Raw genomic sequence first — 487,587 nt, forward strand, 5'->3', positions numbered from 1 at the left:
AATGCGATCGTGTCGAGGTTTTGTTTTGTTTTCCATAGTATTGATTTTGACTTATTTGCTCGCAATAACGACGGCTAAAAGCACAAAACGTATACCATAATTGATTATGATTCGCTTGGTATAAAGCCAATTACAATTAAAATTTAAAAAAAACATATGTGTAACGAATAACCAGAGAAAATTTGCTTTATTTGAAAATTTGGACTACGTTGCTAAAATCCACCGATAAGTAGGTAATCACAATCAGCCAACTAGTGTTAAAAGAATGACTTTTTTTTCTTTCTCTCTCTCGGCTGAATAATGCCACGAGGTACATCCGGGGAAAATTTTCCGAGTAGAATTTGCCACACTTGTTGAGCTACTCTCCGCACGGTAAAGGCCCGGAATGACTTGTGACATCTTCGCTTAAACCCGGGAGTTAAGCGATGTCTGTGTGTCTGTGCCTGTATGTGTTGCCTTTCAGGCCTCGCTACCGTGGAGTGGAGGCTATAAAAATCACGCGGCAACCCGGCTCACATTTTCTATTTATTCATCTGGCTCAGCTGCACACGATGTAATTTCCCATTTGTTTGCCGTCCCGCATGAAGGATCATCGTGTTAAACTATTTAAATTAATAAAGGATGAAATTGAAACTCCCGTGGTGTGTCGTGTGAAATTTTCCTAACGTCGTTTACATTTGCATAGCAGCAGTCCTCACGTGGGGCTACCCCCGTTGGGGTAGTCAAAATTAGTGCTGGTATTTGATAGATTTCCCCGGTCGGTTTGTTTGTTCAGCGGCTTGTTAGATTGTGCTGTGAAAGATCATTACTAGTCTCGTTACTTGCGATGAGAAGAGTTTCGTCCTGCTTCCCATCAGTTTGGACCGACTACCAACCACCCTACTGCACCTGAGCAATGGCTTTTGTACCTGAATTTCTGATCCGCTTGCTGAGCTCCAATTCACTCAATTGCCACTTGACACGACCGATGCAAACCATCCGCCACCATGCCGTTACTCCTAATCTGCCTCACCGCGTTCCGTCTAGCAAGCTCTGGGCCGCTGCACGACACGTTCCCAGAATAAGCTTCGGTTCAGGATATCTGCTTGTGGACATGTGTAGGTATAATAACATATTCTCCGGTGACCTGCTCCTCATCCATTGTCTCATCTAAGGCCAGGGAACACAGCAGCAACTCGATACCGTTTCCACCAGCCAGGTCCACAGTCGAGTCCAGTCCAGTTCAGTGCGTGAGTGCGGAGAGATAGCTGGGACGTGCAAAGGTCGCATAATGGCAGTTGTAAATCGTAATTATGCTGTGGTTTCGTTCCGTGATTTACTCGGTGCTGCCGGTGCGTGTGCCGGTCGTTGTCTGCAACGAATTAACTCCCTCGATGCGATAACCCCGACCCACTGCTGGGGCGATTGGAATCCGTTTCGAGCAGATTTTTCCCCTCAGTAAAGCTCTGTGTCCTGTCCGTATTCGAGGTTGATAAATCAGTGGCCAATTGAGAGGTACATGGCAAGACAGGTGCTAGCGGTGGTTATCGCGTATTGCGTACAATTGTTGTAGCATAAAGTTATGTGGTAACGCTTCGAAGAACCGCCGCTTGGAGGGAGGGAGGAGGAATTCAAACATGGTTTTGAAACTTAAAGGAGCTTTGTTTTTGGCATGAATACGTCTTACTTTACTATGGGGCACCGTTTCAAAATTCGTGGTAGAATGTGTAGAACTTAATCGTGAATAGCTCGAGTTATACTCAACGAAACAACATAATTCTTTCTTAATTGTATCAGAAATATGATTAGCAAATTTATGATAAAAATTTCAACAGTGTGAGATTGCCACAAAAAAACTCAAAAATAAAGTTTTCTCTATTCTATTTTTTTTCGAAACAATGAGGAATACTCATCACGCTTACTTGCCTTTCTCGTACCCGCGACGACGGTTTTCGAGGTAGTTACACGAGCAAAATTCCGATTCTAGACATGAGTCATGATTTGGGGAAAAGAGTGTATTTTCATGTTTTGATAATACACCATGAATGAAAATTCGCTGAAATTCAAGCGTAACGTTCCTCACATTGATGGGTATAACTTCAGGTGTGTCTCTGCTACAAAGATGATCTTCTTTGCAACATAAATTCAGGCGGTATGATTTAGAATATTGAGATTTCAAAAAACGTTTTTGCCTTTCTCATATAGAAAGGCTATGCAATCACTGTGAAAATCGACTTTTTAACCGAGGCTCGGAGGGCCGAATGTTATATACCATTCGACTCAGCTCGACGAACTGAGCAAATGTCTGTGTGTGTGTATGTGTCCGTGTGTGTGTGTGTGTGTGTAACAAAAATATGCACTCACTTTTCTCAGAGATGGCTGAACCGATTTTCACAAACAAGGATTCAAATGAAAGGTCCCATAGTCCCATAGCCTGCTATTGAATTTCATTCCGATCCGACTTCTGGTTCCGGAGATATAGGATGATATGAACCAAAAAAGTGAAAAAAATATGCACTCACTTTTTTCAGAGATGGCTGAACCGATTTTCACAAACTAAGATTCATATAAAAGGTATTATGGTCCCATAGCTTGCTATTGAACTTCATTTGAATGTAACTTCCGGTTCCGAAGTTATATGGTAATATGTGAAAATTTGAGAAAAAGTTTACACTCAATTATCTCTGGAACAACTAAACCGATTTTTGCAAACTAAGATTCAAATGAAAGGTCTTATAATATCCTAAAAATTTGTGGAACATTTTATCAGGATCCGACTTCCGGTTTCGGAACTAAAGCGTGATAAGTGGAAAATTACCAATTTTATTAGTATTTTTCCACGAACGATGGTTAAAAACAGGTACAAATCCCATAAAACTGTCTGATAAATTCTTCTAGTTTGCAGAGCTTGTTAGTTTGTGGGCATGAAAACTTAATTCGGCACTATTGATCTCCTCTTTTCCTGTTCCGAGAGCACCGAAAGTGGAGAAGAAAAACTCCTAAAACTGAATTCACTTCGATTTCTCTGCGATGCTTGAACCGATTTTGACAAATCTTGATTTGAATTAAAGTTCATATTATTTTTAAACCTACTGTGAAATTTCATCCGGATCCGACCTCCGGTTCCGCAGTTGCAAGGCGATCAGTGTCAAAGTTTTCAAATCGCCATATAGAGTGACAATATGTACAACACCGAAAGAAGAAGAAAACACAAAACGAACAAGGCGTGCTTTGTTCTATTTCGTGCACGTTGTGTAGTGATGCCAATATAATTAATGATAATAAAAATAATAATAATAATAATAATAATAATAATAATAATAATAATAATAATAATAATAATAATAATAATAATAATAATAATAATAATAATAATAATAATAATAATAATAATAATAATAATAATAATAATAATAATAATAATAATAAAAATAATAATAATAATAAAAAATAATAATCCTATTACATGTTTTATACTGTTTAGCTTGACTTACATATGCAGAAGTAACAGAAACGCAGGTTCGTTTCGTTTGTTAGATTTCGTTTAATTGGTTTAATCGAAATAGAGTATGAGAAAGTAAGTATAGGTTTAACTACGTTCAAAACTGTTCCAATTTGTAGGTCATATTTGTTGGTAGTGAACGAACCAACTTCGGCTATTCCGGTTATCTGAATCCGGTCTCGGAAGAATTGGAAATAGTGATCAAAACCTGCAAAAAGGATCCCACTTACTTTTCTTGGAGATGGCCAATCGATTTTCACAAACTTATAGGTTCAAAAGAAAAGTCTTACAGTTTCATACAGAATTCCTTAATTTGTTGTGGATACTACTTTCGGTTCCGGAACTACAGCGTAAACAGGTATTATACAGTTTGTTAGATTAGGTTCGAACAAAGTTTCCTATTTCTATTCAATAAAGAGTTGTTTTTGTGAATTTCACGGTTATATTTATGATGTAATGAGTCATATGAGAAAGGCATCATTACACCACTAGGTGGATTAAAATAGGTTTTCTAAGCAGTTTTGCGTTAAGTGCTCCAACTTTAATTTCGCATTTGAGAATTTACTTAAATAAAATGCGCGAAAAAAAAACGGGTGAATAAAAACCAAACTTCGTATCGAAATCTTACACATTCTTTTATTATAAACCAAGGAATGACATTTCTTGTTTTTAAAAAGTTTGAAACACCGTTTTATTAGGAATATTTAGTTGGAACAAATTAGTTTGCCTTGTTATATCTATGGAACAAACTAAACAAAGTGGATAAACAGGACCATTTTTCTAAGTTTCATTGCATGGTGTTCCAAATTATCCTAGCTATAACAGTAAATTCAAAAATATATTCACACTTGAAGCTGAAGATTCAAAGTGATGTCCTGGTAGAAAACTGGAGTTACGAATTTCGAATGAAATGCATTCCTCAAGTAATGCATTTTCAGATCATGATTAATTTTCATTGGAGAAGACTTATTGCTCATGATTCGATCATAAAATCATGATTAGATTAGATTAGATGTCGTTTATTTTACCCCGGTTTTACCTATTTAGTCGTTAATCGGAGCCAAAAAAAATCATAATGACTTTATGAGAATTCAAAATTATTGGTTTCATGATTTTTTAATCAGTAACGGATTTCTTTCCGTGTGGGTACATATGATCTCATTCGCATTTCGAACGTCGTGGTGAGAGGTTGCTTTCAACCAGCAAGCCTTTCAACTGAATGTTGGATCAAATTTAGAAATGATTTATGATATTGAGCTCAGAACCTGGATTTTGCGATTCTGCCTTCTATAAGTAGTCAGAGTTAGAGTAATAAAAGTGAAACTGTTGTATAATTTTGAATCTTTAGTTTTATATTCTTTAAAATTATTCTCAACAAAGTCAACTCGGAAGATGTTATGCTTTAAAAACTGATTTTAAGGGGGTTGTCATAGAAAGTGCTTCATATAACCGAAACATTGCAATCCAGACTTATGATGCTTTCGACAAAGTCAATCATTTTTAGTAGTTCTTCAACTTTGTAAAAAAAAACTATTCTTCTATCTCTTCAGGAAAAAAAGTTATATTTATAGATTTTGTCATAGCAACAGTTTTTAATACAATCAGATTACTCTTTTTACTTTTCAATTCAATTATGTCTAAAATTAACTGTTTGACGAACCCTTCAAGATTTTTTTCATTTGGCCAACAAAAAAACACTTACTAAAATTTTTAATAACTGTTTCACGCCAATCAGTATTTACAGAAGTTCGGTTATTGGAAGATAATTTTACCATATGGACAGTACGAATTTTACCGTACTCAGCGACTATTCAGATTTACCGTATAAATTGCATATCTATTTAAACAATTCTGTAGTGAAAATTTGGGTAAAACTGATCGTCCGTTAAAAACTTGCATTATTTTTGTAACATAAAAATCATGTACTGAAATATCGATCATTTCTGTTCATAACCGACCGTTTCCGTCAAAAAAATACCGAACAAAGGAATTAAATCTTAGTGTGTACAGAATCTTGATGTCGATTATTTCATGTCGGGTTTTCCTATTTCAAAGTGTTGTACGGGATTCGTTTCTGGCATTCAGAAGGGCTAAATTGTGGAATTGTCTACGATATTAAACACTGATCGGAACATTTTCACGAACGCGATGTTTAGCTGCCAGCTTTATTTATGCTCATTTGGTGCGAATCTCACACTGCGAAAAGTGCACAAAGCTAATTCAACCATTTTTGATTTGCACTAAACTGATGTTTTTTTCCTTTCGAAGTAATCTTAGTATTTCTTTAGATAACATTTTGAGACATTCGATGGGCTGATTTTGTTGAATGTTCCTCATAGTTGTCCAAGTTTCGTTTCCTTGTTCTCCAATACAAACCAGGCCCGGTGAAACATGTTTAGCCCAGGTGGGTAATTTATCGTACCGGGGGAAACGACCCACTACTACATAGAATCAGAAGTTTCGTGCCTAGCAAAGAAAAAGTCGATTTTTTAGCGTGAAAACCTTTCTATTCTTCAGTTTAATTACATCTAGAGCGATACACTTGACCCATAGGTCCTCCAACATTTTGATGCCCTTTGAAAAAAAAAAGATTGGTCTAGGCCTTCAAAATAGGCTTTCGTTTCCTGCAATGACCATAGCATTCGACGAAAATTTCTTTCCTTGGGGCCACCTTCTCACACGGAGAACCCTTCGATCATAAAATTGCGATATCGCAGTTTTTGATTTTTGCGATAGTTGATTTAACTAATTTCTTTTTGATTCAACCAAAATGGTTTTTGATTTGCATATATTCAAATAGTTGAAAAATATGTTGTTTTGAATGCTGTCAAATGCCGGAGACAGTTGAAAGCAAAACAATAATCGCAATGCAAAATCAACAACTTTTTTAGTTGAAATCTGTTCGCGTCGCTTCAAAATGTCAATGAAAACAACATCGATGGTTAAAGCGTTTGGTTCATTCGATTTGAGAATTTTATGATAACAAGTGTTTATCTAACAGCGGTGTTGTGATAAAGTTAACCTTGTTTAGGATGAAAAAGATTTGGTGACAAATTAGAAAATGTTAATGAATGATCATCTCGTAATCTTTCAGGTATGCGCAAAAATTTTATGCTTCAAATTCGATCATTATTTACTTCCAGCTGTTTGATACCGATGATGATGTTCATGCATTAGCAATAAAACGCTTTTTGACATGAATTTAGTTTATAAAAGTAACAGGAGCGAAGGGTTTCGAACGCACAGAACGCGCTGCGATTGAATGGCGCGTTTGAATTGCCGTCGCAAAATTCCAATTCCCAGCGGTTGAAGCACCCAAGCTCATATAAATTGACTAAAATTATCAGTGCATAACTTTAGTTCAACCGTTTGAAGGCATCATTTTAGGTAAATTTAATAATTTCGCTAATTTACTCGCCCCTCCGGGCACTTTTGCTGATTAAAAACGTTCTTCTACATCAATCATTTCCGATCGAAGTATTTTTTTAGAATTTAGATCTTTACTGATCTCAAAACAAACAAGCAAATAAAACTGATTTTTTTTTTCAACTAACAGAATTTTGTTTCAATAACAACACCAGTTATTTCAACTAAAATATTTGTTGAAATTGAAAGGTATGTGTCCTCACTAATTGACAGCATTTTTTTTTTCAAACAGTTGAACTAGTTGTTACAACCATCGTTTCTGCTAATCGAAAAACAAAAATGACAGTTTAGTTAAAACAACAATCGATTAGTTGTACCAAATTTTAACCAATCGAATTCAGAAAATCAACTAATATTCTGGTTGAAATGGGATCGCGGGTGGTTCCGTGCAGGTTTCAAAATAAATAATAGTCACTGGGGGCTAGGTCTGGAGAACCGCAAATCATTCAATTTCACCGTTGCTTCTATGCATGAATGCGCTGGTGCGTCTTTTTCCATAGCTTGATGGAAACTAGAACTCGTCTGATACGATCATCTGTTATTCAAACTGTAGTGGATGGAAATTTGATATTGCGGCATCTAAAGGCATGTTCTCAACGGAAATATACACAATTTACGCGTCTTTGCTGTGAGAAGCCCGGGACTTTTCATTCCATGTAGAATATTGAAGTATTCCTCAATTCTAATGGACACGATATTTATCTCTTAAAAGTGCAACGTCGATTTTTTTTAATAATATTTTGTTTCGATATTACTTTGCTTGAAACGCGTAAATTTGAAATTTGAAGCGTTTTCCATCTTTTGTTTTAAAACAAAATTGCGCATTTAAGGTTTAAATACGACATAAAACTATTGTGGGGTTGTTCAAACTATTGACGTCGGACTACCCAACTAGTTCCAAAATCACTGACAATAATTGTTTTAAATATTAAGAAAGCAATCTTTTGTGTTCCGTATAAACTTGTTTGTATCCGCGATTTTTCGAAATTCATTCTTTGAGAAGTTTGGTTACCCTGACCGTTTAATTTGATGGGGTTGATGATGGAAGATGCTGAACTCGTTCATCCAGTACTCCATGATCAAAGATCATCCTGCATATCCTCGAATACAAAGAAACAGCCGATTTTCGATCAAAATGTGTCTCGTGCGAATCGAACGGCGCATAAAAACCCATAAACAGACCTTCAGACGACATGTGTCAAATTTTCAAGTCAATCGCTCTACAATCACTAAACTCACCGACAGATAAATGACATATTCATTTATGAAAAAATGGAAATAACGAATTCGGTTTTCCATTTTTTCATAATTCGTAATAATTCGAAAAGTGTGAACCGCACTTGAGTTTAAAAAAACAACGTTTTTGGTATTCTGGTTTTAGACGGGGTCAAATGAAGCAACAACACAGCTGTCCAGCAATGTTTAGTCGCAATAAAAATTATTCCTTGCGTTGGTATGAAACTGCGGACGAAACATGGATCCATCATTTTTCTCCGGAGTCATATCACTGTTCAGACGGAGAGATCCGTCGGAAAACGCAACAAGTAGCTGGAACAATCATGGCGTCAGATTTAAATTGCTCGAGGTATAATTAACATCGACTATCTTGAAGAGGAAAGTACCATCAAAAGTGATTATTATACTGAGTTATGGATACGGTTGAAGCGCGAAATCCAAAAAAGAATACGTCATACGAAGAAGTGAATTCACCTCTTAACAAGCCAACGCACCATGCCACAAGTCAATGAAAACAATCGAACGAATTGGGCTTCGATCTAGAGTTGCCACATTTAAATCTGTATTTTTAACAGAAAAATCTGTATCAGAGGATAAACAATCTGTATATCAAAATGATAAGAAATTGCAACACAACGTAAGAAAAAAGTCATTGGAACCAAATTGAACCATTGGTGTCAAATTTAAAGAAATCAGAACTTTTCTTCGTCTGACTTTTATAATGTTGTAGCAGAAAATACGTTGGATGCGATTTTTGTATTTGAGCGTCTCGGAATAATGATTTGATAAAACGTATTGAAAATCTAATCTGAAACTAACAGTTACTATATTTTCACTTTAGAGTATTAGTAGGTCATTGTCATTTTTTCCTTTTTAATCAAAGGCCATCTTGTATCACTTGTAAGAAGAAATTTCAGAGAGCATAGAGAACTACTCTATAATAATTACAAGAAAAATTGAACCTAGAAAAACCGTCATTAACAGATTGAATTATTAGTAGTTTACCATCCTTGGTATACTTTTTCTTTCATTTTTATTCCCTTTTAATACTACCTCAAAATCAGATAACGGTTTTACAACTTAAAAAACAATGTAAATTCTTATTATATTTTAACATGATCATTTTTGAATTCTTAACCAGCACAATAGAAAATCTGTAAAATCTGTATTTCTGATCAAAAACCTGTAATCTGCATATACAGAATCTTGGTTCAAAATTTATCTGAAAAATCTGTAAAATACAGATTTATCTAGAGTAAGGGCTCCCTATTTCATCTGAACTCCTATTTCCATCTCATCCCTTCACCTCATTACTTTGAACATGAATAATATCTTACAACGTACCTTAACCACACTGTGAAATGTTTTAAAATTAATAATTAAGCTATTTTCTTCGGTGATCGTTTTTTTTTTTTTCATTTAAAACCAACTCACTTTTCGATTCAGGACAGATTTTTGTCTCAAGATTTACAGTTCGTCATGTTTCTGAATATCTACTGAACGATTCTTTTCAAAACATGATCACTATTTCGCACAATTACACTACTATTGAATGCTGGATGACTTCATAATTAGTAATGTTCACTTGCCACTTGTTTAATTAACGATTAAAAACTTCAAAAACTACCCGACAAGCAATAAAAACCTTTAAAAATATACGATGAAAGTTTTTCACTTAGTTCACTTGATTGCGCTTTGTTTTCATCTTATTTGGTTTCGCAAAGTTGCCAGGTTTTTGTTTTTCTTCCTCAAATTATCATCAACAAGTATGTTTTCCAAGGAATGTGAATCTATTCTCCATGTGGAGCAAGGCGAATTAGGCAGAAATATGAAAAAATCATAGTGATTTAAGTGGTTAAATCAGGGTTTTCAGGTAACGTCCTTACAAATGAGATGAAATAGGGAACCCTTCCTCTATATGTGGCAACCCTGCGCCGATGTGCTTTTTCACCCACCACATTCTCAAAAGGATATTTCACGAAAAAACGCCGCAACTGAAGCCTAATTTAAGTCCATGAACAAATCATTCTAAAAGTACATACATATGGTATCGAAAAGTTGGAAAAGTTCTAGAACGATTGCCTGACCACTGTTTGTATGGTTTTATTTTCTGCATTTTGAATTTGCACTCCGGTACAGAAAACAAAGACGTAGTCCGACGTCAAAAGATTTTAATTGATTTTATTAATGTGAAAGATGAGACGTGACAAGGTTCATTTGAGCAAACGGAAATTTTGTAGTAACTTAACCTTCATGTGGTAGGAATACCACAGCAGTCGAGCTTAAACATCTCTTCAATGCAAATCACTCGAGTCTCTGATATGTAATTACCGATCTTAAAATGCTCGACATTTCAGGTGAATAACCTTTGAAAAATTTGGGTGGGTAGTACTACCCACCTCTTTCACCGGCCCTGATACAAACGACCAGCAGCTGGATGACGCAATCGCTCTTGTTTGAAGTGAAACTCACACTGCAAACATGCAGATATGTACACAAAAGAACTAGTTATTGTTTATCCACCATTGACTGAGGCACCAGTTGAATAATGCCGGGTATAGTTCCACTGTCTTGACGTATATGGCAGCCTGCGCACTCGATTTGTCTCCATTCGATAATCCATCGTAAACTGAAGCTACACGGAACCCCTCGCGATCGTGAAACAACCAAAATAGTAGTTGTTTTTCTGAATTAGATCGGTTAACATTTGGTACCACTAATCGATTGTTGTTTTTTTTAAACTGTCCTTTTTGTTTTTCGATCAACAGAAACGATGATTGAAATAACAAAATTTTTGGTTGAAAAAAAGATGTTGTCACTTAGTCAAGACACACACCTTTCAATTTCAATAAAGATTTTAGTTACAACAACCGACCTTGTTTTTGATTTAACAGTTATGTGAGTTGAAAAACAAATCGGTTTTAGTTGTTTTAGATATTAGGATTAGTTATTTCAACTTAAGCATAATTATTGATTTTGAATGACAATAAAATATTCCTTATTGATATACGTTCTGATTTTTAAATGAAAATTCGGTATGCTAAGATATGTAAAAAATATGTAATATTTAATATAAATAATATACTGTCTTTTAGTAGTGCTGAGGTCAACGAAACTTTCTAATTGTGACCACTATATTACTTACGAAGAAAATGTCGAATCGAATGCATTTTTAGTTTTGAGCCATTGCAACTTACATTTTCAATTTAATCACTTTGTTCATACAATTTTTGTACATGACTTGAAGATAACATGGTTTTCATTCATTAACATGCATTTCACGATGGAGAATCAAGTTGATTTTAGGACCAAAATGCAAACGCATACAGTACACTGGGTTCTAAAGGGTGATTTTTTAAGAGCTTGAGAACTTTTTTAAACAATAAAACGCATAAAATTTGCAAAATCTCATCGGTTCTTTATTTTAAACGTTAGATTGGTACATGACATTTACTTTTTGAAGATAATTTCATTTAAATGTTGACCGCGGCTGCGTCTTAGGTGGTCCATTCGGAAAGTCCAATTTTGGGCAACTTTTTCGAGCATTTCGGCCGGAATAGCCCGAATTTCTTCGGAAATGTTGTCTTCCAAAGCTGGAATAGTTACTGGCTTATTTCTGTAGACTTTAGACTTGACGTAGCCCCACAAAAAATAGTCTAAAGGCGTCAAATCGCATGATCCAAGGCCAAGGCCAACTTACCGGTCCATTTCTTGAGATGAATTGTTCTCCGAAGTTTTCCCTCAAAATGGCCATAGAATCGCGAGCTGTGTGGCATGTAGCGCCATCTTGTTGAAACCACATGTCAACCAAGTTCAGTTCTTCCATTTTTGGCAACAAAAAGTTTGTTAGCATCGAACGATAGCGATCGCCATTCACTGTAACGTTGCGTCCAACAGCATCTTTGGAAAAATACGGTCCAATGATTCCACCAGCGTACAAACCACACCAAACAGTGCATTTTTCGGGATGCATGGGCAGTTCTTGAACGGCTTCTGGTTGCTCTTCACTCCAAATGCGGCAATTTTGCTTATTTACGTAGCCATTCAACCAGAAATGAGCCTCATCGCTGAACAAAATTTGTCGATAAAAAAGCGGATTTTCCGAATGGACCACCTAAGACGCAGCCGCGGTCAACATTTAAATGAAATTATCTTCAAAAAGTAAATGTCATGTACCAATCTAACGTTTAAAATAAAGAACCGATGAGATTTTGCAAATTTTATGCGTTTTATTGTTTAAAAAAGTTCTCAAGCTCTTAAAAAATCACCCTGTAGTTTTGGTTAAACACGTTTTGTTAATTGCAATATCTTTAACGGCTATCAGTTCTGTGCATAGCACTACTTTATATCAATCGTTTCTTCTTGTAACACCAGAGCAGTAAAGATGTAGATAATTTATCATCACATTAATATTCTGACATCTAGTGTTATGATAAACATTAATTTACTATCATTCAAAAGTTACTCTTCACGTGTTTTACAAACGTATAATAAGAGAATTTCGTTTGTATGAAAATGCTTAAGAAACGCATTTGAATTTCAACTAAAGTAATGGTTGATTTTCCATTGCGATTTTTGTTTTGCTTTGCGCTGTTTTTGACATTAGACAGCATTAAAAACAACATATTTTTCAACTATTTCAATATGTGCAAATCAAATAGTAAATTGGTTGAATCAACTAATTATTAGTTAAAACTGCAACTGCAAAAATCAAAAATTGCGAGATCGTAATTTTTTGATTGGAGAGTTTTCCGTGTAGTAAACGTCCAACAGTCTATTTATAGATTCGTTTGATTTTGATGTTTCGTGTTTGAACTTATTTTTTCACTATTTAAGATATATTGACGTAACAAACGTGTAATTAACAACAATCTTACGGGTTCTCCCATTCGTTTTTTGAAAGAATTACAGAAAATACTCAAACAAGGAAAATTGTTACTAAGAAATCAAATCTGGAGTATTTTCGTTATACTTTCGTGTTGTGACATTTTGAAAATGCACCCAGTTGAACATAGTAAAGAATACATAGTCCTACGTCAAAATAGTTAGTAAATGGTGGCTTGGATGTGGTTAGTTCGTTTTGGTATGCAAGAGGTATTGAATTGTTCATCACACAGTAAAATTTGAGATTTGTTTCTACGATAAAAATGATCTGATTGCAGAAAACAACTTTCCATAATCAATTGGTCTGAAACATCGTCTGACTAATTAACAATAAATTTAAGAACCAAATTAAACTTCCCCAGCTCTCAGCCGAGCATTTTCGTACTTGTACAGGTTGATTACCAATTGGCTTAAAGAGTGTTACATGACGTTGTTGGTAGCGTTACCTAACCTGTTAGAAAATAATCACCATTCACCCACTGTATCTAACCCACTGGAAAGTCATCGGTACAAACAAGACCATAATCAGCCAGGGTCGGTAGGTTGCAAAAGGAAACATTCCACCTGCCAGCAAGACAAAGCTAAAAACACAATCACAAAACATCTTCACAATACTGAAGCCCGGATGGGACACACATGCGATCGTGGTGGCATGAAGTTAACATAATTTGGAACTATGCACAGATAACGGGAGCGTCATATACTTACACATATGTTGCATGCTTTAGGAAGAAAAGCGAGTCTCACACCAGCAGCAGCTTGTTTCGTGTACGGTTTCGGTTATGTCGTTACCTTCAACAGACACCTGCATAGAATCCGACGATGAAGCTCTTACATTGAGGTGAACATCGCCGCAGAAATTCCAGAAACCCTTCCGCTACTGCAGCAGTTTTGCGTTCAGCATCATTTTTCCTCTCATGCCAGATGTAGCATGTTTTTCCCAGTACCGCAAAAATCTTTGAGCAAACTTATCAACAACCATTGGGAGCAATTTTGCACTGGTTCGGTGGTCGGGCTGTTGGAATGGAAGGTACAGGTCCAGAAGCTGATCCAGGAGTTGTCCTCGTTAAAATTTTCCACTATGATCCCTTTTCAGCTAGCTACTCATTCTTCAGCGGCGCTTGGGAGAAGACATTTTCTCCGTCAAGTTTTTGCCCTCCCCACGCTTTCAAGGTTCTACAAGCGAAACACACCACCACTGACAACTAGCGGGACAGTGGCGAACATACATTCCTAATGAAAACAAACGAGCACTAAGGTTGAACAGAGCAGCCAAGAAACTGTAATCCGTTTCTTAATAGAATCTCAGCTTTCCCGTCGCGTGGGACGTTCGACGATGAGCCGCGAGCAACAATCCTTGCGGTGGCTTGTCTATCTAACAATTACCGTTGTCCTTCTCGTTACCCGGCAGGAGTATCGGCTGGAGTTCGTAACCCTTTAAGCCTCATTACGGTGATAGATAAAGTTTCGAAGCTCAAAGTCTCGGTATTATATTCTCGCAACTATACAGTTGACTTCAAGAGGAAATCCACTTTCGAGTTCAACAGGCTAAAGATTGATTGAGAGAGAATTTGTTTAGTCACCAATTAACAAGTTGAAAATTGGGAATAGTTTTCACATCTGATGAACGGAAATTGTAACTCATATGATGGTTTGAAATTGTTATCTCTCATTACTCTGTTATTTCGTAGTCGGAAGTCAAATTCGGAAAGAATCCATTCGGATTGTAAAATTTTCACTTGCACTCTTGTCATGGAACAAAAAAGCTCCGAACTAGACGGACCTGTTGGCAATTCTTCCTGTTTCTCCCAAACAGCGCTTGTTGAATTAACCCAAGAAGCAAATGTACAGTTTGCTAAGTGAGAGCGTGTGTTAATTTGTCGACTTACTTTACTATGCGGTGCATTTTCAAAATTTACCCTTTGAGAGAGTGATAAGTTTTTGATCGTGAATATCTCTTGTTGTATCTAACGAATCAACATAATTTTTGCTACATGCCACCGGAAATATGATCACAATTTTATGATAAAATTTTCAGTTGTGTGACATAATCTCAAATAATTCAAAATTAAACATTTCTGAAATGTTTGGTATAAACGAGTATCAAAGAGGATAATTCATGAGGCGCGTTTGGCTTTCTCGCATTTTCAAAGCTCATAGCTGAGTGATCTGTGAAAGGATTTATATAATCTAACTACCAATAGAATCGAAATTTTTCAACTTAAACGTGTATAGCAAAAGCATTGAAGTATTTCAATAGTACACTATTGAAAAACCTGTCTCATTTGACCCATGCTAACACCAGCCAATCAGAACGCGTTCTGAGGAAGAGAACAAAATATCTGCTGCTGTACAACAAATCGTTCGAGAAAATGTTCCGAACAGTGCTTAATATCGTAGTGAGTTCCACAATTTGGTCCTTCTGAAAGGCAGGAATGAATCCCGTACAGCATCCGGATAGTTTCTTTCAATGAAATGCAAATCCGAAATGAAATAATCGAAATTTAAATTCTATATGCTTCTATTTTTATAGCCGTTAGGACTGCCCATTAGTGAAAAAGCTACAAACGAAATCAGGTAAAAACAAATCTCTCAACAAAAATTGGATCAGTTTGGATTCTATCGTCACTGCGAGCAGATGTATTTTGTGTCGTTTCGCTTCCGACAAGAGCGATTACGTCACAGCGGACAGTCATTTGCATTGGTGAAAAAACAACGGTGGAGAGCATTACACAAAATCAGCTGTTCTAATGGCTCTAAAAGTTTTCTAAAGAACTATTAGGATTTGTTGTTCGCAAATCGAATGGGAATATCCTCAGTTTAGTGCAAATCTAGAACAGTTTGGTTACATTTGTGCACTTTTCGCTGTGTGAAATTCACAGTAATCGAGATCAAGTGAAACCTTCTTTGTTTTTGCGAAAGATGTGGAAAAGGGGAATGCTTGCATAATTCATACAATTGATCAACTAATTGATATTCGGAAGTGTTAAGGAACATGTAAGTGGTTTTCGTATTCACGACATCCAGTTATGTCTCTGACATTACCCACCCGCCTTTTTTTTGCCGTGAATACTTGAATACTTGACTTATTTTACTTAGTAAAGTTTTCATAGGATACAAGCACTGACGAATCTACCCATGCAGCATCAATCACAGTAACCCATGAGTCAGCACACACAATATTTGACAGCTCCATCAGTCGAACTCTAACCGTGATGGCAAAAACAGTGAAGCAACTCCATTCAGAAGTTTTAGCGTTCAAAGAACGGCAATCCACCGCATCGAAAATGGACATCGTGCGGAACTTTGTGTCTTGTCTTGTCTTGTCTTGTCTTGTCTTGTCTTGTCTTGTCTTGTCTTGTCTTGTCTTGTCTTGTCTTGTCTTGTCTTGTCTTGTCTTGTCTTGTCTTGTCTTGTCTTGTCTTGTCTTGTCTTGTCTTGTCTTGTCTTGTCTTGTCTTGTCTTGTCTTGTCTTGTCTTGTCTTGTCTTGTCTTGTCTTGTCTTGTCTTGTCTTGTCTTGTCTTGTCTTGTCTTGTCTTGTCTTGTCTTGTCTTGTCTTGTCTTGTCTTGTCTTGTCTTGTCTTGTCTTGTCTTGTCTTGTCTTGTCTTGTCTTGTCTTGTCTTGTCTTGTCTTGTCTTGTCTTGTCTTGTCTTGTCTTGTCTTGTCTTGTCTTGTCTTGTCTTGTCTTGTCTTGTCTTGTCTTGTCTTGTCTTGTCTTGTCTTGTCTTGTCTTGTCTTGTCTTGTCTTGTCTTGTCTTGTCTTGTCTTGTCTTGTCTTGTCTTGTCTTGTCTTGTCTTGTCTTGTCTTGTCTTGTCTTGTCTTGTCTTGTCTTGTCTTGTCTTGTCTTGTCTTGTCTTGTCTTGTCTTGTCTTGTCTTGTCTTGTCTTGTCTTGTCTTGTCTTGTCTTGTCTTGTCTTGTCTTGTCTTGTCTTGTCTTGTCTTGTCTTGTCTTGTCTTGTCTTGTCTTGTCTTGTCTTGTCTTGTCTTGTCTTGTCTTGTCTTGTCTTGTCTTGTCTTGTCTTGTCTTGTCTTGTCTTGTCTTGTCTTGTCTTGTCTTGTCTTGTCTTGTCTTGTCTTGTCTTGTCTTGTCTTGTCTTGTCTTGTCTTGTCTTGTCTTGTCTTGTCTTGTCTTGTCTTGTCTTGTCTTGTCTTGTCTTGTCTTGTCTTGTCTTGTCTTGTCTTGTCTTGTCTTGTCTTGTCTTGTCTTGTCTTGTCTTGTCTTGTCTTGTCTTGTCTTGTCTTGTCTTGTCTTGTCTTGTCTTGTCTTGTCTTGTCTTGTCTTGTCTTGTCTTGTCTTGTCTTGTCTTGTCTTGTCTTGTCTTGTCTTGTCTTGTCTTGTCTTGTCTTGTCTTGTCTTGTCTTGTCTTGTCTTGTCTTGTCTTGTCTTGTCTTGTCTTGTCTTGTCTTGTCTTGTGTTGTCTTGTCTTGTCTTGTGTTGTCTTGTCTTGTCTTGTCTTGTCTTGTCTTGTCTTGTCTTGTCTTGTCTTGTCTTGTCTTGTCTTGTCTTGTCTTGTCTTGTCTTGTCTTGTCTTGTCTTGTCTTGTCTTGTCTTGTCTTGTCTTGTCTTGTCTTGTCTTGTCTTGTCTTGTCTTGTCTTGTCTTGTCTTGTCTTGTCTTGTCTTGTCTTGTCTTGTCTTGTCTTGTCTTGTCTTGTCTTGTCTTGTCTTGTCTTGTCTTGTCTTGTCTTGTCTTGTCTTGTCTTGTCTTGTCTTGTCTTGTCTTGTCTTGTCTTGTCTTGTCTTGTCTTGTCTTGTCTTGTCTTGTCTTGTCTTGTCTTGTCTTGTCTTGTCTTGTCTTGTCTTGTCTTGTCTTGTCTTGTCTTGTCTTGTCTTGTCTTGTCTTGTCTTGTCTTGTCTTGTCTTGTCTTGTCTTGTCTTGTCTTGTCTTGTCTTGTCTTGTCTTGTCTTGTCTTGTCTTGTCTTGTCTTGTCTTGTCTTGTCTTGTCTTGTCTTGTCTTGTCTTGTCTTGTCTTGTCTTGTCTTGTCTTGTCTTGTCTTGTCTTGTCTTGTCTTGTCTTGTCTTGTCTTGTCTTGTCTTGTCTTGTCTTGTCTTGTCTTGTCTTGTCTTGTCTTGTCTTGTCTTGTCTTGTCTTGTCTTGTCTTGTCTTGTCTTGTCTTGTCTTGTCTTGTCTTGTCTTGTCTTGTCTTGTCTTGTCTTGTCTTGTCTTGTCTTGTCTTGTCTTGTCTTGTCTTGTCTTGTCTTGTCTTGTCTTGTCTTGTCTTGTCTTGTCTTGTCTTGTCTTGTCTTGTCTTGTCTTGTCTTGTCTTGTCTTAATCACAAAGACGAAGACGCGGTGTTCTGGTTGGATCTAGCGTCGACCCACTACTCGAATCGATCGTTGGAGGAGATGGAGTGTGTGAATGCGTCTCATCGAGAAATTCTGGGGCAAACTGAAGCATAAGATCGATTCCAACAAGTGAAAACTAAGGAATTGATAAGTAAAACGAAAAAAGAACTCTAAAACAATGTTTTTGTTAACTGACTGAAATCTTTGTGCTTTCGAGACTATTTAATTTCTCCTGGCTCACTGAACTCCCTGGAATCTCAACGTTCTCTGATCTCTCAAGGCTCTTTGGACTCTAAAGGTTCCCTTAACTGTCAGAGCTGTCTGGATTATCTTAACTCTGAATTCTCTAGAGTCTCTTAACTATTTAGGGTTCCTAGACTCAATAAATTCGCTTTACCCTCAGAACTCTACAGAATTTTGTAACTGTTGACGTTAAGACCCGTATGGATAGTTCGGGCTTTTTTAAACTCTGGACTATCTGAAATTTTTGGAATCGCTTAACTTTCCAGACTTTCGGGACTTTCGGAACTAATTTCGTAATTTCACCCCAGAAACTGGATTTTCTAGACTCTCGGTAGTCTCAAGAGCTTTTAGCACTCCCTGGACTTTGAACAAGCTGGAGTTTCTAGAATACCTGTACTCTTTTAACTTTTCAGACATCTTAGACTCTCTGCACACCGTCTAAACTCTCGGATCGCTCTTAGGCTCTTTTAGCTCCGGAATCTCTGAACTATCTGGACTTTCTATACTCTTCAAATTCGATGGACTCTCTGAAATGTTGAAACTCCCGGGATGATCTGGTCTATGGACTCTCGATACTCTCTGGACTTTCTGAGCTATGTAGATTTTATGATCACAGACAGACACTTTGGACTATCTGGAACCGAAACCTCTGGATTCGCTGAAATTCCCAAACATTCAGAACTTTATGGACTGCCTAAACTCTCTGCATCCAGGATTAACTAGACTTTCCAGACTTTCTGGACGAGATGAACTTTATAGATTGTCTGGACTCATTTGACTTTTTAAACTCTGGATACCATAATAACTCTCAGAATGCTCTCAGGCTTTCAAAAATCTAAGTATACCTTAACTGTATAAACTATCTGGACGCTTTTAGATCCGGAATCTCTGAGCTATCTGGGCTTACTATACTCTTCAAACTCGTTGAACCCTTTGAATTCTCTGAAATATCAAAACCCCCTGGATGATCTGGCCTGTGGGCTCTCGAAACTCTCTGGACTTTCTGAACTATGAAGATTTTCTGACTGCTATGGGCCCTTTGGACTATCTAAAATCTTTGGTCTCGCTGAAATTTCCAAATTTTTGAACTTTATGGACTGTCTAAACTCTTTGGACTCCGGACAAGCTAGACTTTCCAGACATTCTGGACGAGGTGAACTTTCTAGACTGTCTGGACTCGTTGAACTTTTTGAAATCTCTTGAATCTTTGGACCGTCAGGACTCCAGATTCACAGGACTTTCTGGACTCTACAGTGTTACAGAAATCTCTGGACTTCCTGAACTTTGGCCAAACAATACTTTCTAGTATCACTTGACTCTCTGTACTCCGTCAAGACTCTGAACTCTTTTATGCTCAGTTTTTTCTTGAATGTATGAATTATCTGTACGCTCTCAGCTCGGGAGTCTCTGAACTGTCTGGGCTGTAACTATTCGCTGGATTCACTGAACTCTATGGAATTTTGAAACTCCCGGTTTATCTGGTCTCTAGGCTTCCTGAAATCTCTGGACTATGTTGAGGTTATGACCCCTATGGACTCTGGACTATTCGGACTATCTGATCTCTACGGATTCGCTGAATTTCCTAAATTGTTGAGACTTTATAGACACGTTGAAATTTAGACTAGCTGGACTATGGACGAGGTGAACTTTCTAGACTCTCTGGACTCTGGACTTTTGGAACTTTCTGGACTCTGGACTTTTGGAATTCTCTGGACTCTGGACTCTATCAAAACTCACTTAACTTTTCTAGGCTTCATTTAGGGGTTAGCCAAATTTTGTGCTAGGGCACATAACCGTTTTTATTATTTTTACGTTTCGTCTTTGACTCATCAGTGCAGAGCAGTTCAAATTGAACTGCTTAGTGCTAAACTCGGCAGTTCAATTTGAACCGCTAAGCAGACGTAAAGTTTCTGCTACTTACAGAACACTTTTTGTTTTGCAACGAAGTGCAATGTCTTTTCTGACGTGCCGAACGAAAACGTGTTTTCGACTATTTCTGGCCGATGCAGGTATGGTCATTTAGGGGTTAGCCAAATTTTGTGCTAGGGCACATAACCGTTTTTATTATTTTTACGTTTCGTCTTTGACTCATCAGTGCAGAGCAGTTCAAATTGAACTGCTTAATGCTAAACTCGGCAGTTCAATTTGAATCGCTAAGCAGACGTAAAGTTTCTGCTACTTACAGAACACTTTTTGTTTTGCAACGAAGTGCAATGTCTTTTCTGACGTGCCGAACGAAAACGTGTTTTCGACTATTTCTGGCCGATGCAGGTATGGTCATTTAGGGGTTAGCCAAATTTTGTGCTAGGGCACATAACCGTTTTTAGTATTTTTACGTTTCGTCTTTGACTCATCAGTGCAGAGCAGTTCAAATTGAACTGCTTAGTGCTAAACTCGGCAGTTCAATTTGAACCGCTAAGCAGACGTAAAGTTTCTGCTACTTACAGAACACTTTTTGTTTTGCAACGAAGTGCAATGTCTTTTCTGACGTGCCGAACGAAAACGTGTTTTCGACTATTTCTGGCCGATGCAGGTATGGTCATTTAGGGGTTAGCCAAATTTTGTGCTAGGGCACATAACCGTTTTTATTATTTTTACGTTTCGTCTTTGACTCATCAGTGCAGAGCAGTTCAAATTGAACTGCTTAGTGCTAAACTCGGCAGTTCAATTTGAACCGCTAAGCAGACGTAAAGTTTCTGCTACTTACAGAACACTTTTTGTTTTGCAACGAAGTGCAATGTCTTTTCTGACGTGCCGAACGAAAACGTGTTTTCGACTATTTCTGGCCGATACAGGTATGGTCATTTAGGGGTTAGCCAAATTTTGTGCTAGGGCACATAACCGTTTTTATTATTTTTACGTTTCGTCTTTGACTCATCAGTGCAGAGCAGTTCAAATTGAACTGCTTAGTGCTAAACTCGGCAGTTCAATTTGAACCGCTAAGCAGACGTAAAGTTTCTGCTACTTACAGAACACTTTTTGTTTTGCAACGAAGTGCAATGTCTTTTCTGACGTGCCGAACGAAAACGTGTTTTCGACTATTTCTGGCCGATGCAGGTATGGTCATTTAGGGGTTAGCCAAATTTTGTGCTAGGGCACATAACCGTTTTTATTATTTTTCTAGGCTTGATATTCTCTTGACTGTATGATTTATCTGAACTCTCTAAGCTGTCTGAACTGTCTGGGCTGTAACTATTCGCTGGACTCATTGAGCTCTATGGAATTTCAAAACTCCGGTTTATCTGGTATCTAGGCTTCCTAAACTATCTGGATTATGTTGACGGTATGACCCCTATGGATTCTGGACTATTTGGACTATCTGATCTATTTAGACTCGTTGAACTTCCTGAATTGTTGAGACTTTCTGGACACCTCAAAATCTAGACTTTCTGGACACCTTAAAATCTAGACTTGCTGGACTATGGATGAATTTTCTAGACTCTCTGGACTCTGGACTTTCGGAACTCTCTGGAGTCTGAACTCCATCAAAACTCCCTTAACTCTTCTAGGCTTGATATTCTCTTGACTGTATGAATTATCTGAACACTCGGAGCTCTGGAGTCTCTGAACTGTCTGGGCTGCAACTATTCGCTGGACTCACTGAACTCTATGGAATTTCGAAACACCGTTTTATCTGGTCTTAAGACTTCCAAAAATCTCTGGACTGGATGTTGACGTTATGGCCCCTATGCACTCTGGACTATTTCTACTATCTGACCTCTTTGGACTCGCTGAACTTCCCAAATTGTTGCGATTTCCTGGACACTCTAAACTCTCTGAACTCTTCTAAACTTGCTGGACTCTGGACGAGGCGAGCTTTCTAGACTCTCTGGGCTCTAGACTTTTGGAACTTATGGACTGTCTAGAGTCTCAGAAACTCTCTGGACTTTGGACAAATAGGAATTTCTAGAATCACCCGACTCTCGGGACTCCATCAAGACCCTCTTAATTCTTCCAGGCTCAGTATTTCCTTAACTGTATGAACTATTTGAACGCTCTCAACACTTGAGTCTCTGAACTGTCTGGGCTGCAACTATTCGCTGGACTCTTTGTACTGTATAGATTTTCGAAACTCCCAGTTTATCTGGTCTCTAGGCTTCCACAACTGTCTGGACTGTGTTGACTTTATGACCCCTATAGATTCTGGGCTATTTGGACTATCTGATCTTTTTGAACTCGTTGAACTTCCTAAATTTTTGAGGCTTTCTGGACACCTTAAAATCTAGACTTGCTGGACTATGGACGAAGTGAACTTTCAAGATTCTCTGGACTCTGGACTTTTGGAACTCTCTGGACTCTCTAGAGTTTCAGAGACTCTCTGGGCTTTGGGCAAATTGGCATTTCTAGAACCACGTGACTGGACTGTTTTTACTCCCGGGGCATCTTGGGCTCTCTGAATTTTCAGGTCTTTCTGGACTATCGGCTCTATCTGAACTAGCCGGACTTCGTCTCTTTGGACTTTATTCCGGACTGTCAGACTGGACGCAGGAAGCTGAACGTGAAGCGCTAAACGTACACTCTATGGGAACAGAGTCGAGTGCTCGCATTATTCATTCCGAGTGATGACTGTTGAAGTTTTCTATAACTTGGTGCTTGGTATGATAGACAGTTTTACAGACACCAACATGTTATCATAAATTGATGAAAATATTCGAGAATAAATTTTGATCAGCATTAGTTTAAATGAAGGTTCAGATTGTTCATGAGTCTTATGACATAAATTGGGAAAAATCTTTCGAAATTTTTAGTATAAAATAAACATAATTCCAAAAATGTTTACTGGGTCTGCGACAGACTAAAATCTAACTAGAGACAGATCATTGATACGTGATAAATGCGCATTGTTTTGTCTGAGTGAAGTAATTTCATCTCCGAAACGCAATTTTTCTGAGCTCAATAGCTAATGTGCAGACTAGTGCAAGATTCTCGATGAGCATGTTCCAAATTCCCTTTAGTTTCGAAAGTTATCCTAGTTGTAGACTCCAATATATGTCATGTTAAATTAAACTTATCATGTTAATTCTGAAAAGCGTTGGTGAATCATGGATGTTAGAAAAATTCGTCCACGAACCTTCGTTATGTGATGAAACTGAAATGAGAGCCAAAATATCATAGTAAATGTCAAAACCTTCCATTTCTAAACATACCCGAACGCAAGGAATGTCAGTGCTTCAAAAGGTTCATTTATTTGGCAAGCGATTCGTCATTGAAATCAATTCATACTCTTTCCGTTGCTCCTGGAACCTCGAACTAAAACTGGAACGATCCGAATGAATTTTAGACAACTTACGTCGTATCATTGTGTCATATAATTAGAAATTGTTCTTTTGATTTGTGAAAGCAGTAAAAATATAGGGATCGATCACCGATCACCGAAAAGATATAGAGGAAATTATGCACTTATTTATCCCGGAAATTTCCATATAAATTCAACGTCATAAAACTCGTCCAGTTGCAGACATCAGAACCGAAGATCTGAAACTATCAAAGGAAAGGATGAATTGCGCATAAATTAATCTGTGTAACATAATTTTCCACCCGGCAAAATCCATCAACATTTTACCTGATACGGAAAAGAAATCGTTTGAAACTGTTGCTTCCGGTTGACTGCCAGGGAGCTAATAAATTACTAGATTGCCAATTTAATGGAATAAATTATTCCCTCTTATGTTCACCGGGCGTAACGACAATGGCAAATTCTCGACTTGCTTCGAAGTTATTAATTATTAACTAGAGAATGTTCACTCAACCGGCGAACATTGGACTCGCCAGCTAGGGAAAGCAGCTCGAATCGATTCTATTCATCAAGTTTGATCTGCTGCTTGTTACAAAACAATTCCGACAATTTTGCAACTGTCTTCCATCGAAAAGTAATTTCATTTTAACTCGTACTTCGACAAAGTTAGTCTCCGTAAGAAACACGCATCGTAATGCAATATCTTTCCGCAATAATACTCAACTCCTTGGAAGCTGCAACTATTCAAAGGTAACAAACTTTGCCGTATTGTTTATACCCTGCATCATCGAAGAATAAACAACCACCCATCCAGGCGGGTAGCGTGCGGAGGTCGGTTCGAGCCGGTTGAGGGGTCATTCATAAAATACATTGTGTTGTTTGCTCGATTGCTCACTTGAATCAGTTTCACATTCCAAGTAGTAATGAATCCAACTGCAGGTAAAATTTCGAAAACCTTTCAACGAGACCAAGAAAGTGTTGTAGTCTATGAACAACCCCTGTTAATAATATTGTGCTTCAGGGCCACGAATGAAGTATGCGCTAAGGAACAAAGTAGGTCTTCCGTGATATCAGATGCAATTCTGGCACAATGGAACAATAACAGATGGTTGGTTAGTGATGAAAAAACTACATAACATGATATGATGGCTTGTTGGAAATGTGCTATGTTTTCCAGTAGACGGATTTAAAAATCAAGTGAAATGAGCATACAGCTTCACAGGTGATCTCTCAGAAATTTCTTCTGCTACCTTTGGAAATGTAAAAAAAGCTACTTTAAGCAGCTACTTCAGAAAGAATTCTTGATCTTGGTTCGCCAGAATGTGAATCGCTTTTGCATATAAGTGAACAAAAAAAACTGATTAGGCAAGCAATTTTAGACTACGGATAAAATAAACCAAATATCCTTTACTAACGAGCGTATGAGCTCGAAATTTTCCAAGTAAGTGAGCCTGAAAACAAAATACATTCATCAAAGCACACAAAGGCGTTTCACAGTTTTTGACCATTTTTTCGACAACTCGTGAAATGCAAATTTGTCAGATCTTTTTTCGTCTGCAGTGATAGTATTACCTGGCAACTCTGGTGATATGCAGCACGTGGACAGTTTGACAGCTCGGTTCGACAATCGGACCGATTCCGACTGACAAATTTCGCTGGGTTAAATCATTGAAAACCAGCGCAAGTTGAACTTAACTGTTGAGCTTTCAGAATGCACCCAATGTTTGCAGTATATGTACAAACTTTGTGCATTCTACACATTGGCTTTAAAAAAATTTACAATACACAAAAATGTGGGAAACGTTAAAAAAAATCAATTATTATGAAAGATTATCATTCGCAAACAATCTAAGCGCTTAAACTAGATCAAGGTTCTAATTGGTCACATGAATAAGTTTCTAGTTCAGTGCATCGACCATCATCTTTATTTTTGTTGTTACTAAAGCTTGCTTCATTTAGAATTGGAACAAACTTTTGCTCATATTGTGGCGCTCCTGGTGGACGGATTTGAAATCTGTCGGACCGTGATTTGGCCAGAAAATTCGGTGCTGCTCATAGTACCGTTAGGAGAACTCGATTCCGGGAAGGAATCAAGTCGTATCGAGCTAGCAAACAGCCAAATCGCATGAAAAAACGGAAACTATATGACCAGGTGTTGACCAATTTCGACGGGTGTCTTCTAATGGACGATGAAACCTATGTCAAGGCTGACTTCGGGCAAATCCCAGGTCAAAAATTTTACTTGGCAACGGCTCGGGGGGATGTTCCAGCCAAATTTGAATTTGTTTTTGCCGACAAATTTGCAAGAAAATTTATAATTTGACAGGGTATTTGCAGCTGTGGCAAAAAAACGAAAATTTTCGTTACAAATATGACAATGACATCGGAACTATACCAAAATAAGTGTCTCCAAAAACGAATTTTGTCGCTCATTCGATCCCACGACCGTCCCGTAATGTTTTAGCCAGATTTGGCAAGCTGTCATTACAGCAAAGTCGTTCAAGAATGGTATACAGAGAAAGGGGTGTAGTTTGTTCCGAGAAAACTGCCCCAGTTCCGCCCTACTGAGAAATTCTGCACAATCATGAAGAGGAGACTCAAGGCAAAGGGAAAGGTTGTCAAAGACATCAATCAGATGACGACCTGGTGGAATAAGATAGCTAAAACGATGGACGAGAATTCCTTCGAAACCGTGACGAATAATTTTATCCGTATTTTTTCTCAAAAGTATGAAGAAAACGCTACATTTGTATAAAAAAAGATCTTGAATTCAATAATAAATAACTGAAATACAGGCAGTTGTCTTTGTTTCAGTTCTATCTGAAGCAAGCTTTATGGGAACCTTTTAATTGTTACCTTTTTAATGTAATTCTGTTCGATCGAGTCTTGCATACAAACCATATTTTTTAAATTTCCACTAAAATTTTACCAGGCGACTCCACATGGTTTTCAATTATGGAGGCACATGGTTTGTCACTAGTCATCGGTTAAAACCGCAACTATTTAAGAACCAACTCTCAAAGGAAGATGAATTTTTTGATGTCTTAAGTAAAATCACAACGCACTTGCTACTAGAGTAATGTTTAAGAGGTATATGGTACGATTTAAGAAAAAACAAGCAAAACATTTCAGAACATTGAAGAAATCTTCATTGGAATCAAAAGAACGATTGATATAATGTAATGTTTCATGCAAAAGTTGGCCGCGGCTCCACTTTAGATGGCCCATTCGCAAGGTCAATTTTGTCACACTCTCTTCAAACGGCCGGTATTTTACGAATAATGCCACCAGCCCATAATCTACACCAAACAGTGATTTTTTTTGGATGCATAGGTAGGTCTTGCAATTTCGCTTGTTGACGTATCCATTCCACCAGAAATGAGCTTCGTCGCTGAACATAATTTTTCATTAAAGTGATCTCTTACTCGAACTTTGCCAGCACCTTTCATGGTTAAATTAAAGACCAAACTGTGAAACAAAGTTTCACAATGACAGAAGACATCCACGCGTGATCTGTCAAAAACAGTGTTGCCATCGGTTTTGATGTAATCCATATCAGCCCTGATCAGAATTGCAATTTGTCAGTCACGTCGAACGACTTTGACAGACTGACTAAAATCATCGTCAACTGTAGCCTTCACTGTGAAAGTGACTATCAAATGAGATACTCGATAGTTATATGACCAAGTAGAAGTTCTCTTAGGCTGTGAACCATTTCGCGGTTAATTTTAACTTTTGGTTAAAATCTGACACTCGAGCGGTTAATTTGATGTTGTCAAAAATAACCCTGCTCGAGAGCATGGTTATTTTTGACAGATCGATGGTTATTTCCCGACACTGAAAAAAATCACGCAATGAAAATTCTAATAATAATTCTTTAGTTGAAATTATTTCCAGTGGAAAATAAACCCAAATAACTTTCAAATTTTGAAATGGGACGCAATTTTAGCTAAATTTAACTACTCGACACAAAATAACCACTCAAGTGTCAGATTTCAACCAAAAGTTAAAATTAATCTCGCAATGGTTCACAGCCTTTGTCAAAGACAGGACTCATTTGGTTTTCTCTTTCATTCTTCCATTCCCTAGTGAAATAAACTCGATAAAGCTCATTATTCTTTGCAAAAAGTCATCGGACTTGAAGTTTACTGGAGTAAATGAATATATTTCATTATTTATGCTGTTCGATTATTATTTAGTCACACCGTTATCAAGCAGTGACAGGAGATATGAAGACAATATCAATTGCATCGGCAATCAATGAACGTTCTGACTAGTGAAATATCGAGAGAATTTTAGGTTTGATATACCGGCTCTCAGACGCTCAAAACATGATGATTTGTGGAGCCTAGTTGGCAGCTATCCAGTGACATAAGCTATCCAATCTTCATCGTACAATGTTGCTAGTTGAAAGTGACAGATGTCAGCTCTGGTCCTGAAACAGTAACAGTATGAATGCCAAGGTAAACCAAGGTCAAAAAACGATCATTATTTCTTTGACGGAACTGGACGTCTTGATGAAGACTTTCCACAAACATCAGCAATAGCAGACCTTCTGTATGGTATAAAATTTCAAACGCTCAGGTCGCGCTATCATTAGCCTTGCGGACGTCGTGGCGAGCAGCCGCCTTCATCCAGTAACGGCAGATCATCAGTAATCGCATTCAGTTTCTAAATACTGGATCTGGATTGGGGAATTAAATTTGGGATTGGATTCTAGAACTGAATTCTGAGCTTAATTTTAGGTTTATAATATAGTTTAAGACTTCAGTTCCGGATTAACAAATTCAGAATTTGAAATTATGATTCGGAACAGAATCCTAATTCTTGATAATGAAACAGGTTTTTTGGCTATATTTTGGAACTGAATTTAGTTCTATAATTTAAGTTCGGGACTCGAATCCATAATTCTAATTTAAGGTCTAATCTTCAGAATTCACGAACATGATTCAGAATATGAATTTTAGACTGGATTCTGGAACTAAATGTTAGATCACAACTCCGAACCTGAAACTTACTTTTGAACCAGAATTTCATTCGTTAGGTCAGTTTCAGAATTTAATTTCTAGGTTCAGTTCAAGAATTCATTTCTAGAATTAATAATCTGCATACAGGAACTAAATTCCATACCTGAATTTTGCAACTAAATTCCATTACCAAATTTAAAATTTAGTTCTTGGGTTCAGTTCTGGTTCAAAATTTTGGCCCTGATGTATGACAAAAAGTACTCAGCAGTTGTAAACATCGGATAAATTCTGCGAATCGGTTTTTTTTTTAAACCATTAAAATTTTCCCAAAGGTATACCTTCACTGAGTAAATCTACAAAAATGTATTTGTTCGTGCTATTCAGTTGTATCGTAGAAAATGTTTGTCGACAATAATTATTGCTTTATTATAGATGCAGTTTTACAATCCTGGAAGCAAATCAGTAAAAGTTTCAAAATTCACACTACTAATCTACTAATACGAACGATTATCTATATTCGTAGGTGTGAAAGAAGCATCTCAGTTTTATTCGTATTCACGTCCTCCAGTTATGTCTGTGACATTACTCACCCGCTTTTTCGTTTGATCAGTGTCGCTTTGCGATCGTTTGTTGTTTATTTAGGCAATCATCCTTTATTGACACAATGCCACTAAAATTAAATGTAGAGGCGCTGCTTGTTTAGAGAAGGAACTTTCAGCAAGAGCTGTCAAATTGGTAGGGAAACTTTTAATTACTGCCTCACCTTTTTAACGATTTCTTATTAAAACGGGCAAATTCGTGATGACAATCGTAGTAAATGCGATTCTAATTTATTCTGCGAAAATTAACGTTTATTCAGAAGTTAGCATTATACTTGGTTCAATACCGTTTTTCAAATGCTAGGAAATAACAAATAAAGTATCCAAATGGAACTCAATCGCTAAACATTATAGTACTCGAGAATTCAACATTACACTGGTTTCTGTTTAAAAAAATGTTGGTCCGAGAAAACCTAAACTTACTTAATTTCACACATTTCTGAAGATTTTCCATGTTTATTCGTAGTTTATGTTACACTAAAAAAAAGTAGGGTAAGCCCTATTTCATCGGAGCTCCTTTTTCCATCTCATCCCTTCACTTCATTACTTTGAACATGAATAATATCTTACAACGTACCTGAACCAAACTGTAGAATGTTTTAAAATGATTATTCAAGCTATTGTCACACTTTTCCATTTGAAGAAATGATTTTAAATTCTTCGGTTTTCGTTTTACCTTTTTTTATATACATATATAAAAATAGGTATAGAATTCGCTCAAACTTTCGAAAATTTTTCCGAGGCCCGGAGGGCCCAATGACATATACCAATCGATTCAGCTCGACGAACTGAGCAAATGTCTGAGTGTGTGTGTGTGTATGTGTGTGTGTGTGTCTGTATGTGTGTTGTCAACTAAGAGGTCGAGATCTCAGAAATGGCTGGACCGATTTTGATCAAACTAGTCGCAAATGAAAGGTCTCCCCGTCACCCACAACGCTATTGAATGGTTTTGAGATCGGATGTTTACTTTTTGAGTTATACGAAGTTTTATGTAAAAATTTTCAGTTTTTTGACAGTATCTGTCACAATTGACCTTGAAACCAGAATATGTTTTCAGACTTAGATTCCGCACGATAATACCTATCCAACAAGCCATAGATTGTTAAAATCCGTCCATTTTTAACGGAGATATCGAAATTTTTGTGTAAACGACTTTTTCTCCTATTCCAGCAGTAGAAGTTTTGAGCGCTGTCTGGCAAAGAAATGCTTGGGAACAACTTAAAACACGATTTTTTATACTGTTACATACATTTGGTTTTAAGTACCCAAAAGACTGTGTACAACATGATATTTTGCCTCGGACCGATTTTAGCACGGTTCGTTTTTGGCAACATAATCGTTCGAATATGACATATGTAAACCAGACGAATTTTCGAGTTGAAAGCAATTCCATAATTATATTGATTTAAACGACTTACAGAAATAAATGCTGGAAGAAAATAACAGCCATATACCATTCGAATCAGTTCGTCGAGATCAGCAAATCCGTGTGTGACCAATAATTTCACTCAATTTTTTTCGGAGATGACTCAACCGTGTTCTACAAACTCAGATTCATATGAAAAATCGTATACTCCCAAACAAGACTCCTGAATTATGTTTGGTTCCGACCTCTGGTTCCGGAACTACAGGATGATATGTGAAACGAAATTAAAACTGTGTAACTCATTTTACTCGTAGATGGCTGAACCGATCTAAGATTCAAATGAAATCTAATAATCATCTAAGATTCAAATGAAAAGTTTTAAGATTCTATAAAACATCTTGCTTTTCAGTTAGATCCAACTTCCGGTTTAGATAGATACATGGTGATTAGTATAAAAATGTCTATTTCAAATAAATTAATCAGATTTTTCGGGTTAGCAGATTTGTATAGTCGATACCCAAAAAAACTTATTTCATTTTTGGTTGTACTCAGTTTTCGATTCGGAAGGTATTCAAAAATTTAATTTGCGCTACGATTTCTCAAAGATGTCTGCACTGATTTTTAAACATTTTAAATCAAATGTAAACTACATAGCTATTCAAATAAATTTGTCTGGCTTCGGCTACACCGAATTTTGAATTCCGGTTCCAGTATCGAATCGTTTCTCAAAGCTCAATCGTTTTCTAAAAAAAATCCAAATCGAATTTCAGAAACAAAAGTTCAAATTAAAATAAATCCTATTTTATCCAATTCTGACTTCCGATTCTGGAATTGTAGGATGATGAATTTTTAAAATTCAAGGCGATATAGAAGATAACAATCCCGAAAAGATTCAAAGTTGGACTCAAAAATATTGCAATTTAATCGTCATATGGCCATACGATTGGGTTTGGGTTATGCTGGTTCCTGAATACCGGCTCTGGTAGTACCTTAAATTACCCTAAACTCTAAAGTGGAAATTATTTCGACATATCATGGAATGTTTAATCGATTGTTACACTTTTAGATTCAAATTCGATCCGATTTGCTGTTTCGACATTACAGAGTAATGAGTGATTAAAATCTCAAATTGCCACTTGAATTGACGGACATTAGAATAATGTCATGAAAACTGAAACACCGAAGAATATTCATGCAAAAAACACATGCGGATTGATAAAAAAAAGGTATCATCTCACTGCTAGGTGGATTAAGCACGTTTTTTCATTTAAAATTTCACACTCACGTTTCAATTTAGGACACATTTTCGTCTCAAGATGTACATTTCGTCATGTTTCTGAATATCTACTAATCGATTCATCTCAAAGCATGATCTCTATTTCGCACAATTACACTACTAATGAATGCTGGATGACTTCATAATTAGTAATGTTCACTAGCCACTTGTTTAATAAACAATTAAAAACTTCAAAAATTACCCGACAAGCAATAAAAGTCTTCAAGAATATGAGATGAAAGTTTTTCACTTAGTTCACTTGATTGCGCTTTGTTTTCATCTCATTTGGTTTCGCAAAGTTGCCACGTTTTCTCAGAATGTTACAAAAAAAATTGTTTTCCTTCTTCAAATTATCATCAACAAGTATTTTTTTAATATCCGTGACATTAGTTTAATTATATTGTTGATATTTATATTTCAATAAAACTGTTTCGACTTCGAATATTACCAGAAAGAGCGTGTTAAATACTAATGAAATAACCATTGTGGAAAATCTAGTAGTTCTGGTTTCTTTCCCCTATACGTCACCATAAAACTGTTAAGTGTGTGTGTGTGTTTCATCGGCTGTGCACAGAGCTGCCAGATATTTTTGTAGAAAATATGTATCTACTCTATCAATTTTCACTAATAAAATGAATCAGTTCAAATTTGTTTAAAATTTTAATATAAATGTTTATCAGTGTTCAGCATCAAATGTTTGCACAAAAGATTTCCATTTTAACATGTGATTTGTCCGTTGATTAAGAAAACTTTTCAAAAAGTACTGCAATCAAGTACTAACGGAGAACTCAGAGAGAGAAGTCTAACTTTTTACTTCTCACTTTTTATGAACCTTTACAAATCTGTATTAAATTTAGAAAATCTGTAATCTGATTTAAATCAGTATGCGAACGCAAAAATCTATACAATACAGATAAATCTGTATAAATGGCATCTCTGGTTCTGCATTTTGTTTTTAGAAGGGCTAATGCCTAAATAGTAAACATTCTGTTTTTTTGATTTTGTTGAGTTCTCCAAATTAACTGCCAAGTAAAATTTTAAATTTAAAACGAAAGATCACAAAAACGATCGAAAATATTTCAAACGTCGAAATGATTCCAAACAGTTTCTAAAAATATCGTTTGTTGTCTCATAGTTGGCATTAGGCTCTTTATAAGGAAAATTTTGAAATTTTGATCCTGATAGAGTAACAGTGCAATATTTTGGTTTTGATTGCTGTCGCCATTGCTAATTTATGGAATGAATAGAGGACGATGATATGATGAAATTAGGAGCACAGTAGTGCACATATCAGAAGTGATTTTAACTGATTTTTTTTATTATTATTTAAATTTCTAAGGAATGCGAATCAATTCCTAATGTAGAGCAAGGCGAATTAAGGCCATCGTCCAAGTACCATGCGCGCGGGTGGTTTTAGGAAATTTTCGATGGAAATTTTGAAAAATTTGCCAAAACAAAAAACATACAGACCTTTGAAATACTTTTATTTATCTACAGGGTGAAAATGACTGGAAAGTTATTTTTTCAAATAATTGTGAAAGATTACAGAAAAGCTCATTTTTTCAGTGCTATTTTTGATAAGTTTCGGAAAATCCTCCGAATTTTCCAGCCATTTTCACCCTGTAGATAGATAAAAGTATTTCAAAGGTCTGTATGTTTTTGGTTTTGTCAAATTTTTCAAAATTTCCATCGAAAATTTCCTAAAACCACCCGCGCGCATGGTACTTGGACGATTGCCTTTTAAGCAGAAATATGGAAAAAAGGTAGTGATTTTAGTGGCTTCATCCGGTTTTTAAGGTAACGTCCTTACAAATGAGATGAAATAGAGAGCCCTTACCCTAGTTGAAATCATTTTGAAATCGATTTTCTCCTATTCCGAGTGTACTTTTATTACTGATATCTAATCTTTGGAAACCACTACTGCTGATATGAATTTTTTTTTCGGAAAACCCCTTTTTCTTGGTTCCATTTTTCATAGGCAGGTGTCGCGACAATGTGCCAATAGATATTTCAATGTCAGTGTACCGATTTTTTTTATTCTTTTTTTTCTGAACTTCACAATCAATACACGGATAAAAATCCACATAAAATTGCATCGCGAAACGCGTGATTTTGCGATTTATAATTCGATCTGGTGGTATTTTTCTAGTTTCGGTTGTCTATCAAAAATACATACCGTGAAAGATTAAATGTATGATAAGGTGACGGTATTCCCGGACGTTTACTGTCTGGAATTTCGAATTATCCGGCTACCGAGAATTCGAAATTCCCAGAGCAATTACCAATTACAAGTTTACTAAAAAAAACTGGAATGTGGAAATGCAGAGGATTCCTAAATTATTAGTAGCAACATGCATCGAACTAATAATCCTTCCCTTCCCAAGTAGATCTGCATTCAGATGTGGTGGAATTCGGTATTAATCAGTACATAAAGATCAATAATGTTTACACAATGTGAAACAACATGTTATTCCCAAGCAGCGAATCTCTGAACAAAAAAAAACATTTTGCAAGCTACACATGGGCAGTAATCCTTAACAAAGGCCAATATTTGGTGAGTTAGCCGTCACAGAAAGGTGAATGTCAAGAATTGTTGAAAAACTTTTCACCATCTATTACGAAAAATTCAATCACTGAAACATGTACTCGATATAATGAATACATATTGAATTTGCTTCACTCGATTTCAGCATTTTCTCTTTGAAGCGCCTATGAAAAGAAACTATTTGCTAATAATCTAGATATTAAAATAAAAAGACTTCTTTCATAAATGGCAATTTGACGTTTGTCAATTTATTCCATCGGAAATTTATTACCTCAAACCAATAGATTGGCTCACTATGAATGAATGAATGAACGAATGAAACTCAGATGGTGCGCTGTGAGTCTACCTGGCCAGGGCCGTCTGCCGGCTCAGTTCCACACGCCATACAAACATTCAGGTAGGTATTTCACCTCGGCAAGGCATTTCGCCGTCGTTGTCGTTGCCGTCGTTCTTACGGTTGGTGGACGGAAATTTGCTCAAAGTTATCCACTAACTTTTTCATTAAAACTTAGCTGGTGGCACTTAGGACTCACAACTGACTTCTCGTTCGGCGACGGCGGCCGTTGAGTTTCTTCCGCGCGGAATGTCACAGTCATCGCCTTCATCGGTACCTTTTTCCGATAGAACTTTTCAATTGTTGTGTTTGTTTTCGGAGCGCAATTTCACAGCGACTCGACATCGAATGGGCAGTGCGGATGCTTTAGATTTGAATAAATAATTGAATTGGGGCTCTCCAACTTTCCCATCGAGTGATATGTGCTTATTGACTGTATCAGCACAAAACGGAAACTTTTCTCTCAAATTAGTCACATTGTAAAACGAAAGCAATTACTTACTGAATTTTCCGCTTACTCGATGGCATTGCTAGCACAGCGTAACTTTGCCGATTTCAACTAAAGTTTCCCCTCGATGGAATCAGGACGTTTGTTAGGAATTATAATACCGTATGTAGATGAGTTCTTTCATGGAAACAGAAATGGGCATCATATGCACAAAATAGCTTCCAGCAATAATGTGTAACAGTAGAATGATGGCTTTACCTTTCCCAGTGAGCTAATCTGTACGAGCCTTGTGTGACTGTGGCTGCAAAGAGTAAGTTAGGTCTTTACACAATCTAGAATTTCTGAATTCATTGTGATTGTTGGTTCGGAGGAAACAGTACTGACCATGCAAATAATTCAGAGAAATTCCCTCATGTCGATAAGATTCTCATCTACAATCAAAGCAAAATTAACGAACTGCAACTGCAACTGTGTAGGCTCGTTTTTGAGTGCAAAGACACCAAAGCCGGCTGCCGAGTTAAACGGAATCCTAGGGCGAATATATTTTCTATTAACATAAATTTAATCTATATGAATAACATGAACAAACGGTAACTGGCGTCTCAAGAGTTTATATTACTGAATCCATAACCCATGATTTATTACGGCGAATGACCGGTTTCACAAACCAATCGTGATTATGTTACTATTTACATTGGTTCGTTTGAATTCATTTGAATGTATGTCTTTGTTCAAGATCTCTTTCAAGATTCCAGCACGCATGGTCAGAGTATTTAAAAGTAAAGCTAAAGTTTGTCCTCGATGCCATGCTACATTCCGATCGCCACAGACGACAGCAATGCTATCGCATAGTTTCACATTCTCATTGCGTTCAATTCCCTACTTTAATTGAACCAGCTTTCATTTTCAAATTGAAGCATTCCTGTTTCGACATACTCAGAAGACCTAAAGCGTTCACAAACTCCTCCAGTTTTGATGATTCGATTTTGTACTTCTTCATTAGCGAACCAAGTCTTGTACCCGACGAAAGTATATCAATAGCCCAAATGTACGCAAATTTGAAGCGCTTGCTAAAGTGTTCCGATGTTCACCACTTCACTTCAAATTTGCATGCAGCTTTGTTTATACCCGGTGGATCGAATATCGGCCCGATCGTAGCGCTTCAATCGGCCCGTCATCGGACAATTCTGCACCATTTGAAACAACCGCGTCAACCTGAAAAAGCTGTACGCTTTCATTAGGTATCGCTAAAGCAAAAGACCGAAGCGACACTAAACAAGGCATTTATGAGGCAACGTCTCTCTGGTATGGTGATAGAGAGTATCGGACATATTTGTTTCGATCCTAGAGACTTTAACCTCAAGGTCATTCGCCTCTGAGGGTCAGAAAAACTTTCACAAAAAATTAAAACACATCACGTTTCGTAACGCCTGTAATTTACAAAAAGTAACGCCTGTAACTTACAAAAGGTGACGTTTGGTAACGCCAAAAACTTACTAAAAAGTAATGCATGTAACTCATCATAACGCTTGTAATTTACAAACGAGTAACACTTGTAACACTTCGTAACGTCTACAACTCATAAAAAGTAACGCATGTAACGTTTCGTAACGTCAACATCTCACAAAAAAGTAGCACATGTAACGCTTCGTAACACCTGTAACTTATAAAACAAAGTAACGCTTTGTAATGCTTCGTAATGCCTATATCATACTAAAAAGTTACGCTTCGTAACGTCTAAAAGTTACCAAAAGGTAACGCATATAACGCTTCGTAACACCTATAACTTACAAAAGGTAATGCACGTAACACTTCGTAGCGCCTACAGCAAACAAAAAAATAACGTTTGTAACGCTTCGTACCAACTGTAACTTACTAAAAAGTAACGCATCGTAGCGCTTAAAACTTACAAAAAAAGTATCGCATGTAACGCCTTTAACTTACGAAAATGTAACGCATGTAACGCCTCGTAATGCCTATAACTAACGAAAATAACGCTAATAACGTTTCGTAACGCCTGTAACTCACTAAAAAGTAACGCATGTAACGCTTCGTAATGGCTCTAACTAACGAAAAAGTAACGCTGTGTAACGCCTTTAACATACAAAAATGTAACGCATGTAACGTCTATAGCCCACAAAAAGTAACGCCTGTAACTTACTAAAAAGTAACGCATGTAACGCTTCGTAACGCCTATAGCGCACAAAAAAGTAACGCATGTAACGCTTCGTAACGCTGAAAACTTACAAAAAAGTAACGCATGTAACGCTTCGTAACGCTTATAACTTACACAAATGTAACGCATGTAACGCTTTTTAACGCCTATAAATTACAAAAAAGTGCGGTTTGTAGCGCTTCGTAATGTCTATAGCTTACAAAAAAGCGACGCACTTCGTAACACCTATAACTTCATTAAAAGTGACGCGTCGTAACTCGTTTACCACAAGAATCTAATTCTTATAACGGTTTTAAACATTCATAATTTCCACAAAATAATTCATATGATTTGTAATTCTCAATTTGAAAAAATTTTCGTATGAAACGCTTTCTAGTTTCCCTACGTACCTCTGTGGAGATAACTATCGAGAATGTTCTGTAAAATTTTTGAATCGATTGGTCCAGATTTACTTGACTTATGTTTCCGGCCGTCAAAAATGCAGCACTTTCACGGAAATGCCGCCAAGCCACCATTTTGTTTTTCAATTTTCAAAACTGATCTGTTTTTTTTTGTGCTTAGATATACATATTAAAAAGTGCTTTATACAAAATTCGGATTACTCCATTTTCTGGATCCCAAAATAATTCCCCAAAAAAGTTCTTCTCTTTTTTTTACAGTGGTGTAATCCCTTAAGTAGTGGTTGCATTTTCTCGATTTCATACCAAAAGATACATCAAAATGGAAGTTGGAAAAGTTAGCCCCGTCACTAACACATTCAATTACGACGGCAAGGATCTCTCGCAATGCGAAAATGCAAGTATTGATGTAGAACACATCTTTATTCTAGTATGAGTGTCGTTCCGGAATCAGCTGTTCGAAACAGGGTTGCATTACCTTATGATCAAATAAGAACCGGAATTTTCATTTTAAAATTCCCGCGCTTGTCCAATCGGTAATTTTTTATTCGCTCAACGTTGGCAACACTTTTATACACATTCTGTCAAATTTTGACGCATATCGTACGATTAGTTTTTGTTTGGCGTCTATACAAAGAAGTTGAAAAATTTTCGTGTGGCGATTTCTATAATGGATGGTTTCGGCTCGCCTTCGAAGCGCCATTCGGTCGATTGTTGTGCGGTTTCGACGTCATATTCATAGATCCACACCTCATCACCAGTTATGATGCATTCGATGAATGTGGGGTCACTATCTGCGTTGGAAATCATCTCTTTGGCCACATCAACACGACGCTGTTTTTGAATGAAATTCAGCTTTTTTGGCACCAGCCGAGAAGCGACGCGTTTCAAACCCAAAACATCAGTTAAAATGTGTTCGGCTGATCCATAAGAGATGCCCAACAACACAGCAATCTCTCTAATCGGTACAGAACGATTTTGCAACACGATTTGCTTCGCCGATTCAATGTTTTCTTCAGTAACAGATGTTGTTGGGCGGCCAGGGATCTCATCATGATCCAAGCTTGTACGACCACCTTTGAAGCGTTTATACCACTCGTATGCCTGTGTTTGTCTTAGACACGATTCACCAAAGGCCTTTTCTAACATTTTCAACGTTTCGGAACACTTAAATCCATTTGCAACACAAAGTTTGATGCACTCACATTGTTCTAAATTTTCATCCATTATAAAAATCGCCACACGAAAATTTTTCAACTTCTTTGTATGGACGCCAAACAAAAACTAATCGTACGATATGCGTCAAAACTTGACAGAATGTGTATAAAAGTGTTGCCAACGTTGAGAGAATAAAAGTTTAACGATTGGACAAGCGCGGGAATTTTAAAATGAAAATTTCGGTTCTTGTTTGATCATAAGTTATATAAAAATCCATATTTGTTTGAAAAGTGTTTGGAGTGAGCGCGATTAAAAATCCGGTTTTGATTGGAAGCCGACATGGTATGTTTATGTTAAATTTTTCTATCATGTCTGGCATATATTTTATCATATAGTTTTTGAATATAACGGTTTGTTTACTTATCTTGAACTTACTTCCTATGCTTTTTGTTTTCAAGAAAGAAATAACAATAATAACAATCATAAGATATTATTGTTATTATCATTGTTGGTTTTCCTATATTTTGAATTCGTGCCAGATTTTTCAATACTAGTTATGAGGTGCAAGTGATAAAAGTTCTAGATATATTCCAATAATTTTCCATTTTGTTGATTAGTGTGAATCTGAGTATTGCAGTTATTATTATTATTATTATTATTATTATTATTATTATTATTATTATTATTATTATTATTATTATTATTATTATTATTATTATTATTATTATTATTTTTATTTTATTTTTTATACTTCAATGGTTCCTGGCTAACAACTAATTAAGAAAATAAGTTGATTCATTTAATTGAAAAAAAATTGTTATCAATTTAGTAAACCGATAAATTTTTGCCACTTAAAAAAAGGTGTTCGGTTACCGGCACCCCAAGAAATTTCGCTAAAAATGGAAAAATATAAGTGAAGAGTGTAGTTATCCAAAGTTTTTGATAAAAGTCTTCATTGTCTGATGGTAACTTCGCCTTGGCTCTCTTGGTTGAATATTTGGATGGTGGCGCCTTTGATGTTAATTTGACCGGTCTTCCACGTTTTTTCTTAGCCGAAGCATCTGCTGTATGAGCAGCTAGATGTTTGTCTCGACAGCAGCCTGCATATTACTAAAAAAATTTCATATGTCGAAAAAAAATGGGGTGCCAGTAACCGAAATCGGCAGACATTTTGAAAATGACAAAACAAATCTTTGGTTGCGAAAGTTTTGATAGCATCCGATATTAAATCACGAAATAGATCGATTTCATCTCATTTATATTGGATCCACTTACCTTTTCGATTGATGCTCTTCAATTCATGATACTATAAAAAAAGTCTTCTGACTTTTGTGTTGATTTTCACGAAATTAAAATTTATTTTGAACGCAGCAAAAAGTACAAGCGACTGATTGCTTCGTAATTTGACACAAACAGATCGTGCTGCTATTACACACACATGACATTTGTCGGAATGACGCTATCTGCTTTCTGTCAAAAGTTAGGGCGGGGTGCCGGCAACCGAACACTGCCGTCAACCGCACACCTTCCCCTATTAAAATTACTATTACATTACCAAGGTCGTCAATACATTTCAGAACATGCCATTGCACATGCATTGATATCTTCGAACTCCATACCTAAACCTTGATAAACTAAAATTTGTTTTACCTCCCCTATATTAACAAATTAAGAAGGAATTGTTTCAAGTTTAGAATAAATAGTTTTGGAATAGTAGCTGTTTAATGTAACTAATCTATATTTTAATGTAGGTGCATCATTTCAAATTCTAGTAGTGGAAAAGGGGAAAGCTTGTACAATTCACACAATCGATCAACTAACTGATGTTCGGAAGTGTGAAAGAAGTGTGCTAGTTTTTTTTGTACTCGCGACATCCAGTTATGTCTCTGACATTACCCACCTGCCTTTTATTATTATTTTTATTTATTTCAAATCGGTTTCATCCAGTTTTCATCGGCAGTTGAGTTTTGATCATCACGTAACTCTCAAAACCTCTATCTCACGGTGTGCAGGATCAAAAGCCCCATTATATTTCTCAAACTTTTTTTTCGGGAGTGACCAGGCCCAGGATGTGTGCTTCTGTGGCTTTGTCGATTAACGGACGTACTTTGTGATCCAATGATTCTCGGTTCAATTCTCGACGACCACAATTGACTTTTAAAATCAGCGCCCTGTGCATTAAACCGTTGAACCCAAGGACACAACAGATGCCGAAAGTTAACACCATTATTAGGGTGAGTCTAAAAATTCATACCACTCGTAGTCTAAAATATTTCGCCAACTTACGCGACAATAATCTGCCGACGCTAATCTTCGATCATTTTTTTCACAATCACCTTGATGAAAAGCTGCCAGAGGTTCCAACTCCCGGCTTCTTATCGGCGAGGGGCTGAAACATGGAAAAGAATCTTCATCTTTCTTCCTTTCTTTCTCCAGTGCAGATTACACTCTGCCACATTACGAAAGTGTTTTCAACCTTTGACACCATCCCGGCTGCGACTGAGGAAATTTCGTTAGCTCCTTGTTCCGGCAAATTTCGCGATACGGAGATGAGACCCATTACCGTCACCACGTCGGGGTGAGCTGCGGTATCATCACCATCGTGTTCTGCCTTGATTAAGCGACAAAAGAAAAAGATTTTTCCCCCGGTTTGGAAATGTCCGTCCCATTGAAGTTTCTGTCATTTCCAGCGTACCACCACTACACTCTGGAACACTCTCCTTGCGGGAGAGTGAGAGGGAGAAACAGTTTGTGCGAGTTTTTTTTCGGTCTGCCATCGCGAGAAGCCAAAAAAAATACAAATTTCAAAAATTACATGCAAATTTGCGTAGTTAAATGAACAATGACTATAAAGTGGAAGATTGTCACGATTTCGTCGGTGTCGTCCCTGAGCGCCCTGAGTAAACATCCCGACAAAGAACGAGGGTACACCGCACCGGCAGCACCCAAAACCAACTCCGGTCGGCCCGAACGAGAACTTCCAGAAGGCAGCACACGAGCAGATGCGAAAATGTTATTCGATGTAATGCTAAACGTATGCAATAAGTGTGACGAAATTAGAAAGCACATTGCCATCACAGATCTTGCGGGCGGCAAGAAGCAATCATTTCTCCTGGAAATTACACTGGGAAGAAATGCCAAGCCAAGTTGATTTGTCGATGCTGATTGGGCTATAGACTCAAATAATGGCAATTTATGTTTAGTACCTAGTTCGGTACCGTTATAAGTGAGCGATGAAATGAGTGAGTTGTCCGGGTCAAACTTCGGAGAAGAAACATTTCTCCAAAAACTGACACTAGATTGAATTAAACTGCGCTACGCCTGATTAGCCTACGCCTAGATCCCTACATGCCCGGGGAAGTTTGACTACATTCTGACTACAGCGAACCCAACCTAAAAGTTTGCGATATGCACAGACAACGGACCAGAATTGCGCGAGACTGGCGGACTGGTGGTGGACGGTGGTGATGGTGGCAGAACTTTTCGCGAAAAAGAAATTTGAAGTCACATAAAACTGATATCTTTTCTGTAGTAAACGTTTCGCCCGCGTGTCGCTCGGTTCCACGTACCAGCAGCCTAACCGACACGCCACTTTTAACCGTTTATGAAGAAGAATTGCCCCAACTCTTCCCGAACGGCAGATGCTACCGTTCGCTTCGGTTGGTCGATTTCGCTTTTCTGAACTCGATTTGTGTCCCACTATTCGTGCGTCTGTGCCATCCGTGTTACATCCGTGTTTCTACAACCCCGAAGCTATGGTTCCTCGGAAGGGTGGCGTTACTACTGCTAGTATCGATTGTACCGGATAGGGATGTCACCTCTTCCGAAACCTAATAATTTTTTATGAAAACTCGTCTCTCCAAACGATGCTGACAAAAATGAACCGTTTTTCTTGGGCAAAATAAAACAGTGCCTTAACGACATATTGAATAATAATTATCAAATCAAAAATGCTCCATTCTAGGCAATGAAAGATCCGATATTTTAGCCAAACGTGGTGCTATTGAGGGTGAAATTTATGAGAGACCGATTGCTTTCAACGAATTCTATAGCGCGTCTCGCCAAAGAACACTTGCCAGCTGGCAAGCTTCTTGGAATAAAGATGATCTGGGTCGGTGGATGCACTCAATTATTCCTAAAATATCGACAAAGGCATGGTTCAGGGGACTGGATGTGAGTAGGGACTTCATTCGTGTGATGTCCAGACTCATGTCCAATCACTACACGTTAGATGCACATCTCCTTCGAATTGAACTTTCCGAGACTAATCATTGTGCTTGTGGCGAAGGTTATCGCGATATTGATCATGTCGTTTGGACATGCGTGGAGTATAGTGATGTCAGATCTCAACTAATAAATTCCTTGCGTACTCAAGCTAGACTATCCAATGTCAGAGTTCGCGACATTCTTGCTTGTCGTGACCTTACATGAAACTATTTTATCATTTCATTAGTCAATAGTAGGTCCATTGGAGTTCCAATTTAAGTTTTATTTTATGTTAGACCCCTTTCTCTTCCATGAGTTTAACCAACAGCCAGCTATCTTATATTGAATAAAAGTGATGAACTGAAATAGTTATAAGATCATATACAAAATAAATGTATTTTATTTAATGTTATTTGAAATAGCAACTCGCTTGAGAAAAACAGTGTTTAGATTAACTAATGAATACCATCATACTAATATGATATTCGAAATGTATTGGCTTTAAAGTACTATGTATTGTGGATGCCACGGCGAAGAAAAACTTGTGTATATTTCCTATGAAATAAACGTATTTATGAAAAAAACTCTTCTCTAGAAATATGACGAGTTTCGCGCCAATTCTAATAAAAATGGCAGCTTTCTCTCTGATTTGAATGAAACTTTCTAGACATGTAGACTTTGTGTCAACAAGTCACTTTGAATACTTTGTTTTTCAGAAAATGATCCAATAAATTTTCAACGAGCTTCTGTTGAAAATGAAAAATCTTACAATCCAGTGTTATACTAGTAATTTTCAAAAAATCAGTCAATTTTTTTTAGTAAAAGTCCCAAAGAAAATGTCCAACACTGAAAAATATTTACTTTAAAAATTAAATCGATTTACAAAACAAAATCATTATTGATTTTGATAAAATTTAAGGTGATTAAGTCTATATCAACCATATATTGCAAGATGTGCATATTCAAGAGAAAAAAGTATTTTAAACGAAAACTATTTCTTGTCAAAAATGAATTTTTTATTGAGTGTCTTTTTATTTGAAACTAAACTGAAAGTTAACATACACCCTGTTGCTTGCTGCTCGATATTTGCAGAAAGTAACAGTGCAGAAAAACATTTTATTAGAAAAACCTTTTTCCCTTCAAAACGACCATTTTACTATATATGGAAGATTGGCAGGGAACATACTTAACTACGTTGGGACAAAAGGTAATTCAAATCAAGAACGGTGTTTTTGTTTTGTAATTTGACTTCAAATTTTTAAGATCGATTTATTTCAGTGTAAAATTCGTTTAGTAATTTTTTTTAGTGTTTTTTCATTCGAAAATTAGACTTATTTTGAAAACATCACCGGCACACAAATTTATCCCAAGGTAGGTTATTATGTTCCCTCGCAACCGTTCATGTATTGATGTGGCGACTTGGCGAGCAGTTTCAGGAAGCTAAACCTTGTTTTTGGTCAATTACTGATACTTTTTGCAAATGAGTGGGAGAGTTGGCATCACTGGGACTGCGATGGCTCTCAAAAAAGTATAATTTCAATGTGTTGTTTGATACGTATAGTTAAAAAATTAGTTGAAATAGTTTTTTTGAGTGACAGTGCAGGTGTGTCAAGTGTGAGTTTAGTAGTAAGAGTTCTATTCATTGAATTACATTAATCCGCGAAACTAAAGATGCTCAAGCGGTGGAAACTGAGAATTTACTGAGCCCCAAAATTCAACGATGTTAACCGATCGTAGCGCCGTCTGCATGTCATTGTCGGTGCTGTCGGATTTCTATGGAATGTGTGAAAGTTTACAAATCGATCGTGTCATTCAGACTGAAGGTGTAGGGTTGGTCTGCAGGGGACCCATTCGCGAGTGTTTTTATTTTATTCTTTCAGTGGTCGTGTTTCATCTCGCGTTGCTGACAGCAGAGCGAGCGGGAGAAAAGGGATACTGGTGAGATCGTTCCTTGGAGATATTTTATATTTTTCTTACTTATTATATTTCTCCTGAGTATCGAAAATCAGGTTTTGTTGGGATCATATTGTTTACCAAAACATATCCGGATCTCTTTCCCTTCCTACTAACAAACCACCTATCCCGTGATGCTCGTGGAGATACAGTGGTACCCGCGGTCCCTAGAAATAACGAGTATCGGACTAACATTCCTTCCTTTCCCTCAGTAGCACAGCCTTTGGTCGTAGCCAGCGTCGTTATTGATCATTTAATAGAAAGTTAGGAGTGAGTTGGTATGTACAGTGATAATGATTTGCTTCTCCCAAGCTTCATTTTCCTGGTTCATTGTACATTTCCACTCATTCGGTTTAACAAAAAATATATTTATTTTTGAAAATTGATTTTAAATTTACAAAGTCAATTTTCTCAGTGTAGGATTTAATATGAAAGTTTTTTAGTATTTTCATTAGAAAATTCGACTGATTTTGTGAAAATCAATAGCATAATATAGGCTTTATATTTTTGTCAACTATTTGAATATATACGTTAAAAAAGTAAAGCACATTAAAAAAGACAGTCTAAATCAATTTTTAAAAAACAAAGGATGCAATGTGACATTTTTAGACACAGTCTACATGTTCAGAAAGTTTCACTCAAATCTGAGAAAATTTTGTCAACTGTGATTTAGCACGAAATTCGTCATGATTAGGTCAATTATAAAATTAAAATTGATCAACAAACAACTTTATCCAAAACATGTTCAAGCAAATATGCAAATTTCCATGCATATGGAAATCAACCATCATGTTCTGGAGATGAACGAAGAGGTTCAGGTTCGTTGCGAAGCAATTTTTAATCGGCTCTACTTCATGGAATGTATTCAGAAAATAAGAGAATATGGGATCCTCATGAGCTGAATGATAGACAGCAAAGATAAGTGAAGTTTTGCTTACTTGGCATGAAACAAAAGATTTTCTGCGCCAGATGAACGATCGCAGTAGGCGTGCTGCGATTATGCGTCGGACGTAAAAACATTTCGATTCGTCGAAATTTTTTGAAAATTATTTTTTTCAAAGTTTCATAGAAAATGTAATAAACGATGTTATTGATTGTGATTCTATGCTAAGTAGAAGTGAATTTTAGTTTATTTTCCGTATGGAAACGTGTGATTTGAATTACGAAACCTATGTTATATTTATGTTATGAGAAATGGATTTATTCTGAGAACTCCATGAACAGAAAATCGTAGGTCGATCCTGTCAAACCATCGCCATCAAGAGAACAGAAATCTATTCGTCGAGGATTTGGTGGGATCAAAATGGTACTTCTCAAACCAGAGGAAATTGTGAGTATTGATCGTTATCGACAGCAAATAATGAAAATGAATTAAACATTACTCGAAAACAAAAACGACAAAAATTCTCCCCAAAACATGAGACATCTGAACTCAGAAGAAAACTTTCGCTTCTACTTCCATACTCCCCAGTCTTGGCTCCCTTCAACTACCACTCGTTTTTATCGATGGTCCACGCACTTGCTGAGCACTTTACTAGGTGTGAAGGTGTGGAAAAAAAGCTGTGGATCGCTTCAAAAGATAAATAATGAACTCGACGTGGTATTAGTGAGTTGGTGGAAAGATAAAAAATGCATAGGTTTCGAAGGTAACCATTCAGAATAGAGTATCTTTAATCTATTAATTCCAAACAATATTTATTCCTATTCAAAAAAATTCATCATATTAAATGGCACACCAGGTTAGTTGTACTGATGCAAAGTCATTCAAAGTTAGTTATCTCATACTGCAGAAAATTCAATCAGAAAATAATAATCTGAGATCACTCAAATCAAATCATTACCAAACTGCGGAACCCTACACGACGATACCTCGGAAACTTTAGTCGCGTTCAAGTTAGACGTAATCTTCCAGCTCGTTGCATCCACTTCCGGATGGCTGTAAATGTCCTTTCCTCTTGTTTCATCCACCGGCGCGCTCTAATATTCATTTTCAATATATTTTTTTTTTGTTTTTGAGCTTTATTCTCAACGCTTTTTTTCTCTGGCCAGTACGGTAGCGGGCAGTGGATTCACCGAGAGATGACCCTATTTTTATTCGAGTAATTTTATGAATATGAAATATACGAACAATTGATTTGTGTGCATCTATCCTGGGTGGGTTTATTTTAGACCAATTCAATTTCTGTTCACTCGCCTCCGGTTGGCACTTTTTATATTTCATTGAAAACAGGCAATGTGAGTGGCGCTCAAAATTTAGAAAACTGAGCACCCTGTTGCTTGTAGCAATGACCAGTTGCCATTTTCGCACTGTCATCACATTCATTTTCGCCACCCGAGACATTGTTGGAGCAAGTGTTTGGAATATTTCCTTCACTGTTCGCAGTGACTGGTTTCTTGTTCCGTAGAAATTGTACGAGGATTTGATTAATTTTCCGACTGTTATGGCCGAAGTACCCGGTCACGCACTCAGCGGACTACGGTTTGTGGTCTTCAATTAGTTTCGTGACAACAAGGAATAACGTTCGAGCAATTTCGTTGGTTAGCATTATTAACTTTGTTCAATTTTTCGCAGAGAGGTCAAATCTAATACTAATCTAACCTAATAATCATAGATACTAACGGTTCTTGCGGTGAACATTTTATTTTATTTTCTGCAAGAACTCAGTAAATTCGAACATCGTACGAATCATGCACGAAGCCTAACTTTGCGTTTCAAACACGATTGACTTTTATATTGTGTCTCACCAGAGCAAAAAAGATGAAAAAGATACCCTCTTAGAAAAAAAAAAGTTCAACGGTGGTCCTTCATTTGTCCAATACGTTGGATCATTGGCCCAATGAAAGTCCAATCAATCGTTCAACGGAAGGCCAACACGGGACCTTCGTTTGCCGATTTTGAAACAGACCGTTGAACCGACGACACGACCTGCCACTCGTCTATCGAAACTGTATCGCAAATTTAACTACCCCTCAGTAATTGGTAATGTCAAAACGAAATTGCCTGAAAAACTATTGAAACTGGCAACACAAGTTGATAGATTATTGATTTGAAATAACAGTTACCATAACCTTGGTTGCTGTATATTGGAGACTTGGGAAATGTAAACAAAACAAACTGCCTCGAGTGGAATTATCATTTATGTCGTTTTCGTTTTTAAATTGCACTACACCGGTGTAGCGAAAGCTGCACCTAAACCGTTCGTTTTTACCAATTGCACTACACCAGTGCTACACTTTTTCTGCACCGATACCACTGGTGTAGCACTCATCAAAAGTTTGGTGTAGCTCTGTGCAATGGAATCGTTAATTGTAGTCAATGGTTACTGTTTATGTTTTCGTCATTTTTGTTCGTTTATTCATGCTTCAGTGTAGCACTGCACCGGTGTAGTGCAAATTAAAAACGAAAACGCCATTAGTTTAATCGGATAGAGGTCTTCGTTAAGGTTTGCTGGTTCTCGAACATATTAAAAATGGCTTCCAGACAATTCAATATTCATGGATGTTTGTTAAATAGTTCAACGTAACCATACTTAGATCTATAATGACTATCTGCTATGTAAATGAGTTTTTAAATGATGTTAAGTTTTGCAGTCATTCAATGCGTCATTGCGAAACTTTTTATCAGTCCGATCATCAGAATTTAGTATTGAAAGCATATTTGTTATTTTCTAATGACTTTCTAAAGCAAAACTATTTCAATTCGCCACTTGTTCCAAATCGTTCAACCCTCGTTGCTAATCAGCATACATATGTAAAACAATGAGCTGTCATATTTTGGAAACTCCTCTACTTCTACTCTCAGTGATTTGAGGTTTTCGCAAAGTGCGTGTATACTTTGATGAATATGAAAGGCACTTGAAATTGGCACTTGGCACTTCAAATAATTTGATTATTTGTGTCTCAAACAAAAAACAGACTGTAACTACGGTCTACCGTAAGGCTGCTGGAACTTGTTGAAGTAGTCGAATGTGAAGAGTGTCGGATACAATTTAACAATGAAGTCTCAACTTCCGGGTTGGTTGACAGTATGTTAAGCAAAAGTGATATGTTTCGGAAATTCGACTGGATATTTCTAAAAAGAAAGACCATCATCATGGATGAGTTAGATGACTACACTGCAGATAGAGCTAATGGATAGCTGTGGATGATATAGGATGACGCCTCTGTCGCAACACTACTTCTAGTACCAGATTTGGTTATTGTACTATTGTGGTCGGCGCAAATCTAAAAAGAACGTTGAAACAAAATTTAAATTTATATAAAAGTTTCACAACTTTCTCAAATGATTCGTTTATGTATTATAGCGCTCCTTGTTAATTAGTTCATAGCAACTTAAACAGTGTTGCTCAAGAAGATTATTTCCATGATTATCGAAGGGTCGCTATATTTATGGTAACTGGCGGTAAATCACTCACGAACACTTTTTGTTCAGATTTTTCCTCGGAGTGCCTGGTCGTGTCGTCGGTTGAACCGAATGCCATTTTTTCGTTCAACAAACTCGGCAGACAGAGGTCCATTGTTGAGGCATTTTTATCATGAGAAGTTGGAGTCCCGTTGGACTAGTTTTACTGCAGAATTTCTGAAGTTTTTTTCCACTTAATTGTTTAAACACTACATATTGTTGTAAACGAAAAACTCAACTACAACAAATCTCCTAGAATTTGTGACATTCACTCTGAATCAACGACACTATAATATTCCAGAACGAAATCAGTCTATTCCACATTTGGTGCAACAAAAGTCTACTCCAACTTAATGTAAAAAAATGTAACTCAATAACTTTCAGTAGGAAAAACGAAACCCATTCTGTAGACATATTTTTAGGAAATCAAATAGTAGAAAAAAGTCAAATTGTACGAAATTTAGATGTAATCTTGGACTCCAAACTAACATTTGTGGAACATTGCAATGCAATAATCAATAAAGCAAATAGTATACTGGGCTTTATCAAACGCTTCAGTCATAATTTTCAAGACCCACATACTACAAAATTGCTATATAGTACATATATCAAACTCATTTTGAAATATTACAGCCTAGCATGGAACCCACATGAAATTATTCACGAAGAACGCATCGAATCGATACAAAAGCAATTTCTTTTGTATGCACTTCGTAAATTAAACTGGACAGCATTTCCTCTACCATCATATGAAGCACGCTGCATGCTGATCAATATACAAACACTTAAAGAATGCCGCGGCTTTGCAACGCTTCATTTTATCAGAGACATTATTTCTCAAGGCATTCAATCAATCACCATTGTTTTCGCAATTAAATGTTTATACACCTAGCCGTCAACTACGTTTCAGGAAATTTTTTTTAGAAAGACATACCAGAGCAAATTATGCAAAATACAGTCCAGACAATCGAATAATGTACCATTAACAGTGCGTTGAAACCACCAGTGATACCACTTTTCCCTGAGGTCAAATCCGTAGATTCGGCTTCAAATCTACTTATACTTGTATGCTCTATTGAAACGAACTTTCCGTGCGGAGTTCTTTCGATTGACATTTCATTGATCCCAATAAGGGCAAAACAACTCACTAAATGTGTCTAAAATGTTTAGATTGAAAATTAGTAAATACCAAAATAAACAATAATAAATCAAAATTAACGTAATATTGACATATTGGAATTCTAAGCGATAAAAATAGACTTCAAAAAATGAGTAATTGTTGACGATAGATAAATAAAATCTGTAACAATGATGTGATAATATTCAATTATTTTCCGTAGATATCTAGAGAAATATTGAAAAATCTAAATTTTTTGAAGAAATTATGTCAAATCTAAATCCGCAGATTTTAAATGGTCTATCCGTAGATCCGTAGATCCGTAGGAAGGACAGATATCCGTAGATCTACGGATAGATCCGTAGGGTTGGCATCACTGCTTCACACTCTGACACACACAATGTTTGCTGAGGTTCCGAACGGATAGCATTCAGTTCTTCTTTCGTTTCTCTTCCAAACGAAGCTCAGTTTTATCACCGTTAGTTGATCTCTTGAAGTAACAAAATATCCTTTTCAATAGTGTGAGAGCGGCCTTCAAATGAGGTTTATGTGAACATTCGAATTGGTACAAGATAATAGACAAATCGGATAGCTGAAATATCATTTGCAGAATATACATAAATTAATAGTTTCCTTCTTCAGTTTTCTTTTTAATACTTGACTCCATTGATAATTATATTCATTTGAACTTGCTCACTACCAAGAGCGAAGACAATGAAGCAGCTAGACTACTTGGTACTTGAAACTGAGCAAGTAAAACTTCAAATAACTAAGTACGATTATTCAACTGACGATGAATTCTGCGAGCTTCACCTGAAAGTGGCAGCAAAAGTCAAATGAATTAGTAATGATATGCTGACAGTCAGTGGCCATAAATTTCATTTATTCGATTGAAAATGAAATTTCACCGCACTGGTCATTACAATCAATACTGCGAACATGCGTAGTATGAAAGTGAACATTGTAAACCATTTATAAGTAGTCTACATATGCTTGACGAAATAAATAAATAATAGATAATGTCGACAGGTTTTTAGGTGGACTCGTATGATGCAAATGGTGCAGAATTGTTCGATGACGGTCCGGTTGCGGCGCAACGATCGGACTGATGTCATGCTCATTTGGGCCAATGATCGGCAGCGTTGCCAGGTCATTTTTACAAAGAAAAAACAGTTTTTTTACCACATTTCTCCTGATTCAGTTATAGAGAAATTTTATTTCAAATTTCATTAAAAAGTCATCACGAAACCGTGCAAACTCGGAAAGGAACAAAAAGAAAACGAATTGACAATTCAGTTCAATTCCGACAGATTTCCGAAACAATCGGTTGAAGACGAAATTCATTCGGAAACGGTTGTTGCATTGAATCGGATTTCATACTGAATTCCACATGGAATTCTGAATAAAACTTTTTCGTCCACTCGGATTTGATTCGAAATTTATCCCGAACTGAAAATGTGTGCTGTAGCTGAGGTTCAGTACTCTCCAACATACTATAAACACGCCAACATGTAGATGGATTATTTCCTAATATTTTAAGTCAACAATTCCTGCCAATTTCTCCAATGTGCACACTTTAGAACTGACTTCACATGCAGGCGTTAATATTATAGAAGTCGTTAAATATTCAAAATGACAACTACCGGTGCCAATAAGTGATTTGTAAGTAGCAAATACTTTACGTCTGCTCAGTGATTTATGTTGAATCGTTAGGTGGCCTTAGCAGTTCAACATAAACTGCTGACGCACTGAAACTCCCGGTTGATTATCAATCTTCTTCTATCTTCCGGTTGGCGTTACCTCTGTAAGAGGTAACCCTCGAGATGATACCGATTTGATGGCACAGCAACTTAGGTTATATTGCCAGTTAATTTTCGTTTATAGTCCAATGGGCTTCCTTTTCATTGGACTACAAGTGAAAACCTCGTTGCGTGACAACGTGGAATCGCCAAAGTACGACTGAAAATCCTTTCTTTCCTGCGAAATACTCATTTTTCCACCGCACTAACATGATGCAACGTATTCACTTGTTAAGGGTTTCATCGGAAGTAATAAATCACTTCAGACTCCATGATGGCAGCGAGAGTAACGTTAAGTGAAGCGAAGATTGCCATTCTCGCAGCCTACCTAGGTTTTCTACTATATGTTTTATTTGAATTTTTCTTTTATTTTTCGATCTAGCAGTCGTGACCAAATCTTGCTAAATAGGCCGACAGAAACACAGAAATGATTAAACCATCGTAGAATGATTCAAACCCATTCAATATTCATAACTACTGAAACCGAAGTTTTTCCACCCGGAAGTCCTCATATCAGTGAATTGACAGTCCAAAAATAAAAGCCTATCTTATTTGCTCAGAAGAATACCAAGCCTACCTAACTGCCTAACAACCAAATGTACCGACCATCCAACTATCATTCCTTACCATTGAAACAATGCCAGTAAAACTTGACAAACGCTAAAGGTCAAATACACACACTATTCATCTTGCCATCTCGAGCGGGAATTTACCATAATCCTTCTTCGCCACTCGTCGTCGTCGTCGTCGTCGTCGTCGTTGTCGCCATCGTCCAATGTAACGGTCAGCCAGTAATAATCCCTGTATGCTAATAAGTATGCAGATTTAGCCGCTACCAATTTGCATTCGATAGACTCGATAGAAGGGACTGCAACATTTCCACTTGCAGCGAATGTTTCGAACTCTCTTGTCGTCAACAGGCAGGCAGGCCACGCATGTGGCAGAAGGCATTTCGGAATTGTTCTTCTTTGTCGGACTAGACGCCACCTACCAATCTGAACAGTACTAATCCCCTTTCTAACTTCCCAGATAAATGCTTAGCCTGCAGAACAGGCAAACCTGGGTCCCCCTTTGGCAAGTGTGTCCCAACCTGGTTTGAATATGAACCAATTCCAGGCAATGAATAAACTCATTTTCTACTGGATAACTGCTCAACATGGATGCATAAGATATTGTGCGGCACCGAAATTGAGTTCGTTCTGGAAAAGCTTATTTACTGTGTGCAGCTTGTGCATCAAAGGAAGTTCAGATCCATACACACACACACACACATACACAAAGTGAGCAGGAGCAACTATACAAAATATTTTCAAAGCGTTAGCAAAATATCAACCCCTGTCTAAACTGGTGCTATCCAAATCCGAGACTCATGTGCACCCGGAAAAGCCTTTGAGCTGGCACCTTTTTCTCGGATAGAAAACATCCTCCGATCCAAACCGAATCCTTGCACTGTACGCTGCACTACATACACACTTACCTTGCCAAATTGTCAGCTTAATTTACGTTGGAAGAAGTTTACCCTCATAGAATATTAATGGCATTGGAAGCCGGTAAAAGTTCATTCGCATCACCATTCCTCATAAATCCCGCCTCGTCGACGGAGATTTGTCGTACGTACGCTTCTAGCGGTATGGCCAGCCAGCATCAGAGCACTACCGAGTCACAGTGCTGCCAGATGGTGGCGGTGTTTTGCTACTGTCAGGAATTAATCTTAATTGAACCCCCCGGCAATGCAAAACGGGGAGGAGGTCACTGACAATGGCGAATGTTCCTTTGAATGTTCATTTTTATACCGAACTAACTGAGCAGGTAGTTCAGGAGGTGAGGCCTACGGCGGCATTGTGCAACTCGAAACGAATGGACTTTTTTTATGGTTCGGAATATATAAGATTCAGCCTTGTGGTCAGTCGCCTTTCAAAAGGGTTGTTATTTTTTTGGTACTAGCGCTTGTGCGAAATTGTCGATTCTGCATGGTTCCGGAACTTCGCCGCAGGTCTCCTAAGCTAGCTATACAGGGTGGACCATGTGAATCCTTTTTCATTCATTTGTCCAGGAAATAATTCTAATAAAAAAAATCATTACCCCGAGACTTAAAAATTACGTTGCCTCAAACTTTTGGAATCAACTAGTATCAAGAAGGAAAACTCTCCAAACATACTTTCATTCTCGAACTAACTCGAAAGACGTTTCTGATGCACTCAGATTCATATCAGTTCCGCTGTTCATCTGGACTATTGTAAATAGGCAAATCCATTACCGGACAATGTTTTACTATCGTTAGCCCCACCTTATTGACTGCAAAGTTGGGAAAACGCGACTATTTAAAAAGAACCTGTGCGTTCCACTGGCATCAGTATTGATTAACTCCGCACCGTGTGCAGCTTGAGCAGTCTAACAATTTTGTTGACTAGCGTTTGTCAGACAGTAGCCAATTGAAAAAAAATAATGGAAGTCAGGGGCTTCCTCGAAAATCGTATTCATCTCGTCATCCCCCGACACGAGTTCGCCTAAAAAACAGGTTCGTGACGGAATTTGCTCTATTATGACTATGTATTATTTTTATTAGCGTATTTTTGATAAGAATAAATTATACTTTAATACTACGTGTTTCAAATTTTGGAAACAAATAAGTGAAAACTTGAACAACGCATTCATTCAATCAAGTAATTGAAGCGACTGTTGATATTCGGATGTGTGATGGAAACGTGTCAGTTTGATTTGTATTGAAGTTATCCAGTTATGTCGTTGGCGTTACCCTTCCGCTTTATTTTTATGAAAAGCCGAACAATTACAGTGCATTCAGACGAAAAAAAGTGCACCTTTCAAAGATATTTTTTCCGCTTAATTTTCTCGGAGATGGCTGAATCGATGTCAACTAGCTTGAGCTCATTCAAAAGCTACTATTGGAGCATTGATCTATTTCGAACATCAAAAGGCTGTCACTTTTGATTCTGCCATTATAAGTGGTAAAAGTGACGTAACCGACAAAACTTGTTGTTTTCTTTACTGCTAATTTTTTCAGAGATGACAGAGCTGATTTTTACAAATCTAGGCTCGTTTGAAAGCTACTATTAAATTTTGGATCTAGTTCGGTCGCATGTTTGTCATTTCTGGTTTCGGAGATGTAATGGTATAACTGACGTAACCGACGAAACGCGTCGGTTACGTCAGTTATACCATTACATGGCTGATAAATTTTAACAAAAGTAGTCAGCGGTCAATTTTAACAAAACTAGGCTCATTTGAAAGCTATGATTGAATTGTAGATTTAGTTCTAAGATTAAATGGCTGCCCCTTCTGGGTCCAAACATACAATGGTATAAGTGAAGTAAACGACAAAACGCTCGATTTTCTCGGATATGGTTAACCGATTTTAACAAATCCAGGCTGGTTCGAAAGCTACTATTGAATTATGGACCAAGTTCGAAGATCCATTGGCTGTCTCTTCAGGTTCCGGAAATATAATGGTATACGTAACGTAACCAACAAAACGCGTTGTATTTTTACCGTCCAATTTTCTCAAAGAACTAACCGACTAACCGAACATTTTTCATCGGTTGAATTTTCTCGAGGATGAATTTCAGCAAACTTTTTTGAAACCGAACTATGTCCATCAAATTTGGAAGGGTTAGGGCGAACATTTCCGGTTCGAGACATGTGACGTAACCGACAAATCCCAATGTTTTTCAATGCAACAAAATTTCTCGTTTGAAAGCTACAATTAGGTTATTTAATAAGCTCACAGTACTAATGGCCGAGGATAGAATCTTATAAAGGTTTTCATGAGACTATTTAAATGGCGAGAGAAAGGCATGATCACACCACTAGGTTGTACTCTTGTTGGATTTTGTGTTTATAACTAACAAGTGTTAGAAAAACAGATTTTGAAATACTGCTACGACAAAATCTAGATTATAAACTCCGTTTGTAAATTAATAATTTGGTTTTTAACTGATCATATATTTCATGAATTTTAATATTACATGATATTTTTGCTTCAATTCATAGGATACGCGTATGCAAAAGTAAATGAAAAATATATTTAACATGTACTGAAAAGTGAGCACTATCATTCATAAGAATAAAACATTCCCACAACTTGCATGGACTACTTGAAAACCATTAGCAAAAAAACCGTCGCTTTCCTAGAAATACATGCCTCTTTAATCTTGGCGTGCGTTCAAAGCAAAGCAAAAGAGAGTACAAAAATGGTCGACCACAGAACTGCAAAAGGTCCGTATTAAATCATTATTGACGCTAACTGAATGAAAAGGCTCTATTTAAATACTGCGTCATTTTTCGTTTCCAGTCAATCTGACGGGACTAACGAAAGCAAAATGTTACCCGGAATCAGAAATGCTCTCGGTACAAATTAAATGAATAGTGAGTTTTCTTTTTTATCGATGGATCGAACTCTTCTCCGTGTCAAACAAGTTCGACTGCATTTTCCTTCAATGCGATACTTCTGCTGCTGAGTATTGTCTACTGATTGCAAAACAGATCGGTTAACAAGCCTTAATTTCTATTGAAAATATTCGACCTCGTTTTTCTTTTTCCGACATGAACCAGTTGCTTATTTCGGGACGCAATTTTCACTCAATTGGCATAGATAGCAGGTTTTTAGTTGCACCATCATCACAGAGACACCAAAATTAGACCTTGCGGATAGCAGCGTTACTAAACTAAAGAGATCAAAATTATCACGTATTTTCAATGAAAGAATACAATCCAACAGTCTCATTTTCGTTTTTTTTTTCTTTCTCATTCGTAAATGATCGCATTCAAAACAAACGAAGAGAGGCGAATCATTTTCGTCTCTCACTGCAATAAAAGACAGTCTCAATGTCAACGTCACTCGTTCCCCTACGACAAGACGAAACCAAAATGACGTCCTCGGGGAGAATCAGTCGAAATTCAATTCTCATTGCTTCTTCAATATAATGAAAATCTTTGGATTTTGGCTATAAAGAATGTCTGAAATACGTTAAATCAAAGTAGTTGCTTCCCAGATCATCTTTGAAAACCAAAGCTACTATGAATACGAGTACCAACAAGTAAAAATCATTGTGAACCGTTTTCTGTAATTATCGATTCTCGAAGCTTCGGTTGAATGGCGATACTGCACAGTATACGATTTGCACTGAAAACCAAAAATTACTGAAAGGGAACACAATTTTGAAACAGTTATTCCGCTTTTGTAGTTGACTGGACATCGTTCTCAAAGCTCGCAAACGAAGCTGAAAGTGACATTTATGCTTCGTCATTTTCGTTTTTTGTTATAATTTCCAGATTTATATTATTAAACTGACTTAAATTATGAACACTTTTGAACATGCTCCAACAAGCCGTTTTTGTTTTATTAATTCGAACTGTACTACTGCCAATTTGTATCTAGAAGTTGAACACTCCTTAATATGCCCTAAGAGCAAATTCAGCAGCTGGAAGTTTTATATGGGAGATTTATAACAGAACTAAAACTGGAAAAAAACGTATCCCCAGCAAGTCGTTTTAGTTTTATTTTTTCGAACTGTTCTTCTGTCAAATTTAGAACTGACATGCGCTGCCCTTCTATTTTTTTCTATATTTGAAACACGAAAAGTTCTTTTCATTATCATCACAACAACAGTTAATTTACTTTTCAGAAACAAGCTAAGTATCCGCTTGATCTTTGGGGAACCCAAGGGGAAGTGGTTTTTGTTTTTGTATTTTCTTTTTATCGTAATTATTCTACATTCAATGGATCAAACCGAAAAGGGCAAATTTTCTGGGAACAACGGTGAATGCTCCGGGTCGTCCCTTCCAGGTAAGACATCCTAAAAAAATACCAAAAAGGGTTCGCTTCGCAATCACTATACTCGCCGGGTCCAATGCACAATGCACGAAGAAAGAACTTTTGCGTTTATGTCTTGTTGATACCTTGCTCTCCACTGCAGCCGCCGGTGGAGAGCAAGGTATCAACCCCCCCCCCCCAGGTCGGTGCTGTGGCAGCAGTGACAGGCAATTGCTGAAGCATTGAGAGTGTAGACGACAAAAAAGGGCAAAGGTGGTTTCTATGTACAAGCTGAAAGGATTCCGTTCCGAGATACGCAACTTTCCATCATAGGTCCATACGTACGTACGTGGAAGCTTGGCCTAAGTTGGAGCGCTCAAGCTAATGCCTCCGCTTCCAGTTGTCCCAACAGATCAGCAGAAAGTTTTCCAATGGAGCTCAGCTATGGTTGCGCTTCCTAACAACGCACCAATACTGGAAAAAAAACTGCAGTATGGGTTATTTTTCTTGCATTCATAGCAGAACATCTTATTCTGTGAAAAAATAGCATATGATTGCAGCATTGTTTATTGGACGCTTTCAGTAGAAAATAAAGTAGTTCTTTCAGTAGAAAACAAAAACGCATCAATTATCATCGACTGATGACAGATTGTGCTTCTTCTCGAAGCAAATAAATATACAAAAACTGACTCACACTTGCACGCACACACCTTTGCAGGTTTGATTTTGCTTTCGATTACAGAACGGGTTGACATATCCGTCTCCCATGGGAGCATCCGAAGAGGAGGCGATTGTTTTTTGGTTTCTGGAGAAAAGTCCAACAAGCCGTACCAAAAGTAGCATCGAGTGCGACAGAAAAACAAAGCTAGGATAGGCACATAAATCTAGCTTCCGTGTTTTCGTGTTGTTATGGTGATCTTTCTACTACTATGAGAGATTCACAAGGTCGCGCTAGGCTGACACACGGACTAATGATTTAGACGACAACGGTGTAGATTTCTCTGCTGGTGATATAATCGGTAATCAGAGCAGTTGAAAATTGCGCGATTTGCTACCCTGAGGGTTTTTGATTCAGGAGTTGGCATGGGACAAGCCTGTTGAAGAACAAGTGAATAAAATCACCTCATTAAACAGGTTATGCGAAATCAGTGTAAAGCGGAAAGTATTTGTGACTTTCAGTCTAGATTGACAGGAGAATATTCCCTTTCTCTTCGATTTTACATTTCGTTTTCGAATCTAAATTTACAGTACAACCAAAAAAAACCTACCTTTGAAACAATAACAAATTTGAAAAGATGAAATAAGAAAAGATTTTTAAAAAACAATATATATATTTTTTTTTTGGTAAAACAAGTTTAGAGTGCAGTGTTTACGTGTGCAAATTCATCACAATCTGTCAAATGGTTATCGAGATGGCGTTCAAAAAAGAAATAGAACATTCACGCCAGTCCCACAGGTGGATCGTGGAATAATTTGAGAATTGACAATGCGATCGTATCGCGTATGATAAAATCGTTCAAACTGACAGCGGAAGAATTGCAACTCTGTAATCGCAAGGAGGATGGGAGATTACTTCAAGCACAATCCGAATTTTTAGATTCGGGACGAGACCGAAAAGGTCAAATCGTCCGACTAGTTCACTAACGCTAACACTCTATCCATGCTGTGTTTAACAGTATTGGCATACTGTCGCAAAACTGAAATGTAGAGGCGCTGCTTGTTTAGAGATGATACTTTGAGCAAGAGCTGTCAAATCGGTAGGAAAGTTTCTAATTACTCCATCTTTTCAACGATTTCTTATAAAAATGGGCAAATTCATTTGAAAAATCATAGTAGGAGTTGAAGAAAATGTGTTTACTCTGAGGTGGTAACGTTGATCTTAATTCATTGTGCGAAATCTGCCGTTTATTCAAAATGGAGCATTAAACTTGGTTTGATACCATTTTCCAAATGCCTGGAAATAACAACTAAAGTATCCAAAATAAATAGTACTCGATCGCTATACATTGTAGTACTCGAGAAATCAACATTACACTGGTTTCTGTTAAAAAAATGTTGATCCGAAAAAACCTAACCTTACCCAATTTCCCACATTTCTGAAGATTTTCCATATTTAATCGTAGTTTACACTAAAACAAATAGTAGTAATCTCTTTGAAATCGGTTTTATTCTACTCCGAGTGTACTTTTATTGCTGATATCTATTTGTACTATTGAGTAAACGATAAAAATGTTGCAAATCACTGCTGCCGATATGAAAATTTCCGAAAGAATCCTCCTTTTCTTGGTTCCATTTTCATTGGTTTGTGTCGCTACCGGTAAATCAGCTTTGCGACAATGTGCCAATTAAGTACGAATCAGACGGTCCGTCTCCTTCCGGCACAGTCAACTTCCGTTACCGATACCGTCAACATTAATTACATGCATTCTTATGGAGGCATTCACACACAACGTCACCGTCACGGAACGTCTTGACGGTCGGAACGTGTGAACGTTCCGGTAAAGAAAGTATTGAACTAATTTTGACGGACGCTGCCGTTCCGGTGACGGTGACGGAAGAAGGCGGATCGTCTGAATCGTACATGTAATTTCCATGTAATGTCTGAATCGTAATGTTTGAATCGTACATGTAATTTCCATCCAAATGCTGTATGCACTGAAAATCATTTCTACCTATCTTAGAGGAGAAATCATTCATTGTCGAGCTCTTCTATAAGCTACCCAAAATTAGGTCGTTACCTACTCAAACTTTGAGTTGATGGGTAAAAATGGGTAGCGTGCTTTATTATGGCATAACATCTGTACTAAACTTACAGTTACCTAAATTTTGAGGTCATCACTCGTTACCTAAAATTGGGGAGATGCACATTAGTTGATTTTAGGTAGGTTTTGACCCAAAATTAGGTAGTTGCAGGTAAGAGTGTGCTAAGGATAATAATCGATCCTGAGATACTTTACACACTAAGATTTGATTCCGTTATTTCTTTTTAACTTTCAAACTTTCGTTAAACAATTGGCACCTTGCCGCGAAACTTAATTACCGGTAGTGACACCTGCCAATAAAAAATAGAACCAAGAAAAGGAGGATTCTTTCGAAAATTTTCATATCGGCAGTAGTGATTTGCAACATTTTTTTAGTTTATTCAATAGTACAAATAGATATCAGCAATAAAAGTACACTCGGAGTAGAAGAAAATCGATTTCAAAGTGATTACTACTACTTTTTTAGTGTAAACTACGATTGAACATGGAAAATCCTCTACGATTAAACATGGAAAATCTTCTACGATTAAACATGGAAAACATCGTTTGGGACTTGGATGAATTCCGATTCCTCAAGCCGTTCATATATTTTTTTCTCCTACTCTACTCCGTCGTACGTTGAACAAATACAAATGCAAGTGTCTACCTTGTTTCTAAATATCGCAAATTAAATGAAATCTAACTAGGGTAACGGTATTTCCATTCATCTCAGCTCCAATAGTCATCTCGTATACTCATATAACAGCAGTGTTGCCTAATTTTCCAAATATTTTTTTCTGCTGCATTCTTTGAGTAGAAGAAAACATATTTCTGATTGAAATACGAGTAATCGGAAAAAATAACATGGCGACTCTACTAAATGATTATTGGTACAATAGCCCTAGGATTTTTTTTTAAACGAACAAGTAAAATAGTCTCACCTTCGCCTAGTTATCTGTTTTTTTTTTACCTGGTGAACAAAAAAAGTCGATCTCGCTTTCAGCTTGAAGCTCCATTCCATCCTTTTTTTTCGAAGCCCCGGTCGTGAATCATTTGCAACAACAAAAAAACGAAGAATAATCCACAAACGATGCTTCGACGATGCGAATATTTCCCGGAGCATGACTTTACAGTAATCCTTCCGCGGTGCGGAGCCGGAAATTTTCTTGGAAACGAACGAACGTGTACTTTTACATGCATGCTCCAGCAGGGCCCCCGAATGGGCTCTACGGTAAGCATAATAAACCGTAAAGAATCACGGCATTGCGCCGGTGTTCTTTAGTTTTCTTTCTTCTCGTTGCGGTGAAGAAAACGGATTTCCTAAATGGCTTTCCTTTTATATTTTTGAATTTCATTGCGAATAATTGATTGTGCACGGTATGGCTTGGGCACTGTCGACAACCGGTGCTACGATTCTGTGTTCAGGTGGTTCCCGTTTGAACGAATCTGACAGTAAATGGAGAGTCCTGATTCACAGCGAATTGACATTAATGAAGAAACAAACAGCACTGCTGATTGTCATTGCTTTGATATTCGTTTAATGGAACTAGAGATGAATGTTTTTACTCGCATCATCAAATAACTGTTAAGCCTTGTTTGCGACAAAATCTGGACATATCATCAAATACATCTCATGAAATGAAATACAACGCGTGAAATATTCTACAGATTGATGATTTCATAAAATCAATTTTTTGTAAGTACTTCATGCTTTTAGATCGAAGATGGCGTGGAAAGAAGAGCAAATGCGAAAAGTAATTGTGTGCGGTCACAATGAAAATCAGTATCTGTCAGTAAGTTTCCTTACAAAAATATGCTTGGTTTTGCTGCAAGCACTGTCCATCATGTTCTTAAATCTTCGATGCATGTTTGACAACAGCCAGCAATGCTAGAATCGGACAAAAATGGAGCTAACGTCTTTCTGAGAGTAGCTCTTCTGTTGGTTGGTCGCAGTAAGAGTTTCGCTTCAAACAATAGCGATTGCGTCATCCAGCTGCTGGTCGTTTACATTGGAGAAAAAGAGAACGAAAAGTGGACAACGACGGGTATCATTATGCAAAATCAGCCATTCTGATGGCTCTGAACGTTATCTAAAGAACTACTTAGATTACTTACTACTTACTTACTACAGTTTAAAGCAAATCTAGAATAATGTAATTAGTTTTGTGCTATTTTCGCAGTGCGAAATTCGCACCAAACGAACGCAAATAAAGCTATCATTTGACTGCTTCGCGTTCGAAAAGCCAGGATTGAATCCTGGACAGCATTTTGATAGTTTCTTTTACTTAAATATTGAGATGTATGAAATATTGAAACATATAAGTGATTGTACAACTTGCGTTACGATTATATTTATGTAATGATTTCTTCTAGGTCAAGGCTCAAAATTACAAATTACTTTGACTGGAATACAAACGTAATCATCCGCATCAATACAGTCCCTTTTAAGACTCCAAAGCCACAGAACCCCAAAAGTAACGTAAATAACTTGTTTAGAAAACTGTCTTAAACTGCCGCTCTAGTTCCAGGTCGACCAGAATTAGGTTAAAACCGGGGATAAATAAACGATATAATAATAATAATAATAGTTCCAGGAATACAAACGCAATCTTCTGAAACCGAACGTTCTTCTCAGGACTACAAAATCTTAAACGGTATCAAATCAGTTGATAATCCAAACACATCCCGAACGCAGACTACGTCAAACTCGCGGCTATGCCTCTGACATTACATTCATCTTTTTTTTTGCAAAAAATGGACTCCGGTCACAATGTTGTTGAAACAAATGTTGTGTAGATTCGAGTACAGATATGGTACAGATAAATTTTTGCTCCAAATGCATATATTTGAAAAAAAAAAATACCTGGCAACTCTGGTGATGCTTGCTATCTAGCAGCAACAAAGACATGATTCATGTGACACCGAAGATTTAGCAAACATTTCGCTTATATTTAAAAATTCGCTTATATTTAAGGATTCCACAGTGTCTTAGATTTTTAGCAGAAAAAATATGATATTTTTCGCCATTATTCAATATTTCAATAATATAAAATTGAAAATACGTGGTTTGATACACTCAAATCGAAACGTATCGGAAGGAGTAATGGTATTAGCTGCCCTTACACGTGACAATATTATTGTCAATCCAAAGTATTGTCAATACCGTCAATCCAATTGGCTTGGTACTTTAAGTCCGTGTTTTTCGACAAAATCAAGCGTTTGGAGCTTTAAATATTCCAACTGAATATTGTAACATTGAGAGAAAAGGTCATTGTACATATTTAACTGTTTCCTCTCTGGAGAGAAAGTATTGTAGGATTGATAAGCAGTTTTGATTTTTTGACAATATTTTCGCCAATCCAATGAAGTTTCCACTACACGATCAAAAGTATTGACAATACTCCTTGTATTGACAATAATATTGTCTCGTGCAAGGGCAGCTATTAGTGATTGAAACAAAATGGGCGATCTAACGTTGTGTTTCACAGCTAGAGGCGTACGTGTGCGAGGATGATGATTGAAATTTAACCTGTCAAAATACAGGGTGATTTTTTAAGAGCTTGAGAACTTTTTTAAACAATAAAACGCATAAAATTTGCAAAATCTCATCGGTTCTTTATTTTAAACGTTAGATTGGTACATGACATTTACTTTTTGAAGATAATTTCATTTAAATGTTGACCGCGGCTGCGTCTTAGGTGGTCCATTCGGAAAGTCCAATTTTGGGCAACTTTTTCGAGCATTTCGGCCGGAATAGCCCGAATTTCTTCGGAAATGTTGTCTTCCAAAGCTGGAATAGTTACTGGCTTATTTCTGTAGACTTTAGACTTGACGTAGCCCCACAAAAAATAGTCTAAAGGCGTCAAATCGCATGATCTTGGTGGCCAACTTACCGGTCCATTTCTTGAGATGATTTGTTCTCCGAAGTTTTCCCTCAAAATGGCCATAGAATCGCGAGCTGTGTGGCATGTAGCGCCATCTTGTTGAAACCACATGTCAACCAAGTTCAGTTCTTCCATTTTTGGCAACAAAAAGTTTGTTAGCATCGAACGATAGCGATCGCCATTCACTGTAACGTTGCGTCCAACAGCATCTTTGAAAAAATACGGTCCAATGATTCCACCAGCGTACAAACCACACCAAACAGTGCATTTTTCGGGATGCATGGGCAGTTCTTGAACGGCTTCTGGTTGCTCTTCACTCCAAATGCGGCAATTTTGCTTATTTACGTAGCCATTCAACCAGAAATGAGCCTCATCGCTGAACAAAATTTGTCGATAAAAAAGCGGACTTTCCGAATGGACCACCTAAGACGCAGCCGCGGTCAACATTTAAATGAAATTATCTTCAAAAAGTAAATGTCATGTACCAATCTAACGTTTAAAATAAAGAACCGATGAGATTTTGCAAATTTTATGCGTTTTATTATTTAAAAAAGTTCTCAAGCTCTTAAAAAATCACCCTGTACTAGGGAAAACAAATTTCCACTTGTAAAATCATTTATAACTTGTTTACAACCTTATTTGTTCAAGTGAAAAGTTAATTTTAGTGGGAGAAAAATCGTTTTCTACCTCTTTTTTTTTCGCAGTACCCCAGATTCTATTTTAAACCAATTCAATCGGCTTCCTTAGATGGCGCGGATTAGCTTTGTGTTAGATTGCCAATTGACTGAGCTTCGGAAGTGTTCGAAACCTGACCACATTTCTACATGTATTTTGCAATGCAATTGGCACATTGTTGCAAATGTGATTTACCGGTAGCGACACCTGCCAACGAAAAATGGAACCAAGAAAAGGAGGATTCTTTCGGAAATTTTCCTATTGGCTGATTGGCAACATTTTTTTGTTTATTCAATAGTACAAATAGATACAACAATAAAAGTAAACTCGGAGTAAAAGAAAATCGATTTCAAAGTGATTATTACTACTTTTTTCAGTGTAAACCACGATTAAACATGGAAAATCTTCGGAAATGTGTGAAATTGGGTAAGGTTTTTTCAGATCACCGTTTATTTAAACAGAAACCAGTGTAATGTTGATTTCTCGAGTACTAGAATGAATTGCGATCGAGTACTATTTATTTTGAATACTTTATTTGTTATTTCCGGGCATTTGTAAAATGATATTGAACCAAATTTAATGCTCCATTCTAAATAAACGTTAGTTTTCGTGATATAAATCAGGATCAACCTCCTTCGAGTAAAAACATTTTCTTCCACTGGTACTATGATTTTTCAAATGAATTTACCCGATTTTATAAGAAATCGTTAAAAAGGTGAAGTGATTAAAAATTTTCCTACCGAATTAACAGCTCTTACTGAAAGTATTGTCTTCAAACAAGTAGCGCCTCTACATTTAATTTTGACGTTATTGTGTCAATAAAAGTACGTGGGTTATAATCAGGACCCCAAAATTTGTGGGATGTAACCTGGTTTTATCACGGTAAACTGGATGCACCTAGAAATAAATACTAATGTGGTACAGCGAAAGTTAGTACAAAAATAATCTAGAGTTTGATCAATTTCACTGGAGAATAGGAGCAAATCACCAGCTTGTTAAACTTATGTACCCATAATTGGTTGAAAAGTATCTCAATAATTTTCCTAGATTCTGAGTTTTACCCTTTTATTTGATCTTGGGTGCATTCTACTTAAACTCCAACAAAAGTGCACAAATTCAGAGTCTAGGGAAACTATTAAGATATTTTTTAACCAGATATGGGTAGAAGAGATTAACACGAAAGTTATTTCCTGTCAACTTCACCAAATTTTATATAATTTTACTACTAACTTTCTGAGTACTACAGAAGTATTTTTTTCTAGGTGCATCTATTTTACCGTGTACACGCTGCCAAAAAATTACCTTATTTTAAGTACTTTTCACTTGTAGCAGTCACGTTTGTCATGATTCAAATAAGTCAGCCGCCGCTTGAAATAATTCCCTTCCGTGTAAAAAGTTAAGCATCTCTAATCAGATGAAGAATGAACACCGGCGGCTAATCTACATTTCTTTGCGCATACAAACTTTTTCTCTTCTTTATATAACCGATCGGTCTCACTATATTGCAAAACCAATACGAATGGTTAGGTTTCAGCCTCCGAAGAGTCCTCTTTCGCGTAGTCTTATCAATGTTCGCCAGATAACGATTTGAACGCAAAAAGGGTATTGGCGCGAGATGGTTGGATGCATAAGATTCGAGAGGGAATGAGCTAACGAACCTTAAAACTATTGTCCAAGAAGTTCGGTTTTCGAAAATACGAATCTTACTTCGGTAAAATTACGTACTTCCGGTTAGCTAAGACTGAAATTCGGCATTCTGAGGTTTTTAGGGAAAAGGTCTAATCCATTTTCCATCTAGACCGTGGAAGAGGCTAGAGTGCGTGTTTTTACTTTGTTCCGCGGTGCGTGTTAGGTGTTGCGTTAATATTAGCAGTAGAAAAGTGCGGGAAAAGATCGTGTGCGTTGGAAGAAATTATAACAAAGCCGCGTGACGGCTTTTTATTCCCTACTTTAGACGCTCTTCGGCTCGCCGCACCGTTCTTCATCCAGCGACGCGCTCTAGACCCCACGCTCTGGCTTGGAAATTCTGGCAATCTCCGTCAAAATCGCCAGAAGGGCGAAGTTCGTCATTTTCCGCCCATCAGAGCCACACGTCACAACCAACCGGTGTGCACGTTTTTTGTTGCTGACAGCAGTCCGGCGTTCCGACACTGTCAGCAGTTACCCACGAAGGACGTCCAGCCGTAAACCCGCTCCGACGTCGGCATACCGAAACGCCGTCAGCGCAGAATCATCCGTATCGACGCCAGCATCGTCATCATTCGGTGGAGCGTCGCAATACAGGCAGGTAGCAGCGAAGAAAGCTGTAAGTACGCTATAAATTAAATCCATGCGCATGGTTAAAAGGGGGTAGCCTAGACACCCACCTAAAAGTGAGCTTTAAATCTAGTATTATGGCACCTTAACGAAGATAGCTAGATATCCACCCGCACACAGTTAGGTACCAATTAGTATAGGCAACACCGAGATGGAAACCTAGGTTAGGATTACGAATTGCTAAAGTTAACTCAATAAATATAAAAATGTTTCTGTTCTTTCGATAAATTATGTGTGTATATTATTCAGGAAGATAGTCGCTATAGTTAAACAGATGTTACTGGTTTGAGGAGGTATCTCATGTTTCGCGTCGTAATAATTGTGTAGTTTTTGTGGTTTACTCCGAGTTGGACTACTTGGGAATCTTAGTCCCACCACTCGCGTTTCGGATACAGTTTAGGGTTCTGGGTGGACGATTTCCTCCAGTGATGATACGCGCGAGTTGGTGTTCTTAGGTTATCCCCTAAACTCTTTTATAACGACCCGCCCTGAGGCTGGGTTTCTGGTCGGGCAACCCTAGGCACGACAAGTGGTCCTCGAAAGAGGTGGCGCTTAAACCATTTGTTCGGATAGGTAGAGCGATTAGACAGACGGATATTGGTAGCATCGTCGTGCACGCTACACACTCAATAGAAGGGTTGTGTGCAGGAAGCCAATTTTGGGTAAAATGGGTTTTACTTATTTTTGAGTAAAAGCATCAATAGTACTGATTAGGTAGAAACTACGCAAGCGATATAAAAATCAACTTGGGTAATTTGATTTCAGTTTTCGTTCGATGGTTTGAAAAATAAAACGCAAACAATAAAGTCAACTATGATTACTTTATTTATTTAATAAAGTAATCATAGTTTTTTTTTTTACATATTTCAACAATGTAACTATATCATTGAACTACCAAGGCTGTTCTATTCAGCTGCTGGAACTGCACCGTTGAGCGATCGAACGCATCTCAATATCTTCCATAGCCTGAAATGATATTGCGGTGTAATTATTATTTTAAAAAGAAATTATACAAAGCTACTCACACTGCGATTGATGACAATCATTGAATTATTCTCCCAAAACCGGCAATTTTACAAAATGATTTCACTCACTTCAAATCTGACCGATAGTTTCTGCAATGCAACACACAAAATTTTTTCACCTAACAGCAACTTATTGAAGTAAACTACACTGTTGAGTGAAAACTACTCAACCGATACAGTACTTTTCACCCAACAATTAAAAACATGCTTGATTACTTCATGTTAGGTGAATTTAAGTCAACCGTTGAGTTTTTTTTTGGCAGCGTGTAGGAAATGTCCAGGGATGCCAGGTGCACAGATTAATCTATGTTTCAAAGATTTCAAAAATGTTGCACAGATTTTAAAAATGACAGATTTTCTCAGATTTCTGAAATCGAACACAGACTGGTAATGAACTTCCCAAAGTCTTGAAATTGCTAGGGAAAACAGAGCGTTTAGAAATTAGGAGATCTTTTAGTTTTGTTTTTGCTCACAGAAATGAGTGGCGGCGAAACCTTTTTTTTTTCTTTGCTCACCAAAATGATCTCCACTCAAATAAAAATTCACGTTCGATTCATTTGAAAAATCACGTAAAATGGGTTCAAATGTCCAATTGAATATTTTACGTAACGAAAATGAATGTTAGACGAACATCCCCTAAAATGAATAGAGTCACCACATAAGGTTTACGTCAAACGTCAAACAATCTACGTGAATTTCCAGTGTGGAAAAGTCGATTTTTAAAATGGCGAACAGTGGCCCTCAAAGTGTAAGTAGTGTTAATATTTGAGAGAAATGTTATTTAATTACAATTTTTTACTACATCGACCGGACCATTTCAGTAAGGAAGTTTCCATGTGTTCAACTGGACCGAGTGTCTGCGTGAGTCCGGAAGTTTGCCGGCTCCTGCCGAATGCTTCAAACAGGCCATTGGTCCAGCGAAAAACGAGTTCAAAATCGGTATGAAGCTAGAGACACTGGAACCATGCAATGCGACTTCAACCTGCATCGGTAGTGTTGTGGAAGTTCTCGGATCGCGACTTCGGCTTCGGTTGGGATGGGTTGGATGAAACATGTAACTTTTACTGGATTATGCATTAAACAGCTTTCAAATGCCAGTCCTTTAAAACCTACGTGAAATGTAGGGTGGAAAATATTCACTTAGCTTTTCATGTAACTATAACATGATTATTATTTTGAGTGTCGATATGCTTATGTTGGTAGGGAAAGTGTACACAGATTTTGCAACAGACTGATTTTTGACAGTTCAACTGACGTCGCTCGGAGTCTTCGTTGCGCTGGACTGTCCAGCAAATTGCAGATTGGTGCTGTAGCAACAATACAGTGTAAAAACGAAAGTGCTATTATATTTCAGCACATACGAAAACAAAAAAATGTGCCACTAACTGCACACGACACATTCCGAACTAATCGCGTGAACGATCACTGTCAATGAGAGCGTCAGGGAGTTCATTTGGACTGTCGAAAATGTTATTCGAACGGACAACCGATTAAAGACTGCTGGACCATAGCTTAAAGTTTTCATTTCTTGGTACTCAACGACAAAGTTTTTTTTCCGACTCAGTTTCGATATCGGAGCTAGTGAGAGTGAGAGAGAGACAGCATAAAAAATCCACCACCATACAAATCGTACTTTCGGATTCCTTTGCTTTCCGAAATACGACAAAAACTTGGTACCGAGCATTGACTACAAAGATTTTCTTACACTTCCTGCAATTTGCCTGATACCTGATACCAGCTTTTATATGCGCACCTAACCAACCGAACAACGATCGGAATCCGCGGCGGGCTACCGTCGGAGTAGCGCTCGATGGCGAACCGTGTCTTTCGGTTGAACTTTGTTTAAATAAGAAAATAAAAAGGACGACGGAAATGGTGGAATAGCGCTGCGTTCCATCTCGTGCCTGGCAGGAAAACTGGCTCTCAACTGCTCGAAAGAGCACTGGAAACTATACACACAGTTTGTTTTCGATGATTGAGAAAGCAAAAGCAATTTTTGGAAGAAGAAAAAAGAACGTTAAGCACCACCGAATAAAGAAGCACCCATCCGGCAGTTACCAAATTCCCGCGCAACCAGTCGGCATTAAAGGGATTTCGGTGGAAAGCCAATAAAATTCTATATTTTAAGTTTGAAGCAAGAGGCAATCCACTTATCGGTGCACTACGAGAGGCGACCTTTGTTATTTGATCACCTATTGAATTAAATTTCCTCGTTTGGCCCAGTCGAGCGAAAGGAACAAAGACGGAACCGGCTGCTGAATGGTGGACGCGATACAATGCCCTCTTCAGAATCAACGCCGAGCTGTGAATTTGTTGGCAGTTTCAACCAGTCAAACACTGTAAATATTCGCGAGGAAGACTCCCGGAACTGAAACTTCGGAAGCGAATTCTATGGGCAATCCGACAACGGTAAAGAAATTTGAGCCCAAAACTCTTTCATTTGCCCAATTCAGAACGGTGCGCTTGACCGAATCCACTCGCCCGGTTCTACGTTGGTAGCTAGGTAGCTGGTAATCTTGAAAAGCAGCTGGATAGAGCCAAACAAACAGAATCGAGCACAGTTTGAAAAGCCTAGCCTAGCTGGCTAGCTGTGCCGGGGAAATGATTGGGAACGCTTTTGTGCCATTGTGCTTCCGGCTCGGTTACTTCTGTGTTGTTGCTAGATCTTGCGTTAAATTTGCGCCTGGGCCGAAAGGAATCCGTCCGCAAAATAGGCAACTTCAATTTGATGCGAAAATGAGATCCGAATCGGAATACAGTTTATTGAGCATAATCCTTTCAAAGGGTGATGCATAGTATTCTCTATAGAACGCCAGGTTGCAAATAATGGGTACCTGTCAAGACACGTAGCAGAAAGGAGAAAGAACAAAGTTTGCATTGTTTTCTCTTTGTCTTTTTCTATAGAAAGGTAATAGATTTTTGAAAGTTTGAAAGCTACACACTTTACATCTTAACAGATGCACATAAAAGGAGTGTCGCGATTTACTGACATAAACAATTCAAAGTACACTCTTAGAAAAAATGAAATTTACGCTTGACGTAAATTCAAGTATGCCGTAATTTCTTCGGTGATGACACAATATTACATCTACTAACATGTAAATATAAATTTTGCGTCTGTATCGATGTAAACTTCAGTTTAATTAACTGCGAAGGTAATGATATGACTTATCTTTACATGCTATGTGTTGTGAATGTAAGTGAATCGCGACGCTCCTTTTATGTGCATCTAAGAAGATGCAACATTTTTTAAGTGTGTAGGTAAAGATAAGTCATAGTCTTAGTTATCATTAACTTCACAGTAGATTTAGCTGAAGCTTACATCGATACAGACGCAAAATTTATTTTTACATGTCAGTTGCTGTAATATTGTGTCATCGCCGAAGAAATAACGTCACGCCTATTATTACAGACAAACAGATGAGATAGTTCACGGTCTATATCGCCTAAATAGAGTTTCAAAACATTTGTCAACGAAACGATACGGTTCATTTCAAAGATTTATTGAACAAAGGTTACTAGTTGTAAAGTGTAAAGATGAATGTTTGAAATATGTTCCTCGATTTTGTTTAAGCTTGTTTGTAAACAGTACCGCTGAACTGTCAAGGATGAATGTTTGTTCACTTGTGACGTCACAATAAAAGATCTAATAAAAAGTTTTGCTAGTATCGTCGGTAGTAGTTGAAGATATTGAATATGATCTTTATAAAATCATTAATTGCAATTAAAATTTGTTTTTCAATTCATGGCAATGCAGAAAGTACACGAATACATTTAACAATCACTGAATGAAATCAAAAAGTGTTATATGGGTTATGAGGATTATACAGACAAACAGAACACCATGAGTAAATTATTCTAAAGAATATACTTCCATGAGACTCTAGCTTCACCTATATTGCACTTCGCTAAGTATTTTCTATTGTGCTTGCAGAAAAAAAAATTAGAAACGACTTCTCGCTCGCCTGGTTATGTTCCTCCAGCGTAAGCTTCGCTGCTTCAATGTTATGTAAACAGTGATGCGTTATGTTAATCACTGAAAATTATACTAAATTTCACTACTTTGAAACATTTAATCTAAAACCCATTGATTCATAAACGAGATATTCCTTTGTTATAAGTTCCGATAGTGGAAGTAAGAATATTTGGAAGTATCGTCTTCCAACAAGCAGTGCCTCTACATTTAATTTTGGCGACAATATGCCAATAAAGGCACGTGGTTCATAAACAAGACAACAAAAAATGTAGGATATAACATGGTTCTATCCAGAGATGCCAGATATTTTCATAGAAAATCTGTATTGCTTATAGTACAAAAAATCTGTATTAATCTGTATTCACTAATAAAATGAAATTCTTACAACAAAATGAAGCTAAAAGATGTTATTCCAATTGAAGAATCCAACCAACACTTCTGCGGTCGCAGCGCTGCCCGAGTCGCGAGCTTTGAACTAAGCGATGGTGATAATTTTCAGATTTTGCTTGCGATTCGAACAAAATGCAATTTATTATTTTTTCTTATGAATCGAATACTAACATACAAAAACGTGTGAAAATTTGGTAAAAAAAATCGATCATCAATGATTCAGTAACTTTCCGTGGTATATTTGATTGATATTTATGGAGAAATCGTAACATGAAATACCAAATTCAAAGAAGTGAAGTTGGGTACTGTTTTCATATCTGGGATATTCTTTGTTTTTTTGGGTTGGATTTTGAGATTAATTGATAAATTATGATCAAATGTTTTATGACTAGTCTATTTACTCATGTTTTATCATCTAAATCAAATCTGTATGTGAACTGAAAATTTCAAATTTCATCCTAGATTGTCAAGAGTATAGGACAATTTGAAATCATATGTTTGATGACAACACGTGAATAATCGTTTTTCTTACCCATATTTGTAAGGTTTTGCAATCTGCATTCTTTCAAACTCAAGTAAATTGAAAAAATCGTCAAAAATTTTTCTAAATACATGGGATATGTCAAAACAATCACCATAAAGCTATCTCGTGGTGACCACTCTGATAGGATTGTTCACTAGATTGTGATTGTAGGATGGTAGATTTTCATAGTTTTTTTTAATTTTTTATTCACAACAATTGAATTGTAATTCCATATATTCATCTAGTATGAAATTGTTGACTTCATAATTTGACATGGAATTTTAACACCCAATATGCAACGTCAAGTCGGGTCATACAACTCTCAGTTTGACAGTAAAGTTTCATGATGCCATCACTTCCTTGAATATCAGTTCAAATTGGTTTCAAATTATAAAATAAATGGATTTCACGTCAGATTTACATATTAATTTGTGCTTTGTCCGTTGATTGATAGACTTTTATCTCGTCACAGGAATCAAATACCTTTTTTTCTTTCTTATTTTTTGTGAGATCTGTATAAATCTGTATTAAATTGAGGAAATCTGTATAAAATCTGTACTCTGTATTAAATCTGTATGAGCATGCAAAAATCTGTATAATACAGATAAATCTGTATAAACGGCATCTTTGGTTCTATCAATTGATGAATGGGAAATGACAGCTCAACTGACGTCTCTCGGAATCAGAGTTGCCAGGTTATTTTTTTCAAAAATCTGTCAAAACTCAAAAATTTATCTGGGTTTGTCTAGGTCTACTATATACAAGGAAATTTTTTGCCGGGCTTTATTTTCAGTGAGCAAATAAAAAAAGGTCTCCCCACCTATCGTATAGAGGCCAAAACCGTAAAGATCTAGCAAGATAGGACAAAATCTAGGAAAATGTGGAAAATCTGGGAAAATTTGGAAAATCTGGCAAAAGATCTGGTTAGATTCGACATTCAAGCTTCCTAAAGTTCTTTGCGTCGTCTTACGATCACTGATTATCGCTAGTAAATAGAAAGTACATTCTTCGCTCACATTATTTTTATCCCGATTAATTTTTCGATGGGCTGACTGTAAACTTTTATGTATCAATTCAAATCATTAAACATATTTCTATAATTCAGACTTAAATATAAGAATTTAAGAAATATTTTAACATCCGTTAAAAACTGTTTTTCGCAAGTGGATTTTTCTCAGTTGGCACGACAGAAGAATTATTTTACCCATTCCGAATGGCTAGTCGATCCACTGCTTTGATTCTGAAGCAGTTGCAACATTCCACGGGAAAAGTATTTCCCGCCCGGAAAGTCTATTTTAATTATTCGCTTTAAAATATTCGATCTGCAGTTTGTTTTGCTTACATTTCTCAAAATGCAGTATCCAAGGTAATGGTAACTGTTAATCAAAATCAATAATTTATCAATCTGTGTTGCCAGTTTCACAATTTTTTCAGGGGATTACGTTTTGACATTACCAGTTACTGAAGGGTAATTAAATTTACGATACAGTTTTAATAGACAAGTGGCAGGTCGTATCGTCGGCCAAAGCCTACTAATTCGCCTTTTCAAATACACGAAGCATAGCAATGAGCTCACTTTACTCGGTTCCAGGCTTTGAATTGTTTTTGTTTTGTTGATGACGTTCTTGAGAGAGATTTCAATGGATCAGTTTACAAGAGTACCATAACAAAGTGCTTCAAAATGAACAAACAATCAAGGGCCCCTTGAACGATCTGTGCTACCATCAGGCATTGTTATTTATCAATTTTTCACTCGTCATATCCAACGGTAGTAGCTCTGTGTCGGATCGTATCGAGTACTGCAGCCAAAATGTCAACGCCACTTCTCGGAAGGATACTCACATTCCAGGCACTTTCCACGAACCACCTAACAGGATGTCTACTTATCTATGCAAACAGAACAGCTTACCGTTTTCGATTGCAAACGACACGCTGTATAACGGTTCAAGCAGGCAAACAAATTCTAAATCGAAGGCTCCCCCCGCCATCTTACTCGCTCTACATTTGTATCTGTGTTTAGTGAGGTGAGCGAATCGGCGAAAAGCTGCAGCGCCATACAGATTAGGATCATTGGAATTCAGGTGAACATATGCGCGCGTGCTATTGGTTTATCACTAAAACAGTCAATAAGCGTGCCAAGCAAAAAATTGGTATCTCAATCGAAAGGATTTTACGTCGAACGAAAAACGCAGAAGCACTGGAGAAAGTTGATATGGAATTGAAATTGAAATGAAAATGGTTTCAGTTTCAGTTTTTGGGTGGCACGTCGATTTTTCGAGGATCAGTTTCTGGTCCGCGTTGTGTTGTTTAAATTGGATTGCGATTGCCAACAATTCATGAATGATCAAATGTAAAAAAATGTGTACTGACGATTTACGATATGCAGTGATAATAAAAAAAAGGCATTCCACTACAATCATCAGAGCATCTCTATAGACTAACCCAAGGAATAGATCGTAAGATTAATCAAACTTGTTTCAATATGTAAACATATCAATAAAAGTTAAACATTCCCCTTACTAGCAGTTCGAAACGTAGAAGGCAGTGCTTTAATCTCTGAACGAACCATTACCCATGCCGGAGCGAACCGATATGATAACGAACTGTCAAGTTTGTTCCTTGGAATACTGCAATCTAAGTTTGAGTTGGAATATTGAACCAATTTCCTGCCATTCCCGTCTTTGTATCTGCTCCGTGGCCCGTAAAGAGATAGTAGTGGAGAGCCCATTTCGGAAAAGTACGTGCCTGATTTAAGTTGACACGAGACAAAAAGCCAGAGGCTATACGTTACTGGTGCACACAAACACAAGGATAGAGGAAACAAGCCATGTGCTTCCCGCCTGATGAAAGGCGATGAAAACAGAAACCCTTTCTGCCGTACCGACCGACCAACCGACAGGTCTCAGGTCGTCAGCAGCCAGCGAACCATTTCATCAAATAGAACTTGGCTGCGGTTCTTCCTGCTTGATGAAATTAAACGTGGAAGCCTAAATAAACACTACCTACTCCGTCGCTCGCGCTACTGACGAGAAGAGAACCACATCCGAAGACGAAGGAAAACCTGGAGGCTGTAGAGCACGGTACCCGAAATGAATAATCTGATTTGCATTGCTATCGTTTATAGATTACATCAATGTGCGTGTAAACAAGAAGCTTTCCTTCGCTAGCCAAAACGTCAACATGTGGATCTTCGAGTTTGAGTGGAAAAGGTTGCTCCAGGCAGGGGTGTGATTCCAGTCGAATGCCCGCTCCGTTGCGCTTCCATTCCATCTAGAAAGGGTTTCCAACGAAGTAGGCTTAAAGTGACAGAAATAGAAGTAGACGTTCGGAAAGCAAGCCTGGAATTTAGATGTGGGCCTGTTTTCTTTAAAAATAGAAAGCACTTTAACCGTTATAGTTACAGAGTTGAAGGTACTTGATTGAATCTTGAATAGTAGTCCGGGCTAGTCAATTCTGTCCGAAACGATGTTGTGTTAGGTTGAAAATGGAAAATGTTTTTCTTTTCGATCTATTGAATTATCCGTGATATGAAACGTCTAACCTTGTTTAAACCATTGATATGTAAAAGCAGTTACTTTTATCGTAAATGCGACGGAGGCATGTTGAATTACATGCAAACCATAGAAACAAGTACTGCATATTAAACATTATATACTATGTCCTAAAAACTCGAGATACACTAATAGGCGCACTAGAGTTGAGCTTCTTAATCCACCTAGTGGTGTGATAATGCCTTTCTCTTTTTTCATAAAAGTCTCATGAAAATATATTTCATACTTATATTAAATAATTTCGGATACCAATTTTGACACCAATTGATTCAGATTGATTCGAGTAGTTCACAAAAGCATGCTTCAGTGTTTATGTCACACAGTCAGCATCATTTTTTCAAACTAGTGCTTGACATTTGCGTTACCTATTTGTATGAGAACAGTGATGCTAATCTAAAATAAAAAAAGCCTTCTTAGTCCACTTAGTGAAATTTTCATATATCTTGAAAAATCACCATAGGGGGGAGTACATGATGCCAAAAGGCTTAGAATTGCATGAAACGTCGAGATTTAGTGTCATCTCGAAAAAAATTTTTTTTTGAAAAAATCGACTTTTTGGGACTTAGAAAAAATATGAAAATTTTTCTAAGTCCCAGAAAGTTGATTTTTTCAAAAAAATTTTTTTTTGAGATGACACTAAATTTCGATGTTTTATGCAGTTTTAAGAGTTTTGGCATCAAAAAAAATTTTCGATTTTGGAAATTTCATGTACTCCCCCCTATGGTGCTTTTTCAAGATCGAAAATTGTCAAACCTTTACCACCGGGTAGCACCCCTTAAGCATGTCCGATTTAGGTCAAATTTTACATGAAGGCTTTTTTCGAGGTGCTTAAACTTTTGAGCACTAGAACTTAACGAAAATAGAGATGATCCCAAAATTTTGGCACCCTTATATACATAAGAGCGGTAAAAATCAACGTGTTTTGTCGGTTACGTCACTTATACAATCATATCTCCGGAACCAAAAGTCACAGCCATTTGATCTTCGAACTTGTTCAAATGCACACAATTAATCAACTAGCGACCATCAATATTCGGATGTATGGAAAAGGCGTGTCAGTTTTATTCGTATTCACGTCATCCAGTTATGTCTCGAGCATTACCATCCTGCCTTTTTTCCCCAGAAATTTTGTTCCTCCCGCCGATAAGTTTGTACGCGTTTTTTAAGAGAAATTTGATCTACTTCTTTCATTTCCTGGGGAGGTTTCAATAATTGATTCGTATGTATTGATAATAAAGAACAATGAAATTTACACGACAAGCAAATCAATAGTAACATGGAATAGACATGGGTTGAATCGAAAGTTTTATTGTAAATCATCATCGAACAACTAAATTCGATTGAATGGAATTTTCAAATAATTGAACTGTACCTATCAATTAAAGCTTAGTTTTGCGATTAAATTCTGTACGAAACGTACAGAATTGTAATGTAACTTTATAATTAATTACCTGCCTCAAATATGTGCACGAAAACAGATGTAAATTCACAAAATATTTTGATTTGTATAACACATTTTCATTACATAACAAACATATATGATGCAGGATCTCTATCTTGACCGAACTGACGGAAATTATACTTCTGCTTGGTATCAATATTAGATCTGAAAGTATAATAAAAACCTCATAACTGTCGATTAAATCAATAAGCAATTATTTATTCTTAAATCACTGTGATAAATACCGTCAAAAGGGATTTGGCCTATGTTATTTGTACTAGGTTTTTCAACTGACGCCATATTGCGAGCACAAAATGAACATGACAAAATGAATTCAAGTAAGTGCGTGACACATAAAATATATGTGATAACAGCAATAATTCTGACATATGGTTCATTTCATATTCAATCATGATCCGCTGGTTGTTAATAAGATCACGTAAACTCCGATGACAAAGCCATTTTTGGAATCTACGTGTTTTTTCACATAAGATTAACGTGTGGATTTTTTTGAGTGTACTTCACTTTATCAGCAAACACACGAGTAGAAATGTCTAGAACCAGTGTTGGTGATTGTCGAAAATTTGACAGAAGCTGCTATATTGCTATCTATATTGTATACAACATTTTCAATCCGGTAGAAGATGCTACAAGAACTCGAGTCTCTCAATGCATGAACCGTGAGAGAATTTTTCTACATTTCTTCGTTCTGAGTATTTCATGGCCCTTAAAAAAATTTTTAGTCTGATAATGATCGCCGCTGTGTGGAATTTACCAAGAGAGAATCGCAAGTTGACAATTATCGCAGAAAATCGAGTCGATAATTCAACTTGATGATTCTCATACTAGGTTGCAATATTTCAAAACCCTTATGTGGAGCATTCACATACATTTTCATAGACACAACTTATACAAAGATTATATGCACATAGTTAGAATAAGCGGCATTAGTAAAATGATTCTATCGCAATTATCAACTGCTTGTATAGAATCGGATCGCGAAACGAGGATAAGCGACCGTTTGTTGCTTCAGAGAGGATCCCCACAGCAGCGTGCTAACCTTTGATTCTCAGAAATGTCATCGAGAGAAATTCGCTCTCGCACTGGTGTCGATTCTATGTTAAATGAGCCATGCCGGGTTTATGTTGTTGCGATGATTTCCAACTCTCTTTGATGGCACTGATTCAATCGTTGAAGAGTTGCCAGTGAACGTTCTTTGATACGATAAAAGCCATCCTTGTCTAGAACTACATACTGAAGAATTGTAGTAAACACTACAGTTTGTAGCATGTTCGAAAGTTGTTGTGTAGTAAAGACTCTGCTTTTGACAAGAACGCGATCCATCCATTTACTACCGAAATTCAAGCATGCTACGATTAATTCCTACGGACTACTAAGTAAAATTGATTATCATGTTTCGTAGTTTCAAGCAGCAATATTTTCTATATTAAATCAGATTTTCTTGAACTCGAAATTCAATAAAACAATTCGTTCCATTTGTTGAAAATAGTTAATTTCATAATGAATTATTATATTTTTCAAGCAACCGTATTTATATAACCAAGCTGAATTATTATCATTTGTCACGATTTCAAATGCAAAAAATGTTGCGGCAAGCCAATAGTTGAATATTTTTCTCAGCGTGTAGATTTTGACCACTTGCACTCGAAATTGCATACTATGCGTGTAAAATTGAACGCTACACGCATTGAAAATTTGACGCATATGTTCGCATTTTTATCTGAAATTGGTGTGCCGAATTCGAAGTTAATTGAAGCAAACCGTTTTACGGTAAGCATTTATTTGTCTTCGTACTTTCTAAGCTACCCTGGACACTGAGCAAGCTTGTTAGCAGTTCTGCTGTGACCGAAACACTATACTGCACAAAGATACACGCGGAAAAGTTCCGTCGATTCTTAAAATTCATCACCTCTTCCATTCAATGCAGACATCCGTTTCACATCAGCGGCAGTTTTCGGTGAGTAGCCATCTTCAGAAAAATAAGAAGAAAAAAAACTTTTTACTGACTAGAAAAACTGCCACCCGTCCACTGGAACTTCTGCTGGTTCTGGTGGCTTCCATAAAGAGCCAAAAGTTGTTTCGCTTGTTCGCTTGAAATTCACCGGATTTAGTTTTCGCAGCAGTCATGGCATGGTACGGAGCAACGTTTTCTGTTCGTTCCGGTTCCGTTCTGATCGCGTGCTGCTTGCCCCGTGTATGCGCGTGTAGCGAGCAAACGGAACTATACATCAACGTGGAAGTGTGCCAGCCGTTTTCGGGAGTTTCGGCTTGGCAGTGACCGGATCAGAACAGTGTCTGACCGGAACCGGCGGAAGGGACAGGGGACAGCAAAGTTTCGATGAACGAAAAGTTCATCTCGTCGCGCTCGACTGGGCTTTGTTGTTTTTAAGCAACTCCCAACTCGATTCGCGCCGAAAGAAAAAAAAAACTGTAAACAAGGCACGTTTTCCAGCTGACGATGCGCCCAGTCAGCCTGGAGCAAATCTTTTCCGAATGGCAAGGCGTGATCCGCGCTGGCATCGAGTTAAGTGTAGTTTTTCGCCTGTCTTCCTACTTGGCAGTAACTGCCATCACTTGCAAGTTTGGCAGCTGTCGCCGTTGTTTCCTCCCTTCGAACGTGAAGATGATGCCGGCGAAACTTTGCCTCCCCTCCTGTTGCGCAGCCTCCGCTGATTGCGATGGGAAAACTTTATCAAACTTACAAACATGTTCTCAACCCGTTGGTACCCGGGCAATGATAACCTTCTATCTACGTGGGTTCTAGCGAGGACGAGTGACGAAGATTCGAGCATCCTAATTATGATAGTTGATTCGGGTCGGCGGTGTCTAGAACGAATTTTAATACAGTATTGCAAACGTGACATAACTTCTCAGCCGCTTGTTGAGTTGCCATTTGCCTTTACTGCGTATCGGAATTCTACCCAAGCCCTAAATTAGGACGTGTTAATCAGTGCGAGTGTTTTGCTAGAGGAAATTTATATTTACACACTGGGTGTGATGTAGTACTACTCGATACTCTTCTAACTCTTCTAATACTTTAGATTGATTTATAAGATAAAATTCATGATTTTTTTTTCACGCCCATATAAAATTACTTCCAATCTATTTTTGAACCACTTCACTTGTCTTGACACGCATAAGCCAGCGATCGCACTACAACTAAAATATATTAATTGCCAGCTATTTTTAATTTATAGTCCAATGCACTTTCTTTTCACTGCACGGAGAATCCGCGCAGATCACAAAACTACAATATTGCAATTGTTGTTTCACGCCCTGGTTGTTTCAATTAAAATGTTGTTGATTCAACCAGCATATCTGTTGATTTTGTCATAACCATTCAGGTAAACGTAATTGCTGTATTCAGATGCTGTCACTTGGCGGAGAACAGACAGCAAAACAAAAATCCTCGTCATTTGTATGTATGTATGTATATATGTATGTATGTTTGAAGCCACCATCAGTTCAAGGCATTACCAGTGTATGCGGGTAGACTTACAGTAGATCCGAATTTGATTATCAGATAGCTTTCATATAATTGCTGTTGAGAAGGCCAAAATGGGTTTTGAGGACCCGGCGCCTTCCAGCAAGAACATCCGGCCATATAATAAAGAATTTCGCTGTACCAGCTTAAACCCGCCTGATGGTTTGTTTGTTAGAAGGGTGCGTCTTACTCATTTCAGACCTTCAGGGAAAAACACAAAGCTTCCCCCACGTGACTCAGGTTGGCAATCCACTCCATCATCCAGTCATTCACTTGTGAGATACCCTGATGCACTCCCTGCCCCTCCCCGTTGTCGATATACTTGAGCATAATACATATAATAATATAATATAATAAAATATAATATAATACAGCACAATATAATATATCACATCCTAATTCAATACAAAACAATATAATGTGCCATAATTCATTAAACATAACACAATATATCATAATATAATATAATATAACATAATTTAATGCAATACAGTATACTACCAAGCTAGTACAAACTTTTTTAAAAAGCTGTGTAAAGCATACTAGTGAAAATCCGTTAAAAATCACCGTTGCACACGACTTTGCACGTATGAATATCTGTTGGATATCTGTTCTCTGTGATATAACATAATATAATATAATGCAATGTAATAAAATATAACATAATATAATAAAGCACAATATAATATAACATTACACAATATATTCTAACAATATACTATAACATAATTCAATATAACACAATACATATACATATAATATAATATTATACAATATAATATGATATAATGCAATGCAGTATAATACCATACAACATAATATCTGTATAAAATGTTCAAAACGACGTATGTAACATTGAGAGATTCTCTTTGTTTACTTTCTCTTTTGATTATTACGGCACTCTTAGCAATCCTTCTCTCCAATCATTTACCGATAATAATAACTAAAGCTATCATCTTTTATTCTGCTCTGGAGAAATTACCGAAAAATGCAGGAATATTTCGCAATAATCGAAAGAGAAAGTAAACAAAGAGAATCTCTCATTGTTACATACGTCGTTTTGAACATTTTATACAGATATAACAAAACAGAAGATACTATATGAAATAATATGCTATGATACAATGTATAACAGTTGATGTCGCAGTGTAAGTTATGCTCTTCGCAGGGAATATAATATTTCTTTGTTAATCATAATAATTATTATAATAATAGTATTAATAATAATAATAATAATAAAAATAATAATAATAATAATAATAATAATGATAATAATAATAATAATAATAATTATAATAAAAATAATAATAATAATAATAATAATAACAACAATATATAATACAATGTAATATAATTTAATTCAATATATAACAAATAATGCAACAAACAACAGAACCACATGTGGCAATATACTACCATAAATATTGCACTTTAGGATGAACTGTAAACTAGAAACCATTTCGCACCCTCTCATTCTGCTACTAACGCAGAAGGCGATAGCACCCAGTCGACGTCGTTCTATTGACCAAATGTCATCATAGACGCTCGGGGAGGCATGAGATAGAAACTTGTGAGGACTTAGTTATCTCACCATTTGACGACCTACAAAACAAAAATCCTCGCCATTTCACCAGAAACGTTTCATATTGAACATTTTCAATGGCAAAAATCATTTATGTCAGTTACGTAGTGGCCGTTTCATGTAAGTAAAAGTATGTAGAAGAACATAAGAGCTATGTTAATTGTAAAACTGAATAGGTATTATTACAGTAAAATATGTTTTAATTTCATATGCGAGTAATGTATTTTCGGACAGTTCATTTCACTGTAATTAAAAACGCTTAACGCATAAAAATTTCTGTTAAAGTAAAATGATAATTTTTGTATTTTCTTGAAAGCAATAAGGAGTTTATCTAAAATAAGCTATCCACATACATTTGTGTTGTACGCATGTATTTGTGATGGTTTTTTATGCTCAGATCGCAGCATGCTGTGCGTTTGGCTGTCAGTTTTCGATTCTTTACTTGTTTGTGCGGTTGAAATTCTGCGTTTTCAAAATATTGCGTATTGAAAAGGAAGTGGAAATTAAAGTTCTGGCCACATGGCTAAGTGAGAAGGGTATTACTATGCGAAAATCGGCGAAGCGGTTTGGAATTCATCATGCTAGTGTTGAAAACATAATTAATAAGTTTGGGAAACATTATTCTTAGGATGAGCGACCATGAAGAGGCAGAAAACCAGGTTCTTCCAACCCGAAACTAGACCAGAATGTTGTATCTCTAATCATGAAGAACAAATCAATGTCGTGATTTTGCCAAAACAGCAGGAACGAGTGTCGAAATGGTCCAGCGTATCAAGAGGCGAAATCACCTAAAGACCTACAAGAAGCAAAAAATCTCGGAACAAAGTGTAAAACAGAAGAAGCAAGCAGCAACAAGGGCCCGGAAATTGTATTCGCGTCTTTTGCAAGGTCCGGATGCATGCGTTTTGATGGACGATGAGACTTATGTAAAAGAGGACTCAAAAACCCTTCCAGGTCCACAATACTTTACTGTTGTCGTTGGGGAGGATGTAAGCGATGCGGACAGGTCGATTCAAGTGGAGAAACTCGGACGAAAGGTACTGGTATGGAAAGCAATGTGTTCCTGTAGTTTGAAGTCAACCATTTTTTACACTATGCAGAAATCCATCGATCTGAATGTTTCCAGAAGAGATTGCTGCCTTTATATAAGAAGCATAGTACACCTCCACTGTTTTGGCTGGATTTGGCGTCGGCTCACTATGCCAAAACCACTCTTAATTGGCTTGCGGAAAAGGGTATACATTTCGTTGAGAAAAATATCAATCCACCAAATTGGCCTCAGCTTCGACCCATCGAACGTTACTGGGCAATCGCAAAGAGGGTCTTGAAGAAGACTGGTTAGGCAGCTGGGAACATGCAGGAGTTCAAAAAAATTTGGGCTCAAGCGTCCAAAAAATGCGATGCAACACTAGTCCGGAACTTCATGAAGAGCGTTCGATCAAAAGTTCGAAAACTCGTGAAGCAATAACTTAAATTTCATCCGGTTTTCATTATGCTCAAGTTCAACCGCGTACAATAAAGGATCAATTTTTAGTTTGAATAAAATATCGATTTTTATCATAATTTGAAAGAAAAATTTGTGGATAGCTTATTTTCGATACACTCCTTGTTCTTGAAAACGGAATCTAAAAAGCTCTTCAAGCGAGCCATTCTGCATGTTAAGGAAAAATGTCTTATTGAACTGTGAACATTTTGCTGGTAAATTCCCTCTTGGGAATTATAATCTTTTGATGCATTTCTATATAATCTGTGAGTTTAGTGATAAAGCAATAAGCTGATACTTACTCGTTGTGAGTGAACCCTCATTGAAACGTTTCATTTTTCGTTTAGGGTGCATGTCATTGCTTACTGTTACGTTAGAACACATTAATTTCGATTCAAGAAAACATACATACAAACAAAAACACAAATCGTATTTAGAAATGATCGTATATTGTCAAATCAATTTTTGATTAGTCGATGATCTGTTCGTTTATCTTTAAAAGGTATGCAAATTTCACCATTTTCCTTCTATATCTACTAAATAAATCAACATAAAAAGAGTTTCGCCTTTTTTCGATTTGTTTACTTTTAAGCTTCCTGTGTGAATGATGAAGTTATGCCCTTGCGCATTTTTCGCGAATTGGTTGGTTTTCGTGACTAATTCTGATCGTAGTTTGATCGTCTCATTTACTATTTCCAGTAGTAAAAGGTTCGGAAACCATCAAAAATAAAGAAAACAAATAGTTTCGCCCTTCCTTATTAGCAATTGAAGTATCGCCCTGTTTGTTTGCATGGAACACGGAGGGCGAAACCTACGTAAACAAATGGAATGATAATTTCGCCATCTACAGTTGTTTGTATTACTACACACTTTGAGAATTTCGCAAAATTCGGTATTTATTCACCGAATTTTCAACAGCAAAACGTTCGGTAATCAGTTCGGTAATTGAATTGAATACCGATCGTTCAGTTATTGCTGAATTGTCAAACAACTGCCGTAAACTGTAAACCAAATGGATCTAACGAATCGATCGGTAATTTTTTGTGTTTGCTCACTTTTGGTTAAAATTCTGAATTTGAATAGATTTTCGGATTTCATAAAACAACATATATTTTAAGCTTACGATAAGGTTTTTCGGATTCGGATATTTTTCTTAGAAGCGAGTGAAGAAAATTCGAACCGTCATGACTACAGTGCACTATATATCCACGAAAAAATATTATAAATGTCTAGAAAAAAACGTAACTTCGGAGTATTGTGCAACCTGTCAAGTCCACCAGAAATAACTCTCGAACGAAATGTATTGGCAACAAGTGAACATAGTGATATGAAATGATTTTCTGCCTATAAGTAAACAAAAAGCTTCGAATAGTTCTAATGTTTTAAAAACTTGTACACTTGTACCTCATTCCATTCGACGAACCTTTCAAGATATTTTTCTGTTTGGTTAATAAAAAGACACTTACTGAAAATTTTAATAACAGTTTGACAGTTAGTTTTCACGACAATCAGTATTTACAGAAGTTCGGTTATTGGAAGATTATTTTATCATTCGGACGGTATGGTTTTTACCGTACTCGGCGACTATTCAGATTTACCGTATGAATTGTATATCTATTAACAGAATTGTATATCTATTAACAGAATTCTGTAATGAAAACTTGCGGTAAAAAATGCATCATAGTTGTAAAATAAAGTTCATGTACCGAAATATCGGTAATTTCTATTGATTACCGAAAGTTTTCGTCAAAAGAATTACCGCACAACGGAATCGAATCTTAGTGTGTAACATTGAGATTTTTGTAGAATCTGGATTTTTAGGCAAAATTGTAGGATTTTAAAGCATTTATTTTAAAATTTGGTAAGAGATTGAAACTCGATTTGTTTACTTTTGTAAGATTCGTCCTTCTTTTAAAAACAGCTGAATTGTAATACAATTCCATATTTTTATGCCATTCATATGAACAGTAGAAGAGAATCCGAAGAAATGTGTATGAGACCCCTTCTTTGTTAAACACAAAATTATCCGAACTGTTCATAATTTATTTTTAGGAATAAATTCTTCTCGAGAATTAAAATGACAATTTGTAACACACATTCAGTCTGATTCAAAGCTACCGAAATTTTACTAGAAACTTCAATTTCAAATGAAGTTCTATCGATGGATCAAGTGAACAATTTTAAACTTCACATTCTGAAATTCTATATAACACTTTCGAGTCAAATTCTGAAACGATTTAATTCCAAAGATGCGACATTAGTAAATTTAGAAATGATCAACCCCTCTAATGTTATGATTCGGAAGTAAACGTGAAGGTTATCATTGCCACAACATTTTTCAAACCTCGTTCATCATGAATTAATCCAAATATTGTCTTTTCGGTGTTTTACAGTAACTAAAAAAATAAAATCTACACTTTCTTTTTGCATAGCAGCAGTTTCTAATGGAAATATCGTTCCATTACAATACTAATTGACAATACTAATAAGAAACTAATTTATAGCTTTTCATGAGAAGGATTAATCAACAACCAGAAACTTGGAACTATGCGATTCTAGTACTAGACCAACATCGCTCGAACGGTGAGCTTTTTGGACTCCAAAGAATTCGATTAGTGCTGAAATCATGCAACAAAAAAAAAACGAAATGTCACTGCAATAGCTTTAAAATGAGAAATAAACGTATTTCCATTGAGCGAAAGTAAAAGTCATTCTATCGGTTAGGCCAAAAGCGATAAACAAATTCCGTTAAAGTTCGTATGTTCATGAGTTAATTATCCAAATCATGAATAACTTAACTTCAAATAGAGCTAAACGGAGGATAGACACACAAACATGGGCACAGTATAAACAAAAACAGATTTCAGACTGCAAATTATTGATGCAAAATTGCTCGTTAAAATAATCCATGGGCGTAACGTTAAGCTGACCCTCATCTAAAATTCAAATAGCATACAACGATATCAATATTTAAATAAGCAAAAGTAACAACAAACAAACCTACATTTCGAAATCATTCGCCAGTAACGCCATTGTCGCCCTTCTTCTGTCCCGTACATCCGAACCGAACCTCGTCAGCGACCAAAATAAATGAGCCCACATCATGTAAAACTCCCCATTCACCCGTTCATCATCAACTCGAACTCCCGACTGTAACTAACGCGGACGATTCGGTTCGGGACGAAAGCCAGTGAAACGGGAGGACAAAAAAGCTCTTCAAAACTGGAACAAAACGTAAAATTTATTACAGTTCGTTTATCTTGATCAACTTCATCTCCCGCCTTCGCGCCTGGCTGCTTCCAGTGAATATCCAAGCTGGAATCCTTGCTGGAAAGTTGCTCTTTATTTGTGACCGCACTTCGGAACTGAAGTTGCTGAAGTTAACCCCAAAACGAAACATGAATATTTTCTTAAAACATTAAACAAAAGCTTGCAAAATTAAACAACAAAAAAACTGCACCGGCAGTTAATCAAACCAAGCTTTTTTTGAGGGGAAAAGTCTCCACATTTCTCCTGAAAGCTTGTCTCTTAGATTCCCCTTGAAAAGCTCTATATATGGCATAAGCGTGCAGATGGTCTCGGTTTTGGGGACCGAACTTGCATACGAACGAATCATTCTTTGTTACATACGTTCTATTGCATCCTCCTACCTACTACTTTAGTACAGATTTAACAGAGGTAGTTTGGTCACTTCATATATTTTGGCCCACCTAACAAACTTTATGGATTTAGTCGATGTTAATTAACCCATGTTGCATCAATTTGAAGCTAATCACATTTAATTACCTGTTGCGGAAGGATTTTTCAACGATACTACAACATTTGGTGGATATTTTTACAAAGTGGGCCAAAATAAAATCAATCCTAAAGTGGGCCAAAATACCTCTGTCACCCTACGATGTTCTATGTCAAAATTGACAATATTTGCCACAATTGTCCTCTTAAACAAAATATGTTTTGAGACTAATAGCTATGCAACAAGCCCTAGATTGTTAAAATCCGTTCATTTTTGACGAAAATATCATTTTTTTTTAGTTACACACTTTACCTCCTATTCCTCCACTAGTAGAAGTTTCGAGCGCTGTACTATAAAGCGGTGCTTGGGAGCAAAGTGAAAAAGGATTTTTGCATACTGCTGTATGCAATTGTTTCTAAGCACCAAATAGATTGCAAAAACCATACTTTTTCATGACATTTTGCCTCGTTCCAATTTTAGCATGGTTCGTTTTTGGTAACACAATCGTTTGAACCTTGCATGTCAAATAGGCAGTATTTTTTAATTCAAATTTTCATAATTATATTGCTTTAACCTGCTTACAGCAATAACAAACCATAAGATCTTCGACTTATATACAATTCGAATCAGTTCCACCAGATCAGTAAATGTGTGTGTGTGTGTGTGTGTGTGTGTGTGTGTGTGTGTGTGTGTGTGTGTGTGTGTGTGTGTGTGTGTGTGTGCGTGTGTGTGTGTGTGATAAATGATTTCATAACGGTCCTGAATTTCATTTGAATCCGACTTCTGATTCCGGAACTACAGGATGATATATGTAATGAAATGCAAATAATGCCACTCATTTTGCTCCTAGAAGGAAAAATATACGTAGAAATGTGGTCAGGTTTTAAACACTTACAGCTCAGTGTATTTTGAATCAATTATTAATATTATTTCATTATTTGATTGGAAATATTTCTAAGATTCGATTTGAATGTACCAAGCCATGTATTTTCAATTATAAATGATTAAAATTTTGATTAGTAGCGAGCAGTGTCCTATTTTGTCTGCTAAAAATCTCCGGCATATCGGATTTTGCAGCCATAGACGACGGTTTTGAAGGATTAAGCGATATATCAAAGGGAAAGCATCGCTCTGATTGGTCAATAGATGCAAAAGCGAAGCTGTTGAAAGCACGGGAATCTATAAATAGAAGCAAAATTATAGCTAACGTTTCAGTCCTACGCGTAGAGGTATTGTTGCTAGACAACAAGACAAAAAGTGCCATAAAACGATTTGAAGCTTTAATTCGTATGCTTTGATCTTGTGTCATGCAAGCTCGGATGAAAATCCATGTTATGTCGTTTCGCCTGTGAAATGTGCAACTTTCCCAGGATAAATTTTGAGTGCTTAAGATTATTTTTCTGATTTAGATAATAATTTATTTTTAATCGATAATTAATGAGAGAAAGTTTATCGCTTCGACCGTAATCGCAGAATGGTAGAAACTTTATGCTATAAAAAAAACTGATTGCATACAAAACTTGAACACAAGCTTGGCGAAGAGAAGCTTAAATATTGAAATCCGTATCACAAGTATGTACAAAGATATAATTGCATACATTTGGGATATTGGTGTAATTTCGTCGGCTATAAAGCAAACAATGTTCGGTGTTGGTTCCTAATCAAGATGAATCTAAGCAGACTCTCGTGCAATTTCGGATTCAAAAAAGTGTGACGATTGATTGAACCGATTGATTGTAGATCAATAGAAATTTTGCTTGCCTTGTTACACATCAATGGCTCGAATAACCCCATGGGGCTGATCCTTGTAGTTTTACCTTTTTTCATATATAAAAAATAGGTATAGAATTCGCTCAAACTTTAGAAAAATTTTCCGAGGCCCGGAGGGCCGAATGTAATATACCAATCGATTCAGCTCGACGAACTGAACAAATGTCCGTGTGTGTGTGTTGTGTGTGTATGTATGAATGTGTGTTGTCAACTAAGAGGCTGAGATCTCAGAGATGGCTGGACCGATTTTGATCAAACTAGTCGCAAATGAAAGGTCTCCCCGTCACCCAGAACGCTATTGAATGGTTTTGAGATCGGATGTTTACTTTTTGAGTTATACGAAGTTTTATGTCAAAATTTTTTGACAGTATCTGTCCCACTTGACCTTGAAAACAGAATATGTTTCCATACTTAGATTCCGCACGCTAATAGCTATCCAACAAGCCATAGATTGTTAAAATCCGCCCATTTTCAACGGAGATATCGACATTTTTATGTAAGCGACTTTTCCTCCTATTCCAGCAGTAGGAGTTTTGAGCGCTGTATGACAAAGCAATGCTTGGGAGCAACGTGAAACACGATTTTTTATACTGTTACATACAATTGTTTCTAAGTACCAAAAAGACTGTGTACAGTATTCTTTTTCATGACATTTTGCCTCGGGCCTATTTTAGCACGGTTCGTTTTTGGCAACATAATTGTTCGAATATGACATATGTAAACCAAATGATGGCAGCATTTTCTAATTGAAAGCAATTCCATAATTATGTATATTTAAACTACTTACAGCAATAAATGCTGGAAGAACGTAACAACTATGTACCATTCGAATCAGTTCGTCGAGATCGGCAAATGCGTATGTGACAAATAATTTCACTCAATTTTTTTCGGAGATGACTCAATCGTTTTCTACAAACTCAGATTCACACGAAAAGTCTTATGCTCCTAAACAAGGTAACTGAATTATGTTTGGATCCGATTTCTGGTTCCGGAACTACAGGATGATATGTGAAACGAAATGAAAATTGTGGACCCATTTTTCTCATAGATGGCTGAACAGATCTAAAATTCAAATGAAAAGTTTAAAGAACCTGTAAAACATCTTGCTTTTCAGTCAGATCCAACTTCCGGTTTCGGGGATACAGGGTGATTAGTATAAAAATGTCTATGTTACATAAATTAATCAGGTTTATCGGGTTTGCAGATTTGGATAGTCGATAATTAAATAAACTTATTTCAATTTTCGCTTCGGATTTAATTCGCACTACGATTTCTCAAAGATGTTTATACTGATTTTCAAATTATTTTCAATTTTATCTGACTTCGGCTAAACCGATTTTCGAATTCCGGTTCCAGTATCGAATCGTTTCTTAAAGCTCAATCGTTTCCTAAAAAAGGCCAGATATACAAAGACAAAATTAATTGATATTATCCAATTCTGACTTCCGATTATGGAATTACAGAATGATAAATTTTTAAAATTCAAGCTCTGGAATTACCTTAAATTACCGTAAACTCTAAAGTGGAACTTACTCCGACATATCATGGAATGTTCAATCGATTGTTACACTTTTAGATTCAATGTAATGAGTGATTAAAATCTCAAATTGCCGCTTAAATCGACGGTCATTAAAATAATGTCATGAGAACCAATAATATTCAAGCAAAAAACACATGCCGATTGATAAAAAAAAGGTATCATCTCACTGCTAGGTGGATTGAGCACGTTTTTTAATCAGATCCCACTTCAGGTTCCGGAGATCCAGGGGGATTAGTGTAAAAATGTCAATTTCACATTAATTAATCGGGTTTTTGATTTCGATAGTTAATGATCAAATAAACTTATTTCAACTTTACTGGTATTCGGTTTTCGATCCCGGAAAATACTTAAAAAAAATTATTTGGAACGCACTTTGGTTGATATTCTTTCAAATTTGGATATTTTCAGGATGGGTTTGACAAGCACGTCTTAAAACTAATGTCATATAACATCTACTACATTACGACCGTCCCACTACAAAAGGGCCTAACTGCAAATGACACTTTCTCTTTGTTTACTTTTTCTTTCACGATTTACCGAACTGATTTTATATTTGACGCTTAACTCTTCGCAAAACTTTCTAAGTAAAACTACATGCTTTCGATTTATATTGGAAACTTTAGAGAATTTGTAATAATGGCTCCGGAATAATCAAAAGAGAAAGTAAACAAAGAGAGGCTCTCATTTGCTGTTAGGCCCTTTTGTCGTGGGACTATCGATTAGTTTTAGAATCGTAGATAGTGTTTCACAACTTATTGCATATTTTTCAGATTTGAATCTATTGTTGAGCAAATTAAAAAATTGCATTTTTAATGTCATCGTGATCGGCCGTGTCTCCTACACAACCTCTTATGTATTTATTTTTTGTTCTACATCAGTCTTTCGAGATTAAAAACATTGCTGGCAATTTATTTCTCGAGATTAATATCAATGCTAGTAAATTGGAAAATACCAACTGAGAATTTTTATAATAGTTTCACAGTTAGCACAGATAACAGATACACAGGTTCACGTATGAACAGTGTGTAAAATTTGCTCATTTAGCGTGGCGAACCCTTGCAGATGTCACAACGATCGACACGTGGTACCACCACGATGTGGGTGCAACATTCACCACACGCTAGATTTTTGTTTTGCTTTCGCGGCGAATAGTCGAGTAGATGGTAGTAGTGTTTCCAACGTATAGCAAATTTGAAATTTACACAGAATTTTGAAAACATTTTGTTCGAGCCTTATATCTGTTATCTATGCAGTTAGTTTTAACGACAATCAGCATCAGTAGTTAATTTTTTCCATGCGAACGGGATGTTTTTATCGTATTTGGCGACTCTTTAGCTTTATCGTATCAATTGTATCAATATGTTTACGTTCCGCCTTCTACTCATCAGTGAGTAGCAGTTCAAATTGGACTGCCAAATGCAAAACATTGAAAAGACTCGGAATAAAGTACCGATAGAAGACACGAGCCCCGGGATATTCTGACGCACAGATTTCAACGCTGAATTTTCAATTGTTGATTAAAAATTTTTCCGGAAAAAGTTTTGTTTTGGTCGACGAAAGTTACTTCCCTCTTTCAAAGACGCAGATTTCCGCAAACGATCGATACTATTCAACGGATAGTTCTACTGCGCATCCGAACATAAAATATTAGTTTAAACATAAGTTTGAACAGAAAGTGATGCTGTACATTGTCATTTCCGAGAAAGGTATTTCTGAGCCATGGTTCAAGCCATCTGGTTTGGCAATCAATCAAGATGTTTACCAGAACGAATGTTTGTAGAAAGTTTTGATCCCGTTTTTTTTTTCAAAAACATCGTGCCGATGGACAATACGTGTTTTGGCCGGATAAAGGACTATTCACACATTTCAGTTCCGTGACGGTTCAGTGAAAGTGCCTTCAATGCGCCGTCAGTGTTCTTTTTTTATCGGAACCCTTCCGTTCCGTTCCCGTGCTGTTTCCAATTTCGGCACAGCCAATGCAATGACATATCGACTTCAGTGAAAATAAAAAATATCGGTGACGACGAATTTGTATTTGCCGGACGGACGCTACACTGACGGCGAGCTGCACTGAAAAGGCACGGTGCCTGATAGGTGTGAATGCGCGCATAGAAAACGAATGAAATAATATCAGTATCCGTGCACGGTATCGTGCCGGCACTGAACCGGACCGGATATGTGTGAATAGTCCTTAAAGCGTCATCGCATTGCGCCAAAAAACACAATCGTTCCTGAATACCCATTCGATCCCATTTGTTCCCAAAACCCACAACCCGATAAATCTACCTCAGTGTCGCCTAATCGAAGATTTCTTCGGGGTTTTGAGCTCCTTGGTGTACAAAAATAACTGGAGAGCCACGAATTGCTAACAGTTGATTGGTAGAATCAAGAGATGTATTCGCAAAGTTGACATGAAGGCCGTACAACGCTCCTTTGTTCACTTTTTTTTTCAACAATGAACAATGTATCTTTAATTTCAATAAATCAGACCTTCTCCAAGTATGTTTGTCTTTTTTGACAGCTTGAGAAAGAAATTCCAAAATTGTAGTTGCCACCCGTTACAATCGATGAATTTCTTAAATTTAATGTCCAAAAATATCCTAACAATGATGCAGAACAATCTGTGCAAATGAGAATATCATATTTTTACCAGAACAATGTTGGTTTCGTCTCAAACATACAACTACTCACAAACTTGTTAGAGTAACAATCATGATAAAAGCAAATAAATCCACTGGAGTTGCTCTTCTGGACATAGAAAAATCCTTAGACAGTGTTTGGCACAAAGGTTTAATGTCCAGAGTGTCTGATTTTCAGTTGATCAAAACGATTAAAAATTATTTAACTGATCGTACTCTCCGGATTAGCTATCAGAATTGTAAAGCACAGGTGTTCCTCAAGCATCGAGCGTAGCTCCAATGTAGTATAATATATTCACTTCTGATCTTCCAAATCTACCCGTTGGTTGTCAGTAATCTCTATTCTGTGACGATATAAGTATGCGAGCTACAGTTAAAAATCTATGAGTGATTTGTTGTCACCAACAAAGAAGCCTTAATATTTCCAGTGATTATCTGTCAAAAAAGAAAATTGCACCAAAAACGTAATTAATTAACTTTCCTCATAAGCCCAAATCTTCTTATCTTAAACCAATCAACAATCACAATATAAAATTGAATGGCTTGGAATCGACATGGTCTGACCGACGACACGACCTGCCACTCGTCTATCAAAACTGTATCGTAAATTTAACTACCCCTCAGTAACTTGTAATGTCAAAACGAGTTCGCATGATTTTTTTTTAACTGGCAACCTTGGTCGATAAATTGTTATTTTGGACTAATAGTTACCGATATCCTACCAACGATTCGATTATCGTGTTGTTTACATGTCTTGTACCGTCGAATTGAGCGCAAATCCTTCTCGATAGCTGCTGAATCTAAAGTGCCTTGTTTTCGATAGCTACATTAAGAGTATACGGAAGTGTGATCGTTGTAGAAGAGTTGGAGTTTGATTCCTTTTGTCAGTTTCCGGGCCTTAAACTCGACCTATATTTGATTTTGTGTATGTCTATCAAATTAACATGTAGAAACGCATACTCATACCAGTACTCATAAATCTTATAAATGTGATATTCAATTGGCACCCAGCTCTCCGGTTTAATACACAATAATATAAAGTTATGAAGACCGGTTAACAGCGAAAAAAGACTGAATTTCCAATCATTGATGGAAAATGTAGGCAATGGAAGAATACATCATCTTATTTCCACTGCGCATTGGACTGGCTCCCACAATTTGATTCCAACTAAGTTCCAGGCTCAATCTCCATGATTTGCGTTACCTCTCTAATGACATACGTTTATATGCCAAAAACAGATATACCAAAACTAGGTTCGATTATTAGAAATCAAACTGAAATAAAGATTGCGTAACAACCCTATTCGGTATTTCGATCGAATCGTAATATTTTGGTCGAATACCAAATTTTGTATTCTTTATCGAGTTCGAGATTTGCATAAAAAAGCATCACTCAATCGAAATGCAGAATGAAAATTTTTACATTCGGCCGAACTATTCTAATTCGATCGACATGCAGAATAATAATAATTTCGAATTACATTCAGTTTATTTATCAGAACCAATCCAGACTAGATAAGTATATTAACTATTAGGAAATCTGTGATATATTTTAGTGCAATGTTGCAAATATTCTTCGTGTAACTAATTCATTCACGCATCCTTGCTGTGATTATACTGCCTTCGAATATGCCAGTCTCGAACAACGTTGAACTATTCACTGCTCGAAAGAGAGAAGGGTGCAAAAGGAATAAGCAATAATCGTAGAGAACCCGAATATACTAATGCATTCTTCGCTGCTGGTATACATCGTGCATGTTCATTTTATACATTCGTTTGTCATTCGTTCATTTATTTTATTCTTCGAATTGGTTCGAATAGTGTCACGGCGAAGATCGTTGATTTCCATTCTTCGCGAAGCATTTTTCATCTAATAAAATCATCATATCTCGTTCGCTAGCAGTAATGGGAGAATGCTGGAATATGGTTCATCACATACACATAAGACTATGGTAATAGTGCGGGGGGAAACATCTTAATTTGCATGTTTCAAAGACAGCACGAACGATCATCGCGAATTAGGTTTGGCGATGATCGCTGTATGAATATTCGTTCGATATTCGCGTTAAGTCACTCGGGGGTATGTCCAATGCGAATAACAACTGCAAGGAATAGATATTCGTGCAAGTAACGAAGCAGCGTCGGCTTCGTTCGCGCCCGAATATACGGACAAGTCCGAATCGAACAAAGGCGAAGGAAAGCGAGCGATGATCATAGACATTCGTTGTATTTTTGATATTCGAGCAACATTGTTTTAGTGTACAAATGCAATCGTTCTATCATTAATACAAACACACAACTGACATTTTTTTGTAGAACCGTACCAACAATTGTGAATTTAAATAATAAAGAGAAAGATAATCCCAAGATTATGCCCCATTTAACATGAAGATTTGTTATTACAACGGTCGTTGCAGGTGTTATAACCAAAACCAGAACAGTGTTGCTTGAGAAGACTATTTTTATAATAAACAAGGGGACGCTCAATACTGTGGTAACTGGTAGTGAATCGCTCAAGAACACTTTTTATTGCAATTTTTCTTCGAAGTTTCTGGTCGTGTCGTCGGTCTGACTAAGCAGAATACTTAGGTTCAACGTATGACAAAAAATTCTCTTTCAAGGATGGTGGGATATGGTTACGAAATGTTTCATATTTGACAGCTACATCAGAACGAAAATCCACCAACATTCGGCGCAGCAATCCTTGACCACGAACGAGAGCAAGCAGTAACTGGCATCGACCTCGGAATGTCATAACTATATTGAATGTTTATATCCTCTTTTAAACAGAAATTCTAAAAACTCTATCTCAAGAACAAATTATTAGTTTACAAACAAATTTTCTGTCCAGCCGTACTTCATACAGTACCAATTAGGTCAAGTTGTTTTTCAGGAAGAAATCGGTACGAAGGATTCAGAATGAAATTCTGAAAATTATTTTGAAGCGTCCTCTCTGGTTTAGTACAATTGAGTTACACCGACTAACAAATTTAGAACCATTAGATGTAATGTCATAGAATATTATAACCGAATTCCGACAAAAATCGATGCAATCTTCAACTGAATCGATTCGCACTCTGTATTAGCTAGTAAGTTAGTATATGTATACCTGTTTCGCCATTACACATTTCAAAAAGGTTTACAATTTTTCAGAAGAAAATAATGTCCTAATGGTAATAACCAAATCAGATATATAATAGAGCAGGAAAATCACCACTGAACATCCAACTTATATTTTAACAATTTGAGTTTAATACATATTTCAATAAATAGTACTATTACAAGAAAACACCATCTGTGCAAATCTTTTCAAATGAAATTTCTACAATTTACCTAAATACATTACGGACTGCAGTTAACGTGTAAGAAATGCTGAACCGAAAAAACAACTGTGGCATAGCGAGCTGGTTTGTGTCATGGATAACTAGTATTCTAACCAGCTTAACGTGAAATCAGATTGCACTGCCTCTGCATTTTCAAACCTCAACCTAATAGGATGTGCACCGAAAAATCCGGTTTCAACTTGTGATTAGGGCTTATTGTACAACAGGTTCTTTCAAAAGTTACTTTTCCCAGTTTCGTACGAACAAAAGCGGCAATTCATCAGTTTATCACACATGATCAAAATGTGAAAAAATTCACGTCCGTCAGAACAATTACTGCCAAACGGGTGTTCGGATATGACTAGCAAAATAAAACCACATTTTTGTTTTTCTTACATCACACACACGCTTTTTGCTAAGACTTCATATACTTAATATACTTTTTACACAATATAAATTTAAATAATATACGACTTAAATGTAAACTTTTATCCTATGCTTCAATCACTACTCCTTTCTCGTTATCGTAACACATGAAATCAAACAGAAAAAAAATCATCTAAACAAAACTTATGCCAAAAATTTTGATATAGCAAAAAAAACTTATCAGTCAACATCACTAAGGTACGTAAAATGCAATTTCTCATCCACAAACAGAACTAAGCTGATTTTTACCTACAATCCGAGTTATGGTGTGACGACTCCTAATCAATTCGGTCAATCGACAAACGGTCAACGTTTGCCGCCAGAGGCATTGATGCTTTCACTGTACTTATAAGGAAAAGAAACACTTGATTTTTGCAGTATTGTTTCGAGACTAAAGACAGGAAAAAAGTTTCTGTGAATGTCTTTTGCTCTTGATTTTCAGCGGTTGTATTTAATTTTTTTGGTTTTGTTTTTTTTTTTGTTTTGTTTTTTTTTTTTGCATCTAGAACATTTTCTGAACAACGAACTTGGCTACTGTTGAGGCCTCCTCGTCATGCCACGGCGCATTTTTCATTTCGACAAATCGTTAACGTAATCCTTCTTATTCCTTTCTGCATTTTTTGTTGTATGCCGCATTCACACAAAACACAACACCGGCACAAATTCCGTTCCTTTTACAATCGTGGTTTTGTTGTTTTCAACAGAGGCATAGCTATAAAATATTTTTTTTTTCGTTTTTTTTTTGTTGCTTGCTTTGTGATAATTAATTTAAAAATAATTAGATTAAAAAATATACTAACAATTACATGCTACAAACTATATGCGAATCAGTTGATTTTTTTTTTGCGTATCTTTCGATTTTTAGAAGAAAAGGACTGCTGTTCTGCGGGATAGAAGGGAGGATTTGGGGAGTGGGAAACTGTCGATACGAGGGACAGACACTGGTTAGTCTAGGTTGTCTTGGAAAATAAGTTTGATGTAGCCCGGAGATCCTTGCAGTGGTGTGGCGCAGAATGGACACACCGCCTGGAAACCGTTGGTGCCGTGAGGTATGTCCACATTAGCCCAATATCTGGAAAGAGCGGAAAGAGAGTAGCGTAAGACACGTAAAGTCACGAACCAAAAAAAGATTCTATTTCTTACTTGACGGTTTTCTCCGTTGCCATGTGACCGCACGGATTGAAACAGTAGGTTGGTGGTCCAGAATCGACGTAAAATGCATTTTCCACACCCATACAGAGCGTCACTACCGGACCCAGTTCCAAGCACATCGGACATCGGCGAGCGTTCGATGCCTTGTCCTGTCCCCAACCGTGTTGTCCTGGAAATAATATGACAAAATAAAATGATTTGCCTTGCGAAAGAATCTCCTGTTTCACAACAAACCTTGTACATGGCCACAATTTAAATACACATAAGGCTGATTCACGTGTTCACCTAATGACACTTTTCTAGGAATTACTAAAGTATTGAGGCCGACCGGACACTGCGGACGTCCAGCGTTGATTTCGTCCACTAGCTTTTCAAGATCTTTCTTCGTCTGAAAGTAAAAAAAAACAAACAAAACAAAATGATTCATTGTTCGGGTCTTGCGTTGAGCATTGCTCTGCCATGGGACTGGGACTACGCATAAATGTCCCATATTCCATGGAATTTCCTGGAACGACAGTAAAAGCTACTGAACAATTTCGCATACTCCGATTAAAATGAAACTTTGCACACGTCTCAATGTGACAAACTATTTTTTGTTTTTGTTTTTTGCACGGATGAAGAGATCAAATATATTTTCAGCGTTAGAGCGCAGTGGGCTTACCACACGTTTTTATGGTTTGTAAAAGAGACTCTTATTGTTTCGTAGTAGATTTTTGAACATTTCACATTTTGAATATATCCTAACTCAATCTTTATTGTTATTGATTAGTATTACACTAGAACCATGCGCATTTATAATGGGCTGACATGAGTATTGACTAACATGCTAACAATGCACAGTGGTCCGAAACGGGTAATTAGCTTGACAAAAATATTTTCGCTATCAAATTTTTTTTGTAGTTGGTGTCTTCACAAAAGTTATGTGTATTCAACTGGCGCATCTTTTGATGTAAAATTGGATTCAAATCTGAATTCTATTTTTCTTAATTGAATTTAAAAATTATTGCACTTCACAGTAGAGTTGTAGGAAATTTTGTTTTGAGCAACTTTTCTGAAGAAGCCATTCTTTTATCTCTTCATTTGATCGAGTTACATCAATTTTTCGGAGTAAAAGTAGGGTGGCTCTCAAAAAATCACTTTTTTTGCTCTAACTTCTTTTGTGAATAGTTTTACGAGGAAACTGTCTTCCAAAGATTTGTCGAGCTAATTATTGCGCACAAAAGTTTTGACTGTTTTTTCGTCAAAAACTACTGGTTTCTGATGAGCCCTGTAAGTGTCTTATACATCGTTTTTTTTTCGAAAAATGATAAAGAAGAAAAAATGATAAAAATGATAATGAAGAAAAATGATAAAAATGATAAAGAATAAAAATGATAATTATTTTTTACCCGCTCCTATTTTTTATTGTTTGGCAATGTCCAAATCGCATCTGCAGTTACCAGTTAACATGTTAAAACATGTTTGATGTTCAAAAACACGCTGCATTTTCTATAATGATGCTTTAGAACTTGTTGTTATTGCAACATAAAACCCAATGTTGCATAAATTCGTGTTATTGTTTGATATATAATATTTGCTCACGATATAATGCCACCGAACCCACCGAGCATTTCTCACACCACCACAATACTTCGTAGCAGCAGCGCGCAAGCAATATAGAAAAAAAATGAAAAATTTATGTAAACTTCTTTAAATTTCGGTTAGTTTGGCAAAAGTTGTATAATTTTGAGTGGCATTTTCAGATTCTTTCTGCAATTTTGAAACGAACACTTTTTCAGTTCTAAAACCATCCCCGTAACCAGATCTAGTTTTTGAATAATTGATCAAAAACGCGAAGCGCGAATTCCGCTACATTTCACCGTAAGTTCCTCAAGCGATTGTGTAACGTAGCGATTCGAGGTAGTTTTATGGTTCTACCAGTTGGCGATTTCGGTTGAAGATAAGACAAGACCTGACAACTAACTTCTTATTCATCCTTCATTGTTGGTTTTTTAGTCACCTTAGCCATGCTGAAAAACTTCCAACTGCTGGGTTACGTGTCGGTTTCAATGACGTTATTGAAACTATACTAGTTTTAAGTAAAGTATGTCATTTAAAATTCGAAAATGCCCCGGTATCGTAGAGCTTAAGCACAGTGTGCCTTTAAAATTATATTATAAAATGAAAAAAAAATGTGTCAATTAATTCCGTGCTAAGGCAGATAATCGATAGATAATGGTTGATTTTTAGAACTCCGCCTAGACAATTAAGTAAATGTAAATCTTGACACTCAAACTAATGTAATCTTTGCGTTGAAAATCGTAAACTTAATCTTTTGTTTCAGTCAACGTCACACAGGATTCTTATTATACACAAAAGCTGCATACTATGTTTCGCTTTTTTTTCTCCAGACTGCGCATTCTCAATCCATTCAATTACAAACCTAACTCTAGCAATGAAAATGATTTAAATCTGGAATTTTAAAAATAAGGTGTAAGCAGTAAGAATGTAAAAGCAAATCCGAAGCTATAATAAAACTACTAAAAATTATTATTTGACTTTGAAAAGGAAATATAACGAATTAAAAGTATATATTTTATTCAACGCGTCTTTTATTTCCCTTATACTTAGCAACACTGCCTATGAACCCCGCAGTAACATAAAATTAGAACAAAACCAGCGAAAACGACAATAGTTTGTTATACGGACGGTTCTCTGTTGGAAGATCGTGCTGGTGTCTACTGTCGTGAAATGAGGCTAGAGCAGTCTCATTCACTTGGTAGATACAGTACTGTGTTCCAAGCAGAAAGCTACGCGATTCTGTGTGGAATACAATCGGCACTTCAGCAGATATTCTGTGGTAAACGAATTGATTTTTGTTCCGACAGTCAGGCAGCTGTAAAAGCACTCAGAATCGGATGATAAGTTGGCTAGACCTGGTGCAAGGAATGAATTCGTTGGTCCTGAACCAGCTTTACCAGTTTCAACTAGTTGGATAAAGCACAAGATTCGTTCTTGGACTGCATCCAAACATGCCATTGCACTGCATCCAAACTGGCGCAGCTTGCAAACTTTACCATTTTTACTAGATTTTTGTTCTCCATACTGTATATGCGGAGCTAAAATTAAAGGATATCCTATCGTTTCTCACCGTCCTCTCGTTGTGGTAAGGAGCTATAGTCAGAGGAGTTCATCGTTCTTCCTGAAGTGAATGAATCCTTTCTGTATTGACCTTAATGGGTTTCAGCAGATTGTTTGGTATCCCTTATGGAGGGCCGCATTTACTTCTGCTTATGCATACTGTGAATCGTTCTGCATTCTTCCGATAATGCAGAATGGTGTCACTTTTGTAAAATCTCTAAATCCACTCGGTGGTTGGAGGTTTTATTAACTGTGCATTTTGGCGCCTGTTTCACCGACTTGAGACTAATATTTGAACCTTTCTTTACTACCGGGAAGTCTTCTCAGTTGTGTTTCATCACATCAAGAGTAGTTCAATTGACAGAACGATTTCCCCGGATCGGAGAATTGGAAACAGTCTTTGAAAATTTATGTCGCTAGGCTTCATATTTCGTTACTTTTATTTTATCTGTTATTATTTCAGTATGTTTGCAGTTGGATAATGCATTAAAGCTCAATATTTGATGTGTTACCATGCAAAGTATAGCTTAGGCATATGTCGTTCAAAACTGTGTATTTTTCCTAGGTCCTGACAGTATCATACAATCCACATTGGTTTTCACAACTAATTCCACATCATCCAAAAGAACATCTAACTGTCAGGTATTCAGATATGCTAATCATCTCACTATTAACGAACAAGGATATCGTAAAATCTTGTAATAAAGTCCTTCAGAGAGAATCCAACATGAGCAAAGTATTCCTGAAGATCTTCATCTTTACATATCGTTGAGCGAAATTCTGAGATTGTGTAAACTTCCGACATGCCATATTGCGTTTAAGCTTAAAAGTTTTTGTCTTAATCAAATTGATCGTGTTTCATTTGAAAGCTAACATACGTCGGTAGAGTATACTTATGTCGCTTTCAACCTCATCAAACATCATGCTTAGTGTTTGATTTTCATATTTGCTACTCGGTTGTGAAAAAGGCAACGAAGCAAGGAACGTGTCAAAACATTTGCTAGTCCATCGCGAAAATCCGAACTACTCTCGCGGAAAGTAGCCAAAATTGATAAATGCAGGCAAACTACCCATTACTAATGTAAGAACAGTATTCGGAGAGCGTTTCTAGACCGCCAGGAAGACTGAATTGGAAGGGGTTGAAAACGAACGCCGGATGCCGCTAAATTTTCTAGAAGAGTGACCATCTGTTTCAGGCGGAACCACAACTTCTCCATTCAAAATTTCACAAGCAAGCTGGGAATACTAGCAGGACTGTCGACTTATAAGAACGCGATAACTCAAAATCGTACGATAAAAGTCGATCACGGAAGCTGCTGATGAAGGTTGATTACAGGGTATAGGATTATGAAACCTACATGAGACAGGACAGGATTATTCAACGGCTACTGGAAGCAAGATTCTCAAATAATTTGAGCTAAACTTCAATGGCTTGAAGAGCGACATTTTAATCACAACCGGAATCATCAACCAACACATTTATATATCGGAGTGCCAGAACAAACTTTTGCTTCCTTCCTCAAGCAGTACAACTGCTCCGCTCTGTTCTGGTCGGATTTATCATCTCGCCATTATGGAATGGTATTCCACGAACAACGTCCTATTCAAAGTTCGTCCCAGGACACCGCAGCATCACCCTATAGAAAAAATATTGCGGCATTGTCAAGCGTAAACTTATGAAAAAGCGACAAGTTGTTGTCAGCGAGTTGCATTTTAAGGCAAACAGACCAGATACAGTTTTTCTAATCAGGAAAATTACCAAGGAGACTAACCTTGTTGGAAGTATTCAAACGTAGGGCCCGGATATTCGCATTTGCTAGAAAGAATTTGTTGTGTGAATTTTTTTTCTATACTCTGTATGAAATTAAACTGAAAGTACAGACATGATTCGAATTTTAATAGAAAGTTTAAACTATTTCCACTCATTCTTGTTTGATCAATTTTTGGTCATAACACCCTTTCAAGTTTTTAAATTCTAATAATTCACTATTCACACCATATTTGCAACTAATATTTTGGCTTGATCCCGGGCAGGATTTTGCAATGATTTATAGAAAATTTTTCCACATGTTTATACCAACTTGTCATGACTACATTTGCTTTGAACCTTTCTAAGATAGATTTTTTTAATACACTTTTTGAAACTTATTGCCCACCTGTTGATAACTTGTAGTTTACTGCCCACTAAAAAGAGGCTAGCGCCCACAGGCGGGCGGTAAGAAGGACCAGATGAATTTCGTGATAACTCGAACAAATTTTGGCAGCACTCTCTCAGACTTTAATGAAACTTGCTGTGCATAAAGACTGTGACACAAAAAAATGGCTGTTTACGATTTAGCGCGAAATTCGTCACTGTAACTGTAACTACGTAAATTTTCAAAAGACATGGGCTGAAGCAAACCACAATGTGATGATTTCAATAACTATTTAAAACTATTAATAATTATGGTTTATGGTCAATTTTAAAATTCTTGAAAAAGTGTTTGACTTATTTTTAAGTGTTTAGATATTTTAGAATTCCTACCGCTCCTCTATCGAAACCTTTTTGTCGTGACTTATTTTACTATGGGGCGCCGTTTCAAAGTTTACCCTATGCAAGAGTGATAAGTTTTTGAGCGTGAATATCTCTTGTTGTATCTAACATAACATGTATCAACATAAGGTTTGTTACTTGATATTTTTTTCCAGTTCCAGTATCACGAATTCAGTTCAGTATTGAATCAATTGCGGGACATTCGCAGAGCCAGTTTCCCTTCAAAGAAGAACGATTGCGTCATCCTGTTGCTGGTCGTTTGCATTGGAGCAAAATACAACGAAAGGTGGACAACGATGGGGAACATTATGAAAAATCAGCCCTTCTAATGACTCCAAATGTTATATAAAAAAAACTATAAAGATTGCTTTTTTGCAAATCGAAGATAAAAATCATCATCGCGTTAAATGAAACTGTTCCGAACAGTGTTTAATATCGTAGAGAATTCCACAATTTGGCTCTTCTGAACGCCAGAAATGAATCCCGTACTGCACTTTGATAGTTTCTTTCACTGAAATATGCAAATCCGTAATGAAATAATCGACATCAAAATTATGTATGTTGCTACTGTTTCTTACTCTCATTTGTTTCGCGCTATTTAATTGTGTGGTAGAAAATATTTGGCGCCAATAAATTAATCTTTATTATAAAGGCACCGTTACAGTTCTGGTAACGGAGCAGTAAAAGTTGCGAAATTCACACATTCAACTAACACGAACGATTATCCTTTTTTGATTCGTGTTCACGTCCTCCAGATACGTCTGTGACATTATTCACCCACCTTTTTCTACCAATAACTGTTTACGGGTTTCAACCATTTGAAGAAATTTTCATGTAAAAATACACTCTTCAGTTTTGAGTCAAATTGGTTTCTCCATTCAACGTTTTTAGTAATACCGAAGATGTGTGCAAAGTTTCATCCAAAACGAAGCCAGTCGATCCTAATTTTTCTGCTATTAGTTTCTGGAATTGTTCTACTTGTAACACCTACCGGTGAATGTCGCAACCCTTCGGCTGATCGCCACAGCAGTGTTGCACCGCAGAGATCGATCAGTGTTCCGTCCTGTAGGGCATTTGTCTCCTCGTAAACTGGCTGGCCTTTCTGCTGAGCCGATCGGCATTCCCGTAGACTAAACACATCTCCACCGACGGATGTCTCGCGCCACAAACCACACTCCGCTGTTCCACCGCAGAACTGACCCTTCGGGTGCATAATGAGGACCCCGTTCGTTGTGAGTCCATCGATTTCCACATTGTCCTGCCATTTGGTGGCCTTTTCCTAAAAAAGAAAGAACGATTATTAGTTTGGCGAATGACGCAAATTAAGCGTTCCTATAAATTAATCGATCCTCGGCCGGATGCTATCCGAAAGCGAAAGTTTCCCTCCCGATGCGGATCGGCGGCAGTTGTGCGAACCATCACCCGGCGTCGTCGTAATCGGAATTATTTCTTATGTCACTGCATTTCTTAAAAAGCCAACAGTTACTCATGTCGCACCAAACAACGGCAACAACAACAACAACAACCATAACCATCTGCTGATGTTGGTTGGTTGGCGAAACAAAAAACACACGCGAAAATGGCATTCAAGTGAAAACGAAGTTTACAGTTCGTTGTATTAATTGTGCACAGCGACTGCACCCGCCCGCGTTCGGTCGAGCCGAACCGGATCACGGATTAGATCAGACCGGTGCTTACGTTTCGCGAACTCTACCAGCAGCAATAAGGAAAGAAAACAGCTGCCAGGTTGATCACCGTCCGTTCAGGTTGTGGCGTTTTCCGATGCGAGAACTGTCATTCCGCTTCAAGTTGCCCCGCACCAATCAACTGTCGGGGATGTTGCTGAAAAACTGGTATGGATCGGACGGCCTTCCACGAGGATTGTTATTTTATTGCAGAAGGCTAGTGGCGTAACGAGTGATCGTGAAAATGAACGATAATGTCACCGCAACACTCGATCACAGCTTTCCCTAATTGCTGGTTGGTTGGTTGGTTGGTTATGTCAAAGATGAAAATAAGAAAAAATATGAGATTTACTCTAGAAGAATAAAACATATGAGCTTACTATCGATTTATGCTTCCAAAGTATATCAATAGTACGTGGGAATTCAATAAGAACATTTGTTTATTTTATATCAGTCTTTTCTGAGCTCCATTTGGCTATTGTCAATGTTTAGACAAAGAATTATCAAAATAAAAAAATTTCCGAAGTCTTCAAAACATGTCTGCAGTCTTATCTTTACGATTCGTCTTAAGCTCGTCAGTGCAGTGCAGTTCAATGTGAACTGCTTAGTGCCAACTCAAACAGTTCAACAGGATAACCCCTAAATGACCATACTTGAATCGGCCAGTACGTTTTCGTTCGGCACTTCGGTGCCAAATAAAAAAGCGTTTTGCAAATAGCATTAACTTTACGTCTGCTTAGCATTTCGAGTTGAACTTTTTAAGTTTGCACTGAGCAGTTCAATTTGAACTGCTCTGCACTGACAGGTCTAAGACGGAACGTGAAAAAAAAAAAGGAAAAAAACGGTTATGTACCCTAAGCACAAACTTAGGCTAACCCCAGTGGCGCCTCGTCCTTATGTGCACCTTGTGCACTGCACAACCGGTCAAATTTCCATCCCCATTTACAGCGAACTGTTACATCTGTTGTAATCAGTGCACAACCCGTAAATTTCGCGACGAGACGCCACTGGATAACCAACCCCCAAATGATGTCTGCAGTATTTTACAGTGTTTGCGTAAATTTTATGATTCTAATGATTTTACATTCTAATATCCATTCAAATTATGCTACAGCCCAAAATTTCCATTATCTTTCAAGAGTTTTGAAACCAAGCATAAAATTCTTAGAAATAAATTTTCGTCTAGCTTTGTGACCTACCGTATCATTTAATAAATATAGCGAGCGATGAATGTGACGTGACACCTAGTATTAACAGTGCACTAGAACGATTTGTTTTAGTCATTGTTAAGACGTAGAGCCGTCTTGAGCTAGTTTCAATATGATCAGTATCTAACGGGGAAACAGATTGGAAAACTGACATATGAACACAATGATGTAATGAAAACCGCGAAAATGTTACCGCAAAGACGGGACTCGAACCCGTAGCTAACTCCTAACCGGGGTAATTGTTTTACTACCCTGCATATGAAAACACATGAAGAGAAAGTCCACAACGTCAGAGCACACCAACAAAGCATCCCAGCCAAGGATAATCTCTCTCGTTACAATCTGAAGAACGTGAAGATCCAGAAAACTCTAAAAAATTTGTGCCACAAACGAATAATGTATTGTAATTCTAAATCAATATTTTGTAAATCCCAACCTCCTCACATTCCTTTACTAACTCTAGGGGAGTATGCCGCCACCTTAATACGGTGTTCCTTCTTTTCCTATAACAACAAGACAATCGGCCACGTTAAGCAAAAGCAAATGACCAAAATAAAAATTTTATTATAAAAAAAAAGAGAAAGTCCAATTGATTGGACGAAACTAAGCATGCTTCGCTGTACTTAGCCACCACGGTATTCACTTACGTATCGACGGAAACAAATTCAACAGAGTACACTAGAGAAATTTCCCAATCAGAAATTTGAAAATATAAACTTTTATGAGACAAATTAGGGGTAAAAAAGTATTTGAAGGTGTGTGGGATATACGCATTGCTTTATCGGAGTGGAATAATTACATCTTTGATTACATTTCAAGACATGTGCAAGTTAGTGCATAACGTATGTCTCTCTGTAGCCTGAACATGTCAATCCAGAATAGCTAAACCCGGAAAACCAGATTTCGACATCGAATAAGATTCCTGATAAAAAAAATCGACTATATTTTGAAGTGTTCAGAGAAAACCTAGCATAAAATTTCGAAAGTTGCAGACTATGAACTGAGAAACGTGTTTCAGTTGGCTTATGATATTATTAACTTTTTCTACAGTTACTAAAATTTCTGGAATGTTGTAAAATCTTCCAAAATCCTTGAGCAGATTCTTCAATCAGACTTCAATTTTTGTTAAATAGCATATGAGAATTTCTGGTACTACAGCACATTTTTAGAATTTTTTAAACTGTTGATAATTTTGGTATTTTTTCGCATGTTTTCATAGCATCTTTTTGGTAGTTTTAGGTATTTTTGACATCTTTTAATATTCTTTGATTTTGGCACATTTACGTTGAGAACTGTTGAAAAATTATATTGTAATTTTCGGATTTTTTTTTTTGCTTTTAATAGTAACTCTGATTTTTTAATAATTTCAGGATGATGTAAATAATTCTTTCATGTTTTTAATTTTGTTTAGGTGTCGTCTTCGACTCGTCAGTGCTTAACAATTTATGTTGAACTGATATGCCACCTAGTAGTTATTTTGCATTTGCAGAACACGTTTTGAATCGAAGTCAAAACGTAAACAAAACTAGGAACAATTATGTGCCCTTAGCACAAAATTAGGCTGACCCCTGAATGAAATTTGTTTTTTTTTAATCGTGGTAAAATTGGAAAATTTTGTCTGGCACTATTTTTGGAACTTCTGATTTTTTGCAGTGGAATTGTTTACTATTTTTTGTTTGTTTGTCACATTTTATCATATTTCTAGTATTCGGTATGTCATTTTCGAATTTTTGTTTCTAGAAAAAAACTGGAAAAATTTACTATTTTAAATAATTTTTTCTGATTAATTTAGAATATTATCAACCTAGTATATTGTGAAATTAGTGTTTTTGATACTTATGGAATATTTGGTAAACTTACAGTTTTTTGTTATTTTTGATACTATTTATTATCTTTTTTTTTTTGTTTTACTTTAAAACTCTCATTCTTTTTGTTCGTATTTTTTGACATTACTGACTTTTTGTATTTTATGTTTCTGGATTTTTTGTATTTGCAGAATTTTTGGTTACATGTATCTTTTGCTACTTTATGAAAAAATTTTTTGATGTGGAACACATCTTTATTTTCTATATAGGGGTGCAAATTAGAAACTCAAGGAAAAATACACGTAGAAATGTGGTCAGATTTTAAACACTTACAGCTCAGTATATTTTGTATCAATTATTAATATTATGTCATCATTTGATTGGAAATATTTCTAAGATTCGATTTGAATGTATCAAGCCACGTATTTTTAATTATAAATGATTGAAATATTGATTAGTAGCGAGCAGTGTCGTTTTTTATCTGCTAAAAATCTCCGGCATATCGGATTTCCCTGCCATAGACGACGGTTTCAAAGCAGTAAGCGATATATCAAAGTGAAAGCATCGCTCTGATTGGTCAATCGATGCAAAAGCGAAACTGTTGGAAGCACGCGAATTTATGAATAGAAGCGAAATTATAGTTAACGTTTCAGTCCTACGCGTAGCATGCTAGAGGCTTCTAATTTATATAAGGTGAACTCGATTGATAATGAGAATAAGTTTATCGCTTCAACCGAAATCGCAGAATGGTAGAGAAACTTAACGCTATAAAAAAAAACTGCTTGCATACAAAACTTGAACACAAGCTTGGCGGAAAGCAGCTTCAATATCAAAATCGTATCGCAAGTATGAACAAAGATATAATTGCACACATTTGGGCTATTGGTGTAATTTCGTCGGTTATAAAACAAAGTTCGGTGTTGGTTCCTAATCAAGTTCAAGCTCTAAGGATTCAAAAGTGTGACGATTGATTGAACTGTTTGATTGTAGATCATTAGAAATTTTGGTTGCCTTGTTTCACATCATTGGCTCGAACAACCACAAGGGGCTGACCCTTGTAGTTTTTTTTAAATTTTGTTCATGTTGCAAATATGAATTCGCTGTAATTAAAAAAATTGATATTTGTTATTATTCAGATTTTGATATTTTGAACATTTTTGTTTTAATTCGAAATCCAATGTTTTCAAGTTCCATTTTTGTCGATGGTAAAATTTGAAAATTTTCCAAATCCGCAACCGGTAAACAACGAAATATACTCTTTCAAAAATGACAAGGAATTCAATGATGGCAATAAAAACAAAATTTTCAAACTTACTTGAAATACAAGAAAATAATTCAATAACAATAACAATAATTTTGTTTTTATTGTCATTTTTGAATTAACTGTTATTTTTGAAAGATTTGCTTTTCTAAACTATAAATCTATTTTATAATTTAAATAATAATAATAATTGAATCTAGTTGAATTTAATTTTTTTTTATTATCATTTTCGTCATATTTGTGATTTTCGATTTCAAATTGTCTTTTATATTCTTTAACATTCTTAATATTTTTTATATTAAGTATTTTTGACAAAATTTCTTGATTGATATATTGATATATTATTGATATAATTGTCTTTTTTTGCTGTTAGTCTTAACATTTTAGAATTTACTTAAAATACAAAAAAATGCATCAGCTACGTATATATTTTTTTTTAAATTTAGTATTTCGGCATCACTTATATTTGTGACATTTTTGGTCAATTTTTAGTCTTTTGGAATTCTATAATTGTTATTTTTTTAAATATTGATATAATTGATTTTTTTGTTATGTTTTGAAAATGACTTTTATTTTTGGCGTTTTTTCCAAATTATCGTTCTGCTTAGTATTTTCGGTATTTCAGGTTCTCATTGGTCGGTGTAGTAGTTTCGGAAATATTCTGGTATTTCTATTGCTTCTGAGTATTTGTGATATTTTTTAATTCTAGTCATACAATAGTTTCGACTATTCATTGTTTTTAATTGATTTTCCTTTCTAATATTGGTATGATTGATTTTTTTACTGTTGTTAGTTTCAACATGCTATTTCATGCTATTATTTTCAACAATTTGGTGATTTCTATTTTCTTTTGAATTCTTGACGCTTTTCAAATTAATATTTTTGGCATCTTTTGTAATATTCTACATTCAAAAAAAAAATTTTTTTTTCGTTTAGTTTAAAGAGGTTTTGACTTTCTGACTTTTTTTGATGTGGAACACATCTTTATTTTCTATATAGGGGTGCAAATTAGAAACTCAAGGAAAAATACACGTAGAAATGTGGTCAGATTTTAAACACTTACAGCTCAGTATATTTTGTATCAATTATTAATATTATGTCATCATTTGATTGGAAATATTTCTAAGATTCGATTTGAATGTATCAAGCCACGTATTTTTAATTATAAATGATTGAAATATTGATTAGTAGCGAGCAGTGTCGTTTTTTATCTGCTAAAAATCTCCGGCATATCGGATTTCCCTGCCATAGACGACGGTTTCAAAGCAGTAAGCGATATATCAAAGTGAAAGCATCGCTCTGATTGGTCAATCGATGCAAAAGCGAAACTGTTGGAAGCACGCGAATTTATGAATAGAAGCGAAATTATAGTTAACGTTTCAGTCCTACGCGTAGCATGCTAGAGGCTTCTAATTTATATAAGGTGAACTCGATTGATAATGAGAATAAGTTTATCGCTTCAACCGAAATCGCAGAATGGTAGAGAAACTTAACGCTATAAAAAAAAACTGCTTGCATACAAAACTTGAACACAAGCTTGGCGGAAAGCAGCTTCAATATCAAAATCGTATCGCAAGTATGAACAAAGATATAATTGCACACATTTGGGCTATTGGTGTAATTTCGTCGGTTATAAAACAAAGTTCGGTGTTGGTTCCTAATCAAGTTCAAGCTCTAAGGATTCAAAAGTGTGACGATTGATTGAACTGTTTGATTGTAGATCATTAGAAATTTTGGTTGCCTTGTTTCACATCATTGGCTCGAACAACCACAAGGGGCTGACCCTTGTAGTTTTTTTTAAATTTTGTTCATGTTGCAAATATGAATTCGCTGTAATTAAAAAAATTGATATTTGTTATTATTCAGATTTTGATATTTTGAACATTTTTGTTTTAATTCGAAATCCAATGTTTTCAATTTCCATTTTTGTCGATGGTAAAAATTGAAAATTTTCCAAATCCGCAACCGGTAAACAACGAAATATACTCTTTCAAAAATGACAAGGAATTCAATGATGGCAATAAAAACAAAATTTTCAAACTTACTTGAAATACAAGAAAATAATTCAATAACAATAACAATAATTTTGTTTTTATTGTCATTTTTGAATTAACTGTTATTTTTGAAAGATTTGCTTTTCTAAACTATAAATCTATTTTATAATTTAAATAATAATAATAATTGAATCTAGTTGAATTTAATTTTTTGTTATTATCATTTTCGTCATATTTGTGATTTTCGATTTCAAATTGTCTTTTATATTCTTTAACATTCTTAATATTTTTTATATTAAGTATTTTTGACAAAATTTCTTGATTGATATATTGATATATTATTGATATAATTGTCTTTTTTTGCTGTTAGTCTTAACATTTTAGAATTTACTTAAAATACAAAAAAATGCATCAGCTACGTATATATTTTTTTTTTAATTTAGTATTTCGGCATCACTTATATTTGTGACATTTTTGGTCAATTTTTAGTCTTTTGGAATTCTATAATTGTTATTTTTTTTAATATTGATATAATTGATTTTTTTGTTATGTTTTGAAAATGACTTTTATTTTTGGCGTTTTTTCCAAATTATCGTTCTGCTTAGTATTTTCGGTATTTCAGGTTCTCATTGGTCGGTGTAGTAGTTTCGGAAATATTCTGGTATTTCTATTGCTTCTGAGTATTTGTGATATTTTTTAATTCTAGTCATACAATAGTTTCGACTATTCATTGTTTTTAATTGATTTTCCTTTCTAATATTGGTATGATTGATTTTTTTACTGTTGTTAGTTTCAACATGCTATTTCATGCTATTATTTTCAACAATTTGGTGATTTCTATTTTCTTTTGAATTCTTGACGCTTTTCAAATTAATATTTTTGGCATCTTTTGTAATATTGTACATTCAAAAAAAAAAATTTTTTTTCGTTTAGTTTAAAGAGGTTTTGACTTTCTGACTCTTTATGCGGGTTTGGGAATCGAACCCAGGTGGGCTTCGTGAAAGGCATCGATTCACCCATCACACTATACCCGGTCCCCCTTCAATTTCTGTTATTTGAGGTGTTTTGACATTTTTGGCATGATAGTAAAAGTATTTTTGAGACTTTTGCATTCAAGAAATTTTCGGTTTTCTTTTTGTTATTAATAGTTTCAAAACTTTTTTTTTATATTTTCAGAACTTCCACAATATAAAAAAAAGTATTTGTATATCGGTTTTTATTTTTGTATTTTCGAATTTATTGCCATTTTAAAATTATTTGTCATTTTCTAAACTATTGTCCACGTAAATTTTTGGGATTCTTGGTAGTTTTTGGTGATTTTGACAATTTTACCATGCTCAATATTTTCATTCTCGTCGATTGTAATATTGTGTATATTTTTATTTGCATTAATTTTTCTATTTTTTTTTAAATTCTGGTCGTTTTGAGATTTTGTATTTATGATTTCCTTTTCCAATATTCAATATTTTAAAAATTTGTGGTATTTTGTAACATTTCATGTGATTATGTTTTACGATTTTGGAATTTTCGGGATTTTCATTTCTATTACTCTTTTGAATTCTTCACGTTTTGTAAATTTCGTATTTTTGGTTTCTTTTCAAATTTTGAACTTTTGGAAAATTATCAATTCAGTTTCAGTTATTTTCGGTCTTTTTAAATTCACTACAATTTTTGGCCTTTGTTAGTTTCATTTAATATTTTCAACACTTTAGATTATTTTTGGTTGGTGCAATAATTTCAGAAATTTTCTGGTTTTTTAATTGCTTGGTGTTTTTTTTTAAATTTTTGGTATTATTATTGAGAATTTATTGTTTTCCGATGTTTTCTAGAATACGAATTTATAGGATTTTCGTTATTTTAAGCATTTTTATTTGTATTCATGTTATTTTACAGTTTTTCGAATTTTCGATTTTGTATTTTTTTTTAAGTTTGTGGAACTTTTTTTGATACTATTGGACATTTGAAATAATGACTATTTTTAGCATTTGGTATTTAATAATTTTTGAATTTATTGTCATTTTTTTAACTTTTTTTTACGTCGCTATTTTATTCCTGATAGTTTTAAATTTTTAATTGTGACATTTCACGATTTTTATCATTGTTTGTATTCTTTCAGCATTTTCATTTTTATCATTTCTAATATTCTTAATACTTGCCATGTTTCTTGTTCGCGTTTTTAATTCACTATGTGATTTTGAGATTGAAATTTTAATTTTCATTATTCTATTGAATTCCTTGATATTTTTAGTGCAACATTTTTAGTATTTTAAAGCTGTTAGCATTATAGGGAATTTTCAGTTTCTGTAAGTCTTTTTGGTCTTCTCAACATTGAAACACACAAGAAATTGTGCTTGAAAATCGTCGTGTTTGCATTAGAGAGATAGCAGAGGATCTTGGCTTATTTCATATGGATCGACTCAGATTTGGCCCCCTGTGATTTTTCCCTCTATTGCTGATACTGAAATATCCACTCCGGGGAACGAGCCATGACGCGATCGTGAACGCAAACAGTAATTCGCTGAAGGAACTGAAAAAGGAGCCTATTTTGAAAGCAATAATAAAAAAATGTACTAAAATCTAAAAGAAAATGTTTTTCTATTCAGTCCGGGTCAATTTTGATCAGAAGGTATAGTATTTTTGTTTTTACTCGCTTTAGTATTTTCAAGATAAATATACTGTTTATTTTTTTTATTTTTCTCTGTATTCTTAATATTCGTAGAACATTTTACAATAATGGAAATTTTTGGTATATTTTCAATTGTCTTCTCATATATATTAATATTAAATTAAACTGTATTTTTTAAATAAGTTATTAAGTACACATTATATGTTTAACGATGTTTTTTCTTTATTTCTGTTCTTTTGCTGTCTTTTATATTTATTACATCAATTGAAATTCAGATCATTTCAGTATTTGTGGTTTTCTATTCTATTCTCATCATTCGTGACCCTTATATTTATTTTTTTTTCAAATGGACAGTACATAGAGACGAAGGATAGATAACAAAATCAAAAACATATCTTTTGACAAAACGTAGGAAAGCGAATCGACATGCTTGAAATGTGCTTTTCTTCACATGACTTTTTATATATAGTCTAGAACATGCGATTTTTTGGATTTATGGCTACGGTAAGGGACAGCTTCAAATGATAACTTTTTTTATTTTATTAAGTGAAGTAAAAGGGCTGTTTAATAAAAAATTGATATTTCGTAAATTTTTACTTTGGAAATTTCTGAGTTAGAAGGTTCCCGACCTAGAACAAGCTTTTTTTTATCAAGCAGCTCATGGTCAATATTAAATCATATTTACTATAAACAATTTACATCCTACTGATTTATAATGGTTGAAAGTGCTTGCATGTCACATCAAAAACCAATTTCAAAGTAAAAAGGTTTCAACTGCCCGTCGAATTTACAAAAGTTTTAATATGTTATTTACCCTGTAGCCAAAAAAAATTATACCTCGGCAAGTCATAATGACGAATTAATTACTTTTTATGGACACGACTCACAGCATTATCGATTATGGGATGACAAGTATTTCAAACGCATGAGTGAGGTAATAGATTTACGTGAAAAAAAGTGTACAACCTATTCGATTCCGTTCTCCTAGCACAAGAGTTATAATCAACAGCACACTTACCCCTAAGAAAATATTTCTGCTCGAGTCAAATCCTGCTGCATATATTCTTGCCTTGTGCCCGTCGGTTCGATCCACCAAAATTCGGCAGGCAAATCTCGATATGGTACTTTGTAGGACTTTGGCGTCTTTTTTGTCCCCCGGCAGCGTATCCATCACGACAAAATCTATGGGAGACTCGGACGAACGACCGACCTGTGAAAAAGAGAGAAAGAGAGAGAGAGAGACAACATGAAAACAAATCATTTTAGTTAGCTAGCTCGCTTCGGCTGTCAATTATGTCATAGAACAATTAAAATGGTTTAAAACCGTGCACGATCACAGCTGATTCAGGCCTAGGTCAGTCTCGATTCTGTAGCCGCGTGTATGTATGTATGTATGTATGTATGTATGTGTATGTGTTACTGTGGGAACTGCAGTTGAACCGACGCGCTAGGTAATGACTAACCGCACTGTCGACAAGGTCAATCTGCTGGTTTACACAAAACAATTTAGCGGCACGCAGTCGATTTCATTGTGACATGCAATTATTACATCTCTAGAATGGGTAATTGTTGTCTTGGAATACAGTTGGCTATTTCTCAGCAGGTCATTTAGCATAGGTGCGGAAACCATTCACGAATGTCATAACGTTAATCGGTACCGCCTGGAGCAAGACCCCGAGCCCTCGATTGTTTATTGAGTGGCACCTCCATCATCCGGAACCAGGAAACAGATTGATATCTAAATTTCTGTGTAATACATCATACATTCCCAGATCAACTAAAACATTTGTCGAGTGTAATAAATAATTTTGGAAATAACATAATTTAGTTTTTGTTCATCACATCCACAGTAGTTCAATCGGCAGAATGATTTCCTTGTATCGGAGAGGGCTACGAATTAAGAACTGTCTTTGAAAATTGATGTAGCTATGGTTTCGTATTTCGTTATTTTCAGATTATCGGTGATTTTCCAGTCAGCTTTTTCGTTGAGCTAAACATTGCATGTGTTACCATATGAAGTGCCAATGTATGTATGTATGTATGTAGGCCAAAACGGTGTCTAGGTGCGAGATAGCGTTTTCAAATAATTTGGTATAGGCTGAGACAAGAATAGCTGTCAGTTTCATACAACCCATCAGTTTTCAAACATAATTCCACATCATCCAAAAGAAAAAACAGACTTCCGACCACCCATATCGCGTTTAAAATCCAAAAGTTTGCATTTGAAGCTCAAAAAATTTTCTTTAAATTGAACTGATCGCGTTGCAATTGCAAGTTGACTTAGTTATGGTGCCTACTGGTATCGAAGCAAAAGTAGCAACGTGTAAAATTTTGCTCGTCCATCGCAAAAATCCAAGCTACTCGCTCGAAAAGTAGCATACATTTTTTTATGTGACAAAACTGGAAGCGTTGAAGTCGAACACCGGATGTCGCGAAATTGTCAAAAAGAGTGGCCATCTGTTGTCAGTAGAACCCCAACTTCTCCTTCCAAGATTTCGCTAGCAAACTGGGAGTGCCGTCTACAACCGTGCATCGCATTAAAAAACAAGCAGAACTGTGATAAATCCAAATCGTGCGATAAGCAAATCAAGTCGACCTGCCGCAAAAGCAGCTAATGAAGCTCGATTACGGGGTACAGAATAATGCAACCTACATCAAGACATTCCGATTTAAATAAGCTTCACATACAAGAAATATTCAACTGTTACTGAAAGAGAGATTTTCAAATACCTTGAGCTAAAGAGATATCTTGATGAACGACATTTGAATCACGACCGGGATCATCAACCAAAAAAATGCATGTGCCGGAGCGTCTGGACAAGCTTTTGTTTCTTTTCCTCAAGCAGTCCTAGTGCTCCGTTCTGTCGTCCCAAGCAGTCCGGCTGGAATTATTTTTCCGACATCATGCAAACGCGTATATGCGTATATAAATTATATTATGAAAACTTTACTCTTTAAATATTTAAATCAATAATAAAATTAATAACAAACGACTTTATAACTAAAAATTTTTCATGTAATTATATATACATATTTCCATTCGCATAAAAATTGATCAACATGTTCTGAAACACCCTCCGAAAAAAATTCTGGATACGCGCCCGACATCATGGAAAGGTTATTCCACGAACAGCGTCCTGCTCAATGAAATTAAATCTCCTCTCAAGACGCCAGAGCTACGCGCAATAGAAATATATTGGAACAAGTGCAAACTTCCCAGGTAACCAATAATGGCAAGGTAACTAATAATGACAGTAAAGCCTTTTATCAGCACTTCAAAAAATTCTTATAGCTCTATATCTACAATCTGAAAGCTCGTCTGTGGCAAATCAATCCGGATTCAGCGTTCAGAATGCACACTAGCCATAAATAAGCATTATCTACGAATAGTTAATTTTGCCAAAGTCGACCCATACTGCCGTAATGTGGCATTAGTATATGCTTATTGGTTACCTGGGTTAAGCAGAATTGACAGGGACAAAATGCAGTTCTTCTGATGAGGAAAGCTACCAAGGAGGCAAGAACAAAACTTGATGCAAAGAGTCAAACTAAAGATCCGAACAATCGCATCTGCTAAAAAGAAAGCATGAGTGAATATTTCTTTCTATGTTCTATATGAATTTAACAGAAATAATGTGAATTCTGTTGGACCACATTTTGATCATAATACCTTTTAAGTTTTTAAATGCTCCCTTTTATTGTTAACTATTACGTCATATTTGAAAGTACAATGTTGGCTTGATCCTGGGGGGGATTTCGGAACGATTTCTTAAAAAAATTCTACATGTCTGTATCAACTTTCATGTATACATTTGCTTTGAACCCTTCTAAGACAGTTTTTTTGTCGTGAATACGACTTACTTTACTATGGGGCGCCTTTTCAAAATTAGCCATATGGAAGAATGGGCAGAACTTAATCGCGAATATCTCGACTTGTATTAATGGTAGCAACATAATTCTTTCACCATTTCATCAAAAATATGATCAGGAATTCAGGATAATATTTTGAACAGTGTGCGATAACCACAAACAACTCAAAAATTAAGTTTTCTTAAAATTTGAAAACAACGCGGAAAACTTTTTACTTTCGCTTGGGTTTTTCGCGCAAGGACGACGATTTTGAGATAGTCAGGCACATATCTTCAACTGAATGCGTATAAAAGGGGAACCGTGGTCGAAAATCGATCATGAATTCGTCATCTAACACTCGATGTGGATAGACGAATAACCTACTACGAGTAATTTCGATTTTGTTTTATTTTTTTATTCGCAGTTGTCTACCTACCCAAGCTATGGGTAAAAACCGCCATAGATCCGAGAAGGATCCAAAGGATGCTAAGCGTCTGAAGCCAAGTGATGTACAGGTAAACGACCGTTTGCTGAGTAAAAACCAATATGCTGATCTGCCAGTAGATGTCGAAGAGGAACTGCAGAAGAAGGAAAAAATGCCGCCTTTCTACCTGAAGGGCTTCCCACCAACTCTACGCTCGGATTTCAACACACTGATCAGCAAAGGACTACAGGCAACAATCCGTTTATGTACTGAAGGCTACAAAATAACTGTTCCGGCTTTGAACCACTACAAAGGAGTGGAATGCTATCTGAAGCAGACAAAAGCGGAATACTTCACACACGATATTGCCGCCAACAAACCTATGAAGGTTGTACTTCGAGGATTACCCGACATGATGGAAGCCGAACTAAAGCAGGCACTGTCGGAGGCTGGACTAAAGCCTTTGATGGTATTTAAAATGAAGCGCCATAATACGGACAAAAAGTTTAGAGATCAACTGTACCTGATTCATCTGGAGAAGGGCTCCATCACCATGAGTCAACTGAAAACGATTAAATCGTTATTTCACATAATCATCGAATGGCAAAAGTATAAACCGGTACATCGGGATGTCACACAGTGCACGAACTGTTTGAACTACGGCCATGGAGCGAGGAATTGCCACATGAAAAGTCGGTGCGGGAAATGTGCCGAACCACACAATACCAACGATTGCCTACTAGATGACATCGCTGTAAAATGTGTGAACTGTGATGGCGACCATCCATCTACTAGCAAATCGTGTCCCAAACGTGCTGAGTTCACAAAAATTCGACAACAGGCGTCCCGCAAACAATCAACGCGCAAGAATGTTCCACAGAAGGATGAAGTTAATTTCCCACGGCTCCCACCGAAGAGGGATATTCCGAATTTGCCGCCACTTCCTCGCAGCAATCCAAAGACTTCAGCCGCTGGATCTCAAAAAGAATCTTCCTCAAGAATCCCTCCTGGATGGGGCAATAATCAACCACAAGCAAAGGATGACTCTGGTGATTTATTCTCTGCTGAACAACTGATCGTCATTTTTGAAACAATGACAACAAAACTACGAAACTGCAGAACGCGGTTAGAGCAAATCAACACCTTAGGCAAATTCATCATCGAATATGCAATATAATGAGTTGGTTATAGTAAATTGGAATGCTTGCTCACTCAGGAGCAAAACTGCTGAATTGTCCGACTTTCTTCAAGAGAAGAATGCCGATATTGCTATTTTAACTGAAACTCATCTTAAACCTGAAATTTCTATTTTTATTTCCAATTACAGGATTCACAGGTTCGACAGGGCAACTACCAGAGGAGGGGGAGTTGCCATTGCCATTAAACGATCCATTCAGCACAGGCTTCTGTCAGCCTTTAAATTGCAACTCATAGAAGCCATCGGAATTGAGATTACAACGACGATGGGACCCATCATCATCATTGCAGCGTACTGCCCCAAACAAACCAATCTTCGAGATGGTACGTGTGCATCATTGAAGCGAGATCTGGCTATGCTCACTCGACGACAAAACAAATTCATCATTGCTGGGGACCTGAACGCACGGCATGAGCTGTGGGGAAACAGAAGACAGAATCGAAACGGATTCGTACTTGCCGAAGATTACGAAGCTGGACAATACAACATCTTCGCTCCGGATCAACCAACGCGACTTTCCAGATCGGGAGTTCATTCCATTTTGGATATATTCATCAGCAACATCGCTATAGACAGCTCTCCGGTTGTCTTCAACGAGCTCTCTTCTGACCACTTTCCAGTAATATTGACGTTGGGATCTTCACCAGAAACAGTGCCTATTCAACCTCGGAGGAACTATTATCGCACCGATTGGGTCCAATTTCAACATATCGCCGACCAACTTATTAATATCGATTTACCACTTGATTCCCCGATGGAAATCGATGCAGCCCTATCTTCCTTCCAGCATTCAATCACAGTCGCTCGTGATAGGACGGTTCCAGTACAACATATGCCGAGTTCCTCTCTTCAAATCGACAGTGTCACCAAGAAACTCATCCGACTTCGGAATATCTACCGGAGGCAGTATCAACGAACTGGCATCCTAGATAGGAAGACTACTTATAACAACTTAACTAGGATAATCCAGGAAAGGATATCTGAGCTTCGCAACAGGAACTTCCAGCAAAAGCTTCGAGAAATTCTCCCACATTCAAAGCCCTTCTGGTCCTTAACGAAGGTGCTTAAGAAAAAACCGAAGCCTATTCCTCCTCTGATGTCACCCCAGGACGCAGCTGAAGGAATACCTTTAATCACACCAGTAGAGAAGGCAAATGCGCTAGGCCAGCAGTTTGTGTGTTCTCACAATTTAGGACTCAACATTGTTAGTCCATATGAAAGAGCCGTTGCTGATAGCGTAGCTGAGGTTGACCAATCAGACAGCTTAGTTCCTGAGGAAAGTAGAGTCACTGCGAATGAGCTGATGGCTTTTGTGAAAAAATCCAAAAATATGAAGGCCCCCGGTTTCGACAACACATTCAACATTGAGCTGAAACATTTGAGTATTCGCTCATTTGTCTTCTTAGCTAAACTTTTTAACAGGTGCTGGGAGCTTGGTTACTTCCCTTCAATGTGGAAGTTAGCTAAAGTTATCCCAGTTTTGAAACCGGGGAAAGATCCTTCCTTTTCCAAGAGCTATCGGCCCATCAGCTTACTCTCTGCCCTATCCAAGCTGTTTGAAAAGTCAATACAAAGGCGAATTCTTGCTTTTGCAGATGAACAGGATATATTTCTGGAAGAACAGTTTGGGTTCCGGAAAGGAAGATCCACCATCCACCAGCTCACAAGGGTTAACAACGTCATCCAGCAAAACAAATCAGTGTCCAAAACGACTGCCATGGCAATATTGGATATTGAAAAGGCATTTGATAATGTGTGGCACGATGGACTGGTGTTCAAACTGCATCGGTATAATTTTCCCATGTATCTTATTAACATTATCAAAAATTATCTTGCAGATAGAGCATTCCAGGTTTCTCTGAATAATGCACTTTCAGAAAGATTTACTATTCCTGCTGGTGTACCCCAGGGAAGTATCCTAGGTCCCATTCTATACAACATTTTCACATCAGACATCCCACCTCTTCCAGGTGGTGGTGTTCTGTCACAATTTGCTGATGATACTGCCATTCTTTACAAAGGTCGTGTCATTAATGCTCTGAAGAATAAAATACAGACAGGTCTGGACGCTTTAACGGAATATTTTACAAGCTGGAAAATTGTGATCAATGCAGCAAAAACTCAGGTCATCTTGTTTCCACATTCAAGATCTCCAAAACTTGTTCCATCAGACGAATGCAGAATACGATTCGGTGATGAGGTCATTCAATGGTCCGATGAAGTTATCTATCTAGGACTCACCTTTGACAGACATCTGATATTCAGGTCACATGTTGACAAAATCGTTCAAAAATGTAGCATACTCATCAGGTCTCTGTATCCGCTGATTTGTAGAACATCTAAACTATGCCTGAAGAATCAGATGGCTGTCTATAAACAAATCATCTACCCCGCAATTGAATACGCAGTCCCTGTTTGGCGGGGTTGTGCACGAACACACAAACTTAGGCTTCAACGCATTCAAAGTAAGATCTTAAAGATGATTCTAAATCTACCCCCTTGGACAAGGACTAGTGAAGTACATGAGATGGCCTCCCTGGATATACTAGAACAAAAATTCGAACAATTCTGCACGAAATTTGAAGAGAGGTGCTCAATCTCTGAAATACAAATAATTCAAAATTTGTACGTATTAGGTTAGGGATAGTTATAAGTAGGTAGACATTTTATAAATAATTAAAATAAATATTATAATTAAACATTAGTATGTAAAACAAGAGTAACTAAAACACCTATTATTAATAACGAATCGTATGAACAACAAAGATGAAAGGCCAAAGGGTCAAAACACTTGTACTGTAAAATGTTGATGTAATACACAAAAATAAGATTAATAAACAGATATTTATGCAAAAAAAAAAAAATGCGAAAATCGATCATTTCTTTTCGTGCGTTCGATGGAAGCAGACGTCGTGGGAGTGGAATCATCAACCAGCAGCGACAGAGAATGCACCTTCTGCGTGGTTAATAAAAACCTCAAACGCTCAGGTCGCATCTCTCATTCGCTTGCTGGCCATCGAGGCGCGAGGACCAGCCAGCAGCAGCAGCGGGAGTTAAACTTTCCACCAGCAGCGAGAGAGAATGCACCTTCTGCGTGGTTAATAAAAACCTCAAACGCTCAGGTCGCATCTCTCATTCGCTTGCTGGCCATCGAGGCGAGAGGACCAGCCAGCAGCAGCAGCGGGAGTTAAACTATTAACCAGCAGCGAGAGAGAATGCACCTTCTGCGTGGTTAAAAACCTCAAACGCTCAGGTCGCATCTCTCATTCGCTTGCTCGCCATCAAGGCGAGAACCAGCAGCGACTGAAACTGGATTCTGAGTCTGTTATTGGATCTAAATTTAGGTCTTGAACTCAGGGTCCAGTTCTCTATTCCAGACTTCTATTCGGTTCTTCTTAAAACCATAATAATACTCCTAAAGAATTATGCGGAATTTACTTTACTGTACCTCTATACAACCCATTTTTGTCGTGAATACGACTTACTTTACTATGGGGTGCCTTTTCAAAATTTACCCTCTGAGAGAGTGATAAGTTTCTGATCGTGAATATCTATCGTTGTATCTAATGAATCAACATAATACTTGCGACATGCCGACATGGAAATATGATCACAATTTTATGATAAAATTTTCAGTTTTGAGACATAGTCTCAAATAATTCAAAATTAAACTTTTCTGAAATGTTTGGTATAAACGAGTATCAAAGAGGATAATTCATAAGGCGCGTTTGCCTTTCTCGTATTTTTAAAGCTCATAGCTCAGTGATCTGTGAAAGGATTTATATAATCTAACTACCAATAGAATCGAAATTTTTCAATTTAAACGTGTATAGCAAAAGCAATGAAGTATTTCAATAGTACACTATTGAAAAACCTGTCTCATTTGCTCCATGTCAACACCAGCCAATCAGAACGCGTTCTAAGGAAGAGAACAAAATATCTGCTGCTGTACAACAAATCGTCCGGGAAAAATGTTCCGAAAAGTGGTGAATATCACAGTGAGTTCCTCAATTTGGTCCTTGTGAATGCTAGAAACGAATGCCTACAGCATATTGATAGTTTCTTTCAATAAATTATGCAAATCCGAAATGAAATAATCGACAATAAAATTCTGTATGCGGCTATTTTTATAGCCGTTAGGACCGCCCATTAGTGAAAAAGCTACAAACGAAATCACATAAAAGGAAATCTCTTAACAAAAATTCAATCAGTTTGGATTCAATCGCCACTGCGAGCAGATGTGTTTTGTGTCGTCTGCACGCTTTCGACAAGAGCGATTACGTCACAGCTGCCAGTCATTAGCATTGGGAAAAAACAACGGTGGAGAGCATTGCACAATATCAGCTGTTCTAATGGCTCTAAAAGTTTTCTAAAGAACTATTAGGATTTGTTGTTTGCAAATCGTAGGGAAATATCCTCAGTTTACTGCAAATCAAGAACAGTTTACTTAGATTTGTGCACTTTTCGCTGTGTGAAATTCACAGTAATCGAGATCAAGTGAAGCGTTCTTTGTTTTTGCGAAAAATGTGAAAAAGGGGAATGCGTACATAATTCATACAACTGATATTCGGAAGTGTTAAGGAACATGTCAGTTGTTTTCGTATTCACGACATCCAGTTATGTCTCTGACATTACCCACCCGCATTTTTTTTTCAATGGAAAAGCCCACTATTTGAAACTTAATGTCCACCACCTGTTGACCACTTAGAGTTTACTGCTCACTAAAACCAGACCCTGTCAGCTTGGAGCGAAGTCAATCTTCAGTTCAGCAACGCCATCGCACGGCATCACATTCAACATATCATGTCAATTGTATGGATGCGCAGCCCTGCTATTTTTGCGCGCACGAATTTGACATTTTTCTCCCCTACTTCTTTGTATAAGATTCGATGCGGGCTCGTCTGGGGGCGACATGCTCGCAAAAAAGGATGTTGCCCATGATTTGTTCGGGAAATGTGAGAGCTGGATATCTTGTTAATATGATGTCTTTGCTAAAACTAAACGCCCGCAGGTAGGCAATTAGGACCAGTTTGGGAATCACTGATCTAGACTGTCTTTTGAAAAGTGTCAAACTTTTTATACACATTTTGAATTAATGATTTTTCCAGAATCAGTCCAATTTTCGAATGAGAATACACAAAAAAATCTTATATTGTGTTCTAACAGATCGGCTGAAAAGTTCGTATCGTTTCTATGAGAGGGCGCCACTAGAATTAAATCCATACCATTTTCAGTTAGTACCAACCTTCAAAAGATACGTGTATAATTTTGACAGCTGTCTGATTATCAGTTTGTGAGATATTGCATTTTGAGTGAAGCTACTTTTGTTATTGTGAAAAAAATGGAAAAAAAAGGAATTTCGTGTGTTGATGAAACACTACTTTTTGATGAAAAAAAGTGCCGCCGATACCAAAAAATGGCTTGATGAGTGTTATCCAGACTCTGCACCGGGCGAAGCAACAATTCGTAAGTGGTTTGCAAAATTTCGTACTGGTCAAATGAGCACCGAAGACGATGAACGCAGTGGACGTCCAAAAGAGGCTGTTACCGATGAAAACGTGAAAAAAATCCACAAAATGATTTTCAATGACCGTAAAGTGAAGTTGATCGAGATAGCTCACACCCTAAAGATATCAAAGGAACGTGTTGGACATATTATTCACGAATATTTGGATATGAGAAAGCTTTGTGCAAAATGGGTGCTGCGTGAGCTTACAATCGATCAAAAACAACAAAGAATTGATGATTCTGAGCAGTGTTTGGAGCTGTTATATAGAAATAAAACCGATTTTTTTCGTCGATATATAACAATGGACGAAACATGGCTCCATCACTTCATTCCGGAGTCCAATCGACAGTCAGCTGAGTGGACTGCACTCGATGAACCGAACTCAAAGCGTGGAAAGACTCAACAATCGGCCGGTAAGGTTATGGCGTCTGTATTTTGGGATTCGCATGGTATAATTTTCATAGACTACCTTGAAAAGGGAAAAACCATCAACAGTGACTATTATATAGCGTTATTAGAGCGTTTGAAGGACGAAATTTCAAGTCGATGAAAACCATGCTGAAATTGAACGAATTGGGCTTCGAATTGCTCCCTCACCCACCGTATTCTCCAGATTTGACCCCCAGTGACTTTTTCCTGTTCTCAGACCTCAAGAGAATGCTCGCTGGTAAAAAATTTAGAAGCAATGAATAGGTAATCGCCGAAACTGAGGCCTATTTTGAGGCAAAGGACAAATCGTACTACAAAAATGGTATCGAAAAGTTGGAAGATCGCTATAATCGCTGTATCGCCTCTGATGGCAATGATCTTGAATAATAAAAACGAATTTTGGCAAAAAAATGTGTGTTTCTATTAAACGATAAGAACTTTTCAGCCGAACTGTTATATTGAAAAAATCGATTTGAAAAATTTTATGTCGACTTGCAAAAAAAAAACGGGGAGGATAATGTCTGAGACATAACTGGATTACGTGAATACGAATGAAACTGGAATGCTTCTTTCACGCTTCCGGATGTCGATAATCGAACGAACTTGTTGATTGCTTGTGTGAATTTTATAAACTTTGAGAGCAAAAGGGTTGTGTAGGGACAAGCCCGATTACAATGACATTAAACATGCAATGTGCAAATTCACTCATAAGTTCATTTAAATGTAAAAAATCCACAACAAATCGGTTGTGTTCAACTAGGATTTCTATATTTACGTTAGGAATTCATATGACACAGGTTGCAATAAAGTATGACCGTCTTGAAAATATAAATTATATAGCGATTCTAAAAAATATTCACAAACCAAGAGCCTGAACTGCTCATTGTGTGACCATAAGGAGTGTCTCAAAAATAAGCTATCCACAAAGTTTTCTTTCAAATTATGATAAAAAACGATATTTTATTCAAACTAAAAATTGATTCTATATTGTACGAGGTTAAACTTGTGCATAATAAAAACCGGATGAAATTTAAGTCATTCCTTCACGAATTTTCGAACTTTTGATCGAACGCTCTTCATCAAGTTCCGTACAAGTGTTGCATCGCATTTTTTGGACGCGTGAGCCCAAATTTTTTTGAACTCCTGCATGTTTCCAGCTACCTTACCAGTCTTCTTGAAGACCCTCTTCACGATTGCCCAGTAACGTTCGATGGGTCGAAGCTGAGGACGATTTGGTGGATTGATATTTTTCTCAACGAAATGTATACCCTTTTCCGGAAGCCAATTGAGAGTGGTTTTGGCCTAGTGATCCGATTCTAAATCCGGCCAAAACAGTGGAGGTGTACTATGCTTCTACACTTTGTTTCGAATTTTTCTGCTTCTCTTGGTACGCTGGACCATTCCAACACTCGTTCTTGCTTTTTTGGCAAAATCACGTATTGACATTGGTTTGTTCTTCATGATTAGAGATACCACTTTCTGGTCCAGTTTCGGGTTGGAAGAACCGGGTTTTCTGCCTCTTCCTGGTAGCTCATCCAAAGAATAGTGATCCCCAAACTTGTTAATGATGGTTTTAACACTGGCATGATTATTTCCAAACCGTTTCTCCAGTTTCCACATAATAATACCCTTCTCACTTAGCCATGTGTCCAGAACCTTAATTTTCACTACGCGACATTTAAAAAACGCAGGATTTCAACCGCACAAACAAGTAAACAAATGAAAGCTGACAGCCAAACGCACAGCATGCTGTGATCTGAGCAATAAAAACCATCACAAATACATGCGTACAACACAAATGTATGTGGATAGCTTATTTTCGATACACTCCTTAGAGTAAAATAGCGAAGAAAACGAAAAATTCCAATCAACTTTTTTATAATTTGGAAAGGTTATGCTAGTGTAGATTCAAATAACATTTGTTTGAAAAATCCCTTAGTAATATTTATGAAAACATGAGTTTTATGAGAAAGGCATCATTACACCACTGGGTGGATTCAAACAGTTTTTTTTCTGATTTGTAAGTAGAACCCTAATCAGCAAGTTTCATCTTGATTTGAAACCTCTACTTACTTGACAGAGCTCATTTTGTTCTGGACATTTCAGAGCAGCCTTTTTTACAGAAATGTCTACATTTTTAACCATGTCAAGAATATTTTTTCAACGCAGAGCTTCGAGAAGATTTTGTTTACCAGAAAGATTTTCTGGAATAAAAAAATGATTGAATCGTTGCGGTTAGAACCTTTCCCGGCAAATTATGAAGAACTTTCCATTCATTGCTCAAAGATTGAAACATGAAATAAAGGAAAACGGAGAGAAAATTCAATCAAAATAACAGATCAAAGCAACATTAAAGCAATTGTTCACCTCCCGAGCATGGGCATCATCTGTGCGCGTTCATCAGCGCTCCCGAAAACCGGTTCAACTCGAGCCCAATCCCCAAGCGGCCGCCCCTTGTAGCCGCCAGCCGCCTGCCGCCTGCCAGTGTTAGCAACGCCGTAACGACGTAAATGCCGCTATGCTGCACCGAACCGCAAAGATCCGTCCGTCGGAGGCATGACTGGTGGCAAGCCTGAACGGACGCCGCTGCGCCACTGACTCTGACTGCAACTGTAACCGCGCCGACTGCTGGATGCATTCGTGAGGGCATCGAACCAAAACGGTCGTGCATTGACTGAGAGACCGATTACTACGGCGAAAGGTCAGCCTGTGTTTGAACGATGATAATTTCCAACTAGAAAACAGTCCAGATCAAAGCCGGTTGGTCGAACTGGATAGTGATTTGGACGTCGATCGGATGGAAGAATTCGGTTTGGCTTTTATCTGACAAGGCCGATTTGTGTGTGTTATTTCTGGATGTACCGCACCGAAACTGCTTCGATAGATAAGGATCACCCGTCAATGTTATTTTTTTTTGCTTCTTCTTCTTCCTAGTTCTACACCACACACAACAGTAAGCGACCACAAATTGACTCTGTCGAGTGTCGTATTTGAACGACGATAACAATCGAAATACAATCGATAACCGGCCTTCGGTGAGAAGCCTTTGCCGTCGTTGAGTGTTTGCAACAAGGAATAGTTTTTCCTTCTAGGCACATTGGACACACTGGATGTGATGGGAAGTGTGCAGTTCACACACCAAAACAAAAAAAAACGGTAGCCGATGATATTGAATAACGACTGTCTCCTTCCGGGGTGTGTCATTGTTCCGGGACCAGCCGCCACACCAGCCCAGACCACACGTGTTTTACTTGCCGTAGATGAACTGCACTTTGTTTTCTCTCTATTGGAAATAGTCTCGTTCCATAAACGGAATAATCGCAGCTACAGAAAAGGAGGTATATAGGATTACGAATGTCTAGAAAGTTGAATGCAAATAATTGCAAAAGAAACTAAGACAGTGTTTACAGTCGGGTGTGGGTACTTTGTAGACATTGTTATCGACAGTCTGCTGGGAGCCAACTTTGACTATGAAATCAATATTTTAGCTATTTTTTTTGAAGCTTGACAATAGAAGGCAGCTTGTCAAGCCATATGATTAAAACTATCACGAGGATATAAGTCAATAATGTGGTAGGATGTCTTGTTACTTTAGTTTTCGTCATTGTTCGAAGCTATATAGATTATTCATGATTATTTTTACCTACGATTCGATCATCCATTATCGACGCGATATTCCATGTATTCCGCTATAAAGTAAGCGTTTTCTCACCAAAATGAAACACTAATTATGAATGGGAAAATAAAAGAATTAAATCAAAGTGTTGACCATTGCTTTCAACACATTTTGACTACTTTTCTGACAATTTATGGATATCACTGTATTAGAAATGTTCGTCTTTTTTTACAGAAAACCGATCAGAATATTGTATTACCGTACCTAGCCACTTGAAGTTTTGCTTGCACAGTTTGTAGTGCCAAGTAGTCTACCTAGTTTCATTGTCTTCCTTGTCTTCACTGTGGGTAGTGAGCAAGTGCGAATGAATAGGCATAAACATTAACTCGATAGCACAAAACTCTCACCGACCATAATGATAAATAGAGGGTGGCGGATTTCATTTGAGTTTTCAATTATCACCAGCATCGAAGCATGTTTCGAAATATTAAAAATGAAAACTGATATAGGGAACAATTAATTTATGTTTATTTTGTAATTGATATTTCCGTTATCGTGACTGGTTTACCTTGAAGGCCGCTCTCTCATTGAATTGTAAAAGATATTTTGTTACTTCAAGAGATAAAATGACGGCGGTTAAACTGAGCTTCGGTAGAAAGAGAACGAATGAAGGACGGGATTATGCCCATTCGGTGCGACAGCGAAGGTTGTGTGTTACAATGTGAAGTTTGCTGCAGTAGAAAGATCGTCAGTGTACGCACAAATTCGATTTCAATTGAATTGAATGAAATTTTACAGCACTGCTTCTAACAATTGGGACTATATGGAGAAAGTATACACTGTGAAAAAAAATGTGATTTAATTTTTTTTCTAGCATATTCTGACATATATAAAAACGATATGTATGATTTCTTTTCGTTTTAATATGTTGTAGCTGACAACTAATGAAGCTCAGAATTAAGAAATAATGGACCAAAAAGTTATAGTCTTAGTAATTAAATTTTTGAAAATTACTCAAATGCTTTTTTTGCTGATACGATTTTGTGTAGGAACGCAAAACTTTCAATCGATGTGGTGATGAACAAAATTTTGCTAAATTAAATACTACAGTTTTCAAGATACAGCGAATTTAAACTAACGAATACTGGAAATCTATAACTTTAGAAAAAAAGTTTTAAAGTAAGATTAGAACTTTCGGTCATGAAGAATAATTATGCAAAATTTGAGCCAAATAAAAAAAAATTTAAAAAATCTGACTTTCGGTGGAAACACTTTTTAGGTATAACTAACGCTAGTATATTTGTTTTTTTGACGCAAAACAATACATTTGGTGTAAAAATCAAGAAAGTGCAAGTACATCGACTTTGGAAAAAACCAGAACATTTTTCAGCGAGCGTATTTTTCTAACAATAGTGAATAAAAATCAAAAGTAAACAATTTGTTCATAATCTCAATATTTTTTTCTTATTCTTTTTTAAGACATTTTTTACCTCAATAAAAACTAAAAACATGCATGAATTAATCATCAAACATTTTCGAACCAATTTTTTTTAATGGCAAACTTAGGATGCGAGTTCTTGGAAAATATCTACCGAAAATTTGAGTCAATTCAAAAAATACGAAACTAAATTATTTAGATTTGCTATGAAATTGTTCGGAGACGGGTATAGCGTAACGGTTTAGTCGATGGCTTTCATGCAGCCCACGCAGGGTTCGATTCTCTACCCCGCACATAGGGTCAGAAAGGCGAAAACCGAAGCAGCGATTTACCTTAAGGTTAAAACATCTATAATAAAAAAATGAAATTGTTCAGAAGTTGTGCATTTGAAATTGTAATTGGGGGACGGGTATAGTGTGATGGGTAAGTCGACGCCTTTCACGCAGCCCGCCTGGGTTCGATTCCCAACCCCGCACATAGGGTCAGAAAGTTTTTCTGGCCCGAAGAGGCGAATGACCTTAAGGTTAAAACCTCTATAATCGAAACAAAAAAAATGTAATTGCTATAACATATTTTGTAATGTCCAAAATTTAAATTCAGGTTTCCCTGGAGAAGACGCAACCAAATAGCGTCGAAATGTAGGGTCCCAACACCAAAACTACTCGTTTTAATTCAGTACTAAAGACTGAAAAGCCAATAAATAACTCAAGTTCCCCAAATTAAAAACTGTACTGAACAATTTTTGTATTAGTTTCCTTATACATATTCCCTAATCAATGGCGGTCGTCAGTTCGCTTTCAGCACATCCCCAGAAACATATTGTGCTTTGGTTTGAAATAAAGAATAAAATCCATTTGACAGTTCTTCCATTCTACAAACGAACACAAAAAAAATATCAGTGGCTAACAAGCTCTGAACTGTAGGCCACAAACTAGCTGGAAAGTGTGTCACTCAAAACCTTGCCGTCCGACAGATCGACCAACCGAGGACGGAAAGAAAGTTTTGCATTATTTTTTTTTTCGCCAACATCCGCCCAAGAACGAGTGAGTAACAACAGGAAGAGGCACTGGTGTGTGTTTTTTTTAAACTGTTGTTGTTTGGGCGCTTTGTCGGGGTCACGAGCATCGCGCGTTGATGGTTTTCAAAAGTTACCGCTGCATATGCTGCTGTACTGGGAACGGAACCAAGCGGATGTGGCACCACGCCGTTGGATGTGGTTTGTGTCACAAGAAAAAAATATATATATCTGTTCGCGCTGAAATATGAAGGAAGTTGTCGGTTGTGGTGCAGAATGACTCCGAAGTTAGCTCAGTGATTGCTTCTTTGGGTCTATAGTGACTCCCGGCGCCCATTCGAACTGAGACTATTAAAAGAAATGTGAAAATGTGCTTTTGGGATGAGTTGGTTTGGTTTTTGAAATGCAGAGACGAACATTTTCAGACAAAAAAGGTGTCCAAATTGCGGAAGAAGTATTTGATTTGGCAGGCAATATGTCGTTGTGGTCTAAAAGTTTCGCTTCTACCGCCACTATGAATACGGATGTGTATGAAAAAAATGTCTGCGGAAGCGGCTGCTACTAATTATGAGAAGCCAACACACTCCAGTTCTGTTTTAGTATGGCCCTATGGCCTTTTGGCACTATGCGATATCTGTCCTGGATACGTGCCAACAACAACTAATCCGTTTGGTGAATGTCTCTAACTTTACCCATTGGAGAAGAGTACTGGCCTCTAGCTAAGCGGAAACTTCCCGAAACTAAGAAAAGTTAAGCAAATGGTACCGATGATTATCGTCGCCGCGGGTGTATCTGAGGATACTGTATGGAATCTAATGGCGGGTATACCACAAAAAGCTCTCATATAAAAAGGTTATGCAATCAATCGGTGCTCGCAGCATCCTTCCTGGCTTTGTTTATCGCCAATATAGACGCCTGAGTCGTTCCCACAAACTTTTTGACCTCTTTAGCTCTCGACATTGAGCCATTCGCTTTACTCCAAAGGGATCAACCAGTAGGTTGTCGAGGTCGGTCCGGCCATTCCGGTTGGAAAATGGTTTCCGGTTCGCTGGTGCCTCGACGACCCAAGCTGGTCTACGTCGCGGAACTACTATCTAGCTTACACCGACAGAAAGTTCCCCGATGAAGGATCGAAGATGCAGTGATTCCGGTTGCAGGATGACTTCCGATTTACTGATTTCCTATACATATGAATATATTATGCATTCTGCAGCATACTTCTTCAAAAATGAATGGCAGCTTTGTGAAATGTTGCACGACAATTTCTGACCGCTTAAAAGCTTTGGAAAAATCGAAAAATGTGGAAAATGGGTGCCACATGAATTGAATGAAAGACAAATGGAGAACCGAAAAAAAAAACTTTTTGCTTCAAACACACGAAAGAAAATCAGTTTTGCATGGAATTGTTACTAGCGACGAAAGAAAGGTGGGTGGGTAATGTAAGAGACCGGATGACGTGAAAACAAATAACACTTCACAATTCTGATTATTTAAAATTATTCTCGTAAGTTGATATATTGTGTGAATAGTGAGAGGTTTCTTTTCTTTATTCCCAGGATTGTAATGGTGCTGAAAATAAATACTAAAGTACGACGAATTCACGACATACTTATTCTAACACATAAATTAATAAGACAGGGCAAAACAATGTTAGTCAGCAGAAGTACACACGGTATGAACTACAATAATTTCAATTGAAGAAAATATCAAAGAGCTCTTTAATAATTAATTTACTAATATTAAAAGTCAATTGCGCAGGCTTTCTCATATAGAAAGGTCATGCAATCACTGTGAAAACCGACTTTTGAACCGAGGCCCGGAGGGCCGAGTGTCATGTACCATTCGACTCAATTCGTCGAGTACGCAAAATGTCTGTATGTGTATGTGCGTATGTGTGTATGTAATGAATATTACTTGGATCCGACTTCCGGTTCCGGAAAAATGTGCAAAAAATGTGAAAATAAGTGCACCAACTTTTTTCGGAGATGGCTGAACCGTACAGAATGATTTCTATTTAAAAAATAATTTATTTCTCCGTGAATCCTCCAAGAAGAACACCATCTTGGGCTCATAATGGAATTTCCAGTAAAACTAGTTGACTTTTGTTAACTACTCAGCATCAAATCATTTACTTTCGTGTACTTAATGGTAACTAAAATAGGGAGACAGTTAATTTTGCCAACCAGTCAACCAGTTTCTCGAGTGTCTCGCTATGTCCATATGAAGTTATGAACCAAGTTCATATGAAGTTATGAGCTAAGTTCATATGAAGTAAGTTTAAGGACTAAGGACTAAGTTCTTATAAAGTTCATGAAGTACCCCATCTAAAAAAAATTGAAATCAAATTGAAGTCCAGTGGATAATTTTGCTAATTAGTTAAGGTAGTTTCAAATTTCATGCTCATTTCTATTCAAACGCTTTGCTAAGTTCATATCAAGCTAACGAAGCCCCCCTTCTAATTAAGCTCGAAAACAAATCGAAACCCAGTGGATAATTTGTTACTTATTAGTTGCAAATAAGTTACGGTGGTTTTGAATTTGTGACTCAATTTCTCAGTATTTCTTTTAATCATATAAATTCATAAACGAAATACTTAAAGAAAATTACGAAGAAGTACAGAGCAGCAAATTCAAAATTACCGTAATTCGATTTGCTTTCAAGCTTATTTGGGAGGGATGCTGCTTCGTTCACTTTATATGAACTTAGAGCAGTACTAGAAAAAAATAAAATAAAATTAAGCAGCAAGTTGAAAACTGCCGTAACAAATTAGCAACTTATAAGCAACAAATTATCCACTGGTTTTCGATTTATTTTAAAGCTTATTTGGTAGGGGTGATCAAAAATTTAAAAAAAAAATTGAGCAACAAATTCAAAGCTATTGTAACTGATTAGCAACTAATAAGCAATGAATTATCCACTGGGTTTTGATTTGTTTTCATGCTAATTTAGGAGGGGTTCTTCGTTAACTTTATACGAACTTAACGAGGTACTCAGAAAAAATTAAAGAAATTGTGTAACAAATTCAAAATTACCGTAACTAAATAGCAACTAATAAGCAACAAATTATCCACTAGGTTTTGATTTGTTTTCAAGCTGATTAAGAAGAGGTGCTTCGTCAACTTCATACGAACTTAAAGAAGTACTCAGACAAATTTTATAGAATTGAGCAACAAATTCAAAATTAACATAACTAAATAGCAACTAATTAGCAATAAATTATTCACCTATTTACGTTATCATCGGTGAGAGGTGTCCCGCTAAGTTCATGTTCATATATTTAGGACCATCTGAGAATGTTCTGAGACTATGGAAATCCGTCATGGATGTTCCAAGATCCAAAAACTACTTGGAATATTGTCCTTAGGGACTCCACCGTACCACAGCAAGAACTACTCTAGCTTAAGTCTATTTGTTTGGTTCGCAGTTCATACTTTTAGAACTACATATTGCTTACTTGTGTATTTTGATCTGTTTCAGGAATGTTTTCAGTGACAACAGGTCTTAAGATCTACACGACAAAATCTGGACAGAATAAATTTTGAACAAAACAAATTTGCTGTTAGATCAATCCAAGATGCTTTTTTTATTCATTTGATTGTGCATTATTATTCATCTTAAAACTAATTACAGTTACTCAATTAGGCTGCATGGAGAAACTTTTCAGTTTATTACAGCCATTTGGGACTGTGTAGAATTCTCTGCAACCAATTTAGCTGCTTTTGTATACATGGAGAGAAATCTGTCTTCACAAATCCGGGTCGTTAGATAGATTTGACTCATTTCGCTTTATATGATTCCAAAATATCTTGTGCGTGACAAGATGCCAAATCGTACCATAATAGCGAGGTAACAATCGCTTCTTCAGGACATTCTTCACGGTATCCCGCAAACAAAGATCAAAATAATAACAAATTTTACCATCTTGGCTTGACGTTTCTGTGCTGTCATAGCGATACTTGATATTTTCTTGATCGATTCATCGAAGGATTCAAGAATCTTGCAATATCTGTTTAGCATATCAAAATTAGTTATTCTATCTTATTGCATTGTTGATGAGGACATTATAATGACAGAATTCTATATTCTCTTGCAGACTTCGTTATGATTTTTGATATTTTGACTCTTATTACTAACTAAATCATGTTAGTTTGAGATGTTGTTTAACAATAAAATTTGTTATTGGTTTGCAAATCACTTCTTGTTTACCGTTCCGGTAGTGACGAAGCTTTGGCTTTGCTCGACAACAGCTGCATATTGCCTGCCACACCTAATATTTTTTACGAAATTTGGCCATTTTCTTCTTCCTGAAATGCTTATTTATAACTAATTAACAGGATCTGAAATGCTTCTTTATGCCGTTCCATAGCATGGCAGTACTAATAGACATTCCGGAAAGCTGCTTAAAGTCTTCTATCACATATGTTTTATCGTCCATTTTCACGCAGGAAAACTTCGTCAAATATATGCGTTGCTGGTGCTTGGGAGTATTCACGAAAGTTGGGGACATTTTTATTTTTCTATCCACAGTACATACAAAAAGATAGGATCTCTTCTGTAATAATTGCTTCACCTTCGCGATGGTTCCTGAGATCCGATTTTTGTTTGGCTCCCTGCCTTTCTCGCTGTTGTCAAACGGGTATCAAAAGCTTCAAGAACGTTATGGACAGTACTTGCAGGAAACTTAAGCCGTTTTGCAAGTATTCTTACTGACAGATCCGGATTTTCATTGCGATCACGCACATTTGCTTTTCGGACTTGCTCTTCTTTCGACACCATCTTCGATCTAAAAGCTTGTAGTATCACCACAAATTGATTTTGTACAATGAACAGGCATACGTTCATCAGTCGGCGAAATATTTCACGCGTTGATGAAGTATTTCCAGAGGGTATTTAGGGGTGTCCAGATTTTGTCGCGAGCAAGCCTTATTCAGATTTACCGAATTAAATGTATATCTATTTACATTTACATTTATAAGTATGGGAGAGCTAATGTCCAATACGCACACACTACTGTTATGGGCTTATTTCTGGTGAATCTGATTTCCTAGTCCATACAATGTTCTTTTAGCGCGGTTTGTGCTACAAGATGAGACCTTTTTTGTATGAACGGATTCTTCTTGGTAAATATGATATAATCAATTTAAAACAGTAAATGTTATAAGGAAGGAAGACCCTGAGGAAGACGCAAACCAATAGTGTCGAAACGTTGAATAATGACCGCTAAATAACACAACATACAAATTTTAGGTTATGTGATACCAGGTAAACGAATGAACCAGTTTCTTTTTTTTCTATAAGAAAGCTGTTCAAATGCCGATGATTGCCTTTCCAACCGCAACAACAAAGGGTTCTTCGCTTGGGGGAAAGAGGAACCTTCGGATAAACCCGTGGCATTTGGTGTTAAAATTAACAAGAAATACCCAAACCCATCCGTTTGTCTTCCAATTCCCATCCCAAGTATCCCAGTGAAACTCACCTGGAACATATCCGTGTCGTGATCCTCTTTGTACTCCACGATGACGGCCTGATTCCGCGACAGCGTGTACGAAATCGAATGCTGCTTCGCGTCGAGTATTGCCTGTGATGTCTGAGGTGATTGTACGATGTAGTGCTTGGACCGTTTGACGCCATTCGATTCGCCCCGTTTGTACAGCACAAATTTCGACCGACGTCGGCCGCGGTCGCCCTGTGGTAGAAAGCCATTATATCTGTAGGGAATAGAGAGGAGTGTGCAGGAGATAAATGTTAGAAAATGCGGTTCATTCATTTGCTGGATTAAGTGAAGTAATTAGTTTTATCATTTCAAAAAAAAAAAATAACTGTCGTTACTGTCTGTCTCTGAATTACCAACAATGCAAAGAGATAATAAATAAACGGAAGAAAGATTGTCAACAATGAGCTGCTATATCGCAGGGGTGATAGTTTGTTCAACTACGAGAACTAGGTCGATACTGATAAGTTTATTTGAACGAGTTTTCCACTTAAACAGTTCAATCCATACGGCTCAACAACCGAGGATAGTCGTGCTTCCTGCTTTTATAAACAAACTGTTCGGAATGGAGAAGTCACACCTGAACCAAAAAAAAAAATGTCATGTGGATTTCTAGGGTTTCCCGTGTGCCAGAAATGATATAATTCAATTTCAGATTTTAATTTTACGCAACGTTAAAACTAATGAACCAATCGTGTTACCTCATGGCGCCAGCACTAAGATGCGAAACGAAATCGAGCAGCATTTAAAAAAAACGCGAAACACAGTTGTTTTCCTAATGAAGCCAAACTTCAGTTCACAAAACTTTACACATTATCATGATATTAACGAAGATTTTAGCTTTACCAATTCGACAACGACACGGCCAGTAAATAGAATACGTTGGAGAGTGTTTCCGTCATTATAACTGTCGGCGCCGCTGCCAGGTTGTTGTTCATTAGAGAGATGTAGCTTTAATTCAACCATGGAAAATTGGCTTGACAATCGCCTTAATGTAAATCGGATTGATGTTGATTTCCGTCAGTGGAATGTGTTGTTTTTTTTTTGGGTAGTTCTTCTGATTTCATCATATTTCCTTTTCGGAAAGAAATCCGTTACCGTTGTCATGATTAAAAATCATGAAATCAATTAATTTACCTTCTCTTGAAATTGTGAGAATGCTCAAAATGAACCAAATTATGAACTATAACTCTTCTTTCCTGAAAACTTGCAGTATTTATTGTTTCATCCGAAACTCATAACTCCACTTTCTTCCCGTATATCATTCTGAATTTTCTGAATAAAATGCCGTGTGGCATCCGGCAGTATTGTTTCAACCAAGAATTGATCCACTGGTTTCCTATTCTATGTCGTAAAAGGCCACTAATACGGGAGCTCGCCAGTCAAGGTGTATTTCCGTGCCGATGACTCAATGACTGCAGGAGCCTTAAGAGGCAGTCGTAAATGGAACGTTTGTGGGCCCTTGTGGAGCTAGAACTCCGTCTCACAACTCAAAAACGTTGTTACAGTTAGTTAGTTTCGACTAATTGAAAGCATAGACAGAAAATATGTCTATTTGCTGCAGCATATTTGTCGTATAACCGGTCTTCACCGATCGATGATTTCATATTCTTCATATTGTATGAATTCCAGTGGAGCTAAAGCCATCAATAGTAAATTTATATTTATTTATTTGCATTCATACTATACATAATTGTTCAGTGTTAGTTCATCATGCTACCAAGCGAAGTGCAATATCTTATCTCTTCTGAACACTGACTGATTATGGGTCGTTTGTTGATTCTGCAAAGCAAAAAGCTTTTGGTAAGGCTTGTTGATATGATTACGTATTTCACTCAAGTATCTGAATTTCAAATGCGGGATGATGTAACTAGGGATGTCGTAATATCGATCGATTAATCGAGTAATCGATTAATAACCCAGATAATCGAGTAATATTTAATCGATTAGTTTGAAGCTAATATTCGATTATTGAGCTAGTCGAATTAAAAAGATCCCATAGTAAAAAAATCGAATGAATATTCAAGTAATCGATTAATAACCCAGATAATCGAATAAATTTCAATCGATTAGTTTCAAAATAATACTCGATTATTAAATAATCGAGTAATTCGAAAATTCAGACATCCCTATATGTAACTATTGCACCTTCGTCCTACGAGACCAGACCTAATAAGATGGACGATGCAGTTGGGATTTCACCCGCGGTAGAAAATTCGGATGCTGAACATGGTCAGTCACCAACTATCTCAGATGAGTTGGCTAAAGCTGGTACCACGAATGAAAGATCCAACTTTATCACTGTTATCTATTTAATAAAGCACAGCATCCGGGTTTTTGGTTCTCTGGATCCATGCACTGTATCTTACGGTTGTAAGAGCATCTTCTATTCCCGCGAAATACATGTAAGTGACTCTGCTTACATATCCGCCAAACTCTTCTTATTTGCTTTTCGGTAACAGCTATAGTAAGAAGGTCTGGAATGGTGATAAATCTACTCCACTGGAAAGCTCTTGAACGGATGGTAGCTTCACTTCAAATTAAATCACATCACTTAAGGTTGCTTTACAATACTATTTCAATGTGATACGGTACGTCCTTCATGCAATGGCATAACGCCAAATCCGACCAGATAATTGTCGGACCGCCGGAGAGCCTTCAGGAGAGAGCCGCTTTTAAAGACACTTTTCCAAATATACCTATCCATTCATGGTGCATGCGATAACGAAAGGTGTATTCCGCTCTCCGCAAGTACAATTCGCTTGCCAAATTAAGAACTTTTTGGCGAGCTTCGGAGGTTCTCGGGAACGTCATACTCATCCTTAGCAATCACTCTCAGGTTCCCTGGAATCTGGTTATAGTCCACCTTCACATATGTCTTTTGGTCGTACTTCTTCCGGGCACAGCTTTTTGCGACCGTATTCTGTTTCTCGTTACGGTTTGCGAACTTCTGAACCTTTGTCGCTCGAGTTTCTGTAAGGAGTGTATCGAAAATAAGCTATCCACATACATTTGTGTTGTACGAATGTATTTGTGATGGTTTTTATTGCTCAGATCACAGCATGCTGTGCGTTTTGGCTGTCAGCTTTCGTTTGTTTACTTGTTTCTGCGGTTGAAATTCTGCGTTTTCAAAATGTCGCGTATTGAGAAGCCAGTGAAAATTAAGGTTTCGGACACATAGCGCAGTGAGAAGGGTATCACTAGGCGAAGATTGGCGAAGCGGTTAGGAATTCATCATGTCAGTGTTAAAACCATCATTAATAAGTTTGGGGAACACTATTCTTTGGATGAGCTACCAGGAAGAGGTAGAAAACCCGGTTTTTCCAACCCGAAACTGAACCAGAAAGTGGTATCTCTAATCATAAAGAACGAATCAATGTCAATACGTGATTTGGCCAAAAAAAGGCAGGAACGAGTGTCGGAATGATCCAGCGTGTCAAGAAGCGAAATCACCTGAAGACCTACAAGAAGCAGAAAATCTCGAAAAAAGAAGTGTAGAACAGAAGAAGCGAACAGTACCAAGGGCCCGGGAATTGTATTCGAGTCTTTTGCAGTGTCCGGATGCATGCGTTTTGATGAACGATGAGACTTACATGAAGGAAGACTCAAAAACTCTCCAGGTCAACAATACTTTATGTATTGTGAGCGATGCGGACAGGTCGATTCAAATGGAGAAATTCGGTCGAAAAGTACTGGTATGACAAGCAATAAGTTTCTGTGGTTTGAAGTCAACCATTTTTTACACTACCGGAACTATAAAGGCAAAAATCTATCCATCTGAGTGTGTTCAGAAGAGATTACTGCCTTTACATAAGAAGCATAACACACATCCACTGTTTTGGCCGGATTTAGCGTCGGCTCACTATGCCAAAACCACTCTTCAATTGGCTTGCGGAAAAGAGTATAAATTTCATTGAGGAAAATATCAATTCCCCAAATTGCCCTCAGATTCGACCCATCGAACGTTACTGGGCAATCGTGAAGAGGGTCTTCAAGAAGACTGATAAGGCAACTGAGAACATGCAGGAATTCAAAAAAATTTGGGCTCAAGCGTCCAAAAAATGCGATGCAACACTTGTCCGGAACTTGATGAAGAGCGTTCGATCAAAAGTTCGAAAATTCGTGAAGGAATAACATAAATTCCATCCGGTTTTCATTATGCTCAAGTTTAACCTCGTACAATAAAGGATAAATTTTTAGTTTGAATAAAATATCGTTTTTTATCATAATTTGAAAGAAAAATTTGTGGATAGCTTATTTTCGATACACTCCTTGTTCTGCACGAATGTCTTGCTCACATGTTACTGTTCAGCCAGTGAACTGTTTAGTTACACTGTGTTTAGTTACATCTCGAACTGAGTTTAAAGACCCCCACCACGTGTTCGTGACCGTTCTCGTTGACCCTCACGCCATTTTTGTCCGGATCTTCGCATCCGACCAAAAGTCAGACATTCTTCGAACCGTTTTATCATACCAGACAATTCGTGATTCTAACTTTTTTGTCGTGAATACGACTTACTTTACTATGGGGCGCATTAAACCAGTTTCGCATCATTTGGCACTGCGAGCGGATGTGTCGGTTTGTACGCAAAGCTAATTTCAATTCAAGCAAGAACGATTGCATTATTCGAACAATAACAGGATCTTGGTGGGGTGCTCATCCGGAAGATCTAATAAAATTGTATCAGACAACGATACTTTCAGTGATGGAATATGGATGCGTTTGCTTTCGTTCCACTGCAAACTCTCATATTATCATATTAGAGCGAATTCAATATCGTTGTTTGCGAATTGCTTTAGGCTGCATGCATTCGACACATACAATGAGTCTTGATGTTCTGGCGGGAGTTCTTCAATTGAAAGATCGTTTTTGGGAGCTTTCATCGCGATTGCTAATAAGATGTGAATCCCCTGGTTATTAATAACTTCGAAAGGCTAGTTGAGCTTCAATCTCAAACAAGATTCATGACAGTATATTTTAACCATATGTCTCAGGAAATCAACCTTTCAAGATATATTCTTATCCGTGTCAGCCTCTGAAATGTCCCTGACTCAACTATATTTTTCGACACATCCATGCAGTGCGAAGTGCGTGGAATCCCGGAACACCTACGCTCGTTGGAAGTCCCAAAAATATTTACAAGTAAGTTCAGGCATATTGACTCTGTGAAAATATTTTACACGGACGGATTACGAATTGAAGAGGGTATGGTATATTCAACAATAATGTTTCGGTCTCATTTAGGCTTCAAGAACCTGCATCTGTTTATATAGCAGAGTTAGCAGCAGTTCATTACATTTTGAGTGTGATCGTCACATTATCTCCAAACCATTATTTTCTTTCCACAGATAGTCTGAGTGCAATTAAAGCCATTCGCTCAAACGCTGCTGGCAAAAATGAACCTTTTTTCTTGGGCAAAATAAAACAGTGCCTGAACGTCATATTGAATAATAATTATCAAATCACAATAGTTTGGGTCCCGGCTCATTGCTCCATTCCAGTCAATGAAAGAGCTGATATTTTAGCCAAACGTGGTGCTATTGAGGGTGAAATTTATGAGAGACCGATTGCTTTCAACGAATTCTATAGCTCGTCTCGCCAAAGAACACTTACCAGCTGGCAAGTTTCTTGGGATAAAGATGATCTGGGTCGGTGCATGCACTCAATTATTCTTAAAATATCGACAAAGGCATGGTTCAGGGGACTGGATGTGAGTAGAGATTTCATTCGTGTGATGTCCAGACTCATGTCCAATCACTACACGTAAGATGCACATCTCCTTCGAATTGGACTTTCCGAGACTAATCATTATACTTGTGGCGAAGGTTACCGCGATATTGACCATGTTGTTCGCACATGCGTGGAGTATCGTGATGTCAGATCTCAACTAATAAATTCCTTGCGTACCCATGGTAGACTATCCAATGTCCCAGTTCGCGACATTCTTGCTTGTCGTGACGTTCCTTACATGAAACTTCTTTATTATTTCATTAAGTCCATTGGAGTTACAATTTAAATTTTATTTTATGTTAGACTGTTTTCATGAGTTCAACCGAGAGCCAACTATATGATTTTGAATAAAAGTGATGAACTGATACAAACGAACCTGAAATAGTTATAAGATCATGTACAAAATAAATGTATTTCATTTAATGTAATTTATAATAACAACTCGCTTGATAAAAACAGTGTTTAGATTAACTAATAAATACCAACATACTAATATGATATTCGAAATGTATTAGGTTTAAAGTACTATGTATTGTGGATGCCACGGCGAGGAAAAACTTATGTATATTGCCTATGAAATAAACGTATTTATGAGAAAAAAAAGAACGATTGCATCAGCTGCTGGTGCTTTTCATTGGAGGGAAAGAAAACAAGAAACGAAAAGTGGACAACATTATATAAAATCAGCCGTTCTAATGGCTCTAAATGTTATCTAAAGAACTATTAAGATTACTTTTTTGCAAATCGAAGGTAGAAATCATCAGTTTAGTGGAAATCCAAAATAATTTGATTTGATTCGTGCAATTTTCGCTGTGCGAAAATCGTTCGAGAAAAATGTTCCGAACTGTGCTAAATATCGTAGAGAATTCCACAATTTGGTCCTTCTAAAAGGCAGAAATGAATCATGTACAGCATCTTGATAGTTTCTTTCAATGAAATATGCAAATCCGAAATGAGATAATCGACGTCAAAAATCATTGAAAATTTTAGTAGTGAAAAGGGGAAAAGTTTCGCAATTCACACAATCGATCAACTATCAATTCGAATTCGAAAGTGTAAAGAAATCGTGTCAGTTTTATTCGTATTCACGACATCGAGTTATGTCTCTGACATTACACACCCGTACTTTTTTATTTATCCTATCCATTGCATCCATTACATTCAACAGGTATCGAAAGAGAATGCAAAAAATAGAACAGTCAACGAAAATGTTAGGGGCGGATCGTCTACCAATTTGTGCTTGAACTTTGGAGCTCCTTCCGATCCGACACGTTTTGAGCATCTTCAAACGTGCAGTTGGAGAAGGTCGATGTTGAAAACAACCGGTGTCTCCTCTTCTCCCATACCCATATAAAAAATAACCTTTTTTCGATACGACGGTACGCACGGGACCGACCCTTAGAATAGTAGAAATCGATTCTTCGGCCGAAGTATCGCCTCAGGCTCAGGTTTGCGGCAGACCATCGGGACGTGTCCGGTAAAGTCAGTCTCGCTCGCATGGCCAAGGGTAATTCGTTTGATGATAGGTTCGTGGCTGGCATGTTTAGTGATCGATGCTCTATGTGCTAATCTGGGACAACCTTGGGCGTTCCGAGTAGAGAACCAGCAAATGTTCGAAGTACACGAAGCCCGGTAAAGCCACCCGCCAAAGGCAACCGGATTCATACATGCATGACGGTGAAGCCTTTTTTTTACAACGCTCGATTCAACCCTCTCTCTATCCCGTCCTGCCCTCCCTTTCCACATGCACAAGCAAACCAAACCAAGCCAATATTTGCTGTTCGGTACCATTTTTCAACTGAGTCGGGTGTTCTTGGATAGTTCGATGGTTTTTTTTTTGTTTTCTGGGTTTGTGGGTAATTACAATAAAAATAATAATGAAATTGAAATCGATTTTCCATGCGGCCGGTGTGCGGTGACCGGCGAAGCCTTCTGCGGGTAAGTTTCCACTTCGTTTTCGATTTTGCAGCGTGTTCTTCGTTCGCTGCACGCACCGGTTTCGATCGCATGCCAGCAGGTGTCCGCTGTTTGGTAGCGAATTTAAATGAGAAAATATTATCTCATAAATAGCGATGATCATGAGTGCCATCCAGGAAAACACTCGAGTTTTTTTTTTCTCTCTCTCTCTCTCTCTATCTATCTCTGTCTGTAGCGCGCTTTTGTTGCCAACGTGAATGAGTTGAAGTCAATATGAAGCAATTAGTCAAGGTTTTTACGATGTAAAGCCACGGTAGATCAACTTTTACATGAAAACAATGGCCCTGAATGGAACTTAACGGTTACACTTTACCATACATTGGATATTGGCGAGGACTTTGCGATATAGAAAATCGAAAGTGATAAATAACGTTATGTTTGTGGTTGACTAGAACGTAAGTAAGAATTGTTAAATCATTTATTAATTAGTCACATCTTGGTTCCCTGTCAAATAGTAAGGATTTGGAAGCCGCGGCATTCCCTAAAGGTTCAGACTCAAATTTAAAAATTCTCCCGAAGCTTCACTCCATGCAGCTTAACTCATTTCTTCGACACTCAAACCAAAACGAATATTTTTTTCGTGGATCAAAGACTGGCAGTTCTAGTCTCGTGATCGATGGAGGTTTTTAAGCAGATTCCCATTCCGGATCAACAATCGAGCATGAATCAATTGTAATTGATTCGAGCCCACTGCGAATAAAGACTGTCCCAGAAAATATGGACGCAACCAAAAACCGCTGCCATTTTGCAATGGTTCAGAATCTGTCAATTTTTATGGCTGCGTCCTGTTGTTTACACTCTTTTCTAACCACTTGTGCAGTTGCTCATTCCTTTTTTCATTAGTTTGTTTCGAAATGCGTGGACTTTCAGCAGAACAACGTCGAAAAATTGTGTATAAATGAAGCACAGAACACAGACTGTCACTGAGAAGGATAGGAAAAATGAAAGGAGTAAGTGAAAAAGTCGTGCGAAATGCACAATTTGGTAAGAAAGCTATGGTCTGGCAAGCAATTTGTAGCTGCTGTAAGCTTTCGAAACCCTTCATCACCACTGCTTCAATGAACAGCGAAATATACATCAAGGAATGTTTACAAAAATGACTTCTACCCATGATTCGAAGCCACAAGGATCCTGTTGTCTTCTGGCCAGATCTTGCTTCTTGCCACTACTCGAAATCAACGGTAGAATGGTATACTACCAAAAATGTCACTTTCGTCCCAAAAGACATGAACCCACCAAATTGCCCACAACTTCGACCAATTGAGAAGTTTTGGGCAATAACGAAGGCACATCTTAGGAAACATGTCTCGGCAGCCGAAATCAATCAACAGTTCGAAAAAGATTGGAAAAAAGTGTCAAAACTTGTCGCCAAGAAGTCTGTACGGAATTTAATGAGGAACGTTCGCAAGAAGGTGCGCCAGCTAGTCTACAATGGCTAAGTAGCAAATGTTAAGAATAATATTATCAGTATATCGAATAAAATTTGAATATCTAACACTTGTGAATTATTTATAGCGAAATCAAAGTGCGTCTATACTTTCTGGAACAGTCTTTAGTGAAGAAATACTCTGATTTCTAAGCGATGCTTGAACCGATTTTCACAAATATTTATTTAATTTAAAGCTCATATTATCTCAAAAGCTACTGTGAAATTTCATCCGGATTTGACTTCCGGTTCCGCAATTACAGAGCGATGAGTGATAAAGCTTTCATACCGCCATATTAAATGACAATACAAAACCAGTAAGCGCCGGTACGAGTTGGCACGGAAGAAGAAAACACAACTCGACATTACAAACTATGCACACAGTGGACTTTGTTCAAGCGTGTACGAACGCTATAAAAACCAACACCTAAGCTGATTACTTACTCACTTTCCTCAGATAGAGCGTGACCGATTTTCACAAACTTAGGTTCAAGTTGAAGGTCTTATGATCCCATACAAAGCTTTAGAATTTCATCTGAATACAACTTTCGGTTCCGGAATTACGTAGTAATTACGGAGTATTCAAAAATGTATAGCATCACTTTAAGCGTAAAACGTAAAAAAAGCTAGCTTCTAAGCTAGGCTCAAAACTATTCCAACTGTTAGTCATAGTTAGAAGACGGCCTATCAAGTTAACTCCGATTCCGGAAGCATCGAAAATAGTGTAAAAACTGCAAAATGAAACTCAGATTATTTGCTCATTTAGCCGATTTTCATGAACTTTAGGCTTTATAATCGCAAATAAAATTCCAGAACTTCATCTGTATTCGACTTCCGGTTTCGGAGGTACTGGGTTAAGTGGTCCTCGAAATTGGGTTTCGGAAGTATTGGAAATAGTAGTTAAAAACGCCAAAGTAATTTTGTTACCCGGGAATCAAAGCACTTGGCTGGGTGCTGCTACCCCACCCGCAGTATTTACTAGACTTGGCCCCTTTCGATTACTAATTGTTTGCATCGATGAGCCACGCATTGACTGAGCAGCAGCAGATTCCTACGAAGAAGTCGAACAGGATGTCTGATTGGTTTACTTCAAAAGACGAACATGCCAATTGGCGCGGTATCCATAAATTACTAGAAAGGTAGTCAAGATGTGTAGAAAGCAATGGTCAACACTGAATTTTTTTATTTTTTCATTCAAAATTAGTGTTTATTTTTGTTTATTTGTGTATTTTGTTTATTTGTGTGTTTCATTTGAACAAGAAAAATACTCATTTCAAACGACATTTCCACCCCCCGTAACATCATTATTGACAAGAAGGTCATTCAAAACAACATCAAAGAAATAAATGTATCTACTTACCCTAATATCACTAGTTCGCCATACTTTACGCGGGGTTTGTCTGTGTCAGCGTCGCCTTCTATTATCACAGGAGACTCGGTGCCGTCAGTGCTGGAATAGAGAGAAGAAAAAAAAACAATTAAGAAACGATTAGTATAAATCGTTTTTATTTTTCTCTGTTTAACGCCGGGTGTGGCCTTTGACTTTTCTGCAGAAGGTTAATTGTTTGGGTCATAACAGAGATATGTAGTTTCTTTTTTTTATCATTTTTCGAAAAAATTATGCAATGAGACACTACTTATAGGGCTCATTTGATTTGCATCATTTTGCAGAAAGTGGCATGTTGGTACGTTTCGGCGTTTAAGAGCTATTAGACTTTTTCGGTTTTTGTAAGACAATTTAAGCATTAATTTAAACGAGATAAAAAAAATAATACCTTCTCAAATTTATTTTACAACTTTTTTCATTATTGACCTATCAGAAACCATTTATAGTTCATTTTTCTCGATCTAGCATCTGGAATATTAGAAGGTTGACTAGTTTTTGATGAAAAAAAAAATCAGAACTATTTAATTGTAGCTTATATTAAAAATCTTAGTGAAGCAAAATTGTGCACAATAATATTAGCTTGACAACTCTTCGGAAGGCAATTTTCTCCTAAAACTGCCCACAAAAAAAGTTAGAATAGTAAAAGTGATTTTTTAAGAGCCGCTCTACTTTTACTCCAAAAACTTGATGTAACTCGATCAAATGAAGAGCTAGGAAAGTGACTTCTTCAGCAAAGTTGCTCAAAATAAAATTCCCTAAAACTTTGATGTGAAGTGGGATAATTTTTTAATTCAATTAAAAAAGTTAGACTCAGGATTTCAATCCAAATTTGGACTACCCTAATGATCTCTTTCATCAAAAGAGGCGCCAGTTGATTACAAATAACTTTTGTGTAGACACCAACTACAAAAAGGTAATATTTAATAACGAAAATAATTTTGTCAAGCTAATTCCTCGTTTTGGCCCACCGTGCAGTGTGTGAGCCTCGTTGGTTTACGACCGATCGTACCTATTTTAACCTTACCGATTCCCAGTTTTCGGTTCCGGAAGTGCCAGAAATAGTGGTCCAATATTCCCAAATGAAGCTCACTCCAATTTCTCAAAAATGGCTGAGCCGATTTTCATTTCATTTCATTTTTTATGTTCTGCAAAATCTTACCCCGTTACTGCAAAACCGGAAGTCGAATCCAGACGAAATTCAATAGCAAACTATGGGCCGACGAGACCTTTCATTTGAACCGAAGGTTACCGAAATCGATCAAGTTATCCCGGAGAAAATCGAGTGGACATTTGCGTTAGGAAAGACCGGGCCCAAACCGGAGACGGGGCTCAGTTAGCTGGATGACACTGAGTCAATTTAGTTTGACGTCAATATCGTGTTCATGTCCAAACGTTACTTTACCTTATTTAGTATTTGATACTTTTAAAAGTTCATATCGTCGTGCTGAATTCGGAGATTATCGAGTGTTTTCGATTACGTAGAAAATAAAATTATTATTGCGTCTCGAAAACTAATTGTCTGTGCGGGGCAAAACCAGACACCTAATTCGACGAAATCTTGAAAAATAAATATATTTCATAGTTTGCTACTAAAAACTTGATTTACTTTCAATTTGAACGAAACGTTTAGTTTTAGCAGGGCGGCAAGTATGAAGACAGTAGCTATATATTCGGAAAACAGATTATGTCTAACAAAAAGTTGAAACCAACAGACCCATTCATTCGAACATGGTTTCATTTCCTGTTTAGCTCCATAGGGTGTCTGGTTTAGCACAACGGTCTTTGAAATTGTTAATTTTGGGTAAACTCATAGTTGTAATGAGTGTTTTTTTAATTATCAAAAAGTGTCCGGTTTAACCCTGGTCTCCCCTATATGATTTCGAAATGGCAAATAACTTCGAAACGGAAATTACACTGATTTCTTCAAACGCAACTTATCGGAATGTCTTTTCATACTGCCACGCAAAGGAACAGCCTAAAGGAGTATTTCAAGATGAATGAAAATACCGTTTCCCTAAAAATAATTGGTTTGGCCGGCGATATGCAGTTGTTACCTAGCAAGCCAAAGCTTCATCCTTACCGGCACGGTGAACTAGGAAATGTGCCGTGAAGTAGACTGACGACAGCTGTTCGATTAGAATGACAGCTTTGTTCCAAATGAGTAAACGTACAATGTAAAGCTAACGAAATTGCCAACATATCGGATTAAATGTTTCGAATTGTAGCCAACATTACGGATGAGATGTCGTCAATCTGGTTACAAGCACTCTACCGTGAAGAATGCCTAAAGAAGCGACTGTAGCCGTTCCTACGCAACCATGACGCTCCCTCACTATTCTGCCCTGATTTGACATCTTGTCACTACGCCAAAGATGGAGCGAATGGAGCCCGTGTTGTACCGAAAGAGGCGAATCCACCTAACTGGCCGAAGTTACGAGCTATTGAGCGGTATTGAGCTCTCGGGAAAAAGAATCTTTCTCAATAGAAACAACAAGCTACAATTAGAGAGCAATTTCGATCATCTTGGACAAAAGCAAGCAGCGAAATATATTGCACAGACCCTAATGACTGGAGTGAACTCAAAAGTTAGTAGTTTCTTCACACAGCCTAATTAACATATCTGCTGAAAAGTCCCGGGCCTAACACATAGATGGCGCTAGTTTTAGTGCAATACTACCCTTTAAAAGACAGCTGTCAAAATTTCCTGGTATTCTATTCATTAGTTTGTGAGTTATTGTGCTAAAAGTGACGCTACTTTTGTTTTTTTAACAATGGATCAAAAATATTTTTGTGTTTTGATTTTACACTGCTTCTTGATAGGAAAAAATACCATTCAAATGGTCAATGGCTTGTAAAGTGTTATGGAGACTCCGCTTCATCAGAAACAACAATAAAGCGTTGGTTTGCTAACTTTAAACGTGGTCGTTGACGGCGGTAACACCAGAAAAGTCCAAAAAATCGATTTGAATGATTACAAAGTGAAGCATTTGACTATGAGAAAGTTCTGTTCAAATTGGGTGCCACGTTTGCTCACTGTTGTCCTAAAACGAGAACATGATGATGATTCTGAGCCGTGTGTGGCCATGTTTGAACGTAACAAACCGAATTTTTTGCATCGATATGTGACAATGGATGGAACATGTATTCATCACTTCACTCCGGAATCAAAACGATCGTCATCTGAGTGGACAGCATTCAAACATTCAAAGCGCCCGAAAGCACACCAATCGGCTGGAAAGGTTATGGCCTCGGTATTTTGGGATGTGCGTGGTGTAATATTTATCGACTATCTTGAGAAAGGAAATACCATTAACAGTGAATATTTTATAGCGTTTTTGGAGAGTTTCCGAACGCATATGGCAAAGAAAAAAACCTGTTTTAATCCACCCAGTGGCGTAATGATGCCTTTCTCATATCAATCATACTATCATATATAATACTGTGGTATTCTTCAAAATAATTTTCTTCGATTCTTAAAAGAATAACCGAAATCGGTTTGTTTGACCATCTACTGATAAAAACTATCAATTGGAAAAGATTTGAGGTCGATTTAGAATTTTTTCAAGGTTTTTCCCCTATTTAAGTGATGGTATTCAATTTTTAACACACTTTACCCTATATTTCCGGATCCTGAAGTCGGATCCGCATGAAATTCAGGAATTACGCATGGGACCACAGGACCTTTCATTGGAACCTAAGTTTGTGAAAATCGGTCGCGCTATCTATGAGAAAAGTTAGAACACATATTTTATTTATTTTGCACGTTTTACCCCATAACTCCCGAACGGGAAGTCGGATCCAAATAATATTTAGGAATTTTGTATGGGATCACAAGACCTTTCATTTGAATTTATGTTTGTGAAAATCGGTTCAGCCACCTCCGAGAAAAGTTAGTGCAAAAAAACGTTACATACACACATACGCACATACACACATACACATACACACACACACACAGAGAGAGAGGTTATCGCTGAAACTGAGGCCTATTTTGAGGCAAAAGATAAACCGTTCTACAAAAGTTGTATTGAAATGTTGGATGTTGCAAAATGGCTAATAATGCACAATTAAATTAGCACAAAAAACGCATCTTGTGTCTGTGTCTGACAGCAAAGCAGAAGTGAAGATAGACTTGTGATGCGGTGTGTGTTGTTTTTCTGTTTGGATGTGGCGGCCAAGTAAAGCGAAGCATGCTTGGTTTCGTCTGGTCACCACAGAACTGTCTCTTCTTGTGTTTTCATATGCAGGGTTGTTTAGTTGGCAAAACAATTTCTCCGGTTAAGAGCTAGCTAGGGGTTCGAGCCCCGTCTCTGCGGTAACATTTTCGCGGTTTTCATTACATAATTGCATTCACATGTCAATTTTTCAATCTGTTTTCCGCGTTAGATACTGATCAAATTTAAAACTAACTCAAGACATCTCTACGTGCAAACAAAACTAAAAAAAATTCAATTGTTTAGTCAAATACAAACAAAAAACGAAAAAAAGTTCCTGAACGGCTATTGGCTTGCTAGCAAATTTCCTATTGTCCAGTTCGAAATAATCTGATCAGGAAGACTAAAACTGTCCCGGCGCTGCCAACCGAAAACCAACTGTACAAAATCACAGTGCCATCACATCACATCGCTCGTAAGTCGGGTACAGAAACGGTAACTTGTGTAATTGGACCACTCGGCGGCATGTTATCTTCTGTGTCGTAATCGCAGTTTGCTTGATGCACATTTCGCAACTTCGTGCTGCTGTGGACGGCTGACATTGTTTCGTTTACTTATTTGTTTTTCTATCTCACTCGCACTCGCATATAGTGACAAGAAAAAATATGTCAAATAAAAAAACCTAAGCGATTAGACGATATTGTTTAAGCTCATGTAATTCGAATATATGTTATCTTCGAAATCTAAAAAAACTAAAGTTTAACTAATTGATGAATCATTTTGATTTACTAGACTTTTAATCCGACGACTAAAAGATTTTTTTTTTCAAATCCGACATACCCTTAGTGCACTACTGCTAGCAAAACGGAAAGTTTTATCGCGTGTACAAAACTTCCCACGGACGGGTACGCGCGCGCTGACGAATTGCATTCAATGACGTGAATGCAAGGGTCTCCTCCATTCGAACAACATTATTGCGAAAGCTAGTTCGCTGGTGACCTTCCCTGACGTCAGGTGAACCAGCGAACGGTGCAAGTTGGGCCACTTACGAAAATATTTTCATTGCGAGCAAAGTATCTGCACCGCCAAAGTGTCGTTGTGCCACGGTGAGAAAAAAATCGTGTGGAAGTCTACGAATGCTTCATCAATCGGACAGTTTGTTTCTTCGAACCGGACGGAGATATTGAAATAGTAAAACGGATTGAATGCTGGACCATCCTCCGGATATCAGTGGAAACAATCGGACGAATTGTTGTGTTGCCAATTCTCACCCACTGTGCAAATGATGCCCGGAAAGCTGCGCCGATGTGTGTCTGCGCTCGGATGGCCAGGTGCTGCCCAGGTGAAATACCTCCACTCTGGCCGCCGGTTTCCCCGTCGTTGTAGGTTAGCTACCACTGCTGCATCCCGATCTATTCCCACTCTGACTGACACTCGCTCACGGGTAGAGCAAGCGCTCTGCTGTGCTCGTCTGTGTGTGGCGGAACTATTTTCGCGGTCGTTAAACCCCACTGGCAGGAGGCCCCAGCATGAGGCAGGCAGACAGGCAGTTCCCCGTAAAACCGTTAGCTCTCAGAATCGTACACGGCATGAAATGACCGATGGGGAACAGTTCTCTTCCGGGTTCGAAATCGGTGGTGAATCGATTATGGTTTAAATTGTTTTGCAAATTTGCACAATATCTGAACTCGTTTTGTTTTCTTTTTTTGATCAATCGTTGATTGCAGTTTGTAGTGTTTGCGACTTGCTAGCAACTGGACAGATATGGGTTCTTCAAATTGAAATAGTTTTATGTTCTGTTCCGAAGAGATTGTACGTTTTTGCCTTTCTCATATAGAAAGGCTATACAATCGCTGTGAAAACCGACTTTACAACCGAGACCCGGAGGGCCGAGTTTCATATACCATTCGACGAACTGAGCAAATCTCTGTGTGTGTATGTAGGTGACAAATAATGTCACTTAATTTTCTCAAAGATTACTGAACCGATTTTCACAAACTCAAACTCACATGAAAGGTCTTATGGTCCCATAGACTGTTAATAAATTTTATCTTCATCCGACTTCCGGTTCCGGAGTTACAGAGTCATATGCACCAAAAAAAGGAGAAAAAATCACACACGTTTCTCAGAGATGGCCGAATCAATTTTCACAAACTTACATTTAAATGAAAGGTCTTATGGCCTCACACAATTTTCCTGAGTTTCATTTGGATCTGACTTCCGGTTCCGGAATTACAAGGAAATATGTGCAAATTTATGAACAAATGCGCACTCAATTTTCTCGGAAATTTCTCAACCGATTTTCACAAATTAAGAAGCAAATGAAAGGTTTTAAAGTTCTTTAAAAAGTCCACGAAAAACTGATTCAGATCCGACTTCCGGTTCCGGTATTACAGTGCGATTAGTGAAAATTTTCAGTTTCATTAGTATTTTTTCACAAGCGATGGCGAAACGAGGTGCACATTTTTAAAAAACTTACTGCTAAATTCATCTAGTTGGCATATTTTGCTAGTTAGTAAATATATAAAACTACTTTGGGACTACTAATCCCCGATTTCCGCTTTCGAAAGCACCGATAATAGTTAAGAAAAACTAAAAAAAAAACACTTCGATTTTTCAACAACGGTTTAGCCGATTCTCACGAATCATAATTTAAATTAAAACTCTCATTGTCTTTAAATATACTGTGCAATTTCATCCCGATCCGACTTCCGGTTCCGAAATTATAAAGCGATGAGTGTCAAAACATTCAAATCGTCATTCAAAATGACGATACAAAGCTGGTACGTACCGACGTGTGGCTTTGCTCCGTTCGCAGCGTGCTTTGTTCAATTTCGTATAGCGTGCAGGGTTGCCACATTTAAATCTATATTTTTCAGGTGAAAAATATGGTAGTTTGTAAATATTTTATACAATTTGTACCTACTTGTTAGTATTATCACAAAATCATGATAATGATGCTTTTCTATAAAAGTACACTTATTGCCTTTGTCATATACAAAGTTTATGCAATCACTCGAAAAATTGACTAGTGAAAATTAACCCAGAAGGCTTAGGCTGCTGTCAGAGAGAACGCGATTTGCGATGCGATGAGAAACACTTTTAACGCAACGCGCTCACTCTGACAGGTTTGCTTTATTAAATGTAGTAAACTCGCACACGCGTCTTGACGCTTTGCGTGACGCTTCCACTCTGACAGCAACCAGGCACAAATCTCCAAGTACCTCGGGGAACGTGCCACTTGAGCGAATTAGTTCTGATTCTGATTCTGAGTATGTGTCAAATAATGTCACTCGTGAAATAAAAAATCTCATAGTCCCTTAAAAAAAAGTTTCTATAATCTCATAAGTTGTTGTTTAATTTCATCCGGGTCTAAATTCCGGTACCAGAACTATAGGGTAAAATGTGTTTAATATTCAAGATTTGAAAAAAAAATTCTTGATAGAAACTTCTAGTGACATTTTTGAAAATATAAGTATTATGAGAAAGGCATCATTTCTCACTTTATACGACGGTTTGTAATTTTTAACAGGTACTCATACTACCAGAACCGGAAATTGAGTCCGAATAAATTTGAATACCCACTTATGGTAATGTAAATCCTCTTATTTGAATTTAATTTTACATAAATCGGTAAGCGCACCTGCGAGAAATCGAGATAGGTTCTGTTTTGGTATGTTTGATCAATAAATCGTTTGACTAAGAAAAACAAAAAAAAATCTTTTTATAACACTCCCACACAACGTCTCGAAGCGGCCTAAAAAGGCTCCACAATCGGAAATTGCTTCTTCATTTGAGTTGAATTTCTCACGGTCGAACATTTTTTTTAAATCAGCGAGTATCCAGCAGTCACTAGGGGGGCAGTAACTAATTAACAACAAATATTCCACCGGGCTTTGATTTGATTTTAAGTTTATTTACTACAGGTGCTTCGTTAACTTCATTTGAACTTAGTGACGTTCTTGAAAAAAGTTAAAAAAATCATAGCAAAAAAAACAAAATCACCGCAACTAATTGGCAACAAACTATCCATTAAGCTTCGATATCTTTTGAAGCATATTCAGGAAGAGTGCTTCATTAACTTCATAAAAACTTAGCGAAGTACTCAGAAAAATAAAAAAAAATTAACCTGCAAATTCAAAATTACCGTAAATAATTTGCAACAAATAATCCACTGGGTTTCGATTTGTTTTTTAACTGCACTTACGAAGTACTTGACAAAATTGAAAAAAAATTGAGAAACAAATGCAATATTACCGTAACTAATTAGCAACAAACTATCCATCGGGCTTCGATATGTTTCGAAGCATATTTAGGAAGAGTGCTTCATTAACTTCATAAGAACTTAGCGAAGTACTCAGAAAAATAAAAAAAAATTAAACAAATTCAAAATTGCCGTAACTAATTAGCAGCAAATAATCCACTGGGTTTTGATTTGTTTTAGGGCTTATTTAGTAGTAGTGCTTCGTTAACTTCATATGAACTTAGTGAAGGTCTTGAAAACATATAAAAAAATGAGCTACAAATTCAAAATTACCGTAACTAATTAGCAACAACATATTCTCTGGATTTCGATTTGTTTTTAAGCTTATTTATTAACGATGCTTCGTTCACTTCATATTAACTTAGCGAAGTACTCAAAAAAGTTTTCGAAAAATTGAGCAACAAATTTAAAACTACCGTGACTAATTAGCAACAAAATATTTTCAGGATTTCGATTTGTTTTCAAGATTATTTGGTAGAGATGTTTTGTTCACTTGATATGAACTTAGCGAAGCACTCAAAAAAGTTTTCGAAAAATTTTGCAACAAATTTAAAACTACCGTAACTAATTAGCAACAAAATATTTTCTGGATTTCGATTTGTTTTTAAGTATATTTGGTAGAGATGTTTTGTTCACTTGATATGAACTTAGCGAAGTACGCAAAAAAATTTTCAAAAAATTAGGCAATAAATTGAAAACTACCGTAACTAATTAGCAACAACACATTCTCTGGATTTCGATTTGTTTTTAAGCTTATTTGGTAGAGATGTTTCGTACACTTCATATAAACGTAGCGAAGTACTCAAAAAAGTTTTTAAAAATTTGAGCAGCAAATTTAAAACTACCGTAACTAATGAGCAACAACATATTCTCTGGAGTTCGATTTGTTTTTCAACTTATTTAGTAGGGATGCTTCTTTCACTTCATATGAACTTAGCGAAGTACTCAAAAAAGATTACGAAAAATTGAGCAACAAATTTAAAACTACCGTAACTAATTAGCAACAACATAATCTCTGGAGTTCGATTTGTTTTTAAGATTATTTAGTAGGGATGCTTCGTTAACTTCATATGAACTTCGCGAAGTACTCAAAAATGTTTTCAAAAATTGAGCAACAAATTTAGAACTACCGTAACTAATTAGCAACAATATATTCTCTGGAGTTCGATTTGTTTTTAAGCTTATTTAGTAGGGATGCTTCGTTCACTTCATATGAACATAGCGAAGTACTCCAAAAAAGTTTTCGAAAAATTAAGCCACAAATTTAAAACTACCGTAACTATTTAGCAACAACATATTCTCTGTAGCTCGATTCGCTTTTAAGCTAATTTAGTAGGGATGTTTCGTTCACTTCATATGAACTTGGCGAAGTACTCAAAAAAGTTTTCGAAAAAATTGAGCAACAAATTCGAAATTATCGTAACTAATTAGCAACAAATTATTCACCTATTCGCGTTATCTACACGGTGGATGAGGAAGCGATTCGTAGAGCGTAATACCTTTAATTTAACCATCGTTGCCATCAACAATGGAAATAGGCAAACGATTTGTTTATGAAATTGCCCGACGTTTCGACCATTTTTTTATGGCCTTTCTCAAGGGAAATTTGGTCTAATCGTTACTGTCAGTCCCTCGCACTGATAACTTCAACGAGAGCTCATCTTTTTCACATATATACACCACTGTTGTATAAAGTGTGCACGCATCATGAGAGCGTTTGTTTATTTCCTTTTACCTCTTCCACTCAATCGCCCCAAAGTGCTAGAGCATTAGCTAATAAATTCTCTGAGGTGGATGCAGATACTTTCACAGAGGTGTACACGCCGGTGAGCACTCTGGTGTATGGTTTGCGTAGAAGAAGCGTGGGCACGCAAAATCAGCAAAATAAAACAATTTATCGTAAAATTTTCGGTTTTCATTGCAAATTTGTCATAACAAGGCCAGATCTACTCTCTATTAATTGAAGTTTACAGAAGTGTTCGCTCACCATCACGCGCCAGTGGTCACTTGGGTGTATTTAGACGAGAGCGCGTGTGAGCGATTCATGCGAAGAGAATGTGTTTCACTCGCGCCAGCTGAACCACAAGCACACACTCAAATGCTGTTTATTCGATACTGAGAAGAAGTGCGCTTTCCTCTTTGTGTGGAGCGGAGCAAATGTATCCGCAGTGTATAGTTGGAACCTACGCCCTAGTGTATCACTCTAGTGAAATGCCATCTCTGGTTTTGGATACAATGTAAGTAAAGCTATGTCCTTTTAGAATCCAGAATAATGAAATCATCTGTATCTCGGTAACCAATTGACGTACAAATAAGGTTAATACATCAAAACAAAACAAAATCTACATCTTCATAACAAGTGAAATGCTGCTCCATAAGTGCGTGAGACATCAATAAAAACATTCATATGCCATCGACACCAGAAGGAGCTGTTGCATTTTTCATTAACTTGGTTTTGGCTGCCTCCATAGAAAGATTGCTGAAAAACTTAATATTTGATCGGAGCTCCGGAGATCGACTCAGCTCGACGAGATCGGAAAATACCTGTGTGTTTGCACTTTTCACAGATTTTTCTTTCCAAATCAATTTTGTCGGAGATGCCTAAACCGGTTTTGATAAACTCGTTTGAAAGCTTTTTTGTTTCTAATTTACCCTTTAGGTCGAACCGAGAATGAATTGGTATAAAGTTCAGCACGACTCATGGAATGGTAATTCATTCGACGCTTAACCAGTTCTAACCCATTCCTAAATCGATTGCATAGAGCATAATCCAATTCAAACGGGGGCGGAAAATCGTTTAGTTCCGCCTGACGAAAGCAGCTTTCCCCTTTCACCGGTTTAGGTTCGACTAGGTACGACTTTGTGGCCGAAAGCAAGCACATAACACACACATCGGTTCGTTTCCATATGCTGAAATTTTTGTTTTCCGATGTGAGAAGCCAAGCAACGGATGCTAATCAGAATTAATATGCGAACGTTTTTCTCCGGTGAGGCACATGGAAATAATGTTTTTTCGGAATGTTATTTCATTGCAGCGATTCGAGCAGTCTTACCAATTTAATTAAGGCCGATAATCGTTCAATGATGTAAAGTATTCTTATACTGGATCAGTGAGAAACTGATACGAATGCGCAAAATGTGTCCAATTTATGGTCAATGTTTGCCACAACACCTGCTGACTAATTGAAAAGATTGATAAAACTTGTGTTATCAGTACGTCATCAGTATTGTAACACACATTTAAAAAGATCAGTACCAATCAGACCCTTAGACGAATTTCTGAATCCACTTCTAAATGAGGACCTTCGGTGAGGTGACGAATTGGAAGTGCATCAGCCCCGGCTCCAATTTTCCGTTCATAACGTTTCTTCCATCTGTTTTTTCCAACCACGGCAATTCCAGTGTTGGTGGTGTTCCGTGCAGGTAACTGTTCGGTGCTACGTCACAAATTGAACATTTTCTCAATTGTTGCGAAATTGTTCCCACCGGTGAACTCATTCCCATTGATATGTAACGGCTGGGAATCACGCGGAATGAAGCCTTTACTGAGCTGGATTTTTTTGGTTTTGACAATTCCAACTGAAAATAATACATCGGAATCCAACCATTATATCGCAATCGCGTCTATGCGGGATGAACGCTTTAACCAGAGGAATGATGACGACGACGGTTTCTTGGATGTATGCTGAAACTACGTCGCGTTTGCCGTGGGCACAGTCAGCCCCCCTTCCCCCTTTATGAATGAGTCACGGACACAATTATAAGTTGCGTGATTGTTGGGACGTGACTGGTTTTTACAATAAATGCTAGTTCGGTATCACGACCCTAACGCCACAGAATAGTGTAAGCCATAGTCAACAAGCCTTAGTTGATTTTGTGATTAGAATGGATTTGTTTGAAATCGGAATGTCTTGAATGAATGGATTGCGAAGTTGAATATTGAAAACATAAACTAAATATTATTAGAAAAGATTTATTTATTTATTTACTAACTTAGAAATAACAAATTGTAGATTTCATAGTCAATGACTTAATCATATTGCCAGATCCTAATGTCCAGTGCCCAAAATTCAGAGCATGAAGTCCAAAGTAAGAATATGCGATAAAAATCAATCTGGTTTTTGATTTCTGATTTTCATTCCTTATTACTTATTTGGAATTCGTGATTTCTGAATTCAAATTTCTAAATATCTGATTTCTAATAACTAATTTTTAGTCGCTGACTCCTGAATTCTAATTACTAATTTCTATTTTTTTAAATTGATTATTAAATTTAATTATAATATCTAATTTTTTATTTAGAATTGAGGATTCCTGCTTTTTGATAGCTGATTTCCAATTTCTGATTTCTAATTTTCGATTACAGATTTATTATTTCTAATTTTGCTTTATGACTTCAGATTTCTGATTTATGATTCAGAATTCATAATTTCTGATTTGCGCTTCCCGATTTCTAATGTTTGGTTCTTCAGCTTTATTCACTAATTTTTGATTCCTGATATCTAGTAACTAATTTGTTTATTTATATTTTTTAAATTTCTGATTTTTGATTCCTGATTCCTGAATTCTTATTTCTAATTTCTTATATCTGATTCCTGGTTTTTCTTTCTTGTTTCTAATGTCTAACTAAAAGTTATCAGTTTCCCGATCTATCTTTTCTTATTTCTGACTTTACACTTTCCATTTCCGATTTCTGATTGCCGATTTTTAGATTCTAATTTCTAATTGAAACTTCCTAATTTATATTTTTTAATATTTTATTATCAATTTTAAAATGCCATTTTCTAATTCTTATTTTCCGATTCGAAATTTGTAATTTCGAATTTGTAATGCCTGATTTGTAGAGTTTTTGTTTGCTGGTTTTGAATCTCGAATTCCTGATTTTTGTTATCTTATTTCGGTTTTCTGTGCCTTTTATTATTTCTTGTTTTCTGATTACTAATTTCAGGCTTTCGAATTTTGGATCTAGAACTCCATGCTTCAGAGCATGTAAAGTAAAAATATTTTCTTAAAAATCTTGATTTCAGATTTCTTATTTTAGATTTTAAATTTCTACGTTGCTGACTCCCAATTCCTAATTGTTGGTCTCTGATTCCTGAATTCTGAATAACTTATTTTTATTTGCGATTTCTGATATCTCATTTCTTATTTAGAATCTCTGATTCCTGATACTCAGCTACAAATTCGAAATGTCTGATTTCTGATTTCTATTTTCCGATTAATGATTTATTAATTATTTCTAATTTTTATGACTAATTTCTGATCCATATTTTTAATTTCTTATTTCAGATATTACATTTCTCATTTCCGATTTCTGATTTCTAATTATTAATCACAAATTTATGCTTTCTTATTTTTATTTTCATATATTTTATTTTGATTTTGTTATTCCACTTTTCCGATTTCTAATTTCTGGTTTCTAAATTTCTAATAACAATTTTCTAATTTGTGATTCCTAATGTATAGTTTTTGATTTCTGGATACTCTATTTCCCTTTTTAATTTTTAATTATTAATTTCTGATTCCAGATTTCCAATTGCTAATTTCTAATTTCTCATCTGATATAACGTATTTCTGATATATGATTTATGATTTGACTTTTTTGACCTCTTTAGCTTTTTTACTTTTTGGACATTCTGGACATTCTTGACATTTTGGACATTTTGTCAGTTAATGTTTTGACTGTTTTGACTTTTTGGACTTTTTAAACTTTTTTGATTTTTTTGACTTTATTGACTTTATTGACTTTATTGACTTTATTGACTTTATTGACTTTATTGACTTTATTGACTTTATTGACTTCATTGACTTTATTGACTTTATTGACTTTATTGACTTTATTGACTTTATTGACTTTATTGACTTTATTGACTTTATTGACTTTATTGACTTTATTGACTTTATTGACTTTATTGACTTTATTGACTTTATTGACTTTATTGACTTTATTGACTTTATTGACTTTATTGACTTTATTGACTTTATTGACTTTATTGACTTTATTGACTTTATTGACTTTATTGACTTTATTGACTTTATTGACTTTATTGACTTTATTGACATTATTGACTTTATTGACTTTTTGACTTTATTGACTTTATTTTTTTTTATTTGTTTAAGGACCTTTTAAACTTTGTCATTCAGGTCCGTTGACTTTATTGACTTTATTGACATTATTGACATTATTGACTTTATTGACTTTATTAACTTTTTGACTTTATTTTTTTTTATTTGTTTAAGGACCTTTTAAACTTTGTCATTCAGGTCCGTTGACTTTATTGACTTTATTGACTTTTATTGACTTTATTGACTTTATTGACTTTATTGACTTTTTTGACTTTTTTGACTTTATTGACTTTATTGACTTTCTTGACTTTCTTGACTTTCTTGACTTTATTGACTTTATTGACTTTATTGACTTTATTGACTTTATTGACTTTATTGACTTTATTGACTTTATTGACTTTATTGACTTTATTGACTTTATTGACTTTATTGACTTTATTGACTTTATTGACTTTATTGACTTTATTGACTTTATTGACTTTATTGACTTTATTGACTTTATTGACTTTATTGACTTTATTGACTTTATTGACTTTATTGACTTTATTGACTTTATTGACTTTATTGACTTTATTGACTTTATTGACTTTATTGACTTTATTGACTTTATTGACTTTATTGACTTTATTGACTTTATTGACTTTATTGACTTTATTGACTTTATTGACTTTATTGACTTTATTGACTTTATTGACTTTATTGACTTTATTGACTTTATTGACTTTATTGACTTTATTGACTTTATTGACTTTATTGACTTTATTGACTTTATTGACTTTATTGATTTTATTGACTTTATTGACTTTATTGACTTTATTGACTTTATTGACTTTATTGACTTTATTGACTTTATTGACTTTTTGGACATTTTGTCAGTCAATGTTTTGACTGTTTTGACTTTTTTAACTTTTTTTGGCCTATTTGACTTTTTTGACTTTTTTTTATTTTTTTTAACTTTTTTGACTTTTTGGATATTTTGGACATCTTGGACAGTTTTTTTTTTTTGCTTTTTTGACTTTTTGGCGAAAGGATTTCCGATGCTACACGTTTTGTTTTTTTTTTCTGCGCAAATTCACGAGGTTTCTAATCGCATTTTTGACGCAATTACGCGTTTTTTCACGCAATCATCTTTTATGCGAATTTCCGAAGCTACGCGTACGTTTTCTTCGCGGACTCCCGAAGTTACGTGTTTTATTTTGACGTATGTAACTTTAATGGAATTCAATGGTATTTCAAATTAGTACTTTCATTTTACATTCCAATTACAGTTCCAATTAGCGTATAAAGTTTGCTTAAAAAATCCGAATAATTTTGAAAATTCGCACAAACAACGCATTACTTTGAAAATTCACATAACTTTGAAAGTTTGCATAAAAGGAAACTTGAAAGTATTTTGTGGAGTTGCCAAAAATATGCCATATTAACAGTTGCCAAAAATGTGCCATGAGAATTTAGTCAGCTTATTTTAACTGATAGAAAAATCTTAAATTTGTCACGAATAATTTTTTATCATATTTTATCTCTCCTAAAGTCCAAAGTAAACCGGTTGCTTGGAATACAGTCATATAGGATAATTATACACCAAAAGTTTATACACAATTTATCATGTGCACAAACTACTAGGTGTCGCTATATACTTCTGCAAATATAACAAGCTTTAGGCTGTAACTTATCGTCGACCAAGGATTATAGCTCATGTAATATAATGCGTATATATACCAGAGGTCGGGAACTATGCGACAGCTTTTTGAATGTAAGACCACGGCAAAGGACAGCTCCAGATACTAATTTTATTCATTTCAATAAGTTTAATAAAGCATTTGTGACGACAAAGAAAAAACATATTTGTAAATTGTAATGTTTTATTGGAGGTATAGGGCAACAGAGATATTTTGGCCACTTTATATATTTTGGACCACCTAACAAACTTTGTGGATTTAATCGATGTTGAGTAGCCCATGTTGCATCAATTTGAAGCTAATCACATTAAATTACCTATTGCGGAAGGGTTTTTTCAAAGATATTACAACATTTGGTGAATATTTTTACAAAGTGGGCCAAAGTTCCTCTGTTACCCTAAATCAGTTTATTTCAAAACTTTGTTGACATAAAAAATGGCTACGAATTCGAATTCATATTTTTTAACTTCATCATAATCAGAGAAGTGCAAACAACGAATAGTAATCGGAAGGAGCAGTGTCTGGGCTGTACGGCGGGTGAGATAGAATTTTTCTTCATTTGAGCGTTTCTATATATGTGGACGAGCATTGTCATATTGCTAAATTACTTTGTCGTGTCTATCGGTGTATTCTTGCAATGCTCGGTAGACCTTATCCATGATCGTTTTACTCAGCTGCAAAAGCTCATAATACACTCCCAGCTGGTAACCTTTAAGTCATGGATATTCTTAACGACCGTCAATGATGATGTCGGATAGCCGGAATATCCAAACTTTCCCAGAAGTTTTTCATATCCAGTAACAATATTTTCTGTTTTGCCATTGGAGCACTTATTCACGCGTGAAGAAACGAAGCTCGACGTCCCTTGGCTTTAGTTTATACGGCACCCAATTGCCTACCATTCGGATCGTTCTAATTGTTTTTAAACGTTGACCAATAGCTGTCTGAGTGACTGCGAGTGATTTTCCAAGTGTTTGCGATGGGATTTGATACAGAATTTTCTCCGATTCTTCCTCTTCAAACATTGGTAGCTCTCCGGGTCGTTCTTCGTCTTCCAAATAAAAATTGTTAATTTTAAATCATACAAACCTCTTCCGACTCATTTGCTCACCAGATTTCAGCGATTGTTTTCTTTATTTCGAAATAATTAATACTAATTAATTAATATTACTAATACGTATATTTTAGTTTGAGATACACTCCATCCGCATGGAATCATTCTGGACAAAACAAACAATTCTAGAGATTGAGTTACCAGCTTGAAAACACAGAACGACTAATAATATTTTCCAAACGATGTTCACCTATCCAATCCAGTCAGTATTAGGTACAGAATTGATCGTGTGATCGTCGAACGCGGACTCCGAATCCGACTAACAACTCATCGTTCGGGAGGGGAAAAAGTACGAAAATTATTTGCACTTTTCAAGCCGAATAACGCCAATAAAAGAGCTCGTTAAAACAATCAAATATGCTTATCTGAAACTATCTTTTCTCGACACCAGAGAAAAACGACGTTGTTTTGTAGATACTGAGCGCAACTAGCCTAAAAGAATGTGGAATGTTATAAGCTGGTTGCATTTGTCGTAGGCAGAGTAGAAGAAGATCAGCGTAGACAGACGCAGTGCAGTCGGGCTGCCAACGAATCCATTGTCTATTTGAATGCGTTGTAGATGCGACAAAGGCAATTGCAATTGCTGACCATTTACGTAAGGGGCAACCAACAACATTGGTATGCGTGCATTATTGAAGCGGTAGAAACAAAAGAATTAATTTCCGAGGGCTTATGATTCTGTTAAATTAACACAATTTGAAATTTTATCGACGGAGAATAATAAACACTGTTCTGAATAGGGTATAGGGACACGAATACTACGACAGCTCTGTCGAACTACTCGATTCCAATTCTGGTTCCGTGGCCTCAACGGCAAACGAACGAAATTCAAACCGATAGCTTCTATAAATGCATCCAAAATCAATGTTTGCTCTCCCGCAGGCCGGTCACTAAACAAATACCAACTTCACCATAATCGCACGAGAAACCCCCCGAAGATCGAGGAAAGTCAACGACCAACGATGTGACGCGGAAAGTCGAAATGTAAACAGTCGAAAGCGTAACACAATCACACACACATACACATGCACTACAGGATAAACGTGGATGCGTGGTGGAGTGCGCCGTAAATTGTGTGTCACCCACGGATCGTGAATCGCGTGGTCCCGCCGCAAGTCAATGACGGAATCGCCGGTCGAACAGCCACCAACCAACTCTCGACGCCTGTGTTGTGATTTATGCAAATAACAGCTGCTTGAACGCAGTGCAGTCGAGAAAAGCAACCAGTTAGCAATCGGCGGCGACGACTTCAGCGTCGGCAACTCTCTGTCTATGTCGGCGTTCAATCCCATTCATTCCGCTCAGTCATATAAATATGTTTTGAAAACAGATCTTGCCGAGCCGGGACGAAACGGGTGCACTACAACCGCGCGCGCGCCCAGTCAACACAGCAAATGAGAGGCGGGACGAAAAACGCCAATTGATAATTCCAACATCCACCAATTCAATTAATTGAAGTTTCTGCGTGAAGTGCTTTTCCAGACGAACGAACGATCGAACGAACGAAGCAGCAAGAAGTGAGTGCAAAGAGCAACAAACAACTCCACTCCACTGCTGACCACACCGAGAGCAGCTGTTGTTATGAACGAACCACTTTCATTGAACCGTTCCGATCGTTATCACATCGGCCGCCGCCGCCAATGCCAGCGCGATGGTTCTGCGGAGGTCCGAGATTTGCATCAGCATCATCGGTTTAATTACATGTCTGTATGAGGCAGAACGAAAAACAACGTGCCCGCATATACGAAAGCCGACAGAATTTTATGTTTCGGCCCGAAAAACAATGCGAGAATGAAAAACAACATCCGGCGTCGGGTTTAACGTAAACATCATCGGGAATATGGGATCGGGACGGAACTCATATCGGGCATGTCAGCAATAATGCCAAAAGCCTGACGAAGCATGTATCTCTCGTCAGTTTCATTTGGTGCTGCGCACTATTTTATTTTCCCATTCAACCTCACACGGTTTAAGACCCCTTCGATCCTGTCTCTCAAGTACTGGTGACGATCGGATTGGAGCCGGTGTAGAAGAATTTCCATTGTCAAATTTGCTTTGAGTCTGATTTCTTACAGGGTAGCCAGAAAGTTGATGACACTATTCACATATGACCAACAGATCTGCCATAGGTGAATAGTGATTCACATGGACACCTTAGGCCTCAACCAAAGACCACGTAGGAAGGAACGGGGTTTTTGTTGGTTGCAAACAGAACAGACCTATACTATTCCGTATACTAGTAAAAAATAAAATCGCTGATTTACCCAGGGTGGCAAGTGAATTGCCGATTTAAATTTCCCGTTTTTCCGGTTTTCCCGGTTTCAAGATAAAAATTTCCGGTTTTTGGAATGGGTCGACATCGCCTCTGCTTAGTTTTTGCCTTTCTCACAAGAAAGGCTAAACAATCACTGCGAAAACCGACTTTTGAATCGAGGCCCTGAGGGCCGAATATCATATACCATTCGACTCAGCTCGACGAACTGAGCAAATATCTGTCTGTGTGTGTATGTGACAAATAATGGCACTCGATTTTCTCAGAGATGGCTGAACCGATTTTCACAAGCTCAGATTCAGATGAAAGATCTTATGGTCCCATAGATCGCTATTGAATTTTATCCCGATCCGACTTCCGGTTCCGGAATTGCAGGGTGATATGCACCAAAAAAATTAAAAAAGTCACTTACTTTTCTCAGAGATGGCGTCACCGATTTTCACAAACTTATATTCAAACGCAAGGTGTTATGGAAACATAGATAGCCATTGAATTTTATTCTTATCCGACTTCCGGTTCCGGAAATACAAGGCAATATGTACAAATGAAAAATAAGAAAATGCACATTCAATTTTCTTGAAAATTTCTCAACCGATTTTTACAATCTAAGACGCAATTGAATGGTCTTAAAATTCTTCAAAAAGTACTCGGAAAGTTGATCCAAATCCGTCTTCCGGTTCCGGAATTACAGTGAGATTAGTAAAAAATTTCTATTTCAAGAGTATTTTTCCAAAAGCGATGGCGAAACGAGGTGCACATTTTTATAAAACTCACTGGTAAATTCATCTAATTGGCAGACCTTGTTAGTTGACACTAGTAGTGCCCGGTTTCCGCTTCCGAACGCACAGAACTCACTTCGATTTTTCAGCAACGGTTAAACCGGTTTTCACAAATCACAATTCAAATTAAAGCTCTTACTGCACAGTGGGAAAAAAACCCAGGAAACCCGCAAAGAAATCGGGAACCATTGAAAAAGGCAACAAAGCGATAACTACCAAAACGTTTCGTGTGGCCAGTGTAGGTTCTTCCATTCGATTCTACAGACTTTTTTACATAAGATAAGTTAGATTTAGCAAACTTGTAAGAAGTTTTACCAAGATTTAAGGATGATTGGGGTAAAACGAGAAGGATTGCGATTCGTGCGGCCATTGTAAACAATTCCATTGAATTCCTTGGACATTTTTACATAAGAAACGCTTTAGTTTGTTGACCTATCTCAATTAGTTCATGGGTTACAGAATTCTTTGCGGGTTTTCATAGATTTTCCCACTGTGCATTGTCTTAAAAGATACTGTGTAATTTCATCCTGATCCGACTTCCGGTACCCAAAATTATAGGGCAATGAGTATCAAAACTTTCAAACTGTCATACAAAATGATGCAAAACCCGTGCGCATCGATACATGCTAGTACGGAAGAAGAAAACACCACCGCCACACAGCGTGCTTCGTTCAATTTTTTATATTGATTTCCACATTTGAATCCATATTAATTTGACATAATTGTTTACAAATTGAAAAGGTAATGGTAGTTTACACCGAAGAAAGTTTTTGATTTTATTCAAGTTTGAAAAAAGGAAACTTCTCGTGATGTTTTTGAGAATATAAGTAATATGATAAAGGCATCATTACACCACTAGGTGGAATGAAATAGGTTTTTTAATTTTCATTCAATTCAAGCTTTGAGCTGATGTCCCACCGTTCGGCTTCCACGACTGGCTCTTTTAAAACACCATTTTTGCCTTTCTCATATAGAAAGGCTATGCAAACACTGTGAAAAACGACTTGTTAACCGAGGCCCGGACGGCCGAATATCATACCATTCGACTCAGCTCGACGAACTGGACGAATATCTGTGTGTGTATGTGTGTGTGTAACAAAAATATGCACCCACTTATTTCCAAGATGGCTGAACCAGTTTTCACAAACTAATAATCAAATGAAAGGTCTTATGGTCCCAAAGCCTGCTATTGAATTTCATTTGGATCCGACTTCTGGTTCCGGAGTTACATAGTAATATGTGAAAATTAGAAAAAAAAAAACAGTGTGCACTCAATATTCTCTTAAACAGCTCAACCGATTTTCACAAACTAAGATGAAAGGTCTCATAGTTTCCTAAAAATTTCTAGAACATTTCATCAGGATCCAACATCCGGTTCCAGAACTAAAGCGTAATATGTGGAAAATTATCAATTTCATTAGCATTTTTTCACGCACGATGGTCAAAAACAGGTACAAACCCCATAAAACTGTCTGATAAATTCTTCTAGTTTGCAGAACTAGTTAGTTTGTGGGCATAAAAACTTAATTCGGCATTTCTGGTTCCCCCCTTTTCCTGTTTCGGAAGCACCGAAAATTGTGAAGAAAAACTTAAAAAATAGAATGCACTTCGATTTCTCTGCGATGCTTGAACCGATTTTCACAAATCTTGATTTGATTGAAGCTCATATTATCTTTAAAGCTACTGTGAAATTTCATCCGGATTCGACCTCCGGTTCCGCAGCAGCAGGGCGATGAGTGTCAAAGTTTTCAAATTGCCATATAGAATGACAACAAGTACAACACCGGTACGTGGTGGTACGGTGGTAGAAGAAAACACATAACGAACGATGCATGCTTTGTACACGCTATAAAGAAAACGAAATTGTTACGGATGTCTGCTACTAGTGTGTGATATTGGTAAAAGACGGTGCTGCGGTTGATACAAATTTTAGCTATTTCATGATAAGTGCGACCGAAAGAATCTAAAGCCGAGGTCAAATAAATGATATGAAAAATAAAATAAAAGAATGTCAATGAATTGAAGTTTTTTTGAAAAAATATGCAATTTTCACAGCCGGTAGTGCAGTAATACCATGACGGTTGTGTAGTGATGTCAATAGCAATAATAATAATAATAATAATAATTCTACTACATGCTGTGAAAAGAGACTTGAATGTACCGGACAAAGAACTGTTTGGATATCGCACTGATAGCTTTGTTCAGTTGAACCTCCAACACTTTCTTTATATCGAGTTGGCTCGTGTATTAGCAGTTCAGACTGAATACCTAAATGAGTATATTTGCATCATTCACCGCTAATTCTTAATTTCCTTTATCCCAACACCCACACCCAAAGCGAACTTGAAGTACGTCTTCTTTCCGAAAAATCATTCAAACCATACAAATCTAGCAATTCCTCTATGCATCTCCATTGCGCCTTGCAATTCCCGAGAGCAAATTGAAAGAGCTCTTCGGAACAAAAGCAAACATAATTCAAATTCCGACTGTATGCCAACAAGTGCCTGCAAAATCAGATCACAGCGCCCGTTAGGTCATGCGGAAAAAATACAACGCCGCATTAAGTGTCACGGCCACCGACCGAATCATCGTCGTTGTTCTACACCCATTTATAATCCGCGATGCCTTCTGCCGCCGCTGTCAACCAGTATGTGGATCATCATACTCGGTACCGAATAGAGAAACATTACGAACATCTAGCTACGGAACGAAGCTGCCATCTTTGCCAACATAACACAAGCCCGTAATGGCAGTTTCTGGCGAACGAAACACTCCTGGAAGGAACACGAGGAGCACACGGACAACCAAACGCTCGCACAAACAGGGCATGCAAGTGTGATAAATCATTTTGTTCAGTTTATAAATCCGGGCCATTATGTCAAATGAGTTGCTCCCAGGAGGCGCAATCGAGAAAATGAGTTTTGGAGGATACCGTGACATTTTTTTTTTTTTTTTAAATAACTATTTATTGGAATATGAGTTAAAATTAAATTATTAAGATTTAAATTGGGTGTTCAGCCACAAGTGGTGACTTTTCAGCCCTGTTATATATATATGATTTGGTTATTACCATGAAGACATCATTTGCTTCCGCAATTCTGAGATTTTTGTGTAGGGAAAATTCTAAACCTACTTGTATTGTGTAATGGGGAAAAGGAACTTATATACTAACTTACTAACTAATACAGAGAGCGAATCGATTCAATTGAAGATTGCATCGATTTTTGTCGGAATTTGCTTATAATATTATGTGACATTACATCTAATGGTTCTATATTTGTGAGTCTGTGTAACTCATTTGTACTAAACCATGGAGGACGCTTCAGAATCATTTTCAGAATTTTATTCTGAATCCTTTGAAGCGTTTTCTTCCTGGTGGAACAACAGCTTGACCAAATTGGTACCGCATAAAGCATGGCTGGTCTGAAAATTTGTTTATAAATTAACAATTTGTTTTTTAGACAGAGCTTAGAATTTCTGTTTATAAGAGGATATAAACATTTAATATATTTATTACACTTTGCCTGGATTCCTTCAATGTGATCCTTGAAAGTGAGTTTTTTGTCATACGTTAAACCTAAGTATTTAGCTTGATCAGACCATGTCAATTCCAAGCCATTCAATTTAGGAATGTGATTATTGTTTGGTTTAAGAAAAGAAGCTCTTGGCTTGTGAGGAAAGATAATTAATTGCGTTTTTGCTGCATTTGGTTTAATTTTCCATTTTGACAGATAATCACTGAAAATATTTAAACTTCTTTGTAGGCGACTGCAGATCACTCTTAGATTTCTACCTGTGGCTAACAGACTTGTGTCGTCACAGAATAGCGATTTCTGACAACCAACGGGTAGATTTGGAAGATCAGAAGTGAAAATATTATACAAGATTGGAGCTACGCTCGAACCCTGCGGAACACCGGCTCGTACGGGTAGCAATTTAGATTTACAGTTCTGATAGCTAACCTGAAGAGTACGATCAGTTAAATAATTTTGAATCATTTTGATCAAATAAATAGGAAACTGGAAATCGGACATTTTTGCTATTAAACCTTTGTGCCAAACACTGTCGAATGCTTTTTCTATGTCTAGAAAAGCAACTCCAGTGGATAACCCAGAAGATTTATTTGATTTTATCATGTTCGTTACTCTGACAAGTTGATGAGTAGTTGAATGTTCATGACGAAATCCAAACTGCTCTGGTAAAAAAATTGAATTCTCATTTATATGAGTCATCATTCTTAACAAGATAATTTTTTCAAAAAGTTTACTGATAGAAGAAAGTAAACTAATTGGGCGATAACTTGATGTTTCTGCTGGGTTTTTATCAGGTTTTAGGATAGGAATTACTTTAGCGTTTTTCCATCTTTTTGGGAAGTAAGCTAATGAAAAACACTTGTTGAAAATTTTAACCAGGAGTCTCAAGGCAACATCGGGAAGATTTTTAATAAGAATATTAAAAATTCCATCATTACCAGGAGCCTTCATGTTTTTGAGTTTCCTAATAATTGATTTAATTTCATCAAAATTGGTCTCAAGAATGTCATTTGGTAATAACACTTGGGTTGAAATATGATCATACTTCAGTGAGACTTCATTTTCAATAGGACTCACAACGTTTAAATTAAAATTGTGGACACTCTCGAACTGCTGAGCAAGTTTTTGAGCTTTTTCACCATTTGTAAGAAGTATTTGATTTCCTTCCTTGAGAGCAGGAATTGGTTTCTGAGGTTTCTTAAGAACCTTAGAAAGTTTCCAGAAAGGTTTAGAATATGGTTTAATTTGTTCAACTTCTTTAGCGAAATTTTCATTTCGCAAAAGAGTAAATCTATGTTTAATTTCTTTTTGTAAATCCTTAACTATGTTTTTCATAGCAGGATCACGAGAACGTTGATATTGTCGTCGACGAACATTCTTCAACCGAATGAGCAGTTGGAGATTGTCATCGATGATAGGAGAATTTAATTTAGTTTGAGCTTTGGGAACTGAAAGATTTCTAGCTTCGATAATATAATGATTCAAATTATCAATTGCTGTGTCGATGTCCGCAGAATTTTCTAAAATAGTTTCATGATCCACATGATTTTCAATGTGAGATCTGTAATCCAACCAATTAGCTCTATGATAGTTGAAAATAGAACTAATTGGATTAATTATAGCTTCGTTGGAAAGTCTGAATGTTACAGGAAGATGATCTGAGTCAAAATCAGCATGAGTAATCGGTTCACTACAAATGTGACTTTGATCTGTTAGAACCAGATCAATTGTAGACGGGTTTTTCACGGAAGAGAAACAAGTAGGATTACTGGGATGAAGAACTGTAAAGTAACCAGCTGAGAGTTGATTATGAAGTATTTTACCATTACTGTTATTTTGCCTACAATTCCACTGGACATGCTTAGCATTTAAGTCCCCTATTACGAAAAATTTCGATCGATATCTTGTAAGTTTTTGCAAATCGCCTTTAAAGAAATTTAATTGTTCGCCGGTGCATTGGAATGGCAAATATGCTCCAGCGATGAAATAAATTCCATGAATGGTTTCAACTTCGATTCCCAAGCTTTCAATAACTTTAGTATTGAAAGAAGGTAAAATTCGATGTTTAATTTGCCGTTGGACAAAAATGGCAACTCCACCACCAATTCCAGTAAACCTGTCAAATCGATGAACCACATAATGTGGATTACTTTTCAATTTTACATTTGGTTTAAGAAAAGTTTCTGTCACAATGGCAATATGAATTTTGTGAACTTTGAGAAAATTATAAAATTCATCTTCACTCGATTTCAAAGATCGAGCATTCCAATTTAAAATATTCAAATAATTATTTAACATCACTGTTAAATTTTAAATTCATTATAATATTATTTGCAAATTTCCATCCGATTTGAAATGCTTCAAAAAGTGATGAAGTCGAATTCATTTGGATGATCATTTGAAAAAGTTGATCTTGTAGGTAGATCATTTTATTTTCAGTTATATCGCCTAAATCGACTTCATTTAAAGAAGCGAATGGCATTGAAGGAATATTTGTAGGTAGACTGCCATTAGAAGAAGATGATTTGGCCGGTCTACCTATTAATAAATTGTTTTCGTTAGAAGAAGAACTGCAAGGCGGTCCTGTGTTTTGATTATTTACATTAGAAGAAATAGGAGATAGATTTCTACCTAATATACCAGCATAACTGACATTAGAAGAAGATGATGACGAGGTCGATCTACCTGTCAATAAATTGTTTTCGTTAGAAGACGAATTGGCAGGTGCCTTAGAAGAATTTTCAGGTATATTCTGTAAATTTAAGGTCGTTGATTTGACTTGTTGTCTAAGCGAACGAGCGTTTAAAATTTTTTCCCTGACAGGACATTCCAAATAATTGGATTTATGATTTCCATTGCAATTTGAACATGAAAATTTATCAGTGGTTTCATTCATTGGACAAACGTCTTTCGAATGCGATTTACCACAATTCAAACACCGTATATCCATATGACAATTTTTGGTTCCATGACCGAAGCCTTGGCAACGACGACATTGCGTTAAGTTAGCAATACGATTATGCCGTTTATAATGTTCCCAATGAATTTTAATGTGGGAAATGAAACGTACTTTTTCTAAAGTTTTCAAATTGTTTACATCACTTCGATTGAAGTGTATTAGGTAAAGTTCATGGGAAATTCCAGAGCGTGGTTTAGAAGTACCATTCGCTCTTTTTTTCATAAGTATTACTTGGAAAGGGGCAAAACCAAGCAATTCTTTTATTTCATTTTTAATTTCATCAATACTTTGATCATTTGATAATCCTTTCAAGACAGCCTTGAAGGGTCTGTCTGATTTTATATCATATGAATAAAATTTATGAAGTTTTTCGGACAAATATCGAATAAGACGTTCGTAATCTTCCAATCCATCCACCAAGACTCGACATTCTCCTCTTCGTCCGATTTGAAATGAGACTTTTACTTCCGGGAGAAAAGTAGAAAGCTCAGTACGGAATGCTTTGAAGTCGGAAATCATCACCGTCACTGGTGGCATAGATTGATGTTTCTTCCCAGAACGACAAGCGTCCATTTTGGGAATTTTTGAAGAATTTTCTTCTATGTCGCTACAATCGGATTCAGGTAGAATCTCGTAAATATTGTTAGACGGCATAGGATCAACGGAAGGGAAATCCGTCCGTTGTCTTTTATTTTTACATTCAGATTCTATAAGATCGTGAATGTTATTAGAAAAATGTTGAATAACGGATTGTGATTTATTCCGTATTGAATTATTTTTAGCCTTAGGCTTGTTGCCTTTCCGGTTGGACGCAGGCATTTTTGAAATTAATGAAATTTTAAATTAAATTAACTAGGCTAAATTAGTCTTCGATTAGACTCCTAGCTAGCCTTAAAAAAGGCTGATTAATTTCTTAGTCACTCTAATATCACTCTTTGTATCACTTAGTCACTCTAATATCACTCTTTGTATCACTTAGTCACTTAGTTAGTGATTCAGGTAGCCTTGAAAAAGACTGAAGCCTTGAATCAATGAAACTCTAGGTAGCCAGAAAAAAAATTCCAGGAGCCAAGAGCTATACGCGTGCGGTGCGAACGACTGTTCAACACCGACTGGATACCGTGACCTTGATTTTTATCTTCAGCCCAGTTCAGCCAGTCAGGGAACTGATGTTTGGAAACATTACTTTTACCTCAGGATGTGAGCTTCGTTTCCTCGTTAGCGTTTTATGAGAACGGAAACATTTGCAGTATACTTCTCATCTCATCTGATTAATTAAAATTTCTTCAAAATGGACATTGTTCTGAATTGTTCGATTTTGGAGCAATTGAAAGTGCTATTAACAGTATTGTTGTTTTTGTTGTTTAACAGAAGTTTCAACCACCGGGTAAGGCTGGGTAAAGCCGACCCACAGTTTCAATTCAGGGAAAAATTGCACCGATAAAAGTCATAATTTTTCTAGTACAGAGTTCTAGAATTGCATGAAACGTCGAGGTTTAGTGCCATCTCGAAAAAAAAGTCGCGTCGTGCACGGTTTTCCACTTTTCCGTGTTCGCATCCCGAGCCGGTTTTCCACTTTTCCTAAGCTTCCGCTTCATTATTGGCCAGAATCTCTCGATGGAGCTGCGGGCAGTAGGGTGGATTTCTGTTTTTATCGATGAAATTTACGTTACTATCGCAGTACCACTGGATGACTTTTCGGCCTGTAGTGGCAACTAGCCAAAACTTGACAAACGTTCACGGGACCTTTATGAGCTTTATTGAAAGGTTTTTGAGGCAATCTTCCTTGTACAGCTTCGAGTCCATTGTCTTATTCGTCACGAACACTTTGGTCTTTGCTCCGCACTTGCATATCGTTTGCCAAATCATCAGTTTTTGGCAAATTTGTCCATCTTCTCGTGCCTTCGCAAAGTAGAATTTTTGCATGAGCAGGTATCCTTGGTACTTCGTCAAAACCTGCTAGTACAATTTCCGAGCGCGAGTTTTGATTCCGGATTCTAACTGTACAGATCTTTACTTCAAAACTTCGGTGCAGTCAATCCGAAATATATCGGAAGAAATTATCAACCGCTCTATTCGTGCTTGAATATGTGAATCATCAACTGAAGAAGTAGATATTGATGTGAACCAAGGTTATTATGGTTAAAAAGCGGATACTGATACCGTTACAAAACTAGCGGACAGGACGATAGAGCAGAACACGGATCTGAAAGTTGTATGACCGGAGATGAAACCAATGTGAAGACGAACTTCAAGCACGTCTTTAATAAAAACTCGATCTCGACACATCACGGGACGATATCCCTAACAATTTCTACATCATTTTCGCTGAAAAATTCTCTGAGAGACTGAAACTGCAACTACAATCATCTTTCTGAAGAAAGTAGATACGATCATTTAGACTGAATAATATTTTTTTTAGGACGCATTAAACCCGCAAAACACTTGCCTTTATGTGTTGCTTGTTCCAGGGTCTGGGTCTGATCTTATTTTACTACTGGTCCAGATCCAGATCACGAACCAGGAAATAGACTTGTAAGATGGGAGCAGAAATAAAGATTCTGGACCTGGCCCTGAATTTCAGACTTGAATTTCGGACCGGGATTCTATATGTTGACTCCGGACCTGAATTCCGAGCCTAGATTCTGAACCAGAACTTGGATTCTGGACCTAGATCTGTGTTCTGGGCCTTGAATCAGAGTCAGCCTTGATTCTAGATCTGAATCCAAATTCACATAAAAATAAACCGCTTAACTTTGAAAATTGGCTTGAAAAAACCGTAAAACTTTGAAAATTCGTATAAAAAAACGGAAAACTAAGAAAACGACTTACTTTGCTATGGGAAGCCTTTTCCCTGTACAAGAATTGGTAGAACTTAATTGCGAAAATCTCTTGTTGCATTTAACATGATTTTTTCTCCATATCATCGGAAATACGGTCAGCTATTTATGATAAAATTTTCAGTAGTATGAGATAACCACAAAATACTCAAAATTAAAATTTTCTGAAATGTTTGGTATGAATGAGCATTAAGGTGAAATGCAGTGTTAAAATAAGACGCACAAAATTCCAGCCGCATGAATTGAACGAATCACCGCACAAAACCGACACATAGAAATACGGAATATTTTCAGCGGTTGGGTGCAGTGGGCTTACCACATGTTTTGTTCGCTAGTAATGTATGTTCGCTAGTATACTTTGTATGCTTAAGTATCATGAGTATTTCTAATGACTAATATGAGGTAAACTCGATTTTTTTGACTTATAATCCATTTTCTCGCCTATTACAAAATTGTTTATTTTTTGTTACACATCAAAATCTTTGGCATGAAGGAACCATTCAAACAAGATGTTTTTTTATATGTAATATGGCTGGTGATACGTTTACTAAAAATATCTAATTTGTGAAGTTCATATCATATCAGTATCTAAGTGAATAATATATTACCATTTCCCATAAATTTTTGAATGAATTATAGATAAAATTATTCATCAATTTGTGTTATCATCGGCAAGAGGTACCTCGCTAAGTTCATGTTAATTTTCTTTTCGCCAAACAATTTGTATTTTCGAGACGGGTTTAACAAGTAAGTTATCGAAATTGATTTAGAAATCCTAGATGGCTAAAAACGATTCGTTGTTCGAAAGTGTGGAAAAGGCAGGTCAGTTTTATTCGTATTCACATAATCCAGTTATGTCTCTGACATTAGCCGCCCGCCTTTTTTATAAGCAAATGTCCTAATGTCATTACACATCGAGATTTGGTGCTAATTCGAAAACATTTTTTTTTGTTATTTCGAAAATAATCCAAGTCTCAGAGAGTTGCATAACTTTGAGAGTTCGCCTAAAAACCGCATAAGAAGAGACTTGAGTTTTCTTCACGTTTCGGCTTCGGCTCATGCGTGCTTTTAGCAGTTCAAATAGAACTGTCATTGCCAGCACCTGACAATTCAATTCAAACCGCTAAAAAGACGCTAAGTTTTTTTTATACACTTTAAAGGAACGGAGGTCCACTAGGGAAAAAAATTCCGCGTGGTATCCGACGGAAAAAAAAACTTTACCAAGAATAGATTCACAGAGTTCCTGCTTCTATGTTGTAAAAGGTGACAATGGTAGGACTTTCTGTTTTCCCGTCAGTTATCAGACTTTTTCAAAGTTTCACATCTGATTACTCTATTTCACTAAATTATCTCTTCATTCATTTGGTATTTTTTCTTCTTTCATGTTATTGCTTGTCTTTCAAGTTTATAAATTGAATGATAAAAATCAGCTGTTGCGAAGATACGTAAATATTACAAAATTAATAACAGAAATAACACAGATAGTAGGAAATAGGAGGAAAATACTAGTTCGTTTGATAAATTAATAATTTTTTTCTCAGCCTGCCCGGCTGCCCAGATAATCCAATATAACCAATTGACCATTTTTCGTGGTAAATAATAAAGTGGAAGTAATCAAGACGCGAATGAATTCTGTTGACCTTTGTTTGCTGATTTAAAATGATTTATTATAATTCATAGAATATATCACTACAATGAATCAACTAACTTTTCACTCGTTTATTTTGTTGAAAAAAAATTCCATTTAGAAAACCTTTTTTACCTTAGTGTTGTCATGATACCTTTCTCACTTTACTTATATTTTCAAAAACATCACTAGAAGATTCTGTCAAGATTTTTTTTCAAACTTGAATAAAATCAAAAACTTACTTTGGATATAAACTATAGTAACCTTTTCAATTTTTAAATAGTTATGTAAAGTCAATATAGATTTAAATGTGACAACCCTGCAGAATCAAAATCAGAACTGATTGGCTCAAATGGCTAGGCGGTGGTATTTTCTTCTTCCGTACCAGCACGTACCGATGCGTATCGATTTTGAATCATTTTGTAGGACAGTTTGAAAGCTTTGACACTCAGCAACCTCTAATTTCGGAACCGGAATTAGAATGAAATTGCACAGTATCTTTTAAGACAATGCTCTTTTAATTTGAATCATGATTTGTGAAAATCGGTTAAACCTTTAACGATTTATTAATTTCAATTGGCTGGACGTAAAGTCGCCATATAACTAAGTTCAGTTTTTGCAATGACTGAGTGGAATCTACATTGGAGAAGCCAAATGAATGAAAAACTTAACAGAAAAGATGATTTGTTTGGTCCAGCCAGCAACTGGTACCAGTAGAGAAGGTGACAAGCGATTATAAATACACTCTCCTACTCAGTGCTTGAGCGGAAAATAGGTATCAAGCGAGAAGACTAGTGTTTAATGAACAGAGAAAATGTTTGGATGAATGGTACCAGTTGTGAGACGGCCAGGAAGTAGACCATGTTCGATGTACGCTCTACCATGTCTAACCGTGTTTTAGAGCTGTGTCTATCACAAGATTCAGAGTGGCGAAATTGTAGCGCAAAAACTGGTTAAACTATTGCTGAGAAATCGAAGTGAGCTCCGTTTTTGGAGCTTTTCTGCACCTCATTTCACCATCACTTATGAAAAAAAAAACCTCACGAAATTGAAAATTTTTCACTTATCGCGCTGTAATACTAGAAGCAAAAGTCGGTTCTAGATCAACTTCTCGGGGAATTTTATTGACATCTTAGTTTGTGAAAATCGGTTAAGAAATTTCTGAGAAAATTGAGTGTGCATTTGCCCGTATGGTCTCGTAATTCCGGAACCGGAAGTCGGATCGCGAAAAAATTCGATAGCAAGCTATGGAACCATAAGACCTTTCATTTGAATCTGAGTTTGTGAAAATCGGTTCAGCCATCTCCGAGAAAAGTGAGTGCAAATTTTTGTTATCTACATACCAACATACACACACGGACGGGCAGACACAGACATTTGCTCAGTTCGTCGAGCTGAGTCGAATGGTATATGACATTCGGCCCTCCGGATCTCGGTTAAAAAGTCGGTTTTCACAGTGATTGCATAGCCTTTCTATATGAGAAAGACAAAAACAGTCTATATCAATCGTAAAAGTTGAAAATGGCTGTCATATCGAACATCTCTGATCGACTGGTTTAAAAAATCGTCCTTCTGTTCATACGTTATCGTCCGAAATGGAAAACATTTATACATCCAAACTATCCATTAAATTGATTAGGAGAATAGTCTCAAGCGCGTAGACCTCCGTTAAACAGGGTTTTTACTTGTTGGTTTTTTTTAAAGCAAAATATTTTAGGAAAATTCTTTACGTGTTTTTAGAGGTTCAGACATTTTTCTGAACAACGTCTTACAAAATGAAAAGAAATTTGTGTCGACACAAGTCAAAGGTTAGGCACTTGAAAGAAATGGCTCGACACGAATAAATTCAAAGAACTATATCTCCGAAAACATTCGCAGTTTGACTTTGAAAACTGCAATTTTGTTCTCAGGTATTATATCTATCAACTAAAGCAATAAATAAAACTACAAGGATCAGCCCCTGGGGTTGTTCGAGCCATTGATGTGGAACAAGGCAACCAAAATTTCTAATGATCGATATTTTCAATTAATCGTCACACTTTTGAATCCGCAAATGCACGAGAGTCTGCTTAGATTGATCTTTATTAGGAACCAACACCGAACACGCGAACCCAGAATATAGCCTCTAAGGCTATTCGCAACGTGGTGATGGATATCTGTTCTAAAATGACATACTGTTGTCTAGTTTCAAACTGTCAAAAATAAAACTCGAACTTGACGATCTCAACGGAAAGATTTAAAATCTGTTCTATATATTTCTGTAAATGTATTAATATTGTGTCTATTCACTTCACTGTTTCAAATCAGAAACAAACAAACTAAATTAATGATTTCGAAAACGATATGAATATTTTTACAGATCATAGTGAGCTGGAGTGCTTCTAAATGAAACTGTATTATTCAGTGCAAAACATTTAACGCTTATATTGATAATTTCCGAAATGTCATTCGACGATTTGACATCTCGTCTTTCAGATTTCGTAACAGACGCTCACGTAAAAAAAAACTAAAACAGTGTTCTATTCGTGTTTCAAATATTCATTAATTTAAAACAATTTTGTCGACCAGTTTTAAATTTGTCCTGGAAAAATAGAACTAAATCTAAAGTAGATCAGTCCATATGAAATAAAACAGCGTTGCGAACAACCTAATACTCGTGATTTGTATTTGTTTTGTAGCCGACGAAATTACATCAATAGCCCAAATGTATGCAATTATATGTTTGTACATGCTTGCGATACGGATATCGATATTTAAGCTTCTCTTCGCCAAGCTTGTGTTAAAGTTTTGTACGCAAGCAGTTATTTTTATCGTTTCTCTACCATTACTATCCTTCTGCGATTTTTGTTGAAGCGATAAACTTTATCTCATCATCAATCGAGTTCATCTTATATAAATTAGAAATTAATCTTATGCACTCAAAATGTACCCTGGGGTAGTTGTCATTTTCTCAGGCGAAACGACATAACATGAAACTTCATCCGATCTTACATGACACAAGATCAGAGCATACCAGTTAAAGCTTCAAATCGTTTTATGGCACTTTTTGCCTTGCTGTCTAGCAACAACCTACTTCTAGCATACTACGCGTAGGACTGAAACGTTAGCTATAATTTTGCTTCTATTTATAGATTCGCGTGCTTCCAACAGCTTCGCTTTTGATTCGATTAACCAATCAGAGCTATGCTTTCCCTTTGATATTTCGCTTACTCCTTCAAAACCGTCGACTATGGCAGGGAAATCCAGTATGCCGACGATTTTTTGCAGACAAAATAGGACACTGCTAGCTATTCATCAACATTTCAATGATATACAATTAAAAATACATGGCTATGTACATTCAAATCAATACGTAGAAATATTTCCAATCAAATGGTGACATAATATTAATAATTGATACAAACCTGACCACATTTCAAAACCTTGTTCAAAACCTGACCACATTTCTACGTGTATTTTTCTTGAGTTTCTAGTTTGCACCCGTATATAGAGAACAAAAATGTGTTCCACATTAAAAAATCTATTTTTCAAAGAATGTCCCCCTCAACAGTTTAAATTGGTTGGAATTGAACTGCTAGCTGACAATCGCAGTTCAATTTGAACTGCTGCAAGCACTGATGATCAGAAGGCGAAACGTGTAGAAAATGAGTTCAATAATTATATCCTAAATCTAAATGTTAGAGTAAACCAGTTCCAACCAACCGTATAAGAAAAGGATTCACATTATTTGATCAATCTCAAACATTAGAGTAGAATAAAACGAGATCCAACCGTCCGGCTCTGGTATGAAGTATGGAAGAGATATCCTGCATTTTAGAATCAATTTTCTGTACTGAATACCAACAAGATAGAAATAATTCAGCATCTTGAACAAGACAAAGTACAAAAGATATGCTAATTCCGATGAGAAGGAATTCGGTAACATACGTGCTGCAGACAAGCAATACTCTCTCTCTCTCTCTCGTTCTCGTCAAGGCCAAGGTCAATGGAGCAGGATCCGGTACAACGGCACGATAAACGTTCAATCAGTGGTTCGCAATCTCCCGTTCCCGTTGTGCAGTTCACTTCACTTCAGAAATACGGTAAATGCCTTCAATCGAGAAGAAGATGATTACCCATCACTAACATCATCATCATCATCATCATCTTCATCCAAGTCGAGGTAACAAAGATCCGACTGAATCGTAATCACTGCTCCCCGGTCCCATTGTGATGGTGTGTCAAAGAGTACGTGATTTGTATAATCATATCAGCTGGGGTAATTTTGCTATTGAGATTCAGATCGGGTGCCCGAGTTCCCGAGAGACGGGAATCTAGCAAAGGATGTAAATATGATAATTGTTGATTCCGTTGAATCAAAGATACTCTTCTGTTTTCAATCGATGAGAATGAGGACATTGATTTCCACTTTTGTTATTTTTAGAGTTGAATACATGGTCAACCTTCGGTGATAGAATCCGATGAGTCATACTATTAGAACATTTTCCTGTGTAAACTGCGTTCAGTCAACTGCATTGAATATTTGATGCTTCATTTCGTTTGCCTTCTTAGTTAGTTTGACCGTACGAGTTTGACGAATCAAGACCCATGGTCTCGGAAAAAAAACACGTTCACGTTGGGTGTGCGTCTGATTTTATCTGTGCTGCCAGGAAAGTGCCACTTCATTTCTCTCATGCATTCGAATTTCGATACGGTGGCGTCTGAAGGGGAAATAGATTAGGTAATAGATCCGCACAGACCCAATGTAATTGCAATGGCCCCCAATCAGTGAGTTGCCGATCTACGACGCTGGTGCTCCCTTCAGCTGAAGTGCACCTTTTTCCAACGGATAATGACGACGACGACGACTCCTGAGGTTTGCGGCTAGTGATGGCAGGCAACCGAACGTCGCGAGAAGTGAAATCATAGTGCGCCTTTGATATATGGCGGGGGCCCCCATCGTAGTAACCTCTGAGCATGCAGAGCACTAATGGCAATTGAACAGCCGCACGAGTCGAAACAGTTTGCGGTTGCTGTTTCCACTTGCTGAAGCACTGCTGAAGGCTGGGCCCCGTCAATTGTAGGATACAGAAGCCGGGGTAAGGTAGAATCACCGCTCTTACCGTTTTCTACTTGAAAGTGTTGGAACACAACACAAAACATTGAATGTGTACTAGAGCCTGACCGATTTAGAGACGACCACAGTTTACATCATCGCCACCGCCGCCAGTCCGCGAGCTCTTGCTGTCTGTCCCGCTCACTCACTCGTGGTCAAAGTTGGCAGGAAACTGCTTCAACCGGTCCGACGGGTCGCTTGGATTTATTGATTGGCGAAGGAGGCGCGGTTTGTTTTGGACGCGATGCATCCGTCGTTCTGGAAAAGGTGCTCCATTCACGGGAACAGGGAAAATCACAGCAAAGACTTCGAATGGTGATTACAGTCATTGAAACACATGCTATAGTATGCACATGCACAGACACACAACGAGGGTCACCTTTTGGGTCAGAGCATATTTACGACCGGGTATTATTTTTCAATCAATGGCAGGATATTTCTATTCTTCGTTCCAATGTGATGGTAATTGTGTGGGAAATGTTGACCTCAATTTTCATTCTAAGGATGATTATTGTGATCAGCTGGCATTTGTTTTTATCGTCATCCAACAGTAGGCTACATTCAGGTTGTTTAGGGCTTTGGTTTAAAATAACGAAATTATTTCTAAGGGCACATAATCTGCTTCAGTTATCTTCACGATTGGACTGCGAAGTCCACTTTTTTGGTTCAAAATTAACTCCATTCATCAACGTAATCTCCATCAAGAGCAGCGCAATCATTCCAGCGCCGCTCTTACATTTCAATATCATCTTTGTAGAACGATTTATCTTTGTTTTCGAAATAGGCCTTAGATTCAGCGATAACCTCTTCATTCGTGCGAAATTTCATTTGGGTCTGCGAACAGCCAGTAGTCGCTAGGAGCCAAATCTGGCGAATACGGTGGATGTGGAAGCAATTCGAAGTTCAATTCTTGTAGTAATTCTGATTTGTAAAAAGAGTGCTCTCTTGATTGAACTTCTCGGAATACCCAACGGGAAAACAAATTGGAAAGGAAATTACGAAACGAATAGCAGGAATGAAAATTGTCGAAAAAAATACAGCGGAGACAAGATTCGAACCCGTAACTTTTCCCATCCGGAGAAACCGTTTTGTAAATGCAACTATCTTGCGTGTTTGAGCATACTCCGAATAGTTTGTTAGAGGTAATCCTAGAAGTCCTAAAACACTTGCTTGAGAAGTCTTTGAGCAGTTTTTCGAACAGTTATTTCGAGTAGTATGAGCATTTTTATAACAGCTTATCAAGCCGTTTTTTATTAAGATATCACGCATTTCTAAAGTTTGTGAAGCAGTTTTTGTGCATTTCTGGAATAGTTTTCCAACAGTTTTTGAAGATATTCTAGAAACAGTTTTTTCTCCCAGTTTTCTGTGCAGCTTTCCGAGTAGTTTTCAAACCGTTTCGAGCAGTTTCTAAAATTTTTTCCCCAATTTTTCCAGCAGACTTTTTGAGCATTCTTCGAGTAGTTTGTTAACAATTTTTCGAGAAGTCTTGAACCAGTTTTTCGAGCAGTTATTTCGAGTAGTATGAGTATTTTTTAACAGTTTATCAAGCTAGTTTTTCGAGATATCACTCACTTCTAAAATTTGCATATAAATTTTTGAGCATTTCTGGGCAGTTTGTTAACAGTTTTTCAAGCAGTTAAGCAGATGGTCGGGTCTCGGGTGTGCCGTAATGAAGATTGTAAGCGTTCGGAAAAAAATTGGCTGACAAATTAAAACACTGCCAAATTTTTCAAAGTTTTGCAAGCATGCAGCGCGTTTCGGATGATGCAAAAGGGTTGCATTGAGCATAATTTACTAATTTCAACTTTTATAAGTACTTAAAATTTTCTTTAGGCTCTTATTCCATTTGATGTTCCATGAGGTTATCTTAGGATGGCAAACATCACGAACTGACATTACACACTAGCTGAGCTAAACAATGGGCAAGGAAGCTAGAAATACTCATACGACAGAGAGATCACAACTGGCAGCATGAAAATAAATTATGGTTTCTGTGCAATTTTTTAGAGTGGCTCACTGGAAGAGCAGTTCCATGCGTAGAACATGACTTAAGTAATCGAGCTATGGCAAGGAGGAATTTAATTTGTTCAAATCAAGAATTGAATTTGTTCAAATCAGAAGCTGCTTTCATAAAAGTAGTAGTTTCAGGTGAAATGCAGGTTTCCTGAGTTATGCAAATGTTTGTATGGTTTATTTATACGAATAGCAGAAATATTTTATGTAAACTTTGCGGTAGAAGGTATTTTTGAACCTATGGTCCGGAACGAACTCAACAAATTGTTTTGAAAAGTAAAGGTACGACTTTTACCATGCGAACAAACTGGTAGCTACAATAAAGATTCCTTTGCAGCGTAGTTTATATAAGTCAAAAATGATTACTGTTTCTCAGTAAGAGATTCAATTACACCATTTGTTAAACAACTAGATTTTTCAAAATGAAGCACTTACGTAGCATAACAAATTATTCATCAAATTTATCGCTGTATTTCTCCGGTCCTCGAAGACAAAGAAAAACCCGCAGAACTAACACGAAAGCGGAAGACGCTACTGCATAACGTTTCAATTATTCAGTTATTATCTACAGCCATACTTCATCAAAGCATACTTGCGCCATGAACTAAAATCGTATCCTTCTTTACCGGTGTGTGACGCTTCCCTTCCCTTCCGAAGCACTGCACACACTAACCAAAAGTCAGCTGGGCGCAAATTTCTGCGGGTCTGGCAAAAACTTTCTTCGCCCTATCTTCGTCACGGATCAGCTGCCACTAGCCAACCAAGTAGCCGGCATTTGGCTGAATCGATAAAACTGCTCTCTTAGCACCGAGTCCATCTTTTCGAATGGGGACCAACCTATCATCAACTCGGGGAAGAAAAAAAAACGGTTTGTAACTACTCAAGCTGATTCGATTACCGGGACACAGGTCAGACCAGACAGCTCAGTGAATTTCTTTTGCATAGGTTTTCTTTCGGAAAACTCTGATTTTCATCATCCTATCGATACTTACGAAGGTCATCAATGATTGTCGGCCTTCTTCGGGAAAAAAATCGACTAAGATTTCATAAAGTAGTTCACGATTGCGGTCATTGGAATGCACAAGAAAAAGGCATGAGTTGGCAAGTTTTTATACGTGCTAATTTGTTTCCAGTTCAGTCCGAGAGGCACGAGTAGCGATGACTAACCTTCGATTTTAAGGTTGAAGTTTTGATTTTAGAAAGCATTTTTATATTTTACGCAGTTCGATTTCTTTTTTTTTTCATTCATTTGTGGTATTATCAATACATCATTCATCAATTATTCGCCACTGTAATTTTGTTTGATTTGACGAAGTGACTTTTTTCGGTGAAATGACTCATTAGCTAAAAAAAACCGCTGCCATTTCGCAATGGTTTAGAATCTGTCAATTTTTATAGCTGCGTCCTGTTGTTTACACTCTTCTCTAACCACTTGTGCAGTTGTTTATTCGTTTTCATTAGTTTGTTTCGAAATGCGTGGACTTTCAGCAGAACAACGTCGAAAAATTGTGTACAAATGGTGCGGACTGTCACTGAGAAAGATAGCAAAAATGGAAGGAGTAAGTGAAAAAGCCGTGCGAAATGCAATCAGGAAGTTCGGTGAAAAAAAAGGTCCTGCTAACCCTCAGTTGGACAAACGTATACTGAAGGCGTTCGAGCAAAAGAAGGAGGTTCCAGTTAGGGATGTGGCCAAAAAAGTGGGCACTTCGAAGTCAAATGTTCTTCGTGCTAAAGAACGTTTGATTCTTCGAACCTATAAGAAGCAGAAACAACCAAGGCTTGGACTCAATGACGCACTTTTGGCCTGGTTTCAGTCTTACCTAACAAATCGAGACATGGCAGTAAAAATTGGTACCTTTATTACCACGCCTTTCCAAGTGAGCTCCGGTGTACCTCAAGGCAGTCATCTCGGACCCTTCATATTTCTACTTTATTTGAACGATCTAAACTTATCGCTGAAGTGCCTAAAACTATCTTTTGCCGACGATTTTAAATTGTTCCAGCTCATCAGAGATTCTGAAGACACTGTATTCTTGCAGAGAGAGTTGGATAATTTTACTATGTGGTGTGACGTGAATAGGATGTTATTGAACGCAACCAAATGCGTCGTTATCTCATTCTCTCGTAAACGCTCAACAATTATATCCAACTATACTATCGCTCAAACAGTTATTAAGCGGGAATCCGTAGTCAAAGACCTAGACGTTCTCTTGGATTGTAAACTAAGTTTCAAGGAACACATGGAATACATTATCACAAAAGCTTCTAGAATGCTTGGATTCGTATTCCGCGTAACTAAGCACTTCACTGATATATACTGTTTAAAAGCGCTGTATTGCACTTTGGTCCGATCTACTCTCGAGTACGCTGCCGTTGTTTGGGCACCGTACTATCAAAACGGCATCCAGCGTATTGAATCTATCCAACGCAACTTCGTTCGCTTTGCACTTCGTCGCCTTCCTTGGAACGACCCTCATAACCTTCCCAGCTACCAGGACCGTTGTAAGCTAATTGATCTTGACCTGCTATCCGTTCGCCGTGATGTCTCGAAAGCAGTTTTTGTTTCTGATTTAATATTATCACGAATTGATTGTCCAGATCTGTTACAAAAATTGAATTTCGACATCCATCAACGCAGTCTTCGATACCAGCCATTTCTGAGGTTACCTCGTGCTAGAACAAATAATGCATATAACGAACCTTTCCTCAGCATGTGTCGCCTTTTCAATCGCTGTTCAGATGTTTTCGATTTCCACTTGTCGCGTACTACTGCGAAAAAACGTTTCCGGAATACACTCTCTAGTTAGCTTTAATTCTATTTATGATCTCAGAGACAGGCACAGTTAGAGTTTTCATGTTACTTTATTTATTTATTTTTTTTTTAATTTGTTATGTTGAGATAAAGATTAGTGATAGTTGTATTTTTAAGCCAAAAAATGTATCTGTTGGATATTTGTAATCTGTAGATGCAAAAGACGAGAAGGTTTTATGCCTGTTGGAGAAAGAGGTTTAAAGAATCTCAGCTCCAGCGGGCTTTTCCCGACTCCAAACAAATAAATAAACAAATAAACCAAAACGTAGTCCGAAACAAGAAGCATCGATCAGGCCGAGGGTTCGAAAGCTGTACAATACGATTCTTGCTGGAAATTTGAACTGCATAATCATGGAGGACGAAATCTACGTGAAACTCGATTACAAATCCTTGCCGGGACCACAATATTATACGGTGCGAGAAGGACAAGTGCTAAACCAGTCCGAGACATCGATTGAAGTCGAAAAATTGGGTAAGAAAGCTATGGTCTGGCAAGCAATTTGTAGCTGCGGTAAGATTTCGAAACCCTTCATCACCACTGCTTCAATGAACAGCGAATTATACATCAAGGAATGTTTACAGAAACGACTTCTACCCATGATTCGAAGCCACAAGGATCCTGTTGTCTTCTGGCCAAATCTTGCTTCTTGCCACTACTCGAAATCAACGGTAGAGTGGTATACTACCAAAAATGTCACTTTCGTCCCAAAAGACATGAATCCACCAAATTGCCTACAACTTCGACCAATTGAGGATTTTTGGGCATTAACGAAGGCACATCTTAGGAAACATGTCTCGGCAGCCGAAACCATTCAACAGCTCGAAAAAGATTGGAAAAAAGTGTCAAAACTTGTCGCCAAGAAGTCTGTACGGAATTTAATGAGGAACGTTCGCAAGAAGGTGTGCCAGCTAGTCTACAATGGCTAAGTAGCAAATGTTGAGAATAATATTCTGTTCTTAAGAAACCACAGAAACCAATTCCTGCTCTCAAGGAAGGAAATCAAATACTTCTTACAAATGGCGAAAAAGCTCAAAAACTTGCTCAGCAGTTCGAGAGTGTACACAATTTTAATTTGAACGTTGTGAGTCCTATTGAAAATGAAGTCTCACTGAAATATGAACATATTTCAACCCAAGTGTTATCACACGATGACATTATTGAGACGAATTTTGACGAAATTAAATCAATTATTAGGAAACTTAAAAACATGAAGGCTCCTGGTAATGATGGAATTTTTAATATTCTTATTAAAAATCGTCCCGATGTTGCCTTGAGACTCCTGGTTAAAATTTTCAACAAGTGTTTTTCATTAGCTTACTCCCCAAAAAGATGGAAAAACGCTAAAGTAATTCCTATCCTGAAACCTGATAAAAATCCAGCAGAAACATCAAGTTATCGACCAATTAGCTTACTTTCTTCTATCAGTAAACTTTTTGAAAAAATTATCTTGTTGAGAATGATGTCTCATATAAATGAGAATTCAATTTTTTTACCAGAGCAGTTTGGATTTCGTCATGAACATTCAACTACTCATCAACTAGTCAGAGTAACGAATATGATAAAAGCAAATAAATCTTCTGGGTTATCAACTGGAGTTGCTCTTCTAGACATAGAAAAAGCATTCGACAGTGTTTGGCACAAAGGTTTAATAGCAAAAATGTCTGATTTCCAGTTTCCTATTTATTTGATCAAAATGATTCAAAATTATTTAACTGATCGTACTCTTCAGGTTAGCTATCAGAATTGTAAATCTGAATTGCTACCCGTACGAGCCGGTGTTCCGCAGGGTTCGAGTGTAGCTCCAATCTTGTATAATATTTTCACTTCTGATCTTCCAAATCTACCCGTTGGTTGTCAGAAATCGCTATTCTGTGACGACACAAGTCTGCTAGCCACAGGTAGAAATCTAAGAGTGATCTGCAGTCGCCTACAAAGAAGTTTGAATATTTTCAGAGATTATCTGTCGAAATGGAAAATTAAACCAAATGCAGCAAAAACGGAATTTATTATCTTTCCACACAAGCCAAGAGTTTCTTTTCTTAAATCTTACAATAATTACATTCTCAAATTGAATGGCTTGGAATTGACATGGTCTGATCAAGCTAAATACTTAGGTTTAACGTATGACAAAAAACTCACTTTCAAGGATCACATTGAAGGAATCCAGGCAAAGTGTAATAAATATATTAAATGTTTATATCCTCTTATAAACAGAAATTCTAAGCTCTGTCTAAAAAACAAATTGTTAATTAATAAACAAATTTTCAGACCAGCCATGCTTTATGCAGTACCAATTTGGTCAAGTTGTTGTTCCACCAGGAAGAAAACGCTTCAAAGGATTCAGAATAAAATTCTGAAAATGATTTTGAAGCGTCCTCCCTGGGTTAGTACAAATGAGTTACACAGACTCACAAATATAGAACCATTAGATGTAATGTCACATAATATTATAAGCAAATTCCGACAAAAATCGATGCAATTTTCAATTGAATCGATTCGCTCTCTGTATTAGTTATTAAGTTAGTATATAAGTTTCTTTTCCCCATTACACAATACACAATCACATTACACAATCATATATATAATAGGGCTGAAAAGTCACCACTTGTGGCTGAACACCCAATTTAAATCTTAATAATTTAATTTTAACTCATATTCCAATAAATAGTTATATAAAAAAAAAATATTCTGTTGTTGTAGTCTAATATTATCAGTATATCGAATAAAATTTAAATACCTAACACTTGAAAATTATTTACAGCGAAATCAAAGTGCGTCCATACTTTCTGGGACAGTCTTTAATCTATCTTATGTTAGGTATTAATAAATAACGAAATTTTGTTAGTGACAACTTGACTTTATAACGAACCAAATTAAATATATATTAACCTTCTAGTCTTTCCCCATAGAATTGCTAAAGAACCCGACTTTTGAATGGAGTTCCGATTAAAAAAAAACTCGTTCAAAAGCTAATCTTTGGATGTGAATCAAGTTTGAAGATGAATTGGCTGTCTTGGTATGGTTCTATAGATATAATAGTATTTATAAGTGACAAAATCGACCCAGTTTTCTGTGCGTTTAATTTTCTCGAAGATGGCTGAACCGGTTGTAACAAGCTTATTCTTGTTTGGAAGTTACTCTTAAGTTGTGAATCGAGTTCGAAGATTATTTGCCTGTCACTGCCGGTCCTGGAGATATAATGGTACAAGTGACATACCCAAATAAACGCTAATTTTCTCCGCTCAATTTTATCGAGATGACAAAACCGATATTCTCAATATAACGGTGTAAGAGACGTAACCGACAAAACGCAATATTTTGCCTCCTCACAATTTTTTGCAGAGCTGACATTTGAAAGCTACTGTTGGATCATTGTTAGATCATGTTAGAAGATAAAAAATTGCAGATATTTCCGGATCCGAAGATATAATCGTACAAGTGACATAACCGACAAATCGCGGATTTTTTCCTATCCGTACATTTTTGGTCAAGTTGAAATGTATTATGACTGAAAAGTTTTATTTTCGAGATTGTTGTCGGGTATTAGTGATGGTAAGGTAAGCAATTTCTCAAATCCGAACACGACCCGAATCTAGGGATGTCGTAATATCGATCGAATAATCAAGTAATCGATTAGTAAACCAGATAATCGAGTAATATTTATTCGATTAATTTGAAACTAATATTCGATTATTGAACTAATCGAATAATTTGAAAAATCCCACAACAATAATCGAATAACTTATCGAGTAATCGATTAATAACCCAAGTAATCGATTATTTTAAAAACTATACTCGAATATTGAATAATCGAGTAATTGGGTTCAAATACCCAAAATCCGATCATCTCTATCCGGTATGCGACGGAAACGCGTTAGCCCGCTGATTTTTGTCAGTGTAGGATTCGATTAAACGAATTTTGCACCAAATTGTATTCGGATTACGCGTTAAACATTTCAGAAAACCTTAATTTTGAGTTATTCGTGGTTATCTCTAACTGCTGACAATTTGATCAGAAATTGCTGAGCATATTTCCGATGGTATTGCCACGTTAAGTACAACACCTGAGGACACAGGTTTTGAAAAGGCGCTTCATAGTAAAGTGAGTCGTATTCCCGTCAAAATACTCTTTTTACTTTTTACGTACCGCAAAACTAAAGAAATTTTATTTTTGATGCCAAATATCTAAGAAATACATGGAACATCGAGATCTGGTGTAATCAAAATTTTTTTTATTCAGAAAAAAATCGAAAATTTCAGAGACTTTAAAAAAATTTCGTTCCGACGTTTCATGCATTTCTATGTTAAACCAAGAAAACCAATTTCGGAAATCCGCGTAAAAAAAAACCCACGTGAAAAAACCGCATACAAAAGCCGCGTAAAAAAAGATCTCAGTGTAGATTCTATAAAAAAAATGCTCATAGTGATGAGAAACTCTGCTGAATTTACGATCCCAAAAATGTGCGTTTTTCATTCATTATCCATATTTTGTCAATGCTAGAAGAAAAAAAGACACTCAAATCATTGGGACAACTCAAGGAAGCTATTTGGGACCGTTGCTTATAGGGTGTACATTAAAGATCTATGTTTTTATCTGAACCAAACCGGAAAAGTTGTGTTATTCCGATCAATTCGGAATGGTATTGTTAATTATGACGTACTACGATGTTTGCTGAATGGCATTGGAATCATACCCCAAAGATAAATCCCTAAAACCTTCCGCTAGTTGACCTAGTTATAGCAGAGATAGTTCTGGAATAAAACGAGCAGGAGAATAAATTTTCAAACTACAACATAGTCTACCAATTTCAAGAACAATAAACCGATAAATAAATCTCGACTAACATCAAAACAAATTTCCTAACTGACATCAATTCGAAGTTAGATAATGTCATCCGCTAACATTTCAGCTCACCATAATGAGGATTTACCACCGAGAGGAGCAAATATCATTTGGCACGAAACATTTAAGGTTTCAATCGACCGAGTTGCAAAAAAAACATTTCCCGGAAAAGGAACCCAGTCTCAATTCATCTACCCGAAGGCAGAGCTGGCAAAGGCCAAAAGTGCCAGCCAACCACACGGACACCTCGTTTCAAACCCCCAAGTGACTGAAAATAATCAATTATTCGCCCAGAGTCTAGACAACAAAGGAACAAGCAAACAGTGAGAGGAAACTAGTGAGCATGAGGTAACCCTGATATGATAGTTTAGGTTAGAAAAGTATAAACCTCGGCACTCTAACGAGCCTTATCAGGATGTTTGATGTGATGGAACTTGCCTTCCATCCATAAAACACAAGGTGAATAAATCCATCCAGCTTATGTGAGCACGCTATTCTTCCGGTTGATAACGGAGCATGTCTGTTTATCGACATGCGACGAGTGCAAAGCTCGATTTCAAGATGTCACTACCAACAGGATTCTACTAATCTTGACAGAAGCCTTTCGGTTGTTGCTTTGGAATGTCTTCCGACAACCCAACAAAAACAATGACACTGTGTGAGGCACCCGAGAAAGGAAAGTTCAAATGTAGTTCTACTGTCCGCTGCCTGCCGATGAAGTTTGATACTGAAACATACAACCCATAGGAGACGGAACACTGTACCCAGAGAAGCGGTATCAAATGTCATATACGTTTTTTTTATTGCTAAAATGGATCGAACCTTTGTTTTCATCGTCTGCTATCTACCTTCCTTCCTCCGTATCTATCCGTTTCGTTTCGTGTATTTTTTTGATATATCTTCGGGGTAGTGAAATATGCTGGGGGCAGTTTTTAACCTTACCACGCACATAAGAGACGAAACGAAACAACATTGTAACTTGGCCCATCATGTAGGTTAGGTATGATGATAAGTGTTCGGTTCTGAGAATGGTTCATCACAACGCAGGATGGTTTGAAGAGGATTTGTGCTCGTTTGTTTTCTTCGTTCGTTGATTTGCTATGCTGCTTTGTTTCACTCGTCGGAAATATGAGGCTTGGTAGATATGAATTTCTCACCTACCGTTTCTGCAAGCTGGAAAAACAATCAGACATCAGACATATGAGCCACAATTCTGTTTGTTTTTTTTTTTTTTGGTGTCATTTTCTTTCCCGGTGGAACGGGGAAACCATTGTCGGACTCGAAAGTAGACTCGAGGTGCTAAATAAAACCAAACGGGGCCACAAATAAACGGTTTCGGCTTAATAGATCTGTAATATAATGATCGTTATCACGATTTCTTACGATGTTTCAGTTTGATGATAATAAGTATGTTACAACTGAGGAATTTATAATGAGGTATCGTATTTACATTGAGCTGAATAAATTACAGCAAGCAATCTCCTCTAGAGATTGTCGTCATCCAAACATAGTGGCACAAAAAAAAAGCAAAACTTACACTCCGGGGGTAAACATTGTCAGCTGACATCAGGTTATCGATCGATCGTCATTCAACAATTTGCAACAGTCGCACAATCGTTTAAAACTGCAATCGAACCAGTTCCACAGCACATAATAGCTACCAAAAGACGGGGAGGACCTCACACTTACCGTTTCACCATACTGTCGACGACGTTCGCCGTTCCGTTGGTCTCCGTAATGACTTCGTTTTTTTCCTCGAGTGATCCTATGGTTTCGAGTTGGACCGGAGCTCCTGGCTTCCCAGACCGGAACTCAGCAGCAGCCTCCGTCGTCAGTGAATGGGAAATTTTGACGCCTCACCCCGAAATGGTCACCCTTCCGAAAACACCGAACAAAACACAGCACTACACTCGCCACGACAATCGATACGAAAAACCCTTCCGCGTCGCGGTACTTGTTTCACTTTCGCGATTTCGTCGTGGAACTTTGCCCTTTTACCTCAAGCAAACCGAACCTAACACGGAACGCTGTCGGAAGGTTTCGAGTTTGAGTAGCGAACTTTCATTCACACCACACTACCGGGGATGCGTAAACTATGGAACGAAACTTTACTTCACGTATCTACCAAAATGCACGATGGGAATTCTTTCTTTCTTCACCCGAAACGATAGAATCACTTTTCAAAACAAGGCGACATTTTCCTTCTTCCTCCTGAGAGCAGCAGCAGCAGTACAATACGTGCCTATTCCTTTACCTTTGTGGGCCCACACTGTTGTTAGATGAGTTGCAGTAGGACACCAACACATCAACAGTGCACTGACACTTGACACGAAACGCTAGACGAAAACAAACACGAACGCGATCAAAACTGACAAGCACTGGCTCTAGTACTCACACATACGAACTGCACCACACGAAATACAAAAAAAAAAACGTAAAAAAGCAGATCTCTGACAAGCGAAAATTTACACCAGCAATAAGAGATAAAATGCACCCCGAAAATAGCTTTTTTCCTTTCCTTTTGTGTTCCTTTCAAATTTGCTATCTTCTAATGGAATCCTCATTCGCCGTTTTAACCTGCCAAAAGTTCTCTTCACGCAGAAAACTTGTCTTTGCCTCCTGCTATTTGTCGGACCAAAAACACAAAGCTTGTGAATTGCGCGACAGTCGTCCAAAAATTCCGTACGATTTGTTAAGACGACAACCTTCTCTAGCAGAAAATTGCAGCGACTACCAAAATTTCTATTTTGTTATTCCACAAAACAGCATTCAGATGGAAGAGAAAGGACATTCAACGTTGCACTGTTAATCCTTTCTAATCTGCCTTTGAAACGATTTCCACAAAATGGAATAAACGCGACGCACCAATCGTGTGCTAACCTTTCCGGGTACGAGCTAAAACTGCTGGCTGGTTGGGCGATGTGTCGCGATGTTTGTGTGATTTTCCTATAACCCATCAAACGAACAACGGACGAAGAACGTAAAGCAGAGACAGAAAACGTAACTGACATTAGCAAAACAAAGAACACTGGCCCACTGCTAACTCGATGTGCACCGGCTTCGTGATGTAATGATAGAGGTAGACAAATTATTTCTTAATAAGCGCGGTAGTAGACTTATATTGATAACACACACTTTTAGACAAAAACAGATTATTCAACCAATAGGACATTGCCGCGAAACTGAATCACCGGTAGTGACACCTGCCTATGAAAAATGGAACCAAGAAAAGGAGGATTCTTTTAAAAAATTTCATAACGGTAGTAGTGATTTGCAACATTTTAATCGTTTATTCAATAGTACAAATGAATATCCGCAATAAAAGTACATTCGGAGTAGAAGAAAATCGATTTCGAAGTTATTACTACTACTTTTTAGTGTAAACTACTATTAAACATGGAAAATCTTCAGGTATGTGTGAATTTGGGTAAGGTTAGGTTTTTTCGGATAAACATTTTTTTAAACAGAGACCAGTGTAATGTTGATTTCTCGAGTACTAGAATGTATAGCGATCGAGTACCATTTATTTTGGATATTTTATCGGTTTTTTATGCATTTGGAAAATTGTATTAAACCAAGTTCAATGCTCCATTCTAAATAAACGTTAGTTTTCGCATAATGAATTGAGATCAACATTACCACCTCACAGTAAAAACTTTTTCTTCAACTTCTACTATGATTTTTCAAATGAATATGCCCGGTTTTATAAGAAATCGATGAAAAGGTGAAGTAATTAAAATATTTCCTACCGATTTGATAGCTCTTGCTGAAAGTATCTTCTCTAAACAAGCAGCGCCTCTACATTTCAGTTTTACGACAATGTGCCATGCGACATGAAACTGTACTCATTTTGTGAGTTGTTGAACACAAAGGTGCAAGAACCTCAAAAATGCACAGAAAAAAATATTACTATTTCTTTTTAATAAAAACAACTATATTGCCAAATTTTGAAAATTTTTAAAGGAACGGGTAGGGTACAGACTAACAGACAGGGCACTCAAATAGGATTCTTTAATCAGTTGAACGGCCATTTCAAATATTCCTTTAGTTGGAACAGTACTTACATATGTCATGATGGCGCCACGTTACCCTATCAAAAACATCCAGTCTGCCATATAGACTGTGTTAATTTTTTTTCATGTACCAACAGAGTTGCCATTCATACAGAATTATTTGTAATGTACTGATTTGTATACGTTCATGCGGATTTTATGCAGGATACAGATTTAACACATATTGCCAACACTAAATACAGAATTGTGCCTACTTCTCATCCTCTAACGCAATACAATATCATGTTTTGTTACGATATTTACTTGCTTCTGTTCTGCCGCACTTAATTTTGGGTGAAAATTATTAACACAATCAAAAATAGCCTATATGACTAAAAGTTCATTTTACATCGGGCCCGATAAAGAACTTTTTAAACATTCCGCGCGAAAAACTAACTAAAACGTATAAATATTACAGCTGTATTAAAGCTATATACCTTATGATCAAAAAAGAACAGGAATTTTCATTTTAAAATTCCCGCGCTTGTCCAATCGGTAAACTTTTATTCTCTCAACGTTGGCAACACTTTTATACATATTCTGTAAAATTTTGACGCATATCGTACGATTAGTTTTTGTTTGGCGTCTATACAAAGAAGTTGAAAATTTTTCGTGAGGCGATTTTTATAATGGATGAAAATTTAGAACAACGGATCGCCTTCGAAGCGCCATTCGGTCGATTGTTGTGCGGTTTCGACGTCATATTCATAGATCCACACCTCATCACCAGTTATGATGCATTCTATGAATGTGGGGTCACTATCTGCGTTGGAAATCATCAACACGACGCTGTTTTTGAATGAAATTCAGCTTTTTGGCACCAGCCGAGAAGCGACGCGTTTCAAACCCAAAACATCAGTTAAAATGTGTTCGGCTTATCCACAAGAGATGCCCAACAACACAGCAATCTCTCTGATCGGTACAGAACGATTTTGCAACATGATTTGCTTCGCCGATTCAATGTTTTCTTCAGTAACAGATGTTGGGCGGCCAGGGATCTAATCATGATTCAAGCTTGTACGACCACCGGAATTTTAAAATGAAAATTCCGGTTCTTTTTTGATCATAAGGTAGGTGGAACTAGCGCCCCGCAAAAATTAGTTTTTAGAAGAATTTACTCATAGTGTCATGTCCGTCGGTAGAGTCTAACACGTTTGAAAAATCTTTTTTTTTTGTTTATATTTTCTTATAGAAAAACATTTTAAGAATGTCTCGTCAAATTTTCAATCCTGTCTGAACAATATTCTGGAAGTTATAGGCCTTAAACTTTTCTTATCTCATACTGCGAAGAGGCAAGATTTCGGCGCACGAGTTCTGCTCCGATTGACTTGAAAACATGATAAAACACTCTTGAAATGTTTTGTAATAATAAAATAAAAAGAAAAAGTATGATTTTTCGGAATTGATAAACCCAACCCTACCCCTAGAAAAATATATTGTTTCCTTCGATTTGATACACAATATACTTTTAACGCGTTTATCTCAAAAGCACGTTTTAAAAGTCCGTGTCCATCCTCATTTAAAATCTACTTCTCCAATAATTTTGCGAACACTTTCTACATATGAAATACTCAAACCCTAAGTTCTCCATTTTCGTTTTTTGTTATTTTGGGGAGGTTTTACAGCCTCACATATTACAACTATGCTACTTGCATTTTTTGACTTCTGATAATTTTTCGCTCAGATACAGTGGACACTGCAAATCACGATCTAAAACGAGCCCTCGAAAATACTTCTTCACCGAATTATTTCTCAATATTTATCTACGAAAAAATCACAAAATGTTGTTTGAATGATGCTTTGTATTATGCAAAACATTTGAACTTATTTTATTCAACGATCACTGTTATTTTTTCATCCGTTAGATCCTACGAGGTAAAATGATTAAAGAATCGAGCTTAAGCTTGTTATCCGTTCTCGTCCAGTTCACACGGTAATTTATCTCGTATATTGAAACTATATTTCTTATATGTCTGTTCTCCGTGTTTTACCAAAGCCATCCACACTGATCCAAATTTTCTTCTTCACATTATATGATATTCTAATGATTTTTCACTATTAGCATTTCCAATGATAGCTACAAGGTATATTCAACACCATGTCAAATATATAAGATAATCTTTTGAAACATAAAACTTTTCTTAACGTTATTTCTACAAGGTTGTCATATAACGAATGAAATTTCCAGCCTGAGTCAAATTTATTGGCGTGCCTTGTAATTATTACTAGATATCCACACAACATACATGGGAAGAATTCATGAAGCGCATATTATATTCACATCAAATTTATATAGATAGGTTCATCTATATCATAGGAGTATTTTTTTAAATTCATATATAACTTTTGATGTAGGTTTTACCAGTTCAATATAGCAGTTATAAATAGATCAAATGATTGCCATTTGATTGACCAAGTGATACGTATAAGATTCAAATGAAAAAGACTGGGGTTATGGTGTTTATGGGAATCGAAAACTACAATAAAAATAATTATCACAAACTTATTGCTATATTTTTCGTATATAAAGCGTTTCATAATATAATTTTATTTTATTATTTAAACTACATTTACTTCTTTGGAACTGACTGATTTCATGATTTCATGATGCACTACGAATAGTAGATAATCGCAAACTTCTACTTTTTGAGGATTTAGGCTATACTAACGGTCAGTTCCGTAAGGGAGCACCTCCTGATATTTGTGGAGGAGAAGTGGGATCCCGAAACTGAAAATCAAAAAATTAAATCCTCTTACTAGATAGACAGAGTAATGAAACGTACCGGATATTTATTTCATGGTCCGTTAGAGCATATCCTTGAACGAAGTATAATGAGCTATCTTGTCAGCGATTTAAAATAACATTGACAATTTCCTAAAAAACTGTTTGTTGAAGTTATATGATATGATGAATATCGAGGACACAACTCTTTCTTCAGCTTCATGCAGTACTATTCACGCATATGTTTTCGTAAAAACAAACTCCATTATATGTCTAAGTTAAAACATTATCGCAATAGAACTTGCCATTTTCTTCAGCTTAAGACAGCAGTGTCCCTTTTTCTTCCTTTTCGAAGATTTTATATACGCTTCCAATAAAGGTTATAAGTTTTCATATGACTTTTATTAAATATAATAAGTATGCAATCCATAGAAAAATGTAATGAATATTAAAATTATATTGGGTTAAGTTTTATCGACTTTTCGCATAACTTGTATATGGTATTCTTATCAATATCATAAAGATTATTAAGATATAAAATTTATTGAACATAAGTTAGATTTTATATAGAGTTCCATTAATGGTCATAAGTTGTCATGTATGTTTTATGGAATATCATCTACATACGATTTATATTACACATCCAATGAATATAAATTATGTAACGTGTGAGGTTTCATCGGATTTCCATATAAATTATATGGGATATTCTTATAATTTTCATTATGGTAAAGTCAATTTACATTTAACGTACACTTTAAATAACGATTATAGGTTTCCATATAACTTCTATAAATTATATTGTGCATATGATTCAAATGACAATTCTAATGAATATAAATAAGATTTTCATTTCAGTGCACGTTAAATTTCAAATACTTTTCTTTCAGTGTAGTTTTTAAATTATTTTGCGGGTCTCTGAGATGTTTTACTTATAATATTATATTATGTTATAACAACTGAAACTGTAAACATTATTTCAACTTTTTGTTTATTCGATGATATAATTTTAGGGCACTGCTTAAGCTCTAAGATGCCAAGGAATTTTTTCAACATGTTTACATTCTTGTTAAATTCAGTAAAATGATTTCGAATCAAGTGAAAGTAAGCATTTTTTACGAGCGGTAACAAAATCCGAATTTATCTGTACGTGATCTTGTCAAGAGTCTAACAATACTCTGTTTTGTATTTGCAAATCATTTCACCAGCGTTTGACTGAACGTCGAAAGGTTGGAAGTGGAACAAATCGAAAAGTGTGCTCCTGACAAACGGACAAGAAGGTGGTAGCCATTATTGAGAAAAATTCAAATCTTTCCGTTCGAAATGTGGCTCACAAAGCTGGGAATTTGAGTTCACATATACAAGAAGTGAAGCAGAACCATGGACTGAAGGCGTATACAGTGAAAAAGGCTCCATGCCATGATGACAAACAGAACTTCTCTGTGAAAAGTCGTGCTAAGTAGTTTTACACCAACTGCTTGCCAGAAAGTATCTTGTACTATAATAAACGATGAAGCATACGTACTGAAAGATTTAAAATAGCTTTCTTCAAAATAGAGTTTTGCAGAAAGAAAACTAAACATCTATTTTCGGAAATAATTAACCGGTTTTGTTGCATTAGGTGTAGCTTTTGTTGCTGCTATATTATTTTGGTTCCCGAAATTTAACGAGTTCCAGATATTCTTCCACACGATTCAATTCACGTATTCATACTTGTCCCTCACCGTTTCGAAATCCAAACGCATTAAAACGTGTAAAAGAATATCAAGGTCTGTTCAAGTACCGTATCCATTGATTAGTGATTGATGAATAAAACACAGAAAAAATACAATAAAATCAGTCCATCGTATAGAAGGTTATCCTTTGTACAAATAATCGACTTCCTGAGTTTCGTTTGCTAGCTGTTATCTATTATTTCTTTCCTATATCTAGGGACAGTGATATGGATTACAAATTACTTTTACATCGGTTATTTAATTCTGTTGACACGATAGCAGTTTATTTGTTTATAAGAATGCCTTCATATTATACCATAGGCATGTAGCGTACTAATTTATAGATAAATGCTACCTTAAACGACCATTATAGGATACAATGGACATACATAATGCAGTAACCTAATAATCCTCTTCGTAGCCATAATAGTCTTCGTCGTCACCCGTATTCAACATATCAGCCAACGATTTATGTTCCGGTTCCGGCTCGGGTTCAGGATCCACATCGGCTTCATCGTCGTAGTCATCGATGTGCTCAACTAAAACAACATTCGGTTAATTAAAACTTTAAGCATTATACAAAATCCCTTAACATTCTTACCATGCTCCACTTTCGGTGTCGGTGGTGGTTCATCGTCAATCTGTTGAACGTTCTCTGAAACACTACTAATGACTAATAAAGTACCAGTTGGTTTTCTTCGACCATTAAGCGCCAAATTCACGACAGGTCTTGCGCTTCTAGATAGTGCCGTTTCCGGTTTTATTCGTGTACGTGAGAGCACATCGATATCGGTTGACTCTTGTTTCACAGGCGTTTCCGGTTGTTGTTCACTCGTACTAGCACAGTCTGTAAGCGTCTTCAGAATGTCATAATTAATCTTACTGGAGATTTTCTTCTCCTGAAGCATCTTTTCTATAGCTTCACCAGCAGAATTTGATGGCCCAATGGTTTTCTTTCGATGATTTTTTCTCTTTTTCTTTTCCGGTTTCCCTTCCTCGCGCTCCTTCGCTAATCTGTCTTCTTTTTCTTTCACTTCTTTCAAATATTCTGCATGTAGCCGATTCCACATCATATCTTTGTAGCGAGCTTCTTCCTCCGTCATAATATACCCGTCAATTTCTTCATCGTCCAGATCTTCCAGGAACAGATCCCCATCATCATCTTTGGTTTCTGGTTTCGATGCCTCCTTGGGAACTTCCGTATTGGAACACATTGCCATCAGATCTGGTTTTATACCTTCAGGTACGACGGCCTTAATACGGTTGCTACCTTGTGTACCTGCTTCCGAATCATCCGGATCATCATCCAAACACTGATTGATTACGTCAATCGTACACTCATTGATGAACTGATCAGTTTCTCGCGACTCATCCACCCCTATATCTTCCCCTTTATACTTTCGCTTCCGGCTCATGGCTTTGTGTAGATCGCGATCCAACGCGGCATCAATTTCCGCCTGAAGTTGATTGAACTCCGTAGTCGATTCACCCAATTTCTGCAAGCGCTCCTTGTCCTTTTTGCGAGCAGCCTTGAACGCCGGTGGATCTTGTTCGGCCTCCAGATCGACTGACATGAATTCATCTAGTGTCAGTGCACTGCTGGGAGTTTCACCAAACTCGACCAGCCGTTTGCGCAGGGTCGACTCGTGAATCTTCACGATGCGGACAATGTCGTTCGGTGTACGGCTGTAATCGTGCATGCGGGCTGCCAACAGCAAGGCGGCTCCACACAAACCCGATGGCCGTCGGCCCGAATGGATCGAATCCTTCTTCATTCTCTGAACTAGCCGCTGTGCGGTCATCGACACCTCGTGAGTTTTTTCGGCAAATTCCAACTTGTTCGCATAGCGCATAATGTAGATGCAGGGATCTGTGGGAAAAAGGGGACAAAGGAAATTAATGTGTTGTGAAACCATGACAACAGTTGAAGTTGAATTTTCTAGGCATTATAAAAGTGAATTATGATTTTGTAGTTTAAGTCATTAGTTGAAGAGTAACGGTTCCAGTAGTCCATTAGTTAGAGTCAGATTTGCTGGCTCTGTTTGATAAATTGACCTTAAGGGTACGATCACAAATAAATTGACCTTAAGGGTTTTATCACAAATAGTTGATCGAAAGACGTGTAATCGACAAAATAATATCACAGACTAACAGACATGACAGTATGAGTAAATTCTTATAAAAATCATTTTTCGTGATGCACTAGTTCCACCTATATTGTACTGCGCGAACTATTTACTATCTGTACACCCCTTGTGTTATGTAAAAGTTTTTTTACTAGTTGGTTTCCCCTCGTTTGTCAACACCGATCAGCTGCTTGCAGGGATGCCTGATTTCATCAAAATATTTGAAAATGAATCGTCACAATAAATTATTGGATTACGTTGATAATATATTTAACTTTTTCGCAATGTAGGAAGGTAGCCGTTTATTTGACTCAACGTTGTTCATCTAGACTATTTTCTATTATGTTGGTAGTTTTCACTCGAAATTAAGTGGTGGCAGACCAGAAAATATTGTAAATATTGTAACAAAAAGGGTTCGTTTTTGTATTGCGTTGGAGGATGAGAAGTAGGCACAATTATGTATATAGTTTTGGCAATATGTAATAAATCTGAATCCTGCATGAAATTCGCATGGACATATACAAATCAATACACTACAGGTAATTCTGTATGAACGGCAACTCTGTTGGTAAATGAAAAAATAAACACAGTTTAGATGACAGACAGGATGTTTTTGATAGGGTAACGTGGCGCCATCATGACACATGTGAGTACTGTCCCAAATAAAGGAATATTCGAAATGACCGTTAAGATGATTGAAGAATCTAATTTGAGTGTCCTGTCTGTTAGTCTGTGATAATATGGCGATTCTACTAATGAGACGACTATTGGTACAATAACCCTGTTGGAAATAACCTATTTTAAAACGCTTTTATTTTTCGCATCAGCTCATCGATGCAGAATTAGGCTACTAGTGCTCTCAAGTAGGGTCGAAAATCATTCGTGCCGTGACTATCGGATCGATCGGACGTAAATTCTGCTTTCTCCAATCGCGTGGTGAATTGTTTTATTCCGTTATCAAGGTCATTCCGTATTCTATTGTGTGCATCAGTGCGGTCGAGTGATAGTTCTAATTAATCCGTTCTCAAGGCCGACTGTGAGCTTGTGTAAAGCAGCACTGCGTGTGGTACCGTTAGCCAGCGCCAGCGCTGGGCGCTGCGTATATATCGTTGTACATTAGAAACAGTGATAAATATATATAGTGATAAAAAGATTGGTTTCATTGGACAGTGTAGTGAGAGACTAAAAACAAAGCGCTTTTTCCTCAAAGAGGTTTTTTGCACTTTATTGAACTGGAATATTCACCGGTTGCCTAGGACCGGGCCTTGTCGGCCGATCACCCTTCGAGAGCTAAAGCTAAGTTTTTTTTTTCTTTTTCCCTGTTGTTCAGTACCATTAGATTTTTATTGCCCCCTAATATTTACCCGCACGGACACATTTCCGTGCCATGACAAAAGGCACAGAATTGCCTGACCTTCCCCTAGATGATCAAATGGATGCTTCTGATGGCAATAAATCTCGCATTAGAAGCTATCCCGATGGGCTTGCACTCTCGGCCGGACCGTATGCGGTTTACATCCGGACCAAAGCGAATGGTAAAAAATTGAACCTTCTAAAACTTTCTAATGACCTGTCCTCGCGATACAATACTGTACAAAAAATTGAGAAAGTACGCCCGGACAAGCTTAGGGTCTTGTTAGCCAGTGCAAAACAGGCTAATGAGATCGTTCGAAGTGAGCATTTCACGCGGGAGTATCGCGTATACGTACCAGCTCGCGAAGTCGAGATAGACGGCGTGATCACCGATCCGAGTCTGACTTGCGAGGACGTTCTTAAGCATGGGGCAGGCGGTTTTAAAAACCCCCTACTCAAGAACGTTAAGATACTGGACTGCAAGCAATTGCGTTCAGTATCGACCGCTGAGGATGGGACTAAGTCCTATATCCCATCAGACTCGTATCGGGTGACTTTCGCTGGCTCGGCTTTGCCTAATTACGTCCTCCTGGACCGAGTCCGTTTACCTGTTCGTCTTTTTGTGCCGCGGGTCATGAACTGCACCAATTGCAAACAATTGGGACATACAGCATCCCATTGTTGCAATAAATCCCGGTGTATAAAGTGTGGAGGGAGTCATGCGGATAACTCCTGCAGTGGAGACAATGAAAAGTGTCTCTACTGTAAGGAGGGGCCGCATGACCTCTCTGATTGTCCCGTGTACAAATTGCGTAAGGATAAAATGAAGCGTTCACTCAAGCAACATTCCAAACGCTCTTTTGCAGAAATGTTGAAATGTGCTACGCCACCTACCGAAAATCCTTACGCTTACTTGTCAACTGACGAGAGCGAATATGATGACCCCCTCGAAGGTACATCTTCGGCTGTCCCTCATAGCTCATCAATTAGAAAGAGAAGAAATAAATCTTCTCAAAAGCTCCCTAGTAAGGGTTCGAAGATGTCCTCTGATGGGTTCCGAAAAATTACAACAACTGGTAGTGATGGCAAAAAACCAGAGAAAAAAGCTCCAGGCCTTGGAAAATTAAATTCCGAGCAAGAATTTCCATCACTTCCTGGGACTTCAAAACCCCCGAAAGTCCCTAAAGATCAGTCAGAAAATTTACCAAATACTGGGTTTGTTAAATTCTCTGATATTGTGGACTGGATCATGTCTACTTTCAATATTTCTGAACCTCTTAAAAGCCTGATAATGGCTTTTATTCCTACAGTTAAAACATTCTTGAAGCAGTTGACTGCAAAATGGCGCCTTCTTTCAGCGATCGTATCCTTCGATGGCTAAGACACCCACCGAGGTCACGGATACAATCACTGTTATACAGTGGAATTGTAGAAGTATCATCCCAAAAATAGATCCTTTCAAATTTCTAGTAAATAATCTGAAATGTGACGCATTTGCATTGTGCGAAACTTGGCTAACTTCTGAAATACCCTTAAACTTCCACGATTTTAACATTATTCGTCTGGATCGAGATGATTCCTATGGAGGAGTACTTTTGGGGATCAAAAAGTGCTATTCTTTCTATCGCATTAACCTCCCCTCGATACCAGGTATTGAAGTTGTCGCATGTCATGTTACAATCAAAGGCAAGGACCTTTGCATTGCTTCCATCTACATTCCTCCAAGAGCCTCGGTTGGGCATCGGCGGCTCAATGATATCATAGAGCTTCTTCCCGCACCGACGTTGGTTTTAGGAGACTTTAACTCACACGGTACGGGATGGGGCTGTCTTCACGACGATAACAGATCAGCTATGATCCATGATATTTGCGACAACTTCAATATGACAATCTTGAATACGGGAGAAATGACACGGATTCCTGCACCACCAGCAAGACCAAGTGCGCTAGACTTATCCCTTTGCTCGACATCGCTACGGTTGGGTTGCACGTGGAAGGTAATCCCTGATCCCCACGGTAGCGATCATCTGCCTATCGTAATTTCAATCGCCACCGGATTAAGACCATCGGAAACAATCAATGTTTCGTATGACCTCACACGAAACATTGATTGGAAATGCTACGCAAATTTGATATCTGAGAATCTAGAAACAACACAAGAACTTCCTCCGGAGGAAGAGTACACGTTTTTGGCTGGCTTGATTCTCGACACCGCGACTCAAGCTCAGACGAAACGTGTACCCGGCGCGAAAACTAACATCCGTCCCCCCAACCCGTGGTGGGACAAAGAGTGCTCAGAATTAAACGCGGAGAGAACTTCATCATTTGTCGAGTTTAGGAAAAACGGAACACCTGATAATTTCAGAAACTACGCGGCATTAGACGCTAAAATGAAAAGCTTGATTAAAGCGAAGAAAAGCGGTTATTGGCGTCGATTCGTAGACGGATTATCGAGAGAAACATCAATGAGCACTCTTTGGAACACAGCCCGACGAATGCGCAACAAAAACACCACAAACGAAAGCGAGGAATATTCTAACCGCTGGATATTCGATTTCGCTAAAAAAGTATGTCCTGACTCTGTTCCGGAACAGACGATCATGCGCGTCGCCTCATCTAACAGAAACGAAACACCTTTTTCGATGGTCGAGTTCTCACTTGCGCTTTTATCGTGTAACAATAACGCTCCGGGGTTAGACAAAATCAAATTCAACTTGTTGAAACATTTGCCTGACTCTGCCAAAAGGCGCTTATTGAATTTATTCAATAGGCTTCTTGAGGATAATATTGTCCCACATGACTGGAGACAAGTAAGAGTTATCGCCATTCAAAAACCAGGGAAACCAGCCTCCGATCACAATTCGTATCGGCCGATTGCTATGCTTTCCTGTATCCGGAAATTGTTCGAAAAAATGATTCTGTTTCGTCTAGACAATTGGGTCGAGACTAATGGCTTACTTTCAGATACACAATTCGGCTTCCGCAGGGGCAAAGGAACGAACGATTGTCTTGCGTTGCTCTCAACCGAAATTCAAATGGCATTTGCTCGTAAAGAACAAATGGCGTCAGTTTTCCTAGACATCAAGGGGGCTTTTGATTCAGTTTCCATAAACATCCTATCTGAGAAGTTGCATCAGCATGGTCTTTCACCAATTTTGAATAACTTTTTGTATAATCTGTTGTCCGAGAAATACATGTATTTCGCGCATGGTGATTTGTCAACAATACGATTCAGTTACATGGGTCTTCCTCAGGGCTCATGCTTAAGCCCCCTTTTATACAACTTTTACGTGAACAACATTGATGAATGTATCAACACATCTTGCACGCTAAGACAACTTGCCGACGACAGCGTTGTGTCTATTATAGGACCCAAAGCTGCCGATCTCCAAGGACCATTGCAAGATACCCTCGACAACTTGTCGACATGGGCTCTTCAAATGGGTATCGAGTTCTCTACGGAGAAAACTGAGCTGGTTGTATTTTCAAGGAAGCGAGAACCAGCACAATTACAGCTTCAACTAGGGGGTGAAACCATAGCTCAGGTCTTCACATTTAAATATCTCGGGGTCTGGTTCGACTCCAAAGGCACCTGGGGATGTCACATTAGGTATCTAAAACAAAAATGCCAACAGAGAATCAATTTTCTTCGTACAATAACCGGATCATGGTGGGGTGCCCACCCAGGAGACCTGATCAGGTTATACCAAACAACGATATTGTCCGTGATGGAATACGGATGCTTTTGCTTCCGATCCGCGGCGAACACTCATTTCATCAAGCTGGAAAGAATTCAGTATCGTTGTTTGCGTATTGCCTTAGGCTGCATGCAGTCGACTCATACGATGAGTCTTGAAGTGCTCGCGGGCGTCTTACCGTTGAAAAACCGATTCTGGGATCTCTCATATCGATTGCTAACCCGATGCGACATCTTGAATCCGATGGTGATTGAAAACTTCGAAAGGCTTGTCGAGCTCAATTCTCAGACCCGTTTTATGTCCTTGTATTTTGATTACATGGCTCAGAATATTAATCCTTCTTCGTTTGTTTCCAATCGTGCTCATTTCTTGGATACTTCTGATTCTACTGTGTTTTTCGACACATCCATGAGAGAATAAATTCGTGGAATCCCGGATCACGTGCGCCCTCAAGTGGCCCCAAATATTTTTTATAATAAATTTAGAACAGTCAACTGTGAAAAGGTGTTTTACACTGACGGTTCAAACATCAACAGGTCCACAGGCTTCGGCATCTTCAATCAAAACATCACCGCTTCTCACAAACTCAATGATCCGGCTTCAGTTTACGTCGCAGAATTAGCTGCTATTCAGTACACCCTTGAGATCATTGAAACCTTGCCCAAAGACCATTACTTCATTGTCACGGACAGTCTAAGCTCAATAGAAGCTCTCCGGGCAATGAAGCCAGGAAAGTATCCCCCATATTTCCTGGGGAAAATACGGGAACACTTGCGAACTTTATCTGAACGGTCTTATTTAATATCGTTAGTCTGGGTCCCTTCGCATTGTTCCATTCCAGGCAATGAAAAGGCAGACTCATTGGCTAAGGTGGGCGCATTAGAAGGTGATATTTATGAAAGACCAATCTGCTTCAATGAATTTTTCAGTATCTCTCGTCAGAAAACTCTCGAAAGTTGGCAAACTTCATGGAGCAATGGCGAACTGGGACGATGGCTACATTCCATTATCCCTAGGGTATCGACGAAACCTTGGTTCAGGGGGATGAACGTGAGTCGCGATTTCATTCGTGTTATGTCGCGGCTCATGTCAAATCACTACACCTTCAACGCACATCTCCGGCGTGTTGGGCTTGCGGAGAGCGGTCTCTGCACCTGTGGCGACGGTTATCAGGACATCGAGCATGTCGTGTGGTCGTGCGTAGAGTATCGTGACGCCAGGTCGAAGCTACTGGAATCCCTTAGGGCCCGAGGTAGACCGCCTGAGGTTCCGGTTCGGGATGTGTTGGCGAGTCGGGATAGTTTATATATGCTTCTCATATACCAGTACCTTAAACACATTGATATACAAGTGTAATGTGTTATCCCTCGCTCAGAAAGTATAAACTCCACCTACAGGTTCGACACTAACATCCGCCCGATTCTCTCGATCCCCGTCCCTGTCCACCATCTTCATTGGAACTAACAAGATCTTTTTTTGTCACTAACTTTTTCGTTACCCCTTCCCTATCTCTTCACCATCTCGATGGCAACTAATTAGATCTTTATCGTTTCCAAACATTTTGTTCCCACATCCCCTTTTTACCCCGTTTCCACAATATTTACTTTTTTTTTCATTCTCTTCCGTAACATCACCATCATCGTCCACGGAAGGCCGCCCCAGTCGAAAACCAGCATGCGGGCCACCCGCCGGGCCTTCGTAGCCTGGGGGTGTTTCCCGCGGACCCACGCGGACCGAAGGATGCGGCCAACATGGATCTTCGCCAACGGCATATGGAAGACCCTCATGCGATATTCAATTCACCGGCCACTACCGATAGCTTCTCGAGAATCCGCTACCGCTACATTACATAATGATACTTTTCTAGTTTTAAGTTAGTCGTAATTAAGATTAGTAAATACCCTTGGCATCTTAGAGCTTAAGCAGTGTGCCTTAAAATTATACTATAATATTGAATAAAAAAAAAGTAGGGTCGAAATTCACGTCTGTCTGACGGTATATGTTCAACTGCTATGCTGTCTTAGACGTTCAACTTGAACTATTTGGCACTGACGAGTCAAAGACGAAACGTCATGATTACTTCAACAGATGTTTTTTTTTGCATGAATACGTTTCACTTTTCTTTAAAAATCTACAATGATTCAACTTCCGATTCCGGAATTTATTAGAGCTAAACACGTGTGCACTAGCTTTCCTCGAAGATGGTTGAGTCGATTTTCACAAACACTACGAAAGGGCCTAGGATCCCATAGAACATATTTATTAAGAGCCGGCTTCCGGTTTCGGAGTTACAGTGTGATAAGTGAAAAATCAAGTGATCAAATCATGATTTCAAGATAGTTTTTTTATAGGTGACCATGCAAACTGAAGCGAATTCTCCACAACTGGTTGGCAAAATCTTCTAATTGGAAAATTATGTCAGTTGATGGCCAAACAAACTTATTTTGATCATCCGGTTCCGGAAGTACCAGAAATAATGATTAAAAACTCCAAAATAGTTTGCATAAATTTAAATTCAAATGAAAGATCGAGAAAATGTTAACGTCAGTATTAATTTAATTCACACCGTAGCCGTGCAATGTTTCACTCCTTTACCTAACCTTATTTGAATGAATATTAGTATGTTTTTGATGTGAATAAGTCGTACTTTAATTTAGTTGATGAAAAAGAAAACTTCTGAGCCAATCAACGAGAATCTTTTGTCGTGAATACGACTTACTTTACAATGGGGCACCTTTTCAGAATTTACCCTGTGCAAGAATGGGTAGAACTTAATCGTGAATATCTCCTGTTTTATCGTGGGGTTCTCATCCGCAAGATCTAATAAAATTGTATCAAACAACGATACTTTCAGTGATGGAATATGGTTGCGTTTGTTTTCGTTCCGCTGCAAACTCTCATTTTATCAAACTTGAGCGAATTCAGTACCGTTGTTTGCGAATTGCCTTAGGCTGCATGCACTCGACACATACAATGAGTCTTGAAGTTCTGGCGGGAGTTCTTCCATTAAAAGATCGATTTTGGGAGCTTTCATCACGCCTGCTAATAAGATGTGAGGTGCTGAATCCCATGGTAATTAATAATTTCGAACGACTAGTCGAGCTTCGATCTCAAACAAAATTTATGACAGTATATTTTAACCATATGTCACAGGAAATCAACCCTTCAATTCCCTCGACGGAAATCCCAAAAATATTTTCAAGTAAGTTCAGGCATATTGACTCTGAGAAAATGTTTTACACGGACGGATCGCGAATTGAAGAAGCGACAGGGTTTGGTATGTTCAACAATAATGTTTCGGCCTCATTTAGGCTTCAAGAACCTGCATCTGTTTATATAGCAGAGCTAGCAGCAGTTCATTATAGTTTGAGTGTAATCGTCACATTATCTCCAAACCATTATTTCCTCTTCACAGATAGTCTGAGTGCAATTGAAGCCATTCGCTCAATCGCTGCTGGCAAAAATGAACCGTTTTTCTTGGGTAAAATAAAACAGTGTCTGAACGACATATTGAATAATAATTATCTAATCACTATAGTCTGGGTCCCGGCTCATTGCTCCATTCCAGGCAATGAAAGAGCCGATAATTTAGCCAAACGTGGTGCTATTGAGGGTGAAATTTATGAGCGACCGATTGCTTTCAACGAATTCTATAGTTCGTCTCTCCAAAGAACACTTGCCAGCTGGCAAGCATCTTGGGATAGAGATGATCTGGGTCGGTGGATGCACTCAATTATTCCGAAAATATCGACAAAGGCATGGTTCAGGGGACTGGATGTGAGTAGGGATTTCATTCGTGTGATGTCCAGACTCATGTCCAATCACTACACGTTAGATGCACATCTCCTTCGAATTGGGCTCTCCGAGACTAATCATTGTGCTTGCGGAGAAGGTTATCGGGATATTGATCATGTCGTTTGGACATGCGTGGAGTATCGTGATGTCAGATCTCAACTAATAAATTCTTTGCGTACCCAAGGTAAACTATCCAATATCCCAGTTCGAGACATTCTTGCTTGTCGTGACCTTTCATACATGAAACTTATTTATCATTTCATAAAGAAAATTGGAGTTTCAATTTAATAAAGGCCCCTTTTAAGACTTAGTTCTGATCCCAGCTGCGTCCATGAGTTCAACCAATAGCTAAATTAGAATAAAAATTATGTAATGATACAAACAAACTCGAAACAGTTTATGAAATTATCAACAAAATGTCTGAAAATAACAGCTTATTTTATAATTTATAGAAGTTAATCGTTTGGTTCAAATAATATTTCCGAGTAGATTTCATAATTAATGACGAGTTACCTAAGATGATATTTAAGCTATAAGAGAATATGTTTTAATAAATTCAAAACGTTGTGACTATGTTAGAATTAAATTAGGATAAGAATATTATGTAAAAGTGATGCTACGGCGAAGAAAAACTTATGTAAACTGCCTTAAGAAATAAACGTATTTATGGAAAAAAAAAATCTGTTTTATTTAAGGCAGCAATATAATTTCTTCTCCATACCATCGGAAATATGTTCTGCAATTTATGATAAAATTTTCAGTAGTATGAGATATCCAATAATAACTCAAGTTGGAGTTTTCTAAAATGACTTTTCCACCACTAGTCTCTAGAGATGCTTAATATGTCCGCCATTGAGACTTTTTTCACATTTTTTTTATCGTACCCACAAATTTACATTATTGAAAACAGAATTTTTCTAACTTTTTCTGTTTCTGTTTTCTTGTACAGTAAAATCAACAGAACATGCTGGTCAAAACCCCCCTCCACGAATAGACGTAACGTAAAGCGGACAAATAAATTAAGAATGCACCTCCTCCGACCTCGCGAAGGTGAGAGTCTGTTTTTATCCGCGAAACAAATCAGAACTTCTCCTAACAAAAAAAAAACGGGTGGGTAATATCAGAGACATAACTGGATGACGCGAATACGAATAAAACTGACACGTATCTTTACACTTCTGAATATCTAAACTCTTTCTCATAAGTTGATATACTGCTTAAGTTGTAAAAGATTTCATTTCTTCACTTCTAGAATTATAACGCTGCATCTACTCTGGAGTACGACGAAGTCATGAAATTTTTTTTTTAACACACAAATTAATAAGACGGGCGAAAGAGAGTAAAAAAGCAGTGCAAGCTGCAGAAAACAAAACAAACAAATGGATAAAAGTGTGTAAGAAAGATGGTGCAATTTTTGCACAGGATTTGAAAGATAGCGTTCAAATGAATTTTTGATGAATCCGGAAAAAAATGAAAAAAATGTTGAAAATACAAATAGCTTTATCCGTTTATTCGATTGTAATGACATTTCGATGTAAACGCCGTAGTTTTTGAATATTCTGAATGCCTATTTATATATCACTACTGGAAGCCCCATTTGCGCTATTATTTCACTTATGTAAACACAAACATTGTGAATATATAATCACTTTTTTGTGTTCTCTTTCCACCTCTTTATCAGCTCGAAAACTAGCAATCACGAATCAGTTCCAGTTCGATAGCGCACACAGAGAGTGATAATTCGAAACAGAGACAGAAATCAAATGTTGATAACAAAAAAACGGGAAATCAAAACGTGTTTTATTGTGTGTTAATTATCGAACAATCGAAAACAGAAGTGAAGTGATGGTAAACCAATGGGCTGCGATGCAGTGCGATCGCAGTTAGTGCGAAACACAACGAACTGCATATTCATTTGTGTGACAGTTCATGACCTTTCAACAAACCTGGTGGTCCTTCATTTGTTGTTACCGTCGTAGCAGCACGTGCATCGGCTTGTTGGTCATTTGTCATTGGCGTTATGTCTAATGAGACTAAGTGTTTATAATCTTAATAACATCTGAAAGAAGAAACCAGAGCAACGAACAATAAATAACCCAAACGTAATAGAAGGTCCATCAGAGTGAATGACTCAAGCTCACTGTTATACCACCGAAGCTACGACAAACTGAATCTAGTTGATGTCATGGAGAACCGTGAGGATGTAAGGCCCGGTAAGAACATTAGCTAGTATTTCGCTTTTCAGATCATACATTATAGGAGAATTGTGAATATAACAGACGCTATTGTGAGAACGGACATACTTTTAGTGTTATACTTTTATTGCCATTAGTTTAAAATGCAAATAATCCATGTGTTATATGGTCGATGGCGGGCGGATCTCTGAAGTGACATTTGAAGTAAAAACAGCTCCTGTTTTACACCAAAGATGTCATGGCATTTTTTCAAATACCTGGTGCAAAAGCTGTGGGTTTTATTAGCAGTTCTATTACCTTTGTATAGAGAAAGGCAAAAGGAAAAAAATCGTAAGAAGTGTATCGAGAAATAATTATGAACAATGGATCATGTGTTTTTTTTCAGCGTGTAATCGTCATTTGCTTTGTTCACATGCTAAAAATGTTTATTAAATTAATATTTTGAATAATTTATTTCCGATTCGAACGTTGTATTAAAATTGTCGCGATTTTGATGTTTTCAATATTTGCTTGCATTTCTAAGCAATTAATGAGTAATATTACTTTTTAATTATTTTTTGTTCACCGTACAACGTTAAAAGCTAGCCATGCAGTTTATGTATTGTGTTCCAAAATGCTATAGTCACAAAACATCATCGTTGACCATTCGTATTCTGCTCAGAAATTTCTAACAGATGAGCAAAACAGTGAGGATCAATGTCGTCATTGCTACAACAGTGACGTCAGCTGAATCGAGAGTGTCAAGTTGAAAAGAGAGCGAAATGTTAATACACAAAATATGCTGCTGATATGTTTTCTTTCAACCTAGAGTGGTATTAGTTATGATTCGACTGCACAATATAAATAAACTTTCTCAGCCATGGTGTGGGTAATATCTATCGCAGACGGTGGAACAATTAATGAACTTTTAGAAATATCTCATACAGAAATAAAAGCGGTAATGGTCAAGTAGACAGATTTAGAATTTTAATGGTTTGTAGCTATCGTTTCGGAAAAACTTTTTCTTTCAAATTTTACAACTATATGATTGACTCTAATGTCAAAACTTTGGGAACGTCTTACAGACTGGTTTCAAAGGTAACGCAAAGAAGCAACTGCACAAAAAACGAAACAAAGAATGATTGATTGAATCCTTTCAATCAAATTTCTTCAATAACTCTCCCAACTCCATGTCTCTGATCATTCTAGAATTTGATATAACCGAGAAATGTTGAGCAATAATCAAGGTAAAACAACGATGTTTTGTTTGAAAATAACAAACGAACTTTCAAATATAACCACGCTGAGGGCTAAGATAATCTTTTTTGAATGAGTTTGTTTTTTTTTCACGAATTTAATTAAAATTATCATAAATCATTTCTCGGTTGATTTTTCAGAAGGCTGTAAAAGTAAGTAGCAGTTTCTCTTTGTTTATATTCTGTTTCGATTATTGTGTTGTGATTATAAAGTTTTTCTTGGGTTTCACATTTTGTCATTTGCTCTTACGGTCTTCGGAAAAATCACCCAAGATTTTATTACAAGTTCACTCTCGTATTCTAGCTACGTCCCCCAGTCCGACACAAACACAGACAAGCACCGCTGTCAGCGCAGAAGTGCAATTTCACCCCCGCATGCTGGTTTCATCGTTTGTCCGACTACTCAACCTCTTCTACACACATTTACGAACGCGGTAGCCAAGAGAAGATTACTTTACCCGACTTCCTATGCCTATTACACACAACCGGAGCACGGTTCGTGTAAAAAAAACCCTCGACTATTTCGCTTCGTCCCCGTCCAAGGCAGCGAGGCGCAGACAGTTGTGATGAGAAAATTTGTAAGATGGCTGCAAAATACAAATTGTTTCGCTTCGAGTAAAATTTTCAACCTTTCGGGAGTGGAATGAACGGGATTTGAACACGATTTGCACGCCATCGGGCAGTGCAAATGGTAAACTATTGGTAATTTGGAGTTTGAAACCCGTAAGAAATCAGTTCAGAGTGATATCATTGATACGCCAAAGTGACGCCCAATATTTTGCCTTCCGTCGTCGCACTGATAAAATCGCTCAAAGTTCATGGACGATTTGCTGGCGAAAAACAAGACAGACGACGGCCGACCACTGTTTAGAAAGGCAACCGTAGTTTTTGGGAAGTCATTCGGTTCCGGAAGATTATGTCCAATCTGTATGCGAAAATTTCCCAGCGCCCAATGAAGAGGAATGAAGAGCAGATTTTTTCAGTGTTCCCATATCACAATAGTAAGTTGAGTTGCAACGTGTGTCATTTAATTTGTACTTTGAATGTGTTTTAAACAGCCCGGTGGCAACAATAAGGCGCTCCAGCTAGTGCTATCGTAACCAACATCTCAGTCCTTCGGGGCCATCAAAGCTAGCAAATCAGTGAGAGCAAAGTAAACAAAATGAAGTAAAATACAACACTTCATTGATTGTGAAAGTCAGTATTACAATTTGGCAGCGCACGTTTCATAACGATATCACATTTATAATCAAACATAAAAAAAATCAACTTTCACAGCTAAATATCAGATATTTAGCAACAACGAACTTATATCACAGACTAACAGACAGGACACTCAAATTAGATTCTTCAATCATTTTAACGGTCATTTCGAATATTCCTTTATTTGGGACAGTACTCACATGTGTCATGATGGCGCCACGTTACCCTATCAAAAACATCCTGTCTGTCATCTAGACTGTGTTTATTTTTTTCATTTATCAACAGAGTTGCCATTCATACAGAATTACCTGTATTGTATACGTCCATGCGAATTTCATGCAGGATACAGATTTAATACATAATTGTGCCTACTTCTCATCCTCCGACGCAATACAAAATCGAACCCGTTTTGTTACAATATTTACTTGCTTCTGGTCTGCCCAACCCATACACAACCTGACAGAAATAAGCCTGTTTCATATGTGTTCCACTAAATTCAGGACGGCACTAGTGTACCTAAACAATACGGGTGCAATGAATTACGAAACAAAAAGATTACAAGAGAAAAAAGTACTTCATTACGTTATTTACGTTCACTGTGTATGCGTCCAGCAATATATTTAAAAGGAGTTTAATTTTCATATTGTGACTCACGCAAGAACTCCTGAATGAAATGAAAATATTGCGATTTTTTCTAACAGCGTTGCATTACACCAAACTCATCAATAACACACGTCATAAATCTCCAAACATGCGTATTTTGTAATCTTTCTATCTTTTAATTTACTCTGCGCAACATCTTCCCTTTGGTCTAAAAAGATAACTATTAATAGTAATTGATAGAGTTAGAAATGAACTGTTTTTTTGAAATGTGGTGTGTGGCTAAAGAGTATCTAACGTATTTAGTCTTGTCAATTAAAACGCAAGGAATTAGTAGCCATTTGTAGGAGTATTTGTTATCATTGGATGATCTTCTAACGACTCGAATGAAGATAAGGGAACCATAGATTTAAGCTTGGTTTGCAAAATAGTAGTATTGTTCCTCAGGATTCAGTAGAATACATTACTTCATGTTCATTGTTCATTGAAATGTGATGAACTACTGTTAAACCTTCTATTGATGAAAAGAGAAAAATTATACTTATGCTAAACCATAGTAACTTATCATCATAATTATTTTATTGGTATCAAGAAATGCTAGCAAAATCTATTTTACTTATTTAAATATTAAAATTATTATACTCGAAAAAACAGATACGTTATTTCCAAATATTATTCTATTTACGACGTCATTGTGGAACCAGAGAACCAAAAGTTTTACTTATATTCTCGATGTATGGGAGCTGTCAAGTTGTCCACTGGTTGGGTCTGCCGCCACTTAATTTCGGGTGAAACTACCAACACAATAAAAAATAGTCTAGATGAACAACGTTGAGTCAAATAAATGGTTACCTTCCAACATCGCGAAAATGTTAAATATATTATCAACGTAATCCAATATTTTATTGTGACGATTCATTTTCAAATATTTTGATGAAATCAGGCATCCCTGCAAGCAGCTGATCGGTGTTGACAAACGAGGGGAAACCAACTAGTAAAAAAAACTAGTATTCACGTCCTCCAGTTATGTTTCTGACATTACCCACCACCTTTCTTTGTTTTGTTAAACTTTTCTAACAAACTATATAATTTTTGTCCAGTGTATATTTTTGTTCAGAACCAGTCAACTCATCTGGAGTTCGATTCGGAACTCAGTATAATTTCGGGTCGGTTCGGCATCTGTTGCATCTGATTCGGAATTCAATTGGATATCTTGCTGTATTCCGCATCAAATTACAGTTTTTTTTGAGCACCATTTTTGTATAGTTAACAGTTCGAAAACTGTCACAATGATTTGGAGAAAGTGCAAGCATAACCGCCTTTTTTAAAAAACTTGTAGTAGGTAATCCCAGAGACATAACCGCGAGATTGACGTAGGACTGCATTCGAGATGTGTATAGATAGCAAATGATTTGATGCCACCGCGTCGTATTTTGCCTGGATGTATTCAAATATTTTCAAACTTTCACCAATCTTTTACAAAGATAAAACTAAACGATTGGCTCCTCTTTTATATCGGCATATTAACTGCTTTAAGTTCCGCTCATATTAGGTTTTCAAAACTAAAGCTTGTGGAAAGTTGTCTCAAGAAAGATTTCCGATATAAAACGGTCATAATGTTATTTGGGATTCATTTCTAGTCCCTAAAGGTGTCATATTGTGGAATTTTCCCCCACATCAAACCCTGCTCGATGCATTTTTCTTGAACTCAAAGCAACTAAATGTTGATTTTATTTGCATTCGTTTAATGCGCAGTTCGCACTGCAAACGGTTCACAATACTGATTATTTCATTAGATTTCTCCTAAATGGTTTATTTTTACTTCCGATTTACATATTTCAAAGAAAAATAATTCTTATACTGCGATTTTTTCTGCGTCGCTCACATTTCGGTGTATTTTCTCGAATGCGAACGACTAGCAGCTGGATGATGACACAATTGGTCATATACTTCAATATTTCATTTATCTGAAAATTTCTGTCAATGAAACTATCAGAAAGCTGTACAGGATTCATTCCTGGCGTTCAGAAGGACCAAATTGTAGAATTCTCTACGATATTAAACACTGTACGGAACATTTTTCTCAAACGCGATGCAGCCAAATGATAGTTAACGTTTGTTTGGCGCAAATTTCGCACAGTGAAAACTAAAGGGTGATTTTTTAAGAGCTTGAGAACTTTTTTAAACAATAAAACGCATAAAATTTGCAAAATCTCATCGGTTCTTTATTTTAAACGTTAGATTGGTACATGACATTTACTTTTTGAAGATAATTTCATTTAAATGTTGACCGCGGCTGCGTCTTAGGTGGTCCATTCGGAAAGTCCAATTTTGGGCAACTTTTTCGAGCATTTCGGCCGGAATAGCCCGAATTTCTTCGGAAATGTTGTCTTCCAAAGCTGGAATAGTTACTGGCTTATTTCTGTAGACTTTAGACTTGACGTAGCCCCACAAAAAATAGTCTAAAGGCGTCAAATCGCATGATCTTGGTGGCCAACTTACCGGTCCATTTCTTGAGATGAATTGTTCTCCGAAGTTTTCCCTCAAAATGGCCATATAATCGCGAGCTGTGTGGCATGTAGCGCCATCTTGTTGAAACCACATGTCAACCAAGTTCAGTTCTTCCATTTTTGGCAACAAAAAGTTTGTTAGCATCGAACGATAGCGATCGCCATTCACTGTAACGTTGCGTCCAACAGCATCTTTGACAAAATACGGTCCAATGATTCCACCAGCGTACAAACCACACCAAACAGTGCATTTTTCGGGATGCATGGGCAGTTCTTGAACGGCTTCTGGTTGCTCTTCACTCCAAATGCGGCAATTTTGCTTATTTACGTAGCCATTCAACCAGAAATGAGCCTCATCGCTGAACAAAATTTGTCGATAAAAAAGCGGATTTTCCGAATGGACCACCTAAGACGCAGCCGCGGTCAACATTTAAATGAAATTATCTTCAAAAAGTAAATGTCATGTACCAATCTAACGTTTAAAATAAAGAACCGATGAGATTTTGCAAATTTTATGCGTTTTATTGTTTAAAAAAGTTCTCAAGCTCTTTAAAAATCACCCTTTACACAAAGCCATTCAAATTATTCAAGATTTGCACTAAATTGATGATTTTTACCTTCGATTTGCAAAGAAGCAATCTTAATAGTTCTTTAAATAACATTTAGAATCATTAAAACGGCTGATTTTGTATAATTTTCTCCATCGTTGTCCACTTTTCGTTTTCTTTTTCTGCGAATGTACAACAACAGATATGTTCACAGAAGAACTAGTTGTTTTTTTTTGCATTTAGGCTTGAGGAACGGAACCTCATATTCGCCTCTTATTGACTGAAAAACCAGTTGAATAATGCCGTGTATAGCTACTGTCTTGGTGTAGATGGCAGCCTGCGCACCCGATGTGTCTCCGTTCATGGATTATCGTAGAGTCTACGTAGACTGAAGCTTGCAAACGTGCAACAGGGTCTCTTTATAGATTCGGTTGATTTTGATGTTTCGTGTTTGGACCTATTTTTTCACTATTTAAATAATGTTTTCGTAATAAACGTGGCATTAACCACAATCTTACAACATTTCCATTCGTTTCGTGAAAGAATTAGAGAAAATACTCATTTAGGGAAAAAGTTATTAACAAATCAAATCTGGAGTAATTTTGTTACGCCAGATGAGCATAGTAAAGAAAGACGTAGTTCTACGTCAAAAATCAAATCCTTAAGTCGTTGCTGATTACAAGAATTGCTTTAGAGCGTGATTAGTTTTCACCTCAGTTTCACATTCAATCTCTTATTGATTTCGTTTCACGTAAGAAGTCAAGAAATATTGAAATTTGAAAAAAAGGCGGTTTAATTTTCTAGCTCGATTAATTTGATGATCCTACCCCGGCACCAGGATTTTATGCACTTTCAATTAAAATACTTCATTTTTCTTTAATACAAATCAAATCCGAAACGATTTTCGGCGAAACGGCTTTGGGCGACATGACTTCCGAGGAAATGACCCTGACCGGTGTGAATTAATGAGATTATAAACATTCACACAAGTCTCTGTCTCACAGTCTCGGAACACTCGAGCAGTATGTTTGGTGTTCGCAAGATAATGGGAAGCTAAAAGGACGGTTGGTTTAACCCTCTAGACGGTCTGACGCGTCTCATCGCCATTCTAATCAGTTATTGGATCGAGTTGAGTGAGTTTGGTTTTCTTGTTGGTAACTTTTTCACCGATTTATTAGCATAGTAAGCAAATTATTCTTGTATGATTTTCATTATATTTCCTAATGATACTATTCAAATAATGTCAATTCATGAGATTTTTCTTTTGTCTGATAAAGCTGAATATGTTTATCGTTGAGCACATGTTTCATACCATTCCCGACTTTATTGCGAAACCCATCGCTCAGAATTTCCCACCCGCGGAACGACGCGTGCGGGCCAAGGGCAAACACAAAACGACAGAAACAAAAATCGATGTTCTCTTCTGTTCGCTACTGTTATCGGTGCTCTTGCTATATGGGACATTTTGCAATGCAGATTTTCTTCCACCACTATAATAATCTGCGAGAACAGCACTTTGTACTCACGTTCATTGCGGACTGACTGACTGATGTGTCACCGTGCGAGGCGAGGCGCTACCGTTTCTGCTACTGCTGTTGTTGCCAGCACTGATGTGGTGCTGGTAGACAATAAAGAATAATCCACACATTTCTCACAGTTCTCTCCGCCCGTCTTGAGCGTTCAGAACGAATGGATTTTCCTTTCTGTCGGCTAGAACGTACACGCATAATCAGTCTCGGTTTTCGGTTCTCGTTGCAGTTGAGATGTTCAACGTGCTGGCCCCGTTTCATCAAAACAGTGTCGCCGCTGCCGCTACAGCCGCTACCGCAACCGGTGGCAGTGCCGCCACGCCAGGCGGTCTGAACGGACCGAGCAGCCGAGGAGTGGAGAACATGCAAGTGACTCAGCCCTGCAGTGCGCCATCGTCGCCGACCATCACTTCACCCGGTGCCCTCAGTTCGACCTCGTTCTGTTTGCCAACTGGAAGCAGCAGCAGCACCGCCAGTACCAGTGGAGGTAGTTGTGTCATTACGGGTACCACCGCAACGGATACCGGTGATCCAAACTGGCAGGCCACCAAAAGTACGGTTCGGGAGCGGAATGCGGCCATGTTCAACAACGATCTAATGGCGGATATTCGCTTTATTGTCGGAACCGATGGTAAGTATCCGAGCCAACCGGGTGGTGCTACGCCCCCGAAGGTCAGCATTGTTTGCAACATCAGTAGCATCCTGCGACTACATCCTGTCTAATTCATACACGTGGTTACATAATGGTGCATTCATCTGCGTCCTTGTCTGTCTCGTCTCGTCTCGCATTCTCTCACGGATATATTTTCTCTCCCGTAAACAGAACAAGTGCAAACCATACCGGCCCACAAATACGTGCTGGCAACCGGAAGCTCCGTGTTCTATGCTATGTTTTACGGTGGATTAGCCGAGAACAAACAAGAAATCAAAGTTCCTGACGTTGAGCCGACTGCTTTCCTGACTCTGCTAAAGTTCGTATAATCTGCTAGAGTGCTTCCGAAGGCCAGTATTAAACTATTCACACCTTCCCGATTGCAGATACTTGTACTGTGATGAGATCCATCTGGAGGCGGACAACGTGCTGGCCACGCTCTACGTCGCCAAGAAGTACATCGTACCACATCTGGCCCGTGCCTGTGTTAACTATCTGGAAACCAGTCTAACGGCGAAAAATGCCTGCCTTCTGCTCAGTCAGTCGCGGCTTTTTGAGGAACCGGAACTGATGCAACGCTGCTGGGAAGTCATCGACGCTCAGGTATGTGACCGTACCGTCAACCTAGAAATAGTAGATAGGAACAGTACTCATTTCGTAGCCAATAGCTCAAATAATTCATCACCATCAACCATCACTAGTCCACCATCCTCCGCCATAGTAGCCAATAGTAGTGTCACCCGACTAGTTCCCAATCCCGTTGCCCCGTACCTGCCTGGCCGTTGCGAGCAGTTGCAATCCACTGGCTTCATCTCCGGTCCCGGAACCGGTCGAGAAAGATCTTCTGTCAGTACATCCACGTCGGTTTCATCGTCGGTTTCCAGTAGCTCACTGAGCTCCGTCACCGAAACTGACCACTCCGGGGAACCTTCGGTTTGAGTGATTTTATGGGGTTGATGTTTGACATCTGATATCAGTGCTACTTCTGACATAGTAGATAGATTTTTTTCAAATGTTTACGAAAAATATCGCTGTTTGATGTTCATCTACGGTGTGGTGATTGTCGACGAATAGTTGTTAAATAACTGTCTAACAGCTTAGTATTTTTACCTCGTGACACATTTACAAAGTTAGGGTAAAATATTCCAGCATATGTATGTGAAAATATTGTTGAATTACATTGCTCTTCAGCAAATGAAAGTTAATAACTATTAACGGATTTCATGTGGTAAACGTTGTCTTGAACTGAATGCGAACCGTAACACAGATTCTGTGGAGAATCCTTCTTGCTGTTGGCCATAATTCAAATTAATTTCTTTTAATCGGTTTAGCCCCGGTCCCGATGCAAATCCGAAAAAAAATTGGGTTTTATTTTTACCGGTGATTCAAACATAACCAAAGCGATTTGTTTCCAGATTTCATGTGCATGTGTCTTTCATGTGTCCGCATTTTTTCGAAAAAAGTGAAGCATTTGGAGCTTTTCATATTGCCACTGAACATTGAGATATTGAGAGAATAGTTCATTGCACATATAGCGGTTCTTACAAGAGAATTATTAATGTCATTTTTAATGATTACTGAGTATTTCAAATTTGCATGGAGAACTCGTCTTAACTGCACCTTACACGTTCATCAAAATGATATTATTTTTTAGTAATGACACTTTTATTAGCGGCCCTTACACGTGTCATTAAAAATGTCATTAATAAAAAATAATATCATTTTAATGAACGTGTAATGGTGCACTAATGACGAAATTTCAAACAAATTTGAATTACATCATTAGTTAGTCATCATTTAAAATGACATTTTTAATGCTCGTGTAAGGTCAGCTTATGAAACAGTTTCCTCCCAGGAAGGATAGTATCACCGGAATGATAAGCATTAAGTTTTGATTTTTGACAATATTTTCGTCAATCCGATAAAGTTTTCCTTACACAATCAATAGTATTGCCAATACACATTGTATTGACAATAACATTGTTTCGTGTAAGAGCCGCTTATGGATTTGACAGCAGTTAGGGTTAGAATTGGATTTGATTTGTCTCTCGCTTTCTATGGCGCAGATCACTTGGTCCATATCAGCAAGATTAGTTTTGGTTTCAAGCGTAATACAGAGATTCCAGGTAAAAATTTCAAATATCTGGTCTGTAAATCTGCAAAAAAATCTGCAGTCAGCAAGTATGTCTTGCTGGCAGCAATTTCTCTATAAAGTATGACACGCAAAACTGATTTGGCGAGCAAAAAAAAAAAAAGGTCGCGGAAATTTCAAAAGTCTGTAAATACAGACGAAAGTCTGCGAGAATTTCAAAAGTCTGCACAACAAAAAATGTCTGCAGCACAAAAAAAAGCACACTGTCTGCAGCACAAAAAAAGCACATTTCTGGACTTTTGTAAACTCGAAACGTAAATGCTCATCAATTCCTTCAAAAGTTTGTCTCGATGGTGTTGAATCCAGGGGTGGAATCATGTAAGGTGATTATCACCAAGTGATTATCACTTTTGAAAATTTGGAATCATGTAAGGTGATAATCACCAAGTTCTGTCACCACTGCTGAAAGGCTAACATCACTATCAAATGTTGGCATTACGTAAGGTGATAGTCACCACGATTTAATCACCTTCATGTCAAAATGAAGGTGATAGCAATTTAGTTATCACTTTTAGTAGTGATTTGATTTTTCGAGAAGTGGCTTTATAAATTATTGTCCGTTAGGTGAATTTTAAGCCACTGATATAAACATAGCCTACCAAAATTGGTCGGAGAGGATAATTTTTTAATAAAATTCGTACTGATATTGTGTCAAAATTAAATACCAAAATAAAAAGTAACTTAGTTTGTATAGTTTAAAGAATTCATTGAATGAGCGGTAGTATTTATCAATTAAATCAATTCATTTATGTTGGTATTATTATTTGATGGAATATAATTGGGGTATTCGTAGAGTCAAAGATAAATTGCTTTCTGGAAAAGAGATAAGTTTATGAATGTAGACATCTCCTGTTGCACATAACGTAACAACATAAAAATTCTATGCTAACATTTTCAGTAGAATTAGATGGTCGTGACTTAGTGAGCGACATATCCGTCTCGTTCAACTGAACAATTAACAAAGATTAAACTGCGTTCTTAATTTTCTTCTTGTGAGTTGAACTAAATAAGGCAATATTTTTGGACAATTAGTTGCTGCTAATCATAGTGGATGTCCGGTGGGTAAAATTTCCAAAATGGAACTAGCAATTGAAAGCTCTGTGAAATGCCATTATCGTAAAGTGAATGAAAACTATACACAAAATTATTTAACGGATCTTTCTCATTGGAGAGGAATGCCATCCGTTGTGAAACATCAAGAAGATCTAACAATTCGTGTCATTTCAAAGCTAGCAAATTAATCCCAAAGAACTGACTGTGACATTGATTTCCATTGATAAATAAAAATCGGTACTGAATTAAACCAAGAAGTGAATTTTTTAACGTTACTCTTCGATCCATACAAATCATCATTGATAAACATGACTCGAATTAATGAAAGGGATTGAAAACTATAGGAATGAAAATTTAGATTTTAAAATATTATATGGGTATACGCCACTTTCATATGTTACTTCTCCTAATATCAATGGTATACGCCACATTCATATTTTACTCCTGAAAAATTGACGTTTCTTGACAGGTGATAAATGGAGTGAAGTTGGCTCAATCACCGGTGATGGTGATAGTAAAAGTGATCACCTTCGGTGATTCCAAACATTCTGGTGATCACCTCTTTATCACCAGGAGGTGATAGTCACTTATCACCTTACATGATTCCACCCCAGGTCATCCTTGGAGTCATGTGATCTGTTTGCAAAGTTCTTTGCTTCAGTGTTTGCAGAAAAAACAGCCTCCGGTATCGATGCGGAGACCGCCGCGGTGGATGTTCCTGAGAATTTAGTGCACATTGACACATTTTTGGTTACTCCCGATATGATTGTTGCCGCAGCGAAGAAGTTGAAACGATCGTTCTCTGCCGGACCAGATGGCATACCTGCAGCGGTGTACAGTCATTGCGCTTCTGCTTTAGCCGATCCTTTGTGCACTATATTTAACAAATCATTTGAGCAAGGTATTTTTCTGATGACTTGGAAGCAGTCTTTCATGTTTCCTGTTTACAAGAGCGGTGATCGTACAAATGTTAGAAATTATCGAGGCATAACCAACTTATCAGCTGCATCTAAACTGTTCGAAATAATTGTGAGCACTGAGGTACTTTTTCGTACTAAAAATTACATCTCTACTGATCAGCATGGATTTATGCCAGGTCGTTCAGTCAGCACGAATCTCTTAGATTTCACTTCCAGTTGTTTTTCGAGTTTGGAGAATAAAGTACAAATTGATGCAGTATACACTGATCTGAAAGCAGCTTTCGACCGAATTGACCACCGAATACTCTTGTGCAAGATGTTGCGGCTGGGCGCCACACAAAAGTTTACTGACTGGCTACGCTCTTACTTATGTGGTAGAGTCCTGCGAATTAAGCTCGGCTCTTGTGTATCATCTTCGTTCTCAAATTTATCAGGAGTTCCTCAAGGCAGCAATATGGGTCCACTTTTGTTTTTGCTGTTCTTCAACGATGCTGTTTCGGTGCTCGGAGTTGGCTGCAGATTAGTATATGCCGATGATTTGAAATTATATCTTGAAGTTCGCTCTATTGACGACTGCATCCGGCTTCAAAAACTTCTAGATACATTTGTCGCCTGGTGTCGTAGAAACTGGTTGATTGTCAGCATTTCAAAATGCCAGGTCATAACGTTTCACCGAATACTGAACCCAATTCGATTCGACTATGCAATTGATGGACAAACGCTCCAGAGAGTTGACCATGTTAATGACCTTGGTGTTTTGTTAGATGCCAAACTTACCTTCAATCTGCATCGTTCATCTGTAATTTCAAAAGCGACCAGGCAACTAGGTTTTATTGCAAAGATCGGGCGGGACTTCAAAGATCCGTATTGTTTGAAGGCGTTATATTGTTCTTTGGTTCGTCCAATACTGGAAAATGCTAACCTTATTTTGGAGTCCTTATCAACTTACATGGAACTTACGGATTGAGCGCGTTCAGAAACGATTTGTTCGTCTTGCTCTTGCTTCCCTGGCAGAACCCGCTTGATCTTCCACCATACCACGATCGCTGTCGACTGATCGGACTCGACTCATTGGAACGACGCAGGAAAATTCAGCAAACTACTTTCGTGGCAAAACTGATCAACGGGGATATCTACTCACCGAAGATTTTGTCTCAACTCGATTTTCGTGCTTCACAACGATCACTGCGCTCTTCCAGTTTATTTCAGCCGAGATTTCATCGAACGACGTTCGGGTATTACGAACCGATAACATCATGCTTGAGGACATTTGGCACCGTTGAACACCTTTTTGAATTTGATGAACCATCACACAAATTCGTGCAGAAAGTACAGCGATCTATAATTTTATGACTTGACTAAACCAATTCATTAAGACCATTTTATTGTCAGATGAATAAATTTAATAATAAATAAATAATAAATAAATAAATAAATTGTATTGGTGCGCAATGTTGCTATTTTGGCGAATTTGACATTTCTCTGTCCTACTCGGCGAACTCGCCTGAGGACGCCATGCTCGCAGGGAGATATGTTGTTTACTATTTATTCGTGAAATGTGAGAGCTGGATATCTTGATAATATGATGTTTTTGCTTAAACCCTACACTTAGGAACAGTTTCAGTTTTTTCAAACGAAAACGACATAAGAGTCGGCCGTGAGATCTGTTCAAAACGGAAGGGATGACCAATTTCCCCATGGAAAAGCAGTAACCGGGGCTCTGAGCATAGTAGCTGCAGTGGTTTTTTGAGAAGCTGAGCAATTACTTCTGTACATGCAGCTCTGCGATTTGCACCGTCAATCAACACACTTCGCGAAATAAAACTTCTTGAGCTGGTATTTAAGAATGAATGACAGGTTGTCATTTACAATGTCAATGTAAAAGTAACCGATTGCTTTGATGGTTACACAGCTTCTTGCACCAGAACTCGCATACAATTTTATTTCAAGAGGCTTACTGACAGCTCATTTACAACAACAAATGCTAAGTCGCCCTTTTAAAATGTACTTGTTTTCATCACGAAACACCTACCCTCAAACAGTTTCAAGTACGATTCAAACGATCAGTGAATTTCCCTAAAATACCGATTATGCATTATTCATGCAGATAAATACCGATTTTCGGTTCTGGCTTGCGTTGGAATGACGAAAGGTGATTGTAAGACCTTGTTTTTTATGCTCACTAAAATAATCCCCGATCATAATTTCCAAGTTCAAATGTTGTCTAAATTATAGTACAGATAGATTTTTGCGGCTGATACAGATTTAATATAAAATGAATTGACAATACTGAGTGAGAGTTCCGTTCAAAGAGCTTAAATTCTCGGTTGATTTTTCAGGAAGCCGTAAGAGCAAGTGACAGTTTCTCTTTATTTACTTTCTCTTTCGATTCATGTGATGTGATCATGAAGATTTTCTTAGGTTTCACAATTCTGTTTGAATGTTGCAAGTTTCGGTTATCGTTTTATGCAAAGAGTTGAGTGATAAACGTGGAAGTCGCTTGGTAATTGATAGAAGAGAAAGTAAACAAATAGAAACTGTCACTTGCTCTTACGGCTTTCTGAAAAATCTACCGAGAATTGAGTAAACAGCATCCAACCTAAAATTGAGTAACTGAATCTCAACGGTTGAGTAAAAAGTAAATACTTACTAATAGCGGCCCTTACACGAGCATTATTTTTGTCATTTTTAATGATGACTAAGTAATGATGTATTTCAAATTTGATAGAAATCTCTTCATTACTGCACCATTACACGTTCATTAAAATGATATTATTTTTTAGTAATGACATTTTTAATGACTCGTGTAAGGGCCGCTAATGAGTAAATGTAACTGACTTCTCTGTATGATTTTGGAGGGGCGTTATGGAAAATTACTATAAGCCATTTCACTTAAAACAGACCCTGTCAGCTTGGAGTGCAATCAAACTTCAGTTTAGCAACGCCATCGCACGGTTTTACATTCAACACATCATATCAATTGAATGGGTGCGTAGTGCTGCTATTCTGACATTTCTCTCCTCTACTTCTATATAGGAGATTCGATGCGGACCTACCTGAGGGCGCCCCACTCGCAAAAAAAGTTTGTTCGGAAAATGCGAGAGCTGGATATCTTGTTAATATGATGCCTTTGCCTAAAATCAGGATCTTGAACGTAACCTTGAAATTGCATGGAAAGTACTCAAAATTTGATAGTTTTGGGGTTCCGTAAACTAATCGAGCACTGAATTGAGCTGGTATGTTAGTCCTGAAACAAGGATTTTCAGATGAATGGTCGTGGTACGCTTTTTGCAACACCTCCCTCCCTAATCCCTTCCACTCCCGGATGCATTCATAGTACATACCATCATACGATTATTGTAGGCACAAACCATAAAAAATAGATTTTAATTTTATGACTCACATGAGAAAACTGCAATATTTAGTACGTTGGTCTTTATGACATAGATCGAGCAGAATGAGAACAAAATGACTAGAGTAGAGTATTATATCATTTGTGAAAGCAATGGTTGTGATTGTATTTGCCAAACCGTAGTAGGAAGATCCCTGATCTGAGAAATTTTAAGCTTAATTTTAACTAAAAAATGAAAACAAGAGATTGATTGAAACAAAGACAGAACTCATCACAAAGCTTCGTGTTGCTTAAATTGCTTCAGTGTTAAATTCATTCAAAATGAAATTTGAAATAGAAAAAAAAAAAATACATTCTTTTAAAGGATTCAACAATACTCGAAATTTGTGTCGTTGTTTGAAATATGTGATCTTGGCTGACTCAAAGTAATTTTTTGAATCTTAAGAAATGTTGTAAACCCGTCTGCTAATGTTTTCAATGTTTTTTCGACGTCTACATTCAACTACACATATCTTATTCTAATGCTTTACGAAAAAAACCATACAGGCAACAATCACTCAAAAAAAAAAAGAAAAGCTCAATGTTTTACCTGTATACTAGGAAGTAACGTTTACCTGTCTATATCTAGTTATATATTCGAACAATTGTACACGCGATGATGGAATAGATAAAGAAATTTTATCGAACGAAAACAAAAATATTGCAGTTTCACTTATCTTAAGTTTTTTTTTCTCTCTCTCTTACGCTCACATTTTCCTAACACTCTGTCCCGTTTCTTCTGTACCCTGTTTCAAATACAACAAAAAAAACCGACCGAACAAACGCAGGCGGAAATGGCCATCAAGTCGGAGGGTTTCGTCGATATCGACCTGAAAACATTCGAAACCATCCTGGCCCGGGAGACATTGAACTGCAAGGAGATTCACCTGTTCGAGGCAGCGCTGAGCTGGGCCCAGGCTGCTTGTAGCAAAATCGACATCGAACCGACCTCGAACAACAAACGGCAGGTGCTCGGACAGGCCCTGTATCTGATCCGCATTCCGACCATGTCGCTGGAAGAGTTTGCCAACCGTGTCGCCCAGTTGGGTATCCTGACCAACCAGGAGACGATTGATATCTTTCTGAATTTTACGGCGAAGAACAAACCCAAGCTAACGTTTCCGGTGAAAACTCGGGCCGGACTGAAGACGCAAGTCTGTCACCGGTTTGCCTCGTGTGCCTACCGGAGCAATCAGTGGCGCTACCGGGGCCGCTGTGATTCGATTCAGTTCTCGGTGGATAAACGGATCTTCATTGTGGGATTTGGTTTGTACGGATCTTCAACCGGTGCGGCAGATTACGATGTGAAGATTGAACTGAAGCGGCTGGGTCGCGTACTGGCAGAGAATAGTACCAAGTTTTTCTCGGATGGTTCCAGTAATACGTTCCATGTGTTCTTTGAGACACCGATTCAGATCGAACCGGAGTGTTTCTATACGGCGTCGGTCGTCCTGGACGGAACCGAGCTAAGTTTCTTCGGACAGGAAGGCATGAGTGAGGTATGCGTCGGCACGGTGACCTTCCAGTTCCAGTGTTCATCGGAAAGCACCAACGGCACTGGGGTACAGGGTGGTCAAATTCCGGAACTGATCTTCTACGGCCCGATGGGTGTCAGTAGCCATAGCTTGCCGGCCAGTAACAGCGCCAATTCGATCAACAATAACAACAGCAAACCGAACTCGTCGGCAACCAGTGGTTCCAACTCATGCACGACACTTCACAACGGCAACGGGGGCAGCTACTCCAACGGGAACGCAGATACCGGGCCAAACCAGCTGTCAAACAACCCGCTCGGAGCCATCAATCTGTTGAACAATGAAATTGAATGAGTCGGGTTGCTACGACCCAAGTTTCGGCGATCTATTGATTGAAAGATTGAAGCTGTTTTGTTTTTGGCAGAACGATTACTCATTAGAACATGAATTTAGAACAGAAGAGAAAAAAACAAGTAAGCAGTCTATTTAGTACTGGCTGTGAAAGCCTATTAGTAACAGTAGAAATAGTAGTATAAAGTTTGTAGAATTAAAAAAACCCAGTCAATCAACATCTGTTCCGACGAGTTTACGTTACGGTAGACAGTTTTGTATCGTTTAGTGAAAAAAATGATTCGGCTATTCCTTATTGCCTTACACCTAGTGGACCTTTTCGGGTCATCCATAATCCACGAGAGGACGTCAGACGTCAAGGCTTACTGATCGTGCTTAGCCATCAAAGTACAAACAAGTTGAAGATTAAAAACTCTGAAAAACGTGAGGGCAGTAGTTAAGAAGTTCCCCCGTCAAATATATGTTTTCCTGCAACATTTTTACAATAGATGAACGTAACGAGAAGGCTTGGAGTGATCTTTGAAACTGTTTGAATTTCAATTGAATTTCGGCTCTCGCTTATTGTCAGATGAAGTTATGTATTTGTCAAAACTCAATGATTAGACTGGAAATTTGAACCTGCAGTTGGAACGGCAAGGTTTTCGTATTACGAACGACAAAATTTAAAAACAGAAACTTCAGTTACTGAATAACGGATGGAGTAGTTTTCCTTATAAGAAGTCAAATTTGCGACTCCTTGTACTGTCCAACTGAATGACCGAATGATGCTTCAGTATAGCAAACGTTAGTTTAAAAAAAAAGTTAAAAGAATCATGTTTGACTTCACTGATTATAATTTTGATGTAGGACTATGTCTTTGTTTTCTTAGAGGAGTTCGAATTCGAAATACGGAAACAAAAACCGTACAAACAGTGGTTAGGTTTTGAACATTTGCAACTGAAACAATTTGAAACAGTTTTTCGATATAAATACACCTACTACTTGGAAATATGTCTACGCATCGATTCGAGTAAATAAAACTATATTTCTGGAGATGGTTGGTGGTCGAAACTTCAATTAATAGCACTATAAGTGTCTAAGTGTTTTCCTTTTTTTTTTCAAGCCAGTCTCATAGTTTTCTTGACGTTCTATCGCGTCTCCAGGAAAAAAAAAGAAAATTCGCAGAACGCATAAAAAACGCATATCTTTGAAATTCGCATTAAAAACGCATATAAAAGACTTCTCTAACAGAGACGACAGTTCCGTATACACTCAAGTATTTTTTTTATGCGAAAGACCTCCCGCATAGAAAAACCATTAACCAATAACCAACTTTGAAAATCCGCTTGAAAAAACTACAAATGTACGAAAAAAATAAGTTTAAAATTCGTAAAACGTCGACATCTGGTGTTATCTCGAAAAAAATTTTTTTTTGAAATTGACTTTTGAGATTTCCGAAATCAAAGGAATATTCTTGACACTATCGCCCTTATTCTGAATAACGGCGTATTGGTTTTTCGATCGAATATGGTTCGGTCGAATCCTAGATACCTTTGATTTTGCTAGCGTTATTGGAAATACGAATGAAATACGGTCGAAAAAACGATACGTCGTTATTCAGAATAAGGGTGTATATGTTTTAGAAATGCATGAAACATCAGGGTCTGATGTAACCTCAAAAACAATTTTTATTTGAAAAAATTACAAGGATCGGCCCCATGGGGTTGTTCGAGCCATTGATGTTGAACAAGGCAACCAAAATTTCTAATGATCGATAATGGTTTCGTGTCTCTTTCTATGCGTTTTTTTATACGGTTTTAAGTAACTTTAAGTAAGTGTTTCGGAAATCACAAAACCAATATTTTTTAAATTTTTTTCCACAGAATAATTCGATGAAATTTTAAGACATCTAACAATAAAGAGAGATAACACCAGATCTCGACATTTCATGCATTTCCAAAACATTTGGCACCCCTTATTTTCTCCGTCTTATACCATCTTTTTTATCACTAACAAGATCTACATGCCGGTTCTAAACCCGTCGTTCGCCCACGCTCACTTACTGACCCCCAACTTACCTCTATCTTCCATCTTCCTATCAACTTCTATTTCTTTTGTAATCTGTTGATACAAAAGATGAAGAGGTTTTATGTCCGCCGGAGAGAGAGATTGCTATATTTCATCTCCATCGAGCTTTTCCTTCTCCCCAAATAAATAAATAAATAAAGTTAGGCGGCACGTATTCTCCACATAAAAAGACACGAGTGTGCATAAAGTCACAGTTTCCATAGGACTCCCCTTTTCAAAACCAAAACCGTAGAGAAGATTGCTTGGCTATGCACAAAAGCAAGTTAACCTTTTGTTGACATGTTTTGTGCGCCGTTCGTCTCGCACTAGAGATATTTCCATCAAAATTCTACTGTTTGTTTGTATGCAAGACAAAACGCAGGATGACCTCGGATGATTGAGAGCAGCCCTTTCATCATTACCAGCAAACACCCTTTTCAGCGCATCAAAAATTCTTTTTTCGAAAAACTATTTCCAATAGATATAAATAATTTTACAGAAAATACAAGAAAAACTGCTGTCAAAATATTAAAATCAAATTTTCACCATGGTGGTGTAGTCCTACGTCAACAGTTCGAACAAACCTATTTAGCTCTGCCCCTTTTAGTTGTTGATTGAATTTTGACTCCCTACTAATACTCAGATGAAGCTACGTATTAGCCAAAATCAGATATCCATGAAAAAGTCTAATGATTAGGTTGGAAATTCGAATCTGCGGTTGGAACGCCTAGCTCTTCATATTACGAACGAAAACAGTGAAAAGTGGGGAAAATTGATGAAGAAAAAATGCGACGTTTTTCTTTTAGCTTTTTGATACAATTGACCAAAAAGTATCTTAAGTAAACTGCTTCAAAAAAATGATTCTACGCAATTAAAAAGACTGCATGAAACACGAACTTTGATTTTTCCAAAATTGATCTAGACTGTATTTGAAAGGGCTGAACATTTTTCACCAATTTTCTTTTGCAAATGAGTAAAATGTCGTCGAGAACCGGATATATTTCAAATCAAACTTATTACATCTTGATTGACGGACTTAGAAAGACCGAATCGTTGGATTTTGGATGACCTATCATTGTGTTATTTCTTTTGTTATCTTTGATTCGAATGTTCGTTCGAGAGAGTTGAAGCGAAAGGCACGAGACTTAATCCGGTCGGAGTTTCCGCGAGTTTCCGTACTAGAGTACTTGAAGTATCCATTATATACGTATTGTTGAAGCAAAGTACTAGTCACGTAACAAAAATAAACATTGAACGTGCGTTTGTTGAGTTTGAGATTTTAAGTTTTCGTTTCAACGTCTATCAATGCAAGTCCAAATTACGTAGCGAAGATAATGTAAACAAAAAAACGAATTAGTAACATGCGACTCATCGCAAAGAAACAAAACATAAAACAAAATGGTAACTTAATTTCAAAATACAAGCAAATAAAATGTAACGGTATGAATAAAACAGAGACAAAAAAAAATAATCCTACAAAAAATAATCAAATCATAAGCGACGGTTTCCTCCTAGTATGTAAGGCACAACAAAATGAAAGTGATCAGAAGTCCTCACTGGGCCCAAGACAAGCATCCTTTGAGGGGGTTGGAGATGACTAAATAAAGCATCTCCAAGCAAGGCTGGAATGGACAAAACTTAGACTTTAGGATGAAATTAAACACGTAGTGAACACAACATTTAACGTGATTAGATTCAGAGATTTAAATATATTAGAAAGACTACAACCTAAACGATAGCACTGATAGATGAAAACATAGTACGTAGCAGTAGTTACACTTATTGGAATAAACAAAACTGATTATTACTGAATTCCAACAAGTTGTTCGAGTCTAGATTTTCAGTTAGCCATCAACAACAATTTAGATCCCGGGTAGGGTCATACAGAAAGTGAGATATTAGAATCGTTGTGGAAGATTTGTCTTCGGACCAGTTCTGAAGTTAACAGAATCGTGTTGTACTTGGCCTAAAGTCTTTGGAAACCGCCGAATGACAAGTTTCCGCATCGGAATGCAGACTCCCTTACTTGTTCTTTAGAGATCCTTGAACAATCGAACAAATCAAACAAAAAAAGCACGGATTCAACTTCACATGATGATAGTATGGAATGAATCTTCTTAAAACTTATTGCATTAGATTATATACGTTCCTTCAGAAAAAGTTGATGATTGAACACTGAATAAAACATTAGATGCAGGGTGGTTACATTACTGTAACCGTAGGTAATATCACAAATTCAAATTTGCTGCAGTATTGGGCAACCAGTCAATCACAATTGTGAAATTCTAAATAAAAGGTTCACAATAAGTCAATTGAGAGAAAAATGTTTGCTAGTTTTCAAGTTTATTGTAACGAAAATGTGAAACTCGAAATATTTCGTACCGAATCCTTCAATTTTAACAACGGCGTTGTATATCCTAGGTATATAGTTGATCACATGGTCAATAAAGCTTTGCGGAATTGCTGCACAAGCCTTCTGAAATAGTGCAAACATTAGATCCTTAGTTCGAACACCTAGACGATCAATTCTCTTAGTTTTAGTTTTTTATTTAATTATTTGGAACAGGGAGAAGCCCACTGGAGTTGATAATTATTAAATCTCTCTCCATCAGACATAAAACCTCCTCATCTTTTGTACCAACAGATAATCACATCCAAATAATTAAATACAATACGTATCTAGGATTTCGTTTCGGAAGAGGCCCTCAGATAAAAATCAATATTACTGCAGATTGTCTATGTATCTAATGAGTATGAATATTTAAATGAAATTGATGACTGTCCCCGAGAAAAAGTAATTGTTCTACTTTTTTCAACGTACTAACGTACGTCATGCCATTTCTGTCACACAAGTCTAAGACCATCTAAATGTCAATTTATAGAGCACAACAATCCACAAGACTTGTGATGATGCGATATATTCTAAGATCATCTACATTCCTACTTTAAATAACAATAATTTACTGCATAGATCATTCGCGAGTAGCACGGAAAGAAGTAATCCCTTACTTCGATTCGTGGAGAACGGAAGTAGCGGTTTAGATTTCTTAGAGATGTCTTGAGGTTTGGAAAGCAGATAATAGTTCGATGGAATCTAAATCAGGTGAACAAGGCGTTTTAATTCATAACCATGCTTCATTTTAGCTTCATAGTATTTATCAAACTTTTTTTTCGTTTCTGTTTCTGATTTCGGTAGGGGCCAAGGTCCCTGGTGCCCCCCTCGTGGTACGTGCCTGGTTATGGGGGTCTCTCCAAGGCAGTCGACGTAAGGCAAAACGGACGAATAATTTATGCTACATAGCTTCAAAACAGACACTTACCGATTGACGGAATATTAATGCACAGTGCCTGGGAAAGTTTCAGGTAGGTACGACCCAGCTCGTAGCAGCAGATTTGCAAAACATCGCTTATGTCAATCAGCAGATCTAAAACGACAAAGGCAACCGTGACTATCGATTTCCGTCCATGCAGTTATGATGCACTCACGTGAAGTTCCTTCCGTTCGGCACGTAATGTACACGCAAGCCGCGTAGATGTGCGTATTCCGTCGACCCCGCGTTAGGTGTCTAATTAGTGCCATCTTAAAAAAATTGCACGCCGTTTCGATGCAGTGGTTGTTCAGATGCAACTGATGGCACAGATGAGTGATTCCTTGGCGTGCCTTGCGAAGTGTAACTTCGCGAGATTCTGTTCCGGTGCCGACGTGAAACTTACCGTAAGCCGTTGCACCACCTTTCGAATCGGACGCGACAAACTGACCGACAGCACTGGATGCACCGTGAGCATTCTCCTCGAATTGCACCTCCGATACAATAATGTTATCCTCTAGAACCGAACCACAGTTGGTACAGACGGCGTCACCGCGGGCACTGTCTACTTCGATATCGGCACTACCGCAATTGTTACACTTTCGACCCGATGACATCGTTCGCGCTTCGAAAACACAGATTAGGACAATATATTCGAAAATTAGAAATATTTTACCATAAGCGATATCTATTACAAGCCGTCGCAAAAAAAAACACCCTGATCAAACAAGCGAGGAAAATATAAACAAACTTTTGACTACGAGATAATGTCAGATTATATTAATTGTCTTTTTGAGGGATAGGAAACTTTTCAGTAATTGTAGTATCGTAACATCATTATATAACACATAGCCGCATACAATTCTTAAATGTTTTCTGATCAAGTAGTCCTTGATATAAATAATACGAATAGATTATTATTACTTTGGAAACCAAACAGTAAGCACGGTATAACAATATGTGTCTTCACTTTGGATACTACATTTTGGCGACGAGAAGAAAAATGGCGAATCAGTTCGGTAAGTATTCAGTATTAAAGATGGAAACTACTAAAACAATTTATATGAGAGGTGGATATCAGTCGCTTAAATGCTGTATTATATAGTCTGGTACCACTCTGCCATAGAGCAGGTGATGAAAATTGCTTTGAAATGGATCAGTCGCTTGGATGCGGTTTGTACAAGTCTGATTCCATTCTGCGCAAGAGCAGGAAAAAGAGAAAAAATCAAAATGCTGTACTCGCTTCAATGCGGAATAAGAATATGTTAATTCAAATAGTTTGAAGCGTAAAGAAAACTGCGCATAGTAAAGTATTCATGGAGACTGTTTTTCTCGATACGCTACTGCATTTATTTGAAAAAGATAACCTATAAAAAAAATACCTCGTGGAACGTATTTAGAAAAAAAAAAGTATACATATAGTATACAAAAGTATATAGACTGCAACTGCAGGTATTCGATTATGCAACCCATATAGATAACGTCGGTGTTGAATGGCGAAAGTGGCTGAGATCATTCGAAACAATGATTCGAGCTAGCCGAATTGATGACGAAGATTGGAAAAAAGATTTGTTGCTTCATTATGCCGGACCAAGTGTTCAACTACTATTTGACACACTTCCAGAATTAGCCAAAGTTGAAATGCGCGGACCGTTACTTAATGTCGACAATTACACTCCTAACATGACCAGCTATGAGGAGGCTTGTGCTAGGTTGAACGAATTTTTCCTACCAAAAGAAAACTCTACATATGAACGTCATTTACTACGCCAAATGAAGCAGCGTGTTAGCGAAAGCATTGATGCTTTCACGATCAGACTACGAGTCCAAGCAGAACGATGCGGATTCGGAGATCGTATGGAAGAGAACATTAAGGATCAAATTATTCAAAACTGTCAATCAGCGGCACTGCGAAGAGATTTACTGAAAAGAGGTGATGCGAGTTTGGAGGAGATATTAAGTGTAGCGAAGATATTCGAAACGGTGGCTCAACAAGAGAAATCTTTTACCATAGGTTCGGCCGTCGGAGAGGTTTCAAAACCAATAAATGATGTTAATAAAATTGATGCGAATTCTTACGCACCCAAACGGAAGCGATACGGCGAAATGACACAGTTTGAATGTCATCGTTGCGGATACAGCGGACATTTGGCGAAAGATTCCATATGTCCTGCGAAAGGCAAGTCATGTAATAAATGTGGAGGAAAAGACCACTTTGCCAAGAAATGTCGAAAAAACAAACAAGTGACAAGATCGAATAATAATCGATCGGTTGAAAATCAAAGGATCGACAATCGAGAAAACTTCTCTTCAAAACACGACACTATCTATACCGATTCAAATACTGTTAAAAATATTGTCAACGAAGACACAGAATATGTTTTTCACGTAACTACACCAGACAGGAATAGCGAGCTATGCTGCGAAATTGGCGGAATCGTCGTAACAGCAGTAATTGATTCCGGTTCTAAATACAACTTATTGGGTAAAACGGATTGGGAATATTTGAAAAGTAGCAGGGTGATCGTAACAAACCAAAGAAAAGAATCAACGAAAGTTTTTAAAGCTTACGGCGGAATACCTTTGCCGTTGCTTGGTGTATTTACTGCAAAGGTGAAGATCGGCAATGTTAGTGAATTGGCTGAATTTTACGTAATAAATGGAAATGGGAAAATCCTAATCGGTCGTGATACAGCTACGTCTATGGGAGTACTAAAAATCGACATTCCAGTTAACGAAGTCAGTACGGAAGGCAGCAAACTGGGAACCATCAAAGGCATTAAAGTTGACATCCCGATCAAGTCGGATATTGCACCAGTCGTTCAACCATACCGGCGTATACCAGTTGCATTGGAAAAGAAAGTCGATAAGAAAATCGATGAGTTGCTAAGTCAAGGAGTTATCGAACCAGTGAACGAACCAGCCAAGTGGATTTCTCCAGTGGTTGTTGTACCAAAAGGAGACGATGTTCGTATTTGTATCGACATGAGGCGGGCTAACGAAGCGGTAGAAAGAGAGAATCATCCCCTACCGACTATTGAGGATTTTTTACCACAATTGACAAAGGCAAGCGTTTTCTCCCGGCTAGATGTGAAATCTGCTTTTCATCAGGTAGAGTGAAACTCTATTATCTATTATCCTTCATTATGATTCAGAATCTGAGTACTACCACTACTTTGAACGATGATATTAAGTTTAATTGAAAAAAAAATGAATAAAAAAAAAATAAAATAAAATAAAAATAGATGCTTTACAGAATTAATAAATAAATTAGAATTGCTGAGAAACGCTAGATAAGTATTATTTTGTTTTAGGTTGAAATATCTGAAAAATCACGAGAAATTACAACATTTATTACACGGAAAGGATTATTTCGATATACCCGGCTTATGTTCGCAATAAATTGTGCGCCAGAACTATTTCAAAAGTCAATGGAACAAGTTTTGAGCGGATGTGAAGGATGTATAAATTTTATTGATGATATTCTAGTGTTTGGATTAGACCAAAATGAACATGACTTGCGGTTAGAGAAGGTTCTTGTCAGATTAAAGAACAGAAATGTATTACTGAACAAAAGTAAGTGCATGTTTGGTGTTTCTGAGATAGGTTTTCTTGGTCACGTGCTATCAAAAAAATGGAATCAATCCTGGTATGGATAAGTTAGAATCTATTCGCAATTTCCGAGAACCGAGAACCACTGAAGAAGTCAGAAGTTTTCTTGGCCTGGTCAATTATGTGGGAAGATTTATTCCTGATCTAGCTACATTAACGTTTCCATTAAGGCGACTCACAAACCTGGGACAGAAATATGTTTGGAGATTTGAGCAACAAATTGCGTTTGACAAATTAAAGGAACACATGATGAATCCAAAAACACTGGGGTATTTCAATGATGAAGATCGTACACAACTAGTGGCTGACGCTAGTCCAGTTGGTCTAGGAGCAGTGCTAATCCAAATAAATAATCAGGGGCCTAGAATTATTGCTTACGCAAGCAAGAGCCTTTCCGAGGTGGAAAAACGGTATGCACAAATTGAAAAGGAGGCCTTAGCGCTAGTATGGGCGGTAGAACGATTTCATTTTTATTTGTATGGCCGGACATTTGAGCTTATCACAGATCACAAGCCTTTACAAACGATATTTGGTCCTCGATCTAAACCGTGTGCAAGAATTGAAAGGTGGGTAGTTCGTTTACAAGCATATAAAGCGAAAGTTATCTACAAGCCTGGTAAATCAAACGTTGCTGACCCTCTTTCACGACTGGCAATCACATCAAACACTACTGGAATAACGTTTGACGAATTTTCTGAGTATTATGTACACTGGATAGCTTCTAATGCAATGCCAATAGCCTTGAAGTTAACAGAAATTGAACAATCATCGAATATTGACAAGTCTATTCAATCAGTTCGGGTTGCTCTGGATCAAGGAATCTGGTCAGAGGAAGCGCAGCCTTTCAAATTATTTGCTACGGAACTCTGTTTTGCTGGCAAGATCCTACTACGAGGTAATAGAATGGTGATTCCAGAAAGTCTGAGAAAGCAGACATTAGAATTGGCTCACGAAGGGCACCCTGGTATGACAATTATGAAGCAAAGATTAAGAGCAAAGGTTTGGTGGCCGAAAATGGATTTGCAAGTTGAGCAGCACATTAAAAACTGCCGAGGATGCATGTTGGTAGCAGCACCCTCTGCACCAGAACCAATGAAGCGCAGAGAATTACCTTCAGGTCCATGGCAACATTTGGCTGTTGACTTTCTGGGACCCCTCCCATCGAGCCACTACCTATTCGTGGTGGTTGACTACTTCAGTCGCTACTTAGAAATCGAGATAATGACGAAGATTGATACCAAAGAAACCATCAACAGATTGGAAATAATTTTTGCTCGGTTTGGTTTGCCGCTATCCATTACAGCTGATAATGGTCCTCAGTTTTCAAGTGTGGAGTTTCGAGTGTATTGTGAATCAAATAACATCAAGTTGATCAACACCATTCCTTACTGGCCACAGCAAAATGGTGAGGTAGAACGCCAGAATCGTTCTATTTTGAAAAGATTGACCATCAGTCAAGGAATCAATTCTAATTGGATTGAAGATCTCAATAAGTATTTGCTCATGTACCGTTCAACTCCTCACTCAACGACGGAAAAGACTCCTTCGGAAATGTTACTTGGATATTATATAAGAGACAAGCTTCCATGTATTTACCAACCCAAAGAAGTAGATGAAGAGGTCATCGAGCGTGACAAAGAAATGAAAGAAAAAGGAAAGCTATATGCAGACAAACGACACCATGCCAAAGTGAATCATATGTCGGAAGGTGATAACGTTTTGGTGAAGAATATGATAAAATCAAATAAGCTGACTCCCACTTTTGGTTCCGAATCGTGCAAAGTTATCAAAAGGAAAGGCGGAGATGTAGTCATTGCTTCAGAATCGGGAGCAAAATATCGTCGACATATCACTCATCTACAGGATGTTTCTAAATCACTACAAGTAGCAGATAATTCCAATGATACAACAAACAGAAAAGTTAAAGAATCAGTCGAAGAGTCAACTGTGAATTCTAGAATAAAACGAGCTGTCCAACAACCAATCTACATGCAGGACTATGTACAAACTGTCGACGGAGATACAAATAAAGATTCACTGAAATAAAAAAAAAAAAATAATAATAATAAAAAAACAAATATCTATATATATATAAAAAAAGGAAATAATGTAGTATCGTAACATCATTATATAACACATAGCCGCATACAATTCTTAAATGTTTTCTGATCAAGTAGTCCTTGATATAAATAATACGAATAGATTATTATTACTTTGGAAACCAAACAGTAAGCACGGTATAACAATATGTGTCTTCACTTTGGATACTACAGTAATAACATGTGAATAGACCGTAACGTTATTCATAAGCAACCAGGGTTAGGCTTGACCAGAGCTAAAATAAGTCATTTTCATTGACTGAAAAATAGACGAAAATGACAAGAAATTACTGTCACTCTCAGCTTCGCTTGCAAACGCTGAGTACGAAATCCATGTCCAGTCAATGACATAAGCGGGACAGTAGTTTCAAAATTGTGTTTTTTCTTTCATTTGCCCTTTCAGTCATTTGCAGTTTTCATTGAAAATCCCATATTATGCAGTGTCGATATTCAACCAAAGCTGTGAGAATTGAAAACGACAGAAAAAGGTTTCACAATAAGTTTTAACTGTTGGTGCTAGAATTTGTAGTAGTTTTGGTTTCCAAAGAAGTTCTGAGATGTAATTACTTCGATTTGCCATATTTTAGTCGCTTTTTACAGCCACGCGTCACATATTTTCAATACATCGATGAAAGAATGAGAATTCAAATTCTGCTGTTGCTACCTGAAGATGTTAGTTTGGTTTCGTCTTGTCACAGAGGAAAGAGTGACGTTGGCAATCATGCTCTCTCATTTTTTCGATGAGAAACGAAAATGCTTCGTCTCTCTTCACTTGTTCTGGTGTCGGTCATTTACGAATGAGACAGTAAAACATTGAAAATGAGACTGCTGGAATGGTTTCTTTCATTGAAAATGCGTGGCAATTTTAAGCTCTGGGCTTGACAGTTCCCATAGTTCTGCAGCGTATTCAATATTCTTGGATCTCTAGTCATGTTAAATGGTTTTATCTTATTGGAACAACTTAAAAGAGCGTTCTAATGATTTGCATAAATATTTGTATGTAAAAATGTATATTTTCTAGTTAAATCATAACAAAATCATTTATTTATCTCGGAACACAATCAGCTTAGTTGGACTTCGTTGTTCGGTATTTTTTTATTACGAAAACTTACGGTAATCGTTAGAAATAGTCGATGTTTCGGTACATGAATTTCATTTTACAACAATTATGCAAATTTTTACCGAACAATCAGTTTCACGAATGTTTTCATTACAGAATTCTATAAATAATATTATAATTCATACAGTAAATCTGAATAGTCGCGGAGTACGGTATAAATCATACTGTTCGTATGGTAAAATTGTCATTCAATTACCGAGCTTCTGTAAAAACTGATTCTCGTTAAAACTAGCTGTCAAATAGTTCTTAAATTTTTCAGTAAGTGTATTTTTATTAACCAAACAGAAACAAAAATCCTGAGAAGTTTCTCGAGTGGAATGAGGTAATACATGTGCACAAGTTTTTAAAACATGAGGACTACTCAAAGCTTCTTGTTTACTTATAGGCAGAAATTAATTTCACATCACTATGTCCACTTGCTGCAAATACATTTCGTTCGAGAGTAATTTCTGGTGGACTTGACGGGTTGTGCAATGCTCCGAAAGGCGCTCATAATTCCGGTCAACCGGGAAATGAAGTTACATTTTTTCTATACTTCTTGGCCCTTATTACCGTTCTCACTTCCACTTTCACATTCACTTTACTTACATGTCACGTCACTTGATTTTGCCTATTACCAGTATCACGCATAGTGAAGTGATCGCTGTGGTGGAAAAAACTATTTTTTTCATCAAAATTTTGGTGGCGTGATGTTCATAATGACATCAAGTTCATCCAAGTAATTACTTTTGTCTCTGAAGCGACTTCCGTAATAATAACCTAAATAACCTAAATTCACTTCTTTTGATTTCCACCGTGAAGTGATACCCATAATAAGGGTCACAGTCACTTCACTTGGTTTTCACCGTGTAGTGACACCGGTAATAAGGGCCCACGACTGGTTCGAATTTGCTTTACTCATTTCTAAGAAAAAGAACCAAATCCGAAAATCGTAATCATAAGCCTAAAATGTATGTTGGTTTAGGAAATCCGAAAATCCATTTAAATTCAGAATTTTAACGAAAAGTAAACAAACACAACAATATTACCGAACCATTCGTTAGATTCATTTGGTTTACAGTTTACGGTAGTTGTTTGATAATTTAACAATAACCAAACGATCGGTAATCGATTCAATTTCCGAACGTTCAGCTTTTGAAAATTCGGTTCAAAATTAAAAATGATTATTCCTTATTTTCGTTTTTAGATTATTCTGTCATTTTGAACGTACACACTAAAATTTAATTTCTTCGTTCGGTAATATTTTTGACGAAAAATTTCGGTAATCTATAGAAATGACCAATATTTCGGTACATGGATTTTATTTTACAATAACTATGAAAATTTTTACCGGACGATCAGTTTTACGTAAATTTTTATTAATGAATTTTGTAAATAGATATACAATTCATACGGTAAATCTGAATAGTCGCCGAGTACGGTAAAAACCATACTGTGAAAACTGATTGTCGTGAAACTAACTGTCAAACAGTTATAAAAAATGTCAGTAAGTGTCTTTGAGGTACAGGTGCTAAAGTATTTAAAACATTAGAACCAGGAAATAATAATTACTTCTCCACTTGCTGCCTACACAAATCGTTCGAGGGTAATTTCTGGTGGACTCGACGGATTGTGCAGTGTTTTGGAAGGCGCTCATAAGCACAGCCGGAACATTTGACTCTTTTTATCGTGGAATAAAACCATAGCCACAACAGGTTAAAATTTTCTGTCTTCGTTTTTGTGAATTAGTGTTGTTTTTCGAAATCCGAAAATCCAGAATTTGAACCAAAGGAAAACAAGCAAACAAAAAATTACCCAACAATCATTTGGTTTACAGTTTACGGTAGTTGTTTGACAGTTCAGCAATTACTGAACGATCAGTAATTAATTTAATTACCGAATATTCAGCTGTTGAAAATAGGTAAAAAATTACCGAATTCTGCGAAATTTTCTAAGTGTGTAGCTTAACTTGTAAACGACTTTCCGTCAAAATGAATGAAATTAAATCTGTGTAGTGTACTGCCGGAAATCCTATAGAATATATAACAATTATGCATAGAGCGGCAGTGTACGACATACATAAGAAAATTTATAGCAGCATTCGACGAATTTCTAATTATTCCGAAAGCGTACTCATAAATGACTAGTCTTGGCTTCTGATTTACGAATGATTTCAGAATCAATTCGTTCAGGTGGCACGTTTCACAAACTAAAATTCAAATGATTTCTCCGTTCAATATTACACCAGTCCGTGTTTTTCTTTTGCAACAATCAACGAGTATTGAGCCCATCATTTTCATTCGGACCTAGTACGTTACTAAATTTTCTCTCATATCGACCAATTTTTCATTCGTCAGGCATTTACCAATTAAATAATTCATAATCACGTCTCGGCTATGGGGAAAATCACTGCACTTTCTCTGAACTCAAATAAAATTTGGCGGGTTTAGAATGTTTAGGAAATTGTGATTGTGAGAGATTAACTGGTTTAGATAAGATTACCTGGGATTAGGTGAGATTCTTTCGGATTAGACAAGTATATTTTCTCTTTCTTTTTTCTAACCTCTTAGTTTTACAGAAATTTGTTTTCCAAATGCACTATAATTGTCACTATTTTTACCTGGAGCTGTTAGCGGAATATACTCAATAGTTGCACTATTTATGTACCATTTAATTCCACTATTTCACTGTCACGTTGTTACACTTTTACAAAGTCACTATACTTTAATGAAGCATAACAAACGTTACAATACAGATACGCGTATTTCGGAATGTTATTTACATCCTTCAAACTTATAAAACCGATACACTTAAGAAGGATGTAAATAACATTCCGAAATACGCGTATCTGTATTGTATTGTTTGTTATGCTTCATTAAAGTATAGTGACTTTGTGAAAGTGTAATAACGTGACAGTGAAATAGTAGAATTAAATGGTACATAAATAGTGCAACTATAATTGTATAAAACAATCTTATTCAGAAAAAATATTTTAGTACGTTAAAGTTATTCCATCAATTAGACCTACCTGTTGAATTTGTTTAGCGCTTTGTCATGAATTGGAATAAAGAAATTAAGAAAAATCAAAAGAACTAAAATTACAAATAAAACAAGTTTGTAGAGTTTTTGATTGCTATTATTTTTTCGTCTTTCAAATTATTACTAGCACTAAAAGATAGATTTAAACATTACATTGATAAAATTGATTATTAACATTTACATATTTATGGTAGCTGATATAGCACAAGTTCCATTTCGTGCTTTTTGACACCATCTTGCGCACTCTTCTTTATTTCGTATTTATTTATTTTTTTCTCGTGTCTACGGGATTGTTCTGTTTCATTTTAAATCGAACCATTTCGTACGTAAGTTTTATACTCCCGCTCATTTTATCTACTAGCTCACATGATTTTTTTTTTGTAAATAGCTAAAAATATAATACTCATATTGTGTTTTTGTTGTCTCCTAAATATATTGACCTAAAATTAAGCATCCGCTACCTTTCACTGATCTAATGAAAAGGCGGACTACCTGTTTGTTGCGTGTTCTAAAAAGATCTCATTTAGACAAGTTGTCAAACCCTATCACTCAATTTACATCTGAAATGACTTCGGAGAACCATCGAAGCACACTTTATTGTTATGAAAAATCGGCCAAACTCTATATATTTCTTCCTTCGTAAGTCAAACTATATCCATATGATAAAACAAAACCTAATTCTCCGATCGATTCTTTGGTCAAAACGCACAGTTTATGCAATTAAGCTCTTCTCCGTTTCCAGTAGATCCTCGGCCGCTTTCTGTTCCTTCCGAAGTTTATTTCTCGATATCAGTGGCATAAAACCCCACAGGGCAGATCCACCGAGCAGGATGAATCCAAGCGCGGTGAAGAGCGGCTGGTATCGACCAATGCTTTCGAATATGATTCCACAAATCGGTGGACCCACCAGCTGCAGGATGCCGTTGACAAACAAACTAATACCGTACGATGAGGTTAACCGTTCCGTTCCCAACATATCCGCCATGATGACGGCGGTGATTCCGACGTATGTACCCGATGCAAGCCCAAACAAGGCACAGAAAGCACTAACGGACGAGTACGAAGTAGCCAGAGGGAGCATCGCAAGGGAAAGTCCGGAGATCGATAGCCCACCGACGAAGTACCATGTTTTTGGGATGAGATTGGTGTCGGATAGGGCAGATCCTCCGATTCGCCCAACCAGGTCCAGCGTGGACACGATCGACAGCAGATAGGCAGCCAAGCTCTTATCGAATCCTAGCGAGATTGCATAGGCCGGTAGAAGTATAATGAAATTGGTGTAGCCAATTGCATTAGTGGAGTTAGAAATCAAAATTACTAAATACGTCGGGTTGCTCAGTAACGATAAGTCGAAAAACGTTTTTCGATCCGATGCCTGATCGGACTGCTCACCGTGAAGTTTGGAAGATGGTTTAAAGCTATCGGCAATTGATCTAAGTGAAAGATGAGAAGCGAACTCTCGCGGTTGATGCGTGGACAATGTGCTTCCATGATACGGTGTACTGATGTACTGAAAACTACTGGTCGACGGAGATCGCCTTGGAGGTCTAACGCTACTTCGCATGCTATTCAGCCTGCTTAAACGGATATGTGAACCTTGAGACTCATTCAGTTGGCTTGTGAACGTTAAATTGCGATGCTCCTCTTTGATTGGAGTACTGATCTTACGATGCCTGTGCAAACTTTCGTCTCTGTGGTACGACGCAGGAACAGCTGCTGCCGAAACGCTTCTCGCGAAACTATCGATCAGTCCGTTTTTAGGATTAAACCGGAAAATGTCCGGGGATTTGTGCTCTAGTGTTGGTGTTGCCAGCGGAGTGTCGTCATCGTGGATCATGAATTTAGGCTTGATCGAAGATTTGTTCGGATTCTGCGACGCATCCTTGTCTTCGCCAGTTTCAGACTCTTCTAGGATTGTATCATCCACAGTCAATTGATCGCTTTCCTTTACTTTTTTCACCCGTTTCATGTGGTCCTCGACGGGTTGATAGAATATCGCAGCCACCCATACATTCAGTGTGATTGCACCCATAATCAGACAAGAACCCCGGTAACCGAAATTGATTAGTAAATACCGCAGCACCGGTGGCAGAATAATTGATCCAAGTGCACTTCCAGAAATACACAGCCCATTTGCCAGTCCTCTAAGTTTGACGAAATATGAAGTCACTATATAAACGGTAGGCGGGAAGGACAGTCCAGCTCCCGTTCCCACAAGCACCCCATAGCTTATGTACAAGTAGTTGATCGACGTAGCCCAGTAAGTAAGAATCATCCCTGCTGCCGCAAACGTTCCACCGATTATCGTGACCGTCCGGTAGCTGTACTTCACCGACAGGATGCTCGACAGTGGCCCAAGAGAACTGTAAAGAAAGTAGCACAACGCAGGGATCCACGCGGCGGCCGACGGAGACGCTTGGAATGCTTCTAGAAACTCTACGAACAATACGCCAAAGCTCTTGATCGTACCAGGTACCAGTATGTTAACTAACATGGAACCGGCTAGCACCAGCCATCCCCAGCCACCGTCCGGTGGAATCAGCTCGTAGTCATCGTCATTGTCCGGTTCCTCGTGTTGATGATCCTTACCGGGAATCCCCGGGACCGCACCGTTGCTGCCCGGTAGCAATGCTTTGTCCTCAACCTTTCCGTTGCTGCTGCCATGTGGGGCATGGTTGGGCGAAGTTCTGGGAGTGTTAGGTGCTTCGTCGATTTGAATTTTAACTGAAAACAAAAGAGAGAGAAAATATATTAGGAATGACATTTTGAAAGGTTGGGCTTTTTCGCAGCTACTTCAGATATTCGGAGGGTATTCCTGTTGGATGCTGATGCAAGTTATTCTTTACTCGTAGATTAAATTTTCCAGATTAATATGCTTGAATTCGATTCATTATGACACGACTCATGAATCTCAGACGCTCATTGTTTGTAACATTTTTACGTTTTTTTATTATTTTATAAATTAGAAGTTTTAATAAGATGATCATTTGTCTCTCGGTCAGGAACGAATGAAAAATGTTGATAATTTTCCTGAAAGTGCAATAAATATCTTTATGTTGACTGCTAAACTGAAACCATCCGAAGGCAGAGTTGATTTTTAGATTCTCAAATTTTTAAGTTAATCCATTTTCAGAAAGCAAGAGAAATTAGAATCTACTTAGTCAAGGAACATCTTCACGACAATGATTGAATGGATGCCAGACGTTGAAAAATAGCCAGCTCGAACTGAATTCTAAACTTGAATTGCTGGAACTGAATTTTTAAACCAAATCCAGCTTCAGCGTTCACCTTTAGAATTGAGTTCAAGCATTCATTCTCAGAATTCTGTTCCAGAACCCAAGTCTATCATTAATTTCTAGATTCCATTTCCGGAATTCAATTACATAATGCAGGTTCCGAATTCGGTATGGATTCAACCTTGGAATTCATCTAGGTTTGAAATTCAGTTGTAGAACTCAGAATCCTGAATTCGAGTTCAGTCACAAAATTCCTTAATCCGAGACAGAATTCAGGTTCAAGTCTAGAACTCAGTTTTAGAATACAGGACCAGAGTTTGGTTGCAGAATCCAGATACAAAATTCAGTTCCAGAATTCAAGTCTAGACTTCAAATCTAGAGCTCAAGTCCAGAATCATCCGGGGCCTGCATTCAATTCCAGAATCTTTGTCAAGAATTCAGCTTCAGAGTTCAGGTCCAGTATTTATTTTCAGAATCCAGGTTCAGGATTAAGCAACGAAAGTCCACAAATTTTAGATCCTAAATTCTGTTCTAGAATCCAGGTCGAGGCTCATGTGTAGAACTCAAGTTCCGAATTCATATTCCATGTCTGGGATTCAGATCCAGATTGAGAATTCAGTTCCAAAATTGAGGTCAAACTCCGAATTTAGTTAAAAAATTCAGGTCCAGATTAAGAATAAAGTTTTAAATTGGCTTGAGATTTAAGATCCCAAATCCAGAACTCATGTGCAGAACTTAAGCGCAGAATTTATGTGTAGAATAAATGTCTGGAATTAGGTTATAGAATCCAGTTCAACAATTCAATTCTAGAAACCTGGTTCAGAATTTAACTCCAGCACTCGAGCTCAAAATCCAGATCTTGGTTAGAAATTCAGTTCCAGAATTATGGTCTTGAGGTCAACATCTGAATTTAGTTCCAGGTCTAGAATTCCGGTTCAGAATTCATGTCTAGAATTCAGGCTCAAAATTTAGTGTCAGAATCAGGGCCGGCTAAAGGTTCATTTTTGGTGTAAGAAAATTTTGTCACAATCTATACCAAAATGATCGTCCCAGAATCATAAACCATATAAATGATCTTAAACGGTTTGAATCCTTAATCTTCCACGTATTTCAAGAGAGGGAAAAAACGTTTCCCCCATTTCTGAATTTCGACACACCTTCGAACTTGATGCTCTAGGCAGGCACCTGCTCAGAACCCAGATCCATAAACCAGGTCGATGAGCGCCAAACAGTCATCTGAACTACGATCGTAATTTGGTAGCCCAGATCATGGTCCATGAACTGGAACTTCTAGGTCCTGGACCTGTCCTGCAATACTTTCCCGCTGAAGAGCAAAACATGAATACAAGATCATTAATAAACTTATGCCGTTTTTACTTGAAGCCAAAACTAACCCCGTTCCTACCCTAACTGCTGTCAAATCCATACATTTGACAGCAGTTAGGGTCGAAACTCCAAGTGAAAACGCCAACAATTAAGTTCTACACGAACATGACATAACCTCACAAAATGAACAGAATGAACTTTTTTCGACAGCCGTGTTTGTTTACAGTTTAAAAGTTCATCATAACACATGGATCAATAAGTCCCGAGACTAACAATGGAAACAACATTTTTTTTTGCAAAATTTTGTTTTATTCATCAACATAATCACCTTTTAGGGTGATACAATGGTTCCAACGTTTTTCCAATGTTTCAATACCATGTGTATAAAAAAAATTATCTTTCTCTTCAAAATAAGCTTCAGTTTCAGCGATGACCTCCTCATTTTAGGGGGGTGGTGAAGCAGATCAAAGGCCAATTCGTTCAATTTAAATTGCTTTCTGGATCATCGACTCGTTGCTGTTTTTGTTCCATCGAAAGAAATCGCGGCACCCACTTGGAAAAAACATTTTTCATGCTCAATTTTTCATGAAGGATAGTAAATACACTTCCATATGATATCTGTGTCATCTCAGCAATCTCACGGAGCTTCATTTTACGATCTTTCATTATAATTTTTGTCACTTCACTCACATTTTCCTGTGTAACGGCTTCCACAGGTCTACCCGAGCGTTCCGCGTCATTTGTGTCGGTACGACCACGTTTAAACTCGGCGAACCACCGACAAATCGTTGATTTTAATGGACAAGAGTCCGGATAACATTTTTCAATCGATTATTTCGCTTGCACGGTGTTTTTACCCATTAAAAAACAATGTTTTATCAAAACACGAAACTCGGTTTTTTTCCATTTTCTAAACAAACTACAAAACGACTTTACTCCAACCTCGATAACTCAGCTGTTTCTGGTCGGATCGACTTAAAATTTTGACTCGTTTCAAGCAAAGGTTAGTACTCTAGAAAGACGTGGTAACTGGTTTACTACGAGCGCCATCTCTACTTCAGTCTCGGGACTTATTGATCCATGTGTTAGGTTCATCATTTGAATTTAAAAATTGCAATTCGCCTCCCATTAAACAGGTTTATAAAAATATCGCTCATCGATGCTGGAAACACATACAGGCAATCTTTTTAGTTCTTTTCACAGTGAAACACGTTTTTTACAGGCACTTTATCGTCATTTTTCAATTTTTAATTTGCAGTCTCAAAAACAAAACAAACACACGGCAACTGTCAAAGATGAACTTGATTCATCGGCAGTTCATTTGTGTCGTCATCGTGTGAAACCTATTAAACTGTGTGATATTTTACTGACCCTACTTGATCCATGTGCTTCCCTATTTCAATTTAGTATGGAGCATACGTGTTCGTATATTAGCTTCGGGTTCGTCATTGTTCTTTGGTAGCTGGAATAAGCTTTAATTTTTAAATAACTACACAAAAAACACGCTACGATTCCAGCGCGTTCTTCTGGAATGTATCGACACATAGCTAAAACGGCACTGAATGGCGCTTCAGAATTGTGCTCTATGTCGAAATAGAAACTTTCACAATAACGATGACATACCGAACCAAAGGTTCATGCTAGCGTCACCAATTACGCGTTTAGGTACTGTTTCCTTTTATTCGGAGAATTCTAGAATGTCCAAAATCTTAACTAGATTCTATGAAACTATTCAGTACTTCATTTCACTATATTATGTTTACTTAAGCATGTTGGATTGTACTCAATACAAAAATTTCCTTCTGTGTGGGTACAAACGAATTCATAATAATCTATGCATAGCATGCTATGACCAATTGGGTTGGGTATGACTGCAACAGGTCAATCGTATTATTAAAGAACAGCTTCTCACATTTCATCACGAACAACCATACAGGTAAGAAGTGCACCGTTCTGGGTGATTCCGTTTTCGATTAATAGTTATAAAATTCACAATGGCGATCCTGCTAGGAGGCGCAATTGAAATAGCAAAGTTATTCAGAACCATCTCGCATGGAAACGGAATCACCCAAAACGAAACAAAATCTATTCAGATATTGGTGCTATTTGGCACGCAGTTTTTTTTATTTTACATTGATTACGTAATGTTGAAAATGACTGAAATAAGCGGATCACTATGGTCGCGCATCATAAGCGGACCAGGAAGGTCGCGCAATAAAATACATAGATAAAATGATTACGATTTTCATTGAAAAAGGCGGATTCATGAAATCGCGCATCAGGAAGGTCGCGCAAATGTAAATGAGCGGACCGGGAACGTCGCGCACACCTTCCTTAGGGGCTGTCCATAAAAGACGTCACGCTTTTTTTTGACTATTTTTGACTCCCCATCCCCCCTTTGTCACAAATTGTCACAGAAGCAAAGACCCCCCACCCCCCCTATGTCACGTGTCACGAATTCAAAATAAATAAAATTCATCTCAATACATTCTCAACATGTATGACAAACCATACAAATATGAGGGAAAAATCGATTTATTACATGCTGTCATTAGATTAAAAAATATCCCTAAAACTTCAAAATCATCGGAATTATTTTATTATTATCAATTATATAAATTAACAAAAGTATTTGGTTGGAATTGATGAAACAATTAAAATCATTTGTTTTATTCATCCTAGCGGTACACAGATATATTATTGTTTTAGGTAAAGAATAATATTTCCTTAGTGTAGCATACAGGGCTGAGAAAATAAAGACCAAAACCTCATCAAAACGAGATCACTGCCGGAGAATCTTTTCCATTATCAGTTGAATTTAAATCACATCGATCCATATCGGTACTGATCTTCGGTCACACAATAAGTAGTGATTTTGAGCTGAAATGATTTTTGATTTATATAAGTTCAATCATTGGATGATTCGATAAAATTTGATGTTGGTGAGGAAAATCACATATGATCAATATAAGACATGACTTCTGAAATTGTTGATCTCCCGCCCTTTTTCAAATGGAGTTCAATTGAATAAACTGCATCAGAATCAGATAAGAGAAATTCTTATGATATACTGTTATTAATGCTATAAAATCAAATTACTGAAAAAATTGTCAGTGCATAACTTAAGTTAAACCGTTTGAAGGCATATTTTTCTTTTTTGCTCATATTAGGCAAAATTTATTAATTTCGCTAATTTACTCGCTCCTCCGGGCACTTTTGCTGATCACAACAGAAATGATTTCCTGTATCACTCATTTCCGAATTTACAAGAAATAGCTTTTACATCAACAAATACACGTTTTCCTATAGAATATAAACGTTTATTGTGGAGATTTTTTCAGGAAATAGAGCAAAGCAGTAATATAATTAGGTATTTCAAAAATGCGCTCATTGAAAATATTGGACGTCACATTCCGAAAACCTCCCCCCTTTCCCCCCGTCACAAAAGGTCACATTTTATGAAACACCCCCCTCCCCCTTGCGGCGTGACGTCTTTTATGGACAGCCCCTTATGCGAAAACATTTTTACACGGTTATCGCGTAAATTTAATTTACTTAAATAAGTATATTACTATTTTTTAAACTTTCAAAAACAACTTCTGACATTTTTCTCAAATAAATAACACCTTTCAATGCACATTAATTGTGCCCTTCTGCCAATATTGTTTGGAAAATTTTATGTCAAAATTGTTTGAATTTCAATCAAGTTAGCCACAAAAGTGTGTGATCGGAAATTTCCACTTGTTTACTTCGAGAAACAAGATTGCTACAGAATTCAACTATGCCTACACTTTCCATCAATCTATTGAATGAATTATTTATGCTGTTGGCTCCCCGGATCCTGAAGCCATTTTCTATTTATTTGCATTATTCACCGCTCGGTAGCGAACGGATCCCCCTCAGATGCATCAGCGTGAAGCGGGTGGCTGGATGCAGCACGGCAAGGCAACAAACCAAGGCCAAGGCCAATAAATTTTCTTTTCGCACAATCTTGTTTACATACAAAGTTGGCCCGTGCACAAATCGTCCGTGCGGGTGGGTTGGTGGACGGGTGGTGTGTTGGCAATGGGGCGGTTACATGCACTGAATCGACACGGGTCAACGAGAAATAAACAAAAAAAAAGCGCTGTGTCGTCCGACAAACGTTTGATGCGGTGTGTGATTTTCGGTACTGACACCGACGCTTGCCAAAGCCATTTTACAGTCGGCATCTCGGCCAATGAACCTATTGAAATGGTTGAAAGCGATACTATTTCATTGTTGTTTGGTGCCAATTGGTAACAAAAATCCAAATTTTATGACGCTAAAGTGAAATGTAAAAGCGCTACTTGTTTAGAGATGATACTTTCAGCAAGAGCTGTCAAATCGGTAGGAAAATTTTTAATTACTCCATCTTCTCAACGAATAACAAATAAAGTATCAAAAATAACAAATAAAGTATCCAAAATAAATGGTACTCGGTCACTAAACATTCTAGTACTCGAGAAATCAAACTACACCGGTTGCTGTTTAAAAAAATGTTGGTCCGAATGAACCTAACCTTACCGCATTTCACACGTTTCTGAAGATATTCCATGTTTAATCGTAGTTCACTTTTATTGCTGATATCTATTTTTACTATTGGAAAATCGATATGAAAAAAATGAATTATGAAATTTCTTGGTTCCATTTTTCATTGAATAATGTCGCTACCGGTAATTCATTTTCGCGGCAATGTGCCAATTAGATGTTACCATGGAAACGCTCAAAAATTCGCTAGATTAGATTGCCCAAAACCAGAGTGACGACACCTCATCCGTAATGTTGGCAACAATTCAAAGTATTTAATCCGAAATGTGGGCAGTTTAGTTAGCTTTGACAGGTCGTTTGTTCGTTTGGAACAAAGTTTGTCATTCCAAACGAACAGCTGCCGTCACTCTGGTTCAAGGAACTCTACGATAGATGGCGCCTTGAATTGTATAAAAGTGACGGAAAATAACCGAATATATTCTTAGTTATACGTCTGTCTATTTGTGCTGCTGACATCGTTTCAAGCCATCGCTCATATGAAATTGGATCAATTGAAGTTAAACGATTCGAGCGTCAACTTTGCCATGTGAGAGCGATGTTCTGATGTCGACCATAACTCAACCACACACGCAAATCTGTACCATAAATACAAATACGAGTTGTTATGACTGACTTCCCATCTGGCATAACAAAAAAGCAAAGACATCTTACTCTACCGAAGCTGTTGTACGCAATATCGCAATATATTTTAGTGTGGGATCGTTTCCATTTTTTTCGTTGTTTTTTTTTTCATTGTCGCAAAAAACTCTGTCTGTATTAGGAGGCGACGGACTTGGTTCTGTCACACCGTGGCCTACACGTTTCCGAAAAAATAGGGGGTTCATAAGTCGAATCAGTTCGATTGAATGTTTCGATTTTCCTTTGATTCCTATTTAGAAATTATTGTATATTCTCAAATCAATATTTAATGAGTCGATGGATTGTTGCCTAATTTTTGGAAGGCATGCAAATTTTTCCACTTTCCCTCTATATCCACGGTATAAACCAACATAACATAATACTAGTTTCGCCCTTTTTCAATTTGTTTACTTCTAAGCTTCTTGTGTAACTAATAATGTTACGCACTCGTACATTTTTCGCGAAATAGGATGAATTTCGCGATTAGGATACATCTGCGGGTAATTTTATCATCTCATTTATTATCTTCAATAGTGAATAACTCAGAAATCATCTAAAATTACGAAAAGGAAATAGTTTCGCCCTTCTTTGGCATGTAACATGGAGGACAAAGCTTAAGAAAACGAATGGAATGTTAGTTGTGCTCTTTATGGTTCTTTGTATTATTAAGATTGAGATTATTGTAGATTCAAATTTTCTAGACAAAATTGAAGGATTTTGAAGCATTTATGTGCCTGTGCCTGGCCGATTCGCCCCCAGACACCTGGCAGCGCCTGCCAGAATTCTGCTAAAAATTCGGCAAGAGTCTGGCAACAATGCGACAACCGTTTCCGGCAGAGAATTTCGCCTAGTGGTTATTAACGGTTTGATGTCAGCCAGAGTTTTGCCATACAAGACTATTTTTTCCATTAAAAGTTTAAATAAAGGGTACTAACATAGCTTTTGCACTACCAAACATGATATGCAAAGCTTCATCTTTCAATATACCAGTATTTTCATTTGTGATTTACCTGGTCTCACGACTCGTTTTCATTGTTGGATGCAAGGATGGCTTTTATCGTATCAAAGAACGCTCACTGGCAACTCTTCACACGATTGAATCAGTACCATCAAAGAGAGACGGATATCATCGCAACAACGAAAACCCGGCATGGCTCATTTAACATAGAATCGACACCAGTGCGAGAGTGAATTTCTTTCGATGACATTTCTGAGAATCAAAGGTTAGCACGCTGCTGTGGGGATCTTCTCTGAAGCAACAAACGGTCGCTTATTCTCGTTTCGCGATCCGATTCTATACGGGCAGTTGATAATTGCGATACAATCATTTTACTATTGCCGCTTATTCTAACTATGTGCATATAACCTTTGTATAAGTTGTGTCTATGAAAATGTCTGTGAATGCTCCACACCAGGGTTTTGAAATATTGCAACCTAGTATGAGAATCATCAAGTTGAATCATCGATTCGATTTTCTGCGATAATTGTCAACTTGCGATTCTCTCTTGGGAAATTCCACACAGCAACGATCATTATCAGACAGTTCGTACTGAACACTCGTGACGATCGGACGCGATACTTCGGCTCTTCCTTGTGAGTTATTTCTTCCAAGTGTTTTGGCCGTTTCTGGACAATCGCGACTTTAGTCAACAGATCACACCCTACCTACACCGTATCAGTGACATCCAGTGAATATTCCCAAAAAAGGGTTTTTGTTTTTTGCACTCTCGACAAGAAAGTGATAAACCACGTGGCGCCATTCATTTGGCCGCCGCTGTGGGTACCCGGCCCGGGCTCAGCCTCCCGGACCCATTGATCCATTGTGTAAATCCAATCGATAGTGACTCAACGAACCAGAAATTTGACAAACCACGTGCTTTTCGTTTATCAGACTCGTGCTCATCTACCCTAAAACAAGTCGGTAGCCATTTTGCCTACACCTTGATTGTGACAGTGTTAGTGTAGTGGCATCTTTCGGTAAACTCTGCGACAGTGTAACTCAGCAACGATATAGAGCATTAGCAGAGCGGATAGCTTGCTGTCCTCCTCCGCCCTGACGGGATCTACGAACAGACCATCTCGTCACAGCGGTGAGCGTAATTTTTCTTTATCTTCTTAACCATTATTTATTTATAACCTTTTTTACTTCAATTATATCACATAATTAATCCGACCACCAAAATTGCCGTCTTCTCTTATTTCCTTGAATAAGAATGCCGGGGCCTGACCCTCCGGGGGGAGGCTCGTCATCCCGCCCTAGTATGCCACCACTTTCTTCTCAAATATCTATACCTCTCCCTCTCTGCCAGTCGTTGCCAGAATTCATGAACTCTGGAGACGAAATCGATAAACAAACTTTGTTATTACGAGCGGTTGCCCGGGATGGTGTGGCGGAGCCTCGGCTACCCGCCAATCCATTTCTTATTATGAAGAGTGTGCAGAGCGTATTAGGCATTGATCCAGTTAAGGTGATCACGGCCTCAAAAGAGGCTCGTGGATCCCGGTACGTACTAAAAACGACTTCGAGAAAAGCCTACTGCGCTTTGCTCGGTCTGAAGCAATTGATTGATGGTCAAGCGGTGGAAGTCGTACCCCACCCCACCCTGAACGTGGTGCAAGGCGTTATTTATGACCGCGATACAATCGACACCGGAACAGATGTACTTTGTAACGAACTCAAAACGCAAAACGTTTGTGGAGTTCGGAGAATTACAAAGCGTAAAGATGGTGCTACAATCAATACCCCTCTTCTCGTTCTTTCCTTTTCTGGGTCCTTCTTACCAGAATTTATATATATCGGCCTTGTCAGGACGTCAGTGCGTCCATACTATCCATCTCCCATGCTCTGCTACCAGTGTGGTAGGTTCGGGCATGGTAGTAGATCCTGTCCCAACAAGCAGACATGCCTCTCCTGCGGTCTTGAGCACGAGATCACCGAGGATGGTTCATGCCCGAACCCCCCGAGGTGCTTGAACTGCAAAGGGGACCATTCTGCCCGCTTTAGGCGCTGCCCTAAGTATCTGGAAGAAGAGGCTCTTGTTAAGCTCAAGGTTGACCGTGGCATATCTTTTCCGGAAGCTAGGCAACTAATGCGATCCAGCCAGCCCAGTAGCTCATACGCTGACCAACTAAAAAACAGGCTATCTGGGAACAACGATGAAAAAGATCGCACCATTGCACTTCTTCGCGAAGAAATCGTACGTTTGCGTGCAGAAAAGCGGGAAAATTCCACCAACAGCAAGAATAATAAAGACCCAGAAATCCAGCTTCTGAAAGAAGCTTTGAGCGAAGCCACTAAGCAGATCCAGGCGATGCGAGAGCAAATACAAACTCTTTTGATGGAGAAATCCGTCCACCATGTAGAGGTACCCTTGTCAAGAAAAAGCAGCAGCGGTTCTCCTCCTCCAAAAGTGGCCAACCAAGGCAAAAAAGCCACTCTCCACAACACCAACACCTCAACCAGCCCTGGAGCGGCAGAACTCCCCCGCAAAGGAAGATCCGGTGAGAGAGCAACAAGCCCAACGCCTCCACATTCTGGTGGTAGTAGCAAAAAAAGCGAGAAAAGATCGAAAAACCCAAAAAACACCAGCACACGTCAAGAAACTGCACCTCCAGACCCGACCGATTTTGACTTACCATCTTCTGACTCCTTTCGATCCGACAGTCTATTTTCAAGCTCGAGCGAAGAATCAATGGTTATCGACTCAGCACTGGTCGACAGTGTCAACATCTCCTAAAGGGCCAAACATACTTCTCAGCAACATCTCTAAATCTAACAACAGCCCATGTAATGAAATGACCGAAGCTTCCTTCCACTACCATACCCCTCTTTAGTAACCCCACATCCACTCAATATAACACCACCTCTCAACACCAAGACGACCCTGTGACTTCCCCAGCGCCCCTCGATGGTTGCGCCATGGAAGTGCAAGCGGGTCGCCCGCGGGTTACCTCTACCGTCCACTCTCAAGCTTGTCCAACAATCTTCACCAGTCAACCGCTCGATGTCCGCTGTCCTTCGTCTGCCCCCCCACCAGTTTCGGTGGGCCTCCGGGTCCAGGAAGGGGCAGCGGTCCCATCATTTTCAAATAAAACAAACACCTCCCACCCTGTCCGCTCGGATCCGTGCTCCAGCCCCATCCCCGGCTGTTCATGGCACCCCTCGAGATGCTGTTATAAGCACAATCCTCCACCATCTACAGCCAGCTTCCCACAGCCAAATGGACGGAAACTGGAATCCCCCCGCGACCCGTCCCCTAAGGAACCAGCAATCCCGTCTCCTCCTGTTCTCAATCCTTCCCTTACTGCCGACCCCCCTTCATACAACCCACAATCGGCAGAAGCATTTCCTCCCCCCTCTCCCATACAATCTTACGTCAGTAATTGTTCGTTCTCTTCTGACTCCGTCTTCCTGTCGAATAGGACTACGTTGGCCATCCAATGGAATGTCAACGGGCTCAGCCATTCCCTTGGTGACCTTCAATATCTTATAGCCCTTCACAATCCGGTGATAATAGCACTCCAGGAAACACACATACGCCAATCTACCAACCCATCTTCGTGGCTTAATCATCGCTACATCTGGAACGCCGCCACCGGAAACAATTTGTATCAAACGATCGGCCTGGCAGTTAGGGCGGACATCCCTTCGGATCCCTGCCCTATCAAAACTGAACTAATCGCTATAGCTAGGAAGATACAGATCCCGATCCCCTGCACCGTTGTGTCCGTTTACATCCCAAAAGAAGTTAGAAATGTGGGAAAGAAGTTGAAGGAACTTTTCCAGCAACTTCGACCCCCCTTCCTTGTTTTGGGTGACTTCAACGCTCACCACAGTGCATGGGGATCCAAGAAAAACAGCCACCGTGGAGGGGAAATCTTGCAAGCGATCGTAGAGTGTGAGGCAATAGTAATGAATGATGGCAGCCCCACCTTTTTCAGGGGGCGATACCAGTCGGCCATTGATCTGTCCGTGGTATCACGGGGTCTGGTTAGCTCGTGCAGCTGGTCCACGTGGACGGACACGGGAAGCAGCGACCATGTACCCATTCTCATTTCACTAGACGCGTGTCAACCCCTCACCACTCGACGTCGCAGATGGATCCTCCAACGAGCCGATTGGAAGGGCTATGAGTCCTCTATCGAGGACCGGATTTACCCAGATTCCGATCTCTCCCTAGAGGAGCTCGAAGAAATTATACTCGGCGCAGCAGAAGATAATATTCCTCGATCCAGTGGAAAACCGCCCAAACGAGCGATTCACTTGTGGTCCGCCGAAGTATCTACAGTGGTCAAAGCCCGCAGAAAAGCACTGCGGGTCTTACGGAAAACCTCCCTTGATCACCCCTCCAGAGATGCAAAGGCGCAAGAATTTCGTCGCCTAAGGAATCTCTCCAGAGAAACTATCACCAAAGCTAAAGTGGATAGCTGGAATAGATTTCTCGACGGCATCTCCGCGGACTCCTCCTCAGCAGAATTGTGGAGAAGGGTAAACGCACTTAGAGGAAAACGTAGGCAAAAGGGCTTCCCCCTTGAAATTAATGGCAGATTCACTTCCAATCCAGGAGATATCGCCGACCACCTCGGGCGTTATTTCGAATCCTTGTCGGCTGACACGGCGCTACCAGTGACATTCCAAATTTCACTTCGGAACGCCCAGCGCTCTCCTGTGTCAATCCCACCTGGATCAAACGAGGTTTGGAACAGACTTTTTTCTGCGGAGGAACTCAACTTCGCTTTAAGCTCCGCAAAAGGAAAATCGACCGGCCCGGACAACATTAACTATGATATGCTCCGACATCTTCCTCCTAAAGGTCGCATTGCCCTACTAAACCTATTCAACCAAGTCTGGTCTACTGGGACAATTCCAGCTAATTGGAAAACAGCCCATACTGTTCCTATTCCCAAAGGTTGCGCTGGCTCGTTCGTCGCCAACAACTTCCGTCCAATTAGCCTCCTCTCGTGTATGGGTAAAACACTCGAGAGGCTAGTAAACCGACGCCTCGTTTCATTTCTCGAAGAGCGCAGTTTACTAGACCACAGGCAATTCGGATTTCGCCAAGGTAAAGGAACCGGAGCCCACCTTGCTTCGCTGTGCGATACCATCCACAGAGGAGTCAATGAAGGGCAACACGTTGACGCGCTATGTATAGACTTAGCAAAAGCCTATAACACAGTCAATCGGGAAGGGGTCCTTCGACAACTGGTTGACTGGGGCATCAACGGGCGAATGGGTGTCTTTTTGCAAGATTTTCTCAAGGAAAGGAACTTCAAAGTTTGCATAGGTGGATCCTTATCACAAACATTCGCTGAACAAAACGGGGTCCCTCAAGGTTCGGTGTTGTCCGTAACCTTATTCCTCGTGGGGATGAACTCCATATTCAGTTGTTTACCAAAAGGCATATTCATCTTCGTATATGCCGACGACATTGTGATCCTCGTCATTGGTAAATCCCGTAAAAGAATAAGAAGAAAAATCCAGCAGACGGCGAGAGCAATCCACCAATGGGCAGAGAGTGTCGGGTTCAATATCGCTCCTAACAAATGCTCCCTCTCGCACTTCTGTCGGGAATCTCACCGCAACACTAACTCTCCGGTCTCGATTGGAACGGTCATCGTACCGTTTGTGAAATGCCCTAGAATACTCGGCGTCGTTTTCGACCGAAACCTAGACTTCACAAACCACTTTGGCCAAGTAAAAAAAGACTGCCAATCTAGATTGAGACTAATCCAGACCATTAGTGCGGGGCACCCCCAGTGGAACCGCCATCAGGGGATAAACATAGCCAAGTCCCTAATTTGGAGTCGTATTTACTATGGGATAGAGGCGACGGCTGTAAGCATGGAAACCCTGCTCAGGGTTTTGGGCCCTACTTACAACAGAGCCGTCAGATACGCCTCAAACTTGCTCCCAAGTACCCCAGCAACAGCCGCCTGCGTAGAGTCGGGTTTGCTCCCATTCCGCTGGTTTTCGGCTTGGATCATCCTCCGCAGATCTCTGGGCTACCTAGAACGAACCACTGGAAAAGACTGTCTTCTACTGCAAATGGCTCAGTCGCTGTACAGGAGTTTCACCGGGAAAAACATCCCGAAACTGGCACGCCTATACCGAGTTTGGATGAGACCATGGTACCAACCAGACCTTCCCAAAATCGAAACTTCCCTGGCACAATCCCTAGGGGCCAGACCTCTCCCAGCAGCAGCGAAAAGCAGCTTTCTCCAGTTAACCTCCGACAGGTTTAGAGGCATTGCCTCTTTCTATACTGACGGATCGCGAACAAGCACTGGCACCGGGCTCGGTGTATGGGGACCCAACACCTCCATACACCGTAGTCTACCACCCTCTTGCTCGGTGTTCTCGGCGGAAGCCGCAGCCATACTTGAATGCCTTAAAGTCATCCCCCCGGGATCCGAGGCGGTGATCTTCTCCGATTCCTTAGCAGTAATCACTGCTCTGGAGACGGGAAGATCCAGACACCCATATGTCCAGGCCATCGAGGCAAACTGTGGCAGCAACGTCACAGTATGCTGGATTCCTGGACATAGCGGGATCCCGGGTAACGAAGAGGCAGACTTACTCGCGGCTATGGGCAGGAAAAGCCTTCGGATGAGATCCGCAGTGCCGTCAACCGACATTCTAACTGACTTTAGAATCAAGCTCACGGATAACTTCGTACGGCACTGGCGATCATCCGGGGGCCTCCTGCCCAAGATTAAGGGGGATCTGTCCAAATGGACGGATCGCACCGACCGCCGGGAACAACGAGTCCTCTCACGGCTACGCACGGGTCACACACGCCTCACCCATCAGCATTACATCTCGAGGCATCCACCACCTATGTGCTCCACTTGCAGCACACCGCTTACAGTGGAGCACATACTAGTCAACTGCCCGGAATTTCACAACCTCCGGGTACAGTATGACATCAAAAACTCTATAAGAAACATCTTATCGAATGACCCAGTAGCCGAAATTACCCTCATCAACTTCCTAAAAGACGCCAACCTCTTCCACACCCTATAAACCCTGCCCTGATCCTCTCCCTTCTATCAAACTACATGGTATACAGACTCACCTACAATCCCTAATAACCCTGAGACCCAAAAAAAAAACCAACAACACTTTGAATATCGCTTAGCTCGAACCAAAAAACATCAGCTCTCTTTTACACTAGAAACGCCATCCAATGCACCCGGTTTATCGTCTTGATCCAAGCACCTGCGCACTTGCACCACGTTCCGCTCGCCCGCCACTTCATCTCGGCAGTCGCTTAAACCAAACGAAAAAAAAAAACATATTGCTTTTGTCTCCAGATTCGGCTTTAACATCCGCTCGTCTCCCCACTCTTTATTGGTTCGCCACCTCAGCCGCAGAACTAATTCGATCTTTTCTAGGTCCGACGGTCATCTCTGCTAGTTTCCCCCTACCCTCGTCTGTCCATCATTTCGATCGGAAAAGTAACATAATCAGTCAAATTAACACTATATACCGCCATTAAAACAAAACATTTCTCTCACGCTCTTCTCCTTTAAATTTTTCTCAAATCTCACCATCGAACAAACCGAGGGGCCGATGACATTTGACCCAACGAAATCTAGGACACCATCGCCATCGGATCCGAATCTTCACCGCGGGCCATCCGCTGGGGTAGGTCCCCAGGGATGTTCTCCGCGGCCCAATATCAACTAGAAACACCATCGCTACGCTCAAACAATAACAACAGGAAGAACATCAAAACCAGGGGTCATCTACTGGACTATCCGGTCTAACACCTCACCAGAACCAGGACCGAAAACACCGGCTGGTTGGACCCGCGAGGACGCTATCCGCGGCCCATACCGTTACTCTCTTCATCGAATTTTCGCTTCCTAGTTTAAACTGAAATAAAAAAAATACACTCAATTTTGTTTCAAAATGACATGTAATTACTATTCTCGTTTCCCCCCGGTGAACGACCAACAGGTTAAAGCCGGGGTAAAATAAATGATATTAATAATAATTAATAATCATTATCAGACTGTAAATTTTTTTAAGGCCCATGAAATACTCAGAGTATGAAGTGGAGCGAAGAAATGTAGAAAAATTCTCTCACGGTTCATGCATTGAGAGACTCGAGTTCTTGTAGCATCTTCTATCGGATTTAAAATGTTGTATACAATATAGATAGCAATATAGCAGCTTCTGTCAAATTTTCGGCAATCACCAACACCCCAATGAAATTTGTAGACCCGCATAAGTCCGATCAGCGGTCCGATTATCGGACCGATTGAGCACGATATAGGGCCGATCGTAGCGCTTCAATCGGCCCGTCATCGGACAATTCTGCACCATTTGCAGCAACCGCGTCGACATACAAAAAAGCTTTATGTTTACATTATGCATCGCTAGAGAAACAGAGCGAAGGAATATCAAACAAGGCATTTTCGAGCCGACATCTTCCCGATAGGGTGTGAAAGAGTGTTAAACATTCTTTTGTTTCGATCATAGAGACTTTAACCTTTAGGCCATTCGCCTCTTAGGGCCAGAAAAACTCTGACCCTATGTTCGAGGTTGGAAATCCAACCCCGATATATCTCATCACCTGAGTAATCAGACATCCGCTCTCTGCTTTGGTATATCTTCACTCTTTTGTTCTACCGATACACTATGCAAGCTCGAAACGCAATCAAAAGCTTTCTTGCACGATGCGTCCGATGTTCGGATTTACTGGGACTGGTTGGATGTACATACAGGCTGGACGAATATTAAATGAAGTCGAACAGAAAAAAAGAAGGAAGAGCGATCTTGCAAGATGTCACGTGTCGAGAGAATGACGCAATTTCGCCTGCAAAATTTTGACAGTGCCAGCTGTCAGAATTTTTCACAAGCGGATAGGAAAGAGAAACTCGATTTGTTTACTTTTGCAAAATTCGTCCTTCTTTGAAAAACTTTGAAGCTGATTTGCAATTTACTTTTTTTTTCATTAGAATCGTTTTGTGTAACGAATCGGATGTGAACAGAGCAGGTACCGGAAAATGACGTTTCAGGTAATTCCAAAATCATAAATGGCGACTACCGGTTTGTCGATATTGCTTGGAAACTTGGTGAGTAGATCGCGAAAAACGATGTTTGCGGTCGTTCCGAAATCCTAGAAGACTTCTAGTTTTTTTTAATTTTTCTAGTTCAGTCATGTTAAAAGCACGCATATTTTGTTTTAAAATATTATCGATACACTAGAATCCATCTTGTATTTTGAAACGATTTCGAATTTCGTTTTTGTTTTATATATCGAATTCGATCCGTAAATTAGCATATTGTAAGCAATTTCAAGAGAAGTGCTCATCAAATCCAATCCGAACATATCCATAGTTTATTTCGTTAAAAAAAAGGATTTGGTTAGTAGATAGAGTTGCGTAAATCGAATACTTCGTAAATGGAAGTTTGGGTGTAACGTCGTCGGTGTAACTATTTTTCACTATTGAGTTTTATACTTTTACTTTCATTCACCGTTATTCATTGTTTTTCATCGTTGTTAGAAATAGCAAAATCATTCAATAACGAAAAATCAATGCGGGAAGTTAAAAATTAACCTTAAGATGAGGAAGTAAAACAGAACTGTTGAATAAAGTTTCAGTACCATTACTATTACTTTTTATACGAGATCTCCGATGACAGGCCGCACGAAATGACACGTCAGAGCTTCGTTCATTTAAATAGTTCTAACCATAAATTGACATAAAAAGCAGGGTGAGCTCAACTCGCAGCGTCAGATTGAATTCGAAGCGTCAGAATAAACTTGAAGCGTCAAAGTGAACTCGAAACCTAGAAGTGTTGTCAATCAGTACTGACTGGTCTCATCGCGCTCACTTTGACGCACATGTCATTTTTCTGCTGAGCTCAAATGAGCGGGCATTTGTCGCACGTCTCCGTGAAATCTGTCAAGCTTCGCTTCGTGTCGCTTTCACTCTGGCTTTGCCTAACTTATGTTGAATCGAATTGCTTTACGAGTATGTTAGCAAAGACACCATATTAACAAGATAGCCAGCTCTCACATTTCCCGAACAAATCATTGGCAACATCCTTTTTTGCGAACATGGTGCCCTCAGGCGAGTCCGCATCGAATCTCGTACATAGAAGCAGGGGAGAGAAATGTCAAATTCGTGCGCGCCAAAATAGCAGCACTGCGCACCCATACAATTGATATGATATATTGAATGTGATGCCGTGCGATGGCGTTGCTGAACTGAAGATTGATTTCGCTCCAAGTTGACAGGGTCTGATGTTAGTTAGTAAGTTTATTAGTTAGTAAATTTATTTTGTCGTGCAATTTCGTAACCATTACGTTCCGACAATCAATCAACAGCGATCTGAATTAGTGCTTAAGTTGTAGGTTTAAATCTTGTCATATCTATGTTACGCTTCCGTCTTCATAATGTTTTCGCAACGTCAAACAAATTTATTTTCAACTTCTGCATTTGCATTTGACAGGACTTCTTGCGAAATATGTTTGTTTTTAAGTATTTCTAGCCAGTACAACAAATGTAACTTGTTTGCACTTTTGGTTTAACATTAACCCATACTAAGACATTTAAAATTCAGTTTCGATTTATTAATTGGGATGTGTCTATGATTCACCTCCCGCATTTCCTTGGTATTTAACGAAGATCTTAATTGTTTACTAGCAGCAACATATAATGCGTCGAAGTTACTCATTTGTCGCTCTACCCGCAGGACGTGGAACTTTTCATTACAGATACCCATCCCATGAAATTGTTTTTATCTTCCGTATTGACCCGGTGCCAAGTTTCTGTTCTCAAGTACCAATTAGATCATGGTCAAAAAAGTTGATTCGATGGAACACGTGATGGACGGGTATGAGTTGAAAAATTTGCGCTATTAATCGAATCGTCACCAACGGAAATGTTTTCCAGGGTTTTAAATTTAGAACACTTAATTTCGGCCAGCTGTTCGGGAGTGAGCTTTGGTACCTTGACTTGAATGTGATCACGCTGTGAACCGGAGGACACGGGGTTAATGGAATGTGATGCCAGTTATAGAAATAAATAAACAAAGTCGAAATAAATGTGCGCTGCTATCAAACGGTTTGGGCATTTTCACGATTGTTTCAATGGAGACGGTTTTGATGAGTCAACAAAATAATTTGTTGTTGATTAGAACGACTCAATTGTTTTGCGCTTAATAAAGATAAATATGACAATGTCATGTTTTTATAAACAAAAGAAGAAGATAAGTGCAAACATTAAATTGGCAAAACAAATGTTTGGTCAGACATTATGTCAAGCTTGATTTACAACGTCTACTTAATCTCTCTTATTTCGTTTTCGCCTGATGTCAAACCTAACCCAGTTTTCAGCTAGTTTTGAACCTAGTTTTAACGTTGTTGAACTGAAAATCGAGTCAGTTTCGAACCTAGTTTTTATATCAGGTCTGCTCAAACCTCCGTTGCTAGATGCGAAACCAACACAGTTTCGTGAAAAGTGTTTTTAGACTAGAGTGTACACGAAAACAGAGATTTCCGAATTACAGCTTACTTCTGATACTTTTTTTCGGTATAACTAGTGGTAACTGAAATTATTTCAGAATTCCATGAATCAAATGCTTTTGACAAAACCGTATTCAACATTCGACTCTTTAGTGCTTATAAATCTTAGATTTAACACAATGGACCGAATGAAGAAAAAAAACACAGCAAGCTTATGTTTCGGTAGTTTATTTTTTTACGCATTTGCTACCGAATTTCTAGCTTGCTAGGCTATTTTCAAGCGGCCCAATGCCTCGTCACCAAATAAATATCACCGTGGAATTTCCATCGGTGTTTGCTAATTTTATTCTTCTCCTCGTTTTAGCACAAGCCAAGTTGATCCATATAGGATTTTATTCATTATTATTCCTTGAAGATGTCAGTTTCTACAGTCGCGCGATCATCAGCTGTTCCGGGTGGTGACTTTCCTTTGTGCCAACATGGGAGACGCGTACAACCAGGCTTCCCAGCAGTACTGCTTTTCAATGACATCCGCCACGAGATAGCATGAACTGTCGGAGCGCAAAGTCGAAAGCCCAGTCTACAATATGTGTGAAGCATACGCCGAACTGTAATGGCAACAGCGCTCGCATGCCTAAATGAATGCTGTCACTGAGACAGTTTGTACTCGCCAGATTGATGAGAGTATTCTATCCGGAGAGTAGTCAAACCGAACGGGCTGTTTGTATCCTGTTTCTTTCTGTTCGCTCATTCGCATAAAATGTTACGGAGACAGCCTTTGAAAATCGAAGACATCCTTTGATTTTAAGGGCATTACTGTTACGAAGGGCTGTCGCAAGCCGGCTGTCTCATCAATGTCTCTTGAAGCAATGAACCGGCTGTTTCTGGAGACGAGCCGTGGGTCATAGTGCGCTCGCACTATTTCGGCTGCCTCAATGAAATGGTACTAGTACATACGATTGCGTTGTTGGGATTACCTTTGCAGGAAACTTTAGTAACGTTTCATTACAATACCATTGTGAAATAAAGAAATTGTTTTAGATTTATATATACTGTCGGCGAAGGCAATGAATTTTAATAACTAACGAATATTAAAAGATAAACACTGAGTTTTGTGTAACGGCTCATATGTATATATGAATTTCTAAAGTATTGATCCTTACTGCTTCCTTCTTATTCCTAAAGAAACAGATACACTTCCATTCATTAACAATACTCCGAAAATGTCTTATGCACCCTTATTCTGAATAATGACGTTTGATTTTTGGATCGAATCGTAGCTACTTTTCACAACTAATTAATTATGTAGTGTATTTAACGTTACTCCACCAATAGTCGGCACACTTTGGTACCCGTGCCTCACCGATTTCGTTGAAACTATAGAATATGATACTCTGAACCCAAATAAGATGTTTGGTGCACTTTGAATAGTTTTCGACCATAAAATTGAATGGGCAACTTTTATGTTTATATGTGAACATGTGCTTTCAGATTTTCGCTAAAAGTGTTTTAAAAAGAAAAATATAATGAAACCATTATTTTTCCCAAAAGCATCAAATTTTTTGGTTTACCCCAAACTTTGTTACAAATTTAGTATTCTCAATTGTTCTTTTCCACATAGGAATCAATCAACTAATAGCTTAAATTTATTTAAAATAGCTTAAATTTAGTTGTTCATTTAACATTCACATACACACTTAAAACCATTTCTTGAGCTCGGCATAATAAAATGCCGAAACTGATCAGCAACACGTAAATTTGCTGATTGCTCAGTAATCAATACGCATGTTTCTGAGCTTCGTTAAATGCATTCACTGATATTTCGGTAAAATGCTCCACTTTGCCGAAATTTGGCATAATTGCTTGCTGAATTTATCAGTAAACAACAGATATGCCGACATCAGCAGAGACGTTTGCCGAGATTTCGGAATAGGCGCTAGCTGTTGCCGAGATCCAGCACGACAGCTGTCATTTATTGCCGCGTTACATTTTCGCTTCGCATTGTGCAATTATTTTCTAATGAAATTCTCGAGTGAAAAAATGGATAATCTTCGAAGAAGCGTGGAACAACTTGCAAGTAAAAATATTGAATAAATATAGTGACATGTTTCGCTTTATAAAAAGCGACTTTATCAGAGCACTCGCGATTATAAGGGAAAAACACCCAAGACGGGGCTCAAAGCGTCTTCGAGACAAAACTTTGGGGGATATGCGAAAAAATAACCCAATGCATGGAATAATTCAATAGATCAAAGTAAGTTTATTTTTTGAACAATACCGTATATGCATCATTAAATATTGAACATTTTTGTAAGCCAAAAATCAATATATATTTTTATTTTCATATTTCCAGCTCGACTCAAGGTGGCCGCCTCTGGAAACGCCGCTTTTTATTTATGCTACATGTTTTCTGGTAGGCTTTAAGCACTACTGGCAACAAATTTGTAAGCCTCCTTTAAGTGTTATTAAAATGAATTTTTTATCCTGAATGGCGTGTTTATAATGTTGAGAAAATACAAACAAAATTAATTGACTAGATTTTTAAATACTGATGATTCGGTAATTTATTTTTTTAATTTTTTCGTTTTATTGGATTGCCGAATATTCAGAGAACGTTTCACTGAGCAAACAGTAAATCTTATGCTGACGATTTCGGCAATATTTGACGTTTGTCAAATTTTAGGATGCCGAGACGCTCAGTACTTTTATTTTTGCCGAGATGATTGCTGATTACTCGGCTGTGCGAATCTCGGCATTTTTTTGCCGAGACTCAGCTAAAAAATTTAAGTGTGTAGGTTTTGCCAGCAGTTGAAGGAATGAGAATATAAAAAACGTTGAGTTCTTAATTTGTTACTACCTTTGAGAACAGATCTTCAATAAACCTCTTTTGTTTTCATAAATATCACAAAACTAGAAAAATAAGTTTATAAGTTTTTTTATGGAATTCAGTGCCTATTAATATAGCTTCATTGCGGCTTAAATTGACTTTCCCTTTGCTCTCATTGCAAGTTTCTAAGTACTCCCCGGACCTTGTAATTGAGCTCTTTTTCGTTGAGGTGGTAGATCTTTTAGTACCATCTACACAAATACAGGGTCCGCAACCATGAAGTTGATTGGGGGAGCTCGCAGATAAAAAGTAGTTCAACAGATGGTTGTTTATGTGAAGAAAAGTTAAGAAGAAATTTTCATCGCAAATCATTTAATCATCGCAAATCATTTAATTAAAAGCCTTCCATTTAGTTTCATCCATATTCGACTTCTTGTTTCGAAATTAAGGGATGATCAGTACCAAAACTGGGAATTTAAAAATTTAATTTTTGAATTTTAAATAAATGAAAGACAAATTCGTGTCATATACAGCTCTTAAATTCTGTTTCTCCTAGGATAACTAAAACAATGAGTTTCTTAGGGTCGGAAATGACTGCTACAATATTATTATTATTATTATCATTATTATTATTATTATTATTATTATTATTATTATTATTATTATTATTATTATTATTATTATTATTATTATTATTATTATTATTATTATTTTCATTATATCTTTTATTTATTCCCGGTTTCAAACTTAATTGTTCACCGGGGATTTACACCTACATTTTTCAGAACATAATTTCTTTTTAGAAAGAAAACTGTTAAATATGTGCAAAGAACTCGGCTCTCAGAAAGTTTGACTATTTAGTTACAATATTTATAGTTCCAAACGTTTGATTTTTTTAAATGCAGACACAAGCTACTAAGGCAATTAGATTTTAGAAAATTTTCGACATTATTAGACTTTTAACTGCGGAAGTCGGATCCGAATTAAATTCAATAGTTCGCTTTGCTATTCACGAATAACTTTCCTTTTCCGTGAGGGCGTGAGAGTCGACTCAAACAGAAAACGAAAAATGTGTACGAGAATTGTAGCGAGCGCATATAAACTGGATGTGCTGTTTGAAATTTCAATGCACCGCATCTTCTTCTGCGTGCGGCTCGTGATTGCAACATCTACATTTCCAAAATTGGATTGAGCGTAAAAGCACATAAAGGAAATGATTGAGATACTTCTAGAAGTTTACATGAAATTGTCCTTTTAACTGTAGATATAAATTTGGGCCTCAGTTACTTTTATAGCAAGTTTTGTGGTAAACAACGACATTAAGTTAAAGATTTCAAAATATACTGACACAAGCTTCTACTTGATGAAAGATACGCTTTAACCGAGTTTTAAATTTTACAATGTAAAGTGACAGTTTCAACGTGTGTAAAAGTCGCGAACTTCTGGTAGCTATGACCAAAATAATGTAATAGTTAATATGCTGTTTCTGGAAATAAGATAATTCTATGCATAACAGGAAGAAAATGATTCAGCAGATTATCAGCACAACCCTATATCATATAAGTAACCGTACTATATCCGATTTTTTTTTGGAATATATTCCAGGGTAATAGAAACACCATACTATTCATATATAGAAGAGAACTTGATATGTATGGAAAGCTTGAGACCACATTACTCAAGAAAGACATTATTACATAACTTGGGGAATTAAAACTTTTTTTCTAAATAAAACAAAATAAACATTCGAATCTGTTACGGGCAACCATGCTGCATTCCACGCTTGGAAACATATTTTTTTGAAGAACCGGAATTTTTCATTCAGTTTTTGCATTCAAAGCTTTGTTGTACGGTACCTGAAAATAAGATGTTTCTGGATGATTTTTGCCTTGCAAATTCCGACTCCAAATTTTTCACTCAAGGTTTTTATTCGATTGGTGGTTCAACGTATAACGAACTTAACGAGCCAGGTTTTGTATGTTTCATTCCTGACTTGAAAGAATTCTTAGTGTCCGTAGTATTGCAGCACTGGCCATGCAAAAATCCCGTAGACTTACAAGTCGACTGCAAAGCTAACGCTAACGAGTATCGAATACGGAATCTTTGATTTGAACATATCTTTCGCTACGAACATTTATTTACCGTTAACATATAAATCTAAAATCTGATTCAATTGGCTTTTACACTCTTATATAAGGAACGATTGCGCCTTTACTATCCTGAAGGAAGAGATAAAGAGGATGAAAATAATGCTCCACGCACATCAGTACGCGCATACACTATGAATGTTACAGCCCACAAACCGACCGCAAACTGCCTGAAAGGAGCACGCCGAACTGACTCAGCTATTAAAAAACATTGCTCTTTAATTAATCGATCTATCAATTCATAGAAGATCGACCAAAATATAAAAATTAACTTTCATTAAAACCAAAGTCCGTTCTTCAATCCGTTTCGTATTAGGAGTTTCGTATATTATTAATTATCAATTATATTGTTATCAATGCCCTACCAACGGTGATTGCTATGCGCAATGATCAACCGCTGCGCAAAGCAATCACCAAAGGCAAAACTAAAACCCACATGCTTGCCTCGAATCTTCATAGCAAACCAAGAGCAACAAATTTGAACCGCACCGGTTACTGTCGCAGACCTGGTCAAGGGAGAGTAATATTTTGCTCTCGACAGAAACAACGCAGTGACTGATACCCGAAGCTTACTGTCGCAACAGCGAGAACTTCATGCTTCTTCGGCTGTCGTGGACCATGACAAAATGTCTTACGATGGAATGAACTGTCGAACGAAGTGAATGACGGCAACGTTGGCTGTACAGAACTATTTGTCTAAGGGCTGTCGTGATGAAACCTATCACAAGGCTGTCATGGAAAGAGTAGCATGACATCCTCAATAATAATGTCGCGCGGCGGTACATTTGGGAAGCCTGCGTACAACCAGAATCCGACAAATATATTTGATGCTGTTATTTCGATGCTATTTTTATCCAGAAAAATCTCGACCTATTTTCGGTTGCAATCTGCGTCGTGTGTGTCAATCGAAATTTAAGAGTCCTGAAAACAAAGCCGTGCCGTGGTGTGAATACTTTTGTAAACTTATTTCCGGATCTGTGGAAATACGCTAATACCTACAATTCACTCTCATGATTTCCGGCAAACACGCCGTGATATGAAAATACACCGTGAATGCGTCACTATCATCAGTAGCAGCAACTTTTATTGGGGGAAAAAAGAGCTTTCTGGCTTTTCAAATCATGCAATAATACCTGATATTGGAGACGAAACTAAGTGCTAATTATACCTTAATATTTTTCCTTTGTTTGAAGTATACATAACTAACTATACATCTGTATCTACATTGAAAATTAACAATGCGTGGGAGATGCGCATTGTTTTGATCTTGATAATCTGCTTATTAGTTCGAGATGTGATGCTCTTAAATAGTGAGATTTGATTTCCTATTGGAACGTAAGCTTCACATAATATAATTACAAAGTGATTTTATTTCAAAATTGACCTTTGACTTCAATCCAGATGCTAAGAGAGGTTGGTAATTATTTATTTCAATTTTACTATCAAAATCAAAATACTTTGATCAAAACTAATTTGTTCAATAATTGTAAGGGGAAAATTTCGATTTAGTTTAAGTTTCGTCTTTGACTCATCAGTGCGTAGCAGTTTATGTTGAACTGCTAGCGCGACCTGACGGCTCAACATAAACCGCTAGGCAAACGTAAAGTTAACGCTTTTTGCAAAACACTTTTTGTTATTAACACAGTCATTAACATAGAATAGCAGTCAGTTTTCGGTCAACAATTTCAAATCTATTTCATCACAATACACATTCATTCTGAATTCAATCTGAAAAAATGAAATCTCGCCGTCAACCGATTGGTTTAGAAATCTGTCGATATTATTGTATTGTTTTTTTCTTCTTCTTTCACATTTTTTGTACATTCGAACTGATTTTCAATGCTTTTTAATGGAAATTATGTGTGTTATATAATCTGAAAATCAATATATTTTGGACTAAAATATCTTTCATAATTTAAGCATACATTGTTGCAATTCGCCAATAAAATCAGCAAAACTTTCCCTACCCTCCATTCCGCCAACTGAAGTGTGACACAATGGCGTACGTTGCTTGTGTTTTACAACAAGGAATGTTTTGAAGTTAAGCGACATTTGAAACTTCAATGTCAATCATGGTGATCGAACTCTCAACAACAGTCCGTAGGGGAAGCGATCTGAAATTCAGTGAATAATTGAATCGCGTTTCTATGCACACTGCCATTGAATTGTTCAATATTGAGTACATTCGAAGAATACAGATTGGTATGTTTTATTTATTCAACAGCTTTAAAATCAATATTAATTATCTAACTTTAACATGTCGCACTGAACTCCCACCGTTGGGTGTCCTAGCTTTTTGGCGCAAGACAGCAATTGAAAGAGCGAGTAAAATTGGCTAAATACGAAAATAAGATTCTAAAGTTGGTGAATTATTCAAATATTTTCGGGCTTCGTGCAGATGGATTCGATTTGCAAATGGAATCGACACAGAAAGGGTTTCAAGCAGTTGTAATCGAACAGTTAATGAATGTTGATGATACAATTAGGAAAATCAGTACATGGACGACAGTTTTAGACCGATGGAGGCCAGGAAGGGCGGAGAAGGAGAATGTTAATTGAATGAATTTGAAAGCTTGACTGTCTGTCGGAAATTGTTCAGGTTTAACGTCAGTAAAAAAACTGAGCCGCGTTGCCTCTAGGTGTTGCAAGATGACATCAAAAATGAACTTTACATTTCCAATAACACGTTTCTAAATTACAAATAAACACGTAAACAAATCACCGTTCGCTGTCAAATGATGTTCATTCAGTGAATTTCGTGCACGGGCAAAGTTCCGATTCTTGAAATGAGCAAAACGAGTCATGATATGGAGAAAATAATATATTTTCATGTTATGATAATACACCATGATTAAAATTTCTCGGATCATGATCCATTCGAACTGATTTCTATGAAATTTAAACGTAACGCACTTGAAGTTGTTGGGTATAACTTCAGGCGTATTTCTGCTACGATGGTAATTTTTGCAACATAAATTCAGGTGTTATGTGTGATTTTTGGAACGATGGTCATTTTTGCAATATAAATTCAGTGAAAAGCACGACGAACTTCTTTTAAAATGAAAATATTCTGTTTTTGAAAAACGACGACGCAAGATTTACTATCGTGTTTACTTGCGTTCATTACTTCAGTTTTGATTTTGTGTTTCAGAATGTAAACACTTAAACGAACTGCATAAAAAAACACGAGAGAATCAAACTTCTTAAAAAGAAACTTGCAAAAAAATCGTCATATTCATAATATTTAGGCGCATCAATACAGCTTGTGTTGTTATATCTATGAAACAAATTAATTAAAGTGGTTGAACAAAATATTTTTCTGATTTTCGTTAGATGGTGTTCCAAATTCACAATCGAATTAAACGCTAGCTCTCGGAATATTATTCTAGCAACAACGATCACATCAAATATGAAAGAATACATTCGAACAAAATGCAACATTGATGTTTGTCAAATGAAAAGCGTAGCCGTGCTTAGTCTCTTATGATGTCATTTTTCGGTTCATTATCTTTATTTTTATGTTATGTTTCATTCTCTATCAGCCGGTGGGTAGAACAATTATTATTTAATAACATTATTTAATAACATGCTTCAGGATCAAGTAAACATTTTCAGTAGGTATTGCTCTTCAATGTCTGCTTTTTGTTTTACCATTAATCTATTAATCTATCACATCACTTGAGGCAGAGGGTTCAAAGTGATATACGGGTAGAAAATTAGAGTTACGAGCTTTAAAAGCAAAATGCAATCTTCAAGTAACGCATTTTCAAACCATGATTAATTTTCATGGGAGAAGAGTTATTGCTCATGATTTCATGATAAGTTAAAATGATTGGTTTCATGATTTTCTAATCATAACAGCAGTAACGGATTTCTTTCCGTGTGAGGTTATGTCATGTTCGCGCAAAACCTAATTAGGTTTTGCACGAACATAACATAATCTCTCAAAAATGAACAAAATGAGTCAATTTTGACAGCTATCAGTGGTTTGTTTATGTGTTCATTGTGTTCATTCTAATTTGAATACGTGTTAATAGATATGTAAACAAACCACTGATAGTTGTCAAAAGGTGAACTTGATTCATCGGCAGTTCATTCGAGTGGTCATCGTGCAAAACCATGAACGGCATGAACGGTTTGAAGTATTTTCAAATATCTGTAAAGTATTTCCATTATCTCACGTAATTGACGTAACTTGACCTACATCGTGTGCTTTGACTTTTATTGCGCGATTTTTTATCAATTCAAATAACTCAGATCGTCATTTAAAATTTAGTTGAATTCATGAGGTAACATTAATTGCTAATTGAGTTTCTTATATCTACGCCACTGGGCGATAACGCAGTGTAAAGACAGGATGTCATGAATCTTTCTTACAAAATAAAAAAAATCGTCAATACTACACACATACACTTCTCTATCACAGAGAAAGATTATTATCAATAGTCAATAACCAAACAACGTATCTCGCTCGCTTTTTTTGATAACTGCTGCTGATAAGTGACTTTCTTGGCATTATCGAATAATGCAATTCAGTTAGTAACAACAATAGTAACGGTTCATGAGTACCTCTTCTTCATGATAACCGCTCTCACGCATCAGTGTCATCAAACGATGACGCACGGACCTGAACGATAAATATTATCGCTACAACCAATTCAAGGCAGCAAAACAAGTACGACTTACCTATTTTTCTCTGACTATCGCTTCGTGACAGATCGCCATTGTCGAGTTGCTTGACAGGACTGTAGCCACCGTTTTTGTTGATCAGCTTGCCCTCATTACACTCGACGCTTTCTTCACCCATCTTGAACACCGGATAAGCGGATCAATTAAAATCTACCGAAGCTTGCAAACACAAAACAGCACTGTCCTCGTCCCCGTCTCCGTCAGTTGAGTTTGAGCGAAATTGACAACTCATAGAAGCCACTGTCACCGTTGGACCCGCTTGGTTTCCCCCGGTGAAGGTCAACTCGTCCAGATGGCACCGTCGATTGTGCGGCCAGTGGTTGATCATACGTACCCGCCACGCCTTGCTCACCCTGGCAAGTTGGCAAAAATTTCCTCCGTCCGCCCGAGGCAACAGCACCGCACCGATACCAGGAACTGTGGCTATCGGCATCGAATGACTGCCGGTTACTATAAATCAATCTCGATCTGTTGGTGTAATTGTCCTCGGTAACATGTCACCTGTAAATGGAGTGGAAAAAGCGAGAGAAGGTTCGGGTTAAACACGTGTTATGAGTGGGTAAGTTCGCGAATCGTTGCATCATAGTCAGGTGCTTAGAGATAATTGGAATACAACCCTACCTCGTGTCACCCGTATGGAGCAATCGCGCGATCTTTACGCTTTATTTACGTAAGACTTAGATAATATCGATTGACAGAGTTTTGATGTGAAAGAATTAAAACTACGTAAAATAAGCAATTGGCAATTTGAATCAGAATACCGTTTAAACCGTTCAAATTTGTTTGTAATTGTGTAAGATCGAGAATAGTTGGCTTAATATTGAAAAAAAGGTGCAAAAGCTCGCCACAACGGCCGTATCAGATTGCAGTACACGATCAATCATACCCAGCGAAGCCTTGAGGTAGTGTCAGTCATGCAGAACACTGGTTTCATCATAACTTGCATGGCCTACTCTGTGAAGTGCTGTCAAGTTGAGATTTGCCGCGTTTGATGCAAATAACTACGGCCTAATAAAAGTATGTTTATTCTCGTATCATTTGTGAAGAACATTGTCATAAAATAATATAACTTTGATATTCAAACGTAATAAAATCAACAAGCAAACATCAGATCTAAAAACGAAAAAAAACAATAGCGTTCGGGGAACTTTCATTTGAGACTAGCTTGATCAGAATCGACCGAGCCATCTCTTAGATCTAGGCCTCTTTGTTCCGTACACACACATGCACATGCACAGATATTTGTTCAATTCGTCGAATTGAAACCGATCAGTTTGTCGAGAATGCAAAAAATGTCTTTGTTTATATGCGCAAAAAATATGCTCTCGATTTTCTCCGAGAAGGTTTAACCGAATTCTACGAAATTTGATTTATATAAGACGCCTTACCATCCCCTGAAACACTATTGAATTTTATCGAAATTCGACTTCCGGTTAATGAATTACAGGGTCCATCCATTTTCTAAGAGATTGCTAAATCGATTTTTACAAACTTGGACTCTTATGAAAGGTTTTACTTTCCCATAGAATTCCATTGAATTTTATCCAGATCCGACTTCCTGTTCCGAAATTTCAGGGTGATAAGAGGTGAATTCCACGAGTATTTTATATACATGGTGACGAAAACACGAAAGAAACTCTCTCAACTAGCCATATAACTCTACTATCGTGCATGTTTTGTTAATTGATGACCCTAAACTTTGATTTCCGCTAGAACAGTACCCAATATCCAGTTTCAGAAGTACTGAAAATAGTGGTCAAAAACATCAAAACGGAACTCTTAGAGATGCCTAAGCCGATACTCAAAATCTCAAATTGAAGATTATACGGTCTCATAGATTGCTGTTAAATTTTGTCCGGGTTCCGGGTTCCTATTTCGGAATTACAGGGTTAAGTGTGTTTAAAATTTTACACTGGCATTTAAAGCGACGATCCAAAATACTGATAAATTCTTCTAAATTTGGCTTTTTTCAAATTGAAGTTTGTCTCAGTTGCTGGCCAAACGAGACGATTTTAGTTATATCGGTCCCTAGTTCCCGGTTCCGGAAGTACTGGAAATAACGGTCAAAAACTAAAAAAAAAGCAAAACTGATTTCACTCTTATTTTCATTCAAGATCCCTTAAAAATATGAGTAACATGAGAAATGCATCATTATAGCTGTAGGTGGATTAAAACTGTTGTTATGTTTTTTAATGCAAAATTTCAAAGTAGGATCATTTTAGGTGCCAGATGTCTAAGAAATGCACGATAGATCTGATGTTATCTCGGAAAAACAATTCTTGATAAATCATCGATTCGGATATTTCTACCATTCCGATTGAGTTCTAGCGTAAAAGATCTACATTTTGGAATAGTTTTGAGTGGTTCTTTACAGATTCACTCAAACAATGGATGGAATTTTTTAATTACAAAACCGAAAGTCAATTTCATTGCAACCTATGGAATCATACGAACTTTCATTTTATTCTAAATTATTGAAAATCAAACATTTCGTCTCCGAAAAATCAAAGTAAGTTCACTTTTGAAGTTTTGAATCAATATTTCCGATACTTCCGGAACCGAAAACCGACATGATTAAAATGAAACTTAAATGCAATGTAACTCCAGAACCAGAAGTCGCATCTAAATAAAACTCCGATTTTTTCGATATGATCTTCAGCCTAAGTTTGTGCAAGTTGGTTCAGCAGCTCCGAGAAAAGTTAATGCGCATATTTGTTTTTATTTGTTTTTGCACTAATCATCCTGTAATTCTGGAACAGAAAGTCCGATCAGTTAACATTCAGGAACTGAAGCTTATCTGTCCAGTATTTGAATCCTACACTGATAAAAATTTGCACGATCGATTCATATGTAAACAGCACTTCAATTTAATATGCGTTTTCATTTCAATACATAACCAAAGCGATTTGTTTTATGATTTCACGTGCAAATGTGGGAGGGGGTCTGCTTTTGTTTCAAAATGGACCAGTTTCTGATTGGCTGATTTTTATGTTGCTAAATACTTTTTTCTTAGCACAAAGTTAATAAAAAAAATCTGTAAATATGGCTACACTGTAGCCGATACGTTGGTATTTATTCTACAGGGAGAAAATGACGACAAGGATGATTCGGAAGGAAGAATAAGAAGCCAGTTGTCAGGTCTTGTCTTAGGCCAAACCTAACCCAGTTTCCACCCTAACTGCTGTCAAACCGTCAGTTTGAAGCCAGTTTCGAGCCTATTTCCAACGTTATAGACCTTAAATTCGAATCTGTTTTCAACCTAATTTCAATCGAGTTGACTCATATCTCCGTTTCGTGAAAAGTGTTTGTTCAATGAATCAACCCTGGATTAGATTCAGTTCATTTTTCGCACGAAAACGACAGATTTTTTTATCGTCATAGCTAACCTAGACATGTTTGACAATTCAGTAGGACTGTTCTCATCCTTCTAAGACAGCATGACTAAACATTAGGCAAATATAAGGCAAATTCCATGTTAGCGGTTCTACTGAACTATCAAGAATGAACCTGAGTTCATTTGAAACGCCACTATAAAAAAAAACGTGGTAACTGCGATCGGCAAATAAAGTGTGATTTTTTTGTAAACAATGAGTCAACAAAACAAAACCATCGGGATTGTTTTACACTTTCCTGCGCAAAAGAATATACATGCTGAATATACGTCCAGGATTCGTTTCATTGAACTTCGACTGCCAAATAAACAAACAAACAAACTGGTAGAAGTGGAGCATCATTATTTAACCAAAAAATACAAAACTGACCTTGCGCGTAAAGTGAAGCTGCCGTAGAAGATGATTATGATTATTATACCGAGTGTGAGGTATTTATCTTTGATATTTTCGTGTCTTGGAAATAATCATCTCCACGTTGACGAATCACAGAGAGGCGTAGTTTGAAAATTTCGATTTCCACTAGAAGTGGTGCTTCTTCAAAGCTGTTATAAAAACGGTAACTGAAAAGTTAAATTTAGTATTTCGAACCAATCGAATGAAAATGACATGTAATGATATCATCGATAACCTAAAAGTTTAAGAATAAGGTTCAGCTAACACACCGAATTCACCATTTATCCTTATGCTAAATGGTTCAGGTTAATAATAAATTAAACCCAAAATTCCTAATGCGGCAGGCGAAGTTGAAACGGGCTTCATCGAAGATTCACGCTTTCACATCTTGCTGATAATCGAAATGTGGCGTGACATTATCGGTGTCTTTCAAACGCCACTCTACCGGTGTGAATTGCTGTGTGTTCTTTTATGTTCATACAATGAACAACAAACAAATAGTAGGCATCACTGCGCCGTTTCAATCGCCAACCGATGAAACAAAGCTACAGACCGGACAGTAAGCTAGTAAGCCATGACAAGTTCTGACAGACCGCACGTTGTTTGAGCAGATTCAAATGAAAACAGAGGGATTCTCGAAACACGTGCAGGGAAAATTCCAGTTCAAATTAATACCGTGGCTTGTGTAGTCAATAACGATGGAAATTTTTTTCAGACTGATAACAGTTGATCAATATTTGGTTTCGTTGATTAAAAACCAAACAAGCAAAATAACCATACACCGGTAAAGATTATCTTTGAATAGGCTTTGATCCCTCGTTGATCGTCACATCAGATGAAGATCATTGAGTGACCGAATCTATGTGTTAAATATGTATGGTAAGTACTTGAACTACAACGACAAACATGCTGTCCGGATGTGAAGAATGAACGTGCGAGTATGATTCATGGAGAGTGCATTAAACATACTGCTCCATTTTTTAAACAATGATTATGTACTTTCTGTCAAAATGCTTGTCGAAAACAATGCACGGATTGGACCTGATCATGACTAGGTTTTACACGAAACTGACTTAACCTTACATGATCATTCCATGTTCTTTTCGTGTCATTCTATTAGATTTTGCGCGATGACTACACAAATGAACTGTTGATGCATCAAATTTATCTTTGACAGCTGTCGGTGGTTTGTATTCACTGAAATGATAAGGAACACAATGAAATTGATACAAGAATAACACGGAACAGAATGGAATGATACGGAAAGAACATGTAAACAAACCATATCACAGATAGCTGTCAAACGATGATCATCCAGATCTTTTTGTAAGGTTATATCATTTACGTACAAAACCTAATGCTGTTCCATGTTATTCTTATATCCTTTCATTGAGCAATTTGATGTCCGTTTAACGTACACAAATATATTTGAACATGTAATAAACATGTGTGCTATCCGAAGTCATGTTTATTGCGAGTCCAGTCTTAACCTTATTTTTTCGAATTTCTTATATTTCAAAGCTTACGTATTACGTGCAACACAAACAGCGAAACACGAGTTCTAATTGGAATGAACATGTGCTTTCTTTATATGGTTAGCTGTCAAATGATGTTCATTCAGTGAATTTGTTAGGTTATGTTCTCGTCATGTAAAACCTAATGCTATTGAATGACATGGAGTATGACGATTGTATTGGAAAAATTTACTTTTTTCGGATGGTGATAAAAATTTCGATAAATTTTGCCATAGCAGGTACTTATTTAAGCTAACTTGCAAGAAATTGGCAATTAACCGGAACATTCGCCATGGCGGATTAAAACATGCATGTGTAAGCATTAGTTTTCGCTACAAAACTGCATGGAGTAGATCTTACGCTTCAGGTTGGCCCAGAAATTTTCGATGGGACACAGCTGGAGGACGTTGGGCGGACTCGCCGACTTGTGTGCTACATCGATATTCAGTCGCTCTATATCTTTCAACGATTGCTTCGAGTAGTGGGCCGATGCCAGATCCAGCCAGAACACCGCGAAGCAACTGGGTCAACAGCATTTATGTGTTTTGGGAAACGCTCAAGCTTCTTTTTGGTGCTTTCTATTTCCATTTTCATTTCCAATTCTAACTATTTCCAATTCGAAGAAATCTCGAAGTATTATAATTAGCAATTTGTAAGACTTGAAACACCACATTCAAACATATTACCGGAAAGCATCATCAATTAACCAGTAATCGTAAGTGCAACGATAATATCATTGTTTGAAATAGAAGTGAAAAATAATTAGTCTATGAAATGAGGCCCAAAAGCAAAAGGTGTGTCTTACTTGGAAAAGTCCGTTTCGGTATAGTTCAGTACAAAAAATTGGATACAAATTTCAAGCGCAAAACTCCGACTTAGATTCTGTAGTTCAAAAGTCGTTTAAAAATAATCTCTAGGGCAAAACTTAGGGAAAAGCTTACGACACCAAACACTGTATGTAGATGAAATAATTAATAACAGGATTCAACTAGAATTAAACTAATCTAGTTTTTGTCACTGTGCCAGTGTCGTCGACGGGAATGGGAATCTCATAATAATTTCGTGGATACCAAGCTTAATTGTTGATGCGACGAAGCAATAAAGCTGGTTGGGAACCGAAAGTAATAAATTAATTTCATCCATTTAATGAAAACTACTGCATTGTTACGAAGGCACGATATATTTTTATTAATCCCTATGGTGGATTTATTTCCGTCATTACATTTCGCTGGGTCATACATTGTTCGGTTTAAGCTATACTGATGTAAAAAAGTCCCGCATTTGTATCTTTGTTCCGAAACAGCAGTCACGAGAAAATTCTGTTTCAATATTCTTGTAACACATTAAGCTCAGCTTGTCAAACAATTTTAGCAACCAAATTTTCAGAAGTGTATCCCAATGTGTTAAAAAATCTTACGAGTTATGTGATTGGAACTGAATATCATATTTCACTTCGAAATTGAGATTACAATGGCTTTGTTTTTTTATTGAAGTGCATTTTAATCTAATCTAGCCAGGAAAAAAATCTAAACCTATTAGAGGGATTATGCTCACCGTAAGATCCGCTGATATGCAAATGTACACGACTGGGTCGGAGCAACAGCTAATTAGTCATCTCAAAGGATTTTTTCTCAATAACCGCGTCACTACACGTTTACAGTCAATAAGGCGGGGCTAACGAGAACAAAAACAGAACAAATTTCATTTATTCCGATGATTTTTTTTTTATAGATCTGCTTATTTCAATGTATAAATGGCCAAGTTGTTAAAAAATCGTGTTAAGCTGGCTTTACTGCTGAATAAAGATTTCCAAGATGCGAACAGCGCGTTAAGCAAAATAGTCAATTGGCCACAATCTATGATGTGTAGTTTTGAGCGCATTTTGCTCTGATGATTGGCGTAGATTGGATGATTTATTTTTGCAGCGCGATGATCCATTATTTAGAGGTGAGACACAATTGAATGGTAATGAGATTTTTGCCTCGGATTGCTCCGGAAATAGAAAAAAAATTAAAATGAGATTTTTTGCATCAGATCGCCTCGGAATGCTACTTCTCAAGAACACCTCATTAAAAATTGAATATGAAATGCCCGTGTGTAATTTTAGAATGAAATGAATATCAAATTTAAGCTGCGCATATTTAACTGTACTGCACAAGCAAAGCAAAGTCCTGGCATTACATTCCTTTTGTGGAATTTGGCCTTTCTGCCAAATTTCAGGTCAGGGCTCGAACATACGACAACTGGCTTGTAAAAGACCAGCGTCCTATGCATTGAACCGTCAACCCGGGACAAGAAGCAGTATCTCGATAAAGAGTGACAAGGCAAGGCATCCCGGTTCAAGACGCATGGAAGATAAAACAGCATTCGTCGGAACTGAAAGTATGAACATTTGTACACTGTTTCATGATAACATTACAAATACAGAAATCAAGCAATCCGCATCTACATTATTACAACTGATTATTGCTGCCTTTATGGCTTTATTTCAGCTTTACAGTAGCATGTCGGGCTAATAGGTAGCAAAGCTGTATGTAAAGCAAATATTATTTTGATGCAAATTTGTTACTTTGGGATCCAAGTCAGAATCTGATTGTTTAAGATATGGTTACGGAAATAAAATTGTGATCCTACTGGTGTAATGATGCCTTTCTTATTTTATTGATCTTTCCATGGATATCACTAAAGTATTCTTTCAAAAAGATTTATTTAAAACTAGAATTAAAACTAGGAAATTTATTTGGTACCTTCTCAATAGGGGACGGGTATAGCTTGATGGGTAAGTCGATGTCTTTCACGTAGCCCGCCTGGGTTTGATCCCCAGCCCCGCACATGGGGTCAGAAAGTTATCTGGCCCAAAGAGGCAAACGACCTTACGATTAAAAAAACCTCTATAATCGAAACAAAAAAAAACCTTCTCAATCTGCGCTCTAAGTGAGGGTTTGAAATTTTAAACACACTCCACTTTCTAGTTCCGTAGCCGAAAGTCGGATCCGGACAAAATGCAATAGTAGTTTATGGGACCATTTGAGTCTCGCTTTAGCCGTCTCTGAGAAAATAGAGTTTACGTTTTTTGATTTTTTTTAATCACTATTTCCTGTATATCCGGAGCAGGCAACATGAATGTTGTCCGATGTATCCAAATTCCGTTCGTTTGGCCACCCGTTTGGACATAAAGTACAAATTGAAACTGTTTAAGGCCAAATTTAGAAGATAATCTCTCCGTTTTTTGCAACGTCGCTCTCAATGACTCTTTACCCTGTAGTTCCGGAACCGGAAGTCGAAGGTCGGGCGAAAAGCATTAGTAAACATTGGGACCATAAGACTTTACAATTGAGTATATGTTTGTGAAAATTGGTTCCGCTGAACTGGTCTCTGAGAAAATCGAGAAAGTTGGAGTTTTTGAATCTGAAACTGGGAACCGATATAGCCAAAGTCGGCTCGTGTGGCCAACAATTAACATAACTTACAAATTGAAACAGTTTTCAGCCAAATTTGAACGATTTTTTTTCCTTTTTTTCATCGCTGCTCTAAAAAACGGTGAAAAAATTCCACTGTTATCTATGAGACCAAGATTTTGGGGATATTGCCGCCACGACTATTTTTCACAAATGTCGTTCTGGAGGTTCAATTTTTGACCACTTTTTCAAGCATTTGAAGGCGTATCTCACACGTTGAATATTGGTTTCCAAAGCATCAATCGTTGCTGGTTTATTCACATAAACCAATGACTTTACGAGTCCCCACAAAAAATAATCGAGTGGTGTCAAATCTAACGATCACGGAGGCCAATTCACCGGTCCATTTCTCGAAATAATGTTGTCGTTGGAATGTTCTTTCAATAAGTCGATTGTTTCGGCCGCAGTATGACAAGTGGCACCATTCTGTTAAAGCCACACCACCACGCGAACCAAGAAAATATAATGTTCAACATAATTTGTATTTGTTCTTTATACCACTAAATTATATCAGTTGCCGAAATGTATGCAATTATGTTTAATACTATGTGTTCAGGTTTGGCTTGTATGCTATTATTTTTATAGCGTTAAGTTTCGTTTGGAAATGTGTTACGTAAAGACACAGAGAACAGACATCCAAGTAGAGATTTCAATGTGTGTAAGAAATTTAACGATCGTTTCAAAAAGCAACCACCATGTAGTAATTCTCCTGTAGAGACGCTTCGAACTTTCATACAATGATAACTCATGCGTGCAAATTCGTGCGCAACGGGGATTTTCAACGGATTTTTATTTGCATGCTTTACACAACTTTTTTGAAAAAGTTTGTACTAGCTTGGATGTCTGTTCTCTGTGGTAAAGATTCGTGTTTGCAGTATGGTTTTACGTCCGCGATTTTTTTGGAAAGCTATAGACAAATGTCATTATAAAATGTGTTCCTGTATTCATAATTGGAAGTTCATTTTTTAATTCATTCAATTTCCAATTTCTTCAGTCAACAAATGAATTGCATTTGATCAAAGCAAGCCTACAAGAGCATGCAATCGTTTTGTACCGCTTCTAGTGAGTGATCAGACCAGCGCTGCCAACTATACCGATTTCTCGGTATTTATACCGATTTTTGGATTCGATACAGGAATACAGATATGCTCTCTCAAAATACCGATATTTCAAATTTCATACAGATAAATACCGATTTTCAGTTTTTGTGTTGGATTCCATAGGGGTAAACCAGGTCGAGCGACCTTTTTTTTTTTGGTCGCAAAATCACTCTCCACCCTAAATTGATGTTTGATTTTTCGAGAAAAATATTGTACAGATAGATTTTTCCGCCAAATACAGATTTTTGGAAAAAACAGTTGACAGCACTGGATCAGACTGGTATTCCACAACTTATTTGTCACTTTCTCATTAAAAACTATCCTTAGGAAGTCAGTAAGCCAACATAGTGTCTTAGATGTTTAGCAGGCAGAATAGGACACTACTTACTATTGATGAAAATTGCAATCATAGATACATGAAAATATGAGGCTTGATCCATTTAAATCGACGTGCAGAAATATTTCCAATAAGCAGGTTAAATTATATTACAAATCAAAACACAATTGAGTGAACTGTAAGTGTTCAAAACCTAACCACTTTTCTGTACGTTTACTTCTTTGAGTTTCTAAATTGTACCCCTATATAGAAAAACGCGGATGTATTCTACATCAAAACTACAAAAAAAAGCTTCAGTCGTGTTATTTCCGCGTTTAGTTTACTGTTGTAATTTTTTAAAATAATATTAAGGTTGTCAAATACATCCATCCTGTCTCAACCCTAGCTTTTGTGTTATTTCAATCGAAAAGGCAAAATTTTTTGCACGTTCCAGTACTAATGACTCGGAAATTCATGTTTTTTTCCGGGCGTTTTTTTCGAGTTATCGCTAAAACGATTGCTGACACTTCGGCAATAACTGTCAGTTACGTCATTTGGGATTGGCGAGGTTCTCTGCAATTAAACGATTTTCCTAGACGATTTTTATCGCCTAGATTCAACAACAAAATTTAAGTGTGTGAATAAAGAATTATAGTTCAATAGGTATATTAAATGTCTAGCTGCATAGTATAATCAAATTTGTTTCTCTATGCTTTGAACATAAGATTGTGACATGTAAGGAATGCCGGAAACGACTGCTTCCGGCAATTGAAGAAAATATTTTTCTCCTACTTCGGCTACTGCTTGGTAAATATTTTTCAACGAAATTTCATCATAAGTGTAATCCGTGACAACAGAAATGATAAATCATGAATGACGCAAATCCCGCAGCACATGCCGCTTCATTATCAGCATGACCCAGTGACACATCTTCATTCAGGCTCTGTGGGATTCGTCACCATGTCGGAGCTTCTATTTCAGTACAACAGCAGGAAAAAAATGAACATATGATACTATGATATGCACTATAAGACGTTCATAAATTTCCGCCATAAACAGTACTGGCGATTGCTTCCAGGACCGAAATGTGAAGTCGTCTTTGTTCGAACCCGGAAGCCGCCTTTGTACGTATGCAACGAATGATATTTCTGTTCCGATTTCATTTATTCCTAAACGAACAATATGTCGTCAACGGAACCTATACTCTCGAGCAAGGAACGCTAAACATGTTGACCTTTCGACGCCTTATGGCAGTTGACATTCGAAAGGACATTGGTTGGCACACCGGCAATGGAGAGTGGATTCCGACTGATGATGTTGTTGTGCGGTCGCGTCATGCCAGAGCAATTGAAACTGATTAAAGTTATACTAAATGTTCTCTTTTTTCGCAACATACGTGCCACACTAATGAATGCATTAATAAAGATGAGCGTCCTCGCACTCGATCAGTTGTAGGTCAATTTGTACTAGCTTCAACTAGGAAGTTTTTTTTCAGTGTCAACAGAATCATTACTGCCTGAAAATTTCCCACCGACTGCTGAACTACGGTGCGTGATTAAACCGAGAACTGGGATGGCCTCAGAATTTAAATTTTTAATTTTATTATGAAAAGTTTTTATTCGAACACTCGAATCGTAAATGATTTAAACTCAAGCTTCTAACAGTGTTTCCTAACGACATTGTTTCAAAACAACTCTATCGAAAATGACTCAAAATGGCAGTGTTTTGAGTGCTTCGAATTATATAACGACAAACATGGCAAACGTTTTCACCCGTTGACTTGTGCTCTTACATCGCATTAGAGTTTATCTACGTCGCATGCTCCTCCGTACAACCGTACAACTATCACTATTATCTCATATTATTTGCCATTTTGTAGATAACGTAATCTTCGTGGCAGCACTTATTTTGAACTGCAAATAACTACACATGCAACGATACAATGTTAACGGATGGTATGCTTCTACCTTTACCAGTTCCCGAGTTTCGTCATACTTGAACTGAAGATGAGTTGGTGACGACCTCATGAACCGGACAGAAACACCAATTCAGTCAGTCGGGGAAGTAGAATAAAATATTCAACAATCACAGCATAAACAATATGATTAAAACAAAAAAAGTACAGGCCAATGACTTTTAATGGAACTTTGAATTGGAGTGATTACAGTCAATTTGGGGCAAAAGAAAAACAAAATCGAATAAAAAATTCATCGCCAGCTTCTGTTCAAAGCTTCTCGCCTTTCGGTCGTATTTTAAAATTGCTTTTCGCTAACTGCCCAAGTCTAGCTCCGAAGGCACAAGGCAGATAATCCGGAAAGCTTGTTCCGGTTTCAACCGCTTCTATGCGGTATTCGGATGATATCAATGCAGGGTTAAAGTTCAGTTTTATTTTGTTTTTGTTTTTTCGCACAAACGCAAACTAGCTACAATCTTTGGATGTGTGGCAGAAAATTCCAGCACAAACGGGTATAGTGCTTACGTTGAACTCGAAGCTGTTAACACGGATATAGATTCCAATATAGAACAAATTATCGATTGAATCACGAAATGGAAGGGATGCATTCGGTTTTGGGTATTAAATTCCTGGCGTTTCGAACGAACATCGTACATTTCATATTTGAAGTGTAGACACGAAATCTTCATACATTAGAAGCAAACATTTTCGGCAGCACAAATTATTGAAATGACAAAAAACTGAACATAAACTTAGCGAAACACCAATCTCCGATGATAAAGCAAATAGGTGAAAAATTTGTCACTAATTAGTTACGGTAGTTTCAAATTTGTTACCCATTTCTTTTTAGCGTTTTTAATTTTTTCGAATGCTTTGCTGTGTACGGAAGTTAACGGAGAACCCCTTGAAGCTTGAAACCCGAATTAAAATTTATTGAATCTTTTGTTACTAATTAGTTGCAAATTAGTTACGGTGCTTTGAAATGGTTGTTCATTGTTTTCCTCAATTTTTCGATTACTTCGCTAAGTTCATATGAAGTTAACGAAGCACCCCTCCTGAATAAGCTTGAACACAAATGTTGCGAATTAGTTACGGTGGTTTTGAATTTGTCGGTCAAAATTTGTTTGTATTTTTCGAGTGCTTCGCTAAGATCATATGAAGTTAACAAAGCAACCGTTCAAACAAAAATTTAAAAACAAATCGAAACTTCGTGAGTAATTTGTTGGTAATAAGTTGCTAACTAGTTACGGTGGTTTTGAATTTGTTACTTAAATCTTTGTTATTTTTCGAATGTTTCGCTAAGTTAACGAAGCATCTCTCCTGGATAAGCTAGAACACAAATCAAAGCCGAGTGAACATTCGTAACCGAATGTTCGAAGTGAGCACACGCGTTTTTTTAACAATCGACATCGGTAAGACGAAGGTGCCTATCACAGCAGAGGCTGTAGTATAGGCATTAAATAAAAGTGATAAAAAGTAGCATCCCCGCAAGTGAGTTCTGTCTGTGCACCGGTTTTGTATCGGTATCGACAGTAGACGCTATTGTGCTATCCTCGGGCAGCAGTTATTTCTATTGTTTGCTACCCGCATCGCAGCAGCCAAATCCTGAGTCAAGGTCACGCTGAAGCACAACGAAGGAGTGAAGGAGCAACTCACCTAACAGCTTACCGTGACATACTGTTAAGTATTTTCTCAAACTTTTTCTTTCAACTTTTACTATTCATATATTTTCTTTTCATTTTATTTCTTTCTTTCTCATTTCAAGTGCGGGAGACTTCTTTACTCCCGCACTTTAAATATGAATATTGATGACAGTGGGGGTGTCTCGGAGGAGGGCGAAGCTGAACGAATGAACGAAGAACATTTAGAGGCTGAGTTTGCTTCCGAGATGCCATCTACCCCTCCTATACCATCTCCCCCTCCGATACCATCTCCCTCTCCAATGCCATCTCCCTCTCCGATGCCTCCATCTCCCTCTAAGATATTGCCTGCTCGCCAAAAAGTTTACCAAGACGATGGCTCGGGGGGTCCGTGGGTGGTATACTTCCGGCCCAAATTAAAGTCTCTCAGAGTTTTAAATATTGCTCGGGACCTGGAAAAACATTTCTCGGCAATAAAAACAATAGATAAGGTTTCGCCAAACAAGTTACGCGTTGTTGTGTCCGACCTGAAGCAAGCAAACGAGATTGCTACCAGCGAGTTGTTCACGAAGGAGTACCGCGTGTACGTCCCGTCTCATGTGGTGGAGATCGACGGTGTGGTCCGTGACGAAAGTCTGACAATCGAAGATCTGATGAAGGACGGGGTAGGCCGTTTCAAAAACCCCGACCTTCAACCAGTGAAAATTTTGGAGTGCAAGCAATTGCACTCCAAATCGATAGATGGTAAATTTTACCAATCGGACTCATTTCGCGTGACTTTTGCCGGATCTGCACTTCCAAATTATTTGGTAGTGAGTGGAGTTCGTCTACCTGTTCGGCTGTATGTACCGCGGGTAATGCATTGTACAAGCTGCAAACAGCTAGGTCATACGGCAACCTATTGTTGCAACAAACTGCGATGCGGCAAATGCGGAGAGGCCCATGAGGACGATCTCTGCAGAAGAGCAGTGGAAAAGTGTTGCTACTGCGGGGAGAATCCTCATGATCTTTCGGTGTGCCCTACGTATATACAGCGTGCGGAGAAATTGAAGCGATCCGTGAAAGAACGTTCCAAACGTTCTTATGCGGAAATCTTAAAAAGAACCACTCCATCGACCCCTGAGAACCCGTTTGCAATCTTGCCAGTTGAAGAGGATACCTCTGACGACCCAGGCGAAGGACCTTCCTACACACAGGTTGAAGGAAGCAGGAAAAGACAAAATCTGGCTTCTCCCAAGCTTCCTCGTAAAGGCCTCAGACTGTCCTCTTCGTCACAAAAGAACCAAACGGAAACAAAAAGTGCTGACTCAAAACCGAAGCAAACACCTCCTGGGTTCAAAAAACTTAGGGATGATAAGGAGTACCCAGCACTTCCTGGGGCATCAAAAAACCCGAATGACCCCAAAGCACAACCAGAAAATCCAACAAACGCTGGATTATTGAAATTTTCTGATATCGTGGACTGGATATTAACAGCCTTCAATATTACTGATCCTCTGAAAAGCTTCCTAACTGCTCTACTGCCAACAGTAAGGACATTTTTAAAACAGTTGACTGAACAATGGCCCCTCCTTGCAGCGATCGTATCTTTTGATGGATAATTTACCACTGAGAATCGAAGATATGATCATTGTGCTTCAGTGGAATTGCAGAAGTATCATCCCAAAACTTGATTCTTTCAAACACTTAATACATACTCATAATTGCGATGTATTCTCCTTGAGTGAAACTTGGCTTACTTCTAACATCAACCTCGACTTCCATAATTTTAACATAATCCGCCTGGACCAAGAAGACTCTTATGGAGGGGTACTTTTAGGGATTAAAAAGTGCTATTCATTTTATCGTATTAACCTCCCCTCGACACCGGGAATTGAAGTTGTTGCTTGCCAAATTATTATTAAAGGCAAAGATCTATGTATAGCTTCTATCTACATTCCTCCCAGAGTCTCGATAGGGCATCGTCGGCTTGCAGACATCATAGAACTTCTTCCTTCACCGCGGCTGGTTTTAGGGGACTTTAACTCGCATGGTACAGGATGGGGCTGCTTATATGATGATAATCGTTCTTCGTTAATCCAAGATCTGTGTGACAACTTCAATTTGACAATTCTAAACACGGGAGAAATGACACGGAACCCTAGACCGCCAGCACAACCAAGTGCGCTGGATTTATCCCTTTGCTCGACTTCGCTACAGTTAGATTGCAAGTGGAAGGTAATCTGTGATCCTCACGGTAGCGATCACTTGCCGATCATAGTTTCTATCACCAACCGTGGAAGACCATCGGAAACAATCAATGTTTCGTACGATTTCACACGAAACATTGATTGGAAACGTTACGCGAGCTCGATGTCTGAGAAACTAGAAACATCACAGGAGCTTCCTCCGGAGGAAGAGTATACATTTTTGGCTGGCTTGATTCTTGACACCGCAATTCAAGCTCAGACGAAACGAGTACCTAGCGCGCAAACTAGTATGCGTTCTCCCAACCCATGGTGGGACAAAGAGTGCTCAGAGCTGAAAACGAAAAAAGCTTCAGCCTTCATCTCGTTTAGAAGGAACGGAACTCCAGATAATTATCGGAAATACGCGGCGTTAGAATTTCAAATGAAAAGTCTGATTAAAGCTAAGAAACGCGGTTACTGGCGAAGGTTTGTTGACGGATTAACGAGAGAAACAGCAATGAGCACTCTTTGGAATACGGCCCGTCGCATGCGCAATCGAAATCACGCGAACGAAAGCGAGGAATATTCTAACCGCTGGATATTTGATTTCGCTAAGAAAGTATGTCCTGATTCTGTTCCGGAACAGAAGATATCCCGCGTCGCGACATTGAATACAAACGAAACACCGTTTTCGATGGTAGAGTTCTCACTTGCGCTCTTGTCGTGTAACAATAGAGCCCCGGGGTTAGACAGAATTAAATTCAACTTGTTGAAAAATCTGCCCGACTCTGCCAAAAGGCGCTTGTTGAATTTATTCAACAAGTTCCTCGAGGGTAATATTGTCCCACACGAATGGAGAGAAGTGAGAGTTATTACTATTCAAAAACCTGGAAAACCAGCCTCCGATCACAATTCGTATCGGCCGATTGCTATGCTTTCCTGTATTCGGAAATTGTTGGAGAAAATGATTCTCTTCCGTCTAGACAATTGGGTCGAAACAAATGGATTGCTTTCAGGTACACAATTTGGGTTCCGCAGGGGCAAAGGAACGAACGATTGTCTAGCGTTGCTCTCAACAGAAATTCAAATGGCATTTGCTCGTAAAGAACAAATGGCATCAGTTTTCCTCGACATCAAGGGGGCATTCGATTCAGTTTCCATTAACGTTCTATCTGAGAAGTTGCATCAGCATGGTCTTTCACCAGTTTTGAACAACTTTTTATATAATCTATTGTCCGAGAAACACATGCATTTTGAGCATGGTGATTTGACGACAAAGCGATTCAGTTACATGGGTCTTCCTCAGGGCTCATGCTTAAGCCCCCTTTTATACAACTTTTACGTAAATAACATTGATGAATGTATCAACACATCTTGCACGCTAAGACAACTTGCCGACGACAGTGTTGTGTCTATTATAGGACCCAAAGCTGCCGATCTCCAAGGACCATTGCAAGATACCCTCGACAACTTGTCGACATGGGCTTTTCAAATGGGTATCGAGTTCTCTACGGAGAAAACTGAGCTGGTTGTATTTTCAAGGAAGCGAGAACCTGCGCAACTACAGCTTCAACTAGGGGGTGAAACCATAGCTCAGGTTTTCACATTTAAATATCTCGGGGTCTGGTTCGATTCCAAAGGTACCTGGGGATGTCACATTAGGTATTTGAAACGAAAATGCCTACAGAGAATCAATTTCCTTCGTACAATAACCGGAACTTGGTGGGGCTCTCACCCAGGAGACCTGATCAGGTTGTACAAAACGACGATATTGTCAGTAATGGAATATGGATGTTTCTGTTTCCAATCAACCCATACGATGAGTCTTGAAGTGCTGGCGGGCGTCTTACCGTTGAAAAACAGGTTCTGGGATCTCTCATATCGACTGCTAATCCGATGCGACATTTTGAATCCGATGGTGATAGAAAACTTTGAAGAGCTCGTCGAGCTTAATTCACAAACCCGTTTTATGTCCTTGTATTTTGACTACATGGCTCAGAATATAAATCCTTCTTCGTTTGTTCCCAATCGTGTTCATTTTGTGGATACTTCTAATTCTACTGTGCTTTTCGACACATCCATGAAAGAAGAAATTTGTGGAATCCCGGATCCTGTACGCCCTCAAGAGATCCCAAAAATTTTTAATAATAAATTTAAAGAAGTCGACTGTAATAAAATGTTTTACACTGACGGATCATATCTAGACGGGTCCACTGGCTTCGGTATATTCAATGTAAATTTCACCGCTTCCTATAAACTCAGTGATCCAGCTTCAGTTTACGTCGCAGAACTAGCTGCAATTCAGTATACCCTTGAGATCATTGACACTCTGCCCACAGATCACTACTTCATTGTATCGGACAGTCTCAGTTCCATTGAGGCTCTCCGTTCAGTGAAGCCTGGAAAGCACTCACCGTATTTCCTGGGGAAAATACGGGAACAATTGAGTGCTTTATCTGCAAAATCATACCAGATTACCTTGGTTTGGGTCCCCTCACATTGTTCCATACGGGGCAATGAGAGGGCGGACTCGTTAGCCAAGGTGGGCGCACTAGAAGGTGATATCTATGAAAGACCAATCTGCTTCAATGAATTTTTCAGTTGCTGTCGTCAGAAAACTCTAGCTAGCTGGCAGAATACATGGAATAGTGGAACTCTGGGACGATGGTTACACTCAATAATCCCACAGGTATCGACGAAAGCTTGGTTCCGGGGGTTAGACGTGAGCCGAGACTTTATTCGTGTGATGTCAAGGCTCATGTCTAATCATTATATGTTCAGCGCGCATCTCCGTCGTGTGGGGCTCGCTGAGAGTGGTGTCTGCGTTTGCGGTGAGGGTTATCATGACATCGAACATGTTGTTTGGACATGTGTCGAGTATTGTGATGCCAGGTCCCAACTCATAGGTTCCCTTCGGGCCCGAGGTATACCACCCTTCGTACCAGTCCGCGACGTCTTGGCAACTCGAAATCTTCCTTATATGACTCTCATCTATAACTTCTTGAAAACTATCAATGCTCAAATTTAGTGCTCTCCCTATCTCTTTCTCGTCTACAGCTCTACCGCACTCTTCTTTACGTTGCTGGAAGTATGGCCTGTGTAAACGATGCTTCGGAGCATGCACCTGCCTTGAACTGACTGAGTTGCTGGAAGCTACCCAAAAACGTCACATCAACGTCAGAACACACCAACGAAGCATCCCAATCCAGAATAATCTCTTCATTGCTACAAGCTGAAAAACATGAAGATTCATCGAACGCAAAATGTGTCTAAAAGATGTATGCCACAAACCAATGATGTATTCAAATTTCAATTCAATACTGTGTAGGTCCCACCCTCCCTATGTCCCCTTACTAACTGGGGAGTATGCCGCCCCGTAATACGGCATCCCTTTCTCTCTCCCTAACAACAAGACAATCGGCCACGTTAAGCTAAAGCAAATGAGCCTAATAAAAATTTTATTTGAAAAAAAAAAGAAAAAAAAAAGCCGAGTGAACAATTTGTTGCTCATTAGTTATAGTGGTTTTGAATTTATAGCTCAATATTTGTTAAAATTGTACGAGTGCTAAGTTCATATAAAGTTAACGCAGCACCACTATAAAAAAAAGTTTGGAAACATCAAAACTTCATAAACGTTTTTTTTTGATAATAGGTTGCTAACAAGTTACGGTGATTTTGAGTTTGTTGCTCAATTGTATTTTATTTTTTGAAGTGCTTATGAAATTAACGAAGCACCCCTTCTGAATAAGCTTGAAAACAAATCGAAAACCAGTGAATACTTTATTGCGAATTAGTTACGGTGGTTTTTTTCACTTCGTTGCTCAAAATTTGCTTAAAATTTACGAGTGTTTCGCTAAGATCATATGAAGTTAACGAAACACCCTTCAAAAAAAAAGGTTAAAAACAAATCAAAACTCCGTAAGCAATTTGTTGGTAATAAGTTGCTAACTAGTTACAGTGGTTTTGAATTTGTTGCTCAATTGTTTTTAATGAAGCACCCCTTCTGAATAAGTTTGAAAACAAACCGAAACCCAGATAATAATGTGTTGCTAATTAGTTACAGCGGTCTTAAAGTTGTTGCTTTATATTTGATTAAATTTTGCGAGTGTTTCGCTAAGTTCATATGAAGTTAACGAAGCACTACTACAAAATAAAGTTTGGAAACAAATCCAAACTTCATAAACAATTCGATGCTAATTAGTTATCAACTAGTTTCGGTTGTTTTGAATTTGTTGCTCAATTGTATTTTTTAGTGTTTCTGAAGTTAACAAAGCACCCCTCCTGATCAAGCTTGAAAACAAATCGAAACCCAGTTCATAAATTGTTGCTTAGTTACAATGGTTTTGAATTTGTTGGTCAAGATTTATTTAAATTTCCCGAGTGCTTCACTAAGATCATATGAAGTTAACGAAGCACCACTCCGAGAAAAAGTTGGGAAACAAATTCAAACTTCATAAACAATTCGATGCTAATTAGTTGTCAACTAGTTTCGGTTGTTTTGAATTTGTTGCTCAATTGTATTTATTTAGTGTTTCTGAAGTTAACAAAGCACCCCTCCTGATCAAGCTTGTAAACAAATCGGAACCCAGTTCATAAATTGTTGCTCATTAGTTACAGTGGTTTCGAATTTGTGAGTCAATATTTGTTCGAATTTTTCGAGTGTTTCACTAAAATCATATGAAGTTAACGAAGCACCACTCCGAGAACAAGTTGGGAAACAAATCAAATCTTCATAAACAATTTGTTGCTAACTAGTTGCCAACCAGTTTCGGTGGTTTTGAATTTTTTGCTCAATTGTATTTTAGTATTTTTTTTGTATTTAGAAACCGAGTGAACAATTTGTTGCTCATTAGTTACAGTGGTTTTGAATTTATTGCTCAATATTTATTTAAATTTTCCGAGTGCTTCACTAATGTCGTTTTCGTTTTTAAATTGCACTACACCGGTGTAGGTAAGGTTGCACTGAAAACGTTCGTTTTTGCCAATTGCACTACACCAGTGCTACACTTTTTCTGCACCGATACCACTGGTGTAGCACTCATCAAAAGTTTGGTGTAGCTCTGTGCAATGGAATCGTTTGTGGTAGTCAATGGTTACTGTTTATGTTTTCGTCATTTTTGTTCGTTTATTCATGCCTCCGTGTAGCACTGCACCGGTGTAGTGCAAATTAAAAACGAAAACGCCATAAGATCATATGAAGTTAACGAAGCAACCCTTCAAACAAAAATTTGAAAACAAATCGAAACTCCGTAAGAAATTTGTTGGTAATAAGTTGCCAACTAGTTTCAGTGGTTTTGAATTTGTATCTCAATTGTATTTTATTTTTTTGAATGCTTATTAAGTTAACGAAGCACCCCTTTTGAATAAGCTTGAAAATAAATCGAAACCCAGTTAATAATTTGTTGCTAATTAGTTACAGTGGTTTTGAATTTGTTGATCAAAATTTGTTCAAACTCTACGAGTGCTTCGCTAAGTACATATGAAGTTAACGAAGCACACTCCAAAAACATTTTGGAAACAAATCAAAACTCCATAAACAATTTGCTGCTAATTGGTGGCTACTAGTTTCGTTGGTACTGAATTTGTTGCTCAATTGGTCTTGAATTTGTTGCTCATTTTTTCCGAGTGCTTCGCTTTGTTCATACGGAGTTCACAAAGCGAACCCCCACTTACAGAACTGTTTCGATTCCTCTTGAAAGCTTGAACTATCCGCTTGCGATCCTTTCACTATAAGGGGATCAATTTGTTTCCTTCCGATCAAGAGATAAGGGGTCGTTGTACCGATTCAAAACACGGAATAACCTTTTTACCGATGGCACGATGCGAGAGATCCGGATTTTCATGGTACGTGCGCAAAACTTATTTTAAGCCGTTGCTGTTCTTCCGACTCCATCTTCGCAACGATTGCCATACTACTACTGTCACTTACACAATGTAGACAAAACGCATTTAACTAGTTTCACCCAAAATTTTAGTTGAAAATACTCAATGTGTTAAAATTTAAAGCCTTTTGAAAGTGATGCAATTTGATTCCGTTTTGTCGTGATTATCAGGGTCATTCTTTGGAGATAATCCAGCTCTGACCGAGCCGTTGAATCCTCTCGCTTCGGCCACCACACAAATTATTCAGATACTAAAATTGGTTCAACAATAGTTGTATGTATTCAATGAATATATCTGCGTTCGAGTTCCCTTGACCAACCAGAAGCTCGCCGGCAGTGACTAAAAGCCAAGCAAACCACATAATAGACGATGTTCCGTTCATAACTGGCTTATTTAAGCTCATGCATGCATTCAGTCATCGACATGGAAACACACCTCTCCATCTCCATCTAGAGCGATACATTTGACCCATCGGTCCTTCAACATTTTGAAACCCTTAAAAAAAAGATTTGTCAAGTCCTTCAAAATAGGCTTCCGTTTCTGCAATGACTTCAGCAATCGACGAAAATTTCTTTTCCTGGAGAAACTTTTTCGAGTTTGAAAATAGATAATAGTCGCCGGGGGCAAGGTCTGGAGAATACGGGGGATCGTGGGCCAATCCGTACCGCAAATCATTCAATTTCACTGTTGCTCTTATGCATGAATGCGATGGTGCGTCTTTTTCCATAGCTTGATGAGAACTAGAACTCGTCTGATAACATCAGATGTAACATAAACACTAGTGGATAGATTGCCATGAAATTTGGTATTGGGCAATTTAGGCTGTAAACCATTTCGCGGTTAATTTTAACTTTTGGTTAAAATCTGACACTCGAGCGGTTTTTTTTAAATTGTTTTTTATTTGGTTCTTTTGCACTTAAGCTTAACGCGGCCGTTTTAAAAAAAAATATTTATTTATTTTTGCTGGATCTTGTATTTTTTTTCCTTGGAGGAGAGGCGCTTTCGCTGTTATCTAGCGAATGAAGGGGGAGCAGTGGTTCGCTATTCACGCTACCGGCCATTGGTTCGGCATCGCTGTTATTGGCGGAACAATCGTTACTTATTTCACAGGCGTTGAGTATGTTGTTAACTGCAGCTGGTGTACTTTATTTTATAGGGGATACTGATGGTTTCGTTGAAGGGGATGCTTCATTGTTGTTAATGGCTGTCACAGGTGTACTGGAGTTGCTTGGGGTCGGTGTAAAGGAAGCACCGTTGTCCTTTGATGTGGTTGTCTCCTTGTCCAGTTTATCACATGGCTTACCGTAATGAACAGCTTTTTGGCAATATTGACATGTGGACATCTGATTGTCATAGGTAACAAGTGATTTGCGCGGGATACTTGTATCCTGACCGAAAATTACATAAGAAGGTATAGGCCTTTTCAAGCGCATGCGTAACAAACGTACGCCATTTAGAATACCGGGGAAAAAGTTCTTCCACTTTTCTCTTTCGATAGAGAGAATCTCTCTGTATTGGGACATAGTTTTACGAATAACACATGGATCAATAAGTCCCGAGACTAAAGCAGAGATGGCGCTCGTAGTAAACCAGTAACCACGTCTTTCTTTTGTTTGAAACGGGTCAAAATTTTAAGTCGATCCGACCAGAAACAGCTGAGTTATCGAGGTTGGAGTAAAGTCGTTTTGTAGTTTGTTTAAAAAATGGAAAAAAAACCGAGTTTCGTGTTTTGATAAAACATTGTTTTTTAATGGGTAAAAACACCGTGCAAGCGAAACAATGGATTGAAAAATGTTATCCGGACTCTTGTCCATCAAAAGCAACGATTTGTCGGTGGTTCGCCGAGTTTAAACGTGGTCGTACCGACACAAATGACGCGGAACGCTCGGGTAGACCTGTGGAAGCCGTTACACCAGAAAATGTGAGTGAAGTGACAAAAATTATAATGAAAGATCGTAAAGTGAAGCTCCGTGAGATTGCTGAGATGACACAGATATCGTATGGAAGTGTATTTATTATCCTTCATGAAAAATTGAGCATGAAAAAGGTTTTTTCCAAGTGGGTGCCGCGTTTGCTTTCGATGGAACAAAATGCACCCTGCCACAAGTCGATGAAAACAATGACGAAATTGAACGAATTGTTCGGGACTTATTGATCCATGTGTTATGAGGATCGATAAAGCTTGAGGGACGATCACGCACACGCACTTCTATAGAACTATCTTTGTTTTATCGACTGACTTGGATGAGATGTGAAAGCGAACTGACACTCGAGCGGTTGATTTGATGTTGTCAAAAATAACCCTGCTCGAGAGCACGGTTATTTTTGACAGATCGATGATTATTTTCCGACACTGAAAGAAATCTTACAATGAAAATTTTAATATTAATTCTTTAGTTGGAATTATTTCCAGTGAAAATAAACCCAAATAGCTTTCTGTCCGTCAAATTTTGAAATGGGCCGCAGTTTTAGTCAAATTTAACTACTCGACACAAAATAACCGCTCAAGTGTCAGATTTCAACCAAAAGTTAAAATTAACCGCGAAATGGTTCACAGCCTTAGAAGCTTGCTCTCACCAAAAATATACACGGGTCGAAACTATTCACGTCTTTTCTGTGAGGCTTCTTTGAGCTGCTAAGTTGCACTAGCAGTTCAATGTGTGCTGCAACGCACTGATAAGACTAAGACAATGAACGGAAAAAAATTAACAAAATATTAATCAAAATCCCTACAGCAAAAAAATTATACCGGCAGTTGCTGACCAAACCAAAGCCAACCTCGAACAAATGCCGAAACAGTCCTGAAGAAACTGCTCAAAGTTCTTGTCTGGCAGGCGATCTGACAATGCGGTGAAATGGGCAACCCGTTCATTACGTAATCAACGAACAAATTATTATGAATTAATAACTCCCTAAGCGAGTTCTACCCTTCCTGAAGCCCCACGGAAACCAGACGCCGGGCAGGATATATTTTACATTCTGAAAAAAACCCGACCAGTCTTGGATTGACGTGTAATTAAATTATTTCAATCTCTAAACATGCTAGGAATTCTTCCAATGGTTCAATATAACGAAATTACCACCGGAAAAGTTTGGACGTTCAAAAATTAAAAATCCAAAAGTTCTCCCTAATTGTACTCAATACATCGCACCATTCACAACCAAGACACGCAATAGCGCAAAAATACTTGTCATTCACTTTTCTGCGATTTCTAAGAAGACGTAAATACGAATCACAGTTGTCAATTTAACCACATCACCCGAGTCGAAATCTCTGCCCACACTCGATAACTGCGTTGACGTTGACCAAAACAAAAAAAAAACCAGTGAGTGCTGCCATCAGCTGTTCCTGTGAAAATCATTCCCACAACCAGCGTGCTTGAAATCAGCCGTCCTTGTGAGTTTCGTGTGTTTACACAAGGAAGCACGCAACAACGACAACAGAAATGTTAATGTGCACAGTCGCAATAACACCGACAAAATGGAGTATAAAACTGCGAAAGGAAAACCCCAATAAAACTTCAAACCGGTCGGTAGTCTCACCTGATTGTTTCGCATGCCCCGTTGATAGTTTCGCATGCCCCGTCAAAACCAGTCTATCCTCATACTATACATTCCCCCCCACCCCAGCCAGACGTAATCCCTTGAGGTCAATACTCTGCAGGTACGTTCGAGTATTGAACCGCACGACTCTTCGTACAGAGCTAGACGGTGGTGAATCACTCTTTTTTTCCGTGTTCTCACTCACCCTATCTGTAAATGACAAACCTGCACCAGCTCCAATGTCCTTTGACTGGTTGTGTCTAGTAAATAATGGCTATCACCGCATAAGCGAAATTCACGCATCATTCGTTCTCATTTACTGGGAAAACTGGGCCACTCACCCAAGCAACGCGTACTTCTCACCAACCATCTACTTATTGGCCACGATCCACTGATTTTTTACCAGACGACATACACTATTAGTTGACGTACCTGCTGTTACTTTGTTTCCCCGTTTCGAGAATGCAAGGTTTTTTATGTAACGAGCGATGGTCAATCGAATAAAATTTTCCACTCGCGAAAACACAACACCATCCGGCTAATGTTACGGATTTGATTTATGTGCACAACTGTAATTTGCCAAAGTTGGATTTGCTACACTCCAAACACACGTTCCACCGCTTACGTAAATACACTGTAGGGGATTTTAGCTACGCACAGTTACGGATTGGGTTCCAGATTTCGAACGACAAAAAATAAACAGCTGATCATTCAAGCTTGAACAATGCAAAAACCATTGTATTTTCTATTCCTAGTTAGCACCTTTATTCACGGAATACACTCGAAGAACACTTGGGAGCTGCGATTATACCGAGGTTCACAACAAAAGAAAATATCACTTCCACCAAAACTGTTATTGCCGGACCGAAGCAGCCGCAGAAAAACTTTGTTCTGTTCTGACCGAAACGCACCGACCATCCTCGTTTTCCCGACGGAATCCTACACTGCCGTCATCATCTGGTTTGGCTTTGCTTGTTGGTGTGAGGGAAAATTTTCTGTGTTCGGCATTCACACAACAACCGATTATTGCGGCTTGGGCGATTACGATCCGCATCGGGCAAGCTCTAGAGACGTATTGAAAAGTCATTCCTGAAACGGAACCAATACGTCTCGGTTGATCACTGGCTCGTTCGCACGCTTTCGGTGTCACTGTGTGCGAATTAGTTGACAGTGTTTTGTTCTACTTTTATCCAGAGCTACCCCCAAAACCCCCAGCGGATTGTTCCGCTAGCTTGATGCGAGAGGGAGCGAGAGAGAGAGAGAGAGAACGACGATGACAGCATTTGCATGTGGGCCATAAATTAACTTTCGATACATGTTCAGTTCATGCACCGTGGTGAGTAGGGTTTCCAGTACCGGCTACAATGCTAGTGGAAATGCGGGTTTCAGAACAACTACTGAATCAACTGCCCTCTGTCACAGCGCCAGCTTGATGAGATTGAAATCGGAACGTCAAAAATCAGCTGATTGCAACGTAAATAAACAATCAGTAGTGCAATCGTATTTCAGTTGGCCATTTTATTCGCTTTAATTACCGGATAGCATTCGGAAAATGGAGAGGAGTGGAGAGAAACAAAATCAACTCAACAAGGTTCCTAAACACATAGACGCAAAGGGAATTGTGGGAGCCACGTGTTCGATTCAAAATCTATGCGCAACCCACTGTAATGTCACTTTTAATGGACGTGAAAGGGTAGCAATAATGCAATCTTCATACAAACTTGGAATGTAGTCATTAAAAATGACGTTACTCGTTCTCCTGTAAGGGAAGGATCGAAGGAAAAGTACCATTGGACTTTTGCAAACATTTGTTTCGAAAAAAAAACAATGATTTCGATTATATTTGATGTCTTCAGTAATGGTTTAGGTCAGTGTTGCTGATTGCCGATAATTTGACAGAAGCTGCTCGATATTTATCTATATTGTATACGACATTTTCAATCCGATAGAAGATGCTACAAGAACTCGTGTCTCTTAATGCATGAACCGTAAGAGAATTTTTCTACATTTCTTCACTCCACTTCATACTCTGAGTATTTCACGGCCCTTAAAAAATGTACAATCTGGTAATGAACGTGTGGAATTTACCAATAGAGAATCGCAAGTTGACAATTATCGCAGAAAAGCGAATCGATGATTCGACTTGGTGATTGTCATACTAGGTGACAATATTTCAAAACCCTTGTGTGGAGCATTCACATACATTTTCATAGACACAACTTATACAAAGGTTATATGTACATAGGGTAACAGAGGTATTTTGGCCACTTCATATATTTTGGCCCACCTAACAAACTATATGGATTCAATCGATCTTAGGTAACCCATGTTGCATCAGTTTGAAGCTAATTACATTAAATTACCTATTGCGGAAGGATTTTTCAAAGATATTAAAACATTTGGTGGATATTTTTACAAAGTGGGCCAAAATAAAATCGATCCTAAAGCGGGCCAAAATACCTCTGTTACCCTAGTTAGAATAAGCGGCAATAGTAAAATGATTGTATCGCAATTATCAACTGCCCGTATAGAATCGGATCGCGAAAAGAGAATAAGTGACCGTTTGTTGCTTCGGAGAGAGTACCCACAGCAGCGTGCTAACCTTTGATTCTCAGACAGGAGAAGTTTCGAGAGAAATTCGCTCTCGCATGTTAAATGAACCATGTCGGTTTTTTGTTGCTGCGATGATATCCGTCTCTCTCTTTGATGGCACTGATTGAATCGTGTAAAGAGTTGCTAGAGAGCGTTCTTTGATACGATAAAAGCCATCCTTGATTTAGGTAACTATTGGCACATTGTCGCAAAACTAAATTACCTGTAGCGACATCTGCCAATGAAAAATGGAACCAAGAAAAGGTGGTTCTTCCGAAAATTTTCAATTCGGCAGTAGTTATTTGCAACGATTTTTTTGATTATTCATTAGTTCAAATAGATATCAGCAACAAAAGTAGACTCGGAGTAGAAGAAAATCGATTTCAAAGGGATTGCTACTACTTTTTTTTAGTGTAAACTACGAATGGAAAATTTTCAGAAATGTGTGAGTGCGGGTAAGGCTATGGTCTCACGATCCAACATTTTTCTAGACAGAAACCGGTGCAATGTTAATTTATCGAGTACTAGAATGTTTAGCAATCGAGTACCGTTTATTTTTAATACTTTTTTTTATTATTTCAGGGCCTTTCAAAAATAGTATTGAACCAAGTATACGGCTCAGTTCTAAATAAATGTAATTCTAAATAAAGGTCAACATTACCACCTCAGAGTAAAAACGTTTTCTTCTACTTTTACTATGATTCTCAAATGAATTTGTCCTACCAATATGGCAGCTCTTGCTAAAAGTATCATCTTTAAACAAGCAGCGCCTCTACATTTCATTTTAGCGTCACTGTACCAATTGGGGCAATATGGAAAAACATTGTACATAAAACTATTACATTTTAACTTTATTTTGAGAATGAAATTTAATAACCGATTATCTCAAAACCGATATTATTGTTTATTTTATTATGTGATATGTTTTAGTTTATAATAGATGAATTTAATTCGACTCTAGATCAAGATAAAGAAATAAATAAATGTTATAATCTATAAAAATAGAGTTATAATTGGTCCGTTATTTATTATTCATGGACTAGATTGAAATAAACTAACAACATATAGGTGAAAATAGGCAATTTCAGTCTTATTTATCATTATCTAACATCGATCTATACGAAACTCTTGTCATCGTAGTTTTTCAGCTTCATCTCATTTTGTCATTAGCAGTCCAACCAATCAGACGTATTTTGTGCTCTCCGTGGTTTTTGAGTTACAAAAAGTGTTTTTATGTTTTAATAAATACATTTGTTTTTCGACATTTTTGCCTAAAAGCAAGCAATTGAAGGTTTTAAAAATTAATGTGTATGAATATCTTTTATATTAAAAAAAACTTGTTCAATCAATTTTGGTTCTGTGACTTTTGGGTGGCTATTTTGTAGAACATATCTCGTGAAGAATACCGAACCATCGAAATAATAAATATTCGACAAAAAATCCACTATATGTAGTTCATCAAATTTTGCTCGTGACGTGTAGTTCTATGCAGTCATTTACGTGCTAATGACAATATTACGTGGCGATGCCTTAGTTATGCGAGTACTATTTGATAAAGTAAAGCATGCTACACCAGCCAAATCAAATCGAGGTCACAAGTCGACGCAGAAGAGCATTTTGACGTTAACTGAAACGGAAAGCGATCTGTGACAAAAAGCTGATATCAAGCGCAAGAAGGCTGGAGCACAGAAACGTAAAACTGTGCTGAAGAAGAAGCAGCAAGACCTGCTGGAAGAAGACGTGGATGATGATTCCTACATTCTTTGCCGCAAGATATTAGAAAAGAAGCTGAACCGAAAACACGATATATTGCAACGAGGGCGATCCAGCTGCTCACTTGCGATTTGTACACATGACTGACGGATTTTTTATATGCAGAATCTGCGACTTCGGATAAACATCGTTTTTCTCTTTATTCATTGTTTTTTCATTACGAAGTCATAAATTAACGGTTCAAATCAACATTTATTCAATATTTCCCAAAGTAATTCGAAAGTCCCCACGATTTTTCAAACTTTGAAAGAAAGTCCAATTTTTAAATTCGGTAAAACGCAAACGGCAAATACGCGGTTTCCGGGTCAGTTACAAGCCAGGACTGAAGTGTGGTTCGAAACTTTTCTCTAATAAAAAATACCAATGAATCCTTTCATAGGATAATTGATTTTAAGTTTCATTTGTAAAATGAATTAGAAATACCTGTGTTTTTTAAAATATAGAGCCATTTTTTTAATTTTCGCGTGAAGCCATGAAACAGGGTTTTTCAAAAATCCACCTAGTTTTAATCCGATATCACCGTTAATGGTGGGCGAATTCTAACGATTTAAATGGTTTAACAGATATTACCATAGACTATCTAAGTATAGAAAATATTTAGTTTCTAAGACAAATTGTGAGACAATTTTTTAAATTCGATTGGTATGTGAAATCCGACTCTAGCAAAATTTTGAGAGAAGTCTATACATTCTTTATATATCATTGAAAATGGACAAAATTATGTTTAATCCGAACTTGATTTCTACTATTTTTGTTCACTTATTACTTGATCACAACGATTTTTATCAATAGATTTGAATCTACGAAATTAAAAAAAAACTGGTTTGGATTTGGTATCCCAGAATTTCATCAAGAGTAAAGCCTGTTCTATCTATTAATTCAAACTTCCTTTGTGATTGGTGCAACGATTCAACGCGCGGTATTGGAAACCCTATCGCGATGTGGAAATCTCCATTCGCACACACACTCACGTATCTCAATTACTGGAAAATTCAACAGTGTCAAAACCTAACATGATGATAACGTATACAAACTCACCACACAAACAGCAAATGCCAACCCTCTCACCAGCCATGAATCGAACTAACGCGCAACGGTTGTATGCGTACTACAGTCACTTCTAAACACAACAAACAGCTGCAGAACCAAACAACACAAATGTTAACAAAAAAAACTTCTATAGTAAACTGAGAAACTCATGCGGAAGTGTTACATCTAACAACATATGATCTGGACAAAAAATCCCGATCCACGACCAGAGACGAGCGCTGTGTCATTTGTCCAATGAAGAGACTGCTGAGTGAGTGACTGAGGGAATTACTCACAAAATGAGTTGGTGTAAAAAAGTATCAACAATATTAAAAGACGCACAGAATCATACGAGTATCAAGTTTTGCACATGTGCAAATATTTATGTTTGGCTTGGTATCGTACCTTCTTCACTCGCACTACCACTATTGAAGACGAAAGCCGATATTGGTATGCCAATTGGAACCATATGATCGTATCAGCAAGTCATTGTCTTGTCACATCAAATGAAAATGGCAGAGGCTGTAACGAATTGCGACTTTCGGTGGTACCAATTTCAAATTCAGCCCAAGGTCGAAGTCGCTATCTGTTGCAAATGCTAGGCAGTTGTACCGAAAAATTTAGCAGATAAGAAAACAAACAAGGTATACTAATCCAACTACAAGCAAGGAAGTACTCTGCCTCAACCCACGCCAACAGACTTTGTTTTTGTTTTGGTTGCTGTGACGTGATGTGTGGTACACTTGCTGATTGTAGCCATGCGTATTTGACATCTATATGAGTAAATGGGTCGACACTCAAACAATGCTAAATTCGGACAATCATTGCAATAAAACAAAGTGTGCTGCGTGTTGCCATTACAATACTGATGAAAAAAAAGTAACCGATATCCGGGGAACTTTGTGCTCGTGGTTTATGGGTTCATGGTCATACGAGTATCTCGTGGCCGTAATAATAATGATATTCAGGTGAATATTATTGTTATCACTGGAGATTAGCGAGGATGATAAATCTAGGGTTGTCTAAGTTTTATAGTCGATTGATTGATGATTGAATGGATTTTATTTTCGAGTCATACGATTGGTTCGATAAAAAATCCTTTAGCCATACCTATTTTTTTACACCAAGCACCATGCCAGAGAAAAACAGTTGGAACGGTATTTTCATATGACTGTATGTTCGTTGATACTAAACCGATTTGGATAAATTTTGTTTCTACGAATATTTTGCAATGTCTAGATTCTGTAGAACTGAAAAGTATTAAAGTATTAATGACATTCGGCACGCCAGTGAAGACATTGTATTTCGGTACAAAACGAAAAGTGAACTTCCAATAGTAAAAAACGTTACGTCTGCTTAGCGGTTTGTGTTAAACTGTTAGGTGGCATAACAGTACAACATAAACTGTAGCTCATTGACGATGCGAAAATAAAAATGATTCTAAAACCTAATGAACCTAAAGTAATAGAAATAATAGGTATTTGAGATGGATTTTAATCTAAATCCACTAAAATGCACTCCTTGCATCGACAGACCCGAAATAAGTTTGTATGGTCATCAACTAGCAAGCTTGAGCTTGAGTGACTATTCCTGGTTAATTTGTTATATTGGATAATCTGGGCAAAAAAATTTAAAACAGTCATGTGTACTTTTGCACAAACCGGTACCCATGATGTACCAAAACCCCTAAATGACTATAATCTGGGCAGCTGGCTACCGAGAAAAAATTATTAATTTATCAAACAAACAAGTATTTTCCTACTAGTTATTCAATATACCGATCTATGTCATCTCTGTTATTAAATTGTAATGGATCGTCGCGAAATTTGATTTCTATCATTCAATTACATTATAAAACAAGTAATAACATGGAAGGAAAAACCTGTTTTAATCCACCTAGTGGTGTAATGATGCCTTTCTCATATCAATCATACTATCATATATAATACAGCGATTCTTGAAAGAATAACCGAAATCGGTTTGTTTGACCGTCTACTGATAAAACCTATCAATTGGAAAAGATTTGAGGTCGATTTAGAAATTTTTTTTAAGGTTTTTCCCCATTTTCAGTGATGGTATACAATTTTAACCCACTTTACTCTATATTTCCGGATCCGGAAGTCGGATCCGCATGAAATTCAGGAATTACGTATGGGACCACAGGACCTTTCTATGAGAAAAGTTAGAACACGTATTTTCTTTTTTTGGCATATTTTACCCCATAACTCCCGAACCGGAAGTCGAATCCAAATAATATTCAGGAATTTTTTTATGGGACCTCAAGACCTTTCATTTGAACCTAAGTTTGTGAAAATCGGTTCTGCCATCTCTGAGAAAAGTTAGTGCACTTATTTTCACAATTTTTTGCACATTTTACCCCATAATTCCGGAACCGGAAGTCGGATCCTAATAATATTCAGGAATTTTGTATGGGACCACAAAACCTTTCAAATTTTGTGAAAATCGGTCGCGCCATCTATGAGAAAAGTCAGAACACATATTTTCTTTTTTTTTGCACATTTTACTCCATAACTCCCGAACCGGAAGTCGGATCCAAATAATATTCAGGAATTTTTTATGGGACTTCAAGACCTTTCATTTGAACCTAAGTTTGTGAAAATCGGTTCAGCCATCTCTGAGAAAAGTTAGTGCACCTATTTTCACAATTTTTTGCACATTTTACCCCATAATTCCGGAACCGGAAGTCGGATCCAAATAATATTCAGGAATTTTGTACACACACACTGACATTTTGCGTACTCGACGAACTGAGTCGAATGGTATATGACACTCGGCCCTCCGGGCCTCGGTTTAAAAGTCGGTTTTCACAGTGATTGCATAACCTTTCTATATGAGAAAGGCAAAAACGGTTAAAACTCAGAAGCTAGATGGAAATAGATGTCGTAACATGATGAGAAAATATTTTTGAACAAAACTCTTTATTGAATGGAGAGATAATTTAGTAACCAGATTTGAAACGTAGAAAAAATCTGATAACTGAAATAAACAAGAAACTCCTGCAATTGTCGCCTTTTACGACATGGAATCAGGAACCCAGTGGATCAATTCTTGGATAAGTTTTATTTCCGCCATATTCAACACGGCATCAAGCCAGGTCCTGTCTGGATAAAGATAATGGTTACTAGATCTCCTAGTGGGCTCCAGCCACTTTTGTATAGTCCAACTAAAAAGACCTTGCTAATTTTGAATTTTTTAATAATTGCGGAATCGAAAGTCGCGTTCGAATAGGATAGGATTTCTATAATAACCATTGGGACCATAAGTCCTTCCAATTTGAACCTCAGTTTGCAAAAAATAGGTTTTTGACGACTATTTTTCTGAAGTATTTTGACCACTACTTCCGGTGCTTCCAGAACTGCAAGTCGAGGACTAGTTCCAATATAAATATCTCGAAAAACGGGCCAATCGATCTCATAGATAGACAATGAATCAACAAAACAAGATAAATAATTTTTGTTAGAGGATTAGTTTGTTTGAATCAATATTTCGATAAAAATGACAAATATTTTTCTGTGCATTCCTGTCTATTTCAAACAAACAATGTCACGGTAAATTTAATTTGGAAAATCAGTTTCAAATTAACGAAATTTAGATAACAAAAATATTTATAGTACCTTATCATAAATTCACAAATTTTTTAGTTAAATGAAAAGATTTTTTTGAATGAGTTATTTGAAGATACGCTTTATTTGTTAAAATCGTCCATTATTTTTGTTTGTGAGAATGAAATTATTTCTTTCAAACCTTGGAAATTGGTCATTTTTTATAATACTTTCATTTCGATTTATATTCATTTTGAACGCCTTCAAAATACATTTTTAGCTTCCTAATTTAGCTGTAAATGACAGATAATTGCCGGATGGATTCTCTTTTGACGCTTGACTCTTCGAATAACTTTCAAGTAAAAACCACTAACTTTCGATTAAATTGGAATCTTTGACGAAATGTCTATTATGACACTGTAATATTGGCCAAGAACTAACAAAACCTTCACATTGTAAAAGTTGAAATCCAGTTTAAAGATTTGGTACATGTTTTGCATCTTCACTTTAAATGATGGTATGAAATTTCAAATGCCCTGTAAATCTGGAACCGGGAGTCGGAAGAAGTTAAGATTTTATAATAGAGTAACATAAGGGCCTATCATTTGAATCGAAGTTTGTAAAAATAAAAAGTCTTATGAACATCATAAAAAAATATTCGAAACATTTATATGAAAAACATAACTTATATCACCGTGGAATTCAAAAGTTGTTCGTATGAAAACTATAATAGTCAGAGATGAGATGTATATTGCAGAGTCAATCTTTTGGTGATTTTCTAAGCATCATACGATTTGCCTTATGATTTTCACCACTAATTTTGCTGGGTGTAATATGAACAGAATATTCAAATAAAATAAATATCCAACACTTATGTATTATTTCCACTGAAAGTAGGTCTGTACATACTTTCTGGGACAGTCTTTACGGTCGTATTTAATAGGCATAAAATGTCTCATCATCGTAATTTCTTTCTCGTTTTGATGTGAATGTCAAATGAGAGTAGTATGAGTGTCATTGAAAGCTCACAGTTTTTCACTTATTTAATGATAAAAACAAAATTTTTATGAATTTCGTGGGCTTAGTATGAATTAATAGTTTATGTGCTTCACATATGATGTCATTATGCAAATTTTTATCAATGTTTCAATTATCAAAAATATATGTTAATCGAATATTTATCACTCACTTGTGAGAGTGCAGAGCTGTTACCTTCGCGCAAACATTTCTGACAATATTTTCGTATGCAAATTTTTCGATTCGCAACATTACTTGTAATGTAAAATACAAAAACTGGAGATCCGTTACATTTTCGGCCCATTTCCACGGCCAATTAACCGATAAACAAAACGAACATTAAACTATTTTAACCGTTATTCTATGGTGGATTCAAGCGTGTTTAAATTGTTGTATACAAGTTGTTTAGCATGGACACACGGAATACGCACAACCTCGTAAGCCCGCCGCTGGGAAAGAAAGTTTTTCCATTCTGTAGGGATGTTGGATTTTTCGGATTTTTTAATTGTTTGGTTAGATTAATTATCGAATAATAATTTCAAACTAATCCATTAAACATCAGTCGATTTTCTAGTTTAAATCATTTATTGCCGAAATACGAAATACCAAATTATGATTTGTCATTTTACTATTGTTAGAGGCAAGTGAGCCGCAATTTCCAATTGGATTTGGCAGATAATTAAATTTTACTAGTTTCGAAGGGAGCTGACAGAAAATACTTGCTCAACATTTGACATTTTTGTCACGCTGCTTAAACTTTGGAGAAAAAAAAACAAACCAAATTTTTGTTTGTTCTATAGTTGCAGAGGAAATAATTGTAAAAAATAACTAAATTTGGGTTCCACACAACGAAATTGTTTAATTGAGATAGTTACAAAAAAAATCTGGTTTGATATAGAATATAACTACAAAACAATATGATCTAATTTTTGTTAGTGGATTAGTTTGTTTAATAAAAAAATACCAAATTAAATTAAACAATTTCACAGTAAATTCCATTCGAGAAATTAAGTTTTAAGTTAACGGACTTCAGATAAAGTTAATAAAGCTTTTGTTTTTTGAAATCATTCATTTTTGATTGTCTTTAAGAATAAAATGATTTCCCTCAAAAGGCCATGTGAAATGCGGCGGAAAAAATACCCAAGAATAAATCCATTGGGTTCCTGCTTTCATGTCGTAAAAGGTGATAATTGCAGGAGTTTCCTGTTTTCTACTTTCGATTCCAAGATTCTTTCAATATTTCAAATCTGGAGACACTTTTTACTAAACTATCATTTCCTTCAACCGCAACAATTTTGGTTTCAAATTTGTTCTTAATTTTTCAAAAGATTTCTTCCTTATCTATTGTTTGATTTTGCAATATTTTTTTATTTCGATTATTAATCGTTTTCAAATTCTCAATAACCAAGCTTTCGAATAATATTGGAAACTTTGAAGGCATTTCTATTATGGCTCTTATTTACAGTTAGGCCCGATTTATTTGCAGCAGACCCTGTCAGCTTGGAGCGATCTCAATCTTCAGTTCAGCAACGCCATCGCACGGTGTCTCATTCAACATGTCATGTCAATTGTATGGGTGCGCAGTGCTGCTATTTTGACGCGCACGAATTTGACATTTCTCTCCCCTACTTCTATGCACGAGACTCGATGCGAACTCGCCTGAGGGCGCCATGCTCGCAAAAAAGGATGTTGCCAATGATTTGTTCGGGAAATGTGAGAGCTGGATATCTTGTTAATATGATGTCTTTGTTTGCAGTTAGATCCTAATTCTATCCTAATCACAATGTATCACAATCATGACCTGATATTTCATTTGTTTAAATATCAAATGATTCGGTGCTCCATCAGTCAAGAGGTCACGATAGAAATCCTGCATCAAATATTTTTTTGTAAAGAAATTTAATCTAACACAATGTTTAAAAATATGATTGATTATCAATACGTATACTTGAACTATTGAAAAAAACTAACATTCAAAACGGTTTATTTCAATTTTCAAAACTGTGGATTGCCAGTCATATTTTGCCATATCAGGTGCCTTTGGGAAAGAGTTGGCTCTAACCGGGATGTGATTATTTCAATTCAGTGTACAATAGGTTCCAACTAGAATGAGATTGTTTCAATCAGAAGTGTAGTTTTTTTTCAACCAAACATTTATTTTTGTATATAAACCGGTTTGAAGGGGGTTTTGCGGCTTCGCCATAGGTATTAGTATTCAAACAGTTCAACGATATTAACTCAATTCCGTAGTTATGGAATATGAAAATTCGAAATTTTTAATATATATTCAAGAAATTGAAAAATTGCCTAAGATAATCATGACCAAAACATCATCGAAAGTCAATATTAAAAGTCCCCTTTACATCATTCAAAAAGTGAGCATCCCTTTGTCCGTTACCTTTGGTAACTGAAGAAGCTACAAAAACAAAACATTGAAGATAATAAATTAAACCAGGGTACCCACCATAACACCGGTCAATTGGTTCGAACTCGCTAAACCGACCACCAAGAAGCGAAAACAGAGGCAACTATCTTCTTCTCGCTTAGCAAACAAATGCGAATGATAACCGAAAGAAAAATAGATCACTTGCCTCTTGACTTTTAATGTAAAATAGCATCTCAAGTGGGCCTCTAGCGTTGACAAATTTACTGCTCCTGATTTTCGGCTCACTGGCGCCGAAAACTCTGAGAAAACCGAGACGTAATGTCCTTTTACGAGTCAGTTGCGCGCTTAAACGAAAGCAAACAATGGAATGGGGGAAAAAAGCGATACACCAACAAGTGACTTGAGGAGGTAAATGCACTTGTGTGACAAATGTGGTAAGCATGTAGATTTTTTTCGTTGTACATTATTGTTAAACAACAAACATGCATGTTAGCTAATTTATGTGACAAAACTGAAACACCCACAGTTTATCAAATTTTCCAAAACGAATACGAATTGTTTTTTTTTAATCGATTTAATTCAAATTCCCTTAATCTGAGAGACAAAAATCTCATTGAATGGACCTAAAATTTTTTATACACGGCTGAACCGAATCTGTACTAAGGCTATCAGACTATTTTTAGCACTCATAACGCAGCCATTTCAAAACTCGTTGTCAGAATGAAGCCATATTCTAAAAATAGACACAGGAGGCGTGGCTAATATTTCTGCTGGAAAATGTATGTGAGAGAGAGGGAATCGTGTGAGTAAATAAAAACGTGTGTTATTTTTAACCTTTGATTGTCAATTACCGCCCCTTTCAACGAGACGAATTTGCCATTGAACCTTGTAATTGCATTTAAGCAATCTCAAATACATGTTGCTAGATCCTAAATTGCATCCTCCTTCATTGTTTCCATCAAAACCAGTAACATCAAGTGGATTGATCAAAGCTTGTATAAGAAAAAATAATAATAGACAGAGAGAGCACTTGCGGTTCAAGTTTATCAGTGGGAGTAAAACCGACCGATTTTTTTTCCTTTTGACAACGTCCAATAGGAATCCGGCATTTAGTGGAAAATCTTTCCCAGTCAAATCGAGTGAGGGAAACGAAGCTGGAAAATCAGTCGTTTTCGAAAGGTCGCGCGATCAGCTCGTGGTGTTCAAGTGTTTGGCTGGAAAGTGAAAATTGTGGGCTCAGGATCCGTGGAGTGTATTTGAAGTGAATTTAACCGAGCATTTTAGTTATGTTATATTGTTTACGGCTATATAAACAAAGGATTTGAGAAGTAAACGATAAATTGTTCAATAGATTTAGTGATTCCATTGTCAGATATGTACAACAAAATGTCCAGTTTTGACTCGTCGGATGGTGAAATATGTCCACCGGTTTGTGAAACCGAACAATATTATGAATCAACAAATCATTACTATACTCAGATGTATCCAGCGGATTCACAAAATGCAGGTAGGGAAGTTGAGAAGTATCAAGTATTTAAGTGAATTTCAGTAACAATCAACTTAACAATACTACGTACTTCTTCATTCAATAATTTAGAACACTCTGCATAACTGCAATCTGGACTATTCACAAAAAAATTCTTTCAAACGGAGAAACAAACAGAATAGAATAAATGTAATTAAAATAGTGTTCCGAGTTGGAAGATATTTATTTGATCAAGTTCCACTATCTTTATCACTTGAAAAAATACCATCAAAATTCTTCTCTGTATCTTTACTATTTCTAAAAGTAAAATTAGTTTTGATATAATTTGACTAGCTTACGATAATAATGTCAGGATTTAAAATGCCGACACGAATGCTTCCAGTTAACTCGTATGGAAATTGATTCGAAATTCAGTATGATTTCCAAATGGATCCCGAATCAGATGCAACAACCTATTCCGAACCGATCCGAGTCGAAATCAGTTGTTACATCTGATTCGGAATCCGTTTGGAAATCAGAAAGAATTCCGAATCAAATTCCCAACGAGTTGAATGGGTTTCTGCTATGAGTAAAGTTAAGACATTTCCAAAAATGAGATATTTTTGAATATTTGAATTAAAAAAAAAGTTTCACAAAATCTTGTTCAAATAATACGATAAATAGCATCATAATGCCGTGGCTCGAATTCTGAACCGATAAATTCAACCTTAAATTAAGTCAGTTCGACTCAACCGTTGAGTAAATATAACTTGTGAGAAGATATAAGTCCAGTGGCGCCTCGTCTTCATGTGCATCTCGTGCACTGTACAACCGGTCAAATTCAGTGAAATTGTTTTTTAGATTCTCAATTTATTCGATGAAAGCAGGTCGGATGGTACCGAATATAAAATTATGAGCGATTTTATCCACAGCAATTCCACAAATTTCAAGTATCTCTTGTCACTGTGTTAGTGTTTTTTTCATGCACATGAGTTACTGCACAGATTCAAGAAAATAACGAATTACTCAGCTCAGCTCTAAGATTTGTTGTTCTCTCTGTCACGTTTAGCTCTATGAGAACTTGTATGCATACCTTCAGGAGAGGCTTCAGTTTATGCTTATGGTAGTTGAAAACAAATTGCTGTCTGTGTTGTAACGTCTCTGTTTTGCACATCATATTTTTATGCTGTTTTTGCGCGTTCAAAAATACTTCAACGGGTTTTCCAAACTAAGTTGCACTTATCCGATATTCGCATTCAAATATATTCTTCTTGTCAAACGAAAGAGTAGGCAAGGACTTCGGGTCGATTTTCCAAAAACTATTTTAAACTTACGATAACGTTCCGAATGACGTTAATGCCCACATACACCACAAGTTTTTCTTGAAAGATTGTGAAAAAACTCTTTGAAATTCGCAATTTTACTCGTTTTCTTTAATAATCTTAATTTATTTTTATTTTGTTTGTACATAACATGTATTTGCTTTTCAAGTACAACTTTGTTAATTCTGTACAGTTCTTATGTTTGTGAGTAGAATTTTATGATTGTATTGAGAGTACAAATTAATCCGTCGGTAATTTTTTTGGGTCAAAAATGCATTTACTTTAAAATAAAAAGAATTTAAGGATTAATCAAAGTATCGTCCATCGCTCGAAAAAATATCTCGTCTTTTGAGGTGATTCAAGTTTGAAGCCAACTTTCGATTTCTGCGAAAGAAGTAAACCGATAGAAGTAAACCGATCGTGCTGCATCCGTCCATCCAACCAGTAATCAGAAGGAGCAATGCCAGGAGAATACTGCGGGTGCGGCAAAATGTTCCACTTGAGCGTTTCCAATGTTTTTGAAGACTTTTGCGATGTAAGACCGAGCATTGCCCTGCAGGAGAATAACTTTATCATGATTTTGCTTGTGTTTCGGCCGATCTTCTCGTAACGCGCGGCTCAAACGCATCAATTGCAGCCTATACCAATCGCCCGTTATAGTTTCAGCAACTCATAATAGTACACATCACCCTTTTGGTCCCACCAGATGCACATGACCTTCGAACTATGAATATTCAGCTTTGGTGTTGATGTTGAGGTCAATAGCAAGAATTGATCGAAAATAGCGTAATATTTTTTTTTCTTTTTTCGAAGCTAAAAACCCCTTTCTTTATTGCCTTTGAATCAGCTGCGCCTTTCAATGTCTTTCGGTTTCAGTGCTTAAGGCACCCAACTGCCTTGCTTTTTAATCATTCACAAGGATTTTAATCGTACAGAAACTGCTTGTTGTGTCACTTCCAATGATTCTACAAGATCCTTTTGCGTTTGAGTCGGATCTTTATCGAGTAATGCCTCCAACTGTTTGTCTTCGATTTTTTTTTTTTTGGTTGGCCAGAGCAAAGCCTGTCTTCAACGCTGAAATCTCCATTCTTGAGCATGAAAATCATTTCCTATATGATTTATCAGTTGGAGCATTATCCTTCCAATTGAAAAAGAATTCTAAAACTTTCGAGATAAAAATAAAAATCTTTACCCATACCCGACCCGAATCCGAAAAAAAGTTTCCGAAACTCGACCAAAATTTTTTAACCCGAACCCGACAAACATATCTTTTCCTATACCCGAACCGGAAAAATACCCGTCGGGTTCGGGTCGGGTTTCGGGTACAAATATCCGAAACCCTACCATTTCTATTCGCAATGCAAAAATTGATTGGAAACATCTTTTTTTGTAATAATCGACCAAAAAACTAATACAAAAACCGGCCGGTTCTTCCAAAACAAATGTTTTTATTCAATCTGATTCGAGTAGTACTGCTGCGCTTCGCGAAATGAATTACAGCCCTTGACGTATTCAGGGCTGTAAATCATTTCGCGATGTTTTAAACTTTTCGTTAAAATGTTTTGTTTTTTTTTTCGGACAGCACTGCCAAAAAAACTGAGTTAACACGATGTAAAAATGCAACAAAAACGATGACTTTTTTTTACTTTCATTTTTGCGTTCACTTATAACATCTCATAGAACAGTTTTTGTGTTTGTTGTTTCTCCTGCAGAAAATGCCCGAATTACCGAGGTCTCATAGAACGGTAATCAATTTTAACCGATTACGACTTTTGGTTCCGAAGCTACAGCCTGATTTGTAGAGATAAATTCAATGTGTCTATGCATTACGAGGAAAAAGCTAATAAAATCCTTTAAACTATAAATCTAATTCTTCTATTGTGTTATAAAACTGAAAGTAAAAATGATTGATTACCGGACCCCAGTTCTTGGTTTCGAAATTAACGGAAATAACGACCTAAAACTTCAAAATGAAACACACTTCGTTTTCTCAGAGAAAACGTAAAAAATTATGGATTGTGCTCTCACCTGTTTCAATTTATAAATTCTCGGTTAATTTTCCAGAAGGCCGTAACAGCAAGTGACAGTTTCTCTTTGTTCACTCTCTCTTTCGATTATTGTGATGTGATCTAAAAAGATTTTCTTGGATTTCACAGTTCTGTTTGGAAGTCGAACGTTTCGAGCATCATTCTATGCAAAGAGTTAAGTGATAAACGTGTAAACCGCTTGGTAATTAATAGAAGAGAAAGTAAACAAAGAGAAACTGTCACTTGCTGTTACGGCCTTCTGGAAAATCAACCGAGAATTATGTTAGATTCGTTTATACCAGTCTTCAGTTCCGATAATACCGTGAATTGTGCGCAAAAACTACAAAATGTTACTCTCGTCGTTTTCTCGGAACAGCTTGGATCGTTTTCCTTAAAGCTCAATTCAAATAAAAGTTCTCATTGTCCCGTAAATTGTTATTCAATCTGAATTCGACGTCAGGTTCAGGAGATGCTGGGTGCTGAGTGCTTCAAAATTTCTTTTTTTTTCGTTGTAATTTCCAATTTTTAGATTTTGCAAATTTATGCCCTGACAAACTTCTTATCGGTATTCAAGTGTCAATAGAAGGTATTGTGAAGAACTTACTATAACGTATATGACAATATGAGTAATATGAGAAAGGCATTGTTACACCACTAGGAGGTTTAAAACAGGCTTTATTTTATTCATTCGAAACTTTTAAGGAGTCTGGACATGAATAGAAAACAGAAAACTGTTTATGGTGATTTCATAAAAAAAACGTGATTAATCCACCTAGCAGTGAGATGATACCTTTTTTATCAATACGCATGTGTTTTTGCATGGATATTCTTCGGTGTTTTAGTTCTCATGACAATATTTTAATTATCGTCGTTTTAAACGGCAAATTGAGATTTTAATCACTCATTACCCTGTAATGCCGAAACTGCAAAACATATCGAATTTCAATCTTAACGTGTGACAATCGATTGAACATTCCATGAGATGTCGAAGTAAGTTCCACTTTAGAGTTTTTCGTCATTATTTATGGTACTTCCAGAGCCGGTATTCAGGAATTAGCATAGCCCAAAATGATTCGAATGGCCATAAATTATTACGCCAAACAATTTACATGAAACTCATCATCTGTAATTCCAGAATCGGATAAAATTCACCGATTTTGTATGGGACCTTAAGTCCTGTAATTTTTGTTTTTGAAGTTCGATTTGGTCTTTTTTGAGAAAATGATTGAGCTTTGAGAATCGATTCGATACTGGAACCGGAATTCTAAAATCGGTGTAGCCGAAATCAGTTAAATTCACATGAGGAGTGTGTAGACATCTTTGAGAAATTGTAGTGCGAATTAAAATTTGGGGGTACATTTCGAATCCAAAAACGAATACCGCTCAAACTAAAAATAAATTTATTTGATAATCGACTATCCAAATCTGCAAATCCGATAAACCTTTAATTTATGTGAAATGGACATTTTTATACTAATCACCCTGCATTTTCTAAACCAGAAGTCGGATCTGACTAAAAAGTAAGAGGTTTTATAGAATTTTAAGACCTCTCATTTGAATCATAGATGATTACTAGATTTCATTTGAATCTTAGATCGGTTCAGCCATCTACGAGAAAAATTAATTGCATTATTTAATTTCGTTTCACATATCATCCTGTGGTTCCGCAATCAGAAGTCGGATCCAAACGTAATTCAGGAACCTTGTTTGGGAGTATACGACTTTTCATATGAATCTGAGTTTGTAGAAAACGGTTTAACCATCTCCGAGAAAAATGAGTGAAATTATTTGTCACACACGCATTTGCTGATTTCGACGAACTGAGTCGTATGGTATATGGAAGTCATGTTCTTCCAGCATTTATTGCTGTAAATAGTTCAAATCAATATAATTATGGAATTACTTCCAACTCGACAATGCTGGTATCATCTGGTTTACATATGCCATATTCGAAAGATTATGTTGCCAAAAATGAACCGTGCTAAAATTGGTCCGAGGCAAATTGTCATAAAAAAGGATGCTGTACACAGTCTTTTTGGTACTTAGAAACAATTATATGTAACAGTATAAAAAATCGTGTTTTATGTTGCTCCCAAGCATTGCTTTTTCATACAGCGCTCAAAATTCCTTCTACTGGAATAAGGCTTACACAAAAATATCGATATCTCCGTTAAAAATGGACGGATTTTAACAATCTATGGCTTGTTGGATAGGTATTACCGAGCGAAATCTAAGTCTGGAAACATATTCTGTTTTCAAGGTCAAATGTGACAGATACTGTCAAAAAACTGAAAATTTTGACATAAAACTTCGTATAACTCAAAAAGTAAACATCCGATCTCAAAACCATTCAATAGCGTTCTGGGTGACGGGGAGACCTTTCATTTGCGACTAGTTTGTTAAAAATCGGTCCAGCCATCTCTGAGATCTCGACCTCTTAGTTGACAACACACATACAGACACACACACATACACACACACACAGACATTTGCTCAGTTCGTCGAGCTGAATCGATTGGTATATGACATTCGGCCCTCCGGGCCTCGGAAAATTTTTCGAAATTTTGAGCGAATTCTATACCTATTTTTTATATATATAAAAAAAGGTAAAAAAGGTAAAAAAACCTAAAATTTTTGAAACCTGTCAATTATATCTCCCCTACCTCCCCCTCTAAAAATGAAATTTGGTTTACCAGCAGCAGCCTCCGCCGCATTACCATACATAGAAGGATACGATGAATTGAGATGAGTGTAAAACAAAAAAAGACGCTTGCATCGGCCGGGAATCGAACCCGGGCCGCCCGCGTGGCAGGCGAGCATTCTACCACTGAACCACCGATGCTTCGATGATATTGAAGTGAGAAGAAAAAGTTATAAGCTAGAGAAAGAAACATGTTATATTATAATTTCTAAATTATTCGACCAATAACAATTAAAATAATTCTATGCCATTGTCGCTATCAGATAATTAGATTTTCTATCGTGACGTCACAAATGAAGAATCATTCATCCGTGACAGTTCAGCGGTACTGTTTACAAAATAGCTTAAAAAAATTCGAAGAGCACACAACGCTGTGATGGATATCTGTTCAAAAATAACAGGTATAATTAAGAACTGTCAAAAATAAAACTCGAGCTTGATGGTCTCAACGCGAAGGTTCAAAATCTGTTCCATATTTTCTGTAAATGTATTCACTGTCATGTTTCAAATTAGAAATAAATGAAATTGTGATGTAGGATTTTAATTTCAGAATTCATAAACAAAATTCAGCATATAAATTTTAAATCTGAACTCTGGAACCACAACTGGAACTAAATATTAGATCTTAACTCCAAGCCTGAATTTTAATTCCTGAATTCAGTTTCTGAATTCAATTCATAAATTCAATTTCAGAATTCATTTCCCGAATTTAGAGCTTGCATGTTTGGACTGAATTCGGAACATGGATTCTGGTGCTAGATTTTGGAACTGAATTACTTTATTAAGGTTCGGAATTCAAGTTTACAACTCAGTTCTAGAACTAAATTCGGAACCAGGATTCTGAAAAAGAGTTCAGTTTCATAATTCTAAGGCTACACGGATAACAATCTATTCCCAGAACCATGATTTAAAATCATGAAATCATAAATAATGTCTATCGTGAATAATAAGTTAAGACTTCATGATCAAAACGATTGATATCATGAACAATAACACATCTTTCATGAAAATTTTCATGATATCAATCATTTTGCTCATGAAATTTCATGAGAAGGCATGGTTTATGATTTCCTGATTGAAAAATTATGGTACCGGTAATAGATTTTTACCCGTGTAGATTAATAACCAGATTGCTTGATTTGGATTCCGAACCTTAGCTTTGCAACTGAATTCTGATCCATTCCCAGATGTCGATCTTAGTTCTTGAATCGAGTTCCAGGATTCAGTCCTGGCACAGAAGTTTTGCTTTTATGTATATAAATAAATGATGACAAAAAATACCCAACATTGAACTTTGGATATTCCGCTAATCGGTTCTTTTCAGAATCATTACATTATTCACAAAGGATCTGTTTATTTCCAGGTAGTGGCGTTGAGAAGCACTAGAAATAATTGTCTTTGACCGTGCTCTTTTTGTATGCTGAATTAAGATAAACATTAATAAAACACCTGCTCTTCCCAACTTTAGTTTATTGGATATTCATTCCATTCAATAATAAAGTAAAATCCTTTGTATGTTCAACTACTAATGACTCGCAATTCATGATTCAATCCTGATCGCCTTTACCGAAATAACAGCAAACTGACAAGCTCGGCAATAATTGACAGTTAACAAATTGAGGATTGCCGAGATTCTCATTTTGCCGAGTACTCGGCTGTGCAAATCTCGGCATTTTTTTGTCGAGATTCAGCAATAAAATTTAAGTGTGTACAAATGAACTTCTACAGCGCACTGAACAACTGATTAAGATTTAAAGTTTAACTATCGCAATCAAGTTCTGAAGCAGAAATTGGCTTATTGATATTATTTTGAAGTATGTTTAAAAAGGCTGTAAAATCATCTAAGATCTCATACCCACATAAAATTCGAAAGAACTCTATGTTTCTTATGTCATGCTATAAATTTTGTCCAGAATGGATTATTTTACTTCCGTCAGGAAATATCCGAGAAAAATATGTTATTGTTTTTGTTTCGCTCACTGTGAAGCTACACACTAAGAAAAAATAATCTAAATTTATGTCTCTATAGATGCACATGAAAGGAGCGTCGCTATTCACTATAATTTACAATTCAATGCGTGTAAAAATTAATCATATCATCAACCTCACAGCTAGTTTTGCTGAAATTAACATCATCATCATCATTCTAAGAAATTACGTCAAGTGTAAGAAATTACGTCAAGTGTAAGTCTCATTTTTTCTAAGAGTGTATAATTTAAATAATTTATTTTCTTTAATCTCTCAAAATTTCAAAATTAACAAATGAACTGTTATTTTGTTTTATTACTTTCCAACACTGATAAGAATAAAGAATTATCATCTGAAATAGAGGTCGAATCCTGCAATAAAGTTTTAAGTTAAAGTAACATTCTCCACTTCATTTTTTTTTTTTCGAGAAGCATTATACGCTATATTTATCGGAGGCATCTGTTTCTGATGATCGAAATTTTTTTTTTGATTGGACATTCCTTCTAAAATCGTACAACGTAGTTGAAAACCGATTGTTTATCAATATTTTCCTTAAAGGTCAATTTCAAACTCAGCGAGCATAACTAAGAACCCGAAAACAAAAAAAAACTTTAACTGGTTCTTCCAAAACAAATGTTTCTATCCGGTTTAGATCAAAGTTTTTCCCGACTTATCCGATTTTTGCTTTCAAACATTCATGTATAGCTTAGCCTATTACACATTTTTGACATTCCGTCAATAAATGATGTTAGAAAAACAGAAGAAAGAATTGATCGTAGTGTAGTCATAATTAAAAAAAAACTGAGACTCGTGCTATTATTTTCAATTTACGATTGGTCCCAACACGTGCTAACACACGAAAGTTTGGTCCAAAAAAAAAACGACCAGAAAATTGCTGATGAAAAATCCCATTGCGTTTTCAGCCTTGAAGTTTACTCACGGTTGCATCTTTCATCATATCATCAAGTACACGTATTAGAACATTTCGGAGAGATTTTTTTTGTTTATCGAAAACTAGTAATAAAACTCTTAATAAATGCTTTGATAGTGTATACAAAAAATCACTGCGTGTAGTAAACAGAGACTTCGGGATAGGGTTTAAACACAACTTCATAGCAGTAACACATTCATGAGTTGTTATTTATAGAGAAGAAAGGTGTAATAAAGTTTAGTCGTGAGTTTACAGCTGGTAGGCAAATTTTTCTGGTGGTTTATGTTTCTGTGTAGTGAAAAAAAACGATATTCGATATAGAGCTGATATTCAATTATCTCTATTTCATCATACGAATGAGATTCTTCTTGTACGCAAACAAGTTTTAAGTTCATGAAGCAGGAAGTGTCGATTCAACATAAATACAGTCAAGTGCTACAAGGATATGACTTCAAATTCAAATTCCCTTGTGTGTCATCAAGTGCCATGCTGCCAAACGTGTAATTAGTCCTAAAGCCTCTCGTCGAGCAAAAGGAGTATTTGATCCTTCTACTCGACTCGACGCTTTCGACTTTCTCCGATGTTCCCATTCGTTTGTAATTCACGCTGAGCTACAGTTTTGTTTAGTCAAGCTTCCATGTAAACAGACACAAATTTATGTTCCTTTCTTCATCCGGCTGCCGGCAGTCAGTTCATAAACAAATCATTATGATACGATACATGTATGAGGAAGAACATTCCGAATTCTAACACTGTATTTTTCACCGACAATTTATTTTTCTTTCCCGCCGTACTCCGCAGGCACTCACGTGCTGCCCCTGGACGAGGAAGGCTACTGGGGCTCGCCCTGCAGTTCCAACGAATCCCACGATGACAGAGGTGAATACTCGCCAAGCCAGAACGTACTCCCGTCGCAACCAGGACCGGAATCATCCCCGTTCGGTAACCAGTATCATCTTCACCAGCACGGTCAGCAGGTTTACTGTTCCGTCGGGTATGATAAGACCAGTAAGTACATTCGTCCTGTTTTTTGAAAATTATTTTGAAATAAAAAATAACCGAATATCTCCGAAACAGAGAAGTTGAAACCAATTCAATAGAAATTTTGATTATTAGTATACCTAACACACCGGTCAAAAAGTTCCCCGCCTGATAAAGAAAACCACGATTTTTTTTCCAAAACTCGATATTATCCATCAATGTACTCAACTTGAAGAGCAATACATTTTTTTCCAACGGCGTTCCTTCTGTTTTACCTTTTTTTTATATATAAAAAATAGGTATAGAATTCGCTCAAACTTTCGAAAAATTTTCCGAGGCCGAATGTCATATACCAATCGATTCAGCTCAACGAACTGAGCAAATGTCCGTGTGTGTGTGTGTGTGTGTGTGTGTGTGTGTGTGTGTGTGTGTGTGTGTGTGTGTGTGTGTGTGTGTGTGTGTGTGTGTGTGTGTGTGTGTGTGTGTGTGTGTGTGTGTGTGTGTGTGTGTGTGTGTGTGTGTGTGTGTGTGTGTGTGTGTGTGTGTGTGTGTGTGTGTGTGTGTGTGTGTGTGTGTGTGTGTGTGTGTGTGTGTGTGTGTGTGTGTGTGTGTGTGTGTGTGTGTGTGTGTGTGTGTGTGTGTGTGTGTGTGTGTGTGTGTGTGTGTGTGTGTGTGTGTGTGTGTGTGTGTGTGTGTGTGTGTGTGTGTGTGTGTGTGTGTGTGTGTGTGTGTGTGTGTGTGTGTGTGTGTGTGTGTGTGTGTGTGTGTGTGTGTGTGTGTGTGTGTGTGTGTGTGTGTGTGTGTGTGTGTGTGTGTGTGTGTGTGTGTGTGTGTGTGTGTGTGTGTGTGTGTGTGTGTGTGTTGTCAACTAAGAGGTCGAGATCTCAGAGATGGCTGGACCGATTTTGATCAAACTAATCGCAAAAGAAAGGTCTCCCGTCACCCAGAACGCTATTGAATGGTTTTAAGATCGGATGTTTACTTTTTGAGTTATACGAAGTTTTATGTCAAAACTTTCAGTTTTTTGACAGTATCTGTCACATTTGACCTTGAAAACAGAATATGTTTCTATACTTAGATTCCGCACGGTAATAGCAATCCAACAAGCCATAGATTGCTAAAATCCGTCCATTTTCAACGGAGATATCGTTATTTTTGTATAAGCGACTTTTCCCCCTATTCCAGCAGTAGGAGTTTTGAGCGCTGTATGACAAAACAATGCTTGGGAAACACGATTTTTTATACTGTTACATACAATTGTTTCTAAGTACCAAATAGACTGTGTACAGCATCCTTTTTCATGACAATTTGCCTCGGACCGATTTTAGCACGCTTCGTTTTTGGCAACATAATCGTTCGAATATGTAAACCAGATGATGGCAAAATTTTCGAGTTGAAAGCAATTCCATAATTATATTGTTTTAAGCTAATTACAGCAATAAATGCTGGAAAAACATAACACCCATATACCTTTCGAATCAGTCCGTCGAGATCAGTAAATGTGGGTGTGACAAATAATTTCACTCAATTTTCTCGGAGATGGCTAAACTACAAACTCTACAAACTCAGATTCATATGAAAAGTCGTATACTCCCAAACAAGGTTCCTGAATTACGTTTGGATCTGACTTCTGATTGCGGAACCACAGGATGATATGTGAAACGAAATTAAAATAATGCAATTCATTTTTCTCGTAGATGGCTAAACCGATCTAAGATTCAAATGAAATCTAAGAATCAACTATGATTCAAATGAGAGGTCTTAAAATCCTATAAAACTTCTTACTTTTTAGTCAGATCCGACTTCTGGTTTAGGAGATACAGGGTGATTAGTATAAAAATGTTCATTTCACATAAATTAATCAGGTTTATCGGGTTGGCGGATTTGAATAGTCGATTACCAAATAAATTTATTTCAGTTTAAGCGGTATTCGTCTTTGGATTCGGAATGTACCCAAAAATATTAATTCGCACTACAATTTCTCAAAGATGTCTACACACTCCTCAGGTGAATTTAACTGATTTTGGCTACACCGATTCTAGAATTCCGGTTCCAATATCGAATCGTTTCTCAAAACTCAATCATTTTCTCAAAATTTCTCGATCATTTTCTCCAAATTGAACTTCAAAACCAAACATTCAGGTCCCATACAAAATACAAATCCGGACTTAAGGTCCCATACAAAATTGGTGAATTTTATCCGATTCTGGAATTACAGATGATGAGTTTTTAAAATTCATACCGATACAGGGTGATATGTGCTAGAAATTGCATAAAATAAGCCCTTAATGTTTTCGCAGATGGCTGAACCGATTTTCACAAACCTGGATTTCAATTCTGAAATTACACGGTTGTGGGTAGCAAAATATTCATTTTGAGAGCGTGTTTCTAGACATAACATTGTGAAAACGAAAAAAATCCTTTGAACTAGCCATGTAAAACTTATGTTGTATACGTCTTATTAATTATTGATCAAAAAACTTTATGATACATTCGTGTTTAGTTCCCGGTTCCCGAAATACCGATAATAGTGGTCAAAAACCTTCGTCAGTCAGAGCAACGAAGCAAAACGGGGATTTTTTGTCTAAATTAGAAAATAATATCAGTTGCTGGCCAAACAAAACGACTTCGACTATACCCACTCCAGTTTCCGATTCCGAAAGAACCAGGCCAAAAACTTCAAAACGTAACACATTTAATTTTCTCTGTGATAACCGAACCGAATTTCAAAATCATTGGCTCAAATAAAAGGTCTATATACTACTGTTGAATTTTATCCGGATCCTATTTCCGGTTCCGGAGCTACAGGGTAAAGTGTGTTCGAAATTTAAAACCATCATTTAGAGGGTTCCCAAAGTTGTCGATATAGACCCCTTGGGGTCGATATCCTTTATGCGGGGGTCGACGTAAATGAAAACTGACTATGGGGGTCGACGAGGTCTAGAAATCGACCCCCTATTGTTTGATATAAGTTATTTAAAATATTTACACTAAAAAAGTGCTGTTTATTTGACCATCCGCAGAAATTAGTAAGTATTTTACATCAATATTAAAAAAGCAAGAAATTTAATTTTCAAAGGAATTTGTTGATGGGGGTCTGAGGCCTAAGTTAATTTTAGTAAAGGGGTCCATGACCCAAAACAGTTTGGGTTTAGAGCAACGATGAACAAAATGGAAAAAAATCTTCTAAATTTGGTTATTCAAAAATGTTTTGATTTGTAGGTTATAATAGTTTATGCCCTAACAAACTTGCTTGTTTTTACTTAAGATTGAATGGAAAGTTTAACGTAATCTTTATGAAAGTATGAGTAATATGAGAAAGGTATCATAAAATCACTAGGTGGATTAGAACAGGTTTCATCTCCATTGTTACTAGTTTTTCAAAAGTAGCGCCACTGAAAGCACACTAACTAACACATTAATAAACCGACTGTCATGAAAATTTGACAGGTGGCGCCTGAAAGATGTCTCTGATCTAGCGTTCTAGCGGTATTTTTAATTAGTCTGTCTGTCAGACCGGAAACTTATTGATCTACTTGTTACACTATTAGATTTGTTATTCTGACGTCACAAATGATCTTTACACTTCACAACTAGCCACTTTTATTTGATAAATCTCTGAAACGAACCGTATCGAATCGTTAACAAATGTTTTAAAACTCTATTTAGGCGATATGGACCGTGAATGTTCCCTTTGTCGACAAACAAACAAAAAAAGTCTGTTTACAAGCAGTACCGCTGAACTTTCAAAATGTGTTCATCCGATTAAGGTTAGCAGTGACGGTAAAAAACCTAATTATGCAAGAAATCTAATGAATTTTGATTAAAACAAGTAGCAAACTATGTTTTATTTAGCATTTCTGAAAGAAATAATTTTGTTTTTGTAAATCATATTATTTGCGTTTCTCTAGCGATTGCAATTGCCCAATAGCTACCGACATTTAAAATTGTAATAGTTTTATTTATGTTTCAAACGATCAGTTCATTCGGTCAAATTCAATAAAAATATGCTGTGCGCCGATCCAGAATAAAAAATCGGCGAATCTAGACCATTCTTTAGCAGCGGCGGCTGCGTATCAGCGTGACGCCATGTTCATAAATTCCCAGCAGATGCCGCCACGTCATACGTAATTATTACTTACTATTGTAATTATTCAAGAAAACGTGACTATTTCAGTCTTATGATAGAAAGGAATGTTGTGTATTATTCGACGTATCGGTCTTTAGTGTAAACCTTTTTCAAGGAAATTCAAATCTATATTCTTAGAAAAAAAGAAAATTACGCATTACGTACATGCAATCATCTGAAACAATAACAGAACATTATATCCATTACAACGTAAGTTGGAGTTTCAGTTAGATAAGCTGTAAACGATCAATAATTACATGCTTTTGGGTGCAAATCTAAGAATATCATGACGTTCCTTTTATGTGTCTATTGATACGTAAACTCACATGATTTTTTCGTTGTGTATACCAGTTACAGTCCAGTTGACGATGTCTGACGTTGCATTGTCTAGTTAATTTTAGAATATACAAAATTGATGAAACAACGTGCCTTGAAATTGCACCATTCTGTTTCAACAAACTTTGCTGTCGAATTTCGGCTTACAGAATCATTGCATTGCCACACCCATAGAAAAAATCGTGTAAAGTTTCATCTCTATAGATGCACATAAAAAGAGCATCACAATTCACTTAAATTTACATCTTGAAGTAAGTAAAAATAAATCATATCATTAACTTCTCAACTAGTGTAGCTAAAGTTGACATCGAAACAGGCACAATATTTATGGTTACATATTAAAAGCTATAATACACTGTCATCACAAAATTACGGCATACTTGAATTTACGTCAAATGTAAGTAGAATTGTTTCGACGAGTGTAGTGCTATATGTAAGCAACGTCGTAATTCACTCACGTAAAATTGAATCATGTTAGTTAACTTCACATCTTATTTAGCAGTAGATGACATCGAAACAGACACAGAATTTATTTTCACATGTTGATAAATGAAAAATTTAATCATCACACAGGAAAATTCGTAATGTTCGAATTTACATTCAGGGTAAGTTAAAACAAACGATAAATACACTTTTAGAAAAAATGAAACTTACGCTAGACGTAAATTCAAGCATGCCTTAATTTCTCGGGAGTTGACAAAATATTACATATACTAGCATGTAAAAATAATGTTTGAGTCTGTTTCGATGTGAACTTCAGCTAAATTTGCTGACGAATCTTCACATGATTAGAGTTGTAAATTGAAGTGAACTGCTACGCTACTTTTATGTGCATCTATACAGCCGAAAATTTACATGATTTGTAGAGTGTAGCTTACGAGACTAGCGCCTTATACTCTAAAGCCCGGGTCTTTTCGTAACGGATAAAGGTTACCAAGTTAGATGAATTAAAATATTGTGATCAAAATTGTGAAAAAGTGTTCGCCAAAGACAGTTTGCAGGGTAGCCCCACTCTGGAAGTATCTTAGTGACAGTTAGAATTTTTCACTACACACCAAGAAAAAATCGTGTAAATTTACGTCATCTGAGGCCGACATATATGAGCGTCAAAAATGACTCAATATTACAGTAAATCTATCTTATATTTAATGCCTTCTGACATATTTTTAGGTGCTAAAACATGTAAATTTACACGTTTGCTTTAGAGGCGAGGTATGTTTGGCGTATATTTAAATCATTATTGTAAAATTCAGTCGATTCACGGATTACGTTCATATAAATTGTGTCATATGTGGATTAGCGTCACCTGTAAATTTCATTTTTTTTTTGCTGTGTAGCCTTGTGAAACGGCGGTTTCGTTTTCAACAGAAAAGGTCAGATGCCACATCGCAATAAAAGGCCTGACCTGGTTGCAGCGCCAACAATTTTAGATATGGATACCCTCCTTTTTCACCAAAACATATTTATGCGTCAACTTTTCTTGTTAAGATGGAAAGATAGGAATTATTTGGGCTGGGAACCATTTAGCGAATTAGTAGAAACCTTTGTCTTAGTCAAAATCTAACAATTCTGTTGTTACTATCTCAGTTGTCAAAGGTAATACTCAGAGCCGCCGAAAGAAAATTCAGGCTCGAGGAGACTGCAATATTACGGGCCCCTAAATATGAGAATTAAAACACATTGTGAGTATGGGAATCAGTGCGGTAAAATTTCATTTTCAATCGAATAATATAAGATGAAAATGAAATTTATGGCCACTGACCGCCAGCATATCCCTACTAATTCATTTGACTTTTGCTGTCATTTTCAAGTGAAGCTCCCGGAATTCATCGTCAGTTGAATAATCGTACCTAGTCATTTGACGTTTTGCTTGCTCAGTTTCGAGTGCCAAGTAGTGTAGCTCCCTCATTGCCTTCGCTCTTGGTAGTAAGCAAGTTCGAACGAATAGAATTATAAATGGAGTAAAGTATTAAAAATGAAAACTGAAGGAGGAAACAATTAATTTATGTGTGTTCTGTGATTGATATTTCAGTTATCTGATTAGTCTTTCATCTATTATCTTGAACCAATTCGAATGTTTACATGAACCTCATTTGAAGGCCGCTCTCACACTATTGAAAGAGATATTTTGTTACTTCAAGAGATCAATTGACGGTGATTAAACTGAGGCCGTCAGTAAACATTGTGTGTGTCAGAGAGTGAAGTTTACTGCAGTGGAGAGATCGTCAATGTGTTCCACATTCAGTTTCAATTGAATTGAATGAAGTTTTACTGCACTTATAATCGAATCAAGAGATTTTTAAATACATTATGTTACCAAAATAATTTGCAAGCAAAATTTGTATCGAGTATCGATATTTTGATTTGGAATAAAAAGTAATTTTGAATCTTCTAATTTCCGGGTCCCCTAAAAAGTCGGGCCGAAGGGTATTTCTTCCTTTCCCCCTGCTCTCTCGGCGGCCCTGGTAATACTGCTAAGAAGAACTTTATTAGATAATTATTTTCATATACCGAAAAATTCGACAGTTAGGAAAAAATCATATCCAACAATGGATAAATACTTTTCATGTATGGATTGAGAAGAGTTAAAAATGTTGTAAAAATTGAAACATTATTAGATAGCTTTTTTTTTATTAAGAGACTATACTGATATTCAAAAACTTCGGTTCAAATAAAAGATGTCAAAGTTTCACAGGTCAAGGCTATCAATTTTCATCCGGACTTGATATCCGGTTCTGGCCTCATAGGGTGATAAAAAAACGAAGGGTCAACAAAATTGGATTATTACCAAATTCACTGGTTCACGGTAATTGATCCAACATTTTTGATGGACTGTATGGAACATTGTAATCTTTGGGAAAACGACGGTAAAATTCCATAGCAACAACACAAGTTTGGAAGGTTGTAAACATACCGCACACAATATTTTGTTACTTCCATTCACTTTAATGCCTCGTAAGATAAGAATATAACAAATCAAATAGATTCTTAGTAATAATTCTAATTGATTTTTACGTTCCTTTTTCAACATGCACTCGATATGCAGCAAAATACCGCGATTTCTTTCATATTGCAACATAAGATTAATTTTAAATGTTTGTTGTTTTGTTTCAAATAATAATTGTACTGCAACTGACGGAGAACCGATTTCATCGAGGGGTCCTATTTGAACGGTATATGAAAAATCATAGACTATTCTATCTTTAGTTTATCTTTGGTTATAGTTTGAATATAACGAGGGGCGTGCGTAAGCAGTGTGAACTGATACTGTCTGGATGATGAGGAGTGAGTAGTGAGTGAAGACTGGTGTTTTGGGAAGTGTATATCACGCGTTTTTTTTTGGTGATACCGGCCAACAAGCATCTTTTATACATCAATTATTGAAATGGCTTGCGGTCGAGCTATGAAATATTCTGAAATACAATGCATTTACAATTCACTATACGTATTTCGGCCCTCTAACTACAAAAGATCATTTGAACTTCACTTTTCCAGGCTACATGTGCGATGAAGGCTATTACGGTGCCACACCAACCACAACCACCAGCAGTAATGGGTGTTCGTTGTCGTCTATCAACGGGTCTAGTCCTCTGGTGACCGGAAGCCAACCGGTAGTACGGGTAGTGAAGAGACGTAATACAGCCAACAAAAAGGAACGTCGACGCACCCAGAGCATCAACTCCGCGTACACCTCGCTTCGGGACCGAATTCCAAACGTTCCGAACGATACCAAATTGTCCAAGGTTGGTAGTTGATATACATATATTCGTGGGTTTCTCTGTGTAACCAACACCCAAAACCATACCATACAGATTAAAACCTTGCGGCTAGCAATTTCATACATCGCACATCTACTGGCAGTTGTGAATGGCAGTCAAGATCCATCCTGTGATTTCCGAGCGGAACTGGTTCCCTCGTCTAGGAAGATCAACGCAGAACGAAGGGCTCAAAAGAATATGATGAACGTAAGTTACGGTACAATGCACTGTTTCACAAAAACAGAAATACTCATTCACTTTCATCGTTAACCAAAATAGAACAGTCTCGAGTGGTGGGAGTCCCTTGGTAACTATCCGATCAACATTTGCCCCAACCACCACTAGTCACAATACTCATAATTGAATCATTATCTTTATTGACTTGGGGTCTGGTTTTTGTGCAGCTAGGAAGAACTCGCTTCCATCTCGGAGGGATGATCTGGTTTCGAGAGATGCAATAAATTAAAATCCCATTTCGTGGGATGCTTACTTAATATAGTGGTTACGAAATTACTCTAATGTACTGTAATTGAGTTATATGACACTTGTGCTTTTATTGTGATTCCACCTAGCGCTGACATCAAATGTCAAAACATTGGTGGGAAAATTTGCACCCCTCGCCGTTTCGTCAATTATCTAAAAGGTTTTCCCAATTGCGCTATTAAAATTGCCACAAAACACCAAGTGTCAATTAACACACACCAGCTATTGAATTCATGCTAATCTCGAAAAAGGGCTGTAGAATATCCACCCCCTTTCGGAACGAAGTCGAAAATACGATGAATTGAAGCGCGTTGTGTTACGAAAGTTTTTATTACCTAATTGGAATTCCCCCACCAACTGAAGCCTCGATAGCGCAGTCGGTAGCGCGTAAGTCTCATAATCTTAAGGTCGTGAGTTCGATCCTCACTCGGGGCAATAACTTTTTTTTTTCCAGAGTTCAACAAATATGTTAACATTCGATAGCTCAAGTATTAATTTTGATATCCGTAAACAAAAAATAAACATTTTGACCCCGACGTGATTTGAACACGCAACCTTCTGATCTGGAGTCAGACGCGCTACCGTTGCGCCACGGAGTCTTGTTGTGGTACACGCATAGAAGTGATATGAAAATCAAAAACCTCTCCAAAAAGTATTAATATATAAAATGAAATGTAGGGTTACGCCCACTTTTACGACACCTCTTCTCAAGCATAAGAAAGGGAGAAGTAGCGCATGCGTGTGGAATAAATACCTCCATCTCCAGAGCTCCATCCAGTTTTCATAAAACGATGTAAATAATGTTTTTGATCGTCATACTGACATCTTTCACATATAAATAAAATGAAACTTTACTCATGCAACTTATCTGTTTATATCTATGCGTAATAAAGCATTCAAAATGATTTTAGTTTCTCTGCTCACTTTTTTTTATCCAATAGATAAAAAATTCTTTGCATCTTCCCGGATCGTGAGATATGGCATGTATTAGCAAAATCTTAACACTAATATATCACATTAGTTGTAAAAAGAAAGATCGTGGTTTTATGTCAAAATTTAAGACTTCCGCAAACATTAAAGCTTTCCAATCTGTGAAGTCTGGTCAAAAAATTGCTACAGTAATTGAGTTCAAGAAACGTATCAAGCTGATTCTTGCTTGCCTTAACTGAGGTGCAACGTATTTCGGTACAATCGATCAATCCATGTACAAGTCGCTTGGGACCACGACTAGGCAGAAATTCCTGTGCCCTACGATTTGACCGGGCCTCAACATGTGTCCAAGCGTTGTCGTGGTAGAAAATCACGAACTGTTCCCATATTTTAGTCATTATCTTGGTCTCATTTTGGTGTTGATTTTGCCGAAATAGCGCTGATTTGGCATGTGTAAAGGGTTGCATCCCTTGCCCGGCAGCTATTTTATTTGGGAAGAAGATCTTGTGTTTCGTTTTCCCGCATTTTAAATTATACAAACTGTGCAAGTATTTATCTTATTTTTCTCACATTGTTTGAATTTTTTAGAACTAACTATGGATGTAACTACCGGAAGCTTGTATAAACGTGGGATATGCGCATTGTGCTGTCTAAGTGAGCTAATTCTTGTTTTACAACTTGTTTTTTTTTCAGTCTATGAGTACTTATTAGTGGACTTATGGCTTCCAAATGGTGGGAGGCTGATCAAAATTAAATTTTATTAAACCATCTTGCTTTCAAGTCTTTCAACATTAATCGGTATAAAATTTGAAAAAGTATCGTATCTCATTTTTAAAACTATCTTTTTTTAATGAAATGCTACCAAATTAATACTTTTCTGATTCAAAGTGTATTGGCAATTTCATCGCTTTTGTGTTTTGAACGATAAAACTTCAATATTGGTTTTCATTGTAGGTGTTATATGTCAAAACCCTTTCGGAGCTAACTACAGCAGCCGAAACAATTGAGTTTTTCGCCACTCGGTATCGAATGATTTTTAAATTGTGCCCAATCACATCCCAGAATAGCATGTGTATCAACATGGCTACCCGAACGGAATATTGTCGTTTTGATACAATTATTTTTAGTGTGACAATATAGTACATAGTTAACAATGAAGTTCAATTTAATGGAACGTTACCAAAACAAAGATTTTTTACGTGTGTAAAATGTTAATTTTTTTTCCACTGTCAAAAAAGGGAGTGGTCCTGTATGTTAACAAGAAAAATAATGGAATTTAGCCAAACATTCCACAAAAACAATTGCTTCATTTATTCTTGAACAGTGAAATATAAAATTATATAAATTCTATTACTTATAGTATCTTCACAGTTTATAGAATAAAATTTATTGTACATTTTTATTCGATTATTCAAAATCTGATGGACTCATCAATACGTAATGCTAAACCTTTTGGTTTGATCTCAAAAAGTGCAGAGAAGTGTTTTTTCGTTAATTTGTGAATTAGTTTTTAGGAGAGAAAAAGAAACCTAAGACACGAGCTTTTTTTATTAATTGAAGAATAGAAATAGCGCTTTCCCCAAATTGATTTTTTTTTCTTAACTAATTACTCTAGTTTCGTTCCAAAAAATATGCGACATCGATAGAAACTAACGCTAGCAGTTATGCCAGTCTAACGCCGTTCTTGCTTCACACATGACGTGAATCCAAGCATGCCGTTGGTGCTGACCAAAGCGGGAAATGTACCTATAGCAATTTAATAGGGACTCTGTCAGAGTCAAAGCTGACCAAATTTCTCATTTGTGTTCTCACCCTTTGTTTTTTTGCAAGTATGTTTTCCGCTTTTGGCCTGCTAATGTCAGTCACCAGCTCGGCTAAGATTCTTGCGCTAACTCTGTCTGTGATCTTAGAAGGTGACAGATCATTACATCTATTAACCTATAAAATTGAATTTTACAACAGTTTCGATGTCAAATTCAGATCAATCACGTTTCATTTGGATCAGATTTGGGTTGTAAATTATAATGAATTTTTATGCTCCCTTAGTGTGCATCTATCGATACGTAAATTTACATGATTTTTTCTAAGTGTGTGGATGTCCAAGGTGCCACATCGAAAATATCTTATTTGATATTGAGAATCTAAGGATTACGTTAGAATAATCAGAAATGAACAATAATGAATCAGTAAAATAAACAGTAAACAATGAACATTCTTCAAAATTATTTACATCTATTTTTCAAACCATAGATCACAGTCACACGACCAAATGGAAATTGTTAATTAACCGAATTAAAATTCTTGTTTAATTGAAGTAAACCAACAGGTAGCCAAATTCAACCAGTTTCGTGTTGTGAAGTGAGGAATGTTGTCACAATGCCATAAAAACACGAACCGACCGTATGCGCCCAACGCACGGATGGATTGCAGCTCCATTTGTCACATCATCATCTTGGTGAGGCAGTAATATACCAGATGGGATTACTGTGAAGGCAGAACGTGGCAACAAAAATGACAGCAAAGACTCGAACTATTTGAATTGTTTTGAATTCATTAGCACTCACGAACATTTTGTTGAAGCCGCTCCTTTAATTTTGCGTGTAAATCAGAGTAAAAGACTCAACAGAAATGTTTAAAATTCCTTCAACACGTGATCCTTGTCATGTGTGTTTGACTGCGATAAATAGTTTCACCTCATTCGTTCATTCGGTTTTTTAATTGAGTTTATCGATGTCTACACACTTAGAAAAAATTACATCTCTATAGATGCATATAAAAGGAGCGTCGTGATTCTCTTACATTCCAAATTGCATGTAAAGATAAGTCATATCATTCACTTCACAGTTAATTTTGCTGAAGCTTACATCAATACAGACACAAAATTTATTTATACATGTTAGAAGATGTAATATTGTGTCATCACCGAAGATATTACGGCTTGCTTGAATTTACGTCAAGCGTAAATTTCATTTTTTCTAAGAGTGTATGGGTACAGATTTTCTGCATGAATTGTTCGTTTATTTTATCTAATTTTTAAAGGTAAAATTGTAGTACAGAAGTCATATTATTTTTCCACTTAAGAACTTCAATTATAAGGTTATCGTTATACAGCAAAAAAGGATTGTTGTGTTACATTGAAATCGCTGTTTATCACTCTTCAAGTTAAGTTTTGTAATATAACAGCTATAAACGTAACATTTAAACGACGTGCGAGGATTGATGTGAATGCTGAGATGCATTGAACACAACGTAATGTCGCATGAGGTGAATTTCAACAATGTGATGACAAACAGTGTTATTTATCTAATACGATGTATTTGATTCGATTTTTGAAATTCCAACAAAACAATGTACACATTTACCAGAATAATAATTCCGACCCTGTCGTGTTGTTGAACGCATCGACAGAAATAGGTACACACTTAGAAAAAATCGTAAATTTCATTTTTTTTTCTAAGAGTGTACCGTACGTTTCTTATTATTCAAAACGTCTTGTATTCTGCTTCTGTCTGTTTGATTTTTGTTGTTTTAAATAAAGCATGCAATAGAATTTATCTGCATTTTCGTGTTAGGTCATATTTATTTTAACCTTTTTAAAAAGCTTTGGATTGTCAAAGCGCTCTTGATTGGAAATTAAACAATATTCCGGAATCATGGTAGTTTAAGAACCATGATTGTACGTTACGGTATGCTATTCTACCGTGTACTGTTCTTATCAGGGAATGCTAGGGCAAATTTCGAAACCAGGTTTTTAAATTATGTGTAATCAAACTGCTTCAAAAACGGAAGATGCAACTTTATAAAATGTCTATTCAACATTTGATGATAAGTAAAATCCTTGAAAATCTGCGGATCCTTCAGCCGCATTCTTTAGAAATTTCTAAATGTGGAGACAAATCCACGAACGTGGCATCTTAAGCTAATTTGTATGTATGTGCTAAGGCAAACGAATAATGCGACTAACTTTCTCTCAGGTGTCGAAACAAGTATGAAGTAAAGGTAGAGATGATATCATCATGTGTTGATTGCTCTGGGTAGCCAGCTACCGAGAAAGCTTTCATGTTCTTCCATGTTATTAGTAGTTTTACACTTCCCGAAAATTTTATGAAAACCCGATAGTCGGTTTATACCAGAGCTTGAAATTGTCACGCATTCTCAATGAAAGAAACCATTCCAACAGTCTCATTTTCAATGTTTTACTGTCTCATTCGTAAATGACCGACACCAAAACAAACGAAGAGAGACGAAGCATTTTCGTTTCTCATCGAAAAAATGAGAGAGTATAATTGCCAACGTCACTCTTTCCTCTATGACAAGACGAAACCAAACTAACGCCTTCAGGGAGCATCAGCAGAATTTCAATTCTCATTCTTTCATCGATGTATTGAAAATCTGTGACGCTTGGCTATAAAAAGTGACTAAAATATGGTAAATCGAAGTAATTACATCCCAGAATCTCTTTGGAAACCAAAACTAACACAAATTCGAGCACCTTTTTCTGTCATTTTCAATTCTCACAGCTTCGGTTAAATATCGAAACTGAATACTATGGGATTTTCACTGAAAACCACTAATGATTGAAAAAGCAAATGAAAGAAAAATCATAATTTTTAAACTACTGTCCCTCTTATGTCATTGACTGGACATGGATTTTGTTCTAATAGTTTGCAAGCGAAGCTGAGAGTGACAGTAATTTCTTGTCATTTTCGTCTATTTTTATTCAATGAAAATGACTTTTGTTAGCTCTGGTTTTTACAACGCTTTTTCCTATAAACAAATTCAACTATAGTGTATTATGGCAGAACCATACTATTATGGCAGAACCATAATTATTCTAACATTTCTAACTTTTAATCCGATTGTTTTTCAGTGAAGGTGAATCTTAGCAAATCACTAAGTCAATAAGTGACAACCCTTCTTAATCCGCATTATTGTCAATGCCTTTCCCTTGCACTTTAAAATAGTATCATTAAAACATTTCTCGGTTAATTTTTCAAAAGGGCGTATAAGCAAGTGACAGTTTCTCTTTGTTTACTTTCTCTTCTATTAATTACCAAGTGGTTTCCACGTTTATCACTCAACTCTTTGCATGAAATGATACCCGAAACTTTCGACTTTCAAACAGAATAGTGATATCAAAGAAAATCTTTTTAATCACATCACAATAATCGAAAGAGAGAGTGATTCAAGAGAAACTGTCACTTGCCCTTTTGAAAAATTAACCGAGATTTGTAAGATTCTATCCTCGGCCATTAGTATTGTGAGCTTATCAAATAACCTAATAGTAGCTTTCAAATGAGTCCGAATCTTTAGAAATCGAATCTCTCATCTCCGAGGCATTGAAGTGCATAAAAACACTTCGAGAAATGTTCGATATAACTCTTCTAAATTTGATTAGCATTCTTAGCTTTCAAATAGCCAATAAGTTTATCAAATTTCGTTGAATCATCTTCGAGAAAATTCAACCGATGAAAAATGTGCGAATAGTCGGTTACATCACCTATACTATTATATCTTTAGAACCGAAAGTAACAACCATTTTTCAGCATTCAATAAGCTAATAATAGCTTTCAAACGAGCCTAAGCTTGTTTAAATAGGTTCAATCGGTTTCCCGATCTCGTCAAGCTGAGTTGAATGGTATATAACCTCATGATTTAAGATGCATTCCACAAAATGATGGTAGTAGAGATGAAACTCATAGCTGATCTAGGCAAACAGGTGAGTATACAGTTCTAATATTTGACGCGCACTCAGCGCTCATCTGCTCAGTGATTCTAGTGAAACCGATTAGCAGGTGAGCTGAACTCAGTGATGATAAAGTACAAAGATGATAATTGCCAGCCTTGTATATAACAGTATGGGTCTCTGAGGCTCCGTTCAAAAGTCTAATATTATGTTAATCACGTTAGTGATACTATAAAAGTAGATAACTTTGAGGGAATTTTTCTAATTTGCTCTGAGACTAGTATTCTATTTTTTTTAAGCGAAAATCAAATGAAACAAAACCGCGAGGAATCTGTCAATATAAAGTGAGGGTTAATCTTCATTGCCATGACCTATGAGTGAATGATTCAATTCTACTTACACTATTTAGACAACTATACCAGCATCTTGACGAGTTTCTACTGACTGGAAAAATTAAGATTTTTGACATATTTGACAAAGAACTAAACCACTTGGCAAAGTTCTTCCGTGTGGAGAAAATTTTTGGCAGAATTTTCCTGAAATAACGATTTCTCACCAGCCTACTGGTTAAAAAACAAATAACTTAAGACCAGGCCAACTTTCTCGTTATATTTATGAACCGTACCTCCATTGTCCACGTACCGGAGTCAGTCATAAGCAGGATTTTGCTAATATCGATCCTAATGTACCGGTTGACATTCTTGCTATTGACTTAGTATTTGCAGAGCAACACTCCAACAGTGATTCGAAAAAGAAAACAAAAATTCTTTGAATTTTTGGTACCTTGTAAAACGTACCTTTAGCCATGGATTAATTAGCAATACAAACATAACTAATCCCAAACACTTCGGTCAGAATTTCGAATAGCTACTGGCATGAGAAAAAAAATTTCGCTGAGTTTATTTTGATACAGCATTTCCTTAGTGCAAGCGGCGCCTCAATCGTAATTGTGTATGTATTAAACTCTTCAACTAGTGACTAGCTCAGCCCCAATAAATACTTAACATTTTTTTCCCAAGCTACAGGAAAACCACTTGAACTAATCCAATGAATAACTTACTCAAACGATCGAGGGAAAACCACTTAAACATTTATAATACAAATTGCTCTCCGTTCACTTAATCGTTTGACATATATTAATAGAGCGGCAAGCTCAAAGGATGCGCTGTGCGTTCAAATAAGCTCGACTTCTCGGCTTGCTCCGTTCCTGTATCGGCTTGCATAATACGTATGTGGGCCTGCAGCGGCGACCGATGCATTGCAGTTGGTGTATTTTCAGAACGGACGGAAAAGCGCTTCCCGTTTTGACGCCACGGGATCGAAGCCGACCACAAAAAAGTAGTTGTTTTGTACTATGACGGCAACGATTATAGCCACTCACTCTCGAAACCAAAATCATCCAGCGAGAAAGGGGTGAAGGATTTCAAAAATCAACTGAAACTGTTATCTCAAGTGCCTAAAGGGAAAATAAAGATATCAGTTAACTGATGGTTGAAAACCAACGCGAATCCATTTTTATTACTTCTTCATTAGAAATGAAATTTAAAAATCGTTCCCTAGTTTCCGGTTGCGAGATAATCTTTGTTTTTTATTGTACTTGTCTATTTCAGAACTTCAGCAACGATGGTAAGAAAATCAAAGGCAGAACCGGATGGCCACAGCACGTGTGGGCGTTGGAGACCAAGACAACGATAAAATAAAGATTTCCTGGTGTCATAAATAAGCAAAATCTCTAGAAGTTAAAGCAAATGATGCTAATTTCAACGTACCGTTGCATTCGTGATATGCTTAAAATTTTCTTCTCAGTCCTAATTGTATGTAAATAAGTTCGTATATTCTAGTAAAGTCGTTCATTAGACAATAATGATATAATCTAAAAATTATAAATCCGAAAGTCCAAATAATCACACCGGTTGTTTTAATCCTGCGGAAAAAAGAACTTATAATTCTGGTGCTTAGCGGTTCAAATTGAACTGCCGAGTTTAGCACTAAGCAGTTCAATTTGAACTGCTCTGCACTGATGAGTCAAAGACGAAACGTAAAAATAATGAAAACGGTTATGTGCCCTGGCACAAAATTTGGCTAACCCCTAAATGACCATACCTGCATCGGCCAGAAATAGTCGAAAACACGTTTTCGTTCGGCACGTCAGAAAAGACATTGCACTTCGTTGCAAAACAAAAAGTGTTCTGTAAGTAGCAGAAACTTTACGTCTGCTTAGCGGTTCAAATTGAACTGCCGAGTTTAGCACTAAGCAGTTCAATTTGAACTGCTCTGCACTGATGAGTCAAAGACGAAACGTAAAAATAATGAACTTATAATTAATTTGATATTATTAAATGGATATATCAAATATCAAAAAGTTGGCCAGATACTACGTAATAATGGAACAATTATTTGAACAGTAATTACGTCGCGCTAAATTTCTACAAACTTAACCCCTTCTCCCTTTCAATGTCACAATTATTCACAAATTTTTGAATTGGGAGTTTTCTACCCAATCGCACCCAACATTTCCGGAATTGGTTTGTTTAATCGTAATAAAATTCATTAGTATTTTATGAGATATCGTCGAGAAATCGATCGATTCCACTTACAGCTTTTCGGGTAGCTACTTTCGACACTTCTGGAACCGTCAATCGGAAACCAATGTGACCAACAGAGCTCAATTACCTATCACTAAGATCTAATTTGGGGAATATTTCTCTCCTTTCTCTGTTGAGAATCAAATGGGCATTTCTAGCCGTCCCGAAGCTCCGGAATCTGTAGTCGTTCGTTAGGAATGACAGCTTTGTACCAAACGAGCAAACAATCTGTGAGGACACATTCAGTAGTGTTCTAGTTCTAGATGCATAGTTTATATCAGTTTTAAAATTTAAATCAGAATTTTATAACAAGGAAAACTGGCAGCCCCAGCAGTGTTTTAGTCGTGTTTCAAATATAGAAAAAATAGAACGGCATCGTATGCCAGTTTTATATTTGACAGTAGAACTGTTCGAATAAATGAAACTAGAACGGCTTGCTGGGAATACGTTTGTTCCAGTTTCAGTTCTATTATAGATCTTCCATATAAAACTTCTAGCTGCTGAATTTGTTCTAAAATACAATGTAAAGTTAACGAAACTGTCAACATGTCGGATTAAATGTTTTGAATTGTTGCCAACATTACGGAGGAGATGTCGTCACTCTGGTTTTAGGCACTCTAAGCGTAAGCGTTCCCGAAACGTATCATCAAAAATACATATTGTAGTAGTCAAAATAAAGTTTTCGTTCAGTAACGTTCTGCTAAATTCCCCATCTCTGCTTGTCAAAATTAGGTACAATATTTGAAACCCCCTTCCCCGCGTTAAAACGTGACGTAATTCGTGTATTGTCGTATTGCTATTGTCGATAATTACTCAATTCCCAACAGTTTCTCAGAAATTGCAAGCCGAAGATGGAAACAACAACATTTACAAAATCTTGATTAACTCATCCACTACAGGCTGATCATTTATCCCGCTACTTTGACAGCCATGAGTATCAGACGAATGCCAAGACCGTTTCAGTGACGGCTGTCAAAACGACATAACATATTTTCCTGTCTTCTAAAGTAACCCACTGGTGATGACAGCACACCGTACTATTTGTGAGGTGATGTTTTGTTTGGTTAGTATAAGATGGCTGGCATGGCGGTAGCCAATCCGATCCACCCAATTTTTGAGTACATTTTAAATTGTTTCTGGCTTTATATCATGAATAGCAATTCAAGTTCGGCCTTGAGGTCTTCAATTGTTTCTGGATGGATGACGTAACATTTATCTTTAACCGCTTCCCAAAGAAAATAATCCAGCGGTGTCAAATCGCAGCTTGTCGGAGGTCAATTCACATCACCATTTCTGCTTATTATTCGATTTTCAAAGATTGTTCGCAGCATATCGATTGTTTCGTTGGCTGTTTTTCATAAATAAATTTCAGAAATCAACCTTTCAAATAAATGTATAATCATTGAAATCTATCAAACCGTTTTTTCTATTGTTGCATTTTTAAATTCGAAATTTTTCGTGGGACTTTCTGTACTTTCATAGAAAATCTATTACATTGAATGAAAAATCTGTATTCACTATTAAATCAAAATATTTATAATGAAATGTTGTTTGAAAAGATGTTTTTCCAAGATTTTATGATTTTTAATGAGAAATTTCTAGAGCGTTCAATATTCATCCTTCATTCTTCACAGACAGAAATAATGAAATTTACACGAGATGTAAATCAATAGTAACATGGAATAGACATGGGTTGAATCGAAATTTTGATTGAAAACCTTCATCGGTGCAAAACTAAATTGGATTGCATTGAATTTTCAATTAATATAACTGTATCTTTCAATTAACGCTTATTTTGCTATCAAATTATAATTTAATTTAATGTTTAATTACCTGCTCCAAATATGTGCATGAAAATAGATGTAAATTCACAAAATATTTTTATCTGTGTACAACGACGAAATGTTTATAATTTTTCAATTCCATTTACTTCCAAAACGTTGACATTGTAAGTTGACGTGGAATTTCCGCACTTAACGTATAGCCTTAAATCAGGTCATTCAACTCTCAGTCTAACAATAAAGTTTCATAATGCGAAATTCATTAATTCTCTAATTTTGTGATTTGTGATTCGTCCGTTTGTTACAAAACTTTTATCTCTTATTTGCTACCTAGACGGAAAATGTTGATTTTTCTTTCTTAGTTTTTGTGAAATCTATATTAATCTGTATTGAATTTATGAAATCGTTATGAAATCTATATTCTGTATGAAATAAATTTGTAGGCGTATGTAAAAATCTATAATACAGATAAATCTCTGGGCATTTGACTTCTTTTTACTTAATTTTGATCTTTTTTCCATTCGCTATCTTTAAAACTTCAAGCGCAACAGTTTTTTTTTTCAACAAGCTAAAATTAAGTAAACCGCCTTCAATCTAAAATTTAGTCCTTCTGAGTTGATATAACTCACGTTTCGGTATACTTTTGCAAATTGTGGAATCTACTTAGAACCATTTTACTTAAAATTAGATAATTGAACGGAATCCGAAGTTAGATGGAATGTACTCAAAATTAGGTAATTTTGTGGCTCCGTGCGGATGTCAATATGGATTCTGATTCCGTGGTACTAGCGATTAACCTATTGTATATCCAACATTTGTATGTCTTTACAGTGAATTTCGGAACATGGTTGGTCACTTAAAAATAAGTAACTATCGTGATTACATCAAAAAGAGATTTTTATCCTCAACTCATAACCCCTTAACCCTAGATTTTTTTTTCAATGTCAATTCTAGAAGTTCTGGGCATAGGAAAAATAATTAATTGTGTTTTTGACACGTTCGGTAAAATTTTTAATTTTGTCAGGCAATCAGTTAATGTAATGTCAGGTAATTTGGTAAGTTTGTCATATTTTGTCTTTCAAATTATAAGGACTATGGTAGCAAAAGTCATCTCATTAGTATAGTCGCCATGTTATTTTCCCGATTACTCAACTTTAAATCAACGAATTGTGATAGGATCGGATACAATATCTTTGCTTCAGCTCTAACAAGCAACATCGCAGAAAAAATAGTCCGAAAACATTTCTATTGACCAGAGACTGCATATCTCACTCTAATCACTGGTTTTCGTATATGATATGACTAATGGAGCTTAGATGAATGTGGGCACCGTTACCCTACAAAATTTGTTTAATAATAGGTACAGATTTTGTCATTGCATTAACTTATATGGAGTATATCACTTTCAATTAAAAATATAGAGCACCTACAAGAAACTCACTGTTTATTATATCCTTCTGGTCAAACCAGACATTTTAATCAATATGTGTGCAATGATTTATCGTTTTCGTGAATTTTGAACAAAAGGAAAAACTTCGCCGTTCACTTTATCGTATATGAAAAATGCATGACTTACATAAATTTATGGATACTCACACACACACTAATAGCGCCTCGATAGCGCAGTCGGTAGCGCGTAAGTCTCATAATCTTAAGGTCGTGAGTTCGATCCTCACTCGGGGCAGTAAGCTTTTTTTATTTAGTTACATTTGAATAGGTGTTCCACAGTTTCAAGTTCTACTATAGTAGTGTATTAGGTTTTTTACCGTCACTGCTAACCTCAATCGGATGAACACGTTTTGACAGTTCAGCAGTACTGTTTGTAAACAGAAATTTCTTTTGTTTGTTTATTGACAAATTGGATCAGACCATTTACAGTCCGTATCGCCTAAATAAAGTTTTAAAACATTTGTTCACGATTGAATACGGTTCGTTTTTGATATTTATTAAATAAAAGTGACTAGTTGCGAAGTGTAATGATGATTGTTTTAGATGTGCTCTTCGATTTTTGTTTAGGCTTGTTTGTAAACAGTACCGCTGAACTGTCAAGGATGAATACTTGTTCATTTGTGTCGTCACGATAAAAAACCTAATAGTGGTGGAGGCGGCCTTTCTTTCCTCCCAAAATCATCCCCTTCAACGCTTCGATTTGTTTCTCTGGGCGGCGCCCCTTATCATCCATCCTATCAAAAATCGATCCAAACAGAATAAATTTAAATTCATATCTCCTGTTCTATTGTAAATGTTATCCTATATCTGTCCAATTCACTTGGCTTGGCTATTAGGTAAAATGAAAATTGTTAGGAGGAGGGAGGAGCATTGAAATGAAAACTTTTTGTCACGCGCTGTATGCAACAGTACATTTTACCATTATTTTGTTATCGCATTTCTTTCTAGAGACTATGTGAAGATGTTAGCACCTACACCACAATGTAGCTCATCTAATGAGATTATTATTGGTACAGTTACCTTAGCTCTGCTTGCTATAAAAAGTATTTCATATATTATATTATACAGTTGATGATAATAAGAGAAAAGAAAAAAATCACTTCATAAGAGAAATGCATCAATGTCATTAACGGTACTGACTGATTACCCCCATAAAAAATGCGAGTGGCATTTTCGCTGTGACCCCGACGTGATTTGAACACGCAACCTTCTGATCTGGAGTCAGACGCGCTACCGTTGCGCCACGGAGTCTTGAATCAGTGAATGGAATAAAGAACAATTTCAGTCTTTTATTGTGATATAAAACAGAACGAACTAATTGCAAGGTACATTTACTAACTATGGAACTAACTAGTTGAGACTTCCTGGTGCAGATACATACTATGAACGTCCCCATTAGAAAATGTTGCTTACTAATTCGGCTTAAATAGCAGAGCTCTTGGTACTTTGCACACAGGTAATCAAATCAGTATTTGGTACCTATAATATATGAATACAAAATTGTACCTCCAAGATAATACATTTATCCTAGTTACATACCATATGAAACACACAACTCTGTAACACATAAAAAAATATAAATGATATTAGCATAGTTTCGATTAGCTAATTTTATAAGGTTTGTTTGATCTTCTGTTAAGATTATTTTTTCGATTTAGATTAGTGATTGTTTATACTATTGTTTTTCCTCAGTGCAACTTAAATTAATTTACAATCGTTGTAACTTATTTCGAATCTCGACTTGAACCGCAGTAAGCGTATCCCTCAAGGAACAAACTATATCGGTGCTTTCGCAATCTATGATAACACCCTTGATACCATAAAAACGCCATAATATCAAATTAACCAAATGAATTTAAAAACTTATTTGAAGTCATGCTTAATGCATTTTACCTTACACCAGTTCTAAAAATAGAGTTATTTACAGTTTGTCATATTTTGACATGGGAATGGCCCAAGATGATATATGAATGTATTGAACCAGCATTGTATGCGATGTTCACTAGAGCAAAGTCAAAGGATTGTACAGGTAGGTAACAATCTTTCGTTGAATACGTAGTGGTGGTTATCACTTGGCTCACAATTAAATGTTTACACAAAATATTGCCATTTTAATTTGTGATTTTTCGTTATTTAATAAACGTCAATTTCGTCACTGTAATCAAATACTAATACACGCAGATAACAAAATTATAAAGATAACCAAATTTAGGTTTCACATGATTTTTTAAAATTGAAATAGTGACAAATGAAAATCTGGCTTAATATAGCAAACATAGCTGCTTTAAACTACAAAACATGATATTTAGTTTTCCTCAGTGGGTTAGTTTGTTTTGATCCATATTTCGATAAAAATAACAAATATTTTACTTGTGCGTTCCATGAAAGACATCATATTAACAAGATATCCAGCAGGCGAGTCCGCATCGAATCTCATACATAGAAGTAGGGAAGAGGAATGTCAAATTCGTGCGCGCCAAAATAGCACTGCGCACCCATGCAATTGACATGATATGTTGAATATGATGCCGTGCGATGGCGTTGCTGAACTGAAGATTGATTTTGCTCCAAGCTGACAGTGTCTGGTTCTAGTCAATTTCGTGACTAACAATTTCACAGTAAATTCAGTTTGAAAAATTTGTTTTGAATGAACGAACTCTAGTTAAAGTTGATAATTGTAGCGCTGTCATTAAAAATGTACAAATTTTTTAGTTGAAATGATCGAACTTAAATTTAGTTTTTACAACAAACACACTATGATTATAATACAGTTTTGCTTGTTTTTAAGAATGAAATGATTTCTTTCAACCTAAATCGCAAAATAATTTTTTTTGTAATTCACTTTTATTTCGATTTATATTCATTTTAAATTTCTTAAAACCCAAACATTTGTTTGATATTGCCAATTTCAAAAATGTTAGCGGTCGATCTCTGCAATAAATATTTTTTCGTAAAGAAAATGTGTTATAAAATGTTATGTAATGTTCAAAAATATTATTACCTATCGAATGCGTTGTTAAAAACTCGCGGGAGAATAAAATGCTTTGAATTATTCGCGCGGCAAAAAAATATCCGGTTTATAAGAAATAAAACCAATATGGTTCATTTAAACAATAAACTTAGTTGTATCATCACACAAATAAGACCAAAGATAAATTGAAAAAAATTTAGATACAAAGCAGAATTGAATAAACTCAGACATTGCCGATAAAATCAAGTCAACTTTGGTTGACATGTAATAAAACAGGGAACAATGTTGATTTTGAAGGGAGAAATTAGTTCAAAACAATCATATTCTAGTTAGAAATAATCATAAATCAAACTTTGAAATCTACTAAAAGTTTTGTTATTTTAAACATGCTCCATTTCTCTGCTCAGACGAAAAAGTTTTTTTTTCTTACTTTCTGTGAAATCCTTAAAAATCTGTATTAAGCCATAAATTAAGTAAACCTAAATTTCCCACTGTACGGTGACACTGACAGCGCTTCAAGTGAGAAACGGGTGTACTTTTTTCCATTAGCTACTGTGGTTGTGTTTAGTGCGCAGGCAACTTTGTACATGCATTTTAGAAGCATTTACTCACCCATTCTACACCAGACGGCGCTTTTGGTGTCACGAATTGCTCAACTACAGTACTATTACACTGGGGAATCTAGGTTTATTTTATTTATGATTAAGCTTAGGAAATCTGTACTCTGTATTAAATCTGTATGAGCATCTGTATTATACCGATAAATCTGTGTAAATGGCATCTCTGCGGACACTAGTCTTTGTTAAGCGGTGGTATTGTACAAGCAAATTGATTTAACTTTTCTGTACAAGCACTTGTCTATAAATCTTGTATGAAAATCACTATGTTAAAAATCGTACACCTATGTTACAGCCACCTTGGTTGAACGACATTTAACGAACACTAATGAGAATATGTTTCATTTGGCATCGAACACCAATTCATTGAAAAAAATATATCTATGTATGAAATGACGTACCAAAATACCACCGGTATCTTTGTGAATGTATTGGTAACAATGAGCATGTACTATCAGGAATGAACTTTGTACCATCATTTTTACGAGACTTTCACCTCTGGAAGAGCAAAACAGTAAAATCTGTCTTCCGATCGAGTTGGGTGGATGCTAGTTAGAAGTTGTTTTGTTTTTGTTTTACATTAATTGTTAACTGTTAGTTTACAACTGCAAGAAATTCGAAATGATAAATACAGGGTATGTAGCCAACACATCTTAAAGTACCGTTCACTTATTAGTGTAACCTATAGCCTGAGTGATTGTGCTGTTTTTAATCATATCATAGGTATACACAATGCGATAATTGATAAGCTCTGCTTGGGTCGAAATTATACTCAAAGAGTAATCGCGTCTTGTGTAACTGGATTACCGGCTACGCATAAAATTATTCATTCGCAAGATTCGACTTTAATTAGTTGACACGTCACGTTCAAAAGATTTGTATAGAGAAGCATGAAAAATACAGGGTTTGTTTATTGTCGACAAGTGTGCCATCAAACCGGTTCATGATGTCACATACGCATACTGCCACTTTCCATTCAATATTTTATTAAACAAATTACTGTTGCAGGAAACTAGCTGGCCGGACCATCTTTATTACTGGCGCATCACGAGGAATAGGAAAGGCAATCGCGCTGAAGGCTGCTCAAGATGGGGCTAATATTGTAGTGGCTGCCAAAACCGCTGAACCTCACCCGAAATTACCAGGAACGATATATACTGCTGCAGCTGAAAGTAGGTTTCTTTCTGTTGCAGTTTGGAGATATAAATTACAAATACCGTATTGCTTTCTGGACATTGTTCTTTTTCTTCTATCAAATGATTTAAGAATAGAAAATGTTTGAAATGAACCATATCAATTCAAATAATTCTCAATTTCAGTTGAAGCTGTCGGTGGAAAGGCACTACCCTGCATCGTTGATGTGCGCGATGAAGCTACTGTTAAAACGGCGGTCAAGAATGCAGTGGAAAAGTTTGGTGGAATTGATATCTTGATCAATAATGCAAGTGCTATTTCGCTAACGCCAACTGAACAAACCGACATGAAACGTTACGATCTGATGCATACCATCAACACCAGAGGCACTTTTCTAGTGTATGTTTTTTGTTTGCTAATTGGAATGGTAAAATGGCAATCCTAACAAACTCGAACCTCTTTCAGTTCCAAAGAATGCATTCCCTACCTCAAGAAGAGCAATCATGCTCACATCCTGAACATTTCGCCTCCCCTCAACTTGAATCCCATTTGGTTCAGCAATCACGTGGCATATACCATGGCAAAGTACGGCATGTCAATGTGTGTACTAGGTATGGCTCACGAGTTCAAAGGCGACAATATTGCGGTTAATGCGCTGTGGCCGCGAACCTCTATCTACACTGCCGCCATGGAAATGTTGACTGGGAAGGACAGTGATCAGTTCTCTAGGAAACCGGAAATCATGAGCGATGCTGCATATGCGATTCTATGCAAGGAACCGAAAAACGTGTCTGGCAACTTCTTTATCGATGATGAAGTTCTTAAGGCTGAAGGAGTGACTGATATGAGGCAGTACGCATGCTTTCCAGAAAATGCGGATAAACTCATGCCGGACTTCTTCCTGGATGTTGGACCAGAGAAGCTGCTAGAATTTGCTGCTGAAGGAAGTCATGCTGCTGCGCTTAAAAAAGATGCCCCCGGTAAAATTGAAGGCCTTTTCCAGAAAATCGAATCCTTGCTTAGTGAAGAAATTGTCAGCAAAACACGAGCAATTTATGAATTCAACGTAAAGGGAGAAGAAGCTGGAGTTTGGTTTGCCGATTTGAAAAACGGAACCGGAAAAGTTGGTAAAGGCAAACCACCGATAGATGCAGATGCTACACTCACGATGGATTCCAAGCATTTCTTTGATATGTTCAGCGGAAAACTGAAGCCTGCCAGTGCTTTCATGACTGGAAAGTTGAAAATTAAGGGTGATTTGCAGAAGGCGATGAAACTAGAGAAATTGATGGGGGGCTTGAAGTCAAAATTGTAGATTGTTGAAGCTGGTGATGGTTCAAACACATTTTATATAATAAATCTTGCTTAGAGGTTTTATAGCAATTGAGTTTCAGTATAAAAATCAAATGTCTACGTGTTTAGTGATGTCCCACAGATTTTGACAATATACGATATATAACATTGGACAATTCTCCACCTAATTTGTTATATTTTCATGCTGTAACCCTTCTGTTTGTGCACTCTGTAAATCGTCCTTTAATTAATTTCTCCTTGTTATATTGTTTAGGGACCTAATTTAACTGGGCGATAGACGACACAGATTCTGCCGACCAGTCCAACATTCATTTAATTACTGTATAATTAGTATAATTCCTAGCAACAATTAAAAATTGGATTTATTTGTGCTGAAGAAAGATCGGAGTCGACTCCAACTGCCACTTGATTGATTAATTTTTGTGAGCCGATAACGGGACCGTTTAGTTGGCTGCTTAGAAATAGTCGAAAAAAGACGTTGTTCTGGAGAGTTTGAGGACGAAAATCAACAGTAACCTCGCGGTGTGAAGTGGGAAAGTTAATGCTATGGTTCATAAGAATAATGCTATTATTGAAGCACACGACTGCTCCCGTCCCGTCGTTCATGGAGTGTGCCAAGACTAATTAGTAATTCGCGACTTTCATAACTCATTAGATTATAGATTTCCTTAGCGGAAGTCTCCTGTGTTGTCCCTTATGCGCAATCATTCAACTATGTATATCGATCACCTTTGGTTGTCTGGGTTACCACCTGAACGGGCCAGGCCTAGAGCCAGGCGCGGCAACTATGGGGGGATAGGAGGGCTACGCCCCGCAATATTTTGACTACTGGAATATTTGAAAATATATTGTATAATAAAATTTTGTATATTTTGTAATTCCTGTGTATATGCAATCATCAAATTCAAAAGTAGCGTTTACTCAGTGGACTTTGTTCATGAGAAGATACTACAAACATCAGACTTTACTAAATTTTATTCACTCTACTCTACTCTAATCGTTTGATATTTTTGTGTTAAATAAAATGATGCATGAAAATAATTTCTTACACCCCCCACGTTCTTAAGGGGGCCGACAAACTAATCCTTGGGATCTCTTTTTTGTTCGTCCAAGTCATCTTTCCGGGGATGGAGTTCAGCAGTTTTTGCTCACTAACGATGGGAACGCAAATCTCTTATTTTGCCCCATTTGTAAGTATTTACCAGGTTGCTCATTCAAAATTTTACACGATTTTCACAAATTAAAAAAAAACTTAAATCACATGTGAGTTCGACCCTTGGTTCGACCAAAATAAAACGAAATTAAACTTGCGATATTAACCTACCGTAAAACAAAAATTTAGTGTGATGTCAAAATAGTGTCGTGATGCAATAACCGCAACCATCGCCAGTGTTTGAAATTTTACACACAGTTCATATGCAAGCATGTATGTCCATTATCTGTGGTTTAGGGATTTAACATCTATATATTATGGATTTTCTCACTTTTACTCAAATAAAGTATCAGTTAGTTTAATCGTGTACGTTTTGCAACAAATCTGACAGGTGGCTGATTTTGTTTTGATTACCATCGTTTTTGCTCTAGTTAATGGTGCTTAAAGGAAAATAGTTGGTTTTAGGTTTTAATCATATCATTGTGTGTCAAAAACCAATTTATATTCATAAATTTATGTACGTGGACAGTGTTTAGCAGTCAACTAATCCTGTTCTTGATCACAAGCATCGAGTGAAATCAGTTTAGATCAAGAGAAGAGGAATGTTCGTATCATTGTCATCTTAAAGTGGAGCTAGCAAGCTTTATCAGTGAATTAAATATTGTGTATTGGTAGTGCTTTTAATGTGCTAAATTTCTTGTAGTGCTCATGAACTTGTAGTGTAAACATCAGAGAAATAATGAGTGGTGAAAAGTTGTTTATACGTAGTCACAGCGAAGAGGAATCGGTGCTTGAAACACCGATCAGCAAGTCTCCTTCACTGGCATCGATACGAGAAACTATCAACAGAACTGAGAGTTACTCCTCTTTGTCAGTCTATGCACCGCCCTCTAGCAGTGACAGTGATAGGAAAAAACAATCCGGTGAGTAGACTACATATTTATCTTTCAGTGTTGGTCCTAGCAGCAAAAGACTCGCATCAAGATTAGGAATTAATTTGTTGAAAGAGTTTACTAAGACTTGAATGGATTGGTACAAATCGGTTGCCGACGTGGAGACCAGTGAGCAAAAGACACAGTTGCCATAGAAAAATTGCAGTGTTTTTATTCAAAAATATCAACAATCAATTACGAATAATGTTTACAGTCCAATAATACAACATTGTCTTACAAGGGAAACATATTCAAGACAGCTACAGATGGTATAACATTAGTCCAAGGAGGAAATTTTTCCAGCAATCTCTTGAATTCATCGGTATGGTGCTCGTGATACTCCCAAAACTTTGTGACCACTCCAAAATCAGCTAATGGTCCTTTGTAGTTACTGTCATGTGTCTGAAAATAAAGATATACACCACGCTCGAGCCAAAGCACTACTCAACTAAATAACTCACCTCGAAATCCATGGTAATATTCCATGGTCCGCTCTGAATTCCGTGCGTGATGTACACAAAGTACCCTTGCTGACCATTAAACGTTACTGGTGGTGCAATCACATTCTGCAAACTCCAAGCAATCAGTTTTACCCCCGGTTTCGGCCCTACAAAAATTGCTGACTGTAAACTACCTTCCGTCTTAAAATTGATTCGTTGAACGTGATCGTTAAGCTTCTCCTTGCTTTCGTAGGCCAGGGTAACCATGTTATATATCGCAGGTGTATTCTCAGTGGATTGCCAAAAATGACTGAAAGAATTGTATAAAATATTAAGTGTACCATTGCTGGAATCATGTAAGTATTCTGACTCGAAGTGCATCTGTCGCCACATCGCATCGAACGGAACCGCACAGAAGAATTCACTCTCGCAAGACTTCATCTTTTCGACCGGTGTGAAACTATCGTCTGATGCAACGTACTGCCTAAGTGTTCGAGCTCCGTTGCGGTCCATCGTTTCAAACAAATATCCGTTGTCTGAATGCTTCAGCAGACCAATTTCATCGTGAAAATTTCGCATTGTGTGCTAAAAAATCGGTTGATTGGTGGTTGATTAGAGGTCATAGTTATCTTCCTTACCGTAACGATATGTCGCTGAGTGGATGGTTCTCTGATTGTTGCATCCCGGTAGGGAAATCCAATGGGCGTGAGACATGCCACAAGTAAAGTGGCTAGTGCCAGTGTAGAAATGGTCGCCGTTAGCTGAGTCGGTTTTCTGACCAAATTTATCAGCGGCAAAAGATAGCTGCAAGTATGTAGTACGCACAGTCCGGCAACCGTTCCAATGATGAAATCCGGATTTACAACGTGTCCAGATCGTCCGGTTATAGGAACGAACAAGTTCACGAAGACGATGTAGTAGAAAGATGCCCAGATCACCACCACGAATTGAAACAGTAGATGAACTATGATCCACCGGCGAACTGTTCGCTGAGCTACGAAGAGTGTGTTGGCGATGGTGGATAGCAGTGAACAAAGCTGCGGGATCATAAAGATGTACGCACAGCGGAATCCTGCATATGTGAGCGAAAGGTTGACGACACTCCAAAATACGTTGACACCTATCAGTTTGGCTTGCGTTAGCATTCCGGTGGTCAGTGAAGTCTAGAGTGTATAGAGAGTGTTGTTGAAACGATAGCTATTAGCTAATTTACCCTTCTTGATAGGGTTCTAGTTGTTTTTTTGTTGTGAAAAACGGTTGTTGAATCGTATTAATAATGTCTCTGGGATCCGTTTCTATATCTGAGATTCCGAGATCGATTATTATAGATCATTCGAATCAGTCAGAAATGCGAAAATTTGGATTTAAAATGATTTAATTCTTTTTATTTAAAATGAGGTAAAATATCCTTCTACGAAATCCGTTCGATCCAAAACATATCACATTGTAAGTTGGAAAATATTGACAACTTTGCAATCACCATCATGGATTTTAAAATGACATAATACATATATTTTGTAACATTCTCGTAACTGTTGTTTCGCAAATACCAATATTGTAATATTTTGGAACAACACGAACGAGCCGTAAGATGTCGACAGCCTTAAATTTGCAGAATATACTAGATATTCAGCGAAAAATGTACTGCCACGCCTAATTCTAATGCACTTATTCCTTCTAATGCAAAAAAACGGCCCCATGCAAAAAAAAAGTTAAAACATACTTGAAGTCGAAACTATTGAAAAATTGTATGAAGCTATTATGGTATTAGGAATAAAATTAAATGTCACCCGTCTGACAGACAGATAGCGTCACTATCCGAAAATCACTTTACAGTTCAATAGAAACTTCATTGAGATGACATTTCAGTTGTTTTTAAAAGAAGGGCGAATCCAGAGATGCCATTTATACAGATTTTTACATAAGCATACAGAATACAGATTTGATACAGATTTTCAAAATTTAATACGGATTTCCGAAGAAGCAAAAAAAAATTTGGGAGGAGCAATCTGTTAGTATTTAAATGCAGTGACGAAAAGCAAAGTCTTGGCATTGCATTCCTTTTGTGGAATTTGACCTTTCTGTTCCAACAGACACATGGAAAGAATTATTGCTCATTCAATATACCATTTTACATCCGTAATGTGTTGAAATAACATCTTTTAACATCATTGTATTGTTGAAATTTAATTTTATTAGTGAATACAGATAAATACAGATTTTTTACACAGAGTATTACAGATTTCCTATGAAAAAATCTTACATCTCTGGCGAATCTAACATTGACAGCGAATGGAGAAAAACGTCGATGAATCTTTCGACTTTGGTTTCAAATCCTATTTAGAAATTATCGTATATTTCCAGATCAATTTTTGATTAGTCGATGAACTGTTGGTTTACCTTTAAAAGGCATGCAAATTTCACTACTTTCCATCTATATCTACTAAATAAATCAATGTTAGTTTTGCTCTTTATACTAAAATTGAGATTTCTGTGGAATCCGAATTTTTAGGCAAAATTGTAGGATTTTGAAGCATTCATTGTTAGGTGAGAGAAACTCGATTTTTTTACTTTTGTAAGATTCATCCTTCTTTGAAAAACAGCTGATGTGTCAAAATTTTGAGATGCCACGAATTTTTGTTCAAATTCATTCAGATTTATTCAACATTGACACAAATTCGTCCAGATTCACTCGGGTCATTCAGAGACAGGCGCTTACGTCGTATATCCGACAACATTTTCGTAACCAAAAGTATACCCCAAATATTATTCAAAAGTATCAATTTGAACTTGATCATTGGTCACGTTCTAAAACAACAAAAAAACCTTAGTTTGTTAAAATCGGATCTAGCATCTTCGAGAAAATTGAGCGGAGAGAAAAAAATGTATTGTCGGCTACGTAAATTCTTTGAACTTGATTCACAACCCAAAAATAGCTTTCAAACATAAGCATAGCTTAAGCTTGTTATAATCGGTTCAGCTCAGTGGTGTCTCGTGACAAAATATATGGGTTGTGCACTTCTTGTATGGTATGATATCAGTTGTAACAGTTCGTTATAAGTAAAACTATAGATTGATGATGAATAGTGACGCTTGAGTCTTTCTATACAATGAAATAACGATATACTCTCGGATGGGAATTCTACAAATCTGACAATAACTTCATCAATAAAACCGCTTCGACGTTGCAACTGAGACAGCAATTCGTTTCCAACTGCTATAAGCATAAGCAATGAAGCCTTTCCTAGCAATGGACATACAAGTTCTCACAGAACCAAACGTGACGGAGAACAACAAATCTCAGAGCTAAGCTGATTAATTTCTCCTCTTCCTGAATCTGTGATGTGACTCATGTGCACGGAAAAGATACTAACACGGCGACAAGAGATACAAGAGAATTTTTGTTCTATATATGTCATCATAACGCTGTTAAGTGTATGTGTTTCATCGGCTGAGCATCTGACCTTAGAGTAAAATTTTAAATTGAAAACGTGTTGATTCCAAACTGGTTCTAAACATATTGTGTGTTGTCCCACATTGGCATTAGGCCCTTTTAAGAGGAACTCAGATATTTTGAACCTGATAGTGTAAGAGTGCATTATTTTGTTTTGAAAGCTATCGCAATTGCTAATTATTAAGATTTTTTTTTATTCAATATTATAGTATAATTTTAAGGCACACTGCTTAAGCTCTAAGATGCCAAGGGTATTTACTAATCTTAATTACGACTAACTTAAAACTAGAAAAGTATCATTATGTAATGTAGCGGTAGCGGATTCTCGAGAAGCTATCGGTAGTGGCCGGTGAATTGAATATCGCATGAGGGTCTTCCATATGCCGTTGGCGAAGATCCATGTTGGCCGCATCCTTCGGTCCGTGTGGGTCCGCGGGAAACACCCCCAGGCTACGAAGGCCCGGCGGGTGGCCCGCATGCCGGTTTTCGACTGGGGCGGCCTTCCGTGGACGATGATGGTGATGTTACGGAAGAGAATGAAAAAAAAAGTAAATATAGTGGAAACGGGGTAAAAAGGGGATGTGGGAACAAAATGTTTGAAAACGATAAAGATCTAATTAGTTGCCATCGAGATGGTGAAGAGACAGGGAAGGGGTAACGAAAAAGTGAGTGACAAAAAAAGATCTTGTTAGTTCCAATGAAGATGGTGGACAGGGACGGGGATCGAGAGAATCGGGCGGATGTTAGTGTCGAACCTGTAGGTGGAGTTTATACTTTCTGAGCGAGGGATAACACATTACACTTGTATATCAATGTGTTTAAGGTACTGGTATATGAGAAGCATATATAAACTATCCCGACTCGCCAACACATCCCGAACCGGAACCTCAGGCGGTCTACCTCGGGCCCTAAGGGATTCCAGTAGCTTCGACCTGGCGTCACGATACTCTACGCACGACCACACGACATGCTCGATGTCCTGATAACCGTCGCCACAGGTGCAGAGACCGCTCTCCGCAAGCCCAACACGCCGGAGATGTGCGTTGAAGGTGTAGTGATTTGACATGAGCCGCGACATAACACGAATGAAATCGCGACTCACGTTCATCCCCCTGAACCAAGGTTTCGTCGATACCCTAGGGATAATGGAATGTAGCCATCGTCCCAGTTCGCCATTGCTCCATGAAGTTTGCCAACTTTCGAGAGTTTTCTGACGAGAGATACTGAAAAATTCATTGAAGCAGATTGGTCTTTCATAAATATCACCTTCTAATGCGCCCACCTTAGCCAATGAGTCTGCCTTTTCATTGCCTGGAATGGAACAATGCGAAGGGACCCAGACTAACGATATTAAATAAGACCGTTCAGATAAAGTTCGCAAGTGTTCCCGTATTTTCCCCAGGAAATATGGGGGATACTTTCCTGGCTTCATTGCCCGGAGAGCTTCTATTGAGCTTAGACTGTCCGTGACAATGAAGTAATGGTCTTTGGGCAAGGTTTCAATGATCTCAAGGGTGTACTGAATAGCAGCTAATTCTGCGACGTAAACTGAAGCCGGATCATTGAGTTTGTGAGAAGCGGTGATGTTTTGATTGAAGATGCCGAAGCCTGTGGACCTGTTGATGTTTGAACCGTCAGTGTAAAACACCTTTTCACAGTTGACTGTTCTAAATTTATTATAAAAAATATTTGGGGCCACTTGAGGGCGCACGTGATCCGGGATTCCACGAATTTCTTCTCTCATGGATGTGTCGAAAAACACAGTAGAATCAGAAGTATCCAAGAAATGAGCACGATTGGAAACAAACGAAGAAGGATTAATATTCTGAGCCATGTAATCAAAATACAAGGACTTAAAACGGGTCTGAGAATTGAGCTCGACAAGCCTTTCGAAGTTTTCAATCACCATCGGATTCAAGATGTCGCATCGGATTAGCAATCGATATGAGAGATCCCAGAATCGGTTTTTCAACGGTAAGACGCCCGCGAGCACTTCGAGACTCATCGTATGAGTCGACTGCATGCAACCTAAGGCAATACGCAAACAACGATACTGAATTCTTTCCAGCTTGATGAAATGAGTGTTCGCCGCGGATCGGAAGCAAAAGCATCCGTATTCCATCACGGACAATATCGTTGTTTGGTATAACCTGATCAGGTCTCCTGGGTGGGCACCCCACCATGATCCGGTTATTGTACGAAGAAAATTGATTCTCTGTTGGCATTTTTGTTTCAGATACCTAATGTGACATCCCCAGGTGCCTTTGGAGTCGAACCAGACCCCGAGATATTTAAATGTGAAGACCTGAGCTATGGTTTCACCCCCTAGTTGAAGCTGTAATTGTGCTGGTTCTCGCTTCCTTGAAAATACAACCAGCTCAGTTTTCTCCGTAGAGAACTCGATACCCATTTGAAGAGCCCATGTCGACAAGTTGTCGAGGGTATCTTGCAATGGTCCTTGGAGATCGGCAGCTTTGGGTCCTATAATGGACACAACGCTGTCGTCGGCAAGTTGTCTTAGCGTGCAAGATGTGTTGATACATTCATCAATGTTGTTCACGTAAAAGTTGTATAAAAGGGGGCTTAAGCATGAGCCCTGAGGAAGACCCATATAGCTGAATCGTATTGTCGACAATTCACCATGCGCGAAATACATGTATTTCTCGGACAACAGATTATACAAAAAGTTATTCAAAATTGGTGAAAGACCATGCTGATGCAACTTCTCAGATAGGATGTTTATGGAAACTGAATCAAAAGCCCCCTTGATGTCTAGGAAAACTGACGCCATTTGTTCTTTACGAGCAAATGCCATTTGAATTTCGGTTGAGAGCAACGCAAGACAATCGTTCGTTCCTTTGCCCCTGCGGAAGCCGAATTGTGTATCTGAAAGTAAGCCATTAGTCTCGACCCAATTGTCTAGACGAAACAGAATCATTTTTTCGAACAATTTCCGGATACAGGAAAGCATAGCAATCGGCCGATACGAATTGTGATCGGAGGCTGGTTTCCCTGGTTTTTGAATGGCGATAACTCTTACTTGTCTCCAGTCATGTGGGACAATATTATCCTCAAGAAGCCTATTGAATAAATTCAATAAGCGCCTTTTGGCAGAGTCAGGCAAATTTTTCAACAAGTTGAATTTGATTTTGTCTAACCCCGGAGATTTATTGTTACACGATAAAAGCGCAAGTGAGAACTCGACCATCGAAAAAGGTGTTTCGTTTCTGTTTGATGAAGCGACGCGCATGATTGTCTGTTCCGGAACAGAGTCAGGACATACTTTTTTAGCGAAATCGAATATCCAGCGGTTAGAATATTCCTCGCTTTCGTTTGTGGTGTTTTTGTTGCGCATTCGTCGGACTGTGTTCCAAAGAGTGCTCATTGATGTTTCTCTCGATAATCCGTCTACGAATCGACGCCAATAACCGCTTTTCTTCGCTTTAATCAAGCTTTTCATTTTAGCGTCTAATGCCGCGTAGTTTCTGAAATTATCAGGTGTTCCGTTTTTCCTAAACTCGACAAATGATGAAGTTCTCTCCGCGTTTAATTCTGAGCACTCTTTGTCCCACCACGGGTTGGGGGGACGGATGTTAGTTTTCGCGCCGGGTACACGTTTCGTCTGAGCTTGAGTCGCGGTGTCGAGAATCAAGCCAGCCAAAAATGTGTACTCTTCCTCCGGAGGAAGTTCTTGTGTTGTTTCTAGATTCTCAGATATCAAATTTGCGTAGCATTTCCAATCAATGTTTCGTGTGAGGTCATACGAAACATTGATTGTTTCCGATGGTCTTAATCCGGTGGCGATTGAAATTACGATAGGCAGATGATCGCTACCGTGGGGATCAGGGATTACCTTCCACGTGCAACCCAACCGTAGCGATGTCGAGCAAAGGGATAAGTCCAGCGCACTTGGTCTTGCTGGTGGTGCAGGAATTCGTGTCATTTCCCCCGTATTCAAGATTGTCATATTGAAGTTGTCGCAGATATCATGGATCATAGTTGATCTGTTATCGTCGTGAAGACAGCCCCATCCCGTACCGTGTAAGTTAAAGTCTCCTAAAACCAACGTCGGTGCGGGAAGAAGCTCTATGATATCATTGAGCCGCCGATGCCCAACCGAGGCTCTTGGAGGAATGTAGATGGAAGCAATGCAAAGGTCCTTGCCTTTGATTGTAACATGACATGCGACAACTTCAATACCTGGTATCGAGGGGAGGTTAATGCGATAGAAAGAATAGCACTTTTTGATCCCCAAAAGTACTCCTCCATAGGAATCATCTCGATCCAGACGAATAATGTTAAAATCGTGGAAGTTTAAGGGTATTTCAGAAGTTAGCCAAGTTTCGCACAATGCAAATGCGTCACATTTCAGATTATTTACTAGAAATTTGAAAGGATCTATTTTTGGGATGATACTTCTACAATTCCACTGTATAACAGTGATTGTATCCGTGACCTCGGTGGGTGTCTTAGCCATCGAAGGATACGATCGCTGAAAGAAGGGGCCATTTTGCAGTCAACTGCTTCAAGAATGTTTTAACTGTAGGAATAAAAGCCATTATCAGGCTTTTAAGAGGTTCAGAAATATTGAAAGTAGACATGATCCAGTCCACAATATCAGAGAATTTAACAAACCCAGTATTTGGTAAATTTTCTGACTGATCTTTAGGGACTTTCGGGGGTTTTGAAGTCCCAGGAAGTGATGGAAATTCTTGCTCGGAATTTAATTTTCCAAGGCCTGGAGCTTTTTTCTCTGGTTTTTTGCCATCACTACCAGTTGTTGTAATTTTTCGGAACCCATCAGAGGACATCTTCGAACCCTTACTAGGGAGCTTTTGAGAAGATTTATTTCTTCTCTTTCTAATTGATGAGCTATGAGGGACAGCCGAAGATGTACCTTCGAGGGGGTCATCATATTCGCTCTCGTCAGTTGACAAGTAAGCGTAAGGATTTTCGGTAGGTGGCGTAGCACATTTCAACATTTCTGCAAAAGAGCGTTTGGAATGTTGCTTGAGTGAACGCTTCATTTTATCCTTACGCAATTTGTACACGGGACAATCAGAGAGGTCATGCGGCCCCTCCTTACAGTAGAGACACTTTTCATTGTCTCCACTGCAGGAGTTATCCGCATGACTCCCTCCACACTTTATACACCGGGATTTATTGCAACAATGGGATGCTGTATGTCCCAATTGTTTGCAATTGGTGCAGTTCATGACCCGCGGCACAAAAAGACGAACAGGTAAACGGACTCGGTCCAGGAGGACGTAATTAGGCAAAGCCGAGCCAGCGAAAGTCACCCGATACGAGTCTGATGGGATATAGGACTTAGTCCCATCCTCAGCGGTCGATACTGAACGCAATTGCTTGCAGTCCAGTATCTTAACGTTCTTGAGTAGGGGGTTTTTAAAACCACCTGCCCCATGCTTAAGAACGTCCTCGCAAGTCAGACTCGGATCGGTGATCACGCCGTCTATCTCGACTTCGCGAGCTGGTACGTATACGCGATACTCCCGCGTGAAATGCTCACTTCGAACGATCTCATTAGCCTGTTTTGCACTGGCTAACAAGACCCTAAGCTTGTCCGGGCGTACTTTCTCAATTTTTTGTACAGTATTGTATCGCGAGGACAGGTCATTAGAAAGTCTTAGAAGGTTCAATTTTTTACCGTTGGCTTTGGTCCGGATGTAAACCGCATACGGTCCGGCCGGGAGTGCAAGCCCATCGGGATAGCTTCTAATGCGAGATTTATTGCCATCAGAAGCATCCATTTGATCATCTAGGGGAAGGTCAGGCAATTCTGTGCCTTTTGTCATGGCACGGAAATGTGTCCGTGCGGGTAAATATTAGGGGGCAATAAAAATCTAATGGTACTGAACAACAGGGAAAAGAAAAAAAATACTTAGCTTTAGCTCTCGAAGGGTGATCGGCCGACAAGGCCCGGTCCTAGGCAACCGGTGAATATTCCAGTTCAATAAAGTGCAAAAAACCTCTTTGAGGAAAAAGCACTTTGTTTTTAGTCTCTCACTACACTGTCCAATGAAACCAATCTTTTTATCACTATATATATTTATCACTGTTTCTAATGTACAACGATATATACGCAGCGCCCAGCGCTGGCGCTGGCTAACGGTACCACACGCTGTGCTGCTTTACACAAGCTCACAGTCGGCCTTGAGAACGGATTAATTAGAACTATCACTCGACCGCACTGATGCACACAATAGAATACGGAATGACCTTGATAACGGAATAAAACAATTCACCACGCGATTGGAGAAAGCAGAATTTACGTCCGATCGATCCGATAGTCACGGCACGAATGATAATTAATAAGATGATTATAGAACCAGCGATAGGATGAATAAAAACTCTTTGAGATGATATTAAGAGCAGAATAATGAACATTTCAGGAGTGTTTTTTGCTGTTTCCAAGAAATGTGAATCGATTTTCAAGGTGGAGCAAGGCGAAATAAGCTGCAATATGAAATAATCATAGTGATTTTAGCGACAAATGAGATGTAATAGGGAGCCGTTATCCTAGTTGAAATTGTTTCATATGTGAAAGGAAAAATTAAAAATATTAGGGATCAAACAGTGCATTTGATTTTATATCAAGCCTATCCATATTTGCAAATTGTTCAATGGTACAGGTAGGCATCCCCAAATTTAAGATATCGCCAAATGTCGATATGAAGTCATTTGTCGTTTGCTGGAAAATATGAAAAAAAAAACGAAAATATAATTAGGCAGCTTTTCTATGTAAGGTTTTGCTTCAACTAAACAAGCATTTTAACCGTATAAAATGTCTAATGGTCGATTGCTACTTAGAAATTAACTTTTAACAGTGCTAATGTTTCTATTTACAGTATAAAAATCCAGAGAAACAAAGCCATTTCTTTGAAATACGAATTTTCTCATAGCTCACTCTACGGACATTATGCCCCACCTTCGAGTAAACAGTATGCTTCGAGTTAAAGTATTGTTTTAAAGATATATCACAATTATTAAAACAAAATGTAGCGTTGGGAGGATAAAAAATGTTGGTTTCCAATTGTAAATAATTGATTATGCAATTGATTTCTGATGCAAAGAATATCTTCTTTATCTGCATTTCTTCTATATCGACATTTCAAAGGGCATGTTGCATCATTGTAGTGGTGTGTACCACTGATTTTTTGTGTAGCATATTATACGGTTGCAGAGGCATCATGCCTAAGGCAAACGAAAAAACTGAGAATGTGGTCGTTTTGAAGAATGTGTTTGTATCAATCAGGGGTGGCATTATGTATCTCGATTCGACTAAAATTTTATCGAATCGACCACGTTTCGTATTATGGTTCTCGATTCGAAGTCGATCATCGAGCTTCGTTCGACTTCACTCGAAGAAGTATTAGATTATCGAGAAGTTTTGGCATTATGGAAACAAAACAATTGAACTCGTAAACGACTGAACTAGAGCTGTGCGCCGATCAAAATGGTCAACATCGGCGGCTGAAACGTCTTTTTGACCAGCGGCGGCGGCGAATCGGCGTGACGCTATTTCCTGAAAACATCGGCGGCGGAGGCGGCGCGATTCGGCGTAATCAATTATAAACATATTAAAAATTTTAATGTTGATTCACACAGGACAATTTCTCTATCTTATTGTTTTGTCGACCTACAATCAACGATCCTAATGTTTATGTGATCCATTAAAGCCAACGTAGTGAATGGAGATGGTAAATGTTTTCGAATGCATCGAATTAGAGGAGAAATTGAGATGAATATAAGTGCGATATTTGGAGATGGTTGACTATTGTTTAAATAAATATTTCATTCATATACAAAGGATTTGTTTTTTATGAGCAAGAAATATGAAGTTTTATTCGGAACTATTTTTCAAATCGCTTTTTACATAGTTGATAATTATCATGTATAAAAATCGTTTTATCAACTCAAAAAATAAGTATATCTTTTTCGTACGTATGTAATTAACATAAAATCGATTAGGCGCTCAAATTCATTCAGATATCAAAAATAATATCAAATTAACAAATTCAAATTTTAATTACTTCACATTTGTAACGATTTCTTATAAAAACGGGTAAATTCATTTGAAAAGTCATAGTAGAAGTAGAAGAAAATGTTTTTACTTTGAGTTGGTAACGTTGATCTTAATCTATTGTGCGAAAACTAACATTTATTTAGAATGGATCATGAAATTTTGTTCAATACCATTTTTCAAATGCCCAGAAATAACAAATAAAGTATCCAAAATAAATGGTACTCGATCACTAAACATTCTAGTACCTGAGAAATCAACACTACACTGGTTTCTAAAAAAAATGTTAATCGGAAAAAACCTAACATTATTTATTTTTTTCGGAAGAATCCTCCTTTTTTTGGTTCCATTTTTCATTTTCAGATGTCGCGACCGATAATGTGCCAATAGCTCAAAACCTTTTAAATAAAGACAGAAAATAGGCTTTGAATCAAATGACATTGGCTTCGGTTGACATCGGTAGTACTGATTTTCAGTATAAGTAGGAGGAAAGTAACTGTACTGTAATTTTCAATGAATTTTCATGAAAACTGTAAACAATTTTCCACATTGATAAAATCATTTTTTCGGCTGATGTAATATTATCGGCGGCACGATTAAAATGTGATAACCGGCACGCTGATCATCTTTTTCTTAAATTGGCGGCGTGTCGAAATTATCGGCGGCGGCGCACAGCTCTAGACTGAACTCGATAAGAAATGGTCGAAAGCCTTATTATTATCGACTATGTGCTTTCGAATACGTTTTTTTTATTTAAAGGTAGTTATCGATAACATCTTAGATTTTCATAAACATATTAGTATTGATAATCTTTATTCTAATGCATTGTTTTGAATATCATTATACATTTTGTGTATTTGGCATATCATGTACAAGTCGAACTGTTTAAAAAGCATATTAATTGAAAGCTTCGTGGTGTTTATTTAAAATAACAAAAATAAGTCGAAACTTACATATGCCCAGTAACTGTAGCTAGTAATAAAATTTCTGAATCACATGGACAGAAAACGTCGCACAAACGGATTGTGGTAAAAAGCTTATTCGCTTGATAACAATGAACGAATAATGTTTTTACCCATATATCTAACTCGAGTAAATTGAAAAATTTGTCCAAACACCTTGAAAGTATTTAGAATATGCCAAAAGTATCACTATCTCGTGCTATTAGCGCGTATTTGACTCTTCAATAGTACCTAAATAGATTATGTATACTACAAAGAATGGGTTGCTTCTGGTATATTAAAGTTAAAGCAATACCTCCTAATAAATATGAGAAAATACTACAATGAAAGCTGCAGAGCCTAAAAGCCTTTGATTAAAACTATACATATGGATAACGTAAATTGTATTAGACTTGCAACAATACATGAAAAACACAGAATTTTTTTATTATAATTTCAAAAGTTCATCGATAAATTGTGTACAAGAACACGCTTGAAAAAATTCTTTACGTTTTCAAATGGAGTGGAAACGGATCTGCTTCTTGATTTAAATTTCAGAAATGGGTTCATGTTAATTTCGTGGTAACTTAAAACCGCAGTAATACAAACAGTTTTCTTCTTTTCAGTACTTGAACCGAGTATATGTTATCGAAAAGTACCCAAACAATAATTCACAGTTAAATTTTTTTTCATGATTGCAATATATATGGGATTGTTTACCTATGTTTGTTATGACAGTTCGAGCAGCGTCAGTCGAAATCTAGTACCACATTGTTAGGATCTCGATCACGAGGTCGAAAGCGATACGTAATGCCACAGTTCAGTCCAATCGACTTCAAAAATAATCGTTTCGAGCAACTCGATTCGAGATACATAATGCCAGCCCATCACTTCTACTGGAATCATTATGTTCCTCAAGCATATTGCAATGAAATACCTACATTCTCGAAGAAAATATATCAGTACATTCAGAAATATCGCAATGTTTTCTTAAAGGGGGCGTATTATAACACTTTACCCTACCATTCTGATATTGCTCTAGATGAACGGGTTGAAAATTTTGAAATTATCCCCGCGATCCAATTGTTTTGTGCTGTAATCTCTTATACCCATATCTACAGTTTCTTCTTTCCCTGTCCTTTTCTTTATATAAATAGTAAGAAGACAAGGAAAACTCCAAATCTCCAAATTACTCAAGGAATGTGTTATAATTACGGTGCTATGTAGTTCTACAGGGATTATTTATCCAAAATTCTTTTGTTCAAAACACCACGTTTTATTTTCAAAACGTACTTCGAACCATCCGATAAAATTGGTAATATAGTAGATTGCATAGTGCCAATTTTTGTTTACTTTTTTTTATAAATCTCACGTCAATTGAGAATTTTACAATCCGGATTTAAATTAGCAACTAGCTGGAGAAAGATTTGCATCGGGTAACTTATTAGAAATCGTCGTTAAAATGTGGCGTAGAAATGTTGGAACAATATTATTGCTCTTCAAGAAGAATACACTCAAGTCACTTTTTTATGTGGGTGATACGCATCGCATTATAAAAATAAAAGCAAAGCAAAGCCTTGGTATTACATTCCTGTAGTGGAATTTGACCTTCTGTTTCAACAGACTTCGCAGCCGATTCAGAGTGTTCAGAACCATAGCATGTCTGGTGCTACGATTCTACTGACAAAAATTATAAAAATAATCGAATGAAAAAAAAAACGCATAACTTAGACAATTCACTTGAATATTACAACAAATTGAATAAACAAATATTCAAAAAAACAAATCCGCCGTATTTTCAACGTAACTGTCGAAGCACGCCAAAAACCTACCTGCCTGTTTTCGAAATACATATTGAAAAACATTTGCGCCAAACAGTGCACTACGATCGCCGGAGCGCAGTACATTCCCAGTACCAGCCATGGATTGCTGTACCACGTCATCATTCGATCCATAGCTTCCATTTGGTTGGACAGCACTGTAGTGGTTGCTAGGCTCAGCAGTGTACCGAACGTCACAGCCAAAAACCCATACAACACTTCCTTCTGTATTGACCTATTATCCCGACCACCAGTGGCACTCGATAGGCCCAGATATGGTATCAGTACAGCAAGCACCGCCACTGTTGCATTGATAAGTTTAGCCAATCGAGAGGAATATTTGACGAAAAACACTCCCAGAAAATCATAGAACACGGCACTTGACCTTTGGTCATCGGCAGCAGCTGATAAGTGCTCCGAGTTAGCCATTCCCCTAGTCAAGGCCAACATATTATCTCCGGTATGTTGCAGGACTGGCAACGACAGATAATCCAGCGAGTCGTACTGGGTGTGATAGCGATAGCCGTTCAAAAAGTGAGCTAAATCCATCCCAGGTATTTCGCCGTAATCTCGAAAAATCCTAAAGTCCGTATCCGACGGAATCAAACCCGTTTTGAACAGTTCCTCTGCCATGGCTTGTGCAAACGGATAGCGCACCGTTTGCGCATAAACATCCACCATCCAGGAACGGTTCGGTCCACTTTGAAACAGTACTTCCTTTCCACCGGAACCGGCAGACTCCAGATTTAGGAACGCTTTGATCTGCTTTGCCCAGGGATGCTGCGTGATAAATCCGTGCGATGCCTGTAGCAATGTTTCTTCAGCGCCGTTGAACAGGAATACTATCGAGTGCCGGTTCCGTTCCGGTGTTCGCGACATCACACGTAAAATTTCCAGCACCACAGCACAGCTCGCCACGTCATCGCTGGCTCCAGGACTGCTGGGAACAGAATCGAAATGACAGTTCAGCAGCAATGCATCCTCACTTTGTCCAACCAATTTGACCACAACGTTCTGAACGTTTCGATAAACGGTCGTCATCGATGTGCCATAGAAGGTAAAATTGAACACTCCGGTCACAATTTGGTTCTCCATGATCACCTCCTGATCGGCGTGTTTCGTAGCTTGGATAGCCTCAATTTCTCGTTTGAAAATTGCCACCGCCTGCTCATCATTTGCTTTCGATCCTGCAACCCTCGGGCCAAGGTCAGTGAAGCTTTTCAAATTACTCCACGCACGTTCGGCGATAAACGTCGCTGGGAATTGTTTCAAATCAGCGATTGTCAGAGCTTCCGGTAGATGCATGAGGAAATAATTTGACACGGCACCACCAGCCAGCACCAGGAGTACTATCACTAGTCCATAGCGTGGATCCAACCGGTGAATATTGTCGGTATCGTGATCGATTCTGAAATGTTTGGTTTTGGGGATTCGGTCCGATTTAGCCATCGCGCACTGCTCGAACTTGACTGGCTGCTGATTTACCAGTTACGGTAGCAAAAGCCGAATTGGACGGCTATTATCACTGCGATATGTGTACCTGATACCGTCGTTCAACTGATTACTGAGTATTGCAGTGCTGTCAAGTTCAAACCGATTAGATTATTTCAGCTTATTTCGATAAACAGTTATTAAATCCACTTGTTGGTATTATGTTATTGAATAAAATCTGTATGAAAATATATTCTGGATTTTATTAATTCAAGCGTATCTTGGAATCATTTCATTATTGAAAATAAGTGAGAGTAGATTGTATGGGAGTTTCGGGTCGTGTAGCACTAATCGCGTTAATTGCGAAACCCGCAAAAAAATTTAATCATAATTCAACAAAACCGGGACTGGTTGGCCGAATTTTGCTTCCGGAATTTCGGTTAGACTTTTTGACAAACAGTTTGCGTTGTCATGACGATACAACCCTTGAACACATATGTATTTTTTACTTTCTTGAAGAAAATGTACATGAAATTTCCGAAATCGAAAAAAAAATTAATGTCAAAAGTCTTAGAATTGCATTAAATGTCGAGATTTAGTGTCATCTAGAAAAATATTTCGAATAATCGACTTTCTGGGACCTAGAAAAAATCTCAAAATTTTTCTTAGTCCCAGAAAGTCGATATTTTGAAAAAAAAAAAAATTTTTAAGATGACACTAAATCTCGACGTTTCATACAATTGTAAGACGTTTGACATCATTTTTTTTTCTTTTTCGGAAATCTCATATACTCCAATTTCGGAAATCTCATGTACTTCATGTACTTTGGTTCATATTGTTTCGAGTTCTTCAGGTTTTAGCATTAAAAATACCTTACACTTGACTATACGGGGCCGGGTGTCAATTGAAAGTTTCAAAAATAGCCGCGTAACCTCGTTCTGTCATAATTTTGAACGATTATAGCTCAGTCATTTGTTGATGAATTGATATAATTTAACAACCAATCGATTCGGAAACGTTTAACTTAAGCATATATGGCAACGTCGTTTCAGTATTTCAATAGCATACTAATGAAAAATTGCTTCGGATCGACCTATGTTTTAACGAACCAATCACAGCATGTCATCATGATGTCATCCGTTTGATTTCTCTCGCACGGTTGACGTTTTCAATCGGTGCTTTAAATCTCGAATTTCATTTAGTAGCAATTCTGCTTCGATTGATATAGGGAGGATTGACGTCATGCAAGGGATCTGCATCGTATGAAACTTCGCATAAATCAAAATCTATAAATATGTGCCATTTTACAATATAACTTTAGATGGTGGCTGCTTGCTAACGAAACAGGTAACTTGTCCAGTGAGTGGATGACAAAACTGAGTTGAATCCATTCGCTCGCTGGATACTTACTGTGTGTGGACCCCATTTTCCGTCTGCTGAACACCGTGTTCGTATGAGTATATTGAATACCGATCAGCTGTTGATTCTACGATAACTAGCAGACCAATTTAGAACTATCGGTAATAGATTTTTCAGACCTAATTTGAAGCGTTTGTATCTCGGTGATTTGTTGATGGATTAGCAACGTTTAACTTAATACGAAAGCATTACTTCAATATTGTAGGCTTAAAAATGGATTGGTTTACCGACGGGCAGAGATGGCATTTCACCACAGTGATAAACGCTAGAGTCAGATTTCTGCCACACCGAGGATGAGAAAAACGAAGCACCGCACAAAGAGGAAAGCGCACTTCTTCTCAGTGTCGAATAGACAGCATTTGAGTGTGTGCTTGTGGTTAAAGCAGCTGGCGCGAGTGAAACACATTCTCTTCGCATGAATCGCTCACACGCGCTCTCGTCTAAATACACCCAAGTGACCACTGGCGCGTGATTGTGAGCGAACACTTCTGTGAACTTCAATTAATAGAGAGTAGATCTGGCCTTGCTATGAAAAATTTGCAAGGACAACCGAAAATTTTACGATAAATTGTTTAATTTTGCTGATTTTGCGTGTCCACGCTTCATCTACGAAAACCATACAGCAGAGTGCTCACCGGCGTGTGCACCTCTGTGAAAGTATCTGCATCCACCTCAGAGAATTTATTAGCTAATGCTCTAGCACTTTGGTGCGATTCAGTGGAAGAGGTAAAAGGAAATAAACAAACGCACTCTTGATGCGTGCACACTTACACAACAGTGGTGTATAAATGTGAAAGAAAAGAGCTCTCGTTGAAGTTGTCAGTGCGAGGGGAGAAATTTTGCTTGCTCTTCGTCACACAGAGGAGATAGACATCTCTGCCGACTGGTCGTGTGCATACTCAGGCCCGTACCCAGAATTTCGTTTCGGGAGGGGCCCAAACATAAAAAAATATTGTTACTGACGATTGCTGTTGTACCTAATTCTCGGTGTCCCTTTCGTGGGTGTTTTTAATAGACCCTTCAAACTTTTCCACTGGAACTGTTATTGTATTACATTTCTTTGCGATTACTATCTTGTTATTTCAGTAACACATGCCTGAGACCTTCTAAATAATTATATATTTGTTTTTGATTTCGGGAGGGGCCAGGGCCCCTCGGGCCCCCTCTCTGGGTACGTGACTGTGCATACTGGAATCTTCATTTACTATGGCTTGCAAATGGCTTCAGTTAAAAGTTGTGTTATGAAGATCGACTTTCTGGGACTCAAAATTAAGTGTGTTTTTTTTTAGATGACACTAAATCTCGACGTTTCATGCAATTCCAAAACTTTTGGCATCTAAAACAGGATTTTCGATTTCGGAAATCTCAAGTACTCCACCCTATGGTGATTTTTCAAGATCGAAAATTTTCAAACCTTAGCCGCCGGGCAGAACCCCTTACCCATATTTCATTTTTAAAATTTTGCATGGGAATTCCAAAATATTGGCACTCTTATTTATATTAGAGAGGTAAAAAAGTATTTTGTCAGTTACGTCACTTATACCATCATATCTCCGGAAACCGAAGTCACAGCCATTTGATCTTTAAACTTGATCAATGGCCCGACAGTAGCTTTTAAACTTAAGTTAGTTAAAATCCTTCAGCCACCGTCAGAGAAAATTGAGCGTAAAAATATCTTTGAAAAGTGCAGACACATACATTCTTCGATCTCGTCGCTCATAAGTCGATTGGTAGGCTCCGTTTGATAGTCGATTTTGTCAGCAATTCTAATACCTTTCTATAGAGAAAGGCAAAAACCCTTCTTAATCCACTTAGTGAAATTTTCATAGTTTTTGAAAAATCATCATAGAATGTCATCCCGAAGAAAAAATGTTTAAGGTAGCGCTTCGCCGTGGTCACGGGAGTTCGCTGCCTATCCCGGGGTTTCACGCACTTTACCCAAAATTGTGAGAAAACGGGGAAGAAAACGGAAATTCCAAGAACATACGATTCTAGATAATTAATTTTTCTATCGATTCGTATATAAATTGTGCCTGATAAACATTTTTATCGAAAGATTTCGTGCGAGTTATAAAAATAAATGAGTTTTTCCTTATTCTTTCGCACGCACACAATGTCAATGCATGCATTGGGGTGTGCAAAATGCTACATGCGGTAGACGCTAACAACATTTCTTTTGTTTTCGTTGTCCGTTCTCTCTGCGTAAACGTTGAATATAGATGAGTAGAAAATGTAAGTAAGTGTTACTACTTTGTAAAATAATTTCTATTCCTGTTTCAGTAGAACCAGAAATCAGTAAAGATTTTCATCGCTACTAGCTTTGACGCTTTGTTGAAAACGTAGCACATCCCTACATATGCGAGTTGTTTATAGCGAGAAAAGGAAATAAGAAAACCAAATTTTAACAAAACTCGCACGAAATCTCGCGAAAGAAAAGTTTTCTAACTGATATTTTTCGCCAAATGCATAGTAAAATCATTTACCTACAATCGTATGTTTTTGATTTTTCGTGAATCGGGTTAGTATTTTAGAAATTTGCAATTTAGGGTGAAATTTCGGCGACAAAGCAAGAGGTAGCAGTGAGATGTCTTGCTTCGACCTGACCACGGCGAAGCGCTACCTTAAATCGACTTTCTGGAACTCAAAATTCCCAGAGAGTTGATTGAACAAAAAAATTTTTTTTAGATGACACTAAATCTCGACGTTTCATGCGATTCCTAGACGTTTGATAGCACCCCCGGGAAGAGCGATAAAAACAACGTGTTTTGACGGTTACGTCAATAAACCATCATATCTCCGAAACCAGAAGTCGCAGTCATTGAATCTTCGAACTTGATCAATGGCTCCGTTCGATAGTCGGTTTTCCAGCAATTCTCATACCTTTCTATAGAGAAAGTCAAAAACGCTGTACTTACAGAGTAGATTCAAAATTATCTACTTTTTATATCGGGTTTGCTCACTCCCCCGTTGCTAAGTGCGAACCGAACACAGTTTCGGGAAAGCTTCAGTTTCCTCAAGCGAAAACGACATGAGTACAGCGTTTTCTGCAACTCCATCGCTCACAGGTGAATCCAAATCGATAGTCAATTGCAATACAGTGAACACCCACACAAACTACCGTCGAGTGGATGGCGAAATACAATATTCATGTAATGCTTTTGAATCAAGTTAAATGCGGCAAATACATAAACAACACCGAGATACAAACACTTTAAACTAGATACGAAAAATCTATCGCCGATAGTTCCAAATTGGCCTACTAATTACCGAAAAATCAAAATCAACGACTAATTGATATTCAATATAATCAAGTGAACACAGCATCAACACACCGCACACATACAAAAGCGACTATCCAGAGAGCGAATTTATGTAACTCTCAGTTTCATCATCCACTCACAAGACAAGCTACCTGTTTCGTTGGCGGCTGGCAGCCTGCTCAAGTTAAATCGTAAAATGGCATATATTTATAGGTTCCCTTTGTGCGAAGGTTCATACGATGCAGAAGAGAGTGATACTTTTCTTGCATGACGTGAAGCCCCCTTATGACAACCGAAACAGGACTGATACTAAATTCGAAGCGTAAGCGACGTGAAGACCAAAACCGTCAGCCGTGTGAGAAAAATTAAACGGATGACATCATGATGACATGTTGTGATTGGTTCGTGAAAACATAGGTCGTCTGAAACCAATTTTTCAATCGTATGCTATTGAAATACTGAAACGACGTTGCCATACACGTTTAAATTCAACGTTTCCGAATCGATTGGTTGTTGAATTATATCAATCCATCAACAAATGGCTGAGTTATAATCGTTCAAAATTATGACAGAAGAAGGTTACGCAGCTATATTTGAAACTTTTAAATGACACCCGGCCCCGTATCCTAAGAAGTAAGTCATTTTTAATGTCAACAAATCATCTGGAAATCACTTTATATACTCTATCAACCAGAGCAGGTGTTATTTTCGTAGGAAATTCAACCAGGAAGAAAACTTCGAAGACTGCAAAACAATCCGACATTCGTAGGAAAAGTTACTAAATGAAAACAAACTCATTGTCAGAAAAATGACAGTGAACACGATTTGCTTCTCCCAAGCATAAACTTTTTGCTTCATTGTGCATTTTCACTTCATCGGTCAATCACGAAATGCAGCTACTGACGGTCTACTCCAGCTCAGTTCAGTTATTTCAACGAAGTCAACGTTGAAACTGGAGGTGATGCTTGGAGGAAGTCTACTAAAGCTAGCTTATCTTGTAGAGAAAGGTCTGAAGAACCGAATGAAACAACTTACATACATTTGCCGCGCAAGAAGTCGTGATGATTTTCAACCCCAATCAAGAAACTAAGTCCGTGAAGAAACATTCAACCACTTCCAATGAAACGATGTGCGTTCTACTTCAGAGTTATTTAGGGGTCCGATGAGAATTGCATCGTGAATGTAACAACTATATTTCGAAATATGCAAAAATTTTCATTCGTAAATTATCCAAATTTCATCAGTCGAATTCTTCATGTCAAATTCTCTGAATAATGATTTTTAGGTCCTAAAACTTCCTGATGGATGTCTTCAAACAAACATTTTTTATACCGTATTATTGTTTTAGTAATCAACAAGTTCTAATTCGCGATATCACTTGGTGCTATTACGATTGGTGGTGATATCATAGCACTATACATTTGCGTCTCCTTGCTGGTACACCACCTAGCGACAGTGCCCTGCACCAGTACAGAAATAAACACTAAAAACGGAACAGTGTGCCAAAACAAAATCATGCAAAAACAAAGTACGGTGGGTGGTGGTGGGTCCTGTGCTGTGTCTTGTTGCCGGTCTTTGAACACATCATCTCAGCGCTGGTGGTAGAAACATACGTGTTAGTGTCCTCGCTTCATTCGATTTCGTTACAGAGGTATTGGTGGAAAGCGTCGTCGGAAAATTCATTTGTCAGTAGAAAAATCGATAGCAGGTTCGAGCAAAATTTCACGTAAGTCTGGTTGAGTATCACCACGAATAATTCGGGAATTGAAGCCTTCATACAACGGAAAACTAGATCGAGGTTACTGTAAAAACTGCTGGCATCTTAGCGGCACCGGGTTTCTTCAATTGCAATTTGATATATCAAAGAACTGAAAGAAATTCAATAAAGTGAATAAGTGAACTACGAACGTTGCTCCCGTATGGAAAAGAGTCTTTTGCTGCTGGGCCTTTACATTTTGATTGATGCAGAACACTAAAAGCTATCATTTATTGTTAATTGATCATATTATAACACCTGAAAAGTTGGATTGTATCTGTCAACGTTAGTTCAATACTGTTCGGTTGAAAGAAAAGTGCGTATGTAGACACGGTGCATGAGTCATCGCAGTGCAATAAAAGTGTTCAGTGTTTCTCGCTGCTGCTGTTGTTCCGGTGATCTCGTCAAGAAATTTCATCAACACGACTACCACTTACTCGGTTGTGGAGCAGAAAAGTAAATAAGTGTCGCTATCCAGTAGCACCAGAACTAGTTTGTGGTGGAGGACGAATTTTACCTGCTTTTGTGTGATACTAAAAAGTCAAAATTTTCACCACGAATCGAAACGTAAGTAAATGTTTTGTTTTGTCCATATTGATGCAGTTTGTTTTCATTTGTTTCAGAATTTGAAGATGTATAAGAAAATAAAACCTACTAAGCAATCGTAAAGCTTCAGCTATACTTTGTGGCAATGGCTTTGTATTTGTGGCATAAATACTTTCTTGACCCTGAATTCCATACCTGGATTCTGGAATTGAATTTTGGAACCAGATTTTGAACTAGTTTCTAGTTTCCGTTGCATAATTTTGAACCTGAATTCTTGACCAAAATTTGATAAATAAATTCCAAAAATTAATTTTGAAACTGAATTCTGGTTCTGTATTCTGGAACTTAATTCTGAACCTGAACTCTAGACAACTGAATTCTGAACCTGGATTCTGAAACTTAATTCTGTAGCTTGATTCAGGACCTGAGTTCAAACAATGAATTATATTCCTGAATTCTAAAATTGAATTTGGAACTTAATTTTGAACCAGAATTCTGCACCTGAATTCTGGAACTGAATATTGGAATTTAGTTCTGGTGCTGAATTCTACAACTCGATTCTGAAACTGATTTTTTTAATCGGATTCTGTACTCTGAACTCGGACCTGAATTCTGTAACGGAATTCTAGACATTGATTCTGGAACTGAATTCAGAACCTGAGTTCAAACCCTGAATTCTGGAATAGAACATTGGCATTGAGTTTAGAGCTGAATTTAGGAACTAAATTCAGAGCTTGAATTCATGTCCTCGAGTTCTTAAACTGAATTTTAGACTACGGATCTTGATTGTGAAAATTAATTCTGGAGCTGAGTCCTATAGCGGAATTCTAGTCATGGATTCTCGAACTGAATTCTGTAATTGAATTCTAGACGTGGATTCTGAAACTTAATTTTGGAACCGATTTTCGAACCGCTACCCGGAGGGTCGTGTGTCATCTACCATTCGACTCAGTTCATCGAGTACGCAAAGTGTTTCCGTGTGTATGTACCAAAAATATGCACTCAATTTTATCGGAGATGGGTGGACCGACTTTCGCAAACTTAGATTGAAATGGGTCTTTTGGCCCTATAGCTACTGAATTTACTCAGGATTTTTAGTTCGGGAGAAAAGGAGTAAAATGTAAAAAAATGAAAAATTGTGAATTCGATTTTCTTGGAGATCACTTAACCGATTTTCTTGAACTTAGTCCCATAGCCTGCTATTGAATTACATCTGGATTCGATTTCTGGTTCCGGAGTAGCGGGATAAAATATTTAAACAAGTGCATTCATGTTTTTAGAAGATCGATTCCATTCTCGTTCAATTTTTACAAGCTTATGTTCAAATGAAAGGTCTTACTAAAAAACTTATCTTAAACTTATGAAACTTATCTAATTTTATCCGGATGCGACTTCCGGTTTCGGAATTAGAGGTCGATAAGTAAAAAGAATACATAGCCGTATCATTCTTCAATTGAGCAGGTCTGGTTAGTTGATGTCAAAATACATTGATTTTGGGTACACTAGATCTCGTTCCCGGTTCCGAAAGTAGCGGAAAAAGTGATTGTGTACTTCAAACCGGAAATCACTCCAATTTCTCAGAAGCCGCTGGACCGATTTTCACAAACTTGCCAAGTAACCACAACGCGTTATATGCCTATATTAATTCCACCTTATATAAAGAATATACACTCTCTAGAAACGCCATGAAACTCTAAGGGTGAAGCCAGAGAGAAAGCGACAAACGACGCGATGCCAAACTTGACAGATCACACGGAGTCGCGCAGCAGAGCTCCGTCCACTCAAGTTCAGCAGAAAAATGACAAGTATGTCAGAGTGAACTCGATGCGTTGCGAAGCGACTACAGACCGATCGCATCGCACTCACGCTGACATACATGTCATTTTTCTGCTGAACTTGAATGGACGGAGCTCTGCTGCGCGACTCTGTGCGATCTGTCAAGTTTCGCATCGCTTCGCTAAGCGTCGCTTGTCGCTTTCTCTGTGGCTTCACCCTAAGAAATTTCATAATGTAAATATAAAGTGAAACTTGGCAATTATACGACTAATAAAAGATTATCTATGTATAACATGCATTTATAATACTGAAATAAAAAATTTACAATTATTCTTTATCGATTTAATCAATGCATCCCAAATAACCAACAAATACATTGTGGATGCACGCGAGACAGATATAAGGCCACCAAGTCATATGTCTGCTTTATATTTGTTTATAGAATTTATATAGGACTTGATTGTTACATAAGGTGTTATGAAACATCAGAAACTCTATTTAAAAACCTTGAAAAATAATTTGAAATTTACGAAAAAATGCGTGATACGAATTTTAAATAAAATAAACGGTACATATTTTTCCTTTCGTTACAAATGTGCAACATTTTTTCGGATCGAACATTTAACTTTGCACATTTTTACCGACAACTATTATATTGGCTAACAGATTAAATTTCGACTAGCTAGACCCTAATGCATTGATTTAATGTAGCAATTCATTTTCTATGTACTGTTATCGAGATTGTTTGATTGCATTAAAATATAGCATTACATGCTAATGTATAGCATGACAAAAAGCTGTTGTAAGATTATGATGCATTATATTTTGATTGCAAATTTAAAGCACGCCGCATTGAAGCATATTGAATTAATGTGATTCTACATTAACAAGGTTTTATTAAAGTTGTAAATGTGATATAATGCATACGGTTACTTGGGTTAGAATCAAATGAAATGCGTTATAATCCCATAAGTTGATGTAGAAATTTATCCGGATCCGGGTTCCGAAATTACAGGGTGAAGTTTGCATGAAATTGCATCCCGTCATTTAGAGCGATAATGCAAAAAATTAAAAAAAACTTCTAAATTTAGCTTAAAACTGCTTCAATATGTAGTAATGGTTCCCAGTTCTCGGTTCCGGAAGAAGCAGAAATAGTGGTCAAAACGGAACTCTTCTCATTTTCTCAGAGACGACTGAGTCAATTTTCACAAACTGAGACTCAAATGACTCAAATTTTACGGTCTCATGAAATGCTACAGATTTTTTTTTGAATTCAATTCCAAGTAACAATTTTTGTTGCGCTAGCTTATTTGTGACTAGTTTGCAACAAGAAATTATTATCATGTTACCACATGACTCAAAAAGCACAGTTTCTACTAGTGACTAGCAACATATTGGAAATCGGTTAGAAATAAGTTGTCGTTACGTTGCAATGCCATGCTGGAATAACTTATCTTTCCATTAAAGACGTTCATAATGAATGAATCCAGAATGCGTTTCTATCAACAATAAACAAGTAACATAGTATATGAAATTACAAATTTCTTGTTTTACTTATGTTGCATACACGTCTTGCGATTACGCTGCGGTAACCAATTGATAGCTATCGGGATCAGTGCAGAAATTGTATGTTGTAATTTCTATGTTACTGCTATATCAATTCACAGTAACGATTTGCACATACGCTTACGTGTTTACTAATAGCTAAAAGCAAAACTAAGCGATTAAACATATGTTTGAATTAAGTAACGATAACTTATAAATGATTATTCGTTCAGTATGACAAAAAGATGTGGTGATTGGAAACCTATAAATAACTATTTCGTAACTAATTATGTTATGAAGAAACGTTGTCGTCAACTTTTTTTGAAACGGTGTAACATTAAAAAATACATGTTAGAACTCTTGTTGCAACCGATCATTTACGCGACAACGCAAAAAAACGAAGAATTCATCCAAAATTGGAAGAATTTTTCCAAACTCCTTAAAAATTAAAAAAGGTTGTGCTAAGGTATGACCAAATAAACTTTCTTGTTCTTATTCAAAATTTAAAGAATAGGTTTTTGGAGAATCTGTTAGTAAAATATATTTGAAAATGTAAGTTATATGAGATAGGCATCATTACATCACTAGGTGGATTAGGACAGGATTTTTACGACTCGTCAGTGCAAAACAATTTCAATTGAACTGCTAGTGCTTCATAATCTCCATGCCGGAAGATAGATTTGGTTAATTTTGTCGGCATTAAAATTGTTTTTAAATAAGATCGAAGTTCTGAAACCCTTTCTGGGAAGCACTCCCAAACATGGAACTAGATGGCGTAGATCCAAAAGGAAGATTTATCAAAAAAGTTTTTGGTGTTCCAATTGTGGTAAGAATTTTCATTCACTCATGCCACACGTTTTTCACTTGGTACAAGTTTTTCATTCTTCGATATTTCATTCCATTTGCCAGCAAGTGGCTACGAATAGCTTCATATAATATTTTCGTGGGGAGTCAAAATTGGGTTTTTCTGAAAACACCACGAGAATCGGTTTTCCGTCTTTTTCGTATTTTTTCTATCGCTTTTCTTAAGATGTGCGCGATCAGGCAAATCATCGACAGTACCGAACGTTTTTTATATAGATTCATTTGCTTACGAGCTGCTTCATCTTCCCCATGTATTTCGCAGCAACTGCATTAAAAAAAACCTGTTTTAATACACCTAGTGGTGTAATGATGCCTTTCTCATATCAATCATACCATCATATATAATACTGTGATATTCTTCAAAATAATTTTCTTCGATTCCTAAAAAGAATAACCGAAATCGGTTTGTTTGACCGTCTACTGATAAAAATTATTAATTGGAGAAGATTTGAGGTCGATTTAGAAAACTTTTTACAGGTTTCCGCACTTTTCAGTGATGGTATACAATTTTTAACACACTTTACCTTATATTTCCGGATCCGGAAGTCGGACCCAGATGAAATTCAGGAATTACGTATGGGACCACAGGACCTTTCTTTTGAACCTATGAACCATATGAAAATCGGTCGCGCCATCTATGAGAAAAGCTAGAAAACATATTTTCATTTTTTTGCACATTTTACCCCATAACTCCGGAACCGGAAGTCGGATCCAAACAATATTCAGGAATTTTGTATGAGACTACAAGACCTTTCATTTGAACCCAAGTTTGTGAAAATCGGTCGCGCCATCTATGAGAAAAGCTAGAAAACATATTTTCATTTTTTTGCACATTTTACCCCATAACTCCGGAACCGGAAGTCGGATCCAAACAATATTCAGGAATTTTGTATGAGACTACAAGACCTTTCATTTGAACCCAAGTTTGTGAAAATCGGCTCAGCCATCTCTGAGAAAAGTTAGTGCACTTATTTTCACATTTTTAGGCACATTTTACCCCATAATTCCGGAACCGGAAGTCGGATTCAAATAATATTCAGGATTTTTGTATAGGACCACAAGACCTTTCATTTGAATCTAAGTTTGTGAAAATCGGTTCAGCCATCTCCGAGAAAAGTTAGTGCAAAAAAACGTTACATACACACATACGCACACACGCACACACACGCACACACACACACACACACACACACACACACACACACACACACACACACACACATTTTGCGTACTCGACGAACTGAGTCGAATGGTATATGACACTCGGTTCAAAAGTCGGTTTCACAGTGATTGCATAGCCTTTCTATATGAGAAAGGCAAAAAGTGAGTGTAGTCAACTAACGGCCAATTTCTTAAATAAAGTATAAAAGACTGAAGTTTATTTAAAAATTCGGTAGACTGATCTCTGACCAAATTCAAAAAACAAATGAAAACACGCTACGTTCACTATTCTGAAATGCCCGTTTACCGTCGAATAACTCATACTGATCAAAAACCATCCATTTCAGCCGAAGATGCGTGCGCTAGGGATAGCGCAGCCCAACAACCATCACCAGACGGCCGGCAGTTCGAACAGTTCGCCCGGCAGTGGTAAACTGATCGACGGCAGTACCATCGCTTTGCCGAAAACGATCCTCGGCGGCTCCGGTACCGGTCAGTCGAATTATGACGGTGGCAGCCTGGCAACCGGAAGCCTAGGAGGTAATGGCACCGGCTGTAGCAGCGATACCAGTGCCCAAGACACTATTTATCTGTGCAATTTCCGCGTATCCGTTGACGGTGAATGGCTCTGTCTGAAGGAGCTCAACGATCTCGACATTAAGGATGGCCATCCAACCGTGTCCAGTAGGGGCGGCGGACAGCATCGCGGTGGCAATGGCGGCTTCGGTGACGGTGATGGTTCGCTCAATACTTTCGGTGTACTTGAGAATGCGAAGTGCGAGGAGAAGAATATCGAGCGCGATTGGGTTAACTACTACTGTAGGTGCTATTTATAGATTATGATTGTTGTTATTGTTTGGAATGAACCACCTGTTCTGTTGGGTTTTACTTTTAATTTGCGATGTAAGATACCGAAATGGCACAACATGAATTGGTTGAACCAAATCCTCAAAACAGAAGTTGAAAGGTAAACTGCTCGATATTTGCACAGCGCCTTACTTTATGTCATTTGTATTGAAATTATTTTTCTTCGGGTTGTTTTAATTATCCTAAGTAAGAATCAGTTGTTGAAATTGGTTTTGTTTCCGTTCGGTTCATGTAATTTTACCGTTCAGTCGAACAACAGTGAAAGTTTAAACTTTATGAATTTGATTTTAGGAGAATTAAAAAGATAATATGAAAGTAACATTTATTTGTTTACCCATTATTTTTTGTTTAAATTTTGTTAATATTTCATGCGCTGTGAATGCTTGCCGCCTTAAAACAATACAAAATATGACCAACTAAAAAAATATACTTATCACTAACACTAATTCGAACCAAAATACTACCAATCGATAATATCGCGCCTTGTGCTTATTTTCGTATCAACGCAAAACTAGATTACCTCCGTAAGTTAAGTTCCATCTGTTTGGATTCTGTAAATGTAAGCTTCACATTTTGCACCCGCTGCTTAATCATAACACAAACCCTCATGTCAACCATTTCGACCTCGATGATCATCTCATCTGTACCGGGGAAACGTCGGTTTCATCAATCGGCCCGTCTCGTTGCTGAATCCGTTCTACGGCTAAAACTTTCCGTTCTCACAACGTCTTGCGATGGTTGAATCTTGCTCGGCGAAGGATCGATCGTTTTCTTCGGTTTCGCTGCTCCTAAAGCAGTCTCGTTCACCAGTTTATAGCTCGAGCTGGATCGCAGCTGGTGGGACTCGTTGGAAGTTTGAGCTTTGCTGGTGCAATTCATGCAAAGACAACCCCTGCCACAGTGCGATTTTCGCTTCTTGGCGGTATCTTTCGCGATCAACGGTATTCGTTCAGTGTTTTTGTTCGGTTGGAATGGTAAAAAATCATTGTCTTCATCGGAGTCGGAAAATGGCAATTGCTGCTGGCTGTAGCGCCGGGTGTTTGGCTTCGGTAAACTGTCCTGTGGATACGATGGGCGACCGTATCGCCATCCGCATTCTGTCAGGAGAGCGTAATTTTCTGTATCACTGTTTGGGTTTATTATTGTCTCAGGAACTTACCTTTGGTTTTCGATGCGTTCGACTTGGAACGTTTTTTATCGAACAGGATATCTTCGTCCGCAGAATCGTTACATTGTTCAACAATCAACTCTCTTTTATTCCATGATTTACTCCTGATATTTGACCTTTCTTTCTTGATTTTTCGTCTAAACTTCTTTATCAGTACGATAACGATCAACAGCACTAAGGCTATCCCTACCGCGATTGAGCCAACTTTAAGTAGAAACCACCGGTTCTGGTACGCATCTGCACCATTTTCGTCCTCCTTCGTCGAATCAGTGGAACCGAAGAAATTTCCAAAAAATCCTCTGGATTCTCCAAACTCGTCATTTTCTTCATCAACTGACTTCTTTGCAATAACTTTCCCACCGAGATCTGCTATCAAAGTCTGTTTGATGCCGAGTATCGACTCCAGTCCCGGATAGAATGTCTCATCCGTCAGATGTCTCATCACGTTCTCATCGATCCATTTAAGAAACTGATTCGCGAATGACTGACGAGATTGTTGTTTTCGTGGAATGCACTGATCGATAGTTAGATAGTAAAATCTTAGAATGGACAGAGATGACTTCGATCGAGGATCATAAAGCTGACGAGATTTGAACGGTACCCACAAAGAAATAATCGCCAACGACTCATCATCAAGTTCTACTTTCGGTAGTGGTATTTCCGTAGAACTGTCAAATGACAGTTCCGAGCAATTAGAATCGCTTTTGGCATTTCCGTCTTGAAGAATCTTCTGATTCGCATGTTCAGTGCTTAGATTTGTCTGTGACCATCCGTGCCCGTCGGTATCCAGCAAATGTTTGATTTTTCCATAGTAATCCAGTACCGAACGTACCGAATCATAAGTCACGTTACCAGAGTAGAAGCAGTACTTCGCTACTGGCAAAAGATAACCATGCAGGTAGTCTCCAACGGTATCATACCAGACAAAACTGTATCGGTCATCGTCCAATTCGTTCACATCGTCGACTATCTTAGCTACGGAAGTGAAGTACAGCAGGAAACTCCTCACTATGTCGTCGGTCATTGGTTCGAACTGTTTGCTGCGGTATGGCATCAGGTCCTTTGGATAGGAAAAGAGTTCAAGAGAAGTTTTATACTCGTCTAAAATATCATTCTAATCTGTAGTAAAACATCTAAAATTTCATTCTGAAGCTAGGGGTGATAAATACTGTAACTTCGGAAGTCCGCGTAAAAATACCGCATAACTTCGGAAATCCGCATGACTTCAGGAATCCGCGTAATTACGGAAATCCGTGTAAGAAACCGCATAACTTCGGGAACTCGCGTACAAAAAACCGCTTAAGTACGGCAATTCGTGTAAAAACCGCTTATTTTTGGAAATCGACGTAGGATAAAAACCGCGCAACTTCGGAAATTCGTGTAAAAGAATCGCTTAAGCTCAGAAATTTGCGTAGGAAAAATTTGCGTGACAACGGTAGTCCGCGTGAAAAAACACATAACTTCGGAAATCCGCGTAAAAATACTGCGTAACCTCGAAAATCCGCGTAAAAAAATCGCTGAAGTTCAGAAATCGGCGTAGACAAAAAAATCCGTAGTTTCAACGTAGAAAAAAACCACGTAGCTTCGGAAATCCGTGAGAATAACCATTTATGTTAGGAAATCTTCGTAGAAAAAAAACATGGGAAATCTTCGTAAGAAAACCGCGGAACTTTGGAAAACCGAAAAATAAAAAACGCGTAACTTCGGAAAGCTGCATAAAAAACAGTGTAACTTGGAAAATTCGCGTAATAATATCGCATAACTTCGGAAATCCGTGTAACTACGAAAATCCGCGTATACAAAAAAAAAACGCAGAACTTCGAAAATCCGCATGAAAACCGCGTAACTTCGGAAATTCACGTGAAAAATCGCATGATTTCTCCGCGAAAAAACGTTCAACTACGTAAATCCGTGTAAGAAACTTCGAAAAAAATCGCCTAGGTACGGAAATTCGTGCAAAAAGCCACTTTAATTCGAAAATCTGTGTTAAAAAAAAATAAACGCGTGACTAGTTCGCATGAGAAAAACCACATAACTTCGGAAATACGCATAACTTAGGAAACTCGCGTAAAAATACTGCGTAACTTCGAAAATCAGTGTAGAAAACCGCTTAAGTTCAGAAACCGGCATTGGAAAAAAATTCCGGTGTTACAGAAATTCGCGAATAAATATAACCATGCAACTTCGGAAATTCGCGTAAAAAACCGCTTGAGCTCGGAAATCAGCTTAGAAAAAAACCGCGTAGCTTCGGAAATCCGCGTAAAACCCGCATAACTTCGGAAATCCGCGTAAAAACTGCTTAAGTTTGGAAATCTTCGTAGTTTATCTACTCGGTAAGGAAACCGCGGAACTTTGAAAATCCGCATGAAAACCGCGTAACTTCGGAAATTCACGTGAAAAAATCGCATGATTTCGGGAATCCGCGAAAAAACGTTCAACTGCGTAAATCCGTGTAAGAAACCGCAAAACTTCGAAAAAAATCGGGAAAAATTCGCCTAGGTACGGAAATTCGTGCGAAAAGCCACTTTAGTTCGGAAATCTGTGTTAAAAAAAATAAACGCGTGACAAGTCCGCATGAGAAAAACCACATAACTTCGGAAATACGCATAACTTAGGAAACTCGCGTAAAAATACTGCATAACTTCGAAAATCCGTGTAGAAAACCGCTTTAGTTCAGAAATCGGCATAGAAAAAAATCCGGTGTTACAGAAATTCGCGAAGAAATATAACCATGCAACTTCGGAAATTCGCGTAAAAAACCGTTTGAGTTCGGAAATCAGCGTAGAAAAATAAACTAAACTTCGGAAATTCGCGTAAAAAAACCAAATAGTTTCAGAAATCCGCGTAAAACAGGATCACAGTGTTTGTTTCTCGGAAATCCGAAATTTGATCGATAAATCAATAGTTTAGCTTCAATAATTATTACCCTGACGTTACCTGAAAGTTTTGCCTCGTGTCCGCTATCGCCAGATCTTCCGCATTGCACCACTTTCCTCCAGGACGATACTGCCGGTGAAGTGCCGTTCCATACGATCCCTTGTTCCGATCTTCGCGCAGTGAAATGTTACTTTCAACCATCTGTTCATCACACACCAGCACTCTAAGCAGCAAAAAAACTGTACACAAATAGAAATAAATTCGCGAACCAGATTGAACCCGAGTATTAGTGAGTGCTACTAGCATTCTTCCGTATTATTTATCCATTCAATGTTTGTTGTTCTGAACCGGTAAATTGCGATGCAACGCGTGCAAATGTCAACGCACTAGTATTGTTGTGCGCTTCGCAGGCGCCTACTACTCCGAATCGATGTGCACCTCGTAATGCTGAACGGGTTTCATATTTTTGTTTATAGCCCGCGACCCGGCTTCGATCGAACGCAGTAACTTGGTGAACATTTGCAAACTGGTGGTGAAGGAACTGCTGGAACAATCGATTCGCTTCGGACGGATGTTGGACTCCGATCATCTACCGTTACAGCACTTCTTCATCGTACTGGAGCACGTGCTGCGGCATGGATTGCGACCCAAGAAAGGACTACTGGGACCCAAGAAGGAACTATGGGACATACTGCAGAGTGTCGAAAGGTACTGCGTGGAAGCACAAGATATAACGTCCAGTGTGCGGGATCTTCCGACTGTGAAGACCCACATGGGGCGGGCTAGGGCCTGGTTGCGATTAGCTCTGATGCAGAAAAAACTGGCTGATTATATGCAAGTTTTGATCGAACGTAGAGAAGATACGTTGTCGGAATATTATGAGCCCCATGCGCTGATGATGAGTGACGAGGTATTTATATTTTTCAGTGGATAAAACATCGTTCATTAACTAAGAGTTTCCTTCCAGGTTATCATTATCATCGGCATTCTGGTAGGACTCAATGTAATCGACTGTAATCTGTGTGTCAAAGAGGAAGATTTGGACTCACAGCAAGGTGTGATAGATTTTTCTCTGTACCTCAGATCTAGTTCTCGAAACAGTCCGGACGAGGAAAATAACGGTACGGTACATGCTATCGAAGGTGATTCGAGTGGAACGATGACCGCAGTACTGGATCAAAAGAACTACATTGAGGAACTGAATCGACATCTGAAGTAGGCACTTGCTACTTCTATTTCAGAGGAAGATACCTACATAATATTTGTTTCATTACAGTGCAACGGTTGCAAATCTACAAGCCAAGGTCGAATCCATCACAACAACGAACGCACTGATGAAAGAAGACCTGGCCATAGCGAGGAATAGTTTATTGGCTCTGCAAGCGGAAAATGCTGCATTGAGACGTGCTTCACAGCATGGTCAACCGTTGGAAGATAAAAATAACGTTCTGGATAAGTTTGATCCAGAAATGGCCGAAGCGCTTGCCGAAGAACGAAAGAAACGTCAGGAAATTGAAAAGGAATTACAGTTACAAGTAAGAATCTTGAACGTAGTCTACCACTAGGCAACTAAGCACGTCGTTTTTTGTTTATTCCGCAGATATCACTAAAGGCTGAAACGGAAATGGCAATGAAGCTTCTGGAAAAAGACATACACGAAAAGCAAGACACAATCGTCTCTCTGAGACGTCAGCTGGAAGATATAAAATCCATCAATTTGGACATGTACCGGAAGCTTCAGGTAATATAATCACTTCTTGTTCGGTACTTATATTTTTGTTTTATAGTTTCAATATTTAATTTAACTGAAACACTGTAACTTTACTAGCCTTAATCGAGCTTCCTTGAAATTAATATAATAACTACTAGGAATGCGAATCCGAACTAACCCAGAAAGGCGAGATGGTAACCCGACTTCAAGCGAAGGCATGTCAAATCGGTAAAATCTTGGCGAATCTCGAGAAGAAAGGCGACCCTATGACCGACTCCCAAATCAGCACAATCTCGTCGCTTACCGGCAGTAGTAGTCTTTCGCCGCCAAACAGTGCCGGTCCGAGTGGACCACCTAGCAAACGGGCGCATCTCAAAATTGGCACAATTCCTCCCTTCAATGCAAACAAAGTGCGCAAATCGCCATCGGCTGGGGTGTCGGCGGTTACGACGAGCGCGCCGGAACCGACTCCGACACCAGCAGACAAAAGTTCTGCGGCTACGGAGGAACCCAAGACTGTTGCAACCGCCGCGATTCTTCCGGAGAATTCCAGTTCGGTTGATCAACCGCCGCCGGAAGTCGGCAAGGCTTCTTCGGTTCAAAATCCAGACGAGGCTGAATAAAATTCAATGCTTGACAATTAGGCTCATGTTTCCAATAAATTGCTTGTTATAGATGTTAGGTGAAGGGCTTTGCGAATGTTAACCCAAGGATACTCAAAAAAATAGTTTTTCAAATAAAAAAGCAGAATCAAATATAAAAACTTTAATTAAATATAAAAATTACTACTCTTAACAGGAATGCGAAGCATCATTGAAGCACAAAACTGAGCTAATTTCGCGTATGGAAACACAGCGAGAGTCGATGGCCACCGCTATTGCTCAGATGGAGAAAAAGTACGGCAAATATAATTAACTCTATATATTTTTAATCTAGTAGAAAGTACCTATAAGCTTAATTTGCTTCGCAAACCCAACAGTTGACAGGTTGGATTTGGTTGACATTGAAAAATAGCAATTGATATAACAAAGTGATTGCATTGATCTTAGATTGTTACCATCAATTTCACCTATGTTTAATTATTTATTAATCAACATATATCTCACCTGAGGCTACGAAACTTTGAACGCCGATCAAATGCGAACTCGGCTAGAATCTAGTCGACCTTTCTCTATGTGCTGCTACGAATATACAAAACAGTATCATAATTTCATGTATTTATTGCGATCTTATATCAATTCCAAATAAAGAAACATTATGCTATTTAGTACTCTGTTTGTCTGAAAGGCAACATTCGAAAGAAATTGATTATCCATTGAACATGACTTTCAATTCGTTCCTCTGATATTTGATATATGCTTTTTGTTTTCCGTAATCTCGTCTTGAAAAGTCATGCTATCTATTTGAATCCATAAGTAAGAATGAGCTATAAGTTTAGAAATATTCATTGATTACATGACCATGGAACATATAGGGAATGAACATATAACAACATCATCTGCCTCTTCAAATTCTATCTGTATTTCAAAAGCATACTACTAATTTGTTTTACGTTTTGTCTTCGACTGATCAGTGCACTAACAGTTTATGTTCAACTGCAATTACCACCTCGCGGTACAACATGTGAATAAATGATTTTTTACAAAATCACATGTATTGCACCTAAGAGCAACGCACACGAAAACAAATTTACGACTTTAACCGAAAATATACAGCAGTTATTCAGGGGTTTTGGCACCAAATATATCTGCTAATGCGCTGATAAGTCAAAGACCGTAACACAAACGAAAATAGTCACGTGCGCTTGACACAAACCGGTACCCATGACCCTTAAATGCATACTATTGAGAACCAAAACCCCTAAATGCTTATTAATGAGTTAGAACCCTATTACTAACGCATTGGTAATTGCTGTCTCGAAAGTAATGTGGTTTCTTTTGAGAAATTCCATTGTCTCCGGTTGTAGATGTCTCTTCGTTCAATTTCCTTGAATATTTTCCGGCAGACAGCACGTTGTCGATAATATTGACATGTGACCAGATGCTTTTCGCGAGTAACCAGCGATATTTTCCGTCCTAAACGAAGACCCCGTTAGAAGGAATAGGTGTTTGAAGCTCTTAAAAGTGCAACGTTGCTTAGAAACAACATACTGGAAACGAGTCACTTTCCGTATTCAGGCTTTTTATGGAAAGTTAAATCGAAATAGAAAAGATGGGCGGATAATGTTAGAGACATAAGCGGGTTGTTGTGAATACACATGAAATCGATACTCCGCTGGTTCGTTTGTTTCAAATTTTGACAAAATGAAATATCGCAAGCAGTTCTTTGCGATTTTACTAAAATAATGTGAATAAAATCAACGTGAACATTTCAAATTAGCCTAAAAACCAATGACATGGTCTATTTGGCAGTGGCGTCTCGTCCTCATGTGCACCTCATGCACTGCACAACCGGTCGAATTGAAGGAATGAACTGCGTCCCATCCAAATTCAATTATTTTTTTGGAATCTTTATTTATTCGACGAAAGCAGGTTGGATTGCACCGAAATTGCGTGTATTTACACGCATCTCATATACATCAGACATAAAATTTCAAGTATCTGTTGTCGCTGTGTTAGTGTCTTTGCTGTGCACATGAGTTACTGCACAGATTAAAGAAGAGAACGAATTTCTCAGCTCTGAGATTTGTATGTTTAATAAAAAAATCCATCCGAAAGTATATCGTTATCTCATTGTATTGAAAAACACAAGCGAATCTCCATTCCTCAATCTTTAATTTTCACTTACAAATAACTGTTACATCTGTCACATAAGCAGTGCACAACTAGTCAATTTTGTCACGAGACGCCACTGCTATTTGGCACGCTCGCTTCTGTTAGGAATTCATCAATTCTCACGTTAACTTCCAAACTATTTGTGCAGAATGACATCCAAACTGTTCGATTTGCTAGCAGTACTAGATAGTTAACAAACATTCGAATAGCAATGAAGAAATAATTGAAAGAGAAAGTAAACAAAGTCTTTGGCTTTTGGGCCCATTCGAAATGTTAACGTCGAATTTTTCGGTGCCGCATCCGCATTCAAGGAAAATCTTCCAACTATCCTTTTCGCTAGTGTCTGATAAACGTAAGGCAATAAAACTGCCCGGACGCAGGACACAATGCGAAATGAATTAACTCTAACAGGACGAAACATATCTCTTCAAATATTCGCGTCATTTCGCGTTTTCAGTCCACAAGGCGAATTCAAAACTAGAATAAATATAATTTCTTTATTGATTATTCTGTTTTAGATAAGCTCATTTCAATGGAAAAAAAAAAACAAATTAAAAATCCTTGGTATCGATTTTTGATCCTTTAAAGGGTTGAGTTATCGAATTTCTTCAATGTTAAACAAGTTCGAGTGGATTTTTTTGGATGCGTAGCTTATTCCTGCTGAATATTGATAGAAACAATTACCGCTTCAGTTTTGCAATGACAAAGTGGAAACATAGATCCAAAAAGTCAAATGAATAAAAATACGCTCAGCAGAAAAACCGAATTGAGCTGTGCACAAAGCAAATCAGTGAATTTATGTTGAATAGATTTGAACCTAGTTTTATATATATTTTTTAATTTGGAGATACTCAACTCTGAATGCCAATCAGTGTAGTTAACCAAGTCCTAATACACCTTAATAAGCGCGAAGAAAATCAAACCATATTCCAATGCCTGTTTTTTTAACCTTTCGTAAGACATAATCCTGCTCGCCGGAAATATTGGTATTGCCCTGCTGTACCAAATAACTTATACTGAATCTGACATTGGAGTCTTTTTTGGCGACTAGTTGATTGTTTCGGTACGTATAATGGACGTTTTGTTTAAATTTATTGTAAATCTGTTTTTTTATAAGTTATAAAAATAGAAAAATTTAAATATATTTATGTTTCAAGTATTGTCAAGTATTTTAGACGGTTTTTTGTTTTGGTCCCGCACCGACATTTCATTTTCGAGACGCAATAATAATTTTATTTTCCATATAATGGAACGCACTCCTTAATAACTGAATTCAGGCCCGTGTGCAAGAGGGTGGTGTTTGAGGAGTTTTAATATATCCCCTCCCCCCCTTGAGATTTTTTCAACATTAAGTACCATGAACAACAGAATACTTATTAACTAAAAGTGCGAATAGCTTGACAATTCATACTTCGTTCTCAGAATTTGTTTTACAGTGTCAATATTGTAGATAACGCACTTTTCTTTCAAATTTTTGCGCCTACCTCACCTTGTGAATGGCGTATAAACAGTAAGATCCCAATTTAACTTTACATCAATATTTAACGAGGGACAGACTAGATAAAATGTATTGGTAGAGCAAAAATGAAAATTTGCTTAAAAGTTACCTAAGAAAAAGGAGTCAAACTCACCACCTTATTCAATCCGGGAAAATTGTTCTGCCAATTGATTTATTCCGGACGTGAAGAAACACAACTCAGAATGTATCCCAATCAAACAGAACTTCGTTTAAGTTCAGACTTATACTGCTTCCATCAATCTGAAATCGTAGACAGCGATTCAAGAAAGCATTACTATCGTCACGTGATTGGTCAGTGAAATTTCCTGAAATTATATAAAATTTAAAAAACAACTGATTTAATGTTCGGATATAGGATAGAAATGGATTCATTAGGAGCAAATCAGGGATCTACGGCTGATGATCCGTCGACTCGATGTTTTTACATTCAAAAAGTCCAATGTTTGACGCGATGAGTTTAAACATGTGTCGTTGTGATGGAGAATGTTATTTTTTGGAGGTTCGATTTCCTTTTAGTTTTTTTCATTGTTTTCCTACACAATAGAACGAGATTCATTCTAGACGACCACGATGCAATACGGAAAACCATTGAAAATCGGTGGTCCTCGATAATACTTCATCACCAGAAAATGAAGCGAGTTTATCCTTATACTGTTGTTTAGATAAGACACGGCAGAAGGTCGTAATAAATCATGGTACGAAAATTATCTCAAGATATTTCTATTTTCTGTCGAACCAAATTTTGCAATTCACTATAAATGGCACAAATTGACTCAAATGACAATAACTCAGACGCACATATTTTAAAACATTCAACTAATCGATTTTGATGACATTTTTACACAAGTGTTGCCATATATCAGAACTTATTAAGTCACTTTCCTATATTTTACTCGTCCAGAGTATAGATAGTAGGCAAGTATGTTGCATAGACAAGGGTTGCGGAGCATAAAACGTCTACGAAGAGGACGGAGGGTTAAACATTGCGATTTATCGAGGTGTACTCGATTTATCGAGGTGTACTCGATTTATCGAGGTGTACGATCCCTTGCTGAAAGACTATAAACCTTGGTCGCGAAAGCTCCGACACCAGTGTCCAAATAGTCGATTTATTGTTCATATTACAATATATAGTTTCTTCCTTCTATCATCCCAACCGTAAGCGACTCATGACTGTATCGAACCAGACACTAAAGTGAACTGATTTTTCGTATGTATGTTTCCGATATAATGTGTTACAGAAATAACAAGACACCTAAAGAAATACAATAACAGTTCCAGTGGAAAAGTTTAAAGTGTCTGTTAAAAAAACTCGTAAAAGGCACACCGAGAATTGAGAACATCAGTAATCTTCAGTTGCATTATTTTTTTTATCTTGACATAAAATTTCAAGTATCTGTTGTCGCTGTGTTAGTGTCTTTGCTGTGCACATGAGTTACTGCACAGATTAAAGAAGAGAACGAATTTCTCAGCTCTGAGATTTGTATGTTTAATAAAAAAATCCATCCGAAAGTATATCGTTATCTCATTGTATTGAAAAACACAAGCGAATCTCCATTCCTCAATCTTTAATTTTCACTTACAAATAACTGTTACATCTGTCACATAAGCAGTGCACAACTAGTCAATTTTGTCACGAGACGCCACTGCTATTTGGCACGCTCGCTTCTGTTAGGAATTCATCAATTCTCACGTTAACTTCCAAACTATTTGTGCAGAATGACATCCAAACTGTTCGATTTGCTAGCAGTACTAGATAGTTAACAAACATTCGAATAGCAATGAAGAAATAATTGAAAGAGAAAGTAAACAAAGTCTTTGGCTTTTGGGCCCATTCGAAATGTTAACGTCGAATTTTTCGGTGCCGCATCCGCATTCAAGGAAAATCTTCCAACTATCCTTTTCGCTAGTGTCTGATAAACGTAAGGCAATAAAACTGCCCGGACGCAGGACACAATGCGAAATGAATTAACTCTAACAGGACGAAACATATCTCTTCAAATATTCGCGTCATTTCGCGTTTTCAGTCCACAAGGCTGGGCTAACGAATTCAAAACTAGAATAAATATAATTTCTTTATTGATTATTCTGTTTTAGATAAGCTCATTTCAATGAAAAAAAAAACAAATTAAAAATCCTTGGTATCGATTTTTGATCCTTTAAAGGGTTGAGTTATCGAATTTCTTCAATGTTAAACAAGTTCGAGTGGATTTTTTTGGATGCGTAGCTTATTCCTGCTGAATATTGATAGAAACAATTACCGCTTCAGTTTTGCAATGACAAAGTGGAAACATAGATCCAAAAAGTCAAATGAATAAAAATACGCTCAGCAGAAAAACCGAATTGAGCTGTGCACAAAGCAAATCAGTGAATTTATGTTGAATAGATTTGAACCTAGTTTTATATATTTTTTTAATTTGGAGACACTCAACTCTGAATGCCAATCAGTGTAGTTAACCAAGTCCTAATACACCTTAATAAGCGCGAAGAAAATCAAACCATATTCCAATGCCTGTTTTTTTAACCTTTCGTAAGACATAATCCTGCTCGCCGGAAATATTGGTATTGCCCTGCTGTACCAAATAACTTATACTGAATCTGACATTGGAGTCTTTTTTGGCGACTAGTTGATTGTTTCGGTACGTATAATGGACGTTTTGTTTAAATTTATTGTAAATCTGTTTTTTTATAAGTTATAAAAATAGAAAAATTTAAATATATTTATGTTTCAAGTATTGTCAAGTATTTTAGACGGTTTTTTGTTTTGGTCCCGCACCGACATTTCATTTTCGAGACGCAATAATAATTTTATTTTCCATATAATGGAACGCACTCCTTAATAACTGAATTCAGGCCCGTGTGCAAGAGGGTGGTGTTTGAGGAGTTTTAATATATCCCCTCCCCCCCTTGAGATTTTTTCAACATTAAGTACCATGAACAACAGAATACTTATTAACTAAAAGTGCGAATAGCTTGACAATTCATACTTCGTTCTCAGAATTTGTTTTACAGTGTCAATATTGTAGATAACGCACTTTTCTTTCAAATTTTTGCGCCTACCTCACCTTGTGAATGGCGTATAAACACTAAGATCCCAATTTAACTTTACATCAATATTTAACGAGGGACAGACTAGATAAAATGTATTGGTAGAGCAAAAATGAAAATTTGCTTAAAAGTTACCTAAGAAAAAGGAGTCAAACTCACCACCTTATTCAATCCGGGAAAATTGTTCTGCCAATTGATTTATTCCGGACGTGAAGAAACACAACTCAGAATGTATCCCAATCAAACAGAACTTCGTTTAAGTTCAGACTTATACTGCTTCCATCAATCTGAAATCGTAGACAGCGATTCAAGAAAGCATTACTATCGTCACGTGATTGGTCAGTGAAATTTCCTGAAATTATATAAAATTTAAAAAACAACTGATTTAATGTTCGGATATAGGATAGAAATGGATTCATTAGAAGCAAATCAGGGATCTACGGCTGATGATCCGTCGACTCGATGTTTTTACATTCAAAAAGTCCAATGTTTGACGCGATGAGTTTAAACATGTGTCGTTGTGATGGAGAATGTTATTTTTTGGAGGTTCGATTTCCTTTTAGTTTTTTTTCATTGTTTTCCTACACAATAGAACGAGATTCATTCTAGACGACCACGATGCAATACGGAAAACCATTGAAAATCGGTGGTCCTCGATGGTACTTCATCACCAGAAAATGAAGCGAGTTTATCCTTATACTGTTGTTTAGATAAGACACGGCAGAAGGTCGTAATAAATCATGGTACGAAAATTATCTCAAGATATTTCTATTTTCTGTCGAACCAAATTTTGCAATTCACTATAAATGGCACAAATTGACTCAAATGACAATAACTCAGACGCACATATTTTAAAACATTCAACTAATCGATTTTGATGACATTTTTACACAAGTGTTGCCATATATCAGAACTTATTAAGTCACTTTCCTATATTTTACTCGTCCAGAGTATAGATAGTAGGCAAGTATGTTGCATAGACAAGGGTTGCGGAGCATAAAACGTCTACGAAGAGGACGGAGGGTTAAACATTGCGATTTATCGAGGTGTACTCGATTTATCGAGGTGTACTCGATTTATCGAGGTGTACGATCCCTTGCTGAAAGACTATAAACCTTGGTCGCGAAAGCTCCGACACCAGTGTCCAAATAGTCGATTTATTGTTCATATTACAATATATAGTTTCTTCTTCTATCATCCCAACCGTAAGCGACTCATGACTGTATCGAACCAGACACTAAAGTGAACTGATTTTTCGTATGTATGTTTCCGATATAATGTGTTACAGAAATAACAAGACACCTAAAGAAATACAATAACAGTTCCAGTGGAAAAGTTTAAAGTGTCTGTTAAAAAAACTCGTAAAAGGCACACCGAGAATTGAGAACATCAGTAATCTTCAGTTGCATTATTTTTTTTATCTTGACATAAAATTTCAAGTATCTGTTGTCGCTGTGTTAGTGTCTTTGCTGTGCACATGAGTTACTGCACAGATTAAAGAAGAGAACGAATTTCTCAGCTCTGAGATTTGTATGTTTAATAAAAAAATCCATCCGAAAGTATATCGTTATCTCATTGTATTGAAAAACACAAGCGAATCTCCATTCCTCAATCTTTAATTTTCACTTACAAATAACTGTTACATCTGTCACATAAGCAGTGCACAACTAGTCAATTTTGTCACGAGACGCCACTGCTATTTGGCACGCTCGCTTCTGTTAGGAATTCATCAATTCTCACGTTAACTTCCAAACTATTTGTGCAGAATGACATCCAAACTGTTCGATTTGCTAGCAGTACTAGATAGTTAACAAACATTCGATGAATGAAGAAATAATTGAAAGAGAAAGTAAACAAAGTCTTTGGCTTTTGGGCCCATTCGAAATGTTAACGTCGAATTTTTCGGTGCCGCATCCGCATTCAAGGAAAATCTTCCAACTATCCTTTTCGCTAGTGTCTGATAAACGCAAGGCAATAAAACTGCCCGGACGCAGGACACAATGCGAAATGAATTAACTCTAACAGGACGAAACATATCTCTTCAAATATTCGCGTCATTTCGCGTTTTCAGTCCACAAGGCTGGGCTAACGAATTCAAAACTAGAATAAATATAATTTCTTTATTGATTATTCTGTTTTAGATAAGCTCATTTCAATGAAAAAAAAAAACAAATTAAAAATCCTTGGTATCGATTTTTGATCCTTTAAAGGGTTGAGTTATCGAATTTCTTCAATGTTAAACAAGTTCGAGTGGATTTTTTTGGATGCGTAGCTTATTCCTGCTGAATATTGATAGAAACAATTACCGCTTCAGTTTTGCAATGACAAAGTGGAAACATAGATCCAAAAAGTCAAATGAATAAAAATACGCTCAGCAGAAAAACCGAATTGAGCTGTGCACAAAGCAAATCAGTGAATTTATGTTGAATAGATTTGAACCTAGTTTTATATATTTTTTTAAATTTGGAGACACTCAACTCTGAATGCCAATCAGTGTAGTTAACCAAGTCCTAATACACCTTAATAAGCGCGAAGAAAATCAAACCATATTCCAATGCCTGTTTTTTTAACCTTTCGTAAGACATAATCCTGCTCGCCGGAAATATTGGTATTGCCCTGCTGTACCAAATAACTTATACTGAATCTGACATTGGAGTCTTTTTTGGCGACTAGTTGATTGTTTCGGTACGTATAATGGACGTTTTGTTTAAATTTATTGTAAATCTGTTTTTTTATAAGTTATAAAAAATAGAAAAATTTAAATATATTTATGTTTCAAGTATTGTCAAGTATTTTAGACGGTTTTTTGTTTTGGTCCCGCACCGACATTTCATTTTCGAGACGCAATAATAATTTTATTTTCCATATAATGGAACGCACTCCTTAATAACTGAATTCAGGCCCGTGTGCAAGAGGGTGGTGTTTGAGGAGTTTTAATATATCCCCTCCCCCCCTTGAGATTTTTTCAACATTAAGTACCATGAACAACAGAATACTTATTAACTAAAAGTGCGAATAGCTTGACAATTCATACTTCGTTCTCAGAATTTGTTTTACAGTGTCAATATTGTAGATAACGCACTTTTCTTTCAAATTTAAGCGACTCATGACTGTATCGAACCAGACACTAAAGTGAACTGATTTTTCGTATGTATGTTTCCGATATAATGTGTTACAGAAATAACAAGACACCTAAAGAAATACAATAACAGTTCCAGTGGAAAAGTTTAAAGTGTCTGTTAAAAAAACTCGTAAAAGGCACACCGAGAATTGAGAAGATCAGTAATCTTCAGTTGCATTATTTTTTTTATCTTTGGGCCCCTCCAAAACGAAATCCTGGGTACGGGCCTGTATAGATACGAGCACCAACAGGTAAAAATCGATGTGAATCATTTTCTGTCATTATCGATTCTCGAAGCTTCGATTGAATATCGATACCTCACAGTATGCGGTTTACACTGAAAACCGCAAATGACTGAAATGATAAATAAAAGAAATAATACAATTCTTAAAACACTGTTCCGCGTATGTCGTTAACTGGACATGCTTTTTGTTCTCATAATTTGCAAGCGGAACTGAGAGTGACATTTATTTCTCGTAATTTTCGTCTATTTTGAGTCATTGAAAATGTCTTTTATAAGCTCTGATCAGATGACGCCGATGATTTTTACCAGACTGCAGTCGACTGTTCGAAATTTGTACTACCTGAGCAACAATCTTGATTTTCGGAGAGTGCTTGAATTAATTCTGATTCCTGACTGACAGTAGCAGTGACTTCATGAACCGTAGATAGCGGCATCTCAGTTTTATCATCAATTTTTATTTTTGGCGATAGCGATAACGATAGTCGTTTTTTGCAGACCTTCTCTGTTTTGATGAAGCTATCTCTTCATAATCGCTCAGAATTTCGCTATTAGGCGAAGTTCTGACAGGGTTTTCCACCACCACGCGGCCAGTTTCGAGTTTTGTTCCATTTTATTTCAAACTGAAAACTGTCCGATTTGTTTACCATCAGCCTCAGTCAATTTGTTTACTTAAATTAATTTTAACTGACTCTAACGAAGCCCTTGAAACCACTGATCTTTGTTACTGCTGTCCATGACGGAAATGATTTATGTCTGTATCGAGCGAGACACGAAAGCAAATGAAAAAAAAATTAAGAACTAAACACAAATTAGTAAAACTATTTTTTGTTTGTACATTTCAATGAAAATACATATAAGATCAATGCAATCAATCAATCGAATAAAAAATATACTATTTAAAGATAGAAATAGTATGGTTAAGTTGTAAAAATACAATCATCCTCATCCTCAACTACACCACCTAGGTTCAACTCTGAAACGGCCAGTCTGAATGCCTTGCAGGAGACCTCGCAGACACTGTCCCTCCAGGTGGTGTCCTGTGAACAACGAGCGACACGTGCCGAAGCTGATCTTCGTATCGAGCGCGAATGGAGAACCGCAATGCAGGAAAACGAAATTAAACATAAGGAACAAATCAGTGTTCTACAAAGCGAAGCTCGGCAGATGACTGATGAATTGAAGGTGCATTGTTTGAAACTTATAAACTATAGGTCGTTTTTCATTTAACTTCTCGTTGTCTGTTACAGAAACATAATCATACCAGTTCGGATCTCACGAAACTACGCAAACAATGGGAGGAAGATCAACGAACGTTGGAGGAACTTGGGATGCAACTAAGTGTTAGCAAATTGCAGATATCCGAGCTGAAAGAAAAGATTAATTACCAGAATGCCGACGGGAAATCCAATACCGAAACAAACAACGGTGGTTCGTGGACTCCGGACAAAGCTGTCACGAATTGCCGAGGTTGTGATAAGGAGTTCAGTATCACCCGCAGAAAACATCACTGTCGCCGTTGTGGGAGCATTTTTTGTTCGAACTGTTCCGAACATGTGGCTGTAATACCGGGCGAGTCGAACGGACATCCGGTACGGGTTTGTGACTCATGCTGGCAGAAGTTGGCTAGTAGTTCCGCACCTATTGCTAATATGTAGAGGAGAAAATCGGCGGAATCACACGGAAAGTGCAAAACTCGTCCACTCGTCCAAATTATGCGTTTTAGTCGTTAAAGGCCTCAGTAGTTTGTGATGCCTATGTTGTAGTTGCAAAATACTCCGAAGTGCAAAGCTGTTAAAATGCCTTACAGATAAAAATATTCATATTTTCAAATGAAACACGATGCGAAATTGTAGCGGTAAACATTTTAAATCACGAAGAGATAATTATTTTATATGTATAATATACGTAGAAATTTAAGAATATTGGAACGAAACAAATATTTATTTTAAATATAGATTAAATGAAGTATTATCTACACGCCTTTATTTCACTGATTCGATGCCATTCATCTGAAACAAATTTATGCCGGAAATGAGCCCAGTACAATGCTTTAGTTGCGTTAAGAAAAAATAATGATTTGGTTATTCAAAATATTACAAAATGTCATATCGGTTTCCAGTGCGATCTTACTTTTAGTTTTGTTAATCGTGGTAGTTATCGAAAACATTCATTGCGGTAGATTGGCCGAGTTTTGTGCGAGGTTGGCTGACCGAGTTGTAAATAAATTGAAATAATAAACATATAGAAATAATCGATTAGAATCATTAAAAGTTGAAAATCGTCGATAAAAAATAATATTTTGTAGATGAAATGCCATCAAAACTTTTAGTATTCATAGTTCCTGGCAGGTTTTGTTCAACCCCGTTGCCCCAGATGCAACGTTTTTAGGGGAACGGCAAATCAATCCCTGGGAACTTTTTTTTTGGTCGTCCAAGTCATCCTTCCGGAGATGGAGTTGAGCTTGTTTTGCTCACTAAACCAACGAGGGGTGCAACAAATCTTATTTTGCCCGGGGCGCCAAATTTTCTCGGTACGCCACTGATTATTAATAACTATTTCCTTGATTGTTTGTGACGACACCTTCAAAATGTTTTTACTAACATCAATGGTACATCAAAGTATTACATTACATTTTTACATTACATATGTAAAATTTTCACGATGAAATATTTGGAACAATGTTGCTCGAATATCAAAAATACAACGAATGTCAATGATCATCGTTCGCTTCCCTTCGCCTTTGTTCGATAATCGTTCTGGTATTCGGACTTGTCCGTATATTCAGGCGGAACGTAGTCGACGCTGCTGCGTTACTTGCACGAATATCTATTTCTAAAAATATATATTTATTTTTTTCTAATAATTTTCACGATGAAATATTTAGAAATGTGAATTGTGGGGAAAACGCTTTTAAATTTTGAACACTAAGTACAACTCTATACTGACAAAATAAACAGTTTAAGTATAAGAGCGTTTGTACTTGCGTTGAAATCTATATAAATATAACAGGATAGTAAGGTTAGGCATCATAGAGCGATACATGCATTAAAAAAAGTAATACTTTTGCCAACCTACCATACCGCACCATTCCATTATTACATCATGCTTTGTTTATGATTCTGACAACTCCGACAGTCACATGTGAAGGGGTACATCGTGGAAAATGAACCATTGAAATCGATACAATAGAAACACTGTGGAAAGCGAAAACGTCATATGACCATTGGTGCAAAAGTTCTGGCAGCAAAGATGGCACGGACGATTTTCCTCCTATTTTCGCTGTTTCTCGCAGGTTTGTGGTATTTCTAATATTATAGGATTATTCACTAGCGTGCTTTATTCCTAATGTCATTGTTTGATACCGGAATTTCGAAAATTGCGTTCTCTGGTTTTACATTTAGTCATCTGATCGATCGTCTTCTGGGATGTTATGTACGTCTAATGGATTTCAACTAAAAGCAAATTTTGTTCTAGTTAATTGTGATCAACTGTCGATCATTTCGGCACCAAAGGCTCTGGAGTTCCATGGAAAAAATCAAGTGGATGTAGAAGCCTTGTCGGACGTTTTTGGTGCCTCACTTGGTTATTCAGTTTCTCACTTTTCCGATTGGGATGGATTGACTGTCAAGGATCCGTTCAATATGGCTAACGGTGTCGTCGTTGTTGTAGCCGAAGGAATCAAGTCGCTCAAGTTAGAGGTAAATCATGTGTTTGTAATAAGAATAATTGAATAATCATATATGTATTCTTTAGGGAGCTCACACCTATGAGCTGTACGGTGGATCTGCTTCGGAAACAATTAGTGAATTAGTGCAGAAGTCAGCTGATCACCACGGGATAAGTTTTGAAATTGATCTAAAGGAATCGGTAATATTATCTCAATTTTTATTGGCTGGGAATTATACATTATACTCTCGTTATAGTCGGATAGTTTTTCAACACCTTTGGGAACTGTTCAACCGGATGATGACGAAGTAGAACCACGTTACTTAAAGCCAAAGTCTAACAAAGCCGATTCGGACTTCATGCGTCAGATTTCGTTCATCAATGGATTAAGTGATCTGCTAGTGACATCCACAGATGAAAACATTCCGGCTGTTCATATCATTCGCGTGTCGTTTGAGGCTATCCTAGCTGCACATGAACCATCGACGCCGGCTAACATCGAGGCTAATAAGTTGTTTGTCAACGCTCTGGAAGAATTGCGAATCGCAGCGAATAAAGCTTTCGACGAAGCAGTTGTTGTTGGGTTGATTACATCTACTGAAGCACCGCTGGCTCGCTCCAAACGACAGGCAGAACCACCGAAGCAGACAGATGATGTAAATTCGGATAATATCGATTATACTAAAAACATGTTACTAATATTGCTATTGTTTACAGCTCAACATTGCTCAAAAGTACGACAGCAACTATCCGGTCATCTTCAACATCGTTCTATGGTTCAGTGTCATTTTGGTGTTTTCGCTGTTAGCAATTTCGATCGCCATCGCTACCATGGATCCAGGTAGGGATTCCATAATCTACCGTATGACATCGACCAGAATGAAGAAGGATAATTAAATGACCCAAAGGAAATGCTACTTCAGGTAGTTATCAGCAATTACCATCCTGTATTTCGTATAGAAACATCTACTATCGGACGTAGCGTAAATTTGTATCGTTAGTAAGCATAAAGACTATCGCCATAACTATGTGGTGTCTATTTGAAAGTCGTACAATTCTGTTCACCGTGAAATTTTTCTTTTGTAATCTGTAATTCGTGTCATTCGCGATGATTTTTCTAGCTTCTTACCTTCATCGCATGATACAGATCAAAGTGATGCAGTTGCCGTATCCGTTCTCCTAGATAGGATTAGTATGTTCGCTTCGTAGGATTAATTTACAGATGATGTACAGTTGTGGAAGTTGGCACAGAAACGGTAGATTTTTGTTGTTGTTGTTTTTTGAATTTTATCGCCAACAATTGAATAAAGGAATCATTCCACCCCAAGCAAAGATACAATCAATATGGTCTAGATGACAGTCATTAGATGGATAACAATTATACTTGAACCATTTTTTTCGTTGTTTGTGTTTGTGGAGTTTGAAAACTATTTCAAAATGCCTTATTTATGAATTCAACTGCGAAACTAGATGAAAGATTTTCTCTGTGAATTTAGTTTTCCGAATAATGTGACTCTATCCTAATTTATTTGATCATTTCAATTGATTCATTTAATTAGTATGTTGACGAAAAAATCGAATAATTTATTAAATATTAAAAATAAACAAAACGTACTCATTGATAGTTTTATCGTTTTCAGACGATACGCTCATCCAATTGGAAATGATCTCATTTCAATACGTTCCTTGATATTTCATTCATGCTTGTATTGCTTGGGCGTGCTTGAATGAGTCGCATGTGTGCGCTAGTATAGAATAGGTGCGATTTTCGGTCTGAACTCGCATAAATGACACAAAGCCCATCGTGCGATGCTTCCTTATGTCAATTATAAAACTCATTGAACAAGCATCTGTCAACTTTTGCTCTGCTCTCGCATTACCAATTCGAATCAAAAGGTGCAAAAGTGACTCATTCATCGAAGCCAGGTGATATATTTGGTGCACATTTTACAAAATTATCGCATGTGTTATCGGTACAAACAGTGATTAAACGAGATCAGCTTGATAAGAACTTCAGTTGGAATAACAGCCGTAAGTATTATTCGGAGCGTTTTTGACTCAAGGTCGGACTGAACGATCCGCCTCTTCATTTAAGATTTTCATTTCTATGCATACTTAGAAGACTCTCTCAACAAGCTGATCGACAACAAGAATGAAACTTTTACGAGTTTTGCATGAAAGTCATTTCCGATATTTTTCTCTTTCTATTTATTATATTTGCAGCCCGAGCAAGCCTTGTTTGAAAGTTTTATTCACAGTAAAAATGCCCCCAGTTGCAGGGTAAGCTAAAATTTGGAAATACAAAGTATGGTAACTCGGCTGAACTAACGCTAACCATTAATTTGCGCATTCATACGGGGAGATCTATTGCTTGTACGTATTAATACTTCCAGACTGGGATAACCGATTCTGCCTTTTTAACCATCTATACACCTTAACCAATTTACCTTATACGGATGAAATGGTATAAATTAAAATAAAATCTTTGACGTTTTTAACATATCAACCTAAGCATTAAAGATTTGTTTTGCGCTTGCGTGGAACTGTCAGTACTTCCTATAGTTTCCTCCGCATCAACTAGTGTAAAACGAAATATGTTCATCCAAAAAACGAAATTCATAGGAATATTTCGGATCTCTCTAATTCCTCCGCTCCAGATGTTGACTTTCGTGAACGACCGCGGTCGATGCTTTTAATAGGTCGTCAGATGTGGCAAACATTCGAACTTCTTTCGTGAATAGTTCTTACAGTCGTAGGGGTGTACAACTAGCCACTTGTCATCACTAAGAATCAGATCGAAATTCGTCTCGAATCAGCTCAAAACAGAAAATCAAGTCGGAATGTTGTAGCTATCCTAATGCGAATATGTTCATTTTAATTAGATTTTGAATGTAGAACGAAAGAACTCGAGCAATTTCGATCGATCAGAGCAGTTTGAGTCTGAAACAGATTGTTTATACAAAATAAAATCACTATAACATGTGGTATCGAAGTATTTTTGAGTAAACTTTTGGTTGGAATTTGTCGATAGTAATATTTTTAACAAAATCGTACTTAGTCCACCTGACAGTGAGATAAGATTTTTTTCATATCACTCATCACTAGTTTTAACGCATTTACGTAACAAAAAATTGAAGTTGATGCTATAAATGAATTTGAGAATGAATTCAATATGCACGAAATGTCAAAATAGGCGGGCCTGGCTCTACGTGACAAAGACTAAAACACAAATCGTTGACAGTAAATTGTGTTTGTCAACGAGAAAGTAAATTGTGTTTGTCGACGAGACGTAAATTGTGTTTGTCGACAGTAAATTGTGTTTGTCGACGAGACGGAACGATCCTGCAGATGAAAGCATTATCTTGTCGCGAGTGCTGTCTCCAGAGCAAAAAGACGAACGTCAGCTCATTTCGGCCACGTGTTTGGTCATGCTGATGCGGAATCAAGTGAACTTTTGGTGTCGATTGGTAACTGTTGATGAATCCTGAACTCAGTTTTATGGCAAAGGACTGAAACCGTTACGAGTTCGTTCGAAGGAATAGGAGAAATCATGGCGACGTTCAAGAGGTTGTGCAGCCCCGCCAACAATTTAGTACTCCAATTGTTTCTCAATTCACCACATTCGCCCGATTTAGTTCCTTCGGACTTTTATCGGTTCCCAAACCTCAAGAGATTTAGCCTGCGCGATGAGATCGTCGAAACCGTGAAGGAGTATTTTGCAGACGTTCCGGGAAAAATACTGTTTGAACGAGATCGAAATGTTGAAACCGCTTGAAAAAAGTTTTTTTTTCAATTCCCAAGTAGGTTACTTTTTACCCGATCAAGTAGGCGTGATAGGGTGGGATAAGGTTATATGGGAGAAACAAATTATTTTGGGGCAAAAAACACCTCCCTATAAAATTTGTTATGTTTATAAAATCAGTTCACGTTTTTCGGATAAAAGTTGTGTATTTTGATTTACTTTTCAAATGTATTTATAATACGCCATTTGGTTTAATTAGTGAAATGTTTAGGCTGAAAAACAAAATGCGTCTCATACCTGTGTAACCGGACAGGTATTTTATTTATTTATTCCATTTATTCATCTGACAATATAATAAGTCTTAATGAATATATCAGTCAAGTTATAAAATATTCGATCGTAACACTTTCTGAATAAACTTATGTGTCGGTTCATTAAAATCGAAAAGATTTTCAACAGTGGAAAATGTTCTTATACATGTAGTTATCGGTTCATGGAATCCGAACGTCGTATGATGGTATGATTCTGTATTATCCTAGCGTATGATATATTATACGCTGAAATGTGTACTACCGTTTTTTTATTGTTTCTCATATATTTTTGGTGTTTCGTTACAGAAATGACTAATTTGGTTTGTCAAAAGATGAAAGTATTACCAATGTTTCCTCCTTTATTTTATGTCTTTCTCATATAACTCATGTTTTTATGAATATTACTAAGCGATTCCTCAGAAAAGTTTCCTTTGAATAAGATCAAAAACGTTTGTTTGTGCATAAACCAGCAAAAAATTTTCAATGTATGAACAGTTTTGATCTAAGTTCTTCGTTTTTTGCATTATCGCTCTAAATGACAGTTTGATATTTTGGACACGCTTCACCTTGTTGTTCTGGAACCGGAAGTTGGATCCGAACACAGTGAAAAACAAAACCTTTCATATGAGTCTAAGTTTGTGACAAAAAATGTCTCTGAAAAATGAAAAGAAGTTCGAGGTTGACCACTACTGGCAACCGGTATAGCTGAAAACGGTTCATTTGGCTAGCAACTAACAGGATCCATAAATTGGAATAATTATGATCAAAATTTAAAAAAAAATCCGTTTTTGCATTATCGCTCTAAGTGACGGGTTGCAATTTCATCCACACTTCACCCTGTATTTTCGGAATTGGAAACCGGATCCGGACAAAATTCTACGACAACTTATGAAAAAACAATACTATTCATTTGAATCTATTCAGAACTAACCAACCCTAGTTATGTGGAGATTTGTGAATTCATTTATTGAATCGCAAATCTGATTTAAAACCAATTTCGATGTAAAATTGAATTGGGATGCGTAGATTTTTTAATGAACAAGCATATTTAAAAAACTGCTTAGTTTTGTTTTTGAAGTGTATTGAAAAATGAAGAACTGTTAAGAACTTTCCGTTCAATTGCCAGCTCCAAATATGTGCATGTAAATTCACAAAATACTTTAATCTGTGTACAGAACAATATCCATGTGAACTTTCTCCCTACATAGAAGTCGAACAATGTATTATAGAAACAGCTGAAAGTTCGTTCGGTTGCGCCGCGCGATCATTCAAGTGTGGATAATTACTTAAAAAATGAGCTCTTAGAATGCTATTTATGCGAATTTACGAAGCAGCTTCTTAGAATGCTATTGTAAGCAGCTTCTAGTACACATTGTTCAGCTTCTATCCAGCGAGAAAGTTCACTAGAATCTTGTTCTGTACTTTTAAGTTACCAAAAGTTCCACGCGTACTCGTAAGCAGCGAGTAAGTTCTGTACTTCCCAGCTGTTAAAAATAACCACGTGTTTTCATAAGCAGCGATAAAGTTCACGCGTAATTTTCAAGTTTTTAAAAGTTCCAAGACTACTTTAAAGTGAATGTTTTCAGTAATTGTGGAACTTTTGATTGTAATAGTAAAATTCATGATTTTATTACTGTGTTTAGTCTCTTATCTTACATCCGTGTTAACGACTTTCCAAAAATTAAACCATTGACTTTAAATTTGATTGTAACCTGACCGGCTGCACACTGCTGGGACATTACGATTCTACTCACTGTGCCAATATTCCGTTCCCAGCTTGGCCAAATCCCGTTACTATCGACGGGTGCAATAAAATCACGTCACTCCAACTACCTTGCGTTCTTATGTGCAAATGCTGTCTGTTGATTTAAATCATTCGTGCTTTTCTTCGGTAAACATGAGCAACATTCCGTAAAAGGTAAAAATGTTTCTCTGGTTTCGAACAGGCGAAAACAAAAAATAAAAGCACAACATTGCAATACTGTCAGCGAACTAGGGTGACGGAGGACGAGGACGAAGGGTTAGTTGAGCATTGGTTTACCTTTTCGGGCTTAAGTTGAAGTGCTTACCTGTATTAAATCATTATTCTTTTTCTTTTTGTCGTTTCGCTGACGCGGTGTCGATCGGACTGGTCTTGTGACCAATATAGCGCTGGTGGAATCCGCGAGAGCTATCTGTCATTAGAATGGCTTACTTTTTGTTCGAGCCGGTAAATGTCTTGTTTGATCATTCTCCTCATGAAAGTCATTTACTTGCCTTCATATATTGCCGTTGTCAGAGGTCCGATGCGAAGCTGTAATGCAAAGATTTCTGAGCCACGCTATAAGCCTTATGTGACTATTAGGAAGACCTTGTGTATGAGAAAGGATGTCGTTCAGTTCCACACGGTATTCGGTAGAGTTCGGATCTAGTTAATCTACTACGGTGAACGATAAGAGACGTTGAAAGTGTTTTTTGTTGATTCAAGTGATAAGACATATTTTGAAGCGACACGCAAACCGGTTACTTTGATCATTAGCGTTTTTTGTGAGTCCTGAACACCAGACATACAACGGAGAAGTTTCGTAGTGAATGTAAATATGACTTCGTGTTTACCGTGTATCAAATGAACTTGAATGCACTGAGAAGATCTACTGATGGTGATGTCTTTTCGCGAAAAGTTTGAATCACGGTTATGTAAAAAACTATGAAGTTGTGAGCTGCTCCAATACACATTTTAATTTCCACAAAAAAAACAAACACCGAACAATGAGTGAACTGAAGCTCAAGCCAATCGAAGATTCCAATCTGTACAAACGGAGAACTACGTCCAGAGAGAATCTTTTGCAAGCTTCTTCTTCGCTGTCTACCATCGACTTTCTGACGTCGAGCGGAATCACGAATACAAACTTTCATTTGGCGGAACGCCGCCACCACTTTCAATCGGGACCATCGGACGAAAGACTTTATCAGAATGCGCCAGGACCGATAAGAAATGTACAATATGTCAACGATACGGCTTACAATAGCACCACTGTGAATGTTGGTGTCCCGAATGCGAATGCAGGCGTCTTCAGTTCGCATAGTAATCGACACGACATCAATGACACGACTCGCGGGTTCCGAGAGCCAGCGCCGAGTTCGTCGATCGAGTCCAATCAGTATCCGAGTTCAGTTTCGAGTGGATACAATGCAACCGCGAGTGGTACTGCAGTGAAAAATATTATACGCGATTTTCGACAGGCAAATTTGGAAACGTCATCATCAGCTTTGCCGCATTTGCCCTCGTCAAACGAAACACAACACGCGGCCACCCAGGGTGAAAGATATCAAAATTTACCTCTAGCCAGCTCGACTCCAACGCGGAAGAAAATGGAACTCAAAGATCCTACCGGACAGTCCAACATGGAAGTGATTGGGTTAGTGTTAAAGTTTGAAATATGAAACGTGTAGCTGAGTTTTCTATTTCAATTGATTGATACGCGATAAGACATATCTAATCTTGTGTTTTTGGTTTACCAGACGAATTTAGATTTACTTTCTTGGATAGGAAGGTTCGTTGAGATAAACCTAGTTTCAAACCTATAATAAGACATATATGTATAGTGCATAATCAAACCGTTTCAGCATGGTCAAATTCAACTCAATGATAACATAATAAAACAGTTCAATTTAAATTACTTGTACAATCTGGGATCGGTTTAATATTTACCCAAAAGTTGGGAAAAGGTTTAAAACTAACAACCAGTTAAAAAATGTGATATTCAAGTGAAGCTGAGAATCACGTCTGCTATATTCCAAGTCTAACTATCCAATAGGTTAGCACTTTGTGTTTTAAAAATAGTGATTTTTATTTCTGCAATCTACGTCCGTATTGTTTTGATTATGTTCAATGATATTGCAGCTCGAAAACAGATATTTCACCATAGAAGATTTTGTTCGCCAACATCGACAATGCATTGGTTTAGCGTTGCCTATAGACTAGGGGATATCCAATCTACTAGACGTCTTAGATAAAGTAGATTTTGTTTCCTAAATTACAAGCTGATTAGAACAATGAAAAGAAAACATGTACACTAACCACTCTCTCGGAGATGGTTGAATAGCTTCTCACAAGCTTAGTTTTAAACGGGAGGGCGGAGGGTCCCACGGAAAAATCCTGAATTTAGTTTCGAATGGAAGATCGTATGATCTTATATCGTGCTATGAAATTTTATTCGGATCGGATTTCCGGTTGTATTACAAGATGTAAAATATGAAAAAATTCCCACCATCATTTGAATGTAAAGAACGTAAAAATTCGGTGAAACTGCTTAAAACTATTCCAAAATGTAGGTTAGAGATGGTCGGGTATAGAAATTCTTATACCCGAACCCGACCCGTACCCGAGTGATCTGCAAAAAAATTTACCCGTACCCGACCCGTACCCGATTGAAAATTTAAAAAATTACCCGTACCCGACCCGTACCCGATCAATAATAAAAAAAAATTACCCGTACCCGACCCGTACCCGATAAAAAATTAAAAATTTTACCCGTACCCGACCCGTACCCGATAAAAAATTACCTGTACCCGTACCCGACCCGAATGAGTAGTAAAAATTTTACCAAAATTCAGTGTGGAAAAAATAAAGTGTTTTAGATATCGAGCCGTATCAGGCTCTAGTTGGTAAGAAAAATACATTAAAATGCTTGTTTACTTTTAAACATATAAATACACTGTGAAACATGAATAATGTAATGTAACTTTTTTTTAAACATGCAAAAAAAACAAACGGTTCATCCGAATTCAAAATTTATTTTTTCATATTAAAGTACAATCCTACCGGGTAATTGTGGAATATAATTTCATTCAAATGGCTGCCTCGGCTGGCCTTGCAGTACGCCATACGGTCGGTCCAGCTTTTTAATACATTTTCGATTGTATGCAGCTTTATTTCAGCTATGGATGCACGAATGTTATCCTTCAAGGCTTGAATTGTCTCTGGCTTGTCCACATAACACTTATCTTTGACAGCCGCTCAAAGATAATAGTCTAACGGTGTCAAATCACAGCTCCGAGGCGGCCAAAAGACATCCGAATTTCGACTGATAATTCAATCTTCGAAGACTGTGCACAGATGATCGATCGTAGCGTTGGCTGTGTGGCACGGAGCGCCGTCTTGTTGGAACCAAAAGGTGTCCAAGTCTTCCTCTTCAAGTAACGGGAAGAACCAATCGCTAATGATGACGCGCTACCGCTCGCCATTGACCGTGGCGGCGGCTCCTGCCTCATTTTCTAAGAAAAAAAGGCCCAATGATGCCGTCAGACAAAAATCCGCACCAAACCGTCACTCTCTGAGATCGGCTTCTCCATGATGACGTGCGGGTTTTCCGTCCCCAGATGCGACAATTTTGCTTATTAACATACCCGCCGAGATGAAAATGTGCCTCATCCGAGAAGATGATTTTTTTGCACACATTCCGCAACATTACCATGATTTTGAAAGTAAAACTGCACTATTTTCACGCGTTTCTCAAGCGTATACACAACCATTTTCGTTCAGCGGAAGGATACAACTAAATTTCTGTCAAATCAGAAGTGACATTGAGGTTACCAATGTCGAAATAACCGCTAGTTCAAAAATAAATGTTAGATGGCGGACCCTGTAGATTTTCAATGTCTTTGGTACGTTATACTCATTTACAAATGTCAACAAAAGGGAGTAATATCTACTCAAATTGTTCGAGAAGCATATTTACCCAATATGTCGTAATACCCGTTGTATTCAATTTTGGGTAGGTATGGTTTTTACGAAACAGTGTGACTTTTGATTCGATTCTTTAGAGCCACAAGTAAGCGTGCTCATTATCTTGACACATAAATAAAAATTCACATTCGAATCACTTGAAAAATCACGTAAAATAGTTCCAAATGTCAAATTGAATATTATACGTGACGAAAATGAATGTTATGCGAACATACCCTAAAATGAATAGTGTGTTATCAGTTCGATTACGTGAATTGACCAAAGAATCAAACAATGTACGTGTATTCCCCGTGTGAAAAATTCAATTTTGAACATGGTGAACAGTGAGTCCTTCAAGTGTAAGTAGTTTGAACATTCTTAGGAAATTTTTTTGGTTACAATTTTTTACTACAAAGCAAAATGAATTATGATTTTGATTTAAATTAATCTGTCAACTATGCCCGTTTTGTAAGCCTCACAAACCCACACCCACGATGTTAACGGTAGCTGGTGGTTTTTACAGCCATTGAACCGGTGGAACCCTCAACGAGTGAACACGGTGAAAATTTGAGTATTTCGCAAGAAAAGATTTTCACCCTTACTTTTGCGACTCCACGTTGTCATGCATCGAGATTTTCACTTGTAGTCCAGTGAAAAGAAACAAAAATTAACTAGCAATATAGCCCAACTTGCTGTGCCATCAATCGGTGTCATTTCAAGTGAGGTGACACCACCCAGAAGTGCAGAATAAGAAGAACTTCTATGCAGATTTTCTGAAATAAATGTTCATGTTTTTATGGTAAGAATCCCAATGATTTTTACGAAAATTTTGAAAATCTCCAACCAATATTTAAAATAACAATTTTCTGGTATCTGAATGTGATATGAGTACTACACTACATTTTATATACTGCCCATACTTGCATATCAGTCCCATATGGGAAATCGGCATGTTGAGAAAAAGACGATCAAAAGTTTATTTCCGAATTTTTTTATTTATTGTGCTCCCTAATGCTGGTCCCGGGTTGGCGGTTCAATACATAGGACGCTGGTCTTACAAGCCAGCTGTCGTATGTTCGAGCTCCAAACTGGAAGGATTCTTAGTGTCAGTAGGATCCATAGTACTAGCCATGCAATGATTCTGTACGCTAAGAACCGGCTGCGAAGTCTGTTGAAACAGAAAGGCCAAACTCCACGAAAGGAATGTAATACCAAGACTTTGCTTTGCTCCCTAATGCTAAATCTTGGTATTATTACATGAAATATCGGTAATACACCTTTGATGTTCCAATATTGCAACAAATGAAATTATTGAAATTTTGCACTGAATGGGACTGATATGCGGGTACTTTAGCATATGGGACACAGAAATGAGTTGATATTTTTTTATATTTTACTGAACAAACCCTCAACTTTCATTGCAATTTCTGAGAGTATATTGAGGAAAGACTCCATTCGTCAAGCTAGCTCAAAATTGCCGAAAATCGATATGAGACTGATATGCGAGTATGGGCAGTATATGAATCAAATAATTTTTACTGAATTGTGCATTAAACAGTTTTAAAATGGCAGTCCATTAAAACCTACGTGAAAAGTAGATTCCGACCGCAACATCATAGAGCTAAGGCAGTGTGTCTTATTAAATATGTTATAAACAAAGTAGGGCGGGAAATATTCACATAACTTTTCACGTAACTATGATTGATCTTTTTTTTAAATGAAGAAAAAGATGCCAGTTGACAGGTCTGGTCCTAGGCGCGAATATCAAAACCCCTTGAATCAAATTGATTATTTTTCGGAAGAACTGTTTTGCAATGAAAAAATCTCGTCAACGTGTAAACATATTTATGTGAAGTACAAATGGTCGGGTAATCGATCCGAAAAAAAAATTTACCCGTACCCGACCCGTACCCGAGTGAGCGGTAAATTTTTTTACCCGTACCCGACCCGTACCCGAGTGAGCAGTAAAATTTTTTACCCGTACCCGACCCGTACCCGATTGAAAATAAAAATTTTTACCCGTACCCGACCAAAAACCCGTCGGGTACGGGTACGGGTCGGGTTTCGGGTAAAATACCCGATACCCGACCATCTCTAATGTAGGTATCGTAATTGATAGTCAGGTGAAATGGTTCAGGTTTCCCATGTACCGAAAGATGTGGCCAAAAGCTCCAAAACAAACGATTTCTCGGTGACATTTGACCCGATTTCCGCAAGCTTAGGCTCAAATGAAAGACCATATAATCTCATAGAAATTTAATTGGGATTTGACATCCAGTTCCGGAATCATAGGGCGAAGAGTGTTGGAAATTTCAAACTGTCATTTAATGTACAATGGTACATCACACTTGAAAACTCTGTAAATTCAATTACAGAGGTCTTGTTAGTTGATTGACGGGGTCCCCGCTTTCCGGTTTCGGAAGTATCGGAAATAGCGGTCAAGAATTCCAGACCGGACTCACTTCATTTTAGGCGAAATGCCTAAACCTATTTTCATTTCAGGCTTTGATACTGTTATTTGATACTGTTACTGGCTAAATTTTATGTAAAAATATCGAATTGCCCCTGGCAGGCGCGTACCCAGAAAAAAAGTTCAGGAGTGTTTTCATAATAAAGGGGAGACCGGGGCTAAATCGGACACTTTTTAGAAATTGAAAAAAAAAACATTAAAACTGGGGTTTTACCCAAGTCATCTCTACCGCGTCATCTCCAAGCGCGTTTACAAAGTCAATCCATGAATAGTAATAATAGCAGGTTTATAAGATATTGAGGGTGTCCTCTTTAACCACGTTTTAGCCCCTGTTGCACCTAAAAATTTCTTGAGTTTCAAAGGGAGGGGGGGATTAGTTTGAACTCCTAAAATCCCCTCCTGTATACGCGTCTGGTCCCTGGTCAAAGTGGAACACGTTTTTCAAACTGCTGTGCACGATAACTAAAGAACAACTTGTCTGATATAAAAAAATATTATATCGTATTAAAGCGCATTAAATTTTGAATGGAACAACGTTAAGAAATTTACAAAAAAAAATATCTCACTTTCTTAAACAAATTTGACAAAACAGAAATCATATTTGACAAATTGTAGTAATTCTTGTGAAAACCATTTTAGAAAACAAAAACGACGTGCAATAGAGAACGCAAAAACGAACTAAAAACATATAGTATACATGCTCTTTGAACATAACCCAAGATTTGAGTTGCGTTTACTCAAATTCATAAACTTTAACAATATGTCAAAATTTGAGTAAAATTTATTAAGGCCATGAGTTCTCTCGCATTTACTCAAGAATGCAAGAATACGTCGTTTTTCATTACCGTTTCTAGATCCGGCTTTTGAAATCATTGAATAATTCAATAGTTTTTTGTGGTTTAAATTATGCTAAGTGAGAGATCCTACATAAGGATATCAAAATCGTTCAATTTTGACTACAATGCGGTCGAATTGAACGGTTTTCAATCATTTTTTGCCCTTCCTATTTAAAAGAAAGAAGAATGATTTTAATTGGGGAATTTTTTTATATAAACATGAACGAAAAAGAATGCATTTATTTTGAGTGCAAAAAACTCAAATTTTGAAAAAAATATTTATTCCTTATTGTGAGTAAAATATACGCTAATTTTTACAGTTTCGTCCTTTACTAAAAAATGAGTAGATAGGTAGGTGGTAACTCAAGTTCAGAGTACGTGCACTTTATAATGAATTTGAGTGGCGTGTCACTCAATTTTGAGTTATGTTCAATGAGAGTGTAGTTTGTTCCAGAATTAACTCGCACTTTGAGAAACAACATCTCAGGAGCAATTCTAATAAAAATTATAACTCTAATAAAAATTATAATTATACTGAAGATAAGGCAACCCATGGTTTTTGTTAATCGACGCTCGTAATGAAGGAACCCAAGCAACCAGAAGTTCCACAATTACTTAAAAAGTTCACTTTCTTGCTGCTTAAAAGTACACGCGGAACTTTTGAGAACTTGAAAGTACATATCAAGTTCCGCGTGAACTTTCTAGCTGCTTAAGAAAACACGTGGCAATTTTTGACAGTTCGAAGTACAGAACAAGTTCCGCGTGAACTTTTTCGCTGCATAGAAGCTGAACAATGTATTCTAGAAGCAACTTAGAAGTTCGTTCCGCTGCGTCGCGCGAACTTTTAAGTGTGGATAATTACTTAAAAAATGAGCTGCTTAGAATGCTATTGATTAACTTCGAGAGCTGCTTAAGCCAAATCAGTCCCTTTTATCCGAACTTTTGGTTAGTTGGGAATGAAAAACCTCGTTTACAGTAGAAGCTCCCCTTAAGCATTGAGAATAAAATACGTCTTAACGTAAATATATTAGTTTGCTTATAACATTCATGATCGCTACACTGTCTATGCCAACGGTGAACGGAAGAAGAATTCCTCGCATAATTCAGAATTCCGCTGGGAAGCCATCTCAGACCATTCATATTTTTACTGTTCTTCAACGATATCAATTCGTCTCTGAGAGGTCGTCTATTATCGTTCGCGTTTGTTAAGATTTACTACATTGTTTTTCAACTCAAAAGACGCAACATTTCTGTGGAGGCAATTGGATATCTTTGCAAAGTGGTTGTGTATCATCTGGGTATGATTTTAATCTGTCACAGTTACAAATTTTCTGAATATTATTTGGAATCATCATTAGAAACAAATTGTGTCTTTTGATTGATTGTAAATAAATAAAATTATTTTACAATGCAAAATAGCAATTATCGGATCATAAAATCCGAATGTCGTTTATCCTACAGTCTAAACAATTCCGTCGAAGTCGTGTTTTCAATCTTTCTAAAATAATGTGCAATTCATTCTCGTTCAACTTTTTTTCTCACCTACAAAAAGTCTTCATATAGGACACACCTTAGTTTTTTGTCAGAATGCTTGATACAATAAAGATTTACATTTTTGGAATTGATTGACAGGAGCAAAAAATGTTTGCGTCCGACATTTTTACAATTTTTAAATACTATCAATAATTGGTCCAACAAGGTGTCTAAATCGGTCGAACATAATATAAAATAAACAAAATCATGTATATTTGCCAAACTCAATTCACACAAATAAAATAATATTCTCATCCTGTACCACGCAATGCAATTTCGTTATCTACTTCATGTTCAGCGAAAGTACTTTGGCCAATTGTGCTTATCGTCACAATTTGGACTAATCGTCTCGTTTTTTAGCTCGATGCGCTGTTGTGTACGACGCTCTCAGTTTGCTTGCAACATCTCGGATGGAGAGGCCTTCGGTTTATTATTTCTTCGATCCAGTCCGAAAACTTTTCTAACGTTTGTGACAGTTGACTTGCCGCATTCAGCAACTTCGTCAACTTGTCGTGCGAGTAGCTCGTGTTTTTCGCGATGCGCGAGCACAATTTGGACGGAATGCTTCTCTAGCTTCGATGCAATTTTCACAACTGAAAGGCAAATATTAAAATCGAGTTACATCTTCAAGGAGTGTGCTGGTACCTTTTAATACACGATGAAAAAGAGTAAAGATGAAGTTGGCCAAACCCTTATAATAAAAACTTTTATTTCGAAAGTTAGCCACAATTTTTTCATTGATTTTGAAATAGGTGCGCCTAAACTACAGATTATGAGCATCTTCTTTCCAACCGGTACTAGATATTGGATTTTTTTCGGTTTTTAACGATATCAAACTAACTAGACATTATAAGAAGAGAAAGAATATGAAATGATAGAGCCATAGTACTCAAGGAAGAGCAAGGATATTGGACAAATATTTCCCAATGATTAAAACATATGCTTAAACTAGAGAATGTTCATATTCCTAGACAGAATTTGTCATTTACAACTACTGAGTCAAGCCAAACAATTGTTTGATTTCAGAATATCAGCCAACATGTCCCTCGGCACCATGATGTGCACCCGGTGTGACGAGGGATTCGAACCGCACGAAAGGATCGTCAACTCGAACGGCCAGTTGTGGCACACCCAATGTTTTGTGTATGTATCCATGAGCTTGATCAGATCTATTTAAGTCTACTAATAATTTTTTTCTATTTCTTGGTTGCAGCTGTGCTCAATGCTTCCGCCAATTTCAGGACGGCATCTTCTACGAATTTGAAGGCCGCAAATACTGTGAGAAGGATTTTCACATCCTGTTCGCACCGTGCTGCAACAAATGCAATCACTTTGTCATTGGTCGGGTCATCAAGGCCATGGCGGCAAATTGGCATCCGGAATGTTTCACCTGCGAACGTTGTAATATTCCATTAGCGGATTCCGGATTTATACGTAATCAGAACCGTGCCCTATGCCATGACTGCAACCGAAAGGAGAAGGAAGTGGGCTTAGGAAAGCATATGTGTAACAAATGCCAGTGAGTAGTGCTGCTGTCACCTACTGCTTATATTAAATTATTTAATTGTATCTATTTCCTACTTTCAGTGGAATAATCGACGATGCTCCGTTGCGCTTCCGAGGTGAAGTCTACCATGGCTATCACTTCAATTGTACAGCTTGCGGCGTTGAACTGGATTCGTCTGCTCGGGAAGTCAAAAATCGTACCGGTTATGCTGCCAACGACATGAATGAACTGTACTGCTTGCGATGCCACGATCGAATGGGAATTCCCATTTGCGGTGCTTGTCGGCGTCCAATCGAGGAACGTGTCGTAACCGCACTGGGAAAACATTGGCATGTAGAGGTGATTAGCGAATGATTCATTTTATATCAGCCTAATGACTCATTCCGTTGTTACTTTTAGCACTTCGTATGCGCCAAATGTGAGAAACCGTTCCTAGGACATCGTCACTACGAGAAACGCGGTTTAGCATACTGCGAAACACATTACCATCAATTATTCGGTAATCTGTGCTTCGTTTGTAATCAGGTCATCGCTGGTGATGGTAAGTTCTATATTATTAACCATTGCACAGTGGTCCGGATCCACAATTTAGGGGGACAAAAACATTTGTGGCTTAGCCTTATACTTTAGAGCTATGATGTCTTCGGAACAAATGATCAGTGAAAGATAAGCCATATTTTGAAGCATATGGTATTAGGGTGGTTCTAATTATTAGGGTGATGCAAAAATTATTTTCCGTATGTGTTGAGATAGAGGACTGCATCCTTCGGCAAAATTGTAGGAAAACTTATATCAAGCAACTTTGCCGAAAACACTATTGTAGTATCTCTAACGGTTTTAGTGTTACAGCTATTTTAATAGATCAACTTAGGGTGTTCCTAAAAAAATCAGATTTTTTGCTCTAGCTTTCTTAATATGCACTTCTCGATTTTGGGGTCTTTGAATATCTTTTAGAGTTTGTTGAAACCAATTTTTTCATGACTAGCGCATTCAGGTAGCGTTTTCTGAACCGAAGTTATGAGCAAAACTAGTTCAAAAACAGATCATTTTTAAACTGCTATATCTAACATTGGAGCAAACGAAAAAAAAATCGGTTTGTTTCATTTGATAGAAAATACTTTCGAGCATGTTTATAGAAAAAATGGCGGAGGAGATATTTTTTAAAATTTTTTAAATTGTGTTCAAACATTGGGTTTTTTCATTGAAAAATGCCCTTTCATGTAAGACATTTATTAGCTATACATATTGAAATAAGGTATTGCTGTCTTCTAGCGTGTTAAAATTAAAAATGTTAATTCAGCTGCATAATCGGGAAGATGGTGTACACTCACGTTGGTTGTTACTCTGTTCGACAATGCTATTACAGGATCAGACGTTAAAAGAAATCGTTTGAATACATCCTCTAGATTCACTAAACGATTGAAGTTCTGTGGATGGAACTGCCTATACTTGCGAATTGATTTATTTCGACTCTCTTGCGCTTCCTTACTGTACATTATTTGCTATCTGTTTGGTTCCTTTGCGATTGATTGTTGAGCAAGAAGGCTGGATAATCTGGAACAACAATTATACTTCATCTGTTTCCCTTTGCTGCCCAGAATAATAATTTTTTTTTGTTTTTGATTATAGAGGTTTTAACCTTAAGGTCATTCACCTCTTCGGGCCAGAAAAACTTTCTGACCCTATGTGTGGGGTTGGGAATCGAAGCCACGTGGGCTGCGTGAAAGGCATCAACTTGCCCAACACACTACACCCGTCCCCCTAGAGAATAATAATCTTTCAAAAGGAAAACACGGAACTAACAGCAGGAAGTGGACAAAGTAAATGCAGAAATTGCAGAGCTTTCTCCCACAGTACTGGGGAAAGTATTTGTATCAACGAAGCTAGTGTTCTGCCTGAACGATACGAAAGTGTTAAACGACATAACAGGCATACACTCCCAAGCTTGGTACATATGCAAGCGCTCAGGAAAAGCTCTGAATTTTTCAAGAACTGAAACAAATGAGAATAATCCAAACAAATATCAATTTGGAATTTCGCTTCTGCACGCAATGATTCGATCTATGGAACTTTGGCTAAAAGTGAGTTATTGTTTGCACATTGAGAAACCGACATGGCGCGTGTCCCGACAAAATCAGCATGTCAAGGAGCAAGAGACAAACATTCTAACGGCATTAAAAGAGCGGCTAGGGTTACGTATTGGCAAAGACATCATATTAACAAGATATCCAGTTCGCACATTTCTAGAATAAATCTTTGGAAACATCCTTTTTTGCGAGCATGGTGCCCTCAGGTGAGTCCGCATCGAATCTCGTACATTGAAGTAGGGAAGATAAACGTCAAAATCTTGCGCGCCAAAATAGCAGCACTGCGCACCCACACAATTGACATGATATGTTGAATGTGATGCCGTGTGATGGCGTTCCTATACTGAAGATTGATTTCGCTCCAAGCTGACAGGTTCTGGCATTGGTGAACCATTACCTGGAGGCGGCAACTCGAATGATGGTATCTGGGCCCGTAGATTTTTCAAAGAATATAACACAGTAGCGCAAATCATCGAGTTAAATGGAAATATACTTGAACGGTTTTTTATAATCTTAACGTTGATAAACAGCAATGTGAAGATTTCGGTACCTGCTTTCCAGGAGAATTCGTTTTGTGGAGCTGTATGGATGGTATGCTCTGTCGCCAACCGTGCATAAACTTCTGGTGCATGGGACTGCAATTATAAAACATGCTTTGCTTCCTGTTGGTATGTACAGTAAGGAAGTGCAAGAGAGTCGAAATAAATCAATTCGCAAGTATAGGCAGTTCCATCCACAGAACTTCAATCGTTTAGTGAATCTAGAGGATGTATTCAAACGATTTCTTTTAACGTCTGATCCTGTAATAGCATTGTCGAACAGAGTAACAACCAACGTGAGTGTACACCATCTTCCCGATTATGCAGCTGAATTAACATTTTTAATTTTAACACGCTAGAAGACAGCAATACCTTATTTCAATATGTATAGCTAATAAATGTCTTACATGAAAGGGCATTTTTCAATGAAAAAACCCAATGTTTGAACACAATTTAAAAAATTTTAAAAAATATCTCCTCCGCCATTTTTTCTATAAACATGCTCGAAAGTATTTTCTATCAAATGAAACAAACCGATTTTTTTTTCGTTTGCTCCAATGTTAGATATAGCAGTTTAAAAATGATCTGTTTTTGAACTAGTTTTGCTCATAACTTCGGTTCAGAAAACGCTACCTGAATGCGCTAGTCATGAAAAAATTGGTTTCAACAAACTCTAAAAGATATTCAAAGACACCAAAATCGAGAAGTGAATATTAAGAAAGCTAGAGCAAAAAATCTGATTTTTTTAGGAACACCCTAAGTTGATCTATTAAAATAGCTGTAACACTAAAACCGTTAGAGATACTACAATAGTGTTTTCGGCAAAGTTGCTTGATATAAGTTTTCCTACAATTTTGCCGAAGGATGCAGTCCTCTATCTCAACACATACGGAAAATAATTTTTGGATCACCCTAATAATTAGAACCACCCTAATACCATATGCTTCAAAATATGGCTTATCTTTCACTGATCATTTGTTCCGAAGACATCATAGCTCTAAAGTATAAGGCTAAGCCACAAATGTTTTTGTCCCCCTAAATTGTGGATCCGGACCACTGTGCATTGGAAAGCGAAACTATCAAATACGAACATTTGTGTTCCTTTTTCGTCATCAGTTTTTACCGCTCTTAACAAGGCCTGGTGCGTACATCACTTCTCGTGTTCGATTTGCGACAATAAAATGGACCAAAAGTCGAAGTTCTACGAATATGACGAGAAGCCGGTCTGCAAGAAGTGCTATGAACGCTTCCCTGCCGAGCTCAGACGACGCCTGCGTGCAGCCCACGAGAACACCCTGAAGAAGACTATCAACTAAACAAATGACGCCACTTGTATTCAAATTTCCAGTGAAAACGCAACAATCGTTTACCCTGTTATCATGACACTTGTTCGATTGAGTGCGGTCGAATTTATAGAAACTTATATACTTTAGATGCACGTGAAGCATACGCCCGTGGCTTACAACTTAACTTGTGCCTTGAATATACAAATCTCGAACAGATTTTTTAATATACAATAACCTACCCAGTCGTAGTTTTGGTGTTCTACTCACAGAGACAATATTTAACTTCAAACGAGGAACTAATTCGAAATTGTTATACTTGATGTAATCTAATCGACTGTAGAAACTCACTTGTCATATAGAAGATGTCGCCTAATATATTTAATGAATTTTAATGTGTTATAGTAACATAAGACCGAATGGCCTTTAAATGAAATGGGACAGAAAAGAACGTCTATTGGAGCAGTCTGAGATCGGGTGAAGCATGAGAATATTGTTACAAGCGATCTCTATAGCAAAATCCTTTTCAAATCCTAACGCATTATCATACTGTCTTTGGAATCTGCACGGCCAGATGGCATATCGGCAGTTATTCAGGAATAATCCACTTGTATTGAAAAGCTACATTTATGTTCCCGGTACACAAAAAATACGATAAAAGAGATGAGAACGAATAAACGACGGTTCGGCAGATGTCGCTTTTGAAGCTGTTTTTTTTACATTTGACAAGCACACACTCAAATTTTATTTCTAAATTTCAGCAAAAAAATGTCGAGATTCGTACAGCTGAGTGTTCGGTAATCTTCTTGGCAAAATGTATAATTACTAAGAATCTCGGCAATCCTAAATTTGTTAACAGTAAATTATTGCCGAACTTATCAGCAGAAATTTAGCTGTTAGCTTCGCGAAAGTGATCCGGATTGAATCATGAATTGCCGAATTGAATCATGAATTGTTATCGAACGTTGAAAGGATTTTTCTTTGAATTAAATATCACAAGAGCTAAGGTTGAAGAAAGGAATTGTTTTATTGGCGTTCATTATAATATAGCATACAAAACCTCAAAAGAAAATATCACGACTAAAGACAATTGTTTCTAGTGCTCCCCAATGTCTCTACCTGGACATAAGCAGATATTTATAAGTATATATGAAAAGCAGATAGTTTTTTATTTCACTTATCTTCTCACGAATTTCTCACTGAGTTTCAGTACAAGCTAACTCACTGTTCGAGATCTCGGTCAAGAGATTTGCTGATTTCGGTATATGCCAAACTTAGGCAGAAGAAGGCGCTTTACGGAGATATCAGCATATTACTTTAACGAATTTCGGAAAAGAACATGTGGATTGCTGGACCATTTTTCAGCATTTCATTATGCCGAGCTCGAGAATCGGTTTTAAGTATGTAGAAACTACAGGTTTATAGTCTAGCGAGGTTATAGGATCTTCATTCTTCGCATTTTCGAAATTCTCTCTGAACAAGAATGGGCAGAACTTAATCGTGAGTTTCGTTCGTTGTATTGCAACATTATTCTTTCTCCATACCAATGGAATTCGGAATTTCCTCTTGACCCGACGCAATTTTGGACTCATCATATAAGTTTTGTTGAAAAACGTATCGCATCTTCATGCGTGCCCGGAAAATCCAATATTTTTATTCCTTGTTTTTTTGCTCGTTCAATCCGGAGATTTAGATAGAGTGAAGTCTTTTTTTCCTAAAAGAACGGGGCCCGTATTATAGACGAACAAGATATGAGCAAACCTAAAGAACACAAAGCACCGGTACTGCCAGTTGCACGACTCAGGTCCTTCAGTAAGCGATATAACAAAGGTTAAAGAGCTGCCGTTGAACAAATCTGGTCACCTTACAATACACATCATAACTCTGAAGAAAGTAAACAATAGATAACAATGAGATATTTATTTATTTACTAACTAGCTTAAATCACAAATAATACTATTTATTAATAGTAACTCAACATGCATCACAGTTTACAGTGTTCCACGTGCAGAACAGGTAGATCTTTCACTATTTCCATCGTTTCGTGTATCACTCCTTCGGGGTCGTTCACAGCGAATCCCACATTCACGGCACCTTCCGAAATCGCATTCGACGGTCGTCTGGTTATCGGGGGTAGTCTGAGAGACCCAAGTCTGCCTCTGAGAACGATCGAACCAGGCTCATCAGTAGCCTTATCAGCATCGACACTGATCACCGTTCCGTTCATAATGCTCGTTCCGGATGAACCATTGTTGGATTCCTCGGCAATTTGTTTGTACTTGTCGTTAATGCGAGCCTCTTCTGCAAGGATTTTTTCCTCTCGTTTGTGTACTCGATACATCCATCTGAAAAACCATCAGTTTCTTACTGAGCATCCGATTTAATCACAAGTAACTTACAAGAAAATTATCACCGCAGGTGCTGTCAATGCACCGCCTAGTAGGAAGAAAGCACCCGGCAGTACGTTGATGGTAGATGCATACACGGTAGTATACATCGGGGCGTATACCAACGGCATCAGTGCTTCGGCTACACCGAATAGTGAATTCACCTTACCCAACTCGTCGCTTGCGACCAGCTTTGAGGCAATCGATCGCATCGAGATGAATGAGGTTCCGTTCAGCATTTCCACAATTGGTCCTACAGAAATTGATTGTAATGTCTCATTTCGATAAGATAATAATGATATTGGGTGTTGTATACCTAAATAGAGCTGCCATGTTGTGACGGCGAAGGCATATACAAAACTAGACAGAATCTTCGACATGCAGGACATTACACCGATTAGGGCATCATCAATTTTCAATAGATGGGAAAACACACCCACCGAGAAGATTGTACCGATGAGCCCGGTTAGCATACCGTACGTAGAGAAAAAGCTGAACTCGACCTCGCTCCAGTTGAACCGATAGCGTGTGAAAAGATAAATTACGGACATCTCACCTGCGGATGAAGATTTTGTTTACATTAATTCGCCTTGAGTATCGTTGTAGTTCGCAATTGAATAACGAGAATCGTGTTTTTCTGGATAGTAGACAATATTTTGAAATGTTATATCAAAGGATAATGTTTTTATATGAGTAAAATCTAATACGATTTAACTTGCAAATCAAGTTGCAAAAATAGGACTCAGAAGTTGTTCTTTACTTTCAAGTGACTTAAAGATTCGCGTGTACTTTTAAGCAGCAATAAAGTTTTTGCGGAACTGAAACTAGCTGTTTTGTGAACTTGAAAGTGTTTTTTGTTAGGCATAAGAAATGCCTTACTCTTCACTATACGGGGCCGGGGTCAATTAAAAAAATCAAAACTAACCGCGTAACCTTTTTCTGTCCTAATTCTGGACGCCTACAACTCGGTCATTTGTGGATAGTTTTATATCATTTAACTACTAATCGATTTGGAAACATTTAACTGAAACATTAGAGGAACGTCGTTTAAGTATTTCAATGGTATACCATTGAAAAATCGGTTTAAATCGACCTATGTTTTTACAAGTTAATCACAGGTTAAAATAATGATGTCATCCTCGATAGAACGAAATATCGCACAAAAAGGATTTTATAAATATATGCACCGATACATATTTTGCTTAGTTAACGCTTGGCTGTGAGTGAGGCAAGAATAATGCTTGATCGGAGAAATAAGTATAAAGCGAGAAGACTAGTGTTTGATGAAAAGAGAAGATGTTTGGATGTAAGGTATCGGTCGGGTGACGCTCGATGTACGTTCTACTATGTCTGTCTTGCGTTTTAGAGTGACTAAAAAACAAGATTCAGAGTGACGAAATGGTAGCGTGTATGCACGGAATGCATCCTGTCTCTGAGCGTATCTTTTTCCAATAAAAACATCTTTACTGTTAGTTTTTCATTCATTTGGCTTCTCCAATATATGTTTCCGCTCAGTCATTGCAAAAACCAAAAAACCAAGAATAATTTGATTAGCGAGTGGATGACAAAACTGAAAGTTATATCCATTGGCTCGTTGGGTGATCGCTTTTGCACGGTTTGTGGATGCCATTTTCCGTCTTCTGCACACCCTATTCAGTATATTGAAAACCAATTAGCTGTATTTAAAACTATCTGTGAGAACCTTTTTGAACCTAATTTGAAGCACTGTATCTCGGTGATTTGTTGATGGATTTGCCTCATCAAACTTGATTCGAAAGCATTACCCCAATATTGCACGCTGCTTAAAGTGGATTAATTTGTCGACGGAGTCGAGGCGTTTACTGGAATTTCTATTTACGAGCGAAACGGTGGGCCGCAAATGGATTCCATTATGCAACTGGTGCTTCAATCAATGGCGAATATGAGGTTCCGTTCCTCAAGCCTAAACGCAGAAAAACAACAACTAGTTCTTCTGTGAGCATAGCTGCTGTTGAACATTCGCAGTGTGATTTTCGCTTAAAAAAGAGTGATTGCATCACCCAGCTTCGTTTGCATTGGAGAAAAAAACAACGAAGGGGAACTTTACACAAAATCAGCAGTTCTAATGGCTTTAAATATTATCTAGATAAGTATTAAGATTGCTTCTTTGCAAGTTGTAGATAAAAATCATCAGTTTAGTGCAAATTAAGAGTAATTTGATTACTTCTGTTCATCGCGTTCGAGAAAACTGTTCCGAACAGTGGTCCTTCTATATGCCAGAAATGAATCCCGTACAGCATTTTGATAGTTTCTTTCACTGATATATGCAAATCCGAAATGAAATAATCGACAAAACAATTCTATATGGAAAAGTTACAAACGCAAATAATGCATTTGATTGCATCGCATTCGAGATAAATGTTCCGAATATTGTTTAATGGCGTAGAGCATTCCACAATTGGGCCCTTCCGAATGCCAGAAAGGACTCTCGTACAACATTTGGATAGTTTCTTTTACTCAAATATGAAATATCATCTAGGCTCAAACTTGCAAAAGATTTTGAATGGCGTCCTACTTGCTGGAATACAAACGTAATAATCCGTAACCAAATAGTCTTTCCCAGGTCTCCAAAGCCATTGACGGTCCTTTCGAAGACCTTAAATGTAACGTATCGAAGCTATTTAGAAAACTTTTAAAAATCGCCTCAAATCTCTACTTCCTACTTCTACTCCGTAATTGTTAGAAACCAAATTATTCTTTTCAGCACTACGAAATCTTAAACGGTCAAACGGTATCAAATCAATTAAAATCTATACACATCTCGAACACTTTCTCTGCTATTACCTATTACTATTATTATTATTATTAATTTTTTTTATAATGAACGTTTTCCATTGATGCATTTGATGTGTTTCACATATCCCAGCCTTGGGGTCGGTTGGCCGATTTTATTGTCCGCAGTTGATTGTTATTAATTTGAATCCAGGAATTTTAAAAAAAATCACATATTTCCTCAAAAGTTGTACATTTATGACAGCTCAAACCGTTTATCATGCAGTCTAACCAGAATGAGTACAGAAATTTCGAAAGCCAAACTCGGCCAACCAACCTTGGTTATCACCCGGCAAATGTGACCGCTTGTTGAGATTTGAACTAAACCAGAGAACCTATCTTTGAGCATTTCGGGCAAAACGAGTAAACTTCTACAGATGTCATTGCAGCTGGGGCTGCAATAAAATTTTAGAGCAATTTTAATACCATTTGTGTGCGTACATTGAACCCAAAACTGTGAACGACCACCGAAAGGTTAAAGCGGAGAAAAAGCATATTAAAAAGTTATTTTTTGTGATGTCTGTATTGTAAACAGTACTTGTATCAACAAGGTACGATATGAATACCGTTTTACCCTTTACTTACCGTGCAACGGACCGATGACAACCATGACCACAATCATCAGCATTATCACCCGCAACCGACGTTGGCGTTCGCCTTTTTTGAATGCCACCCGGAAGGTTTGCTGGACGTGCTCTTTGTCGAAGAAATCCGCCAATGCGCTCTTCTCTTTGGCTTTCAATCGTTCCTTCTCGTTGACGCTAACGTTGACCTCCTTGAGGAAGAACACCCCGTAGAAGAAGGCCACCAAATACAGACAGGCGGAAATCGAGAACACCCCGTAGAATCCGATTTGCCTGCCGAATAAAAGTGAATACTTATGACGTTAACGTAATGACTGATGTGTTTGTTTTTTGGAAAATTATCATTGAATTCAAGGAAGAAATAAATGTTTTTGTTTTTTTGCAGTGATGGTATGTTTTCCGTGTAATTAATTGATTCAATTATACTTGCATTCAATGATCTTGAAAAGTGAAACAAAGTAAATGTCGAGTCATAGAATCAAACCAATGTACTTACTTCAACAGAATTCCACTGAACGCCATTCCGATAGGAACGCCTAAGGAGAAGCACAGATTCACTATGCCAATACGGATAGTTCGCTCCTCGGTAGTTGTAACATCCGCAATGTAACTAAACACCCCCATGAACATGGTGAACCATCCACCGGATAGAGCAGGAAATAGTGCCTCCGTAACAGCAGCCACTTCCATCGGAACCCGTTCGAAATAGGTGCACAGAATCAGCCCAATCGCTGTGGTGAACTCACCGATGATCGGAATCAAAATGCAAGGTTTCCGGCGGCCGTGTCGATCACTCCACGAACCCCAAAATAGAATGAGCAGACAAGGCAACGCACTCTGCAGGACCGTTTTCCATCCAGCCATTCGGGCAACCATTTGTTGAATCATTTCTTCCTCGCTGTAATGAGATGGTTAATGTTAAAAAAATCATCAAAAATCAGTCACGTTTCGTAAAACATCTGAAATATTTATATACATACTGAGTGTAGTTGGCCGTTTCCCTTCGGGTCAACGCGTCACACACCGTGTCCCCGTAGTTCATATTGACACGACAGGCCTTTTCCAGATTGAGATTCTGCGTGGCAAGTCCCGCCAAAACGCTTGGCATGATGTAACATGCCACAACGGGCTCAACCGTTATGTTATTTCTCAAGTAACATAGTTTTTCCCTAAGCGTTCGAGGCGGCTTTGGTTTTGTTTGCTGTTCCTGGAGGGAAAGCAAGTGTTTTTCTTTTATTGCTTCCGATGATGCTGTTACTTTTTCCGCCATTTTCTATTGTTATTATGCCCGAGCTGCCTATGCCAAACAGAACTTATCACAATCTATTTCCACAGCTGCATTCGCTTGTTACATCATTAACTGGCACTGACTTGTTCATTAGCGCCTGCAAAAAATAATATGTTCATCCGGTGTTTCTATAAAGTTGACAATTTATCAAAGCCATAAACAAATTGTCGTGATATGCAAAACAATAAGCAAAGACATTTGATCAAACTATTATTTTTCTGATCGGAACTTGAATGTTCCTCGACGATCTGATCACTAAAATTATGGAGACAATCATGACTATAATTTTTTTAAGTAATTTCAAAACATTTTACGTTATCATAATACAATCTTATATTCATTGTCAAGTCCAAGTTTATGCTAAATGCACATAATCATTTTCTGTCCTTTACATTTCGTTTGTGACACATCGAAATTTGGCAAAATCATCGGTAATTAACAATTATCCCGAAATCAGCATATGCGTTTGCCGAAATTTCGAAATAGGTGTTAGCTTTCGACTAAACAACTGTCATTAACGTTTTACTTGGCACTACGCAGTTATTTTCTGACGAAATATTTCGGAGAAAATTTCCGGTGTTCATTAGAAAAAATAGTCTAAAAGGAAGACATGAGAATCCACGACTTATCCAGTAAGTATAATAAACACAAATTATTTTTGATTATTTATAGAAAGCTCCTTCGAGATCCAGCTTTCACTGTTGGGAAGTCATTATAGGATATGTCGAAGAACTTCAACGACTTGTTAAACAATATTTTCAACAATCGGCATTTAGTCCGAATTGCCTTTTGTACAATTGTACGTCTTCGAGACATAAGTAATGTAATGTAAGTTTAAACGGATATAAAATGAAATTGATTCCCAATTGAATGTTTACAATTAAAAAAAAACGATTTCTTTGTTTACTTTTAATTGCTAAAGGCTCAGTAATTTTTAAATTTCACTTCGCTGGTCTTGCCGAACATTCAGTAAAGGCTATGCCGAACAGACAGTAAATTTTTTGCTGACAATTTCGGTAATAACTGACGTTTGTCAATGATTGACGAGATTCTGTAATATTATCTTTTTTCCGTGATGATTACCGAGTACCGAGGCAGTGAATTTTTTACTGAGATCCAGCGAAAAAAAGTGTGTGCGTGGTCTTCGGTCAGTAAACAAGAATTCTCTGTAAGCCTTAGGAGTGCTTCGAAAATCGTTTAGACACCCATCAATACTGTTAGTGTTACTAACCCATTTCTGTATCTTTGCTTCGTATCATCAATTATTTGGACATTTTTAACTTACATCGCCCTATATTTTTGAATCTAGAAGTCGGATAGAATTCAACCGCATTCAATGCGATAATAAGATATTTGTTTGAATCGAAGTTTGATCGGTTCAACTAAAAGAAACAAGAACTTCACATCAAATGCACTATTTCGATTCAACCAATTAAACGTATCAAGCGAAATCCTGCGCTCCTGTTATATTTGAACATGGAATATAAGCTAAACCTGTCCTTTTATCTGTCCATCTATCTATTATATACTGAACATTTATGTTTATATCTACATTTATATAACGAGGGCTGTATATATGCACGTTTGTAAATGTATAACAACGGAATTATACAACGGATAGCCACCAAACACAGGCATAACTTGTTCGACAGAGGTGGTCATAAGGATATTTTAAAGGGAATGGAATGTAGCAAATGTTTCAGGCGATTTAAATTGACAGAACTATTTTCTGTATCTTTTTGCAGTCTTGCCATCACTAAACATTTCCGAGTAACGTCGGGTCCCATGTGGAAAATTAGTATGTTGTGTACTACAGAACTAATATTCAAATATTTCAATACATTAAATTAACTAAATTTGCACTAAATGAAACTATGGGTGAATTTTGCATATGGGACAGACAAGAATTGATATTATTTTTCACATTTTACTGAACAAACCCACAATTTTGGTTGTAATTTCTGAAAGTACATTAGAGATAGACTTTATACATCTGGCTTACTCAAAAATGGCGAAAATCGATGTGAGACTGATATGCGAGTATGGACAGTACAGTGCTTAAGGGATATGCGCAGGCAGCTTTAGACATCGGTACATTTCAGAAGTATTAACGCACCAATTTCTCATCAGACGGCACCTCTGGTGTCATTGGTAGCTTTGATAGTTCTATTACATTACTAAAGAACGCGAGTATCTAGGTTTATTTGTTTTATGCTCGCTAACAACTGGCTAGTTTCATAAAAGAAACATTTTTCACGAAATTGTGTTCGTTTTGCTCTTAGCAACGGGGATTTGAGCAAATCTGATATAAAAACCAGGTTCGAAACTGACTCGAGTTTCAGTTCAACAACGTTGAAAGTAGAACATTTAGGGGTTTTGTTGGTTTGTGCAAAAAGCACATATTTTGTTTCTATTTCCTCGCGTTTCGCCTTCGGCTCGTCAGTGCTTAAAGCAGTTCAAACTGAACTGCCATCTCGTGCCTAGCAGTTCAATTTAAACCGATAAGCAGACGCAAAGTTTGCACTATTTATGCAACCCTCAAAAAATATTGCACAAGTGCTATATTATTTCTGACGTCTCAGGCGTAAACGAGAATAATATAATATGAACTGCTTTAAGGGCATACTCAGGAGTGTTCTAGTTCTAGATGCATAATTTATATCAGTTTTAAAATTTAAATCTAGAAATTATAACAAAATAAACTGGCAGCCTCAGCAGCGTTTTATCTGTGTTTCAAATATAGAAAAAATAGAACGGCAGTGTATACCTGTTTTAAATTTGACAGTAAAACTGGTCGAATAAATAAAACTAAAACGGATTGCTGGTGATACGTTTGTTTCAGTTTCATTTACATTAAAGACCACCCATATGAATCTTGCAGCTGCTGAATTTGCTCTAAGCACTGACGAGCCGAAGTTAAAAGTAGGCTCGAAACAAACGGTTTGATAGCAGTTAGGGTGAAAACTGGGTTAGGTTTGCCACCAAGGGAAAACTACATTATGATGTTGGTGACAGTTGATTAGGTTTTGGAAATTTTGAAACGTTCCACTTGTTGCTTTGATGCCATTTTTACAACTGAAATCACTTACAAAAAGTTGAACGATCGAAATGTCAAAATCATACAGTTGACACACATCTCGAAGTTGGCCAATTTTTGATCGTAACAAATTTTATTTCGAAAGACAGGACTCAAACATGTAAAATTTCGTCACTCCGTGGAACTTTTTCGTGCCGTAATTGGGAAATACTATGGGGGTTGTCTTCAATGTGCCAAATTGAGTTTCGGTAATAAATGTCACATGTAGATTAGAGATGGTCAGGTAAACAATTTGTTAACCCCGAACCCGATTCGTACCCGATCGAAAGTAAAAAAAAAAACTTACCCATACCCGACCCGAACCCGAGAATAATTTTTCTTCTATACCTGAACTCGACCCATACCCGATAAAAAATAAAAATCTACCCGATCCCGGAAAAAATCGAGTATTCGGGTTCGAATACCCGAAACTCGTCTAATACACGAACTCGATCCGTATCTGTTAAAAATGGAACAAATTTTCACTCGTATCCGAAAACATTTTTTTTTTCTGAATCCGAACCCGACCATCTCTAATGTGGATCATGTTCCTGTCAAAAGAAAAGACTTTACTACACAACAACTTTCGAACATACACACTAAAATTTGATTCCGTTGTTCGGTAATACTTTTGACGAAAACTTACGGTAATCATACCAAATAACCGATGTTTCGGTACATGAATTTTACTTTACAAAGATTTTGCAAATTTTCACCGGACGATCAGTTATACGCAAGTTTTTATTACAGAATTTTGTAAGGTAAAATTATCTTCCAATTGCCGAACTTCTGTAAATACTGATTGTTGTATAAACTAACTGTCAAACAGTTATAAAAAATTTTCAGTAAGTGTCTTTATGAACTAAAGAAAAAAATCTTGAGGGGCTCGTCGACTGGATTGAGGCTCAAGGGCACATGTTTTTAAAACATTAAAACTACTCAAAGCTGTTTTTACTCATAGGCAGAAAACCAATCACTTGCTGCCAATACATACCGTTCGAGGGTAATTCCTGGTGGACTCGACGGATTGTGAAGTGTTCTGGCAGGCGGTCATAACGGGGCATGAAGTCGCATTACTGCTACAGATACAGAAATAATTGTCGTTGTGAAAAGCGAATTGTGAATATATGAGGTCGGATAGATTCGATAGTCCAACACAACCAAGGACTTATCTTCAATCGGTCATGTCAAACTAGACGCAGAACAAAAACACCTGATTGAAGATGATGATGAATTTAAAGGTACCGCTTGTGGTTTCACGATTCGCAAAATTTAAACTATCGTAATATGGACCTGTTTATACTGTCCAGTTACAGCCAGTTGCTATCGAGTTGAAATAAGAAATAACCTACTAATGAAACTAGTTTCTCATGGCCATCTGAGTCTTCGTGGTTTGGGTGAAAGTGTAAATTGTGCATAGGATGCATCGTCAACCAATTCATTTTAGATGCCATTAACACACCTTGGTTGTCAAATGCCGATTCAAGTTGTTGATAGGAAGAACGTGCATCAGTGCAAAGCTATGATTTACGAGACATTTTCGTTTGCAATTCTGCAGAAAAGTACTTAGCGGTCTTGGCAATAGCCCTGACCGTTACGGTTGAATACCTCAATCTTGCACATTTGAATACCTCAGTCTAGCAATTCATGGGCACGGTTGACAGCACGTGCGCCCCACCAGATGGAACATTATGCAGAATTCCCTAGATATAGCGAAATAGTTTCCCCCTGGTATAGTGATATCGTTATACAGTAGCTTTAGCTCTCTTTCACAATTAGTAGAATCATCACATAATTGTTATCAAGTTGTCGCGGTATTTAACGATCGGACACAATGTGCATTGTTGTCGGTCAGCCGACATGACATTCAGCCACGTTCTATAAGATTTACATAAAGTTAACACGGGCAACCATCATCTGAACAATTATCTGTACTTCTCTCGATTTGTAGAACCGGACCAATTTCCGACCAACACAAATTATTATCAATATTAGCGACGAAAACTCGAGTATTTGGATATTAAAGCTAGTAGTTATTACAGAGTTCTCATTGTTGATGATATTTATTTATTAAATTTCCACCTACAACAAATGACACATGAAGACAATAATAAAATTTGCTACTCTTTTTGGGGGTTTGAAACGTAAACAACGAAAGAAACGAAAACAAATTTTGCAATTGTGTTGCTCATGATTAATTGGCGGGAAGTACTCCGTAATTGCGGAAGCAAACAGAACGTAATTGTACGTGCCTCACATTCCACATGCATTGAGCTAAAAATTAGCTTAAAATTTGGGCAAACCTTGAACTTGTTATATAAATGATTTGTTGTCATACGTGAAAATGAATGAAACCTATCATCATTTCAACAACATTCTACGTGTTGAAAGTCAAAACTGGTGTTTTTCGTTGATTTTAGTCCTATGGATATTGACTTCAATGAGCCATATGAAACATGTATCATTAAATTAATAACTAGACTGAATTCCTGATACTTATTCTTTTGACTCTGAGCCAACCTAAAATAACAATATTTCTTAATAAGTGCATTTATATTATAAAATATTGTGTAAACGGAAGTGTCAGCCACTTGATCGAAGGACTATATTCACTACCTGGAAGTAGCTTTCAAAAGATTCTAGACTTGCTCAAATCGGTTCAGCCATATCAATGAAAGTTGCGCGGAGAGAAAATATTCTGTTTTGTCGGTTACGTTACCCATACCATTCTATCTCTGGAACCGGCAGTTGATCATAAAACATTATTCATATCCCAAAAGTAGCCTTCAAACGAAGCAAAGATTGTTAAAATCAGTTCAGTCTTCTCCAGAAAAATTGTGCGGAGAGAAAAAATTGCGTTTAGTCGATTACGTCGAACAAACAAATTTGGAAGGAAAACAAATTTCAACTTGTAAAATCTTTTATAAATTATTTACATCATTTGTTCATGCGAAGAGTTAATTTTCGCGAGAGAAAAATCATTTTCTACCTCTGATATTACATTATTATATGTATTTTGAAGACCCGAATAGATGTGTAAACTTAACCAAATTTGCGATTTTATAATGACAAATGGCTTTGATCTGCCTTTTGATTTATTCCTCGAGTGTTCAACCAAATATATTATATAACGAATTCAATACAAATCGAAAAAGATATCACAGTAACACCATCTCGGGACGGAAAAGGCTATTAGTTCAGTCATTTCATTTTACTTTATTTCTTTATTTCTATATTTGGGAGCAGGGAAAAGCCCGATGGAGATGAAATTTGGCAATATCTCTCTCCAGCAGGCATAAAACCTCCTCATCAGTATCAACAGATTACAATGATCCAACAGATACATTTGGACTTAACACTAACAATTAGAACTAACAATCAAGACTAACAATTAAAGCTAACAATTAAAACTAAATCTGTAACCCTATAACTAGTTGATGACACCAAACATTACATGGCAGGGATAGTGCTCTTTCTAAAAAGGTGAGAGAGAAGAAAAAAGTGGGTAAGCGAATGGAGTATGAGGGTTGGTGGAGGAGGTGGTAAAGGAGCGTGAACTAACGACGATGTAATAATGTGTGAACTAACGACGATGTAATAACGATGTGTAATTGCATGTAGATCTAATTAGTGATTAAAAAGATGGTGGAAGGAAAAAAAAACGACGATGTTAGAATCGGCATGTAGATCTAATTAGTGATCGAAGAAATCATGGTGGAAGAGAAAAAGAGGAAGAGACGACCGGGTTAATTTCTGCGTGCAAATCTAGTTAGTGTCCAATGAAGATGGTGGAGAGACGAAGTGGGGGTTGAACGAAAAAAACAATATTGTCATGTTTAATAGTTTGCGTTTAGCGTGCACCAAGAATTGAAATGTCAAAAATAATAAAGCATGACACCCACATAGAGGTGTGAACATTTACATTTTTAAATGTGTTTTTTTTCTGACGAAAGTAAATATCGCTTATAAATAATGTAGAATATGCCGTCTTCACTTTCAAGAGTTATGAAGTAGTATTTAACTTTGCTCATGAATGTTATGAATAGTGCTGAAAAGATGAAACCTATAAGACGTGAAGGCAATGTTCGGCAGATCACTTCTGATATATAGAACAAAATTGAAATTTAATGAACGGTGTATTACAAGTTACTTTGATTGCGATATTTTTTTCATTGCGTTCATGACATTGAATTTAAATTAGCTGCACATTATCTTTTCTCTCAGGGAAAGTTAGAATGTAAAAAAAAATTGTCATTTTTTATAAATTGTCTCTGAATTAGAAGTGCCTATACAAAGCGATCTGCCCCTTGCTGTGAACTGTTTTGCGAATAGTTCAAACTTTTAGTCGAAATTTGAAATTTCGATAACAATATTTTCTAAAAAGTAATTGAGTTTCATTCAACAGACGAACCATTCCAAAATTCGACAAATAGAAAAGTTGTTTAGCAGTGAAAAAATATTAATAAATAGTATGATAAGTGCAATACAGTAAGCAAAAGAACAAGTTACACTGATTACTTTTACTTCAATTGTTAGTGTTGAGGCGAATTACGCTTTATTCATATACTAAATTGTTTTGTTTTAAAGCATTTATTAAACAACCTGATATTGTATATTTCTATCACCGTAATTTTTCAAATCAGGAAATTGTATTAAAAATTCGGAAATGTTGGTAAAATTCTGGAACTAACATTACACAGAAAGAAATAATGAAATTTACACGACATGTAAATCAATAGCAACATGGAATAGACAAGGGTTGAATCGAAAGTTTGATTGAAAACCATCATCGATGCAAAATTAAATTGGATTGCATTGAAATTTCAATGGATAGAACTGTATATTTCAATTAACGCTTAGTTTTGCGATTGAATTATATTGAAAAGTACAGAATTGTAAAGTAACTTTATGTTTAATTGCCTGCTCTAAATATGTGCATGAAAATAGATGTAAAATCACAAAATATTTTTATCTGTGTAAGATTAATTTGTTTAGTTCTGCATGCACATTTCACAGATATTTATATAAATAGGGATTTTTATAAAAACAAAATGTTCTCATACGAGTTAGTATCAGATTGCGATTCTAAACCTTACAACTTATTTTTTCGTGCAGTGTATATCGAGAAATATTCCATATATTTGGAATTGTTTAGTTCAGTGTACTTATTGTTAAAACTGTCATATGCGCATTAAAAAATTTGTAGTGTATTAGTAACCTCTTGTGCCATCGCATTTTATTGTGATGTCCCTCGTGAATCGCAAGAGTGATCCGTATTGATATATAGTATATTTGGTTAAACTAAATCTCAAACGAACAGAACCAAATTCCGAATCTTGATTTCAGTCAACATATTGACAATCTAATACAAAACTAATTTTACCTAACGCGCCATCTAAGTTTTATTCTTTTAACCTTTCTTAGGACGACGATTGAATTTTCACGGGCTCTTAATTTCAATTATATTGTAGAATTTTAGGATCTGTTATAAGAACTGTTCATTTCAAAATGGGAGAAAATTAATTTTCTTTGATTTCATTTTTGATTTTATAAGATGATATGTAGACAAATATCGAGATCCGGAATTTGTTTCGGTTCGGTTATTTTGAACGCTAGAGGAATAAATCAAAAGGCGGTAAAACACTTTTTCTCATCATAATATCGCATATTTGATTCGGTTTGCGCATCTATACGGTCCTTTAAGTAACATTTCATGATTTACGCGAAGAAAAAAATCATTTGAAAATGATCTACATAACATTTTTTCCCATGCTACAATTGGAACTGAAAATTTTCATCGTTCAAAAAAAAAATCTTTGGTGCTGCAAAAATAACAGAAGCGGAAAATGATTTTCCTCACACTAAAATTAACTTTTCGCTTGAACAAATGACGTTGTAAATAAGTTATAAATGATTTTATAAGTGGAAATTGGATTTCCCTTGTATTTTGACAGATAAACTTGCAATCATCATCCTCGCACATGTACGACTCTAGCTGTGAAACACAACGTAAGATCGCTCATCATCTTATATAAACAAACATGACTATTTATCCCGTGTAGTTTTCTTGCATTTTCAAATGAGCAGATCTTGAAACAAATTCTACAAAACAAATCAAATCATTTGCGTTCCCCATAGCAGCCTGTGTAAAATTCAATCGTCATCCTAAGCAAGTTTCATAAAATGAAACTTAGATGGCGCGATGCATGTTTCAACGAGCCCCAACGACTGATGATTCTATCAGTTACCCGTCGTCGTTACAGCGGTAAATATTGTCACTTACCCGCACATACTGACATTTCAGTGATAACAATCACTCTTTATAATGCAGGTGACATGGCACATTTGCCGGTAGGGTTGTCACATATTAGGCACGGCTAAAATCAATTGTACGGCAACCACAGCTGGTTTAGATCATTCATCAGCTCGTTGCTGATTTCGGTCATTAGAATAGGGGGAATGATTATTGCAAAATCAGCTCTTTGCCAGGGAATGGAATCCGGATGAAATGTGTAGTTTGATGAACATATGCTACTGCAGGTGTACTGATTATAATTTATTATTCAACATGAATTATGAACATCTTCCAAAGCTAGGCGTACCGTTTAATTTCCGAGTTCAGTTCAAACATTCTGCTGTATCGATAAAAGTTGGTCTAGGTAAAACGTGTGCCTAACTAAAAGTGCTGATAATGGTGGAATACAGGTTGCGAAACGTGACTCGTTCATGTCGGATTCCCGCGAAAATGTAAATTATTGGATAGCTATTGTTTTATCAATTCATTAGGTAAATATTAGGTAAATCTGTACTAAGTGAAGTCTGTTTTGATACAGTAGTCAACGAGAATGTAATAGATTATTTAGTTAGGACCAATTATCTAGGTTTTGATTCACTTGAGTCTTCCTTCTGATGGCAGCGATAACCCTCGGTACCCGAACTGACATTGGACAACATTTTGTCACTTTTGCGGACTTTCTTTTTTTTTTCGTCTAAAGCCCTATTAAAGGTCCACTGGGACATCCCCACGGCGATTGGGATGTCTTTTTGCGACGTTTACTCATAGAACAAATTACGAATTCGCGACAGCACCGTCATCGTGCAACTGTCAAACCGTATTCTTTTATACGCAGCCTACCATGATATTAGCTATAGATTACGTGCATGCAAAAAAACCAAAAAAAAAACCGAGGGGCACGCATTCGGTATTTAGTTGTTCATGTTAGACTGCTAAGTACAGCCCCTGCTATGACGTCATGAAACTGTGGCCAGCATCATTCTGCAAAAACCAAAACAATGAAGAAGAATGACTAACAAAAAATTGTATATTACAAACTACTTGTTTATTCACTACCCTTTACCGCACTTCCCCGCAAATTATCGATCAGAATATCATCACTACGATAAGAAAATTAAGATTTTACTCGATTTGAAATGCTCGAATGTTTGTTTACCATACTCTGAGCGCTCTGATTGCCCACCAAATGCCCCAGATGTTGGCTACGATAGCACTTGCTGCAGCGCCCTATCCTTGCCACCAGGCTGGCTAAGTACAATAATAATTCCATGTGATGATACTTAATGTTTGTTTTTCTATTCGTTCATTTATTTAACATGACTTAGAATCCTGAAAGCTCGGACAGGAGAATGAGGCTACCATGCCAACAGTTGTGTTCTTCGGTTCCTACAAATATTAAAATGGAGAATTCCAACAATGGTGCAGTAACCTGAATTTTTAAACCACCAACCAATGCTGACCACCAGCTGAAGGCAGGATCCACCAGAGTAGATCACCGTTACTCCAATGCAACATTACCACCGTTAAAGAAGTTATCCTAATTCAAATCAAAGTTCACTAGTAGCGGGTGCAGATTTTTTTTTTGTTTTTGATTATTGACGACTTCTTGGTTGGTTCATGGCAGAGTGCACCGTAATGAGCCGGCTGCCAAGAATTAACGCTAGAAATCAAGAGCTAGATACGAAGCAGTAAGGCTTTTTATGCAATTCAATTTAGTTGACATTAAGATAAACAGCATTCCTCTTTGCAATTTTCTGGGAACTTAGGCGATTTCAACCATGTCTCATTCTAAAGCAACTTTAGTCCTAAAACAAAGAGAGCGAATTTTTTGATCGTCTACAAACATGTTAATGTTCAGCCAATTAGTAAACCCCATTTTGACAGGTGAGTACTTATTTCTTCGCAGAGATGTGAAGTCTTTTATGAAAATTGAACTAACATGGCTAGTCCGGACTCCTCTCACTTACTAAATTCTTCACGACAGACTAGTTGCAATTTGAGCAATTCCCTCTAGCGGATGTCATTTGTCATATTTGAAATTCGAATTGTATCCACCATATTCACCATATCTAGCCCCGAGCGACTACTTTTTGTTCACAGATTTAAAAAAGCAGCAGTCATCTCTGTGACTAAAGCTAAGGATAAATCGTGGTTTAGAAATATTGGAACACCGTTCGAGCAATTGTTTTGGAATTCTCCTTGATTAATAGAATCGAAATTTGAAAATTTCGAAATTTGTTTTTGTCAGACCGGGGACTTTTTGATGTCAGTTATAGTGAGTTTGTGTAAAGGATTATGCGCTTTTTGTGTCATCCGTCGGAATCAGTTTGTGCGACTTTTTGCAACATGGATAGGCTTGAACCAATTTGGTAGTTTTTAGGGGAAAATTACAACCATTTCCGTAACGTGACGTCATAATTTTGAGTATGACTGAGTTGTATTCTGGTGGTAGACATAATTAAACATACTTATTGTCGGAGCGATGTATTGTCAAAATATGATCGACGACCACGTCAATATTACGATGACGATCGCGAATCAATTACTTCATTGCTATATGATAGTATGACCGAAGCATCATCGTTGGCTAGCAATAGAAATAAACGATCATATGTGCAGTTCACTAAAGGCATAGACGAGCTATTTGCGCTTAGAATAAACTAACATACAGCTGGAAATGGAATGGAAATAAATTCCAGCATGTCGAGTCTGCTGGCACTGGAACCACGTACAATGGACAATTTGAAGAATTAAATTATGTCCACTGATTCAATTTATCATTATACTCGTGAGATATGTGAAAGGTCTAGCGAGAGGATTGGTTTGAGTTCTAAGCGGAGAATAATCAGATAATTTTTATCATTTCGGACTAAACTCGTTCAACGGTTCCTAGTTGACCTAGCTTGATAGTAAGCTAAGTAATCCTGTTAAAGTGTATTTAAAATAATTGAGCACAATGTTATTGCAGTCAAGGTTTCTTCGAATTTTTAAACTCTTTGTAGAAAAGTCGCCTTCCATAATACAAAATTTCTGAGTTCCACACGGCTTGATTATAGAAAGCAGTGGCAATATTCAGTACATATGTACCAGAAAATAACTATTTGTCTGCTACTGTTCATTCTGTGACTAAACGCCCGGATTTCATTAAAATACTGAAGAAACCTTTTAATGATTGACACAACCTTGACATACAAAGTGGACTTCAGACAGGTTTCCCAACCAAGCTACTAAAATATCTGGTTAAAAGTAAGAATTATGTGTCCAGGAAATTCAAGTTTTTTCCATCGAGAAATTCTCCCCGAAATTGTTGAATTGACAAGGTAATTGCACCTGTGGACTTTTTATCAACTACAAAAGCATCAACTTGAAATTGCGTTTGAACATATAATATTCGAGAACATAATTGCAAAGTTTCCCAAACCAAACCTCGAATACTTCTGGCGAAACAGTACTTTGAATTTACATTACGTTCAATTTGTAAACACTCGGTTGCTCCGGTATCGGAAGAGAGATTCGAACAAAAGTCAATAGCAGTCAGTCGGCTGCTCGGCCATCCATGGAAGTTGACCATCAATGTTAACTTCCCTCTCTGAGCAGCATAGATAGCCGTGTAGTGTCGGTAGCGGTTTCCCAACTGCTAAGAATAACGCTACGGTCCACCTGTACCGGTGGTATAAGTCCACCAAACAGGTAAGCCGTGTGGCATCCGGCGGAATTATTTTTTACCAAGAATTGATCCACTGGTTTCCTATTCCATGTCGTAAAAGGCCACAAAAATAGGAACTCCTAAGTCAAGGTGTATTTCCGTGCCGATGGCTGAATGGCTGCAGGAGGTTAAACATTGCAGTCGTGAACGGAATATCTTGGGTTTTTCCCTTACTGGATACACGCAATGCTTAGCAATCAACTTCTTTGATCATCGCTTCGGCAGGCCAGAGATTAGAAAGCTGAGTGTCTGTGGGTGTCCTCAAGGTGGTGTACTATCCCCACTTTTATGGAACCTAGTCGCTGATAGTTTGTTAAGGAAACTTAATAACCTTGGATTTCCGACTTATGGTTTTGCCGACGATTATCATATATTGATGACCGGTATAAGCATTAACACTCTCTTTGATTTAATGCAGCAAGCCCTGCGATCTGTTGAACAATGGTGTTGTCAGGTTTGGATTATCTGTAAATCCGGGCAAAACATCAATGGTGCTTTTCACTCATCGTAGGATAATTACAGGAGCTCGTCCGTTGCAGTTCTTTGGTTCAGGGGTCACTGTGGTCGATCAAGTTAAATACGTCGGGGTTATTCTTGACTCAAAACTGAATTGGTCTGCTCACATTGATTTCAGGATTAAAAGAGCTTGCATGGCTTTCGGCCAATGCAGACGAGCTTTTGGAAAATCATGGGGACTCAAACCCAGATATATTCATTGGATCTACACAACTATCGTTAGACCAATTTTAGCATATGGATGTCTTGTATGGTGGCAGAAAGGAGAAGTCGCGACAGTTCAGTCAAAGCTAAATCATCTCCAAAGGATGGTCCTAATGGCGATGACAGGAGCATTCACGACAACTCCTACTGCTGCTCTAGAGGCGCTACTGTGCATTAAACCACTACATGTGTTCCTAGAACAAGAAGCATTATCTTGTGCATACCGTCTTAGGGTTACAGGGCTTTGGAACAGTAACCCATTAGAATATGCTACCAGTCACACTCGCTTGTGGTCTCAAATGGTTCCGTGGGATGAGTATTTACTCGCTCCTAGTGACCTAACTCTCACATGCAGTTTTCCTTTTAAAACATTCAATGTGAGCTATCCTCTTCGTTAGGAGTGGTTGTCTGGTTGTCTGGAACGACAACTTGATGAACACATAGTTTGTTTTACGGACGGTTCTCTGTTGAATGGTCGTGCTGGTGCTGGTATCTACTGTCGTGAAATAGGCTGGAGCAGTCTCATTCACTTGGTAGATACTGTACTGTGTTCCAAGCAGAAATCTACGCAATTCTGTGTGGAGTACAATCGGCACTTCAGCAGAGGATCTGTGGTAAACGTATTTATTTTTGTTCCGACAGTCAGGCAGCCTTAAATGCACTCAGTTCGAATGACTCACGGTCGAATCTAGTGATCGCATGTCGAACTCAAATTGAAGACCTCAGCATTTCAAATGCTGTTTACTTCATATGGGTACCCGGCCATTCTGGTATTACTGGAAATGAATGGGCTGATGAGTTGGCTAGAGCTGGTGCAACGAATGATTTCGTTGGTCCTGAACCAGCTTTACCACTTTCAACTAGTTGGATAAAGCACAAGATACGTTCTTGGGCTGCATCCAAACATGCCAGCTACTGGCGCAGCTTGCAAACTTGCGCTCAGACAAAAGCATTTCTACCAGATTTAAATCTGAAAATGTCAAAGTGTCTACTGCATTTCTCCAAGTATCATTGAAGTATTCTGGTCAGAGCTCTGACTGGACATTGCAAACTCAATTATCACATGGCTACTATTCAACGTGCTGAGTATTATTCGTGTGATTTGTGTGAATGCGATTATGGTACTTCATATCATCTGATATGTAACTGTCCCGCATTGACGCAGCTACGTATCCGGGTTTTTGGTTCTCCATACATGGTTGAGTCTGTGTATGCGGAGCTAAAATTGAAGGATATTCTCTCGTTTCTCACCCAATGTGGTAAGGAGCTATAGTCAGAAGGGTTCATCGTTCTTCCTGGAGTGAATGAATCCCTTCTGTATTCACCTTAAATAGGGTTTGGCAGATTGTTTGGCATCCTCTGGGGGGTACCGCATTTACTTCTGCTCGTACATACTGCGAGTCGTTCTGCATTCTTCCGGGAGTGCAGAATGGTGTCGCTTTTGTAAGATCTCTAAATCCTCTCGGGGGTTGGAGGTTTTATTAACAGCAGACTGTTCGGGACCTCGTAGAGGTTCAGAATTTCCTTCTGCTTCCACTAAATGTGATCCTCAGCAGATTGTTCAGCATCCCTTAGGGGTGCAGAATTTACTTCTGCTTTTATGTGTTTTTGTGTCGTCAATTTTTCCCATCCTCCTAGTCCAACCCTTACCATTTCCTTTCAATCCTTCCCTCTTATATATCGGGAAAATGATGCTAAAAACAAATTGATGGCAAGGCACAAATCTCCAAATATCAAGGGGAACGTGCCATTTGAGCCAATTTGTTCTGATTCCTGATTCCTGATACATTACGTTCAATTTGTAAACACTCGGTTGCTCCGGTATCGGAAGAGAGATCCGAACAAAAGTCAATAGCAGTCTATGAAACCGTAAGACCATTCATTTGAGTCGAAGTTTGTAAAAATCACCCAATCGTCCATGATAAAATTAAGATAGATCCATTTTTTGAGTTTTTGAACACTTTGAACAATTGAATCAATTTTGAGCCTAATATAAACGAATTTTACCGTTTTTTGCATTATCGCTCTAAATGGCGGTTTGCAATTTCATACACATTTTACCCTGTAATCCCGGAACCGGATACCGGATTCGAACAAAACTTTAATTTGAATCTAAGTATTTGACAATCAACTAAAATCGACATATTTGACAATCAACTAACCAGACCAGCCTAATTGAAGAATTATACGGCTCGTTCAAAGTATTTTGAGTGTCATCCATAGAAACGCTGTTGAAATTAAAATATTTGTGCTTATTAATCTGTAATTCTGGACCCGGAAGTCGTATCTGGATAAAACTCTATAGGGTTCTGTTGGATTGTTAGACCTTTCATTCGATCCTAAGCTTGTGACAATTGGTCGAGTGGTCTTTGAGAAAATAGAGTGCATTTTTTCACACATTTTACTCCGTTACCCCGAAATCGGTGGTCGGATCCGAATAAAATTTGAAAGCATACTATAGGGCCTTTCATTTGATATCAAGTCTGAGAAAATCGGTTGAGCGGTCTCCGAGAATATCATAAGAGATATAAAATAAATCAATTATTCTGTTTCGAAGGTTTAAAAAACATCCCAAAAATAGATGATTCTCTAAAGCAAAATGATTTCCTTTTATCCGAGCTTTTATTGAGTGGGGTATCGTGCCAACGGAGAACCATCTTTTTACAACCAGATAGATAGGAAGATGCACATTATATTCGCCAATTTGATTTCCGCTTTAAAAAATTAAGAGAATTGACAGTTTTTTACGTTTCAAAAAGTAACCTTCTTAAATGTATACTGCCATCTAGGTCCGGAGAAGTTTGGGTTAGATTTTGGAATCTGCCGCTAACGACGAAGCAACTGCTCGTTATTCTTCGGACGTTTCTTAAAAGTAAGTTAGGAAAAGTTGTGAGACGACTCAAAGCACTGCGAAAAAATGGCGTTCTAGAAAGAAAAGTTATCGCTTAAATCGACCAGTATGCGGTAGATGATGACCGGAATTTTAAAGAATGATCTCAAGATCATTCCTTTGTCGTCGTCGTCGTCGTCAGAGCTAATGGAAATTTTCGTATTTCTAAAGATTCGGAGATTTACACGGATCTACAGATATGTAGAAAAAAACCATTTTTTCTAGAGAGCAAAATAAGGTCTTGTAAGTTTCGTGCTTGGCACTGCTAGAGTTTTCAAATTCAAGATTTGACGAATGGAAAGTTATTTGTATTCGTTCTGCGCTGAAAATAAAATGATAACGTGTAGTATCATTCAGTAAAAACCATTCAAGCGAAGAGGTTGTGTTTCGATTGTACTGGCTCGTGAGTTAACGGCTGCTACCGAGACAATTCTAAGCTTCAGGTAGTTAAACTGCCCATAGCAAACGCAATATTCGGGGCGTTTCCCGACTGGAAAGCTAGCAACGAAGGCCATCCCGTTCATACGCACAGAGGTGTAGAGACACAGAGGTGCGAGAGCATAGAAGTGACGAGTCACAGAGGTGCCATCGCATAAAGGGGCGAAGACGAAGGGGTGCAAAGGCACAGAGGTGCTAAAGCAACCCAGTGCTGATCTACCAGGTACCAGAATTTGTACGCTGCGTAGGATCAAAAGAGACGGCATATATCGCGAGGTGCTACACTGCAAGCATCGCATTTGATCGCCACCAAGAGCAAAAGCACTGTACCTGGGGTCAGGTACAGCAAGTGCAGTGGTGTTCACAACGACGGCAGAGCAACTGAGATAGCAGTAAACGACAGAAGACTGCCAATTGGAAACAGCAAAAGACTGCCAATTGGAAATCGTTGGAAGAGCTTCACGTCGTTCTTCACGATAAAGGAACAGAGACATCAGCTACAAGGTAGATTTAATTTAATTTATTTTTTATTTCTTATATCTGAAATTTTACTAAACATAAGTTTTTATTTTGGTATTATTAATTTACAAAAAAAATTTAATGTAATGGATGATCTCATGGAAGATCATCCGAATCCGATTCCGGATACTAGTAAAAGTTTAAATACTCCGAGGGCTAAACATTATCCACAGGGTACCACTGGGCCATGGATAGTCTATCTTCGAAAACAAGAAAAGATTTTAAACTTGATGCAAATTACAAAGGATTTGACATCACATTTCTCTGAAGTTAAAGAAATCTGTAAGGTTAATAGAGATAAAATTCGAGTTGTAGTTAACGACTTGAAACAGGCAAACGATATTGTAACCTGTAAATTATTTGCTATTGAATATCGAGTTTACATTCCATCGAAGGAGGTAGAAATTGACGGTGTTGTGACTGAAGCAAGTCTGACAGCAGATGATTTACTTAAAAATGGAGTTGGCCGTTTTAAAAACTCCATGCTTGAGGGAGTTAAGATACTCGAGTGCAAACAATTGTACTCAGCATCTATTGTCGATGGAAAAAAGTCTTATCGTCCCTCAGATTCGTTTCGCGTAACATTTGCCGGATCTGCATTGCCTAGCCATGTCTATATCGATAAAATTCGTCTTCCTGTTCGGCTTTTCGTACCGCATGTTATGAATTGCACGAACTGTAAAAAATTCGGACATACAGCTACTTACTGTAGTAATAAGTCCAAATGTATCAAATGTCAAGGGCCTCATAAGGATAATCTTTGCGATAAAGATGTTGAAAAATGTGTTTATTGTGGGGAAAGCCCTCATGATGATCTTTCAGTGTGCGCTGCATTTAAGCTGCGTAAAGACAAAATGAAGCTTTCTTTAAAAGCACGGTCTAAGCGCACATATGCAGAAATGCTCAAAACGGTCATACATGTCTCCCCCTTGGAAACCGAAAACGGTTTTTCAAATCTTGCGGAGCCAGAGGAATCTGACTCTGACGGAAATAGTGAAGATACCTCGTTTGTCACTCCTCAAGGGTCTGTTAAGAGGAGATTAACAAACCACAAAATACCAAAAAAGACACCTAAAATTATACCTTCAAAAAAAGATCCCCGTGTTAAAGCTAAAAAGCCAAATTTAAAACCAAAAACTGTGCCTCCTGGTTTGTCAAATTCACAAACCAATCCAGGAACTAGCTCAAGAAAAGACAATAATCCAGTGGGCTCCATTTCACATTCACCAACAGGATTACTGAAATTTTCGGAAATTGTAGAATGGATTTTCGCTGCATTCAATATTTCTGAACCTCTAAAGACCATCATAACAGCATTCCTTCCAATAGCTAGAACTTTTTTGAAACAGTTATCAGCTCAATGGCCAGCTCTTTCAGGTTTTGTATCATTTGATGGATAATTTATCATCCGCCGCAAATGATTCAATCACTGTCCTGCAGTGGAATTGTCGAAGCATCATGCCAAAACTTGATTCATTTAAAGTTTTGTTGCATAGTCAAAAATGTGATGTATTTGCTTTGTGCGAAACATGGCTTACATCAAACATAGCCTTAAATTTTAATGACTTTAACATTATACGTCTCGACAGAGACTCCCCGTATGGTGGAGTGCTTTTAGGAATTAAGAAATGTTATTCCTTTTATAGATTAAACATTCCTTCGACTTCTAGTATAGAAGTTGTTGCTTGTCAAATAAACATTAAAGGAAAGGACATTTGCATTGCTTCGGTATATATTCCTCCAAGAGCTCAAGTTGGACAACGACAGCTTAATGAAATTGTCGAAGCCCTTCCTGCTCCACGTTTGATTTTAGGAGATTTCAATTCGCACGGAATGATGTGGGGTTCCGTTTACAATGATAGCAGATCATCTCTAATATATAATATTTGCGACAATTTTAGCATGACGGTACTAAATATGGGTAGCATGACACGGATCCCAAGACCTCCTGCACGTCCAAGTGCATTAGATTTATCTCTTTGTTCGACTTCAATTCGACTAGATTGCACCTGGAAAGTATTTCCTGATTTACATGGTAGCGATCATTTACCAATCATCATCTCAATTAGCAGTAACAAAGGCATTGCTAATTCAGTTAATATTCCATATGATTTGACAAAAAATATTGACTGGATTAAATACCAAAGTAATATTTCAAGTGTCTTAACTTCAATGGAAGAGCTTCCCCCACTTGAAGAATATGACTTCCTCGTTTGTTCGATTCTGGAGGCCGCAGAACAAGCCCAAACCAAACGATTTCTTGGTCCATCGTCTAACAGAAGACCTCCAAATCCTTGGTGGGACAAAGAGTGCTCAGATGCTAAACACGCGAAACAAAATGCTTTCAAGACGTTTTTAAAACGAGGAGGAGGAACTCCTCAGAATTTTGAAAAATTCTTGGTTTTAGAAACCAAGTACAAGAACATACTTCGGGTTAAGAAATGCAGCTATTGGAGACATTTTGTGGAAGGTTTGTCAAGAGAAACCTCAATGAGCACTCTTTGGAATACGGCCAGACGAATGAGGAATCGTAACGTAGGAAATGAGAGTGAGGAGTACTCGAATCGATGGATATTTGATTTTGCGAGGAAAGTTTGTCCAGATTCCGTTCCTACGCATAGCATTGTTAGGGAGTCTTCTTCAAATGATGATTCCATTGATAGCCCCTTTTCAATGATGGAATTTTCCATAGCACTCATGTCTTGTAACAATAACGCTCCTGGATTGGACAGAATTAAATTCAACTTGGTGAAGAATCTGCCCGACCTCGCAAAAAGACGTTTGTTGGAATTGTTCAACAAGTTTCTTGAGCAAAATATTGTTCCACCTGACTGGAGACAAGTGAAAGTTATCGCCATTCAAAAGCCGGGGAAACCAGCTTCCAATCACAACTCATATAGACCCATTGCGATGTTGTCCTGCATCAGAAAATTGTTCGAAAAAATTATTCTACGACGTCTCGACACTTGGGTCGAGACGAACGGTTTGTTGTCAGATACTCAGTTTGGCTTCCGTAGAAATAAAGGGACGAATGATTGCCTTGCATTACTTTCGTCTGACATCCAAATTGCCTTCGCTCAAAAGCAACAAATGGCATCTGTATTTTTAGACATTAAAGGAGCATTTGATTCAGTTTCCATTGATGTTCTTTCAGACAAGCTCCACCAACATGGACTCCCAGCGGTTATAAATAATTATTTGCACAACCTTTTGTCAGAGAAACGCATGCATTTTTCACATGGCGATTTGGCAACAATCAGAATTAGCTACATGGGTCTCCCGCAAGGCTCATGCCTCAGTCCGCTCCTCTATAATTTTTACGTGAATGACATTGACAGCTGTCTAGTAACCCCATGTACACTAAGACAATTGGCAGATGATGGCGTGGTTTCAGTTACTGGATCCAAAGCTATTGATCTGCAAAAACCATTGCAAGATACCTTAGATAAATTGTCCGTTTGGGCTGTTCATCTTGGTATCGAATTCTCTGCGGAGAAAACAGAGCTGGTCGTCTTTTCAAAAAAGCATGATCCCGCGCAACTTCAGCTTCATATGATGGGAAGAATAATCGAACAGGTTTTGACTTTCAAATACCTCGGGGTGTGGTTTGATTCCAAATGCACGTGGGGAGGACACATTAGGTATCTGATAACGAAATGCCAACAAAGAGTAAATTTTCTTCGAACAATAACAGGGTCTTGGTGGGGTGCTCATCCGCAAGATCTAATAAAATTGTATCAGACAACGATACTTTCAGTGATGGAATATGGATGCGTTTGTTTTCGTTCCGCTGCAAATTCTCATATTATCAAACTTGAGCGAATTCAGTATCGTTGTTTGCGAATTGCTTTAGGCTGCATGCATTCGACACATACAATGAGTCTTGAAGTTCTGGCGGGAGTTCTTCCATTAAAAGATCGATTTTGGGAGCTTTCATCACGCCTGCTAATAAGATGTGATGTGCTGAATCCCATGGTAATTAATAATTTCGAACGACTAGTCGAGCTTCGATCTCAAACAAAATTCATGACAGTATATTTTAACCATATGTCACAGGAAATCAACCCTTCAAGATATATTCCTATCCGTGTCAGCCTCCTAAATGTACCTGACTCAACTTTATTTTTCGACACATCCATGCAGCGCGAAGTGCGTGGAATCCCGGACCACCTACGCTCTATGGAAATCCCAAAAATATTTTCAAGTAAGTTCAGGCATATTAACTCTGAGAAAATGTTTTACACGGACGGATCGCGAATGGAAGAAGCGACAGGGTTTGGTATGTTCAACAATAATGTTTCGGCCTCATTCAAGCTTCAAGAACCTGCATCTGTTTATATAGCAGAGTTAGCAGCAGTTCATTATAGCTTGAATGTAATCGTCACATTATCTCCAAACCATTATTTCCTCTTCACAGATAGTCTGAGTGCAATTGAAGCCATTCGCTCAAACGCTGCTGGCAAAAATGAACCGTTTTTCTTGGGTAAAATAAAACAGTGTCTGAACGACATATTGAATAATAATTATCTAATCACAATAGTTTGGGTTCCGGCTCATTGCTCCATTCCAGGCAATGAAAGAGCCGATATTTTAGCCAAACGTGGTGCTATTGAGGGTGAAATTTATGAGAGACCGATTGCTTTCAACGAATTCTATAGCGCGTCTCGCCAAAGAACACTTGCCAGCTGGCAAGCTTCTTGGGATAAAGATGATCTGGGTCGGTGGATGCACTCAATTATTCCTAAAATATCGACAAAGGCATGGTTCAGGGGACTGGATGTGAGTAGAGATTTCATTCGTGTGATGTCCAGACTCATGTCCAATCACTACACGTTAGATGCACATCTCCTTCGAATTGGACTTTCCGAGACTAATCATTGTGCTTGCGGCGAAGGTTACCGCGATATTGACCATGTTGTTTGGACATGCGTGGAGTTTCGTGATGTCAGATCTCAACTAATAAATTCCTTGCGTACCCAAGGTAGACTATCCAATGTCCCAGTTCGAGACATTCTTGCTTGTCGTGACCTTCCATACATGAAACTTCTTTATCATTTCATTAAATCCATTGGAGTTCCAATTTAAATTTTATTTTATGTTAAACTGTTTTCTCTTCCATGAGTTCAACCAATAGCCAACTATAGGATATTGAATATAAGTGGTGAACTGATACAAACAATCCTGAAATAGTTATAAGATCATGTACAAAATAAATGTATTTTATTTAATGTAATTAAAATAGCAACTCGCTTGATAAAAACAGTGTTTAGATTAACTAATGAGTACCAACATACTAATATGATATTCGAAATGTATTAGGTTTAAACTACTATGTATTGTGGATGCCACGGCGAAGAAAAACTTATGTATATTGCCTATGAAATAAACGTATTTATGAAAAAAAAAAACGTGTAGTATAAAAACTACTACACTGATATCCTAGATTATATCATATCATATCATATGTGAGAAAGTGAAGTGAGCTCCAATTTATCATATTTGATTACTATTGTCGGTACTTTCGGAACCGAAAGTTGGATTTCGGAATAGTGACATCCGGTTCATTTAACCACACAGACCTACATTTTTTTTAAAGATTGTCTATAGCGTTTTGAATTTTGGAAAAAAACTAAATCGGACACTTTTTAGAAATTGAAAAAAAAATCCATTAAAACTGGGTTTTTACCCAAGTCATCTCTACCACTTCATCTCCAAGCGCGTTTACAAAGTCAATCCATTAATCGAAATAATAGCATGTTTATAAGATATTTAAGCTGTCCAGTTGAACCACATGTCCGGTCTAGCTCCTGTCTCCCCTAAAAAAATCTTGAGTGTCAGAATTTCGGAAATCGGATCCAAATCATATTCATGAACATTATATAGGACCATAAGACCCTTCATTAGAATGTTTGCTTGTGAAAATTGATTCAGCCATTTCCAAGAAAAGTGAGTGACAGGCACAAATCTCCAAATATCAAGGGGAACGTGCCATTTGTTCTAATTCTGATTCCTGAGTGACATTATTTTCACATTTTTTGTGCATATCACCCTGTGATTCCGAAAACGGAAGTCGGATCCAAATGAAATTCAGGAGCTTTGTATAAGACCACAAGACCAATAATTTGAATCTGAATATGTGAAAATCGGTGGCCATCATGGAGAAAAGAGAGTGACAATATTTGTCACACACAGACATTTGCTCAGTTCGTCAAGCTGAGTTCAATGGTATATGACATTCGGCTCCTCGGTTTCGGTCCAAAAGTTGGTTTTCACAGTGATTGTATAGCCTTTCTATATGAGAAAGGCAAAAATGTACTAAAGTTCTCTTGCTTTCTACTTTATGCAAGAATTGTACTTGTAAATATGAAAACGATGCTTTAGGTACTGGCCTAGATATTAAAAATTCCATTTTCTATCATCACATTCGTTCAAATTTCAATCATCATCGAATTACGTTCCAAAATGATAGTGGTGCAACGCTTTCTTGAAAGTAGGGCATGCATTATTAGATTACGACCATTATCTCGAGTACTTTTTGTTTTCAAATAAGTCAACCAATAAACAAATAATGCAATATCAACACTGAAGGTTGGCTAAGAGTGGTCAATTCTTTGTCTTGACCAAATAAAAAAACATTTGATAATATTTCATCGGATTGATTTGGAATTGGTTTAAGTTTCGCAATAAATGTAATAAGAGTAAAAAATAAACCACTAAAATAACTATCTAATCGAGTCAATACCAAGTTGCCACAAAAATTAGTAAATATGAAAAGAAATAATTTATGGTTTCAGTACTGGCTTTTCAAATAAGTTTATCCTCTATTATTTGTTAGAGATATGACTGTGTCAAACAAACAAAGTCATACATCACCACCCAGTCACAATGGATTTTTATTGATGTTGACTGAGCTCATTATTCAAGCGAAAACACTGAGTGAAATCAAGAACATGAGTTACTATGCCAGCTACTCATTTCGCACTGACTGAGAATCTGTAATCTTGGGATGGTATTGACGTAGTCGTAGACACTACTCTTCGGGGGAGAATGTTGCAATTCCAATTGAACATATGAGAATTGATGAACATCAATCCACTTATGTTCAGGAAATACGAAAAACGGGAGCTTACGAAAATGACGAACCGCATCTCGATTAGTTATTTTAACAATACATACTTTAGACACAGAACCCAATTCTAGATGGACATCTGTTCTCTGTGTTACAGACTTATGGCGTTTTTCATTGAAAAATAATGGTGGCGTGGATTGCTCTGGTTTTGCACTTTCGAGCAGGTTTTTTTAAGGTGTTTTATTATTATTTCTGTTCGAAAGTGCAAAACCAGAGCAATCCACACCACCAGTGTTTTTCAATGAAAAACGCAATTATAATTTCCGTTTGAGATAGTTATTATCGATGAATATATATCTTATGTAAACCTACGAACCACTTGAGGTTCGACTGTAAACATCGGAACAATTTTTTTAAGCGAAACTACAACAGAAAAGATTCATCAGAAAACTTTACTACTTGACCTAAATAATGAAGTTTGTATACATTTCACAACTAGTATTGGACGACTCAGCATTCTTTGTTAGAAAAAACACTTATACCGTTCTTTTTTGTTGTGTTCATTTGACAAAATCTACGTTGTAATGAAAGAAACTCCAATCAAGTACTAATTATTCAATTTTGCTAGCGATATCGAATCTCACAGTCTTTTTTGTGCTACGGTAGGTATCGGATCGTTTTAAAAGTATTCCAAAAATCAATACAGTATTCTCAACGTTTAATCCTCATCTCTGTTCATTGTGAGGTAAACAATATCTGACGAAGATTTTTTTATATCATTTCTTTATACCCGGTTTTAACCAAGTTGCGGTCCTTCACCGGGTACTCTGACGAAGATAATAAAGGTTACACTTAGCGCCGTGGTAGAAAATATAAATAAATTTTCACCGGCCCTGTTTGGTGATCGCTGAAGTGACGAACGGGTTCTTGATGACTGAGGAAGTTGCTAGAGCCATAGTTTAAAAAAATATGACCAGGTGTGTCAACTATTAACGCGATATTTTTTAATCGGAAATACATGTTCAAGACACTTTATTCAAAGTAGCTTTCTTCAAAAGTTATTCATCTTTTTTCATTTTTTCACCAACTCATGAGAAAGTTCCATCATTTTTCCACCACGTCAAAAGAATCGTAAATCTGTTGAAGCCATCCAGTCGTGAAGCCATTTTTTCTCATCTTTATAATTAGTAAGTGATAGTCGGAAGGGGCCACACCAGGGGAATAGGGCTAGAGGAGCAAAAGTGTCAATCTATATTCAGAAACCATGGGTTTGGCCGCTTTTGCCGTGTGTGCTGAGGCGTAGTAGTGCTGCAAAATGATGTTATCATGCTTTGTGTATTATTCCGGTCGTTTCTGAGACCTTTCTGATCTCACAGAATGCATAGCATCGTTTTATATCCAGAGCGATTCGGTCTTTCAGTTGATGTCTTTTCTGCACGTTAGATTCTCAAAATATATCCATTTCTAATCTCCCGTCACGATCCGGCGAGGAAAACCCTTTATTTCATGCCAAGAAAGCAAGATTTCGCTTACCGTTTTTCGCTTTTCCTGACGTCTATCATTCAGCTCATGCGGAACTCATTTTCCACCATCTGAAACTTTACCATGACGTATAAGCGATCTGAAATGGCTTGACGACTAACGTTCAACCTCTTCAACATTTGTTTTTGAGTTTTGGGTATTGTTTTCGTTCATCAGTTGCACCAATTCGACACACAGTAAAAATATGAAATTCACCGAACGGATGAAAATCCCCATATGAATCAATTCATAAAAAGGTAATTTGTGAAATGACTTGATTTTACCAGAATCATTTAAATCTATGGCAAACATACCGAGTATTATACACAAGCAAGTAAAATTACACGTTTCTACACGTTATAATACAACAAAATGCACGAATATTGTGTTAATTCAACTATAGAAATGTGTAATTTTATGCTCGTATATGTCGGTTTTAAAATCCGTAAATTAAACCGATTTTTTCTAGGTGTGCATATTTAATTTTTTGTTTGTAAACCTGTGCGTTCTTTGTCTTTCACACTCAGATCCCGACTTTTAAATCATTTAAACCAACGTTCACAAGACGCAATCGAAAGAACAGCTTTTTTAAAGTTTACTTGACAAGAATTTCGACATATTCACATCACTAAATTATAAAATGTGCAACGTGATGTTACAGTAACATAATGACGAAATAGTTTTGACGGTAGACTAAACTCTTGCAAAAAAATTCGCATTATTAGCTGGAACACCTGATATTCGTGCTATTCCTATGTCTAAAAAATGAAAGTTCTCTTGCAGACCAGCCGTGGGCAAACTGGACAATAAAATCGAACGAGCTTTCTCAATTCACGATATGACTAAGAAGCAGACCACGGCAAAGACCTCCACTTTACGACCCAAAGAGAGATAGAAGCTGAAGATGTACATAATTCAACCAAACATAAACCCTTCCCTGGTAGCCATTGTAGAACTATGGGCGAGAAAACTGTACTACATAGTTTTTGACAAAAACAAGTATTGCCACCACAGTTTTCACCGAAAATTTATGAAAAAAGTTTATGGTCTGGCGTGCAATTTCTTCTCGTGAGAAATTCCCGAAGTCGTATATTAGTGGAGGAATGAATGTATACATTCACGTTAATCAAAGCTTGAAAAATATCTGATACTGAAATTACAAATCGTTAAACGTGATATTATTCAATACAAATGGACTTGAATTTGTCATGTTGAACGGTAATGGGCTCTGGTCTCCTGGTATCTTCGTAAACATGTTCTTCCAGGTGAAACAGTGGAAAGTAGGTTGGACAAGAGCGTAAAAAACCGTTGCCACCGGCAGTAGAGAACATTAGGGAGAAAAAGAGTTCAAGAAGTTGCTTATAAATAAATAAAACAACTTTTGAAAACCTTTTATTAGCTGTTCGTCAACCATATGTAAGAATAAAAGTTCATATAAACCTAAATACACATGTTATTACGATCTGAATGTGATCCTTTACTTTCTGGGACAACTTATAAAGTTCTGTCCAGTTATAATACAGAATCACTTATTGTGTTGCAGCGGCACGGAAAGTGATCGCTGCAAGAATTCTTTTAGAGCACTTTGTTTACCTAGGCACTTTCTGTGGTACAAATTTCACGGTGTTTCGTGCAGTGAGTCCAAAGTTATTCCAAGCGGAAACCGAGAGAGAAAAACCGTCAAATCAATGATGATGTGCTCAAACGTTTCAGGGAGCGTCGTCAGAGCAAACCTTGGAATTTTGCTAAAAAATGATGATTTGGCAAGGAATATGCAGCTGCGGAGCGAATATGCGTTTCAGGGAGCGAAAAAGCGAGAATCGAGTGCAGCAAGGTAAGCGTCGTCAGAGCAAACCTTGGACTATTGCCAAAAAATGATGATTTTGCAAGGAATATGCAGCTGTGGAGCAAAGAACTAAGTGTTCGGGACGAATAAGACGATGAACTCGAAGCTGTACAAGAATGAATGTCTCAAAAACCGCGTACTACAGTTCATTAAAGTCTATAAATGCCCCGTATTGTTTTGGATGGATTTGGCGAGTTGCCACTACAGCCGGGAAGTCATCCAATGGTACCGCAATAGTAACGTAGATTTCGTCGATAAAAACAATAATCCACCCATTCCCCGCAGTTCCGGCCATCGAGAGATTTTGGGCAATGATGAAGCGAAAGCTTAAGAAAAGTGGACAAACGGCACTGGACGTGACTCGGATGATCAAAATGTGGAACAAATGTGCCAAGGAGTTTATTGTTTTTTATTATTGTGTTTAAAATACACAGATGCATAAGACAAGATGATTTTAAATATTTTTCTTGATCAAACTATCCATTCAATTTCATGATAGGTCATACATTAGTATCAAATTCTGAGAAGTTTAAAATTATTCATTGATTCCGATTAAACAAACAGAATTTGAATTGTAACTACACGTAACATTCCGTGTTACCACCGAAGGAATTTCATATTTTCATTCCTAAAACATGATTTGAAATTCATGACACAATTTCAAAACTTTCCTAACATTCGTTAAATCAAATTCTGCTTCGTATTCAAACATGTTTGAACATTCACACTAAGAATAATTAGTAATACAGTTGTTTAGAAAATGCACGACTCACCAGGCGTCTCCACCGAAAATACTAAGTTAGATAACAATGCATATGAACAATTGATCGGGCATTTAAAATACATGTTTGAATCGAGCATTTATAACTAAAACTTCGAAGCTCACTACGCATGTCCATTGTTAAACGATTCGGATGGTTCGGATCTAAACTGTATTGTACTTGGATTTAATCGAAATAATGATCTATAATTCCAACCAAACCTACAGACAAAAAGTGACCCCATCACTGTAACCCTGAACAAATAATACAAAGTAGCGTAATTGTACCTATAGTAATTTTATTAGTTTGGCCACCACATTATCATCCTGAATATTTGGTCAACAATCAACCATTTGCGTAATATCACAGCCAAATTATTATACAAATGTAAATAAAACGTAAATAGTAGACCCCACTCTAACTACTGGTATTCAATAGTTGCGATGAGTAGTGATATGATTCGTATAAAAACTTTCTAGCAACTTACAGTTGTCACTGCAGCGGTCAGTCAAGTGCAGAACAAACCTCCTCTTTCAGGTCTCCAAGTGTCACTTAGATGTATCTCAGTATGCTGTGAAAACTTCACTTAAACCCATCTCTGCCAATTGAGAGGCAGGTAACAGCTACAAATACGAAGTCCGTGATCATCTGTTCCCTCTAAACGAATACAACGCGCGCAAATCGTATTTAAGTTTACGACTAGCTCAAATTTGTCACTAATCAGGAAAAGTAACTGTAAGTAATGCACACAATCACTAGGAAGAATCGTATTTTCGATGAGCTCCACGTGATTGTCCACGGAGTCCCACGATTCGATGTTCGTTCCTTGTTTAGAACTATTCTGCACAACTGAGTCCAATATTGCACTTTCGGATATTTAGCGACCAAACCGCGACCGTTCGGCGTAACGGTTGTCACAAAACTGAACGACCGGCTAAACTTCTATGCTTCAGTTTTGCTCGTCTATTGGTGGCTGTTTCGTACTCGGTATGTGATAAACGGCTCGAGTTAGGAACTAGCCTACGCGACACAGCACGCGATCATCTTTGTGCGCATGCTGCACATATTTAATCTCACAACCCGCACTGATGTGTAGGTGGGTTGATAACAGGTAGTTTCTGGTAATTCAGGAACAACCTTGATTTACTCCATTGCGAGCCCCGTCTAATTGTACAGTTCAATCACATCTAATATACAAGTGAATATTTCGGAACAAAGCTATAATAACTAGAATTTATAGGTTGAATTAAGTTAACTTTAATATCTTCAACACAATGTTTTTCATTTAGTGTGTAAAATGTTTGTAATGAATAGTTTTCAATTCCACTTCAATGAATCTACGTGGACAGCATGTTTCATTCTCAGCATACCTACATAAAATCATGCCGACAATAACAATGGCAATCGATAAAGAGTCCAACGATCACTTATTCAATTTGTTTCAGAGGGTAATCATGGCCATCAATCCATCAGCTGTGCCAAAATCCAACACTGAAAAAATGCAGACCAAACTAACGTGTGATGCCGTCCATCAAAGTAATTGGCGAGGAAAGTGATCTGTCATTTTCTTTTGTACAACGGTGACCATCGCATACTACGTCGCGAATGGCACAGAAACCGAAACGTTTTTCAAACCCTTCTCCATTTGTTTCTGGTTATCCGGCAAGGTAGAACCATTGAATGCTGCTTGATAATCTTCTCCATTCGAGTGTTTTTGTATATTTGTGTTGCTATTCTGCAATCCCATCAATGTTTTAATAAGGCACAATGCGAAATATTGACACTATTTTCTGTTGGAATCTGCAAAACGATTAAGACTAAGAATTCTTGTAGATCAAGACTTGAATACATGGCAACTGGCTTGTGAGAGACGGCTTACGGCCAGAAGCACGGGCGTGGACATTTTACAAATGGACAAATTGATAAATTTCTATCTCACCTTGTCATGGCATAATGGAGTAATAGTAACAGTAGTAATACTACAGAGTGCGCCATCTAGACAGGAGAGTGTTGAAATGTTGAATGATTCCGCCATTTATCAACCGGTTTTGACAAATCGGACAGATTCAGAAACGTCAGTCTTTGCCATTTTAGCCTTAGATTGGTTTACGCCAAACAGCGGGCTGAAATTGTAGCGATGTATATTGAAAGCAATCGTTAAACTGGGAACACTGGGTGTGCTTACCGTAAAAAATATGGGTGACATTCGTTGCCTTGGGTCGGATTTTATTTTTCTGCGTAGTTATTTGAAGATTAAGGTGTATGCCAGCAAACCGAGGACTATCGAACTACTGAATGGTAATATTACAGCGGAAATTGCTTCTGTTACGTCCGAAATTGTAATCAAATATAATTTAAAATGCCCAAAATAGACCGCTTTTTGTGCATCTGATGGAAACGGTCATTTGATCGATACAGTTCTCTGAGTAAATAATGAATAAATTTGAAGGAAAGGGATGTTAGGAAATGGAATATATACCTTCAGAAACACTTTAAATTTGGTTTCACATGTATTCCCATTATCATTTTTTCGAACATTCTCCCGATTTGAAGCGAAGGAACGAAACCTTATTACACAGCTAACAAACGGGCAATCATGCAATCTTACGTTCCAATGAGTTTAGAAGTATTTTTCTTTACAAAAGTATGAGCGTTTAATGATGTCTTCCATTTCCAATTTACCTTAAGAACATTCCACAGCCGTCAAAACAATAATTCAATATGGCGGGTCTTAAACTTTGACATAAGTCTTGCGTCAATATTGTTCCACACAAAATCGTGTGAAATCACAGTTAGCAGAAAATTGAGCAAATTGTGTAAAATCTCAATGAATCTATAAAAAAAATTGAAATTTACATGATTTAATTCATTATTGCAAAAGGAACTCAAGCGGTGATTACAGATCAATGTTTACGTGATGAATATTATTCTGCCGAGGTTAAGTTTCATTTGTTTGACTGTGTACATAACGTTATAAAATTGCTGATAAAACCAACTTTTGATCGGAACCCCGGAGACTCCTACACACTTAAAACAGATGCTCGGTATATTGAAATGCCGTATTAGATCGGCAATATGATATTTTATTGATTGTTCAGTAATCCACTTGCTCTGTTCCGAGTTTCGTTAACGGTATATTCTAATATCTCGGTAAAGCGCGTTTTTTGCCGACAACAAATATACCGAGATCAACAAATCCGCCTGCCGAGATATCGAACAGTGAGTTGGCTTTTACTGAAACTCGGGGAGATATCTGTCATCTAATGTCTCTTGTCAATATTGAAAGGCACCACGTCGCCATTGCTGGTGGAGGTAGAAAATCATACTGATTCCTATATTTCGTAAAAACGTGAAATAAAAAACTATCTACTTTCCATACATTTCCTGATAGATGCGTTAGGGAACAATGAAAATAATTGTCCTAAGCAGAGATGCCAGATGGCAGATGTAAAAATTTCACATATCTGCAGACAGGATCTGTAAATGTAAATACAAATGTGCAGTCAGCAAGCATGCCTTGCTGGTAGCAATTTCTCAATTAAGTATGACACGCAAAACTGACTTGGCGATAAAAAAAGGTCGCAGCAATTTCAAAAGTCTGTAAATTTGGTCTGCGAAAAACTGGATTTTCAAAGTCTGCACAACAAAAAATGTCTGCAGCACTATACCCGAAATCTGCAGATTTACAGACAAATTAATATATACCCCCTTTCGACAACCTCAGCTTTTGTGATAATTATTTCATACAATAATAAAGAAAAATCCTTTCTATATTTGATTCAATCCGAATCGCTTTTGCCGAGATAACAGCTAAATTTCCGCTGATAAGTCCTTAATTCATTTGCCATATATCATTCGACTTATCTCGACAAGATCAGGAAATGTCATCGATTCCAACTATCATAGGTATATTTGAAAGCTATTATAGGGCCATTGATAGAATTCTGGAGGCATATGTAAGATATTATCGATTTCGAAGATATGATGATATAAGTAATAAAATGTAACCAACGAATCGCACTATTTGTAATCCATTCAATTTTCTTTGAGATGACTGAACCGATTCCGGCAATCTGGAGTTCGTTTGAAAACTACAATTGGCTCATTGATCGCGTTGGAAAATAACATGGCTTACACTTGCGATTCTGGAGATCTGATCGGGAAAGCATTAGTGTCCCGTTCCTTTTTAAACGTTCAAAACTTGTGTAATCACAAATTTGATTAATAATACTTTCATTTCGCAGCATTTTTCTACTATGCAAGTTTGACAGTTGTCGTCTGTTGCAAAATATGAATAAACTGAAAATATCATTAGGCATAATGTCTTTCGTTGTGGGGCATACCACTGTGAATGTGGGGCATGGAAATACTGAGAATGTCGTTTTGAAAAAGAGTGTTAATATCAACCAATTTTCATCATTTTTACCAGAATTAGATAAAATTATGTTTCTCAGCCGTATTGCAATGAAATACTCACGGGAACGTTACTGATTAAGCGACTATAAATAAATGAGTAATAAAGAAAAAAAGTTCATATTCCAGAAACATATTTGAAAGATTAAAAGTAATCAACAACTTCTCGAAATTTTGTTACAGTGTTGCAAACAACCTAATGAGATGAGTTATGTTACGGGTACCCTAGTTTTTGTTAAGGCAGGCGGGATCATTCGAAATAGTTTTCCTTGTATTTCTCAATGTTGTATATGAAGCCGAAGTACTTTATACTAATTTTGCTAGTAATTTTTACGGAAGCTGATAAGCATGGGCCAATATTGATTCGAAAATGTTTGCAAACTAGAGTCCCATTAGTCGAGTCAAATTAATTTGCTCAGTACTCGGTCTACAATTAATGGGGTGCAATGTGATCGAAGCCACTTAATTCACATTGGTCATTCTAGCGATTGCACCTATTAAGCCAAAGCATTGAACAGACGTAGCAGAGTTCAATCTAACTCATGGCTTTCATATATTAGATGAATGCCTGATTGGAAATGAATAAAAGTACATTTACCCTACTACCTTTCTCTACAGTAAAATCATTTTCAAGTGCTATCAATCGTATTGTTCGATTGTTTCTCGAATCGAATACCTTTTCTTACACAGGTTGTATCAAATGTCACTTTCGTTAATCGAACAATACAGAAGAACCAACGGAAGTCATATAAGATAGCAATGAAATGTTTTTATTTGACAACTAGCTTAAAACACAAATAATTCTAATTGTTAGTAGCAACTTAATCAACTAAATCACAGTTCTTAGTGTTTCACATGCAGATCAGGTAGATCTATATTTCGTAAATGGATCTATTTCTATCGCCTCAACTATCACACATTTGGAGTCATTTACGGCGAATCCCACATTTACGACACCTTTCGAAATCTGTTTGAGTCAACTGGTTATCGAGGGATGCGGCGAAGACCCAAGTCGTCGTCTAAGAACGATCAAGTCAGGCCCTTACGCAGCCTTATCAGCATCGTTACTAATTACCGCTTCGTTCATGATGCTCGTTCCGGAAGAACCCTTCTTTGTTCATCAGTCAGTTGTTTACATTTGTTTTAGAGAAAGTTCTCTTCTGCTAGGATTTCTACCTCACGTTTGTGTACACGATACATCTGTCTAGTTTTTACTGAGCATTAAACTCAATCGCGACAAATTAACTCACAAGAAAACTACTACCACAAATACTGCCCACGCACCGATTAGTAGGAAAAAAACATCCGGTATTACCGGTTGACGGTAGATGTATACACGGTAGTATACATCGGGGCGTATATCAACGGCATCAGTGCTTCAGCTACACCAAATAGTGAATTTCCCTTACCCAGCTTGTCGCTTGCTATAGGGTCAGAATTTGTAAAATCACTTGAAAAAAATATTGTTATTTTTTGTTCAACAACTGTTGATAATTTGGTTCTATTTGATCATTAAAATGACTCTTAAAAAAGTTGAAAAATTTTTTTTTCCTGAATTAGTAAAATGAAATTGTTCAACAATTACAAATTATGTTTATTTGCTAAAAAATGGTATGATTTTATTCAAAATTTGACGAAAAATTTCTTTTGGATGTAAGAATTAGGTTACATTAAACATTTCTAAATCCGATCATACCGAAATCGATTGCAAATTATCATTTTAACAATATGATAATGATGGGTTACTAGATTCAATCACCCTTGTTCTGTATTTCGATCGAATGCGAAATTTTGCATTCTGTATCTTGATCGAGAATCAATCGAAATATTCCGATTCGATCAAAATGCAGAGTGTAGTGTGTAGTGTTGTGATTTAACATTAAATTAGTAATTGTCGCTCTATCAGAAACATTGTTGGGAATAAGTGTATCTGTTAAAATTAACGAAAACGTCCAACATAGATCAGTAAATGGTATTATCGATACAAGTAAATAAAGATTTTCTTCTCTCTGGTATGGCGCACGATACGAAATTACCGACGAATTCATATATCTTGGAACACTAGTGACATTCGATAATGATGTTAACCACGAAGTTAAAAGACTGGTTAAAATTACGTGGTCGTCATTTAGGGATTAGCATATTTTTGTGCTCAGGGCACAAAACAGTTCCTTCACATTGCGGCATTTACTTGAAGGTGTTTTGCAAACTCATGTATATTTTGAAGTTTACATTTGCTCAGCGGTTTATGTTGTACTGCTTGATGGCAAAACTGCTCTGAAAAATCTGTAGCTGCGGCAGTGTCGGATTCGTTGCAATCGTATTTCAAAAGATAAAGTAATCTGTTGTTATCATCCGTGACGCTGTTAATTTTTGGGTAGCATGCTTAGGCTGTAACAGTCGAGTAAACTCTCAATGACAGAGCAGAATCCACAAATAGGAAACTATCGGACACGAAGAAGACTATCACCCCGATTCTACAATCCGACGGATTTATGATACGAACGAATCTACACTTTCATTCGAGTTCGAATTTTGCATTCTTTATTCCGTTCGACTTGTATGATTCGATCGACTCTCGTTCGGGAACACTTGAAATTTTGAACACTAATTATCAAAGCTGTCAACACTACTTACACGTTCTATATTATTTATATTATTAATTTCTTAGTAAACGAAACCGTAACACTTGTATAAACAAATTAGAATCATTCTAAACCGAATTTTTTTAATAGCTATTTATTGGAGTATGAGTTAAAATTAAATTATAAGGATTTAAATTGGTGGGGTGACTTTTCAGCCCTATTATATACATGATTTGGTTATTACCATGAAGACATCATTTGCTTCCGCAATTCTGAGATTTGTAGTAGGGAAAATTGTAAACCTACTTGTATTGTGTAATGGGGAAAAGGAACTTATATACTAACTTACTAACTAATACAGAGAGCGAATCGATTCAATCGGCTTGCAACGAATTTTGTCGGATTAAACCGAACATAAGTAATACGTACGCAAGTCGATCGAGTAATGTTCGAAAACTGAACAACTCGAACGAATAATATTCGAGTTCATATCCAGCTCGAACGGAATGCAGAATGGAAATTGAACATTCGATCGGAATATTTCGAATCGATCGACGTACAGAATAGCTTGAGCGACCACCCCTGGTTGCTACTCCGTTACTGATCGGGATTAGCTGAAATTGTACAGGGAATTTCTAGATGATCCAACCTGGGACTGGTAAATCATCCTTCAATGCACATCTTCTGGTAATTCCAGAATTCAATAATCAGAACCGGCGCCGGCCAGGCTCGAACGTAGATCGTCTAAGGAATGGGAAGGGATGCTAGTCCAACACTTGTTGTTACTAGAGGCCGTATATGCTACTGCGCACTCCATAATTGTCACGGTTAGTAAATATTTCAGTATTGGTATTATTCGCGCGCGACTCAGTATGTTCCGGTTTCAACATGCTCGGATGCACCACTAAACTCAGTGAACGTTTCAACAATATCCTATATTGAAGTCCTGGGAAGTCTTTATTCACAGCTCTTATTCGAGGAAACTGAAGAAAAATTTGCAATACTACCGCGTAAAGAATAAAAACTTCCCTATCTTTTATAAGTGAAATTACGTGATACAAAATAAACGAGTGAATAGGATTAAGACAAAATTGTTGATTCATTGCATTGACATATTGTAAACAGTTGTTATAAAATCATTTTAAATCACCAAATAAAGGCCAAAATTTCCGATTTATTTTTATTATTATTATTATTAAATTAATAATTGGTTATATTGGTTGATTTGGGCAGCCGGCTACCGAGAAAAATATAAATTTATTGTTTGAAATATTAATATCAAGTATTTTTTTCTATGCATTCAATATACCGATATATGTTATTTCTGTTATCAACTTTGTAATATCAACGGATTTGCACAATAGTTGATTTTAATCATTCAATTTATAATCCTGAAAGACAATCTATAACATGGAAAAAGAAAACATTCTAAATAAAACTTTTCTCCGAAGCTAGACGGAAATTGATTGGTTGAATGAAGAGATAATTTAGTAAAATAGAGTAATCAGAAGTGAAACGTTGAAAATATCTGATAACTGAAAGGAAAAAGAAACCCATATACGAATATACTTGATATCCGATGATATCATGTGCGATATCACTTGATATCCCGTAAAATTTGATGTCAACCCACTGGGTAGCACTTATCAAAAGTTTTATGTAGCTCTGTGCAATGGAATCGTTTATTGTAGTCAATGGTTACTGTTTATGTTTTCGTCATTTTTGTTCGTTTATTCATGCCTTAGTGTAGTACTGCACCGGTGTAGTGCAAATTAAAAAGAAAACGCCATAAGAATGGAATAGAAGACTTACTTAATTCGACCCAAGAGCCAGACGTTGTCTGCATTAATTGCGCTGTCAGTCGCCGATTATCAGCTACCAAAACTTCTCCGCCTACACACTCATTACTGTTTATTGAGCTGCGATCGGTTCGAAGAAACTTTTCAACGATTATAACAAGTCGAAGAGCGGTACAAGTAGTTCATGCACCATGCGTTTCCTTCTAAATGAACTTCAATGGAGACACATGCTTGGTTGTTGATTTGTAGAAAAAAATTAAATAGTGTGAAACCACGTCTAAAATTACTATAAAATTCACAGCGATTTAAAAAAGCGTTTCAAAATTGTTAAGTATTTTTTAATGCAAGAAATAGGGCTATTGTACCAATAGTCATCTTATTAGTAGAGTCGCCATGTTGTTTTGCCGATGACTCGACGTTCAATGCATCTAATTTCATCTTACTTTTAAACTCAATCTATCAAACAGAAGCAACAGATCTCATTCTGTCTAATGGGTTCCGCATGTGAGTGGTGCTGGAACATAGATGAAAGGGGTACCATTACCCTACATCTTCAAAAACAAATTATAGAAAAGGTGAAACCTCAACAATGCCTAAAACTTCCCTAGCTCCGTCAAAATAACAGGCGAAAGGTTGAAATTTTGGGAAAATTTTCCCCAGCGCAAACTCTTGCTAATATGATATAAAGATATAAGTTCCCTTTGGGGGCAGATTTCCCATGCTTGGTTGGTCATACGCTATATTTACCATACAATTGTTACTACAAAAAAAAACAACAAAATACTAGGTATGTAAGTTTTACTTTATTTTAACTCGTTTAAGTTTTGTACAGTACTTATTACATGAAAAAGTACAATCAGTTAATCGTTTCAAATCTAGCATTCTTGTGTACCGATGGAAAAGATTAACCAACTATGTATTTTCGATTACCAAATATAAACTGTGCTCTTATCGACAAAACATAATAACAAAAAAAAACCTCTTTTATTCTATAGTTTGACTTGCTCGGCTCAAAACAGTACAATAAATGCAGCTCAAATAGTTCTTGTTTGAGATTCCGGTGGCTTCCGCCTTTACGCTAAGCAAAAGTGCAAGTCAGCAGTTCTCAAACAAATTTGTTGAAATTTTTCGTTTCTTTCTTATCGTTTAGTTTTGTTCGTTAGTACTTTTGCTATCAACATCCGCTTATTTTTGTAGCGTAAATGTTCATCCTATCCAATAGACAAATATTTACATAAAAAGCATATTCATCTCTTTACAGCTTTATCCGCTTATCATTTAAGCAAAAGCATGTGGCCTGCGCAGAAAAAAACTCATTGTGATGAAATAACACATCATGCTTTCGTGCTAAATGTGCTGAAACAGCACAGAGATGATAAATTATACAAACTTTACTCGAGTCAACATCATTTGAGAGCAACAATCCGGGCCACCTTCAACAAGTTGGAAAATTTCATTGGCAAGCAAATGATCCAAATTGTTGATAAGAAATTTCGGTGTTTTTCTTCCTATAAGATTAAATTATTACTTTATGTTATTTACAAGCTATTGAATTTTCCATGTTCAACTTAAAATCCTACTGAAATAACATCTTTCTTCTTAATATACTAACAAAATACTTATTTTTAACCTTAAACTGAATAGTGTCGCTGTTAAGCTTAAGCCTGCTAAACAGAACCATGCGGACAACAACTTATAACTTGGGATTATCGAACATTGGACCTCGACTGATAAGAATATCATCGTACGGTTTAGGTTGCGAGATTTCCAGGGCTTTGAACTTTTTCAACACAAGCAGGGAGTAGAATTTTTGAGCCGCCTGTAAGAATAAAAGAAATGCACGGGTTATCAAAGACTGTCACGAAGCAGCAAAACCAAACTATGAACGAACCTGTTTTTTGTTGTTTCGATGTGTCATATCTGACAGAACCATATTGTCGGACTTGAGTAGTCGAGTGCGAACCGAAAGAAACAGCTGTGCAGCACGCTTGTTCAATACACGTTCTTCGAACTGTTCAATCGTTTCGTCGATTTGCTGCTCTTCGCTGGCTTGTTGCTGGGAAAAAAAAGAGAACAAATTAAAATTTTGTTTCATAAAAATAAATTTCTTCACGCTTACCGCTCCCACCGAATTAGGGAACTCATAATCTTGGTTCCATTCGTTGTGTACGTCATCGGCAAGGACACCCCGTGCAGGCGAATGCGAATGAGCCTCGTAACCCATGTTGGAGAAGTTCTCCATTCCTGGTTCGTTCAAAATCGATGAAACCTGATCGGCTGGAAGATTTGGAATCTGATCGATACTCTCCAAGCTGGCATGATGTGGAGTCATTCCACCATGATCCAACCCATGCGGTGTCATCGCTCCTGGCAGGTCCGGCATAACGTGACCGGAGTCACCGTGTTGCAATCCGGCAGGAGTCATTCCACCGTGCTGCAATCCGGCAGGAGTCATTCCACCATGCTGCAGAACGCCAGGAGTCATTTCTCCATGTTGTAACCCGGCAGGAGTCATGCCACCGTGCTGCAGTCCGACTGGTGTCATTCCACCATGCTGCAAACCGACCGGAGTCATACCACCATGGTGCAAGTCGCTTGGTGTTAAACCTCCGTGGGGTAAACCCGCCAGACTTAAACCACCGTGGTCCAACCCTCCCGGAGTCATCGGGATTGTTGGCATTCCCGGTGTAGGTGGCATCATTTGCGGTGTGTGCATTCCTAGATTTGGACTGCCCAGATGACTGAGGCCTGGAGTAGCAGGTGGTGGCATCATGCTTCCATCCATCGGGTAATTTTGACTGATATCAGGACAAATCTCTTGATCACGTAACTCCATCGAGATTGGTGTTGGTGGTGGCATATCAATCGCTTCTCGCATCTGATCGACAGATGTCTGATCCAGGTGAGCCGGTGTTGCTGGTGTCATTGGCATCATCGGCGTGGCAGGTGTTTCTGGGGGCAGCAGTTCCAGTTGCTTCCGCTTCCTGCCGCGCCGTTGAGCCACCGGAGATTCCGGTCGTTCTGGTTGCTGCTGTTCGACACCCAACACATCCAAAGGACCGAGAACCGTAAAATCTTCGATACCTATCGATCGGGAGGTCAAATGACGTTGATAATTTTTGAACAGACACCGCGCTGGGATATCACGTGAAGGCAATGCAAATAATTTCTCCACTCCACCAGTTTCCTTCCAGTACATCAACCGTTTCGTTGGAGGTGCCAGATCCAGTGTCGTCACTATGTCCGAAGTGTTTGCAAGCTGACTTTTCATTTCTTCCCCACTGATGTTTTTGACCTCATCCACAATCAGCTTTCGCTTCCGCTTACTTTTTGTTACACCTTTCAATGCGGAAGCATCCACCGGTGCTAGTGCGAAACTTTCCTCTTCGTTTTGTAATAGAGTTGTTTGCTCTGCATGGTCACCCTCTTCATCCATGGCCCCTATTTCACCAGACCGTTCCGGTGCGGTGTCCATTCTTCTGTCACCTTCATCGTGATGTGGATCGGATGCAGGTGTAGCTGGGGCTTCCAGTGCTGCTGCATCATGATATATGGGTGCCTTCGTAGGACCCTGAATTTGACTGGTTCCAGGTTTCTCCAGCTCATCCAGTAACTGCTGCGTCATGATTGGCGACGGTGGCCGTGAACCGTCCGAACTGGCAGCGGGCGAAGGCGCACCGCCCGCATCGAAGTGATCGTCGTCATCATCGTCACTATCATTTTCCTCTCCTCGTTGTACTTGAGCCGGTGCGTCCGGCAGTTCCGGTTCCGGTGCCAACCGAGCGTCCTCAAAAATGTCTCCCTCGAACAGTCCGGCTGCCGGTTCGGCACCGAAACCTTCGTCACCGAATCCATCGTTGTCCACACCGTGCGGATGATGCGGATCGAACGATTCCAGCAGAGAGCGAGAGGTGCCCGGCAGCGGTTCCTTCTCCTGTTCCAGATCAGGAGGCGGTGCTACCGGATCGGTGAAAAGGTCATCCTGGTGGTTTTTGGAGGAGGAAAAATGTACCATTAGCTGTGACAAATCAAACTCAAGGCTCGATATTATACGTGCTAATACAATGATTTATGAAAAGAATATTACTAGTTATACCGCATCTTCGGGACTCAAATTGTTCGTTTTTTTTCAAATTTTGGATAGAAATAGTGTCATGAATAGGTTAATGGAATAGAGTATCTGTTAGTGTATTGTTAACTACAGCAATATTATTCCGAACAGGAAAATTTAATAGACTGTCTACTATCTTAGCTAACCGCAACCAACCGACATTTGTAGTCTCTTCGATTCACTATTTTCGAAACATACCAAAAAACTTTGAAGTAAATAGAAAAAATACAAAAAAAAAGTTGCGTAACAAGCCGGTAGTTAAAAAAAAGATTAATAAACAGAATAGTACGAGTTAATAATATCGATTTATTAAAATTGATTCTGGAATAAATTCGGTTCGTTTTATTATGAAAGCTTGTTCACCGATGACGTAATGACCGTAATGAGTAATAACCTTGAAATATACCTGTCATAATTTCATGACATTCTCATGATTAGTTCACGAGTTACAGTGATTTAAGTAACGCTAGTCTTGATATTCTCAAAGCAATAAACTCAAAACCAATTTCGTGAGTTAATCTATCATTGCTTTTTGATGATTTGAGAAGTGGTATCCTGCTCCATCAAAAACAACCTTTCGTCGGTGATATTCTGAGTTCAAACGTGCTCGTACTGAAGAAGCTGGACGCTCCAGCCGGCCAAATAAGGTAATTAGTCCGTAAACCGTGGTCGAGTCCACGAAATTATTTTAAAAACCGCGAAGCAGAATTGTGTGCTCTTTTGAATTTTAAAAATGTCATACGGCAGTGACAATGGACGAAACCTGGATCCATCACTAAACACCGCAGTCAAAGCGTTCGACAGCCGAGTGGACTGCAGTCGGTGAGACTCGCTCAAGGCGGCCAAAAACGTAAACGTGAACCGGTAAGGCTGTAACCTTAGTATTTTGGGGCGCTCATAAAATGTTGTTCATTAACTATCTTGAAAGACTAAGACTATCAATAGCCAATTGATACGTATGAATAACAAAATCGGCTACAATCGACCCTAAACAAGAAAGAAAAAAGTGCTCTTTCATCAATGTAATGCGCCGTGTCAAAAGCGGCATGCTATGCTGATATAGTGTCGAGTGACTGCTGACTCCAAGAAAATTTTCCAAAAAAGAAGATTCTACTCAAACAAAGAAATCATCGCTGAAACAAACGCTTATTTAGAGGACAAAGATAAATCGTTCTACATGAAAGGTATTGAAATCTTAGAGAAGCGTTGGGCTGATTGTGTAGATCTTGAGTTTTGCCAAAAATGTGATAAATTTCTAAACAGAAATCGAATCAAAATTTGTAACTTGAAAGCTAACCGTGTTTTATTTTACCAGGGTAAGGGCTCCCTATTTCATCGCAGCTCCAATTTCCATCTCATTCCTTCACCTCATAACTTTGAACATTAATCATATCTTTAAACGTACCTGAACAAAGCTGTGGAACGTTTTAAAACATTTATTCTAGGTTTTGCCACACTTTCCAATTGAAAAAATAGTTAAAAAACCTTCAACGATCGCTTTTTTCATTTAAAATAAACTCACTTTTTGATTTAGGAACCACTTTCGACTGAAGTTTTACAATTAATCATGTTTCTGTATATTTACTAATCGATTCGTCTCAAAACATGATCACTATTTCACATAATTACACAACTATTCAATGTTGGATGACTTTATAGTTAGTAATGTTCACTTTCCACTTATTTATTCAACGATTAAAGACTTCTGAAATTACCTGATAAGCAATAAAAACAATGAAAAATATGAGATATAAATTTGCACTTAATTCACTTAATTGCGCTTTGTTTTCATCTAATTTCAAATCGCAAGGTTGCCAAGTTTTCTTATAATGTTGAATAAAAACATTTATTTTTTCTTCTTTAAATTATCATCAACAAGTACTTTTTGGTATTCGTTACATTAGTTTAATTATATCATTGATATTTATATAAAAATAAAACTGTTTCGGATTCTAATATTACCAAATAGAGCGTGTTAAATACTAATCCAATAACCATTGTGGCAAATCTAGTAGCACTGGTTTCTTTCCGCTATACGTCACCATAACACTGTTAAATGTGTGTTTTTAATCGGCTGTGCACAGAGATGCCAGATATTTTCATAGAAAATATGTATCTGCTCTATCTGTGTTCACTAATAAAATGAATTAAATTCAAATCAAATTCAAATTGGGTTTAAATTTTAATATAGATGTTTATCAGTGTTCATCATCAAACATTCGCACAAAAGATTTCCATTTTAACATGTGATTTGTCCGTTGATTAATAAACTTTTAAAGAAGTACTGCAATCAAATACTAATAGATACTCAGAGAGAAAAGTCTAACGTTTTACTTTACACTCACTGAACCTTTACAAATCTGTATTAAATTTAGAAAATCTGTAATCTGATTTAACGAACGCGAACGCAAAAATCTATACAATACAGATAAATCTGTATGAATGGCATCTCTGATTCTGCATTTTGTTTCAAGAAGGGTTAATGCCTATATAGAAACAATTCTTTTTTTTTTTCAAGTTCTCCAAATTAACTGCAGAGTAAAATTTTAAATTTGAAACGAAAGGTAATAAAAACGATCCAAAAAAATTTAAACGTCGGAATGATTCCTAACTGTTTTTTAAAATATCGTGTGTTGTGTCATAGTTGGCATTAGGCCCTTTTTAACGAAAATTCTGACATTTTAAACCGGTAAGTGTAATAGTGCACTATTTTTGTTTTGATTGCTGTCGCCATTGCTAATTTATGGGATGAATAAAGGACCAACGATAGGATGAATATAAAACCTTTGAGATGAAATTAGGTGCACAGTAGTGAACATATCAGAAGTGTTTTTAGCTGATTTTTTAATTATTATTATTATATATTATTAGGCGAATTAAGCAGAAATATGAAAAAATCGTAGTGATTTGCTGAATCAGGGTTTTAAGGTAACGTCCTTACAAATGAGATGAAATAGGGAGCCCTTCCCTACACCAATTAACAAAATAGAAACAATAAACATTTAATTAAAAAATAAAATAACAAAATTATGCCGCTTGGAGCTGAAATCGCTCTCTCCAACAGGCATAAAACCTTCTCGTCTTTTATATCAGTAGATTACAATTATCCAACAGAATAATTGTCGTAAGCTCAATACTAAGTATTAAATCTAGCCCTCGAGGTAAACCTATCATTCAAGCACTGGACTCCGGAAAAATGCCTAAACTGAAGTTTTAAATCAAACTTTTTATCGCGTTACAACACAGTAAAAAAATCAAATACATGTACAAAACGATTGAATACTCCTATCCAATTATGACTCAAAAAAAATTATTACAGATTCAGTTTTCTAGCTTAGCTTAGAAGGTTGTAGGAGCGAAAAAATGTATGCTAAACACATTTGATGCGCTGGATGTCAAGTTCATAAAAGGAAACTCGACCCGACGACAGAAGTATATTCAAGAATGGAACGAACCAGTGCGCAATGCATTGACGTTAGGCAGTAGGTGCATAAAAAATCTTTTGAGATACGAAAAATGCAACCAAGTGTCTCACCAGGCGTGCCAGCTAATTTTGTGGGATTTTTTGAATGGAAATACTTGTTGATTGTAGGTAATAGGCTCAAAATATTTTATTCAAAGTAGTTGCCTACGGAAGCTAGGCATTTGTCCATCTATCCCACAACTCAGAAATACTACGGCAAAAGAACTGCCCATCTTTCGAAGCGATCCAGCCGTGAAGTCATTTTTTCCCCACATCTTCAGTAAGAGCAAGACATCGATGAAAGTAAATGATAAACGGAAGGGGTCAAATCTGGGGAGTATGAGGAGTGCGGCAAATTTTTCCATTTGAGCTCAGAAATAATGTTCTTGACTGCTTTCACTGTGCGTGTGTTAGTATTTACAGTGTCCCCTGGTTTGAGAACTTTTTCTTGATCCCTCCGTTTTTTTCCCGAAGGGATTGGGTTTTGTAGTTGATATCAATGCTTGGGCAGGGTCGACCCATGATTTCCTGGGCTTGGGGTTTTTCAAAATAAATGCATTTCTTACTTTATGTCACGATCCGGAGCAGGAATCATTTGTTTCATGCCGGGAAAGTAAATTTCGTTCAACGTTGACGTTGTCCGTCATTCAGCTCGTGAGGAACCTATTTATTCACCTTCTGAATCTTTCCACTGACGAGTACACTGTGAAAAAATGACGCAACAGATGGTGAACTTATCCCTGCTTGCAGCGGCATTTTGTGAGAAGATTCCGCATTATAAACTGGCACACCTGGTAGAAGCTTCAGAGATTATGTATTCGACGTGATGCTTGAAATTAATTGCTGAATTCAACAGGACAGCAGTAAAGGTCGGCTTTAATAACCAGACACAGAAGTTCACTTGTCGGAAATATTGCACTTGCATTAAAAGTATAGAAGCTTAACCTTTTTTAGCAGAATATGGAATAGATTACATATGAGGTATACTGGATAGAGATATGTATCACTCTTACAGTGAGCGGCCGCTGAGCGAATGGTCTTAGGCTCTTCTTATGTGCTATTGTGCACTGCTCTAAGTCTCATCGATCAGAGTATTGCAAAGTATATCTTCAATCATACGAACATATCGCGAACAATGAAAGTTTTTTTTAAAACGTTCAAAGCCTTTCGACAAGAGAATATCCTCTTGTTTTACCATTTGATAAAATAAAATTTCTGTAAATATTACGCTAGACATGACGGGCGCGCGATCATTTTTTTAATTATGCACCCAAAAATGTGTTAGGACAAAGGAACGACTTTAGCATATAAAGTTTCTCTTACTGTCAAATGTGATTATGTCAAACAATCATTATGCCAAACAGCAATATGATAAACGGCTTCATGCCAAGTGACTTCATGCCAAACGGGTCACCCCGATGCACTGACTGGACGAAGACGAAACGTAAAGAAAACCTAAGGAGATAGGGTTTATCTGAATCGTACAGTTAGAGCTTATAAAAAATCATTTTGATAATTGAATTGAATTGAATTAACTCATATCAATTAGTAGCATTGAAAATATGGAAATTACTTTTCAATGATTAAAACATAAGATTGTCGGAATTGGTCAAGATTCAAACATTCCTATAGTTATAAAATATTGTTGTTAGTTGAAAGTACAATCGAGAATCAACATGTCAAAAGCTTATACAGATTCTAAGCCTCTCCCTGCGATGGAACTTTCATGCGTATTATTCAGCTTCCATCAAACTGAGCCTCATCCGATTTCATATGAACGGTTCAATGGATCACTACATGTTTACTAGTAACATCGGAAATCTTGCTCTGAAATCCGACCTGGACGCTGGATAGTTTTCATTATTTTCATGTTAAATCAATAAACTTAAATCTACTATAATACCCGAAAACGTCATTCGCAAACCATTCAGAAAAACAATTCAGGAAAAGCACGCAATGCCAAATAGAAACGTGTCGGTGATAAAGCGAGTAAAAGATGTAGAACAGTAACATTAGTGCCACGGCCAAGGAAGGCTACCTTCCCTCAGACATGGGTTCAACAACTACTTATAAAAAGGTTAATGTTACTCAAAGGAAAAAAAAGTAAGCAGGATAAAGCTCTTTCATTATTTTTTTTCGTATTCGTTGATAGGTAGATTGATTCGATCAAGGAAATCTCTCTCAGGTAATCTACTTACAAGATACTCGTTCCATCGGGTATCCTGGGGCGGTTGTTCGCTTAGCTCTTCGTACAGACTTTTAGCGCGGGCTCGAAGGCCCTTCTTGTCCGGTTTTTCCTTGCCGGAACTGTCCGTTCCGCTGCTTACAAGCTCTGTTGCCAGCTTACTTTCACCCGTTATCATATCCGCGTCCACCAGCGACGCCTCCGGTGCGTCTTCCACTTCCTGTTTGCCAACCAACGCAAGGAAACCGCAGAGCAACGTGTTTTGCAATATTTTTGTTTTAGGGTTTTACGTGTTGGTTGTTTGTTTGGTGGCAGGTCATGATGATTGTTTGGCGATGATTGGCGCGAGTGAAAAGGAGAGTAATATAAACAACAGAGAGAGAGAGAAACAGGGGGAATCAATTATGAGAGAGCTCTTCCATCAAAACCGAAACAAAATCGATTGTTCAGGCAAAATTGAACTGGAAAAATAGTCAAAATATATAAGGCTACTAGGGAAAATAAATTAGGAACAACTTCAACGAATAATCTGCTTTTTGACTGTTTGATTTTGACCCGCGACAATACTGAAGGTAATCAAAATGTTGAACCAAATAATCTTGCTTTGCATTATCTGTTCTACTTTGTCCGATAGTCTGAGAGAGATAGGAAAGTACATCGAAACAACAGGAAAATTTTGGTCCAAGTGTGCTAAGTTTGTGCGCTTTTCCGAATTTATTTTCCAAATGGTTTTTCATCAAACTAAACGGAAAATAAACGTAAACGAAGATCTTACAGCTAGCGGAGACAACACAGAAAGACAGTTATCAATCTACAAATTGTTCCGGAATTAACTTACCTCCATCGGCTCCTCAATTCGTTCACGGACAATATCCGGTGTGTCGTCGAATCCCATATCGCCGAAGCCATCGTCGTGAATGTTCATCGGTAAGGTGCCGTAGTCTTCGCGCATCGTGATTTCATCGGCACGGGATTGGTTGATGGAAAAGTGAGCCTCGATGTCAACGTCATTCAACTCGGGAAGCGGCGTATCAAAGTCATGAAAAACTTCCGGCAACGTAATGGCATTGACAGCCGCCTCCCGATGCTCTTCCGGCAGATCAACCATTCCAGGTCGGAAAGCCATCTACAACACAACGGTGGTAATATTAGTTGAATAGAGTCGTCTTCATCAAATATTTTATGAACATCAATTACCTTAATCTTGACGAAAGCTTCATTACAATCGGCTAGCAGATATTTGGCCTTTCGGGCGTATATCCGGACAACACCGAGCAATAAATGGCCAGATGTTCGCAGAGCCAATTTCACCTTTGGCTGCATGATACCATCCACCGACTGTTCGATGTTAGTCTCGAACACATGAGCCTTGGTAATTTTTTTGTCCCAATGGGCAGCCAACCAGATCCGGGCCAGAGGGCCCTTCTTGGCCAGCACAATGTGAGCGTAAAACATGTTGTATTACGTTGCACGTTTTCTTCAATGTCTTCTAAGGTGTTAGAATCAGTTTTTGAATAATCCCTGAATCCTGTTGAGAATATAAGAAATTTGTATGTAATAAAACTGTATCAATTCGATGAATTATGCTTTGTCGTGACAAATGACCAACAAATTTAACATTTTCGTATGCAATAAAAAATAAGCAAAACTCTTACACTCAAGTCTCCGAAAAATTATTGTAAAAAAGCCATTTCCATTATAAGAAATTTTATTAAAAAAATTTCCTTATTTCAAAATGAAATAAGAAAAATATTCAACTGGAAGCAATACCACAACTTTACCAAACTTTACTTTTCTGGACTGAGACTTTACTTTTCTGGACTGATTAAACAAATGTTCCGATTTTGCCCGTGTTTTGTTTGTTACTCTTTTCTTCCTCTAGCATCATTCACAACAGCAACTACAGCACTGTCATTTGGCCGTTATTTTTTACCCGCACCATTCCCGTTTCTTCATCCATCGCCTTTGTACATCCTTCACAGCCAGCCCTACCACCCACTTCATACTTCCAATTCAATGTTCTATCTGTACAATTTTACATTGGAGTGAACGTGACACACTCACTGGGAGGAGAAACCATTCAATGACGCCAACGGGACAATAATTATTTCGCTCAAAATTACCTGTGGACCACACTTTCCTATTATTTTGTTATTCTCGCAGTTCAACAATCTCAATTATTCACTTTCACAACAGTTTACTACCGAAATAAAGCGTTTTTGCAAGTGATCTACACTATTTCAGGACGCTTGGCGCTCGCTTTTTCAAAACCATTTTTCCTCCATTTCCACTCTATTTTGCTGATCACATTTGGGTTGCGCAACGAAAACATCCGATCTACTTTCATTTTACACTATTTTACGGCAGATTTTTACATCATTACTCCAATTTTTCCACTATTTTGCATCCGGCTGTCGCCAAAACAGCACTTTTTCTCTGCCAAACTTGCTTCATTCACCGAACGGCAAGATGGCGACCAATTTTTACCCGTTACGCTTTGACGCGACCGAGAGCCAGGTCTGAGCTTCACTGGTGAGACCGTATGTACACTCTAAAGTTAGAGTAGTCTAAATGACACAATGTAGAATCGGTCAAATTATTAAAGTTTTGGTAACCTAACAGGATTGGAGAATCCTATCCACATGTTTGTCTCAGCATCCAACATACCCAGTTCGGAATGAATTATGGATCCAAGCCGAATGAGTGAATCATTTTCGCTCGAAATTCTATTCATTCGGATTCACTATGATTTCCGAATCGATGTCGACTTTAGATTGGATCATATAAACAAAGATAAACTCAAAATGGAATAGTCGGTGATTTTGTATGTACCAGTGAAATATGACCCCTCGATGAATCCGGTTCACTGTCAAAAGTCAAAACCTATAACTTCAACTATTCATTTGACTTGAACGTTACTAAGCAATGCTTAGTTAGTTTATCATGAACTTTCGGTGAAACTCTCAACGGGTGAGTACGTTGCATCGTGTTAGTCCGGAGAAAATTAGAGTATTTCGCAAGAAAGAAAGGGTTTTCAGCCGTACTTTGACGATTGGACGCAGCCACACAGCGAGATTTTCGCTTGTAGTCAAGTGAAAAGAAAGTCCATTGGACTATAAACGAAAATTAATTGGCAATGTAGCCTT

The 487,587-nt window shown here is 37.4% G+C and overlaps 13 protein-coding genes and 5 non-coding genes across 35 annotated transcripts; 8 read left to right on the top strand and 10 right to left on the bottom strand.

The window, feature by feature from the left end:
- Positions 1–98,790: 98,790 nt before the first annotated feature.
- On the bottom strand, positions 98,791–198,667 carry LOC131437757 (protein pellino). Its single transcript, XM_058607318.1, has 8 exons — positions 197,451–198,667; positions 149,684–149,773; positions 139,175–139,406; positions 117,239–117,430; positions 106,633–106,920; positions 100,223–100,376; positions 99,980–100,157; positions 98,791–99,908 (listed from the first exon to the last, which is right to left on the bottom strand). Exons 1-8 carry the CDS (start codon positions 197,459–197,461, stop codon positions 99,782–99,784), a joined length of 1,272 nt encoding a protein of 423 aa, XP_058463301.1. The 5' UTR covers positions 197,462–198,667; the 3' UTR covers positions 98,791–99,781.
- Positions 198,668–204,496: 5,829 nt separating this feature from the next.
- Positions 204,497–241,193, bottom strand: LOC131437809 (transcription factor IIIB 90 kDa subunit). 2 transcript variants are annotated; one of them, XM_058607409.1, is made up of 5 exons: positions 241,067–241,193; positions 240,569–241,015; positions 240,403–240,507; positions 204,852–206,120; positions 204,497–204,789 (listed from the first exon to the last, which is right to left on the bottom strand). In XM_058607409.1, exons 2-5 carry the CDS (start codon positions 241,005–241,007, stop codon positions 204,653–204,655), a joined length of 1,950 nt encoding a protein of 649 aa, XP_058463392.1. In that variant the 5' UTR covers positions 241,008–241,015; positions 241,067–241,193; the 3' UTR covers positions 204,497–204,652. The 2 variants fall into 2 exon arrangements, with proteins under 2 accessions (XP_058463392.1, XP_058463384.1); XM_058607401.1 differs by having other exon boundaries at positions 240,569–241,193.
- On the top strand, positions 216,955–239,278 carry LOC131437819 (BTB/POZ domain-containing protein 6-B). 3 transcript variants are annotated; one of them, XM_058607430.1, is made up of 5 exons: positions 216,955–217,435; positions 225,272–225,673; positions 225,866–226,013; positions 226,081–226,297; positions 233,999–239,278. In XM_058607430.1, the coding sequence occupies exons 1-5, from the start codon at positions 217,408–217,410 to the stop codon at positions 235,037–235,039; spliced, it is 1,836 nt and encodes a 611-aa protein (XP_058463413.1). In that variant the 5' UTR covers positions 216,955–217,407; the 3' UTR covers positions 235,040–239,278. The 3 variants fall into 3 exon arrangements, with proteins under 3 accessions (XP_058463413.1, XP_058463407.1, XP_058463422.1); XM_058607424.1 differs by lacking the exon at positions 216,955–217,435 and adding an exon at positions 219,115–219,653; XM_058607439.1 differs by lacking the exon at positions 216,955–217,435 and adding an exon at positions 224,570–224,646.
- On the top strand, positions 241,193–348,411 carry LOC131437792 (heart- and neural crest derivatives-expressed protein 2). 3 transcript variants are annotated; one of them, XM_058607389.1, is made up of 5 exons: positions 241,239–241,409; positions 331,070–331,276; positions 339,210–339,457; positions 339,527–339,679; positions 348,182–348,411. In XM_058607389.1, exons 1-5 carry the CDS (start codon positions 241,349–241,351, stop codon positions 348,269–348,271), a joined length of 759 nt encoding a protein of 252 aa, XP_058463372.1. In that variant the 5' UTR covers positions 241,239–241,348; the 3' UTR covers positions 348,272–348,411. The 3 variants fall into 3 exon arrangements, with proteins under 3 accessions (XP_058463358.1, XP_058463372.1, XP_058463364.1); XM_058607381.1 differs by lacking the exon at positions 241,239–241,409 and adding an exon at positions 321,004–321,361; XM_058607375.1 differs by lacking the exons at positions 331,070–331,276; positions 339,210–339,457; positions 339,527–339,679; positions 348,182–348,411 and adding an exon at positions 243,705–246,136 and having other exon boundaries at positions 241,193–241,409.
- LOC131437768 (monocarboxylate transporter 12) lies at positions 250,315–313,121 on the bottom strand. 5 transcript variants are annotated; one of them, XM_058607352.1, is made up of 3 exons: positions 312,898–313,121; positions 282,131–282,634; positions 250,315–252,963 (listed from the first exon to the last, which is right to left on the bottom strand). In XM_058607352.1, the coding sequence occupies exons 2-3, from the start codon at positions 282,249–282,251 to the stop codon at positions 250,952–250,954; spliced, it is 2,133 nt and encodes a 710-aa protein (XP_058463335.1). In that variant the 5' UTR covers positions 282,252–282,634; positions 312,898–313,121; the 3' UTR covers positions 250,315–250,951. The 5 variants fall into 5 exon arrangements, with proteins under 5 accessions (XP_058463335.1, XP_058463311.1, XP_058463319.1 ...); XM_058607328.1 differs by lacking the exon at positions 312,898–313,121 and adding an exon at positions 307,927–308,696; XM_058607336.1 differs by lacking the exon at positions 312,898–313,121 and adding an exon at positions 307,836–308,696.
- On the bottom strand, positions 327,440–327,510 carry Trnag-gcc (transfer RNA glycine (anticodon GCC)). The gene has a single exon. It is a non-coding gene; the product is annotated as a tRNA-Gly (tRNA).
- On the top strand, positions 340,318–340,390 carry Trnam-cau (transfer RNA methionine (anticodon CAU)). Its single transcript has one exon. It is a non-coding gene; the product is annotated as a tRNA-Met (tRNA).
- Trnaw-cca (transfer RNA tryptophan (anticodon CCA)) lies at positions 340,483–340,554 on the bottom strand. The gene has a single exon. It is a non-coding gene; the product is annotated as a tRNA-Trp (tRNA).
- A 4,137-nt stretch (positions 348,412–352,548) lies between the features above and the next one.
- Trnam-cau (transfer RNA methionine (anticodon CAU)) lies at positions 352,549–352,621 on the top strand. The gene has a single exon. It is a non-coding gene; the product is annotated as a tRNA-Met (tRNA).
- A 944-nt stretch (positions 352,622–353,565) lies between these two features.
- On the bottom strand, positions 353,566–353,637 carry Trnaw-cca (transfer RNA tryptophan (anticodon CCA)). Its single transcript has one exon. It is a non-coding gene; the product is annotated as a tRNA-Trp (tRNA).
- A 2,811-nt stretch (positions 353,638–356,448) lies between these two features.
- LOC131437835 (hydroxysteroid dehydrogenase-like protein 2) lies at positions 356,449–358,582 on the top strand. Of its 2 annotated transcripts, none has more exons than XM_058607452.1 (4): positions 356,449–356,609; positions 356,983–357,146; positions 357,294–357,507; positions 357,574–358,582. In XM_058607452.1, the coding sequence occupies exons 1-4, from the start codon at positions 356,596–356,598 to the stop codon at positions 358,421–358,423; spliced, it is 1,242 nt and encodes a 413-aa protein (XP_058463435.1). In that variant the 5' UTR covers positions 356,449–356,595; the 3' UTR covers positions 358,424–358,582. The 2 variants fall into 2 exon arrangements, with proteins under 2 accessions (XP_058463435.1, XP_058463441.1); XM_058607458.1 differs by lacking the exon at positions 356,449–356,609 and adding an exon at positions 356,726–356,878.
- Positions 358,583–359,995: 1,413 nt separating this feature from the next.
- On the top strand, positions 359,996–408,244 carry LOC131437857 (protein RUFY3). Of its 5 annotated transcripts, none has more exons than XM_058607516.1 (9): positions 359,996–360,179; positions 360,279–360,498; positions 394,353–394,786; positions 394,844–395,091; positions 395,153–395,411; positions 395,477–395,617; positions 396,386–396,483; positions 407,259–407,475; positions 407,541–408,244. In XM_058607516.1, the coding sequence occupies exons 2-9, from the start codon at positions 360,315–360,317 to the stop codon at positions 407,946–407,948; spliced, it is 1,989 nt and encodes a 662-aa protein (XP_058463499.1). In that variant the 5' UTR covers positions 359,996–360,179; positions 360,279–360,314; the 3' UTR covers positions 407,949–408,244. The 5 variants fall into 5 exon arrangements, with proteins under 5 accessions (XP_058463499.1, XP_058463493.1, XP_058463476.1 ...); XM_058607493.1 differs by lacking the exons at positions 359,996–360,179; positions 360,279–360,498 and adding exons at positions 382,701–383,639; positions 389,312–389,696; XM_058607484.1 differs by lacking the exons at positions 359,996–360,179; positions 360,279–360,498 and adding exons at positions 382,707–383,639; positions 389,312–389,783 and having other exon boundaries at positions 407,541–408,243.
- Positions 360,662–376,723, bottom strand: LOC131437850 (endoplasmic reticulum metallopeptidase 1-like). The gene is made up of 5 exons (XM_058607470.1): positions 375,219–376,723; positions 361,586–362,110; positions 361,318–361,532; positions 360,969–361,257; positions 360,662–360,909 (listed from the first exon to the last, which is right to left on the bottom strand). Exons 1-5 carry the CDS (start codon positions 376,653–376,655, stop codon positions 360,742–360,744), a joined length of 2,634 nt encoding a protein of 877 aa, XP_058463453.1. The 5' UTR covers positions 376,656–376,723; the 3' UTR covers positions 360,662–360,741.
- Positions 390,323–394,346, bottom strand: LOC131437881 (uncharacterized). The gene is made up of 3 exons (XM_058607529.1): positions 393,937–394,346; positions 390,991–392,059; positions 390,323–390,928 (listed from the first exon to the last, which is right to left on the bottom strand). The coding sequence occupies exons 1-3, from the start codon at positions 394,180–394,182 to the stop codon at positions 390,498–390,500; spliced, it is 1,746 nt and encodes a 581-aa protein (XP_058463512.1). The 5' UTR covers positions 394,183–394,346; the 3' UTR covers positions 390,323–390,497.
- A 1,214-nt stretch (positions 408,245–409,458) lies between the features above and the next one.
- LOC131437889 (ATPase H(+)-transporting accessory protein 2) lies at positions 409,459–411,291 on the top strand. The gene is made up of 5 exons (XM_058607541.1): positions 409,459–409,585; positions 409,768–409,991; positions 410,047–410,160; positions 410,217–410,615; positions 410,677–411,291. The coding sequence occupies exons 1-5, from the start codon at positions 409,510–409,512 to the stop codon at positions 410,854–410,856; spliced, it is 993 nt and encodes a 330-aa protein (XP_058463524.1). The 5' UTR covers positions 409,459–409,509; the 3' UTR covers positions 410,857–411,291.
- Positions 411,292–411,801: 510 nt separating this feature from the next.
- LOC131437903 (LIM and senescent cell antigen-like-containing domain protein 1) lies at positions 411,802–430,211 on the top strand. Of its 3 annotated transcripts, XM_058607573.1 has the most exons (7): positions 411,802–411,990; positions 412,183–412,239; positions 425,585–425,701; positions 425,772–426,077; positions 426,146–426,404; positions 426,465–426,606; positions 429,808–430,211. In XM_058607573.1, the coding sequence occupies exons 2-7, from the start codon at positions 412,223–412,225 to the stop codon at positions 430,005–430,007; spliced, it is 1,041 nt and encodes a 346-aa protein (XP_058463556.1). In that variant the 5' UTR covers positions 411,802–411,990; positions 412,183–412,222; the 3' UTR covers positions 430,008–430,211. The 3 variants fall into 3 exon arrangements, with proteins under 3 accessions (XP_058463556.1, XP_058463565.1, XP_058463547.1); XM_058607582.1 differs by lacking the exon at positions 412,183–412,239 and having other exon boundaries at positions 411,803–411,990; XM_058607564.1 differs by lacking the exons at positions 411,802–411,990; positions 412,183–412,239 and adding an exon at positions 415,892–417,410.
- A 1,668-nt stretch (positions 430,212–431,879) lies between these two features.
- LOC131437895 (lysosomal proton-coupled steroid conjugate and bile acid symporter SLC46A3-like) lies at positions 431,880–466,825 on the bottom strand. Its single transcript, XM_058607553.1, has 7 exons — positions 466,373–466,825; positions 436,737–437,141; positions 436,253–436,654; positions 435,758–436,029; positions 432,678–432,917; positions 432,374–432,614; positions 431,880–432,319 (listed from the first exon to the last, which is right to left on the bottom strand). The coding sequence occupies exons 2-7, from the start codon at positions 437,024–437,026 to the stop codon at positions 431,959–431,961; spliced, it is 1,806 nt and encodes a 601-aa protein (XP_058463536.1). The 5' UTR covers positions 437,027–437,141; positions 466,373–466,825; the 3' UTR covers positions 431,880–431,958.
- An 8,638-nt stretch (positions 466,826–475,463) lies between these two features.
- On the bottom strand, positions 475,464–486,925 carry LOC131437919 (double-strand-break repair protein rad21 homolog). Of its 2 annotated transcripts, XM_058607594.1 has the most exons (7): positions 486,565–486,925; positions 485,639–485,969; positions 485,280–485,567; positions 484,455–484,661; positions 476,802–478,664; positions 476,574–476,738; positions 475,464–476,501 (listed from the first exon to the last, which is right to left on the bottom strand). In XM_058607594.1, the coding sequence occupies exons 2-7, from the start codon at positions 485,894–485,896 to the stop codon at positions 476,376–476,378; spliced, it is 2,907 nt and encodes a 968-aa protein (XP_058463577.1). In that variant the 5' UTR covers positions 485,897–485,969; positions 486,565–486,925; the 3' UTR covers positions 475,464–476,375. The 2 variants fall into 2 exon arrangements, with proteins under 2 accessions (XP_058463577.1, XP_058463588.1); XM_058607605.1 differs by lacking the exon at positions 484,455–484,661 and having other exon boundaries at positions 486,565–486,924.
- Positions 486,926–487,587: the final 662 nt, after the last annotated feature.

Source organism: Malaya genurostris, chromosome 1 (assembly GCF_030247185.1).
Source record: "Malaya genurostris strain Urasoe2022 chromosome 1, Malgen_1.1, whole genome shotgun sequence".
NCBI lineage: Eukaryota > Metazoa > Arthropoda > Insecta > Diptera > Culicidae > Malaya > Malaya genurostris.

Coding starts and splice junctions, on each gene's coding strand:
- LOC131437757 (XM_058607318.1), bottom strand. Junction 106,921..117,238: donor GCAGAAATATTTTCTTAGGG/GTAAGTGTGCTG, acceptor TTTCTTTTTTAG/GAAAAGGCCACCAAATGGCA. Junction 100,158..100,222: donor AAATTGTGGCCATGTACAAG/GTTTGTTGTGAA, acceptor TATTATTTCCAG/GACAACACGGTTGGGGACAG.
- LOC131437857 (XM_058607484.1), top strand. CDS start 389,318: ATGCGTGCGCTAGGGATAGCGCAGCCCAACAACCATCACCAGACGGCC. Junction 389,784..394,352: donor CGATTGGGTTAACTACTACT/GTAGGTGCTATT, acceptor TTTTGTTTATAG/CCCGCGACCCGGCTTCGATC. Junction 395,412..395,476: donor AAAAGGAATTACAGTTACAA/GTAAGAATCTTG, acceptor TTTATTCCGCAG/ATATCACTAAAGGCTGAAAC.
- LOC131437835 (XM_058607452.1), top strand. Junction 357,147..357,293: donor ATATACTGCTGCAGCTGAAA/GTAGGTTTCTTT, acceptor TCTCAATTTCAG/TTGAAGCTGTCGGTGGAAAG. Junction 357,508..357,573: donor ACCAGAGGCACTTTTCTAGT/GTATGTTTTTTG, acceptor AACCTCTTTCAG/TTCCAAAGAATGCATTCCCT.
- LOC131437819 (XM_058607424.1), top strand. CDS start 219,569: ATGTCCAATCTGTATGCGAAAATTTCCCAGCGCCCAATGAAGAGGAAT. Junction 219,654..225,271: donor AGTGTTCCCATATCACAATA/GTAAGTTGAGTT, acceptor TTCTCGTTGCAG/TTGAGATGTTCAACGTGCTG. Junction 226,014..226,080: donor GCTTTCCTGACTCTGCTAAA/GTTCGTATAATC, acceptor TCCCGATTGCAG/ATACTTGTACTGTGATGAGA.
- LOC131437903 (XM_058607564.1), top strand. CDS start 416,761: ATGAGTGAACTGAAGCTCAAGCCAATCGAAGATTCCAATCTGTACAAA. Junction 426,405..426,464: donor GAAAACATTGGCATGTAGAG/GTGATTAGCGAA, acceptor TGTTACTTTTAG/CACTTCGTATGCGCCAAATG. Junction 426,607..429,807: donor TCAGGTCATCGCTGGTGATG/GTAAGTTCTATA, acceptor TTTCGTCATCAG/TTTTTACCGCTCTTAACAAG.
- LOC131437895 (XM_058607553.1), bottom strand. CDS start 437,026: ATGGCGGAAAAAGTAACAGCATCATCGGAAGCAATAAAAGAAAAACAC. Junction 432,918..435,757: donor TGTCATCGGTCCGTTGCACG/GTAAGTAAAGGG, acceptor CTTCATCCGCAG/GTGAGATGTCCGTAATTTAT. Junction 432,320..432,373: donor CCTGCGGTGATAATTTTCTT/GTAAGTTACTTG, acceptor ATGGTTTTTCAG/ATGGATGTATCGAGTACACA.
- LOC131437809 (XM_058607409.1), bottom strand. CDS start 241,007: ATGTCATCGGGTCGAAAGTGTAACAATTGCGGTAGTGCCGATATCGAA. Junction 240,508..240,568: donor CCGAACGGAAGGAACTTCAC/GTGAGTGCATCA, acceptor TTGTCGTTTTAG/ATCTGCTGATTGACATAAGC. Junction 206,121..240,402: donor CATTAATATTCCGTCAATCG/GTAAGTGTCTGT, acceptor TTTTTCCCACAG/ATCCCTGCATCTACATTATG.
- LOC131437850 (XM_058607470.1), bottom strand. CDS start 376,655: ATGGCTAAATCGGACCGAATCCCCAAAACCAAACATTTCAGAATCGAT. Junction 362,111..375,218: donor TGTATTTCGAAAACAGGCAG/GTAGGTTTTTGG, acceptor TATACACTCTAG/ACTTCACTGACCACCGGAAT. Junction 361,258..361,317: donor TGGCGACAGATGCACTTCGA/GTCAGAATACTT, acceptor CAATTCTTTCAG/TCATTTTTGGCAATCCACTG.
- LOC131437889 (XM_058607541.1), top strand. CDS start 409,510: ATGACCATTGGTGCAAAAGTTCTGGCAGCAAAGATGGCACGGACGATT. Junction 409,586..409,767: donor ATTTTCGCTGTTTCTCGCAG/GTTTGTGGTATT, acceptor ATTTTGTTCTAG/TTAATTGTGATCAACTGTCG. Junction 410,616..410,676: donor CACCGAAGCAGACAGATGAT/GTAAATTCGGAT, acceptor TATTGTTTACAG/CTCAACATTGCTCAAAAGTA.
- LOC131437881 (XM_058607529.1), bottom strand. CDS start 394,182: ATGCTAGTAGCACTCACTAATACTCGGGTTCAATCTGGTTCGCGAATT. Junction 392,060..393,936: donor ACACGAGGCAAAACTTTCAG/GTAACGTCAGGG, acceptor TCCTATCCAAAG/GACCTGATGCCATACCGCAG. Junction 390,929..390,990: donor GAACGCATCGAAAACCAAAG/GTAAGTTCCTGA, acceptor CTCTCCTGACAG/AATGCGGATGGCGATACGGT.
- LOC131437768 (XM_058607352.1), bottom strand. CDS start 282,251: ATGGGTGAAGAAAGCGTCGAGTGTAATGAGGGCAAGCTGATCAACAAA. Junction 252,964..282,130: donor CGATAGTCAGAGAAAAATAG/GTAAGTCGTACT, acceptor TTTTGTTTTCAG/TTAAAATTCAAATCGACGAA.
- LOC131437919 (XM_058607594.1), bottom strand. CDS start 485,896: ATGTTTTACGCTCACATTGTGCTGGCCAAGAAGGGCCCTCTGGCCCGG. Junction 485,568..485,638: donor AAGCTTTCGTCAAGATTAAG/GTAATTGATGTT, acceptor GTTGTGTTGTAG/ATGGCTTTCCGACCTGGAAT. Junction 476,739..476,801: donor TCCCTAATTCGGTGGGAGCG/GTAAGCGTGAAG, acceptor TTTTTTTCCCAG/CAACAAGCCAGCGAAGAGCA.
- LOC131437792 (XM_058607375.1), top strand. CDS start 244,042: ATGGATAAGTTAGAATCTATTCGCAATTTCCGAGAACCGAGAACCACT.